Source organism: Cheilinus undulatus, linkage group 21 (genome assembly GCF_018320785.1).
Source record: "Cheilinus undulatus linkage group 21, ASM1832078v1, whole genome shotgun sequence".
Lineage (NCBI taxonomy): Eukaryota > Metazoa > Chordata > Actinopteri > Labriformes > Labridae > Cheilinus > Cheilinus undulatus.
The window spans coordinates 29,067,942-29,644,657 of NC_054885.1; the positions used below are offsets into that span (position 1 = coordinate 29,067,942).

General features: G+C 39.6%; 16 protein-coding genes, 1 long non-coding RNA gene, 2 pseudogenes and 5 gene segments (V, D, J or C); 7 read left to right on the plus strand and 17 right to left on the minus strand.

Moving 5' to 3' along the window:
• Positions 1–455: 455 nt before the first annotated feature.
• arhgap44a (Rho GTPase activating protein 44a) lies at positions 456–65,089 on the plus strand. 6 transcript variants are annotated; one of them, XR_005991365.1, is made up of 22 exons: positions 456–758; positions 31,637–31,676; positions 34,392–34,511; positions 34,631–34,707; positions 34,833–34,944; positions 35,112–35,188; positions 35,288–35,402; positions 37,132–37,200; positions 37,382–37,463; positions 37,912–38,039; positions 39,665–39,776; positions 40,233–40,314; positions 40,483–40,563; positions 45,121–45,234; positions 45,330–45,421; positions 48,249–48,432; positions 50,339–50,356; positions 50,456–50,644; positions 51,744–52,256; positions 56,628–56,773; positions 58,543–59,624; positions 60,643–60,750. XR_005991365.1 is itself a non-coding variant. In XM_041777638.1 (22 exons), the coding sequence occupies exons 1-22, from the start codon at positions 706–708 to the stop codon at positions 60,795–60,797; spliced, it is 2,961 nt and encodes a 986-aa protein (XP_041633572.1). In that variant the 5' UTR covers positions 456–705; the 3' UTR covers positions 60,798–65,089. The 6 variants fall into 6 exon arrangements, 5 of the variants coding, with proteins under 5 accessions (XP_041633572.1, XP_041633574.1, XP_041633576.1 ...); XM_041777638.1 differs by having other exon boundaries at positions 58,543–58,944; positions 60,643–65,089; XM_041777640.1 differs by having other exon boundaries at positions 58,543–58,617; positions 60,643–65,089.
• Positions 65,090–72,483: 7,394 nt separating this feature from the next.
• Positions 72,484–73,233, minus strand: LOC121529036 (RING finger protein 222). The gene has a single exon (XM_041816695.1). It carries the CDS (start codon positions 73,111–73,113, stop codon positions 72,484–72,486), a length of 630 nt encoding a protein of 209 aa, XP_041672629.1. The 5' UTR covers positions 73,114–73,233.
• A 2,873-nt stretch (positions 73,234–76,106) lies between these two features.
• ndel1b (nudE neurodevelopment protein 1-like 1b) lies at positions 76,107–90,494 on the plus strand. The gene is made up of 9 exons (XM_041777647.1): positions 76,107–76,248; positions 80,121–80,217; positions 82,135–82,288; positions 84,762–84,910; positions 85,060–85,196; positions 85,292–85,459; positions 85,554–85,645; positions 85,855–86,000; positions 87,638–90,494. Exons 2-9 carry the CDS (start codon positions 80,132–80,134, stop codon positions 87,726–87,728), a joined length of 1,023 nt encoding a protein of 340 aa, XP_041633581.1. The 5' UTR covers positions 76,107–76,248; positions 80,121–80,131; the 3' UTR covers positions 87,729–90,494.
• Positions 90,495–91,731: 1,237 nt separating this feature from the next.
• LOC121529229 (medium-chain acyl-CoA ligase ACSF2, mitochondrial-like) lies at positions 91,732–105,288 on the minus strand. Of its 3 annotated transcripts, XM_041816999.1 has the most exons (17): positions 105,164–105,288; positions 100,842–100,934; positions 98,938–99,133; positions 98,656–98,784; positions 97,278–97,331; positions 97,005–97,123; positions 95,323–95,485; positions 95,129–95,224; positions 94,900–95,051; positions 94,715–94,806; positions 94,546–94,622; positions 94,362–94,469; positions 94,130–94,281; positions 92,390–92,531; positions 92,112–92,222; positions 91,932–92,000; positions 91,732–91,834 (listed from the first exon to the last, which is right to left on the minus strand). In XM_041816999.1, the coding sequence occupies exons 3-17, from the start codon at positions 99,055–99,057 to the stop codon at positions 91,784–91,786; spliced, it is 1,635 nt and encodes a 544-aa protein (XP_041672933.1). In that variant the 5' UTR covers positions 99,058–99,133; positions 100,842–100,934; positions 105,164–105,288; the 3' UTR covers positions 91,732–91,783. The 3 variants fall into 3 exon arrangements, with proteins under 3 accessions (XP_041672933.1, XP_041672931.1, XP_041672930.1); XM_041816997.1 differs by lacking the exon at positions 105,164–105,288 and having other exon boundaries at positions 100,842–101,730; XM_041816996.1 differs by lacking the exons at positions 100,842–100,934; positions 105,164–105,288 and adding an exon at positions 100,032–100,523.
• LOC121529610 (immunoglobulin lambda-1 light chain-like) lies at positions 104,880–111,790 on the plus strand. Its single transcript, XM_041817552.1, has 4 exons — positions 104,880–105,120; positions 105,195–105,520; positions 109,754–109,793; positions 111,316–111,790. The coding sequence occupies exons 1-4, from the start codon at positions 104,964–104,966 to the stop codon at positions 111,639–111,641; spliced, it is 849 nt and encodes a 282-aa protein (XP_041673486.1). The 5' UTR covers positions 104,880–104,963; the 3' UTR covers positions 111,642–111,790.
• Positions 111,791–114,514: 2,724 nt separating this feature from the next.
• Positions 114,515–120,477, minus strand: LOC121529317 (annotated as a pseudogene).
• LOC121529319 lies at positions 116,396–130,000 on the minus strand. The segment is given in 2 exon segments: positions 116,396–118,426; positions 128,476–130,000. Coding segments are annotated over 2 exon segments (381 nt in total).
• LOC121529323 lies at positions 121,285–130,523 on the minus strand (annotated as a pseudogene).
• Positions 130,524–131,918: 1,395 nt separating this feature from the next.
• On the minus strand, positions 131,919–132,890 carry LOC121529320. The segment is given in 2 exon segments: positions 131,919–132,643; positions 132,736–132,890. Coding segments are annotated over 2 exon segments (378 nt in total).
• Positions 132,891–133,363: 473 nt separating this feature from the next.
• LOC121529314 (immunoglobulin lambda-1 light chain-like) lies at positions 133,364–136,862 on the minus strand. Its single transcript, XM_041817126.1, has 4 exons — positions 136,774–136,862; positions 136,356–136,681; positions 134,499–134,532; positions 133,364–133,883 (listed from the first exon to the last, which is right to left on the minus strand). The coding sequence occupies exons 1-4, from the start codon at positions 136,811–136,813 to the stop codon at positions 133,558–133,560; spliced, it is 726 nt and encodes a 241-aa protein (XP_041673060.1). The 5' UTR covers positions 136,814–136,862; the 3' UTR covers positions 133,364–133,557.
• Positions 134,542–135,337, minus strand: LOC121529318. The segment is given in 2 exon segments: positions 134,542–135,166; positions 135,251–135,337. Coding segments are annotated over 2 exon segments (381 nt in total).
• Positions 136,863–137,399: 537 nt separating the features above from the next.
• Positions 137,400–143,860, minus strand: LOC121529315 (immunoglobulin lambda-1 light chain-like). Its single transcript, XM_041817128.1, has 4 exons — positions 143,729–143,860; positions 143,316–143,638; positions 138,535–138,568; positions 137,400–137,919 (listed from the first exon to the last, which is right to left on the minus strand). The coding sequence occupies exons 1-4, from the start codon at positions 143,766–143,768 to the stop codon at positions 137,594–137,596; spliced, it is 723 nt and encodes a 240-aa protein (XP_041673062.1). The 5' UTR covers positions 143,769–143,860; the 3' UTR covers positions 137,400–137,593.
• A 7,600-nt stretch (positions 143,861–151,460) lies between these two features.
• On the minus strand, positions 151,461–159,340 carry LOC121529313 (immunoglobulin lambda-1 light chain-like). Of its 2 annotated transcripts, none has more exons than XM_041817125.1 (4): positions 159,231–159,340; positions 158,818–159,146; positions 152,596–152,629; positions 151,461–151,980 (listed from the first exon to the last, which is right to left on the minus strand). In XM_041817125.1, the coding sequence occupies exons 1-4, from the start codon at positions 159,268–159,270 to the stop codon at positions 151,655–151,657; spliced, it is 729 nt and encodes a 242-aa protein (XP_041673059.1). In that variant the 5' UTR covers positions 159,271–159,340; the 3' UTR covers positions 151,461–151,654. The 2 variants fall into 2 exon arrangements, with proteins under 2 accessions (XP_041673059.1, XP_041673058.1); XM_041817124.1 differs by lacking the exons at positions 158,818–159,146; positions 159,231–159,340 and adding exons at positions 154,905–155,233; positions 155,318–155,404.
• A 15-nt stretch (positions 159,341–159,355) lies between these two features.
• Positions 159,356–160,781, minus strand: LOC121529611. The segment is given in 4 exon segments: positions 159,356–159,366; positions 160,090–160,142; positions 160,306–160,600; positions 160,693–160,781. Coding segments are annotated over 4 exon segments (399 nt in total).
• Positions 160,782–161,316: 535 nt separating this feature from the next.
• On the minus strand, positions 161,317–178,844 carry LOC121529316 (immunoglobulin lambda-1 light chain-like). Its single transcript, XM_041817129.1, has 4 exons — positions 178,763–178,844; positions 178,348–178,670; positions 162,458–162,491; positions 161,317–161,836 (listed from the first exon to the last, which is right to left on the minus strand). Exons 1-4 carry the CDS (start codon positions 178,800–178,802, stop codon positions 161,511–161,513), a joined length of 723 nt encoding a protein of 240 aa, XP_041673063.1. The 5' UTR covers positions 178,803–178,844; the 3' UTR covers positions 161,317–161,510.
• On the minus strand, positions 170,073–171,624 carry LOC121529322. The segment is given in 2 exon segments: positions 170,073–171,453; positions 171,538–171,624. Coding segments are annotated over 2 exon segments (255 nt in total).
• Positions 178,845–182,224: 3,380 nt separating the features above from the next.
• LOC121529311 (cytochrome P450 2K1-like) lies at positions 182,225–195,171 on the minus strand (the record flags this gene model as incomplete). Its single annotated transcript, XM_041817123.1, has 10 exons — positions 182,225–182,412; positions 182,492–182,633; positions 183,822–184,003; positions 185,813–185,954; positions 186,788–186,967; positions 188,404–188,564; positions 188,713–188,862; positions 190,510–190,669; positions 190,785–190,947; positions 195,143–195,171. Coding segments are annotated over 10 exons (1,497 nt in total), but the record flags the coding sequence as incomplete, so codon positions are not given.
• Positions 195,172–198,109: 2,938 nt separating this feature from the next.
• LOC121529310 (cytochrome P450 2K1-like) lies at positions 198,110–205,808 on the plus strand. 2 transcript variants are annotated; one of them, XM_041817121.1, is made up of 9 exons: positions 198,110–198,307; positions 198,483–198,642; positions 200,288–200,437; positions 200,528–200,688; positions 200,854–201,033; positions 201,159–201,300; positions 203,286–203,467; positions 204,358–204,499; positions 205,320–205,808. In XM_041817121.1, exons 1-9 carry the CDS (start codon positions 198,110–198,112, stop codon positions 205,505–205,507), a joined length of 1,503 nt encoding a protein of 500 aa, XP_041673055.1. In that variant the 3' UTR covers positions 205,508–205,808. The 2 variants fall into 2 exon arrangements, with proteins under 2 accessions (XP_041673055.1, XP_041673056.1); XM_041817122.1 differs by lacking the exon at positions 204,358–204,499.
• A 205-nt stretch (positions 205,809–206,013) lies between these two features.
• LOC121503747 lies at positions 206,014–213,185 on the minus strand. Of its 2 annotated transcripts, none has more exons than XM_041778291.1 (4): positions 213,019–213,185; positions 209,593–210,268; positions 207,657–207,749; positions 206,014–207,322 (listed from the first exon to the last, which is right to left on the minus strand). In XM_041778291.1, the coding sequence occupies exons 2-4, from the start codon at positions 210,232–210,234 to the stop codon at positions 206,381–206,383; spliced, it is 1,677 nt and encodes a 558-aa protein (XP_041634225.1). In that variant the 5' UTR covers positions 210,235–210,268; positions 213,019–213,185; the 3' UTR covers positions 206,014–206,380. The 2 variants fall into 2 exon arrangements, with proteins under 2 accessions (XP_041634225.1, XP_041634224.1); XM_041778290.1 differs by having other exon boundaries at positions 207,657–207,761.
• Positions 213,186–213,193: 8 nt separating this feature from the next.
• LOC121503748 (RNA-binding protein with serine-rich domain 1-like) lies at positions 213,194–217,491 on the plus strand. The gene is made up of 7 exons (XM_041778292.1): positions 213,194–213,273; positions 215,582–215,728; positions 215,844–216,029; positions 216,126–216,231; positions 216,464–216,617; positions 216,714–216,855; positions 217,026–217,491. Coding segments are annotated over exons 1-7 (843 nt in total). The 5' UTR covers positions 213,194–213,271; the 3' UTR covers positions 217,132–217,491.
• Positions 217,492–220,979: 3,488 nt separating this feature from the next.
• LOC121529284 (arf-GAP with dual PH domain-containing protein 1) lies at positions 220,980–259,999 on the plus strand. The gene is made up of 12 exons (XM_041817080.1): positions 220,980–221,186; positions 221,339–221,532; positions 238,598–238,728; positions 240,595–240,686; positions 242,638–242,720; positions 251,010–251,122; positions 253,083–253,229; positions 253,705–253,788; positions 256,126–256,188; positions 256,305–256,376; positions 256,534–256,762; positions 256,843–259,999. Exons 2-12 carry the CDS (start codon positions 221,442–221,444, stop codon positions 256,869–256,871), a joined length of 1,134 nt encoding a protein of 377 aa, XP_041673014.1. The 5' UTR covers positions 220,980–221,186; positions 221,339–221,441; the 3' UTR covers positions 256,872–259,999.
• A 140-nt stretch (positions 260,000–260,139) lies between these two features.
• LOC121529285 (ras-related protein Rab-26) lies at positions 260,140–397,951 on the minus strand. The gene is made up of 9 exons (XM_041817081.1): positions 397,472–397,951; positions 392,243–392,353; positions 338,987–339,028; positions 329,952–330,018; positions 311,377–311,429; positions 273,541–273,606; positions 267,384–267,440; positions 264,658–264,734; positions 260,140–261,657 (listed from the first exon to the last, which is right to left on the minus strand). The coding sequence occupies exons 1-9, from the start codon at positions 397,655–397,657 to the stop codon at positions 261,558–261,560; spliced, it is 759 nt and encodes a 252-aa protein (XP_041673015.1). The 5' UTR covers positions 397,658–397,951; the 3' UTR covers positions 260,140–261,557.
• A 20,851-nt stretch (positions 397,952–418,802) lies between these two features.
• LOC121529633 lies at positions 418,803–530,625 on the minus strand. 8 transcript variants are annotated; one of them, XR_005993590.1, is made up of 9 exons: positions 530,534–530,625; positions 529,877–529,987; positions 524,707–524,938; positions 524,566–524,625; positions 520,912–521,011; positions 520,150–520,216; positions 515,386–515,551; positions 420,362–420,486; positions 418,803–419,830 (listed from the first exon to the last, which is right to left on the minus strand). It is a non-coding gene; the product is annotated as an uncharacterized LOC121529633 (long non-coding RNA). The 8 variants fall into 8 exon arrangements; XR_005993584.1 differs by lacking the exon at positions 529,877–529,987; XR_005993588.1 differs by lacking the exons at positions 418,803–419,830; positions 420,362–420,486; positions 529,877–529,987 and adding exons at positions 474,358–474,849; positions 477,150–477,248.
• On the plus strand, positions 499,778–503,368 carry sox8a (SRY-box transcription factor 8a). The gene is made up of 3 exons (XM_041817583.1): positions 499,778–500,438; positions 500,792–501,027; positions 501,140–503,368. Exons 1-3 carry the CDS (start codon positions 500,023–500,025, stop codon positions 501,877–501,879), a joined length of 1,392 nt encoding a protein of 463 aa, XP_041673517.1. The 5' UTR covers positions 499,778–500,022; the 3' UTR covers positions 501,880–503,368.
• Positions 530,626–576,716: the final 46,091 nt, after the last annotated feature.

Consider the following 576,716-nt stretch of genomic DNA (forward strand, 5'->3'; position numbering starts at 1 on the left):
CACTATTGTAGGGGGGCGTTGCCTTTATGGTGGAAAAATCAATTTGTGGCATATTGTTGGAGATTAAAATACGACAAAGCCAAATGCAACAAAGGTTGGATGTGAAATAGAATGAGTTTGTATGTCTTGCTAGTTTGTGTATTATCTTTTTGGAAAGATACTGTCATGTTAGTCATGAGGTATGGCTTTGCCATTCTGACGTTTATTGTTCCCTCATTCTTGGTTGAATTTGGTCTTCTTGACTTGGAGTCCATCGTCACCCATAATTGTGTTAAACAGCTTAAATATAACTGAATAAATGGAATTAAGTCTGACAGAAATGATTATGTTTGAACACGTCTACCGGTCCTGTGAGAACCGGCAAGATAGGATTCTGTGTTGAGCATGAGCCATGATTTACTACATTTCCCAGACTGCATCGGTGCGCAGCCGCTACTTGTCACTGCTGTCGCTCTCTGCCTGTGAGTGCCCGCGGTGAAGTGGTCCAGCATCCCTGCGCAGGCAGTGGGGCTAATGTAGATGCAAAAATATCATTAGAAAATATGTAATCGTGGAGTAAGTTTTCGGCGTCGGCAGCTTGAGATGAGGGAAGGACAACATGGAAGATCGGATTTTGTGTTGCGCCCCAGTGGAGCACGGACCGTTATATTGCGAGAAATAATGCGGAATATTCCCCCCTGTAGGTGTTAACGCAGAAAATACAAGATGAAGAAGCAATTCAATCGGATGCGACAGCTCGCCAACCAAACGGTGGGAAGGTAAGCAAAGCCTTTTCTGTGCGTTCAACTCGCCGGGCTAAGTGAAAGGAAGAGAAACCCCTGATTAGCCCCATTAGGGTGCGATTATGCCCATGCAAATATAATTAAAGCTTTATGTTATTAGCCTAAATGCAATGGAAAGATAACAGAGAATGCAATTGCTCTATTTCAGATGCACAAAAGAATACTCCATGTTCACAACGCCTTTGGTTCTCCTACGCGTAATGTCCATTGGAACAGGCTACCGCATAGGCAGCGTGTAGGCGCATTGCCCCAGTACAACCTGCCCACGGAAATCCATTAAATATAGACAATCGCAGTGTCACAGACACAGCACTGACACTCCCCTTCTGTTTTTTAGATGAGGCACCACCCGTGGAGTATAAAAATCAAGCATAAGTGGGGATACTGTGGGATTAAATGTACCTCCTGTCACAGAACCTGTCAATAGGTGAACGTGATGCAGACGGATGCGGTGTGGGGCTGCGACGTGAGGGAAAAAGGAAAAAGGCGCAATGTTTTCATTACGCAGTAATATCAGCTGTGAGCTGGGAAGCACCTCCAAGGCGTGGGTTACCAAGTGCACGCATCCTGAAGGTCGTGTAGAGCACCTGGAATTCATCTTGCATACTTTTTAAATCTTATTTAACTGCATCTTTAACTAAACACCTCTACACAGTTTAAACCTGATAAAATATCTAAAATTAGTGTTTAATGAGTGGTTTCACGCCCCTTTTCCCTGCATCTATCTGAAACCCCCTCCCACTTATACAAAAAAACATGTTTTATGACCTTTTGCACAGGTCCTATAGCGGTTATCACTGCCCCCCCACCATGTTCAGTTTCCTTTCAGGGTGGTGAGCAGCTTGTCAAGCAGCTAGGCAAGGAGGGGTTCTCTGCTCTTTAAGGGAGGTGGAGGTGTGAGGGCCATTATTATTACAAGGCTGCATGAGTGTCATACACTAAAGGGAGGGGGCTAGGGCTGGGCGATGCACAACAAAAACCTCATCACCCCTGCAAACAGTCTAAATTGTACAACATTGGCAACATTGGCAACATGTCTGCACATTAAGATTGTGAAAAAACTTTCAGTGATCAAATCTCCATTATTTTAATGATTAATGGAATCAAAAGCACAGAAATTAAACCATCTTTACTCATATTTTAACCAAAAGAGAAGAATGCCAGCTCTGGCTTGTGCCATCACAGCTTTCATACCAGGCCTGTGTACTGTATGTTACACTTTACTGAACAAGTGAGGTGAGTTTCTGTATTAATGCCAATCCAGTCTCACTGTGAAATCTTCAAACTGTGTGATTGTCAAGGGTTTATCTTCTGTGTGACATATATATTGCTCTCTTACTACCATGTATATGTCTATTTTGATGAAGAGATTCATGCAGCTCATGGAAACTAGTCATAGTCTGCTACTGCTAAGATTATCGGGACATGAGAAGCACTATGATGCTTGTTAAACGCAGTGCTCAGGCATGTCTGATCCTTGATTGTTCAACATGCACACTGAAATGAAGATCAAATCATAATGCAGCAGTAACACAGTCACCTGTGAAATGACTGTAAACTGCACAAACTCATTGGTTAGTATTGGACAAGTGGGTGCAGGGTGCAGGGGTTTCCCCTCACTTCTTCAAATGTTCCCAAACCTTTTTTTTTTTTTTTTTTTTTTGCAAATTAGACACTGTACAGGAGTTTGCATGCACTTGTTGATAATTATAGACAAGAACTCCATAATAAATGTTTTTTTTAATTCATATTTTCAGTGATGTGGCATCAAACAGGTGTTGATATCATTTGATTTTTACTTTGAAATAAATAACAGAAACAGTTAAAATAACTGCACACTACTGGGCATTAGCAAAGCATTTACAAAGTGTTGATAAGCATTTGTCTAATCTAACATGCCACTGTTTCAGATATCCATTGCATGGGATATGTTTCACATTCATCTAAGAAACCTCCCATACAAAGCATTTGGGAAGGGCAGGACTTCTTCAGAACTTCTTAGAAGATGATTGGACAAACGTTCTGTCACTTTCATTAAAGGCAAATCAGAGCGACAAATCAAAATGAGGCAGTTGGCATGCACAGCTCCAGTAGTAACCCTGTACTCAGCAGGAAGGCGTTGCCATACTTTATGAATGGTGGAGCTTGTGGGTGGTTAAAACTCATGCCTAGCCAGTCGGGTGAAGTGCACAAACATCTCCACCAAGAAAAATGTTCAGTGTGCATCTTCAGTCTGTTTAATGAAGAAATTTGGCCCAGTTCTGATGAAACTGTCACTAACCTATAGCGACATCAAAGCTGATTGATACCCCAGCAGCAGCTACTGTATTTTCTTGCTTATAGCACAACTAAACCCCACCTGTAACTATCGCTAACTCATGCCGAAGCAGGTTGGGAGCATAGCAACATCTTTGCTCTTTATTCTATGAAAACTATGGTCCAGTTCTGATAAAACAGCTGTTATATTATAGCTAAATCCCTGCTGATCGTTCTTAGACCTGACCAATCAGTGTCATTTGATGATAGACATGGAATTTGGCCAATCCAACAGCTTTGCAAGGTTAGCATTAGTAAAAACTTAACTGATCATTAATGACGCATTACTGACTAACTGATATGTTATTTAGAAACACAGCTACAAATGCTCTATTTATTGATTAATAAAGCATAAATAAAGGGGGATTGGTTAGGGTTAGGTAAGGATTACAACCGCTTTACTTATGTGTCAATAAAGTGTGCAATTATCAATTAATAAATTACATTAAAAATAATATTTTATAGATGATTAGCTAAGTATTTAGTAATGTTGACTTATTATTTTCAAATGCTTTAATAATGCTCAAAATGTTTAGTTAATATAATTGATATAAATGAAATGATAGTTCCCCTTTCAACTAAACATTTCAAACTTATTATCTTGTGGTCAATAAGCATAGTGTTAGTGGCTCTTACTATAAACTCTTTTTTCTGGCATGGGCCTGGCATCTACTGTATTCTTTTCCTCAAATTAACATCATATCATTCTTTATCATACTATATTGATAAAACTGAAGTTGTCCTACCCTCTATTACCTTTTAAAATGAATCAAACTCATTTTATTGCCCAGCCCTAGAAAGAACACACCTTACAGGCCAAGTTTGTGCTATCAGGCTCCTTTTTGTATCTCCAATCATTTTTCTGTGAGTCATTAGCGCTAGTGTGGGTGTGATTCTGGATGTATGTGTGGGCAGGCGGGCTGCCGGCACAGCCTTATTTGAATGCACCTCCCACATGTAATGCATGCCGGTGCAGTTGTGAGTATAATATTCGCCTCACACTTGGCTGTTTTCTCCAGCTGTCTGTCTTAAGATCAGGAACAGCAACCTACTGAGGTGGTCTGTTCGTATACCACAGAGCCATAATGAGCAACAGTATTCCCTTGAACAGTATCCGGATCACTCCCCTGCTAACGGTGCCTACTGTCAACAGCAAAGACTGCCACTCCTGCACCTTTGAATTACAGCATAAAAGGAAATTAACATCAATCTAATGCCTATATTTTTTAATGCTGAATGTAAAGTGGTTTGGTTTTTGGTTCAAGGCAAGAGGTAGATGGTTTGACCCTCTGGTGACCTTGAGTGGTGTCAATCGTTCATGTCATACTATAAATGAAGGAAAAGAAGAACTTAACCATTTCTCGCAGCATGAGACATCTGGGCAAGTTGGATTTCAAAGAATAAGATGACCACGTAAGGCTTTTTTGAAATGAAAAGGAGCAAAACATTCTACACAAAACTAAAACATCTTGGCCCTGCAGTTTGTCCATTTTTGAGAAAATTGCACATAATCATGTAACCGTAAGGTGTTCTGGATAAAATGGCCCATCAAAGGTGTTTTTATGTTGCTGAGAAAATAAAAGTCTGGAGGAGTATGAGCTCCCTTAAGGTCAGCATGCTGTTTGTGGTTATTACATCCATTTTTTTTCTTCATCGCCCTCTCTTCTACTGATAAATTGAAGGTGGTGTTGTGCCAATGCAAACAGCTCTTTCTCATGTTTGTATCTTTAACATAAGGGGTGACTATGTTCCTTTACAGCACCAGCCATAAAGGACAAATAGTCACGTATTTATTAAGTATATCACTCCTTTACATGCATGTCTGTTTTGATCCACGTGTCCTTGCATCAGTGCCTTGATGTGTTGTTGTACAGGTCAGTGGGCGGGGTCAGAGTGATGCATGCACATGTGCAGATTAATGAGGCATACTCATGTAAACACATTCAACCATGGATGTCAGAACAGAGATCCCTTTCAGTGCTGCATGATTAAGATAACTAAGCATTAATCAGAAACTTGCCACATATCTTACTCTGATCAGAATTGGCTATCTGTGGTTTGTGGCATACGTGAGCTTGGACATTCAAATATTTCCCGCAGGACTTTGCTTTCATTTTGCAGACCCTCCATATTGAATTAATGAGTCAAGCTTTCTTTTACCTGGGAAGTTTTTGAATCTGAAGTGCACTTTAACTCTGATCCTCAATGATGACAGGATGAGTTGTCTTACTGCTCAAAGTATGGTACAGGCAGTACATTTTTATGTCTGTAAAAAGATTTTTTTACTGATGCTGAAAGCTAGCAACACGTCTGACGAGCCAAGATCAGAACACATCTCTGCTGCACGAGTTTACCAAGCAAGTAGGCAGAGAGGAAGATGCCAGCAGTGGGTTTGCCTTGCTCCAAGGGGTTAATAGTGAAAATGTACTTATTCTCATTTTTTAAATTGTGATATCAAATACTTTATCTCTATAATCTCTATTTATAGGCTGGCTTTGTTTCCTGGTTGTCTCATACTTTCTTTGCTCATGCAGCTTGAACTGCATTCGCCACTTCAGGCTTTAGACTCAAATTTGTGGTTTGAAACTGATGCCCAATCTTTTTTTTTTAATTATTATTATTTTTTGATATCTAGTGCATTATCAATATGAGCTGGATATATCTTCTGCACACGTAAACAGTAAAACTCTACAGGTGACTTGGTGGAGAGAGCTAAAGCTGCTGGATGGAGAGTTTAAGCTGCAGCTGCTACAGACTGGGCTGACTCATGCACAATACAGGTGATCGTATTGGGTGCTATGTTTAAGAGGAGGGCTGCCTGAAACCCGTGATTTGTAAAACTCATGTATGCGTACTCCATATAGTGTGCTTTACGCCTAAATATACAGACAATGACCCCAAAGGTCAAATGCAAGGAACTGCACTATTTTATGGATAAAAAGCTGATAAGCTTCCTGTAGCCACTGGGCAGAGGATAATATTGTAAGTTTTTTCACTATTAAGCAGCTTGGAATACGTGTTTACTGGACTCACAGATATAACAGGACTGATCTTGCATATCAAGAAATAGTTGAAGAAGTTGGCCAACCAGAAAAGCAGTGTTTATATGAACATTTGAACAGCTAAGCTAAGAGGTTAAGCTAAGCTAACATGTTTAGCTATTCAAATGTTCATTTATATGTCAGTCCAGCAGTTTTTTATCTAATCATCCTTTCCAATCGATAAGTCCTGATCTATTTTTTATCAAAGTTAATCTGACTGCATTTCATATCAAGCTGATAAATTTGACTCGTCCTCACCTGTTCTCTATAGATCTCTCCAAAATTGACCGCAAAAGTTCAGTTTTTTTCAATGTACTCACGGCACATTCTGGATGAAAACATTATGAACGGGAGGAGTTTCACAAGCAGGCCAGATAACACAGAGATTCACACAGGAATGAATGGACTTCTGGCTAACTTACCTCTTTAAAAATACATATGTGGAAACAAGGGGTTATTGTGTTTCTGGTTTTCCTCTGTTTAACAGCCCCGTGTACGTGCTAATTACACATAGACTGTCGCTGTTTACAGTGGGGGAAATAAATGCTCAGAAAGAGCACAATATATCTACATGGTAGGCAAGAATTTGCCCGCAATTCTTAAACAAAAAAGGTCAAGTCAAGAGTAACCTTCATTTTAAACATGCTAAACCACGTCAATCCATGCAGAATAGATAGATCCATACAGCCGTAAATGTGCAAAGTTTAGCTGGTACTACAACGCAATGCATGGATTCTTGATTGTAAATCATAAATATCATATCAACATCACCTCTCATCCTGTGATACAGGCACCAGGTCATCTGAAGGTCACTGCGTCACAGGATGAATATAGCACCATTGATGAGGAAAAGTTAACTTTGGAGATGAAAATGCATCCTTTGTAGTAAACGTAAACATTTTAACTTCATGACTTACTTACCCATGGCAGAAGCTATAAAATGATGGTATCATGTGGAAATGAATGGCAAATCAACCTCAGGGTGGCAAAATAATCTTGTTCACATACTTTTCCTGCACAAACTCGTAGTTTTCCTATAAATGCTTCGTAAACGCTTCCAGTGTAAGAAGTCACTCATCAACATTAGGAGCAAAACCTCCGAAACGCCATCAATCTGAAACGCTTGTTCCAGGCAGAGAATTACCAGATCAATCAGCATCATTTGAGGAGAATTAGGTAGTAGCTACAGGCGTGGTCTAGTTGAACTGCAATCCTTTAAACAACAGCAACCATTACAGAGATTAGCATGGATGCAGCTATAGAAACAGTTTTATCCCATTATGCCTTACAAAATGTTCTCGTTAAAAGAAGACCAAATAAACAGCACTGAGAGCTTGTCTTGGTGGAAGAGATGTCATTTTGCTTTACCTGCTTCAGAAAGAGTTTGATTTATGTACTTCATTGATAGTGAGATAGAAAAATGAAAAAGAGGTGCCTGTTTAGCCCTGTATGCAGTTTACTCCCCAGGGTGGCACGTCTATTTTGTCATTTTGTTGGTGCCTGAATTGCTCGCAATTGATGTGACAGACAGAATGGTTGGCCAGTCGACCTCTAAGTTTTTTTTTTAATGTTCTGCCCTTCCCAAACAGTGACTAGGGGGTGCTTCCCACATGGGTGTGAAATATAGCCCATGCTGTGGATACATAAAAAAGTCTATCTGGCATGTCAGGTTAAATAGTCAATGAATTAAATTGTTTTCTTTTTGTTTTTGTAGCCATGGGACCAAAACAGGGGCCTAAGTTGTTGGAATTTTTCGAGCATTATCTCTGAGTTGAATTTCTGGCACTGTGACAACCCTACTCCTAACATTCCCATCATGCCTCACTCCTAATACTCCCTGTCTTTACTCCACACATCACTTGAGCTCCATTTTTTGTGAGGAGGAGAATGGCATTACAATTTAATGGTTGCTGAACACACCCCATAACCAGTAACCACACTGTGCTGACTGAAATGGAGATGGTTCGGTTAAACAGGCAGTTTTATTTTTATTTTTTTGTCGTATAAGATAAATTACAAAGCAGCAGTGTAAGCGCTACTCTTTGCAAATTCAGGAAAATTCCACAGATCACAGTTACGCTTCATGTCGTTGCCACTGAGGCATCAGATATACGTTTCTGCTGACTCAAGCTTCACCCATCTTCAGAGAGGAGTGAGGGTTACTCTGCTGGTTTGAGCATTTGACCTTTTGTAACCTTTTCACCCCTAGAGGAGCTCTTAACCCACTCCTCAGCTCCTTTAAACCAGCTCAACAAATCCACAGAAGCACTCTGCTGTATTGGAAATTATAAGACTTTGATATTAAGAGTCAGTGTGTGGGAGGATGAGCTGGGAACGAATCTTTTTCTGCATTGACAGCATTAACATGTGTCTTATATGTGATGGAGACTGAAGGTCTTTTTCAGTGGGGGGTTGGAGATCAGGTGTGCTGTGTCAGCATCCCTCTGCCTCTCCAAGGCTGCTGCCTGTGCCTCTGCTGCTGCTCCTCGCTGGGTGGGATTCCTGTCATGTGATCGAAGCTTGACCAATCACCTTTTAGTAGCAAGACTTCATACTGGAGGATGTGCAGCCATGCATACTGTATGGCTAAAAGAAGTGTGTTATGATGGAGCAGGAGAGACAGGAGGGTGTGAAAGCCCTCTGAAGAGCGAGAATTATTATGTCTGAGATTGTGCACTCTTTTGGGTTAAATGTGGAGTGTTGTTGGTGATGCTTATTCTATTCTTGTTTTTGTAGGTCCACCTTTACTGAGGTCTCAGGGATTTGCAAACCCCCTCCGTTGTGTTTGTTACAAAGCATGTCTTAAAATGGCTTTGTACTTTTTGTGCCCTCACACACTGAACCAGCCAGAGAAAGATTTTTCTTGCTTCAACAAGCTCCCACCCTCCCTTTCTTATGACCCATTTCTCTATTCCCAACTCTCTGCCCTATCTAGGTCTAGGACAGCCTGCTCAAAAAGTCCAGAACACAAGTCTGTAAGACCATGCAATTTAATTAGAAAACGTGCAGATTTTTAACCAGCTGTGTATCAGAATAATATCGATACTACATGCAAATGAACAATGTTTTACTCTTCCTGGGGTTGATAGGGGTGTTGAAGATTCCACTTGCTATCCCTTGCATTGGCAAAGGCAAAGATAGGTGATTTCCCAGGGCCTCCTGCACCAAGAGGCATCAACGCATACACAGAGGAATCTGCTTCAGACATACCCCATACACACAGAGGTTATTTCAATTATCAAGATGAATATTAAAAATTTAAATAAGGTGCACATAAAATATAAAATGACATAAAAATAGAGTTTGATAGTCCAAAAAATACACTGGGAGGAACCCCCTACTGAGGTACTATCATACCTTTAGGATTGTTTATTCCTATAAATTACACCTGGTCTTGAAACATGTTAAACTACTGAGACAAGGAGACATTGTTTAAGAAGAAGTGAGCAAGGGCTGTTTGCACACATTCAGATATTCCCTGTTACTTTTATTCTTTAAATCTTTTTCTTCACTAGATTGAGCAAAAAGGAAGAAGGGCTTCACAGCACTTTGCCTGGGGCCTCCAAATTTCTTAACACCCCACTTATCACTTGTAATCATTTATTTTGCCTTTACTTTATTATTTGCTATTTTATGTAACATTATTTCCGTCTCTGCTGAAGCTGTTGCAGGCTTAATTGTTGAACCGCATATCCTATAGTCAGTCTGCACTGAGCTGTCCCTGTGGTGAGGTGTTAAGAAGAAAGCCCCATTCATTTTTTCTCAACTAAAGGGTTTTCTGTATGTCTGGTGATGGGTCGTGCGTGAACGAGCCGGTTCAAAGAGCCTGCTCTTTTATGTGAACGATAAGAGCCATCTTGTGCCATTTCATATCATTATAACTATTACCAGTTTTATTTTTTATATAGATTGTGTGTCTTTGAGTTATTTGATTGGTTGGTAGGTATTGTCTTTTATCCTCTACCACAGGCACACCATGCATTAAGGGCTTGTGTTTGATGGTGTAATGTTTTATTTCAGGTGAGTCATAGCCCAGCCAATGAGCAACATGATTTTAGCTGGCCCACAAGGTGTTTTGGGGAAACAGTACATTTGGGTAGGGAAAAAAAATTGTAAAGTTAGGTCAATTTAAGCCAAACTGGTACCCAATGCAGAGCCGTTTGGGAGCTGAAAGAGCCGACTCTCTATGCCGAGGCGAGCCAAATGATCTGAATCACTGAAAAAGAGTTGTAATCCCCATCACTATACATTTCTTATTTCTGTAGAAATCTCTGGAGAAAGTGTCAAGCATTTCTGTGTCAATTTTGATTTGCTTTTTAGTAGTTTAGTGAAGGTTTTTGTCTTTTTAAATAAGTTATTCCTTTTCATTTTCTTCTCCATAGCCTTTGCACACCAGATGTAGGACTTTGTGCAAATTATTATCATTTTATTTCCTCTAGCATGCAGCGGGAAAATACAACTTTTGATACCAGCAACGTAACTTCCCTGTGCAAAATTGGATGGATATTTCATGAATGTAACTGCTGGAGTTTGTTAATGAATACAGTTGAATAAAAAAAAAATTAAAATGGCTTTTCTGTGATATAAAGTGTCTCAGATGAACAGTATGCAACAGAGGCTGTAGAGATGCTCGGCCTGCAGCCAGACCCTTCTCAAGATTAGTGTGACTAACACTGCAGAATTTCACAAATTTGTTTAGAATGTGCAGAATCTATCTGGTATATCCTGTCACTCCTGATAGGCATAGAAAGGCACGTCAAAATTAAGCGATTATTCAAATTTTCATGCTGTTCATTCTCATCGTCCTTGGTGAACAAAGGCTTTTACTTTGCTAAATGTGGCTTAGTGCTAAATGCTTAATGTTCGATTTTTATACAGAGAAAAAAAAAGTCTGTCTTTAGTGTCTGGAGATAGCATTGACTATAAACTGACTATAAGATTGATTGATTACAAGATTGCCTGTAAGAGACTTGACTTTCTGATGCAGTCAGTACATTTATTATGGTATTTTGGAACTTATTCCTACAAAAAATGGCTGTAATAGACTAAATTTGCTTATTTTGCTAACAGAAAAAAGATGTGCTAGAGCCAAAAGTGCAAGTCTACGCCTCATTCATCAAACACATGAGAGAGTACATAAGCACTACATTAACTGCAAGGAAAGCTCCCTCCTTTACCAGCAGCACTCCACTGGCAGAGTTTTCAGATGACTATTTTATTTTTTTTTTTAAGACTTATTTTGGGCATTTTTGTGCCTTTATTAGATAGAGGAGGACAGTGGATAGAGTCAGAAGCAGGGTCAAGAGTGGGGGTGAGACGTGCGGTAAAGGGCCTCAGGCTGGATTCGAACTCAGGCCCAGGCTCCCCTTCAGATGACTTTTTGACTACACCCTTAACTTCCATTTTTTTCTGTGCCTGCAGACAGAAATGCCTCTTGAGGGGCGGCCTCAGAATCAAAACATCAAGCCAATTCGGCTTTGGAGAGCACATCTTAGAAGAGCATGGCCAAATGTGGATGCCCATGACCTGTACATTTTTTTTGGCTTGATATAAAACCAGTTTTGATGTCGTTTGAGTTACGCTACAGTCGTAGTGAAGTTTAGAATTCTGGTATCATGACAGCCCTACATGAGATAAATGAGCACAAGACATGAAAAACAGCCAGCCTGAAAAGGCACCACTTTCTCCAGCCCTACACTTTTGAAAGATCACCTCCTCCACCGCCATACGTCTTCACACTTGCATCATTCACCTGTCTGATGATCACCAGTGTGGTAATAGAATTCTCCCCATTCATGCCTTTAGGGCAGGTTTTAGATCACCACGTCACGATGCAATTACCAGAAAATGGCAGCAATTTGTGGGCTGGGAGATGAGTGGTAGATGCTTTCTGTCTCCCTCAGTTTCTTCCTCTTTTCTTCCATACAACATTGTAAAGCAAGAAGTGAAGGCATTGAGTTCATATGCTGGCCTTGGAGTGACAAAAGACCCATAGAAAGAGTTTATACGAGGGGGACTTATAGGAAGTTATAACGGGACTGAAGGCCATCTCTTAGAAATAGAGCAGTGGTGCTGCTGTCTGGAGCCATTCACAAATAGGGGTGGAGATCTAGCCCAGTTCCAGCTAGGACTAGCTAACAGCTAGTCTATACACTTGTTTACCACAGAGTTGTGTTTGACTGCATGAGATTTGGAGTTGTGATACTCCGTGTCTATAGCGTTGCATGTCTGCAGAGGATTTCTCCAACCAGCGGCGCACGCCCTCGCCCACTGAATGAGGCATGAGCAGCTGGACACAAGGGATCATGGGAGAACTTTGAGTTTGCCCAGTTAGTATGTAAACAAGAACCGACATTGCTTTTCTGAAGTTGATTTGCTGTTGACTTTGATATTTCTGATGATTTTTGTTTGTTTCTTTGCTTCTACCATATGTGAGTAGGAAGTTAAAATATTTGTTTTTTTTAGAGAGGATGAACATCAGACATTCAAAATCTGTGGTATTTCTCCACTGTGCATATAATGTATGTAAGTATACTATCAGTATATTTGAATGATAAATCAAAGTATTGGAAGTGCTTTAATGAGTGTTTTACACATTTATATTAATTTTACAATTATTCTTATTAATTTAAAGAATGTAATTGTTTTGGCTAAAAATGTCAGAACTTTTTATTGACTGAAACTGGACTGAAATGTTTTTAATTATTTGTCAACTACTATAAAGGGTTAAAGATGAACAAAATACGACTTAGACTAACAAACACTTCAATGTGAGATTAGACTAAATTAAAGACCGCTGCCAAAATTTACACTGGTGCGTGTAGGATGTCGGCCATTTCACTGCTCATTACACTAAAAGAACAAAACTAACAAGTATGTCTCACTTTTTAAAAATTGGATAAGATTATAAAAAAACTTTCAGTCTGTGCCAGACTTAAGGTTTTTGTAAAAAAAAAAAAAAAAAGAAAGACTCTTGTTTGGAGGCAATTTTATTTCACAATCTAAAATAGAATTACCACTTCTGTTAAAATAGAGCTTATTTATCTACAGCCAGCTGTACAACTTTTCTATGATAATAGACAAACACTGATAGCAAAATCAATAAGGACTAGAAATATTGAGATGTTAGATAAGGTATGAATATCACTAATAATTTACAATCTCCATCTGTACAGATTGTTATGCCGTAACAGAGCATAATAAAATTCTATGGTTGCAACTTTGAACTTGCACATTAAATCCATAATGGTGTTACTGGTGTCCCAGTCTGTGGAATCACAATGCTTTCTGGTGTTGTGGAAGTTCAACAGCAGGATCTCCACAAGGGATGTAACAGTATCAAAATCTAGCGTTACAATAGCTGCTTTTCCATTACCCTTAAAAATGTGCAAAATCTAAGTAGCCAATAAAAACTGTTAATGGAAGCACCTGAATTTTCAAAAAAAAATAAAAAATCCTCTCAAATATCTCTAAAAAGATTTTACTCTCTCATTGAGAGGTTTTTCAGACATTTCGATAGAGAAATATATCACAAAAGTGGAATGGAAACACTTTTTCAGCATTTACACGCCACAGGACGTAACATAAAGTGTCACATGACCAGTTCACTCTGAGAAAACATGGCGCGGTATGTGTGGACAGAAGAGGAGACTGAGACTTTTCTTATCATACTTACACCCTTACACATGGCTTTTGCCATACAAACGGACTTTGCCTTTGAACTATCATCCGTTACCTTCGTCTTTTGTTCAAAATTGTCAAGGCAACCGCTGTAGATGTAATCATAACCGTACCAACAGGTTTTGAGCGTCCAGCTTTCTTGCAGCGGGGTCTCATTAGATGAGATTTTACAAGCATTAATGAGGCTCATGCCCAAAACACCCTTCAATGGAAACACATTCAAAGCGCAATTGTACTTAGTCGAAATGGAAAAAAATTCTTTTATTTTGCAAAAAACTGTAATGGAAACACAGCTAATGATACCTAGGTAACAAGGCCATGGTATGGCATTTATTGCAGTATTAAAAAAAAAAAGAACAACAACAATGAATGAAGACTGTAGGTGTGCATTAGGCTATATACTGAAACTTTGACTCCAGTGTGTTTACCTGCCTAAACCTTTGTTTCCCACCACTGAAAATATCTGTCGGTCTTTGGTGATATACTCACTGATACACTTTGTGATCTGTCTTGGGGCCTGGGCAGATTTTGCTCCTCCCGTCTTCGTGAATCTTATCAGGGCGATGATTTGCCAAGTGGATCCTTATTTCTTGACACCCAGAAACCAAAAGCTTCCACATGTCAGATTTAATAGCTGCTGGAGCCTCCACAATCTCAAAAACTTCAATCACTTGGGTCTACCCATAAACTGATTCTCCCTCGCAACTTGTAGCATCCATAATTTTTGCACTGTTGGATCAAATAGAGTGTAAAGGACTCCTGTGGTTTGAAACCGTCACATGTCCACCACTGTATAGAGACGCTTCTGTTTGCATAATGCTGCAAAATTAACAATATACATGTTGCCTACTTGTTACCCTCATTTTGCCTCTGTCACTACCTCTGACCAACCCTTGGTGAATCATGGAAGGAAAACCTCACCCGCCCTTCTGCCTCTTTGTGCATTTAAGGTGTACCAAAATGGAGTTTACTAGCATTTTTTAGTAAACAGGTAAATTTATCATTCTGGTATCATAACAACCCCTGCCTGTGCCTTTTTTTCCCACAGAAGTGACAAGTTTGCATGCTAAATGCACTTTATGCCAGCGCTGTCACAAGGACAGAAAACAAAAGATTACTCATGAATCATTAATGTTCCTCTGAACATATGTATCTGCTTTGCCTGCTTTTACATTCAAAGTGGTGTTAGCACATGTGCACCTCTTGGCAGGAACGTGTGCAGGACAATAAAAGAGCATATGGTTGCTGACAGGTAACATGAGATCTAGCAGGCGACGCTGTTGAATGCCAATGCAGCTATCCTCTCTCTCCTCCTCCACCTCTTTACTGCCGTTATTTGCTGGCTTGACAAAGCTGTGGAGATGTCGGAGTGAGTGGCCTTCACAGGGCAGGTGAATCACTGCTTCTCTAGGTCTTCTTTTGTGCACTTTCTTGGCATGAAAGCACACTTTTCAGCATGTTTTTTGACAATCCAAGGACCTTTCATAGTAAGAGTTGAAGCAGTTTTTAAGCAATAGTCATCAGCATTTAGAAATGAGTCATAAGTTCTGTTTGACGTCTTTATTTGTAAAAGTTGTGATTTAGTACTAGAATCAGATGACCCTCTCATAACCCCATCGGTGCCTTTCAGAGACGTCATTCTGCGGGGTAGAGTTGGTGATAAAGAGCCTTTGTGGAGGGGCCATTTTGGCCATCAAAAGAGAGATGATGTAATATCTGACAGAAGCGCAGCCTCTCTCTTTCTATGTCGCTGATTCCCTCAAAAGACTAACCTCTTAAAGAGCCCCTATCCTGATGGATCTCTGCAGATCAGCATGCTCACATGTAGGAAATGATATGACAAACAGCTTTAAGGATGATCACAATGCACAGCTGCATTTAGATTTACTAATTGTTGCACGTGATTATTAAAGTGGGACCATGATCTGCCACTGGTGTCCGTCTTGACCTAGTCTGTTGCTCACGAGCTCATTCACAACAGGAAGTGACCTCAGGGCCTGACTGAAATACACCACATGAATCAGATGCAATCCAAGCAGTGAGACTCCAGGAATGAGAGTCAAAAGAGGATTTTATTAACTAAAGCAGTATCATATGCCTAGATATCTGATACTTTTGAAGCTGACAAAGATACAATAACCTTCGTTTTTGACAAGAACTTTCAAAGTGTGTTTTTAGTAAAATCATGCCACAACTAGAAATATGAGATATTTGAACTTTAATGCCATTCTTGAAAAAATAAACAATATTTAGACCTGTTTTGAAACGTTTTTTTTACATCCAGTATTTCATTGTTCGTGTTTTGTTATTTGATACAAAAAGCACAGTCGAACTCCTGCATAAAGTATAAATTGAACTAATATGCTGGCAGAGTTTTGATACCACGATATTTCCAATGTATATGTGCACTTTAGACAGAGCTCTGTGCAGCTTTTGGCAGAGTGGAAGTGGGACTTATGTTCAGCTGTGGAGTTTCACAGTTCAGAAAATTTCACAAACATTTAATGCAGATAGTTTATTTTAACGTTTCTAGTATAAAAGTCAAAATTAGCATGCTATTCTCTACAACCTTGTCATTAATCATGTATTTTACCAAACATCACATTTCCAATTAAATGTTAATGTCTTTACAGCTACCATTTATGTAACGATAATGAGAACAATTATAACAGTTATTCTGCAGTATCATCATTCGAGCATAAATGGCCTCAGCCAGCACAGTGTTGGGTCCTGGCATTGCTTCTGGCACAAAAATCAGGTTTTAAAATTGTTAGAATTATTTTCAATGACATTTCAAGTCTTTGAAATCCCATTTCCACAAAAAAATCAATGAACACTTGAAATTAGTTTTAAGAATGCCATGATGGGTCATACTTATGATGTCAAAAGTAAAGATTTGGACATTGCTAAGGTCTTTACGCACTGAGTCTGTTATTTTAGGATGGGATTTTTAGGTTTATAATAAAACAATGCCAAGCGCTCCAATCTTTCATACCAGTCTGATGAGTTTTATTTTTACTCGTGCAGAAAAAAAGTACATCATAGCAAAATGTTTCATTACTGTCTTTGGTGAAACACTGCTTGGAAAAGTGTTACTCTAGAGTGAGTGCAGTCTGTATGATCTATTTACTTTGACTGTACTCTGGTCCTTACCACTAAAACCAGCCTTTGCTGGTGACTGTATGTAGATGTAAAGAGAGTAGCGTGCAGCCTGGGCAAGATTACCTTTAAGTGTAACAGGATGATAAAGGGTTATACTTTTCAGCCATGCAAAAGGACCTAGAGTGGCATTATGCTCTTTTAGGTGCAGTAGCATTTGTTCTCATAATAAAAAAAGAACATTTTTACAGTATAAATGCAGTCGTTGAAATTTTGTGCTTCAGTTGTTAAAGCTTCACAGCCTGTTTCTAAGACCTTGGCTGAGCATTCAGCTTTCAACAGCATCATTCTGAGTAATAATGACTGCAAATGAGAGTAGCTGAAGGAGAGTGGCATTGTTGTTAGAAATAACTACGGCAGCAGGCGACTCCCTTTCAACATGCCTACTTCCTTCCATTCAGGAATGCCAATCGGACAAAACAGGAAGGATCAATCTACTAATACAACTCTGACATTTCCTCTGGTCTTATTTTGCCTGCTAAATAATACTCTTAAATAATAACAAAAAATAAATCCCACGCTCTTTTAGTGTAACATTTGCATCTGTCCCCTAAAAAGGCTCACTTGGTACTAGCTGTTTCCTCATAATCTCTTGTCTTTTTTGCTAACACATCCATTGATTCATTTGCAGAAAACCGAGGAGAAAAATGTTCTGGAAGTTATTAAAGCAGGTCTTGGAGCTTCCCTCTTCCCTTTGAGGCCTCGGCCATAAACACCACTCATCTTTGTTGTTAAATTTGACTTCAGCTTGTATTTGATGTCCTTTACTTGACATGTGACACCATTCAGAACAGGATTTAGTGTTCTGTGGTGTAAAAACACAGTTAAGTCACAGAGCAGACTGCTCCTTGTGGAGATTATTCACCATGAATAAAGTTATTAGAGATAACTCACTGCTTGTGTTTCAAGTGAAACATTTCTGAACGCTGCAGGCTCTCCCTCTCTCTCTCTCTCTCTCTCTCTCTTTCGCTCACTCGCTCTTTCGCTCCCTCCCTGGACATGTGTGTTATTTGTGTGAGCGTGCCCGCCTGTGTGCATGTGTGCATACACTCCCCTCACAGTTATTCTTGCATACTTAACAGAACTGTGACCTAGTTTGCTGGACAACTACAGTAAGTGGGTTTCTCTGTTTTAGTAACCTTGCATCCCATCAGCCCTCCGCCTTGTCATTTGGGAGGAAACTGAGTGGGCCCCTAGATGCGTCTGCACGGCGAAGGTCTGGGGGAAAAAAAAATCATTAATCGCAGAAATATTCAGAGAGCATCTCTAGCATGAACGCTGCTGTGTATTTGTGTGTGTTTGTGTGACTATGACAGAGTGTATGTGTGGCTGACTAGATCTCATGCCAGCGCTCCGGGCTGTGTGGTGCCCTGCTGAGGCCCAGGGCCACCATTCTGCTCCACTACCCTCCCCTGGCAGCACAGAACCTAGCATGTACAAGCACTTTTGGTAGCCATGCTAGCATAAACCAAAGTGAATCATTATTCCTTTCATTCTGTTCAGCAGGTGGACCTGTAAACTCAGCCAACAGCTGACTAGCCAATATGTTCAGTGTATGGATGTTCTATTAAACCTATTTTGATCCCATCTACATGTATTATGCATGCTTTCATTAACCATGTACAGAGCTGGGGGGCTGAGCATGCTGGTTTAACATATCTTAAGATAGAAATATTTATTACATAAGACCTATTTGTTCAGAATGTGTGCCTGAAACAGTCAGCCAGTTATTTGGTACACATATTTTACTCCCAGTTTTATGAATCTACACTGACTTGGAATGTATAAGTTCCCTGGGAAAATATGCACATTAAAATTTCATTTCTCTCTGGCCAGCTGTGAATACACAAGCCCAGATGTGCTTAACAGACTCAGACCTTCCCTTTTATTAGCAGTTACAGTGCTAATAGCAAAAGTATTTGCCCCCTTCCTGATGATTCTGATCACATCATCAAACAACTTTTAACAGCAGACAGAAATAACCAGAGTAAAGACAAAATGATGATTTCATTTATAAAGGGAAAAAGCATCCAAACCTGGCCCTATGTGAAAAAGTAATTGCCCCCTAATCTGTAGAACTGGTTGTGCCAATACCCACTCTTCTTTGCAGAATTGTTCTAATCCAGCCACATTGGAGGGTTTTAGAGCATGCGCAGCCTTTTTAAGGTCATGCCACAGCATCTCAGTTGGATTTAAGTCCAGATTATGACAAGGCCACTCCAAAATGTGTGGCAGGAGGTCCATGTCCGGGGTGAGAGGGTTCAACTGTAATTTGAACCTGCACACCTCAGAGTCCTGGAGACATACAGGTCTTGGAGAGATGGTAGATTGCAGCCAATCACCCTCTCTGCAGAGCAGGTGATACGCTGCAGCCTATTCCTGTTCTTCACTGTGGCTACAGCAATCCATACAGTGATGGATGATGTGAGGATGAACTCAGTGATGGTGGTGTAGAAGTGCACCATCATCTTTGGCAGGTTGAATTTCTTCAGTTGCCTCAGGAAGTACATCCTTTTTTTTGTAACAGGATGTATACCCTCCAAAAATGTAAACTTTTGTCTCATCAAATCTTGAAATATTTTCCAGAAAGTCATGGAGATCATTAAGATGTTTGGCAAATGTGAGAGGAGCCTTTGTGTTCGTTTTGGTCAGCAGTGGTTTTGGCCAGGAACTCTCACATGGATGCCATTTTTGTTGAGTCTTTATCTTATTGTTGAAACATGAACACTGACTCTAACAGAGTCAAGTAAGGCCTGCAGGTCTTCAGAATGAGTTCTGGGTTCTTTTGTGACCTCCTGGATGAGTTGTCTGAGTAAATTTGGTTGGCCAGCCACTCCTGGGAAGAGTCACCACTGTTCCAAGTTTTCTCCATTTGTGGATAATGGCTCTCAATGTGGTTGCTAGAGTCCCAAGCCTTGGCTTTGTAACCCTTTCAAGACTAACAGACAGCAGTGACTTTGTTTCTCATCTGTTCTTGAATTTCTTGAGATTGTGACACAACGCGCTGCTTTTTTAGATCTTTTAGCATGCTTTACTTGATCAGACAGGTTCTGTTTCAGGGATTTCTCAATTCAACAGGTTTGGCAGAAATTAGGCCTGGGTGTGGCTAGTGAAATTGAACTCAGCTTTCCAAAAATGCAGTGAATCACAGTTAAATTATCAGTTAAGAAGGGGGGAATTATTTTTTCACATAGGGCAGGTAGGTCTGGATGGCTTTTTTCCCTTAATAAATGAGAACTTCATTTAAAAACTGCATTTTTTTTATGTAAAGAAATCAGAAAGGGGGCAAATACTTTTTCACAGCACTGTAGCATGTTGCTACCAGATGCAGAGAGGGAACTTCTGGCGTCTTTGTGCAAATATTGTTTAAACTAATTGATCCCCCTCTAGGTTCTGCAGCCACTCATGTTTGTGTTGCACTGATTTTTAATTCCTTTTTCACTGCAGAATTAAAGAAACAAGCTTTTGAAATGGTGTCCTATGTGTTGGCTGAAAGCTAACAAGTTTCAAAATAATCTTTAATATTTATGTGTATATATTTAGATGTGTGAATATGCATGTGTCTGTGTGAGCATGTTTCTATTAAGTCATCATCAGGTAAAGGGATGCCTGCGAAGTGGCAGATGGTTGGCACAAAGCAGGCAAAGCACTCCCCCTCCCCTCTATGAACACACCGCCTACATGGCTGCTGACTCTCCCACATGTTTACTTTCCTCCAAGGACTCATTCTGCACACTATTTGCTGAGACGAATTTCTCCGCTCACCTCCAGAATCTCACGGCTTTTCATTAGGTTCTCTACAGCCAAGCAACCTTGCATCCCCCCCTGTATTTCAGCAAGTGCAGAGCTGTTTTGTCCCCGTGTCTTCACAGGCCTATTATGTACGATGCTGCTCTCCTAAGAGGAAATACCACCGTCTGAAAACAAACAAGCTCAAAGAACAAGGCGGTCTGCTGTCTTTGAAGATAGTTTCAAATCTGTTTGAAGTCTGGGTCATAATAGCCACATCAGCTGTGGTCAGTGAGAAAGCCAGATGTCTGGGCTTTCATTTTCATACCCTTGTTGTAAACAGCTAATGCACTGAACAAACTGTGTCTTTTATGCTCCATTTTTGGTCCCTACATTCCCTCAGACATTACAAGCCAAGACTAGGTGATAAAGCATAAATGATTGGTTTGTAAGTCCATTGAAAAGAGCTTGGCCTTTATATAGTTGCCATTAGGGATGGGTACCTTTCACAGTCTAATCCTCAGATTAGAAATATTGCCGTGGTAAACGTTGCACTTCACGCCACAAATATTGCAGCGGAATCTGCATGGTGTTTCCCATTTCCTATCAGCCATTCAGTAAGCTGCTGCTGAAGTCATAACTCTAATGCATGCATTGCTGTGTTTGTGTACGGCATGGAAAATTCTACTCTTCCACTCTCTCCCAGTCCCAAGGATGCGCTATGGTAAAAAAACATGGTACTGTTTGATTTTACGTGACTCTGTACTTGGGAGTATTCGGTCAGTACCTATAAAAGTACCAAATTTGGTACCCATCCCTAGTTGCCCTCAGGCCTGATGACTGAATTAGTGAGTTAGAGACAAGAGGAGGATATCTGGTGGGATTGTACTGTCTATACCCAGGGCTAAATCAATCATACTTGACTCATCATAGGGATGATAAGCCAACTGTGGTCCCCCTTGTCAGCACCAGAATTGCCAATACTACTAAAACTCATACAATACCAATACAACTAATTATTAATATTTGATCAATTCAGACCCACCTGCTGGTCAAATGTGTCTAAGATGGCGTCCGCCACTAACCAAGTCTTAGCTCCAGCTACTGCCAGGCTGGAGTAATGCTACAACCTCATTACCAATTAGCAGCTGATTTTATTGCCCCAGTTTTTCTCCCCCTGTTCAAAGGAAGGGGTGTCTACTTTTTTTGATAATACACGCCTATATTTCGCTGATAGAACTCAGTCTATGTAGGTAGAAGGTAGTACTATACTCACTCTAACTAAAGGTGTGCCTCAGGGATTAGCCCTGGGGCCACTGCTGTTCATTTTTATAAAAAATAACATTGATCAAAACTTGTGTAATGCTGGCTTTCATTATTATGCTTCTGACACTGTAATGGAAAAATATATTTTCCATTTTCCACTTGCTTGAATAAAATTGTTATGGCTTAAAACTTGTTTAAACACAGACAAAACTAAAGTCATGCTGTTGTCAAATGCTAAATCTAAGCCCCCAAAACTGCTTTCTATTTCTACCGCTCAGGGTAGTGACAGTTATATTAGTATTTTAATCAGTTAAAGTCTGTCTTTTGCTCTTAGTAGTCAGCAGCTGGTCAAAAGGCTTTACCTAAAACTTTGTTTTTATTTCAGCAAATTCCTAATTGTCTTTAAGGCTGAAGAGAGACTAGAGGCTGAAATCTTAAAGTCTGTTCTGGATTACAATGATGTTTTGTACATGAATGCCCCTTCTCAAAGCTTACAAGAAGCTTGCATGTAGGTGTTAACTTAAAGACCGAAGAGGGGCACAGATGGCTTATTTTTTTGAGGAGCTCTCCCATGTACACAGACATCCCTGGTCCAACCTGTGGCCTCTTTCCTGCATGTCTTTCCCCCATTCTCTCATCCCTGTTAACACTCTATCCACTGTCCTCCTCTATGAACGAAAGCATCGAATGCCCAAATATATATATCTTAAAAAAGAAAAAATAAAGAAGGAAGGAAGACCAAACACTACCAGTGCACACTTAAACAAATTTGGCATAGTTTATGCTGTGAGCTCAGTTTAGTAATGCTGAATAAACTGCACTTATTTTTGTCCTCATTCTGATTGCTTTCATAACTTTAGATCAGTTAACTGATCTGAATTTAAATTTGCATGATACTAAATTAAAATAGTAAGTGATTGGGGCGCAGGTGGCCGAGTGGTAAAGGCGCGCCACATGTACGCTGACGGCACGGGTTAGAATCTGGCCTGAGGCCCTTAACCGCATGTCTCTCCCCTGCTCTCTTCCCTGTTTCTGACTCTATCCACTATCCTCCTCTATCAAATGAGGGCCCAAAAATGCCTGAAAATAAACCTTTTGAAAATAAAGTAAGTGATCAAGGGACATTCATAGTTGGTTACTAGCTAAGCTAAGAAGCCAGCCCTTGAATACTCTTTTCTAGTCATCTGACTGTTCAAACACTTTTTTACACTGCAGATCCCAGGTGCCCATTCACACATATTCATTGATGCAGAGGCTGCAATGTGAATCGTCCATCATTGTAACTAATAGCATTCGTTTTCATTCATATGCAGCAAAGAAAGCAAATTGGGGCTAATTGTCTTGCCTAAGGGCACATCATCATGTGACTGCAGCAGCTGAGGATTGAATCCTCCACTGACTCTATGACTGAGCCACAGTTGCACAGACTTCTCTTTTTGACTTGTTGCAAGGGATGTTCTCTTTTATCAGTCTATCACATTGAAATTTCAATCCAGGAATATCAGCTAGCTTAAAGGTAGGAAAACTCTGAGTAAATAGTAAAAACTGAGCATAGTAGAATTGACAAGGTACATTGTGGCTATTTAATTGCTGATAATTGGGTTTATCACATTTTTTAATGACCACATTGTCAACTATTTTACAAAGTGCTCTGTGACATGATTACCTCTGTGGCTTAACTAGGTCAAATCACTATAAGTGCAGCTAACTCTCACAGTGCTAGCAATACCAGCCCTATGTTAAGTGGTTATGCTAGCTAGCCTGCAGTGCCACTGCAGTGCTCATCCATTCTCTGTGCTGGGTTACGTCTGGTACAATACAGCTGGGAGAGCAGGTGCTACAATCCCAGCTGATGTTGTGCACCTGTGTCACAGCTTTGGCACAATATTTGACCAGTTTTATAATCCAAAATTGATCACTTAAATAATTTCACTACGTTGTGACTCAGCATTCTTTTTGATTAAGCTCAGCGTTAGTTCATGCAGGACATGGTAGTCATTCACCCAGCTGTGATCAGCTGATGGCCAGCTGATTCCAGTTATTGTTTCTGAGCTCCCACAGCCAATCACAGCTCTTTCACTCAACACAGCAGTGTATTTAATAAGATGTACTTCTCACTAATCACCACACTGCTGCTGCTGGCAAAGCTTAACCTCCTCCACCCCAGCCTCCTCCTTTATAGCATAAAGCTTGTTGCATGTATTCAGATTCGTGCTATGGATTATTTTCTTGAAAACATTTTTTGTATTCAATACACATTGTCATAAATGTCTCTATCCATGTGGGGGTTTCTAGCCATATCCTCCCTGGAAAGTCAAAGCCTGCTGCTTTACTAACCCGGGGAGCATCTTTTGAGCAGAGCCTTCTCATCAAGTAAAACTGTAAACCTATTTTGCAGAGTCTTCCTGACTGAATTATTATTTCTACGTGTCCTTAAATTTATTAGTTGTCAAATAGTTGCAAGATAAATTTTCAAAATAGCACCAACACCCGGAAAACTTGCTAAAATGTCGACTTCAATTGTTTAAAACTGTAGGTAATAGCTAGCTGACAGCAGCCAACACTTGTAGTCACATTAAGCAGCATTATATGAATTTATGCATGAGTTTAAGCCTTAAAACCCGTTAAATGCATAAGACATATAAACCCCTTTGTATGGTTGTCATAAATGGGGAAATTAGCTAGAAATCCCTGTGAAGTAGTTCAGGGAGATTCAATTGGTTCCAGCCTCAAATGGGCATTTGAGGTTTTGGCTTACTTCTTATCCCTGAAGGTTGCTTTGTAGACACACTTTTGTTGTGTTTTCCTATACTGCAACATATGCATTTGGCATATTGTTGAACAATTATGATGGCTCAGCTTGTCAGAAAACTCCTGACACAGACTACTGTGCAGCAGAGACGATGTAATTCATGAATTTCTAAAAAACCTCACCAACAGGCTAGCATCTTCACATTTCTGTCACTGTAGGAGCTCCTGCCCCATCTGTGCTATTGTCCGCCCACTGTATAAGGGCCCATCAACAGCCATCGTCTCCCAAAGGGTGCCTGGGCCAGTCAGTGTGAGGCTAGATAGATTGTGGCAAGTTCACAGATGAATTGCACACCTCCAGGGTTAAATCAGTGTGAAGTACATATGTCAGTCTCGCCCCCCAGGTCTTCTACAAAACATGGAGAGAATTTTAGAGGCAGTTGGGGGGTAAAACTGAGCCAAACTTCTGTGCCCTGCTTGGGTTATTTTTATCCCCCTTTGTCATGTAATCAGCAATCTGCGATCGCACTTATCCTCTCAAATCATGCCAGAAATCTCCCACCCCGCTGTCATTCTGTCTCTCCAAGGCGAGCATGCACTCACACACTTCCTGTATTTTTCCTCCTACTTCAGTGAGCAAAGCAGTTTTCCAAGAGACTGGCTGTGATTAGATCCATTGGTACATGCTTTGACCCAGTTCCCATGGCTTCATGCACACATCTTGGCACTGAGTCCAGTGATGCTAATAAGTGGCATCGTCAGATCTCCATTGCTACCAACAATGTATGAACCATATAGCTACATGTCAACAACAGATGTAGTAAGGTCTGCTCATTTTTGGCCATTTTTAAAAAAAAATTTTAATGATAATGGGCGTCAGCAGAGAGTCACATCTTGCTCTGTATTTGACCGACTTGGTGGCGTGACATCATACATAAAAAAAGCTTTTGAGCTATGTGCTGCTGGAGTATTTCTGTCTGGCTGATAAATAATAGAGCACAAAGCAAGGTCTTTTCCATTCTCTCGGTCAACAGTGAGACAAATTTAGATGTAATCTTTAAAAAATGATACAAAGAGAGCTATTATTCCTAATTGGGGTTGGCATGATTTGGGCACAATAGCAGGAAGAGATTGTACAGACAGGAAGGGGAAGTGCTGAGGGAGTATGTGCAGCAGTGGGTGGTTGCTGGGGGTCTGCAGGTCTGGTTTTGACTTTGGAGTTTAGAGGGCCAGACTGTCTGCCTGGACAGTACCTCCCTTGTCAGTTGAGCGCTCTTTTAAGGAGAAAGCTGGGAGATATGTGGAATCCCACTTCCAAAAAAGTTAGTGCTGTGTGTAAAATGTAAATGTAGAATTAAATGTAATGATTTTCAGAACATCAAAACAACATATTTTATTAAAAACTGGCATGAATAAGACATATTAAATCTCAGAGCTGAGAAATGTGTTGGAAAATTGCATGCCCATTTCAAATTACGTGCCAGCAGCACATTCCAAAAAGGCTGGAACAGGGCCGTGTTTACCACTCTGAAACACCTCTTCAATTATCAGTGCTCTATAAGCACTAAGGGACTGAAGAGGCCAGTTTCTTTCCATGCATCCTACTAAATGTGGTATTTCAGTTGTATAACATGACAGGGTCTCCTTTGCATCTCAAAATGCAACATATATTTTCATTTGGTGATGATCTCTACTGCAGCCAGGCCAATTTAGCACCTAATCTATTTTGCTATAACCTGTAAAGCTGATGGATTAGCCAGATTCCATAGCTGTCAGCAGATGGATCCATCTTGTAAACCTTCAAGCTGAAACACTTGTTCTTAGTCAGGGAAAGCCCGGCAGTCAGAATCATTTGAAGAGAATGAGGCAGCAGCTATGGATATTGTCAAGCTGAAGTGACTGGAAGCCAGTAAACACCACTGAAGACACTGGTGTGCACGCATCTAAACGGGTACTCTTAGCAGAAAAGGGCATTTCTTTAGTTTGAGATAAGCAAAGAACCACAGTGACAGATTTTCTTGGTGGAAAAGATTTTTTTCACTCCTTCCAAATGGCTTTAGTTTGATTTACCAACTGTCTCCACTGGTAGTGAACAACAACAGTTGCCTGTCAAGCTCATTCTATTTAGTTTGCTCCTCTCGTTAGTAGCAGCATACGCCTATTACGTCATATAATAATAATAATAATAATATCTTGAATTTATATAGCGCCTTTCAAGAAACCCAAGGACGCTTTACAGGAACACATATACATGGACAAACTATGTGAGGGGTAGGATGAGTGTAAGAGGTGGTTTAGTGAAGACTGTAGGCTGTGGTGAACAGGTGGTGCTTGAGATGTCATATGTTTTGTTGATTGATCTGTAATGAATGTGACTGACTGATTGTGCACCCAATCATAGGTATTTTTTTTATCTTCTTTTTTAACCTTTTAAAGTTTCTGCCCCTCTCAAATACCATAGGTTGTTGCTCAGATGGTCATGAAATGTATCCCATGCCATAAATGTGTAAAACAGACTATCATGTTGCAGAGCCATGCAGATGTAAGACCTGCAGAATGTGGTTGGGCCATGTCTTGCTTAAATAAGCAATGTCTTCCCTGAAAAATGCATTGTCTATTTGGTAGCATATGTTGTTCTGGAACCTGTAGCGATAGGTTTGGAATAACATGATCCAGAATGTCCATCGGGGGTCGGGAAGTAAGGGACAGCCATTAGGAATGAATGGAAAATGAGGAAATTTAGTACTTTACAGTTCTAAATGGAACTCTACACTGCAATTATAATCAGAACATTTCTGGATGCATTGCATATGTTCCTTACACTTTACAAAACATTTTTTTTAACCACAGTTTGAATGATTTACCTGGCATGAAGACTATCAAAATCACATATCATACTCAGTCCTGCAGAACCCCAAGCTTCTGGTGTCATCTATCCAGGTGAAAGGAGACAAGAATCTGGGGAGTCTTATACCAAGCTAAGAGGCTAGCTGAGCCCATTTAACATATTTTTAAAAGCTCATTTTGTCACAAACTTGCTTTTAATTGAACTTTGGGGCGTCGACTGAGAGGATGAGCCGTTCACAAACAAGCCTGTGCTATGAAATTTAGCACTTAACGTAGCAGTGCTTTTATGTTTGCAATGGTCACTAGTCCTGTTGGGGTGCTAGTTTCCTTTCTTCCATCCTTTGTTGTTTTTTAATCTAAATTTAAAAAGCCAAACTGTCACCAAATAAGAAACTGTTGGGGAGCCAGACAATCAGCTCTGCTACACCGAGGCAAATAATCTGGATCTCTGAACGAGAGAATTCTCATCACAACAAGCGAGGCTGGAGGTTGCTGAGACAACTCAGCTAAGGAAACGGAAAAAATCAAATAGAGGCTTTTTAAATTCCTGCTTGCTGCCATTTCTGTGTTAGTTTTTTAAAACCTTTTTTTTGCCTCAATATTTCATTGCTTCTAGGACACAAAAGTAGCTTAAAAATTAAGAATGTCTTTATTTTTGCAGCTTGAACACTTGGCATAGTCATTAACAGATCAAAACATGGCCTTTTTGGTAGAATTTCTCTATGCCATCCATACCATCACAGATGCTGGATGTTATCTGAGCACTAATAGCAAACCTTGTGATTGTTCTTTCTCTTTGCTCTGTAGTCACAGGTGGGATTTCCAGCCCCAGTTTATATGCAGATTTTTAATATGTGCTTAAAAACTGTCTCGAAATATTGCAAATTCAAAAACTTCCACAGAAAAGTTACAAGGAGTCAACACCCAGATTGAAGTAAAGTGTATCTTTTTGCAGAGGAAACACATTTAGTGAAGATATGATGACATTTCACACTCTTAATAACTCTTTCAAGGTCTCATAGGTTTATAAAAACCCTCCCAAACTCTTCATTTCTGCAGATAAAATCCTCCTTCATTTTGTTTATCTCCTCACAAGCATCCAACATATCCTCCAAAAATGCAATGCAGTGTTAACTCCTCTTCTTACTAATATTGCACTTGGCATCTTGACAATCCTAGAGTGTTATATCCAAGTTTGTTTAAAGGACGCATGGAAAAAGCTCAAATTAATATGTAAAAAGTCTGTTCCTATGAGCCAACCTACCTATTTTCTCATTTAAAGGGCATATTAAGCTCCACAGGGACATCTCTTCACTGAAAAAGAACCCTGATTTTAAAATATAAGCTGTCTGAAGTGAGCTGACACCATACATTCATGATATCCTGCAGTTTGCTTTTTTCCCGAGCTTATGTCTCATTCAGTACTTCGGATGAGTAGTTTTATCTGCTTCAGCAGTACTGTAGCTCTGCCCTTTTCCTTCAGTCTTTGGCTAAGTCCCCAGTCTGCTGGATTCACAGAGGGGTGTGATGCTCCTCAGTGTGAACTGGCACATTTGAATTTGTTAGCCTTTGCTCGCTGCTGTCGTGCTTCTTTGGTTCACACTGATGTTGTAACGCTCTGGTGAGTTTTCAGCATGAATAGTTTGTCTGATTATGAACTTCTTATGTTGCTCTTATGCATTGTCTAAGATCATGACTCAGCCAGGCCTGCATGCACTCTCACATATGCTCCAAAGAGACAGGTGTACAGATGTAGATGTGAAGCACTGCCACATTGATGAGGCGCAAACAAATCTGTGAATGAGTCCATATCCAAGGCAAGGCAGCTGGAGCTTTATTGTGAAACATTTTGGCAAAGACACATACATAAGGATGTATATGAGAGAGCCTCAAACCACATTAACAGCATACAGCTGGCTCGCCCTAAGATGTTTTCATGTGAGATTTCCTTGTTCTCATGCTCTCTGATTGTAAAATGTGTTTTTAGTCCCATGGGTGAGCTAAAAGGGGGACACAGCAGCAACTCAATAGCTGTCTTATACTCTGATACTCTGAGTCTCCACCATCACTTGCCATGTCCTGAAAGAAGATGTATGATTGAAAGAAAGGGCGTTGTTTTTCGTTAAACTGCACAAAGCTACTCTAAGTAACAGTGGTGTTATATCAAGAAAAACAAACATTTCTAGTATTAAAGCTCCTGTGAAGAACATTTGGTTTGTCTTGAGTCTGGCTTTCCCTGTGCTTTTCCAGAGCTGTGAGGCGTTAAAGTGGGAGTGCTGTAAGAGGAGCATTGTTTTCCTTACAGCATGGTACATGCAGTTGACTGGCTTTAGTGCATACATCACTCATTTTTGTCTATACCAGACAGACCGTCAGAGATGCAGGCTTTTGAACTGTGTGCTGACAACAAGCTGGAGGGTCCCTCTTCTCTTTGTCTGCAGGACACGCCATGGTCTACAAAAAGAATTTAAAATTTTGATCCATTTGACCACAGAACAGTTTTCCATTCTGCCTCAGTCCATTTTAAATGAGCCTTAACTAAGACAAGACATCAGCATTTCTGGATCATGTTCATATTTGTCTTCTTTGAGCGATACACCTTCAGCTTGCATTTGTGGATGGCAAGGCCAACTGTGTCAGCAGACGATGATTTCTGGAAGTGTTCCTGAGCCCATGCTGTGATTTCCAGTGAAGAATCATGCCTGTTTTGATGCAATGAAGCCTTAGAGCCTGAAGATCACGAACAATCAATATTGACCTTCAGCCTTGTCCCCTCTGCACAGATTTTTTGCAGACTAGTGAACCTCCCATCACATTACTGACTGTTGCCAATTAACCTAATTACTTACAAAATGCTCCTTTAGTTGTTTTTCCATTAGTACCTCTTACTTTTACTGCCTTTTGGTGCCCTTTCCCTACTTTTTGAGACGTGTTGCTTCCATTAAATTCAAAAAGAGCTTTTTTTTATGAAATACTAAGATGTTTCATTTTCAATGTCAGTGTATGTTCTACTGTGTTTATGAGATTTGCAAATCATTATGTTCTGTTTTATTTACATTTTACACAGTGACCCAACTTTTTTGGAATCATGGTTATAATATAGGCTTTTCTGATGGACATACACATGGTTAAGCAGGTCCACAAGCCTGTAGCACACAATGAAGTAAGGCTTTTTATATATTGCTCAACTTTTTAGGCACTCATATACGTAGTGTATGTTACAGTGAATCAAACCAATGGACTGGTAATAGATCACAGGCATTGGATACATCCATGTATCAAATACTTAGCAAAATAATGACAGCCAGGGAAATAAGTCTGCCATTTTTGCAACGACTTGGCCTGTTACTCACTGCAGACAACCCTTTCAAACCATTTTCTACACTCTGGCCTGTTTGTGGGGGCTGGAGCTGATTCCAACTGTCATTGGGCCTGAGGCAGACTACACCCTGCACTGGTGGCCAGTCAATCACAGAGCTGACACACAGAGACAAACAAACAATCACACTCAAACCCTGTTTAAAATTGGCATTAACAATGTGTTTATGCTTTTTGGATTCAAACTGACCGAGTTTCAGTACATGCATCTTTAGACTGTGGGAGGAAGACAGGTCCATAGAGAACCCATGCATGCATAGGGAAAACATGCAAACTCTGCACAGTGAGGCCCAAACAAGAAACCTTCTTGCTGTGAGGTCTGTGCTCATTGCGCAAACGGCAAAACATATTGGAGAATGCACAATATTTTAAACATTAAAAATGAGTTGGCACTGTTCAAACTTTTCAGGTCGCACAGCTTTGCTTTTTCATGATCTCTTCCTATTCCTGTGGGCTTGGTGTTTACCCAGAAGATTTCATCTTGCTCCCTCTAAGCAGTCAGATGACTTTTTCTTAAGATATTTACTCATTTGAGTCACATTTAATCATATTATTCATTCGATTGTCATTGTCTTTTATAAACAGTCTTTAATCATCTCTGCATAAGATGCTGTTTGTTCAGAAATAGCTAATGATCCTGTCATCTCTCCTGGATTTCCTAACAGTTTCACACTTCTCTCTTCACAGGGCAGAAAAAACAGAGGTGCTAAGCGAGGACCTTCTACAGGTGAGCTGTGATGTTCAAGCGTTTCTGTGTGTGTCTGTTTAAGCAGCAGAGATGATGAGAACACCTGTGAATCAGGTGCTTGATTTAATGAGGGTCTCTCAGATGTCAGCACTGTCATTATTCATGCCGTGTTAGATTAACAGGTGTAAAGAATGTGATTGTGATGGCTGCTTTTAAGTGTGATCAATTGTAACAACCAGCTAGTTTCCATGGTTTTTTGTCTTTAAAATAACAAGCGTCAAGGTTTTGTGGCAGATTTTGTTTTTGTTTGTTATTGATAATTGATGACATTTGTGTTAACAATCAGACTTAAACTGTTATGCATATTTAAATATTATCAGTTGTAAAATGACAATACACAATGCCTTTGAAATCATGTTAAATACCAATGACAGATGTGTTTAGTCAACGCATCTAAAATTGAGAAATTCATTAACACCAGCTCACAGGTTTAATGGGTTAATGTTGGGAAAAAAGGTGTGCCAAGTGTTGCTAATGTAAGCAGTGCTAGCACCTCCGGCAGTGCTCCTATGCAGGTTATTGTCCAATTTCTATGTTGAACGTTGTGTAGTACAACCTGAATCAGTCTGAAAACCTCTTTATCTTCAATTCTGGATCAAAATAATGCCAAATTCTTCTACAACGTGGCATCAATGTTACTCATTCAGAGTTTGTTTACATTCAGATAGCAGATTATTATGGCAGCTTAGCTGATAATAACCAGAGCTAATAGTGTTGGTTGACTATGTTGCACTGTAGACTGAGCATTTGAATTTGTCCTTATTTAGCTGGCTTCATGTGCAAGAATACAATACAATCTGATATGATGCACTGTGATATGAGAAAATACAATACATTATGATACAGTGTGTTGTGATGTGATGCGACACAATGCAGTACATTATGATATGCTAAGATGGGATACAGTATGATAGAATATGATACAGTGAGATAAGATACAATTCGATATGTCACAATACCATGTGATGACATAACGTATGAAACAAAACAATACAATATGATACGATTGATGCAGCGTCATGCAATATAATAAACAATTGAAAGGGTGTGATACAGTATAACCCATAACAAGCCAATATTTTTTGTTATGATATGATTTGACACAATAATGTGATAATTTTTTATTTGCCGTATTTAGAAGTGTTTGTAATAATGAAATTTACCCAAATTAAATGTGCAATGCAATATAATACGAATTAATTTAACAAGATTGGATTCAATAAAATCGTATACAACCTGATACATGTGATGTGATGAGATGCAGCATGGTACACTGGGACAGGGGTTCTCAACCTTTTTAGCCCGTGACCCCCCAAAAAATGGCGTCAGAGAACGGGGACCCCAATCTTCCCCTGGGGGGGATAAAGTGCATAATATTGCACAAAGCATCATGTACAAAGCGTTATGTACTGGCCCCGACCCCGACTTTGGGAACCACTGAACTAGGATACAGTATGATGCATTGCAATGTGCAACAATACAGCGCAATGCTATACAACATGATATACACTATATTGCCAAATGTATTCGCTTACAGGGTTTAATATGACATCAGTCCATCCTTTGCAGCTGTAACAGCTTCAACTCTTCTGGGAAGGCTTTCCACAAGGTTTAGGAGTGTGTCTGTGGGAATTTTTGACCATTCTTCCAGAAGCGCATTTGTGAGATCACACACTGATGTTGGATGAGAAGGCCTGTCTCTCAGTCCCTGCTCTAATTCATCCAAAAGGTGTTCTATTGGGTTGAGGTCTGGACTCTGTGCAGGCCAGTCAAGTTCATCCACACCAAACTCTCTCATCCATGTCCTTATGAATCTTGCTTTGTGCACTGATGCACAGTCATGTTGGAACAGGAAGGGGCCATCCCCAAACTGTTTCCACAAAGTTGGGAGCATGGAATTGTCCAAAATCTCTTGTTATGCTGCAGCACTCAGAGTTTCTTTCACTGGAACTAAGGGGCCAAGCCCATTCCATGAAGCTCTCTACACACTGTTCTTGAGCTAATCTAAAGGCCACATGAAGTTTGGAGGTCTGTAGCGATTGACTCTGCAGAAAGCTGGCGACCTCTGCGCACTATGCACCTCAGCATCTGCTGACCCCGGTCCGTCATTTTTAGGCCTACTACTTTGTGGCTGAGTTGCTGTCGTTCCCAGTCGCTTCCACTTTGTTATAATACCACTGACAGTTGACTGTGTAATATTTAGGAGCGAGGCAATTTCACAACTGGACTTGTTGCACATGTGCTAGGGAGAGCTGATTACTTTATCCCATTCATACCCATTTACACACCACTGGCAAAGCAGTAGCAGCACATTGGGGTTAAGTGGATCGAAACCACTACCTTCCAATTGCAAAATGACCAGATCTACCTACTGAGCCACAGTAGCTGGTACGATGTGCCTACCATACCATACCATACCGTATAATGCTATGCAATAAGAATCATGCAAAATGGTACAATACAATACAATCTTTTGTCACTGTTGTAGGTAAATTGTCTTGGACTTAACCTTGGTGTGCATAAATGACAAAACTTTAAATTAAAGCAAGTAGTAAGAGCTAATCCATCTTAGCATTAGAGGTGACAATTGTTAGTGCAGAATGTTGTGACTGTTTCATTATGTAGGTGTCTGTTTACGTCTACTAAGAGATTTCTGATGTGTGTGATTGCGTCTGCATTTGTCTGCCCATCCAGGTGGAGAAGCGTCTAGATCTGGTCAAGCAGGTGACACACAGCACCCACAAGAAGCTGACTGCCTGCCTGCAGGGTCAGCAGGGCACTGATATAGAGAAGAGATCGGTCAAGTCACCTTCTGTGAGTTCCTCCGTCCATCATTTCCTACAACTCTGGCACAATATGATGAGTGATGATGCGACTTTACATCATGCATGCTCTCTAGTGAGTCTAATAAGAGTATTTATGTCTGCTATCAGAAAAAACTTCCACTCACGATGCTGGCACAGTGTATGGTGGAGGGGGCTGCAGTGCTGGGGGATGACTCTCTCCTGGGGTGAGTCGCACTCACAGTTATCTTTAATTATTGATCTAGTCATTGATCTCATCTCTGCCTTCATTACCCTTATCTGAGTTTTAATGGCCTACGAATGCCTCCATGTGACTTTGTTCGCTTTACAGGAAGATGCTGAAGATGTGCGGGGAGACGGAGGAGAAATTGGCCCAGGAGCTCATCCAGTTTGAGTTCCAGATAGAGAGAGATGTGGTGGAGCCTCTCTACGTGCTCGCTGAGGTGAGCCGGCACTGCTGCACCAATTAAGCCCTAACACCTTTCTGAAATGAATAACAACACATGTTAAATTTTTAACATAAGCTTGAACATGGTCTTCATTTGCATAAAACTGCTGCTCTTTTATTCTCTTGGCTGATTTTACTCCTTTATTATCTTTTCTTCCTCAGGTGGATATTCCTAACATCCAGAAACAACGAAAGCACTTAGCAAAGCTCGTCTTAGACATGGACTCTGCTCGGACAAGGTGCACATTTAAAAGCTTCCCCTCAAAATTAAAACTCTGGTTATTTATGCATGTCATGAAAGCATGACATTTCCTTTTTCCTTTTCCTCATGCCCAAAGATTTCAGCAGTCGTCCAAGTCCTCGAGTCACCCGAGCACACTGCAGCCAGGTGCCAAAGCCGAGTCCCTCAGAGAGGAGATGGAGGAGGCAGCCAATCGGATGGAGATTTGTCGGGTGAGTTGCCAGTCAGTGCCCTTCAAATGTAACTTTTTCTTCCAACTCCTTTGCTTTCAGTTTGATTTATTCTCCTTCCTGCATGTACCAGACAAAAATGGACCACAGTCTGAGGATCATATCAGTCCCTACGGATTCTACTGGATTTTTCTGTGATATAAGTGCCCTAAAATGCCCAATTTCTCTGCATTTTTTAATGATAACAGTGCAGCAGGTTACAATGTTTGCTCTCTTTTGTGGTTATAGCACATGTATTAAATATAACTAACTGACTGTGGCAAGTGGTCTTACAAAATTCATATGAGCAAACTTTTATCTTCTAATCTTCTTTGTCTTGTTTTAGGGTGCTGCACTGTTGTGAATACGTTGATCTGAGACAGGGAGTTTACTGTCACTCAGTAAAACCGCTTTGAAATCAGTGCTGAATCAAGTTTGTTATAGTCTCTGACCGGTGTGGAGTTTGAAACATGGTCACATGCAGTGACAAGCCCAGGATGTTTGAGGGGTAGGGGCGATAATAATATAAAGGGTACCTGCTGTCACTGGCCATATGGCAGGTGCATCTCATCATGTAAACGTTCATTTGTTAAACCTAATTTACTTCAAAAAGTTAAACTTTTATGAATTCTAGACTCATCTCATACAAAGTGAAGCATTTTTTTTTTGTTTTAATCTTGATAACAGTTTACAGCTCTTAAAAATATAAAATCCGCTATCTTAAAATATAAGAATACTGCAAAGGTTTCCTTAGCTTTTTCTTATCCTGTTCTTATCCTGGTTCTGTACTCATAACCATGATCAAGGGGAAGACTGCTGATGTGTCCAAAAGACGATCACTGACACCGCCTATCAGGTTGGTAGGCCGCAGAGGGTCATTGATGAAACTAGGGCTGTTTTCAGAGTGCTGTGTCAAAGCTTATTCATGGAAAGTTGACTGGAAGGAAAAAGTGTGGTAAGAAAAGCAACAGGGATGAGCTATGCCTTCAGAGGATTGTCAAATAAAATGGATTCAAGAACTTAAAGGTGTTTCACAAGGAGTGGACTGAGGCTGGAATCAGTAGATCAAGAGTCACCACACTTAGACCAGGAAATGGGCAAGTGTCATGTTTCTAGTGCTGAGCCACTCCTGAACCACGACGACATTAAAATCCCGTCTCATCAGGGAATAAAAAGAACACTGTATTTTTCATTTAATCTAACACTGAGTAGTCATGGTCAGCATCTTTTTACACTTTTTTTTTGCTTTAGAATTGTTTAAAACCCACTGGCAGGGTGGTCAATAACACTGATTTATGGAGATACAAGCTTTTGGCCCAGCGCCAGCAACAATTGAAAAGATCACTAGAGTCTCATTATAATAGGAGAGCAGTCTGCTACACAGCAAAAAAGGAAGTCCAGAGTGCATCTTTTCATAAATATTTAAGACACAGTAAACTCACTTTTGTTTATTTAACATTTGCAGTCTGGAGGGGGCAAAAAAAGGTGAATTATGCAATACATAAGTTGACACCTGTAGAAGAAATTGTGTTGCATAATTAGTCAAATCTGCACAGAAGTTGTATAGATTGCCCAAAATTGCAATGCAATATCAGAAAGGATGTGGGGTTTGGTTTAATTTTACATGGTTTTGATGAATCCCAACAAACCTTCTGCAGGGACTGCATATCATAGCTTTCTGCAGATGAAATAAGCTCTGGTGGTGATTTCTTTCATACTTCTCTTGTTTCAGGATCAGCTATCAGCAGATATGTACAGTTTTGTGGCCAAAGAAATAGACTATGCAAATTACTTCCAGACAGTAAGTATGCCTAATCATCAAATTTAAGGTGCAAAATGCTGAGAATGTTGCAGCTTAAATTGTTTTCCTGCAGTTAAAAAGGTTACAGTGAAAATATAAATGACCTAATGACCTGGTTATATAATATACCTACATGCAGGAATGTTTGTTATACTGTCTTTCTTGATGTCTCTTCCTATAGCTGATAGAGACACAGGCAGAGTATCACAGGAAGTCATTAGAGATTCTTCACAGTATCCTGCCCCAGATTAAAGCTCACCAAGGTGAGTCACCCTCTATATATGTGTGTGTTTGTGTGTGTGTGTGAGAGAGAGAGAGAGAGAGAGGGGGAGGTCTACTTCCATTCTGCACCTGAAACAATATCAAGAGAACAAGTAATGGAGTTAATAGGCCTGACGTGTCACATAACAATCTTGTTAGACTGTAATTATCCACCTTCATATTTAAACAGAGGCTACTTAACAAGTGTGAAAGCAAACAAAGTCCTCAAGCACAATGTTTTATATGGAATCAAGATGAGGTAAAATTAAACAATGGTGTGTACTCTAACCATAAAAACCACAGGAGAAATCAGAATTGGATCAGTTATGTTGCAAATAAAGGCTCTTACAAGTAGAGCTTTGTAATCACTGATTTAAAGAGCTCCAGGAGGAGATTTGTGTAGGTTTGTTTGTGTCCGTGTGTGATTCAAGCTGATGTTTTGTGCTGCAGAGGCGTGGGTGGAGAAACCATCATTCGGCAAATCTCTGGAGGAACACCTGAATATTAGCGGGAGAGAGATTGCCTTCCCCATCGAAGCTTGTGTCACCATGTTGCTGGAGTGTGGCATGCAAGAGGAGGTATGAGGCATGCATGCACACAAAGATACAGTAGATATACTGTATATTAACCAAGAAATACATGGCAGTGAAAAATGCCAGTGCAGAAATATTCTAGTGTCTGAGGCTTGCTGCAGTAACACTGGAAGTCACATATTTACCCATGGTAAAAAATCTGTTTAAAAAGCAGAAATAAGTATTTTACGGCCATCTTAAAAAGAGACCTTAGGTCCAAATAGCTCAAAGGGGATAATTTTAACAACTCATCAGTTTTAATGATGTGAAGGCAAGATGTTTTTATAAGTAGGTACAAAGCCTTTCAACTAACGTGTTTTGCAGGGTTTTTGTTACATAGCCAGTGTTTTCCCTCTTGTTCAGCCATTGAGAGAGACATTGCCATTTGCAGCCATTTTTCTCAGACTAGCGTACACTGTGATTATAGATATTGGCAGTCATCACTGAACTGTAAAACCCAGTTAGTAAACCTTACTTAAAAAATCATGCAAACCAATTGCCTTAAAAACATAAAGAAAAAATAAGTTTTTACCTCAGTAAATTAAACTAGATATTGTGTGCTGCATTTACAAAAGCATTTTAATTGTTGTGCATTTACACTTGAGTTTAAGTAACGTAACATTATCTGTAATTAACACTTGATAAGATACAAATGACTAAGAGTTAAAGTTATAACTATAACATACTAATAGGCCCATTAATACCTCTCAACGTAGGCCAACTTAAGTGACAACGAGTGACAATAACTGAAAGATGCACACCAGGAATAGTCCTTTTTCATAATGTTCAATTTACCATCCATTTTATGGTTGCTCCCACAGGAGATACTTCTCTAACTGAGTCTGTAACTTCACTCATGGTGCAAAAGTGTCTAATACCCAAAAGCATACTGGGAAAACTCTGCAAATCATTGATAAAATTGATATTGACAGCCCTACTGTTAATATGTTATTGTACTGAAACACAACAGTCTAAAGTATTTTTTGTACACAGATTGTTTCTTTATCACAAAAACAATCATCATTTCTTCTCTAAATGTGATCTAATGATTGCAAACCTGAATCACAAATGTTATCTATAGTCTTATATTGAGTTAAAGTCTCTATAATGGCTTTTATGGATTTGTAATTCTGTTGTGCTTATAAAATCACCAAATCTTCCATAACAATACCAAAAGGGTCCAGAACATGAGCATAATAGAAGGGTTAAGGAGCAGAGCTGCTGTTGCTCCCTAACTCAATCACTGTAGTAAGCCTGACTTTATCTTGTCTTTTCAGACTGCTTATATTGGCTCTTATCTTTTCGACCTTTAAATGAAGATTTCATGGAACTGTGGAGGGAGGAAAAGAAAAAATCTTTTAAATGGGGCAATTGCTTGTGGGATTTGATTTTGAGTTATATAAATAGAACCATGGCTGTAGGATTAAGTTATTTGATTAGACTTTATTTAGCCAGAACAGTCAAAATCATATGGTAAATGACATAGAGACACCCTGTATGTTGTGTTTTAGTTGATTAAATCATGCTGTGTGTTCCAGTGTTATTCATTATCAATCACTGTCTGGTGGTCTAGAACTTGTACTGAAGTGATAATTACACATGATGATGTGTTTCCTGTATGTGGGCTGCAGGGCCTCTTCAGAGTGGCTCCATCGGCCTCCAAGCTAAAGAAGCTGAAAGCGTCCCTGGACTGTGGAGTTCTGGATGTGCAGGAGTATTCCTCCGACCCACATGCCATCGCAGGTGAACTACACCCACACGGACGCTTTTTTCCTCAGCTCATTTCCATAACAACAAGCACCACTCTATTACTATAAGACTGGAAGCTAAACAGTGGAATATGTCTTTGGTGAAAGCTGAGATTTTCACTTTTGTATGTGTGTATGTTTTGATGTCTTCTGTCCAAAGTTTTTGGTTTGAATTTGGACCTAGTTGCCAGAAAATGTGGTCATTTGGCTGAACATAAGAGCCTCTATCAGTGCTACCCTCAGTGCTCTTGTCCTGAAGGCTTTATCCTGTTATTGCTGTCCATTTCACACATAAGCATGAAATCTGTGTTGAGCAATCTGAATCTGGCAGCTGCGCTTGCTGCAAGGGCCTGCTGGAGGGGAATGAAGATATGGGGCAAGGCCTCGTCTATGCTCTGAAGAGAGACAACAGCCCTCCCCTCTGCTAAAAACCTGTTTTTCTCATCTAAAGGGGCTCTGAAATCGTACCTACGTGAGCTCCCCGAGCCTCTGATGACCACTGAACTTTATGATGAATGGATTCAGGCTTCCAAGTGAGTAGCTGCCTCCTTGTTAAAGGAATTTTCTCGAATTATGCCACTGTAGAGAACAGAAAAGAGTCTAAACTCTCCATAAAGGAGGTTTAAACTGCCAAGATGAAAAATGGTGATATTTACACAGAAGTAGAGCTGCAGTCAAGGATGCTTTTTTTCTTTCTGCAGCATTCAAGATATGGATAAAAGGCTACAAGCATTAATGGCAGCATGTGAAAAACTCCCCACAGACAACTTGAACAATTTCAGGTCAGTCCCTGTTTCATTTCCAGTTATTTCTGCATTTTCCCATGAGGCCCTTCTACTTTACAATGAAAGAAAAATGACTGGTGCCATGGCAAAAGAACAACAATTTTGTTTGCATACCAGAAATTCTTAAAAATGAAAAGCAGTCTCATGTGAACCATCCAACACCAGGCACAGACAGTTTCCCTCAGTTGCAAGCTCCATTCAGCTCCTCGGTTTCAATGCAACCTGCACCACCTGCAGCCAAGACAAGTAACAGCAGCAGCTGCTTGGAAATGTAGGGATTCAGATATCAACACCTGCAGGCTATTGACACTTTGGTGAATGACTTATACAGCTGCAGAAATCATTATCTGCAGTACCAGTTTTGAAATTTCCCTTTGAAAACTTAAATTGCACAAATATATGTAAGTGCCTGCAGTTTTGTCTTTCTTTTCTTAATAGTGAAGGCGTATGCTGAATTTGAACAGCAGAAATAATTCAGTGTGGCAGCAATCTGCAGCCTTCTAAAAGGACATGACTAAGTTTGGGAAACAGAAATAGTCAGTATATTTGCATGCACAGTTAAGTCAGGATATGTAACTGGACTACTGTCCTTGTCCAACATGAACAAGAGAACCAGTTTATTGACTGCAGTGGGTTGCAATGTGCCACCTTTCAGCTACTTAAGCCTTCTTCCTGTTGACCTTGCGAACAAATTAGCAGCAAGTTACCAGCAATAAAAAGTAAGAAACTGTTACTGTGTGGATTGATGAAAAATGGACAAATTTCACAGCTCTGTACATTGTGTACGGTGCAGCAGTGATTCCCAAAGTGGGGGTCAGGACCCCTAGGGGGTTGCAGGACACTGAGAGGGAGCTCACAACATGCCCTCCAGATGTTTAAATGATTTTATACTATATATTTTACAAATTATTGTAGAAATATATGCCTGAAGTTAGTTCAGTTTTGTATGAAAGCAGTCATTAGATGAGATTTATGCTAAAAATCATTAACAATTTCAAGCAATGTTTAAAAAAATCCTTAAAACTTTTGTTTGCTCATGACTATTTTTTTGAACATGCATGGCTGCAAGGAGTCTTCCCAAGCTCGGTACTGTTATTTTGGGGGATCATGGACTGAAAAGTTTGTGAACCCTCGCTCTATGACAGCGCTTCACTAAGGGTGCACTCACACAAGGCCATGCCTGGGCCCATTTGAGCCCAAAGTCTGGTATGTTTGAAGCTGCATGATAGAGACAGCAGGATTTTTCTTGAGAGACAGAGAGATTAAAAACTTTGTCTCATTGTATTTCAACAAGTTACAAAGATTTTATCAGAGCTAAAGAATTTAACTTCGCACAGCTCCACTAAGACCTTATTCTAATGGATCCCAGTCCAGTCCACATTTCTGACCAGTTTCTTCTTCCCCTGTTTTAGCCACAAACAGCAGCTCACAGGATAACAAACACCTTTTATCCTCCATGCGTAAAGGAGAGTGCCAAATACATGGACAAGTGTGTGCCAGGGTTAATCTCATGGCTAATTTAACCTCTCTTGTTACAGAATTATGCCAAACTATCATCCACTGAATTTATTTACCTTTAATTCTATTTCATGTCATCAAGAAGTGAAATTATGATCTTGATTGCTGAAGTTTGAACAGAAGATCGTTTATTAATCCTGTGGCGTACTCACCTCCTGCTCTCATCAGATGGTTTAAATTGCTTTCATCATGGTAAAGAATCTTTTAACTAAACATTTAATCCTGCTCTGGACACAGGTTGTCCTATGGCATGAGAGCTTGTTTGGTGCAGCACTGAAAGGAATCCAAACTTACACAGAGAGATGGCACAGTTCATGGCGCATAAAGGAATGCCAGGGGGATTCAGATAGTACACAGACACACAGAGGAATGACTGTATGGGCTCATACAAGTTACAAAGTCTGGGTTTCATTCAGCAGGAGATTTGCAGGGAACTCTGATCAAGCTCCAGATTATATGCTGTGAGCGATAACTCTCCGCTATGAACCGCTTTCTCTCTCTCTCCTCACTGGGCTCTGTATCGCTAATGTCGCCTACTGATCCCAGGTCAGGTGAAATAATCCCGATGCCATATCAGATATTGTATAAATCTGTTGATATTTTACAGCCTACAAAGCAATCCTTATGTATACTGAGTCATCAACATGTATAAATTCAGCAACAGTGGATGCTTCGTGTGATGATGTCAGCACGTGACGTAACTTCAGCACAAACGTATGCTATCACTTGTGATAACCAAAGGCTGTTGACGAAACAACTTCTGCTATAGTTAGCACTCATACTGTTCGATTTCAGAGCCGAAACCTGACAGAACACCTGTTCCAGTCAAGTCTGATTGAGTTGTACAGACCTTTTGTATGCAACATCACACAGTCTAATCTGCTCACACCTGTATGGCAAAAAAAAACCTCCTAAAATAACTTGTGTAGTGCATATTTTGTAAAAGGAAAGTTTAGAAAGTTTCAAATATAAGTATTTGATGCTTGCCAATTATTTTATGTGATATCAGGCAGTATATTGCATAGCATTGGCTTGTTTATAATATAAACACTGAAAGGGGCAATGCTAGCACCAGAAAACATCATAATAAGGTTGAAAATGTGACCCTTTTTTTTCTTTCAACTGCATTAGACGTTGAAAGCAGAGTACTCACGGAGGCTTAAAGATCACTGCCTAAAAAGCTAGAAACCCCTCTCTCCATTCAGTCCTTACAAGTTTCTCTTTTTTTCACTTACAATGTTACAATGTTACAATGTCATTTAGCAGACGCTTTTCTCCAAAGCGACGTACATTTGAGAGCAAGAACAACACAAGCAATGATCTAGACAAGAAGAAACAACATCAGTAAGTGCCATCAAGTGCTTCAGGTTCAATTGGACGCAAGTGCTGCCGTGTAGAGTTTAAGGCAGAGTACCTAAAATATACGTTGTTTATGTAGTTTTTTTTGTTTTGTTTTGTTTTTTTTGTTTGTTTGGTTTTTTTTTTTTTGTTTTTTTTGTTTTTTTTTTGTTTTTTTTGTTTTTAGACAGCAACAATGAATCAAGGAAAATGTGGGATCACTAATTGCCATTCATTAGGCTTCACAACAACTATTTACCAAGTACCAAGTGCTGGATCATTCCCAAAGAGCTGGGCAAAGAAATCCCAGAAGTAGAGCAGGACAGTGCGAGCTAACTATAGTTGGGAAACTCATTCAACCACTGGGGACAGCAGTGGAGAATAGTCTGGCTGAGACTCAATCTACTACTGGGGACAACAGTAGAGAATTGCCTAGCTAAGTGCAAAGTGTTCTCTGAAGAGCTGGGTCTTTAGCCTTCTCTTGAAAGTAGACAGGGAGTCTGTAGATCGAATGTAGTTGGGTAATTCATTCCACCATTTAGGGACAACAGAGGAGAAGAGTCGAGCTAGTGACTTAGGAGCATGATGTGCTGGAAGTACCAGGCGCCTTTCGCTGGCTGAGCGTAGTGGGCGAGAAGGGGTGTAGACCTGGATGAGGGACTCCAGGTAAACAGGAGCAGTTTTAGTTACTGCTTTGTAAGCAATGATTAGAGTTTTGAATTTAATGCGAGCTGCAACTGGAAGCCAGTGTAGAGAGATTAAAAGAGGCGTGACATGAGCTCTCTTGGGTTGGTTGAAGACCAGACGTGCTGCTGCGTTCTGGATCAACTGCAGAGGTATAACTGTGCATGCAGGTAGGCCTGCCAGTAATGAGTTACAGTAGTCAATACGTGATATTATAAGAGCCTGTACTAGGAGTTGTGTAGCATGCTCTGTCAAGTAGGGTCTGATCCTCTTGATGTTGTAGAGGGCGAAACGGCAGGACCGAGCAATCGAGGCCACATGGAGCTTGAAGGTTAGCTGGTCATCAATCATGACACCCAGATTCCGGGCTGACTTAGTGGGCAAGAGATTATTTGATCCAAGCTGGATACTGATCTGCGGTTCAATAGTGGGACTGGCTGGGATGATAATGAGCTCAGTTTTGGGCAGGTTGAGCTGAAGGTGACGTTCCCTCATCCATTTAGAAATATCAGCAAGGCAGGTTGAGATCCGAGCTGAGACAGTTGTGTCATCTGGTGGAAAGGACAGGAATAGCTGTGTGTCGTCTGCATAGCAGTGATAAGAAAAGCCATGGGAGCGGATGATTGCACCAAGTGAGGTGGTGTATATTGAGAAAAGTAGGGGACCAAGCACAGACCCTTGAGGCACCCCTGTTGATGACTTTGTAACACTTAAAGTGAATGTCTCAATTTGACGGAGTCATTGACATCTGTGTTAAGGAGGTTGATTCTGTTGTGTTACTTTCATGGCTGTCAGAATACATCAGGAATGTAACTATCGATGTCAGTGAGTGACGGGATTGTAGTGATGTGTCTGCAAAAGGTCTGTACATATAAAAGTGAACTGATCTCCTATCTCATTAACAATAATTCAACTTCTGTGTGCGAAAGGCAAAAAAATGAGGTAAATTGAACTGTGTGTAAATATATTTAACTTAACTGGATGATTAACTGTCCCTTAATTTAAATCCCACAGATATCTGATCAAATTCTTAGCAAAGTTAACAGAGTACCAAGATGCAAACAAGATGACCCCTGGTAACATGGCGATTGTTCTTGGGCCTAACTTACTTTGGACGCACACAGAACCGTATGTATATTTACCTTTCTTTTATTATTTTGTTTAAGGGGTATCGTTGCTTTTAATATCAGGATCACAAAGCAGTTTCTTTCTCGTCTTTGCAGGAACATGACGGAGATGATGACCACCCTGTCGCTGCAGATTGTTAGCATCATTGAGCCCATTATCCAGCATGCTGACTGGTTCTTTCCTGGAGGTGGGGATCACATACTATATAAGTCTAATGTAGAGCAGGCTGGGCGGCAAGTACATTTTTACTAATAGCCAACATTTCATGAAGTATTAGTACTTAGATAATAGGATTCTTGTAGGGTTGTTTTATTCCATTTCCCCCAAAATATAAGGTAATGAACACATAACTGAAGTCAGTCTTGTTTCCTGAAGAACTGATAATATTATTGCCCTTCTACTTAACACTACAATTTATCATGACTGTAAGTCGGATAACAAAAAGTCTTGTGGCTATTGTAAGTTTTTTCACTATTATGCAGCCCTATATTAATATGAAAATACCATGGAATCCCATTAGTGTCCTTTATCAGCAGTGATTTTAGGATCAGACCTTCAGGGGTGCTCAGCTCCTTTAGACGTTGCTATTAAATGACTGTTTGCACTTATTTTTCAATCCATTCAACACCATGGGATTTTCAACCTATATTTGAACCATATTTTAAGGTTATTATACTAGCCAGTTAGCTTAAATCAGCCTTTTATGTGTATGAGTTGTTATTTAGTGGCCCACAACTGATTTCCATCTGACTAATAATAGCCTACCATTAACCCCTGTGTTTTTCTGCTATTGAAAAAAGGAGCTAGGCATTTTCCTCAGCATACTGACCAAAACTCATCATTTCAAAACAGTGTTTGGCGACGAGACCCCTCACTAACATAAGATTCATGCAGCTCGACCTCCTCTTATAAATATTTAATATAATGCTATGTTATAACAAATCATAAAATGGGTTAGCTTGCAAGCCAGAGGCCTAAATAAGGGAATGCAAATGTCTTTGGCCAGTACAAAGTATAACTTGGCCTATGATAGTCCATGTTTGCACATTTCAGTGAGCTACTAAATAGCTGAGCTTCCACCTATAGCTCACATGTCTGAGCCTACTTGCTGCTGGATGAAAGTGGGAAAAAGGGGGGATCCCTGTTTGAGGTATGAAGTGGCAAGAGTATGAGTGTGCAGTTCAAAACAGATTTGCATAGTTTCTGTAAAATTTAAAACATCTTGGGGGACAGGCATACATGCCCCTTCAACCAATCTTTTAGAGGTCCTGGGATACATGTAGGGAGGTTTTAGTGCTGTTGCAGCTCTCCAGTTTGTGAGTTTGCAGATCTTGCACCCCTTCACTGCAAATCTGCTCACAGTTTTATTGCTTTTAAACTCTCTCAGATTGTAAGCACTCGGTCCAGTCACAAGGTAGTTAATAATGCTGAGACTGGTAGTTCATCAGGGTTGTAATCTTGTCCTGAGTTGTTGATCTAACATTTATCCCGCTTATGTATCTGCATTTATCGTTGTCTAATGCTTAATTTAAGTTTTCAGATAGAAGGCTTCTTTATTTGCCTTTCTTCATTTTTTCCTTTTTTGATCATCTATAAGCGATTCACGCATTTCTTTCCTACAGTGCAAATGGAAGGTATCAGAAAACTTAACTAAACGAACCAAGATAATTTTTTCAATATGGCGCCCAGAACCCAGCGCAACGCCCAAAGACATCATCTTCACATCCTCTATTCCTTATCTTAGCCAGTTATTCTATAGTTAAAAGAAAAGGATGGATTTTTTTTTCACTTAAGGGGATATTTCTGTACTTTTGAAGTAGGTTGTGTAGGGGACTTGGCAGTAGTTTTAGCCTCAAGTGATTTCAATGTATGTTGTCCCTTCAAACTGGATGTAGAAATGGGTGCGTGTTTACAGGGGCGTAGCTAACGATTTTGGGCCCCCAGAAAGAATATTACACAAGGGCCCCCTTTAACCAGCTCACCAAGCAACAAATGTTGAATTATTTTTTCAATTGTCTCTGCATTTTTAATGTATTTTTGAGCCATGATTTCCCCATTTATGAGTAAAATTTTACATTTATCTGCATTATTTTGCAGCGATGGACTACACTATTTTTACATTTTTAAGGGAGAAGCAGAGGCCCCCATTATTTAATGTTACTCTATTTGATACAAATTTTAGTCTGTTGACCTTTTCATTTAGTCGCTACTTGATTCAATAATGAAACTACTTACTAAGAAAAACAAATAAAAAAACACTTTTCATCGCAGGCTTCTCAGGGGCTGCTCCCTATTGTGGGCCGGGTAATCACTACATTTTTCCCCCAGTGCTACACCTATGCCTGTTTAGCTCGGTGGGTTGCCCATGTGTGGAGGCCGTGGCCCTCACCACACTGGTTCTGGTGGACCAATTCCCAGTCAGGGGGCTGTATGGTGCATGCCTACCCCCTACTCTCTATCTGAATACAGCAAATAAATTACAGCTGCTTGGCGTGTGAGTTGTTGGCTCAGTTGTATGCTATATTGGAAATTTTTGCAATCTTATTTTTTACCTGGATGTTTGGCACTATTTTGCAATGTGAGCTTCGGCTATCAGCCTCAGTGAATCTGATCAGCTGTTTGTTCTCCAGGCTTTGCAGAGATAACAATAACAACATAACTAAAACTAGTTGTTTCAGCTCAGTTTTCCACTTCAACAGCTGACATGTTGACAAGTACCTCTTTCACCAAACTTCAAAAATATCCCTTTAAGTGTTTGGGCAAAGGTGCAGAAAAGGGATGCAAGTTCAGAGAAATGCAGTAAGACTTTTCAAAAAAAGATTTTCATAGAACATTGTAATTCTGTTTTCAGATTATTGCAGTCCTAAAAGCTTTTAATATCTTTTTTAGACAGAGACTGAAGCTCCCTTTCTTTTTAAGTTTTGTGTGGGCCCTAAACAAACATGCACAAACACCACCTCCCTTTTATAAATCCAGCATTCTGTCCACTGATGGTGTTTCTTCTCCTCCCTCAGAGATCGAATTCAACTTGACGGGCAGCTACGGCAGCCCCATCCACACCAACCACAACTCCAACTACAGCTCCATGCCCTCGCCGGACATGGACCAATCCGAGCGCAAGCAGCAGCACGACCAGAGCCGACGCCCACTGAGCGTCGCCACAGACAACATGATGCTGGAGTTTTACAAGAAGGATGGGTATGATGATGCCAAGTGTGCTCTGCTGCCCACATATCACTCTCCCACTCACTCTCTTTCTCCCTTTTCCCACCCACGCCTCCTCTCACTTATTCTCATACAAGAATCTGGTGGTTTTAAGAATCGAGTCAGCTCAGAGTTCGCTCCTAAAAGAGGTGAGGGATGTACCTTTTATCTCACCTGTCAATTATTCCACGAGTACCTCCTCTATGATCAGCATTCATCGGGAGCAGAGAAGGCTGACTCATCTCAACACATGGGGCCTGAATTACCTTGAGTGGCATTGTCTCTATGGCAACAGGTCTCTGATGGAGGGCTGCCGGTTACCTCTTTTTTTTTTTATCAGGAAACATTTCTTCAGTGCTGTCTTCCCATCCTCCCACACCCTGCTCCTCCTTCTCAGTCTGGCTAGCACGTCACCTAACCTGAGTCATTCACCCAGCCAGTGGAAAATTACTGGTAGATTTAGAACTGGTGCCTGTACCAAAATACTCCGAATTAATAAATAAATAACAGTGTTTATAATACATTTGTGCATCCTGCAATCAGACACTATGAGTGATAGCAAATAACTTTTCTTTTTTTAAGGAATAAATAGCATTGTAGGAAAAGTGTCTGATCTATCTGTAGGTGTCTCTGAGTTTTTAAGCAGGTTAAAGAAACAAAAAGCCTTTAAAAGGAAGACAAGTGTAGTTCAGTTATGTGGTCTGACATCCTCTCACCTCGAGTACATCACTTCTGCTCCCTCCTGCCACTGTGGATCTCATCCTCCCCATCATATAAAGTACACTTGCCCAATTCCACTGTCCTCTCCCACAGGCTTTCTGGCGCTTCCTGGTAGCTGTGTCAGTGCTTAGTGGTGTCCCACGATCAAATCACTGAGAGTTCGAGGGCTCTGATGTGGACTCTTAAAGCCAAATTACACAATTTATGTGTGTCTGCATTTCTGCAGGCTTCAGTTGGGTGCAGGGGTGGAAAGTAACTAATAACAGACCAGGCAATGTTTTTCCAATCTTCCATTGTCCAGTTTTGGTGAGCCCATGTGAATTCATGTTCAAAGTCCCTTAAATCCCCTTTTTCCCTGTTCTGATGCACAGTTTAAACTTCAGCAAGTCATCTTGACCATGTCTACATGTCTAAATGCATTGAGTTGCTGCCATCTGATTGGATGATTAGCTATTATGTTAACAAGCAATTGAACAGGTGTACCTAATAAAGTGGTCGTTGAGTGTATATTCTGTTATTGTTATTACCCATGAGGGAAGGATAATATTTAAATGTACAACCCCTTCAAGTATCAAAACTCACTACTCAGTACTTTGAGTAAACTTTAAATGAGTTACTTTTACTTGATTTATAGACCAGAAATTATACCTCTACTTGAGAACATTTTTCCAGTGTAACCATGCTTTTATTTGAATGCAATATTCTTAAACTTTTTCTGTCTTTGGGTGAGTGCTTTCTGATTGCCTTGCACTAGAGAGGAGCAATATGGCCACAAAAAAACCAACAACAACAAAAAAAAAAACTAAAACCACCATTTTTTTTAATGGCCAGATCCCAATCTAGATTTTGTCAGGATTTATTTTTCACTCTGATTTGTATGGCTAATTTCTTTGTTATCGCCCAAAAATCACCTTATTTCCCATAAAAAAATTCTTAAAAATGCACAAATACAGACTTTAAAAGTAAATTTTGTGTTTACCACAGGTCACCCTTAAGTAAAACAGTGCATCAGCCGTGGCCCTCAAAAAAAGCTTCCACCTCTTGTCTTAAAGTCTTCAGATTCAGTTCGTAGGCTTAATTTGGAGATTGGGATTGGGCATCTAAGTGTAGAGTTGTGTATCCTTTCTGCATCATTTCTGACCTCATATCCCTTTTGCCTCTCTTCCCCTTACTAACGCAGCATTAGGAAGATACAAAGGTACTGTATCATGCCTTTTTCCCACTTTTCCCTCAGCCCCCCCCCACACCCCTTCCTTTCTCATCATCGTACATAAATTTAAATTGTGTTTGTTTCCAGTATGGGCGTCAGGGTTATGGATACCTCCTGGGTGTCTCGTAAGGGTTCATCCACGTTAGTGCGCAAGACCTCCTCCACCCCTCCGGGCATGCAAGGCCCTGGCTCTTCCGCTGACACTCTCATCCCAGAGCAGCCTGGAGAACTCGCAACCTCCCCGTCAGCAACACCGCCACCTGGAGAGAGGGTTTGGTAAGTCACAGTGAAGACGCCGTCCTCCCTTTCCTCACACATCCATGCATCGCCACCATCATCACCATCGTGAAATTTCTAAGCTCTGAGTGATCAAAATCCTTGGCTGAGTTATTTCTTCTTTAATTTTTTGCAATTTCCTTTAAGTCTCTTTAAATCAACACCTTTTTCGTCTCAGTTTGTTATGTCACTCTTCTCATTTTTCACTTCATGCTGTTTGTCAAGTTGGTGTCACTGTGTTGCAAAATTTCAACTAAGTTTTCAACAACTTGAAAAGGATTTAGACCAAACACTCTTAACAGTCTATCCATGGCACTCAGCTTATCTCTGCAAGTCCTTTGCAAGCATGCCAATATTTCCAATATCTCATTGTTGTGGCTTGGCTTTCTCAGCTTTGGTTGTGATTTTCTTTCCCTTTCTGTTGACACTCAGACTGATTTCACCATTTTTGAAATGATTATCATAGTTAAACACATGAATAATCACCTCAGCTGCTGGCTCTGCCTGTGTGGCAGACAAGAGATAATACAGCTTCTGGCTTGGCTGGCTTCTCCCTCCTCTCCTGTGACTCTTTCAGCCGATGAAAGGGTTTTGTGTCTGTTTCACACTGCCCTGGGCTTACTGCAGGACCTGCAATGCAAACAATTCATATGCTATACAGTAGGATAAGGGCAGATAGGGTTTCCATATGCAGCATCGAGGAGATATTTATTAGCTCAGCTTGATAATACTCTAAGCTGCAGACCAGCACTGCACTTTGAGTCCAGATCCTCACAGCTCCATGCAGTGTGCAGACACAAGGTGATCACAGCAGGAGTCCTACACACTGAATTCTTTTCTTTTGCAGATAAAACTTTCTTTTCTTTTGCTGTTTCTTTGTGCTTGTCTTGTATTTGCACTAAGCTGACTGTGTGCTTAGCTTGGTGCCCACCACCCACCCTAAAATGCAATTATTTTTCTTCTGTTTTTGGCTACGGATGAAGTGAAACACTAACACCCTGATCATGAAAACAGCTTCTCCTTTATGGCTCCAGTGCGTCTCCCTGTTCAATCACTAGAGCTGTTTTTTTTGTGCTGTCTATTCTCTTAATATCTACAGCTCAGACAACGTGTCGCCCAATCGGCCGGACACCTCTCATGCCCACCCACACCCAGGGGAGGACCGGCCACCCCCCCCTTACCCAACCTCCTCCTGCCACGCTGCCCCACACCACTTCTACCCCAAACCCCCACCCTGCGCTCGCCCCGTGGCACCGGGTCCAGAGTCCCAGCCCCCTGCCTCACCCCCGCCCCCGCAGCGCTGGTCAGGCTTCACTCCCCCGGCCCCGCCTCCGTCCTCCTCTTCTTCCTCTTCTTCCTCGTCACTTGACATCAATTCCAACCCCAAGCCCAGCTGTCTGCACTTCCCCAAGCACAGCCCCCCAGGTGACATGTTGCATGGCCCCCCTCCAGATACTAATGCTTCACCTCTCTACATCAAAACCCCTCTGGTACTAACTCGCCATGACCAGTCCCTTGGCAACCCCCCTAGCCTCCCTTCGTCCGCGCCCCCGCCCCCGCCGTGGGCTGCCTGTCCATGTGCCCGAGAGAGAGGACCCCCCAGGCTGACTAGGTAAATACAAACACACCATCGGCCGCTGTGGATGTCTCACAGCTGTATCTCTCCTCTCCTCTAGCTCGCTGGCTCATATTTTCTTTTCGCTTTTTTCTCCCTCCCCCTTCAGATTTCATATTTCAGATTCTGTAACATTCAGGTTGTCGGGGGATGCCTCTCATGGGGGTTGCCTAGCAACTAAGGATGTTACTGGCTTATACAGCGCTCTGTTTCATGCTGGTATTGAGTAGACGATAAATACATGGTCAGTGCTGCATATGGCTATCAAATAGCATATGAATGTATTTATTCTACAGTTTGCAGCAGATTTTACTAACCAGGGGAGGAGAAACATCATGTCTGATTTGAGATTTTCAGGGGTAAAAATGCAGTATGCAATAATGTCGGGTATAGAATATCTTCCTATGATATGAGTATCTTACGGCTAGAGCTAAAGTGCTGACTTTGTATGGAGTGGCAGTCTCAGTCCCCTGACTCATAGGTCTTTGACTGCTCAGGACAGCCCGGATCATTACAGCAAATCTTTGTCAGGAGTCAGTCACATGCTCGTTTGATAACGCTCCTTCTTTTGATTTGATATCTCCATTACTTCCAATTCAAATGGCTCAGAGGGATTTCAGGAGATCGCTGTTAATTGGATGTCACATAATCCAAAATCAGACTGCTGCAGTATGGATACTGTTGTAGGCGTTGTGTGAGTTCATATGAGTTAAATCGTGATTTGTATCTTCCCCAGCATGTATGTATGATGTATCTCTATTGCATAATGTTAACTACAGCTTTTCTTCATGATAATGTGTCTGAATACCATGATTATAAATGTGTTTGGAATCAAAATAAGGGGAAAACATTATTTTAAATGTTACTGGTGTCTAAGATGATCCTGAAATCACTGAACACTACACTCCTCAGGTTTAGTGAATGCATGTGGTGGTGAAGGAAACATTGGGGAAATCAAAGTGAAAAGTGCACATCTGAAAGAGGGTAGTAGATCGAAAAAGAACAAGCATAAGAGGCAAAAAGTTCCCCACACAAGGATGCTCCAGTTCCAGTATTTATTCTTCATCAACAAGTGATGTTTCAAGCCAGCATGCTCTTCCTCAGCTATGTATCTATGAGTCTTTATTATCAATGCAAATAGTTATGCACATCACCCAACACACTAACCTTGCAAAGCAGATGGATATGCCTGTTTCTCACTGGTGAATCCATCTTGCAAAGCTCCCGTCTGAACGTTTGGGCCCGGTTAGAAAGTGACAGTACCAATCGGCGAAGTGGGGCAGTACTTTCTGGGGCAGCGGAGTCGTGACATAAGCAAGCAGCAACAAGAGGCCGGTGCAATTATGGCACAAGACATTAGTGTGGAGGCTGCTAAAGTATCAGTTTTATCAGAACTTGACAAAATTTCTTCGTTAAAAGAAGAACAAAGGACAGCAGTGAGTTGTTTTCTTTTCAAAAACGACAAAAGTTGTGTACTGACATATCTTAACCATGGTTCCAGTATGCAGTTCCCTATGGACTTAAGTCCTTGGTGGGGTCGCAGCTCGATAGCGGCTAGGTCACGTGTTTTGTTGCTCTGATTGGCCCATAAAGATGTGACAGACAGAACGTTCTTCCAGTCACCCTCCAAGTTTTTTTTTTTTTTTTCAAAGGCTCTGCCTTTTCCCAAACACTGTGTATGAGTGGCATGCCAGGTTACCAACACACAGTACTGTGCAGAACTTTTAGGCATATTTGGGCCCAAAATGGAGCATTTTAGGCATGTAATGGTGAGCAAGCCTCCCTTAGGGTACTATAGGGTGGGAAGGAGGATTGTCCTTGCATATTATCAGGGGCATTGGAAAATAATCTGTTAAAATACCAAAGTCCACAGCTTTAGCAAGGGGTAGATGTGGCGAGTAAGCACTGCCTTAGAGTACCATCCAGGTGGGTAGTAGGGTTGCCATGACTCCCTGGTAATGCTGTTGATGTCCCAAGGGCCCATAAACCTCCTTCCAGGTGTCTTACCAGGAGTAAAAAGGCCTGGACAAAAAAAAAATGTAATTGAGCTTGTATTTTAATAATGTGAATAAAGAGGGAGATTAATTTGCAACTTACTATAGAAAATCAATCAGGATAAAAAAATTAAAATGTTTGACAGAACTAAAAATGCACAATACATAGGAATGTCCTCTGAGAAGCACAGACATGTGCACCATGCAACAAAGGTATGTGTTTCATGTCCATACACACAGAGAGCATTAACCTACCTAACACAGAAATGCATGGGTGCCTCACAGCAAGAAAGTTCCTGGTCTAAATCCCTATGGGAGGGCTTTTCTGTGTGGAGTTTGCATGCTCTTTGCGTGGGTTTCTCCAGGAACTCAAACTCTCTCTCACAGCACAAAAATATTCATGTTTGATTATTGGTGGCTCTAAATTGACCGTAGGTGTATGAGCATTTCTGGTAGATTGTCTCTTAGGCCTGTGATTGGCTGCTGACTGGTTCTGGGTATACCCAGTGACAGCTGGGACAGCCCACCCCCAGTATCCCTAAACGAGATGAGTGATAACTGCCATACACATCCTCTTTTTGAGTAATAACTAGTATGGAATGTATATTTTCAGTGTAAGGTTTCCAAACATGTTGTATTGTGGGTGTGCCTTGTATTTGTTCAGTCATAGAGCTACACAAAGATCTTCATGTTAATAGCTGCATATATTTGAGTGTTTATTTCCTTTATTTCCTGGTACTCACAGTGATATTTAGCACAGTTGTGTCAAGTTGGTTTTATTTAGAAAAATGTATAAAGATTTTATATTTTTCTCTGTGTTTAGACATGACATCCTTTACTGTGCATGTTGCATACGTCTGACTCCTCAGAGATTAATTCTCTGTGATATGTATTTTTGTATGGTGTTATTTAAATTTTCTCATTTCTATTTCTTGGTGCCAAATTTAAAAAAATAAGAGTTCAGCTGTGTTGGGTCATGTGAACATCCATACATAGTGAAAGTAAATAATATAGCAGGGCCCATGAAGGTAAATGGATCCTCTTTAGTAGTCACTTAATCATGATGATGCACACTGCATCAGTAGCAGTCGTAAACCCTGTCCTTGTCTGAACAGCTTGTGCTGCTGACTGAACAAAAGTTGTTACAGGCCCAACAATACTGGCCTTACTGGTCCATGTTCATACACTGTTATGCTGAGTGTTTTGCATAAAAATAACATTTGGCCATTATAATTTAAACATAAAATATACTATATCTTTGCTAACTTACATGGGCCCCTGTATGGCAGCTGGGCCTCAGACAGCATCCCTCTTTTTCCCTCCTTGTGGTCAGTCTGTGTATGTGTATTTAAGATGCAGATTCATTGATACATTTGCATGTCTGAGGAAGAGCATGTTGGCTTGAAATGCCACTTAATAAACAAGTATTTGATCAGTGGCCTCCTGGTATGCAGACTTTTTTGCTTCTTTGTGATTTTGACACCATTACATAAGATCAGCACATGACTTTATATAGAACAATAGAAATATATTTGCTTGTCTGCTTTATAACATTTGAGTTAGCAATATGATAAAAGTCAAAATGCACAGAGCAAAGATGAATAATGTGGCTGCCTGGTTGATGCATTCATTAGCTGCTATGTGCAAACAGTACATGTTGTAGATTACGTAGGAGGTCTATTTTGGTGCATCACTACAGTCTATACAAGGTAAACAACACACTGAACAAAGTAAATGTATGAGCTTCTGCCCAAAGAAGCATTCTTGTTCTTCTCTTTGTTTGTTTCTGGATATAAATGTGCACACCATCTGCTCACCAATCCTGGGAAGAAAACTTCAGGCTTAGTGTCTTTTTTAGTTGGAGTACCATCATGAGACTAAGTACTTTAGGCTCAGTTCAGATCCCAGCTGGGCTGTAGTTGAGTCAACATCATTCACTATAAGCCAGAGGGTTGATTTTGTCTTTTTATAGTTCATAATACAATGCAACTGACTGACGTGCCAATGCCATCAAACACATTTTTCTATGGAGAAATGAATCAATGTCCATCATTTTGATGTTGTTATGTGCAGACAGATTCCCAGTTTTTATGTCTTCACTGTAAAATAAGAGATGCATGAAAAAATCCTGTGACCCTGTTTGGACTGAAAACTATTTGCTTGCTTTGATGAAGCTTTGCCTGGCATCATGTTGTGGGGTTCAGAGATGCTGTAATGTTAAAAACTTTGAAGTGAATGCAGTGAAACACTATTATATGCTGGTGGTGATGATGGTGGTGGTGGTAATGACACTCAGGTAATATGCCTTACAGAGTGAACAGACACAATGTGTCTGATGCTTTCACACACACTAATGTCTGCTTGTCTTTTTCAGTTCTTTGAAGAGCAAAGAGCTCTCTCCAGTAATTGGACACAAAGCCATCCAGGTGGCAGGTCCAACAGTCCCCCCCAGCAGTAGTCCTCAGAGCAGCAACCAGTCCCCCCACTCCACAGAGCACAGTCCACACACCCTGCGCAAAGGTGAGCACATCTTTCTGTAAAGCTGAGGTCAGACTTCATGTCTTTAGTAGCCTAGCCCAAAAGTTGAGGGGTTTTGGGACCAGTAGGGCAGTGGTTCCCAAACTGGGGACTCTGTCTACTTTCTCTGTCTACTTCAAAATAAGATGTCCATATATATTTTTTGAATAGCATGGTTAAATATGATGTTTTAAGGACAACCTAAAAGATGAAATGTCAGTACAATCAGTTTGTGCAAAAAATGTAAAATAAATGACTAAAAAAGAATTAAGATTATAAAGTTGGATATTTACAAGGAATCAAACTTAGAATGTAAGAGTTTAAAAAATCAGAAACCATCAAGAAAAGCATTGAAATTTCCCCATGTAAAAAGTGTTAAATTCAAACATTTAAAACTTTAAAATGTCAAGTTTTTGTGGTAGGATTTTTTCACTTTTTAGTCTCAAAATTAAATTTTTGGTTCACATATACATCCACAACTTTTAAAATGAACAAAAAACAACCTTATTATTTCCCCCCATTATTTTAAACTCGAGAATTTTGAGGCTTTTTTTAAATTAACAGATCCTCTTTATCATTTTTTAAATTATTATTAGAGTGGCCCTTATACACCGTCATAATACTAAATAGTTTATACATAGATGTTTTGTAAAGAACAAGTCTATTAAAATTGATGTTTAATTTTTCCAAGTAGATCATATGGGGGCTTACCTTTTCTTATTAGTTATGAGTAGAGGGGCTCAGAGGAAAAAGGGTGGGAACTACTGCTTAAGGGTGTCATAGTGAACAACAATCATGTCTGAGACACCTCCCAACAGAAAGTCTGGCATGTTTGATGTCTGTCTGGCCTTCTAGGACTTGTTCCATGACATTGATGAATAGCCACATTATTTCAAATTCAGGTTTTATTCTTGGTAAAGTAATGTTTATCCCTGTCAAAAATTTGTGAGAATCTCTAAACTGAACAACATTTCTCTCATGATATTGATTCTTTGTTAAGTAATTTCAGCTCATCATATTGTTATGCTCTGGCTAAAATTTTGGCTACAATCTTGTTAACCAGCAGGTGGCAGAATAAATTGTTTCTGTGTTTTAGCAATAAAGTCCACTTCAGACTTAAGACAAGACGAGTTAAAACTGACAGCTGCTTTTGCAACAATTATCCATGGACAAAGTTAGCTCCTACATTCTTATATTTCTCATGTACTGGCTCATATAGCGCCACGTATCCTGTCTATGTGCATCGCTAATGGAGGAGAGTGATTATCAGACTGAAGTTTACAAGTGAAAACTTAAAAACAAAAAAGATAAATTATCATTTACAAAATTCACAACCTGATTTCATCTAATGAAAAATAGTAAAAACGTTGCAGATGCAATTCAGCAAGCTGGTCATTAAATGCCATTAGATAGTGTGTCAGTCATAAACGTGTTTTGATAGACAAAGAGACACAGCATAGTAGGCTTTACAGTATATTTGTTTACAGTTTTTATTCCAAATATGGTCTAGCCCTGTCCTCTTTTCTTCCAGTGTCACATGGTTGCAATGATTGTTCGCATACCTCTATGCTTAATGTCAGTATAATAGCTATCTGTAACATCACAGATTTATGACTCTTCAATCACCCAGTCTGACACAGTGACCTTTCTAACCATTGAAAACAATCATGCAGTCTGGCCTCAGCTTAATTCTGTGATTATTTACTATCTTCAGTCCTGAGATGATCCATGTTGAAAGCAGACAGTAATATAAATGTGTTATATGTTTCCAGGTTCCAAGAAGTTGGCCCCTGTGCCCCCCAAGGTCCCATACGGCCAGTCTGGCGGGATGTCCGACCAGTCCACAGGTCAGCCGTCACCGGTCAGCCTGTCCCCCACACCACCTAGCACCCCCTCCCCTTATGGACTGGCCTGCCCTCCAGGGCAAGTGCCCCCATCCTCCCCTGGGCAGACCCCTCTAGGGGCGCCCCACTCGCTCTCGTCCCCACCCTCCTTGACAGGAACACTCACCAAGTCGCGGCCCGCCCCTAAGCCCAGGCAGCGACCCAGCTTGCCCCCTCCGCAGCCACCCACAGCCCCTGTAGGGCTCACTGGCCCGGCCATGGCCCCAGTTCCCCAGCCCCTGGAGCAGGGTCTCCTGGATGGACTGTCTCCCGGGGAGAGCATGTCAACAGGTAAACATCAGCCAATGGCAACAACACCACCCCCGCCGCCACCACAGGTGGGGCTGCAGCGGCCCTCTCTCAGACTTGCTGTGGCTCTGTCCAATGGAGACGGCGGACGAGTGTAGGACTCTGTAGGACTAATAGATGTACAGACACCCCCCCCCCCATAGTGACTGCTCCCAAATGAATGTCTGAATGAAAAAGTTGCCTTTTAGACACAGATGCCTGAGAAAAAGACATGTAAATATTAGCATTTTTGTGCTACGTAGTGGCAAACCTCCTGAACTATGTACTCATTGCTTGTGTTATGTGATGATGTTTCTGGGTAATGTGTGGAAACATCAAACAAGCATAGCTCGTCCTGCTTGTATGGAAGTTGCCATTAGATTCATCATGTGCTCTCTGTATATCTGTGTTACCCAGACCCTCACTTTGCAGAGGTAGATCAGAGGCTTGCACAAGTCCAGTATCTCATAGAGCTTGGCAGGCGTGGACACGTAGCCAGACAAAGCCCAGATTCTGTCTCCAGTATGATGTTCTGATGATGAGGTGTTCTGTCATTTTATACCAAGCATTCTGTCACTTTGTTATATTTATCATTCTCTTGTTCCCCCTGCTACTATTGTGTACCTTGCAGCTGTGTGAGGCCAGGGATTCAGTGTGGGCTAAGTGTGAGGGGGACTTTTAGGGTAAGCCAGAACCGTCCCCGCCCCCATGCGCTCCATCTCACTGCCTGGCCTCGTGCTGTGGCTGCCTCTGGGGTCTCCTGCAGCCTGCATCAAACATGCCAGCCAACCAGTAGCTTTTCAATCAGAGCAGTTTCTCTATTTCCTCTTAGCAGGTTGTTAGCTCTCTAGACGGTGGAGCTTAAACAATAGTGCATGGCTTAAGGACTTCCCAGAGTGCACCACACTGCGCTCACATTGCAGACGCCGTCGCTTACAAAGGTCCATCCTACAGCCCCTTCCCCTCTTTCGTTGCCCATTCCCAGCCCTATACCAGCAGACATCCCCCCTCTAACGCCCCTGCCACCGGTATCAGGGGGCCACAGGTAACCCCTAATCCTCCTTTGGCAGGTTCATCGCTTTTTATAACCTCTGCTCCCTCTTACTACACTGCCACGCTCCATCTCATTCCTACACAGGAGTAGTCATCAGGACCTGCTGCTTTTAGTAAACGCAGCAGAATACCTTTATTTAGAGCAAATATCCGGTCCTCATGAGATTTCCATTGTTACTTCAAGCCCACTTGGTGTCTTGGTGCCATCTTTTCCACAGAGTTCCACACACATCTTGTTGCCTCTGTGTTGGTTTATCTGACCATTGTTGTAAACGTGTACAGTAATGTGTCATTGTGCAGTCATTTTGACTTGTTCTGTATTTTACCTGACTAAGTATCTGTTGTTGTCGTCTCTAAAGACACAAAAAAGCTGTGACGTATTGCACTAGTCGCTGTAAAGTTGACTACACTGAAAACATCCCTGTGTAGAATGTGAAGCACATGTAATCTACTGATTACTTCAATCAGGGCAGACATCACTTACCATGAGTCCAGACTCAAAACGATTAATATTATTTCTGCTTTCTTCCGTTTTTACACCTCATTATCATCATCATACGCCCTTCTTCTCCTCCTCCTCTTGCTCATCATCACCATTCCCTCCATTCTGCTCATCATACTCACCTCTCCTGCCATGCTCACCATTAGATATCTTCAATTATGAAATCCCCTCCATCAATGTCAATCTGGACAGCCTCATCGATGAGTTCAGCGGTGCCCCCTGCAGGAGGTCCGTGGCAGTGACAGACTCTCCAGAGGGGGATGCTGTGCCTGAGGAGGAGCCCCAGAGCACCACACTATGACCTATGACGCTAAGGCATCACAGCTTACCAGCACCCCTATGGCTGTTACATACTCTTAACTGTCGCCACCTGATGGCCTGATGGAAACTCACACTGGCCTCACCAATGCCCACCTGAAACCAGAACTCGAGCACATCTGCTGCAGGCTGCAAAGAAACTCGTCTCTTACAAACGCTCGCTAGAACATAAATGTGATACAAAAAGAAAAAAAAAAAAAACACCCAAATGCCATAGTGGAGGAACAGTTGCCTTTAGGAGGAAAGACTGGATATAGATGAGTATTACATTTAATATTTTTTGTTTGCTTTGCTTTGTTCATATTTGTTGTTTGATGCAGTGGTCTGTGTTTCTGTGGGTTTTTATTTGACTTTCTTTTTGCCTTATTAGAACATGCAATCAAATTGCAATATGATACTCGCAAGTTGTACAACTTTCGGTTAGGGAAACTCAGAGTCTGACATGGTTAGCCCATCCTCAGGGTGAAACAGTGAGGCAGAGTGGAAGAGTATTTTACTCACAGGGTATTCAAGCTTTGTGCACATTAGAAAAAAAAATGCTGAGCCCTATAGAGACAGGTTTGACCTGCAGGATGAAACACTTAATGCAGTTTAAGTCTTACTACACCCAGTCTTTATTTCTCCTATTCTTTCACGTATTAAATCCGTAGTTCTTTACCTACAGGTAAACACTTTAACTCACTTTATACCAGCACAGTATAAGAAGAATGTTATTGTAAATTACCTTGTTTGGAACATGCATCTCTACCAGTTTTTGAAGATAGCACCATGTCGTGTTTGCATGACGAGCCAATAGGAACTTTTGGATTAAGGGCCTCAGAATGGCAGTGTTTGATTTTTGGTGTGAGTGTTTCTGCTGTTGTTGTCCTTGGAGAGTCAGATCTAAACCACCCATGTGCTGTTACAGTCTGATGACGATGGATGGATGACTTCACTGCCTTTAGGTTCGTATGAGTCTCTCTCTTAACCTTGTTTCAAGTGCTTCAGGTTCAGCAACCTTTCGATCCCGAGTGTAAATACAAAGACTGTACATAAATTGATGTATATAAATCTGAGAGGAACTATATGTAAAATGCATATCTGGAGAATATATAATAATAATGATAATATATGTGCTGATATTTATCATGTGTAGAAAATGTAATGATGAAGAATTTGATGTTATTTTTGTCCCTGCACACAGTGAACAGGTTTACTGTAGATTCATAATGTTTCACTTTAACAACAGGTAACAATGATGCTGCAGCACAAACGCAGAATGTTTTTCTGCTAGAAATCAATTGTAGTCTTTATACTTCTGTCTCCTGAACTTCAGACATGCTACAGCGCTGATGAGTTGCAAAACAACATCCTTTCTGTTCTTTGCTTCTTTGTTTTAAAGATCCTGTTTTAATTATTAGATCACTTTTGGACCTTTTCAGTCAGGGGTGTCCAAACTATAGCCAACTCTGTCCCGTGGTCCGTTTTTTTAATGGTTAAATCTTACAAATTAAATAGAATATGGGCTGCATTAAAACATGAATCTTGTCCTTGACTGTTCTTCAACTCTAGGCAGTGTTAGTTCTGTAAAAAACAGTCTCACAGAAGGAAATTGTTGATCAGTTGTATTTTCATGACTGAATTAAGACAACGGTGGAAATGCACAACATTTCAACAACCAAAATCATAGTAGTGATTCATAACTCCCTGATGAATAGATAAAGGATCATGCTCTAATATCTGCTCATTTTCCAAAGCATGTTTAACTAATCATCTTTAAAGCACCAATATTCTTATAAAGTTTGACTATTTTTTTCAGAACTGCATCATTTTTGCTCAAATGATTTATATACATTCCTTGCCATTTTAAATCTAAAATTGTATTTAAAAATGCTTGAAAACAAAGCATGTAACAGCCTGATAAACATTAAATTTCTAGTTTAGTATGCCCCTGGACCCCCACCCTCCCCAAAGTGTGGCTAAGCCCCAGATATTCAACACATCTGGCTCTGCCCTGATGTCATTATTTCAAGAACAAAGCAAAATACTTGTGACTGTAAAACATCTGATTTGGTGCAAAACTGCATTTGAAAATGCCATACATGTAACCTTTTGCTACATTTAATTTTATTGTAGTTTTTACATCCCAACAGAAAATATTGTAACACATTGTAGTTTGCATTCAGATTGCATTTTTACTCATCAACATCCAGCAGTTTGCAGGTATGGTAAACATTTTCACAGTTACATCAGGCCCCACAAATCAGAGACGTCACTGTGGCACTATAGGATTATGGGTGCTGTTATAAATTTGCCTAAGACTGATAATAAATCATGTTATTCATAATGAAATGTTGATAACTTGTGAACTTTTGTCTTCTAGGTTGTGTTAGTCTAACCTGGATATTTCTGACAGTATGGCTAATAAATGAATACAAAAGGGAGAAAATGATTGGGATTTTTACCTCTGGAACCTGAAAGGGCTGAGCAAGCCTCACTGTAATCTTATTGGCTGACCTCAAAATCCTTAACAATGATTGGCTTTTTGTCTCGTCACCCATTAATAGACAGCTGAGTTATAGGTTCTTTGAGCATATTCAGTTACCAAGCATACCTTAACTGAAATTGAATCAGTTTTGCTGACAAACAAACTAAAGATGAGGTTTATCAAAGTGGCCCTGTTATCCTTATATTTTTTTGCATGTGGCCCTTGGTGAAAAAAGTTTGGACACCCCTGCTACAAAGTATTCATATTGAGCACAAATGCAATCCAGGACCTTTTTTATTAAACTGACCATTGTAAAGTAAAAAATCTGCTCACAGTAAGAAAGGCTGATGCAAATTCAAATTTGAGACCTCTGAAATAGGCAATATTGGTCTTCTTTTCCGGGGTTGTTATAACCACCAACCATTAAATTAGAGGTTAATGAATTCATCCAATAACAGATGCTGCAGTGTTACTTTTTTGAAGTGTCAAAGGAGAACAATTTTGTCAATTAAAGTGCAATTACAGTGTTTACTGATCCACCTCAGTCCAAAAAGTGGTCAAAGTCACCTCTACCCAACCTACAGAAATAAAGCCATTCATTTTATCGCAAATTATTTCTCCTTAAGTTTTTTTTTTTTTTTTTTATAAATTCTGGATTAAACTTACTCCAAAATTGATCTACAGTACAGTATGCATCAGTGTGTGTTCTCAATGGACTCTGTTTATGAAGATTTTTGGTGATGTTGATACTTATATTGATAGTTGTGGTGATTATACTGTATGACAACAATTGCAAGTGCCCTCACACTGGCTGTTACTTTGGAACTATAGGCATATTAATGTGTACTAGAGGTTTTATTTTCTGTGCTGGATCCATACGTTTATACGAGGAGGTTTGGGGTATCTCTTCTTTCTTTTTGTGTGCAGACTGAATGTGACTCAACTCCGATTTCAACTGTAGGCTACCTGATTTTATGTCACCATGCAGGAAAATGAGCGCTTGTATTGGGATGAAGGTTAATTAGGGCCTGTCAGCGTGTATTATTATCAATACAGGGCAGTATTACTGCAATGATTTTGTGCATAATAACTGGAATTTACAGCCACCTGAAAGCATGCATTCATACTCATTATAAATGTGATAACTGCTGCTGGATGAAAAAACAACATCTGTAACCTCCCCCGAAACACAAGTCATGATTTCATCTCATATGATTTCAGCCAGTTAGTTTACTCACAGTCATCTTAAGGAGTATATTCATAGGAGCCACCTTTTGCACCAAATGGTACATTGTTACATAGTTTTATGAAGCTTTTTATGTACTGTGGATCAACATTTTTATCACTTCATCACCTGTATTAGGGTCAAACGTAAAGCTCAATTTGTTTACATTTTGAAGGGGGGATTTTAAACAAGAAAAAAACGGTAAATCTGAAAAAGTGTCATGCATGCGCTTAGATAGTCTTTTGATAATCCACGTTTTGTGTCAATCACTGTCTTTTTAGGGATTGTATGAGGGGTAAAGACGGACTTAAGAGAATGTGGATCAAAACAAATGGTCCCCGGTGGGGTTTTGAGCAATACGGTAGAGGAGTAGATGTTGCCTGTGGATGTACTGCCTCCTTCTGCTTTCACTACTAGTGTACAAACAAAACCTGCCGCTTGTCGAGCCCACCATGCCCACGCCCCCCTGCCCCTCCCTCCTCTGCTTAGCATATCAAGTGGAACACAGTGTGTACTGTGAAGCCTACCTGCAATCCTTATCAGAATGTCAGAAATAAATATATATATTAAACTCTACATTTGTAATAACCTCCACTGGTTCATGTGTTGTTTGTTTGCATGGTTTTGCTGTGTTGTATTAGAGCAGTGGTTTTCAAAGTGTGAGGTGGGCCGCAGGACTTCAGGGGAGAAGCAGGACCATAAACCACTAAAAAAGTGGTGTGCTTTGCTAACTTCTGCTGTGCATGGGGCAAACTGGCATTGATCCTGACGATGCACAGTAACCACAGTGTTTAATTAGCAAAGATGCTTAAGATAATGACAGCGTAAGGCTGTGTAAACCCTGGAGTCATATTGAGACAAAGCACTAAGGCTAGTGACCAAACCAGGGGAATTTTTCAACAAGAGGTAATAAGACTTCTAGTCAGATATTTAGCGGTCTAAATACTAAGACAGCCTGTGAAAGAGCAGGTTTTCGCACAGACAATGATCAAAATCAAATACCAGGCAAGGCTGGAGGATGATCTGCTGTTAATCCTGCATCAACTGCAAAGATGCAAACTCACAGTTCCCACTAAATTTGAGCGTAAAGGGTCCATGGAATGGGGGAGGATCACTTTCCCACACTTTCAAAATCTCTGTATTAGAGGATATTTGATTTTTTTCTCTATACATGTTGTGGAGGAAAGAGGAAAAAGCAAGGCAGTGGTGGAAAGTTACATTAATCCAGGTTAAATACACTTTCAAGTACTTTTATTCAGCTACATACAGGTGCATCTAAAAAACTGGAATATCCAGTGAAAGCACTTTTTTCCTGATTCACTTCAGAATGTGAAACTTCTAAATATTCTAGATTCATCTCATACGAAGTGAAATATTTAAAGACATTTTGTGTTTGAATCTTGATGCTTATGACTCACAGCTTAAATCTACTATCTCAAAATACTAGCATATTGTGAAAAAGTCCAATTTGCAAAGGTTTCCTGAGCATTCACTCCCTCTGGTTCAGTACACACAGCCACAATCATGAGAAAGACTGCTGACTTGACTATTGTCCAGAGGACAATCATTAGCTTCCATTGGCCTTAGAAATGCGCAAAATCTAAATAGCGTAATAAAAAACTGGAAATGGAAACAGCTGAATTTTGAAAAAAAAAAAAAAAACCTCAAATCACTGTAAAAAGGTTTTTATGCCCTCATGAAGTGGTTTTCAGATGTTTCTATATAGAAATATATTGCAAAAGTGCAATGGAAACACTTTTTCCTCATTTACACGTCACAGGATTTAACGTACAGTGTCACATGACCAGTTCACTCCAAGACAATATGAAGCGTTACGTGTAGACAGAAGAGGAGTCCATGGTTGTTAAGGCAACCACTGTAAATGTAATCGTATCCGTACCAACACGCAACAGGTTTTGAGCGTCCATCTCCCTTGTAGTGGAGTCTCACACGATGAGATTTTACAAGAATTATGAGGCTCATGCCCAAAACAATGGAAACACATTCAAAGCACAATTGCACTTAGTTGAAATTTCAGAAATATCACTTTTATTTTGCAAAAAACTGTAATGGAAATGCAGCTAGTGACACCCTTCACAGGGAGAGTAAGCCACAGAAGGTCACTTGTGAAAGGGTAGGCTGTTCTCAGAGGCTGGATCAAAGCCTGTTAATGGAAAGTTGACTGGAAGGGACAAGTGTTGTGAGAAAAGGAGCATAAGCAACAGGGATAGGCTCAGCCCTCAGAGGACTGCCGAACAAAGCAGATTCAAAAACTTAGGGAAGCTTCACAAAGCTCTATGGAGATAGTGATTCCCTTTTCCAGCAGCACTTAGCGCCTTCCCACAGTGAAGCCAGACCTATCAGAAACTAGTTTGTTGACCATGGCATTGCTGTGCTTTATTGGCCAGACAATTTTCTTAACCTGAACCCCGCAGAGAATCCTTGTGGAAATGTCAAGACGAAGATGTGAGACACCAGACTCAACAATACAGATGAGCTGAAGGCTGTCAGAGCAACCTCACTTCATATAACCTCAGCAGTGCCACAGGCTGATGGGCCCCATGTCATGTCACAGATGCAGTAATTCGTGCAAGAGAAGCTCCAACCAAGTACTTACTGCATGAGCATAATTGCCTTTTTTGCCCCCTATCTCTTTAGGATAGCTTGCTAAAGGGATCAGAGATAGCTTGAATGCAGCAGGTGAATCCACCCAAATGCAGATTGAGATCCAGTCACTTGGACCACAAATGGAGGGGGTCCGAGCTGGCTTTTGTGCATCCTGGTTCAGTGGTGTGAATGCTCATGTGTCCTAGGTCTGATTTAGGACTACACCCTCCTGTGAATATGTAGTACCACAGTTGAGAACTAGGAGAACAATGCTGCCTCCTACTGGGTGAAAATGATGACAGATTCAGTCTTTTCAGATGTAAATAATGTAGACTGCTAGTGTTTATGTGCATACACAGCAGCAAGTGAGATATAATCTAAAGTGTTCACTGAAGACACATAGTTCATGAAAAATGTGAGTGCTGCCTGCTTGTGATCAGATCACTGAAACCACACACTGATACCAGGTGTGAAACCACATCTAATTACAATGGCAAAATGCCAATCTGCAAAGCTTATAACACTGACATTTAAAACTTTCTTAACTTTCTGTCTATGTGCACTACACACATTTCGAGGGGAATTTGTGGGCAAGGGCATTTATTTAGCCCTAGCATGCAGTTGGTAACATCATGCATGCTTTTCTTATGAGTGCATATATAGTTGTATAGTGAGAGAAGAATCAGGGCATCTTTTCTTCTCCTGCATTCCTGCTATTTTAACACAATAGCATAAGCATACAGCTGAAATTGCGTAACAGCTGGTAACATGAGCAGTTTTCTCTCTCATGGTTATATTATATTGTTGACCTGAATATCTGGCCAGCACAATTCAATTTCAGTTTTTAATATTTTGACTTGAAATGAGCAACTTTTTCTCATTTACAGCTCCACTTTGATCCACTGATTGAAACCCACCACTTTTAATGGGATTTCAAGTCTGACTCATCAAATGGAAAAAAAAAAAATCACTGCTATCCTCCCAAACTGGGGAAACTAAGAATGACAAAAAATGCAGGGGCCTCTTTAGAGTGTAACTTGTAGGACAGGCCCAGCAGGATGGCTGAAAGCTTGACACAAGAGGAAACAAGGAGTGTTCATGTTTGTCCAGATCTTAGTGATACTGACTACACTCATTCTACTAAAACTTCTAGTCCAGGTTGCATAATCTAGTCTCTCTTTCCTGGTCTCAACCTGGATTCTTTAAGAGCTGGTGGTAATCTAAAGCCACAGTCCAGGCGTGGATCTCCTTACAGCGTACAGACAGACAAAGCTCATCCCTACCTGCAAGACTATCTCCTTCATATCGGCTGCATCAATTATTTCTAACAGAGGGTTTCAAAGGTGGCTCTGTTTACAGCGTCTTTGCAGGGGGAGCTAGTGACATTATGTCCATTTATGCTCTTTTCAGACTGGTAAAGAGTGATATAAAAGTTATTTATTTATTTATGTTACACCCATAACCTTCCAAGACCCTGCATGCACATATGAGTGTACATTACATTCTGGATTTCCTACAATATAGTGAAAGATTCTACTATTAGATTTTTTTGAGATACCATCTGGACTACCACTGAAGTTTAAGTAATTCTTTTGAAATGCTGGGAGTATTTGCAATGAAATTTTCAGGATTTTCATTAATAATTTTTGTATATTTTTAGCATTTCTTTGGTAATTTTTGCACATTTACATATGTGGTGGAAAGAATTTGCTTTGTTTTTTTTTTGTATTATCAAGGAAACTTGAGAACATTTTTTAATTAATTAATTAATTAATTTTAATTTTTGACTCCTTTCAAATTTCTATAATTTTATAAAAATTTCAGGAAATTTCATAGGATAATTGGCAGAATTTTTCAGCATTTTCATGGAATCTTGGTGTATATATAGTGCTTAACACATTTATTAGACCACCACCCAAAGTAAGGTTTATGCCACAGCTGCCCTAAATGAACAGCATTGGTAATTACCAAAATCATTTTTTTATGTTTCTGCAATGGTTAATACACCAAAATGTAGAAGCTCTTTAACCCAAATAATATTTTTAATGCTAAAATATAATTATTATTGTTATCCATGAATTTTCAATTTTACTGATTTACAAAAAAACTGAAAAAATAGTAAAGCACTTTAGTATTTCTCGATTAATATGTCAAATGATAGTTATTTACTTGCATTCCTGACGAGAAAATTTCGTTTTAGTGGTTGAATGTTGTGCTTGATTAATTTCTGACTTCTCAGAGAAGACCAGTGAGCCAGCTCAAATTTGGGTATAAAAAGGTGAATTCGTTTTGAAATTCCTCATTCCTGTTCAAAATGGTAAAACGTGGAGAGCTCACTGAAAATGAAAGAGTCTGCATTAAAGCACTTCATGATGCTGGATGGTCTCTGAGACAAATAGGGAAAGACATCAAGTGTTGTCACAGTGTGGTCAAGGATGCTTTGGAGTCAATTGCTCAGACTGGTGTTTACAAAATGCACCAAGGAAGGGGTAGGAAATTAAAGTTACGTGTGTAATCTTGATGTCAGACACCTCAAGATTTGAAGTACTAGAGACAGAAGGAAGACCACTGCTGATCTTCAGGCAGAGATGAATGCTTCTAGATCAGAGTCTGAGAAAGTCTCCAGAATGACCATAAGCAGACGACTGACGGAACAAGGCTTAAAGAGAAGAATAGCTGCTAAGAAGCCGTTATTGAGGCCTGCAAACATCCAGAAACGCCTCCGATTTGCCAGGGAGCACAAACACTGGACTGTTGATGACTGGAAGAAGGTGCTCTGGACGGACGAGTCCAAGTTTGAACTCTTGGGTCGGCATCGTCGAGTTTATGTCAGCAGAAAAGCTGGAGAACGTTTTGATGCCAGATGCATTGCACCCACAGTGAAACACGGTGGAGATTCCATTATGGTATGGGGTTCCATTTGTGGATACGGTGTGGGTAAATGAGTGAAAATGGACAGTATCATGAATAAGAACGTCTACCACGATATCTTAGTGTATGATGGAATCCCTTCTGGACTGAATCTGATTGGTGTTGGGTTCATATACCAACAAGACAATGACCCCAAGCATACTTCAAAGCTGTGCAGAGACTATTTGACCAAGAAAAAAGGAATCTGGAGTACTGGAACTGATGGACTGGCCAAGTCAAAGTCTGGATTTGAATCCTATTGAACAAATTTGGGATTTAGTAGATTCAAAGATTGATGGCACAAAAGTTTAATCTAAAGCAAGTCTGTGGGAACAGCTAGAAACTATTTGGAATTCAATAACAAAAGAGACCATGGAAAAGTTCATAAAAACAATGCAGCAAGAATGCAACTAACCCAAAGGAGGCCATACAAAATATAAAGTTTTTGGGTTATTATGTGTGAAAAAGGACAATTTAGTTTTTTCAGTTTGTTATTTGCCAAATAAATAACAATGACATTTTTAGTTTTAAACAAGTTTTTGAAAGATTTCTAAAATATTTATGTGTTCCCATTTCTATGACAGGTGGTCTAATAAATTTGTTAAGCACTATATATATATATATATATATTTGAAAATGTTGAGGGATTTTCTGGAATTCACATGGAATTTTGTGGGTGATTTTTTTTTTCAGAAATTTAGGTGTCACGACAAAGCTTTGCTGACAAAATTCAGGATTTTTTAAAGAAATTTTAGGTTACTTTTTATGGGAAATTTTGTAAATATGCCTTAGAATGTTTTCCCAGAAATGTAGGGTAGTTTCTTTGAAATTTTAGGGACAGTGGATATCTTTTTTGGTCAAAATTATTTCCTGTTCAGGGACAAGACTGAGTTTTTAAACTTATCAGGTCCTAATTAACCCAAATATGTGGGTAAACTAAAAATGTACTCCAATCAAAAGCTCAGGTCTCAGGAGGTTAAGAACAAATGTTTACAAAGTGCTTCAAAAGACATAGAAGAGGCATGAACCCAGGGATTAATAATTAACAATCAAACCAAACAGAGAAGCTCTTGGTCTGGACAAACTGAAGAAAAAAAAAAATCAACATAATTTAATGGAATTAAAGTGAGACAAATAATCTTGAATGGCATTTAAAATAGTAAATGATGAAAATATCTGGTTTTGGATATGGATCTGATATGAATGAAGCAGGACTGGATGACATTTTTATATGGTTTTCAAAGGTGAGATTTGTATTAATAAATATTTCTGGCTGTGGGGATATTAGAGGACAGAGAAACTTTAAATGTGCTTGATTTAATGATTTGGTTTGTAGAATAAAATCCCTAGGCTCATAGAATTACCAGGTCTCAGCGGGAGGTATATCGGTGTGTCATCAACATAAAAATGGGTAGTGAGATGATGTGTTAAAAATCATGAAACCACACTTAATAAACCCAGTTTATGATTTGACACACAGATATCCTTTGTTTTAAAGTTGGAGTTTAAGGGTGTGACTTTTTGTATGGACTGAGACTTGAATTGACTGAAAAAGGTTAAACGATAGCAAAATCAGAACTAAAAGTCTGAGACGGACAGCTGACATGGATGGTAAAATCACCTAAAATAAGAACATTATCATAATTGGACATAAAATGTGAAAAAAAAATCCTGGAAATACTGTTTTGTTAAGGTTGGCTATATTATCAAAAATAAAACTGGGACTAAGGATCACCTAATAAATCTAAGGTGTTCCAGTGATGAGAAAGCATTGTGATCAAATGTTTAAATGTGGTGCATTTCCTTGTGGTGTCTGAAGGAGAGATCTGTCGACATGACACCCAAACTGCTTAAACTGGATCTGTTTCATCACACTTCCCTCTCACTGAAACCAACTCATGCTTGCAGCCAAGAGGTAACGTTAGGAGAACACAGACATAAAGACAGTTCTGTTTCTCTCACCCCAAAGTTGCTTGGAAACAGGTTTCAGACAGCAGGGTAACAGAAATGACCTGAGATGCCTTAGCAGCAGTGGAACTGAGCTGGGATAAAAGGATTTTATTGCATTTTCTGCAAAACCTTTTTTCAAAAAGCTGGACTCATAATTTAAAGATACCAGTTTATATCTTTTTTTGCAGCAGTTTCAATAATGCTGGGTCTGTTTGCATCTAATAAAACAGGTAGAACAGACAGGAATGCAAAACAAAAGAGTGTGAGGCTTTTCCTTGAGTCCACAGTTGTCTGTCTGACTGTTGCCTAGTGATGCTCATAAATATCAATGGCATGCCTGTAGAGTAAACAGCTACCATCTTACAGCCACACTACGAGTCCAACCAGGACATTTCTGAACGCATGTTTCAAACACTTGTTGCAAACCTCTAACTGCCTTGGATGAGTCGATGGTTTCCATAAATGTCACTTCGTCATTCCATTTTGGCACTTCATAATCTAAACACTGAGCTATGCCAGCAAAATCCAGGGTAGAGTTGCAGCTATAAGTGCTATTAAAGTAAATGCAGATAATAAAACAACCAAGCATCGTGCAGTTGTGCAAATCCTGCGCCTTCTCCTGCGCTGCGGCTGGACCACAGTCATCACAACGCTGAGCGCATCTTCCTCAGCCATAGGTCGCCCCTGAGCGCTTATGATAAAGATCTGAGACGCGTTATGGCTGGGTCTGATCAACCTCTGTCGACGGATTCGATCAGACATCCACCCCAAGCAGTGAACAATCCAGTTTAGTCCTCTGGGTAAAGTGTCCTCGGAGGCGCGCCGTGCGCTCTGGAGCTGTCCAAGAGGCAGAGGGAGAGGGACCTCCAGCGTCTGCCCTTCATCATCTGGATCCTTCTCCGTCGCGAAGGACACCAGGGCTTCCTTCTGTTTCTTGATGAATGTGAGATGTCGGCAGATAGGGCAGGCAATAGTGTCTCTGATTTTTCCATCGCTGTTGATGCTGACCAGCGTTTTGACCAAACAGTCGTGGCAGAAAACATGCCCGCAGCTCAGAGTCCTCTCTGCGCCTGACAGACCCTCATAGCACACCGGGCACTCTCGCGCGTCTTCTTGGCTATCTTCCCGGTAAAATGCCATAGGAGGAAAATAACCACAGGGGCACGAGAGTGGAGCAGATTCCTTGTTACATGTAGTGCGAATTCCTTTCAAGTTCCTTTCCTCTCAGCTCATGACTCCCTTTACTTTGCTGTGGGTGGAGGCGAGAGCTGTGTCTTGTAAAACAGGGCCTGCCACCTGTAGCTGCAGTGACTTGACTGACTGGGCCCCCCTGAGGAATTAATGTCTGTTCAAGTTGCCAAGCTGGTTCACATTTCCTTTTCTGGATGTTCTCAGACGTTAGAATAGTTCACATCAGTTCGATGGGGGATATTTTTCACAACCCTTGTTTATCTGAAGTACTCTTGCTATTAAACTGGTTTGTTCTCTGATTTTGGCTCAAAGGGAGTCTGCAACACTCAGTCAAATAAAAAAATAGGGGGGGGGGGGGGGGCTTTGAGGGATTTGTTAACTGTTACGGGATTTTTGAAACTGAAATCCAACATAAAGGAGAAACTGCAGTTTTTGAAAACATGTAAGCATTGTTAAGATGTATTCTGCTGTATCACAATAAGGTATAATTTATTTGTGCCACTTTTAAAAGCACATTTAACCCCTTTCCACCACTGTTTTCCCTCTTTTTTGCTACTTTTTTCCAATTTTCTCTCATCATTTCCCACTTAGAAAATGTGTTTCCCTTTTTTACCCCTTTTTACTTTATCTGATCATTCCTGCAACTTCTTTTGCCACGCTTAACCCATGTAAAATTTTGCCCTCTAATCTATTTTTGCCAAATTTTGCCCATTTTGCCACTTTTGACCCATTTTGTCCAATTTAAACCCCATTTTACTACTTTATCTGGTAATTTTCCAACTTTCTTTGTGTATGTAATGCATGAAAAGGACAATGCCTGACAGTGAAACTCATCTTCTAGCAGACGGGCGGGTCTATTACATGCTTTGCTGTGATACCGGGTTGTTCTTTTGTCACTTTGTTGCCTCTTTAGCTCATGCCATGCACATTTCACCCTTTTTTTGTTTGACCTATTTTAACCCATTTTCCACTTTTTAACTGCATTTCACTGTTTTTTTCCACCCACTTTTATTACATTTCTGCCTTTTCCAACCTATTTTCCCCACTTTTTTTCACCAAGATTGCCACTTTAAACTCTTTTTTTTTTCCTCTTTTTAACTGCTTTTCACCATTTTTCACCATTGTTGCACCATTATGGCATTCTTGTGACCTTTTTCTCCTTTTATTCCAGTTTTGTCACTTTTTAACCCCTTTTCCCATCAATAACATTACCAGCAATTCTGTTTTAAGAAAAAGGATGTTTACATCTTGTAAAAGGCTGTATTATAACGCAACATAAATAAATAAAGAAAATTGATTTTTTTTTGTTTCTTTGGTAAGTGTGGTTATTATTCCAGTTAAATATAATATATGGTTATCAGATTAACTTTACAATGGATCATGATTTGGCAGACCTCCATGGGGCCCCCATGTCACTGGGCCCCAGAAAGCTCTCCTCTTTTTACACCCCATATGGGCAGCCATAGCGGTAGCATTATGGAAGGCTAAATGTTCATGTTAAGTCATTCTCTTAGACTTTTTTATTTTGTTATTATGTTAATGCTAACTAATCATATTATGTACCATATACATAAGTAATATTGTCAATAGGCAAAGGTGGAAGATTGCTTGGGTTCTTGTGCATGAGGCTTTGAGGTTAACATTGGAAAGTATTTCAATAAATAAGATGAGTATTTTGAATGTAAATCAGGTGCCCAAAGTTCATGAAAAGCATCATTATAGCATTAAACTGGAGGAAAAAAAAAAATATATATATATATATATATATATATCCATTGGAAGAATGCCCTGCTGAGTTCAAAAACCCACTTTATCCTAAAATTAAGCAAATTACAACAAACTCAATCCATATAGGACACATCAAATTTGTTTCATACAGTGACCATAATTAAGCTGTTTAATCTCCTAAATCCTCATCCAATTTGCATGCTTTTCTTCAAAAGGACCCATGTATATTAAGACATACTGACCTTGTTAGATCATAGTTACCAGGAAACACATTAGACTGCAGCAGCTTGAGGAAATTTAAAACAAAGATGCACTTGTCTGCCAATTTTTTGATCAATGCACTCTGAAGTCAAATGGATTCCTCTTCTTCTCACATCTTTCTGATTGCACTCATCTCGACTTAAATTACAATAACTTATTCCTTATATTTTCCTCTTCTCTAAAACTGCACTTCAGTTAAAATGAAGAAATTTTTAAGGATGACACTCCAAAGAGAAAAATGTAGGGAGAAGAATAATTAAACCAGTTGACCTCACTTCCCATAGTGCATAACAGAGCAAAGTCAACTTACATGTTCTTTTATTTTTATAATTTTTTTACATTTTATAAAAATGTACAAATCTTGCGCGTACAATATTTCACTATTGCTAATCTAATAAAGTCCACATTTCTCATAAACCAGACTTCCTTTAAAGCCATGCACTTAGGATACAGCATATTTTTATACAAAAGTGTTCAAAAATGCTTCTTTTCAGTTACCCTTTGAGGATATTTCAATCAATGTTATTTCAAAATGTTCAAGTGCAAACTGTAGGACGTGATGCAGAGTAAATTTGTTGGATTGTGGTGTATTCAAAATAACCTGCCTTTTTTCTATTTTGTAATATATGTGCTGCTAAAACTGATATACTGTAATATTAGCCATAATATTAAAAACACAGATAAGCCTATCACGGTTATTCCATTGAACTTCCATGCCCAGCTATTGGGGTTTATTGTCTTGCAATAATACGCCACCTTGTGGTCACTGCAGGGGAAACTGTAGCACTGTAACTATAGACAGAAAGAACAAAAAATAGAAAAGGAGGTGCGGCCGCTTCTACTACATGTGTTTCTGTAGCAGCCCTGCCCTTGTTTCTGACGCAAGCGTACATTACGTCAGCACGTACGTACAAGCCAGCACTTACGTCTGTTCCGGGAGACGCGTTGGCAATTTCCTAAACACAGCACTGTCACTTGAGTATCACCCAAGGCCGGGGCAGGGGAGAGGTGTGAGCCTGTTTGTTGGATGTAACAACGACTGGGAGAGGACGTGCCGGAACAGAAAACACTCGAAAACCGATTTGACATGAGCAGGTACTGAATTTTACATTTAAATATTCATTTTTAGTGTGTTTTATGGATGACCTGTTTGTGTAGAGAGGTGTCGTGTTGCGGTTTTACAGTTCTGACAGCTCGAGCTGGGTTTTAAATTCCGAGAGGTTTTTCGCTTAAACGTCTGCTTTTAAAACCATTTACTCTCTTCTACATGTTATAAATGGTATTTTATGTCTTTATTTAATAGTATTAACCTTACTGTTAAGTATTAAGCCAGCATTCTCCTCTGTCAAACCACGCAGTATTATATATCCACACATTTACAGGAGCCTGGCGAGCCTTATTTTAGATAACAACTTACCGCTGTTCACAGAGATATGGCCTCATAAATGTCACTATGTCCAGTTTTAGGCCTCCTTATTTATTATTCGCCTCAATGTCTTTCATATTGAATGTGAATGACAGGTCACAGGGCTGGGTCACAGTTGCAGTATTTACAGTGATGCCTTGTGTTGTTGCTTTTTAATGTTTATTCTGATAAACAATAAGATTGCTGCAGGTTTTTGTTTTCCTCCTGTATTCAAATCACAGCCCAAATTTGACTGTGTCAGAGGACGTACACCTACCACCACACCCTGTAAAGATGTAGGTCTGTTATTTACATATGTACAAACCAATGAGGCAACAAAAGGGTATAGAAAACAAGCATTTGTGTGACAACCCTCACCCCTTTCAAGGGCCCCAGTCTGAAAAAATGTGACTAGTCCATGGTCTGTGCTTTTTAGTTAGTAAGGACTTAGTCATAAGGATAATGAGGAGGAATGTGGGAAAGGGAACTCTCTTCTCTTTGCTCCCTGGTGTGTGAATATGATAAAGATGGCTCTACCACATGTGCTGGACATTTGCTCTGTCAGTTTGGGTATTGCTACAACAGACAAATAGATCCAGGGGTCAAACTGACACCGACTAAAAGGATGCTGAAATAAGAGATAACAGGAGCTGTCATGACCTGTTACGTGAGATAGGGTTGTCATTTTTTTCCCCATTTTGATTTAATGATCCTGCAGTTGAACAGCATGCTTATAAATAGCTGTGGCTTTTTTAAGGTTGTGATTGTACTTTAGGTCTTTGATCTGAATTACCATGGAAACTGTTTCCTGTCACCCATGCCTCTTGTAGACCCACAGAGATCAATAGAAAGTCCCGGATCCTATTCAAGCCATTCAGCATCATTACAAAAAGAGATCTTTTTTGCTTGTGAAATCATCTGATAATTTTAGTGCTCAACAATATCTAGATAGTTCCCAAGAGGAAGAGGAAGAAACTCCTTTGTCATTCTATACAATAAACATGTTATGTCACTGGCAGCTCAGGAACATTTTCCTTTCTCCACCCTTGCTGTATTTGGGTCTCCAGTTTCCTTCGTGATTTCCAGTGTAGCACACTGACACGTGAGGGGGCCTGTGGTGAGTAAATTGTTGGTGACGCTACCTCAAAAGAATGCTTGAAGGGAAGAGCAGGCTGTCCAGCTCCTGAGTCCAGACTGTCCTCTTCTTGTAAACATCATCCATTTTTTTTTTTTTTTACTTAACCAAAGCTCAAGCTGGCTTGTCTGTTTGAAAACATAATAATGGTTGAAACAACATGTGCAAAAGCCCACTGTGACATATAAATATAACCAACTGGAAGTCCTTGACCTTCACTTTATCTGAGGGGTTTCCTTCTGCACTAGATCTACTCTTTGTCTGACCTGTCTGCAGGAAATCCTTGTAATCTCTGTTCGGATTATAAATATTCCTGGAGCCACAGCAAAGGGAGCGTTGAGAGTAGGAGTTCTAACCCCCCACCTACACAGAACACACACAGTGGCTCTTTCCAGATGTCTTCAGTCATTTCTTAAAACCTGCCATACATCACAGAGTGACGCAGAGTTTATTAGCTCACCAGAAAAGAGGAACAGGGGGATAGTAAAGTGTTAATGCAGCAAACAGGAAGGAAGATGAAAAACCTGCTGAAACACATGTTAAAAATCTTAAGAACTTCGACAGCTTTGATCTGTTAGGATGCAAGCCATGTTAAAAAACACAGAGCAAGGTTAAAATATTAGTTATATTGACATTGAATGCACTGGAAACATTATTTTGATATCAAGTTGACCACTCAGTCACCCAGCTTGCGTGCTTTGGTCTGTGATTTATGAAAGATGGCATGAGCTCAGACCAGCAGAATGACATGACCAGCCTCATCTGGCTTTGTTTGGACTTTCAAAAATGTGAGATTTGTTCTATTATCTCCTCATGTGAGGAATTAGAAGAATGCGAAATCTTGATTAGCATGGTTGTTTTGCTCTGAGATAAGACGAGAATGCCATGAGCCTGACTTTACATGCCAGAGGATGCAAATAGTTTTCACAAGTCACATGCAGGTTTGATTGGTTGTTCTACTTTCGGGTCATGGACACTAAACTAAATGAGTTAAGGGATATACGAATTACTGCATTGAAGTGCCTTTAAAGATGGTGAACTATTACATGTATTTTGTTTGACTGTTGTACTGAAGAAACAAGAATGTACTTAATATTTTGCTCTGATAGTGGCATCGGTCCCTATACTTCAGCCAGCCACAAGGGGGCGATTGAGGTATTTTAGCAGAATATATCCGTGGCTGTCATGTTGTCCTGGGTTTGTCGCTAATATGCTTTGTATTGATAAGTGAAAAACCCAAGCAGAAAGACTGCACTGTTAAAATGCCTGAAGCTGAAAGTTGACATTGAAAACAGCAGCTTTTATAAGGAATGGACAGATAAGCATGTGTTTACATTTGCTAGTAACAGCTGACAGGTGGATTTCTAAAAAAAAAAAAGATGAAATATAAAGTCATCCCCTATGAAACTGTTCAATCTCAATTGTTTTTGGAGTTGTTTTAATAGCTGTATGCAGTTTATAAAAACACTACCCAAAACACCATAACAATTTTTTTTTTCTTGGCACATTTCCTGAATTTAATGATGTTCTGAGGGCCAGATGGGAAGTTGTACGGGGGGCTGATGTGGCCCCCAGGCTGCAGTTGATGATCACTGACATAGAGGGCAGTGAGGGATCAAGGGTGTGATTCCATGCAAAAGAAACTCTGAATGCTTATGAAGCATAGCATCCAGCATTCCCACTGCGACAATAAACATTTAGTTCATTCAGGAACACTCTTGTCACACATTTTACCATTTTATTGCAAAGTGGATGTACGGTTTAACTCAGCGGAGAAGGCTCTGCTCATAAGACGCCCCCTGGGTTAGTCAAGCAGCATACTTTGACTTTCTAGGGAGTGCATGGCTAGAAATCCCCATATGGATATGACAATGTGTATTCAGTACAATAAAAGTAGTTCAAAATCAATAAATCCACAGTAACGTGGATGTGAATATGAGGGTGCAACAAGCTTTATGCTATAAAGGAGGAGGCTGGGGTGGAGGAGATTAAGCTTTGCCAGCAGCAGCATGGTGCATCAACATTAATGCAAGCAGGTTTTAGTGAGAAGTATGGCATATTTAAATGACTGCTGTGTTGAGAGAAAGAACTGTACAGTGCAAGTATTCAAGTAAAAATAGATGACATAGTTTTTGCTATTTTTGAAACAAATTAAGACATTTAAGTGAGAAATTCTGCATATCGTAGCTTTTAAAAGCTTTACCGTGAACTGTATTTCTGTCTGGGTCTAGTCACATGGATTTTTCCAGTAGAAAAAGAAACTCTTTCAATGAACACATTATATCTCATGATGCCACGCTCCACATCAGCATAATTCTCACACTATGTCTTAATACTGAATGCACCCTTGTAGAGAAAATTGCATTCCATGCTATTCAGCTAATTGGTTGGCTGTGAGGCTAATAAATACATCTCTTTACTCCTCAGGTTGCTCTGACATGGACAAAGAGATGATTCCCAAATTTTCAACAAAAGACGAGGAGGTTGATTACTGGAAGTCCCAAGCTCTCAAATATAAGAAAAGGTAAGCAGTGTGGTTATTTGTCTTTTGATTTTGTCAGGATTGATCATGACAGACTGTGTTAATTTGGAGAATATTACTGTTTTATGAAGCTCAGACAATTAGGTTATGTAACCATGTGTCTTATTTAATCCTGTGAACTGTCTTCCAAAAATCTTTCCAGCAAATATGAGATGGCAGCAAGCCTCATATTACACAAAACTTTGAAAAATTCCTCTAAAAAAGTATGCAGTTTTTTTGGAAAGGCTGTACATGTATACTCTTACAGAAGAGACTGATACAAATGTAATTAATATGAGGTTGTGTCTGTAGTCAGGGCAATGTAAAAACACACAATTTCCATCCAAACCTTTCTGGATGGATCTCTGTGGGCACAGGAAGCCTGTGTTTAGCCATATAAGGACAATGACCAGTTTTAAAATCCTTGCCCACAAAGGTTGTGGTTTGCTCTGGAGGAAATGATTCAATCTTTGGCTTCTTCTGCAGAAACCACAGCTTACTGTATGTTGTAATAGGCAGCATTTATGCATGTGTTTTTGGGGAGCTGAATGAACATTACAATCTCAAATCTTTTGTACAATTCAGCAAAGATAGGGTTAAAGTCCTGGTGGTTTTCTGAGAAATTCCTGCTGTGGGTATCAAGGGGAAAACTTCCACCCATGGAAAAAAATAACACCAGTGTTGGGTTTACAATAGCTTGTCTCACATATGTTTTTCAAAGTAAGCTTTCCCATGATCACTTCTGCAGAGGCAGCACGACCTTTGTTGATAAGTCACCTATTAAAACGTTATCTTCATGATGTAACATGTTTAAACCACTCAGTTTACAATTAACAATAAAAGGATAGAGAAAGGCATCATTTAGCCCTGGATTCACATACTCGCCTTGAATCTTTCACTCATTTTATCTCACTCATTCTAGTTCTTCATTATGTGTACAGTTTTGCTGGTTGTTCATAGCACAACAAGTGTGAAAGAGGTCAAGCTACACTGTCAAATAGGGAAGTTATAGGGCCCAGTGGCGTGCTGATGAAGCAGCCGCTGTGAGTTGGTATGTGTGGAACGACCCCGGGACAACAACTGATTCATGGATTCCACGGTCACTGTGAGGCCGTTATCCTGGCACAAGTCAGCTGATGTCACAACAGTGTTAACCACAGTGTCATCACATGTGAGAGAAAACCCTTGACAGGCAAAAAAAAAAATCACTACCATTAAGAGTTGTCCATATTTTTTATACTTTGACACTTTTAGATATCACATTTTTATGATGATAGAATCTCAGAAGCTCGAAAAAATCTGCTGTCTTCAGAATAAATGGGTCACTTCCAAATGTATTTTTCCTTCCTTTTCCACATTGAAATGTTTACTTGAACTACATTTTGAGTTACTGTGTGTTTTTACACTCTCTGCATGGTGTCAGCACTGACCATCACACATACATCCTGTTTTTTGCCTGACCTCATCCTGTTTCTTCACCCTCTCATTTTCCTTACACTCTGGACCTTTGACCCCTCTCACAGCTGAGGAAGCCTGGCAGCAGGCCTGTTTTTCTGAGCTACTTCTGAACCACCCACTATCACTGAACAGCTGTCTCTTTAGAGCTGTATATATAGAAAGCTGAACCTGATAATGCTGAGCTGTGCACTGTTTCCTGAGCTGCAGAGGCAGGAATGAAGGTTAAAAATGTACAAACATCTGACTGAGTTTTTATGCAGGTTTATTTCTGGCCGTTGGAGATAAAGCTGCTGGAACATACCTGAGCCCGGCTTATCTTACAGGACAAAAGGCAGTTTTCTAGAGCTCATGCCTGTGTGGGGTCATTCGGTCGGGCAGCTTTACAGAGTTGAATGTGGACAGTGAGCAGGCTGGCTGCTCAGTGACAGTAATTGTTCATGTGTGTGTTTGTGTACCATGCAGTTGCCAGGATGCACAAGAGGAGCTGCAGGAGTTCCAGGAGGGGAGCCGGGAGCTGGAGGCAGAGTTGGAGGCACAGCTCGGCCAGGCTGAACATCGCCTTCGAGACCTCCAAAGTGAAAATGAAAGACTAAAGAATGAGGTGGCAAACCTGAAGGTAACCGGGATTCCCTGTGAAGCTGTTTTCTGGAGGCTTCCTTTTATTGTCACTTTCTTTTTGACAACTGGGGCTGGGCAATGTCATGTTTTTACAATATTTAACTTTATTTTCAAATGACATGTAGAGTAAGACAATATTGTTTTCATCCATATAGATTTTGATGATATTGATTAAAAGTAGATGCTAGGCCTAAGGCTTATTAAAAATATTTTTTACCGCAGGAAGCACCAACAGTTGAATGCCTAAGCACATAGTCACCTAGATAATATTTTTATAATCTGACATTTTATTTATTTTCTTAGTAATTTTTATTATTCGGTTTCATTTGGAGCATTTTATATTGTTTGAAACTCAAAGAATAGCTACCTGTTTGATACAACAGTAACTGAAATGAAAGTCCGAAACACCCAGTCTTGGGTAATTAACTTTTTTCCATGATCAGAAATGTCAGCCAAACTCCTGCACATGCTCTGAATTGCAAAATTAGGTTGACAATATTTGGAAAAGTAGGTAAGAAGTGAGAGATATTTTTGCTCCTTGCTAGGGTAACAATCCATAATGAGTTTGCTATGAGTCAAAATAATTGCAATTAGACATTTTCAAAATGATTCAGCCTTCATTTAATCTACCAAATATCGCGCTTGAGCATAGAAGGATATTTTGCTTGTTTGTTGTTTGAAATGCATAAGATGAAAGACTTTAAAATTGCAATTGCAATATTAGGGGGACAAAAATAGCAATTTGGTTATTTTCCCAAATCATTCAGCCCTACTCCTCTTCACTTCCACCTACTTTTTCAAAAATTGTCAATGTAATTGTGCAATTCAGACATCATTCTCTTTCTTTTACTAAAATTAGGGCATCCCAAACTAGATTTATTTTAAAGTGTAAATAATCTCTGAACCTCTGTGGTTTTTTGAATTTGTTGAAATTCCACTATTTGTTCATTTAAAACTTTTTGTTTTATTTTGGATGTCTGTGCTGATTTCAACCAGGGGTAATTGACCTCATGTTTGGATACTGACCTGCTTTTATTTTTAAAGGAAAACATAACTTTGGATAGATCGGAGATGATGACAGTAACTTTAATATGTAAAAAAGAACTTGTTATGAATTGTAAAGGAGATAAGGGAACAGCAAAAACCTTATCCACTAAACCGTCTGTGAGTTTTTTAAAAGTGAAATAAGACACTAAGAAGCAACAGTGGATTTATTTTACACCACTTTTTCCAGGAGATGTTGCGTGACTTCACACAAGTTTGAGAAAAGTATGATAAAGCATGTGATTATTGCAATGAAAAAAATCCAGACACTTAAGATGAATCTTGATTAATCCTGATCAGCCTTTTAATATTATGATTGAAGGTGATTAAGTTCATGTACTTTTTGATACCACCAATGATTATAATGGAGATTTGTCATTTAGAAATGACTCTTAACAATATCAGTATACAGCAATGTTGCCAATGTTTTTGTACAATTTAGACAGTGTGTAAGAGCTTGTCTGCAATTTTTGACGATTAAAAATTAGACAAAAACGCCCAACACTGGGTGTCTCGGACTTCCACTTTTGTTTCTTTGCCATCAAACAGGTTCCAATTCAATTTAATTTTTACTAAAATCATACCAAACATTACAATTCTGGCATTGTGAGAACCATTTGTACTGAAAAATATTGAGAGATAAATTGTGTTTCTCCATTCAGATAAAAAGTAATGCGATATGAGTTTTGGTCCAAGTTGTCAAGCCTTAACAACAAACTAATTTGTGGTTACTTGGGAGTTTATCTGATCTTTGTTGGATCCTGAGTACAAGGTTCAGAGTCTTCTTTTTATGCTAAGTCTAAATAAGGTATGCTCTTAGGTAACCCTACAGCAGTCCTTAATTGGATGTCAGGATTAAGAGGAGGAAAATAGAAACAACTCAGACAGGTCTATTTTTTTTTTGTCTGTACAAGCATAAAAATGCTCCATTGATTGAGTTATGCCTTTTTTGCATGTTGGCCACAATACATTTAACAGAGAATTACAGTGAATTCATTAATGGTGTAACATGTTAGAGTGGAAGAGATGAGCTGTGGTAATAAACTAGAGGGTTCATGAATCATGCTTTCCTCTCATTGTGCCAGTGGGGCCACAACACAGGCACGCACCCTGCCATGTATTACACTGTGAAGTACCACAGAGTGTAGAGCCGCAGGGCCTCCCCGTGGAACAAAGAGGCTATTTGAGAGTGAAATAATGCAGGGGAACATCTTTATTTCCTTGTTTTATGATTCATTAGATTATAAAAACAGCAGGACTTTTTTGTTGTCAAAGCCTAAAGTGTATAAATGATACTAAAACTGCATGCCTCAGCAAAGAGATGCTTAAGTTTGATTTATCTCCTAAAAATGGTTTAGTTTGATGTCATTGTAAATCTACACTCAGTCACTTCTTCTCACTTCTACACTCTCTATTCTCCCTATTAGGAGAAGCTGGAGCAGCAATATTCACAGAGTTATAAGCAGATTTCTATGCTAGAAGATGACCTAGGCCAGACACGCAGCATCAAGGAGCAGCTCCACAAATATGTCCGAGAGCTTGAGCAGGCCAATGATGACCTGGAGAGAGCCAAAAGGTCAGACCGTCACAAACGTTTTGGTCTATGTCTCATTACTGTGTTATCATTTTCCTGTTGAGAGGATTGGGGAAGTTAAAATGCTACTTTTTGTTATTTGCATTTTTTACTGTTATGCTCATGAGATGTCCTTAAACTTCTATATGCAGGGCAACAATAGTGTCTCTTGAGGACTTTGAGGGACGTTTAAACCAGGCCATAGAGAGAAACGCCTTCCTGGAGAGTGAGCTGGATGAGAAGGAGTCTCTCCTAGTGTCTGTACAGCGGCTGAAAGATGAAGCCAGAGGTAAGGACAAAGCCCAGAAGAATCCATTCTGCCCTTTTTTCAGCCACTAGGATTAATGTAGTTTGATTTCACGAGTTTGAATCTGTTTCTTGCAGACCTGAGACAGGAGCTGGCAGTAAGGGAGCGGACTACAGACAGGATGTCAGCACCCAGCTCGCCTACTTTAGACATTGACAAGATGGATTCTGCTGTACAGGCGTCTTTATCTCTCCCAGCTACACCTGTAGGAAAGAATATAGAGCACCCTTTTATCACCTCAAAAGGTCAGGACCGGCTCATCTTTTGCTTTTATTTTCATGTGTAACATTTGTTATTATTATACATATAAATTTTGTATTGTCTTGTATCATTGTGCAGCATTGACCAATGGTTGTGGAAACTCATCCCTCACTCCTTCTGCTAGAATCTCAGCTCTTAATATTGTTGGTGACCTCCTGAGGAAAGTTGGGGTAGGTATCATTCCCTTTACATGAAAGATAATATCAATCCTTTTTGTATGGTCTTTGTTTGAATTACAAGACCGAAATATAACACAGTGCACTAAAAGTTATAAATAGGTGTTAGAGAAACTAAGAACAGTGTGTCCTCAGCCACCGGGCAAACAGAGATGCTTCTGACAAGGCTAAATACAGATTCTGTTTCTTTGTTTTGAATCTAGGCTTTGGAATCAAAACTCGCCGCCTGTAGAAACTTTGCCAAAGACCAGGCAGCAAGAAAAAATTACACCAAAGACAACGGCACACTCATCAACAGCAATGCCACCAAGTTCTCGCACTCTCTACATACGACTTACTTTGACAAAACGTGAGTATTTATGGCAAGTGTTGAATTCCTTCCCTTGATACAGAGTGGCTATGAAAGCTCTACAAACTCTTGTTAAAATTCCACATTTTTGGATATATCATAAAAGGTTTTAGGATCGTTTTAACCTTAACTTTAAAGCACAAGTGGAAAGTGCATTCTTAAGGCTCTGCTCTGTCTCCAGCTAGCAAGTTAACCATGTGATCTAGTGACGTTTACATGATAGTTTTATGAAAAGTGCTGTTGAAGTTGGAGCTGAAGGCTGTGGATGATACTTGATGACATTTTATAAGGTTTAACAAATAAAAAGCAGGCTTGCAGTGAAGCTTTTTTCTTTTGTAATACTAGCGCCAAGTCTGTTAATGTTAGCACTGTGAGCGTCTCAAAGAAAGCTTCATTTGCTTAGCAGAACAACAAATACTATGTGCATTTCCTTGACAATATTACACATTTTTTATCTTACTGTCTGCACTAAACATACACATAACTGTCAACTATATAGCTTGTAAGAAATTGAAGATGGAACAGTATCTTGAAATATATTGAGTGTCTTGAAAAAGGTCTTGAAAAGTATTAAACCTGGTGTCAGATGTTCTGTATATGCCCTGAAACCTGGAGCCTTCCTGTTTTGAGGTAACAGTGCTAACCCTTGTGCCGGACTGCCGCTGCGTGGTAGACAGTAAAAGTTTTGGACTGGCATAGCCAGAGCCCAGAATCCCAGGGGTGACCTGAATAGGGCTGTGCAGAGGAAATGCCCTAATCACCTGACAGGATTTTAACACTTTTGAAAAGAAGAGTTGGCAAAATTTGCCACATCAAGATGGATTTCTACCCAAAAAGACTGAACGTTTCAATGAAATCTAAAGGTGCTTTAATCAGATATTAGTCTAGGGATGTGCATATTTACGCTATCAGGTTTTATGTTTTTTTTTTTTTTTAATTAATTTTGCTTGTAAGATTTTGGTTGCTTTTTCAACTAAATTCTGTTGTTATTGGTTGCATTGAAGGTGGAAAGAGTTCGAAAACAGTATATTTTGGCATTATTTTTTTTAACATCACAAAAATGTGGAATATAAACAGGGTTGTGTAAACATTTAGAGCCACTGTATATACATACTGTATACTTAATGACCACTTCATTAGGCTTACCTGCTCAACTGCTCATTTACACAAATATCAAATAAGCCAATTACATGGCAGCAAGACCATCTGCTGAAGGTCAAATGAAGCATTAGTATGTGAAGTAGTTGATTTCAGTGGCTCTGAACCTGCCATGTTTGTTTGTGCCAGACAGGTTGGTCTTGTTTAAGAAACTGCTGATCCACTGAGATTTTCATGCATAGCCGTCTCAGATAATGTACCTTAAAGAGAAAATAGCCAGTGAGCTGCAGGTCTTCGGGCAAAAGGCCTTTTTGATGGCAGAGGTCAGAGGAGAATTACCAGACTGATTTGAGCTGAAAGAAAAGCAACATTGAAGCAGATGGGCCTCGTTAGCAGAAGACATGCCTAAATGCATCAATGCGCAGTTAACGAGGTACACCTAATCAGTGGCCGGCTAATGGATATAGCTGGTTTCATGTCTTGTTTATTGTGAGTGTCTGTGTTTGCTAATATTGTACCTCTCTGTCTGGTACCCACAGAACTGTTAATGGATTGGACCCCAGCTCGTTGACCTCCATTGCAGCATCCAGAGCTGTGCCCCCGCCAGGCATGCTGCCTTTGAGTGTATGAGGCGTCCCCAAAACCACACTAACCTCCACCAAATATAACATGGGAACAGAGAGGGCACTTGAAAGACCATTACATTGTGTGCTAAGCTTGTATGTGTGCATATGAGAGAGAACAAGAGTTTGAAAGAGAGACTGGTGTGTGTGTGTGTGTGTGTGTGTGTGTGTGTTTGCCTGTTTGAGATTGTGCACTTTTGACTGTGATGTGTGAAAGAGAGGTTTGACTTTAACACGGCCTTGCCTCCAGGTTGCAGCTCTAAACGCATCTGTGAGTAGGTGCACAGAGGTGTGGGCATATGTTCCTACCACATACTTGCATGTGCCTAAAAGCTGTGCTTTACCGTGCTTGTATGAATGTCACTGCAAATGCAATGCTCTCTAGATGTCAACTCTTAATTAACTTGTTTATATTCTAAAGCTCTATTCACATGGGATTAGTATTACCAGGGGACCTTTGATTATTTGGGTATAACCTCAACGCCAGTATCCGTTTTGGATAAGTGAAAGTTGTAGTTTACTCAAATTTACTTACATTTCTGACTGAGACAATATGTGGTCATGCTTTGGTTATCTGCCAAACATTTTTTTTAATCTGTAGCCAATTGTCCACACCTAATAATCTCCTCTCTTGTGTCTGTTGCCTGTAGATTTACATCTGTAGGTGATTGGTGGGGAAGAGAAAGAGAGAAAAACAGCATAGTTACGTCCCTCCTCTTATGTTAAATACCAGCCTTTTCTGCCATTGTTTTAATAATTTCTGGAGTTCATGTCATCAGTGATAAGCATTAGAAACAGTCCTCGTTGGCACGTGGATCAGATGCTATGGTCACAGAATATTAAATGGCATATTTGAATAAGCTGTGATATTTGTAGGGATGCATGATATTTAAATTTTGGCAGATATCCGACATTTAGAGATCTCTTTTAAAACAGATATAAATATTTAAATGTGTATTTTAGACCTAAGACTTAAGTCCTAAAAACATTAAAGCTCAAGTGTGGGGAAAAAACAAATAAACTTCAGATTCTAAAGACACTACAGTTAAGGAATGAGGATGCACAAATAAAAAAGACCAGCTGACATCGGTCTGTTGTCCTCAAACTCTATAAACTTTGTAGATAGTAGTAGTTGTACAGCAGAGATAGGCTGACATTCACAGCCAGTAAACTGGATGTAAATATCAGTGTTATGTTGTTAACAAATCTGCCGATACTGATTAAAAACTTTATAGGCTAATATCTGCTGATACAATTGATTATGCCAATAATATTGAGCAGTTCTAGTTATAATGTTAAGCTAAAGAAACTGACAAAAGATAAGGCTCAGGTAAAGAGACGTTATTACAGCGGAGGAAAGCATTGTAAAGCATCAGTACTTTCCATGTGCAGCACATCCTCTGTTATTTATTGAACAATAAAAAGATAGAGAAAAAGTCGCACAAAGTGTCAAAAACAAATCTACCAAGCCAAATGCTGATTTACACTGGATTAGTATCACTTCATGACCTCTGCATGTGCTGAAACATTGTCTGTAATTTGCCCTGTGATTTTTAATGACTTCCTACACATATTATCTTAAGCCCCCAGGTAATAATAATCCCACGTGAACAGGACTTTAGGCCCACTGTCCTTTTAAAAACTACTATTCTGACAAAAGGTCTTTCTAGACCACAGCTTCCTCCTCAACCTTCTTTTCCTCCTTTTTCTTTTTTAATTGCACAGCTAAAGCTATTCTAATTCAGAATGTATTATATTTAAAAAGGGATGTGTTAATATTAACTAATTTATCTTTCACAGTATGCTTTTAAATGCAATATTTCTTAATTGCTTTTTTCTTGCATGTGTGCATATGTCATGTGGGGTTGGAAAGGTAAAGTCGGAGCCCATATTTTTGACTGAAGTGAATGTTGATCGTTCAAAGCCATGTAGCCATAGAGCAGTTGTTCCTCTTGTTACCGGCTACTTGCTTTTTTTATTCATTTGAAAGTAGCCTTTTTTGTTGAAGCAGATATCAGCTGGTTCTGTCCTCTGGGTTAAACCTGCACTTAAACAAACTGATCCCACAGGTTTTGCTGCAGGCGTGTATTTTTCGTCTGTGATCATCTGTTAATATTTTGGGAACAGTTTTGCCTTTTTTAGTTGTTTAATATATTATTTTTTAATCTTGTGACTGGATCAGTTACCTCATTCTGTTGTATTGCAAATATTCATGGTGAATTTTCAATATTAGCAGGTAAACCTAGCTTTATCACAAGGATACTCATTCAAACAGAACTCCAAGATGCTTTACCCTTAATCTAGTGAACATGAATTATTGGTCCACTGTGGCCTTAATGTCAAACAGTGCATTGGCTAAACATCTGTTTGTGTGTGAAACTAGTGATAATTTAATATTTTTAACAGGTTGTATCTAAGGAATGCACCCACATTACACCACAAAACATATATCTTTGCCCTCAAAAGCTCCCCTTTCACAGATATGTGTGTCATTTTCTTAAAGCATAATTTGACTTCTTTAGTATTCAGTGTTATTTGACAGTGTAAGATGTCATTTTTGGCACTAAGAGCCTGTTACAAAAGCTTGTTCTACAGCAAGTGTACATAGCCTGTAAGGATGGTCATTTGTACATACTGAAATTTGGCATTAAGGTCCTATTTATTTCAGATTCTGTATGGCATGTTCAGATAATAAATGGTTCAAGCCATTGTATTATGATATCAAAATGTTTGTCAAAATTGTTTAAGTAAATAAAGTTTGAGATGACTAATATGCTGTGTCATTTGATTAATATACCTTCATCATCATAATAATAAGTCACTAAATTTTCCTGAGCTTTCGATGAAATTTTGAGGCTCTCATGGGGAAATGGGGTTGCTCCACCTCATTCCCAGGCCACATAATGCTTTGTGTGACTTCTGGTGCCTTCTGTCCAAACGGTGATTATTGAAGTGATTCAGAGATTAAAATGTAAGAACATCATCCTGTTACACCTCAAACAGAATAATGGTTATATTTCTCTGCCTTCTAGTGAGGAATGAAGCAGTTACCTCAGAGAACATACACAAGTGTATTTGCTTTAGGTCTGCATCAGTACTGTACATGTGGAGTAATAAGTATGATTGCATTTTGTTAAAGGAGGTGGGACACGACCTTATATACTTAAAAGCAGACATAGAGGCCAGCCAGAGCCTTTAATGTCTCCCTTTAGTTTAAAATTTAAGTAGTCCCTCTTTTGATATCTGTTTATAATTATAAATAGCTATATTTCTTCTTTTTTTTTTTTTTTTGCTTTGATCAGCATGATTATCATTCATGTTAAAAATTAAAATGTACTTATCACAGCTTCACTTTACAATGGACCATGATTTTGCTGACCTCCATGGACCCCCAAGTTGGCGAGGTCCCAGAAAGCTCCCTTATGGGAGGCCTTAGCAACAAGTACCAGAACTGGAACATTTCAGAACGTAGAACTGATAACTTGCAGTTTATAATAACATCTAAAAGGGTATGTTTGATTTAAAACAAAGGGTAAAACAAGGGTGTGTTCCTTTCACTGTTAGAAACATGTTTTTTTTTTTTCTGCCACTGGAAGTTCCACCCATAATCATATTCACAGTAGAGCCCCTGGGATTAAGGTGGATATTGTTCCGTTCTATTCTTATTGTCAGTAATGATTTTACAAGCCCAATGATGTAAACCTATTGTATTTTTTGTCAGATATTAAAAGGAGTAAATAATGGCGTGCTGGTCGCCGAGACATGCCTCATGTGCAGAGTCTGTTGTCCTCAAAGAGCCCATGGCTCCTTTTATGCATGTAATTCACCATTTTCCCTCTCCCCTAGTTTCCTTCATATCCTCTGTCCTATCACTCAAATTAAGGCATAAATGCCCAGAAATGAAAAAAATATATATTTAAGGGCCAAATATTGATGTTTGAAATACTAGTTACAAAAAAAAAGTCCATTAGTTGATCATTTTAATGTTTAATCTCTCTGGGAAAAAGAAACAAAATCCACTTGTTAGGTTTCTGGTTTCCCAATCCACCAGATTCCACAAAATTAAAGGCCTAATTTGTTCTCCATTTGCTCCTTTAAAACATTCTTCTTGATCTGAAAAACAAAAAGTAACCGTCATTTCATTTTCATCAATTAATCAACCTGACCATGGCATGTGGTAGACATATGTAATAATGTGGCATTAATGAACCTTTCCAGATGCTGTCAGAGGGTAGCTGTCCACAAAGAAAACATAGTGAGGGATCTTGAAGTGAGCAATCTAGGAGGGAAAACACACACACACACACACACAAAAAAAAAAAGATTTAAAAAAAACTGTGCAGACCTGATTCTGAGTGTTGAACCTTCAGTAGTGTCTATGAGCTCTCACCTGGCCTTTACAGAATGCTCTGATCTCCTCTGTTGTAGAAGTCTGGCCCTCCTTCAGCCTGATGCAGGCACACACCTGCTCACCCAGCCTTTCATCTTTCACTCCAACCACCTGCACAACACACACACAAATTAAACAGCAACAGTGTACATTTAGCTTTGTTGCTCTAAAAAATTAACAACTGTCCTATATTTTAAGAGACTAAAATCTGGCTTTGTTGTGAAAGTTTTTCGTGTAACGTTTATACTTTGCTGCCCTCTAGTGGTTTTCAGTCTCACCTGCACCTCCTGTACTTTTGGATGTGTAAACAGAAATTGTTCTATCTCAGCAGGATAGATGTTCTCCCCTCCTCGGATGATCATATCCTTCATACGACCCTCGATGCGACAGTATCCAAGATTATTCAGACTGGCTGTGTCTCTGTGGTGAAAAATCACACATGATATGATGTTATAGACAACCCTATCTTTTGCATATTTCATCTAAAAGAAAAGAGTGGCTTCCTCTGCATCCTGGCATTGAATACCTTCAGTGTCTTACCTGTTATAAAGTGGTGGTACATTTTTAAGCCCACTTTCAAAAAGTTCATACAGCTCTGGGCTTTCATTATCCAATTTCGAACTAGATGCAATGTTATGAAAAGCTGAATGAGGGAAGGCTAATATCTTCAGCTGGTACTTGCTGTCAAACTTATTTATCTGAATTTTTATGACATGGTTGCAATGGAGACTCAAAGCACCCTCATAATAATATGGACAGGACAGAGTGCATGCCAGTGTTTCCTTAAATATTTTAAAGGAACATTTCCCTTTATTAAATAGCCTTTATCCTGAATACTATAATTCTTGATTTTTATACTATATCTCAAACCATTATGCTGCTTAATAAAGTGGCTGGTAAAAATTTTTAATCAAACAGCCAAGTGGCAGGTGAAAAAGTTAGTTTCTAACCATGCATAAGATTTATTTCACATTTATTATGGAACAAAGTGTTTGGGAAGGGCACCTTTTTTTTTTTTAATTATCAGTCAGTGGTTGGATGAAACTTGGATCTGTCACAATCATTACAAGCCAATCAGAGTGACAAGAGTAGTTGGCATGGCCAGCTCGATTCGTAACATGAGTTTGACAGACAGATGGTGCTGTAGCTCACAAATGGTGGATAAATCCCATGCTGTGGTCAATTGGGACAAGTGCAAAAACATCTTCTCTGCCAAGAGAAGCTTTCACTGTGGCTCTTCGCGCTTGTGTTCATACATAAATATGTCCCAGTTCTGATGAAACTGCCACTATAATAAAGCTACATCTGAGCTAATCGCTACACTGGTGATAGCCATTGCAGTAGGCTTCCAGTACAACTAAACCCCACCTGTAGCTACTACTTCGTTCTCCTTAAAATGATACTGATTGGTCCATTTTCACACCTGGCACAATTGTTTTCGATTGGAGCTTTGCAAGATGGATTTGCCTAATGGCAGACATGGAATCTGGCCAATCCATCGGCTTTGCAAGGCTAGTGTACTGATGGACATGGTAAATAAAAATTATAATTTCATACAGACTATAAACTGGATATCCAATGACAACCAGAACCAGTGAGTAAAGGACATAAATTAAAAAATGTAAAACCTGCCCAACTTCTGGCATAGAACACCAGACTGTGATCATGATGTTTGGTGATGGCCATGTGTTAAGTTACCCTTTACTGATAACAGATGTTTTGTAACATTGGCAACATAACTGCATGCAATCTGTGTGGAGTCTGGCCAATCCATATGCTTTGCAGGGTTAGATTATTACTATGCTTTATTCAAACTAACAAAAAAAGTGATATTTTGAAAATACTTGTCGATTTTTCAAAAATCTGGGTAGGCATTGCCCCTGAAATTTTAGGGTATTTCAGCACTTCTTAAAACAGTCTCAGATCACATATGATGGTATTTATATAACACAGAGACATTGTATTAATCAACAATGATATCACACATTGTTTTTCAATGATACAGGCCTGTTTCTTACCCAGTCCTGTACCAGCGAGCCTGGCAGATGGCTTCATTGGTTTTGTCATTGTCATCCCAGTACCCTAGCATCACACAGCTTCCTCTGACCAGCAGCTCTCCTGAGGCCCCCAGAGGCACCGTCTGCCCAGTATTGGGGTCTACCACTTTAGCCTACAGTAAAGACACATAGGAGCAAACCTCAGTTTGGTTGAAGTGAAGTGTTGGCTAAAGGCTGTACTGATAAGGCATACCTCAGTGTGGGGCATGATGCATCCAACCGTATCTGTCTTCAGCTCCTCGTTGTCTTGTGGGAAACCCAGAAATGTGAGGGGACTATTTTCTGTGGTTCCATACCCTATCTATTAAAAATAATGAATAAAGGTCCTTAGATGCTGGACATTATTTTAAGAACCGTTTATTTTTAACAGCACTCACCACTATTTCTTTCATGTTCATGTCTGATCTCAGTTTTCGTACAATCTCAGCAGGACATGGAGAACCTGCCATGATACCTAAAACACAGGAACATGAGATAATAATGACTTAGAGTCACATCCAGATCAATTCATCATATCATTCATGTTTTCACTGTGAACTCTCTTACCAGATTCAACTGAAGACATATCATACTTGTGTAAAACTTGCTGGCTGAGCATGTCTGTGTACATTGTGGGAGTGCCGTAGATGAAATTGCACCTCAAGTGGAAATAAAGCATCAGTAGATATTAATCAGAGTGTCTGAAGTTTCATCGTTTTAAGATTATTTGCCTAACAAGAGAAGTGTTGTACTTTTCGCTCTGGATAGCTTCGAGGTTGGCTTTACTGTTGTACGCTGTTGAGGGGAAGACAAGGGTGATACCATGCACCGCCATGCACATCCCTCCTAGGACAGAGCCAAAGCAGTGGTACATGGGTACAGGTACGCATACTCGTACCTGAGGCTGATGGAAAGACAGAAAATAAGTTTATCTCTTACTGTTGGTATGGACATGAATTTGGAAGACATGTATGAACTTACTTTCCATCCATAACCCACTCGGTGGCCAATAAAGTAGGCATTATTGACGATGTTGTGGTGAGACAGAGCTGCTCCCTTTGGACTTCCTGTAGTGCCCTAGAAGTAGACATTACTTTGAATTATTTCTGTATTACACTATCAGTCCTGGTGAAAAAATAAGTGTGTCAGTGCCAAAAGTGCACACTTAGGCTTACCGATGTGAACTGTATGTTAATGGGTTCATCGAAAGACAGCTTGCTGTGCAGATCCATGAGCTCTTTGTGATGTTGGCTCTCCCCTGCCTGCATCACATCCTCTACATGGAACGTCCCTGGTTGTCTGCTGTCTGTCACAATCACCATACGCAAATCTGGAAGCCTGAGACCAGAGACAAGATGTATATGACATACATCCTTCAAGGAGATTTTGTCCTTGGGTGCCTTTTGTGTGTCAAAAGGGCCTGCTGCCTATTGAACCAGTTGTCTGTAAGTGTCTCAAGTTCATGTCTGAGGTCCTGGTGTAAAGCCCACACTAGAGGAGTGAAAAAGCTCAAACTTTTACTCTACTTGTAAATGTCAAAAAGGTTCTAATGCCTTAATGCCTCCAGTAGAAAACACACAACAACCAATGAGAGCAAGCAGACTAGGCATTACCAGCTGGATGTTACATATTTTACAGCTAACAAACCTAAATACAACTATACTTTATATCAGCCAGGAATAAAAGTAAAAAATGAAAACCTTGTTTAATGCACATTTAGCAGTTGATGGTCCCACTCCAAGCAGAGGACTACATAAAATCACAGAGTTGCTAAGGTGCATGGTGCATAAAAGTCGCCAATGCTCTGCTGATTATATGATGGCTAAGTTTTTTAACTTCCACTGGCATTAATGTAAGCACAAGTCTGGGTTTGGCAGATGCCTGGGTAACATTACCAGCCTGCAATGCAGTGCTAACCGTGAAGTTTGGTGGAGGGGGGTTGTTTTTCAGGCTTTGGGCTAGGCCCCTTATCTCCAGGGAAGGGTAGTCTAAATGCTTCAGCATATCAAGACATTTCGGACAATGCTATGCTTCCAACTTTGTGGGGAAGGCCCTTTTCTATTCCAACATGACTGTGGCCCAGTGCACAAAGCAAGGACTGTAAAGACATGGTTTAAAGAGTTCAGTGTGATAGAACTTGAGTGGCCCACACAGAGCCCTGACCTCAACCCCATCAAGCACCTTTTGGATGAACTGGAAAGGAGATTGGAAGCCAGGCCTTCTCGCCCAACATCAGTGCTTGACCTTATCAATGCTCTACAGAATGAATAGGCACAAATTCACCCAAAAACACTCCAAAATCTTGTGGAAAGCTTTCCAAGATGAGGAGGGCTAACTCAATATTTAATTATATGTATTCGAATACAATGATATTTCAGTCCGTGTTGGTGTAATGGGCATCCGGCCAAATACTTTTGTCCATACAGTGTATAACCATCTACCAGCCAGTGAGCAAATTAAATTCAATTCTGCCTATAGTGCTGTCTCCTCATCCCTGTTTCTTTAGGTCTCCAGTGGAACTGTGGACGTTTTTGTCCCCATTCACTTCTGTAATCAAAGCTAGAATTTGAATGCAATGATAACTGTGGGGGGATTTCTATTACATTTATTATTAAGAACCATTTCTTCCCTAATTGATTTTTTTTTCTTTAAACCACGTTGCAAACAAGCTTTTTAACTCAGCGGTAAAAGAAGGCATCTTAACATGTGCTTATTGGAGTCTCCTGAGCTTTTGAAACAGCCCCAAGTGGACAATCAAGGAACTGCAGGTTTTTTTAGCACTGCATTGGTACTTTGTTTATAATCTTCTACTACCACTTTGTCAAACTTACAATACTCAACTTCAAATCTGTAATACCTGGAGCTTTTGATCATGCCTGTTGACGTCTTATCCATCTCTGGACAGATCTCCCTCAGCATCTCACAGAAGTTTTGTGTTTTAAAGTGAGACGGGCAGACCACAGCTTTACACTGGACCTGTGAAAGATCTTCAGTTCTGTCAATGCTTATGCTCCTACAGGACTGCATGTAAGGACTATTTCACAGTGAAAACAGTTATTTTCTGGTTTCTGTTGTATGAACAATGTATTGTATGGTTGTGTAAGAAGATGATGCTCTACAAGAGTCGTACCTTTCTTAGTGTAAACTCCACCTCTTTCACCTGATAGGCCGGGTTCAAGGACACCTGCAAGTATCACAACAGTTTAAAGAAGAATGTCTTAATTCAGTGACCCCAGGGGTATTTTATCAAAGAGCCTTACTCCATAAAACATGTCACATTCAGTAAAACATGGCAGAACGTCATATCACATCTTACTCTATACCTTGTAAGAGATAAGGATAACAGAGTCAACATGCAACAACAGTCAAAAAAAGAAGCTCACCAGGGGCCTCTGAATGGGTTCAATGTGCAGCTAACTGACCCTTGACAGCGGAGTATTTGGTAACACAGTAGAAAAGCTTATGTCATCCAGTCAACCAGCTGAAGGACTGTCAGGCAAATCCCAAGGCTACACAGTGAATTTAAAGGGATAAACTGGTGGTTCAACTGGTGGGTCATGGAGCTGTTTTCAGTGGGTCATGAATGTGTGCTTGAAAAAAGGGGATGAGGGCAGCAACAAGAGGCTGGTGCAGTTATGGTGGAAGACATTAGCTATGCTGCTAAAGCACCAGTTTTATCAGAACTTGAAGACATTTCTTCATTAAAAGAAGAACAAAGAACAGCAGTGAGTTGTTTTCTTTTCAAAAATGACAAAAGTCGTGTAATGGCATGTCTGCCGTCGCCGTGGTTCAGGTTATGCAGTTCTCTATGAAGTTTACTCCTCAGTAGCGGCTATGTAACATGTTTTGTTGCTCTGATTGGCCCATAAAGATGTGACAGAATGTTCAGTCAATCGACCTCTGAGTTTTTTTTCAAAGCCTCTGCCTTTTCCCAAATGCTGTCTATGAGCGGTTTTCCAGATGGTTGTGTGAAACAAATCCATCTGATGTGTCAGGTTGTAGGGAGAGGACAATTGGTCCTTTTTAAGCCAGAAAATTTTGGAACATATTTTGAGAATAGTTTTATTTTAAAAAATTTAAAAAAGCTTGTGAACAGCCAAAACAGCTAAGCTATCATCAGAGATTAACATTGCAAATGTATGGACTTCCCAATTAACTCACCTCTGTAACCATATCTAAGTGGAAACAAACCACTGACTTTTAAAACAGAATGGATATGTCACAGCTATCACAGATATGTTTGCAAAGAGACAATAACACATACTTTAGATGTAAATGATTTCAACTTGGTTAATCAGTTTGTCTATAAACTTTCACCTGTTCAGTCTCTACACTGCCCCTGCTTAATACATTTATACTGCATCTTGCATTGCTTTGTGTTGACTTTAGGAGGCGTGCAGAGCCAATAAATCAAAATGACACATAGGCTCTCCAGCCAAAGGAAGCAATGATGGGTCTGAAGGATAGACCAGTTGAGAACCACTGGTTTACACAACTCCCACACTTACCAGTATAATTCCAGCTTTTGCTGAAGCAAACTGGAAAAGTATCCACTCATATGAATTGGGTCCCCAGACTCCCAGTCTGTCGCCTCGTTGCATGCCCAGAGCAAGAAGACCTGCAGCCATCTTGTCAACCTGCAACAATAAATCTCAAAATTGGTCCCACAAATCATATGAAAGGGTTGATCACTCAAATAGGAATGCATCATTGATTTGTCATTTTTAATGTTTTGGGCTCAATTTGTGCAGATGACTTAAAATGCAGAAGCAGAGGGCAGAAAGACTTACATCTTGCTGAAACTGAGAAAAGGTTTTCCGAATGCCATCCTGCAGGAAGACCACAGCCTCACGGTCAGGCCAGCGTTGGACAGCACTGTCCAGGCTCTGGCCTACAGTCAAAGAGAGCATTGAGGCAGACGAGGTGCCATGGACGTAGCTGGTAGTCAAAGATGGTATGTGAGGAGGACTGTCTACATGTAGAGACCTGAAAAACAAGATACAGGATAAACAAGTCTCTCGACTTTCACTGACAATCCTCATCAGTTCTTAGATGGCACAAGGAGGTAAACGTCCAGACTGAAACTAACACACAGGAGAAATAGAGAACATTCCTTCTTACAAGGAACAAACGGGAATTTCATACAGACTAAAATCTAAGAGTGCAACATATTGCAACATTGTCTGCAAAGTTCGATTAATGAGGAGTGAGCCATCTCATCTCCTTACAATCTTTGACATTTACAATCTGACATTACCAGACTACACATAAGAACAAATTATCCAACCTACATTTTCACTGGTTTTATAGCTTGAATTTAGATTCCTCATGGCATGTAACTTCAATAACAGCTATCAAGTGAATGCAAGGGGAAAATTTCATCGGACTAGTCGAAAATGGCAATCACAAGTTTTGGTTAACTGATTCAATCACCTCTTTGCATGCTAATTAGTTTGAATCTCAGTCAGCCACAATATTGTATCAAACCAACAAAGGCAACGTGAGGTCTGATCTGAGGTCGAGTCAGGTCTCAGGCCATGTGACTGCTTAGACAGGACAGTATGAAATTTGAAAAGTTTTTCCCATTCTTTGAACTAATATGTGTATTATTAAAGTGAAATGCTAAAATGTTAAAATAAGGAGGAATAACTGCAAGGTTGACACTGATTTGTCTTTCCAGGTTAGGCTACAGATCACAACAGGATAATTTATTTTCTCAATCATTGACCACTCTCACTCTTAAATGTTCCACTGCGATCTTTGCCACCAGCTTTAACAGCAATGCTATTTTTATCTTTACCCCACATTTAAAGCACCCCCTGCACTAAAATGACAGTTTGTTTAACTTTGATCCTAACCCTGAAATAGAAAAACATTTACTTACCTGCACCACTGCAGCAAACTTGTGTTGCATAATTTCAGACTCTTGTTGTGTTTAAATGCATGCACAGGTCTGAAACTGTGAGCACAGGACCGCAGCAGTAAGGGAGACTTCAACACTGTCATTCTTCTCTAGTTAACCACAGTCAGTCTGTGATATAAGTATGTACTTGTTTGACTGGGTGAAGGTGGATCTTCAACCGACTGGTTCCCACCTGCATGTACCTGCTTTACTTCAGTTGCTTTTTATCACCGCAGGGTTAACGTTTAACCACAACTCTTCCTTATTGGTTAAGAGGTCAGGGTATCTTTTGCCATTTGGCCTTCTCAAACACATGTCAAGAAAATATTAACCATCAATAAGCATTAATAATGAACCAAGTCTGACAATGGCTTAAGTAATCAGGAGTTGAAATGTTTCACACACTTTGTTACCACATCATTAGTTGAAAAAAAACATATGAACAGCACATATCAGAGGAAGGCAACAAGAGAATTTGTGATTCACTGAAGGTTCTTGAGAAAACAGGGCCTTCATAATGCTTAAATGGAAGACATAAGGCACAACCAGGACTTTTCCAAGTGCTTGTCATCAAACTGAGCAATCAAATGTGGCAGCCCTCCACCAATCTGGCTTTATGACAGAGTGGCTAGATGTAAATCTCTCCTCAGTGCAAAATGTAAAACTCAACAATGGCATGTTAGGGCAACTTTAATAATAATAATAATAATAATTATTATTATTATTATAATAACAATAATAATAATTTTTTTTTGGGGGGGGGGGGGGGGTCACTGCACAGGACTGTTGTACCTTCGATCTTCATTTCTTTGGGTGGATGGAAAAGTCTTTCTCAGTGATTAAAATCCCCATGATCCTCTGCTCCAGTTCTTCAGAGTTGCTGTCCTGCATATATGCCAAAAAATAAGAATTTAAGCTTTTATGGACAAAATCTTTAAATTGTTGTCAGCTAAAACTACACTAAAACTATAAAGTAAAAATGTGGCTAAAACTGAAAGGCATTTTTGTCAAAAGATCAAAAATAGTTAGCTACATATAACTTCTTTGCTCCAAGGTTGAAATGGAGTTTCCAGAGTGGAGACTCACTCACCACACACTACAAGAACCAAACAGTTTCAGAATTCCTTTAGATTTTAAAAAACTTCACTGTGTGCCAGGCAGAAGGCAATCATACAACACAGAGTGTTATACGATGAATGAACACTAGAGAGCAGCACTGGATTAAAGTAAGAGAAACAAGTGGGAACTCAATTGCTATGAAGTAATTCACACCAGCACTAAGCCTGGGGTTCTGTTACAATCATGCTTTTCACTTTGGAAGGTTCCAAACAGAGGTAAGTGACCCGGAAGCATCTGAGTGTCGGCCATGATAACACCAGTTCAAATTCTCCAGAAGGTCAGGTAAGGGGTCTCATTGCCTCCTTTTTGATCTCCATTGGTACAGGATACACCGGACCTTCCTTTACCTACGAGAAAATAGATGATCCACAATACTACTTCATTTAAAGTGACGCCCCTTTTGATTGTTCAGTCTTTGACTGTAATCACTGCCATTTTTTAGGGGGATTTCTGCTGTTTGAATGACTTTTTATCATGGCTAATGCATGAATTAAGCTATCTTGTCCTGGAAAGTTCAAAATGATGAGATATATAAATTGAAGTTTAAGTCCGTTAAAGGTGCTTCAGATAACAACAAGCTGAGAGATGACAGAACCAGTGTAGACTTTAAAAATATTATATCTTAGAAACAAGAGGGGGAAAACCCCACTTTAACTAGTATTACATTTATGCAGTATAGTTTTGCTACACAAAAACAGTACAAAAAAAAATCTGAAAAAAAAAAAAATCATCAAATTGTAGGTTTCCTTATAGAGACGGTTCAAATTAAGATATATGACCTGCCAGGTGTTGTCAGATGTTGCTCGTCATGAAGAGACATTCATAAAAACTTTAAGCTCACATTATTTTAATGTTTTAGTTGCATTATTAAACAAAGCAGAGAATGCACTGGGCAGTAGATGCACACTTTGTAGTCCCTCAGTGGTAAACTATACTTATATACAGCAGATCCATGCCTCATCCGTAACATTCGATTAGTTTAAGAGCAGTCAAATTCCTTTATCTTTGTGATTCTCTTTTCCGGTCTTTACCTTCACCTTTCTTGGACACTATGAGATGGGTTACTGAGGTCAAGGAAAAGTGCAGAGGGAAGGACTTGAAAGGTAATTTTCTGGACTTTCCAAACAGACCCCTGTTGAAACAGGAGTGTGTTCTCATGTTTCAATTTCTCCCTCTCATCTGCAGGATGCACCTGCATGCATCCTAATTTCATGCAAATTAGGTGGTTTACAGCAGCTCTCTGAAGAAACCACACTTGAATGGATGATTGCAGATTTTTTATTTGATATCCAGACACTGATATCAAGATTCTGAGATTTATTTTAAGTAAAACTCATTAATAAAACAGAGCACTGGATACAAGTCATAATTCCAACTTAGGACATCTAAAGAAGAAACCTGACCTACATTTAGCCTAATTTGATTCTCTTCTGTGTGACAGCTGTAGTAACAAACCAAAGGTGTGTGAAAAAGACACCAAAATAAGACCAAATACAGTGTCAGGGACAAACACGAGGTCTAGACAACACTTGGGTCAGGAAAGATCCCTACGCCAGTGTGTTGACAAAAAATTATAGGATCAAGGAAAGCAGATGTCCATCCACCCATTTTCTTCCACTTACCCAAGGCCAGGCTGTGGTGGCAGCAGGCTAAGAAAGTTTGCCCAGAACGTGACATTTTCCAGCCGTTCCTGTGGAATTCCAAGGCGTCTCCAGGCCAGATGACATATATATTCCTTTCAGCGAGTCAAGTCTACCCTAAGGTCTCCTCCTAGTTGGAGGACTTCCACAGGGAGGCGACAAGGAGGCATCCCAGTCAGATGCCTGAACCACCTCAACTGGCTCTAATTTGAGCTCCCGCTGGATGTCCCAGCTCCTCACCCTATCTCTGACCTCAAATTTCCACAAACAGCAGTTGTGCCATGATCCGCTGGCAAGAGTACTCTGAAGCAAACTGCTCCCTCTTCAGTCTGGCCATCCTTGAAAAGTGAATTTACTCCAATGGAAATGCGTGTTAACTTGGCACGAATTCGCCTCTTTCGTGCTAATTACATTTGTGCACTGCCTGAGGCAAATGTCTTTTGATAAAAATACTTTTAAATTTTAGTCAAATTTTAGTCTCTTTTATTCTTCCTAGCTTTAGTGTAGTTATAGTTAGACAAAAACTCAAAGATTGTCTCCATAGAAAATTTTATTTTAGCCAATATATTGATGCATTTTAATTAAGAAATTCACAAATTTTACTCTTATAAAACACACTTTAGTTTCAGGGATGATGAGGAATGAGGAAAAGAACTTAAGTTGACATATTCCTGTTTGTCCAGCCCACACTTTAACCAGCTCATTTATATGTAAAGCCAATATTTACAGCTGATATAGGCAGATTTTAAAGCCAAAATATCAGCAGAAATATTCATATATTATGTATTCCTCAGTCTGGACACAGTCATACTCTCTGTTGTCCATAATAAATATTTTCTTGAAATCCACTCATTTTATCTGTTGTTTCCATGATAATCCACAGGAAATGCAATTTGACCTACTTGAGTGAAGTTTTGTGCAACATACAAAAACTACAAATACCAATTTAATGTGATGATAATAAAACATGTTTTTTGTAACTGCCTAAAATATGAAATAACTTGTAATTACAATTAAAGTGCAAAAAAACAACCTGACAAGGCCATTTTTGATCCACGTACATATCTAAAGGACAGACTGGTTCTGTAGCTCATGAAACAGATTTAAAGGGATATTTCAGTATTCTTTTAAGTTGAGCTATATGAGGTAATGTGCAGTAGTAGTGGTGCTGGCCTCCAGTAATTTCAGTGAGCATTGCTCCTTTCAGGACTCACTGGTTGTTCCAGCAAGAAAACTAGACTATACAGTGTAACAGATGGGTCCAGTTTCTTCCTGGAATTCAGAGAGTTTTTGGTTTAAAAAAAAAAAAGGGTCACAAAACAATGTTGGCTCAAACGCAGGCACTATTAAACATTTTTGAAGTATTTTATTTAATCCACAGAAAGCCTCTGTATTTTTGTCACTATTTTGCAATGCATGAGCACCTAATCAGTAGACAAAGCCTGCATTGCAAAATAGTGACAATAACACAGAGGCTTCCAGGTTAATAAATAAAATGCTCCAGAAGTTTTTAATAGTATGTATAATTGAACCAACCTTGTTTTGTATCCCATTTTGTCCAAAAAATCTCTAAATTACCCGTATGTTACGCTGCAGAGCTTAGCTTCATGGCTGCATCATTACCTCATTTTAAACCTTCAGTCAACCTTGGGTTGGTGGAGTGGGTTAGGGACATATTTCCTTTTATCTCCTTTAATTTATCTGTTTGTAAAGCACACCGTGCTACATGGTCTTGAATGAAAAGTGCTTTATAAATAAGGTTTTTTGTTTCATTGCTTGATTGATGGCTGGTACAACCAGTAAGTCCTTCTTAAAGAAGCAAAGCTCACTGAACTCGTTGGAGGCTAATGTCACCTCTACAAGGAATTTCATACGGCCCAACTTAATACTGAAATATCCCTTTAACTTGATTTAGTGCGTAAAATAATAATTAAGTTAGTCTTCTTATTTCTTAATCTAATGTTCAGACTTTGCTTAAGGAAAGAAAATTAGTTCCCACACAAACATGAATTTATATCAAACACCATTTTCAGACTAAAGATTACAAAAAAGATTTTACAAACATCAACAGACCTATATAGACAACAGGAACACTGACATGATAAACTGGCCTAAACAGACCTCAATTCTGTTAGTTATTTACATATAAAAAAAAATGTGCGTGTGTACACTCCTCAGTGTCTTCATAAGCTTCTGTGTCTCTCCTGCTCTCACCCCAACCCTGCTCATCTCAGCTGGACAGTCAGGGACGTTTACAGCACACACTGACAACATGCTGTGGACTCTGCTCACTCTCATCGCTGCTCTGACATGTAAGAGATTCTTCTTTCAACAAAAGAAATTAATTTCACAGACCTTTCACTTGTCTTTTTTCTGTTTCCTACAGATGTTGATGCAGCCATAACGCTGACCCAGACGCCGGCAGTCCTCACAGTCGCTCCAGGAGAGGAGGCCGTTCTCAAATGCAACATTGAGAGAGATTACGGAAATTTTGTCAGCTGGTTTAAGCAGACTGACGGTGAGGATCGTCAGTATGTTCTGAGATATTACTACGGCCATAATCACCCTGACTTTGGAACAGGGTTCTCCTCAGACCGATTCCACTCCAAATGCACATCAAAGCTAGATTATCAGTTCATCATAAAGAGAGCGGAGATAGGAGACTCTGCGGTGTATCTCTGTAAGGCATGGGATACCTCTAGTGAAGCGTGGGTATCACAGTGATTCACACTGTAACAAAAACCTCCTCACTAGCTACTTCTGCTTTCTGAGTCTCTCACACATCTACTGTTGCTCTCTGCTCAAGACTATGACGAACCAGCCAGCGTGCTCTTGTCTGACTGCAACAGTCATGTCATCCTAATTTCTCTCAAACTTAGTACTACACTACTTCTTAACTCATTCAGTACATCTGCCTAAGAGATTTGTTAACTAAATAATCAAAAGCAAATGGACCGTTTTACAAATAAGCAATAGCACTCTTTCATTTTTATGGGTGCTGTTTTTCTGCAGTTAAAGTTCATGTCAGTTCTTCAGACAGTACTATAAACCAAAAAGAAACAAACTGTTTTAAATTAAAAAAAAAAAAGACTTTTAATGTACTTTTGCAGTAACTGTCCCAAATTTCTGCATGGTAACTTCAATAAGGTGAAACCAGTGAGCAGTAGGTGTGTCGTGAATTTCGGATGTAGAACATATTTTGCTCTGTTTATTTCATATGAGTTTTTCAATAACGGCAACCCTAAGAATGTTTTTTTTTTCTTTACTATGAGTCCCATGCTAATCTTACTAAATTCTGAAGCTCCTGTGTAAGTCATTGTTTTGTCAAAGTTTAAATGAAAGTATTCTGTATGTGTACTTTATGACTGCTATCACAGCTTTGCTGCCATCTTGAGTCTGTGCCATCAGTATTGAGGTTCGAGTGTGTAAAAAGTCATGTTTTTTTCTTCTTCCTTTTTCTAAAAGCAGCACTAGTTGGAAGCTGGTGTTAGTGGTGTAGGGGTTTTAGACCGGAACTTGACTGCTGATCATATGGAAGCAGAGGCTGAGAGAAATGAAGCTATAATGTCTTCCCCAAACCGTTAGGAGGGAGCTGGCCAGCTGCAGCTTGTTGCACATATGTGCATGTTGGTGGGTGGCCTCCAGACAGAAAGGGGAAGAGGCCCCCTGCTACAAGCCACACAGATTCGTTGTCAGGACATGGTTTCAGAAGCTGATATTAATAGTTTTTTGTTAATGTTGACTGAGAGAGAGATACAGTGAGGCCAAGGTCTGTGGCTAATCCAGCTGTTAGTGTTTGAATAGGCCTTAAAGACAAGGAAAGTTAATGTGTCCAGTGTGTTTCTTTATATTCAAACAATTGTAACTGGCAGGTTCTGTTGTAAAGGAGACATTGAAATGGGAAAGGCTTAACCTGACACATCAGATGGATGTGTTTCACACATCCATCTGGAAAACTGCTCATAGACCACGTTTGGGAAAGGGCAGAGGCTTTGAAAAAAATTTAGAAGGTGATTGGATGACCTTCTGTCTGTCACATCTTTATAAACCAATCAGAGCAACAAAACATATGACGTAGCCGCTACCGAGGAGTAAACCTCCATAGAGAATTGCATAACGTGAACCATGGCGACTGTAGACATGTCAATACACGACTTTTGTCGTTTTTGAAAGGAAAACAACTCACTGCTGTTTTTTGTTCTTCTTTTAACAAAGAAATGTTGTCAAGTTCTGATAAAAGTGGCGCTTCAGCAGCATCCACCTAATGTCTTCCGCCATAACTGCACTGACCTCTTCTCGCTGCTTGCTTGCTTGTGTCGCGACTCTGCCGCCCTGGAAAGCACTGCCCCTTTGACGCCGATTGGTCCTGTCACTTTCAAACCGGGCCCAAACGCTTCAGATGGGGGCTTTGCAAGATGGATTCACCAGTGAGAAACAAGGAAACGGGCACATCCATCTGCTTTGCAAGGTTAGGAAAGGCTTTTAAACGTCTCACAAGGATGATCTGCAGGTATCTAATACTGTCCTTCCAAGCTTGATAAACTTTCTGTGAATAAAATGTGCACTACACAGATTACTGAGAGGATATTGGAGGAATATTTACTTACAAATAAAATCCAGTGAGTAGCAAACATGACTGGTTGATCCTGTTCCTGTTCTTGGTTGCTTCCACAGTTGCCAGGTCTGTTTGACAAAACCAGCCAAATGGTCAATCAAAACTAGTCCAAAACTGAAATTTAAAATAAGCCAGCAAACCCTCGGCCACACCACATACAGTATATTGCTTTCTGCGCACACAGTCATGCTTCTCTGTGTGTGGCGTGTATGTCAGAGGGCCACGTTTCATGTTTTCCTGCTTCTTTGCTGGTGGATTTAGTTGTATTTTAGTGTAAATAAATTCATTGGACCTGCTATGGATGTTAGATACTCATACATAAAAAAAATGGGTCCGCTCAACCAGCGGACAAAAAAATTGACCTGCAGTAGTACGTAAAAAGTAGGCCAAGTCCGTGTGAAAAATGCAGACTTGGCAATCCTGGTTGCTTCATCTTCAAATCTCAGAGCAGAAATACGTTTCTCGAAAAAGCTTCGTACGCGGGCACAGATTAATCACAGATAGTAACCTGCAACCTAAACAATGTCTTATACAGTGCCTATAAAAAGTTTTCCCCCTGTCTGGATGTTTTACCCCTTTATTGATTTTGTAAGTCAATTGTGTTTATGATAAGTCAGTGTAATACAGCTTTTTAGAAAAATAAAAAATCTTTTAGTATTTTTTTTTTTTTACAAGAAACCTCTTTAATGTCAAAGTGAAATCAGATTTCTAAAGAGTAATGTCAATTAAATAAAATCATGCTGTCAAATAAGTGACTGCACAAATATTCACCCCCCCCCTCCTTTAAAATGACTCACATAGAGTCCTCAATTGGTTGTCTCACAATTAATGAAAAGAATTCCAAGGCACTTGAATATTCCTTGGAGTTCAGTTAGATCCATCACCAAGAAATGAAAGCTATATGGCACATGAATGATTCTACCTAAATCAGGTGTGTCCAAACTATGGTCTGGGGGCCAAATGTGACCTGCCGCCCATTTTTGATTGCCCCCCCCAACTTTCTTTGAATGAAATAAAACATGGCCCTCAATAGAGCATGCAGCTTGTGCTAGACTGTATTACTCATCTTAGTTTCAGCACAAGGTGGTGCTACCATACTAATACTGTAAACAAACATTTTGACAACAAGTTTGAATGCTGTTTTTTAAGGACTAAATTGAGACGCTATGAATATTAAGCATACTGGCAACCAAAATAATAAAGATATATTGATTTATAATGCCCTTATGGATTACAGCACTAAATAGCAGCACCAATGATGTTCCAGGCAGAGCCCGTGGTAGCCAGAGCATACCCAATCACTTTAATATCAAGGTGAGGCATATGAAAGTGGCTCACCTTCCTTATATATTTCTATATGTTGCCCCGAATGGAAAAAAGTTTGGACACCCCTGACCTAAATCATGCTGTTCTCACAAACTGAGTGACCATGCAATACACCAAAACACTGTCAATCACCACAAATACACCATCCCCACTGTGAAGCACAGCGGTGGCAGCATCATGCTGTGGGATGCTTCTCATCTGCCAGCCCTAGAAGGCTTGTAAAGGTGGGTAAAATGATTGAATATAGGAAAACCTTTAGGACAATGCTATTCAGTCTGCAAGAGAACTATGATTAGGAGAGGATTTATTTTTGAAAAGACAATGACCCAAAGCATACAGCAAGAACTACACAGAAATGGTTTAAACACAACAAGGTGGCCGAGTCAAAGCTCAGACCTCTATCCAAAAGATAACTTGTGGCTGGATTTGAAAAGGGCTGTTCATGCCTGAGCATCCCTGTGCAACCTGACAGAGCTTAACCAGTTTTGGAAGAAGAATTGAATATAATTTCAGTCTTTAGATGCGCAAGCCTGATTGAGACCTATCCATACAATACTTAGTGTTGCGATTGCAGCCAAAGGTGTATCTGCTAAATACTGAATATTTTTGCACTCACTTATTTTGCATTAAATAGTTTCTATTTAATTGACATAGCTTTGAGATATGTCTTCACTTTGACTCTAAAAAGAGTAACAACATCAACAAGAGTAAGAAAAAGAGTAAAGCATTCAAGGGGTATTATACATTTTATAGGCACTGCATGTAAACAGTTCAATGTAATATAACTGTAAACTGTATTAACTGTAGACTGTGCAAAAAATAAACCTTAAAATTCTGGCTTCAATTTAATGCAGTTGCAAAGAGAAACTCACTGCACTGTGAGCAGACTAGTGAAAGAATTAGATGTTGACAGTGAAAGTTTGTCCAACAGGATGTTTCAGTTCCACTCCCCTCGCTTGTGAGAGTCAGGAGGTTTTTGTACAGCCATGAGCACAAACTGAATCACTGTGGTATTCGGAGCAGGCTCCAAGCTGATTGTGACGAGTAAGTAATTTAAAACTCATCATTCAAAAAACTGTTAATCCATGCATGTGAAATGTTTGATTCTAAGTATTAACTTATGTGGTGAATGTAAAAGCGTTTTAAGTGCAGAATAGTTTCTTGTTGTTTTAAGAAAAAATATCAGATTACAGTTAAAGGCAAAAATTGTGTGGGTACTCAATATTACAGATTTAAGTGAATTATTGATTAATTATACATAAAAAAACAAAACAGCTTCTACAAGTGCTTTATAATGCTCATGTATGTATGAAATCTTTTGAAACCCTGTTTAATTTCATTCACCTTCATCTTCTAAATCATAATCTTGGATCTGCAGACAACTTGAGATAAAATCAATGTTGACATGGATAAACATCACACACATTTAATTATATTTCTCCATCTAACTAAAATCTTAGGGATGCACCATGTTAGAGAACTACCAATATTTCCATGTGCCGATATTTACTTTTTTTCGCTGATACAAATATTAATACTGATAAATAAATGTTTGAATTTTAAGAGGTTAAGGATTAACAAAGACGCTTCAGTCTATAAAATACATGTTTACGATTAAGGGATAAGTTTGAGAAATAAAAGACTTCAACTGACGTGCATCTGTTGGTCTTGCTTAACCCCTTTTTTGTTTTTTATGCATACTGTCGATATTTAAAGCTAATATTTTGGCTTTGGACCAAAACCTAGTGTCTGCATTTGCCATGATTTAAAATAGATAAATAAATCAACCCTATTGATCATCCGATACATTTATTGTTGGGTTTTAAGAAATTTTAAAGCAATAAAAAGTGTGGAAAAGATACAACCAGTCAGTGTTAGATTATTTAAAATATTTAATAATTTAATAATTACATTTAATAATGACAAAAATCAGTTATCTGAAAAATTTGCTCCTGTGATCCTTTGAAATTTTTCACAAGCCTCTGAAACACTGAGATAGATATATGTTGAAAAGAAAAGATGGCACAGGTGGAAGCAGACAGGCACAGGAGGAGGAAAGACCAGGAGCCCACTGCTATCTGACATTAGGGCTGTCAAGAATAATCGCATTGATAGTGATTAACTACAATCTACATTTAGTGTGCTAATATGTTCTCATCGTGATCAAGTGCTTGCAGCCTCAGTGATGTAAAACAAGAACATGACTCCTTAATGTCTCATTTTACTTTAAAATACTCAGAAAGCTCAATCGACAAGTCAAGAGTCACCTGAACCATGTGTTATAAAGCATACTGTTCACTTATTCCCCTTTGGATGCATAAGAAGTTCCTTTTTGCATGGTTAAGTCTTTAATCTACTTATAAAAGCAGGTCTGTGTCTCATCTGTAAGTCAGTTAGCATGAGTTTAAGACAGTAGAAAGATCCAGAAATGACACAGTTACAGTTCCACTAAATGAAAAATTGTGGAATTTTGCGGTCCAGCCTGTAATGTTGGCCGTGTTGTAAATACTGTGTTACTTCGTCTAAATGATCTGATCTTTGTTGTTGTGTGTTGCTGTCCTTTCAGACTCCACCCTCCCTCCTCATGTCCTCACAGTCCTCCCTCCATCCAGCGCTAACCTCTGTTCCGACAAAGCCTTCCTGGCCTGTTTGTCCACTCAGTCTGTGCCGTTTGGGGACGTTAGCTGGTTTGCTGCTGGGAGTCCAGTGGATAGTGGGATCTTTACCAGCATGGCTGTTCAGCAACCAGACCAGACTTTCCAAATCAGCAGCTACCTGGCCATCAGCATGTCGGACTGGAACATGGACAAGGTTTACACGTGTCGAGTGTCTGTGGGCACCCAGACCTCGGAGAAAACCATCAACAAGTCCCAGTGTCCCACTCAAGAGTAGTAGAGGAGCAGAGGGAGCGTTTCTAATCTGCTTCTTTCTGCTGTTTGCTCGTTACAAGGTTCACATGCTGCTAAAGATGAGTCTGCATGCTTGGAATAAATGTTGTGACGGTTAGGTGGAGGTGTTGGATCAGCTTTGCAAATGCTGCTCTTCTCATGCAAAAATATAAAAAAAATAAAATATAAACCTTGAAAACTATTTGTATTTATTTATAGTATAAATACTATCATATTGTAATTTTTAATTGTATATTTTTCTATATCATATGTTGTTTATTACAGTCATCACTGATCTAGAGTATGTTGTCACTCATACTAAATGTATTTATTTACATCTTACTGTAATATATTAAGTCAAAGTAATTTGCAATTTACAAAAAGGCTCAAAAGAGCCAGTCAATTTTTTTTTCTTTGAAATGAAACTGAGTTTTTTATCTTCATCAATGAAACATCAACTCTCTACTCCTTCCCAGGATGCACCTGCACACCTCGTCTCCTTACATATGACTGCATGTAAAAGAAGAGGTCAAAGGTCAGCTTAATGGAAAACTCATAGTTTTTAGTTATTTAACCCATTTATCTTGTCTCACAACGTTTATGTGCAATTAAATGAATCAGTAGTAGTTTGGGTCAATTTTCTGACTGACACGGGAAATGACAGAAAAAGTGAATAAGGAAGGACAAATAAAGAAGAAAGAGAAAAATAATAAAATAAAAAAGAAAACCCATCACCCACCCAACACAGTCTGTCCATGCACCCTTACATATTTAACACACTGAGCACTTAATAACAAGGACACATTTGTCCCTAACTTAACTTTTTATCAGTTAGTTAACCCATCAGTTACTACTTCGGTATTTTCATTTTTCCATTTTTTCAGAAGTGTTGCTGCAGTAACAAGGCCACCAGGCAGTAAACCAAAACCAAAATGTGTTTTAGCTAGATCTACTTTAGTGACACCTAGTGGTTTAAATATATATAACATGTTGTTACTTTAGTCTCGTTAGAAAGTGGACACATTTAAAAATATAACGAATAATTTCATGGTAAAATAAAATGTAGCTGTTTAACCTTGCTTTATCACCTGACAGAAAAGTGTAAAAATGTGATATGTGATATCTCTGTAAACTTAATGAAGTAAATATTTGAAATTCCGCAACCTGAAACACTGGTTGCACCACCAGACATTTACAACTAATTTCAAATTGACCTGGCAAATCCTCTTTTACACATGTTGTTACTTTAGTTCTTGTTATGAAGTGTGCACATATATTTTACAATAAAATCAAGCGTCAAGGGTAAAATACATTTTTACAAGTTCTATCTAAGTTACCTTTCCTGCAACACCAACACTGCACTGTTTTCTCTGTAAACTGAAGAGAGCCAAAGCCCCATCATTCCCTCTGTTCTACTGCTGCAACCACAGAGAGCATCCTGACCAGATGCAGAACTGTGTGGTACGGAAGCTGCACAGCATCCTGCCGAAACGCCCTGCAGTGCATAGTTAGAGCAGCTGCCCCCTCCCCTCAGGATATATACAACACACGGATGGCCCGCAGAGCTCTCAGCACCCGTCCCTCACACTGCCTCTTCAGTTTCCTGCCGTGTGGGGGTAGGCTGAGGAGTCTCTGTGTGAGGACCGGCAGACTCCCATTTCTTCTTTTTGGATGTTGAAGCTCTACTTAGAACCTTCTTAAGATCCAACTGTGCAAAATGCTAATTTTTGCAATTTTTCAACTGGTCTTAAAATTTTGATCATGAGTATACATACATGCATACACACATACACTGATACATATATGAATGAGTTTGCAGACAAGGCTGTCCTTCTGCAAACTACTATTTACTAGTCATGTTGCCATTTAACCACTAGATGGAGACAACAGCCATTTTTTTCTATTCAAAGGCATTTTTGTGTTTTTTTTTTTTATATAATTTCTTGGATGAAAGATAAAAAGTGAAGCAGATATTCCCAGAATAATGCAGCCTCTATTTAAGCAATCCATGCCAACAAACATGTTTGGAAAAGAAGACAAATCTACTACTCCTCTTTGCTACAGTCAGAGATGGTTATGTTTTCTCTGAGGTGTGGGTGCCAGAGACACCTTTCCCGTTTGCTGCTGAGAGGGGTTAATAGACAGATAGCTGCTGATTTTAAAGCAGAGTTTACAGTGATGGATCAACTTTATAGTCATATTCACAGTTTAACAAACAGGCTACACTTCTGCTCCAACACCATCTGTTATAGATCCTCTACTGCGGCCTAAGCTGGGGTACTGAGATACTGACAGGAATGGCTTGTACCCTGGTGGTGTTTCTCTGAGTCAGTGCTTCTGTCTTCTAACACCTTTTTACCTGACAGTTGTTTCTCAGATACAAGAATTTGTCTTTTCATCGAGGTATAATCTTCACCGCACTCCTGAGCCAAAGCTACAGGTTAGTCACTACAGTAGTAGTGACTACAGTAGTTCACTTCATATATTTTAAATTTGTTTTGCGAGTTTATTTTCTTGATACACTTCTCTTCATTTAAAGTGAATTAGTCATCTACTCTTACACAATATTTGGCAGCCTTTTCTCATCATTAAAATTGTTCTTGTGTACCCTACCTCTTTCCCAGTAACAGCAAGGCTTCACTGATAGAGGATGAAAAGTCATTTTCATGTGTGTCTTAATTTATCAGAACGACTGACTGAAGTTCAACTTTTGTTGCAAATCAACACCTAATAGTTTCATGTTTTTAATACTCATAAATAACAGTATTAAAAAAACAAAATGATTTTAATGTCTGTGTGTGAACTCACTGAAACAAACAGTATAAAGTTCAAATCATGATAGTAACAGTATAAATAAAAACAGTAGATTTGTGGTTAAGAGTTTTATATTTTTTATTGAATATTTCTTGAGAAAAGCAGCATTTGCAAAGCCGATCCAACACCTCCACCTAACTGTCACAACATTTATTCCAAGCATGCAGACTCATCTTTAGCAGCATGTGAACCTTGTAATGAGCAAACAGCACAAAGGGTAAAGAAGCAGATTAGAAACGCTCCCTCTGCTCCTCTACTATTCTTCAGTGGTACACTGGGACTTGTTGATGGTTTTCTCTGAGCTCTGGGAGCCCACAGACACGCGACACGTGTAAACCTTGTCCATGCTCCAGTCTGACGTCTGGATGGACAGAGAGCTGCTGATGTGGAAAGTCTGGTCTGGTTGCTGAACAGCCGTGCTGGTAGAGATCCCAGCACTCACTGGACTCCCAGCAGACAACCAGACCACATCTGCAAATGGGACGGACTGAGAGGACAGACAGACTGGAGCTCAGCGCTGGACGGAGGGAAGACTGTGAGGACAGGAGGAGGGAGGCTGGAGCCTGAGAGACACACAGAGGACATTCAACACTCAAGCACAAGTCAAGTCAGTCACACAGAGGACGACAGAGACAATCGACTCATTTATTCATTCATTTACTTTGAATTCTCTCAGTCAAACAAAAACATTTAGGATTTATTATATGAAACATTATGGAGAAATAATTCCTTACAATCTGGCTCATACAACAATCAGGATACTTTGGATGTCTGAAACATCACTCCATGAAAAATGCTGTTTAAATAAGTCAACAACAATCTCACAATACTTAAAGAAAAAGGAGCATAGGTCATCAAAAAGTGTTTAGTTAGATAACTTTAAGAGACAATTCAGCAGTCAAAAATTATGAAACATGCAAAAATTCTGACAAAAATTCACACATCAAATAAATGTATCTGCTGTAGAATATATATATAAAAATGTTGAAGTATTTTACATCTATATGAAAATATTAAAAAAAAAAATCTTAATGACATAAACAAAATATTGACAAATATCTTTAATTTGATTAAAAAAAATAAATCCTGAGTCTTGTTGAATGATGAGTTTTAAAGCACTTACTTGTCACAATCAGCTTGGTTCCTTGTCCGAATACCACAGTGATTCAGTTTGGAGTCATGGCCGTACAAAAACCTCTTGACTGTCACGTATGAGAGGAGAGGAACTCAAACATCCTGTTCACACCAACTTTCACTCTCAACATCTCATTCTGTCATCAGTCTGCTCACATTACTAAACACTGCTGGACTCTGATCCAACTATTCTCACTCTGTAGAGGACTTTCACCTCTGTCCTTTCTTGTTTTGGTCAACTTTTTCTGGTTAACTCTGCTTAATTTCACTTTGAGTTCAGAGTTTCTGGATTGAAGCTCTCACTGAAGTTTTTGTCATGGTGTGAATCACTGTGATACAGCTTCAGAAGCAGAGTCATCCCATGTTTGACAGAAATACTGAGCGTTGTCTCCTGTCTCTGCTCTCTTTATGACGAACTGATAATCTATGCTTGATGAGGATTTAGAGTTGAATCGGGTTGAGGAGAATCCTGATCCATAGCCACGTGAACTGGTTTCATGAAGAAATGCCAGAACATACTGAGGAACCCCACCAGCAACCTGCTTGTACCACCTTACATAATTTCCATTATATCTCTGGATGTTACATTTGAGGACGACCTCTTGTCCTGTAGAAACTGTGAGGACAGCAGGCGTCTGGGTCAGCACGATCACTGCATCAACATCTGTGAGACAGAGAGAAAAAGACATGAGTGAAAGGTGTGAGTGTGAAATGGTGGTGTGTGAGAGGACTGAGAAGAATCTCTTACATGTTAGAGCAGTGATGAGAGTGAGCAGAGTCCACAGCATGTTGTCAGTGTGTGCTGTAAACGTCCCTGACTGTCCAGCTGAGAGGTGAGCAGGGTTGGAGTGAGAGGAGAAGAGAGACTGAAGCTTATAAAGACACTGAGGAGAGGAGGAGGAGTTTACACACTCTCCACTAGATCATTCATAGTGCCTGTCTGCAGCCTGCATAAAGAAATCACTCCTCATGATCAACACCTTCAAGTTTCCTTCTTTAACACCTCTCTGAAACTGGCTGTTGTTCCCTCATGTTTGAATGCCACCACAATCAGACTGGTATCCAGTGCTGGTCTGTTGAAAAAAAGATTTTTTCTTGTAACATCAGACTTCATCACCATGCCATAACCTGCACAAATGCCAGGATGCATGAAAAGAGAGAAGAAACAGAGATAACTTTACAGGAAATATTTGATCCCAACAATTACTTTAAAACTAAATTTCCAGCTCCAAAAGGAGATAAATGTTAGCAAGGACACTGCTGATCTAACATGTTGGTCCAAAAGCTGTGTGTGTACCTCAGTATTAACAGGCCTTCACAGATGTGCAAGTGACCCGTGTCATGGGCTCTAATACACTTCCACTCTATCACAGATGCTAGCTTTTGAAGTTTATGTTGATAACAATTTTAATTAGCTGTTTCCTCCTTAGCCCAGAGGACTAGAAAGTCATTTTTTAAATGATATTTGGACTCATCAGACCACAGCACACTTTTCTCATGTAGGTTAGTCCATCTCAGACGATCTAGGGCTGTGATTGTTGCTTTATGTGGTAAATTGTTCACTTATATTTATAGATGTAGCATTGACTGTGTTAACTGACGATAGTTTTCCAAAGTGTTCCTGAGTCAACGTTGTCGTAATCCATCTCAAATGATGCTGGTTTTTAATGCAGTGCTCCCTGGGGGGTCAAAGGTCAGGCAATCAATGTTAGTTTTCAGCTTTGCTCTGTATGTGCAGAGATTCCTCCAGATTCATTAGATGATATTATGGATGGTGAGACCTCTAAATTCTCTCTTTGCACATTGAGAAACATTGATCATAAACTGTTGGACTATTTGCCACACAGTCTTTCATAAAGTGGAGAGCCATGCAACATCACTGACTGCAGACAACTGAGCCTTTCAAGAGTGCTCCTTTTCTACCCAGTCATGGTTCCACCTCAGGTATCACCTGATTCCAGTCAACCATCTTGCCTGTGGAATGTTACAACTGTTTATAAGACTTTCCACAGATTTCCCAATCTTTTCTTGCCCCTGTCCAAGTTATCTAGGAAGGTTGTGAATTCCTCAAATTCAGTGTGTGTGTGTTTAATTTCCAACAAACAAACCAAATCAACAAACACTACAGTCAGTTTCAATTTAAAAATATTTTTACTTTCCACTGAATTTAATTGTTTTAAAGGATTTGGAAATCACTGTTTTCTGTTAAAGGGTAAAAATATCTTCATTCTAAGTTCCAGCTCTGTTATTTTTCCAGAACATTTCCAGATGAAAACAATGAATCTTTTTGCTGAGTTGTTGTGTATCACAACCTATCAAGTACTGAATAACGCTAATTTTGAGTTCAGTAAAGATACACAATGTTACGTTTTTTTTTTTATAAATGCAGAAGTACATCGAAGTCACTGCAAGTCAGATCACACCCTGAAAAAACAGTTTTCAGAGTAAAAAGGTCAAAAATCAGAAGTAAATAGTGAGGAGGTTTTTGTCATGGTGTGAATCACTGTGATACTCTCTCCTTAGCAGAGTCATCCCATGTGTCACAGAAATACTGAGCGTTGTCTCCTGTCTCTGCTCTCTTTATGATGAACTGATAATCTATGCTTGATGAGGATTTAGAGTTGAATCGGTCTGAGGAGAATCCTGATCCATACTCATTAGGTGAGCTGTGAGAGTGATAAAATCTCAGAACATACTGAGGAACTCCACCAGGAACCTGTTTGTACCAGAAGACATATTGATTGTCATCTCTCTGGATGTTACATTTGAGAACGACCTCTTGTCCTGTAGAAACTGTGAGGACAGCAGGCGTCTGGGTCAGCACGATCACTGCATCAACATCTGTGAGACAGAGAGAAAAAGACATGAGTGAAAGGTGTGAGTGTGAAATGATGGTGTGTGAGAGGACTGAGAAGAATCTCTTACATGTTAGAGCAGTGATGAGAGAGAGCAGAGTCCACAGCATGTTGTCAGTGTGTGCTGTAAACGTCCCTGACTGTCCAGCTGAGAGGCGAGCAGGGTTGGAGTGAGAGGAGAAGAGACACTGAAGCTTATAAAGACACTGAGGAGAGGAGGAGGAGTTTACACACTCATTTTTTAAAATACTGTCAACTCAGATTGTCTTTGATAAAATTGCTAAAAGGTTACCTTAGTAATGATGCTAATATGTTTATATGCAATGTGTTTTTTTCTAGCACTTTTAAGTTTTTTTCTTAACAAAGATATGAATATTAGAAATACAGAGATGCCAGCACTCAAAATGTCCTTTTAGGTAGTTCTGAGTTTTTGAGTGCTGACACCTCTCTATTTCTAGTAAGTGTCTTTTTTGTCTGGCACCTTGAGAAGTTTTTTGCTTGGAGGGTGCTCATTTTTTGCTTTCCCTGTGAAAGATATTAATATCTCTGCTCTGAACATTTTGATAAAAAGGATGATGCAGGTACAACATTTTGTTTAAGTCCTCTTAATTTCCCTGTTTGTTTCAAGTTATTTTTCTTAAACCACATTAAGTTGGCCCTGAAGGCCATTTGTGCAAATATTAAAAGATTGCAAAAATTTTCACCAGCAGTTAAAACCTGTTTAGTCCAACACCATTTCATGATCCTCAAACATCATTTTAATTTCACCTTCTACAAAGTCAATCTTTATAAAATTTTCCATCTGTGAAATATTTAGTGGGTTTTTGCACTTCAAAGTATCTGAAAATATTTCATCTGCAGGAGAAGACTCCACCTGTTGCAAATCATTTTATCTTTTGCAAAATATGTTTCGGTTTGCATAGTATAGCATATTCTAGTAAATATTTCATCTTATTCAACCTTCAGCAAAATATTCTCAGATATTTTTTCTTCTTCTTTGGTCACTAGCTGTAAAATTATATGTTGAAGGCTGAAATAATTAACGGATGGTCAAATATTTTTAAAGTAAGGGATTTTCTTTCTCCATGTTGTTGAATATGTTTGCATTTTTTATGCTTTTTGTTGTAATTCAACATCTTCAGTCAACTCTGGGAGCCTCATACATCTCTGGACAATTCATTAAAATGTTAAAAAGTGTATGTAGGGTTTTTTCTCTTTTATAAAAGCAAATCTTTCACAGACTTCTGCTGTTTTCTCATTGTTATTAAATTATTTGGAGGTTATTAAAAATGGTTATATTTCCTTAAGATGAACTGAAAAAAAGCCTGAAAATGTTTGGTTCTGTACTCTGTGGGTGTTACGTAAAACGACAGATTATTTTGTCCACTGCTTTTAAAGAAAACATTCAGCAAACTGGTTGGCAGTAACAAAAACTCTTGTGCAGAGAAGTGACTGATTGTATAAGAAGTGTGAGAGACTGAAAAAGCAGAAGTGTTCAGTGAGGAGGTTTTTGTCATGGTGTAAATCACTGTGATACGTGCTGCTTAGCAGAGTCGTCCCATGTTTGACAGTAATAAACTGCTGAGTCTCCCTCCTCCACAGTGCTGATGATCAATCGATAATCTGATCGTGACTGATGAGTGGATGTGAACTTCGGAGAGGAGAAACCAGAGCCATATCTTGGAGAGCTCCAGCTGTGAAAGTTATGCAGTATAAACTGAGGAACTCCTCCAGGAATCTGTTTGTACCAGCGAACACCATTGTTAGTCACCCTTCCCAGGTTACAGTCCATGGTGGCGGTCTCTCCTCTCCTCACAGTCACAACGGGAGGCTTCTGTGTCACCAGCGTCACAGCACTCACACCTGAAAACAACAAGAGGACATGGAGTCAAGAGAAGCACACAGACTGATGAATCCAACATGAGCTCAAAGCTGCAGGAAGTCAGCCTCCTTACATGTTAGAGCAGTGATGAGAGAGAGCAGAGTCCACAGCATGTTGTCAGTGTGTGCTGAGAATGGCCTTGTGACTTGGAGAGTGGAGAGGAGGAGCTGGAGGAGCAATTTAAGAGCACACTGAGACTGACAGAGACTGACAGGAGGAGGAGCTCTGATTCAGTCTGAGCCGTTTGTCAACGTCTCTCACTTTAGTTGAACTTTGACTAAATGAATAATGTTTCTCAGATTAGTTGACATTTCTAAGAGTCATCTACTGCTGGATGTGAGCTCTGAATTTGTGAATAGTAACACATTCATGCATTGATGGAAAAAACTTTCTGACTGATGAAATGTTGATGACTTGATGGAGAGCTGACCTTTGACCTCTTCATTTACGTGCAGCTATAAATAAGGAGAGGAGGCGTGCAGGTGCATCCTGGGTAGGAGGAGAGGGAGGAGTAGAGAGGTGATGCTTCACTGATGGAGGATAAAAAATCAGTTTCAGTTTTATGCAAAAATACTTCTGATATATTTGTATTAACTGACTTTAAATCACCCTGAAGTGAACATGTTTAAATTCATCTCATAATAAATGATGATGTTAACAGTTTAAATAAATACAAAAGCTTCCACATTCAGAGGGTTTTATATTTTTTATTGAGTATTTCTTGAGAAAAGCAGGATTTGCAAAGTCGATCCAACACCTCCACCTAACTGTCACAACATTTATTCCAAGCATGCAGACTCATCTTTAGCAGAACCTGAAGCACTTGATGGCACTTACTGATGTTGTTTCTTCTTGTCTAGATCATTGCTTGTGTTGTTCTTACTCTCAAATGTACGTCGCTTTGGAGAAAAGCGTCTGCTAAATGACATTGTAACATTGTAACATTGTAACATGTGAACCTTGTAATGAGCAAACAGCACAAAGAGTAAAGAAGCAGATTAGAAACGCTCCCTCTGCTCCTCTACTATTCTTCAGTGAGACACTGAGACTTGTTGATGGTTTTCTCTGAGCTCTGGGAGCCCACAGACACTCGACACGTGTAAAACTTGTCCATGCTCCAGTCTGACGTCTGGATGGACAGAGAGCTGCTGATGTGGAAAGTCTGGTCTGGTTGCTGAACAGCCGTGCTGGTAGAGATCCCAGCGCTCACTGGACTCCCAGCAGACAACCAGACCACATCTGCAAACTGGACGGACTGAGAGGACAGACACACCAGAGAGGCTTTGTTGGACTGGAGCTCAGCGCTGGACGGAGGGAAGACTGTGAGGACAGGAGGAGGGAGGCTGGAGCCTGAGAGACACACAGAGGACATTCAACACTCAAGCACAAGTCAAGTCAGTCACACAGAGGACGACAGAGACAATCAACTCATTTATTCATTCATTTACTTTGAATTCTCTCAGTCAAACAACAGAAATATTTAGGATTTAATATGATATGAAACATTATACAGAAATAATTCCTTACAATCTGGCTCCTTCACAATCAGGAAACTTTAAATGTCTGAAACATCACTCCATGAAAAATGCTGTTTAAATAATTCAACAACAATTTCAAAATAATTAAAAAAAGAGGACTATAAGTCATCAAACAATTTTTGAGTAAGATAACTTTGGGAGACAATTCAGCAGAGCAAGAAAATATGACACATGCAAAAATTCTGACAAAAATTCACACATCAGATAAATTTATCTGATATAGAATACATTTAAAATTGTTGACATGTTTTGGAAAGCTTTTCTTTATATTAGAAAACAAAGACAGGGATCAAAATAGGCTAAAATATACATCTATATGACAATATTAAGAAATTCTTAATGACATAGACAAAATATCTTTAATTTCAATGAGAAATAAATCCTGACTCTTGTTGAATGATGAGTTTTAAAGCACTTACTTGTCACAATCAGCTTGGTTCCTTGTCCGAATACCACAGTGATTCAGTTTGGAGTCATGGCCGTACAAAAACCTCCTGACTGTCACGTATGAGAGGAGAGGAACTCAAACATCCTGTTCACACCAACTTTCACTCTCAACATCTCATTCTGTCATCAGTCTGCTCACATTACTAAACACTGCTGGACTCTGATCCAACTATTCTCACTCTGTAGAGGACTTTGACCTCTGTCCTTTCTTGTTTTGGTCAAGTTATTCCTGGCACAATGTCAGTAAATTTAAAGTTGCTGGAGTGAAGCTTTCATTGAGGTTTTTGTCATGGTGTGAATAAGTGTGATACATACTGCTTGGCACAGTTATCCCATGTCAGACAGAAATACTGAGCAGTGTCTCCTGTCTCAGCTCTCTTAATGATGAACTGATAAGCTATGCTTGATGAGGATTTAGAGTTGAATCAGTTTGAGGAGAATCCTGATGCAAAATTATCAGGTGAACTGTGAGACTGGAAAAGTCTCAAAGAGAATGGAGGAACTTCACCATGAGCCCGTTTATACCAACTGACATAAAATCCATCTTTTCTCTGAATGTTACACATGCTAAAGTGCCCTCCAGAGCCAAAACCTGTGCTAAAGTGGCCTCTTGGGAGGCAAAACGTGTGTTAAAGTGCCCTCTTGCGAGCCAAAACATGTGCTAAAGTGCCCTCGACAGCCAAAGTGCATGCTAAAGTGCCCTCTTGTGAGCCAAAATGAACTCTAAAGTGGCCTCTTGGGAACCATAACACACGTTAAAGTGCCCTCTTGGGAGCCCATACACGTGGTAAAGTGCCCTCTTGGGGGCCAAAACACATGCTAAAGCGACAATGAGAGCAAAAACCTGTGCTAAAGTGCCCTTTTGGGAGGCAAAATGTGTGTTTACCCTTTGATGCGCAACATAAGTACCCCTCCTCTAATGTGCAACATGGGTCAAAAAAGACCCGCATTCATTTCCTTGGCTATTTAATGCTGGCTGAGTTTATCTTTGTTCCATCTTTTGAAATAAATTAATTTTATAGATAAATTGCTACAGATATTCTTTCAATATGCTTTTTTTGATTACCACATATCATTATTATTATTATTTTTTCCTCTTTATGCGATGAAAAGAACCAGTTTTTATATTACAATGTCAAGTTTACACACATGGGTCAAAAATGACCCATCCTTCCATGTGTGATTTATAATTGAATGATTTGGTCTTGTATTATTTCTTTAGCAGTAAGTGGGGCCAAACACTTAAATTATCAATATTTGCAACATGTTTATTTGTAATTTTGTCACACATACACAGATAACAGGTAAAGCAGCGACTGAACTGAACTGTACTTTTGTTTTATAACAGAAAACTGCTGAATTGTGTTCTGTCTGTGTTCAACTAAACACAGCATTTAAGTAAAGCACAAACTACCATCCTAATTTTTGCATGCCTCACAAAGGATCTCAGTCTTTCTGTGCAGTGGTGGCTGTGTTGTCTTTTTTTTAACCCACATCTTCCTATTGCCTCGATGACATGCTTATGGAGTTTCAGCGTGCCCTCCATGCGCCTCTTCATATGTGGCATTACAAGCTCTTTGCCCAGCTCCTAATGTGAAGCTAACTGTTGTTGTTTATGAGTTTAACATGGGCGTATATTGTGTAACTGACTGCATGTGTAAGGAAAAGTGCGCAGTCTTGATTTTGATACTTTAAACCACCTACACAAAGAAAAATAAGAGACTTTATGCAGTCGGTTCTAGGGTCTAATCACGTGTCTGTAATAACAGGGTAATAATTACCGTACTCAGATTTACTGTTGGCTTGGTTTCTACTGTCTCGGTTTTGAGTCAGGTCTGGAAATAAAAATGTGTCCTCAGTCCCATTTAGCGCAGACTTGTATGTATCAATGTATCACAGAATATCAGATTTATGTGTTTTGCTGTTGTTAATACAGCAAAATAATGTTAAAGCAAATGTCCAGTGGTTGTTCTAAATGGCCGGCATTCTTGAGGACTGCCAGTCATTCTGACCGGGGGAGTCTAGCGGACACTCTGCTATATAGTTTTATTTGATGACTTGTCTAAGATAGCTTAGCTAAATGCTTGAGTATGATAGATTAACTGTTTGACTGAAATAGTTTAGCTAACCACTTGACTAAGATAGATTAGCGCACTGATCAGCTAAAATAGCTTAGCTAACTACAGAACTTTTCTAAACTGTCTAGCAATAAACTTAGCTAAGTAGATAGCTAACTGCAAATGTTAGGAACTAATTTAGAATGAGCTAACTATGGATTAGCTCACTGTTTGGCTAAAATATCTTAGCTAGCTACTTTTCTAAGCAGCCTAGCAATGCTAACTACAAAGGTTATCAACTAAATAAGAAAATAAAATAAAGCATAAATAAAATGGATTATCTATGTCAACAGCTAGCTAGCTAGCTAGCTAATAGTTATAACTGTCACTCTCTGACAAGGAATGTATTCTCTCTCCTCAGGTAACCTGAAATTATCACATTATTTACAGTAATCTTTCAGAACTGTCATTTTATTTTCTTTCAGAGGTAAGGTTGTAATAATTGTAAACAACAACAAAAAACAAATTCTTACATCTACCAGATGTGCAAGGGCAGCTGTGTTGAGCTGTGAAGTGTCTGAAACACATTACAGTATCCCACAATGTACTTTGATGTGTGCAGGTCATTTCTGACCCGTGTGTGTAAACTTGATGTAGAAATACAAAAGGTCTGATTGTTCATTAAGTAAGGAAGGGAAAATAAAAATGATGATTTGTACATTTCAAAAACAAGATATTTACAGCATAATTGGAATAGTTACTGATAAAAAAAAAAAAACATTTTTAAAGAAATATCATAGAAACTCTCTGCCATTTACATGAAATAACACAGGAAATAAGATATGGGTCATTTTTGACCCATGTTGCGCGTTAGAGGGGTAGTGATGAAAAAAGTGGTTTAACTCAAAAAGTAAGAAAGTGGAAATTCAAATAAGGATGTTTTATGGTTAAAAACAAGTTAATTGAGGAATACCTGAAGGACTGAATGATGAAATTTATGTTTTCCAAAGATATAGATAAAAGAAACTCATCCGGGTCACTTTTGACCCATGTTGCGCATCAAAGGGTTAAAGTGCCCTCTTGGGAGCCAAAACACGTGCTAAAGTGTCCTCTAAAGCCAAAGTGCATGCTAAAGTGCCCTCTTGGGAGGCAAATGCACTCTAAACTGCCCTCTTGGGAGCCAAAACACATGCTAAAGTGTCCTCGAGAGCCAAAACATGCTACAGTGTCCCCGCGAGCCAAAACGCATTATAAAGTACCTTCTTTGGAGCCAAAAAACATGCTAAAGTGCCCTCCTGGTTGGCAAAACACACTGTACTGCCCTCTTGGGTGGAAAAAACGCCACTAAACTCCAAAAGACCATTAGGACCAACAAATACTATGAAATACTTCATAGCCCAACGTTAAATCTACACAGTTCTTGTGGATAATGATCCTTACTACAAACTAACTTGAGTAGCCTGTCCAGTTAGTCTGTTTTAAGGCTATATAATGTGCCATATTTATAACATATAAACATGTCTAAAGTGCCCTCGAAAACGTGTGAAACTTAGTGCCCTCTTCAGTGGCGAGAACGTGCTGTATGTGCCCTTTTTTTTCCTTTCGCCCCTGCCCTTGAAAAAGTCTGTGCACGCCACTGGACTCAGCGAGACATTTTGGGATTTTATAGAAAATCTGTACATATTAATCATTGTTTTTCATGGCACCAGTTTCCAAGCAGTACCCCAAGAAGTCTTCTGAGAGATATCAAGGACTGTTGGAGCAACGATGTGGCGTGTAAATCGATACAGACAGACAGAAACACCACCAGTTATAGTGGTAAGATATTCCCCTCCCCAGATATTCCCATTTTGGTGTGAACACACGGTAACAGGAACATGTGATATATCTCCTGTATTATCTTGTTTATTATGAGCACGGAGAAGTGCTTTAAAGAGAGATAACTTTGATCGGAATCCTTGGAGCATCTTATCCAAATACGTTCCCTATGGGTGTGTTTCAACAATGACCAGTTGTTTTCCAGTGTTCTGTTCCTTTGTCTGCAGTTGCTAATGCAGCATGAAACAATGGCAGAGTCTATCCCTGAACCTAACCTTTCACCCAATGTGCACAAAAGCAAAGTAGCACAACTTGATAGATGGCACAAAACACCGGCTGTCACTTACTCTTTTGAGCTCGTAGCAACTGAAACACATTCAACTTGGGTGTGACGTCATTCCCAACTCCGACATCCGACTTCTAAGGCAAATGGAACACAACAGAAGTCCCCGAGTGATGACTTGGCACAATATTTTGGGATTTTATAAAAAATATGTACATATTTATCATTTTTTATGGAACCAATACACCCAAGAAGTCTTCTGAGAGATATCAAGGACTGCTGGAACAACAATGTGGCGGGCGAATCGATACAGACAGACAGAAACACCGCCAGTTATAGTGGTAAGATATTCTCCTCTGATTTAGAATATTAAATAAGTCAACAAAATGAACTCGCTTTTGTGTTTAAGGGTTTATGGGATTTATGGAGTGTGACTTTTAACATAGTGGTACAACCCTTGGGTAAATAACCTTTCATTATTTGTTATAGTTCCTCTGGATACATTTCACACCAGTTTGTTGCACTTTTTTGCTAAACAGAACATTTTACTTTGACTTTGGTGTCCCCTCCAGGATTTGCTCTTGAGAAAAATACTGTTTTTTGTTCCCCCCACATGTGAAGTGGATATCCGCCCTTGTGTTCATATGCCAGCTATCTTTCTTTTGTCAGTATTTTAGGTTTATCTTTTTTTTGTTTCTAAATCAGTAAATAGGTTTGTGCTGTCAACAGTTTTAAATGATGATGAAGGTTAAACATTTCTTTTTATCACAAGTCTGTGTTCTTTCCCTGATTTTTACCATCTTTTAAACCATGTTATTGTGGCCCCAAAGACCACATGTTGGAAATAAAGACTGTTTAGTACAATGTTTTGTCACGAATCTCAACAAAATCACAGATTGTCGTCTTCTAAAAATATTCCATCTCCATATTTTATCTTTTTTTTTTTGCCTTTTGCAAAGTATTCAAAATATTCCAACTTTTGCAAATAATTCCACCTTCTGCAAAATGTTTGCACAGTAGAGCATATTCTGCAAAATACGTCATCTCATTTTACCCTCAGCCAGCTATTCAAAGATGTTTTCCTCTGACAAATATTAGCCTGTCATTAGTCACCAGCTGTACAATTATTTGTTGAAGGTAAAAATAAAGTCAAATATTTTTAAGTGACTGAATGTTTTTTTTCATGATGTTGAATATTTTTTCATTGTTAAAAGTTTGTGTAAAGTCAAATAAAGACTTTTACAGACTTTTGCTGTTTTTGTGTCTTTTGTCCAGAGAAACTTTGAGCCAGTGAGGGTAAGGAATAATATGACTGAATGATTTGTTACACTAGAGAAACAATTTCAAATCTGTTTTATGAGCCGTCAAGAAAATTTGAAGTCTCATTTTTATAAAATGATCAGCAGGTGAAAATTTGATCAGTCATGTTTTTAACCTAAAAAAAAAATACCTGAAGATGCTATGATCAGTCCACTGTGGTTGTTATGTAGTGTTGCATGAATTTGTTTATAGATTTCAAAGAGAGTGTTGTGGAAACTGGTAGGGAGGCAGAAAGAGACTTGTGTAGAGAAGTGACTGAAGGCATTAGAAGTGTCTCAGAGACTGAAAAAGCAGAAGTGATCAGTGAGGAGGTTTTTGTCATGATGTGAATCACTGTGATACAGCTTCAGAAGCAGAGTCATCCCATTTGCCGCAGAAATACTGAGCAGTGTCTCCTGTCTCTGCTCTCTTTATGATGAACTGATAATCTATGCTTGATGAGGCTTTGGAGTTGAATCGGTCTGAGGAGAATCCTGATCCATACTCATCAGGTGAACTGAGAGAGTGATAAAATCTCAGAACAACAACATTTGAAGACGACCTCTTGTCCTGTAGAAACTGTGAGGACAGCAGGCGTCTGGGTCAGCACGATCACTGCATCAACATCTGTGAGACAGAGAGAAAAAGACATGAGTGAAAGGTGTGAGTGTGAAATGATGGTGTATGAGAGGACTGAGAAGAATCTCTTACATGTTAGAGCAGTGATGAGAGTGAGCAGAGTCCACAGCATGTTGTCAGTGTGTGCTGTAAACGTCCCTGACTGTCCAGCTGAGAGGTGAGCAGGGTTGGAGTGAGAGGAGAAGAGACACTGAAGCTTATCAAGACACTGAGGAGAGGAGGAGGAGTTTACACTTGTTTGTTCAGGTTACTGCACTCATTTTTTTCTTTTAACACTTTAAAGTCTGGATGTCTTTGAAATCATTTTCAACACAAATCTGCCACATGTTTTTATTTTAACTTTCACATTTCTCTTTAAACCAATATTTGCAGCCTGTGCAGTGAACAGTTTTGATATAAAGGATCAGACCTGCCCACAGTTTTGGCTGAGCCCCTGACAAACCCAGAGAATGAGCTCTCCCCAGTCATGATTTATTGATCATATCAAAGCATGTGTGTTGGATCAGTAGCATTGGAGCCTGGCTAACAGTTACTTCATTTTGGAGCTAGATAGTGTAAAAGTATTATTGGATTTTGATGTAAAATTATTCATTTGTGCCACTTTTTAACTTCTTTCATCCAATGTTTCCCATCCATTTTTGCCACTTTTATTTATTTATTTACTTATTTTTTGCCATGTTTTAATCAGTTTTGATCAATTTTCACCCACCCAATCTTCATTTTGCCTATTTTTACCACTTAAACCCACATTGGTCACATTTCCACTATAAATGCCACTATAAACCCAGTTTTGCATCAAGTAATCCATTTTTTCCAATTCTTAATTTCATTTTACTACCTTATCTGCATATTTCTGTAACATTGACACCCGTTCCATCACTTTTTCTGCATATTTTTTCCACTTTTTGCTGATTTTTTTTCTGTGTTTTGGCAAGTTTTATCCACACTATTCTTCATGCCCATTTTGCCACTTCAATTCCTGTTTTTACCATTTTATGCTTGTTTTGACACATTAAACCCAATTTTGCCACTTTCTTTCAAGTTTTCCATCAATCAAAACATTTGTTTTTCTTTTGAACCAATTTGAATTCTTTTTAAGAAAAGGGGTTTGCATTTCAAAGAAGGCTATCTTGTCCCGCATGAATTATAAGAAAATAGTAGTTGCTTTGGTAGGAGTAGTTATTTTCAGGTAAAAAAAAAAATATAATATCACAGATTAACTTAACAATGAGCCATGGATTTCTGACTTCCTGGGTCTCAAATTTGTCTGCGCCCCACAGAGCTCTCCCCTTTATCTGCCTGTTAAAAGATGATGAAGTTTGAACATTTATATTTAGCAAAAGTAATCTCATATTTACTGATTTTTTCCTACTATGAAACCACATTATGGTAGCCCTGAAAAAAAAAAAATAAAGGCCTGAAAATATTTGGTTATATTCACTGTGAATGTCATGTAAAGAGAGAATGTGATTTGTGAACAGCTGTAAGAGAAAACATTTAGAAAACCGATTGGCCGTAACAAAAACTGAGAAGTGACTGAAGGTATAAGAAGTTATTCAGAGACTGAAAAGCAGAAGTGTTCAGTGAGGAGGTTTTTGTCACGGTGTAAATCACTGTGATACAGCTTCATCAACAGAGCAGTCCCATGTATGACAGTAATAAACTGCTGAGTCTCCCTCCTCCACAGTGCTGATGATCAATCGATAATCTGACCGTGACTGATGAGTGGATGAGAACTTTGGAGAGGAGAAACCAGAGCCATATCTTGGAGAGCTCCAGCTGTGATAGTTGCTCAGTATAAACTGAGGAACTCCTCCAGGAATCTGTTTGTACCAGCGAGCACCACTGGTAGTCACGGTCCCCAGGTTACAGTCCATGGTGGCGGTCTCTCCTCTCCTCACAGTCACAACAGGAGGCTTCTGTGTCACCAGCGTCACAGCACTCACACCTGGAAACAACAAGAGGACATGGAGTCAAGAGAAACACACAGACTGATGAATCCAACATGAGCTCAGCGCTGCAGGAAGTCAGCCTCCTTACATGTTAGAGCAGTGATGAGAGAGAGCAGAGTCCACAGCATGTTGTCAGTGTGTGCTGTAAACGTCCCTGACTGTCCAGCTGAGAGGTGAGCAGGGTTGGAGTGAGAGGAGAAGAGACACTGAAGCTTATAAAGACACTGAGGAGAGGAGGAGGAGTTTACACACTCATTTTTTAAATACTTTTAACTCAGATCATCTTTGGTATAATTGTTGACAGGTTATTTTGATAATGAAGCTAATATGTTTATATGCAATGTGGGGATTTTTTTGAGCACTTTAAGATTTTTTTTTTTGAAATATATGAATGTCTGTGCTGTGAACAGTTTTGATAAAAAGGATGATGCAGGTTGAACATTTTTTAAAGTCTTCTCAATTTCATTTGTTGTTGTTTTAAGTTATTTATCATAACCCTGAGAGCTCACAGCTATTTTTTTCACCATCATGTCTCGTCTGGACTTTTTCCTTAAAAAGCTTGTAAAACATCAACCCTGCGGTGCACAATCAAGTTCTATACATCTTTTTTTTGCAGGACAACCTGGGCTTTAAGAATATATCTACCACAGTAATGTCACTTGAATTTCGACACTTCAAAATCTGTGACACTTCTTGTTTTATACAACAACCCTGTCTTCAGAGACCCCAGGAAGACAGCCAAGTTCTGGGCTCACTAGAAAATGTTCTGTAAAAGCTACGAATACATAAAGCACATATATAGAAAGGCACCACACAGGGCTTTCACAGGAAAAAACAAGCTAGTGCCTATGACTTACGGTTCAAAAGTTACCAAGCAATTTACAAAGGGGTGTGCCTACTGCATGAATCCGTGCGCCTTGAGCTCTAAGGGTTAAACCACATTATGGTGGCCCTGAAGGCCATTTGTACAAATATTTAATGATGCAAGAAATTTCACCAGCAGTTAAAACCTGTTTAGTCCAACACGTTTTTATGATCCTAAAACATCATTTTAATTTCACCTCCTACAACATCTATCTTTATTAAGCTTTCCATCTGTGAAATATTTCATGTGTTTTTTCATTTCAAAGTATCTGAAAATGTTTCATCTTCAGGAGAATACTCCACCTGTTGCAAATAACTTCATCTCCTGCAAAATATGTTTCAGTTAAGTATAGTATAGCACATTCCAGTAAATGTTTATCTCATTCAAGCTTCAGCAAAATATTGTCAGATATTTTTTTCTTCTGCAAATATATCTCCATCTTTTGTCACCAGCTGTAAAATTATATGTTGAAGGTTTAAATAATTAATAGAAGTTCAGATATTTTTAGAGTGAGTGATTTTATTTTTCCAGTTTGTTGAATATGTTTGCATTGTTTTTATGTTTTTTTGCAGTAATTCAACATCTGCAGTCAACTCTTGGAGCCTCATACATCATTAAAACATTAAAAAGTGTATGCAGGATTTTTTTCTCTTTTATTAAAGCAAATCTTTCACAGATTTTTGCTGTTTTTTGTGCTCTTTTGCTCAGAAAAACTCTGAGTTAGAAGGGTAAGGCTAGTTAAACTGAATGTTTTGTGGTTAAAAAGAAACAAAGTTAAATCTAGTTTATGAGTTTTGTAGCAGCCTTGCAATCTCATTTGTATTTAATTATTTGGAGGTTATGAAATATGATTATATTTCTTTAAGATGAACTGAAAAAAAGCCTGAAAATGTTTGGTTCTGTACTCTGCAGGTGTTGCGTGAAAAGACAGATAATTTTGTCCACTGCTTTTAAAGAAAACATTCAGGAAACTGGTTGGCAGTCACAAAAACTCTTGTGCAGAGAAGTGACTGATGGTATAAGAAGTGTCTCAGAGACTGAAAAAGCAGAAATGTTCAGTGAGGAGGTTTTTGTCATGGTGTAAATCACTGTGATACGTACTGCTTAGCAGAGCTGTCCCATGTTTTACAGTAATAAACTGCTGAGTCTCCCTCCTCCACAGTGCTGATGATCAATCGATAATCTGATTGTGACTGATGAGTGGATGTGAACTTTGGAGAGGAGAAACCAGAGTCATATCTTGGAGAGCTCCAGCCATGATAGTTATACAGTATAAACTGAGGAACTCCTCCAGGAATCTGTTTGTACCAGCGAGCATCACTGCCAGTCACCGTCTCCAGGTTACAGTCCATGGTGGCGGTCTCTCCTCTCCTCACAGACACAACAGGAGGCTTCTGTGTCACCAGCGTCACAGCACTCACACCTGGAAACAACAAGAGGACATGGAGTCAAGAGAAGCACACAGACTGATGAATCCAACATGAGCTCAAAGCTGCAGGAAGTCAGCCTCCTTACATGTTAGAGCAGTGATGAGAGAGAGCAGAGTCCACAGCATGTTGTCAGTGTGTGCTGAGAATGGCCTTGTGACTTGGAGAGTGGAGAGAGGCTTTGGAGGATGAGGAGAGGAGGAGCTGGAGGAGCAATTTAAGAGCACACTGAGACTGACAGAGACTGACAGGAGGAGGAGCTCTGATTCAGTCTGAGCCGTTTGTCATCTTCTCTCACTTTAGTTGAACTTTGACTAAATGAATAATGTTTCTCAGATTAGTTGACATTTCTAAGAGTCATCTACTGCTGGATGTGAGCTCTGACTTTGTGAATATGAACATATTCATGCATAGAAGAAGATGAAATGTTGATGACTTGACAGAGAGCTGACCTTTGACCTCGTCATTTACATGAAGCTATAAATAACGAGAGAGAAGGTGTGCAGGTGCATCCTGGGTAGGAGAAGAGGGAGGAGTAGAGAGGTGATGCTTCACTGATGGAGGATGAAAAATCAGTTTCAGTTTTATTCCAAAAATACTTCTGATATATTTGTATTAACTGACTTTAAATCACCCTGAAATGAACATGTTTAAATTCATCTCATAATAAATGATGATGTTAACAGTTTAAATAAATACAAAAGTTTCCACATTCAGAGGGTTTTATATTTTTTATTGAGTATTTCTTGAGAAAAGCAGGATTTGCAAAGCCGATCCAACACCTCCACCTAACTGTCACAACATTTATTCCAAGCATGCAGACTCATCTTTAGCAGCATGTGAACCTTGTAATGAGCAAACAGCAAAAAGAGTAAAGAAGCAGATTAGAAACGCTCCCTCTGCTCCTCTACTATTCTTCAGTGGTACACTGGGACTTGTTGATGGTTTTCTCTGAGCTCTGGGAGCCCACAGACACTCGACACGTGTAAACCTTGTCCATGCTCCAGTCTGACGTCTGGATGGACAGAGAGCTGCTGATGTGGAAAGTCTGGTCTGGTTGCTGAACAGCCGTGCTGGTAGAGATCCCAGCGCTCACTGGACTCCCAGCAGACAACCAGACCACATCTGCAAATGGGACGGACTGAGAGGACAGACACACCAGAGAGGCTTTGTTGGACTGGAGCTCAGCGCTGGACGGAGGGAAGACTGTGAGGACAGGAGGAGGGAGGCTGGAGCCTGAGAGACACACAGAGGACATTCAACACTCAAGCACAAATCAAGTCAGTCACACAGAGGACGACAGAGACAATCAACTCATTTATTCATTCATTTACTTTGAATTCTCTCAGTCAAACAACAGAAACATTTAGGATTTATTATAGGAAACATTATAGAGAAATAATTCCCTAAAATCTGGCTCATTCAACAATCAGGAAACTTTAAATGTCTGAAACATCACTCCATGAAAAATTCTGTTTAAATAATTCATTAACAATCTCAAAATTATTTAAAAAAGAGGACTATAAGTCATCAAAAATTTTTTGAGTAAGATAACATTGGGAGACAATTCAGCAGAGCAAGAAAAAATGACACATGCAAAAATTCTGACAAAAATTCACACATCAGATAAATTTATCTGATATAGAATATATTTAATATTGTTGATGTGTTTTGGAAAGCTTTTCTTTATATTAGAAAACAAAGACAGGGATCAAAATAGGCTAAAATATACATCTATATGACAATATTAAGAAATTCTTAATGACATAGACAAAATATTGTCAAATATCTTTAATTTCAATGAGAAATAAATCCTGACTCTTGTTGAATGATGAGTTTTAAAGCACTTACTTGTCACAATCAGCTTGGTTCCTTGTCCGAATACCACAGTGATTCAGTTTGTACTCATGGCCGTACAAAAACCTCCTGACTGTCACGTATGAGAGGAGAGGAACTCAAACATCCTGTTCACACCAACTTTCACTCTCAACATCTCATTCTGTCATCAGTCTGCTCACATTACTAAACACTGCTGGACTCTGATCCAACTATTCTCACTCTGTAGAGGACTTTCACCTCTGTCCTTTCTTGTTTTGGTCATGTGATTCCTGGCACAATGTCAGTAAATTTAAAGTTGCTGGAGTGAAGCTTTCATTGAGGTTTTTGTCATGGTGTGAATCAGTGTGATACATACTCCTTGGCACAGTTATCCCATGTCAGACAGAAATACTGAGCAGTGTCTCCTGTCTCTGCTCTCTTTATGATGAACTGATAATCTATGCTTGATGAGGATTTAGAGTTGAATCGGTCTGAGGAGAATCCTGATGCAAAATTATCAGGTGAACTGTGAGACTGGAAAAGTCTCAAAGAGTATTGAGGAACTTCACCATGAGCCCGTTTATACCAACTAACATAAAATCCATCTTTTCTCTGGATGTTACATTTGAGGACGACCTCTTGTCCTGTAGAAACTGTGAGGACAGCAGGCGTCTGGGTCAGCACGATCACTGCATCAACATCTGTGAGACAGAGAGACAAAGACATGAGTGAAAGGTGTGAGTGTGAAATGATGGTGTGTGAGAGGACTGAGAAGAATCTCTTACATGTTAGAGCAGTGATGAGAGTGAGCAGAGTCCACAGCATGTTGTCAGTGTGTGCTGTAAACGTCCCTGACTGTCCAGCTGAGAGGCGAGCAGGGTTGGAGTGAGAGGAGAGGAGACACTGAAGCTTAAAAAGACACTGAGGAGAGGAGGAGGAGTTTACACACTCACCACTGTTCATTCAGGGATAACTGACAGGATTTATGTTTGTTCAAGTTACTGCACTTATTTTTTTCTAACACTTTAAAGTCTAGATGTCTTTGAAATCATTTATTAACACCAATCTGCCAGATGTGTTTGCTTTTTAAGTTTCACATTTCTCTTTAAACCAAGATTTGAAGCTTGTGCAGTGAACAGTTTTGATATAAAGGATCAGACCTGCCCACAGTTTTGGCTGAGCCCCTGACAAACCCAGAGAATGAGCTCTCCCCAGTCATGATTTATTGATCATATCAAGGCCTTTGTGTGTTGGATCAGTACCATTGGAGCCTGGATAACAGTAATTACTTCATTTTGGAGCTAGGTAGTGGAAAAGTATTATTGGGTTCTGATGTAAAATTTGTCAATACTGGCACTTTTTAACTCCATTCAACCACATTTTCCCATCCATTTTTGCCACTTTTTTAATGAGTTTTGATCAATATTTGTCCAAATCCTTCATTTTGCCCATTTTTACCACTTAAACCCACTCTTGACACATTTCAGCCTTTTCCTCAGTTTATTTTTTTCTGCCCTTTTTGCCACTGTAAACCCATTTTTGCATCTACTTAGTTTCATTTTACTACCTTTTCTGCACATTTCTGCAACACTGACACCCATTTCCACAACTTTTTCTGCATGTTTTTTCCACTTTTTGTAGATTGTTTCCTGTGTTTTGGCAAGTTTTATCCACGTTGCATTATTCTTCATGCCCATTTTGCCACTTTCAATGTGTATGTAAAGACAGAATGTTGATTTGTTAACACTTTTTAAGGAAAAATTGAGGAAACTGGTTTGCGAAAAACTCAAGTGAAGAGAAGTGACAGAAGATATTTGTGTTATTCAGAGACTGAAAAAGCAGAAGTGTTCAGTGAGGAGGTTTTTGTCATGGTGTGAATCACTGTGATACATGCTGCTTAGCAGAGTCGTCCCATGTATGACAGTAATAAACTGCTGAGTCTCCCTCCTCCACAGTGCTGATGATCAATCGATAATCTGATTGTGACTGATGAGTGGATGTGAACTTTGGTGAGGAGAAACCAGAGCCATAGCTTGGAGAGCTCCAGCCATGATAGTTCCTCAGAACATACTGAGGAACTCCTCCAGGAATCTGTTTGTACCAGCGAGCATCATTGTTAGTCACCCTCCCCAGGTTACAGTCCATGGTGGCGGTCTCTCCTCTCCTCACAGTCACAACAGGAGGCTTCTGTGTCACCAGCGTCACAGCACTCACACCTGGAAACAACAAGAGGACATGGAGTCAAGAGAAACACACAGACTGATGAATCCAACATGAGCTCAGCGCTGCAGGAAGTCAGCCTCCTTACATGTTAGAGCAGTGATGAGAGAGAGCAGAGTCCACAGCATGTTGTCAGTGTGTGCTGAGAATGGCCTTGTGACTTGGAGAGTGGAGAGAGGCTTTGGAGGATGAGGAGAGGAGGAGCTGGAGGAGCAATTTAAGAGCACACCGAGACTGACAGAGACTGACAGGAGGAGGAGCTCTGATTCAGTCTGAGCCGTTTGTCAACTTCTCTCACTTTAGTTGAACTTTGACTAAATGAATAATGTTTCTCAGATTAGTTGACATTTCTAAGAGTCATCTACTGCTGGATGTGAGCTCTGACTTTGTGAATAGTAACACATTCATGCCTAGAAGAAGATGAAATGTTGATGACTTGACAGAGAGCTGACCTTTGACCTCTTCATTGATATGCAGCTATAAATAAGGAGAGGAGGCGTGCAGGTGCATCCTGGGTAGGAGGAGAGGGAGGAGGAGAGAGGTGATGCTTCACTGATGGAGGATAAAAAATCAGTTTCAGTTTTATTCAAAAAATACTTCTGATATATTTGTATTAACTGACTTTAAATCACCCTGAAATGAACATGTTTAAATTCATCTCATAATAAATGATGATGTTAACAGTTTAAATAAATACAAAATCTTCCACATTCAGAGGGTTTTATATTTTTTATTGAGTATTTCTTGAGAAAAGCAGCATTTGCAAAGCCGATCCAACACCTCCACCTAACTGTCACAACATTTATTCCAAGCATGCAGACTCATCTTTAGCAGCATGTGAACCTTGTAATGAGCAAACAGCACAAAGAGTAAAGAAGCAGATTAGAAACGCTCCCTCTGCTCCTCTACTATTCTTCAGTGAGACACTGAGACTTGTTGATGGTTTTCTCTGAGCTCTGGGAGCCCACAGACACTCGACACGTGTAAACCCTGTCCATGCTCCAGTCTGACGTCTGGATGGACAGAGAGCTGCTGATGTGGAAAGTCTGGTCTGGTTGCTGAACAGCCGTGCTGGTAGAGATCCCAGCGCTCACTGGACTCCCAGCAGACAACCAGACCACATCTGCAAATGGGACGGACTGAGAGGACAGACACACCAGAGAGGCTTTGTTGGACTGGAGCTCAGCGCTGGACGGAGGGAAGACTGTGAGGACAGGAGGAGGGAGGCTGGAGCCTGAGAGACACACAGAGGACATTCAACACTCAAGCACAAGTCAAGTCAGTCACACAGAGGACGACAGAGACAATCAACTCATTTATTCATTCATTTACTTTGAATTCTCTCAGTCAAATGAAGAGAAATATTTAGGATTTATTATATGAAACATTATAGAGAAATAATTCCTTACAATCTGGTTCATTCAACAATCAGGAAACTTTAAATGTCTGAAACATCACTCCATGAAAAATTCTGTTTAAATAATTCAACAACAATTTCAAAATAATTAAAAAAGAGGACTATAAGTCATCAAAAAATTTTTGAGTAAGATAACTTTGGGAGACAATTCAGCAGAGCAAGAAAAAATGACACATGCAAAAATTCTGACAAAAATTCACACATCAGATAAATTTATCTGATATAGAATATATTTAAAATTGTTGACGTGTTTTGGAAAGCTTTTCTTTATATTAGAAAACAAAGACAGGGATCAAAATAGGCTAAAATATACATCTATATGACAATATTAAGAAATTCTTAATGACATAGACAAAATATTGTCAAATATCTTTAATTTCAATGAGAAATAAATCCTGAGTCTTGTTGAATGATGAGTTTTAAAGCACTTACTTGTCACAATCAGCTTGGTTCCTTGTCCGAATACCACAGTGATTCAGTTTGTACTCATGGCCGTACAAAAACCTCCTGACTGTCACGTATGAGAGGAGAGGAACTCAAACATCCTGTTCACCCCAACTTTCACTCTCAACATCTCATTCTGTCATCAGTCTGCTCACATTACTAAACACTGCTGGACTCTGATCCAACTATTCTCACTCTGTAGAGGACTTTCACCTCTGTCCTTTCTTGTTTTGGTCAAGGAAACCATGGATCCTAAACACATTTCTCATAAGGACCTCGGCCGTTTCCTTGGCTGAGGAGCTTGGGAAGAGAGATGAAATGCACCATCTTGGAAAACCTATCTACCACTGTGAGCACCACCGTATTACCCTTAGAGGGTGGTAATCCAGTGACAAAGTCTAAGGAAATGTGTGACCAGGACGTTTAGGAACCGACAGGCATGAGTTCCCCCTGTGGTCGTTGATTAGACACCTTATTCCTAGCACAGACATGACAGGCGTTCACATATTCAGCAATGTCATCTTTCATCTTGGGCCACCAAAAGTGCTGTTGCACCACATGCAGGGTCTTTTGAATCCCTGGGTGACAGACAACTTTATTGGTATGAGCCCAGTTTATCACCTCCTCTAAGCTCAGGCACAACAAAATGAACCTTATCAGGACACTCATCAGGAATATCAAAATCAACAAGGGCGGCTTTAACCTTGTCCTCAATCTCCCAAGAAATGGCAGAGACAAAACATGATTCAGGTAGGATGGTTTTGGGTGTCAAATTAGAATTTTCCGGGTCAAACATGCGTGAAAGAGAATCGGGTTTCTGATTTTTAGAACCAGGACGATAAGAGAGGACAAAATTAAATCTGCTGAAAAACAATGACCAGCGAGCTTGTCTGGGGTTCAATCTTTTAGCAGTCTTCAAATATTCTAAGTTTTTATGGTCTGTCCATACGTGTATGGGCAGTTGAGCTCCCTCGAGCCAGTGTCTCCACTCCTCCATGGCCACTTTCACCGCCAGCAGTTCCCGGTCTCCAATGTCATAACTACGCTCAGCACTGGTGAGCTTCTTAGATAGGAAAGCACATGGATGTAGCTTACCATCCTTGGGGTTAATTTGAGAGAGGACCGCCCCAATCCCTATGTCTGAGGCGTCAACTTCCATGATGAACTGCTGGTGGGGGTCAGGGAGGGTGAGCACAGGGGCTGAGGTGAAGCTCTTCTTGAGCGGTTCAAAAGCTCTCTGACAGTCTGTGGACCACAAGAAAGGTTTATGAGGAGAGGTGAGATCATGCAATGGGGCAGCAATGGTACTGTAGTTGCGGATAAACTTTCTGTAGAAGTTAGCAAACCCCAAAAACCGTTGGATTTCTTTACGTGAAAGTGGTGTGGCCCAATCAGCTACGGCCGACACTTTAGCAGAATCCATCTGGACCTCTCAGCCAGCACTAACCCCAGGAAGGACACTGAAGGTTTGTGAAACTCGCATTTCTCAGCTTTGACGTACAGCTGGTTATCTAATAACCGTTGCAGTACCTCTCTGACATGATGAGTATGAGTTTCTTCATCAGGGGAGAACACCAGGATGTCATCTAAATAAACAAAGACAAACACATTTAACATATCTCTCAAAACATCATTGACCAGATTTTGAAAATGGCAGGGGCATTGGTTAATCCAAGAGGCATTACCAAATACTCATAGTGTCCAGTGGGTGTGTTGAAAGCAGTTTTCCACTCATTCCCTCTCTTATTCGTACCAGGTGATAGGCATTTCTCAGGTCCAGCTTGGTAAATACTTTAGCTCATTCCAGGAGCTCGAAGGCTGTGGAGATGAGGAGAGGGTATCTGTTCTTGACTGTGATGTTGTTCAGGCCTCGTGTCGATGCAGACGAAGAGATTTGTCCTTCTTTTCGACAAAGAAGAAGCCCGCTCCAGCGGGTGATGATGATGGTCGGATTATCCCTGCACTGAGAGAATCCGTGATGTATTCCTCCATGGCTTGACGTTCCGGAGAGGAGAGAGAGAACAGTCTTCCCCGGGGAGGGGTGGCACCAGGTACTAGGTCTATGCTGCAGTCATAGGGTCTATGAGGAGGCAGAGACTTAGCTTTGGCCTTGTGAAAGACAGTAGCTAAATCATGATAACAGGGAGGCACCCCGGACAGATCAGGATTATCATTGTTAGAGGTATTTTGTGAGACAAAACAGGACTCAGTACAGTCTTTACCCCAGGAAGTAACATGTCCCTTAATCCAGTCAAAGTCTGGGTTGTGCTTGGTGAGCCAGGGGTGCCCTAAAATAACCTGGTGAGACATGGCTGGGAACACATGAAAGCTGATGAACTCAGTATGACTATCGGGGAAGGAGTTCAACAGACTGAGTACGGTGAGTTATCTTGCCGAGCGGACTGCCGTCAACGGCGTTCACCTCTAGGGGGCGCGGCATTCTGTGTTGGCTCAACCCTAGACTCCTGACGAGAGAGAAGTTCATAAGATTAACATCAGAGCCTGAGTCAATGAAAATGGTTACAGGTACGGAGGCTATGTCAGATTTTAGGCTGGCTTTAACTTCGTAATGGGCGGGATTATTAAGAACAATGTTCTGTCTCACCCTTAGTTGAGTGTCGATGCCGTATTTAGTCTCCTTAACATGGCACGTCGCGACTTGATGTCCAAGTTGTCCACAATAGAAGCACCGGCCGTCTCGCAGACGGCGCAGGCGCTCCTCGTGAGGGAGGCGAGTGTGACCCAGTTGCATAGGTTCCTCAGACATGGTGGGAGGAGAGACAGCTGTAGTGACTGGAAGTCGAAACCTGTTGGGTCGGTCTGACGGTTCGGTCCTCCATCCCCGTGGAGGCGACGTCCGGCGGAGTTGACGGCCCCGGTCTTGATCCCGCTCAGTCAGCCTCATGTCAATCCTGGTAGCAATAGTGATTAGCTCATCAAGATCCTCCGGAAGGTCCATAGCTACTAACTGATCCTTAATTTTGTCTGACAGTCCTTGAAAGAATGCATCAGCAAGCGCAGCAATATTCCAGTCACTCTCTATGGCTGAAAGTCAATAGCATTTGCCTTAGCTTGATGATGGACGGCCTGGCGTGGTATGTTGAAAACCCGCTCCAGAGCCTTGGTGAACTCAGACAGCGATGAGAGGATGTGAGAACGGCGAGTCCACTCTGCGGTGGCCCAAGCCTCAGCACGTCCCGACAGGTGTGAAATAATAAAGGCAATCTTGGAACGCTCAGTGATAAAGGCAGCAGCCTGTAGTTCAAAATGCAGTTCACACTGAGTTAAAAAAGGCTTGATATCACCTGATTCTCCTTTGAAACGCTGCGGACGTGAGAGCTGGGGACATGATATTTGGAGACTGCTCCTTCTAGCTTTTGGAGAAGCATGCTAACCTGTGAGCCCAACTCTAACATCATTGAGTCTTGTCTCTTGGCAAGATCACTCAGACCTGAGCACAAGGACGCTAGCTGCTCTTCTTGCTGAGCCAGCCTTTGTCCCTGAGCTCGGAGCGAACCGGATCCGTGTCTGCTGCGTCCATTCTGGCTAGTTCGTTCTATCAAGGAACGAGACACAGAATGCTGGATACAACTGCAGGACACGGCAAGGTTCAGGCAAAATCAGAGTTTTAATGGGAAAACAGGGTCGGTACACGGGTAGGCAGTTAAACTCCAGCAGAGGTACAAAAATTGGCAGGCTAAGGCAAAGGTCCAAAGAACAAAAACAAGGTTGAGACAAGAAAGCTAAGACTATGAAAACAAAGCACTGGGACGAGGACTATGAAGTGCAACGAACTAGCGGAGAACAAGTGAAAACCAGGTGCTAACATACTGTGGCTAATGAGTGCTAATGGTAAACAGCTGTGGTGATACGTGACAGAGGAAGCAAAAATGACGTGCAGACAAAGGGGTGCGTGATCACCAAAATAAAACCGGAAGTACTGAAACCGAGATGTAAGTGTGCAGAAAGTGACAGAAATTAAAGAAAGCAGAGGAAGACGGAGAGAGTGACCAGACAGAAAGAGAGCACCAAGTGACAGACAGCAGACATGACAAGTTTTGGCTAAGCCCCTGACAAACCCAGAGAATGAGCTCTCCCCAGTCATGATTTATTGATCAGATCAAGGCCTTTGTGTTTTGGATCAGTAGCATTGGAGCCTGGCTGACAGTAATTACTTCATTTTGGAGCTAGATAGTGGAAAAGTATTATTGGGTTCTGATGTAAAATTTTTCAATACTGGCACTTTTTAACTCCATTCAACCACATTTTCCCATCCATTTTTGCCACTTTTTTAATGAGTTTTGATCAATATTTGTCCAAATCCTTCATTTTGCCCATTTTTACCACTTAAACCCACTCTTGACACATTTCAGCCTTTTCCTCAGTTTATTTTTTTTCTGCCCTTTTTGCCACTGTAAACCCATTTTTGCATCTACTTAGTTTGGATACCTTTTCAGCACATTTCTGCAACACTGACACCCATTTCACAACTTTTTCTGCATGTTTTTCCACTTTTTGTAGATTGTTTCCTGTGTTTTGGCAAGTTTTATCCACGTTGCATTATTCTTCATGCCCATTTCCACATTCAATGTGTATGTAAAGAGAGAATGTTGATTTGTTAACACTTTTTTAAGGAAAAATTGAGGAAACTGGGTTGCGAAAAACTCAAGTGAAGAGAAGTGACAGAAGATATTTGTGTTATTCAGGGACTGAAAAAGCAGAAGTGTTCAGTGAGGAGGTTTTTGTCATGGTGTAAATCACTGTGATACGTACTGCTTAGCAGAGTCATCCCATGTTTTACAGTAATAAACTGCTGAGTCTCCCTCCTCCACAGTGCTGATGATCAATCGATAATCTGATTGTGACTGATGAGTGGATGTGAACTTTGGAGAGGAGAAACCAGAGCCATACACTGGAGAGCTCCGGCTGTGATAGTTATACAGTATAAACTGAGGAACTCCTCCAAGAATCTGTTTGTACCAGCGAGCAGGATTAGTCACGGTCCCCAGGTTACAGTCCATGGTGGCGGTCTCTCCTCTCCTCACAGTCACAACAGGAGTCTTCTGTGTCACCAGCGTCACAGCACTCACACCTGGAAACAACAAGAGGACATGGAGTCAAGAGAAACACAGACTGATGAATCCAACATGAGCTCAGCGCTGCAGGAAGTCAGCCTCCTTACATGTTAGAGCAGTGATGAGAGAGAGCAGAGTCCACAGCATGTTGTCAGTGTGTGCTGAGAATGGCCTTGTGACTTGGAGAGTGGAGAGAGGCTTTGGAGGATGAGGAGAGGAGGAGCTGGAGGAGCAATTTAAGAGCACACTGAGACTGACAGAGACTGACAGGAGGAGGAGCTCTGATTCAGTCTGAGCCGTTTGTCAACGTCTCTCACTTTAGTTGAACTTTGACTAAATGAATAATGTTTCTCAGATTAGTTGACATTTCTAAGAGTCATCTACTGCTGGATGTGAGCTCTGACTTTGTGAATATGAACACATTCATGCATAGAAGAGGATGAAATGTTGCTGACTTGACAGAGAGCTGACCTTTGACCTCGTCATTTACATGCAGTAATAAATTAGGAGGAGGCATGCAGGTGCATCCTGGGAAGGAGGAGAGGGAGGAGGAGAGAGGTGATGCTTCACTGATGGAGGATGAAAAATCAGTTTCAGTTTTATTCCAAAAATACTTCTGATATATTTGTATTAACTGACTTTAAATCACCCTGAAATGAACATGTTTAAATTCATCTCATAATAAATGATGGTGTTAACAGTTTAAATAAATACAAAATCTTCCACATTCAGAGGGTTTTATATTTTTTATTGAGTATTTCTTGAGAAAAGCAGCATTTGCAAAGCCGATCCAACACCTCCACCTAACTGTCACAACATTTATTCCAAGCATGCAGACTCATCTTTAGCAGCATGTGAACCTTGTAATGAGCAAACAGCACAAAGAGTAAAGAAGCAGATTAGAAATGCTCCCTCTGCTCCTCTACTATTCTTCAGTGGTAAACTGGGACTTGTTGATGGTTTTCTCTGAGCTCTGGGAGCCCACAGACACTCGACATGTGTAAACCCTGTCCATGCTCCAGTCTGACGTCTGGATGGACAGAGAGCTGCTGATGTGGAAAGTCTGGTCTGGTTGCTGAACAGCCGTGCTGGTAGAGATCCCAGCGCTCACTGGACTCCCAGCAGACAACCAGACCACATCTGCAAATGGGACGGACTGAGAGGACAGACACACCAGAGAGGCTTTGTTGGACTGGAGCTCAGCGCTGGACGGAGGGAAGACTGTGAGGACAGGAGGAGGGAGGCTGGAGCCTGAGAGACACACAGAGGACATTCAACACTCAAGCACAAGTCAAGTCAGTCACACAGAGGACGACAGAGACAATCAACTCATTTATTCATTCATTTACTTTGAATTCTCTCAGTCAAACGAAGAGAAATATTTAGGATTTATTATATGAAACATTATAGAGAAATAATTCCTTACAATCTGGTTCATTCAACAATCAGGAAACTTTAAATGTCTGAAACATCACTCCATGAAAAATTCTGTTTAAATAATTCAACAACAATTTCAAAATAATTAAAAAAGAGGACTATAAGTCATCAAAAAATTTTTGAGTAAGATAACTTTGGGAGACAATTCAGCAGAGCAAGAAAAAATGACACATGCAAAAATTCTGACAAAAATTCACACATCAGATAAATTTATCTGATATAGAATATATTTAAAATTGTTGACGTGTTTTGGAAAGCTTTTCTTTATATTAGAAAACAAAGACAGGGATCAAAATAGGCTAAAATATACATCTATATGACAATATTAAGAAATTCTTAATGACATAGACAAAATATTGTCAAATATCTTTAATTTCAATGAGAAATAAATCCTGAGTCTTGTTGAATGATGAGTTTTAAAGCACTTACTTGTCACAATCAGCTTGGTTCCTTGTCCGAATACCACAGTGATTCAGTTTGTACTCATGGCCGTACAAAAACCTCCTGACTGTCACGTATGAGAGGAGAGGAACTCAAACATCCTGTTCACCCCAACTTTCACTCTCAACATCTCATTCTGTCATCAGTCTGCTCACATTACTAAACACTGCTGGACTCTGATCCAACTATTCTCACTCTGTAGAGGACTTTCACCTCTGTCCTTTCTTGTTTTGGTCAAGGAAACCATGGATCCTAAACACATTTCTCATAAGGACCTCGGCCGTTTCCTTGGCTGAGGGGAGCTTGGGAAGAGAGATGAAATGCACCATCTTGGAAAACCTATCTACCACTGTGAGCACCACCGTATTACCCTTAGAGGGTGGTAATCCAGTGACAAAGTCTAAGGAAATGTGTGACCAGGGACGTTTAGGAACCGACAGGGGCATGAGTTCCCCCTGTGGTCGTTGATTAGACACCTTATTCCTAGCACAGACATGACAGGCGTTCACATATTCAGCAATGTCATCTTTCATCTTGGGCCACCAAAAGTGCTGTTGCACCACATGCAGGGTCTTTTGAATCCCTGGGTGACAGACAACTTTATTGGTATGAGCCCAGTTTATCACCTCCCCTCTAAGCTCAGGCACAACAAAATGAACCTTATCAGGACACTCATCAGGAATATCAAAATCAACAAGGGCGGCTTTAACCTTGTCCTCAATCTCCCAAGAAATGGCAGAGACAAAACATGATTCAGGTAGGATGGTTTTGGGTGTCAAATTAGAATTTTCCGGGTCAAACATGCGTGAAAGAGAATCGGGTTTCTGATTTTTAGAACCAGGACGATAAGAGAGGACAAAATTAAATCTGCTGAAAAACAATGACCAGCGAGCTTGTCTGGGGTTCAATCTTTTAGCAGTCTTCAAATATTCTAAGTTTTTATGGTCTGTCCATACGTGTATGGGCAGTTGAGCTCCCTCGAGCCAGTGTCTCCACTCCTCCATGGCCACTTTCACCGCCAGCAGTTCCCGGTCTCCAATGTCATAACTACGCTCAGCACTGGTGAGCTTCTTAGATAGGAAAGCACATGGATGTAGCTTACCATCCTTGGGGTTAATTTGAGAGAGGACCGCCCCAATCCCTATGTCTGAGGCGTCAACTTCCATGATGAACTGCTGGTGGGGGTCAGGGAGGGTGAGCACAGGGGCTGAGGTGAAGCTCTTCTTGAGCGGTTCAAAAGCTCTCTGACAGTCTGTGGACCACAAGAAAGGTTTATGAGGAGAGGTGAGATCATGCAATGGGGCAGCAATGGTACTGTAGTTGCGGATAAACTTTCTGTAGAAGTTAGCAAACCCCAAAAACCGTTGGATTTCTTTACGTGAAAGTGGTGTGGCCCAATCAGCTACGGCCGACACTTTAGCAGAATCCATCTGGACCTCCCCCTCAGCCAGCACTAACCCCAGGAAGGACACTGAAGGTTTGTGAAACTCGCATTTCTCAGCTTTGACGTACAGCTGGTTATCTAATAACCGTTGCAGTACCTCTCTGACATGATGAGTATGAGTTTCTTCATCAGGGGAGAACACCAGGATGTCATCTAAATAAACAAAGACAAACACATTTAACATATCTCTCAAAACATCATTGACCAGATTTTGAAAAATGGCAGGGGCATTGGTTAATCCAAGAGGCATTACCAAATACTCATAGTGTCCAGTGGGTGTGTTGAAAGCAGTTTTCCACTCATTCCCCTCTCTTATTCGTACCAGGTGATAGGCATTTCTCAGGTCCAGCTTGGTAAATACTTTAGCTCATTCCAGGAGCTCGAAGGCTGTGGAGATGAGGGGGAGAGGGTATCTGTTCTTGACTGTGATGTTGTTCAGGCCTCGGTAATCGATGCAGGGACGAAGAGATTTGTCCTTCTTTTCGACAAAGAAGAAGCCCGCTCCAGCGGGTGATGATGATGGTCGGATTATCCCTGCACTGAGAGAATCCGTGATGTATTCCTCCATGGCTTGACGTTCCGGAGAGGAGAGAGAGAACAGTCTTCCCCGGGGAGGGGTGGCACCAGGTACTAGGTCTATGCTGCAGTCATAGGGTCTATGAGGAGGCAGAGACTTAGCTTTGGCCTTGTGAAAGACAGTAGCTAAATCATGATAACAGGGAGGCACCCCGGACAGATCAGGATTATCATTGTTAGAGGTATTTTGTGAGACAAAACAGGACTCAGTACAGTCTTTACCCCAGGAAGTAACATGTCCCTTAATCCAGTCAAAGTCTGGGTTGTGCTTGGTGAGCCAGGGGTGCCCTAAAATAACCTGGTGAGACATGGCTGGGAACACATGAAAGCTGATGAACTCAGTATGACTATCGGGGAAGGAGTTCAACAGACTGAGTACGGTGAGTTATCTTGCCGAGCGGACTGCCGTCAACGGCGTTCACCTCTAGGGGGCGCGGCATTCTGTGTTGGCTCAACCCTAGACTCCTGACGAGAGAGAAGTTCATAAGATTAACATCAGAGCCTGAGTCAATGAAAATGGTTACAGGTACGGAGGCTATGTCAGATTTTAGGCTGGCTTTAACTTCGTAATGGGCGGGATTATTAAGAACAATGTTCTGTCTCACCCTTAGTTGAGTGTCGATGCCGTATTTAGTCTCCTTAACATGGCACGTCGCGACTTGATGTCCAAGTTGTCCACAATAGAAGCACCGGCCGTCTACTTGAGCAGACGCGCAGCTCCTCGTGAGGGAGGCGAGTGTGACCCAGTTGCATAGGTTCCTCAGACATGGTGGGAGGAGAGACAGCTGTAGTGACTGGAAGTCGAAACCTGTTGGGTCGGTCTGACGGTTCGGTCCTCCATCCCCGTGGAGGCGACGTCCGGCGGAGTTGACGGCCCCGGTCTTGATCCCGCTCAGTCAGCCTCATGTCAATCCTGGTAGCAATAGTGATTAGCTCATCAAGATCCTCCGGAAGGTCCATAGCTACTAACTGATCCTTAATTTTGTCTGACAGTCCTTGAAAGAATGCATCAGCAAGCGCAGCAATATTCCAGTCACTCTCTATGGCTAGAGTACGAAAGTCAATAGCATAGTCGACCACCTTGCGTTTACCCTGCCTTAGCTTGATGATGGACCGGGCGGCTTCTCGGCCTGGCGTGGTATGTTGAAAACCCGCTCCAGAGCCTTGGTGAACTCAGACAGCGATGAGAGGATGTGAGAACGGCGAGTCCACTCTGCGGTGGCCCAAGCCTCAGCACGTCCCGACAGGTGTGAAATAATAAAGGCAATCTTGGAACGCTCAGTGATAAAGGCAGCAGCCTGTAGTTCAAAATGCAGTTCACACTGAGTTAAAAAAGGCTTGATATCACCTGATTCTCCTTTGAAACGCTGCGGACGTGAGAGCTGGGGACATGATATTGCAGGTATTCCTGACGGCGGCGACTCGGCGGCCATTACGGGTGGCAGCGCGTCAGCTGTGACGTTCGGCGCAGCTGCGGTGGAGACTGCTCCTTCTAGCTTTTGGAGAAGCATGCTAACCTGTGAGCCCAACTCTAACATCATTGAGTCTTGTCTCTTGGCAAGATCACTCAGACCTGAGCACAAGGACGCTAGCTGCTCTTCTTGCTGAGCCAGCCTTTGTCCCTGAGCTCGGAGGGCTTGGCGAACCGGATCCGTGTCTGCTGCGTCCATTCTGGCTAGTTCGTTCTATCAAGGAACGAGACACAGAATGCTGGATACAACTGCAGGACACGGCAAGGTTCAGGCAAAATCAGAGTTTTAATGGGAAAACAGGGTCGGTACACGGGTAGGCAGTTAAACTCCAGCAGAGGTACAAAAATTGGCAGGCTAAGGCAAAGGTCCAAAGAACAAAAACAAGGTTGAGACAAGAAAGCTAAGACTATGAAAACAAAGCACTGGGACGAGGACTATGAAGTGCAACGAACTAGCGGAGAACAAGTGAAAACCAGGTGCTAACATACTGTGGCTAATGAGTGCTAATGGTAAACAGCTGTGGTGATACGTGACAGAGGAAGCAAAAATGACGTGCAGACAAAGGGGTGCGTGATCACCAAAATAAAACCGGAAGTACTGAAACCGAGATGTAAGTGTGCAGAAAGTGACAGAAATTAAAGAAAGCAGAGGAAGACGGAGAGAGTGACCAGACAGAAAGAGAGCACCAAGTGACAGACAGCAGACATGACAAGTTTTGGCTAAGCCCCTGACAAACCCAGAGAATGAGCTCTCCCCAGTCATGATTTATTGATCAGATCAAGGCCTTTGTGTTTTGGATCAGTAGCATTGGAGCCTGGCTGACAGTAATTACTTCATTTTGGAGCTAGATAGTGGAAAAGTATTATTGGGTTCTGATGTAAAATTTTTCAATACTGGCACTTTTTAACTCCATTCAACCACATTTTCCCATCCATTTTTGCCACTTTTTTAATGAGTTTTGATCAATATTTGTCCAAATCCTTCATTTTGCCCATTTTTACCACTTAAACCCACTCTTGACACATTTCAGCCTTTTCCTCAGTTTATTTTTTTTCTGCCCTTTTTGCCACTGTAAACCCATTTTTGCATCTACTTAGTTTGGATACCTTTTCAGCACATTTCTGCAACACTGACACCCATTTCCACAACTTTTTCTGCATGTTTTTTCCACTTTTTGTAGATTGTTTCCTGTGTTTTGGCAAGTTTTATCCACGTTGCATTATTCTTCATGCCCATTTCCCCACATTCAATGTGTATGTAAAGAGAGAATGTTGATTTGTTAACACTTTTTTAAGGAAAAATTGAGGAAACTGGGTTGCGAAAAACTCAAGTGAAGAGAAGTGACAGAAGATATTTGTGTTATTCAGGGACTGAAAAAGCAGAAGTGTTCAGTGAGGAGGTTTTTGTCATGGTGTAAATCACTGTGATACGTACTGCTTAGCAGAGTCATCCCATGTTTTACAGTAATAAACTGCTGAGTCTCCCTCCTCCACAGTGCTGATGATCAATCGATAATCTGATTGTGACTGATGAGTGGATGTGAACTTTGGAGAGGAGAAACCAGAGCCATACACTGGAGAGCTCCGGCTGTGATAGTTATACAGTATAAACTGAGGAACTCCTCCAAGAATCTGTTTGTACCAGCGAGCAGGATTAGTCACGGTCCCCAGGTTACAGTCCATGGTGGCGGTCTCTCCTCTCCTCACAGTCACAACAGGAGTCTTCTGTGTCACCAGCGTCACAGCACTCACACCTGGAAACAACAAGAGGACATGGAGTCAAGAGAAACACAGACTGATGAATCCAACATGAGCTCAGCGCTGCAGGAAGTCAGCCTCCTTACATGTTAGAGCAGTGATGAGAGAGAGCAGAGTCCACAGCATGTTGTCAGTGTGTGCTGAGAATGGCCTTGTGACTTGGAGAGTGGAGAGAGGCTTTGGAGGATGAGGAGAGGAGGAGCTGGAGGAGCAATTTAAGAGCACACTGAGACTGACAGAGACTGACAGGAGGAGGAGCTCTGATTCAGTCTGAGCCGTTTGTCAACGTCTCTCACTTTAGTTGAACTTTGACTAAATGAATAATGTTTCTCAGATTAGTTGACATTTCTAAGAGTCATCTACTGCTGGATGTGAGCTCTGACTTTGTGAATATGAACACATTCATGCATAGAAGAGGATGAAATGTTGCTGACTTGACAGAGAGCTGACCTTTGACCTCGTCATTTACATGCAGTAATAAATTAGGAGAGGAGGCATGCAGGTGCATCCTGGGAAGGAGGAGAGGGAGGAGGAGAGAGGTGATGCTTCACTGATGGAGGATGAAAAATCAGTTTCAGTTTTATTCCAAAAATACTTCTGATATATTTGTATTAACTGACTTTAAATCACCCTGAAATGAACATGTTTAAATTCATCTCATAATAAATGATGGTGTTAACAGTTTAAATAAATACAAAATCTTCCACATTCAGAGGGTTTTATATTTTTTATTGAGTATTTCTTGAGAAAAGCAGCATTTGCAAAGCCGATCCAACACCTCCACCTAACTGTCACAACATTTATTCCAAGCATGCAGACTCATCTTTAGCAGCATGTGAACCTTGTAATGAGCAAACAGCACAAAGAGTAAAGAAGCAGATTAGAAATGCTCCCTCTGCTCCTCTACTATTCTTCAGTGGTAAACTGGGACTTGTTGATGGTTTTCTCTGAGCTCTGGGAGCCCACAGACACTCGACATGTGTAAACCTTGTCCATGCTCCAGTCTGACATCTGGATGGACAGAGAGCTGCTGATGTGGAAAGTCTGGTCTGGTTGCTGAACAGCTGTGCTGGTAGAGATCCCAGCGCTCACTGGACTCCCAGCAGACAACCAGACCACATCTGCAAATGGGACGGACTGAGAGGACAGACACACCAGAGAGGCTTTGTTGGACTGGAGCTCAGCGCTGGACGGAGGGAAGACTGTGAGGACAGGAGGAGGGAGGCTGGAGCCTGAGAGACACACAGAGGACATTCAACACTCAAGCACAAGTCAAGTCAGTCACACAGAGGACGACAGAGACAATCAACTCATTTATTCATTCATTTACTTTGAATTCTCTCAGTCAAACAACAGAAACATTTAGGATTTAATATATGAAACATTATAGAGAAATAATTACTTAAAATCTGGCTCATTCAACAATCAGGAAACTTTAAATGTCTGAAACATCACTCCATGAAAAATGCTGTTTAAATAATTCATTAACAATCTCAAAATTATTTAAAAAAGAGGACTATAAGTCATCCAAAAATTTTTGAGTAAGATAACTTTGGGAGACGATTCAGCAGAGCAAGAAAAAATGACACATGCAAAAATTCTGACAAAAATTCACACATCAGATAAATTTATCTGATATAGAATATATTTAATATTGTTGATGTGTTTTGGAAAGCTTTTCTTTATATTAGAAAACAAAGACAGGGATCAAAATAGGCTAAAATATACATCTATATGACAATATTAAGAAATTCTTAATGACATAGAGAAAATTTTGTCAAATATCTTTAATTTCAATGAAAAATAAATCCTGAGTCTTGTTAAATGATGAGTTTTAAAGCACTTACTTGTCACAATCAGCTTGGTTCCTTGTCCGAATACCACAGTGATTCAGTTTGGACTCATGGCTGTACAAAAACCTCCTGACTGTCACGTATGAGAGGAGAGGAACTCAAACATCCTGTTCACACCAACTTTCACTCTCAACATCTCATTCTGTCATCAGTCTGCTCACATTACTAAACACTGCTGGACTCTGATCCAACTATTCTCACTCTGTAGAGGACTTTCACCTCTGTCCTTTCTTGTTTTGATCAACTTATCCCTGGCACAATGTCAGTAAATTTAAAGTTCCTGGAGTGAAGCTTTCACTGAGATTTTTGTCATGTTTTAAATCAGTGTGATACATACTCCTTGGCACAGTTATCCCATGTCAGACAGAAATACTGAGCAATGTCTCCTGTCTCTGCTCTCTTTATGATGAACTGATAATCTATGCTTGATGAGGATTTAGAGTTGAATTGGTCTGAGGAGAATCCTGATGCAAAATTATCAGGTGAACTGTGAGACTGGAAAAGTCTCAAAGAGTATTGAGGAACTTCACCATGAAATGATGGTGTGTGAGAGGACTGAGAAGAATCTCTTACATGTTAGAGCAGTGATGAGAGTGAGCAGAGTCCACAGCATGTTGTCAGTGTGTGCTGTAAACGTCCCTGACTGTCCAGCTGAGAGGTTAGCAGGGTTGGAGTGAGAGGAGAAGAGACACTGAAGCTTATAAAGACACTGAGGAGAGGAGGAGGAGTTTACACACTCTTCACTAGATCATTCATAGTGCCTGTCTGCAGCCTGCATAAAGAAATCACTCCTCATGATCAACACCTTCAAGTTTCCTTCTTTAACACCTCTTTGAAACTGGCTGTTGTTCCCTCATGTTTGAATGCCACCACAATCAGACTGGTATCCAGTGCTGGTCTGTTGAAAAAAAGATTTGTTCTTGTAACATCAGACTTCATCACCATGCCATAACCTGCACAAACAACAGGATGCATGAAAAGAGAAACTAAATTTCCAGCTCCAAAAGGAGATAAATGTTAGCAAGGACACTGCTGATCTAACATGTTGGTCCAAAAGCTGTGTGTGTACCTCAGTATTAACAGGCCTTCACAGATGTGCAAGTGACCCGTGTCATGGGCTCTAATACACTTCCACTCTATCACAGATGCTGGCTTTTGAAGTTTATGTTGATAACAATTTGAATTGGCTGCTTACTTTCCTAGCCCAGAGGACTAGAAAGTCATTTTTAAAATGTTATTTGGACTCATCAGACCACAGCGCACTTTTCTCATGTAGGTTAGTCCATCTCAGACGATCTAGGGCCGTGGTTGTCGCTTTATGTGGTAAATTCTTCACTTATATTTGTAGATGTAGCATTGACTGTGTTAACTGACGATAGTTTTCCAAAGTGTTCCTGTGTCAGCGTTGTAATACTCTATCTCAAATGATGCTGGTTTTTAATGCAGTGCTCCCTGGGAGGTCAAAGGTCAGGCAATCAATGTTAGTTTTCAGCTTTGCTCCGTATGTGCAGAGATTCCCCAGATTCATTAGATGATATTATGGATGGTGAGACCTCTAAATTCTTTCTTTGTACATTGAGAAACGTTGCTCATAAACTGTTGGACTATTTGCCGCACAGTCTTTCACAAAGTGGAGAGCCATGCAACATCACTGACTGCAGACAACTGAGCCTTTCAAGAGTGCTCCTTTTCTACCCAGTCATGGTTCCACCTCAGGTATCACCTGATTCCAGTCAACCATCTTACCTGTGGAATGTTACAACTGTTTATAAGACTTTCCACAGATTTCCCAATCTTTTCTTGCCCCTGCCCCAGTTATTTAGGAAGGTTGTGAATTCCTCATATTCAGTTGTTTATAATTTTCCAAAAAACAAAACCAAATGAACATAGATTTTTTATTTTTGTTTAAATGTAAATTTTTTTTTTTCCACTAAATTCAATTGTTTTGAAATGATTTGGAAATCACTGTTTTCTGTTTGATTCACATTTTACGTCCAAACTTCTTGGAATCAGGGGACAAATATCTTTGTTCTAAAATCAAGCTATTTTTCCAAAACATTTCCACATTAAAACAATGAATCTTTTTGCTGAGCTGTTGTGTATCACAACCTATCAAGTATTAAATTATGCTATTTTTAAGTTCAATAAAAATATAAAATGTACCAGTTTTTATAAATGCAGAAGTACATTGAGGTCACAGCAGGTCAGACCACACCCTGACAAAGAGTTTTCAGAGTGAAAAGGTCAAAAAGCAGAAGTGAAAAGTGAGAAGGTTTTTGTCATGGTGTGAATCACTGTGATACTCTCTCCTTAGCAGAGGTATCCCATGTGTCACAGAAATACTGAGCGTTGTCTCCTGTCTCTGCTCTCTTTATGATGAACTGATAATCTATGCTTGATGAGGATTTAGAGTTGAATCGGTCTGAGGAGAATCCTGATCCATACTCATTAGGTGAGCTGTGAGAGTGATAAAATCTCAGAACATACTGAGGAACTCCACCGGGGACCTGTTTGTACCAGTAGACATATTGATTGTCATCTCTCTGGACGTTACAATGGAGAACGACCTCTTGTCCTGTAGAAACTGTGAGGACAGCAGGCGTCTGGGTCAGCACGATCACTGCATCAACATCTGTGAGACAGAGAGAAAAAGACATGAGTGAAAGCTGTGAGTGTGAAATGATGGTGTGTGAGAGGACTGAGAAGAATCTCTTACATGTTAGAGCAGTGATGAGAGTGAGCAGAGTCCACAGCATGTTGTCAGTGTGTGCTGTAAACGTCCCTGACTGTCCAGCTGAGAGGTGAGCAGGGTTGGAGTGAGAGAGGAAGAGACACTGAAGCTTATAAAGACACTGAGGAGAGGAGGAGGAGGAGGAGTTAACACATTCACCACTGTTCATTCAGTGATAACTGAAAGGATTTATATCTGTTCAGGTTACTGCACTCATTTTTTGTGTTAATGCTTTAAACTCTGGATGTCTCTGATATAATTGCTGAAACTTTATTCAACTAATGAAGTCAGTATGTTAGGTCATATGTGTTATGACAGTAAAATCACCAGGAAAGGATGACCAGACATCTGATGCTTTTCTCAGTGCTCTAAAACACCAAGTAAGTAGAAACCAGCAATATCAAGGACAACTTAATAATTTTTATATTAGATTTGAATGAAGGTCATTGGAAAATGTTTGATGATGTTCCCATCAGACAAAGGCAACAAGAAAAAGTAAAGCTGAGGACAGAGACAGGGACAGATGGACAGCTCCACGGAGTCTCAGGTAAGTCTGATGATGTGGTGTGTATCAGACTCTTATTTTGTATTTTATTTCGTGGACTTCCGGCCTCCGTTCTTGTGTCGGGTAACTTTACACTGCTTCCTGGTCACCATCCCCCACAGCATGGCAGAGAGCATTCGCACCTGTGGCTTATCTGTTAATCAAGACGAACTACAAGAGGCTGCTCGAGACTCTCTGCAGTGCCAGAGTTTTGCTATCACTCACCAGTGGTAATCCTCAGCGCTCGGCCTTCGTGATCTTTGCACCATTTGAATATTCTCCAGTGTTTAATGGTTGACTTTGTACTTACGTGTCTCTCTGCTTCTCTTCCAGTGCCTCACTCCACGTTCACTGACAGCCTGTAAAGCACTCTCCCCACGAAGATTCCTCAACCCCATTCCTGTGGATTCCCCCGCCCCGTCATCAATAAAACCTTTAAAACTGCTTTGTTTCCTGCACTCTGGGTTCAAATACTACACCAACACATCACAGATGAGATTTGTCACCTATTCAGTAAACTAGAGCCCTGACTCCCACCTGCAAATGCAACAGGTGTGCCAAATCCCACCCACATCCCGCATGGATTTCACAGCATAAGATATTCAGAGTAGCAAACAGTGCATTAATAAAAGGCAATATTAATATGTTCACTTAAGCACCACCCTGATTGTTTTTCTCTTTCAGACAGCAACTACTCTTTACTCTATTAACACCATGTTGTTACCGTCCTCATCATTAGATGCTTAATGCAATGAGGCCAATTTGCATGGAAAGGGGTGATATTTCCCAAAATAACTCCATATGAGCTTAGCATCTCTGCACACCTGTGCTTATGTGCAGTCATTGGCCAACAACACAATAAGGCGAGCATTAAAGCTGTGCCTTTTGACTCATTACAATTTCAGTGGAATGCAAACTTTATGTGCAAAATGAGTGAGTGATTGGCTTGAATTAGGTAAATTTTGCTGATTTCAGTCACTTATTCGTGACAGTTGAAAATCTGAACTCAAGCGAACCACTCATGGCATGATGGCCAATCAGCATGGAGATCCCCTGGTGATGTATTTCACCTTTTGTCTGTCACCTTGTCACAGCAGATAAAAGCAGCAATCCTCTCTTAAATTAGTTTTGCACATCCATGTTTGCTGACAACTGACTGAAATGCTGACTGTAGGAAAAGGCAGCCCCATCTTGAGGGCACACGCATACACAGGGTTTGACGTTTGAGTTTTCCTGCAAGTCTAAAAAAATTCAGCAAGTTAACTCCCTTTATTGGTGCATTCAGATTTGCAGGAATAGGCAATCATTCACATTTTGGTGTGAACACACGGTAACAGGAGCATGTGATATATCTCCTGTATTATCTTGTTTATTATGAGCACGGAGAAGTGCTTTAAAGAGAGATAACTTTGATCGGAATCCTTGGAGCATCTTATCCAAATACGTTCCCTATGGGTGTGTTTCAACAATGACCAGTTGTTTTCCAGTGTTCTGTTCCTTTGTCTGCAGTTGCTAATGCAGCATGAAACAATGGCAGAGTCTATCCCTGAACCTAACCTTTCACTCAATGTGCACAAAAGCAAAGTAGCACAACTTGATAGATGGCACAAAACACCGGCTGTCACTTACTCTTTTGAGCTCGTAGCAACTGAAACACATTCAACTTGGGTGTGACGTCATTCCCAACTCCGACATCCGACTTCTAAGGCAAATGGAACACAACAGAAGTCCCCGAGTGATGACTTGGCACAATATTTTGGGATTTTATAAAAAATATGTACATATTTATCATTTTTTATGGAACCAATACACCCAAGAAGTCTTCTGAGAGATATCAAGGACTGCTGGAACAACAATGTGGCGTGCAAATCGATACAGACAGACAGAAACACCGCCAGTTATAGTGGTAAGATATTCTCCTCTGATTTAGAATATTAAATAAGTGAAGAAAAAAACTTGCTTTTGTGTTTAAGGGTTTATAGGATTTATGGAGTGTGACTTTTAACATAGTGGTACAACCCTTAGGTAAATAACCTTCCATTACTCGTTATAGTTCCTCTGGATACATTTCACACCAGTTTGTTGCACTTTTTTGGCCAAACAGAACATTTGACAGCAACTTTGTTGTCCCCTCCAGGATTTGCTCTTGAGAAAAAATACTGTTTTTTGTTCCCCCCAGAAGTGAAGTTGATATCCGCCCTTGTATTCATATGCCAGCTATGCTTTTTTTCTTTCAGCTTTTTAGGTTCATCTTCTCTGCTTGTTATTAAACCAATAAATGATGTTTGTGCTGTAAACGGTTTCCATACGAATGATGATGCAGGTTAAACATTTCTTTTTTTTACAAGTCTTTGCTGTCCTGAAGGCCACAAGTTTGAAATTTTGATGTTTGCTAAAAATTTAACAAGACATCAAAGACTGTTTAGTACAATGCTTTTCATGAATCTCAACAAAATCACAGAATGACGTCTTCTAAAAGAATTCCAACTTCATATTTTCATATTTCAAAGTCAAATGAAGACTTTTACAGACTTTTGCTATTTTTGTGTCTTTTGTCCAGAGAAACTTTGAGCCAGTGAGAGTAAGGAATAATACAACTGAATGATTTGTTACACTAGAGAAACAATTGTTAATCTGATTTTTGAGCATCAAAAACTTTGTTGTCACACTTTGATGAAATCATAAGTAGGTGACTATTTGATCATTCATGTTTTTAACCTAAAAAATAACTGTAGATGCTATGATCAGTCCACTGTGGTTGTTATGTAGTGTTGCATGAATTTGTTTATAGATTTTAAAGAGAGTGTTGTGGAAACTGGTAGGAAGGCAGAAAGAGACTTGTGTAGAGAAGTGACTGAAGGCATTAGAAGTTTCTTAGAGACTGAAAAAACAGAAGTGATCAGTGAGGAGGTTTTTGTCATGATGTGAATCACTGTGATACAGCTTCAGAAGCAGAGCTATCCCATGTGCTGCAGAAATACTGAGCAGTGTCTCCTGTCTCTGCTCTCTTTATGATGAACTGATAATCTATGCTTGATGAGGCTTTGGAGTTGAATCGGTCTGAGGAGAATCCTGATCCATACTCATCAGGTGAACTGTGAGAGTGATAAAATCTCAGAACATACTGAGGAACTCCACCAGGAACCTGTTTGTACCAGGAGACATATCTGTTGTCATCTCTCTGGATGTTACATTTGAGAACGACCTCTTGTCCTGTAGAAACTGTGAGGACAGCAGGCGTCTGGGTCAGCACGATCACTGCATCAACATCTGTGAGACAGAGAGAAAAAGACATGAGTGAAAGGTGTGAGTGTAAAATGATGGTGTGTGAGAGGACTGAGAAGAATCTCTTACATGTTAGAGCAGTGATGAGAGTGAGCAGAGTCCACAGCATGTTGTCAGTGTGTGCTGTAAATGTCCCTGACTGTCCAGCTGAGAGGCGAGCAGGGTTGGAGTGAGAGGAGAAGAGACACTGAAGCTTATAAAGACACTGAGGAGAGGAGGAGGAGTTTACACACTCACCACTGTTCATTCAGGGATAACTGACAGGATTTATGTTTGTTCAAGTTACTGCACTCATTTTTTTCTAACACTTTAAAGTCTAGATGTCTTTGAAATCATTTATTAACACCAATCTGCCAGATGTGTTTGCTTTTTAAGTTTCACATTTCTTTTTAAACCAAGATTTGAAGCTTGTGCAGTGAACAGTTTTGATATAAAGGATCAGACCTGCCCACAGTTTTGGCTGAGCCCCTGACAAACCCAGAGAATGAGCTCTCCCCAGTCATGATTTATTGATCAGATCAAGATGTTTGTGTTTTGGATCAGTAGCATTGGAGCCTGGATAACAGTAATTGCTTCATTTTGGAGCTAGGTAGTGGAAAAGTATCATTGGGTTCTGATGTAAAATTTGTCAATACTGGCACTTTTTAACTCCATTCAACCACATTTTCCCATCCATTTTTACCACTTAAACCCACTTTTGACACATTTCAGCCTTTTCCTCAGTTTATTTTTTCTGCCCTTTGTGCCACTGTAAACCCATTTTTGCATCTACTTAGTTTCATTTTATTACCTTTTCTGCACATTTCTGCAACACTGACACCCGTTTCCACAACTTTCTCTGCATGTTTTTTCCACTTTTTGCAGATTGTTTCCTGTGTTTTGGCAAGTTTTATCCACGTTGCATTATTCTTCATGCCCATTTCGCTACTTTCAATGTGTATATAAAGAGAGAATGTTGATTTGTTAACACTTTTTAAGGAAAAATTGAGGAAACTGGTTTGCGAAAAACTCAAGTGAAGAGAAGTGACAGAAGATATTTGTGTTATTCAGAGACTGAAAAAAGAGAAGTGTTCAGTGAGGAGGTTTTTGTCATGGTGTAAATCACTGTGATACATGCTGCTGAGCAGAGCTGTCCCATGTTTTACAGTAATAAACTGCTGAGTCTCCCTCCTCCACAGTGCTGATGATCAATCGATAATCTGATTGTGACTGATGAGTGGATGTGAACTTTAGAGAGGAGAAACCAGAGCCATACACTAGAGAGCTCCGGCTGTGATAGTTATACAGTATAAACTGAGGAACTCCTCCATGAATCTGTTTGTACCAGCGAGCAGCACTGTCAGTCACGTTCCCCAGGTTACAGTCCATGGTGGCGGTCTCTCCTCTCCTCACAGACACAACAGGAGGCTTCTGTGTCACCAGCGTCACAGCACTCACACCTGGAAACAACAAGAGGACATGGAGTCAAGAGAAACACACAGACTGATGAATCCAACATGAGCTCAAAGCTGCAGGAAGTCAGCCTCCTTACATGTTAGAGCAGTGATGAGAGAGAGCAGAGTCCACAGCATGTTGTCAGTGTGTGCTGAGAATGGCCTTGTGACTTGGAGAGTGGAGAGAGGCTTTGGAGGATGAGGAGAGGAGGAGCTGGAGGAGCAATTTAAGAGCACACCGAGACTGACAGAGACTGACAGGAGGAGGAGCTCTGATTCAGTCTGAGCCGTTTGTCAACTTCTCTCACTTTAGTTGAACTTTGACTAAATGAATAATGTTTCTCAGATTAGTTGACATTTCTAAGAGTCATCTACTGCTGGATGTGAGCTCTGACTTTGTGAATAGTAACACATTCATGCCTAGAAGAAGATGAAATGTTGATGACTTGACAGAGAGCTGACCTTTGACCTCGTCATTTACATGCAGCAATAAATTAGGAGAGGAGGCATGCAGGTGCATCCTGGGAAGGAGGCGAGGGAGGAGGAGAGAGGTGATGCTTCACTGATGGAGGATGAAAAATCAGTTTCAGTTTTATTCCAAAAATACTTCTGATACATTTGTATTAACCGACTTTAAATCACCCTGAAATGAACATGTAAGTTCATCTCATAATAAATGATGGTGTTAACAGTTTAAATAAATACAAAATCTTCCACATTCAGAGGGTTTTATATTTTTTATTGAATATTTCTTGAGAAAAGCAGCATTTGCAAAGCCGATCCAACACCTCCACCTAACTGTCACAACATTTATTCCAAGCATGCAGACTCATCTTTAGCAGCATGTGAACCTTGTAATGAGCAAACAGCACAAAGAGTAAAGAAGCAGATTAGAAACGCTCCCTCTGCTCCTCTACTATTCTTCAGTGGTACACTGGGACTTGTTGATGGTTTTCTCTGAGCTCTGGGAGCCCACAGACACTCGACACGTGTAAACCCTGTCCATGCTCCAGTCTGACGTCTGGATGGACAGAGAGCTGCTGATGTGGAAAGTCTGGTCTGGTTGCTGAACAGCCGTGCTGGTAGAGATCCCAGCGCTCACTGGACTCCCAGCAGACAACCAGACCACATCTGCAAACTGGACGGACTGAGAGGACAGACACACCAGAGAGGCTTTGTTGGACTGGAGCTCAGCGCTGGACGGAGGGAAGACTGTGAGGACAGGAGGAGGGAGGCTGGAGCCTGAGAGACACACAGAGGACATTCAACACTCAAGCACAAGTCAAGTCAGTCACACAGAGAGGACGACAGAGACAATCAACTCATTTATTCATTCATTTACTTTGAATTCTCTCAGTCAAACAAACAGAAATATTTAGGATTTAATATGATATGAAACATTATACAGAAACAATTCCTTACAATCTGGCTCCTTCACAATCAGGATACTTTAAATGTCTGAAACATCACTCCATGAAAAATGCTGTTTAAATAATTCAACAACAATTTCAAAATAATTAAAAGAAGAGGACTATAAGTCATCAAACAATTTTTGAGTAAGATAACTTTGGGAGACAATTCAGCAGAGCAAGAAAAAAATGACACATGCAAAAATTCTGACAAAAATTCACACATCAGATAAATATATCTGATATAGAATATATTTAATATTGTTGACGTGTTTTGGAAAGCTTTTCTTTATATTAGAAAACAAAGACAGGAATCAAAATAGGCTAAAATATACATCTATATGACAATATTAAGAAATTTTTAATGACATAGACAAAATATTGTCAAATATCTTTAATTTCAATGAGAAATAAATCCTGACTCTTGTTGAATGATGAGTTTTAAAGCACTTACTTGTCACAATCAGCTTGGTTCCTTGTCCGAATACCACAGTGATTCAGTTTGGACTCATGGCCGTACAAAAACCTCCTGACTGTCACGTATGAGAGGAGAGGAACTCAAACATCCTGTTCACACCAACTTTCACTCTCAACATCTCATTCTGTCATCAGTCTGCTCACATTACTAAACACTGCTGGACTCTGATCCAACTATTCTCACTCTGTAGAGGACTTTCACCTCTGTCCTTTCTTGTTTTGGTCAAGTTATTCCTGGCACAATGTCAGTAAATTTAAAGTTGCTGGAGTGAAGCTTTCATTGAGGTTTTTGTCATGGTGTGAATAAGTGTGATACATACTGCTTGGCACAGTTATCCCATGTCAGACAGAAATACTGAGCAGTGTCTCCTGTCTCTGCTCTCTTTATGATGAACTGATAATCTATGCTTGATGAGGATTTAGAGTTGAATTGGTCTGAGGAGAATCCTGATGCAAAATTATCAGGTGAACTGTGAGACTGGAACAGTCTCAAAGAGTATTGAGGAACTTCACCATGAGCCCGTTTATACCAACTAACATAAAATCCATCTTTTCTCTGAATGTTACATTTGAGGACGACCTCTTGTCCTGTAGAAACTGTGAGGACAGCACGATCACTGCATCAACATCTGTGAGACAGAGAGAAAAAGACATGAGTGAAAGCTGTGAGTGTGAAATGATGGTGTGTGAGAGGACTGAGAAGAATCTCTTACATGTTAGAGCAGTGATGAGAGTGAGCAGAGTCCACAGCATGTTGTCAGTGTGTGCTTTAAACGTCCCTGACTGTCCAGCTGAGAGGTGAGCAGGGTTGGAGTGAGAGGAGAAGAGACACTGAAGCTTATAAAGACACTGAGGAGAGGAGGAGGAGTTTACACACTCATTTTTTTTTAAATACTTTCAACTCAGATTGTCTTTGATATAACTGCTATGTTTATATGCAATCTGTTTATTTATAGCACTTTCAAAATTTTTTAAGCAAGATATGAATATCTGTGCTGTGAACAGGTTTGACAAAAAGGATGATGCAGGTAGAATCTTTCTTTTTTTAAGTCCTCTTAATTTCCTTGTTTGTTTTTTAAAGGTATTTTTCTTAAACCACATTATGGTGGCCCTGAAGGCCATTTGTGCAAATATTAAATGATTGCAAGAGTTTTCACCAGCAGTTAAAACCTGTTTAGTCCAATACCATTTTACGATCCTCAATTGTCATTTTAATTTCACCTTCTACAAAGTCAATCTTTATAAAATATTCCATCTGTGAAATATTTAGTGTGTTTTTGCATTTCAAAGTATCTGAAAATGTTTCATCTTCAGGAGTAGACTCCACCTGTTGCAAATAATTTCATTTCCTGCAAAATATGTTTCAGTTTGTATAATCCTAGCTGAGCATTGTTCCGGTGTTAGGAAGACTTCCTGTTGGAGCAGAATAATCCTCTAAAGTTGTTCAAAGTTGGCTTATCTTTTTGTTCTTTGACTCCTGGATGTTTGTAAAATGTCCCGGTTTCAGGATCTTCCAGGTTAGTTTTCTTTCTTCTTCTATGATCAGATTTGAATTCTGCCAGGCGCGCCAACCACCAGATGTTTCTTGGGAGACTGCAATTTTAACAAGGTTTTAGCCAATTTTACTCAAATATCTTAGACATTCCAGGTTTTTATCTCTTTGACTCATGAGGAGAATGATTTTAACGGACTTTTTGATCTGACTGAAGGAGGTTTGTTTGACGACAACTGCCAACAAACGCTGACAGCTCCTGAAGCCCAGCAGTTGCAGATCAACAGGAGTAAGGAGTAAGCTTAACTGTTCTTAAAGCTTCTACTGGAACATGGCTGTGAGTATGGACTGCAATCTCACCAACTCTCAGTTAAAAGACAATCTCCAACGCCTCAAATAAGAAATCCGACAAAAGGACGAGCTCATAGATGGCTTCATCTCCATAGCCACAGCTCAGGCCAAGCATATCTCCTTCATGCAGGCTAGTGGACAACAAGCTTCACCATCAGCCCGAGATCAGCTGGTGTCTGCGCTGGTCTCTGCCTCAGCAGTCACTCTCCAACTCAGCCTCCCAGGGAAAGGACACGTCCTCCAGGCTGTCCATCTGAGGCAGACACCGCTCTGTCCTCTGCACCTGTGACGTCCACCCACCCAAATCCACCATCAGCGCTGACCTAGAGTCCGCCTCCTGGGAACAACAACAGTTTCCGCACATCTCCTCGTCCTCTAATCCCCCCCTCCACTTTAATCATCAGTGACTCCATAACCAGGAATATTCGTTTCCTTAATTCCATCACTCACTTTTTCCCCGGAGCTACCGTCCCTGTCATCCTAGACAAACTCCTGCACCTCCTCCCCTCACTCCCCCCCTCTATCACAATCATCATCATTCACATTGGCACAAACGACACCACCCGCCGGGAATCGGAACGCACCAAAAAGGATTTTTTACTTGCTTTTTAACGTTTTAAAGGACACAGGAAAGACTGTTTTTATCTCTGGCCCCATTCCCACACTCGGCCGCGGAGCGGAGCACTTTAGCTGCCTCTTGGCTCTCAACACCTGGCTCCACTCCACCTGCTCCACCCATAATTTTACCCTATTTCGACATGATGGGATTCATTCTAACTGGCGGGGTAGCTGAATGCTATCTGCAAACATTTTATATGCCATCCACTCTTCACAACGTGTCTGACAGTCTGCAGCCATCAGTTCATGCACCCTAGGTAAGACCACGCCTTCTCTCCCTCACTATAATCCCTCGTCTCCCAATCTCACTGCTCCCTCAAACCACACCCACATCCCCATCTACACCACCACCACACAATCTCGTCCACCACCCATCAGACCTCTGACTCTCTCCAATTTAATCCACATCCCCCTGCTACCACGGCTACCCCGCCCAGCTTTTAACAGTAACCCATCAAACTTCGGACTTTTAAACATCAGATCACTCAACAACAAAATGTTTTTATGTCATGATTTTATCACCCAGAATAGCCTAGACTTTCTTGTTTTAACTGAAACCTGGTTGACCCCAGAAGACCACAGTCCCCTTATAGAAGCAACCCCACCTGATTTTACCTTCCTTCAGCAGCCCCGGCTATCAGGCTGGGGAGGGGGGGGTTGCTGTCATTTATAAGAACATTTTTAAATGCTCCCCCATTTTAAATAACGGTTTTAATTCATTTGAACATCTTGCTTTTATTATCAAATCAAAAGATCCTGTTTTAATCATAATAATATACAGACCACCAAGGCCCAACAGTGTTTTTATTCAAGAGTTTTCAGAGTTTTTTTTTTCCATTTTATTTCCAAACATGACAGAATTCTTGTTTTAGGTGATTTTAATATACATGTATACTGTCCCTCACAATCTCTGTCTGTTGATTTTATGGAAACTCTTGATTTTTTTAATCTCACCCAGGCAATACAGGAACCTGCTCACTCTAAAGGCCACACGCTGGAACTGGTTTAACGTAGTGGTCCTAATCCTGATGGTTTTATTACTAAGGATATCTGTGTGTCAGACCACAAACTGGTTTTATTCAACATGGTTCTATCCCAACCAGCTTTTACTGAGAATGCACCTGTTCTTAGAAGAGTTTTTAATTCAGAGTCTGCTGGTAAGTTTAAGGAGATCTTTGATTCTGCGTCTTTAACTGCCTTTAACCCAAATTTTAACACAGAAGAGCTTGTCTCTCTTTTTAACCACACTTGTAAATCTGCCCTGGACTCTGTTGCACCTTTTAAAGAAAAAAAGGCCTAACAATGCACCCCAACCGTGGCTGACAGAGTCCTTACATGAACTGAAGAGGGACTGTAGGAGAAAAGAGAGGAAATGGAAAAAGTCAGGTTTGCAAGTTTTTAAAGACATATGGAAGAATGCAGTGAAAAACTACCAAAAAGCGGTTAAAGGCGCAAGGGCAGCATTTTATTCTAATTTAATTTTAGTCAATTATTCTAACCCCCGAGTTTTATTGAAGGTTTTAGAGTCAATCACCACCCCCTCCCCTTCCCATTTTACTAATGCTTCGAATGATTTATGTGAGAAGTTTTTAGTTTATTTTAATAACAAAGTAAAGAACATCAGGGATAACATTAGACCCCCAGCTCAGATTTTAAACACAAATAGGGACATTTTTAATTATTTTAGTAGTTTTGAGCCAGTGTCTTTGTCCTTTTTAGCTGAAATTTTAGCCCAGATGAAAACAGCTACATGCAGCCTTGATTTTATTCCCACCAAATTTCTCAAGGAGGGTTTTAGCACAGTTGGACCCAGTATTTGATCATTAATCAATAGTTCTTTGGCAGAGGGTGTAGTTCCCTCTGTTTTTAAACACGGTGGTCCAAGGTAACCACTCCTCCTCTACCACTACGCTTACCTGTGGTGTACCGCAAGTTTTGGTTTTAGGTCCCATTTAATTCTCTATTTATTTGCTGCCTCTTGGTCAAATCTTTCAGAATCATAAAGTCTCCTTTCACTGCTATGCAGACGACACACAGATATACCTGCCCCTGAGACCTGAGGACCCTAGAAGCCTAGCTGCTGTTACAGACTGTCTAAATAATATCACCTGCTGGATGGCTCAGAATTTTCTACAATTCAATAACTCAAAATCATAAAATAATACTTTTCAACATTCAAAACTCCACCCAGCTCATACAGTCCAATCTCAATTCCCTCTCAGATAACATCAGACCCACAGCCAGAAATCTAGGAGTAATATTTGATTCAGTCCTCACCTTCACCACCCATATCAGTAAGTTGTCCAATCATATTTTTCCACATCAGATCTATAGCCAAAATAAAATCAATACTCAGCCAGTCAGACCTTGAAAAGGTCATCCATGCGCTCATCTTCTCCAGACTCGATTACTGTAACTCTCTCCTCTCTGGAACCACTCAGAAATCCCTCCCCCGCCTTCAGTTAGTTCAGAATTCAGCAGCTAGGCTTCTAACTGGTTTTAACAGACAACATCACATCACCCCTATTTTAGCATCCTTACACTGGCTCCCTGTAAGTTTTAGAATTGATTTTAAAATTTTACTTATCACTTTTAAAACACTGAAGGGTCTGGCTCCAAGCTATTTAACAGAACTTTTAACCCCCTACTGAGCCAGGCCGCAGCCTTAGATCCTCAGGTGGGGGCCTCCTAGTCGTACCAAGGTTGAGGCTCAAAACTAAAGGTGACAGACTCTCCTCTGTCAGGGTGCCATGACCTGCCCGAGGAGATAAGGCATGCAGAATCAGTGACATCTTTTAAATCACTTCTTATGACTCATTTTTATAGACTTGCTTTTATGTGGTGCCGTCTAATGTCTTTTGCTGTCTTCCGTCTTTTTATCATTTTTCTCTCTAGTTCTTCTACTTCACTGTCAAATTTAACCTTAAAACCTCTATATCTGCTCTTCGCGACTTTGTATTGTATGCTTATGGATTCTTATGCAATATCTCCACCTCTCTTACTTGCTTTTTAGGGCCCCCCTGCTTTTACTGTGTCCCCTTCTTTTTGCTGCTATGTCGGTTTTACCAGACTATTATCATTATCATGATTATTATTAATATCTTTTACCGTCTAGAATTTTAATTTTCTTATGCTGACTTATTAATCTCTACACATTTTAATTGTTTTTATTCTCATTCTTACTGATTTTATTTATATTGCTTTCCGTCTCTTCCTAATATTTTTAATGCTTTTATATTTCTGGTCCTTAGGTCTCTTTTATGTAGTCAGTTCCTGTGTTGCCTGGATTGGTCTAGGTCATTCTGGGTTTTTATTTTTATTTTTATTTTTATTTTTATTTTTATTCGTGGTCTTCATTTTTATTACAGAATCTTTTCATTCTGGGTTTTTATGATGTCTCTATAAGCTGACACCACTTTATCTTTAAAATGTTCAGCTAGTCTTACATGGCACATTCTAGTAAATATTTCATCTTATTCAACCTTCAGCAAAATTTTCTCAGATATTTTTCTTCTGCAAATATTTCTCCATCTTTGGTCACTGGTGGTAAAATTATGTGTTGAAGTTTGAAATAATTAACAAAAGGTCAGATATTTTTCAAGCGAGTGATTTTCTTTTTCCAGTTTGTTGATGTCTTTGCATTTTTTTTAAATGCTTTTTGCTTTAATTCAAAATCTGCAGTCAATTCTGAGAGCCTCATGTATGTGGATGATTTGTTAAAATGTTAAAAGTGTGTGTAGAGTTTTTTCTCTTTTATAAAAGCAAATAAAAGCAGACTTTTGCTGTTTTTTGTGTCTTTTTCTCAGAAAAACTCTGAGCTAGTAAGGGTGAGGACTAGTTAAACCGAATGTTTTGTGCTATAATGAAACAAAGTTAAATCTAGTTTATGAGTTTTGTAGCAGCCTTGCAATCTCCTTTTCATTTAAATATTTGAAGGTTATTAAATATGATAACATTTCCTCAAGCTGAACTGAAAAAAGCCTGAAAATGTTTGGTACTCTATTCTGTGGGTGTTACGTAGAGACAACTTTATTTTGTTAAAGCTTTTAAAGAAAACATTCAAGAAACTGGTTGGCAGCAACAAAAACTCTTGTGCAGAGAAGTGACTGATGGTATAAGAAGTGTCTCAGAGACTGAAAAAGCAGAAGTGTTCAGTGAGGAGGTTTTTGTCATGGTGTAAATCACTGTGATAAGTGCATAGCAGAGCTGTCCCATGTTTGACAGTGATAAACTGCTGAGTCTCCCTCCTCCACAGTGCTGATGATCAATCGATAATCTGATTGTGACTGATGAGTGGATGTGAACTTTGGAGAGGAGAAACCAGAGCCATACTCTGGAGAGCTCCAGCTGTGATAATTCTTAAGAACATACTGAGGAACTCCTCCATGAATCTGTTTGTACCAGAGAACAGGATTAGTCACGGTCCCCAGGTTACAGTCCATGGTGGCGGTCTCTCCTCTCCTCACAGACACAACAAGAGGCTTCTGTGTCACCAGCGTCACAGCACTCACACCTGGAAACAACAAGAGGACATGGAGTCAAGAGAAACACACAGACTGATGAATCCAACATGAGCTCAAAGCTGCAGGAAGCCAGCCTCCTTACATGTTAGAGCAGTGATGAGAGAGAGCAGAGTCCACAGCATGTTGTCAGTGTGTGCTGAGAATGGCCTTGTGACTTGGAGAGTGGAGAGAGGCTTTGGAGGATGAGGAGAGGAGGAGCTGGAGGAGCAATTTAAGAGCACACTGAGACTGACAGAGACTGACAGGAGGAGGAGCTCTGATTCAGTCTGAGCCGTTTGTCAACTTCTCTCACTTTAGTTGAACTTTGACTAAATGAATAATGTTTCTCAGATTAGATAAGGAGAGGTGGCATGCAGGTGCATCCTGGGAAGGAGGAGAGGGAGGAGTAGAGAGGTGATGCTTCACTGATGGAGGATGAAAACTCTGTTTCAGTTTTATCCAAAAATACTTCTGATATATTTGTATTAACCAACTTTAAATCACCCTGAAATGAACATGTTTAAGTTCATCTCATAATAAATGATGATGTTAAGAGTATAAATAAATACAAAATCTTCCACATTCAGAGTTTTATATTTTTTATTGAGTATTTCTTGAGAAAAGCGGCATTTGCAAAGCCGATCCAACACCTCCACCTAACTGTCACAACATTTATTCCAAGCATGCAGACTCATCTTTAGCAGCATGTGAACCTGGAGCCTGGCTGGAGCCTGAGAGACACACAGAGGATATTCAACACTCAAGCACAAGTCAAGTCAGTCACACAGAGGACGACAGAGGCAATCAACTCATTTATTCATTCATTGACTTTGAATTCTCTCAGTCAAACAAACAAAAATATTTAGGATTTATTATGATATGAAACATTATAGAGAAATAATTCCTTAAAATCTGGCTCATTCAACAATCAGGAAACTTTAAATGTCTGAAACATCACTCCATGAAAAATGCTGTTTAAATAATTCAACAACAATCTCACAATAAAAAATGGGCATAAGTCATCAAAAAAATTTAGTTGATAACTTTTAGAGATAATTCAGCAGAGTCAAAAAACGTATAAAACAAGACATATTTCTAACAAAAATTCACACATCAGATAAATTTATCTGAAATAGAATATATTCAAAAATGTTGACATATTTTGGATTTTTTTTCACATTATAAATCAAAGGCAGGGATCAAAATAGGCTAAAATATACAATGATTTAAAAACATTAAAATGTTTCTTAATGACATAAACAAAATATTTGACAAATATCTTTAATTTGATTAAAAAAATAAATCCTGAGTCTTGTTGAATGATGAGTTTTAAAGCACTTACTTGTCACAATCAGCTTGGTTCCTTGTCCGAATACCACAGTGATTCAGTTTGGACTCATGGCCGTACAAAAACCTCCTGACTGTCACATATGAGAGGAGAGGAACTCAAACATCCTGTTCACCCCAACTTTCACTCTCAACATCTCATTCTTTCATCAGTCTGCTCACATTACTAAACACTGCTGGACTCTGATCCAACTATTCTCACTCTGTAGAGGACTTTCACCTCTGTCCTTTCTTGTTTTGGTCAAGTTATTCCTGGCACAATGTCAGTAAATTTAAAGTTGCTGGAGTGAAGCTTTCATTGAGGTTTTTGTCATGGTGTGAATCAGTGTGATACATACTCCTTGGCACAGTTATCCCATGTCAGACAGAAATACTGAGCAGTGTCTCCTGTCTCTGCTCTCTTTATGATGAACTGATAATCTATGCTTGATGAGGATTTAGAGTTGAATCAGTCTGAGGAGAATCCTGATGCAAAATTATCAGGTGAACTGTGAGACTGGAAAAGTCTCAAAGAGTATTGAGGAACTTCACCATGAGCCCGTTTATACCAACTAACATAAAATCCATCTTTTCTCTGGATGTTACATTTGAGAACGACCTCTTGTCCTGTAGAAACTGTGAGGACAGCAGGCGTCTGGGTCAGCATGATCACTGCATCAACATCTGTGAGACAGAGAGAAAAAGACATGAGTGAAAGGTGTGAGTGTGAAATGATGGTGTGTGAGAGGACTGAGAAGAATCTCTTACATGTTAGAGCAGTGATGAGAGTGAGCAGAGTCCACAGCATGTTGTCAGTGTGTGCTGTAAACGTCCCTGACTGTCCAGCTGAGAGGTGAGCAGGGTTGGAGTGAGAGGAGAAGAGACACTGAAGCTTATAAAGACACTGAGGAGAGGAGGAGGAGTTTACACACTCACCACTTTTCATTCAGTGATAACTGACAGGATTTATGTTTGTTTGTTCAGGTTACTGCATTAATTTTTTGTGTTAATGCTTTAAACTGTGGATTCTCTGATATAATTGCTGAAACTTTATTCAACTAATGAAGTCAGTATGTTAGGTCATATGTGTTATGACAGTAAAATCACCAGGAAAGGATGACCAGACATCTGATCCTGTTCTCAGTGCTCCAAAACACCAAGTAAGTAGAAACCAGCAATATTAAGGACAACTTAATTATTTTTGTACTAGAACTGAATGAAGCTCATAGGGAAATGTTTTATGATGTTCTCATCAGACAAAGGCAACAAGAAAAATCAAAGCTGAGGACAGAGACAGGGACAGATGTGCAGCCCCATGGAGTCTCAGGTAAGTCTGATGAGACTTGTCACCTATTCAGTAAACTAGAGCCCTGACTCCCACCAGCAAATGCAACAGGTGTGCCAAATTCCACTCACATCCCACATGGTCTGACAACATAAAATATTCAGAGTAACAAATAGTGCATTAATACAAGGCAATATTAATATGTTCACTTAAGCACCACCCTGATTGTTTTCTCTCTGAATGAAGGAAACCCAAAGAAAACATCCACATCCCTGTCATGTGTAACAGTGCCACAAATAGATTAAAAAGCAGACTGATTTAACCCCTGGTTATGGCTAAGTAATGTCAAGGTCATATTTTCAGATCTTATTTATATGTTATTTTTTAAAAGCTATTCAGAGGTGAAACTTTTTCCCTGATCTCTGGAAGTTCAAGGGTCATAAGAACTGCAGTGAACTTCCATCAGCTCTTTCAGACAGCGACTACTCCTTACTCTATCAATGCCATGCTGTTACTGTCCTCATCATTAGACGCTTAATGCAATGTGGCCAACTTGCATGGAAAGGGGTATTATTTCCCAGAATAACTACATTTGAGCTCAGCGTCTCTGCGTGCCGGTGTTTTTGTGCAGTGATTGGCCAACAGTACAATAAGGGGAGCATTAAAGCTGTGCCTTTTGACTCATTATAATTTTAGTGGAATGTAATCTTTATGTGCAAAATGAGTGAGTGATTGGCGTGAATTAGGCAAATTTTGCTACATTCATTCATTTCTTTGCGACAGTTGAAAAATCTAAACTCAAGCGAACCACTCATGGCATGATGTCCAATCAGCATGAAGTTCCCCTGGTGATGTATTTCACATACGTCAATGGATGATTCTCTGAGGGACCAGTCTGGGGGAGAGGCGGTTCATTCAACTGGAAAATGGAGGAGAAACTTGTGGTGTCTGTCTGTGGCTACTCTAAGCTTTACAGCACAATGTGCCTGTTCTACTGGCACAGGAATGAGAGACGCTCGCTTGGAGGAAAGGGAGTGAGGAGGTCAAATTGCCTGGCAAGTTCTGAAAACCTTTTGTCTGTCACTTTGTCACAGCAAATACAAAGCAGCAGCTCTCTCAAATTACTTTTGCACAACCATGTTTGCTGACAACTGACTGAAATGCTTTTTGTGGAAGAAGGCAGCCCCATCTTCAGCGCACATGCATACACATGATTTGACGTGTGAGTTTTTCGTGCAAATCTAAAAAAATTAAGCGAGTTCACTCCCTTTATTGGTGCATTCAGATTTGCAGGAATAGGCAATTGTTCACGTTTTGGTGTGAACACACGGTAACAGCAACATGTGATATATCTCCTGTATTATCTTGTTTAATATGAGCACGGAGAAGTGCTTTAAAGAGAGAACATTTTGATCAGGGATCATGGAGCATCTTATCCAAATACGTTCCCTATGGGGTTGTTTCAACAATGACCAGTTGTTTTCCAGTGTTCTGTTCCTTTGTCTGCAGTTGCTGCTGCAGCACAAAACAATGGCAGAGTCTATCCCTGAACCTTACCTTTCATCCAATGTGCACAAAAGCAAAGTAGCACAACTTGATAGATGGCACAAAACACCTGCTCTGTCAATTACTCCTTTGAGCTCCTAGCAGATGAAACACATTGAACTTGGGTGTGACATCATCTCCAGCTCTGACTTCTGAGGCAAACAGGAACACAATAACTGAATGATGACTTGGCACAACATTTTGGGATTTTATAGAAAATATGTACATATTTATCTTTTTTTTAATGGAACCAGTACACCCAAGAAGTCTTCTGAGAGATATCAAGGACTGTTGGAGCAACGATGTGGCGTGCAAATCGATGCAGATAGACAGAAACACCGCCAGTTATAGTGGTAAGATATTCTCCTCTGATTTAGAATATTAAATAAGTCAACAAATTAAACTTGCTTTTGTGTTTAAGGGTTTATGGGATTTATGGAGTGTGACTTTTTAACATAGTGGTACAACCCTTGGGTAAATAACCTTTCATTATTTGTTATAGTTCCTCTGGGTACATTTCACACCAGTTTGTTGCACTGTTTTTGCTAAACAGAAAATTTGACAGCAACTTTGGTGTCCCCTCTAGGATTCGCTCTTGAGAAAAATACTGTTTTTTGTTCCCCCCACAAGTGAAGTGAGATATCCGCCCTTGTGTTCATATCAAGGGCCTCTATCTTTCTTTTGTCAGTATTTTAGGTTTATCTTTTTTTGTTTCTAAATCAGTAAATAGGTTTGTGCTGTCAACAGGTTTGATATAAATGATGATGCAGGTTAAACATTTCTTTTAATCACAAGTCTGTGTTTTTTCCCTGATTTTTCCCATCTTTTAAACCATGTTATCGTGGCCCCAAAGACCACATGTTGGAATTAAAGACTGTTTAGTGCAGTGTTTTGTCATGAATCTCAACAAAATCACAGGTTTTCGTCTTCTAAAAATATTCCATCCCCATATTTTATCTTGGTTTTTTTTTTCTTTTTTGCCTTTTGCAAAATATTCAAAATATTCCAACTTTTGCAAATAATTCCACCTTCTGCAAAATGTTTGCACAGTAGAGAATATTCTACAAAATACGTCATCTCATTTTACCCTCAGCCAGCAATTCAAAGATATTTTCCTCTGACAAATATTAGCCTGTCATTAGTCACCAGCTGTACAATTATTTGTTGAAGGTAAAAATAAAGTCAAATATTTTTAAGGGACTGAATGTTTTTTTTCATGATGTTGAATATTTTTTCATTGTTAAAAGTTTGTGTAAAGTCAAATGAAGACTTTTACAGACTTTTGCTGTTTTTGTGTCTTTTGTCCAGAGAAACTTTGAGCCAGTGAGGGTAAGGAATAATATGACTGAATGATTTGTCAGATTTCAAATCCGAGCCGTCAAGAAACTTTGTTGTATCATTTTTATAAAATTATCAGTAGGTGAAAATTTCATCATTCATGTTTTTAACCTAAAAAAATACCTGTAGATGCTATGATCAGTCCACTGTGTTTGTTATGTAGTGTTGCATGAATTTGTTTATAGATTTTAAAGAGAGTGTTGTGGAAACTGGTAGGGAGGCAGAAAGAGACTTGTGTAGAGAAGTGACTGAAGGCGTTTGAAGTTTTTCAAAGCCCAGAAAAGCAGAAGTGTCAGTGAGAAGATTTTTGTCACAGTGTAAATCACTGTGATACAGCTTTATTGCTCTCCCATGTTTGACAGTGATAAACTGCTGAGTCTCCCTCCTCCACAGTGCTGATGATCAATCGATAATCTGATTGTGACTGATGAGTGGATGTGAACTTTGGAGAGGAGAAACCAGAGCCATACTCTGGAGAGCTCCAGCTGTGATAATTCTTAAGAATATATTGAGGAACTCCTCCAGGAATCTGTTTGTACCAGAGAGCAGCATAAGTCACCGTCCCCAGGTTACAGTCCATGGTGGCGGTCTCTCCTCTCCTTACAGTCACAACAGGAGGCTTCTGTGTCACTAGCGTCACAGCACTCACACCTGGAAACAACAAGAGGACATGGAGTCAAGAGAAACACACAGACTGATGAATCCCACATGAGCTTAAAGCTGCAGGAAGCGTCATAATAATCCATCTCAAATGATGTTGGGTTTTAATGCAGTGCTCCTTGAGGGGTCAAAGGTCAGGCCATTAATGTTAGTTTTCAGCTTTGCTCTGTGTGTGCAGAGATTTCTCCCGATTCATTAGATGATATTATGGATGGTGAGACCTCTAAACTCTTTCTTTGCACATTGAGAAACGTTGATCATAAACTGTTGGACTATTTGCCACACAGTCTTTCACAAAGTGGAGAGCCATGCAACATCACTGACTGCAGACAACTGAGCCTTTCAAGAGTGCTCCTTTTCTACGCAGTCATGGTTCCACCTCAGTTATCACCTGATTCCACTCAACCATCTTACCTGTGGAGTTTTACAGCCGTTTTGAGAGCATTCCACAGATTTCCCAATCTTTTCTTGCCCCTGTCCCAACTATTTTGGAAGGCTGTGAATTCCTCAAATTCAGAGTGTGTGTTGTATTCCAAAAAACAAACCAAATGAACAAAGACTATAGTCATTTTAAATTTAAAATATTTTTTTCTTTCCACTGAATTCAATTGTTTTTAAAGGATTTGGAAATCACTGTTTTCTGTTTTATTTCACATTTCACATCCAAAATTCTTGGAATCAGAGGCCAAATATCTTCATTCTAAATTCATGCTCTGTTATTTTTCCAGAATATTTCCAGATGAAAACAATGAATCTTTTTGCTGAGCTGTTGTGTATCACAACCTATCAAGTATTAAATAACACTTTTTTTAAGTTCAATAAAGAAACACAATGTAACGTTTTTATAAATGCAGATCGTACATTTAGGTCACTACAAGTCAGATCACACCTTGAGAAAGAGTTTTCAGAGTGAAAAAGTCAAAAAGCAGAAGTGAATAGTGAGGAGGTTTTTTTCATACTCTCTCCTTAGCAGAGTTATCCCATGTGCTGCAGAAATACTGAGCAGTGTCTCCTGTCTCTGCTCTCTTTATGATGAACTGATAATCTATGCTTGATGAGGATTTAGAGTTGAATCGGTCTGAGGAGAATCCTGATCCAAAGTAGGGTGAACTGTGATCATAATAAAATCTCAGAACATACTGAGGAACTCCACCAGGAACCTGTTTGTACCAGGAGACATATCTGTTGTCATCTCTCTGGATGTTACATTGGAGGACGACCTCTTGTCCTGTAGAAACTGTGAGGACAGCAGGCGTCTGGGTCAGCACGATCACTGCATCAACATCTGTGAGACAGAGAGAAAAAGACATGAGTGAAAGGTGTGAGTGTGAAATGATGGTGTGTGAGAGGACTGAGAAGAATCTCTTACAAGTTAGAGCAGTGATGAGAGTGAGCAGAGTCCACAGCATGTTGTCAGTGTGTGCTGTAAACGTCCCTGACTGTCCAGCTGAGAGGTGAGCAGGGTTGGAGTGAGAGGAGAAGAGACACTGAAGCTTATAAAGACACTGAGGAGAGGAGGAGGAGTTTACACACTCATTTTTTAAAATGCTTTAAACTCAGATCATCTTTGATACAATTGCTGACGGGTTACTTTAGTAATGAAGCTAATATGTTTATATACAATATGTTTTTTTTCCAGCATTCTAAGATTTTTTAAGCAAGAAATGAATATCTCTGCTGTGAACTGTTTTGATAAAAAAGGATAGGTTGACCTATTTTTCTTAAACCACGTTAAGTTGGCCCCAAAGACCATTTTTACAAATATTCAATGTTTGCAAAAAATTTCCCCAGCTGTTAAGACCTGTTTAGTCCAACACGTTTCCATGATTCTCAAACATCATTTTAATTTCACCTTCTACACAGTCAATCTTTATAAAATTTTCCATCTGTGAAATATTTAATCTGTTTTTGCATTTCAAAGTATCTGAAAATATTTCATCTGGAGGAGAATACTCCACATGTTGCAAATAATTTCATCTTTTGTAAAATATGTTTCAGTTTGCATGGTGTAGAACATTCTAGTAAATGTTTCATCTCATTTGACCTTCAGTAAAATTTTTCTTCTGCAAATATTTCTCCTTCTTTGGTCATCAGCTGTAAAATTATACGTTGAAGGTTGAAATAATTAACAGAAGGTCAGATATTTTTCAAGTGATTTTCTTTCTCCATGTTGTTGAATGTCTTTGCATTTTTTATGGTTTTTGCAGTAATTCAATATCTTCAGTCAACTCTGGGAGCCTCATACATCTGTGGATGATTAATTAAAATGTTTTTTAAAAAAGTATATGCAATGTTTTTTTCTCTTTTATAAAAGCAAATCTTTTACTGACTTTTGCTGTTTTTTGTGTCTTTTTGCCCAGAGAAACTCTGAGCTAGTAAGGGAGAGGACTAAATAAATTGAATGTTTTGTGATATAATGAAAAAAGTTAAATCTAGTCCATGAGCTTTATAGCAGCCTTGCAATCCCATTTTTATTGAATTATTTGGAGGTTATGAAATATGATTATATTTCCTTAAGCTGAACTGAAAAAAAAGCCTGAAAATGTTTGGTTCTGTACTCTGTGGGTGTTACATAAAAATAAAACTTTATTATATTCACTGCTTTTAAAGAAAACATTCAGGAAACTGGTTGGCAGTGACAAAAACTCTTGTGCAGAGAAGTGACTGATGGTATAAGAAGTGTCTCAGAGACTGAAAAAGCAGAAGTTTTCAGTGAGGAGGTTTTTTGTCACAGTGTAAATCACTGATACATTCTGCTTAGCAGAGTCGTCCCATGTTTGACAGTAATAAACTGCTGAGTCTCCCTCCTCCACAGTGCTGATGATCAATCGATAATCTGATTGTGACTGATGAGTGGATGTGAACTTTGGAGAGGAGAAACCAGAGCCATAGCTTGGAGAGCTCCCGTGATAGTTCCTCAGAACATACTGAGGAACTCCTCCAGGAATCTGTTTGTACCAGCGAGCACCACTGCCAGTCACTGTCCCCAGGTTACAGTCCATGGTGGCGGTCTCTCCTCTCCTCACAGACACAACAGGAGGCTTCTGTGTCACCAGCGTCACAGCACTCACACCTGGAAACAACAAAAGGACATGGAGTCAAGAGAAAAACACGGACTGATGAATCCAACATGAGCTCAAAGCTGCAGGAAGTCAGCCTCCTTACATGTTAGAGCAGTGATGAGAGAGAGCAGAGTCCACAGCATGTTGTCAGTGTGTGCTGAGAATGGCCTTGTGACTTGGAGAGTGGAGAGGAGGAGCTGGAGGAGCAATTTAAGAGCACACTGAGACTGACAGAGACTGACAGGAGGAAGAGTTTCGTGTTGATCTGGAGGGTTTAGCACTTTTGTTTCTTCTCTTCAAAATGTCACACATCTTCCTTGTCTAACCATCAATGCACTGGAATGGCATCATGCTGAAAGTATGTCTATTGTTTTCGCTTATTCAACTATTACAAGTTTTAAGTTGCCTCAGAAACTTTAAGAGTAATGCAACCAAAAAACTTGAAACTTCAGCATGATTCCAGTCAGGCATGAAAAAGACTCATTTGCATGAGTCTAACTAAAGACAAGAGACACGCAGGTGCATCCTGTAAATGAGAGGAAGATGTTAAATAAGAGGGAATTTTTTCAAGTAAATTCAAATATGTGGTATGCATACAAATTGTGAATGAATGAAATACAACTGTGTGGCTGTTTTGTTAGACATTAGGATAAATTTAGCTATAGTGCCCCCTCCTGGCATACACCTGCCTCTGTAGGATGAACACTGTTATAAGACTAGATCTTGAGTAAAACCACATGATCAAAACATGCAGCGTCTGTGCCACATATACAGTGCTTAACAAATTTATTAGACCACCACCCAAAGTAAGGTTTATGCCACAGCTGCCCTAAATTAACAGCATTGGTAATTACCAGAATCATTTTTTATGATTCTGCAATGGTTAATACACCAATATGTAGAAGCTCTTTAACCCAAATGATATTTTTAATGCTAAAACATAATTATTACTGTTATCCATGAATTTTCAAATTTACTGATGTACAAAAAACCTTAAAAAATAGTAAAGCACATTAATATGTCTTGATTAATATGTCAAATTATAGTTATTTACTTGCATTTCTGAACAGAAAAATGAATTTAGTGGTTGAATGGTATGCTTGATTAATTTCTGACTTCTCAGAGAAGCCCAGTGAGCCGGTTCAAATTTGGGTATAAAAAGGTGAAATCAGTTTGAAATTCCTCATTCCTGTTCAAAATGGTAAAACGTGAAGAGCTCACTGAAAATGAAAGAGTCCGCATTAAAGCACTTCATGATGCTGGATGGTCTTTGAGACAAATATGACAGGTGGTCTAATAAATTTGTTAAGCACTGTACATTTGTTTTTTCTACATTTTTTCCTGGAATATTTCTGTACACAGGTGGATAAGGTGTTGTTTTGGTAGGTTTATATCATTTTAAGTATTTCCTCAAGGCATTTTCTTCCATCGGTTGTTGTGATTAGCCAATAATTGTTAACTGTGTTGGCTGTGGTGAGTATTGCTACCAGTATGCCATTATTACTGCCATGATACGTGTATGAATTACTGTTACTAAGGGGACAGAGAAATGACTTGTCTCTCAGAAGTAAAAAGCTAAAATCTGATTAGGTCTGTGATCAAACATGAGATAAAGATAAACAAGTTTTTTTTTTTCCATAACCAGCTTTTGCTCTTATCTGAACCTATCTACCACATTTATTAGCAGAAATGGCGACATATTTGACATCTTTGTTAGAGGAAATGGTTCAAATTGTGGAAGTCAGTTAACAAATTTACCAGAAGGGGGCACTAAAGTAGAGAACAGACCACCTCTACCGATCTATTTTATTTTTTTATTTATCTGTTAATCTAACAGGGAGGACCCACTGAGAGTGAAGTCTCTTTTCTAGGGATGCCCTGCATTTACACAGAAACAGAACAAATGAAAGTAATAACACAGCAATAACAATATCGATTACATACAAACTCATTAAAAGACACAATTATATTTACAAGAAACATGTCAGTTCTGCTGTTAAAACATTTTTTAAAAATCACAGACATTTTCCTTGAGTAGTTCTGACACTAGCGCTTTAATAACACCATAAGAAACAAGAGACGGCAGCTCAGCTGTCAGCTGGAAATTGTTCCACATAATGGGTGCAGCAAGACAAAAAGCAGTCTTACCCCATTCAGTCCTAAACTTTGGTGTTTTTAAAATGATCCAGTTTTGGGCTCTGGTTGCATGGGTTGAAATGTTTATAGACAGAACTGAAGTCAGGTGAGGAGGGAGTTTAGCAATGAGTGCTCTGTAAATAAACAGAATACTCTGCTGCTTTCTATGCTGACTCAGTGACGGCCAGCCAACAGAACGATACAAGTCACAATGATGAGTTCAAATCTATCACCAGTGATAAATCAAAGAGCACTGCATCTAAAGGCTTCAAGACAGAAGCAGTAGCATGTGCATAGAGAGTGTCACTATAATCTAAAACTGGCAGAACTGTAGCCTGGACAATCTTTTTTCTGTTACACATTGTCAGACAGGATTTATTCCTATAGAAAAAACCAAGTTGAGGCCTAATTTTCCTAATCAAGCAAGAAATGTGTGATCTAAAAGACAAATCCTGATCCAACCAGATACCCATGTATTCAGTGTCTATATTTTCTAATGTTGACAGTGCAACAAAGAGTTCAGTGTTTTGTCTGGTGAAAAACATGTATTTTGTTTTTTTGGGGTTCAGCATAAGTTTAAGGTGGATAAGAGCTTGTTTGAAAGAATTAAAATCAGTTTGTAGCTGTGACAGAGCTTGGCCGTTAGAGGGCGCAATAGAGTATAATATTATGTCATCAGCAAACAGATGAAGCTTAGAATTTTTATTTTATTTGGAATATATATATATTTGGCAGCTTAGCATATATATATATATATATATATATATATATATATATATATATATATATATACCGTTTTTTTTGCCCGTCCTCTATGTGTTTCTTCCTTTTTTGTCTCTCCTCCCATGCTCGGTTTCTCCTTAATGTGAAAAGCATTTCATCCCCAGATCAATAAGTGTGTTTTAATATCTCTCAGACAATGCTCTTAATTACTTTTTTTACTTACTGGCCACTTTATTAGGTGCTCTTTAACTAAGCTAATCAGCTACAAACATGGCAGACACTCAACGCATTTAGACATGTGGACATGGTCAAGACGACTCTCTGAAGTTCAAACCTCACAATGTGTAACAGTTTAACATTAAGACAGAAGTAATTTGCAGGTGTTTTTCTTTTATCTGTTAGATACTGAAACGTTGTTTTCTGTGACTGAATTTTGCAGTTGCATAAAGAAGTCAAACTTTTTTCAAATGCAAGCAAATGAACTTTTTTGAAAGATTTATCCATGTCAAAAACTTAACAACATCCCACTCATTTGATTACTCTTTCATAGTTTAATACATAGTTTTTAAAGGTTATTGATTTTTTTTTTAATTTCCTTAAAATATAGATATTTTCTGGTAGAAACCAACATTTAGGAACATACTAGTCATCCAAAGTAAATAAAGAAGCAACAAAGCACTACTGATTAATGATTTAAATGTGTTTTTCAGACCCTGCTGATGGCACAAAGCTCTTGAGGTGCAGGGGTGAGACTAAAGCCCACAACCTGTGACAAATCCAGCTCCTCCTCTTTAACTCCAGGTGGAGGAGTGAACCGGAAGTGTTGAAAGAGGGAGGTGAAGAAGAGAAACAGCTCCATCCTAGCCAAACTCTCTCCTGCACAAGCCCTTACACCTAAGATGAAAGAAGAAATGTCTTATCTTTAAGTCACTTTCTGGTTTATATTTCTTAAACTCAATGGTGTCACAGTTACCTGCAGAGAATGGGAGGAAAGCTTCCCTCTTCTTAAAATTCCCATCCTCATCTAGGAAATGGGCTGGGTTGAAAGTGTGAGGAGTTTCCCATTCCTCTTCATCCAGGAGAGCAGAGGAAAGAAGAACAAGTGCTGGAGTTCCCTAAAATATGTTGGAGATAGGTTAAACATGTACAATGCTTATTCCAAAAAAGCTGGGGCGCTATGTAAAGTGTACATAAAAACAAAATGCAATGATTTGAAAATCACATGAACCCATATTTATTCACAAAAGAACATGAACAACATATCAGATGTTGAAAGTGAGACATTTTATCATTTCATGAAAAATACTAGCTTATTTCGATGGCAGGAACACATCAAAAATTGGGAGGGGGAACAAAAGGCTAGAAAAGCAAGTGGTACAAATAAAAACAGTTTGAGGAGCATTTTGCAATTAAGTAGGCGAATTGGCAAAAGGTCAGTAAAATGACTGGGTACAAAAGGTGCATTTTAGACACGCAGAGACTAAAAGAAGTAAAGCTGGGCAGAGGTTCATCTATTTGCAAAAACACTGCCTCTGTAGATTGTGGAGCAATTTCAGAAAGATGTTCCTCAATGTGAAAGACCTTGAATATCCCACTATTTATAGTCCATCATATCATCAAAAGATTCAGACAACCTGGAGAAATCTCTGTGCACGGGACACAGTAAATATTGGATATTCATGATCTATGAGTATCTGCAGTATCTGCATTGTAAACAGGCACAATTCTGTACTGAAATCACTGCATGGACTCAGGAACACTTCCAGAAATCATTGTCTGTCAACACAATTACCGTCTTCTCTGGGTCATTTAAAGTGGACTGGGGCAAAATGGAAAACTGTTCTGTGGTCATATCCAAATTTGAAATTCTTCTTTGAAACCATAAATGCTGTGTCCTGCAGACTAAAGAGGAGAGGGACCATCAAACTTGTCAGCCCACATTTGGAAGGCCTGCAACTCTGATAGTATTTTACATCCCTAAACAGGCATATATGGTTCCTCCATTTTTCATGTTAAAATTTCAGTAATGGCAAAAAATCCTATGGAAGTGTACTAAATTGACCATGTATGGTTCCTCGCCCAATAAAGGATTAAGTTGAATAATCCGTGTTAAATTGAAACCATGGTTTCACCCAGCATTTATTCATTATTTGGAGTGCATCGACTGCAGAGGGCTTCAAACACAAATTAAACACACATTCCTTGTGCACACAGTGTCTGTTAGTTAAACTAGTAAAAGTAAATGAAATGACCAACCATACTGAATGATAACTAAAAGATATTGCAAACAGCAGTTGTATTACCTTCTTAATAAAGTATCCCTGAAAGACGACATCTCTAGCTGTGCGATGTAGCGCTGTTGGGATAACGTTTGTCATTCTCTGTACTTCATGGATGACAGCATCAGTGTATGGAAGGTTCTTCCTGTCCTCCACATGGACCTGGCGGCTTCCTACCACCCTGTTCATCTCTTCCTGAACTTGTTCTGGAAGAGGCCAGTTCAGACAACAAATTAGTGCAGAAGTAGTAAAGGACAGTGGCTATGAATACACTTTGGGCCCAGGTCCATGAAGTGCTGTGCCGAAGTGCCTGGCATACACTAAAATATCAAAATCTAAACAGACCCCGTAAGATACCCATGCATGATAACATATAATGACAGATTTAAAAGTTTTGTTTTACAGTGTGTGGTGTGGAAAAGGATGACCCAGCACACCACACACTAACAAATTCTGACCACCAGAGTCTCCACTCTCAAAACTCAATGACTTGTGAAGTTAAATAATTTTAAAGTAAACAAGCTAATTGTGTGCGACTGTTTGCTTCTCTATTGTAAAAGCAATTTCAGTCCTGTTCCCTCCCTTGTTAATTTGATCGAGGTTCATTTTACACTACACCACTTGTGTTGTAGCCACCAATGAACAAGTTAGTGACAAGTTAGTCTTTGTTAGAAACAAAGTGATTGAAATCTATCAGTCTGGAAAAAGGTTACAAAGCCATTTCTAAGGCTTTGAGACTCCAGCAAACCATGGTCAGAGCCATTATCCACAAGTAGAGAAAACTGTGTACAGTGGTGAAGCTTCCCAGGAGTGGTCAGCCAACCAAAATAACCCCAAGAGTGCAATGACGACTCATCCAGGAGGTAACAAAAGAACGTAGAACAACATCCAAAGAATTGCAGGCCTCACTGGCTTCAGTTAAGGTCAGTGTTCATGACTCAACCATAAGAAAGACACTGGGCAAAAATGGCACCCATGGGAGCGTTTGAAGGCCAAAACCACTGCTGACAAAAAAGAACACGAAAGGAAATATTCTGTGGACTGACGAGACAAAAGTTGAACTTTTTGAAAGGTGTGTCCCATTACATCTGGCGTAAAAACAACACATTATTTGATAAAAAGAACATCATACCAACAGTCAAACGTGGTGGAGGCAGTGTCATGGTCTGGGGCTGCTTTGCTTCTTCAGGATCTGGACCACCTGCTGTGACTGATGGAACAATGAATTCTGCTTCCTACCAGAAAATCCTAAAGGCCAGCGTCCAGCCATCAGTTCGTGCCCTAAAGCTCGAGTGCTCTTGGGTTATGCAGCAGGACAACGCACCGAAACAAACTAGCAAGTCCACCTCTGAATGGCACAAAAAAAAAAAAAATTAAGGTTTTAGAGTGGCCCAGTCAGGGTCTGGACTTAAATCCAATTGAGGTGCTGTGGTGTGACCTTAAATGGGCAGTTCATGCTGGAAAAGCATCTCTAAGAGAAATACAACCCTTTTTCCTGCAAAGCCCACACATAGCTGATTACTGCAAAGACATCTTGTCCCCTATTTAACAACAACTTGCATGAATTATTCTGACCACTTTAGGCTGGTATTCATGGATGCAGGCTGGATTATGAGCATATGTATTTCAACTGTTGGCAGCATAGTAACAGAGCAGACATATACTAGTGTGCAGTTTTTACATGCAATTTAGTGACAACGATTTATAGTGATGTGAGTCATGGAAGCACAGGACACTGGGCTTCACCTCAAATCAGTGCAACAAAAAGTCAAACCACTTATATCTTATGGCCGTTTAAAAAAAAATGTCTATTTTCCTTCTAGAATGACTTCCCTATCATCATTTGGTTCAGTTGCATTACTCAACACAGTGGGGAGGTAAAACCAATCAAGGCAGAGTAAGAAAACAAAAAGGTTAAAGGAAAGCCATGAAAGAGCCCAAAGAACATACAACTGCATGACACTCTTATAAATACATGTTCCATAAAAAGAAATGTAGTTTCTGTGGTGACTTACCTTGTATTTTAGGGTACCGGGCCATTAGCACTAAGCCGTATCTGATAGTGGCTGAAGTTGTGTCTGTGCCAGCAGCAAACAGGTTGACAATAGTTGACATTAGGTTATCTTCATTGTAGTAGGAATTTCTATTACCAGAGGCCTTACAAGAATTGAAACAATAGAAATAGAAAATTTAGTGGAGGTGAAGTCAACATGCATTGTGTTTACTTTGTCAAACATGACAGCCAGATAAGGGTTAAAGTCAGCTTCATACGGTGCCTATAAAAAATCTTCACCCCCTCTGATGTTTTACTCTTTCTGGCCCGCAAAAAATCCAGCATGTCAAATTATATTGGCCATGATGGATTCATGATTGATTCATAAAATCAATAAAAGGGTTAAAACATCTAAGGTAAACACTTTTTATGGGCGCTGTATGTAATAAGTGTCACTTCTAAGGATGGATACTGAGCCTGTAAATTTTGTTACTGGTGCATGATTGTTGCCACTTGCAAAATTGAAGGACTCCAATGAGAACAATTAAAAAAGTTCTCACTTTTTAATATTATCGTAGTCTCATAAACCTTTCATGAAATGCTATTAAAGAGACAAAAGTTAAGCTGTCTCATACCATACCCAAGCATGACTGCTCCCTTGTCTTGCCTCATTAGGCTACACCTACCACTGAGTAACTGAGTTCAGGACATTGGTATTTGTAAAACCCTGTATAAGGCCCTGTTTCATATTACTAACATGGCTATGAGCCAGAGTACACTGTGTACACAGTCCTGTTGTTCTGCAAATCCACCAAGACAAAGAAAGAATAAACAACTGCAGCAAAAAATCATGTTATCCAATTTGTTGGTGTTAGTTTATGAGTATGTGGGTATTGATGGTTGTATCATTAAAAGCATAGATTTATTTTCATATGCACAGGGAGCATAGATAAGCCTGAATACCAACTTAATCTTCACACTAGTACCTATGTCATACCTCATGCTGGATCTTGCGGGCCAGAAAGGAGTCCACCACTCCTCTGCACATCTGTGGATTCAGGGTTTCTTGTAAGCCCTTGACCAGCTCTCTAATCTGTCTCCTGTTGACAAATGTACTTTCCAGCAGTTGCTTTCTAGACCCAACCCATTTGAACAGACTTGGGAATGAGTTGTATAACTGTTGAAAAGACAAGCACATACAAAGTCTGAATTTCATACATTACACATGATTTATTCAAGCAGGTGGAGATGGAATTACAGTGGTCATGCTATGAACATATTAAAGCATGAATAAGCATTTCTAACTTATCCTGGGTCCCTTGTGATTCTGGTTGGTATTGTTGTTTAAATGAAAGAAAGAAGAATGGGTCAATAACATGCTGACAAAAAGGCATCATGTCAGATTTACTTTCTGCCTTAAAAAGACAGAGACCCAAAACATTTATCATCGTGAAATGAAATGTTTTCAGATGGAATGATGAGGATCTCTGTTTTATCAGTGTTAAACTGAAGGAAGCTGTTACTCATCCTCCCCTAATGACAGTCAAACAGTTGTGCGAAGTTATGGGTTTATCAGTGTCATTGGACTTAAAATATTTGTAGAGTTGAATGTCATCACCATAAAATTGGTATGACACTCTTGAGGCCTTTAAATATAAAGGGTGACGTGAATAAACAGCACAAAAAAGGGAATAATTCAGAGGTGATTTCACAAATAAATTATTCACATTCTAAAAAACATTTACCCTGCGAAGTTGTGCAGTGTTTTTCTTGTCCTCTGATAAACAGTGGTACATATTGGAACAGACCTCCTCAGTCCATGCATAAAACCACCTTTATGCACATTCTGGGAGTTAGTGTCATTTTGAATCACTTTTTCATTCACTGTTCAAGCCACAGTCAAAGAGGAGGGACTGACTTTTCATTCATTCTGTGTTAAATATTATAAATAATAATAATTAAAGCTGCAAGCAGCGATGACGGGGCCTCGCAACCCGTTGCATGTCGGGATGTGCTGCGACCACAGGTGTATGGCAACTGTCGAGTGCCAGCAACAGAGCGTGCTGCCCTATGGGGTTTGTGGATTTGCAACACTCACAGTTTCACAGAAACAGAAGGTGATCCCTCTAATTAATTTCCAGAGCTTGCCATAACTTTGGAAGTAAAACCAAATGAGCGTGAGGCATGAGCCCTGAAAGTTTGGAAAGCAGCTCCAAAAAGTGAACAAATCACTGGATTGTCAGCTCACAGCTCCTCTTTCTGATCTGCTTGGCTCAGTTACTCTCTCTCTCTTTCTCTTTTGCATGCTTGCAGCCTCACTCCCTCTTCTCTTGTTCACGCCGCTCAAGTACTGCCCCTCATTGCTGATTGGTCCTGTCACTTTCTAACTGGGCCCAAATAGTTCAGGCGGGAGCTTTGCAAGATGGATTTGCCATTGAGAAAGCTTTGCAAGGTTACACTACACCCCGCCCTTGGCAAACACTGACAGAGAGTCAAACTCTGTTACAGCAAAGCAGGTCGACCTGTTTAGTTTATGTCCCTACTGGAGGCTCCATTCTGACCAAACTATATTCTAGCACCTTAATGAGCCCTCTCCCCATGTAAACTCTGTACCTGTGTTGGTAGAGAGCCCATGAGTTCAGTGTTCCTTATCGCTCTTTTTACCATGGATACGAACATTGGGTCATCATATTCAAATCTGTTTCCATAGACGATAGAAGAGATGATATTAGAGACAGCACAGTTTACCAGCTGGGCTGAGTCAAAGGCTTTACCTGCAAGAGAAAAAAAAAATACTCAGAGTATTCAACATTTAATGGGTAGTACAGCCAAATGAAGCACACAACTAGGTTAGGATTTAAGACCACCCTGATGAAAACAGAGAATTGTCACAAAAAATGCATAAAATGTAATATTGGTTACCATTTTTTGCCATAAAGGATTCAACCAGATATCGACTCTCTTCTATAATTTTCTCTTCACATGCTTTTTTTCCCATTCCAAAGTCTCTCATGTTAGTCATAGCAAAACTCCTCATTTCTTTCCAGGAGTCTCCGTTAGCAAATCCAATTCCTGTGGATCACAAAGATTAAGATGGCTTAAATGTGAAACATTAATGAAGTGTGTATATTATATGAAATATATGGATTTTGATGTATACTGTGCATATGTAAACGTACGGACAAAATTCAAAGATAAAACAAAAGCCACTATTTGTAATATTAAATTCACTAGATATGGCCCTTTTATTAGATAACACAAAATAATTAGGTAATGGTAATAGACAGTTTGACATGTTTAGATTCCCTACAATAATCCTTTTGTTTTAAAAACTTTGTTTACATGATTCTGTCAATTGTCAGATTTCTTTATATGAACATGACATAAAACTCTGATGGTGGCTGTAAGATACCAAAATGTTGTTGGACAGCCATCATAAAACCCCACAAAGAAGAAGAGGAGGGTTTTTTTTTCAATAAAAGAAATTTTAAAATCTTCTTTTTTCCATTATGCTGTTTGCAATGTTCATGGCTGCGCACTCAGCTGTGTAGGCATCCTTCCATTATCTATTCTGCTCCTCCCTTTTAGGATTGGGGGGGTTGTTGCCAATCCCAGCTGTCACTTGGCACAAGGTGGGGTACACCCTGCACTCGTCACCAGCCTTTCACAGAGCTGTCATATAGAGACAAACTACCAGGCATGCTGACAGTCACACAAATGAGCAACTAAGAGTCATCAATGAACCTATCGGGCATCTCTGTGGGAGGATCCGGATTACCAAGAGGAAAAGCCTTGCATACACGGGTTGTTATCTTGTTCATCTCCTTGTTGTTTATGTTTACTCTCCAGTTAACTCTTCAGTGTTTACTGTTTTATAATGTAGTTGGCCTTTCTCGTGTGTGATTCTTGAGGAGTTTTCCACCAAAGTGGATGAAGGGTTAAGTCTAGCTTACTTCAGTTAGTCTGGCTTTTTTTTGTAGGAACTCTATTCTATCAACGTGACTAGTTGGAGTCTCAGCTGACTAACCATGGTTACTTAGACTTCAGAGCTAGCCTGCTCGAGAGCAGGTTAAATGTCCAGCTAAGTCTAGCTGTGCTTCGAAAGATGTCCGACAGGCTGAACCTGCCAGCCACATAAGGTTCCACTGAACGTATTGTTGCCCTTGTTTACATATTTAATTAATTCAGGCTATAAATTCTGGCAATACATATTTAAAACACTACAATATTTCTACACAGATCTCAAAAAACATACTATGTCCATGTTTTCACACTAAATCATATACACAGGTTTGATTTAGTTTCAAAGACTAATTGAGAAAAATAGCTTTGGCTATAGGTCGGTATCGCCATAAAGTATAAAATGGTGTGATTTGAAAGAAAAAGCCAGGACTCTACATTAAACTTTATCCTAAGGCTGTTTAAAATGTATGGTTTTAGAGTTGAAGCACTTTGTACAGATGAAATAAAAATAATGTATGAGCAACTTGCAACTGTTAATGACATCAGCAACAACCTCTAGAGGACAGGAGTGAGGGTATCACCAGGGGCAAAAAGCAAATTTTTTTTTTCAGATTTTTCATAATCCAATGATGCTCTTTTTCTGACTAAGAACATTGAATCACGCTTTTTACAGGACCACTTAAGCTATCAGGAAACTCAGTTTATTAGTGTGCATGTAAACATACTCATTAGCACCAAAGAGCTGTAGCTCCTCACCATCTGTTAATTCCATGTCATGGATAATTGGTGACACCTCTCTCTCTGAAAATGCGTCACTGTTAACCAGAGCCTGCTTGATCATCTTGTGTCCTGCAAGTACAACCATCTTTTGGGGTCCGAAGTGGAATGTAAAGACTGGTCCATACGTCTTATACAACTAAAAAAGTCCACAAAATAACTTACATTTATGAAAAATGCAGTTATAATATTGTTAAAATACATGAACTTCAAATAATACTGATACCCAATGAAAGTAACTGAATGACGCTTACCTGATATAGTGTTGTGTGTGGAGATTTAGGATCCAGCAGCATCAAATTACCCAGCAGAGGCAGTGGCCAGGGTCCTGGAGGCTCTTTTCTTTGACGGTCAAAGCTGGAGATCCATAGAAACAAAAGAAATATGATCCCCAATGTGCCCAGTAATGTTGTTGTACTAGGCCACTGAAGAAGAGGGTTGTCCATGTCAGCAAGACTTTTACAATTCAAAATGAAAAGAAGAATAAAATACAAAGAGAGACTAATTTTTGAATGACTGTGAAATAAACCCTCCAGACTGTGACAGTTTAATGTCATCCAAACAAAGCTCTACCTTCACATCTAACACTTGGATTGAGCTCTGTAGGGTGTCTTGCGTAATGGTTCTTTGGTTAATTTTTACATCGAATTGATAACTGCTCATTCTCTAAATCCACTTTAACAATTGCAAAATGTAGTGTGGACAATATATATAATATTTTACACACACACGTGGTTTTTAAACTTGGGATTTTGTTTAAATATGCAAAGAAAGAGGTAAATATGTTGATTCTACAAAAAAAATCGAATGTGGCACTTTATACCCAGTTTCCTACAAGGCCAAGCCAAAAAAATTATCGCTGCTATGACCTGTACTTTTACTTTTATCCACAAGTCAAAGTCTCTCCTTTTGGCCCAAAGCATGGTTCAACCTGTCTGATTTTCTGGCTATGCAACTACTGCCCTCGATGCTGTACAGATCTTTGGCCCAGTTACCCTGTTGTCCTGATGGTTTACCTGGCCTGTTAAAGTTCAGCAGAGGTCTGGACTCAAGTCACAAATCTGATAACTTTGGACTCAACTTGACATTGTCATTAAAGAATTTAGTTCTAGGACTGTGACATCAATGACTTCACTTGGACTTGGGCTCTAGGCTTTTTATCTTGAGATTTAACACTAGACAGGCCTGAAATCTAAACCTTCTGAAAAGACCTGGTCAGTGTGATGTTTTCTTAATCCCTCTCCCACCAGATATCTGACCATTACCACCCACACCTGTTCAAATTCTTATCATTAACATAAAGTGTTCAGAATTACAAAATCTGTGTTTGTCAAGCACTACTCAGGAGAGTTTTTACCATTTATATCAAAGGTTCCTCCATGAATGGTGAAAGAAAGAAAAGAAAAAGCAACATTCTCATCATGCCTAATAGTTCCAGAAAAGGATAAAGTGTTGGGGTGCTGGCAGGCCTGGGCCAATTAAACTGCTTGTTATATTAATAATAATAATGTCAAAGTCATACTCACACACTGCACATCATTTAGTTTGAAGTCATGTAGAGTTGAAATCATGGGAAAGTTTGTGCATCATGTCTAAAAAAAGCACAATGACGTCACCAGCAACTCTTAGCGGAGTGTGATATTTTCACTTGAATTGCACGCGGCTGTCGCTGTTGTCGTCTGTTAATGAGAAGCATGTGCAAAAAGGCCACTTTGCAAGGAAAAGGAATAATCTCCCCCAAATGCCCACATAATGGCTGTGCATTTTTGCACAAACAGATGTATGCAGAGATGCTGTTTATGTTATTATTATTATCATTATTATCATAATTATTATTATTATTATTATTAGTGGTAGTAGTAGTAGTGTTGTTGTTGTTATTATTATTATTATTATTATTATTATTATTATTATTATTATTATTGTTGTTGTTGTTGTTATTGTTATCGTTATGTTATTGTTATTATTACTATTGTAAGTAGTAGTAAAACTAGCAGGAGTACAAGTTATAGTGCTTGTAGAATTCTGGCTAAAGCAGTAACCTCATTAATACATCATATAAACTTGTATTTCATAACTCTCCAAGTGCACTGAACATTTTTTGTTTATTAACTTCTTAACCCATCACTTTATTTCATAATGTGTTTCTTAATTAATTCCACTCACATCCACCCCTCTACACAGCTATGGAAAAGCCTGCTGCATATTAACTAAATCCATCATACTAAAATTTGTGTAACTCTAACCAAAGGCCAATTGTTGTTTTTGACTTTCTCACCTGAAGAGAAGGGGGTGTTTTCCTGAGTTCACCCAAGTCTTGTTTTCTGTCCTCAAGCTACACAAGCTGAGTACACTTCAAGCTGCGTCTCAGACAGTGAGTCTGGGGTAAAGTGCAGCAGCAAAGGAATCCAAGAGAGTTCAGTCTGAGTTATCCTGGTGCAGGGAATGAAGAAAGTGAAAATTATCCTTATCTTGCATGATCCTATAAACAAACAGACTTATTTATGCTCTACTTTTGATATGCATTTGGATATGGACAGAGCTTTCTGTGTGGACTGCTGTTTTTTTTTGTTTGTTTGTTTGTTTTTGTTTTTTGTATATTTGCACAAAAATCTCTCTAAGCTTACAGATGTAGACCCAATGTTCCGGTAAATTAATCTAATTAATGACGGGTTTCATTGTTTATTAATCACAATTAATTGCATAATGGGTAAAATGAGTAGGACTGCATTATAGCTTTATTGTATAATCCTGTTTGTAATATATATATATATTTATAAATTTGTGTTTATAGTATACCTTGTTGACATACCTTGTTGACAAGACAAATTCTGCCATCTGCAGGGCCCTGAGTGGACTGCATTATGTCAGCTGCAAAGAATCTTGGCATCTGGTTTGACAACAATTTTAATTTCAAGCAGCAAAACACAAAACTTGTACTGTCATGTTTTCATCACCTCAGAAATGTTTCAAAGATTAAATCATTTTTAACATCTCTGGACAGGTTGCAGATGGTGCAGCTCTGCTGCCAGCACTCAACAGTGCTGGAACAGCCTACCTGAGGAAATCAGGTTGGCTGACTCCATGCTTTCCCTTTGAATCACTTTTTGGAAACATACTTTTATGGGAGGGCTTTTCCTGACTTTATGTAGGAGTTGAATACAACATGTCTTTAAAGTATCTGCTTTTACTTTTTGTTAGTAATCGGAGTTTAAGCTCATAGCTTGCTAATAAACTAAATTGTTCCCGTTTGTAGTTGAAGTTGTTTAATCCCTTTGCAGGCGAAGTTCTCCAAATAATGAATAAAGGCTGGGTGAAAACATTGTTTCAGTTTAACACAATCATAATTTCAAAAGTTAACTTTGTTTAAGGGTGTTTTGGTTTTAAATGATAGAAATCATTGATTAAGGTTTTCTTTGTCTTGGATTTGTCTAACATTAGTGACTCTGATTTTGTTTTTATTCAGAGAATAACATTTATTTTAGTGCTGGTGGAAATGATAGCATATAAATAGCAGCAGCTGAGCTTCTGCATTACTGTAAATACTAACACTGGCAATTATAATACAGACTAAAAATGTTTAATGCACTCTAATGCCATCTCAGTAGCATACTGTAAATTACAACCCAAATTCAAAAAAAGTTGGGGTGCTTGGTAAAGTGTAAATGGAAAAGATGCAATGATTTGAAATTTCATAAACTGATATTTTAGTCACAATAGAGCATGAATAGCATCAGATGATGAAACTGAGGGATTTTACCATTTCATGAAAAATTTGAGCTAGTTTTGAATTTGATGGCTGCAACACATCTCAAAATTGTAGGGGCACTGAGATATATACCATTATGCAGCATCCTTCTTCTTTTAATGACAGTTTGTGAACATCTGGGAAGTGAGGCGACCAGTCGCAGGAGTTTTGGGAGAGGAATGTTGTCCCATTTTTGTCTGATGTAGGATTCGAGCTGCTCAACATTGTCATGAAATACATTTTTCATCTTGTAATGCACCAAATGTTTTCTGTTGGTGGACTCTTCTACTGTGAAGCCATGCTGTTTGTGATGTATGTGGTGTGTGTATTTTTCATATTTCATAATGATAAAATATCTCAGTTTTTCAACATCTGATATGTTGTTTATGTTCTATTGTGAATGAATATTGGTTTTTATATATTGTGAATGAATATTGGTTTATGATATTTGCGAATCATTGCATTCTGTTTTTATTTACATTATACATATCACCCCAATTTTTTTGGAATAAGCATTGTACATGTTTAACCTATCTCCAACATATTTTAAGGAACTCCAGCACTTGTTCTTCTTTCCTCTGCTCTCCTGGATGAAGAGGAATGGGAAACTCCTCACACTTTCAACCCAGCCCATTTCCTAGATGAGGATGGGAATTTTAAGAAGAGGGAAGCTTTCCTCCCATTCTCTGCAGGTAACTGTGACACCATTGAGTTTAAGAAATATAAACCAGAAAGTGACTTAAAGATAAGACATTTCTTCTTTCATCTTAGGTGTAAGGGCTTGTGCAGGAGAGAGTTTGGCTAGGATGGAGGTGTTTCTCTTCTTCACCTCCCTCTTTCAACACTTCCGTTTCACTCCTCCACCTGGAGTTAAAGAGGAAGATCTGGATTTGTCACAGGTTGTGGGCTTTAGTCTCACCCTTCAACTCAAGAGCTTTGTGCCATCAGCAGGGTTTGAAAAACACATTTAAAACATTAATCAGTAGTGCTTTGTTGCTTCTTTATTTATTTTGAATGGTTTTGATGTTTCAAAATGTTGCATTCTACCAACCTGAAAATTTCTAGATTTTTTGAAAATAAAATAATCAACAACATTTAACAATTATCTGTCAAATTATTTAAGAGTAATCAAATAAATAGGATACTGTTTTACATTACATTTACTGGAAGCAGATCATTATCGGCAAGTTTTTGTTTGGTAAATGGTTAATGCCATTAAGTTTCAAATGCACTTGTCTAGTCTGCTGTCTGCTATCCATTCATCCCGACTGAAAGCAGAAACACACATCCACAATACACACGAATCGGCAGCAGGCACAGACTCCATTCTGTCCTGGAACAGAGAAGGGAATTTTGGCTGAGCATAAATCCATCCAGTAGGTCAGGCTGACCTGACTAAACAGAAGTAACAGTGCCTGAAACTGTATTCACCCCCTTGGATTGTTTTTTCCCCTATAATGAAACAGCCATGGTCAATATGATATGGCTTTTTTTTACCAAAAAATATGTAAGGTAAAATAAGTGACTGCATAAATATTAACTCCCTTTAAAGTGACTGACCTCATTCAACAGAGGTCCAGCCAGTTGGTGCTAGCAGTCTCTCAGTTAGTGAAATGGGGATCACCTGAGTACAGTGAATGTAGTACCAAGACGCCTGTGTCTAGAAGGTCCAGTCACTGGTAAATCAGTATTCCTGGCCAACATTCCACCATGAAGGCAAAAGAACTCCAAGCACCCCGGAGAAAAATCTATTGAACAGTAGGAGTCAGGGGATGAATACAAATGATTTCCAAGGCTGTACATCCCCCGGAGTTCAGTTAAATCCATCATCAAATACTACAGTTCTCAATCAGTTCAATTTTATAACATTACAACAACTTAATCAAATAATCTCCTCTATGAAGTCCTCAACCTGTTCACTTGACATCATCCCTACAAAACTTTTGAAAGAAGTCAAAGACTGTCTTGCCCCCAGCATTCTCTCTATTATCAAAAGCTCATTAGAAACCGGCCTCGTTCCCCTGTCCTTCAAACATGCAGTTGTTCACCCACTTTAAAAAAACAGAACCTTGACCCTTCAGTACTCAGTAATTACAGACCCGTATCCAAACTCTCCTTTCTCTCCAAAACCCTTGAAAAAGCAGTCCAAAATCAATTGCTGTCCCATCTCACCCAAAACTGTATCTTTGAAAAATTCCAGTCCGGTTTCAGAGCTCTCCATAGTACAGAATCCGCTTTGTTGAAAATAACAAATGACCTCCTTCTAGCCCTAGACTCAGACAACTGCTCCATCCTTCTGCTCCTTGATCTAACCGCAGCTTTTGACACAGTTAATCATCCCACTCTCTTAAACAGGTGACACCAATGGGTAGGGGTCTCTGGTTCAGCTTTAAACTGGTTTTCATCATAGCTATCCAACAGATCCTTTAGCGTTTCAATAAATAGCTCCTCCTCCTCATCTGCTCCCTTACCCTGTGGTGTCCCCCAAGGTTCCATACTTGGCCCAATTCTCTTTTCCATCTACATGCTCCCGTTAGGTCAGATTATTCAAAAACACAATCTTTCTTTTCACCTTTATGCAGATGATACCCAGATCTACTTTCCTCTTGCACCCAATGACCACAACAAATTACACGACCTTAATAACTGTCTTCACGATGTAAACTTATTTCTACTCATTGGCTTTTAGTTGTCCCTAACTTGTTGGGACTTGTTTTATATTCTGATCATAATTGTTATTTGTCATAATAATTACTACTATGAGCAGTTGTTACTTTTAATTGTGTTTTAAATTTCGCTCATTTTCTTCTGTTTCTTTTATTTCTTTTAAATGCTGTTTTCTGTAAAGCACTTTGGATCAACCTTGTTGTGTGTAAAGTGCTATATAAATAAAGATGATTTGATTTGATTTGATCAAGAAATGGAAAGAATATGGCACATGTTAATCTGCCTAGATCAGGCTGTCCTCACAAACTGAGTGACCGTGCAAGAAGGAGACTAGTGAGAGAAGCCAGCAAGACACCTATGATTACTCTAAAGGAGTTACGAGCTTCAGCAGCTCAGATGGGAGAGGCATAACACAATTGTTGCCTGGGTTCTTCACCAGCCAAAGGTTTAAGGGAGAGTGGCAACGATAAAGCCACTTTTGAAGAGAACTAATTATATATAGACTAGAGCTGCTGCATTTTATACAATAAAACACCTGTAAACAATGAAAAGTAGGTCAAAGGGAGGGAAAGGCTTTCAATAATTATGGTTATTAACCTTCATGAATTTTAGAGCAGGATTCTGTTGCAGCAGAACCAAACATGATAAAACAAGCCTTTTTTTGCAGTGTTAATCGTTTCAAAAAGACAGTTGGTGACACATGTGACTTCTGACTCTCAGGAGTTGCTGGAATTATCTTTCATTAAATAATAGAATAAATAATTCTGATGGCTGCAGTATCATTTAAGTCTTTGTAAGCAACATTGTTGTTCAGCAACAATACTGTAACATTATTTGCATTTATACTCTTGTTTATTTTCTTATGTGAAATAAAGCTGAATTGCATCGCTAATAGCAGACATCCTTGTGTATTTTCAGATAACTGTTACATTTACAAAACCAAAATGTCTATCAGATCACATTTTATTGAAGAGGTTGCAGTATCACAGAGGAGTGAAATGTTGATTCTTCCTCCGCCTCTCTCAGGGCTGCAGTTTCTCTATAGAAAGAGAGGACGAACTCCACTGAACTCCACTCCAGGGGGAAAAAAAACCTGAAGAACCGGCCCCCTTAAGTCTGACTTTCTGTGTTGTTTTCCTTTTTTTCACTGTGAGACTTGAAAGTATGGCAGTAATGGAGGACCTTCTCCTGCAGCCTCCTGGTACAACCACATTACTGGGCACTGTCAGTGTCCTGCTGGTCTTTTTTGTGTTCTTTTCAAACTTTGACTGTGAAAAAAAGGAACCACCAGGACCCAGACCACTACCTTTAATTGGAAATTTGTTGCAGCTGGGTAAGTCGCCCCACATCACGCTGAATAAGGTAAGTTGTCTTTAAATATAGTTTAACATGTGTTTAACTGAGCTGTCCATATTTGCACAGAACAAGAAAAGCAGCACATTTAAGAAGAGCTTGATATTTGACCACTTATTTTGCAAAATGATACTGTTTCATTCCTCAGTTATGTGAGAAATTGTGTTGTTTTTTTTTATTTTAGCTCTCTAAAAAATATGGACCAGTGTTCACATTTAATTTCGGGCCCCAGAAAATGGTGGTGCTCGCAGGACACAGAACAATCAGAGAGGCTCTAGTGAGCAGTGATGCATTTGCAGAGAGAGAAGCTGTCCCCATAATCCATGACCTCAAATTAACAGATGGTAAGGAGCAAAAAAAGAGTTTTATTTATGTTTAGTTTATATATGAAATGAAATTAATTTTCATGCTTTAAGGTTGTCCACAAGTGGGCAGGGTGTCCTCTCAGTGGAGGAAAACTAATGTTCAATAGTGAGGAAAGTGTTGTGATATAAGCCACTGGTGTAAAGTTTCTTTTCACTGACATCCTCTCTTGCACGTCTTTGTTAAACCAACTGTTCATGTGCAAGAGACTGAGGGACCTTTTTACCATTTCCATTGCTGTATAGATGGGTAGATGTGGGAGGATTTAATAAAGGTGACCTTGTGGCCAGGTCACCCTTGTAAAAGAGGTCTCAATCTCAATGGGTCTTTATCTGGTTAAATAAAGGTTAAATAAATATAAAATATAGGTTAAGCAAGTTTATTAATGAGAAAATATCCATCACAGAATACAAGTTAACATGACATACTAATAGCAAGAATTCTACAACTACTACAACTTGTACTACCACTGCTAACACTACTACAATAATACTATTAATAATAACAATAAAATAAAATAATACACTCCAGCATCTGAGAAATAGTCACGTTTTTATCTGACAAATGCCTGTTTAAGTCACCCCCCCCTGCTCTAATTTCAACATAAATCCTTCAAGCCCTAAGCTATTTTTTAACCATTTGTGTTACCTTGACTTATGGCCTTTAAAAGCTTGTAAAACATCAACCCTGCAGCATGCAGTCAAGCTTTAAACATCTTTTTTTTAGGCAAACCTGGGCTTTAAGACAAAAGTTATTAGACTACAATGACAAAAGAAAAAACTAAACAGAAATAAAGACTTTCAGATTTTTATGTGTAATGCACAGTAAAGAAAAAACGACAAAGAGCTAACTTTGCACAGTTAGTTTGGCCATCTCTTGAGGACCAAAAGTACAAGTATGTTAATCATTCTGTGACAAAAAAAAGTCATCAGAATATTGAAACATTTACAAAAAGTCCTTGCACTTTTTTAAAATTAAGAATTTATTAAAAAAGGCATTTCATATCAAAGACTCCTAGAATTCACCTGGGTTCTAGGCTGAGAAAAGCTTCTATGAGGAATTCAGAGGCATGAAAGCGTCATTGGAATGGCACAACAGCTTAAAAGTAAGAGCTATAACTTGTGATTTAAAAGTTATTTAACTTTTAATGACCTGTGTCTCCCCTTACGACAACATTGGTCTGAGGGGGTTAAATGGTTCCTCATCTTTTTAAACAGATTGGTAGCACTGTATGTGATATCATAACAAGAATATTAAATGTTGACTAGGATTTCTTATTATTTCAATATGTTTTTTTGAATGATGGTGCCCCAATGCACACAGCAGGTGCCTTTTTTTTTCGTCATTTAGGCCCCGGACCCTCAAACATCCTGAGTCCGCCACTGTTTTGCATTTATTTTACATTATTTTACATAATGTGACCATTTTACTAATGGTTTGTGAATTGCCGTAGTGAAACTGTTCTTGAAAAAATAAAGTAAAAAAAAAGATAATACATTGGTACTTATTAATAAAATTTTTTTCCTGTTTAATTGTTTTTTCAAGTGCTGCAAAAAAAAAAACCTCTCATTTACAAATATTTGTGTGATTATTTGTCAAATGACTGTTTTATTTTGTCATCTGCAGGCATTGTTTTTGCTAATGGAGACTCGTGGAAAGAAATGAGGCATTTTGCGCTGACTAACATGAGAGACTTTGGAATGGGCAGAAAAGCATGTGAAGAGAAAATCATAGAGGAGAGTCAATACCTGATTGACTTATTCAAAGACAAAAATGGTGGCAAATACTCTCTTTTTTATTGTACTGTATTAATAAACCAAACAGCATAGTCTAAAAACAGGTCAACCAACCTATCCTCTCTTTCAGGTAAAGCCTTTGACCCAGCCCAGTCAGTAAACCGAGCTGTTTCCAATATCATCTCTTCTATTGTCTATGGAAACAGATTTGAATATGATGACCCAGTGTTCATATCAATGGTGGATAGAGCTGTAAAGAACACTCAGCTCATGGGCTCTGCTTCATTACAGGTACAGCATGAATGGTGCTTTACAGCATGAGAGAAATATGCCATTAATGTGTTGATTAGAAAGTACAGGGCACAAAATTAGCAGCACAATATACTACAGTAAGGTTACATGAAGCGGATAACAGATTGTTTTTGGTTTTACAGTTTTTGCTTGTTCTCTCAACAGTTATATAACTTCTTTCCAAGGCTGTTCAAATGGGTTGGGGTCCGAAAGCAACTGATGAAGGGTTCGATGATTAATAGAGAACACATGAAAGAGCTGATAAAGGGTTTACAGGACACCCTGAATCCACAGATGTGCAGAGGAGTGGTGGATTCCTTCCTGGTCCGCAAGAATCAGCTTGAGGTACTCAAGACATGGCTCCCTTATTTTTGCCACTGTGTAGAATAAGTTATAATAATTTAAAAGTTGACTGCAAATTTCTGAAGAATTTGTGCTTCTGAAACTCATTTTTCATTCATGTTGTCAAGGCATCTGGGAATATGAATTCCCATTACCATGAAGACAACTTACTGGTGACTGTTGTCAACCTGTTTACAGCTGGAACAGACACTACCGCTTCCACTATTAGATATGGCCTTTTGTTAATGGCCAAGTACCCTGAAATACAAGGTAAATACTCCATGTTATATATTTTATTTTGTAGAGCTTGAACTCTATCTGCTGTCATTGAAAACTCTCCCTGTCCTTTGTATGTTTCATCCTTTTTTGGATAAAACATTCAATGCATTGTCAGCACATTTATACCAGGTTTCTGCAGAACCTCTTTCATGTGTAGCATGATTCATTTGTATTTGTTCGGATAACTAAAAGCATCTAAATTTGCAGGTTATGTCTCCTAGTAAAAATCTGAAAATGATGCAGCTGTATTACATTTTAAACCCTGATTTCCCTTGCTTTAAAAAGGCTGCAACACTAATGCCATTACATTACTTAAAGGGGCTATAATAATAATATAATAGCATAATAATAATGGCCGGCGATGTCACTACACTGAATTTTTTCTAGAAGTTACATACAACCTTTTTAATGTGCTTCGAAGTAATAAGATCAGAAGTGATGCTATGTCCGGCTTTTTTTTTTTTTATTTCAAGTGAGATCACGGGGAACACCATGCTTTAATTCTTGATGTCTCTTCATAAAACCAGAGTAGACCAGTTGATGACTGGTGGCTTATTTTAGGCCATCAGTAATCCCCTTAGAGTGTTTTTGGATTTGTTGTGTGTTCCATACCAGTGGCCTTAGTGACCCCGTTTTTGTAAATTTTATTGATAGGCTAAGCATATTGGTGCACAAGAAACGAAAAGTCAAGACAGTTGACCGCTAACCTTGCAAAGCAGACTGATTGACTAGATTTCCATGTCAGTCATTAGGCAGATCACTCTTGCAAAACGCCAATTTGTCGGAAAACAGTGGGTTGCTCCCTCCAGGTGGGAAGGGTGTCTTTGCCCGAAGTGAAGGAGTTTAAGTACCTTTATGCAGACTATTACTGTGAGATGTCGCCTCCGTCAGGAAATACACACTAAAACTTTACACTCCTCTCAGTTAGGGATAGTTACAGGCAAGTTTCAGTTGTACTGTAAGCCAGCATGACCTATGTAATAGATAATGTATCTAAGAACTATCTGAGTGAAAATGCTGCAAAATTAGTAGGCAAACACTGTTTTCTCGTGGACATTCAGTCTTCTGTTTTTCCTTTTGAAATAAGATAGACTGAAGAAGACGCCTGCTGGTTTGGAGTATCATTTCCTGCCAAGTGTAATCAATAGATGACCACTACTAGTCATTTTCTCTGTGTTCAGTTAAACCTCTTTGTATAGACGAGGAGACCTTGATGTTGTGGAACAGAAGGTAATTATTGCTCAGAGTTATTGGTGTCAGTATGTCAGTGGATCATGTGAACCTAATCATTAACACACAAAACTGACCCCTGACTCTCAGCTGGGCCTGGGGTCCTTGGATATGGTTAGACTCATTACCTCCTTTAGTCTCCTAGATGTTAGATGTTTGCTTGTTTGCCATGGTCCTTGTCAGTTTTAGGATCTGGTTCTTTCCTTTGTCTGGACAAAAGGACCACAACAGAAGGTATTTTGCACTACAGTGTTGTTGGTGTCAGTTTAGTGTGTCAGGGGATTATGTAAAAACAGTCATTAACACACAAAAGGTGCATCACCCTAGAGGTGAACCCTAGAGATGTTGATTTTCTTTCCCCCATGATTCTTATCAGTTTCAGGGAGTGCTTTTTGCCTTTTTTTCCCACATAACTGATAAGAACATTACAATTTATCCTAGTCCAAAGGCTGAGAAGCTTTTCGGTGTGTGAGGGTGGGGGCCATTGAGCCTTTATTTTACAGGACAGTACAGGAAACTGTGGAGAGAGAGACTAGCAAAGGAGCCACAGGTTTGATTTATAACCGTGATTTAGTGTGGTTCCTGGTTCCATCTTTCAATTCTGCACATATGGTAGAAATGAAGGTGGAGTTTCTGAAGTTTTTTACACTAGTAGTAATTAATTAACTGTATCTAAACAAGCCATTGCACTGTCTTTGACTGAAAATGAAGTCTAATCAACTTCCTTCTCATCCATTAACTACAAGACCAGATTCAGGAGGAGATCAGCAGAGTCATTGGAAGCCGCCTGCTTCAGTCACAGGACAGGAAGAACCTCCCATACACTGATGCTGTCATCCATGAAATACAGAGGATATCCAACACTGTCCCACAAACCATTCACCGAACCTCTAAGGACGTCACCTTCCAAGGATACTTCATCAAAAAGGTTAGATGACTTCTTTCGTTATTCGTTATTCATAGTGGAGGACAGTAGATAAAGCCAGAAACAGGGATGAGAGAACAGGGAATAACATGTGGGAAAGATGCCACAGGCCAGACCTGCACCTGGGCTGCCGTGTGCAAGGGGTGGGATTTAACTGCTTGGCTATCTGTGCCCCAAGTATTTCATTTCATGTCAGGTCAGGTATGGGAGTATATGCCTGTTCAGCACTTCGCTGAGTTAACCATGGACCTGTACTGTTCTGGCCCATGTCCAGTCTCTCCAGCTACCCCTTCTACAATGCACCCAGTCTCACCCGGTGTCTGGACAAGTCCAGTCCTGGGCACCCAGTTTGCAGTGAGCTGGATCAGGTGCCTGTAAAAGTGCAGCTACCTTTCCTGTATCAAGCAGCTGACCCTTCCCATCCCCGCTCTCCTGAGCATGTCAGCATTAGACACGGTCTTGCTAACAATACCCAAAGATGCGCTGAAGAGAAGTTGTCACAAAGGAGTCCAGTCAGGGCCTCTGGCCATCAGCCAATGTCCAGGCCACCCAAGAATATGGTAAGACTGGGAGTTGTGATAGCATTGGCACACCTTTAGTCTTTTGCCAGGTGGTTTTCTCCAATGCATCTGTAGCATTCTTGCAGGCCTGGCTGGGGCTTTGGATGTGTGTTGATGACCTTATTTATCAACGCTGTTGCTCTGTTTTATTTACCAGGTTCTTTCATGTCATGTCTTTTTACTGCCTCCATTGCTGATGCAAACTTGAGTGCAAACTTGAGTATCACAAGCTCTGGCATCTTTAGCTCCCCATAAGATTACTAATGAGATAATATTTTTGTGTTAAACTGTATCAAAACCTGCTGTTCAACAATTCTCTTTTATTCCTTTTAGGGAACTCCGGTGCTTGTTCTGCTGTCATCTGCTCTTCAGGATGAAGATGAATGGGAAGCACCTTACACTTTCAACCCATCTCATTTCCTTGATAAGGATGGGAATTTCAGAAAAAGAGAAGCTTTTCTTCCATTTTCTGCAGGTGCTTTTTTAAAAATCAATTTTGGGCTTTTATGCCTTTATTTGGATAGAAGGATAATATAGGACAATAGCCTATGGGCGCATTCCCACAAGAGCTGTTTGGTCAGCTTTAAACGAACTCTAGTCCGTTTTCCTGGATAGTCCGGTTTATTTGGAGTGGTGTGAAAGCTCACACGAACTCTGGTGCCGACCGAACAAGCAGTCTGTGGTCTACTTGAAAAACAGGGGTCTCGGTCTGCTTCCAAATGAACCCTGGTGCACTTCGTTTGAGGTGAAAAAGCAAAGCGGACCAACTTGTGAACCAAAGGCAGGAAGTGGCATAAAGAGTAATGATCAACGGATTTATATATGTGATTTAATACACTGAAGTACATGTCGGTACCTCACTTGGCGTCAGTGTACCCATAGCAACACGTCGTAGTCTGTGCTGATTTATTTGTCTCCTGTTCAGAACGACATGCTGAACAGCTCACGGTCTCGCTGGCTGCTTGTCATACCCCAATGCAAAAGCAGAAACCCCAAAACAGTGTAAATATGGTGTTTTTCATTGTGTCGAAAAAAGACCGGTGGAGAGAGATGGATTTCCGGTTTTGTCTTCTTTTACGCCTTCTTTTCTTCTTTGTCGCCATTTGTTTGTAATGACAGCGCCCCTAATGGACAGAGGTTGTAGGTGTTTAGACAGTTTGGTCTGTTTGAGCCAAGAGCAGTGTGAATGCGATTTTGTGTTATGTGCTGTCCTGAATGGATGATGTCTTTTCCTGTTTGTTTTATTTCCTCTGGGCAGGGAAGGTTTTGTTCATTCATTTATTTATTCATTTCAGGTCCAAGGGTTTGTACAGGGGAAAGTCTGGCCAGAATGGAGGTGTTTCTCTTCTTCACTTCCCTCCTCCAACACTTCCGTTTCACCCCTCCACCTGGAGTTAAAGAGGAGGAGCTGGATCTGACACAGGTTGAGGGTTTCACCCTCACTCCTTTACCTCATCAACTTTGTGCCATCAGCAGGATCTGAAGAATACTATGTACAAACATTTCAAGCATCATAAGAGAACTCTCTCAATAGTTATTCATTAACAACTAATGATTATTAAACAAAATTCTTAATTTCACTTGATGAATTTAATCCCAGTAGTTCTTTTTGTAGCTTTAACATAGCTCTCTTTTTTAAAATTGACAGTGCAAGCCATGAGAATTAACTGTTAATCTATGTGTAGATGTCATGGTTCTAATTGTGCAAACAAATCGCAACAGCTTTAAAATGTGATTCATTAAACTAGAGCATGAATCTGCAAGAATAAATTTGTGTTTATGAATATATTTGTAATTATTTTGTCCTATTTTATCCATATTCTATATGTTTTCTTGCACCTGCAAAAGAAACCTTGTTCTCTGTGGGTTCTAAAATAATGGATGGATGGATGATGAATAAATAAAAAAAACAAAAATATACAAGTATCTCTGTATGTATGGTTATTTGAGGATTTTCAAGGATAAAAATCTTAAAGAAAATTGCTTTGGGTTACATTTTTTAATCAGCACAGAGGCATGAAAAACAGTTCTAGTCAGGTTCTAATAATACAAAAATAACAGATACAAAAAATACAGGTAGTGTTTAAAACAATGACAACCTGTTGGCACAAAACTTTCTTCATATTTTGTGATTTTTGCCTTTAGTAAAGACAAATGTCAAACACATAAATCTGTTGACGTTATTGCTTGTTTTGTTCTCTTAAAATGTGTTTTTGGATTTGAAATAATTTAAGAAATGCTACACTATAGGTTAATTGTAAAAACAAGATTACTTAAATAAGTATTCTAAAGTGACTCTAGAAAAGTCCCTCCAAGCCCTTATGGTACTAACATTTTCTGTGACATCTGAAGCTATCTAAGGTCCTTCCACTTTGACTATATTAATCTGCTGATCCTGTGAAGACTCAACAGGCTGAGTGGAAACACTGCAGTCCCGGAGCGTCCTGGCAGAACAGCTGCTTGAGAAGTCACATGTTTTACTCTCCGATCCACTGAAAGTCTGTGACTGGCTGTATGCCGGGACGTAGGACTGTGAGTATGTTGGCATAAGTGTTTGACTGTTTGGCTGCTGTGGATATGCAACTGAATAGGTTTGTGTTTCCGGGGGAGTGTGGGTGAGTGGTAGGCTCTCAGCATTGCTACATGTTGGAAACCCATTCATACTTGAAGGGCTCAAACTTGGTAGTTTGAAGGCCTCTGCATGTTCCATACTCTCTAAAGAGTTAAAGCTTGGCTGGGGTTGGCTGCACTGACTGTATGTCCCTTGACTAAAGTTAAAGGTGTCTTGGCTGAAGGAGGCAGATGCAGAGACTTGCAAATCAGAGGGGGATGGAGTTTTGTTTTGTGGCTGCTGACTGCTACAACAGTGTCCTATTTTGGAAGAAAAGCTCTGGAGAGTGCTGAGGATCTGCTTCTGAATGTGTGTCTGCTGCGCCTGCTCCCTCTCCAGGCGGCACTGTTGCTCCACCAGCATCTTCACTGCAAGACCCAAGCTGTGCACTTCGGTGCCCAGAGTCTTGATATGATCCAGCAGACAGCCTCTCCCTCCTGTATCTGGAACAGCCTGTTGAGGGCTCGGGTTACCCTCAGTACGAGTGGCGCCCTGACCTCCAGGGGTCTGCAGGCGAATGACTGCAACCCCAGGAGCAGAAGATGTTAAAGGTGAGGGTGATCGATTAGGAAGACGAATGCCCACCCGAGGAAGAGACTGAAGGGAGCGGACAGATAGACCTGGTCTCTGTGTAAGAAAGCGCCTCGGGCCAGTAGCTCCTCCCCCTTGCTGACCTTCCATAACAGTCTGTTAAGCACAGAATATGACAAAAAGATTAACAAATGAAGGATAGAATGCCATTTTATGAACATCAAGTTGAATTATCAGGGTCTGAAAACTTGTGAAACTAGGGTGGAATGATGCCCACTGCTAGCTACCGTGTCAAAGACTAATGACATGAAAAAAAAAAACCTTTGACCCGGCGCGTATGGTTTCTGGGTGGTAAGAAGCAGCAGTTAGTAACAATGATAAAGTTCTGGCTATAGAATCCAGTTATTTTGCAAGGTCACAAGAAATGGCAGTCTAATTTTTAAAGTGCTGGCAAAGACTTTAGTCTAGGCATTGACAGCTCTTTTCTCACCTTCTCATTGGTCAGATCATATGTTTCAGATGGTTGTGGTGCTGTATTTGGGCCTTGAACACTCATGTGATCTCTCCTCAGCAATGATGCCACCTGGTGGAATGACTGTTTTAGAGCAATGCAAGCAAGACAAGAGTACATCACTGGTAACCGAATCAAGGAGTTATTTCAAAGATTTTAGAAAACATAAGTAATACAAAAGTAACAAGAAGGGATGCACGATACCATTAGCATTTTACCCGTATATGATATGAAAATTTCTGATGATATTTACAACTTGTATATTGGCTGTGCATATTGTCAGCATAATTCACGTATCAGATTTTATATAGGTAAAATATACCCCTACACCATCAGGGGTATAGGGAGTTTCTGAGGGTGCCACACACTCAAGCAGGCCCACTGTGAGCCCTGTTTATATTGTTTAATTCTCACTACTCCCCCTCCATCAACAGCCACCTTGGTCCTCCAGAAGCAACAAACATCAAACCCACTGGCAGAAATTTAGGTGTGCTATTTGAAAATAATCTCTCATTTGATCATCACATAAAATCGGTTGTTAAATCTTGCTTTTACTAATTACGTACCATCTCCAAAATAAAAACAATACTGATTTAACAGGACCTGGAAAAACTCATTCACGCTTTCATCTTTTCCAGATCAGATTATTGCAATTCACTCCTCTCCGGTATCTCCCAGAAATCACTCTCTCGCCTCCAACTGGTATAGAATGCAGCAGCTTGGCTTCTCACTGGTTTTAACAGACGACATCACATCACATCACCCCCTTTTAGCATCTTTACACTGGCTTCCCTTTAGTTTTAGAATTGATTTTAAGATCTTAATTACTTTTAAAGCACTGAAAAGCCTGGCTCCAATCTATATATGAGAACTTTTAACCCCCTATGAGCCAACCCGCAGTCTTAGATCCTCGGGCAGGGGTTTCCTGGTCGTTCCAAAGTCAAGACTCAAATCTAAAGGTGACAGGGCCTTTTCCATCAGGGCCCCTCGACTTTGGAATGATCTGCCCGAAGAGATAAGGCATGCAGAATCATTGACATCTTTTAAATCACTTCTTAAAATTCATTTTTCCCTGTCAACCTCATTTTATTTCCTTGCCCCTTGGCTGTTTTTAATAGTTACTGTCTTCCTCACTTTATTGCTTTAATGTCTTTATTGCTTCCCTTTTGTTTACCTTTGCGATAATATTTATCAATTTTACTGCTTTTAGTTTTAGAGCTTGTTTTAGCTTGCTTTACTATCTGTTTTTGCCCCCTTTATTTACATTTTGCTGCCTTTTCTCATTTTGCTCCTGTTTTGCTTTTACTCCTCTTTGTTTCTCTTTTAATTTCTCACGTCTTTAATTTTGGTCCTCTTGATCTCAGCCGCTGTAGCTGGGTTCCTGCATTGCCTGGGTTTCTACTGTTTTTATGGTACTTGATGTCTGTGTCCTGCCTGCATCCTGATGATGTCCATGATGTGTGTAGAATGGTTTGATGTCTGCACTCTGATTGATGTCTGTGATGTCTTAGTTTGCATGGCATCACATGACGTCTAGGTCTTGATCTATTTTGATGTTGATGAATTATTATCTCTACCATATTTTTGGTTAGATTCTTTAAGTTTCTGGATCCTGCTGATGTTGTTTGCATGTCACCTTCTGTCTTCTTGTCTTTTGTTTGGGCTTGTTGCTTTGTTCTTCTGTTTGCTTATGCACATGTCAAAGCACTTTGTAAACCCATGTTTTTAAAAGTGCTATACAAATAGTTATTATTATTATTACTTGGTGATTTTTTTTTTACAATAAAAGGGTGAGTATATATCTGTTAACTAAAATTAATTTGGAAATATCAGCATATCATATAATGGCAAATGCTTAATATTGTGCAACAAAAGAAATTGGATGATGAAAGAGATGCTATGCACAAATATATACCTTCATTTTTTGCGACAGTGCCTTGTCCAAAAGCCTTTTCCGAGCTGCCAGCATTGAATTAGTGGCTGGAGAAGGCGTAACCCTCCTCCTCATGACTGCACCAGAAGCTGTTGGTGTGGAAGACACAGTGCCTGTATTTGATCTTGCCACAGTGGACTGGGAACTTCTCTGTTGACTATTCTGTGCAAGTGATGTGACACTAATTATCTGGATGTCATTTTCCTCCTTATCTCCCTTGGGTGGCTGCTCTGACCTGCTGCCTCCACCGGTCTCCCCAGACCCTGATGGCTTTACACCAGTGTCTGGGTTCGTTGGCGTTTGTTTTGCAAAGTTTGCAGCTGTTGTAAAGCCAGCATGCTGAGATGCCTCCCGCAGAAGACTCTGGAGATGAATATTGTTCCAGCTTTCTTGTATTGCCCCAGCTCGAGGATGCACTTGTGCTTGAGATGTGCTGCTTCCAGCCTCAAGAGGTCTGACCCTCCCTGGCGGCCTCCCTTGAAACTCCCTCAGGTACAGATAAATGGCCTGGGCGGATACCTTGATGTTCTCCAGCTCCAACACAGCTTTGATTTTACGGAAACTAAGACCAGCTTTCCGTAGCTCCACCACTTTTTGTTTGGCTGCTTCATCCAGTCGGCCCATGGTCAGTCACACCAGTGAACTTGGCAGTTAATCTCTGGAGGATTCATAACACAAACAAACAAAGATTTTGTTCATGTTCATACTTGGTCTTATATCAGGTGCAATATGTGACTACAATGTTCAATACTCCACATAAGTAAGGAAATTTTGTTTGGTAGATTATTCCTTTCTTGTTGCAATGCTTCTTAGAAGTAAATCTTATACTGTTGGAAAGTCTGTTTACTTCCCTTTTAAATGGTGCCACATTTGTAAAGAACATGCATTTGCGGGATGAGCAGCAGAGCTGAGTATGTAGGTTGCACTCATGAAAAATTAGCCAAATCTTCTCTGCCAATGCCAAACAGCTTATTTTGCTTTTATTGACTCTTGCCTCTTCGGGCAGCATCTCCCTTGCTGGAAAATCAGGCTTGTTGTCGTTGGAGGCAATCTAAATGCAGAGGGACATTGAGGTTAAGATTCTGCAATCGCTGGCAATCCCATGCAACCACAGTCTGGGACCAAACCCTCTCCACCAAAATGAAAATGGTTGCGCCCACAAAGAGGGGGTAATCAAAGACTACCTCCAGAATTTGGGAGTGGAGAGGATGGAATGGCCAGAGCAGTCCTGACCTCAACCCAATTGAACACTTGTGGCATCAGCTTGGGTGTGCTGTCGTGCCAGAATGACCAACACAACCACAGTGGCTGACATAAGACAAATGCTGGTTGAAGAATGGGATGCCATTCCACAGCAGTGTCTGACCAGGCTGGTGACCAGCATGGGGATGAGGTGCCAGGCTGTTATGGCTGTGCATGGTTCTTCCACACATTACTGAGGCGACTGGTTGTTAAATACTTACATTGTTAAATTGCCAATATACCTTGTTTCTTCAGACTTCACCAAACAACACCACACAACAGAGAAGAACTGGCAATTTTTTCATGGGCATAACCCACAGACCTACACTCTGCTGCTCATCCTAAAAAAGGCATTTAAAAAGGCACCATTTAAAAGGGCAATAAACAGACTTTCCAGCAATATACGATTTATTGCCAAGCAGCATGGTAATAACAATGAAATAATCTTCTAAACAAAAATTTCCATACTTTTTGTGCCGGGTCTATCCACCTTATTCCTGGTCCTCTCTGTCTAAATGGGTCTTTGCATAGTAATAAGATGCTAATTCTGATTATTTGAGCAATTTGGAGACTAAAATATGTGAATGTCATCTGTTACACCTCCAACGGGAAAATAAAATTATTCTTCCACCTTCTCCTGGGGAGGACAAAATAAGAAATTACCTTAGATGGTATACATAAGCATATTTAGCTAACGTAATTAACTGTATCAGTATCTGCATGGTCACAGGGATGATCATGTTTAGTTAAAGGAGTTGAAATGTGACCTTATGTACTTAAAAGAAGATGTAGAGCCCAGTCAGATTTTGACATTTCTCTCTTTAGTTTGCTGAAATTGTAATTTCACCAACAAGTCTCTCTTTAAATGTGTAAATTGTACTAATATCCTTGATACACTCGTTCAACTCTTCAGTTCGGTACAGCTCAAATTCAGTATTAAGAATAAATATCAAATATAAAAAAATCATATCTCTGATGCAATCAGACAGTGAACAGCAGGTCAATAGCTGTTAAAGAAAATATAATTTATAACTTTCAGCTTATAATAACATTCAGGTGAATGCCTGCCTTTAAAAATTAAAGCAGTACTTGAACTGAAGATTTAAGAAACTTAAGATTTATTCCTTTATAAACACATTAAGTCAGTGTTGTAAGTCATTGGAAGAATCGTTTTTGCTATTATCGTTACTATACCGAAAGTTCCACCCTCATTCGTGGCTACAGTCGATCCTACAGGTGGGAAATTAATCGAAAAATAATCTAAACTGACTTTTAAAGCCTCAAACCGACATAAAGCTGCCTTGGCAATTATTTCAATTTTTCCCCCTTTTCTTGGAAAAATTTGACTTTTTACAAAAAACATTTTCATTTCAGCTGATGTGTGTTTTGATTTCAAATGTTTCAATAATAACCATAAATTGTTAATCTGTGTATGTTCCTTTCAGTTGTTTGTTTTAAGATTCTACAAATATTTACAGAAGAATCTAAATCAGAGGTTGGGGGTGGAATAATCATTCATCAATTGTAATCGTAATCGAGGTGAAAAGTTCAGTTAATCTGATTTTGATTTTTGCCGTAATCGCCCAGCCCTAGTTGATCCCCTGAAATAAGGTGGATATAGATGGGCAGATTTTCAGATAAATACTTAAATGATCCCAGAGGAAATTCAAGACGATTGAATGTTTTAAAAAGTGACAAAATGCAAATTGATGCTTTTATTACAGTCTGATCATATTTTGTCAAGAAAACTTTAACCTTGGTCATGATTGTTTTTTCCGGTAATATGACATATTTGTCTGACAAATTCAGTATTTTATCATATGAAATCAAGAGACACACGTTTGAATGCATAACCACAAATTTCAATCAAACAAGCCAAGTATATTTACTTAGTCACACACAAATAAAAGAATTGATTTGAACGAATTTTTCCCTTTCTCAACTGCATATATTTATTTCAGTATTAAAAGATCGTGACCACTGTTGATTAGAAATAAACTTTAATTATGATTAAATGCGCTGAAAATGTCTTGATGATAGCGTCCTATCGTCTTAAAACAGACAAACGTCGACGTCCATCTGTAACTAACAGATGTAGGCTAAGATAGCTAACGACAACAGCTAGCTAACATTTCACCGTTAAAAAAGTGAAGCGCTCACACTTACTCGAGGAAAGAAGGTCGATTTATATTTCCAACCTGGTCAAATCATTTCACAGTGCATGGATATTATTTCGTCGTCTCACATCTACGATTTAGCCATTCATTTTCTCACATTTTCAACCGCACCAACATAAATAAACAAGAGTGAGTAATACATGGCTCTCAGTTGGATACGTAACTTCCGCTTTGTCGTCATCACAAGGCGACGTTTTCTCAGGCCGCAGGTGGTGGAAGCGAAATCACCGCGTTTGGAAGCTATGTATGTTTTTGCTATATTACATTTAAGCTACATCAATTAAGACTTTACATTTATACATATACATTCAAGTGGTATATTATGTAGCTATTTGTGTTCGTAAATAGCTGAATAGTGCTTGAAAAAAACCCCAGATACCGCCTACTTGTTTTGAGTGGATTGAATGAATATCAATGGCGGCGGTGTTTCTGCCCGGGAGAATTGTAACGATTATAGGCTGTAAGGTTGCTTATTGCATTTGGTAAACACAATAACGAAATAACTGGAGTGAGGGTAAATAGACAACTAAGACCGAAATAAAATGAAGCGTTTTCCGTTAGCCGATCTGTTTCTTACATAATAGCGACGGTATAGCTCAATATCTAGTCTGTAACACTGTGGTCGCTCTGAGTTTTCCTTGTTTATTGTACTTTAACTCACCTTTTTGCTCTAAGTCTTTTACATTATTATTTAAAACACATTGTAATACACCAGCTTTCCCAGGTGTGTGTTCTTTCCAAACAAATCGTGTTAAAATGTGTTGTGCAAATATTGCCCTGACTTTTTATTTCACAGATAATTAATATTAAAAATGCTATTAGACTTACAATGAAGCTATTTGTTCAATCTATCATTCACAAATCAAAGAAGACATAGTAACCCTTGCAAAATGAAAAAGAGTATCAAATATTATTAAGCTACATTAAATCAAATGTGTGACAGAGTTAAGTTCAAAATGTGTTGACTTCTTTTTCCATGAGAGAGACTAGACAAAGAATAGTCAATAGATGATCTTTGTTGACTAATATTCAGAAAGACAAAAAATAAGTTTAATTTCCATCAAAGACATGAAAACAAGACTAACATGCAATGTGGTTTTTTTCAGTCTTACTAAGACTAAAAATGAAAAAAGCTACCAAAATGAACAATGCATGACATCCAATTAAAAAAAAGCAATGTGATATTACAAAGCCTAATGGTTAGAGCTGCACAATTGATCTAAACGCTTTTGTGATGTCAGCCTGCACTGTTACATTACTGCATAAAAGACTGAAATTATTTTTGTATTAAGTAGTACTTCAAATGTTTTACAATGTCTGCAGAAAGGCCTTCAGGTTTACATCAGTGCCACTATTGCATTCTGAAGAAGTAACTTTATTTTGGCAACTTGGTGTCTTCTGATTGCTCCAAAACAGCAGTAAAGAACTTGAGGAACGTTTATTGGTCACAATATGTTTGTGTTTTTGTCACGATTTCATTCATTGGTGCTTATAGGCCTGGTAATAGGCCTATAAGCCTGGATCAAAATAGAAAACACACATTTACATGTATATTCAGATGCTAGCCCCCCAATCAAACCTGTCATGGCATACTGAACTCATGCTAATGTTCTCCATGAAAGCAACCAAGAAATAATAACAGCTACAGTCTTTTATTGTGAAGGAAGTGACATGTTTATCAGTAATTAGACATAGCTTCTGCAACAGTACCAACGACCTTAAGCAGATGCAGTGTTTACAGCTGCATCTCTAAATTTATTTAACGCCACAGCCCACTTCTTGGACTCGGCATGGACTCACATTAAACAAGTCTAGAGTTTGAACACATGTTTAAAGAATTGTTTAAGCTGAATCTCTGCAGCACTGGTCTAAAAAAACTGAGATGACCCATCTTGTGTTAAAGCCGTAGATAGACAGATGAACACATTTGCTCTGCAAAGCGAACACAGTCACTATGATTATGGTTATTACAGACATCAAACTTGGAGAGGAGAAAAACACAGGTTTAACCTTTTACTGTGTTAAAATTAAGTACAGCAGCATGAGATGGTGACGTTCACTTGGTTATCCAACTGCTCGTAATGCTAGAGAATTGCTGACTGGACTCAGACTGAGCTGAACTCACTTTTCTATGCCTGTGGTAGCATCAGTTATTCCCATCATGGGCACTACAACTGAACGTACCTGTTTTAACCAGTATTGACAGTGTTGCAGAAATCAATTCCATGGCAGAAATTTTACTGGTGACGATATTTCTACTGGTTTACTGCACACCACTACCCAGATTACAAAAAAGTTATTGAAATGGAGGGATTTAACAAAAAATCCTGGGAGAGAACAGCCCCAGACCCCCTGCATGGGTTTTTATTGGCCCAGTGACATCCTTGTGTCTTTGCACGTTGTAATAATCTCAAATCATAATGTAACGTTTCAGCTGAAATCCTGTTTTACATTTCACAGTGCATTACATGAAAAGTATTTCTTAATGAAGAATAAATAAAAATTAACTTATTAAAGACTCTCAAAGTAACAGAATTTTCCCCTGACTGTAGGGCACCATCACCAACAAAGCGTAAGGAAGAGGAAAAACCAAAAGAGAGAGGCAAAGAAAAGACTGGAACCAAGGAAGGAGACAAAGAGAGAGGGCGCGAGAAAGTAAGGAAACGTCGCAGTGCTTCTACTGGCAGCAGCAGCAGCAGGTTTGCTTTCTCGTTCACCTCTTTATGTGTCATCACTTGTGTTTTAATGTGTTACAAGTGAGAAAACACACCCTAACATTTTTCTTACCTTATATGTGATTTTCAATATTACCAGGTCCAGGTCTAGCTCTACTTCAAGCAGCAGCTCTGGTTCCAGCTCTGGATCCTCAAGTGGATCGAGCTCATCTGGGTCCAGCCGCTCTGGTTCTTCAAGCTCTCGCTCATCTTCCTCCTCCAGCTCTTCTGGTTCTCCAAGTCCCAGCCGTAGACGTCATGACAACCGTCACCGCTCCCGCTCAACGTAAGCGATTTCATCAAATGGAGCTTGGATGTCATGTTTCTTCTATAGTTTGAGCCATGAAAAGGATAACCAGAGTATTTGTTTGTGATTCTGCAGGTCCAAAACACAGAAGAGGGGAGATGATAAGGAGCGAAGAAAAAGAACCCCAAGTCCAAAGCCAACAAAAATTTATTTAGGGCGGCTCACCAGGAATGTCACCAAGGTTTGGGGAGAAATTGTGAAACTTTTTACAGCAGAAAACCGAAGTGTTTTACATCTTCCATGAGTTTGACAAGAACAATCATGTTCAAAATATTTTTATTTCTTTGTTTTTGTTGTAATAATCTATTTTTAAAATGATGTTTTTGGATTATATTATATACAAATATTTCTCAAAGGGTAAAGTTTTCTGTTAACAGGAATTAAAAAGAATGTGGTTTGTCTTTTTTGCACAGGAACACATCCATGAGATCTTTTCCACTTATGGAAAAATCAAAATGGTTGACATGCCAATGGACAGGGCCCATCCTCACCTGTCCAGGGGCTACGCTTACGTGGAATTTGAGACTTCTGAGGAGGCAGAGAAGGCTCTTAAACACATGGATGGAGGTACATCAGAGTGCTTTTCTTCCTTGCCTCTGTCTCACAGGATTACTTTGTGCCTCCTTGTTGATTGGCTTTCTTTGGTAACTTCATAATTGACAGGTCAGATTGACGGACAGGAAATCACTGCATCAGCTGTGCTGACTCAACGAGTGCGTCCTCCACCCCGCAGACCAACTCCTCCTCGCAGAATGCCCCCGCCCCCACCTATGTGGCGTCGCACACCACCTCGTATGAGGAGAAGGTACAGAAAATGGTTTGCAGTCAGAAAACCTCATTGTATTTTCACGCTATAGATGTTTATCAGAAAAAACGTAGCAAATGTAAATGGTTTATGGTTATGATCATCACTTCTGCCTCCTCTTTTTGTTTTTTTAATGTAAGAAGTAATATTGAATGTTTTTGTCCCTGCAGATCCCGCTCACCCAGGAGACGCTCCCCAGTGCGCCGCCGTTCTCGCTCCAGGTCTCCTGGGCGCAGACGTCACCGCTCTCGTTCCAGCTCTAACTCCTCCAGATAAACAAGTTTCCTCATACCAAGTGATCTCTTAGATTTTCTGACTCAAGACCAGATGGAATTTCTGCTTTTTCAGACCGTATGGACTCAGTGGGAATAAAAACCTCTGCTTTGTAGTCTGTCAACACCTGCCATGCATGTTGAAAGCAGAACTTTTTTTTTTTTTTAATTTGTGTCGATTCTTTCTGCAAAGTGAGTTTCTTTCAGTGTTTGTGTTGAGTTTATCCTGAAGAGCTAACTCAGAGTTAACGTTGAAAGCTACATTTTGGCTTCTCAAATCTATGGATATTTCTTTTTAAAGTGTGACTTCTTTTTACCATGTACTGAATTTTTAGACATTTGAAAATAAAAACGCTGAATCAGGCAGCATGGGAGTTTGCTTTGTGACTAATAAGTCTGGACTGTGGTAGCTGTCACAGGCTGAACACACACTAGATGATTTTAGGCTTGGCTTTCAAAACAGTCTAACATGTTTGATATTTATCATTCTAGATTGAGCTGCCTCTGCTGTACTACTTAATCAGTAAGACTAGCATTTATGCTCATAAATGTTAACATAATCATACCACTGTCTCACCCAGGATTTTACCTAGATCTTTCTCTTGTCTTTTATTTTTTGCTGCAAAGCAATGCAGGCTAGGGCAGCCCACTGAAACATCAACTGTCCTCATCTGGTTTTCTTCTAAAGTCATGTATAGTCACCAGTTTTGTGAATTGCCTTTGCGCTGTGTGTGGTCTTGTCTGGCTGAATTGTGTAGTGTGTGCAGTCAGAGGATCATAAAACTGTCTATATTTGTGGTCCAACATGTTTTTAAAATGTGTTAACTTTGAAAATTGTCTAGTGTGTTGCAAGCCTCAAGCAAGCTCCTGCCAGCTCTATTTACTCAAGAGATACTAAAATATCTTCACAATATGTATTTGTTTCATATCATGTGCAATACTCGCAGATAAAGACACGATACATGGTAGAGGGGCAATAGCAACAACGATTATGTGTGTTCCGGTATGCACAGCCCAGAGAATGTAAAGACAGAGCAATGCAGAGCAGCTATAAATATTTGTTCCTCTGAAAGGGTCATTTTCTGCATAGAGAAGTCTTGGAGAATGGTCAGATTTAATAGAATTTTTTAAAGATTATTTTGGGGGATTTTTTTTCCTTTTCTTATGAAAGGATAGCTTAAGAGAGACAAGAAACATGAGTAGAGAGTGATGGGAAGACATGCACTGAACAGTGCTGAGACCAGGAAATGATTTAATTTGTTTTTAAAGTATCATTATAAACAGACATATTTAAAATATTATTAAAAAAGTAAATGCAGGTTTATAAAATGCTTTATTATGCAGACACATCTATGTCAGTAGTTGAATTTTCTTATTGCTAGGAAACACAGGCAAATTAATATGATCGATTTAAATTCACTCTGCAAATCAGTTTCTTCCATGTCATCACTCCTGTGATTAAGGCTAGAATTAAAATTTCCACCACCTAGATATATTTAATGAAAAGTTTCTCTTTTGGCTTTAGGTGGAACAAAACGTGATTGAAGCACTGAGACATGCATGCATAGAATTCATTTTACTCTGTTTCAGATTCAGACAACTTTATTTATTCCAAAGGGGAATTCCATTTTTGCAGTCTACCCAGATCATACATACTTTTACAAACAGCAAACATGAAATGTAGAGATAATGATAAATAAATAAATACTAAGTACATCGACCAAGATGCTCATTGACACATTGACCCCCTCATGTGGCCCTTTTAGTAATGACACCCCAGGATCAGGCAGATTATAATGCACATTTAAAAACAGCAGCAGTTCAAAGAGAAAATACATAAGATACATGAAGGTGCATTACAGATGGCATATTATATTGTAATTTTATATTCATAGAATACATAAAAGAGCCACCAGCAAAAGAACACAGTTTAAACCACCATGTGGTTAAATGTCAAACAAGGGAACACAATGCAAAATATTCAATCAATGAGACTACTATCAAGGTAGAGGGAATAAAAGACGTAGAATAACAGTTCGTTCCCACAGGGTACGATAAAGCGGCAGTCTGAGGGGATTAAAGTAAATTCAGAGGACAGGATGTGGTCATATTTGTTTGACGCCAGGACATCAGACATGACCCCATTAGCTAAGACAGGCTGTTTCCTATCAGTTAAAAAGTTTGAAATCAACAATAAAATCTGATCAGGCAAATTTTAAAAAAGCAGAAAGGCAGTCAAGTAAAATGTGCGATTGCATTTTGTTAAGAGCTGAAGAAAAGTCACCAACGTGGGATTTTGGCTCCTCTGAATGCTTTAAAAACTTATCTAGGATGAAGAGTTTTGCATCCTCTTACCCTTTACCTGCTTGATCAGCAAAATGCAAAGGGTCAAGTTTGTCAAACTCTAAGACACAAGCTTATCCTTTAAAATTCCCTCATACATTTTTTAATCATTAATGATGTTAAAGCAACAGGTTGGAACTCGTTCAGTTCTTTAGGAGTTTTGGTTTTTGCAAAGAAATTATAGTTGAAGTTGTCCATACTAAAGTAAGCTGATTGGTTTCCTATGATAATGTGTACATTTTGAATGTTTTCTAGGCATTTAGGGAATTTTACACCTTACAATGGAGAAACCAGTTTTGCTTGCCTGACAAAAGGAAAAAAAAAACATGTAAAGATATAATAACAAACAAACAAAATCTATGTCTTATCAGGGAAAAAAGTTAAATGTATGACTGCTTAGGGCCTCTGCACTTGGGTAGACTTTATGCCACAGTTTTTCCAGGCACACATTTTGCAACCCTCCTTTTGAATTGCTACACTAGAATGCTAAATGCATAGGCAGTTTTACCACCAGACAAAGGCAGACAACTTCCAGGGCCTTGTGCACCACAACCTTCAGTTCTGATCATCACTTTACATGTGCATCAAATATGCCTAAGAAGATGATGTGAATCAAGTTTAATGATAAAGACATGCATTTTGAAGACCAACAAAGGGCTGAGAGTGAATAAAACAGCATCAAAATAGTTAGATTTAGCAAAAAAGGTCCTAGAGGAGGAGCTGGCACCAGTAGCAAGGCTCAAAGCTTTTAAAAAGGCCCAAAATGTCTTCATATCAAGCAAAACACAGTTAGGTAGATCTCTATGCACAACTAATGACCATATGTTATTTTAATTTGAAGTTACACCTGGGCTAGAGGTGTACTAAAATATGATAGTCTGATGAGTTTAAGATATGATCTTCTGTGTTAGGAGCAGATGAAATACTGTTAGGTTTTTAAGTATTTATATTTCACTTTGTATTTGTCCTTTAGATCTCTGGCTTTACTAAGAGATGATTCAGAATATTTTATCCTGTTGCTATGATTGTTGTAGCTAAATGTTGAGGAGCCTCATTAGTCTCTGTCTGGGGCCTCAAAATTAGCAAAGCCACCCCTGGGTAAATGAAATACAGTACAGTGTCATGGTCTGGTCCTTCACATGTATACCCACAGAGCTTTGTTTCAGCTGACATTTTTTAAATATTGATGGCAGGAAATGAGAAGGCGTAATATCTTCTGGCTTTCAATGTTTCAGTGAACCAGATTGCGACACAGCACTATTTAAGGCGAACTCTAACAAATCTTTTTTTTTAAAAGCCCATTTTCTACTGGTTGTCCATTTGCGTGCTAAAATGGATTATGTTGTAAAATGCCAGTTATTTATTTATTTATTTTTGCAATTTAGGATTAACCTACACTATCCCAATTAGCTGTCTCTGATATCCAAAGATAGCCCCGCCCACTTGCAACCTCAGCTCTTGTCTAATCAGCCTTAAGTGAAAACACCTGTGCGAGTTTCTAGCCGAAACTTTATTCTTACTGTTTATTTATTTAAATTTAAATGACACGAGCGCTATTAATCACAGTGCAGACAAACCTGTGACAGTTTGGTCTCAGTTTTATGAAGTATAAGGAGTTAACACAGGAGGAAGAACGCCTCTTTAGTTTAGCATTAAGATAATGACAAGATAACGAAGGATGGATTATTTCCTGGTACCGACCAAAGTACACCACAGGTAATTCCGTGCATTGCATTTGTATTTCCTCGCTGACCACTGGGGGTCTCACTTCGGAGACATACACAGACGAGATTCTCAAGCCTCTATTGCTGTGTGTTTTTTGGTTATACTCCACTTTCAACCTCTTGAAACTACATCCGCCTCATTAGTTGTTCAGGCGCTTTGACTCGTCCACTCCGGCACGTCCCGGGCGGAGACAGCCTCACTTTAGATGCGTGAGAGTTTGAGTCACCGTGCAGACTCGTTTGAATTATGGACTCGGATCAAGAAATGAACAAACAGCGAGTGAAAAAGCTGCTGGAGAAACCTGGGAATGGAAAGTGTGCTGACTGTGGAGCTGCAGGTAGGAACACGAGACTCTGGCAGGTGCTAGAGAGCTTCACTCATATTTTCCTCTTTCAGTCCATGTTTTTATGTCCCCTATATGAATCATTCAGTTGTCTTTTTTTTCTCCTCGGTTTACAAGCAACAAAAATAACTAAATGCCAACATTTCACTGCCTATGATATTTTTCTAAAGAGTCATTTGGTGTCGCTTGCGGACCTACAGTGTGGCTAGACTAGGGCTTGGCCGCATGGACCAAAAATATTTTTTGAATATTTTTAGTTGAATTGCGATGTATAATATCTTTTTTTTCTACTTAAAACAAAAAGTAAGGCAATTTCTGTTTGGTACATCATTTCTTTGTTGTAACAATGCTTCTTGGTAATAAGTCTTATACTGCTGGAAAGCCTGTTTACTACCCTTTTAAATGACGCCACATTTGTAAGGATCATGCATTTGTGGGATGAGCAACAGAGCTGAGTATGTGGGTTGCGCCCATGAAAAATGTGCCAAATCTTCTCTGCCAATGCCAAACAGCTTATTCTGCCATTGACTCTTGTTTGGTGGATTGGATGACTGAAGTTTGAAGAAACAAGACATATTGACAATTTAAAGAGGGGGTGTTATGCCTTTTTAAAGGCTTTACACCATCTCCCTGATACCCACGTAGTAGCTTCGCATGGTTTACAGCTCAGAAAACTCCTCATGTTTCTCACACTGGCATCCTGAAAAACCCTTATTTTAACCTCTGTCTGAAACGCTTCGTTTTCACTGCTGTCTCTTTAACAATCCCCCGCTCCACGGACCTGCTTTCCTCCGATTGGCCGATTTTCTGGAGGCTGGCCAGCGGCAGGACTAATGTTTTGTGCCTGCCCCCTCAAATGTGGCTATGTTGTTTTGCTAGTAGTTGAAAACTTTGAATGAACCAGTCCGACTGAGTAAAATATGGTGAATTTTGATATACATCCGTATGTGTTAGACCCAGAGTTTGACCCTGATAGTTTGGAGAGAGAGGGAAGAAAACCAGCAGCAGCGAAGGATAGAGCAGGACGTAACTGTTTGGTAAGTGATTAATTACTGTGTTGCTAAATGCTAAATGGCTAAGAGGCCATGTGGGGGGCGGTCCGTTCCGGTTTGCCGGCAGCACAGACGAACCACTCAAGAGATCCTATTGCGATGACCTCATCAGTTTGCTCCATCAAAATCTCGTCTCGGGAGAATCTCAGAGAAATTTTCAACGAACCGGTTTCATCAGTTTACACGCTAATTCCAAGATTACTGCCGCATACATTTATCTTGCAGTTTGCAAATTTGCATACATGGAGTATGGACACCCAACACTGTGACTTTATATTTATGTTTTAAAAAATCTGAGAAGTATAATACCCCCTCTTTAACAATTTATTCATTTAACAAACAGGAGCTTCAGTAGCGTGTCGAAGAACCATACACAGCCACAACAGCCTGGCTCCTCCTCCTCATGCTGGTCACCAGCCTGGTCACACACTGCTTTGGGATGGCATCCCATTCTTCAACCAGCATTTGCCGCAAGTCAGCCACTGTGGTTGTGTTGGTCACTGTAGCACCAACAGCACACCCAAGGTGATCCCACAGGTGTTCAATGGAGTTAAGATCAGGACTGCTGACAGGCCATTCCATCCTCTCCACTCCCAAATTCTGGAGGTAGTCTCTGACAAACCCTGTCTGTGGGGGCGAGTGTTGTCATCTTGGAGGATAGAGTTCTTGCTGACAGGGTGAGAAAACGGTATTCTTGAGATGTTGTCTTCTTGGGACGCCTACTTCCCAGCCTGTCTCTGACATTCCGCATTATATGGAACTTGGCCTTTCAGTTTGGAGACGGTAGGGTTTACTCTAAACAATGCCGCAACTTGGTTTTGTGGAACACCAGCTTGAAGCTGCCCAACCGACGGGCCCTATCCAGATCAGTCAAACGCGGTGTGCCGATTCTTGAAGCAGACATCTACTGACCACTGGGGGTACCAGAAGCTCAAAATAAGAGTCAATAGCAACAGCAAAATAAGCTGTTTAACATTGGCAGAGAAGATTTGGCACATTTTTCATGGGCGCAACCCACATACTCAGCTCTGCTGCTCATCCCACAAATGCATGTTCCTCACAAATGTGGCGCCATTTAAAAGGGTAATAAACAGACTTTCCAATGGTATAAGATTAATTACCAAGATTGTTAGAACAAGGAAATAATGTACCAAACACAAATTGCCTTACTTTTGTTTTAAGTTTAGATAAATAACAACAAGCTGTTACAACTACCAGAATGATTAACTCTGATATGACTAATGAAAACAGAAGTTCTACACACCCCAATGCCTTGTTTTTGATTATCAACCTCATACAAACTGTTGGAATCATGCAAAACACACTTGCAATATTACTTTTTATCAAGTTAAATACCATGTTTTAAAATCACTAGATTTCCTTTATATAAACAATTGACAGTATCATAAAGTAAAAACGTAATAATCTTTGGTCATTTTATCAACCACAACAGAGAGAGCACTGTCTAAACTGCACATTTTAATATGTTGCCAACATTTGGAAAATGGATGTAACGGATGTTGTTGTTGTTGTGGTATCAAACATAATATCAAATAATTTGATTTATGCAAATAGTATGAATGCTTTTAAATTAAATAGAATGACAATTTCCCCATCTGGACTAAGCATTTTAAACAAATTGTCCTTTGACCACAGGGAAGAAACTAGTCACCAACTATTAAGACAACTAGAGCCCTTTGTGGGACTCTTACTTTTTTTTTGCCATTCAGTTATTTACAAGATGACTGTAAGTATACCACATGTTATACACTACCAGAAAGCTCTGATTCTCTGGTTTCTGACCAGGTAAACCATTTCAGGATAAAGCCCCCACAGCAGCCACAATGATTGCATTTGCCAGACTACAAATAAACAATAATAAAAGTGACACAGCTCATCATTAGAAGCTCTCCTATACTCTCCTGATCATTATACTTCATCAAAAATGGTCCTGCTGCATTAAAAAGCATCTCTACAATCTAAAGCAGGATTACATCCATGGACCAGTTTTGTATAATTTTAAACTTGCTGTTGTTCTCAATAGTCCACTGTATTTGCTGGAATAATGCCTTTTTTTCCAGGGAGTTATTAGCAATGCTATACAGAAAAATGTCTGCTCACCTCAATACTTTTAAGGATCTCCAGTTTGGAAATGCCTGGTCTTTTCTGCATTTACAGGTGTTATATACTCAATTTATGTTCTAACGTTATCAGCTTTGAACCTGAGGCTTCATGCTTTGGTCTAGTTGATTTTTCTAGCTGATGCCTCCCTGCTACAGTCATCTGCGGGCTTCTGTTACACAATACAAATTCAGACAGGAAAAACTAGTTTTTTTTGGTGTATTCTTCAATACCAGTAGCAGCTACAGTGAATATGAGAGTTTGGGAAGAAACTTCAGAGTATTATATTCTAAAGACACATTGTGCTTGTACTCCAAATGGTTCAATTATAGCTTTGAAATTTTATTCTGGTATCCTTGGATAGGTGTATTTGAATTTTTTTAGTCCTTTTAGTTTGTTAAGTCCTCAACACACTTAAAAGTTTAAGGATAAACAAATGAACACATTTCAGTCCTTTAAAACACTTTGAGATTTAAGGAATGCCAATGTTGATCTGGATAAGCCCAAAACTCCACAAACTTTGTTGTATGACCTACATTGACAGCTGATATAGGCCAGTGTTTATTGCCCATATATCGGTGGAAAATTTCATATCTGCTGATAGCAATGATTTTATTTTTAAGCTAATATCTGCTGATACTGATGTTATGCCAGTTGTGTGCATCCCTACTGACAGCTAATCTTAATGTTACAGAAGAAGCAGAATTCTATTTCTATTCTGCAGCGTAGGTAGAAAGTGAGTGAGGAGAGAGAAGGGTGGTGTGAGCTACACTGTGGTCATTACCAGAGAGGGGAGAAAATCATGATTAGCATGGTGTTATGTTAAAACTTCCCAAACCCTACGAGACTCAAGCCCCCTGTATCTGCTTGTTTCTGCTGATGATGAGTTAAAGTGAGATGTGTTAGCCATACAGTTAGAGACAACAGCTAAAATAAGTCTCACCTGTGCTTTCTGACTACAGTCAGTACTCTGCATACAATGGTGTTGCACTGGGGACTGCCATTGAGCTATGTTTTGTTTCTGTGTTGTAATGCAGTTGCCAATCGGCAAATGCAACCCTCAGCAAAGATGGTAAAAATGAGATGTCCTACTCTTCATCAATCTGCACTAAAGAATACAAGGACTTGTGCATGTACAACATGAAAATATGCACAGTGACGAAAGAAACAAGCCATGCATTAGTCTGTGACAGATGTTATCGACTTTTGTTGAAAACACTGAATTATTTCAGACTAAGTGACTAATAAGCATATATAAATAACATTCTCATACCCTGTTGCACATGTGAACAAATATTGAAAAGTCATAGTTAATCAAATATAGGGCCACAGTACTCAATTCTCTTTGTAATCGAGTACTCTATCGATTCTTCTGGCAATTAATCGAGTACTCTAATAAGAAATATTGCATTTTTTTTTTAATCACTCACTTTTGCTTTTTCAGGAGAAGTAGTGCTAGACAAATGAGAAAAGCTTGGTCCCTCAAATAAACTACTTCTACATTAAAAATTGGTATTAACAGGTTCTCTAAAGAAAATATATTTAACAAAGTGCAGTGAAGTTCTGATGGCAATTTACATTTCTTAAAGTTACAAGGAAAGGAAATTAAATAATTACATTAGATCCTTGGTTCCCAACCTGGGGTCCGGGGCCCCCCAGGGGGGGGCGCCAAAGATCTAAAGGGGGGGCGCGAGGCTTTGTCTGCTTTGAGGCTGCCAAAAAAAGATTTGCAAATATTGACTAAAACCATGATAAAACAGTTATTAGGTAGTTTATGCAAAGGTCTTTAGATAATAAAAGCATTCCTAGGCCTCTTTTTAGGGTTCTATCAATGAAACAGTTCAAATCTTTGTTCATTTTTGGTGTCAGTGTGTCACTTTTTCTTCTCTCCTGGGTCCTGGGGGGGGCTCCGCTTTTCTTAGGTGCATGTAGGGGGAGCTCCAAGGAAAAATGGTTGGGAAACACTGCATTAGATTATGCCATATTTGGGGTTTTAGGGATCCTCTCCCAGGAATTTTTTTGTGCTTAAACCTTATTTCTTCTAGCGTTTATTTTTATTTTCTAATTTGTCATTAAAGGAAAGGGACAATTAATCACTTAAAATCCTCTATTTTATGTATAAATCTAATATTTCACATTTTAATCACAATAAAGCTCCATCATTCACACAGTGGTCTGATGTCTGAAAGGTGAACCTTTAGATTACAGGAATATGATCTATTTTTCAAAGGATGTTCACTATTAATTTTTGTAAATTTTTGTTTGTGAGTTAATCCCCCATGAAAATCTGACCTTTTAAGACCAGCCACTGACCTGGAGAACACATTTTAAGGGATAAAGCTGCTTCTATGACCTGCTGAATCTTGATCTTACAATGATGGACTTTAACCTATTTAGTCTCAGTTACTGTCTGTGGCAACAGTGTGTTTCTATTTAATTGGTGTCAACTTATCATCAATTTAAGTCTTATCAAATCATCATGCATGCTGAATCTTTTTGAAAAATATGCTGTAATCAAGATGTCAGTGCGCTGAATTTTGAATAATTTATAATTAAATGTATAACGTGCACACACGGAAGAGAGAGAGAGAGAGAGAGAGGGAAAGCACCAAAACAAGACTTGAATCGTGACACCTGACTGTGATCTGTGAAACTGTCGGGTCAATCAGAGAAGTTTATGAAATTCCCTGAAGTCTGCTACACAAACTGAGCGCTGTCTCTCAGCAGCGAGTCATGCAGGCAGCGCGTAAACTCGGCGATCTGCATGGGTTCACCGGTGCAGGCGTAGTGCCATATCTGCCATGAAGCCACTGGATGTGTAAAAAAACACAGGATGAGTGCCTGTAAACATCACTGCATCATCTTCTCTTCCCTCGTGATTTTCATGCCTCACATGATGCATGTTATGTTATAGTAACAGTGAATACAAGTGCATTGTGCCACACAAATAGCCCTCCATGCAAAACACAGTACAATGTCCATGCCTATAGCATGGGCGTATATGGATGCTAGGGGTGGAAATCACCAGTTTCATCATGATACGATATGATATTGATGTTTTGGACAACGCTATATTTTCCAGTATCACAAAATCTGCCACAGTACGATTTGGATTTCGATTCGATATGGGGTCCAGGATTGATATGAGGCGATTTTATTAAAAAATTTCACATAGTTACAGAAAAGAAGCATTTAAAAAAAAAAAAATAGGAGAAATAGTGAAAAAATCCATTGAAACTTCCTAAAGCTTAACATGACATCTTAACTAACTGTTAAAGTCTTCCACCTGATCATGAAGAGAACCAAACCCTCTTATTTTAGAAGTCAGACTCTGTTCACAGACTGTTTCTTTTCCTTGCTCTTTCACATTGGTTTGCACTTGTCTGTGACACTTGGTGTGCATGGTATCGTCTCAGAGTTACTTCTCTGTTAGACCACAACGAGCTACATGCACTTAATTCAGAGATGATGGGAGTGGCCAACAACCCAGCCTGCTGTCTCCTGTGTGCAGATGCACACGCTTAGAAGTGTGCAGCTGTGGGATTAAATACAAGGAAAGAAAATGCTAGTATTGTTACACTCATGTTATTTTTTGTAGAAGAGTTATTGGTCTTTATTAGAAAAGGTTTGATGGCAGAAGAAAGCTCACAACACCCTTATTTCTAAGGGCCCTTATTCATTGGCTCAGTTACCAGCAATGGTTGTTGTCTCACCTTGCATAGGTCAGAATAATGACGTGACAATGAAATTCTGAAGAGTAGGAAGAGCTGTGAGTGTGTATTTGTGGATATTTGCTCATTTTCTGCAGCTCTTGATTGGTCTGTGTTCCCAAACCTGAATAGAAAAATGATTAGCATACTGAATGTCTTGTAAAACAAAGAATCTCTCTTGGCGTGAGCATGTGAAAAAAAAGAAGCTGTGAATTCATTTTCAGTCAACGTTTGCCACCCTGAAAACACCTTCCACTTTAGTCATCAAAGAAAAGTTTGATCTAGAGACCTTTCAGCAAAATGTCACAAACATGATCGTGTGACATGCCTCAAAACTTTGGGCTCATTTTTTCAAGCTTACACTTGTTTTAGTTGAAAGATGAGGTGTTGAAGGAAGTGGTGACTCATTTATCAAGTGAAAAAAAGTGTGAACACAATGTGTGAATGACCTGTACCTACATGTTACTGTATTGCAGACAGTAGACATACCACTGAATTTTAAGTATTCATCAGAATTTCTATTCAGTCTTGTAGCTATAATAGTATTACATTTCACATTATAAAAGGAGATCAACATAGATGAGCTCTACCTGCACCAGAAAACAATGCCTTAATGTTAATTCCTTTATGATAGAGATATTTTACTTGTTCAAAATACACCCATGCTTTTTTTTCAGCCATTGTGAGCCAATGTTCAAAACAAAAAGATTTACAGGCAAGTTGCTGGTGGCTCCAAAGCAAAATTGTTTTAGCCCACCTTATATGTATGCATGCACATACAAGGAGACTGATTAAAAGTATTGTTAATTTCACAATTGCATTTATAAGTACTAATAGATTGGTAATTATACTGACATAGGTTATGATCCATTATTTATTTGAAGGAAACAGATCTACGGTATGTCAAATTAGATGGTAAACACCCCCTTTCAGCTGGAATAGAATAATCCTTGTTTCATAAACCAATGTTGAGGCTCTTTTTTCAAATGAATCGTTAAATATTTGACTGCCTAGGGCAGGGGTGTACAAACTTTTTTCACCAAGGGCCACATAAAGAGAATTATCAGACTGTCTGGGTCACTTTAGTTTACCTAACTTTTAGTAAGATGAGTCCAGTGTAGGACAACATATAATCATTAAATAAAACAGCCTACATTGCAGCTTTCCATTGATAACTGATAAGACAAATAACCAGTTGTTGTTCAGGATTTTTTGGGGCCCATGTTGGCCTGGCCTACCACTGGATCCACCCCTGGTCAGGATGAGAGAGGAGGCATTGATGGCTCCATCCCCACATTCAGACAGAAACAAGAGCAAACTACACAAAGCTCCTGAGCTTTAGAGGAGTGTTAGAGCGTGATGATTAGTGGGATACGCTTTGAATATCAAACCTTGAGACGTAGCAGAGAGAGGAGCAAATGAGCCTGTTTGTTCTGGTATCAGCTGCCATCACAATTTAGTCTCTTTAATAACAATATGTCTTCTAGTCAAAATGTTTTTTTACAGATTCAACTTAGCAGTACTGCCTAGTATCAAAGCCAAGGAGTTCAACACAAAACACAAGCTTCTTTTTCTGATCAAGGCCATATTTAATTTACTTTAGGACTTTACTTGGGAGCCCCTTAAAAAGGGCCTGTGGGCCACAGTTGGCCCCTGAGCTGTAGTTAGGACAGCCCAAGTTTAGGGTAACCCTTGTATTGCTGGTCAATCAATCAAGTTTCACTTTTGATCAGTTTTGGCTTCCCACAATCATAAAAACAAGATAACTGTGATTGCATAAATGGTGTGCCACATGTTGCGCTCATTTTGTCAATACAGTAAATGTTTCAGTGTTTTTGTGATATTTTGGCCATAAAAGTATCTCATTCTGTATATTCATTTTTATTGTACATCATTATTTTATTTTTGATTTAGGCAGGTTTTTTCCTGGCTCATACTGAGGCAACAGTGGTGCCATTCTGATCATCTGTACCCCGACCTTTCTAGGGGGGTCCAGGGGCATGCTCCCCTGGGAGAAAATTTTGTACATTTTAGAGGTAATCACATTAATTTAGTAAACTTTGAGAGTGGAATTAAGAGGCTAAATCTACTGAAAATGTTTTTCTTTTTAGAAGTTTGTGCTTTAATTATGAACAGTTTCCTGGTCTGACCTGATAAAGGTTTTAATGATACAAGTGTTGTGCCTAAAAAGCTGTTATTAAAATCAAAAAGCTTTTTTTAGTCTTTCTTCAATAAATGTTTATTTTATGTCACACTGTCCACTTAAAGAGGTCATGTGACCGGCATAACCATCTCTGATTTTAACTGAAACTCATTTCCACCAGAAAATTGTCTGTCACACCCTTTATTTCAAAATTTACCCCTATTACCTTAATAATGCTGGTATTGCGTTTAAGTTTGTTATTATATTATTTATTAACTATCTATCATAATAAATTATCTGTAATAATTTGTGAATAATATAAGTCATATTTCATATATAAGTCATAGTTCGGACGCATGCGCATTCGGAGTGCGCATGCGTCAGTTTTTGAATCCTAACCGCCAGTGGCTCCTCCGAAATTGCTATTTTAATCCAGTTTTTATCCTTAGTTCTTAAATTTTGCTTTTAACAGTCTTCTTTTAACCTCGTTGCTGTATTCGGAAAAAGTTTTATTCCGAAGGGATTCTCTATCTGGACATAAGTTGTTTGACAGACGCCGACTCTTCCTGACGCCAGAACAGTGGGCATTTTACTAAGTTATTAACAACTTTCTGTTATGGCTATGTGTGGGGACTGTAAACTTACGAACTCGCAGTTAAAGGAGAGTCTTCATCACCTATTGCTGGAAATCCGCCAAAAGGATGAGCTGATCGATGGATTTATTAACATCGCTAACGCCCGGGCAAAGCATATAAGCTTTATGCAGGCTACAGGGCAGCCAGCCTCTCCCTCAGGTCTGGTATCTCGGCTGGTATCAGCCTCTGCAGCCACTCTTTCCTGGGTGGTTTCTATGTATCCCGGCGCGGAGCTGGGCCCGCGCCAGGAAGAGGGCCCTGCAGTGGAAGCGAGCTGCCATCCTCCCCTGCTGCACCTGGCTGAGGACCTTCTTTCCACCGCCGCACCTGTGGATCGGGTTGCTGACCCACCGCTGGACCATCCTGAGGCTAGCGTTGAAGCTGGGGTCCTGGCTCCCCTGGCTCACAGCTCCACACCGAAGCTAGCGCAACCGACCTGGGCGACTGTGACACGGCGCGAGCGGAGGACAGATCCAGCGCCTAGAGAGTTTCATTAACCCGGCTCTCACCCTCCAACCGTTTCTCGGCCCTGACGGACGAGGCCCTGGTCCATCCCTCTGCCTCTGCAGCCTTCAGACCACCATCTGAGCCTAGCGGCCTGGCTCCTACTGCGGCCGCTCACGTAAAGTCCCCTCCACGGGCTTTACGCAGCGCTGACCGGACTGTTTGGCCTGCCTCGTCTGGAATGACGCGCCGTCGGCTGCTACAGGAGGCCGTCTCCAGGCGCTCTGGCGATCTACCTCGGGCAGGCACCCCTCACTGCTCTCCACCGGCGCCGATCACACAGCCTGCATCAGCGCAGCCAAAGTCTGCGCTACCGGACCGTCCACCATCCAGTAGCCGCGACGCCCCCCACACTCCTCCTCGCCCTCTCTTCCCTCCCAGCACCCTGATCATCGGAGACTCTATCATCAGGAACGTCTGCTTCATCAACGCCATCACTCACTGCTTTCCAGGGGCCACTTGTCCCATTATCCTGGACAAACTCCTGCACCTTCTCCCCTCACTCCCCCCCTCAGTCAAAAAATAGTTCTGCATGTTGGAACCAACGACACTTCCTGTCGGGAATCTGAGGTAACAAAAAGAGATTTTAAATTGCTTTTTAACGTTTTAAAGGACACAGGAAAGACTGTTTTTATCTCTGGCCCAATCCTCACTCTAGGCCGCGGAGCAGAGCGCTTCAGCCTCATTCTTAGTCTGAATACCTGGCTCCAGTCCTCCTGCCCCTCCCATGGTTTTAAGTTTTTGGAGCATTTTAATTTATTCTGGGGTAATGACTCACTTTTTAAACATGACGGCATTCATCCGAACAGGCGGGGTAGCCAAATGCTGTCAGGAAACATTCAATATGCAGTTCATCATTCCCATTCACAATCTGCATGACAGTCTATCAACAACAGCACATGTTCCCACACTCTGACCACCCCCCTTTTCCCATTCAGTAATCCTCTACTCTCCTTGTCACCTGATCTCACTGCCTCCCTAAACCCCGCCCACAAACCGGCCAGTCCTCCTTCGTCTCCCGCACCCTATATCAGCTCTGCACCGATCCCCGTTCATATCACCCATAGACGTCACCAGCCACCTGCCAAATCCTGCACCCCCTCCAATTTAATTCAAATCCATCTGTTACCTCGGCTACCCCGCCTCTGCCCCTCTTTTACCTGTGCTCCTATGAACTTTGGACTCTTAAATATCAGATCACTTAGTAGTAAAACGTTTTTATGTCATGATTTTATCTCTCAGAACAACTTAGACTTCTTTATTTTAACTGAAACTTGGCACACTCCTGGAGACTGCAGCTCTATCATAGAAGCAACACCCCAAGATTTTAATCACCTTCATCAGCCCCGGCTATCTGGTCGGGGTGGGGGGGTTGCTGTCATTTACAAAAACATTTTTAAATGCACTCCCATCACACACAGTAGTTTTATATCATTTGAACACCTTGCTTTTATCATCAGAACAAAAGAGCCTATTTTAATTTTAATCATCTATAGACCTCCCAGACATAACAATGCTTTTATCCAGGAGTTTTCTGAGTTTTTATCGTACTTTTTAACAAAACATGACAAGGTTATTATTCTAGGGGATTTTAACATTCATGTCTGTTGTCCTTCACAATCTCTGACTGCTGACTTTCTAGAAATTTTAGAATCTTTTAACCTGACCCAGGCCATCCAGGAACCCACACATGCAAAAGGTCACACACTTGACCTGGTTTTATACTGTGGCCTCAGCCCTATTGATTTTATGACAAAGGATATCTGTGTGTCAGACCACAAACTTATTTTATTTAACATGGTTTTATCCCAGACAGATTTTATTGAAACTGCTACTGTCTGTAGAAGGGTTTTTAATTCAGAGTCTGCTAGCAAGTTTAAGGAGCTTTTTGATTCTGCATCTTTAACTGCCTTTAACCCAGATTTTAGCCCAGGTTTTAACACAGAAGAGCTCGTCTCTCTTTTTAATCAGACTTGTAAATCCATCCTGGACTCTGTTGCCCCTTTTAAAGACAAAAAGTCAAATAAGGCACCCCAGCCCTGGTTGACAGTCCCTAAATGAATTAAAGAGAGACTGTAGGAGAAAGGAGAGGAAATGGAGAAAAACAGGTTTACAAGTTTTTAAAGATATCTGGAAAGAAGCGATGAAGAACTTTCAAAGGGCAGTTAAAGATGCAAGGGCAGCTTTTTATTCCAACTTAATTTTAGCTCATCACTCTAACCCCCGAGTTTTATTCAAGGTTTTAGACTCGATCACCACTCCCTCCCCTTCCAATTTTAGTGATGCTTCAAACAATTTATGTGAGAATTTTTTAGTTTATTTTATCAACAAAATCAAGGACATCAGGGATAATATCACCCCCCCACTCTGTATTTTTAACACAAGTAGGGATGTTTTTAATTATTTTAGCAGTTTTGAACCGGTGTCCTTGTCCTTTTTATCTGAGATTTTATCCAAGATGAAAACAGCTACGTGCAGCCTTGATTTTATTCCCACCAAATTTCTCTCAGAGGTTTTTAGCACGGTTGGACCCAGTATTTTATCAATAATTAATAGTTCTCTGACAGAAGGTGTAGTCCCCTCTGTTTTTAAACACGCTGTGGTCCAACCTCTTTTAAAGAAACCCAACCTTGACCCCTCTGATTTTAATAATTTTAGACCAATTTCGAAGCTTCCTTTTTTATCTAAAGTTTTAGAGAAGGTGGTTTCTACTCAGCTTTTATCTTTTATGTCTCACAATAACCTCTTTGAGAAATTCCAGTCTGGTTTTAGAGCGGGTCACAGCACTGAGACGGCCCTCCTCAAGGTGACCAATGATTTGTTTTTGGCAGCAGATAGAGGGGAGGGAGCCATTTAATTCTTTTAGATCTCAGTGCAGCTTTTGATACCGTTGATCACAATATTTTAATTGAACGTCTTAGAAACTGGGTGGGCATCAGTGACACTGCACTTGGCTGGTTTTATTCTTATCTTTCAGAGCGAACCTTTGCGGTCACCATAGGTAACCACTCCTCCTCTACCTCTACCCTTACCTGTGGTGTACCGCAAGGTTCGGTTTTAGGCCCCATTTTATTTTCTATTTATATGCTGCCCCTTGGTCAAATAATCCAGAATCATAAAGTCTCCTTTCACTGCTACGCAGACGACACACAGATATACCTGCCCCTGAGACCTGAGGATCCTAGAAGCCTAGCTGCTGTAAAAGACTGCCTGTTTGATATTAACTGTTGGATGGCCCAGAACTTTCTTCAGCTAAACACCTGCAAGTCTGAAATAATCATGTTCAATTTACAAAATTCATCAAACTTAATCAATAACAGCCTTGGTTCATTTTCATCAAATATCAAATCAACAGCTAGAAATCTCGGAGTTCAGTTTGATTCTAACCTCACCTTTGCAGCTCATATTAATAAAATCACACAGTCATGCTTCTTTCACTTACACAGCATCTCCAAATTAAAACCCATCCTCTCCCAGTCAGACATGGAAAAAGTCATCCACGCCCTCATTTTCTCCCGTCTAGATTACTGCAACTCACCCCTCTCTGGTATTAACCAAAAATCTCTCTCCCGCCTTCAACTTGTCCAGAATGCAGCAGCTAGGCCTCTAACCGGTTTTAACAGATGACATCACATCACCCCCATTTTAGCATCTCTACATTGGCTTCCAGTTAGTTTTAGAATTGATTTTAAGATTTTACTCATTACTTTTAAAGCTCTAAAGGGTCTGGCACCAGTTTATGTTACAGAACTTCTAACCCCTTATGAGCCAGCCCGCACCCTAAGATCCTCTGGTGGGGGCCTCCTGGTCATTCCAAAGTCGAGACTTGTAAGTAAAGGTGACAGGGCCTTCTCCATCAGAGCCCCTCGACTTTGGAACGACCTCCCCGAGGAAATAAGGCATACAGAAACTGTCACTGCTTTTAAATCACTTCTTAAAACTCATTTTTATAGACTTGCATTTATGTGATGTCGTCTTCTTACTCATTCCTATTCCTTCAATCATCGTTTTACCCTTTATCTTCACTTTTGTTACATTACACCTATTTTTGCTGTTTTACTGTTATTATTGTTACTATTAATTCTTTACTACTTCTGATTTTTAGCTTATTTAGTACCTTTTACTCTTCTTATTCATGTTTTAATATCTCTTACTCCTTACTGTTTTGATTTTCTATATCAATGATCTTGAGTCTTTAATTTAAGCAGTTCTTACTGGTTTTAGCTTTTACCTTTGATGCTTGTATCATTTTAGTGTTTTCACACCTCGGACATATTCTTTTACACTTATTCTTCCTTTACAATTTTACTTATCTTAATGTTTTAGTTCTTACTGCTTCTCTTTTACTTGCCTTTTAAAACTTCAGTCCCCTTGGTCTCAGGTTCTGTAGTTGGGTTCCTGTGTTGTGACGCTCAGTCTTAGTAATGACATGCCGTGGCCTAATCATTTAAATTAAAGGACATTACCAATGTATAAACGCACGCTAACCAGCCTGCGCACACATGACTAAACAGTGGGACAAATGCATATATAAGGACAGCGTGCTGTCATACACCTATTCTACAGCATTAAGTGCAGAGAGAAAGAGAGATGATAAAGCCCTGTATTTATCCTTAAAGCTAAAAATCTCCTCTATTTTGTGTGTCTTTAGCTCACGCACACTGAGCGCAGGGTTCATCTGCGCTGTGTTAATCCAAAGACAATCTAGGAAGTTTAGGAAACTCGCAGTTCTTTTCTTCTTCTTTGGCAGTTTTGGCAGCAACTCCTGGGCCCAGCGTCGCCAAATTGGCTTAATACAATACAATACAATACAAGAACTTTATTTATCCCCGAAGGGAGATTCAATCGTCTGGGAGTCTCATCTGTATACTTTAGAATTATACAGTCTAATTGCTGATGGTATGAAAGATTTTCTAAATCTTTCTGTCCTGCAGTGCAGGGATAAGAGCCATCATCCAGATGTCTATTGATCAGAGTCTTCTGAGCCAAAAGAGGTGGCTCTGCCCCTTTTTTGTATATGAAATAATAATAATACCATAATTTCAGTTAAAAATATCATCCTCCTGCTGTAATGCTTGTCAGAAAATACAGTTTTTCATGACGTCAGAGCCTTGAGAGCTGGTGGTGGCACGAAATTTGCTGGAGGCGGCTGCCTCTTAATTTAATATGCAGGGAAAACCCTAGATTTAGGGATCTTGTTCTCTTATTTTCCTTTGTTTCCCAAGGTGAGCTTAAGTTCAATAAATGCATGTAATGCTAATGCTTTAAAATCAATCAGTGTGTTCATAATTGTGATCTTTATATCTATTGAAATAAATGATTAGGATTTTTGTCATAACTGAGCAGCCCCAACCCCTACTGTTGTGTTTTTCTTTTTACATATCAGTAGTGTCATACAGCTTTATGACAGAAAGCAGACTGTATTTCAGCGTACGTAAAATGCCAAAGTTAGGACAAAGTTGGGACAAATGTGGAAAATCAGCAAAAGCTATGAGCCATGCATTCAGTAAACTCACTCTTTTACTGATTTTTTTAAGCAACAGAATAAATTAGAATCATTCATTTAGTGTTAAATTTTTCCTTGACATGAAGGGTGAAAAAGTACATGTCTAAATATATATTACAAAAGACCACTTCCTTGTGGAGAAAGGACTGTCAGTCAAGTTTTTTTTGTTTGTTTTGTATATTGTTGAATAGGATTTGGTGACATTTCTATTTTTAATACTGTCAAACCTTCACAAAAACTTACCCTGGTATACCGCCCGGCGTTTAAAAACATTCTTATACGGTTTGAAAAGAGTTGCCGGAGTGCATGTGCAAGCACAGCAATCAGAGCATGTGCCTCTACTCGAGCTTCATTATCCCTTTTCAAACATGCTTTTTGTATAAAAATCATGAGGATGTTTATTACTGGAGTAGTGGAAGTCATTTATAGTTAAAGCATTATTTTCAGACTTTCAAAAAACTTCAGATACATCAGCCAGATCCGCTCACCTTTTTCCCCTCTCTTTCTCTTAGTGCATGATGCCATGTGCACTCTTTTCCCCCATTATTTACGTGCTGCACACAAATCATTAAGTTATTACAGTAAACTTTGGATCATTGCTGTATTACCCCAGAAAGAGGAGAAAACGTGCTTTTAAATGTACATTTCTGTGAGCCCGGCAGTACTGTATTGCGTGCCATGCCGTCCTTTTCATTCCTAGACCCTTGTTTGACAAATTAACTGACATTAACAGACACAGACACAAATTCTAAAATCATTTATTAAAAATGTTTTCTTGTTACACAGCATCATCTTCATCTTCTTCTGCCAGCACTGTCCCTGTGCTGAAAACTAAAAAAGGAAACACCAACTCTGAACTCATACAGACTTCTTGCCTAGTATAATTTTTACTGAAATATCGATGTTCTTTTACACAGCGGATGGCGCATGATCCCTCTGAGGATGTAGACAGAGTTGTTAAATCTAAGTGCTGGAGACAAGGTCACTGCATTTTGGATGACTCACTTTCCTTGGTGAGCTCAAAGACAAATGACTTATGGTCAGGGAGTTTTAAAGAATATGTGTGAAACTGAAGGAGGGAGGAAGAACGACAAAAAATAATAATTTGCTCAGTGTGCCTCATTCTCCAACACTTAACTACCACAAATATACTAATAGTGATTATTAAGAAACTGGGTGGTCATGTAAAAAACATTCTAAAAATGCTTTCCCAGTGTAATCACTCTGTCTTCTCCCCAGTGTGTAAAACTCTGGCTGGTTTGTGGTTGGCCTGTTTCAAATACAGCAGAGCCATCAGTGCCTTTAAGAGGAAGTTCAGAAATGTGTCACAATGTGTTATTGTAAACTTCTGTGTGCATCTACCCATGTGTTTTTGTGATGTGTTGCAGATCCAGAGTGGGCCTCCTACACCCTGGGCGTGTTGGTGTGTCACAGCTGCTCAGGCCTCCATAGAAACATCGCTCAGATCAGTAAAGTGAAATCTATCCTGCTGGATCCTTGGAGCTCTTCTGAGGTGGAGGTGAGAATTACTCTCTGCTCTGTAAGGAATTGATGAAGGATTTTTGACTTTTTACAGCCATACAGATAAATCAAAGTGTTCGACACCACAGGAAAGACACACTGACCACATGACCTTAATTTTTGACCTACATCCCAGATACATGACATTCAGCATATTTTATAGGCTGACAATAGTAAGCCATCTATCCACCAGTCTATGTGTGCGTTTTCAATTTGAACATAAATCTGACTAAAAATGCAGCAGATTTGAAAAATGATTAGCTAAAGGAATAAAAACCTTAAAATATCACAACACAAGGGTTTTCCACTTGCAGGAGGTGGGAAGTTGGTGTGATGTGAGTTAAAAAAAAAGTGAGTTAAAAAAATGATGTGTCTGGATTTACAAGCTTATGTAAGTACCCAGGGCTGTAACCAGTACTCTTACAGGAGCACAAAGGTTAAAAAAGTTCTGTAGAAATCCTGCACTTTGTTTATCTTTTGACCAGCTTCCTAGTTTTTGGGATGCACCTGCAGTCTTTGGACCACAGTGCAATGCAGTGTTAGGCTCTCTTCTTATTCTGTGTGCATAGATTTGTATTTCAGGGATGCACAGTATTATTAGCATGATATTAATGATGGCATTTATTAGCTTAAAAAGTTAGTCATGGCAGACATTTCTGCTGATGTTAACATCTGATTTATCAGCTGTAAATATTAGCCTTGTGTATAAATAATAGGGATGTAACAGTAACAACACCTCACAGTCAAAGTCTTATGATAGAGAATACCTCAGTTACAAGTCAAAGGTAGGATATTTGTTGCAGTATCCAAAAAACAAACAAACAAACAAACAAACAATGACTTGGCAGAAAAAAAGTGACGTAAGCATTTAGTGGACAAGACTTGCACTTTGAATGTTACAACATGTGCAAAAACGTGTTGTAGGTGGGACTTTGGCTTAAAAACATATATTTTGGCTCCTGCATGTTAACTAACCTTTAATACCTTTATTGTCCACCACTGGAAATAGCTGTGGGTCTTTGGTGATAAATTCACTGATACACCTTGTGATTGGATTGTGAACACTTAAAAGGGAACTTAAAAGATAACTTAAAAAGTAACAATCGCAGTTTTGGGAGAGGAAAAAAAAAAAGTTCAGCCCTATTAACCAACCTTCTCTGATGGAGCCCTTCACCTGAAGACTGGATAAAGTGAGGGGTGTCATCAATACATCCTGAACAAGAATGAAAAGAAAGAAATTAGCCATGGATTATAGTCTGAATCTTGGCTTGAAGTGATGTCTGCAGCCAGTGGCCTCGCCCTACTCCCCTGTGAGCATCACTGTCTGCCTGCAGCTCTGGCTCTGAATCTCTGCCTGGAAGAATAAGACGAGTCATCCTCCATTCAGCATTAGCTAAAGAGCATGAGCCAGCAGCTGGCAGATACAAACACAGTCTTTGTTTGTGTGGATGTTTGTGGCTATTTGTCAGTGTGAGTGTGCTGTATCCTGCAACTCTGGGGCCAGAAAACACACTATAAACAGCCCCCTTTTTCCCCAGTATAGATATCAAGAATTAATTAAAACAATGTATTATTTATATCTGTCCTGTCTGCTGTGCTGTCAGTGCCTGCAACATAGGAAAGTTTTTGCATGTTTTGTCTTTACCTTTAACTTTTTAAAAGATTATTCGTGGACTGCAGAGCATTCTGGGCTGAAATACACTGACACATAAGTAAAGTAGCCATGGCAGAGACAGCCTCCAAGGCTCCTCTTGAATCAACTGCACAAACACTGAACAGCTTGCAGCTTATTATACTTTTAATGAAACAGAAAACTACACACAGATATCATACTTAAATTCTATATCATTTCTCTCCTCTGCAGTTTGTGGACTCTGTGGGTAACGATGCTGCCAAAGCCAAATACGAGCAGATAGTTCCTGCCTTCTACTACAGACCCACACACAAAGACTGCACGTAAGTCATGTTTTATACCAGTTTTATCCACTATTTATAGTCTGGTGATCACCTCTAAATTTAGGAGTTACAAGAGAAGTTGTTATCAGTATTTTTTGTAAAAACAGTCAAGTAATACTGATAGCATCTTTAAGACTGCCAGAATTATTATTATGCAGATAGATGCTTATATTAATATGGGCAAGCTTGTGGTTTTTGGTAGCCTGGATAATGTGCAGACGCTCTTCAGAGATAAAAAATACCAAGTTCCTGTAGTGTGAACAGGAAGCAGAACTTCAGCTGAAGTTTTTTCTTCTTGACTGCTCAGGGATATTTATAACAAAACGCTGATACTGGGTGGGTTGTTTAGATAACCTAGCTCATTCACATATAGGCTCGTTTGCAAACACTGCATCCCTTCTCAATTGTCGCCTTAAATTGAGTCGCCAATGGGTGCAGATTGCCTAGCGCAGTGGTTCCCAAACTTTTTCTGCCGGGCCTCCCTTTGACAAAAGATCAACATGTAAAAATATGTAAACATATGGCAAATATACTTTTGGTCACAATTTTTGCCAACAAATTATTATTATTATTATTACTATTTTTAATTCATTGCAACTTAGAATCTCAATATCTGTAGAAATTACAACAACTTTTCCCTTAAACAGAGTTTAAAAACCTGTTTAAGGCAATATGAACACTTCCCTGAAAAAGAAACTTGGAGAACATCTTTTTTTTTTTTTTTTTTTTTAAGATTTACACTCACACTGGTAGGATGTTGCAAAAATGAGGAGTATGGTCACTCTGCTGCCAAGCACTGGGTACTCCTTTTCTACTCCAATCCAAAATGCAGGCACAATGTCTTGGACTTTGTCTTGACACATTGCGGCATCTGAGGTGACATCAATAAACTTCTCCTCTTCTGCAGTGCTAAAGTCATCAGCTGGTGTTGCTAAGCCTAGCCTTGCACTGCTGTGCCACGTCCCCCACAATGACATTGGGCCCTCCTGGGGGGGCCCCAAGGCCCATTTTGGGAACCACTGGCCTAATGATTTAAGGCAGGGGGCCTGGGCTCGGGTCCAGCCTGTGGTACCATTTCCTGCATGTCTCTTACCCACTCTCTCATCCCTATGTACGATTCTATCCACTGTCCTCCTCCATAAAGAAAGCCATAAAAATCTCCAAAACATATCTTAAAAAAAAAACTGAGTTGTCATTTCAGTTTAAGTAGTTATCTACTAGGTTTATTTCCCATGTTTGTTTCCTTTAACAGCATATTTATGGCAAATATGGAAGAGCTGTTTAAAACAGCTGTCTAAGAGGTGCTACTGGCATCTTAACTTGTGGCTAAACCCCCCCAATTGGTTTGTATTGCAAGGGGCTTCACTGCCTATAGCATGCAGGGATACAAGTGTGCCTGAGAGCAGCTGTTATTTGCGCAAGAGCTGAGAATTCTGATTGCAGATCCTTGGGCAGTGGTGTTTTCTTTCTCAAAAATGAATGACAGAAAGTCAGGTCAGCAGACTCAAGGACCACTTTAAAATCTCTTCTCATGCAAACTTTTGTGCAAGTCATTCCTGATTTCGCTACTGTTAGTATAATTGTTTAGGGTTTATTGAGTTACCTTTTTAATTTATTTTTAATTTATACTTAAACTTTGATCTAGCATTATATATTATATAATACTGCTACTCACCAATGTCTTGGTGAGCATGAAAAAAATCCTGTTCATGCTAGACAATGCTTCTCAAAGAAATGGTGTTCATACCTCAAAAACAAAAGAGGGACAAAAGACCAGTCAACTCATTAATCTCAATGAACAAACTTTTCTAAAATTGCTGTAGTTCTTAGTCAGCATGAAGTGGAGCCCAATGGTTCCACACCCATGTAAGTTAATGAGGTGTTTAAACCGAATTAAACCAAGCATGAAGTAAACACCAGAGCCGTGTGTCTAACACCAACTGTTGTTTAGGCTCCTAAGGGAACAATGGATCCGAGCCAAGTACGAGAGGGAGGAGTTTATGTGTGTGGAGAAGCAGGAGCCCTACTCTGCAGGTAAGTTTGAATTCATCTCTGCACAGTTACTCCCACAAACACCTCCTGCTTGCTCAGGAAAACAAGTAATTGCTTGCATCTCACATAATATCCCCAATTAAGTAATGAATGAAGAGTCAGCAGGGTGAAACAGCTGATGAAATTAGAAATAAAGTGTAAAAAAAGAACGGAGGGGTGGCATGATCTCTTACACCACTTCAGTGCCTCTGCTCCATGACATAGTTTTGGAAATCTAAGAAACTGTAGGAATTATTTAACTACTGTAAAAATGTTTGATAGACTGCTGAATGTGCTTATGCTTATGGCTTTTGGTGCAACTTAACTGCATTCCTTTCAATATTTTATTTCTTTCACATGAAGCACAAATGCCATTTTCCATTTTCTTTGCATGCTTGTTACAGAACACAAACTCTTCTCTCGTACATTTCTTTACTACAAACTCTAAAAATGTATTTATTGGATGGGATTTAGTGTGTCTTGTAGGAGGTGTTGATTGGACTGCTTATAGTATTACACTGTCAAAAAGTGTAATAATGAGGATGGCGGAGGGAAACTAGTTCTTTAGAACTAGTGTGGGAACTGAAGGGTTACCAAAGTAAAAAAATAAGTAAAATAATAAAGGTAGACTAAAGAAATTCGGGAAATCACAGCATGAATATAAATATTCTACTTAGAGCAAGTATTTGTTGGCATTTACAGCCTTTCTTAGAACAAGACCATCATTTCCCTTTTCACATTAATCTGCTTTCAATGTCTGGGACTTGACAACCTGAATTGCAGAGTCACCAGCTGTGATGACTCTGCTCAGACTGCTGCGTTGCCAGCAATGTTTTAAAACAGTCTCATTGCATTGCAAATTGTTGGTCTGAACCAGGCCCAGGTCTTATTTGGAAAGCTGATTTGTTCATACAGTGCATTCAGAAAGCATTCAGACCCCTTTCATTTTTTCAATATTATGTTGCATCCTGATGCTACAGCTGAAAAACAAAACAAAATTTAAAAAAGTTTCTTTTCATTAATATACACAAACAGAATTTTAAAAATGTTGCAAGCTCTGCAAAACTCTGAGGATGACTACAAACAAATTTCTACCACACTGAAGGTTCCCAAAATCACAGTGGCCTCCATTGATGGAAGCAGTCTGGCACAACCAGGATTCTTCCAAAAGCTGGTTGCCTGGCCAAACTGAGCAAATGGGGGGAGAGGGCCTTGGTTAGAGAGATTGACCAAGAACCTGATGGTCTGACTAAGCTCCAGGGATCCTGTGGGGGAATGGGAAAAAGTTCCAGAAGGACAACAATCACTGTAGCCCTCCAACAACCTGGGCTTTATGGCAGAGCGGTGAGAGGAGAGGCTTCTCCTTCTCCTCTCAAAACAAATGAAAGCTTGCTTGAAGTTTGCAAAGATCTCCAGGGGAAAGCCAAGTGTTTTCACTTTGCCATGATGGGATACTGAGTGTTGATTAATGCGAGGGGAAAAAATAACAATATTCAAAAGTGAAGGGGCTCTGAATACTTTCTGAATGCACTGTATATACACTGACATAGACAAACATTTGATTCTTCCCAAAATGATAAATGAATTATTTTTGAAATACAGACATTACAGACATTTAGTTGGGGCAGCACGGCGGTGCAGGGGTTAGCGCTGTTGCCTCACAGCCCTGGCCCTCCCGGTCAGGGCCAGGGCCTTTCTGTGGGGAGTCTGCATGTTCTCCCCGTGCACGCGTGGGTTCTCTCCGGGTACTCCGGCTTCCTCCCATCACCAAAAACATGCTCATTAGGTCAATTGGTGACTCTAAAATTGCCTGTAGGTGTGAATTGAGCGTGCCTGGTTGTCTGTCTCTATATGTCAGCCCTGCGATTGACTGGCTACCAGTCCAGGGTGTACCCCGTCTCTCACCCGATGACAGCTGGGATAGGCTCCAGCCCCCCCGTGACCTGGAATAGAGTAAGTGGTATAGAAAATGGATGGATGGGACATTTAGTTATGAAAAATCTTTTATTTTTATATAAATGCTATCCCTTATAATCTTCAGGAAGGGGCTGGACAGTCAGTGTGACACCACATGCAGAAGGTCTATTTCTAACAGTATTGTGCAAAGCACAATCTCTATACATTAAAATGCATGCTCAGAAAATTGGTATATTGCTGCAGCTTAGAGGAGAATGGGAAGTTGTGGTATATCTAATGCTTGATATATGCTGATGATAAAAAAATGTCTGCCTCTAATTATTCTGTCTACCAGGTTTTATTAATCATTTCCCTTTGCTACTTCTCTACTGGAAACACATAACTACCTGAAATCAAGTGTGTTTAAGCTGATAAGACATCCTTTAGGCAGCTTCTGGAGATTTAAAGGCATTACTACATATCTTCTTCCAGTTGACTGTACCATGAAGTTCTAGCAACATGATGTAACTACTACAGCCACAATGACAAGTTCACACACAAGTCTACCATGATGAGGAAACAGATTTTGTCAGGTCTTAAATCAACACAGTTCCTTTCAACCAGAGCAACACCAAGGTCTCACAGAATTATGATTGAGAAACCTCTCACTGCTACAGTGCAGATCAGTGCTGTTTGAAAAAGGGAAAAATCTCAATTTCAGAGATAAAGAGCTATTATGTAAATCTCATGACTGTAGATCTCTTGCTGTGAGAATCTGCCTCTCTCTCTCAATGGCCTCTTGTGTTGTGTTGTGCTGAGCAGAGGTTTAGGAGCATGTGGTTGTTTGTTGTTGTCACAGAGAAAGAATGGCCTCTTTTGTGTAGAAATATCCAATACAACATTGGTCCTGGATTTATGTGAGGAGAAAGTTGCTTCGATTTGTTGAGAACCTCAAGAGGGACACATACTGTGGTCAAAATCGCCTTTGCTCTTCAAGGTTTTGCATATTTTGGACACCCCGTTGTAACTGTGAATGAGTCGCCTTCTTCTCCACTGCTGTGTTATGTTCTTGTGTAAATCCACCCTCTGCTCTCAGCTGTGGAACAAAACTTTTTTATTCATGAATAATTGATGAAGCCACGCTGAGCCAGAAGTTTACTGCTGCCTGTGGCTCACACCATGACGACTTTATCACTTCACAAAGACGCAAGGAACTGAAACAAGGAGGGGTCAAAGTAAATTATGGACAGAGGGAGAGAGGTAAATTATTGGATATGAATCTACAGGAATAAGGGCATTCTCTTTATTCCAGAACCGACAAGAAAGGCCACATACATGCTGTTTTCCTGACACTGTTCTTGAAATAATCACTTATTTCAAGATTTCTTCTGGTTCAAAACTGGAACCATGACAATATCATAAAGTTGTATAGATTTTCTATAAAATCCACAATTACAGTGCTGTTTTTTTTTTTTTTGCTTCAGTTTGCTACCCCTCCCCATCCACCAATACGGCTGATGTGTTGGCGTACAGTGAGCGTATTGGGTCACTTCCTCTGTTGTTTTGCGTCACTGGTGTTGGTATTCTCTAAGTGTCATTTTTTCTCTCTCTTTCTACCACTAATCACTACCATTTTATATCTGTGTAGGTTCTCAGTCATCCAGGTCATGGTTATCCAACGCTGATCAAGTGGCGACTGGACAGATTTTACCGTGAAGCTGCTCAGTACTTGCAGTAAACTTTAAATAAGCGTAACTGCTTTTAGTTGTGAACTTTATCCCCCTATTTTGTAGCATAACCCCTGCTGATATGTGTCACGAGACACCAGGGGGGACACAGCCCCCCCGGCCCCGTTCCACTGGGCTTTGCTTGATCCAGGTACCAGCTGCATTGAGTTCCAAACCCTAGCCTCTCCCATGTTGGGTACTTGTGAGTGTACAGAACTAGTGCACTGCACCACCAGTACCTTTCACACTAGGGGATTTTCTCCTGGTGCATTTAACATCTTCTTTTGGTATGTTGGACTTTAAAAATCACTGAGTGAACTCACAACCTCCACCCTACACTGCAGAGACAGATAACTGTTGAAGTCTTCCAGATTTTTTTCCCTTCTTACTTTTAACTCGTTTTCACCAAGCCATAGGAAGACTGGCTTCACATCTTTGCAAATCTATTGGGGGTGATGATTTGCATCCTCATGTTACTCATATTCCCCATTAAGTGTGTAACTGCAGACACCTCGGGAGACCCAAATGCTTCCACATGCCAGATTTAAAAATCCCTTGAACCTCCACAATCTCTGAAACTTTGTCACTTTGTTCTCCCTCACTACTCGTAGCCTTCACTATTTTCATGTTGTCAGATCAAGCCAGCGAATGGAGCACAAAGGATGATGGGTATGCAAGGGGCAAAGGTAGCATAAGTTCCAACTTCCCTTTGCTCAGCTTCACTAAAAAAAATAAAATTTTTCCTTGAAGACCCATCATTTGAACCATCACATGTCTATGATGGTACTGAGATGAAATTTTCAATACTGTAATATCTCTAATAAATGATTCATGCATGATATAATCAGCATAAAATTGATAACAACAATCAATAGCTTGAATAAGTCCTATTGGTATTGATGGAAACACATTTTTAGCAATATTTAAAGCTGACTTATCAACTCAGAGTTTTATTTTAGATTATTTCTAGTCTGTTGGCCACTTAAAAATTAATGCAGTGAAATAAATTTAAAATTGACGATAAACCTCATTACTACAATAAAGGCTTGATATATATCAAAGGCCCTGGACACCCACACAGGTGATAATGATTGAGACCATTGCATGACTGTTTCTGAAATCCCATCCTATTCACTATATAGTGCATTCTAAGTAGTTGATAATCAAGAGTCACAAAAAAGAGAGTCTGAAATGCTTTTTATAACTGAGCTAGTAAGTCCACTATTCATTCCACTGTAGTCGGCTCACTTTATTGGAGTAGGAAATGAGTCATGATTACACTTCTTCTCAGGATGATGTGGGTGTGGACAAGGTTGTTTGACTGATTGCTCCTGACTGTAAATTTTGTAGAACCTGTTAGGACTGAGGACTTGACTGGTTTTATGTCCGTTGGTGCCAAAAGTTTATTACATCATAAATTCTTATAATAGTTTTAGCTTTTATCAACCTCTTCTGATCTATTCAGCTAGAGTAGTTAAAGCACTTGTGTGAATGTCTCAAGGTTTTATAAAGTAAATACTTAATATTAACCCCTTAACGCCTGTTGTATCATATTTGATACATACTTTTATGATACCTCTATCTACTCAATATGCGCAATAAATTACTCAAAAAACCTTATGAATACAATCTGATACATGATAAAAATGCCCTCAAGTGGACAATCAGTTACCAAAAACACCTAATGAATGAAATGACATACTAAAAATATTTTTTTTTAATTTTATGGAAATTTGGATTTTTTTGAATTTCAGTAGAAAGTTAAACATTTCAGTTCCAAAAAAATGAGAATTTTCTGGCTATTATTTGTGTTTTCAGGCTTTAAGTGGCTAAAGGAGTAGTTTAATTGCCAATAAAAATATCAGAGAGCTGCTAGTTTGATAACGAAACATGCTTATAAGGACTTGTTGATGTTAATAGTAGTTTTTGTGCTTCTCTTACTTGTATGTCCTGACACTAAATCCTTCAAATCCAAGAAAGATCAATTTATGTTGGCATTGCTTAAATTGCTTCTTTGCAAATATTTGCCCATAAGTGTTGCCATTTAATACATCGGGCAATGACGGTGCACTTGTTCTGCAGTGTTGTCTCTATTGGCTAATGCTGAGTATGTGCAGATAAGAAGCAGGCCCAACAAGATCTGTCTGTAAGTGACAAAAAGACAGAGCGTTTAAGTCTGCAGTGTTCAGGCTTGTAGGGGAAACCAGGCTGAATTATTTATGTGTAGTAAAAGCAGGGGTGCTTCCGCTCTCAGCTGCTGAGCATCTTAGAAAAGTGACCACAAAAGCTGAGAGCATGCACGTAGCTATATGTCAGGTCTTTGTATGGGATTTTAGATGCATTATTTCTTTTGTTCCTTTTCCAGGATAATAGCACATGTTTTAAAATCAGTACAACTCTTGATTGTCATACAACCGATGCATCTGTAATTGCTTTTGTGTCACTGACTGTTAAGCCTCTTACTATGCATGAGCCCTGTCTGCTTGATGTGCAAATGAGCAACTTAGACACTAGTCTGCTGCCCTCAACTGGCCAAAATATAAACCAAAAAATGCAGTGTTGATAAAAACATCTTAAAGTTCAGCTAAAAATAATGCAGTTTGTAAAATGCACATTGATTCCTCAGTTTTAATTTTGGTCTATTCTATTGTATTGACGTGTGTTACAGTTATTATTGGATATTGCGCAGCAAAAACTCAACCCATTCTCTACCTGTGATTGTGTTTATTTCTTGGTCATTTTTACCAAACTCCTACTCTGTTAACTGTGACAGACATCCACTGTTCTGAGAAACACTGTGCTTTCTTTTGGGTCTCTAGTTTTTAATGTAAACTTATGCTGTTTCATAAGTTCAGCTGTTAGTTTATGGCACAGTTCAATAAATCTAAAATGACTATGTGGATCATTTAGATACATGACGCAATTAACATCAAGCTTTCTCCTAATATGACTGTGAAAACAGTTTTCAGGAGGAAACTGATTAAAAATCAAGTTATGCTCCTACAATCAAATGACACTATAATTAAATGGCAAAGCTAGTTATGCTCAGTTATGCTTGTAGAATTGATTTAACGAGACAATTTGCTGATGAACTGAGTGATCTGCAGATGCTCAGAGAGGAGGGAAGAGCTTATGTGTATGAGGCATTTTGAGGTTTTTGTCTTTTGTAAAACAAAACATGTAGATAATAAACTGGTAGTGGTTTTATAATTTGCCCATCTAAACCCAGTGTTGCCTAAAAAACCTCTTAAACCTGTTGTTGATTGTTTGAAAACAATCTCAAAAAACCTTTAAGGAAAAACTGCACAGAAGTTTAACATTTACCTAAATCTTTATTTCTCAGCCTTTGTAGCAGATCGAGACACAAAACAAAGCAAAAATAGAAAGCTGAAAACCATAGCTTTAGATATAGAATTACTTGGCCCTAAAGCTTAAATGTTTTTTTTAAATCATCATTTAAAGCCATCCAGCATCCACCCCCTCCTCTTCAGAAATACCCCTTATCTATAGAGTTTTGGCTAGCAGTGTTTTGGTCTTATCCTCGTTCATTGTCTAAATTTTCTTTTTCATTTTTGATTCATTATTGATATTGCTGTCTAAAATCCTGTTGTAGTTGGCCTTGCTCACACTCTGCTTCAGTTGTCAAATATAATTTATAGCACTGACCAACTTTGAGAACTTTATATCGATTAACTTTCCTGTGTAAAGGCTAAAAACAAAAGATTTTTATTCCTTCTGTTTTCCATATCTAAATTTCAGCAAATCATGTTGCAGTTCATGATTCACATGTCACAACGTGTGCAGATGTTTCATCTGGTATTAAAGGTATATACTAAAGCCTGGTGGTTATATGTCTCTGTTAGCTATAAAAGCACTGGACAGTGAAAGTACAGAGGTTGGTCATAGCAAGGGATAAGCATGAGGCCCAGCAACTTTGAGAATGTAATCAGTTGATCCTTGAGTCAAGTTGGATATTTGACAAAAGTTTGAATGTATCCTTTAGAGCACTCTAGAAATATCACCTTCATAGGAATGGCCAGATTTACAGACCGAGGAATGGACAGACAACCCACAAACATAATATCTGGCACATGTGGCAATGCTCTGCAGTCACATCAAGCAACAAACCTTAATCTTTGATCATGATCATTTTTCTTTCTTTTTTTTTTTTTTTTTTTTTTTTAAGATTTATTTTTGGGCATTTTTGTACCTTTATTTGATAGATGAGGACAGTGGATAGAGTTGGAAACAGGGACAAGAGCCAGGGAGAGACACACGGTAAAGGGCTGGATCCGAACCCAGGCCGTCCGCATACATGGGGCACGCTTTTAGGCCACCTGTGCCCCAATCTTGATCATTTAATGCTATTTGTGATTTGACTTAAAATGAGATGTAAGGACTATTTTTAAGTAATGCCACTATTAATATATATATTACTATTTTAATATATATTTTACTGTTTTATATCTTGTTTTATCATTTTTGTTTAGACTTTTTAGTCTTAAAATAAATATAACAAAAGCTTTCTTAGAAGGAGGTAAATGATTTTAAGATTGATTTTGAGTTTTTTCAGTGTGTGTGGATTTTTGTTGTTGAAACTGTTAGTTCTCTCTCTGTATCTCTACTACCCCTGAATGATTCTGGTCCCTTGTTGCTCCTCTCCCTGAAGGCTACAGAGAAGGGTTTCTGTGGAAGAGAGGCAGAGACAATGGACAGTTCCTCAGCCGAAAATTCATTCTCTCTGAACGGGAAGGTGTTTTGAAGTACTTCAACAAACAAGATGTGAGTGTGTATTCCTATACCTTTTTTATCTGAATTCTTTTTTTTAGATTATTTTTGGGGGCTTTTTGCCTTTATTGAGATAGGACAGCTAAAGAGAGACTGTTGGGAGGGCTTGCACCAAACAGCACCAAGAACTGGAATTAATCCTACAACCAGTGCGTTGAGGACTACAGCCTCTTTATATAAGTGCCTGTTCTACCCACTGAGATAAACTGGCACCTCTGTTATATGTATTTAATCTGCTGACTTCACAATTTCAACAGTCACTATTTCTAAAAACTTAAATTTAAGCAATATTGGAGATATCTGCCAACCTGCAGATCATCATCTACCAGTAGATCGTTGAGACATTTCAAGCTGATCATTAGCACTTCATGTCTGTTGCTCTTAAATGATTTCTCTTCACCTCTTTACTTTTCAGTATGAGCAAGATGGACTGTTGCAATTGTCTTGTACTTCCATACATTATTTCAGTATCATACATTTACTAGTTGTTAAATGCAAATTTTGCTTTTATCATTCTCTAAAAGGGTAAAATGCATTCATTTCTTGCAAAGGCTCTGAAGTTTATATCAACTTACAATTTTAAACAATCAGAGGTGTTTCAGTGGGTAAACCAGGTAAACCCAATGAAGAAACTGGAGCACACGAATCACTTGAGGACGTTTAATAAGGTGCAGAGGACTAACGTTTCGACCCGCACTGCGTCTTCATCAGAGTCAAACAGTACTGGTGCAGTTTGAAAACCTTAAATCCCCTCCTGAATAAAGAGTTACAACACTGATTGGTTGTTTGAGGTGGGGCGTCAGCCCGCAGTGGACCAATACTGTGACAGCACTCATGTCAAACTGTCTATTCCAAACAGGAATATGTGAACATACTTCACAACAAATATATACAAAGTATACAATATTTACAAAATACATAGACTGACAATGTAGACTGTAAAATGTTACATTCTAAGCGTAACAAATCCACATATTACAAAAAACATGAGAGGCTAAGTTCTTCATTCAGTCCCAATGGTTTAACTGTGTTAAGGTTGTATATCCAAAATGCCTCCCTCCTGAGGAGCTTGTTGACAATGTCACCACCCCTCAGGGAGGGAGAGATTTTCTCAATGCCCCAGAAGCGGAGGGTTGCAGCGGAGCCGTGATTTACCTGTTTGTAATGTCGTGCTATTGCGTAGTCCATATTGTTGTTGCGGATGGCTGCTTTGTGTTCTGCTATGAGTGCTTTGAGGGAACATTTAGGGGATGTCCACCACAGGCTGACGCCCCACCTCAAACAACCAATCAGTGTTGTAACTCTTTATTCAGGAGGGGATTTAAGGTTTTCAAACTGCACCAGTACTGTTTGACTCTGATGAAGACGCAGTGCGCGTCGAAACGTTAGTCCTCTGCACCTTATTAAACGTCCTCAAGTGATTCGTGTGCTCCAGTTTCTTCATTGGGTTTACCTGGTTTACCCACTGAAACACCTCTGATTGTTGCTGGTCCTTTTGTGAGCACCTACCTCCATGAGTGGAGGGGCTGAAGTGCAAGAGACTCTCTCACCATTACAATTTTAAACCTTTAATAGCTGTACGATTCAAAATGAAATCCTGTGATTTCTTCCTTTTCATCTCTTTTAAATGGATCAAAGACTAGCTACTAGCTCAAATGTGTGTAAAATGAAAGTGAATAGTTTATTTTTCTTTGTGAATTTTGGTAAGCAGATCTAGCTTTCTCTTTAATCATCGTGCAAGTCTTTAGTTGGGTTGGTGACTACTGCATAAACCGTCCAATTCTTCTTGCAAGCTGTAAAAGTCCAAGGACATTGTGATCTAGTAGGCAGATAAACCTTCATGAAACAAAAACACTATGTTTAAACCTGATGTGGTACACCTCTGTTCGTCCTGTTTTCTTTTCTAAGGTTTAACCATTTACACGATTTCATAAAATTGTCTGTCCTCCTGCAGGCTAGAGAACCCAAAGCTATAATGAAGATCAACACTGTTAATGCCACTTTTCAGCCAACAAAAATTGGCACCGCACATGGCCTACAGATAACCTATCTGAAAGACAACAGCACTAGGAACATCTTTGTTTACCACGATGATGGAAAGGTAAGAATGGTTTAAGTTCGAGAAGAAAACAAAAAGAAAAGGCATACACGTCCACCTGGTGGAAGTGATATGCAATTACAAATCCATGTGTGACTGTTTACCAGTGTAATCCAAAACTTCTTAAAATCTGCCTGACTACTTCCAAATGCAGAATGCTTTTTATATCTTTGGTCCATTTCTAGTGAAGTAGCTGTCAAGTCAAGCATTGCAGGGTGTAGAATTACTGGTAACAGGGAACTATCAGGGATGTTAAATAATTGATCATTTGAAATGCTCTGTTTTAAAATAGCAGGACACTATCTACATTCTTGTTTTTTCACTAGCATATTTCTGAGGTCTTTTCATTTCATTGTGCCCTTTTGTGAGGCTAGTTAATTAATGCCGTGTGGTAGATGTGACGACTATATTTACACATAAATATCCCATACATTTACCCCACCTGAAAGAAATACAATCCCACTGTCCTGTCTTTAAGGAAATGGTCGACTGGTTCAACGCTATCAGAGCAGCCAGGTTTCACTACCTGCAGGTGGCCTTTCCGGGAGCTTCCAACTCTGACGTGAGTACTTGCTTTTACACTCATAGGGGGCCACATGTGGGAGATAGAGGCATAGTAGATGGAGTCGGTTGTCCCTCTACTGGAAGGTTAGGGGTTCAAATCCCAGCTCCTGCAGTCACATGCTAATGCACCCTTGAGCAAGACACTGAACCTCGAACTGCTCCCGATGCTGCGTCAGTAATGCGTGATTGTGTAAGTATCAATGGGATTAATTAAGAAAAGAGATGCACCATTTTTTATTATACAAATTTGGGCTGATACTGGTGTTAAAACTTTGAGTGGATGCTGTTTCTTTCATCCTTTCTTTAGTGTAAGACTCCCAATGTGCCAACATTTTCTTTGCTGATTGACCCATAAAAACCAGTGATGGTCATGCCTTACAAAGTTATTCATTACAGTACTCACAATACTTTTTGTTCTGACAAGTAATGTAACATGGTAGTTTCACTGTTCCAAGTAATCAGTTATAAGTCACCTTTTTCATAAGTCACCCATTATTGAAAGAAAAATCTCCCAATTCATTTCCCTTCATTGACCACAACAAAAGCAAGGGAGACAGAATATCTGTAAAGCATCAGCACTTTTTTCTATTTCTGTCCTTCCTGTTGGTACGTAGCTGCTTGTCAGTAGAAGGTAGACACATCTGTGTCTATGTGAGCATCCATAGCTGACTAAGCTAGTGAGAAAGCTTGACATTGTGGAATTATCTCCTTTACATTGAATTTTTGGACAAAAGGGACAACAAATGGTAGATGTAATAAACTTTTACAGCTCTTTCATATGCTCACGATCTGAACTTTTGTTTCACGGCCAGTCGTGTTATCAGGATACAGAGTTACATATTACAGCCCATAGATTAGGCTTTACAATGACAGTAGAATGACGCATTCAAAGTAAACATGTTGTTGTTTCCTGCCATTTAAATAACGGGTAAGTGGAATGATTGGTTAAAGGGTTTAATTTTTGGTAATGCAACAGTACTCTAATGAGTTAGTTTTCTCAGTGACGCAGTAACTCAGTAATTCAGTAATCTATCCAGTAAGTCCTAAAAGTAACACTACCCAACACTGATGAATACATAGAGCTTGTCCAAAAGGTAACTTTTCAGCTAATAAAAACCTCATCTTTGTATCAGTTAGGTGAACTAGATACCAACATCAAATTGATTTGGCACAACAGAATAACATTAATGTTTATGGCACATGATTTGCAGATGACTGATGTTTGTCATGAGAGATGATATAAATGTCAAACCAGTGCATTTGTGACTCCCTAATTAATAGTGATCGCCACTCTATATAGCAACCTTTTCCATCTTTGGTTGAAGGTGAAGTGAATACGTCTGAATGTGTAAAGAAGGCTTTGATTTGCCAGACAACTTGAAAAGTGCTATACAAACAAAGTCAGTTTACCAAGCTAATATCTGCAGTCAAGGCCACCCATAAAGGGGGATAAATGGGAGAGCTTTCTAGCACTCCGCCAAACTGGGGGCCCATGGAGGTCAGCTAAATCATTGTCCATTGCAGAATTAATCTGTGATAACCAGATATTATTTTTAATATGAATAAAGCAACAAAAAATAATTTTATGCTGTTGTACAGTATGGCTTTTTTGAAATGTAAACCCCCTTTTTCAAAAAGAATTACCTTTTTTGGTAATGTCAGGAATGTGGATGGGAACATTGAACTCAACCATCTGGAAAGTAATGCCAGACTTCATAGCTAAACCATGATTTGTACAAACATTAGGGCAGCAGAGAAAAAAAGTAGAAACAATTGAAACAATTTTGAGTTGAATATTGTGAAAAAAAATGCAAATAAAGGCAAAAATTGGCAGAAACAGATTTAAAGAGGCAAAAATGGGTTGAAAAGGTATAAAAGGGGGCAAGAAATGGGTGGAAAATAGTGAAAAGAGGTTAAAAAATGACAAATGGGTTAACAGTGGCAAATATGGGTTAACAAAGTTTAACAGTAAAGGTGAAGTGGGTTAAAAGGAGCAATAATGTGTAAAGAGGGGACAAAAAATTGGGTGGACAATTGTAAAAAATGGTTAAACATGGCAAAAATAGGTTAATAGTGGCAAAAATTGGCAGTTAATAACTTTCAAATAAAAACATATCTTAAAGACTTAGTATTATTTTTATATTAAGACTTGAAGGGAAAAAACAGGAAAATTAAGAAAAAATGAAACAGTGGAATAGAGTTTGGAAGAAACACATTCTGAAATAAGTCCAGAGCATTTCTTCTTGGTCTGTATCTGGTCAGCACAATTTAAAGCCATGCATGTAACCAGAGACCTGATTATATCAGTGACTGAGTGTGCATTGTGTTTCTCTAGCTGTTGCCAAAGCTAACCAGGAACTACATTAAGGAGGGGTACATGGAGAAGACTGGTCCAAAGGTAACACTCTTTCAGGTTGTGAATTTCAGCAACATCTTAAGATGTGATGGTGATTCTTTTGCTGCAAAATTAACTCTATTTTACCTTTCGCTTTACCCCTTTTTATTGTTGTGCAGCAAAAAGAGGGCTTCAAGAAGAGGTGGTTCACGATGGATGACAGGAGGCTCATGTACTTCAAAGAACCACTGGTAAAACAGATGTAGATACGTAATGTGACCAGCAGATAGTGCTGTGCCTTTTTACTCTGAGCATCTCTGTCATATTTAGGGTAAAGTGGAGTCAAGTTATGGTCTTATGTGTATATGCAGAACTAAATGCCAGTATTGTTTCACCCTTTGTTTCCAGGATGCTTATGCAAGAGGTGAGGTCTTCATTGGAAGTAAGGACAACAAGTACACTGTGCTACCTGGTCTCCCTGCAAACATTCAGGGCTACCACTGGCAGTTTGGGATAACCATAGTGACTCCAGACAGAAAATTTCTGTTTACATGCGAGACTGAGGAGGATCAGAGAGACTGGATTGCTGCGTTTCAGACAGTTATCAACAAACCAATGCTGCCACAGGAGTATGCAGGTATGTTTAACACCAAGGTAAGCCTTTTATTGTAAGTCTTTCTTTCAATATCACTGTCTGATGTGATGTTTTTTCTGCAGTGGAGGCCTATTTTAAGCACAAACCATGACGTCTGGGGTTTGAAGGATTGTCTGTGAGGATAAGAAGCAGGGAGATGGAGATGGAGCTAGAGGAAGAGAAGTACCTGAGAATTGTAAAAGGACAAACTAAAGGGCCATGAAGCAAAGGATTTAAAGGTGAAATCACTCTTTGACCACAGTAATCATTCCCACAAAGACTGCACTGCTCAACCTCACCCACATTATGTGCCAGTCCCTCTTTAAGATAATCCAAGTCACTTTTAAGCTTGAATGTTTGACTAACTCAACTGTTTTATAACTTGTATACTTAAAAGAGGTCAGTCATCCTTGCCTGAATGTGGAGGTATACACAGAAGTATGCCAAGTTTGTTGGGATCAGGACTGTTGCTGCGTGGATGTCAAAAGACATGCTTTTTTCAGTACTATAGTGTTAAAAAAAACAGGCATACTTACATGTACAAGATGTTGTAGACATCTAAGATAACCTTGGATTTAAATTAGGAGCAAAAATTGTTCAGTGCAGGGTAAAACAAAGCTTACTCAGTAAAAAGAAGTACTTTCGAACAAATGTAAATGTTTGCCTATGATGATATTTAATTCTTGATGTATTTATTTTTAAACTGCCTGTTTGCTATACACAGCTTGTAGTGTGTCAGTGCAAATCACAGCTGCTAAAATAAGCAATTTTCTTATATTCTTAAGCAGCTACATGTAAACTTAAGGGACGCACAATATCAGAATAATCAGTACCAACAGATAATGGCTGAAAGGTCATTATCAGTATTGGCAGATATGAAAATAATGTCTCATAATTACAACCAATCTCGGCTGTAAATACCAGCCTATAATGGATGTAAATATCAGCTGTACGTATGAATAATTAAGTGGAGTTTTAAGCAGGACCAACAGGCAAACATCAGTTGGAGACACATTATTTATCCTAATGTCTTAAATTATTAAGCGTGTGAAGGACTGAAGTTTTAGGTCTGGACTACATTTATATATCCATCAGTATCATTTACAATGAATATTTAAGTATTGGCAAAAAAATCCAATATTGTGCATCCCTTGTAAACTTTGTTCTTTAACATCAAGTGTAAGAAGTGGCTTGCATTCCTCCTCTTTGTAAAACTTCAAAACAAAAGTTGTGATTAAGCATTTACTCTCATGTGGTGTAATTACTGGGCCAACAGAGGGAGACAAAGAAAAACGTTTAAACTTGCATCGAACCAGAGACTCCAGCTGTGCATGCTGAAATGTAAAAGCTGAAAAGAAAAGCATAACAACAAGGCTGAAAAGCATTATATTCAGGCAGTAGTCTGGCTAAACGGTACTTTCCCACTATGTAGTACCTTCTCAACTCTGCTTGCCCCCAACCCATAAGGGATCATAGCTGGTACTTTTCACACAAGTGGGATCCATCAAACCCCTCTGGTTTTCTGCTTTGTAATGCTTTATGAATTCTCAAAATCTCCTCTTCTTTTCAGTCGTATTTGTCTCACTGCTCTGGACCAAAACTTGTCTCCCTGCTGTGTCAAAAACCACAGACCCAAGAACTAGCTGTACGACTGCATTGATGTTCACCATTGTTCTTTTGGGCATCAGTGTTATCGTGTAGCTAGGCTATAATGGCCCAACCTACATTTATTAAGTATTTACTGGAATGGAAAACAAACTGCTTGGTACTAAAACCAAGCAGAGTCGGATTGAGTCTAGCCAGCACTGCATATGGAAATGCACCATTAGAGAGCTGTAATCAAGTACCATGTAAACATGCATCTGCCCTCCAAGAGTGAGTGTTTTTAAGCTGGCACACATGGTTTTAAGTCCAACATTAGGTCAGATCTGATGTCCCGGGTCGAGGTTCTTTGAAAATGATTATTTGTCCAAAAACTCCTCAAGTGTGTGGTGTCCACAGGATTATTTCACTGCTCCCCACTGCATCAGAGCCTCCCTGACCTTAAATTGTAAATATTAAACATGTTTGATATTTATGGTACAAAGTCAGACTGCCTCTGTGAACAGTAAAAGTACATAGTATCCAGTTAATGGCACTAGCTGGTCCGCTCGCTCTCATTGGTTGTGGGTTTCCATCAAAAAACATTATACTTTCAGCCCATCCAAGATTTCAGCCATATTCCTTTTTGATTTTTGCTGCAACTGTAACACATACAAGACAGCCAGCCAAGGATTTTGATAATTTACCATGTTTTTTGTTCTTCTGAAGCCACATTTGATCACCCAAGTTTTTGTGAGATCTCATGTGTGCAACCTTTACGGTGAAATTGTTAAAACAGAGTGTGAGCCCCGGTCTGGTCCAGCTGTCTAGTGATCATCATCACTTGCTGATGATAATTAGTTGAAGATGTCCTTATGTCTATGATGTCTGTCGATACCGTCTTGCTGTCCCTCAACAACAGGGTGTCCTGGCATACGTTACAAGTGCAGCAAAAATCATAAAACAAAGGAAAGACTCAGGATGACACCCAGGCTGGAATGAAGGTACAGTTGTGTTTATGGTTGTTTATGGTGACGCTACCCCGTCTACTTGCTCTCAGTTGTTCCGGGTACTCCTTTAGAGGCACTATGACCTAGAATTGTAAAAATCTAAGATGTTTGATAGTTACGATACAGAGTCTGGGAGGCTACGACGCGATTGTGTTGATGCCACATACTTTCAGAGTATTCAGATAAATAATTGTAGTGACGAGGTTCCACTCTGAATACACCCCTACAATCATCGAGGAGGAAAATCTTGCCTCAAATCAGGCTTAAAATCCTGTAGTGTGTGGCCAGCTTCAGAAAAAGAATTCAAAAGCATCTTTTGTATAGTCAGCCTATGGCCTTGTCCACATGTAGGAGGGTATTTTTGAAAACAGAGGTTTTATGTGCATTATGACCTTCCATATACAGACTAAAAGCATTTTACGTCCCTGAAAAAGCAGATTCATAAACCACTCCAAGGACAAAACAGCACTTCTGGATTAGTCGGGTTGTCCTAGTTGTACAGCAGGTGAATGGACACTGGTGCTGTCTCAAAGATAGCGCAGCTTGTACATAGACAAATAAATCCTCAGAGAATACCACTGCTGTGAATGTGGCACATGCCTAACAGCATGTAATAGTGCATTTTTGCATTTGTATGTGTACAAGTTTCAAAAATACTTGCTTATGTGTGGACAAGTACCAACACCCCCACTACACAGTATTGTACCTCATGCTCTAAAGTCACTGTGGAGTCATAGGAAAAGACAGTTTACCTGAAAATGGAAATGGTCAGTATTAAAAGGGTTGAAGTCACATTTACTTCTGTTTTTATTGTAGTTAACTTGAGTTACAAGAAAGGAGTTGCACATTGAAAAATAGTAAAACAAAAATTGGTACATTACTTTGAACATCTACTTTGGAAAATACTGTGAATACTGTACAAAGAATCGATTTTGGTGATTAAGATGAATTCTATCAAAGCAACAGTTGTATAAAAAGAGGCATATGCTTCTATCATGGAGAACATATGATTTTAAGAAACATACTAGTCAACGCTGTAAGAAAACATGGCACTATGTACTCCATTTATATATTAATGAACTGTTCTAAAAGCAAGCGGCCTACTAATGTTTGCACTTTTACCTTCATATAGACATTGAAACTAAGTGTAATATAATACTTATCAATATATAAACATATCTATACCGCTCAGCCTGCTTTAAATTACCATTTCTGTTATCCTTCCCTCACCAAAATCATCTTTTACAAGCAGGAAAAAAGTATTTACATCATGTCTGTCAGTAGATATAGATTACATACAGTAAGTGAATTTCTTCTTAGAATCTAAAACAAAAGAAAATATCAAACAGGTTGCATTAGAGCACTCCAAGATTCAACATCAATCTTTTTACATCGGAAAAATGCCCAAAAATATTTTCCATTTCGTGACCATGCAACGCCGTGTATCTGAAAATTTCCTTTAAACTATCTTATACTTCTTTTCTTGCTAAAAATCCATTAAAAGAATCATTGTTTTGGCAAATTATGTTTTTTTCTGAACATGTGCTCATAAAAACCAAAGAAATAACACCCATTTACTTTTATATGTTTAAGAAGTAATACATATTCTCAAATACCCACGGCTGAATCATGGTAATGCTTGGATTGAGTTAATGCTGGTGAGCTAATTTGGCTCCTAATAGCCTGTTGAATCACTGACATGAACACTGAACCATAGACAGGAGACATCACTATACAGCTATTAGAGGAACATTCATTCTGATGGTATTGTTAAAAAAAAAAAGAGGAGCATAAATTCTGATGTGATTAAATCCCTTCACAATAAAACTACACCAAGTTGTGCAAAGCTATTTGGTTGGTGTCTGATTCAATGAAGGAGTAGATTTATTATCATGCAGCTACAGTTATGGAAGATAATGTCTGTTTATGTAAATGACTGAGGTGAGCAGCGCTTAACTTCGTCTGTTGCAAACCATAACCCGAGGCTACATTCACAGCTGCAGAAGGAGGACGAACAAGAGAGGCTGGCAGAGAGATGAGCACAGGACTACAGATAGGGGCTCAGAGGACAGAGACTGGAGAGATGGAAAATATTTACCTCGCTGGAGCTGACTCCTCATCTCTGATCAGGCCAGATATGAACATGAGTGATCCACACACACATAAATACACACATACAAATAGATCCAGAGTGACCGGGGCAGGCTTTAAGACCTGCAGCAGCCCACGCCCTTCATCTCCTTGTTCACATACTCCTGCAGCTTGAACTTCTCGCTGGGATCCTTTGTAGATCTGTGCTTCAGCTCCCTTGGGACAAAGGAAGAGGGCGAGATCAGAATGAAAAAAGGGGAACCAAACTTCTATTAACACTAGAAACGACAAGTTATATTAAAGTTACTCGAAAAACCACAATCAGGAAGTGGGCAAAGTTATAATCAACATTCGACATTGGATGTTTGACCTTCCCCCAGCAGAATGATATAGAAGTTTCCTTTTGCATGTTAAATCTCTGTTTAATATCAATACAAGGAAGCTGGATTTACTTGAAAATGGAGTTTGAAGTTAATCAGGTGACATTTACCAAGTCCTTAATAGATAATAATGACTAATATGTCGTGGCTTTAAAAAGTCTACATACCCCTGATAATGCCCTGTTTGTGATGTAAAAAAAAATGAAAGCAAGATGTGTCATTTCAGAACTTCTTACACCTTAAATGTAGTTTATAACATATACCAGTGGTTTTCACACAATATTCAAGCTACACTATGCAGGATGGCTTCTTTAACATAATGTTAAAGTATATTATATTTTTTTCGTTGTATAGTTGTAGTGATAACATACAGATGTACAAAATCCCATGGCACACCAGTTTACATTGACACAGGATTTGAAAACCACTGACATATACAAACAAACTGAAAAACAACCTAAGTCTTTGCAGGATTAATAAAAACTTGGTTGAATAAATATTCACAACCACAGACTAAAAAAATTTTATTGAATAGGGATGGGAATTGAGAACTGGCTCCAACTGGTTCAATCCATTGACATTTATGTTTTATCGTAACAGTTTTCTCATTAGTGCCTCACTTCCACATGCCTTGAAAAACCCTATGCGGTGGAATTTATCTTCATTTTTCGAGCAGACGTCTGAAGGTTTTGTGCCAAAATTCACACATAATTGGAATTATTCATAACTCCTTTCACCTTAACTAAAACTCCAGCTCCAGCTGAGGAAACGGCCCCAAACCATGATGCTCAACCCACCATGCTTCAGCCTGGGTATGGTGCTCTTATGGTGATATGCAGTTTTTTTATTGTGTCAAACACACCTTTTACAACCGTCATCAGAAAATTTGAATTTTGGTCTTATCAGACCCTAACAAATTTTCCTGTGCTTTTTGGAGACTTGATGTTCTTTTTGTGAAAAAAGTAGATAGGCTTAGATGTTTTTCTTCACAAGAAAGGGCTCCCATCTTCCCAGCTAACCACATATCCAGAATATGAGAGTACAAGAAAACAAAGAACACCATACCCAGGGTGAAGCATGGTGGGGGCAGCATCATACCTTGTTTTTTTTTGTTGTTTTTTTTTTCCATTAGTTTTCATTTAACTATTCAAACACACATCTTTAAAATGTTGCCATTACAACATCTATGTCCTTGTATGCAGATACAGTTGCAAGAAAAAGTATGTGAACCCTTTGGGATTTCTTGGATTTCTGCATAAATTGGTCATACATTGTGTTCTGATCTTCATCTAAGTCACAACAATAGACAAACACATGTCTGCTTAAACTAATACCACACAAAAAATGATGTTTTCATGTTTTTATTGAACAAAACATGTAAACATTCACAGTGCAGGGTGGAAAAAGTATGTGAACCCCTAGGCTAATAACTGGTCGACCCTCCATTGGCAGCAATAACCTCAACCTAACGTTTCCTGTAATTGCAGATCAGACCTGCACAACAGTCAGGAGGAATTTTGGACCATTCCTCTTTACAAAACTGTTTCAGTTCATCAATATTCTTGGGATGTCTGGTGTGTATCGCTCTCTTGAGATCATGCCACAGCATCTCGGGTTAAGGTCAAGACTCTGACTGGGCCACTTCAGAAGGTGTATTTTCTTCTGTTGAAGCCATTCTGTTGCTGATTTACTTCTATGCTCTAGGTCGTTGTCCTGTTGCATCACCCATCCTCTGTTGAGCTTCAGTTGGTGGAGAGATGGTCTTAAGTTTTCCTGCAAAATGTCTTGATAAACTTGGGAATTCATTTTTCCATCAGTGACAGCAATCCGTCCAGGCCCTGAGGCAGCAAAGCAGCCCCAAACCATGATGGCCCCTCCACCATATTTCACTGTTGGGATGAGGTTTTGATGTTGGTGTGCTGTGTCTTTTTTTCTCCACACACAGCGTTGTGTGTTCCTTCCAAACAACTCAATTTTGGTTTCATCTGTCCACAGAATGTTTTGCCAGTAGTGCTGTGGAACATCCAGGTGCTCTTTTGCGAACTTCAAACATGCAGCAATGTTTTTTATGGACAGCAGTGGCTTCCTCCGTGGTGTCCTCCCATGAACTCCATTCTTGTTTAATGTTTTACTTATTGTAGATTTGTCAACACAAATGTTAGCATGTGCCAGAGATTTCTGTAAGTCTTTAGCTGACACTCTAGGATTCTTTTTCACCTCATTGAGCATTCTGCAACGTGCTCATGCAGTCATCTTTACAGGACGACCACGCCTAGGGAGAGTAGCAACAGTGCTGAACTTTCTCCATTTGTCAACAGTCTTACTGTGGACACATGAACATCAAGGCTTTTAGAAATAAGTCAACAATTCTTGATCGTAGGTCTTCTGAAAGCTCTTATGTGCCAGGCATGGTTCACATCAGGCAACAAAGAGAACAGCAAATTCAAAACTGGTGTGTGTTTTTATAGGGCAGGGCAGCTTTAACCAACACATCCAATCTCATCACATTGATTGGACTCCAGGTTGGCTGACTCCTGGCTCCAATTAGCTCTTGGAGAAGTCATTACCCTAGGGGTTCACATACTTTTTCCACCCTGCACTGTGAATGTTTACATGTTTTGTTCAATATAAACATGAAAACATATCATTTTTTGTGCGGTATTAGTTTAAGCAGACTGTGTTTGTCTATTGTTGTGACTTAGATGCAGATCAGAACACATTTTATGACCAATTTATGCAGAAATTCAAGAAATCCCAAAGGGTTCACATACTTTTTCTTGCAACTGTATGTAGCTGAATAAAAACAACAAAGCAACCCTTAGAGAATGATACTCACTTTGCCACAGCGGTGAAAGCCAGCTCTACGTTAAGACCGGACCTGGCGCTCGTCTCCATGAAGGGAACTCCAAACTCCTGCAGATTTAAAGCAACAATGGTTAACAGAATGATCTTATAATTACATGTATATTATGGTGTGAGGGCTGTGTTAAATTTTCTAAAGGAGGTTTTAACGCATATGAAGACTGATTGTTGTTCTTTATGTGGTTCGTTAGTTGTGTGATCAGGTAACACACGGACAAAGTGCTGTTATTTGTATTTAAAAACAAACGGCTGTTAAAGCTGGTGGCTGATTGATGATCAGCTGATGCCATCATCACAAACGGAAATCAATTCACATGACGCTACAGAGGAAAGGACATTTCATGACATATTTCCAGGTTCTACCCTCATCTGCTTCATTTCCTTATGTCTCTCCATGTGTCTCTGACAGGAAGGACTAAGACTTCAGAAAAGATTTAAGTGAGAGACCCATGGATGCAGCTAGAGTCGTTTTAACACCTAAACACTAACAAAGCTGACATTTTAAAAGGTAGGGCTTAAAGCTCATTATCTGTGGTTTAAACAACACATGCACAGTTGTTGTAGTTTAAGTCTTGTGCATGTTTAATCTTTTTTTACTGTCATGACTGCATTTTTTCCCAAGTAAAGTTTTTCTTGCCTTTCCCTTGAAAATGTTACAGGAACTGTTGATTATCCAAAAGGCAAACATTAATAGGGATTAAGGATGAAAGTTTAAAGCTGTTTCAAGGTCAGCCACGCTTGAAAAATTGATTAAAAAAATCCAATCCACCCAGAATTCATTGCCTGTCTGTATTAATGAAAAGACAACTGAGAACCATCTTTGTGCAGAGCATAATTTCAGACATCTGAAGTCTGACTGTTAGATCTCAGACAATGTCAAAGTTCATCTTTGTGAAACTGGTCGCAGAGGAGTAAAGCACATAACTGATGATGAAACACTTCTCAACATGATGCTGCTTCTGATTGGCTATAAATGTTAAAATCTTAGTTTTAAAACCCCACTGAACTTTACGGCAGTGGTGAACTTGTTTCCTTTTGATAAATCCAGCACAGCGGTGATAAATTTGTCTCCCAGCTTTGCCTCTGCAGGGGAATTTGTGTCAGCCCACAGCGAAGATAACTGATGTGCTTTTTACCCCGTGCTGAACCTTAAGTTACTTAGCAGCACTTTATTGCTTCCACTTGTGGAGAGAATTGCTCGGCTGTTTTCTATTTGTTCTGTGAGCAATGCTGCTTTGCAGCAGTCATAGAGATTTGATAAAAACAAATGTTTGCTCCTGGTTTCAGTGCTTAGTGGTCTCATTTGTAGCTGTGCCAAGGTTTATCTCAGAAACATAAATTTTACTGATGATACAGGAGGAAGGAATAAATATTCATCTTTTAAGTCTTATCACCTACAGAGTGGCCAATACATCAGAGGGTGGATGCTGTCCTATTTATCTTTTTGGGTTGCAGGTGGTATTTTTTTTCTCACAGTGGAGAAAGTCTAAATCTGGGCAATATGCAGTAAGAATGAAATGAAGAACTGATCCCGGGATAATTTCCCCTTTCTGTTTTATCGATAATCTTCTCATCTTTCTCAGGCATTCAATAAGTCGGACAAATACCTTGGAAAATTACATGAAAGGAGAAATCAGTTCTTCAACCGCTCACAAATGAGACCTTTGATTTAAAAGTACAACAGGGAGAGTTCTCACTCTGAAATTTAAAAAATCACTACTCCTATGTAGTTTACTTCTCTACTTGAGCACTTGCATTACCGAGAATATTTCCAACTTCTTTTCAAAACCAGAAAAATCTTAATTTTTACTGAAGTAATGAGATGTGTCATCATGATTATGACCACACGTTTATCACTGCTGTATACACACTAACCTAGCAAAGCAGATAGACTGACCGGATTCTAACTCAATATTTGGCAAATCCATCTTTCAAAGCTTTAAGCTGAAATACGTGTTTCTAGTCAGAGAATGATCGGACCAATCAGCGTCATTTGAGGAAAAAAAGGTGGTAGCTACAGGCCTGAAAGTTTTTCTTGGTGGAAGAGATGTTGTTGCCCCTCTCTTGAAAAACTTCAGTAAGATTTTAATTTACCAACTGGCTCCAGTGATAGTAAACAGTGATAACAGCTGCCTTTTGGAGGGGGCAGAACCTTTGAAAAAATGTCAGAGGATGGCTAGATAAACGTTCAGTGAGTCTGTTACATTCATTACAGCCCAATCAGAGCAATAAAACATGATGTAGTAGGAGTGTACTGCTCCAAGGTGTAAATGCAACAGGCAACTTATTTCATTCTCTATTAGTGAACAGTTGGTGAATACAACTCAAAAACACTGTCTCTGCAAAGAAAAGTTAGCAGGAAAGTCCTTTGATCTTTTAATGGCACTGATTGGTCCAGTCATTCTCAGACTGGGCACAAATGTTTTAATATGAAGCTTTGCAAGAGGGATCTGCCAGATGACAGACATAAAATCTGACCAGTTTATCTACTTTTTAAAGTTACTGATGAAGTGAAGATTTTATGGAAAAGAGTTCTCAGTTTAAAACAAGTAGCAGCGCTGGGAGGAGTTTCTCTTCTTGACTTGGAAATGATTAGTTTGGCTACACCGTCACGGGGTCATTTAAATAAAAACAAAAGCTGAATTTAAAACTCTCCTCTATTCTAGCAGCTGTGTATCTAGGGAGAAAACAAATATTTACCTTTGCAAGCCTCTCTCCATCTTCCCTCTTCACCACCCTCTCATGTGTGGCATCAGCCTGGTGCAACAGGAAAAAACAAGGTCACCACATGTGAGCATCATCACCACCACCATCAGTGCTAAAAACCACAGTATCCACCTACCACTGGGCAGATCTTCACTATTTATCCACAGTTTACATTGAAGCTTTGGTGGTGTTCAGGTCTGATAGCAGCTAATGAGTCAAGATTGGCTCTCAGAGTGATAATTAAGGACTGATATGGAGCGTTGGGGACTGAAACTAGACAGAGCTCCAAGGCAGAGACATCTGTTCTCTGTTCAGAGGGGAGATGTTCATGGCAGTTATACAAAAAATAGTGTAACACTGATATTTGCACGTTAACAGGTTGACATATCATCAGATGTGTGTGATTGAGAAGAGCCAGACTAATTTTAGAAATATTTTTAAAAATATCAGGAATATAGACTCCAAAATTTGACAGACTTGGCTTCAAGTTTGTTTAATTCTGAATGCATAGCAGTTCTGTGGTGCCACTTTGAAGTGGGTGGCCCAGATTCAACTCCAACCCTCTGCAATATATCACATCATTCTCCAATCTCATCCCTTTTTCTTACTCCAGTGAGTGTCCTATTCTACAATAAAGGCATCAAAATTAAAAAAAAAAAAACATCTTTCAAAATGTTTTTCTGTACATGAAAGTTTCCTCTATTTGTGTTTGTACATATATTTTATGTAGCACTACTGATGCCAAAAAAGAGATTTCTCATTGGCAAGACAGTTTTTAGTCCCAATACTGAAATTTACAAGTGAGATTTTTAAAAATTTAGTCCTTGCAGCTTTGTCATTTTAGGTTAATGCTTTCTGACTTCCAAATCCTGCTGTTGTACTTCAAACTTTAAAAAGGTTACTTTCTGGATTTAAAGTCAAATGGTTGCTAAGATGCAGTGTTGAAACCAAAACAGCAAATAGAAATTCAAATCAAGCAACATTGTTTATCTGAAATTTATGTCAAAGCACTTCAACTTAGTTACACCAAGAAGTCAGAGAGTTTCGGTAGTTCATTTAGGAGCAGGAACTCTTCCCTATCACTCTTGAGGATTTAAAAACATCCCAGAGGAGCACAGACTGTCATTTAGTTTAGTCTTCAAAAAAATCCATTTTAGTTCAGTTTTAGTCCATAAAAACATGATGACCTTTTAGTTAACAGTTCTAGTCAAAACATTTACTCTCTTTCCCTGAATCTGATGTAAAACCATACCTGTGTGTTCTTTGCACCTTGAACGCCTGTTTTCTGCAGCTGAGAGGTAGAAGAGCTACAGATATGTTTTGTTTGATAGATTCACCCAAAGTCGAGAATATAGATTTTGAATGTCCAATGGAAACTAAATGAAATTTGAGTCTTGATTTAGTGCCCTTGACAAAAATATGTCTACAGTCAGAAATCTGACAGGCAAAGAGCCATGAGCAGGACTGTTAAAGGGAACAGAGCAATAGCCAAGCAGGAAGGAGGAAGCACAAGTACAGCCATTACAACCAAAGTGAATATGAAGCTTAAAGTTAGATGGATGTCAGAAGTAGAGGAACAACTTGTTGATCTGTGTGGTAAAAACACAGGTGTTCATAAAAACATAAAACATACCACAATCCAACTGACAAGGAGAAGAGTCAGACCAAAACTGCTGTTGCAATGGATGTAGCACGTAGCTAACAGCTTATTTAGCATTTAGCAATTTTACCCTAGAGTCCAATTCGACCAAGCTAAATTTAGACTTTTGACAGTGGAGACTGTGGTTGTTGGTAGAAATGGGCCAGATTTAATCTGATATCATGACCAACATTTTTGTTATTTTTATATCTGAAATTGGACTCACAGTGCAGATCCATATTTCTCTTCAACACCAAAGAGCAGCCAGATAACAACCAAAACATCACGCGTTTGTGTCCGTGTCATTAATGTGAAGCACAGTAACGAGGTAAAAGGTGTGCTTTCTCCTCTCAAAGTTAGATGTCTGTATTAACCACAGCATGAAGGAGTCTAATCAGTCTACCTGTCTGTGGCATTAATATGAGCTGCAGCAACAAATATTACAATGGCTTTAACAACTATTTAGAGGTGTTTTAACTCATGAATTATTCATTTTGAGTCTATGATGATTTAAAGAAGCAGGCTGTGGCTTGAATGGATAACACTGAGGTTCATTGCTTTGTTGATGAAGCAGTTGTAGCATCTTCTAATGTTGTTCCAAACTATTGAGATCCATTCTTTTGTTGTACTTAGTGTGAGTATGTTGTTTTGGACAAAAGAATCTGCTACATGCAATTGTAAGATTGTTACACTGCAGTGTTCACTGATGAAAAATCTCATCCTTCTTTCTCTAACAGACAAATGTCTCACTCATCTCTAATCTTTGTCTGGAAAAAGGAAAAAAGGGCTTCTTTACAACGTGCTGTTAATCACTTTTGACACCCAGCCTCCAGCAGAGGTTTTCCATCTTAGCAGTAACGATACAGAGGTAATCAGTCTTGCTGCTGATAGTCCTGTGTGTTTTAGCATGTCATATAAAGGCATTCATATTAATTCCAGTCTGTTTCATAACAAGAAAGTCATTCCTCATGCAAGCTTTAAACACAAGGCCATTTGTTCCTGCTGAAGATCTGAATCTTAAAAAATATAAACCTCTTTTTCTAGAAAAGTAGCTAAAACAGTTCCTTATAAAATGATGCACTGCAGTTTTTAGAAAGCTTACTGAGACATTAGTCACTATTGAAGTTTTGGTACTAAGGATCTGAATCTTAAAAATATCTCAGAAGTTAACTTTTATTTTAAGAAAATAAAGCTGAATAAGTTCCTTGAAAGATGATGCACTGTAGTTTTTTGGAAACAACTAAAACAGCAGTCACTGGTGAAGTTTCTGGAACTATTTTAAGCCGGATATTCATACACGTTTGATTCTCTAGTGAGTCACAGTCTCAAAATAAACTTCAGTGCCCACATTCAATGTAATCAAAGCGCCTGTCAGGCGGTGAACGGCGTGACTCACTGATTGGTTCTGAATAGTTTTTGGACCAAAATGGACAGGAGCAGAAAAAGATACAGCAGTGTGTTACTACCCAGACAGGAGTCTATTTAGAAGAATGAATTCAATCAATGTTTGCTGCATCATCCAATAACTCATTTCTATAATGATTTATGTGCCCATAAAAAGCTATAACTTAATAAAACAGAATACATTTAGCTACCTATTTAAGTAAAATGCTTTATCAAAGGTTGACTAAAGAAATAATTGGACACAAAACCAACAGCTCAGCCTTTTTATGTGCTGTATTTCAGAAAGAGACTGCAGAAAATAACAGATGAACTCAGTGATGACAGCCACTGAGTTACTGAAGCAGCTGGTTTAAGTTGAATTGAAGTGGCCAAAATATTAAAAATATAACTAACTTTCAGTCAGCCTAGAAACAAAGAGGCAGAGAATCTTAGGCCCTCTGACAAGCAGCTACAATGTGCTGGCTTTTTGTTACATCAGCTGTGGCCCTTATAATGCATAAATCCTTATTTTAATCAAAATGGCCAAGTTTGCATTCTATCTCTAACCCCCAAATTCACACACTCAGTGTCTGCATTCTTTCTTTGTACATCACCTGATGCCCTAATGGATGAGTTTCTGAAGCGCAGCACTGAGCAGCTGGAGGAGAGGTCATAAGATCATGGGGGAACTGCAGGAATTGTGAAGAATGAATTCAGTGTGAATTTGGCATGAGCAGATCACTTCACATTCAAGGGAAATGCGTGATTAGCCAGCGTAACAGTTAAAGTTTGATCCCTGAGTGGTCACCACCAGAATCAAAAGTCGGTTAAACAAGTTTTTACATCTGTCACATAATCAAATAACAACTGGTGCTTTTTTCCCAAAACTTCATAAAGCAGCTTCATTTAAAGCTGTTTTTGTTGTATTCTGTTTTTTTCTACTGTCTTAAACTAAGGGTAATCAACTTCCTGTTTGGATTTCTGTAGTGGCTTAACCAAAGGGTGTTGAAAGAGACTATAAAGCATGCTATTAATTGCAATTAGAAAAATTGGATGCACTAATTGTGGATCTTAACTAATTCTGATTAATACCATTAATCTTGAGGGCCCTAGTCGTTGTTATTATTATTATTGATCAGTGAAGGCACCACAGTCCTCTGTCTAAGGTGTACCGCAGCTGCCTGACACTAGTAACAGCTGTAGCTGTTCTTACTGACTGCTGCCTTGCTGTAGGAGCAGTGCTGTTTAGCACTACTTTGGTGTAGGAAATGAGAATGAAGTTGTCTTGAGGCTTTTTCAGGTTATACTTGCATATAACAAAAGCAAACATCACTGACATCTGGCACAGGGATGTGGACATTAACACTAGAAAGGCCGTGAGAGGTCATTGTGACTGTTAGAATACAAACTTTGATATCTCTGATGATAGATACTCAATACAAACATAAATACATTTAATGTGATAAGATATCTTTTGAAAATGAAATAACTAAAACATGTACATTTTAATTCATTCATGCTGACATTTGTCAACATTTCTATCATAATGGCTAACCTCAGTCATTCCATATATAACACAAAAGATAGTTCATTCAACACTCATACAAGAAAATAACTGGTTGAATCTGATTTGATGATGAAACATTCAATTTTGACCCCCTTTCCAAGGTCAAATAATAAAATCTAAATCATATAAACAAACTTTTTTTCTAAAAAGAATACTTTGGGGAAGGAACTGTCCTAATCACCAAAGAGTATGGGCATGAAATCTCCAATAAATACTGCAGGGTTGTTATCACCTACTGTCATCAACTTTAGAAATATTTTCACGCTAACAGCGCAGAGCCATTTTTGTTGTTGTGTTTTTTTTTAATCAGAAGAATCAAGTTTACATGAATCAAGCCTTCAGCAGGATAAATTTTACAAGCTGAGTTAAAGCAACACAGTCAAAGAAACTTGCAACATCCTTTTTTTTCATTCATTATTGTTAACATTATTTTGCTAATTTTGCATGATTAGTTTCCTCTTTGGCTCAAAGCAAACCTTTTTCACTTTGGCCTTTGACACAAATAAGATCGTCTTTAACATCCCTGTCTGTTAACATAACATAACCCAGTGTTATTCCCTCTTCACAGTCCCTGTTTATTGTGTTGTTGTATGAATATATGTTTATTTGTATCTTGCCTTTTTTTGTAAAGCACTTTGATCCTCATGCTGTTTTTAGATGTGCTGTATAAATGAATAAAATGATGAGCTTTCATTTGTAAATTCTGAGGTATATTGGGTGTATGAAACCAAGATGAAATGTTTTAATGACAGCCAATACACTGTTGTCGGATATGTCTCTCTCTATAATAGCTGGATAAAGATGTCTGTGTATCATGATCATTCCTGAAACTGTCATTAAAAATAGTCCTTGATCAGCACATTTACCCTCACTAATAACAGCCTAAAACCTCCTCAGCCTGGTTTATTTAAACTACTAAACATCTGAAAGTGGTCCAAAATTAAAATACAGACACTTCTAGGAAAACTTATGGAGCAGCAGCATTGTAATATTTAAATCAGAGAAGTTATATGAATATGAAAATCGTCTAAATGACTTCCATGGTCTTTCTAGTGTTAACCTGCAAAGAGGACTAAATGCTGGTGGTGCTGGTACTACCAGCTTTAGCGACATTCTGTAAACAAACTTTGCACTGTCACAGTGTGAAGTAGGTTTATGTAATTGACTACAGATTGGAAGTCTATTGCACATCTAAATATCATGTAATTTGCATTTAATTTGATAGGAAATTATTGACAATGTAATATCACTAGCAAAGATTGGAGTATGTGGGATTTAAGGGGAATTGTTTTTTTTAAATCAGGCAGTAAGCATTTTTATTTCTACCATGGAAAACACTATCTTAACATGCAGTGTGCATGTGAGCTCTGGTGCTTCTGCAGCTTTAAGAAGATGCTAGAATTACTACAGTTATTTTGCACTTCACCTTTGGCTTCAGCTCGTGCTTGACCTGGATTTAAGTTGGCATCAAAAACCCTGTTAAAGCGTTGAAGTCAAAGCCCTTGTGTATCTGCCTCTCTTGTCTTTACCTACAGTCATAAATATTTCCCACAATGCCTTGCCTTGTTTCCAAGCAGCATGAGGACCACATCCTGTTGGGCGTACTCATGGATCTCAGTCAGCCATGCCTGGCAACAACAAAGGACAAAGAGCAGAGAGAGAGAGGACAGAATCACTGTTAGAGGAACAATAAGACATTATGGGTGTGAAAACCTATAAAAAGGAACAACCTGACATTAGAGAGAAAAGAGTGGAAATGTGTCATTCACATAAAAAAGGGGCTTTAGGAAAGAAAACCGTGTCTGGGTTTCAACAAGGACGAGGCTGAGTGTTAAATCTAATAACACGAATAAAGAGGAGGAAAAAAATGGCGACATTTAGAAGATGGTTTGGATAAAATGGAAGCAAAAAGCACAAAGATTAGATGAGACTGAGGCAAGGATAAAGACAGAAAAAGGATAAAAGAAAGAGTTTGTGAGAAATCCTGAAAGAAAACGTAAGAGTTACAGACACATTCATCATTAGTTTAATCAACACTGTGTACTGTCTTAATTACAGTCTTTACACAGGGGGAGATACAGCTTTACGGGGAGCAAAAAGCATCACTGACTGTACCTGAACCATCCATTATTGTTAGTGAGCATTTTATCAGTTCAGACAAACACCTGCAAACACCACCTGCTGAAATAATATCCCTCATCTCAGCACAAAGCTTAATTGTACCCAGAGTGAATTACTCCACATTGGATTTCTGACCGGCTGCAGATCAATCAGCCTTTTCTCCAGCAGTCCCTCCTCGGAGCTGCTCCCCCTCTGACAGTTCCTCTAATTAATTCTGGTGATGACTCCAAGCTTGTAGAGGGAATTCAGCGGGGTCACCTCCAGCCAAAGGTCATGTTAAACAACAGGAGATGAGATGGGCAATGTGTTGACACGACTAGCTGCGAGAATGTGCATGTGCCAAAGAATCATAAAACAATACTTGGATCTCTACAGGAAGTTGCGACAAATTAAGTAACCCTAAGGTAAGCTAGAATATTGCAGTTTTTCAGGGACACATAGCCTATAGTATTATGCACAGCCTTTGAGTGATACTTTCTGCCCTGTTCAGCTTGTTGTCAGATTGTGAGCATATTAAAGAGCTGTGAAGATTTTTATGTCCATTAGTAACATTGCAGGGTTACAGATTATGGGCAATAGACTAGGCTGGAGAATGATAGTTGAGTCAGCACATTCAAAGGTAGATGCACTGTAGACTAGGTGCTGTTTTACTTACCAACAACCGTAACCAGTAGTTTTGGGGTTTTAATTTTCTGGCAACTCAGAAGCACTCTGAAGTATTTTTTTTTTATTCCATAGGTGATGCAGTGTTCTAACAAGTAGTATAAAAATGACTTTGGAGAAAACAAATTAAGCGTTTCTTTTGCGTGCTCATGCATCACTCACTGATCCAGGTGATTGATGCCTCAGCTCAAGTCCAGAGGAGGGAAACGGTGAAGTGCTTTAAATAAGGACATCTTTAGATGTGTGGAGATATGAATGCTACTTTGGATTTGTTGCACAAAAGGACAAAAATGTGATGTTTAACAAATCTGTCTGCTTAACTTCACATCAAATCTTTCCAAACACCTGCAAAGGCAGCGACACAAAGCTCGTACCTTAAGATCCCCAGACCCCAAGTGATGCACAAGATAACTGCATGAGGCCGACACCTATCAATCAGCCAAAGCTTGACTTTCAACAACAATAACAGGTAACCACAAAAGCTGAGATAAATATGTTTCTGGCAGGTTGGAAAGGTATACTGATGGAGGAAATGCTACCTTTTTTGGCCTTGTTCTGGACATATTTGGCTGGGAGGTGCCGTTTTGGTGTGGTTTTTGCAACTTTACTGTCACCTTTTTTGTATTTAAGAGCAGAAAGGAGAGATATTGTGTCTGTCTGTTATAAGGACTAGGGTTTGTTCTAATTAGAATTTCATGCAGAATTATCAGGAGGAAGTTACTGTCTTTAGTTGACTTTATTAGAACAACTTTACTGAGTCGTACCCGACTACAGACAGACTTCTCATGGCACACATATACACCAAGTCCTGTCTCAGAACCACTCCTCTTGTGTTGACATTACTCTCTTATCCTTGCAAGTTTACTGCAAGAAACAGTGCCAATACATTAGATCTCAATCTCAGTTGACAAGGAGTAATGCAAACGTAATGTGACTTGTAGTGTAACTAGGTACTTTTAGCTGTGAGTAACTAAAAAATGTTACTCATTACTAAATTATTTTAAAAAGTAACTACTTATGAGAAATGGATTGCTTTTTAAATAACTACCCCAACACTTTAGTTAGCACTATAAAAAGTAGTGCCACATTCCTACTATCATGCCAAAGGAAAAAACTTCAGAGCAAGTTTGTACAAACTCTTCTCTACTCTGAAAAACCTCAACATTTAAGTATATTAAGTTGTAAATTTACAAGAAACCAAACTCAAAATTTGTTGAAGTTTAAAAAAATGGTACATTTACAGAAAAAAATCAAAGATTTTTAAAGTTTAAATAAATGCCATTCATCCAGACTATAAAAACTCAAAAATTTCAAGTCCAAGCAGTGATGATTTATGATAATAAACTTAAAACACTGGGTGGATCAAAGTTGTCTCAAAGTTTTCAATGTGTTGTATGAAGGAAAATTGCCTTGCATGCACTGTTCAGGAGTAAAGTGCAAAAGCTAACGATAATGTGAGGACTTAAAATCACTTATATTTTCTTAATGCCCAGTCCCTGGAAAAAAGTATTATGATAAGGCTTGCAAATGCAGTACTCGTTCAAGGGAAATGGCTTTATATGGTATGTTTTTTCACACTAAAGGCTGTTCTCTACTTTATAATCAAAAAAGGTTGTAAATCTCAAATTTATGACCTTTTAAAGTTAAAAATTTGAGTTTAACTCATAAATTTATGACTTAAGCCTTATTTACATGGGATAAGTATTACATTGGGACTTCTGATCATTTTAAAAACTCCCACTGGCGTCAGTGTTTGGTGCCTTGCATTCGTGTGGGATAAGCAAAGTCTGCAATACACTTGAATTTACTGGCATTTCTGAAGGAAAACTTGAAGGTGTGGCATGGCTGTTGATATTTTTCTGTTCTCTATAAATTTGGGATTATTACACATCCAAAACAGCCCTCCTTGTGCAGATCAGCTACTGTACCCTAACTACTGAATGCTGAGTGACAAATTCCAATTTGTAAATTGTGTTATGCATGAAATACACAGCTGACTAATACTGATAAAAGATCAGGAACTTCAAGAGGAAGAGCAGAGGCTCTGTGCATATTAGGAAAGCAGCGGTGCACAAAGGCACATTTGGACAGCAGAGTTCAAATGCATAAGTGAAATAAAGCCATTTTACACAAAAGCTTAAAGTCACTGAAAAAGAAGCACTATTTATAACCTATAAGTGTCAAAACTTTGTTAACAAAGTCCTGAGCAGCCTCTTTTATTATTCCATCAGAAAACACTGCATGGACTAAGAAAAAAAAAAAAAACAAAACATTTACCACCCTAAATTACAGAGATGCTGGTTCGTACGGGATTAGTATTACCTGTGGACCTCTTTATGTGCCGAAATATGGCTGTCATTTGCTCTGGAATAGTTACTCTGCAAACAGACATGTTGCTTCTCAGGATTAAAACCACAGATCATTCCAAGTTACAAGAGGTCCCTAGGTCATACTAATCTTGTGCGAATAGGACATTAAACTTGAAAAAATCAAGAGTTAATTTTCTCCTTAATTACGACTTTATGATCTCAAAAGTTTTGAGTTTTTCTCAAAAATGAACAGATCCTCCTTATTCTTAAAAATTTTCAGAGTAGGCCTAATATACAGTCATAATTATGCACATGTCACAGATGTTTCTCAATGCAGAATCATTGTTGCAATTTTGGATTTTATGCTTTTTTGTTGTATCATGCAGGCCTACCAGTTACTGGTAGTTCTAGCTTTACTGTGGGCAGGGGCTGCAGGCAAAGGAAATCCTCCTCTCCATAAAGTTTGCCAACAGAGGAAAGAATTAAGCGCTCTAAAATCTCCCATGTACATGGTTTCACTGACTGGACTCCATTTTTCTGAGATGCAACCGTGAATCACCGCAGTCTTCATGATCTGAAAGCCAGCACTAAACAGATTATAAGGTATGGAGATGACAATGTGATCCCTCAGTCAATGCATCTGATGCCTTCAGAGAACTAATGAGCAAAATATCTACCTATAAAAAATGGCTTCAGTCTTTATCAATTAAGAGTTGACTCCTCTTTATTCATGTCAATTCTATTTCTAAGCCATTTTAGATGAATACAAATGTATTAACAGTTAACATAGCTGCTGTACCTCTTTGCTGGTTCCTGTTTTCTCTTTGTTTTGATGTCAGAAATTATTTAAGGCTTTTCTAGTTTACATCCCACTCCCCTGAATTTGTGTTTACTGTCCTCTGACACTTCATATTCTGTTTTTGTTTTGTGTTGTATAGCACTTACATTACTTATTTAGTTTTCACACTTTTCCTAATAAAAAAATGCTTTAGACTTTAATTTCACTGTTAATTTGTCTTGGCTGCAAAAATTTTTATGAAGCAGCTAAAGCAAATTACACTATGTTTATAATTTCTTTACAGCTATCTTACCCTCAGGCTTTTAAACCATCCCACCTCCAAACTCTGGAGCTCTGAGGCTGCACCCAGTCGGCCCATCATCCAACAGAATGATGCATGGGCCTTTGCAGGCCCACATGATTAGTATTACATGACCATCCTCAAACATGCAGGTGCTTATAAATAAAAGATCTGACTTCCCCCGACGAGCAATTCATCATCAGAAGCAAGTCATAGACTCTCAAAGGATCAGAGGAAAACCTCAAAAAAGGAACAAGAAAATATTCTTTAAAAAATACAAAAGCTTTTTTTCCTGGATTTTTTTCTTTCAGCTATAATCAGCAATCTGATCTTATAAATCAACCTCTCCCTAATAATAATACGCAAAAGTATTTATAAAATAATAAAAGACATCATTAAAAAGGCTCAAAAGTCCTCACCTATAGCTTATTAGTTTGGGACTTTAGGGCTCATGTCCTTTTCTATCCATTCTTTTTTGCACCATAAGCTACTTGCAAATCCTGGGATTATTCAGAGTGTAAACTAAGAGGGCAACTTTTAACAGCTTTTCTCCCTCATTACATGAAACTGATTAGAAAAATGAAAACTGTGGTTGACCTTATACACCTTGTGGAGTGCTAACATTCCTAATGGATGAAAAAAAAAGGACTAGGCAGTGAATGTGAGTGAAGTGGAGCTCTTCAAAGCAACAACCTCTGAAAAATGAAGCCAACGTAGAAGTACAAAAAACTGCCAGTCATCGAGTGACCACTTGAGGCTGGCTGCAGAAGCGTCAGAGGTCATATGCACAGGTTCATTTTTTCAGCAGAAGTAAACTTGTTTACAACCTGGGTCACAAATCAGTTTTGGACAGAATACTTCATGACGTTTGCACAGGAGTGATTTTTTTTCTAATTTAATAAGAATATTGATTTATGCATAGTTAGGACCATGGTTGACTGCAAGCCAGCACAATGTAGCTGTTTGTCAGGAAGCTTAAGACCTGCCTCAGCTCCACCTCATTGTCTGTTGGTATTGATTTTAAGTTCATTTAAGACAGCATTTTTAACACGCCAGCAACTGCAGATTGAACTCTAAGGCCCTCCTCAGAAATGAAATGGCTGACATTAATCAGGTTTTGTCCAATATGTTGTACAGTAGGGGTGTAAATCATAAGTTCCATCATGATATGATACAATATTGACTCTTAGGATGACTACATGTTTTCTAAAAATCCAAAATGGAGCATGATACGATTTTGATCAACTCAACTTAGGAGCCTCTCAATATCTGATGGGCTTATCCTTTAAACACAGTTGAAAAAAACAGGTTTGGCTATTTTACTTCTGAGGGGTTTCTGCTTTTTAATGAAAAATAAACTAAGTAACAAAGAGACCTGGAGTTTGGCTGTAGAGTTGTTTTTAATGTGCAGATTTTTTTAATCATTAAAAATTGAGAGCCTCTGATTAAATTTAAGTTACAGTTTTTAATGTATATTTGTAAGGCTTTTTATGCCTTTATTCACAGAGGAGAACAGAAGATAGAATCAGAAACAGGGATGAGAGAGTGGGGAAGAGACATGCAGGAAAGGTACCACAGGCTGTACTTAGATCAAGGTCACCTGAATACATCAGGCGCAACTTAACAACTAGGCTATTTGAGTACCCCGTAAATATAGTTTTTCCATCAATTAATGTATCCAAGGTGGCATGCAACAGCTGACTTTTGCCCCTCTGTGTAGCTGCAGAGCTGCTACTAGACTCACATTACTGCAGCTATGGATACGTGGTACGGGAATCTTTTTCCATCTGTAAATGATCTTACATTGCAGTCTCATAGGAATTAAAAAATGCAAATACAGTTAGCAAAGAAGGTGAGAGACCAGTCCTGATGTAGTGTATGTCTGAAACATGTTCACACAGCTGAAAGAAGAGGGGATAATTTAATCTGCCTTTTAATCTCTGGCTGCTAGCTGGTAGCTTGTTTGAAAGTTCAGGATGAGGCAGAGAGACTGTCAAAAAGGCATGTGGAAAGAATTTTAAAATAAAGCGTAGCTTAAAGACGAGGGGATAGATCAGTGGTTCCCAACCAGGGATCTCAGCACCTCTTAACCCAACAGTGGCCCTAAGACACCATTGTAATAATGGGAAGTTTATGCATGTCTTTAGTGAAGAACAAGTCATGTAGGCCTATTATGCTGGGATGTTAATGAAAACAGATAAACATGACAAATTCTCTTAGATACTAGTGGTTGGGTGAGTGGGGGGTGGGGTGGGTTAGCTTTGATGGTGTTAAAATAGATACTGCCTGGTCCTTATCTAGTGTCCCCGATGCAAAGATTATGTTTTTTTTTTAGTTGCTTATAGACGTTCAAAACTGAAAAAGTATTCACAGTAATGCAAATGCTCAACTAAAAATATGTCTGTAAGACAGAATTAATAGGTTTTTTAATTAATGTATGGATTTCAGTGTGAAAACTCAATATAGTACCTTTAAGAGCCCTTTATTACATCAGTGCTCCACCTGTGCCGGGTTCAGGACAGGCTTTTTTCTGTCGAGAAGGGAACATCTATTCTAGGAAAACTTAAAAATGCTGGGTTTGATTTTTTGAATTTGCATCACCAGTCTTTTTCAACAAAGAGCTGAAGGGTTGAGATCTTTCTGAGGAATATTTTGCATAATCACTTGCTTCATCCATAATTCAGCTCTCAAGGTTCTCATCATTCACACAAACAAAGCAAGGTCATCTGCTTGTCATTGTTGCTTCTTTGTGAAAGCATCTTAGGGTTCTATCATTTAAAGTTCTCTGTCTGTATGAGGTTTCTTCTGTCGGTCAAATTAGCTAACATATTGGCGAGTACGTCCGACCTTTGAGATAAAGGTTACTTCTCATCTGTCTCCCACTTAAACTTTCCTCCATCCACAGCACGTCCACACAAACCTCTGCAGGGTAAGATGCGACAGCTTTCCTCTGAGTGATTCCTTCCATATGCTGCAATTACTGTTGATGGACCGTAACTTGTAATTAGATCATTCAGCTGTTTATAGCACTTCCCCCCCCACACGGGTCATTTTGTGGATACAATCATCGATTCCAGATGATGCCACTTGTCACTTCCAGCCATGGGATCTGAACTATCCTATTATGTGTTAACTGCAGGAGAGGAGGAATGGCATGTGCAATGACTCGATAGAAAGAAAAATAGATCAATCCATAAAATGTGATCAAACATCATCATGTAAAAAGACGAAATCTAAAACAAAAGCAATCCTGTTTATAGCAAAAAGACCTGGCTGAGAAACACAAAAGTAGAAAAACAGGTGTCCTGAGTAAGAATACATCTATCAGAGTGAGAGAAACCTGTTTGTAGGAAGTGATATCCACTGAGTAAACCGGTTTACAGAAATAAAGATACTACTCTCTACAGCCAAGTATTGAGAGGCTTTATATCTCTGTGAAAAGCTGAACAAACAGTGACAGCTGGTTTGCAATATCTCATCCACATGCTGTAAACACGGCCTGAAACATGAGGCTCCGCTGAGTCCTATTTAACTGTGATAAAAACACCAATGAATCAGACTAACTTCACATTTACTCTTCTGGCATCAATTTCAAGCACATATTTTTTAACTCTACAAACAAAGGCCATAAATACACAAAACTAGCCCTGGAGTCAACAAAAGAAGAACTTGCTTTACCGAAATTACATCCCCATCATGTTTTCACTCCACCCTTATGGTAGTCAGAATTAACTTGAAAATTGATATAAAATCTATCTGCAGACAAAAATCTTGCTGATGATATTGTGCATCCTTTACAAGAATCTACTTAAATTTTGCAAATTTATTAAAGATAAAAAAGTCAAATATCACTCTGACATAAGTATTCAGACCCTTTGCAACAACACTTAAAATACAGCTCAGGTTCCTCGCATTTCTCCTGCTTGTTGCTGAGATGTTTCTACACCTCGATTGGAGTCCACCTGTGGTAAATTAAATTAATTGGACATGATTTGGAAAAGCACACACCTCTCTATAGAAGGCCTCACTGCTGACAATGCATATTATTTAAGTGTGATAAATATGCAAAAAACTCAGGGATCAGAAAGGGAGCAAATACTTTTTCACGGCATGTAAATATTGGCCACATGAACAAAAAAGTGAATTAAGTTTAAGGGGGAATCCTTACAATTTAAAACGTGTTTAATGACTGGAATTTGTTCATCCTCAGATTTTATATTGTGTGTTTTAAGGACAAAATTTTTAGGTCTAATTACATTTAAACAGATTTAAACAAATATTGGCATATCAAATCCAATATTGGGTATCCTTACACATTTGAGCCACTATCCTCTGATTAGAAATGTCCTGAAGAAGTGCTGGGGTGTCCCATTTCAAACTAAAATCTCTAAAGGCTAATGCCACGACTATTGCCAAGTTCCTTATACAATCCAACTGCAAAATTCCATGGCACCCAGTAGTAGCAACCTGATTGTTCTTCATTATTAAACATTGCAAGCAAACTCCTACACACCATCTTAATTGCACAAACATGGGGGCCCACATGTTTGATCTGTTCAGTGGATTAAACCGCTCAGAAATGTAAAAAGACTGAGGTTTCAAACAAAGATTTTCTATCTCCATTTGTGAATTGTTGTAGTGAAACCTGGCTACAATAACAAGGCTTTAAAATAACAGGATTCAACTGTCTGATACCCTCAGTGGCCACGGCTGAAGAAACTGCGTTTGGTTCATGTTTTATTCAACAACTTGTCCAGGATCTGGTCAAATGCTCATTGAGCCAAATGTCAATGACAATGTGATACGGTAGCTGGCACGGGTATTTGTTCCACTGCTCGCTGCCCTGGTGAGAAAAGTCAAAAAACAGTGTCAAGAAAATCGATTGCAGGTGGGAGTTTTGTTTTTAAAGGGCCAACAAAAAAAAAAGCTTTCAAGACCCTGTGGACTTCAGCTGCTCAATTTCTGTTTTTCTAGATAAACACGACTTCTGTTCTCACTTCTATAAAGCTCAGAGGAATTAAAAAGTTAGTTTGAGAGTTTGTTCAAAATGTCAAAGTGAACTCTTGAGTCTGTATTAAGAAAAGACGAAGTAATTAGGTGGTCTTTGTTCTCGTAAATTAAACTTTATGACGCTAAAATGACAGAAGTACTGCTGTAACTCTGGCTGCCTTCTCAACAGTTGAAATAAGAAGTGATAACAGTGTCAGAGACTGATGAGACGGAGGGGGAGATATGAGTAAGAGACAGAGAAGGTGCCAAAAAAGCGGCAAGATGGAGAGACAGACGGTGACAGTAAAAGACATGACAAAGACACAGAGGACGTGTATCAGAGAGGAGGGGAGATAAAAGGGAGCCGCACAGCAGCTGGCGGCTGCAGCGTGACTTTGGCGAGACAAGTTGTCACTAGAACAGGCATGTGAGGGTATTTCTGATGTAGCCTTGTATCTTTTTCTTTTGTTGTCAATGAGATTAAAAGGTAAGGCTCAGTTCTACTCAAGGATACAAGACAAACTAGGCCACCTGATGGTGTGGGAATACTTTCTTTGTTCCAAAGACAAAGGCACTGATGAAGGCAACACATGGCATTTAGTATCACTGATGGAAGAAGCTGTTAACTATCAGTAACATAGCTGCAGCTGTCTGGTATTTTGAATGGGATGAATTCAGATTTTAATGGGAATTTTGCATCACACAGTCAACATTTAAAGATTTGGCTTATTTTCCTTAAATAATCTGTACTTGAGTTTTTGGGGGAAAAAAAAGCGAAAAAACAGGCACAAGTTGTACTTTTTTCTTTTATATTCAAAGTTAGAGCAGTCAGGGTTTGCTGGCAACCTGGTTAAAATAAATGTGTTGTTTAAGCTGTTGTACAAATGGCTGCAGCCCACGGCCCAAGAGTGGATCCAGTGCAGCTCACAGCTGGCGTTAAAGCCCAAGGTAGGCTGACAGAGATACTCTGCAAAGCAAGCATGCTAGCTGCATGTTACTGTTATTACAAACATCAAACTTTGAGGAGAGAACACATGCTTTAAACTCACTGCTGTGCTTCACGTTAACTAAACTGTCACAAATGGGTGATGTTCGGTTAGAGTCCTAGCTGCTCTGGAGTGACACGTGCTGATGTCTGGACTCAGACTGAGCTGTTGTCTGTCCTTTATCACTCAGCTTTGCAAACTGTGGCACCAGTTAGGCCTGGTTTGTGTTCTACGACACAATGTTTGAGTTTAAACCAGTGATCATAGTGTTGAAAAAAATCCATTCCATGGCAAAAAATCTTACCAGTGATAGTAATTGTAGTTTCATGGACCAGGAGTCATGATGAATGTTTAATATTTAACTTTTAATAACAGTGAGTCAGGAGTCTACATGAGGATGTGGACGATCGCAATCAGAACAATACACTCAACTCTTGTATCTGAGCTCTCGTGAGACTGACTCAGACTACGGCAACACAGTGGTCAAAACAGTTAACATAACTGTCTACAGTAATGATACCAGTTGAGTACCCACCACTACTTGCAGTGCTAATTATGAAGGCCACTTTTATCAGCTTTTCTCCCTCGTAAGGTTAAATTCAAACACAATCAAAAAAGAGTGGTTTACTACTCAGTAAGTAACATACGCTAGATGAAAGATTTTGGCCACACCTGTTAATTACTAAATTCAGGTGTTTCAATCAGACCTCATTTCTTCCCTGCTGAATATTCTGCAGTCAACTGTAAATGATATAAGAAAGTGGAAGAACAACAGCAACTCAGCCTCGAAGTGGAAGAGCACATTAAACCACAGAGTGGGGTCAACAAATGCTAAAAGATGCAAATGCTCAGATGATTCTCCTGAAGAATTTCTAACTTCCACTGGTCACATCACAAAGTCCAATGCCACGCGCCGGACTGAGTAGTGCAAAGCACACTGACACTTGACTGTGAAGCAGTGAAAATCTGTGGAGTGACTAATCATGCTTCTCTGTCTGGCAGTCAGTTAGATGAGTCTGGCTTTGGCAAATACCAGAAGAATATAACCAGCCTGATGGCACTGTAGCAACTGTGAAGTTTGGTGGTGGAGGGATAATGGTATGGTGCTGTTTTTCAGGGTTATCTCCATTGAATGCCAATCTTAATGTTTCAGCATACCAAGATACAGTATTTTGGACAATGCTATGCTTCCAACTTTGTGGCAACAGTTTGGGGAAGGCCCTTTTCTATTCCAACATGACTGTGTCCAAGTGCATAAAGCAAGGACTATAAAGACATGGTTTGATAAGTTTGTGGTGGAAAAACTTGGCTGACCTGCACAGAACCCTGACCTCAACCCAATCGAGCACCTTTGGGATGGATTGGTACTAAAATTGTGAGCTGTGGCTTCTCATCCAATATCTTTACCTGATGTCATAAAAGTTATACAGAATGAATAGGCAAAAATCCCACGGAAACATTGCAACATCTTGTGGAAAGTCTTTGTTGCTGTGGTATAGAAACCAGTATAAAATGAAGGCTAGCATTTGTTATTGCAGGACACAGTAGTCAGACTGTGCTGCTGCTGGTAAAGCTTAACCTCCTCCACCCCAGCCTCCACCTTTATTGCATAAAGCTTGTTGTACCCTTATATTGAGATTCCTGTTACAATGGATTAATTGCCTTTGCACAAAATTTATTGTATTCAGTATTCATTGTCATAAATGTTTGTATTCATATGGGGTCTTCTAGACCCGTGGTCCCTGGAAAGTCAAAGCATGTTGCTTGACTTACCCAGGGAGCATTTTCTGAGCAGAGCCTTCTCTGCCAAGTAAAACTGTACATCAAGTTTGCAATGAAATGTAAAATGTAAAGTGTTCCTGACTGGACATTCTTTAATTTTCAGTACAATAAAATGAATGTGTACAAAGCTGGTATGACAACCCTACTGTGCACTGCATTAGTATGCATTATGTCTTGTTTTATAGATGAAATCTAGCAATGCCTTTGTTGTAATATTCATCAAAACAGAACCTATAAAATATAAAACATAAAAACTTGAAAAGTTGGCTTTGAGGCCGGCCATGCTACATAATATTACAAAATATTCTGAATTATTTATCCTTGAGTCCCTGACCAGGTTTCCAAAAAAAAAAAAAAAAAAAAAAAAAAAAAGAAGGATGCATTGCCTTTACAGAAGTATTAACATCCTTGCATCCGATAAACACCATGGTCATGCTTTGCTCGGTACAAATTGTCTAAAATTCCTCCAGGAGCCTCTGAGTCCCTTTCCAAATGACCCAAATTTCCCTCTGTTGCACTTTTGTCTAAGCAGATTTGCAGTGGGTGACAATGCTATTTTCTGCCAAGCTTTGATCAGGGTATTACACCAGCAGACAGAGCAGAGCAGTCTGCCTTCAACAACAGAGCAGAGTCAGGCTGAGAAAACCCTGAGCAGCACGGGGAGAAAGTAGGGCTTCTCCCCGGAGAGGGGGTTTAATCTGCACAAGGCGGCTCAGCTAAACGGAGCGACGCCATGTCACTGTCTGACACACGGGGAAGACACCGAGAAATCCTGTCACACCCGGGGCTGTGTGTAATCACACATCCATACAGGTGCACATCCAGGTATGCAGAAAGAAGTCAATATTTGATATATTCAAGACCAAGATTTAATATGTTGACAGAAGCTTTTCATTAAAAAAAAAAAAAAAAATTGACATTTTCTGGAAACACTTGCATGCAAATTGTCAGCAGACACAAACAATGCGTCTCATAAAAACATCATTAACCAAGTCCCTTCTGTGCTACAAACTTCGAAACATAAAACAACAAAACAACAACAGCCTTGTAAGCCGATTTCTGTGATCTGACAGGGAAGAGAAGGCTTTTATGTTGACAAAGGAGCAGCTGATGCATCTTTCTGCCAACAAACACGAGTGTGAGACAAGACTGATGACTGATGGGCTTTGAAAAGCTGCAGTCAGACGCAGTTTGAACGAGAGAGGGACGTGTTTACAGGGACTTTCTTCACTTTTTTTGATGATCTTCACCAGTTTGTTATTGAACTATGATGGAGGAAAATCACTGACCCAGAACCTGAGTCTCTTTCAGTCAGTGGGGAGTTTGTGGAGCAGCATTGGTTGAGCAATATAAAAGTTTACATGTGGATTTGTTCATACATGAAAAGAAGCAGTGGCCCTGTTGTAATACTTTTGTGTCATATTAAACCAAACTAGAGGCTGAAAGACTTGAAACTAAATGTTTGTTTTTTTTCATTTTATGATTGCTTTTAAAATGTTTGTAATTTGAGAAAAAACTGAATCACATTATTCCTTTGCTTGGAGGATATTTCAGAGTGTTCCTTCGCTATTAAAGTTGCTTTCTTTACAGATTTTTATGTGTTCCAGTTTGGCCCTCTTACAAAAAAACAACATTTCCAGAGGAAGAAAAATGAGTGCTTAGAGGAGGATGAAACAGGGTCAGCTCACAGTGTTTTTAAATGAAGGTCTTTTTCTTTCAAGAAAAATCAAACCAAAAGAAAATTCTTGCAATTACCATGTCTGGCTTTTTGTATTTCTCTCAAACTACAATCATGTGAATATGAGGCTGTGTTAGAGGTGGGCGGTAAACCTGTACTCATCCCATCACCCGTGAATGGGATGGAATTTTGCAACACCATCAGCGGTTTGAAGGGTTGTTTTGTAGTGCACACATAAGGCACTACTGCTGCCAGTCTGTGTCAGTGTAATTAATGTGAAGCACAGCAATGAGTTAAAGCATTTGCTCTCTCCTCTCCAAGTCTAATGTCTGTGATAACAGCAAAATAAAGGGAGTTAGCTTGCTTTGCAGAGCATCTCTGTTGGCCTTTCCAAGGCTTAAACACAAGCCGTAGGCTGCAATGGATCAGCTCAGTTTGTCTTGAGCCCTCTGCTGCAGTGATTTGCATAATAACAGCTTAAACAACAGTTCACAGGTGTTTTAACTCATGACTTAATTGTTTCAAGTCCATGATGATTCAAAAAAGTGGGATTTGGCACTAAATGAAGTCAGAGAAGCAGCTGTAAACCTGGCTGCCACAGGCACCGCCACTAAAGCTAAGCTAAACCCGGCTATTTCTTAGAAGTTCATCACACTAAAAATCTTCTCGAGTGCTTTAATTGTGAATGCCCACAATAGGAAATACAATACAATACAATACAAGAACTTAATTTATCCCCGAAGGGAAATTCAGTGTGGTGTTGTCAGTAGCAAGTTTACACACCTTAGCAGGAGAGAAATGAAACTTAAAAATACAGGTGCAATAGTAAAAAAGTGAACCCAGAGAGAATTAAAATTTTTGCAACAGTTTTACTTCAGCAACTATGACAGGTACACTTGGCTGACAGAACTGAAGAAAAGTTGCACATTTCACTGCTGGAAAATACTTTTTATTTATGATCCAAGACTTGGTTTTTAGAGCCATGCTGGGGCTGCAAGATTGATGCATTACAAAAGCAGCATCAGAGCATGGCACAAGACTTAAAAACACAACTTTGGAAAATGATTGGGAAAACCAAGATCTATAACTTAATGGAGAATGTACTTTATAATTATTAGGGCTGATAGGATTACAATCTTAATCGCCATTAATTCCAGAAATCTTTTGGTTGATCATGATTAATAACATCCTTTTTGGCAAATTTTGAAATTACACTATTTAGCAATAGAAATTGTTGTCATTTTTAATTTTTTTTACGATCTAAGAGGTAAAAAAGTAACTGACTTCCTCTTTGGATGCAGACCTGCTTTATAGGTAGGTTGAAGATTTTAACATTAACTTAACCACAGAAAAGGAAAAGATATGGATGGAAAAGGAAAAAAGGGAAAGTAAGAAAAGAAAATGTTTCATAAAACAAAGTGAGTTTGTGAGCTTTCCTACAGTGTTTGAGATACAGAAAAGTAGTAACAGACACTGCAAGATATTTTACACTAAGCAGGGCTAAGGTTTTTGTGCTGTGAAAGTCCTATTTTCTCACATAAACTGTAAAATGGTCATCAGAGTTACTCTATGACTGTTGAGTGGTCATCAGAGCAACTCTGTGAATGTTGAGTGGTCATCAGAGTTACTCTATGACTGTTGAGTGGTCATCAGAGTTACTTTATGACTGTTGAGTAGTCATCAGAGCAACTCTGTGAATGTTGAGTGGTCATCAGAGTTACTCTATGACTGTTGAGTGGTCATCAGAGTTACTCTATGACTGTTGAGTGGTCATCAGAGTTACTCTATGACTGTTGAGTGGTCATCAGATTTACTCTATGACTGTTGAGTGGTCATCAGAGTTACTCTTTGACTGTTGAGTGGTCATCAGAGTTACTCTTTGACTGTTGAGTGGTCATCAGAGTTACTCTATGACTGTTGAGTGGTCATCAGAGTTACTCTATGACTGTTGAGTGGTCATCAGAGTTACTCTATGACTGTTGAGTGGTCATCAGATTTACTCTATGACTGTTGAGTGGTCATCAGTTACTCTTTGACTGTTTAGTGGTCATCAGAGTTACTCTATGACTGTTGAGTGGTCATCAGAGTTACTCTATGACTGTTGAGTGGTCATCAGAGTTACTCTATGACTGTTGAGTGGTCATCAGAGTTACTCTATGACTGTTGAGTGGTCATCAGAGCAACTCTGTGAATGTTGAGTGGTCATCAGAGTTACTCTATGACTGTTGAGTGGTCATCAGAGTTACTCTTTGACTGTTGAGTGGTCATCAGAGTTACTCTATGACTGTTGAGTGGTCATCAGAGCAACTCTGTGAATGTTGAGTGGTCATCAGAGTTACTCTATGACTGTTGAGTGGTCATCAGAGTTACTCTATGACTGTTGAGTGGTCATCAGAGTTACTTTATGACTGTTGAGTAGTCATCAGAGCAACTCTGTGAATGTTGAGTGGTCATCAGAGTTACTCTATGACTGTTGAGTGGTCATCAGAGTTACTTTATGACTGTTGAGTAGTCATCAGAGCAACTCTGAATGTTGAGTGGTCATCAGAGTTACTCTTTGACTGTTTAGTGGTCATCAGAGTTACTCTGACTGTAAATACTCAATAAACATATGGAACAGACTATCAGGCATTTCAGATTACAGTGTGAATTTTTAAAGTGAAATGAGACATTAAGGAGCAGTGGTGGACTTATTTTCCATCACTGTGGCTGCAGGAAGACATTGCAGTGGCTTAACTAAAGTGTGTTAAAGGGGACGATAAGTCAAGCGATTAATGAAATAAGTTGGTGCTCTAATTGTGGACCTTAAGCTCGATGAACATGATTATTTTTGACAGCCCCAAAAATAATAGAAACATAAATAAATACTATATATTCCTTTCAAAGATGTAACCATAAAAAAACCTTGATTATCGGTGTTCCTAAAACACATGCATGCATCGATGCATTGCTTTTTACTTTGTATTTCCACTGAATTCATGAGTTCCCTCTCTTCAGTGTGTCTTTGTAAATGCTGGAATGAATCCTCCACTGACTGCCATGACTTAGTTCATGGATAAAAAGATCCTTCATGACAGAATAGCAGAGTAGAGAGAATAATTATGCGTTTCATTGGTGGCAAGTGGTCAAGTCACGAGTTAAATGCAGTCAGTTCATTTTCAGCAAATGTAAGGCAGACTTTCTGTCTTGAGAATAGACTTCTACTTTAATGGATTATGAATATAAAAGAGCGAATCAATAATTTAAGGTTTCAGTATGTTATGGAGGGAAAAGGAATGGAGTGGGCAAAATGTCAAGTGCCAGCAAAATTGAGATTCAGAATGAGCGGAGTAAAAGGTCTCAAAGCTGCGCGCACAAAGAACTCGAGTCATTAACCTGCAAATGTGTCACATCGCTACTTTTTCATTATAATAAATCGATCCACAGAGCATCAAAACCACACGACAGGAATAAAGATGCAGTTTACCCTGTCATTGAGCAATGATTTGTGTGATTGTGTGCACACTTGCAGTCCTCATTATCATGATTTCCTCTTTGACATCTGTGCCCCTCTTTTCATGAGACATGTACCGTGTCAGAGGGGGGTACGGAGCTCAGTGTTGTCCTGTCAATCACTCTGAGTCCTCTTCTGTTCTCATGCCAGTCCTTGCAAAACAAAATTCCTCTCTAAAATGGGCTTTTTTGGTCTAAGGGAGAATCTATTCCTGCATATTTTTATTGTCTCTATCAAAAGCTTTAGCTGAATTCAGATTTGAGCTGACATGAAGAAATGAAGAAAATAAATGTTGAAAAGAAGAGAAAAAAAACACCTAAAGCCATATACAGAGTTTACTGACTTTGATACAGGCACCCTGCGTGGGAGGAGGGTGACCTCTGCTGAGATCCTTTGATCCACTGTTTCTTCTTCTGCTGTTACAAACCCAGCAACATCCCAGACCCAGAGCTAATGTCTTGACATGCTGCAGGCTTATTAACACTTCAGGAGCCAGATCATTTCTAGTACAACAAGTTATATAAAGACTTGTTTTTGGCAGTGTGCTCTCATTTTTTACAGCAGTTTTGCAGTGATGGATTTAAATACTGTGGTTCTGCCAAAACAGCCCTCAAGTCATGTGCTCATGATGCAGCCATTTATTTCAATACACTGCTAGTGTGCCAAAGAAAAGATAACGGTAAACAAAAATAGTCAAATTTCAAGCTCAACAACAAAAGTGATCATAAAAGAGACTATAAAAGCTCTGTCAAGTTGAGAGGGCATGCATATAGAAGTGACAACGTCCTGTAGATTCAGTACTAAAACCTGGAGTCATAATTACAAGTTAACCGAGCACAAAAAGTAAGGAACTTTGTGTTTGATTGATTATTTCTTTTTTGTAACAATGCTTCTTGGCAATGAATCTTATACCATTGGAAATCCTGTTTATTTCCCTTTTAAATGGTGCCACATTTGTAATGAACATGCATTTGTGGGATGAGCAGCTAAGCTGAGTATGTGGGCCGCCCCATGATAAATTTGCCAAATCTTCTCTGCCAGTGCCAAACAGCTTACTTTGTTGTGTTACTGACTCTTGTTTTGAGCAGTAGGCAGAATCTGGACTCATTGTTAAACATGACATTCCTCCACATGTTCAGGATCCAGGGCACGTGTTGTAGACACAAGTGCCAACGGGCCTCATGGTAAAGGGCAGTCATGGCAGGCCTCCTGACAGCCTTGCCTGTGTGCAGTCTGCTCTGGATTGTCTGGGCAGAGAGCCGTAGGCCATACTTTCCCACAAAGCTTGAATGCAAATCTTTAGCTTGGGGTGTCGTCTTCTTGGGATGACCACTTAGTGGAAGATCACTGCTGAGGTAAACAGTACTGTTGGACAACCAAACTCCAGCTGATATTAGGATATTTGATTTGTAATTTGGATATAATATTATCATAAACCTTTATGTTCACATCATAATATAATTAATATTCTTTACATTTGGGTTTTAAAATATTGGGTTAGCTATTCATGCAAAAAGATGGAGTCCAGCCTAAAACTACACAGGAGAGTGACTGCAACACCTTAGTTTCAGGTATTATTAATATAAGCTAATTAAACATGTTGGTAATATGCCAGTTTGCGGCAAAGATAAACTGCTCTGTTCTGACTGTCCATTAGATTTAAGAAGAGATCAAAGTAAGCCTGGCAGACTAGCAATCAAACAAATAATTGATATAATTTTTATTTCTAATCTGAACAGATTCCTTGCCAAACATATCAGTCCTAATTTTTAGACTTTAGAGCACCAGGTGAGATCCTGTCTCTGTCACAGCCTCCAGCCATGTGCCTGTGCGTAATTACACATTTGATTTTTTAAGTCACCAGACATGATTGATTATGATCAAATGTAAAGTTATTTTTTGCTGTCTTAAATGGGACATATGATGCAAAAATCACTTAAGGCTTTTCTAACAAAAATATGTGCCCCTGGCCTTTTTCTCCACCTTTCAGAAATGTGTGCTGAACAAAGCTGTTCTCAGATTTTCCCCTCATGATGTTATGTGGGGAGTTGGCACCGCCCCCAGATTCGGTTGGCCCTCCTCGCTTGGAAGAAAGTTCCTCCCTCTCTCAGAGCCACATCCATTTCATGAGACAAGCGGAGTCAGACAGCTCAGTAACATTTAAAGCCACAGACACAGAAACGGCTCATTCTTAGCAGGGCTAAAACAGAGGGGTGTTTTTTAGACATGCAAAAATCCAATACTGGGGTGTTTTTTTCAGCAACAGACTTCACAGGCATGTTTTGGGGACCTCTGAGACCAATATAAACTTGTCTTTAAAGGGTAAATATGTCCCCTTTAAACAGAGATCTCCATGCACAGCCCAGGTTGTCAGGTGTCGGCTGGTTTCAGGTAATCTGACACGACAGATAGACTGTTTCATAGATCTACTGCATGGATATATGTCACATTCATCTGGCTGTCATGTCTACTCTCATCTTTCATTTTATAGGCTATGGCTCTAACATCAATAATTACCCCGGTTAACAGGGGACTTTAATTGTGAGGGATGAAAATAGAAGTGCTTGTAAATGTACTGTTGAGTCATCATCATGTTGGTTGCTTGGGAAAAGAAAGACGCTCATCAACTCTCTTGGTCCTGGAAAGTCTGAATATATTTCTTGGAAGTCTAATTAGTATGTGGGTTGGCTTTTTTTGTCACAGACTTTGATATCAAAGACTCCTGTATCAGCAAAATGCATTCGTTTCCTTCATGCTGCCAAAAAACTAAAAGCTAACTGTATTAATTCATCTGCATAATCCAGAAAGCATGCTGTGAGTACAGTTATAAGGGGGATTTACAAAGACTTTGTTTTGGTCATTAGAGAAGTTAGCATCAATTTTTATGTTCGCTGGTGCCATCAGGTGAAAGCCACCTACTCTTATTTTCAAGCCACTTACTATTCAGCTCATACATATAATGGAAATCCATTTTCAGGCTTTTCTCTTTCAAACAAAGAGCTATAAGGCCCTTCTGTCTGGATGATAAAAGGATTGCAGGACTGTGATAAAAGCCAGAGTCACAGAAAAAAAAATAATGACGCCTCTGCATTTATTCATGCCAGTTAGAGATTAAAAAAAAAACCCTCCAAAGAGACAAGAGAGAGTGACACAAAAAATGAGATTTCTTAAAATGTATCTGCTGATTTTTCTGAGTGTTTTGACAATAGATTAGAAAATTCTGTCTCTGAGCATTAAAACTTGTATTAAACTTGTTATTAAACTTGTAGAAGAGACCAAGATCTTATTTCAGAGTGCAAAAGTGCAGCCAACAAAATGAGTGCAGAGAAATATAAGGGGATTTAAGAGGCTTCACATATTGTCTCACACTGTAGTGTCAATACTTTCTGTGACTAACAGACAAACAGTGTAGGCGATGATTGGATGAATCACTTCATGCAGACCTTGAACACATGCAGTCCAAGACCCCTGGTTTGAGGATTATCTGACAAATCAGTAACATGTTTGAAAGGATTTTAAAAAATGGAGACAAAAAAGTGACTCAGTGGAAGAAATTCTAAATCCCTGAGGTTACAAGAAACTTTTCAAAGCAACTTTCCCAAACTTGTGCTTGTTTGACTGTGTCTGAATGGCGTTGTTATGCTGCATTTTCTTTTTTTATGGTCAGTAGATTTAAAACTTGGTACCCATGGCGAGCTCAAAGCAACATTTTCCTTCAAACTGGCTTAATAAATAGACATCAAACTGTCTAGCCTTGAATATCTCCTGCCAGGACCATTAATGCAACAAAATATTTTAAGGTAATGAGAGCACAACAAAAAAAGAAAAAAATCCCTGTCCTTGGATACTCTTTATTATCAGTTTTTCAGTCGAAAAGTTGCGTGGGTGGTTTAGCACTTTACTTCAAGGCAGAGTCTGATTTTACGAAACACCTCATGGTGCTTTTTGAAGCTGGAGGAAAGGATGGAAAGAGGTGGTCTGCAAATCATTTTTTCATTCGTCTGAATTGCTTTGACCTTTTTCAGCCTTGCTTGCAGGTAAAGAGCTTCTTTCTGCAGAGTTGCAACAAACTCCGAGGAACATAAAAGGCTCTTTTCTGGTGAGCCTGCAGAAGTGAGGTGTTATGTAACGTGTAGCGGCGAGATGACTGTTTTCCCAAACTCCACACAACAAAGAGCAGCTTTTTTCAGCCATGAAACAAAAAAAGCGTGCAGCGAGGACAAGATTTGACGTATTTTTCCATCTATTCTTAAAAGGTAGTGCAACATTTCCTACATGAAGCCATCCAGTAAGATGAATTTCTGTTATTTGTTACACCTTCTGGGAAATTGAGGTGCTCAGAAAACATCATAAAGCACACAGCTGATAGGACATCTTCATTTATCTTGCTGTGTTTTTAGTGTTTGTGTGCGCATGTGAGCGTGACATCTGCTTTGTCACTTTGCTACTGCCATAAGAGTAGATGGAAATGTGCACAGAAAGCAGCAGAACACCAATGGATCATTTAGCGTCTGCAGAGCTGTGCTCCACTGGCTGCATCATGTGTGAACACAGAGAAGAACAGGCAGTAATCTGCTGAAGCAATGGGGCTGAAATACTAATAATGTTCCAAGCAGGGGACCAAATGACAGGTGATGTGTGAGTGACGGGGTAATGAATGAAGATTACTGCACACCATGTCCTTGCTGACTTTATGCTGCAGAATGATGCATGATGTGTTTCTGCATACAACACTTGCCTGAAATGATTCACTCTGAAAATGCCAATCTCCTGTGATTCTAAATGAGCGGTGTTTAAATTCATATCACTGCATTATTTACCCACAGTTTCTCTCATCACCAGCTGGTGCGGTGGTGCCATGACATTTAACTAACTGCTATGTGGTAGGCAGGCGGCCAGTTCATCTGAAGTCAGATCAGACCCCAGGGACAAACAGAGAGATGAATGAAGGCTCACACATGAAGGTTTCATCTTTCTTGTTGCTTTTAGCGGAGCGTGATCATGCAAACTTGCACACATGTAAGAGCGAGAGCAGCCACACAGAGAGAAATGTTTCCATCAGTATGAAAGCCAGACAGTTCACCAAGAAACCTTTTAATACAGTTACAGAGACTGTGCTCTAATCTAGGATAAAGGTATTGATCTGCAGAGTCAATATGAAATAGATTATGTCATATGAGATCATCTTGATAAGATTCCTGCCTGAGTGCTGATCTATTCTAATGGTATAAGAACGCTGCTGGGACTTTTCACTTTATATTCACGTGAAAGTGCAGATCAAGCAAACTAGAACTACCACTAGGTAATATGCCTTGTGAGGTACACAACTGCCACACAGATAACACCTCAAGCCCTAAGCTTTGTTTAACCCTTTTGTCTTGCCTGGACTTCCATCGATCCATTTTCTATACCGCTTATCCCGTTAGGGGGTCGCAGGGGGGCTGGAGCCTATCCCAGCTGTCATTGGGTGAGAGGCAGGGTACACCTTGGACTGGTCGCCAGTCAATCACAGAGCTGACATATAGAGACAGACAACCTCACATTCATGTCTACGGTCAATTTAGATTTACCAGTTAACCTAATGAGCATGTCTTTGGTGGTGGGAGGAAGCCGAGGAACCTGGAGAGAACCCACGTGTCCATGGGGAGGACATGCAAACTCTGCACAGAAAGGCCATGACCGGGAATCAAACCAGGGACCTTCTTGCTGTGAGGCAACAGCAACCCCTGCGTCGCCATGCAGCCCTCGCCTTGACTTATTGGCTTTAAAAGCTTGTAAAACATTGACCCTATGGTGCCCATTCAAACTCTAAACATCCTTTTATTTTCAGAAAAATCAGAGATTTAGGAATATGTGCGCTGCAGTAATGTCACTTGAATTTAAACAAAGAAAAGAGAAAAACTATGGATAGTAAAACTATGTGCTGCACAGTAAACGATAATGACTGAAACTTTTTTTGCACAAACTTGTTCTCCCATCTTTTGGGGACTAAAAACTGAAAAAATAATCAATATGTGACAAAAAAAATCTTCCAAATATTCACATATTTACAAAAAAGAATTCCTTGCACTTTTTTTCATATAGGATCTATTTTTGCCATTACTCAAAGCAGTTCCTGTCTGCAGTGACACAGAGGGCCACATCAAAGGCTCTCTCTCGCCCTTTCTCTCCATTATGAGCTATTCAGGTTGTCTCTTGTATTAGCTGCATAGTTAGACAAGGGCAGTTTAACAGCATGACATGACAGCGGTACAACTGCCACTGGTATCTAACTCTCTCTCTCTCTCTCTCTCTCTCTCTCTCTCTCTCTCTCTGCAGAAATCATTGAAAATGGATTGCAAACAGTGCTGGGTGATGACTTGAAAAATAATCTATACCCACATTTCAAGCTTCTGACCAACGTAAACCTGTCGTGTCAGTTATTTCATCCCCTTCAAAAAATCTCAAATACAGAGCCGACTGTGCAATGCGAGCTGCAGATTGTTACCCAGACTATGGCGCAGTGCTATGGTCTTGTCTATTCCACCATAGTCTAATGTTCCCCTACTAAAGTCTCATTTTTATAATGCCGGTTGCCTGTGCAGCAGTAACCATAGACACATGAATATGAGCCATTTCATGTGGCGCATACATGATCTGTTTTACTCACCACTCGTGTACACGCTCCTACACTAACATTGGTTTATAATTAGATTAACTGTAAAGATGTACAGACATCAGAGGTAACTCCTAACCTTGATCACAGTTGTACTTATTTAGCTCTACCAATTGAAATTTAGAAGTTCTCTGAAAGATTTTCATTTTCTGCTGTAAATCCATATCATGAGCAACAATTTATCCGTAACAGTCAGAAAAAAAACAATATCAATGAACCCCTACATTTTTAATAAAATTAATGGAGTGCTGAAAATTTAGGTAATGATTTCTCATTAAGGAGGTGGTGGTGAGACTTAAAGATAGAACAGGTGAGGACCACAAGACAGATGCAAAGAAAAGGAATGAATCCTTACAAAAATTGCACATTAATGGATACAGTCTGCACAAAACATCGGCAACACTGTACCGAAACATTGCAAATATATATTTGCAGTAAAGACAGTGTAGAAGTGTTGATTACTTGATATTTGGTGCCAAGGAATTCAGCCGTGGTTGTTGTGGAATCATACAGGTATGGCTATTGTTTTTTTATCATTATCTTGTTAAGCTTAAAACTCTGGTAGTGTGAAAACTTTGTATCAAGGATAGATTTTATCACCTTCATTACAAACATTACAAAATAGGTGCATCATGTCTTAACTGAGCAGTGCACAGACTATTTCCAGAAGCTGTTCATGTGGCCTTTTTAGTAAGCAGATCTATTCTTAAAGCTACACTATCAATATTCTCACATTAACATACCCGACTGTACTTTCCCTTTGATTAAGCATCCTTCAGCTCAATTAAGGGCTGCAACTGAATATTATTAGCATCTTTAAACAATCTGATAATCTTTAAGTCTGGTGAAAATTAAAAAAAAAAAAAGAAACTGAACAAGAATCTTAAATCTTACTAGCTCATGGTCTACTCTGAAACATCTTTGTCTCCTTTAATTTATGACAAAGAATGAGGCGAATTCTCACATTTTAGAGGCAAGAGCCAGATAATGTCTGACATTTCTTCTTGAATAAAAATGCCTAAGATAATTATTCCATTATCATTACAGTGATAAATGGTGGTTAATTTTCTCAATCACAATAAATTCATCTTTCCAGCTGTAGCTAAGAGTTTAATTTAAGACATTTTTCAGCAAGCAGTTTTTTCAATTAAAAAATAAAAACCTCTATTGAATTCAAATCCACTACTTCCCTTCTGCTCTGAACCAAATCACTAACAGACAGAGTAAACAACAAGCCAGTAAACACAGAAAATTATTCAGCAGCTTAAAGGCACAATATTTGAAAGAGGAACTGAAGGGTCTTTGGCATGGTACCACTTGCTTGTGCACTTGCACAAGCTCAGGAGTGCAGCATTGATGTAAACTTGTAATTGATACAACTGTTCCTCTTGGCAATCATTTCAACCAATGGCAGTGTTATCTGACTTAAACAACTCAAAACAAGCCACAAAGTCACTAAAGTTGCTGTGCATTTCTCCACTGTGCTGACTCTGTGAGAGCACACGTATCTTGTCATAGTATGATGTGCTGGCGTATCTACACTCAGGCCTGGTTGGGCTTAGAGCAATGTGTGCAGGCCAGCAGGGAACTGGGAAGGGGGTTAAGCACAGGTGGGGCAACTGGTCCAAGTGAGTGCACCCTGATTTTTGATTATATGTTGATTTGATCCTTCCAAAAACTTGGCCCCCAGCTATAGACTATAGACAAATCCACAATAGAGTTTTTGAACTGTTTAATTAAATTGTTTAAAATACTGCTATTGTCTGATGCTACTGATGACAGCTGACTTTATCTGTCCTCTCACAACTCATCAGCCAAGCCATGATTATGCACAAAAAAAAAATCTTTTCTGTGTTTACTTTGGTTGTAAGTGAGTGGAGGGTTAGTGTAAAATGTGACTGGCTACATGTATTAGACTGAAATGCACCTGTAGTTTCAGTTAGAGTCCATTTTCATGTCAAAATCACATGCTTTGCAAATTTTTGCCAAGAAAACTTTTGTCGTAAGCTTTGCTATAATTAAAAACATGAAACTTTAAGTTTCAAGAAGCCATTATCTTTAGCTTTAGTCAGATAAACTTCAACTTGCATCTTCACGGTCTCTGGTGAGGATGTCTCTTACCGACTTTGCAGCTTATGGGCGAACCAGAGCCGTCTGCTTTCCTCTCTAAATGGTGCGTTTCAAGAACTGCAGCTTAATTGACAGAGAGAGCAGTGAATGGTTTTGCTTTGACAATCTTTCCGATATCCATCTGAGGCAAACGTTGCTAGCTTTAAATGATAGCACTGCAGGAGCCAGGCAGATTTTTAACAGAGTAACTCAGACAAATGGTTTGCAGCAGAGACCTAAATGGACTCTTATAGTCTCCCTGAAGAACTACATCTGACAAGAAGACATTCATCACACCACTAAATGGTTTGTGTATTTCTGCTGCATTGGCTTAACTCGCAAATACTTGTGGCTGTGTATTACACAAAAAAGACGGATTCATGGCTCTGAACACAACAAACAAAGATAAAACCAAGCTGTGTCTGATGCTGGAGATGGAAATGCACAAACCAGGGACAAAACTGTGCTTATTTTTAGGTTTTAGGAGAGAAACTTCTATCTAACCCACTTCAAACATGTTTATACTCTCTAAATAAAGCAGCTGATATTTTTAGATTATGTCACAGCACAAGAGGAAATGTTTTGACTCGGTGCCTCTTGCCTTAAAGTGCCGAGCCTTCTTCTTTTGATGGACAGCTCATGTGATGTTAATGCTTTGCTTGTCTAAATGTCTCCCAACCAGGGAGACAATCATAAACGGCAGAGAGGAGCGGGCCTACGGGTGGGAGAGCAGGGAATGATTTGCTCCTCTCATTTCTCCCTCTCTTTCTGTGGCATTCATCACCATTAGCGTTCATTAACATGAGTTAGTGCTCGTTAGGCAGCGGTGTGCCAGCGGGCATCTGTAGCTCCCCGGCAGCGAATCTGTTCACTGTAATAGACAGTGACTGATTGTGAGAGCGGTGGAGGGATGTGGAGGCGAGAAGGGAACGCATAACAGGGCAATTGGGGGATTTGTCAGACTGTGTCTTTTAAGGTTACTCCAAATTCATCTTTTGACAACCAAATTCTGTAAAATACACCAAACAATGAAGACTTAAAAGAGCAACAAAGTCATATCCCCCTCTAAATCTATGGTAAAATGAAGACAAAAGAAGGCAGAAATGCAGAGATAAGTGATTAAGGATCTGTGCACACAGGCAAAAAACAATGTAGTCTAGCATTATCAGAACTCAGCACTCCTGGGGGCATAAATGTCTTTGACATCATCTGTTCACCACTGACAGCACCCTCAAATATCACCACTTACTTTCTAGCCAATCAAAATCAAGAAGAGGTGGGACTCATGATACCAGCTTTGTCAACAGCAATGTTGGAGGAGTCAAAGATCTGACTTGTGGTTTTAAGGTTAAGTTTCCACATTTATAAAAGACAATATTAAGCACATGGAGCTATTTAAAAACGCCATGATGGATACCACAGGATGTTACAAAACATTAGTAAAAAGTCTTTTGAAAGGAAGGCTGAGTTTCACTCCTACCACATAATTTACCACGCCATTAAACCATCATCACATTGTCACTGGTTTTATTGTATTTTCTTTAAGGATCATACATTTTTGTTGCTTGTTTTAAGGTCAGATCTCTGTCTACTCCAAGTCTTTATTGGCTGTCCCTTGGAATGTTTCTAGCGACAAATTTCACAGTTGATTAAATACAAATTCAGACTTTTCAAGTAGTACAAAGTTTTAAAAAGTTGTCAAAAAATAATCAAAATGGAATTCACTATATCTAACAAAGTAAAACTCAAGATCATCTGTGAGTAAACAATAGGCTCACACACTGTTAACACTGCCAGCCATCAGTCTCTTTTACAGTTTAACATCTGGTGGTGGACAGAAAACCTGAACGATACAAAAATAATAAAACAGTAAAAATGTATGGTACAGAATACTTTTTGCAACACCATCATGACTGGTAGTAATTGAACAGATAGTGTTAGTTCAGCCAGGCCATGGAGTCAAGTGCAGCCATATAATGGAGATCAGCTGACCTCATGCACGCTCTTATCAACTGACAACCAGCTCATTCACTCTCAGCACGCTATTGGCTACTCACGCTCATGTTTCCGTATTTAAACTGGTCTAGCCTGGCTACTCTTTGCTGCATCCTGTTCAAGCTGCTTTTTTGCAACCCTTCTCCACCCCAGCTCCTCCTTTATTTTGCTTTTGACTTAATCAATGTCATTTTGTTGTCATTGCCTTTCATTTTAGGCACAGGACAGGCAGGGGCATGTGTTGTTCCTGCTTGATGCTTTCCATGTAGGCTTGTGGAAGGGCAGGGGGATCCCAGAGGAGCCACACCACAAAATACAGATGATGGCAATAAGTGCTCATTAATGTCTGATAATACAGAAGTTATTTCTAACAAATCGTGTTTATCGATAGAGTGGTCCTGACGGAAATGTATGCATTGTAGTGTAGTGCAGTCCCTGGGGCTGCTTCTAGCATGATCAGGTGTGCCCTCAAAATGCTTTTAATTCAACAAAGATTAAACATGAGTGTGTAGTTTATGAGATATTTATTATAATCAAAGTTTTCTCAAAAGGCTGTTTTTTCTGAAATCATGTTGGTGTTAGAATCATGCAGTCAGTTTTGCAGGATTCTGGGGGCAAAAAAAGCTGTCAAAATGTGTCTTTTCAAGTCTTTTTAGCAATTGTATGAAATTAAAAGCTTTTTTAAATTGTATTTTTGGACTTTTTACACATTTACTTGGAGAGGAGAACAGTAAATCAGCTGGGTTGAGAGGGTGGGGGAGAGATATGCAGAAGAGAAGCCAAAAGGCTGAACTTGAACCTATGGTTGCATGAGTGCATGGGGTGCACCATCTGCAACACAATAAAGCTATCTCAATTGTTTTATGATAGTGCTTTATAAATGTATCTTTTTAATTATAATGCTTCATGAACCCCTTGGCAGGGCAACTTGAAATTTGTCCGATTTTAAAAGGCTACCTTGAAGCAAAAAGGCTGAGAAACTCTGGTGAAGTGTTCTGTCCTCTTCAAGGTTGATGTGTGTATATAATCAACATACAGAGAGTGTACTCACTTTGCAAAGTATCACTGCTGGCTTGTCTGGTGCTCTATCATAGCCTTGCTCTGCTTAAACAATTGTTTAAAGGTGCGTATAACTCATGACTCGCTTGTTTTAGATCTAAAATGAGCCAAATACAATGGCTGTGGCATTAAATAAGGTCAGAGAAGCAGAATGATGTTTAATCATTTATTCCGACAACTGCACACATTCCCAGTTGTCTCTCAGCCCATGTTTACCCCTTATTTGCAAGGTTTCCTGTAAACCAGCATGGCTTTTTTTTTTTTTACTTAATCTCACTAACAAATAAACAACCAGCACCAAAATATTGCTTTGGTGGCTTGCTGCTTCATAAATTGTTTGTTTGTTTTGGGGGTTGGATTGTCAGTGGGAAAAGCAACAGGCTAGTCTTTTATTATGGACCCTGGCAAACGGATAAAGGTGACACATTGGTGACAATCTGGACATTTACTGCTACATATTTTTGAATAGATGTGAATGCACTCTGCATCAGCATCCTCCCATCTGGCTGAGGTAGAGGCTTTCAGACAGAAACAGGTTGAAAAGATGTGTTTTAGAGCATGAAGACTTTAAACACAGGCTGACGCAGCACACACTAAAACAAACACACCCACCTACATTGTGCTGCTGTTCACATCTGGAGTGAGAGAAGCATTTTTTTCCCAGCGTGTAATGATCTCCTGGGGAAAATGGGCACATCACATTTCCATGGCAGTGACGCATACTCTCTCCCTCCCTGAACAGCCCCTTCGGTGCTCTGAAAGACATTTTTTCTGACGGCCAGTGTCAATTAAAGCCGTAGAAAATAGCCACCTTCCTGTTGCAGGGTATATTTACCTCACGTAGGGACACAGCAGGTCGGGTGACACAGTGACACCAGCTGGCACCTCTTCAGTCCACCTGACAGCACAGGCAATATGCAGGAGGGTAATAAGGAAGAAAAATGGACCTGAGAAGGTTCTTAAGGGGTTGGTTATTTCACACTGATGTAATCATTTAAATTATAGTATTTATTTATTTTGTGCCTTTTTTACTGTCTTTCATTTTTCTTGTTTTGATATTATTTTGATTCAATACATTTTATGACTTACTTTTTTCTCAATAAGAATGACATCTATTAAAATGTAAATCAGCAAGGCCCTTAGGGGGTCAAACCTTGGTGGTGGTATTAGCACAACAGAGCATTTTCTCCTATAAAATAGCCTTTGTGGCTGCAGTATGTTTTCCTTTTTGCATAAATGCCTATAAATACTCCAAGCCAAATGTAAAACCTATGAGGTTCCTTGTGTCAGTCTGCTCTCTTGTATTGAATTTTCATCATCTCAGCTAAATCAATAAAGGGAATAAGTCTGCCTGCCCTAGACTCTTGTGATCTGGTTTGTAAGCTGCAGTATTCTACAGGGTTGACTGCACAAAAGCATTGTTTTAAATGAACCTTTATGCTCCCAAGGCACAGCTACTTTACAAGCACTTTTAATGTTAACTTTCAAATGAAGACGAGCATGTTTCTGGTCATGGTCAGAATTAAATCCTCTGCCCTAATGAGTAGTTTGCTTTGCATAATGGTTCAGTTCAGTTCAGTTTCATCCTTCATCTAATAAAGAGGGAAATTGACAGTATGGGAGGATTTTGAGTTGTCATTACATTGCCACTTAATACAAAGGGAACTGCATACAGCTGAGCGGCATAAACAAAGATGCAGCACCCAAGACAAGGACGGGCCTTGGCTGAGCAGAAATTTGTAGTGAATTTTGATGGGTGGGTAAATCTACCTATGACCAATTCTCAGTTGAAAGGGAACTGTATTCTACAAGGAATCATGTCACGCAGAACAGCATGGATCTTTAGGGCCCATAGAAAAGCACTGTCTCACTTCCCTGAAGCTTGGTGTTCATGCTTGGGGCATTGTGGCTAACCAGCAGCAGCAGTGTAGGAAAAGCCATGGAAGAGAGGACAGCAATAACTATCCACAGTGGACACTTTTGTTGTTCTTTGGGACTACTCCAAATAAACCACAGTGGTTGGATTTTACTGTTTTGGCAGAGATTACAGTTAAAATATTTGTTTGTGAGGACTAATATTGGACAATTGCCAGCAAGACTCAGTTTTCAGCGGCAATGTGGAGCTTTAAGGTGGTGTCTAGTTCATGGAGCACTGGTTAGTTATTTGTTTCGATGATTCTTCGGTGTCGTCAGTGGAGAATGGTATTTGGCTGCTAAGTCATGGTAGGATCTAATGTGCTAACAGGCTAACTTAGAGTTTATTGTGCTAATGTGAAGTTTAGCACTGCTAATGTGTTAAATGCATGCATGAACTGACTGCATGCGTGTAATGAACAGCACACTATTTTCATGTTCTTTTAAACATATTACACAAAGACAAATAAATGCATGTCTTTCATTCTCGATTTTTTTAAAGATAGGCCTTTATTTTTGGGCTTTCAATGCCTCTATTGATGAAGGACCGTGGATAGAATTGGAAACAAGGATGAGAGAGTGGGAGAGGCATTACATGGGGCTAGCCTTAAACCACTAAGCCATCTGCGCCCCATGAATGTCTTTCTGCAGTCATTTCCAAGGGCTGGTCTTGAGTGATATAAACAAGCAAGTTTGGTGTCTACTGTCTCGATCTTGGGCCAGGTTAGGGAAGACAAACGTGTCCCCTGTCCCGTTTTAGCGCAGACATGAAGCTGTATCACAGTGTTTCTATTTTTAGACGTTTCATTACTGTTAAATGCAGGTTAATGGTCAGGTACCAAAAGCAAATATCCAGTGATTGTTCTATGTAGCTAAAATTCTTGAGGATTGCCATAAGTCTAGCAGAAACTCTGGGTAAAGCTATGAAAATGAGCATCGACCCAAGACTCTGCACCAAGTCACCACTGAGTAAATCCTATTCCTGTTCAAACACTGAGGATAGCTGTGTAAGAATAACACCATTTTCTGTAACAAAGAAACAAACAAAAAAAAGGCTTGACATGTGAGTAGGACTGCTTTATTATGGCAAAAACCAGAATCAAAATCACTTTCATGGATACTGAGATCTTGAATATACTATTATTATGTGAATTTCAAATAATTAAATATGTTTTTAGTGTTTCCTTGATGGACAGTGATAAACTCATTAGCTCACTCACTTTTCAGACTAATCGGAATATATGCTTTAATTTCCTCTGCTCCTCACTTAAATTACAGAGAGAGCTGTTTTGATGGGAGGGGATGAGCACATGCGGTGGATGAAAGGGTGCACTCCATTTACTCAACATGACAAAACATATTGGCAAAACAAGCACAACATGGCACAGTAATTAAGTGATTATTTTGTGTACAGGAAACCAAAACTCCAACTAAAAGTTGAACTTGGTTAAATGCCTAGCACAGCTTGTGGCAGTATTGTTTCTATCTGCATTAAATAAAGCCATTTATATGCATTTGCTAGCTGCTGGTTATGCCCTTTGGGAGAAATTTGAAGTTCAGTGTCTTTTCCAAGGACAGTTGGAAATGCTGCAGGAGCTGAGATCGAACCCTTTGAATTTGACTGAGAGACAGCTGACTCTGCTACTGAGCTACAGCTGCCAAACACCGAGCCAAAGCCAACATGTTCAGTACATTCAGCCACAACAGTTCCCACAGCTGACAGAGATCGTCTTAGTTTGTATGTTCACTGAGATTTGCTTTTTTTCACACTCAAAAGACAGGCATCTTCAAGCCTGTGAAAATCCTGATTGGAATAATTTTACATGTTGAGTCTCCTTATGCTCAGATGAGTAACTACAACTACTGCCTAGTGATTATACACCCCCACAAGGTGTACAATTGCGAGACAGAGAGAGTACAGTGGTGGGTAAAGGAAGAGGCAGTATGATTCATTGAAATCTTGCAAGCAAGGGATGACATGACCTTACCTTTGACCTGTGACTAGGGATGGGTATTGTTTGGCTTTCTGTGAGATCAGTGCTACATCCTTACTTTTTATTCGGTATCTGCACCTAAGCGGTGCCTGAAGCAATGCTTTTGAGAGGAAAAGTATGTTGGAAGTCAGCTGGAGACAAAAGCTGTCTGGGTAAAATAAATGATTCACAGAAATATCTTTGTAAGATTCCAGTCGAATATGGGAAAATAAAAGGAAACCAGTGGAACTTAACAGATATCACACAGATTCTACAATGATTTTCTTGCCTTTCATTTGGGGTGGCAGGGCATGGCAATGAAGTGTAAATATCTTTGCTGTAGTTTGATCTGGTAGGTACTGGATGTGTTGGTACCAGTACTATGTCAGTGCTGGATTTCACTACTCATCCCTACCTATGACCTCCAAAATCTTATCAGTTCATCCTCGAGTCAGAGTGGATTTCTTTTGCAAAGTCTGAGTAAATGGCTCAAAGCGTCCCTGATGTATCATGTTCATAAGCAAGGGGTGGGCATTAGGCATAAAGACCTTGATTTTTGACGTCAAGAATCTACTGATAAGAGGTCAAATGTCACTTCCTGCTTTCCAGAATGACACCGCCCCAAAACTGAACGGCAGTGGGTTAGGAAAACAGGACGGCAGGAGTGGTAGTCTAGCTGCCTGTTTCACTGATTTTCACACATTCATTAATGTATTAACACCGTTTTAAAGGTTAATAACACACTAACTTAAGCTGGTTCAAATACACACATGAAGTATGTGACATCTCTAGTCACTAGGTGGGGGTGTTTGTCCAGTTCAAGAAAAGAGTCTAAATCAAGCGGCAACCTCCGGTCCTGACAAATAAAGCCAATGCTGAAGTGCAAAAAAAAATGCAATACAACGACTGTCCACTTGAGGCTGGTTGCAGGAACACCAAAAGTCCCATCTGGACACCTGTCACGCTCAGTGGGCACGCCATTGGGTTGATCCAAAGTTTGGATGAGACAGCAATTTCAATATGGAAGCTGCCACGGATTGGCTTCAAGAGCTGTTTGAGTATGCCTATTGTAAGCAGATGGCTGACGTCACACAGGGTTTGTCCAATTCTTTCCACAGTCTGTGGACAGAGGGCTGTCAACATGAGTCTGGTCTGCTTGAGATTACTGCCCCTTAAGGGAAGGTTTTTAACGGGGCTAAATACTTACAGTGCTGTGCTCATGGTGATTTGAGCTGGTATTTATCATAATAGGCCACAACAGAGAGTACGATCTAGACCTGCCCTCTTTGTAATGTGTCTTTTGATAACTTCTGTTATGAAATGGCACTAAAGAAAAAAGATTGATTTATTCAGTGACCCAATCTTTCTATTTATTGCCATTTAGTTTAGATGGAATACCTTCACCCAGGAAGGTGGCACCATTTGGGCAAAGTATCCCCATGATTGCTTTCAGCAGTTCAAATTATCCTATCAATTCACAAGAATATCCCAAATGGACAGACAATCTGAAAATATAATGCCTCTGGCTTCAGCAAACACCAGCGTAGAAGCAAAACAATAAACAATTATTACTGAGTGATTTCCATTAATCTGGCTCTGTCCAAAACCACGGTGCATTTGACAATCCTAATGAAGCGCTACAACTTGTGTAATTGCTGCATCAGAATAAAAGGGTAATGCAGAATGCCTGTCACCACAGAAAAATATTAGAATTGACCACTTAAAGTTAAGTTACTAAATACTTTGCTATGCATTTCATAGAAGGAGTTAGCATACTTATGCAACAGAATCTGAGAAGCTCTAAATGCAAATGCTAATTGATCCCTCTGTGGCCTCTGCAAGGGCTAAATTAGGAGAAACTACATCCTCTTAACAGATAGCTGAAAATAGATCCCAAACTTCCAGACAATTATAGACAATCCATAACACCTGTACTATCATTAGTGACCTGCAGACCAAGCTGAAGCTGAATGTTGGTAGCTGAACATGCGCGCTGTGACTATAATAGGATGGTGGAATTAATTGCCTAATTTTTGTATTCAAGCCTGGCCATGCCTTATTCAATGTGGATATCTGACAGGCTCTCAGAGACTTCAATAACAACATTTTAACTCCGGGTTTATTTCTAATACTTTAAAAAAGCAAACTGTGCTCAACACTTCTTAATTACATAATTACCAGGCGGATGTGGATCTTGGTTTCCAGTTAAGTGTGTCTGACCACTTCTCTGTAATAAATGGAAGTGTGAAATGGGTGAGACAAATTCCCCTGAAGGGAATAATAGAATAAAAACTTGACTAAATTGCTTAATAAAAACTCCCCTTCTCACTTTAATAACCTTTGAGCCGTTCTGGGAATAAAAGGAGCAGATGAGGTAAAAACTTCAGTCAATTGGTAATGTCACATTTCTCTGGTTACCGTCTTTCAGGCTTTAACTGAATACTGACAAATTCATTACGGTTCATGCTGCTGGCTCCGACTGATAATACTTGGTTCCAAGAGGAGGAGCTGCCAGTACAAGTCAAATTCAACATCATGTATTTTCCTCTGATTTCAAGCCTCAGAGCTCGGTGAAGAGAGGAAGAGAGAAAGGGTCTGTTGGATAAATGGACAGTTAGAGCATCCCTCTAGTCTGTAGAAAGAACATAGTGGACTTTAAGCTGACCCTGCTATGCTTCGTTAAATCACAGCCAATCCTACATAATACTCCTGTGTGCTGTGCCGTCTTCCTCTCTTTTATTTTGATCGTTACTTGTCAGTGAGAGAACATCAGAGCTCTCTCTGCTTGTTCAACCATCTGTCACGCTGACTGGCTTTAGACGTGGGTTAATGATGTTGCCAAAAATGAAAGTGACAAAGAACATGAATACTTTGTCAAGAGCCGATTCATCCACTCACTCCTTCATTCAGCCACACAGCCTTCAGATTTATGAAACCTTGTGAGCGTTTAGACTAATTTGATGGGTTTAGAGTCAACTTGAAATGATGTGATTCACATTTTCATGTCAGGCACAACATGATGTACTTATAGTGACAAAAATAAAGATTTGAAGTGTAAACAAGAAATAAAGGAATAAAATTAACCTAAACCAAATCACTCAAAGTACAACCCCAATTCCAAAAAAGTTGGGATGCTGTGTTTAATGTAAATAACAACAGAATACAATGATGCAAATCTTTAAAACCCATATTTTATTAACAGTAGAACAGAAACAACATATCAGATGTTGAAACTGAGACATTTTACCATTTTATGAAAATATTAGCTCATTTTGAGTTTGATGTCAGCAGTACATCTCAAAAAGTAAGGACAGGGTCATGTATACCCCTTTGGTTTTAACAACAGTCTGTAAACATCTGGAGACCAGTTGCTGGAGTTTTGGAGGAGGAATGTTGCCCCATTCTTGTCTCATGTAGGATTCTAGTCATTTAAAAGTCCTTTGTTTTCTTTTCCTAATTATCTCTTTCATGACGTATCAATTCTACAGGCAAGTTTAGAACCCGCACTTTTCTCCTGCCACGATATTCTGTCGTGATCGATGTGGTCGTCTTGCTGAAAAATGCAAAGCCTTCTCTGAAAGAGGGTTGTCTGGATGGGAGCATATGTTGCTCTAAAAACTCTAAATAATTGTCAGTACTGGTCTTCCCAGATTCTAGATAGGAACTAATGCATCCCCATGCCATCAGAGATGCAGGCTTTCGAACTGTGTGTTGATAACAAGCAGGGTGGTCCCTCCGCTTTTGTTCTGCGGGAAACAGCATCCATAGTTTCAACAAAGAATTTCAAATTTTGATTTCTCTGACCGCAGAACAGTTTTCCATCAGTCAGACAGCAGCGTTTCTGAATGTTTACATGTTAAGGTTTCTTCTTTGCATGATACAGCTTTAACTTGCATTTGTGGATGGCACAGAAACTGTGTTGGCAATGATTTCTGGAAGGGTTCCTGAGCCCATACAGTGATTTCCAGTACAGAATAATGCTGTTTTTTAATGCAGTGCTACCTGAGGGCATCCAGTATTGATCTTCAGCCTTGTCCCTTGATCACATAGATTTATCCAGAGTCTCTGAATCTTTTGGTGATATTATGTCCTGCATATGATGGATATTCAAATGGTTTGCATTGAGGAATATTTTTATGAAATTGTTCCGCCATTTTAGGTGCCGTTTTTCATATTGGTGAACCTCTGTCCTTCCTTACTTCTGAGAGACTCTGCCTATCAAAAATGTTCATTTTATACCCAATCATGTCACTGACCTGTTGCCAATTAACCTTATTAGTGTGCAAAATGCTCCTCCAGCTGTTTTTCTTTGTCACACTTACTTTTCAAGACTTTGGTTGCCCCATTCCTACTTTTTTAAGATGTGTTGATCAATCAAATTCACAATGATCTGGAATTTTTCATGAAATGGTAAATTGACTCAGTTTTAACATCTGACATGTTGTTTAGGTTCTATTGTTAATAAAATATGGGTTTGAGATTTGCAAATCAATGCAGTCAGTTTTAATTTCAACATGACAAAGTGCCCCAACTATTTTGGAATTAGGGGTTGATAAAACAGTATGTAATGAAGAGCTGGATGAAGTTACCTACCCGTATGTTGTCGAAGGACGTTTTGTTGGTGACGTCATACAGCAATAGCAGAGCTAAAAGAAAAAAGAAAGAGTAAAGTTAAAATGTCTCTTCAAAATTCATGACAACAGTTCACTTAATATTGTTAAATGGTTTTGGGAAAAGTATTCTTGGCAAATGTTTAATTTGGTCTCAATTCCCTTCAGATTAAGGAATGAAACAGTTCATTTCCACTCTGCTGGGCAACAGGATGATTAATTTCAGGTCTCTCTCTCTGCCTGAAACAGTTATGAATCACAATCAGTGAGTCTCACACCACAGATAAGGCCTCAGCTGGTGAATGTACCAGATAGTGCATGAACACCGGGTCATTTGGCAGTTTAAAGATGAGCAACCAGTACTACAATATCTCACATGGAATACTGGGAACCAGCTCACTTTTAATATTCTAAGACACATCTACATCATCACTAGCTTATGAAACCTGATTTAAGTTGAGCCAAATTAATGTTACTGCACTTTTCAACCAAGAGTACCTAGAGCTTGTAGATTCAGGAAACTAAAGGGTTCCTATGTTCCTCGAGGAGATTATGTAAACCAGGGCATCCTGACAGTAAATCAACATGATTGTCTGATATCAGAAAATTTACCGATAAAGATTTTTTTTATTTTTAATTGTAGTTAGATTTGTTGTGATTTATCATTTCAATTCTACACGTTTTCTTTATTTGTAATGAAGGGTCTGGGTGGGGGGGGCAGACATATGGCAGTTTCTAAAATCAATAATACTTTATTATGATCTTATCAAAAGTCTGTAGGGGATCAGTCACCAAGGTCAAGGTTATCAGAATCTTGATCTAAACCAGAAAACTGGACTTAGTTAAGTTTCTTAAAGATGCTTCCTCTCTCCTCTGAAAGGCATCAGCTCTAAAACATACAATTTCCAAAGAGAAATGTGAAGGTGCTTTTTGATAGAAGGAACTCCAGGAACTAGGAAACTTTTGAGGAACTCTGTGCTTTTCAACCAGAAGAGCCACATCTAAATTTAGTTCAGCTGTCATCAGTTGGCCTAGCTAATGTGATGTGACTTTTGATTAGAATATTATGTCAGTTCAGACCTCATTATTCACATACTAGGCCTCTTGAGTGTCACCATGTCTGTAGTTTGCATCACAGTGAGAAATAAACACCCGCCACCAGCCAAATGTGGGTGTTTTTGAGCAGTGTCTAGTAAATTTGCTCAACCTACCAGCCACTCGGGCAGGAAAATAAAAGTAACAGACTGATTTTGTAACAGTAAACAGCATTAATTGAGTCCCGATTTTCTGGTTGTTGTTTTTTTGCTCAAAACCCTGCCATCAAATGTATACCATCGGCTGTATGCTGGGATGATTTGACTCAGTTTCATATGAGCAGTGCTACAGCCGGTCTATCCGCTAAAGATCTGTAAACTGTTGATTGTTAACTATCTTTGACATTAGACGAGCCAAAGTCTTAATTCTGGTGTGAGATTGTAGCAATCATGCACAAAATGTTTAACAAGTCTGACACTCATTTCAGTCAAGAACACTCGCCATACAGTTGACCATTTATTGCAAAATGGATACAGTTTTACTTGGCAGAGAAGGCTCTGCTCAAACGATACTCCCTGAGTTAGTCAAGCAGCATGCTTTGACTTTCCATTGATAGCATAGCTGGAAACCCTCAGATACATTTATGACAATGCACATTGAATACAATTAAATTAGTTTAAAAACAATTACTCCAGAGTAGCGTGAATCCAAATATGGGGGTGCACCGAGTTTTATGCAATGAAGGAGGAGGCTGGGGTAGAGGAGGTTAAGCTTTGCCAGCAGAAGCAGCATGGTGCATCGGCATTAATGCAAGCAGGGATTAGTGAGAATTACGTCATATTTAGATACACCACTGTGGTAAGAGAAAGAGCTGTGATTGGCTATGGGAGCTGTGAGGCAATAACTTTGATCAGCTTGCCATCAGCTGATCACGGCTGGCTGTATGGCTAACTTGTCCTGCATGAACTAACAGGCTTCATAATGCAGGAAAAAGGCCGCATGAATTTCCATTGCCCCTCTATGTCATGCAGCAAACAAATGCTTGGTTGAGTACAGGACAAACTGGTCGAAAACATGATTTGAAAAGAGCAACAACACTCAACACACAAACAATTTCCAGCATAACCATTATTACTGCGATAACTCTCCTAAAATTAGCTCATAAAAGCAAGCTGATTATCTTGCCTCTCAGTTGAAGCTTGATTGCAGTTAAATCTGAATTTTTATGACCTGGCTCCAATGGGGACTCAAACCAGTCTCAAAATAATATGAACAAGATGAAGCGCATGCCAGTGTTTTCTTAAATGGTTAGAACATTTCCCTTTATTAAATAGCCCATAACTTGAATAATATCATTCTTGATTTATTACTATACCTCATCTCATTATGTTGCTTGAGAAAATGGAGTGGCTGGTATAAAATGTCAGAGGCTGGTCGATTTTTAGTGGCAGCAGGTGAAAAAGTTCCAACCCTGGTTTGCATTTGGAACATCTGCTAGTTGCATATAGCCTGAGCTCTCTGGTGTGTAATCCAATGGTGTCCCCAATAACACAAAAGTGCAGAGTCAAGTGTTTTACCTTCTACACACACTGGCCACTTTATTAGGTACACCTCACTAGCACTGGGTTGGACACCCTTCAGCACTGCCTTAATTCTCCATGGCATAGTTTCAACCAAGGTGCTGGAAATATTCCTCCAGGATGGATCACCTGACCTCTAACACCAACATGGCATTTCATCCACACAACTGCTGCTCACTAGATATTTTCCCTTTGTTGAGCCATCTTGAAATTGTTGATAAATCCCAGTAGATCAGCAGTTTCTACATAACCATGCCTTGTTCAAAGTCACCCTAAATCTCCTTTCTTCTCCATTCTGATGCTCGGTTTGTACCTCAGCAAGTTGTGTTGATCACATCTACATGCCTAAATGCATTGATATTCTGCCTTGTGATTGGCTCATTAGTAACAAGCAGTTAAACAGGTGTACCTAATAAAGTGGCTGGTGAGTGTAGATCCCTGATCTAACCGTTTATGTCCAGGAACACAAGCTTTAAGAAGGATGTCTGCATCCTCTGATAAAGCACCTTAAATCAAATATTATCAGTGATGTTTTGGACTTGTTAAGCAGCAAAACTTGATAAAAGTTGATTAGAAAGAGAAATATCTCAAATTTGGCTCCAGTTTTTTTTTTTCTTTTTCTTTTCCAGTTCAAATGCATGCTGCCAACAACACTTGAACAGGACTTACATTTCAACACAACACCAGCTACATCCTGGAACCTGAATCTTTATTACACATCAGCATATTGACATTTCAAGGGTTCATCCTTTATTTACACAGCTTGTTTAAGCAGTGTTAAAGTGGCACTGAGCATGAACAGCTGTTGTTGCAGACTCTCCATACCAGCTACTTTCAAACAACTTTCTCCTGGGTGGAAGAAGAAATTGTACTTCCAGTAGTATCATTCACTACTCCCTTTTCTTAGCTTCTAATTTTATTTTATTTTTTTGCATATTTAGTGTCAAATCAAATTTTAATATTGCAATCTTGAATCAACAGTGATTAGCCACATTTGTTGGAAAGCTGAATTGAATTTCAGCAGCTACACCAAGGCCTAATTGTTGCCCGACCTGATGAATCAGGGAATCCTTTAAATAGAACCCATGAAAGTGAAGTAGGCTAAAAGAAAGACAAAGTAAAACATCATGCCACCATCGAAAGGAAATCAAGAACAGGTGAGAAACAAAGCCATTGCCATATATCAGTCTGGAAAGGGTTACAAAACCATGGTGAGAGCCATTATCCACAACTCGAGAAAACTTGAAATATTGATGAACCTTCCCAGGATTATTGTATTGAAAGGATCAATGAATAGATGTGCCAAAACATCCTAAACTTAAAGAAAGATGGGCAAAAAATCTTGTCACTGGCCCTAAGGAAGAGAGGCTGAAAGTGAGTGCTTACTTTAAGTCCATGATACTAAAATCTACAACTTAAGCCATAAATCTTGGTGTAATGGACTCAGACCTGAATTTAAAAAGCCACAGAAAGACAATTTCAAAATCCATCTATTACATCTTAAAAAAATAAAACCGCAAGTACTGAAGACTTTCTGTCCAAAGAATACACAGAGGAACTTGTTCATGCTTTTATTTTTAGCTGGCTGGATTATTGTAACAGTGTTTTCACAGGTCTGGCTAAAAAACCCACCAGACAGCTGCGGCGCTTCCAGAAAGCTGCAGCCAGAGTCCTCACAGTAGACAGTAGAACACATTACACCAGTCCTCAGAGCTCTATACTAACTTTCTTTGAGTCAAAGGATAGGTTTTAAAATTCAACTCCGGGTTTATAGAGCACTAAGTAGTCGGCAATATATGGGCCTACCTATCTAATATTTTATTCCCCATGAGGCATTCAGACCTCTCAGGTCCTTTTTGACAGGCTTTTTCATTTTAATGTCTTAATGGTGTCTTGCAATGCTCTTAATATCTTTAAATTCTGTTCAACACTGTAAAGCACTTTGAATTGTTGTGTGTATGAATGATGCTCTACAAAAAAAAAAAAAAAATTATGTGTCATCTATTTCCTAGATTCAGCCTTGTCTCAGACAGTGCAGAGACAGGCTGACTGGCTTCTTTGCAAGAGAACCACAACCTGCTGCCAGAGTTGCATGTTACTTAAAACAGGCGACTGGGGTGCTCTGTAGTAGTGAGATACATACCATTCTTTCTATTATACATGATGGTAAACTTGTAAACTATTATTTAGGATGTAAAAGTAACATGCTGTTGCTTCAAGTCTTTTCCTTCACAACATGAATGATAAAGCGAGAAACTGCCTTTTAAGCCACAGGGATGCTTCACTTCATGTGGAGCTAACTGTCCTTGGAACAGGCCGCCCATGCAAACAGCGCAGGTGTTTGAGAGTCAGGAGAGGACTGTGCAGCTTACGGATGAGCGTGATGCAGAATGACAGCTGTGTAATAAAGCTCTGTTGTACTAAACTTGTCCTGGAGTCATTCCTCACTCTTGTGTTTTCCATCATAGGTTGAATTCAGGACACAGAAAATAACAAATCACAAAGTGTGTGTATGTGTGCAGAATCATGCATGCATGTCTCAGTTCTTGTATTAATCACCCTTTTTATTGGGTTTGTGTTCCAGTAAAGGTCAGCCTCGGCTGTTAATCATGAAAAAAATAGGTCACCAAATGTTTTATTAACAGTTTGTGTGAAATACACAAAGCCTTTGTATTTTTGGAGACAGTAAGACAATGGACACAATTGAGAGTTCCCATTTTTTGCAAGATTTAGTGGGAAATACAGTGCTTTAAGCGGGCCAGTACACAGTACCGACACTTCTAAATCTTGCCCCTTGGCGTACCAGGACTCAGGACTTCTTCCAGTGTACCAGCACTCCTAACTGGTAGCTGGTACACTTTCTTGTCCACAGTTTATAGCTTTAATGGTTGATTCCATATAGCATTGTGTTGCCGTGCCGTACTTCCTGCTGTGTACTGTGACGTTCATCTGAATCCAGGTGAACTTACTGGTCACTGTTGGAGAACAACCAGAGTATGAAATGTTCACCTCTCCTGGACAGTCCAGTACTAGACCAAAGGCAGAAGAGCGGCAGCACCTCTGCTGAGGGGCCTGATGCTCCACTAACACGTGTTCCTGCTGATAGTACCACAGAACCAGTGCTTGAAGTGGGCTGGTATGCACCAGTATGCAGTACCAGCACTTTAAGTTTTGCCCCTTGGCGTACTGGGACTTCTTCCAGCATGCCACCAGTAGCTGGTATACTCCCCTGTCCTCTCCACAGCTTACAGCTTTAATGGATGATTCATGATATTAGCGAAATAGATGTGTTGTTTGCAGCAGAGCCAGGCCAGGTAGGTTTAGATGGCTTTTCCCTTTAATAATTAAAACCATCATTTAAAAAAATAAAACATACTACATTGTGTATTAGCTTAGGTTATCTTTGTCTAATATAACAATTCATTAGGCAAAAAGTCCTCCAAAAAGTTCTTGTAGGCAACTGTGCCACACACTCACTCAAAGATACACGACATAAAACAGCTACAAAGCCCGATCGACCAATCCTGAGTCAGATAGCAGGAAGTGTGGTGTGCTGTCATTGTAGGTTCTGGCTTGTTTTGACTTTGGTTTGTGTTTGAATGTTTTTCTCTTAATTACACGGTACATTGAGGAAGCAGAACTAATTCCAGGGTTAGTGCAGCATTGATCATTTTAGAAGCATTAAGCCTTTATTTAGTGTTTAGGAAAAGCTCCAAGACAAGTAATTACTGAGGCGACATCAGCCTCATTAACAAAGCCATTTGTTTAGAGACGATACCATTTAGTCCAATATAAATATTTACTGTAGATCGGTACCATTTCATTTGTTATATAAGATGAGGGGTTTTGTATTAGAGCATGACAGATTGGTCTGAATGGATAACATACCACTCTTAAACTTAAAAATCAAGGATTTTATTCACTTCAGCCTGTCTTGAGTATAAAATTAGGATACCATAAGCTAATTACATTATAAATAACTGATTTGTGCTGCTTTTGTCAGACAGCTCACCTCTGCCAACCTGCTGCTCTATGTAAGAAGAGAAGAACAGATCCTGTGAATACATGTACATCTCAAAAAGTTCTTTGGTTCCTGTTATTCAATCCAAGAGGTGACTTTCAACTTCCATATTTTCTAGATTCATCTCACACAAAGTGAAATATTTCAAGATTTCTTTGTTGAAATGTTGATGATTAAAGCTTACAGTTCACCAAAATTCAAAAATCCACCTTCTCAAAATGTTAGAATATCACAAAACACCTACTAAAAAAAGGAATTATAAAACTATGCTCATTTATGCACTCAGTATTAGTGGGAGCTCCTTTTAAACAAATGACTGAATCTATGCAATGTTGCATGGAGCCAATCAGACTGTGGCTGCTGGGGTGTTATGAAACCCAGCACATGACATGGTAGCCCAAACCATCACCGACTGTAGAAACTGCAAACGCTAGACTCTGGGGCCTAGATTTCCAAATGAAATCAAAATTTACTTTCAACAGATTGGAAATACCCACTTTTCAGCATCAGGGTCTCTATGGTGAATTAAAAGTAACCGAGGTTCGGTTGCAGTGGCAGCAAGTGAAGTGATTCAACCCAGACATCTCTCTCCTCAGCAACTTATCCAGTCCCTCCTGGAGGATTCCAAGGCATTCTCAGGCAAATTGGGTCATGATCCCTCCAGTGAGTTTTGGATCAGCCCCGGGGTCTCCTCCCAGTTAGACGTGCCCGTTACATCGAAAGGTTTGCCTCCACACAACAGTCTGGTACAGCGCCTGTAACACTGCTGATGTTGTACCAATCTGCCTGTCAGTCCCACAGTTAATTCTAACCTTACTCTTGAACAAGACCCTGAGATTCTTGGAGTCCTTCACTTGGGGCAAAGACTAGGAAGGAGCAATCCACCATTTTCCCACAAAGAACCAAAGCCTCTGACTTGAAGGTGCCAATTCTCAAACCAGCCGCTTTGCACAGTTGCAAACCGCCCCATTGCTTGTTGAAGGTCCCCAGCTGAGGAAGCCAACACAACCACATCATCTTCAAACAGCAAAGATGGAATTCCCTCCCTGACTGAGCCTTGAGATCCTCTTCATGAAATCACAAACAGAATCAGAGATAAGAAGCAGCCCTGGCAGAGGCTGACATGCCTTCCGAATATGTCTGACGTGCCCAATGTGACCATGCAAGGGACATGATCGTAAGCCCTCTTTAAGTCCACAAAACACATGTAGACTGTATGAGCAGTAAGACCTACAAGAGTAAAGAGCTGGTCCACATGCCCACAGCCGCTACAGATTTCCAAACTTGTAAAATAAATTGTTAAGACTTCTCTGATTAAATGTTTGTCTGAAATATGCCTTAAAGCAGTGGTTCTCAACTGGTCTAACCTCAGGGCCCACCAATATCTTTGATGACAAATCGCAACCCAAATTTCCAACAATTTTCAAAAATGCACATTTAGTAAATAAAGATGTCACACATAAGATCTTGGATTCAACATAATTTATGACAGGAACAAGAGCCAAGGCAAAACTGACATGTGTTACTTCCCTCTTTTTCCATGACAACATAAATTTTAGCCGATTATCCAGACATCTTGAGAAATTACTACATTAACATGGTAAAAATCGCCCTTTTATTGCAAGAAAAGGAGATAAATGACTTGAAATAAAGATAAAACATTTAACTTTACCCATTATCACAATAAAACTGAGTAAAATCAATGGCATGGTTGCATGTTCATAGACTTTTGACTCAGTTCTTTCCAGACACACATTCGCAACTTACTAAAAAGTGCTCTACGACCCACTTTTGGATCCCAACCCACCAGTTGAGAACCACTGCCTTAAAGCCTAAAAAACATTTTTTTTTCCAAGCACAACCTCAACTAACCAGAAATAACACTTCATGTTAACATCAGTACACAAGTTAAAACAAAAAAACACTAGATAAATTTTATAACATCACAACTGAAAGTGTTTACTTGGTTTTTATTCCTTGAGGTTAGAGATGATTTTTTCCTCAAAACAGTTTATTTTCTAAAATCTGGTGCTGAAGCTTTGAGGTGTTATTGCACTCTGCAGCATCTTTCTAATGACTCCTCTCTACTGATGAAAGGACAACGAAATCAAAGCATGAAGAAATAAAGGAGTGCATGGTGTGAATATAAATGAAATCTAATACGGCCTTCAGGATGAGACAACAGAAGTAAATCATTGTGTATGTAGATCACATAGTGTGGCTGTAAGTGACTGAAAGGAGGAGGCATATGGAAATACAACCATGCTGTGGTTTCTCAGGAAACTGGAAGCCTTTGTTAAAGTTGCAGACTTATTTTTATCCAGCAACCTTTCAGAGCAGACCTGTCATTTCCATTTCTGTTTTTCCTTCTTCCTTTTCATTTTTCTCACCGGTTTGTTTTATCACAGTAGACACAAATTGGCTGAACCTGGACAGGGATAAGAAAGATAAAGTCACCGAATTTTCACACAAAATATCTGATGGCTGTCTGCACCTTTTCTCCCACACAGCGGATATTCTGCATTTCACGGACATCTAAAATAATCTCGCCTTTATCTCCTCTGTCTCTCTCTGTCCTCTTTCAGAGCCTCTCCTTACTCACTAAGTCCCTCCACCCTCCCACACTCATTCTCTCTGAATTTTCTCCGCCTGCAGGTCGACTCGGAAAGTTTCTGCTGAACCAATTAGCTCCATTCATCATATTTCGCCTTGGCTTCATGGAGGAGTGTGTTTGCATGTCAAACAGTGTTTGTGTTAATTACTTTAGAGGTCAGAAAAGTGCTGCTGGCAGGCTTTTCCTAACTGTAAAAAATCACTTTGTGTAATTGGTGGAAATATTAAATGTGATGCAAATCCCCAGAAGAAAACACAAAGCACACAAATTACCAAAATCTTTTTAGGACCTGAGGACAATTAAGTCAGTAAGGTCAAAGATAGTCCTGCCTCAGGTTATCAGAGTTGTGGGAGAGTGTGGTAAAAAGTAAGAGCAATCTGAACTTTTAATTTGTGAAGGTGTTTGACCTTGCAGTGGATAAAAAAAAAACTTGCATTAATTTCATTTATTTATTTATTTTTTTGTTCTATGCGTTGGAAATCTATTAAAAAGAGTAGGCAATGCCTAATAGGTAACCTATTGACAGACAGTTGTGGGTCAAGAAGAGGATCTGTGGTGCCTTTTGTGGAAATCTTATTAGTAGGAATTTTATAGCAAAGGCCTAACAATGAGGTCCTGGCTTTGCACCTTCAAAATCTACACAGATTATGCTTGAGCCAGAGCGAACATGTATGCAAAGAGCATTTATGAGGCATCACATTCACAAGCAATAGATGCATACAAGTCCTTTGACTTTTTATCTCCAAAGCCTTAGTTTATCTTTAAGTTGAAGTGGACATCTGTGCAACGTAAAAAAAAAAAAAAAAAAAAAAAAAAAAATCCATCAAATCTATCTTGAGATACTGTATTTACAAGAATGGTCTAGATGTAGTGATGACAACCTGCCTGGCATGAAAATTTAGTCTGAAGGTTCATAGTCTGGTTTACTTTACAAGGTTTCATCATCAGAATGTAAGTTAGTTTCACAATGAGTTAAAAAAATACCTCAGCGTATTCCTAAATTGGCACAGGACTGAACAAATAATTACAAGCCTGGGTTTAAACGGATCTCCTAAAAGTATGACTGAAGCCATGGGTCTGACAGACAACAGTGGATCACTGCTTCCAGGTGGGGAGCAAATCTCTTCCCTGAGTGCTGAAGCTCTAGTATTTCAGGGTCTTGCTCACAAGTGAGGGTAAAATGGCTTGTGAGATAGGTAGGCAGATTGTTGCAGCATCAGCAGTACTGAAAAGTGCTGTGCCAGGCTGTTGTGATGAAGAAAGAGCTGAGCCGAAAGGCAAAGTATTTGATTTACCAGTCGATCTGGGTTCCAATCCTCTCCTTCGGTCATGAGCTTTGGGGAGCGACCGAAAGAATCAGAGTGAAGATACAAGCCGCCAAAATGAGTTTGAAGCTCAGTCTTGGGGGTAGGATGAGGACATGAGACATCAGAGGGAGCTTTAGTCGAGCTGCTTCTTTGTATTGAAAGAGCAAGGTGAGATAGTTCAGACATCTGATTAGGAAACCTCCTGGTTGCCTCCCTTTGAAGAAGAGGGGACTCTGGGGTAGAGCCAGAACTCCCTGGAAGTACTTTTTTATCCCATTTGGATGGGAATGCCTTGGAATCTGCTGGGGAGAGGAAGATCTGGATTGACCTTTAAAGCCCATTTCCTTTGTGACCCAAAACCAGATAAGCAGAAAACAACGCATGGATGGATGGATGACAACCTGTCCTATTTGAGATTTTTATGTAGTATTGTATGATGGGTTTGCTTTTGTTTGCATCATGTGTCTGCACAAGGAGACACATGCATGCAGCTCTATCTTAACACTATGTCCCCTTGACCCCAAGTTAATTTGATAAGATGAAGTTGTTGTTAATGCATGAAGTATGTCAGGATCCCTACTATTCCTACTTCTCAATCAAATGTGATACACTGTGAAAAATCGCTCTTATGGTGTTTATGAACACTAAAAGTAAAAACATCTCTGGTGTGTTTACAAGAATGCTTTAGGGCGTTTTTAAATAATTTGTCTGATGAATGATGTCATCATTCCTCTTCTACTAAATTATAGCTATGATGAATTGAGTGATGCAGGGCATGAAGTATTATTTATTACACAATATAATATTCCCGCTCACTGTTTAAATGTGTCTGTTTCTCATTCCACATGGTAATTGGTTCATTTATTTTACATTAAATGTCAACAGACATCTGTTAAGATTCATACAGAATTCAAGAGGAAGCTTTGCCCAAGGTCAGCTGGAATTTCAAACAGATACTTTGATGTAGAGACAGAAAGTGAAGCTTTAATCAGTCATCAGGCTTTAGAGCATACCCTGTTTTTCACTCTGAAATGTCTACATTGATTCAAAAATGACTAATCCTGTGTTATATTTTTTAGTTGAGGAATGTAATTACCTTAAATATTTCCAACACTTTTCAAAGCCAATTCTCCATTTATATAGTCGTAACACGATGTCTTGTCACAGCCGGACAGAAGCCGGAAATGTTTATTACTGCTGTTAGAATGCTGGAGGTTACGTCAGGGACTTCTACATTGAACAAAGGACCTTGAATTATGAATGAAAGCTGTCCTTGTGTTGCTTCAGCTCATACATGTTTTTGTTCTGCTTTCTTGTAAAGGACCGCACTTATTCTCTGCCAAAGGCTATGTGTTCTGTTGCCCACACTTCCTCCATAACATGTACCCCCTCCAACCCTCCCCCCACCCTTTGACCCCTGTAACAACTGTCCCGCTCTGGACATGTTCAAGTTGAGAAGAGATCTGTAGAGATGCACTGCCTAGCCACACCCATCTCTGTTGCTTCATTCTTACTTTGATTTCTGGACTTTTTCATTAAAATTCACTACACAAGGTTTAAGATTTATTTTTGGGCTTTCTGCCTTTATTTTGATAGAACCAGGACAGTTGATCGGATGGGAAACAAGGGAGTATGGAATGAACGTGCAGGAAAGGGTGCACAAGTTGGATTTGAACCTGGGCTGCCCACTAGAAAGACAAACTTCTGTAAACATGGTGCCACCGTAAAAGGCCATTTAAAATGGATTCTTTCTCTTAATATGCTGAATCCATGCATGAAACCAAAACCTCATTGTTTATACAGTGTTCCAAATTATTGTGTAAATACCACTCCAATTAAACACATTTTAAAAAGTAGCTCAAAAAAGGTATTAAGTTCATGAAAAATTAAAAGAGCTCATCGAACTGTGAAAAGATTTGTGTGTGATTCAGATCGCAGATGGGTTCATTAAGATAAAGGCATATTCAGGAAAGTTTCTGTAAGGCAAATTCATCGTATTAAGAGAGCAGCTGTGAAAACTCCACTGATGAGGTAGCAGGTATTTAAAGCTGCTGGTCCCTTAAGAGTCCCAAGAAACTCTTCAATGTGGAATCCTCCAGAGGCTTGCTGATGTTCTTAAAGCTGTATTTCAGCCAAGCTTAACCAATGCTCAAAAGAAGAAACGATTGCAGTAGGCTCAGAAGTATATGAAGACACAGTTTCACACAGTTTTATCCACTGATGAATGCTACACTGGATGGTCCAGATGGATGGAGTTCTGGATGGTTTGTGGATGGCCACCATGTCCCATCAAGGCTGCAACGTCAGCAAGGAGGTGGTGGATGTTTTGGGCTGGAATCATAGGAAGTGAGTTGGTAGCCTCTTTAAGGGGCCTAAAGGTGTCAAAATGACATCAGCAAAATATGTGGAGTTTCTAACTGCTCATTTCCTGCCATGGTATAAAGAGAAGAACTGTGCTTTTTGGAGTAAAATCATTTTCATGCAAGACAACACACAATCCAATGCTGCAGAAAATACCACTGAGGCTTTTGGAGAGCATAAAGGGAGAAAAAATCATGGTGTGGTCACCATCATCACCTGACCTCAACCCTGTGGAGCGCCCTTAAAAGGAAGCTCTAAGAGGGTTGATGATAGTTTACCTCAAAACAGCAGCTACGGGAGGCAAATCTGACATCCTCTGAAAAAAATACAGGCAGAAAATATACATGGACTTACAAATCAATGGATGAGAGAATTGTTGAGGTGATGTCAAAGAAGGACTCCTGTGTTAATATGGAACTTAATCTGTAAAGATGTTTTTAATCCAAATAGCTTTCATTTGAGAGAAATTACCTCCTTCAGAAATTATAGAGTGTTTTTTAAAACTGCTTTGCATAATAATTTGGAACACTGCGTTTTAAGATACTTTGCAAAAATTGCCATAGTCCTCATTGGTAATTTTGTCAAATAAAATCCAGATTACAACATAAATGTTGAGGAAAGAAAAATTATTTTGACTGCCAACTACATAGGCTATTTAGGAGAAAATGAACAAAAACCGTAATCAATAGATTTTGAATCAGGAATCAAATCAAATCATGACCTCGAAGAATGGGAATTGATTCAGGCAATCAAAAAAAAAAAAAAAAAAAAAACAGCCCTACTTATGGAGAGCAGTTTTTGTTGAACAGAGCCCTCAATTAACCCATTTAAGCCGGAAAACACAAATTATAGCCAGAAAATGCTCACTTTTTGGAACTGAAATGTTTATCTTTCTACTGAATATATATATAAAAATCCAAATATCCATAAAATTTGACATATATATATATATATCTCATTTGATACATTGGGTGTTTCTGGTAACTGATAATCCACTTGAGGGCGTTTTTATCATTTATCAGATTGTATTTTGAAGTTTTTTTTAGTAATTTATTGATCATATTGATTATATAGAGGTATCATAAAAGTATGTGTATCAAAAATGATTCAACAGGCTTTAAGGGGTTAAAAAAATGAGCACAGCCACAGAGGTGACTGGAGCGCTGTAACACACCTCTATACCAACCATCTTTTGTTATTGTTTTCATTGAGAGCCCCCTTGAGGTCAAATTCACATACTGTGTTTAAACCCACCACAGCAGTTTGTGTTATGTGATCAGTTCACTGTGGGGATATGAGAAAGGACACTTTGTGCACTACTCTTAAAGTCTGAAAACAAACTCCAGCTCCTCTCTACAGAGACTGACAGTCAAGAGTTTACACACAGTACGGCGGTAAGATCAATATGTAGGTGCATGTGTTTGAACAAGACACCGACAGCCAGGGAAACATCAGTCGCACAAACTTTTGTACAACACTTCAGAGACTTCAAAAGCCTCTCTGACAGTCTGTCACTGGAACAGGAGTTTGTTCAGGTTGGAGAAAAGTCACAGTGAATCACAGCAGGAACCATTTATAGGAACCCAATCTATGGCTGTTTAGGTGATTTAAAAATAACTTCTTACTGTGGTATCACCATGGGCACAGAAGATGTTCATTTAACCTGTCAGCCTGTCAGAAATACAACAAGGGCCAACAAGAAATTTGTGATCTTTAGATCATACCTTCAATACCCCAGGCTATTTCTAATTATTTTCTTTCTTTGTCTTTAAACAGACAGGCGAGGGGGTGATCTCAATAAAAAGGTCACATCGCTGATGATGCACAGAGATCCTCTGTGTAACAGATCCTGTTAGATGCTGCATAATAATGATGGAAAAGTAATTTAGAATCCTGACATTAAGATGTCCAAGGCTTTACCCTGGAGTGTGGTTTTCAGAGGAAGATATGAACATAGACATCATGCCTGAAAACTGGGCCTGCTAACAGTCATCTGGGGTCAGCATCCTCCAGGAGACTGAGATGAATTAATCCTGCTGTGAATATGCAGGTTAGTTGCCAGAGCACTGCAAGGTGATCTGTACTAGGAGCAGGCATTTTAAGAAAAGTTACTACACCGGTTAAACAATGCCCCTTACCCACAAACTCTCATGTCATGCAAATAAAGAAATGTAAATGAATGTACAGAGGACTACACAGAGTAGTAGATCAGACCAGGCTAAATGATGCATAGGGTAAACTCAAAGATGCATGTTACCCTACATTAGTATCATAGACTGTAGGACAAAGTCCAAGTGATGTCAGCTGTTTGGTTACTGAAGATGTCTATTGAAGCCAAGCCATGACAGTTGCAAAACTGAAAATTCGGTCGGAAACAAACTTTCTGAGAACATAAACCTAGCACAAAAAGTCAGGAAATGTATGCTTGGTAGATTAACTCTCTGCTGTAACAGTGCTTCTTAACAATAAATCTTATACCATTGGAAGTCCCATTTGTTTCCCTTTTCAATGGTGCCACATATTTCAAGAACATACATTTGTGGGACGAGCAGCAGAGCTGAGTATGTGGGTTGCTCCCATGAAAAAAATTCCCAAATCCTCTCTACCAGTGCCAAACAGCTTTCTTTGTTGTGATATTGATGATTAAAGTCTAATGAAACAAGACATACTGGCGATTTAAGAATTTATTCATTTGGCAAACCGGAGCTTCAATAGTGGAAGAACCATACACAGGTCGGGGTTGAGGTCAGGACTTCTGGCAGGCCATTCCATCCTCTCCACTCCAATCCTGGAGGTAGTCTCTGATGAACCCTGTGACCAGCATGAGGAGGAGGTGCCAGGCAGCTGTGGCTGTGTATGGTTCTTCCACACCCTACTAAAGTTCCTGTTGACTAAATTAATAAATTGTTGAATTGCCAGTATGTTTTTATTTTCTTTAGACTTCAATCACAATCCACCTAAAAACACCAAACAGGAGTCAATGGCGGAATAAGCTGTTTGGCATTGGCAGAGAAGATTTGGCAAATTTTTCATTGGCGCAACCAACATACTCAGCTCTGCTGCTCATCCTACAAATACATCTTCTTTACAAATCTGGCACTTAAATGGGATATAAACAAGCTTTCCAACAGGATAATATTTAATGCTGAGAAGCATTGTTACAACAAAGAGATAATCTACCAGACACAAATGTCCAAACTTTGTGAACTGAGGTGGGCCTTAAGCCATCTGGCAAACAGATGCAATAATATTGTGCAACCTTACAATACACAGTTTAATTCATTATCTACTTAATTTAAATCAGTGGTACCTAAAGTGGGCCATGGGCCCCCCCAGGGGGAAACAGCACAGGAAGGCAAAGCAACACCAGCTGCTGACTTTAGCACTGCAGAAGAGGAGTAGTTTAAGTCCAAGGCATTGTCTCCCTTTTAGATTGGAGTGGAAAATGACCCATTGCTAAGGAGAACCCTGGCCACACCCCTTCATTTTGCAGCATCCTACCAGTGTGAGATGGTTTTTCTGCTCAGTCAAGACAAAAATACAGAACAAAGCTGGACAATGAAAATGAACTAAGAGTCAGTCTTGCAGCTGCACCCAAGACTTGAGAAGATCTGTTGCACAAAACAAGATGACACTAGTCACTGAAATCATGGAAGGACTGGAAGTATAAATCTAAAATGTGCATCTTTAGAGAGTCAGATTTAGAATTTCTGCCTTAACCGATTGTGGTTGTTATTTCTACAAAATTTGGAAGTTCTATTTTGTGGTAAAAAATGAATTTAGTAAAAGTTATTTCTGCCAGTGTGTTTAAAGGATGCCTTGTTAGCATCTCTTCAGTCTATGTAGCCTGACACTCCTGCTTCCTTTTTCTGCAAAAAAATGGCAGTTAAAAACAACTTTTAGATGAGATACAGCCACCATCTTACAGTAGGGGATGAAAAGATAACATAACAAAAGGTTTTTCATAATCTAAAAGTAGTATGAAATCTCGATTTTTATAAATAAATGAATTACGCCACCCCATCTCTAATTTGTGACCGAAGCCAGATAAAGTTCCTGCAAGTCAGCATTCTGGTGGTTGAGAAAAATGGATATAAAGTCGTTTTCTTCAAAATGATCATTTTTCGTTTTTTTTTTTTTTTTAATTTATGCAAGTCCGAAATTTAAATTACTCATTAGATGAAAAAAGTAACACAAATGTGATATTTAAAAGCTTTAATTTTGTGTTTTAAAATGCCCTGTTTTCTGAGTTGCTGCGGTGAGATTGAGGGGAGGGGAAAGTGACACTGCGGGGTGATAATTGGCCACTCAGCCTGCCATTGTTCCCAGTTTTGCCCATTGAGATTGACAATAACAAACACTGCATGGCTCAAATGCCACCCCTCCCCGGCACGTAACTACAGCTGTTTCTAGTTATTTTATTAACAAGCCTCAAGATGCACCCTGCAGTGAAGAAAAGTAGAAGAGACGATGAAAAGCGCCAAAAACTATTAACAGACTTGGGACAACTTCAGGATCACTCGACAGTGAAAGTTTGATGAAGGCAGATCTTCTATGGGAATATTTTGATGAGCCTCACCAGTTCGATTCAGCAGCTTGGTTTGGTTGGACTTTATGTAAATGTGGCCCTATTGTTCACGCCCATCACCTGGCCTGCCTGAAGGTAGGAAAAGTCCTGAAACTTTGAGCCTGGTTTTCTCAGAACAAACAGGAACTAGAAGTTAACATTCAAATGAGCATATCTTTGTAAAATATGATCAGATTAAGGTGTATGAAACACCATTTGAAAGCTTGGAATCTACGCTTTCATAATGCGTAAAAAACTCAAAAATTACCTCGGATGACTTGCAGGAGTTTTTACCAGCTTTGGACACATTTGAGTCATTAAAGCATAAAAGTTCTCACAAACTCAGCACAATGCTGCTTAAGTTGTGAAAAGTTAACCCAGAGGTCAAACTTTCTTTTAATCACACATGGACACAGAAAGGACCAGAGATTTATAGACCGAATGAGGTGATGACTACTTCATAAATACAAGGACGGAATGACGAACTGAATCTCTGTGTGATATCAACTGGCATAAAAAGAGCAAATCATTACCATTTAAAGTTATTCAGAGTTTAGTTTGATTCATGCTGTTTCCTGAAAGCATCTCTTTTCTTTAATAAATGCATGCACAGCCAGTAATAGCTTAATAAACTCCTGTGGCCAACAATGATATCATGATGAACAAACCACCCACACCTGCAGACTCTTACAAACAGAGTTGATGACTGATTGCAGATCATCAAAAAGGCCCATAAATCCTGGATGTGATGTCCTTCAGTCCCAGCAGGAGAGTTATAAAAGCTCAGTATTTGATTATGCTGCACAGTGGAAAGCAATCTCATCAACAGTACCATACAACATGGCCCTGAATTACAATGGGGATGAAAGAAGAGAAAACTTTATCTCAATTCTACAAATATCCGTCTGAATTTCACTACAGGTATAAGTAGAAATGTACAGATTGAGACAGCAACCTCTCATAAGTGCTTGCCTGTGTGTCATGTTAAATATACACAAGATAAAGAAAAAAACAGAGGACAAATGTGTTGAAAACTATCTAAAGCTGTGCACAGCTGTACGTGTGCTACTCACCATGTGCGTCTCGGTAGTAAGCATGAGTGACACTGCGGAAACGCTCCTGTCCAGCTGTGTCCCAGATCTGCAGAGAACGGGAGAGGAAGTTCATCACAGAGTCGACAAAGAAGCTTCAATCTTTTTAATAACTCTCCTGTTTGCTCAGTCATCCTGCAGCAGCTCATTGTGCAACCCTCAATTCAATTTACGATTGTGATACTGGATTATTTTGGAATGAGGAAATTAAATGTAGGGGGCTATTGAACAATCCATTGTCTTATGAATTCATCAAGGAGAAAGATCTCTAATTCAAAGCTGTGATTATTTATTTGTTTGGAGCAACTTGAGGGCAGCGCAGCAAGCGGTAAACACAACAGTGAGATATAAGCGCTCCTTTTATGGCTACTGTCTTGGCCAAAGGTTTCCCCATGAAAAATGTCACTAGAAAGGGAGAGTAAAATTATCAGCAGGGGCAGGACAACAACAGCGGTATGGCAATATATCCTCGACCAAAACTGTGCAATAAAATTTTCGAATCCCTGTGGTTGCATATTCACATTTTTACAAAAACATAACCAACTTAAATAGATTGCAGTTTCGAATCAAAGTGCCATTGCTCCATGACTGCTTACAAAGAAGAACCAGTTTATTTAGAGGGAAACTGACAGCGGGATAAAAAAATGAAAAAGTCACTGGGTAAAAACAGATAGTAGTGAAATTTACTTTGAAAATGAAGAGTGTTAAGAGGTGAAACTATCCTAAATTGCAGCGATGCATCTTGTCCCATCACCATAAATGCCATTTTTGTGCTATTTCTAATACAGAACCAATGCTTCTGAGTGTGTTGTGAGAAAAGTTCCTTGTTTTTAGCTGAATTTTGCTCTGACTTACAGTAACTGGATATGTTCTGGATTTTAAAATATTATTTAACTTTTCCATGTCACTTCTCCTTCACCAACCAATCAAAATCAAATAGACTAGACTTCTAATATCAGCTCCACAACAACGGCTAATGGCAGGTAATGAAGTAATCCGACTCATCTTTTACGAGAATCTTCTGCTTTATAAAAAAGTATTTGACATTATTTTCATGATTTCATATTGACATTTCTTCAAACAAATGAAATATCAAACCCAAAGTTATTTTAAACAGATCTGATGGTTACTACTGAGGAAAGCAGAAGTCAACGTCTTTAACCTACCAAAAATAAACACCAACGAGAATCGCTTAATCCCGATCGCTGTAGAGAATGCAAGTAACAGAAAGCCATTAATATGCAAGGACCCTAAATCTGTATTATTTTATTATGTTATAAACATGATTATGTTAAATATTATATGATACTATGACATGATAGCATATTAGATGGCGCTGGGGAGAAGTTGTACATGGCTTTTGTGAGTTTGTCTCCAGTCTGATTCCTGCCACTGACGGGTATATAGATGTGATCATATAATCACTCACATTAGCTAGCCTGTTCTAAATGTGTGTTTTATAGTTGCTAAGGAGGACTCTTGCCTCGCCTCCGAAGGACCCTGGACTTTGAGAAACAGCAATTGTCTGCATTTTGGATTAGAGTGGAAAAGTGGAGTGTGTTTGTTGTATGAAAAGGGAGCCCAAAGGGAGGCCCAGCACACTGCCAGAATTTATGAACTATTGTCAAAAAGCCTGGCAGTTACATTCATGGAATAACAACAGAGCAAGCATTATAGACTAAGCAACATTTCATAAATAAAATAGAGGAAAAAGGTCTGAGGTCCAGTTAAGAAGTAGATATATGATTGATGGCTCACTTTAGCTTCATTAATTTTAGCTATGCTAGCTACAAAATTGTCGCTACATGCAGTGACCTGGCTTTAGCTTTCTGGGCATTTTTTAATCTCTTCATTCCTATTATGTCATCTGTTTGCTGTTGGTTACCTCCGCCAGAGAGGTTATGTGACGGGAGGGTTTGTTAGTTTGTTAGCAACATAACTCAAAAACCCATGGACAGATTCAGATTAAATTTTCAGGAAATGTCAGAAATGGCATAAGGAAGAACTGATTAGATTTTGAGAGTGATCTGGATCACCATCTGGATCCAGGATTTTTTTTAACCCTTTGATGTGCAACATAAGTAGTGCTGAGTGGTGGCTGTGTTGTTTTCTTTTAACCCACATCTTCCCGTTGCCTCAATGACAAGCTTTTGGAGTTTCAGCGTGCCGTCCATGCGCTTCTTCATATGTGGCATTACAAGCTCTTTGCCTAGCTCCTTTATGAACAAGCGGCGTGCATTGTTCACACCTTTTTGACATAATCATCTTGAGCTAAGTGTGATGGCATCGTGCGCTATTTTCATTTTGTGGTAGCAAGTAAACAAAGCAACATGTTGCACTGTAGTCACTTTGTGTGGAAAGGGTGATTTTTAAGCTCTTTTTTAGTTTTTTGTTTGATGTCAATAGATCAATCAGAACAGGAAATGTGATCATTTGACTTTGATATTGAAATACATTTTACAAATAGGGGATGTGTACAGGATGGATACTCCTAGTTTTTTTTTCAAAATGTCAACATTTAATGTCTTTTTTTAATAGGAAAAAACCCTCCTATTTTTACAATCTGCTAATCATTCACTCTGCAAAAATGAAGTCCATGTAATTAAATTCTCCTTGTAATTGTGCTCATAAGATAAGCAGCCTAGCAATGCTAACTACAAAGGTTAGCTACTAAATAATAAAATAAATGGATTATGTCAACAGAAAGCTAGCTAACTAGATAAATAATAGTTATGTATTACTGCCACTTTTGACAAGTAATGTATTCTCTCTCTCAAGGCAACCTAAAATTAACCACATTTACAGTAATCTTTCAGAACTGTCATTTTATTCTTTCAGAGGTAAGGTTGTAACAATTGTAAACACAACAATACTTTCATCTACCAGATGTGCAAGGGCAGCTGTGTTGAGCTGTGAAGTGTCTGAAACACATTACAGTATCCCACAAAGTACTTTCATGTGTGCGGGTCATTTGTGACCCATGTGTGTAAACTTGATGTAGAAATACAAAAGGTCTGATTGTTCATAAGTTGGGAAGGGAAAATAAAAATGATGATTTGTACATTACAAAAACAAGATATTTACTGCATAATTGGAATAGTTACTGATAAAAAAAAATCTTGAAAGAAATATCATAGAAACTCTCAGCCATATACATGAAATAACACAGGAAATAGATACGGGTCATTTTTGACCCATGTTGTGCGTTAGAGGAGTAGTGATGAAAGAAGTGGTTTAACTCAAAAAATAAGAAAATTAAAATTAAATAAGGATGTTTGACGATTAAAAACAAGCTAATTGAGGAATACCTGGAGGACTGAATGATGAAATTAATTTATTCCAAAGATATGGATAATAGAAACTCATCCGGGTCACTTTTGACCCATATTGCGCATCAAAGGGTTAAAGGATTCTTTACTATTGGGAGATAGGGCTAATGACAGAGGTCTGCGCTCTCTGAGTGCTTTTCTAGTTTTCAGTATATTTTAATCATGCAGATTTTAGCATGCATTTTTATTTTATGATGTACTTTGAGCTTTTTAACTTTGTTAAGTAACTTAAAACATAATTCAAGGTTACCATTATTCTATATGCAGCAGCTTGATGCTAGCTCCTTTATCAGTGGGGAAATGCAGTTATCACACATGGATTATTGGATCTCTTCAGTTTACAGCCAGGTTATTTAGGGTGGTAAGAAGAGCCAACAAAACAGTTCAGTTGCACACTGGAAAGATGTAATAATGCTGCTTTAAAGATGCCAAAATTATCAGGTGAAAATCATCCTTTGGCTCACCTGTGAGAGAAGAAAACCTCTCAGCATTACATTTTCAATATGAAGAGTTATTGATTAATGCACATGAGGGATCACCACATGTATTTTATGTATTAAAGCTTCATTTTTATTTCAAATGTCATGAGAGTGAAAAGTAATCAGCCATGGTCAACTAGTGCTTTATTGTTTAGACCGAGCAATATTGCTAATAAAGCTCTTCTTTGCCATCATGCAGCACTGTCAATATCATATTTTGGCCACAATGGAATCCTCCCTGCTGGGAAATGAATCTGTGAAGGTTGACTGAACCCTCACTTTTTCTGACAGACTCATTCCCTAAAATTTCAGTATTTTGGGGGATGTTTTTTTGAGACGTGTCAGCTGGCTTTGCCTCCTGATGGCCCCATGAGGAAACCTCCCCCCCACAGTCCAAGTGGCAGTAATGAAGAATGGCAATTTCAAGAGGAAAAATAACTCTCTTATCTCCCTCATCTCTCTCTCTTTGTGGGCTACAGGCTTCTCTGCAAATGGACTCTGAGCCAATTAACCCCAAATGAATACATCAGAGAGCAAAGGCCTGTTCCACCAGCCTCCGTCAAACCCCTAATTAAGATCATTAGGCACACAATTACTCGCTCTGTTTGACAGAAATATTAAACATACAGTGCTGAGCTGTTCTGAGTGTGGGCGGTGGCTCTCAAACAGTAAAATATACAAAAAGTATTCAACTCAAAGGCTAATAAAAAAGTATAAAAGGAGGCAAAAAAAATCATTGTTACACTTTAAAAGGCTTTTTTGGCTTCAAGATCATTGATTTTTCTGACTAAGACCAAGTGTAGTTCATCTTGTGTGATTGGGGGCGTGCATAAACCAGCTCGAGGAAATAGCCAACAATCATTAAGTGCACTCATGCAATGGGCATTCTGGGTCAGGTACACTTTACATGACCTTTCTGCCCCCAGAGCCAATTATATAAGGCTCAAATAAGGCGCAAATAAAATAAACCAGGCCTTTAACTTGCTAAAATACAGCTATGACAACTTAGCAGTCAGAGAAACTGTTCCAGACATCAACCACTTAGGAAATGAGGTGATCTAGAGGAAAGCTGATGAAGTGTTCATGCAGGGGAAGTGATGATTTCTAAATAGATGTAGTCATAGGTAATTATTTGTCAGAAAGTAGGCCAACATTTTTATATTTGCAAAGCTTGGAACATGGATAGAGTGAATAACCAGCAGAGAACAATTTGGCAACAAATCCAAAATTCTGCAGGAAAAAGCAGAAACTGTGAAGCAAATGCTGCTGATGGCTCCATTTCTGCTAAAGAAACTTTATAATGAGAAATAAACTTTTTCATTTTCTGTTTTGAAGCCATTAGTGCTTCAAATCCCAACAGTTCAAGCCTCTTTCTCCATGGATTTGGACCAGACATGTTTTCTTTGTTGTAAGCTGGTTTGTGCAGATGTTAACCTGTGCTTACACAATGTCCAAATACAAGCATACTGCTCACTTGCTGTGTCCCAAATAGGTAGCATCCCTCAGAGGACCCTGACCTTGCAGCCTGTGTAGACTGCTCAGACTGAACTGAAAAGATGGTCTGGCCTCTTAAAACCAAATGCTCATTGGTCGCTTCAGCTTCAGCCTGCTGTGAAACTGGCTTGCGATGAATAATGGGGTATGTAAGAGGCTATGGATCCTTCCTGGCCCAGAAAGCTTGCATGCATTTGTCAGACGCATCTGAAGGAGCCTTTGAAGTAGGATAGCCTTATTTCCAGACCTTAAAAAAATTCATGTGGGCCATGTTCTGGCCGCGCCACACTACGAAGCTAACAGCGCCCCCTCTAGTCAATGCTTATGTTAGCACAGCGCAGCATGACCCATCCTCTCTGCTCGACACCATTCACAACAATCTATTTTCAGTGAAGCACCGTTTAGGATGTGTTAAAGTTAAACAGAGCAGATCAACTGAAACAGGAAATCACATGCAGGAATGCATTGACCATTGGGTCAACTTTTTTTTTAAAGATATATTTTTGGGTGTTTTATGCCATTATTTAGAGAGGAGGAAAGTGGATAGAGTTGGGAATAGGGATGACAGAATTGGGGTGAGACATGCAGGTAAGAGGCTGGACTTGAACCAGGGCAACCCACGTTCACGGGGCACAACCTAACCGCTAGGCCATCAATGCCCAAAAATTTGGTGTCAATTTAAAAATAAAACACAGTGGACACACTCCCAATTGTTTATTCCCTCGTTGAACCAGCATTACATCACTGACTGTGTTTTCATGGACTTCAGTATCTTGGTTATGAGTCATATGCTGGTTTTGAGTCATATTATACTACTGTGTTTACATGCACACAAAAAACTCTATACGCAAGAAATATCAGCATCCCTTTTTTTGATCACTATCATATCTGCACAGGTGTGTGTCATGTTTACTTTAACCACATAAACTGTGGCGTTTTTTATAGTTAAGAGAAAAAAGACCCCTTTGAATCATCTTGGGCTTAACGCTATAAAAGGCCATCATCACATTGACGATGTGGTATTCACCTCATTCCATTAATGTTTCATTTCTTACAAATATGAGGGGATTATAACTATCATCAGTCATGATCAAAGGTTAGCTGAGACTTCAAGAAAGACCAAGTAAACTTGCAAGTAAATTAATTCACTCAACAGACCAGGAAAACACTTAATAATAAAAACATTTCGTGAAAATGCTCAGGCTTTTATTTTAAAGGAACACCAGAGGAGCTATCGTATCTTCATTTCAGGCCTGGGACGTCTCAATTGACTCAGCATGATGCTGTCTTAGGCCTTTCAGACCAGCAGGGTTCTGTGCAGTTTCTGGTTCCTGAACCTAATTTTGAACTGGCTGTGAGTAAAAACCAGGTTTGAACCTGTGGAGTTGGTTCTCAGCTGGAACCAAAAATAGTTGGTTCTTTCTTGGGAGCTGTGACATCATCAGTGGGCCTGTCATATTCTAGGTTGTGAAGATGAGCAGAAAATGGAGAAAAAGTTGTCTGCTGGGGAGACAAAATGTTTGGTTGTGATTGGGGCATCAACAGAATTCCAGGTGAATCTGGAACAAGGAAGAGCAAGTTATCTGTTGAACTTCCAGAAGAGACAGCGAAGGCTTGGTTCACCTGAACACCAGACCAAATATTTAACAAACTCAGGAAACTGAAGAAGAAATACCAGGACAGCAGGAAAGACTTGGGCAAAAGTGAAGCTGGACATGGTGGCACATGTCCATCGTGTCCTCCCACTTTGGTTCTGCTTGAACGTGTGTGAAAGCAGGCTGGTTCGCCAGAAAGCACCAAGGTTCTGAGACTCCAGAATGGAACCAGAGCCAGAACCAGAACCTGTGTCTGTCTTAAACACCTACTGAGTGCCATTTATGGCTCATTAAGCTCCGAGTTCTCTGTAATTCATAGTGTGAGTGGTCATTCTCTATCTCCACAGTATACACTTTCACTTAAAAAAATCAGTTCAGTTCATCATTCACAGCACTGCTGTCAGGTCACACAGATCCAATGACTGATCTGCTGCAGGCCCAGCAGCCTGGTTATCACTCAGTCTATCTAGGCAGAAGTGGACCAGCTGTCCCTTCATCACACATCAACAATATTTCAAAGTATCTGAAATTAAATGAACAGTTAAAGTCACGCCTGGGTAGATAGTCTACAGCTGTTAGAAAACGGGATGCTGCATATACATGGCACAAAATCCCATTTTGTTCTGGAGTCCTCCAAGTATCAAAATCTGGTTTCTCTTCTTCTGATGAACAGTTTTTCTGACAACACACACATGCACAAACAGAAACCAGGATACTCAAGTCAATTAAACACAGTCAATGCTGGCATCCTATGAATGACAAAACAACCTCAAAAAAGCAAAGTAAATTGTTGTTTGTACGTCGTGGTCTTTATATCTACATGTTAATGTGAACTTGTGTCTATCCTGGAGACCTGGTACTACTGGGATCTGGCCACAGACTATAGAAAATATCGAGCATTACCTGGTGACCTCAGTGATTTGGTTACTAAAGGGGGCTGTTGTGCCAAATCTGCCATGGCTGCCATATTAAAAACACAGTCCCAAACTAACTTAAGATCAACCAAGTAATCAGAGAAAGAGATGGAACATAGGTGGGTCTCAAGCCTCCTGACAAATATTGATATAGAAATCATAGAGAGCAGAACAAAAAGCAGACATGGGAAACTTTCTGTCAGGATGTGTTGATGTGCCTCAGATGATGTTCACCATGACAAACAAGAGAATTTCTGGACCAATGGGGTCCCTAAACCCTATAACTGTCGAAATGTCTTAAAACATGTAGTCTGACCTCAGCTTTATTCAGACCAAAACAGATGGGCTGTTAACAAAAAAAACAATGCTCGTAAAGTGTGTCTACATGTTTAAATCATGTTTCTTATTGTCCAGAATAGCTATACTTTAAAAAAAAAAGTGCAATCTTATGTTGTGCAAATCATACAAACCAAGGCTAAAACCTTTGTCTGGCATTTTTTCACATCTGTTGAAGCCATTTAAATGACATGGGTTACAGTATTGGAAAAAAAAGCAATTAGATTACTTTCCCAAATCATTCAGCCCTAATCCAGATGACGATTGCTTTTTAGCCAGGCTATAAAAATGTTTATTTCTGCTGTAAAATTCAGCATTTAATACTGGGTATGAGCATGCACTGCTGGATATAGCAACCATTGCTGAGAGGAATGAGGTCCATGTAAGATACACTGCTGTGAAATCAAGTCTTCACATGTACCCTTTAAAAGGATGCAGCCCATAGATCGTGATTGTGTTGATCTTGTGTATTTATTTTAGAGCTTACAGTGCAAACTTTACTCATGGATGTGCACATTGCATGCTTTGTTTCAAGCTAGTTATCCTCATCATAACGAAGGTAGCCCATATTCCATGTAAACTGCAAAAACCTCACTTTGGTGTGTATCTTATTTGATAGTGTTATTTAAGTGGTAAGCCTGGATTAGGTTGCTGGTACAGCTGATGTACCATTTTATTTTGCCTGTCAAAACCCCTCTCCTATCTCTATGTCACCAGGTCTGTGCTACTGCTAAAATTGGATTTCTCTTGCAGACAAGAAGGGTTGGAAAGAGGATCTGACAGTTGGTTATGATGCTCTCGATAAGAGCTCATAGAGAGTGTGCTAAAAACAGCTGTTAGATGAATGCCAGGATAAATTTAAGATCTTACCTGAAGCTTCACCTTGACGCCATCAATGTTCATGACTTTATTCTGAAATGAAAGCAAGAAACCATGAGTGACAGCTCTTAAATTAAAACATGTTTTCCATCTAGCAAAAACTTTTTTCACAGTGGTCAGACACCTGTCTGTGCAAACAGGCTCTTCCTCTCATCTACCCACCACACGCTCATCTCCTCTGCTCCATCAATATTGCATGCCTCCGCCTCACTTTGGCCCCTTTTGATGAAGCCTCGCCTCTTTCCTCCAGAGGATTAACCCCCTCTGCTCTTCTCACCTCTCCCCGTCTCTCCATCTTAGCGAGACATTCCTCTGAACCACATTTCGATCGGCTCTATCACACAGCAGAGTGGAGCTCAGCTAAATGGACTTGCAGCTCCTCAGGTCGGGGTTCATTCTGCCTTAATGGCTGGATGCACAAAGGTTAAACATCCTGCTTCAGATTAAAAGCAGGCGGAGAATAAAGTAGGCATTGGCTCATGTTAAAATTAACTGGATTAAATGTAAAGTGGAGCTGCTCTTCAGGGCACTTATTCAGCTGAAAAGAACACAAATTTGCACAGCTGATGTGCGGCAAGACGCGAGTCAGACAGATAAATCAGCTTGGAGGTTTGGACCTGCTTTGTGCCCTCTGCTCCTCAGCTCATTGATCATCACTGCTGTTCCAACATCTGCTGGAACATAACATCTTATTGATCCACACTGTGAGACCAATGCTGCATATCCACAGTATCCTCTGTTTGTGGAGGAAGTCAGGGCTGCAGCTAAGGACTGTTTTCATTTTTGGTCAGTCATTAAGTTTAACAACTCTTTCTTTACTGAAACATTCTTTTCTTTTTTAAATATCTAACTGAAGTATGTCCTTTCTTACAGCTCCAATAAGAGCTTTGTAATAAATTAAACTAGATGAAATACAGTCTCTTTATGACTTATAAAAGTAAACAAAACCATCAATGACAACACCGACTGTTTCTATGGGGTCATTTTCACTTTTAACCACTGTCAGTGTGTAGGTATTAGGCACAATCATTTTTAAAAGCTAAGAATCTCTGTGACGATACCTTTACCCAGAATACACTGCATTCAGATGCAACAGATAAAATCAGTTAACAGATAAAAGGTCCAGCTTTGACCTTAGGGGCACCAAAGTCAATGCAAATTTAAAGTTCCTCAGAAACTTTTATGTCACATTTTATTCAAACACGAGTCTTAGACCTCAGAGAATTTAAGAATGAAAAAAATGTGGAATATTGGTGTACTGGTTCACAGGTTATGACTCATTGAAACAGAATGACTTGGTAAAAAACAAGAAATGGGACTGATTCTTGAAGTCTGAAGCCATGCTAAATGAGGTCAGTGATTGTGTTTACCAAAGATGGAGCCCATCTATACGAATCTATCTACAGTACCAAGTGTGCACCCCGATTCCTGACACTTTGTTGTTTTTACATACTTGCAAAAAGCCATCCAAACCTACCAGGTCCTGTGTGAAAAAGTAATTGCCCCTTAAATCTAATAACTAGTTTTGCCACCCTTGGTGGCAACAACTGCAAGCAAGGGTTTATGATTACTGGTATTAGGTCTTTTACATCAGTGTGGAGGAATTATGGCCCATGTTCTTTTGTAGAGCTGTTGTAGTTCAATCACAGTGGAGGGTTTTCCAGCATTAGCAACCTGTTTTAGGTCATGCCACAGAATCTCAATCAGATTTAAGTCCAAACTTTGACTAGGCTACTCTAAACCCTTAATTATTTATGCCCTTCAGAGGAGGCCTTGCTGATGTGTTTGGGATCATTGTCCTGAGGTCATGAACTGATGGCTGGACATTCCTTCAGGATTTCTGAAACAGAGTAGAATTCATGGCTCCATCAATTATGGAAAGTTGTCCAGGTCCTGAAGCAGCAAAGCAGCCCCAGACCATCACACTACCACCAGCACCACATTTGACTGTTGGCATGATGTTCTTTTAATGAAATGCTGTTTGTTATATCAGACGTAAAAAGTTCAGCTTTTATCTCATCGATGCTCAGAGTATTTTCCCTCAAGATTTCATCAACATGGTTTCATAATTATCATTATTATTATTATTATTTTTTTTTTCAAAACTAAGACACACCTTGTGTTCTTTATGGTCAGCGGTGGTTTTGGCCTTGGGACGCTCCCATAGATGCCATTTTTGCCCAGTCTCTTTCTTATTGTTGACTCATGACCTTAATTGAGTCAAGTAAGGCCTGCAGGTCTTTAGATGTTGATCTGGGTTCTTTTGTGACCTTCTAGATGAGTTGTCAATTTGCTCTTGGAGTAATTTTGGTTGGCCGGCCACTTCTATGAAGGTTCACCACTGTTCTGAGTATTCTTCATTTGGCAGCTACTTTTACTCTTGGTTTTACTCTTTAAATTAAATGCATTTTAGTTTTAGTCACATTTTAGTCATTTCTATCCTTTTTAGTTTTAGTCTAGTTTTGGTTGATGAAAACTCAAAACATTTAAGTCTAGTATTTGTCCATAAAAAGTCCTCACATTTTAGTCATTACTTTTAGTCCAAGCATTTATTCTCTTTACTAAATCTGGTACTAAATCGTGGTACAGTGTTCTATGCATGGTGCCAAACCTTGAGCCCCTGCTTTCTACAGCTGAGAGGCAGAATAGATACAGATGCATTGCTTTTTGACAGATTTACCCACAGTGGAGAAATATCACAGATTTTGAATGTCCGACAAAAACTACACTATATTTTAGTCTAATTTTAGTCATCTTGACGAAAACTAAAATTAATTTTGTCCATTGTAGTCTTCACAGATCTCTTTTTGTTAATCTTAGTCTAGTTTTTGTCATGGAAAAATGCTGTCAACAAACATTTTTAGTCATAGTTTTAGTTGATGAAATTAACAATGGTATAATGGCTTCCACTGTGGGTGGCTGGAGTCCCAAAGCCTTACAGATGGCTTTTTGTAACCCTTTCCAGACTGATACACCTTAGTGAATTTGTTTTTTTCTCATTTGTTCTTGAATATCTTAAGATCGTAATCATGATGTGTTGCTTTTTGAAATCTTTTAGCCCATTTCACTTCGTCAGACAGGTTCTCTAAGTAATTTATTGATACAACAGATTTCTGGTAGAAATAAGGTATAGTTGAGGCTAGTAAAATTGAACTCAGCTTTCCAAAGAAATGTGGTTAATCACAGATAATTCATGACTTTATACGGGTGGTAAGGGTGCAGTTACTTTCTCACATAGGGCCAGGTAGGGGTGGACGAATTTTTTTCCCATATCAAACCAAATAATCATTTATACACTGCTATTTGTGTTAATTCAGGTTATTTTTGTCTAATAGCAAAACTTGTTTGATGCTCTGAAGCATTTTAGTGTGTCAAATATGCAAAGAAAAGAATTCAGGAAGGGGTGACAATTTTTCACAGCACTGTAGGTTGTAAAAAAAGGAGGGAGGAAATCTTTGAATGATTAATTTCGGTTTAAAAGCATTTTTGGATGAGCTGATGCAGGCAAAGTTAATCTGTTGGTGTTTGCAGCCATTATCTGTTTGCTTTGTGGATAAATCACATCCTCTGGTCACTGTGGAAATGGGTTAAGATATTTCCATGAGGGAAATTTGCCTTCCATTAGCACATCTAAACTGTTTGCCGACTGGCATCACTTAGGAGAGGCTGACTGACAAACATTCAAGACTAAGGATATGAGTTCTAAAGGAGATAGTTCTGCAATGAACCAATAAAAATGAGTTTTTTTTCCTCCTGGACCTTCACTTTACATTGAATTCCCCACTTGAGGTGCCATTATGCAAAAGCCAGTAGCTTCTGTAGAAAAGAAGAGGTCAAGATGTTCCCAGCTGACCCACATGTCAGCCTCCTGCTACGCCAATGTGGATTACATCACCTGGTGCCACGGCAACGCTCAAAAGCCCTCCGCCCCCTCCATCCTCTCTCCTCATTTGTTCCTGGGAGCTGCTGCTAACCTTTCTAATTCCCCGATCCCCGAGGAGAAAGAGGAGATATCAACCTACAACGAGATGCTGCTAATCTGCCAGCGGAGCACTTAGAAACATATACGCTCTTTGTTGATGTGTTTGGTTGATTTACCTCCCCGAGAGTCACAAAGAAGGAGTCTCATGCATATTCACAGGCAGACGAGCTGTGAGCTAGTTTGTAAATGTGCTCTGATAGAAATCAAGGGTCTCAGAAGGCTTTCTCCCCGTTGTTGTTGTTGTTGTCACTGGAATAAAATGCCACAATGTGCTCGGAGGCTTCATAAATATTTAGTGACCTAGAAAATAAAACTTATGATAGCATCGTGCTGTTTGAGGGATTTTGGGTGGTTAGTCAGGCTTCATTACACTTTTAATTATATTGGATTTGTTAAGTCTTTAAATCAAACCCAGCAGAAAGTAAAAAACACTGATTTAATGAAACCTAAGAGCAGGATGAAAAGTATCAGAGCAGCTTATATAACTAAGTCTACTGTGGAGGATTTAAGTATTGCAGATTACAGGCTGTCAATCACACCTCAAGCAACACTGTCTCCTCGTTTTTCTTTCAAAAGTTTCCAGCTTCAACAAGCTTCTGAGTCGTTAGACTTCACACAAAATGCTCAAAGGGACTGCTGAGAAACTTGAACCACTTTTAGGTCAATTTCAATCCCTAAGCTCCTGCACAAAGCCTCAAAACAGAACAAAGCTTCAAGTACAAGGTGCTCTCTTTATCAACCATACATGCCAGGTTTGTCATTTACTGCCTATCCCAGAGGACCATATGTGAGAAGGTAAAGCAAGTCTAAGTGTACTTCATGCGGATCACGAATTACAAATGCACGAGGAGCTTTCAGAGGGGCTCGTGAAGTGTGAGCCAATAAAACATTGATGGTAGAGACGTGAGGTAAGAGCACGAGCTTAGAGGACAGGAAAGAGCATGTGTACGAGACAAATTCATATGACTGATGAGATTAATGACAGAGGCTGTACGCTTCTCCTCCACGTCTTTGCTCAGAGTTTTCTGATGCACTTGGCTGCCTGGCCTCAACACACACGTCAGAAATCAAAGCAATGTGGGAAACCAGCAGCAGAAGTGAGGGCAGGGAGAGAGTGAGGGGCAGCGCTCTGCTCTGCAGTCAGCACAACTCCCAGCTGTCAGGCTATCTAAGTCATGCTGACACAGACGTATGCACACACAAGCACATATGTACTCGGCCTCTTCACTCATCCTGCATGCAGAGAGGTGCTTATTTAATCCAGAGGTTTTGACTGACTGGTGATGACTAATGCATATTTTCCTTGTTGTGGCTGCTACATAACAAACTTTCCATTATACTATTATTATTATTTATTTCATTAACCCTGATACTCAACCCATTGCACATTAATTCTATACAATCCAATGAATTAAATGAAAGAAAATCATCTCTCTTAAATTGTTGCAAAAGACATGAAAATCCAATCAGTTTAACATCAAAATAACCATTAATAATGCTACCTCGATATATATTTGCGGTTAATACGCTTTTTTTTTGTTTTTACCCAAATTTACTTCACAACACTTCCCATGTTTGTTAAGTTCCCTTTTCCCTTCACATCTCATGATTAAAACTCTGTTCAAATGCATCTGTCTAAATCAAAGGGTCCAGGGAGTATTTTTTGGCATAAATGAAGCCACAGTCTCGACGTCTGTAATCTTCAGTAAGATCAAAAGCACATTTGAAATAGCCTACTACTTAACATATGCCTCAGAATTGCAGTGGCATTTACTTAGATGTGAGAAAATTCAAGTATCGACTAAAGGGATCAGTCAAGTATCTAATTTATAGTAACTAAAACAATAAAAACATATCATAATTAGGGGCTTAACTTCTTCCCTGATTGCATTCATACATCACTTCAATGAGCAGCCAGTCTTTTCATTATTAATCAGGCCACAAAAGATCCACTATTTTAAAGAAATTCCTCAAAAATGAATATAATTGATAATCAGTGTAATTCTGCCTCAAATTCATTAAAGCACTGGTTCTCTTTAGGTGGTTCCCAACATTAGGTCACAGCATTGTTAATTTCATAGACTAAAACTATGTCTGAAAATGTTCGGCGAAAGCCTTTTGTTCAATGACAAAAACTAGATTAAAGGTGCAGTGTGTAAAACTGAATATCAACATCTAGAAGTGGGTTCTAGATTGCATTTCTCTGCTGGAAACTGTGGCAACCAGTTGAATTTAATGTGTATCTGTAATGTCAATACAATACAATACAATACAATAACTTTATGTAGCCTTTTTTCCTTTTTTCCTCTATGTTACCATGGAAACATGTAAAAATCCAAGATGGCAGCCTCCATGGAGGGGACCCTCCCTATGTATTAATTAAAGGTTTATTCTGAGTTGTTTTTTTTTTTTTTCTTTTTCAAAATAGCTATTTTTGAATTTAGATGATTAAACACTTATTTAGATGGACCGTCTTAGAAATGTTTTGCTTTATTTTACCAAGTTTATTCAGCTAAATGCTACTAGGCTAAATATTACATACTGCACCTTTAAGACTAACAAAAACAGAGATATGTGATGACTAAAACTGGCAAAAACTGAATTTAGTTTTCATCAAGATGACTAAAATAATAACGTAGTTTTTGTCAGAAATACAAAATCCTTGATATTTCTCCACTGTGGGTAAATCTGTCAAAAAACAATGCATCTGTATCCATTCTGCCTCTCAGCTGTAGAAAGCAGGGACCCCAGGTTTGACACTGTGCATAGAAAACTGTACCATGATTTAGGCAAGAGAATAAATGCTTGGACTAAAAGTAAGGACTACAATGTGAAGAATTTTTATGGAGTAATACTAGACCTAAATGTTTTGAGTTTTTGTCAACTAAAACTAAAAGGATAGAAATGACTTAAATGTGACTAAAACTAAAATCCATTTTATCTAAAGAGTAAAACTAAGACATAAATAAAAAATAGCTGCCAAAATTAACACTGGGTCACAGAGCTGTTGTCATTTGACCTTTTATGTCTAAAAGCCCAAAGCAGACAATCAAGGTGTGTTTAGCTCTTGTGCAGTGAGAGGACTACCACAAGATTTTCTGCAGAGGTATAAAAAAAAGTTCACCTTGCAAAGCAGATGGGTTTGCCTGACTCAATCTCTGTCATCAGGCAAATCCATCTTGAAAAGCTACAATCTACAACATCTGTGCCACACCGAACACAGTTCGGACCAATCAGTGTCATTTAAGGAGAAGGAGGCGGTAGCTATGGGTGGGTTTAGTTACACTAGCTGATCGCATTGGCTGCTTCCAGTGCAAAGATTAGCTCAGGTGTGGCTGCAACATAGTGGCAGTTTTATCAGAATTGGACCATATTTCTGTATGAAATAAAAAGTCCCGACAACAATAAAGGCTGTCCATGATGTTAAGATGTTTTCACACTCCTGCTGACCTTCTTTGGCATGAGTTTTGATAGTGGGTGGTGATTAGTTGTATTGTAAGTGGTTGTACACAATGTCTGCTAGTCAAGTGATTAGCTCAGATGTAGCCACAGCAGCAGTTTTGTCAGAACTGGACATTTCTTAATCAAAATAAGGGCAGAGAGCATCACTTTAATGGATGAAAATTGTTTTCACTCTTCTCTTGGTCTGCTTTGGCATGGGTTTGTGATCGTTGCAAGTTAGGTCTGCCAGCGTATCCAATGGCTACTACTGCAGTAGCTGTTAGCTTGAATGCAGCTGTAGAAAAAAGGCAGTTTAATTAGAACTGGACCACATTTTTTTAAAAACAAGTACTAAGAGTTACACCGAAAGCTTGTCCTGACAGAGATGTTTTGCACGTCGCCCCAGTGGCCTTGGCATGACTTTTATTCACCAAGGAGTGCCGCCATTCACAACTAAGGCAGTGGTAGCCTGTCAGGTTTGTCTTGTTGCTCTGATTGACCCGTCATGGATGTGACAGACAGATTGTTCCTCCAATCACCTTCCAAGAATTTTCTGAAAAGTTTGACCATCTCAAGTGCTTTCTATGGAAGCTTTTTAAGATGAATGTAAGATATATCCATGTAGTATATATAGACAGTCCATCTAGCATTTCAGGTTAGAAAAAATGTCTCAAGACTAAAAGGCTGCTTAGGCACAATGCAGCATCTCCCATTAGTAGTCCAACTGAACTGAGGATTGCCCATGTAATTGTTCCTGACAAACTCATGTTTGGCCCTAGCAAAGAAACAGAACAGCTGATCCTCTGTGCCCTGTTTAAATCACCTCTTAGCCATGTAGAGTGTAAAATGTCATCTCATTCTTGTGAGCCTAAATCTCATCTCAGCTCGTCTTGTGAGCCAAGTGTCTCATCACACCCCTGGCAGACATACGTGATAAGTTTACTCACTTTTACTGTAATAATTATTACGTTTTCAATGTCATCTGTTACCATCTGATAGATGGTATTTGTTTGCTGTCATTTTCTCTGTAATTCTGGTGAAGCCAGCAGTTAGGGTTGAACCACCACCAGGCAAGACTTCCTTTCCAATGCAGCAGTATTATTTGCAGGATAAACACTATTATTTCTTGTGCTATTACATCCTGCCTGCACACCTGTTCATCTGTTGACTCAGTTCAGTTCAACAGTAGAATACAAAAGTACACATCAGCTTCACCCGGACTCACCACAGTAGCATGAGTCCAGAAAAGAAAACAGTTTCCTGCTGATCAACGTTAAAATCAATGGGGACTAGATTTGCTGAAAAAATGACATAACGATGCATATTTTGGAAAAGTACATTCAAGCTTTGCCAGGTCTATCTTTGAGGAAAAAAAACAACAACAAAATGCTTCTTTTTTAAAAATGTAGGTTGGATCAATCACGTGATGCATTGCAGGTAGTCTGTAAATTCAAATGCAGATTTGTGTGACAAGTCTGAAAATGTAATAATAATTGACTGTTAGCTGCACTGTTACCTACATATCTGTTTATAGAGACAAATCAGCAGGGATGCAGTGGTGCACTAGTATTGGCCTTGTATTTATTTTAGCATGAAAAATGTCGATCCGTTGTGTCAAATGAATTTAATGCTGGCATCAAGTAAAACTACCCGCTGCCAGCCCTGATTTCAACAATCAGTGCAATTCTACAAGTAATTTATCGTTAGAAATCTGCTGATTGGAGCTGATTTGTCACTGATGCTGGTAAGTGGATTATCACATCTGCAAATAGAGAGAGATTAGAGTTAAACTTTGTCTCATTAATGACAGAAACTCTCCTTTGACGAGGCTCAGCACAGGTCACACTTAAACACACAGACACATAAAAAAGGACTTATAAAAAGTGCAATCGATGGGTGTCATGTTTAAGATAATGAAGGATTGTTCTGCTAAGAGAATGAAGGATCTTAAAACACGCCACAAAACGCAAAGAGCTCACATCATGAGCAGTTTTAAGAGCCGCTCTGGCAGAGCAGCACCCCAGTGTCCTGGTTAAACCTGTGATTTAGAGCCTCGTTTTTGTTATAATGGGGAGACACGACATATGAAGAGGAATCTTTACAATGTAGGACAAAAACCATTCACCATCACACGTTATCTGAGAAGGAGATTATTCATTTCTTTTGCAAAGGAGATTTTATTTTAACGGTTTATAATAAATAACTGTATCTCCTCTCCTCTGTCAGCATTTTCAAACAACTGAATGGTCTTTCACTTACAATTAAGAAGCTCTGGATATTCTCTTGGTGACATTTATAGCACCATAAATCAAATTCCACCATGAAACACCCACATGCTGCACACTATAGACACTCTGGGACTCATTCATTGATGAGTTCAACCTGCTGACTGAGCACAAGTGCTAACAGTGATTCCTGCAGGAGATAGTTGTCTAGCTGGAAGAACCCAAATAACCAAGATTAAAAACACAAAAATGCATTCAATAAATTAACTTTGGTGTTGTTTTTTACCTGTATTTGGTTGTTTTTCAACACTGAATGACTACATCATTGCTTTTCATTCCATTAAAATTCAATTGTAATCATTTCTGGGAGAAGGAAGGCTTCTTACTCATCAGTTCAGCTCTGGTGGACAAAGCAGTGTGCTTTTTTAAAAACACTTCTGACTGCTGTTGGTGTAATAGTCGGGAAACCTTCCTGTTATTGACTTTTTCACTTGGGTGACCCGCTGAAGTTGAAGACAGAGACTAATTGAAAGCGCAGTGGGCCTTAGGGCCGTTTAACAATGAAAGCTGCACTGCTGCAGAAATGCAGGCTTTTTCATTCATGTCTTTCAGACCAAGACACTCGTGGTGAAACGCGCTGCAGCAGAATTCTCCAGGGACAAATATACACACTTCACACTGAAAAGAGGACCAGTGGTGGGTAAAAGTGAACCAGAGCTCTATTCTTTTTTTAGACTGTTGTGTTTTCAATTTTTTATTTGTATCAGTTTATAGAATTTGTGTGTTGTTAAATTGTGAAATTTAAAACTCAAACATGGAGCTGACTGTGCAATGTGAGCAGCAAAGTTTCTATTTATTACACAACTGTGTAAAAATAATGTATTTTGTTGGCAAGAAATACAACTTGTTTATTTTCTACCTTTCCTTCGAAAATTTGACATTTTACAAAAAGATTTTCACTTCAGCAGATGTGTGTTTTGATTTATTTTTTGGGCCTTTTCGTGCCTTTATTAGATAGAGGAGGACAGTGGATAGACTCGGGAACAGGGAAGAGAGCAGGGAGAGACATGGGGGAAATGGTGCCATAGGCCGGATTCGAACCTGGGACGCCCGTGTACATGGTGCACGCCTTAACCACTCGACTACCAGCGCACCTTTGTGTTTTGATTTAAATTGTTCCAATAAATCACCATAAATTGTTAATCTGTGCTTGCTCCCTTCACTGCGTTTTAAAGCGTTTTTTATACTAATATTTTCAGAACAATCAGAGTAGGCTGGGAATGTAATAATCAATCATTAACCATGATCGAAAAAGTTCAATTAATTGTGATTTTGATTTTTACCATAATCTCCTAAAACAGGTTATTGGTGACTCACATTAAATCTGATCAACCAATCATTTCAAATGAAAATGAAATTAAAATATTGCAGATCAATCAGCGAATCTCTAAATGTAATGACACAAGAATTTTCAACTTTGATGAGATACAGAAAAATCTGAATGATACTGATGTTTGTTTTGATAACATGGCAACAAAAATATAAATCAGGGCAGCCAATATTTTTTTTTCTTAATTTCCAGAAAACTGTGGCAAACACCTACACAAATTTCAGGGAAATGTTGGCAACTGACGTTGTTTTTTGCAGTTATGACACCATGTAGTTTGCATGGAGTTTATTATCAATCCATTCCTTTCCTTTGCAAATGATGCAATTCTTTGCAGCTTTGGCACATTTTAATCCTGAAATTAAAATTAAAATATCAGGAAGTATCAAAAAGCATCAAAGTATTGAAGGTTTCTGTATTTGGTTTTGTCTCAGATTAGAGCTGCATCTCAGTAAAAGCAGGCTGTGTGTTTCTATTTGGTCGTTTATCTGAAGCAACACGCTCGTACAGACACTCGCCGTGATCCAAACCTGCCCTTGGGCGGTAAACACACACAAAAGCACTCACACAGCATTTTGTGACGCTGTATCAAAGATCCATTATTCAGCTGAATGCTGCGAGGGGAGCCTTGACCTCTCTGAAGCTTATTTCACACACTGGCATGACACTAATCCAATGGCGGCACTACAGAATACGGTTTACTGTGGTCGCTGTGAGCATGTGTGAGGGCTGACTCACAGGACAGAACAGACTGCGGGCCAAGCTGTTAGCTAGAAATCCAAACATTTCACGTCTGTCCGTCTAATTCACTTCTTCCATGGCGACGTGCATATATGAACACATGTGCAGTATACAGCACATTTCACCCTGTTAAGTAAACACTCACAGTGCATACAAACAGTTACTACAAGCATGCTTGAAGGGAAAATGTCTCTTCACTGCTCTGATTTTCATTTTCTCAGAGAAGCACTTTTATTTTTAGTTTTTGCAGCGTGATCAGACTTCTCCAAAGAATATCTGCCAACGCATATGTTGCTGAGATTTATAACAGTTTTTTAAAATGCTCAGACACATTGCCTGAAATCCAGGCACTGTTTCCACAAAACTAAATAAATAAAAATCACACCATGCCAATAAATAAAAAGAAAACTCACTTCTGATACGCTATCACTCCAGCCAAAAGCATGTTTCCTTCCATCTAAATCAAACGTTGTCCTCAGATGTCTCTTCAAATAGCTACAAATGCTCAGACCTTTGACTGGTGACATTGATTCCTCAAGCTAAGAAAGTGCAATTAAGCAGGATAATTGTGCAGAAAAAACAATCTGATCTATCTTCATCAAGGCCTTGTCTGACGTGAGAGGTTTGTCTACTTCACAGCTGATGTTAGCGCTGGCAAGACAGCGAGGAATCATTCTCCTGGTAGACTAATGTTTTGGCATTAACAGCCGAGGATTGATTGAGTTCAGGTTGTGATGACCCATACAGACTGTCGATGTTTACTTAGAGGTATACTGTGGAGTTTGAGTGCTGGTAGAGCTGCTAGTAAATGTTTTGTTGTCTCAAGTAAGTGCACAAGAGTAACACTGAGCAAGAAAACACCATATGGCTACTTTTTAAAAACACATTGTGCACATTTCGTGTTATAAACAAAGAGTTTGGGGTGAAAATAATGTAAATAATTGAAGTATCCTGACAGAAAAAAGGTCTGCAGTTGGTGCAGCAGAGCAGTGCTGACTTAGGGTGCTTGTAGAGCCCAAAGCACTCTGATAAATGTAGGCACTAAAGCCCCAACTGCAGGAGAAGGAGAACGCAGCATTACCAGTAAAAACAGCCAAAGCTTAGAGAAATCTATATTAAAGATGCACCAGGTGAGAAAATTCTAACCAATACCACTATTTAAAATGACTATTTAGTTGATGCTGATAGTAGTGTTGTTGCTTTTCAAGACTTCTTTTGGTGTAAGACGATCTCTATGCCAATAATTTCACATGAAAACAGATCAAGTATGTCCAACAGATCACTTCTTCTGCCCCATTAAATAAAAAAAAACAAAGAAAACTCCAAATCATCAATAACATGTACTGAATGCCAGCATAAAATTAACTGAACAAAACACAAAGCTACTCATATCAGTCTAGGCTTTGTTATCATATAGTGGTTCACAATAGAGCCCGACTGATTAATCGGCCAGCTGATTTAATTAGCCGATTATAGCCTGTTAAAATAATATTCAGCCAAAATCTGGCCGATAGATGCCAATGTTAACACTTGCATTTTCACTAATAAAGTGCATGGAATATGACTTGCTTTTACTTAGACGTGATTCATGTGTTCTACTATCCTTTCATGTCACACGCTCTATATCTACCTCCTTACCGACAGACTGGACCCCTGAGAAACTTGGCTGAGCATAAAATTTGTTAAAGAGAACCATTTGCCTCAGTGTTGAGTTTATAACTAGTTTGTGTAAAAAACAGTGACCCCATGAGTCTCCTGTTTCACTCTAAATCCCTTGTTCATGAGTCGTGACGTTCCTCGTTGTGTCGGTCACGATTACCTGTTTATGATAGCGAGCTAAAGTTAGGATAACCTAGCTAGACATTAGCTAGCTAAAAACTTTAGCCGAGTCAGTAACACCATAATGACTGTAATGGTGCAATATCTCACAGTAATATAACGATCATTCAGGCAGCTGCACGCTGTCAGATAAGACCAGAGCAAATTACAGTAACGTGGTTTATGACCAGCAGGGGTGGGGGTGTATTCACATAAATCATCATTTGTAAATACCAAGCGGCACCCTCTGGTCCTGAAAAATGAAGCCACTGCAGAAATGCAAAAAAATTGCAATATGGCGAGTGTCCACTTGAGGCTGTCTGCATCAGAACATCAGAAGTCCCGTACACAGCACATGTTAAAAAGTCGTTTTTACACTAGAAATAAACTGGTTTACAGCCTGGTCCAAAAAACGAAATGTGTCTCATAAGCTTGTGTTTTCATGTGATATCACTGTAGGTGGGGGGGTTTAATCTTTTGGGATGTTAGTGAGAGTTGTTTCCTTTGTTTGAGGAAAGAAAATCTGTATGATCTTAGATCTCTATCAGAGGTCAGACCAGTAAAACTCATTACTACTCTGGTTTAATCACTAGGGCACACAATTGTTTAAAGAGAACAGTGTTGTTTTTTAGCCTCATAATTTCTATCTCAGTGCACAAGATTGATGCATTAAACTTTAAAATTCAAAACATCTCAGCCAATTGATTTTTGCCATAATCGCCCAGCCCTAGGGGAGTCTGTGCAAAATCTGAGCCAGCCAGGTGAAATAGTGGCATTAAAGTCTGAGGGTGTGGAGCTCCTGTGACTATGCTGAGCATCTTTGGCTTTCAAATATGAATCCACCCACTGGGACAGCTATATCATGCAGCTGCAGCTGCAATGTGCAAGCACAAAAGCATAATGATGGCAAAACATTGTCACAATGCTGCTGCAGAGTCGCAATCTGCAAATGGCTTCATTTTGTGAGTTTTTGGCTGTGCATTGTTTATTTACTGTCTGTTTACTCTTGATTCATTTTTTATGCATTTGGGAAAGTGTTTAAATCAGCACGAGCAGTTTCAATTGTTTTTTGTTGTAGAATTGCATGCTGACAGTTTCTCACCTGTGGAAATTTTGCAGAGTATTTTTGGCCTTGTTAGGGACAATAATGTTCTGAAGAAATCATTTTGGGGTTTATGCAAAGTGTTAGATATTGACCTTTTTGCTTTCTTGTCAAAATTTAGTGTTACTATTTCTTATTAGTCAGATCACAACCTTTTGCCAGTAGTACAATCAAACATTATCCCAGGGAATATTAAAAGAGAAATATAGCAGACATATTTTTTAAGTTAAAGTTGTTATACAGTAGATTCATAAAGTATTCAGATTCCCTTCACCTTTTTTCCAGTTTTGTCACGTTGAAGCCTGATGCTAGCCTGGCACGGGTGATTGGATGAACGTTCTGTCCGTCACATCTTTACAGGCCAATCAGAGCAACAAAACACGTGACATAGCTGCCACCAAGCTGCGCCCCTACCGAAGGAGTAAACTCCATATAGACCTGCATAACGCAAACCATGGGGACTGTAGACATGTCAGTACACAACTTTTGTCGTTTTTTAAAAGTAAACAACTCACTGCTTTTCTTTGTTCTTTTTTAAACAAAGAAATGTCATCAAGTTCTGATAAAACTGGTGCTTTAGCAGCATCCAGCTAATGTTTTCCACCATAATTGCACAGGCCTCTTGTCGCTGCTTGCTTACGTCACGACTCCGCCGCACCTGAAAGTACTGCCCCTCGTTGCTGATTGGTCCTGTCACTTTCTAATGGTTCAGACGGGAGCTTTGCAAGATGGATTCACCAGTGAGAAACACAGAAAAGGGGGGAACCATCTGCTTTGCAAGGTTAGCCTGATGCTTCAGTTGAAAAAAAAATTCTCAATCTACACTCAGAATCCCATAATGTGAAAGCCCTCTTGGCTTCACATGGTGCTTTTTGCAAATTCTTCACAGGCTTTCACTTGCATGGGAGCTCAGCTCTTGAAAGACTACTGGTGGTGCTAAATGTCTTCCATTTGAGAATTATGGAGGCCACTGTGCTCTTGAAATCTTCAGTGCAACAGGACTTTTTGTAGCCTTCCCCTGATCTGTCCCTGTCAACCCTGTCTCTGCAGGCAGTTCCTTTGACCTCATGGCTTTGTTTTTGTTCTGATATGCATCGTCAGCTGTGAGGCCTTCTGGTGTGTGCCTTTCCCAGTCATGTCCATTCAGTTCAATTTACCACAGGTGGACATCAGTCAAGATGTAGAAACATCTCAGCAAAGATCCAGAGAAATGGGAGGAACCTGAGCTAAAATTACAGTGTTTTTGCAAAGGGTCTGAATACTTATGTCAATGTGCATTTGCATTTTTTGTCACTTTTTAATTAATTTGCAAAAATGTCAAATTCTGTTTTCACTTTGTCATTATGGGGTACTGAGTGCAGCCTAGTGAGACTAAAAATATATTAATTCCACAGTAGCTTCAGGTTGCAACACAGCAGAATGGAGAAAAGTGATGGGTGTCTGAGTATTTTCTAAGTGTATCGCTGAAATAAATTGTACTTAAAAAGATGCTTTTATCATAAAAATTTTTTCCCCAACTTCCCTAGTTCCAAATAACATTTATCTGTTACTTTATTTTCATAAATGACAACTGGTTAAGTAAACAAAACATGCAATTTTGTCAGGCTGCAAAAATAAATAAATAAATAAATAAATACAAACAAGTTTCAACTCATTTTAAGGACCATAATAAAAATGTTTTACCTGAGGAAGAGTTCAGAAATAAGAGCTCTATGATCAAAAATTGCACACGCCGTCTGCTTCACTAGATCAGCTGATCAGATCAGCTTTTTTTGCTTTAAAGTAAGGATTATAGCCTCTGTATATGGGCGTCTGCACGACCAGTCAAGATAAACCAGCACAGATCAGATAGATCAGTTTCCTATTACTAGTCTATTAACACAGATTTTGCAGCATCCATCTAATTTCTTCTCATCTGTTTGCCTGTACAGGTGTCTGTATGCCCATGTCCATCTCTCTGCTCTATATTTCTTCATCATTTCTATCATGTCCTGCTCCTGGTCCAGTGATGTTGTCATATTCCAGAGATTTACCTTCCACCTCTTTCATGCCCTGGTTAATTATTCACGCTGCTCCTCTGAGCTCGCCTCTCCAGATCCCTGTGACATTAGGGCAGCAGGTGGCAAAGCGGCTTGTCATTAATTACAAACACCTCCCTGGGCAGAAGTGAACCCCCCCCCCCACATCCATTACACACAGTCACACATGTGCACACCCTCTCTGTGACAGCCATTCCAGTGAAATTAAATGCTTGACAAATTTTAATTTAATGCAGGCTGTGGCTTGTATGACAACACAACAGGACAGCTTATCCCTGATTTAACAACCAGAGACACACAACAACAACAACAACTTAATACAAAATGGATTTAAATTATTGCTTCCTCATGGTAGGGATGAGAAGTTACCATCATTTCAGTGTTTGAATATTGCATCACTTCATGTATTCACTAGTCATAATGAAAATTTACACATGGACATTCTAGTGGCCTCTTGGTTTTCTGTGGCTAATCAGTATCCTGGATTTGACAAAGATGGTAATATCACCAAGGGTAATTAGCTGTATACATTTAAAGAAAATTCAACAAAGAGCTCCACAGAATGAATGAGATGGTCCACATTTTATTTGGCCATCGCCGTTAACTTGTCAACTGCACAAAAGCACAGGACAGGTCGAGACACCTTCCACCTTCTCCTTCCACAAAGTTAAATGGGGAACATCTCTAGTCTGCATTTTTGTTTCTAGCAGCTCATCTTCTCTGCTCTTGTATCAACATAATGACATCTGCAGATATTGTAGGTACCAGGTGTCAGATATGCAAGTGGCATTGCATGGTATGACTTGCTTTACCTTGCTATGATGAAATGGCACACTGTGACTGGCTGTATGTTCGAAATTTTATGGAAATTGTTTGCAAAACCCCAACTGGAATGTTTGATAAAAATACCTAAAAATGCATGTATATCATTTTTAGCCAACATTATCCTTGCATTGAGTATTTGTGTGGTTCATGCTGTCATCTCACTATTTTTGGTAATCAGAGAAGGATGGCTAGCAGGCTAACACCGCTGTCCTAAGAAAAAAGTATTGTTAATTTCAGTTTTCTTTTTCTAATCAGTATTAGCTCTGTTTGCCAACTACAGTGCTTAACAAATTTATGAGACCACCAATTAAAAGGTAAGGTTTATGCCACAGCTGGCCTAAATTAACAGCACTGGTAAAAATTGGTAAAACCACAATCATTTTTATGTTTCTGCAATGGTTAATACACCAATATGTAGAAGCTCGTTAATGGAAATGATATTCTTAATGCTAAAATATATTATTATTATTATTATTATTATTATTATTACTATGTTATCCATGAATTTTCAAATTTACTGATTTACAAAAAAAAAACGAAAAATAGTAAAGCACATTATCATTTCTTGATTAATATGTCAAATTATAGTTATTTACTTGCATTCCTGAACAGAAAAATTAGTTTTAGTGGTTGAATGTGATGCTTGGTTCGTTTCTGACTTCTCAGAGAAGCCCAGTGAGCCGGCTCAAATTTGGGTATAAAAAGTTGAATTCAGTTTGAAATTCCTCATTCCTGTTCAAAATAGTGAAACATGGAGAGCTCACTGAAAATGAAAGAATCCGCATTAAAACACTTCATGATGCTGGATGGTCTCTGAGACAGGTGGTGTAATAAATTTGTTAAGCACTGTATGTTTAAATAAACAATGAATTTGACTTTAATAAACTGTGTTCTCTGTACTAACAGTTAACATTAAAATTCACCAACATACAGCCAATCATATCATGCAACTTGCAGATGGAGGACCCGAGCAGATCTGACGCCCCAGCACATCTGGGGCTTAAATGTAATGTGAGGCTGCCTGCTGTCTGTCTGTCTCAGCTGGTTTCTCCTTGTGCTTTCAGCTTATGAACATTGAACTCTTACGTCAAGGATATGCATTTCAAGCACCAGATACTTGTACTCTACAGAAAGGATAAGCGCTCAGCAAAGAAGTCCCTAAACCCAGTTAAATCCTTACCATTTGTCTCCTCAAGTCAAGCATGCCACAAGAAGCCAATTCTTCACCAGGGTTGTTAAGCGTTTCTTCCAATTTGTCCCACGACACCTCCAGAGGACTGAACAGTGATCTGCAACGTCCCAGAGGCAACCCCTCCATGCTAGCTCTCACATTCTCTTTCTTACCTACCCTACCACATGGCAAAACAGCATTGCCATCTTCAGCAAGAGTGTGGGAGAAGCAGAGCTAGGGCAAAGTGCACTGACACTCTACCTCCCCCTTCTACCTACCATAGCATGCCTCATAACACCTTCAACAGACCCAGGCTTACCAATAGGGTGGTGGAGGCAGAGCTAGGATGACCCCTGAAGGACAAGGCTGATACACTACCCTCCCAATTCTACCTACACTACCACAACTTGAACAATAACAAGACTACTATTCCTATCACCAACATGAAGCTGCAGATGCTACAAGCAATACTGCAGAGAGAGAAAGAGCCTAGCAAGATGGTGGGGGAGGCAGAGCTAGGGTGAGGTGCCCTGACTGGGGCTAGCACTCACCCCCACTGGACTAGGCTGACACTCTACCTCCCCCTTTTATCTATCCTGCCAAGACTACAACAGGACTACTATTCCTATTACCAACAAGAAGCTACAAAAGCTACACAAGTAATAGTGCATAGCGAGAGAAATCTTAGCAAGATGATGGGGGAGGCAGAGCTAGGGTGAAGTGCTCTGACTGGGGCTTGCAGTTAGGCCCACCAGACAAGGCTGACGCTCTATCTCCCCCTAGCATGACTCAAAATAACACCTTCAACAGACCCAGGCTTAGCAAGACAGTGGGGGAGGCAGAGCTAGCATGAGGTGCCCTGACTAGGATCAAAACTCACCCCTGCTGGTCTAGGCTGACACTCTACCTTCCCATTCCTCCCGATACCTACCCTATCACGACTCCAACTACAACAAGACTACCATTCCTATCACATAGGCTACATGAAACTGCAAAAGCTACACAAGCAATATTGCAGAGAGAGAGAGAGACAGAGAGAGCCTAGCAAGAGAGTGGGGGAGGCAGAGCCAGTGTCAAGTACCCTGACTGGGGTCAACACTCACCAACCCTGGACTAGGCTGATGCCATTATAGTCATCTTCCTGTCAAAGTATTTCCAGCCATCTCTTTTTCTGCTCAGTTGATGTTGACCAGACTGGTTTGTATGTCTTTGGATAAATGTGTCCCTGGACAGTTACCATAACTGCCATAAAGTAGCTGTTGCTACTATAATCCAGTTTAATGTGTGGATAAAACCAAAGCTGAGGCTAAGAAAAAACAATGTACCTTTAATTATTTTTTAGGAATGAACAATATTGCATTTTTTCCAATATTCAGTATGTTTCCAAAATATTATTTTTATATACACAAAACAGCACAGGTATGGTTCTGCTTAAAGCTTCCCAATCTTAACTCTTCACCTAATAAGATAAATCAGCTCCTCACCTAACAACATGAAGCATTAGAGCGCCCTACATTAGGCATTAGAGCTTATGTCCAATGACATCTCAAAGCAGTGCAAACAACCTCAGTTTTAGGGCATTTCTTACCAGTGTTTATAGCTGCTAGCTTACAAAGCTCAACTTCAGCTTTCCTTGATAGCATTTGCCTGGTATTTTTAAGAAGCTCCATGAGCTTATTATTGTCATTTATTTAAATTGCACCAAGAAAATATGAACACAATGAATAAAAATTCTGTCTTGGCATCAGCAGCTGCTCTAAACTTGGAAATGGTCTCCTCAAATAGACAAGTCCAATCGATATCTCCACCATTGTTGTTGGCAAAGCTGGTGTCATGAGTTCTTCCCTGTCTTGATTTTGATTGGTCAGTGAGGGAGAAGTGGCATGACAGGCATGGTGCTGTTCCAAAAAATATGAACCATTCTCAACCGATAGTGCAAAATGCTTTCAGCATCATTTGTTTTTTGTCACCATGCTAACAGCACTAAGGATGTAGAGTGCCAACACTGGCCTGCATTGGTTTTGTATAAAAAATAAGATAAAGTGCTGTCTAACTTTAGCCAGGACTAGTAAGGATGTAAGATTGATCACCTCACATCAATCTCCACTCCAGAGAAAAAATGCTTTGTGCTCAAACTGCATGAAAAACACACATGATGACATAACCAGCAAGTCATCTATAGTTTTGTTGTTTGGTTGACAAGTGCTCGAGAACCCAGACACTCATACCCATCCCTAACACGTGTGAAGAGTGACTGTTTTACGGTCTGGCTCTGGTTTAACTCCATCCAAATGCAATTTATTTTCATGCAGGAGAAACATTTCTGACCATTGATGGCATGATCAAGCTTGGCACTTTAATTGCACCCACTCAGTGAAAGCAGGAAGACAGACAGGCTGGCAGACAGGAGGGTGGATACGGGAGAATCAGTCAGCCATCCCTCTGCTTGCTATTTAAAAATAACATAATAAAAATGTATGCAAGAAGGGCACAAAGATTGGAGTCTTTTAGTGACAATCACAATAAGAGAGGAGCTGGCTCAAAGAGGGGCGGAAGCTTCCAGAGAAGATGTAATCACGGAGACGCAGCTTGATATTTATGAAGAGTCCGCCATCGTCCGCTCACATGCCAGAGCTGCCTCTCTCCCTGCTGTCTGATTTTCCTCCACTTTTAATTACTTGTCCTCTTAAATGTGCAAAACAGATATTTACATACACTTACGTCATGATTTTCAGAGGTTTAAACTTATTCAATCCTCTAAAGAGGTTAGGTTAAAGACTTGAAAAAGTGGAGACGATATTATTGGCCTTTAGGGAGACATGTGCTGTAAAAACAAGGTGTAAACAGTAAAACATCAGCAGGGTGAGGAAGGGATGAGAAATTCTGTTGTATTCCACACAGCGAATGCATTTAAAGGTTGACTTGCACTGTTGCAGTGTTCAGTCACACCTCATTTGTGTCCTCATCTTCAGGAGCACTCGTCACTGAATAGTTGAAGAGACTCGGCGCCCTTGTGAAAGCAACAACAACAGCACTGCAATCAGTCTGATTTTGCTTCCAGCTGATAGGCAATGTCAACAGAAAAAGCTGCACATTCATCTTCATTTTCATCAAAAACAAAAAACAACTGCCGGGTGTTCCAAACAACAAAAATGCATTAAAACACAAGTATGCAAAGTGCATTTGGCCTCCAAACAAACAGCAGTAATTACATGATGACTAACATCCACTTGTTGCATGAGTCACTCTGAAAAACATGCAGTCTGAAGATGATGACCTCAGGACAAAGATTTTCAGCCTCTAAACAAATACTTCAAAAAGCAGTGTGTGTAATTATTGACTCGGCTCCAAAGATCAAACATCAGTGATTCTGCTGCAGGGTAATGTAAAAGCAGCCTACAGTGTGCATAAAGAAACACAAAGATATTCAGGCAGACACAGAATAAGTCTTCAGTCAGGCATGAAAGTGATCCAAATCATGATTATCATCATTTTATGTATTTTAGGGTGCTATTGCTAAGTATGGACTGACTCATGGATCTTTAGTTTCAAGGATAATGGCTCAGTTTTTTTTTTCTCATAATGAATTAATTTGATTATTATTTGAAACAAGCCAGCAGAAAAAAATGTTTACATAACAACAAAATGTTTGCAATTTTGTTTTAGTCCAAAGCCTTAAACATTTTTGTACACTACTATGCAGAAGATCCTTTTAAGATAATTAATACATGTGGAAATACAACATAAATGCAATCACAGTCTTACTATCTGTAGGTAGGAAAGTATGGTAATAAATGCAGAAACTCTCCAAAAAGATGGGACATTGTGTCAAATGTTGCTTGGCCCCGCTTTACTGAAATAAGCACAGATGTCCCTGAAAAAAATTGTTCCATGGATGTTGCTGGGCTGTTTATCAGGGTTTGGGCTAGAGACCTGATTTCTACTAAAGGGCAGTCTTAATGTCTCTGCATACCAAGACATTTTGGATAATGTCATGCTTCCAACTTTGTGGCAACAGTTTGGTGAAGGCCCATTTCTATTCCAACATGACTGTGCCCCAGTACACAACGCATGCAGTATAAAGACATGGCTTGATGAATTCTGTGTGGAAGAACTTGACTGTCCCATACAGTGCCCTGACCTCAAACCTATCAAGCATATTTGGGATGAACTGGAATGAGATTGCGAGCCAGGCCTTCTTGTCTAACATCAGTGCCTGACCTAGGAAACGCTCTACAGAATGAATGGGCACAAATTCACATGGACACACTCCAAATCTTCCTTCAAAGAAGAGTGGTGGCTGTTATTGCTACAAAAGAGGGCCCAACACCATATTACAGTACATGTGTTTGAATACAATGCCAGTACAGACCCTGATGGTGCAATGGTCAGTCGGTCGAATACTTTTGTCCATATAGTGTGAAATATACCTACCTAAACTGTAGTTGTAATGCTGAACTTCAACTCTGAACAGCATGCTGTGTCTCACTGATCATGATTATTTTCAGCACAACAGGCAGTCCAATCATGGGTTATCAGCCTGAAAGTATCTCAAATCATTTTGTTTGTATCATACACTGATGTGAGGCAGATTATTCATGCATTTTCTCTTCCTTTTTAGAGTAAAGCAGCTCTCTGTACATGGTCTCTCAATGAGGTCTTCCCATTTCATCCAATTTGTGCTAAATGCTGCAGCTTGGTTTTAAAATGTGATCATATTTCACCTGTTTCAGCTTTAGAATGATGTTGTACCCATGTTTTTGAGAACTAAATTTAACACATTTTGTGTTTAACGTTATATTTTAGTTTAGTACATCTAAGTTTATGCAAAATTGCTGTTTTATCATCTGAACAATTAGCCGCAGGCTCTTGCAGCTCCTTGTATAAATCACACTCTGTAACAGAATGCACTCAGTTATCAGCATGTGTCTCCTTGCAGCTTATTTCTAATCCTTTTTTGCACTGGGGCAAATAATTTCCGAGTCTTACAGCGGGACTTCCTGGATTGGAACACATGGCCTGCATCCAAACACACAGCGACGGTGCCAGGTTTCATGGCCGTTATGTTCCTACGGTGATGTAAGAGACAGCTAACAATGAGAGCTGCCTGCCTGGATCTCCCCTGATTCATTAACAGTTTCCACATCTGTTGAGCATTGTTATGGGTGTGAGCTTGTGTATTGTGTGTGAACATGTGTGGTTGTGTCATTGACAGCCCCGTAATGTGCTGCTGAATGTGTGACTGAATGGAATTGAATGGAAACCGCACCAGTGTCTCACTTCATAATTTAGCACAAGAGACGGAGACATCCATCAATAATCTATTGATGGATGCATTCCTTTTTCATGAGAGGCGGTAACTTTTAATGTAATGTCTAGTTTAACATCAAAAAGTCTCTGCAGCCTCTATGGCCAAGTCTAAAAATTAAATGTCATCTTCCATGGGCACGAGTGAGATCAGGGAATTGACTTTCTAGCACATCTTCACCCCATTTAGCCACTAAGCTGTTATCAATGCTATTGACCACACGGCCAGGGCTCAGTCTTCCAATACAACCGCAACACACTGTTTACCAGAGCTTAATAAACTTACAGAGAACACCACCTGTGAAAAATGGCATGTCTAGGTGGGATGATTGGCTAAGCATTATGGGAGTCAGAGGTCAGGTAATAGATCAATGTTTACAGCTTTAATTTCAGTGGCATGACAAAGAACATCAAACACCTAGAGGCAGTAAGCTTCAGACTGACATTTGTAGCTTCCTTTAATACTAATAGCCTACTCATATTTAAAAAAACAAAAACTATACCTTAAATTTGGAAGTTATGGAATCAGTTATGGAATATTATAAACTTGGCACAAAAAGTAAGGAAATGTGTGTCTTGTGGATTATTCCTTAGTTGTAACAATGAATCTTAGCAATAAATCTAATACCACTGCAAAGCTGGTTTCATGGCACCACATACTTAAGGAACATACATTTGTGGGATGAGCAGCAGAGCTGCATAAGTCTAAAGAAACAAGACATATTCGCAATTTACATATTTATGCCTTCAACAAACAGGAGCCTCAGTAGCGTGTGGAAAAACAATGTACTGCCACAACAGCCTGGCACCTCCTCCTCATGATGGTCACCAGCCTGGTCACACACTGCTGTGGGATGGCATTCTATTCTTCAACCAGCATTTGTCACCAGTCAGTCAATGTGGTTGTGATGGTAACTCTGGCATGAACAGCACGCCCAAGCTGATCCCACAAGTGTTCGATGGGGTTGAGGTCAAGTTAGTCCTAATATAAAACATCCATCCATCCATCTTCTTCCGCTTATCCGCCGGATCGTGGGGGTAGCAGGTTAAGCAAGTCCGCCCAGATGTTCTTTTCCCCAGCGACACTTTCCAACTCCTTCTGGGGGATCCCGAGGAGCTTCCAAACCATAAAGGATATGCAATCCCCCCAGCACATTCTGGGTATTCCCTGAAGTCTCCTTCAGGGATAGGTGACCAGGAGGCATCCTGATCAGATGTTCGAACCATTTCAACCAATACACTACTACGGAACACATTTGTCAAAATCTCCTACAAACATTTTCTGAACACATGAGGTAAAATATCCACTATAATCACATATATCTGCCTCTAAGTCATTTAAATTCCTCTGAAAACCTTCCAATGAGACCAGCTCACTAAGTTTAGATTATGCATGCCTTACCAATGTTCCTATAATGTCATACTTTGCGAAAAGACTGCTTTCAACTACAGAACATTTCTATGGAGAAAAAAGGGGATTCACAGTCACTCCAATATGTCATTAGATGATGACGGAGTCTCTGTACCTTCTCCTACAGAATCTCCTCTGAGCTGAGAAACTTAATCTTCTCTGAAGTAAATGAGATGCATGGAAAAAGTCTGCTGCTCTGTAAGTTATAAACCCTTTAAGGTGACTGGGTTCAGCATAAAAGCACAGTGGTGTGTACAGGAGTCTGAACACCTTCATGTCCTCATTATGTTAAAGAAGTCACACAGAACATACGGTGAGTGTATGAGGGGGAGACGTGCTCCTGTACCATCGACAGGGTCTCAGAATCTGGGTATTAGACTTAAAGATTTACAGCAGATTTGGCCTCTCTGTGACCTAATTAACTCATCTTTCTCATGTTCTCTGTCTTTTTACCAACACTAGAACACAGATTATTGCTGCCACATATCTAGTCAATTTGGATCACTGTGGGAAAAGTAGGGGATGACATCAAGCCCTCTCACTCTTTAGCACCTAATCTGCTTAATTGTTTTCTTTACAGCTTAGCTTCTCTCGTTAAGTCTTATTTTTCAACCCTGCCTGTTGAGCCACATATTTAGTTACTTCTTGCCCTCTTTTACCAACAAATGCATGTAAGAAATAGTTTATTTATAGCTTTGAAGCCAAGGGTCTCACAATTTCAGATGCCCACATCAGCAATTCAAGGCCTTCTTTTGCAGATGTAGTTATCTGGTTAATGCATGACCTGTTCACATCCCTTTACATTACACTAATATCTATTAACTGAAAGTAATGGCTCATTTTTACTTTAAATGCATAATGGTTTCAAATATCATGATTTATCTGTAGTGTAGTCTTGTTACCAAAATGTAACTGAGTTTAGTATAATGATAGTCTGTACTGAAAGAAGCTTGGAACTGGAACAACACTAGTCCAATACCTAATGAATCAACAGGACGTTCACAGGGGTTGGTCACATTTTGGAAATGAAAATTTATCAATAAAATCAAGTGTAAAAACAAAAATACAATTTAGGTTTAGATATTGAATATATCATGTAGTCATACATACAATAGAAGAGCTCTTACATATTGTGTTTCATGTTTATCAGGCCGAATTGCTAAACCATGGTTGGAATTTTATCATGGATCTCATGTTATTAAATGAGTTTTGACTGATAACATTTAACACATAAAAAATATAGAGCTGCCCTGATATGCTTGTATTATTCTATGCTGCCCTCATTGCCATAGACACACGCTGTCAGTGGTGCTGAAAGTGTTTGGACTGTCATGGTTTTGACCTTTCCTGAGGGACAGATGTTTCTGTATTTGAAGGCATTACACAAAGGTACGCTGAATGCTTTATGTATTGATATATCAGAGTAATAATGGGATCTAATATCAAATGATGTAATTTGGTAATAACGTATACGTAATAACTATCAAAGAGCATTTTAAGCTAGACTTTAGTCACATCTTACTCATGGAAAAGAGTAAGTCCATCAATATTTTTAGATGTACTTTAGTCAACAAAATGAATACTGGCTTGCTCGTGTAGTACTGTGAAGATTCAAGATACATTTTTTAAAACTCTCCCAGCCTGGTTAATGTCTTATCAGCCACTTAAACCTGAGCCACATTTAACCAATAAATAATACAGACCATCAAGAAATTTTACTTAGGACTTTTTTCTTAACAAATGTAGTCAAAAGGACAGAAATTCTGGTATACTGTGCAATATTATCTGTCTAATTAACAAGTAATAAGCTGTAGCAGGATAACAGAAAATCTGACATTATACTTCATAATGTTAATACCTTTTTGAAGACCTTTTGATATATTTTAAGGCCCAAATGCATTTTCAATTTCTGACACTTACACTGGTGACAAAGTTATGTGCATGTTTTGTGCAGCTTGTAAGATTAAAATGTGAGAACATAGTCAAGAAATTACAGATTGTATTTGTTTTTGCAGTATGCTAATAAAGCTTTCTTTGAGATGCTGCCCATGCCAACATTGACAGACTCTGTGATAGTATTACACTAGGCAAAAGCTTCACTGCAAAGCTCATTTTATTTGCAAAATCCTGTAAAATATGAACAAGTATCAACCCAAGCTTCAGATTCAACACCTTCTATTCCTTCCATTTTTCAGAGAACATGCACTGACCTATCATTTACATGCACACTTTACTCCATCACATAGTTAGCTTGCTAGCTAGGGAGCAGATGATGATTGCTGATGCAACAAACTGCACCCATGTCCCACAGAACACTTTAGCTTCTGTATTAGCTTCACTGCACAAATAAACTAAAATTCATGTTACATTACTTTTAAAATAGCCTGATGAGCAAACTTAGGGCAAATTTTCTCTTCATGTAAGAGAAAATCATTCTAAATTTGGTTAAATAAGAGTTGATAAGGATTGGAAGGAGCATGCTGTCCACACTGTCTAACTCAGGGTGGCAGAGGGTTGAGGTCAAAGATTGTACCAGCTATTTTTAAAACTTCCCCTGGCTTACAGCAGTAACTCTCTTTAATGCACGAATGCCAGAATGAATCTCCACTTCAAGTTATCTCATCTGATCATTTTGCAGTTGCCTGATTTATATCCCCCCTCCCCCGCATACATATTAAGTGCACCCAAAAATAACATCAGAGGGACGTGAAATCTGAATCAAAGGGGCCGTCTGTTAGGAGTAAAACTCCCATGCTGTGCTTAAAAGTGGAAACTTGTATTTGCATGCTTCATCTTCAGCGGAGGGTGTGAAGGTTCTGGTTTAACTTGTGACACAAAGGGGTCAGGAGGATGTAGTCGAGTGTATACAGGAGTAAGTGGGCTGATCCTTGGGGGAAAAAGTGAGAGTAGAGGAGAAGGTTAGGGAGGGTTACAGGGCAGTTGTTAAAAGGGATATGATCCCGGTACCAAATATCAGACTACCTCATGTCATTATGCCGCTTGCAAAAACAAAATGGCCAGTAGAGTTCTGAATCCAACAACCACTGTGGCAGGTAGGTACACTCATTTCCAAAAGTATTTGAACAGTGAGGCCAAATCCTTTATTTTTGCTGTAGACTGAAAACATTTGGGTTTGACATCAAACAATGAATATGAGACAAGTGATCAACATTTCAGCTTTTATTTCCAAATATTTACATCTAGATCTGATACACAACTTTAGTTTGAACACACTTATTTTTCATGTGAGATTAAGTATTGGAACATGTGACTGACAGGTGTGTTTTGTGCCCAGGTGTGTCCTATCAAATTGATTATTCAAATAATAAAAGCATTTAATTTCTACACGTAGTTTCTAGGGCTGCAGTAATAGATTCTTTTGCAGTCGAGTACTCTATCGATTCTTCTGACGATTAATCGAGTACTCTAACAAGAAATATTGATTTTTTTTAATCAGTCACTTTTGCTTTTTCAAGAGAAGTAGTACTAGACAAATGAGAAAAGAAGGCTGGTCCCTTAAATGAACTACTTCTAAATTAAAAATTGGTATTAACAGGTTCTCTAAAGAAAATACATTTTACAAAGTGCAATGAGGTTCTGATGGAAAATTACATTTCTTAAAGTTACAAGGAAAAGAAGTTAAATAACTACATTAGATTATGCCATATTTGGGGTTTTAGGGATCCTCTCCCAGGAAACTTTTGGGGCCAACACTTTATTTCTTTCATTGTAGTTTATATTTATTTTCCAATTTGCCATTAAAGTAAAGGGACCCTTAATCATTTTAATATCCTCTACTTTATGCATGAATGTAATATTTCACATTACAGCAACAATAAAGCTCCATCATTCCCACAGTGGTCTGATGATGTCTGAAAGATGAACCTTAAGATTACAGGAATATGACCTATTTTTCAAAGGGTGTTCACTTTTAATTTTTGCTCAATTTTGTTTGTGAGTTCATCCACCATAAAAATTTGACCTTTTAAGACCAGCCACTGACATAAAGAACACATTTTAAAGGATAAAGCTGCTTCGATGACCTGTTAAATCCTATGATGATGAACTTTAACCTATTTAGTCTCAGTCATTGTCTGTGGCAATAGCATGTTTCTATTTAATTGGTGTCAATTCATTATCAGTCTGATCAAACATTTTAAAAAATACGTTGGAATCAAGACGTCAGTGTGCTGAATTTTGGATAATTCATAATTAAATGTATAACGTTCACACGTGGAAGAGAGAGAGAAAGGGAAAGCACCAAAGCAGGACCTGAATCATGAAGCCTGACGGTGTTCTGTGAAAGTGTCGGGTCAATCAGAGAAGTTTATGAAATTTCCTGAAGTCTGCTAACACAAACTGAGCGCCTTCTCACACCAGCGAGTCATGCAGGCAGCACGTAAACTCAGAAATCTGCGAGGTTCACCATAGCCACGGCCAGTGGATGCATAAAAAATGCAGGACATGTGCCTGTCAACATCAATGCATCATCTTCTCTTCCCTCCTGATTTTCATGCCTCACATCATGCATGTTATGTTATAGTAACAGCGAAAACAAGTGCATTGTGCCACACAAATAGCCATCCGTGCAAAACACACACGCTGTGCAACTCACGGCACGATGGCCAAGCTTACAGCATGGACATAAATGGATACGTGACTGATTTAAGGGAAGCCTCGAGACAGAAAATTGGCCTCAAGGAATGTTTTAATCGAATTATTTGGACAATTCGAGGAATCGTTTCAGACAAATTAGTTTCAGATATGAGTTTTGCCTGTGTTGACCGCATTCGTAGTTAGAGGTGTTACCAACATGAAAACCAGAGAGCTGTCTGTGGGTGAAAAACAAGCAACTGTGAAGCTGAGAGAAGATGGTACAATCAATCAGAGCCATTGCACGAACATTGGCCATAGCTAGTACAACCATTAGCTATGTCCTGAAGAAGAAAGAAACGACTGGTGTACGAAGTAACAGACGTTGAACAGGTTGACCAAGGAAAGTGGCAGTTGACAAAAGCTACATTGCAAAGAAAGATCATAAAACAACTGTAAGTGACATCAGCAACAACCTCCAGAGGACAGGAGTGAAGGTATCGCCATCTACTGTTCACAGAAGACTTCATGAACAAAAGTACAGAGGCTACACCAGAAGATGCAAACCACTCATTAACAGGAAGAACAGGAAGGCCAGGCTGGAATTTGCCAAAAAAGTACAGAGATGACCCTCAAACATTCTGGGACAAAGTTTTATGGACTGATGAGACAAAGATGAACCTAAAACAAAGTGACAGAAAGACTCAAGTCTGGAGAAAGAAAGAATCTGCTCATGATCCCAAGCATACAAGCTCATCTGTGAAACACAGTGGAGGAAATGTCATGGCTTGGGCTTGCATGGCTTCTTCTGGGACAGGCTCATTAATCCTCATTGATGATGAAACATGATGGCAGCAGAAATGAACTCAGAAGTCTACAGAAACATTTTGTCTGCCAATTTAAAGAAAGATGCAACCAAACTGATGGAGAGATCCTTCATCATGCAGCAAGATAATGACCAAAAACACACCGGCAAAACAACAAAGGAGTTCAGAGGCAAGAAGTGGAAGGTTTTAGGCTGGCCAAGACAGTCTCTAGACTTAAGCCCTGTAGAGGAGACTAAAGGGAGTAACCCCCCAAAACAAATAACATCACAAGCATTACAAAAGAAGAATGCAAAAAAAAGTATGGTGATGTCAGTGGGTCACAGGCTTGATGCAGTTATTGTGGGCAAAGGATTTGCAACTAAATATCAGGTCTTACTGATATCTGTTCCAATACTTTTGCTTACCTAAGAATTTGGTGTTCTGTTACAAATAACGCTATCTTGTAAGTTATGTATCAGATCTAGATGTAAATACCTGGAAATAAAAGCTGAAATGTTGATCACTTGTCTCATAGTCATCCTTTTAACCCAGATGTTTTCAGTCTACAGCAAAAATAAAGAATTAGCCTCACTATTCAATAGAGCTGTGAAAAAAATCGATACGGCAATATATCGCGATACTTTGACATCCGACACAATATAGATACTTCAACTCTTAATATCAATTTTTTTGTAAAAAATAAAAAAATTCATATTTTAGCCGAGTTGTTAGTAAAATACGACTTTCGCACCTCCACTGCCGTAGATGGTGCCGAAGAGCTACTCTGCTGTATGTTGCTGCGGCATTTCCTGTAGAAGCAGTCAGAGTGCATAGGTGAAAGGAGCAAACATGGCTGACAAAATAACACTTGCACAATTCAAAAGAGACGTTTGGAAGCATTTTGGCTGCAAAGTTAAAACGGGGAGCACAAACAGTGAGTTAGAGAAAGGAAATGCCATTTGCAAGCTCCGTCTTGCTGCCGTGAAATATAGCTGGAACACCACCAACGTATTGTGTGATTTACTTAACTGTGTAGAATATTGCAATAGATCACAATATCATGATATCCTGATATATCATGATACTATCGTATCGTGACCCAAGTATCGTGATGCGTATCGTATCGTGAGGTTCTTGCCAATACTCACCCCTACTGTTCAAATACTTTTGAAGGAGAGTGTAGATATGCTGGCATGGTAATGTTAAAGGGTGAATTTATCCTTGCTGAACTTGTGAAATACTGATTTGCTAGAAATGTCACCATATATTTTATTTAAAAATGGCAGAATATCCTGATGGCATTAGATGTAAAATCAGCAGACAAACCCATTATTAATAGATCATCTTGGCCTGAATGTCTCTACAAAGTACTTTTGAAATCCATCTGATAGTTCTTGAGACATTTCACCACAAATGTCAACCTCATAAAAACACTGGCAGCAAAATCAGTGGATCACAAGGTCAGCCTGAAGACTTATGGGGATAACTTATGTCTGCTCCAAATTTAAATTCTAACCCATCTTAGAGGTGCCGAGATTTTTCACAGGATAAGAGCCAGCATTGACCTCTATGTGCCACTAGAAGAAATATCAACGCGGAGGAAAGTCAGTTGAAATCATCTAAAAACCATAGGCTAAATGTCCGCACAAATCTGATGGTAATCCATCAAATTTTAAAATGTCTCAAAGAGCTGAACTGACCAAGCAGCTGGCGTTGCCATCTGTAGATCCACACGGATCGCATATCTAAAAAAGCAACAAACGTCACCCAGCCTCACAGTGATATTTGCAATATTTCTGCTCTTGGATTATTTTTTCTCATTTTTTCAGTGATGAACACCAGCCCATGTGTCTGAGCTCACAAAGACATGTACCTGAAGCAGGCTGCAAGGGGAAATCAGTGAGTTAAAGGTCATGTGTATGAAACAGACTACAAACAAGGTAAGATAAATTAGCATGCCAGGTGAGATCGATGTATCTTTAACCTGTCAGGGCCGTTTTATCGATCCCTCCTGGAAACACTACTTTAAGTAAATCATTGCAGAGGGGAGGAGTAGCTATGTCGATGTGTTGTTGGCTGCAGAGTATGCTCTGTTGTAACTGGCTTTATAGCCAACTATACGTAAGCAACTCTTCATCCTTAGGTGACAAATCATCTGTTAGTGGTAAAACTTCAATATAGCAGTGGACATCGTATGCCAATAAGAGGTGAGCAATTGCAGGGAGTTCATCTCCGTCAGAGAGGATGATGCATGAATAATAACAATGGTCAAGCACTGAGTTTTCAGAATGGCACACAAGGAGGGAAGAAAAGCTGTTTTTCCACATGAACTGACCATAATAAGCAGGGTGAGACACATCCACAATAAGAGCCTCTTGAAAACCTTGGACAGTTGCCAAGGAAACTGAAAACTGACGCCAACATGGATGTATTTAGTTATATAGTTATTCATTCTCAAACCAAGGTACTGGAGGTATGGAAACAAATGATTGTGCAAAAGGCATCCCGAGAGGAACATTTCAGTCCGTCCTAAACTTTTATGACAATCGATCTAGCAGATGTATTGTAGATGAAGTAGATCAACAGCTAAGAGAGCTGCTGGGGGTGCTAGAGGACTGGGGGCTATCCTCTGGGAACCATGAGTGTCTGTGCAAAAAATTTATTGTAATCCAACCAGTGGTTACTAAAAAAGGAAGAAACCAGGCACAACAATCATAAAAATGTGACTGGAAACACTTAAAGCCTGATTATGAAGGCTACATCACAAATCAAGACCTAGATGGTTGAAAAATATTAGCTTTTAAATATTTGTCCATTTTAGTTTTCATTCCTCATTTTTACATTTCCTGTTTCACTGCAAAACCCACCCCCTGTTTTCCTAGAGTACCTGACACTGTTTAACACTTCTTATGATTTGCTATGACAAGATGGTGCAGGATTTGTGGAAAAACCCAATTCTGAAAAATGAAAAAAAAAAAAAAAAAAAAAAAAAAATTCTTGAACCCACTTTTCTGCTTACCTTGGACTTTGCTAGTTTGAGTAAAAGAGACTGGTCAGAACGATGTGTGTCAGAATACTTTTAGATAATTTGCACACCAGCTCCCAGATTAGAGTCATTTGTGAACAAACATCAAACTACATTTCTGAACTAGAAAAGCAATCAGAGAGCGCAGACCTCACCCATTAGCCCCATCTCCCAATAGTGAAGAATCTTTTAAAAACACTCCTAGATCCAGTCGGTGATCCGATCACTCCCATACTCTAATTCGCTGATCACTCCCTCTCTGGTGGGGTGGAGACACGGTGAGGCAAAGCATTGGCTTCGCTACTTGTGAAAGTCATGGCAGAGAGTGAATATTCCTCTATCCTTCCCAGCATTGTAAGTATTCTTACTACAATTTGCTGTCTTTCCCTCTGTTACGCTCTAACTTGTCTCCTCGACCAGGCATGCATCTTTCAAACTCTATGAACTTAAAAACTTTGGATAAGTTGCTCATGTCCGCCATCTCCTGGTGTAAAGTGGTAACAGCGCAGCCCTATCTCCCAATAATACAGAATCCTTTAAAAAATTTCTGGATCCAGATGGTGATCCGGATCAGTCCCAAAATCTAATCAATTCTTCCTTATGCCATTTCTGACATTTCCTGAAAATTTCATGAAAATCCGTCCATGACCTTTTGAGTTATGTTGCTAACAAACAAACAAACAAACAAACCCACCCGATTACATAACCTCCTTGGCAGAGGTAATGAATCCAAGTTAACAACATAAATAGTCCCACCTATTATAAATCAGGTAATGTCACCTTTTTTCTAACATGGTTTATCCCATTTCTGCCTGATGTGTTGAATGGCTCTATCCTCTTCATGGTGAAAGGGTTTATATACAGTAAAACCAAAAGTTTAACTAATTAATGCTAATGTATAAAACAATTAATTTATTCTATTTTATTATTATTATAGGGGGCAGTGCACATTGATTAACATGGGTATGTAGATGTGGCAGATTGTAGCCATCGGCTAATTTCCATCCGTAGTCCCTGACATGTTGTTGGTACACATATAAAAGTGTACAAAAAGCATGTGCGTGATGAAATTTTAAAAATACACATAAAATCAGACAACACGCAGAGACAAAACAACATGCACTAATATACCACATACAGTGTAACAATACAGAAAGGTGATTATGTCTGTGCTGAAGACTGACCAGGAATAAAATCACCATTACAGTTAAAGAGTATAAGGTGTGAAGAGCATCAGTCAGATGGTAAAGTGCTATACTCTGGAGTGCTGATGTATTGCTCATAATTATAAATATGCTTATGTAAATGGTATATTCATTTTGCCTGTTTCTTTAAAGTTCTGGTGTTATTGCACAAAGCCCCGTTGAACTGTATTTGCATATGGAGACACGTATATGCATACATTATTTCACCGTGATAGCATGCATAGGTGTATTTATGTATGCAACACCACAGAAGAGATCCTGAAATAGATGTTTATATGTCTGTGCTCATAATGATAATTTAATGGTTAAGCACGGTCACGTTTTGGTCTGTCCTGAGCTATAAGTCATCTCTAACTGCTGCTCTTGTTAATCTTATTGAAGAGTCACTGATTGCTTTCTGTTTGATGTAGACACCAATGTTATGCCTAGTGCTTTTCCTAAATACTCCAATGAAACTATATTTCTTCTACAAATGTGCATGGCAATGTACTGATATATTTATGTTTATTGTGCAGAAAATCATCCATCCATTAGTCCATTAGTGAAATTTAACGAATGGTTAAATGGCTCCTGGATCTCTGTGCTTGAATGTGTACACTGGCTAGAGGTCAATGGGTTGAAATGAAATTAAAGTAAAAGTTTAACGATAAAATAAAGTAACATAAAATTTCCTGATGGTGCTAGATTACAAATCACTTGATCACCACATTAACTACACTGCACTCTGACATGAATGTCTCCATGGCAATCAATCCAAAAGTTTATGGACACATACTATTTACAACTTTATGATCTACATAAATTGGTCCATGAGGAAAGACTTAAAATTTTGCACAGACATTCATCATCCCTAAATAGGCATCTTTATATCAAGATACTTTACATAATAAATACAAGCAGTTGCCTCCTCAGGGAAAGGCCAACAAAACAGCGTTATTAGGATGCATCATCCAGGAACAATCAGTGTCTGTGCATGGCCTGTCAGTGCAACCACTGAATGGACTGCAATAAAATCAGCTAAATCAATTTCCAACATTATGAGGGCAATTAAGGATAAAGTCATTAGAGTGCCTTTTCTGGGGGCCATAAATGTCTAAATTATGAATGAATAAATGTCTAGATTATGAATTTTCCATGTTAAAGGTGTTGAAATATTTCACAGAGCAAATGAAAACAGTCTCTGCTATTGCTGGAGGAAAATTCAGGGGATAAGAAACATGAGGAGTCATTCTCTGGAGACCATGGATGTCTGCAAGGAACTTCATAGAAATCCATACAACAGTTGATGAAATCCTTTCTATGTGGTCCAACAAATGGACTGACATTGGCATCGCTAGTGGCTAAAAGAGCCCGTGTTGGATGCACAGCCTGAGATTCCTCGCAGGCATTATTTAGATCCTTCTCTTTGAGTAAAACAAGCAGAGTTACTCAGGGCTCAGAGGTGAAATCTTCGGTTGCGTAAGAGGTGTGTCATTGGGGGTACAGTCGACATAACTGACAGCTGAGGGCAGCTCCCTTGTGCTGCTGCTCTCTTCTAACACTGGATTTACGTCAGCTGAGAGATTCAAGGATTACTTGCCCTCACTGTCAGGAGGAGTAGCAGATCTTTGTGAGAGAGACCGAGCTGTTGGTTTGTCTCGATGGAAAGAAGAGAAAAGCTTGTTGGAGAACAATGAGAGGTGCATTTATTGAAAATTGGCAGCCCCATGAGCTTTTGTTTTCCCCTTATATGATTTCTTTCTCTATTCCCTTCTTAATAGCTGCCTTTTTGACTTTCAGAGATGTTTTGCCCAAGGCTTTTTTCAAATAGAGACATTCTGATCCCTGTAATTTCTACCAAAGCTGGGAATATTGTTTTATGCTTTTTGGAAATAACTTGTGGGACTCATTATGTTTACAGCTAAAATCAATGCTGCAAAATCCTCGTTGCTCTTTGTAACTGTGGGATTTAGTTGCAAGTGAGAACCTTGAGGCTACAACATTTACAAGAATAAACAGCACTTAATAAATTATTTCTAACTAGAATATGTTCAAAATGCCAAACGGCAAGCTTGGGCAAAAAGTGACAGAAAAAGCTCTGCAATCTGAAAGTATGATGGATTTCAACAATCCCAGCAGGGGAAATTGATATCAGTCCCACTGTGTGTGAAAATCTGATTGTAGCAGATTAAGCTTGCTGACATGTCATATATTTCTACATTCATACATTGTGGAGCCTCAGAGAGAAGGAAGAGTTCAGCACTATGGACAGCTCCCACCATAAACTGTAGGTCTTTGACCACATGGGTCTTTCTCCTTCTGTGTGAAAACAAAACATGTAAGGAACTTTCACATCTGCCACTCATGCACAAGCTTAAATGTCATCTGGAGATACCTGCAAATCATTGTATAAAGACTAAAGCAGCATTCTCCATGGCAATGTCTCATTTGCAACAAAAGCACTCAACGGGCCAACACTTACGCTGGCCATTGCGGGTGTTAATGTTTAAAATGTGACCCCGTTGACTGGTAACTCAACCGAATTAGATTTTTAATAGAGAGAGTAGTCTCACATGCCTCTTTGTGTAGACTGATGAGTATTTTCTGACATTTTAATAAAAAACCAAACAAAGAGGTATCTCCAAGGACAGCTTTCTCAGCATCCGAGCTTTTGTACGCTTTGAAATCACTGCCTGCGTATGGAGAAATGTCTCATTCAGTTCAGTCTTCATGTTTATCTCTTAGAGAGCACCCTCAAAGTGACACACGCCATTTGACAGAGTCACTGACATTTGTTTTGAGTACTGTAGGTTAATTCTATTATCATTATTATCTTTCTGTGACTTAAATGGCTTTCAAATGCACCTTAAAGGTGCAGTGTGTAACATTTAGCCTAGTAGCATTTAGCAGAAAAAAACCTGGTAAAATAAAGCAAAACATTTCTAAGACGGTCTATCTAAATAAGTGTTTAGTCATCTAAATTCAAAAATAGCTATTTTGAAAAAAAACAACTCAGAATAAACCTTTAATTCATATATAGGGAGGGTGCCCTCTATGGAAGCCGCCATCTTGGATTTTTACATGTTTCCATGGTAACAGAGGAAAAAAGGATAAATAAAGTTATTGTATTGTATTGTATTCACATTACAGATACACATTAAATTCAACTGGATGCCACAGTTTCCAGCAGAGAAATGCAATCTAGAACCCACTTCTAGATGTTGATATTCAGTTTTACACACTGCACCTTTAAATGTAACGTGGATTAAAATGTACAGTACCCTAATGTCAACACTGGTACTTAATGGTAATTAGACTTGGACTAGTACATCGCCTTTGTTGTTATCTGCACTATTAGTGCTTCTAATAGTGCAGGTCAGACTTAATTATTACCCATTTACTCCACACTGACACACTGATGATGAAGGCTCATATGTCGCAAGGCCATCAGTATTAACGAATGCCATTACATCTATACGCAGTCACCCCCAACTGAATCATCAATGAGAGTAATTTGGGGTTAAGGGCAAATCCCATTTCCACCCCTTAACCCTTCACCTTCGTCAACCCCTTCCCCCTAGAAATACTGTTAAGGAGCAGGGGTGAAAACCTCTCCTTAAGCAATAAGACACCACTTGATTGCTGTTAATCGTCACACACTGCAGATAAACAGCGCGTCATCAGAGGTGACAATAAAGCTTCAACCATCCATACTTTACCATTTATTTATACAGTTAATAGTTCCTGTTTACATGTGTACATACAGTCAACACAATAAACTCCTATCTCTTCTAGCTAAAGATTGAATTTATGAAAAAACACAACTGTTGTATTTTCTATAATCAATGCTGAAAATATTTCAACATTTATGCGCCTCCTTCATATTCAATGTGCCAATTTGCAAGTGAACACAGTGCATGGTGGGAAATTCATCCCTTGGTTTCAAGTGTGGTCCTGAAAAACCTTTGTTTCAAGGGCTATGTAGCCCTTGGCCCCAGCCCTCGATTTAAAAGAGAATTGGGATACCCCTTCACGTGAACTGAACGCACAAAACCAAAAGGAAGGGCAAAGACAAGGGCTAAGGGGTGGAAATGGGATTGACCCCAAGTCTCTTGCTCAAGGACTTGTCTACATGTGATTGCAGGAGTTGGGATAAAACCCACAACCTTCCAGTTGAGCAACAACTGACTTACTGAGTCATATGTCTGCAAGCTGTAAATTAGCAACTTGATCAAATAATGATAACCTCTTGCCCACAAAGAACACATTTTACCTTTCTTGAGTTCAGTTGCAGTAAATTTCCAAAATTCAAATGAACTAAGGACAGTACTATGAGCCAGTTACATTCCCTTTTTTCAGCTAAGTACTTGTTCTGCTGTTACAACAATTATACTGATATTATATTGTGCATCCCTAATTCATTACCGTTTGATTTTTTGCAAATAGTATATCAAAGAGTATGGTCTGAACCTGCTTTTTCTGTAAAGCATGCAGTGTTGACTATGATCTGACCAAGCATAAAGACCCATCCCCTAAGATCACTTGAACAAACAACCACTCTCCAGTTTAAAGTCCCTGTAAAGTCAAATCCAAAATCTGTCTTAATACACTAGATATGTTGGAATAAGGTTGCTGAACACACGTGAAAACACTGGGATAAACGTGGGACTGAATTTTGGATTTAGACCATTAGAAAGTTGTTCACCTCTTTCCTGGCTTGGTTTTATTTGAGCAGGGCAACTATAGCTACCCACGTCACCTGTCCCTATGGGGAATTACCCCACCCCCCTAACGCAACAACAAAATAAAATCCCAGGGCAGTTCATCTCAATACAGTCTGTCGTTAGCAGATGTCAATGACTTCATTGAAAGTTAAAAGCCAGTTACATTCTGTGTTTTTGTTCATTGTGAGTTACATTTCCCAAATCTATCAGCCACGGTGGCGTACAGCTCATCAAAAGTATCAACATGGAGAGATTTGTGCCAGAAAACAGTAAAATCAATCCCTAACTTGTCTCTCTGCTCTGGCACAGATCCAGGCAGCTGTGCTCTGATCAGAGTTCATAGTGTGATCAGGGTCAGGCTAATTCTGGAGTGCTTCTCTATGTTTTACTTGAACCAGATGCAGCAGGAACAAATATCTTACTTGCTGAAGGTGTATTTAATCCATATTTCACTTGTCTTTAGTCCTGGATGATTAAAAGCAGCAGACTCTGGCTTTGTCTCTCTCAAAACAGCAATAATTCAATTCCTCCTGTCTGTTAGTGTTGTGGTGCTAAAGCTTAGTAAAGTATCTGATTATAGACATGATCTATTCCTGCCAAAATCTGAAATCATATTTCTTGTGAGTGGGTGTGGCTTCAGCTCATTCAACCGACACGCCCACAACACCCTACAACAGATATGTCTGCCTCCTTTTTCATGATTTTAAAGATAATTTTGAAAACTTAAGAGATGTTTTTCATGACTTAAATTTGATTTTTTTTTATTGCTTTACAGGGACTTTAAAGGTTGAGAGGGTTTAGCCTTTGGCTTGGGTGTCTGAACCTACAAAGATTAAGTTGAAAAGACGATATGATGAGCTATTGTACAAGGCTGATCTTGGTCATGCAAACAAAGCTAACCTGAGGCACCGCTGCATAGCAAATTAAAACATACTGCAAAGGAGTGTTTTACATTATGTTGTGTAAGGTTTAAGGGACTTCTAGCTTGTCAGAATACTGACCATCCTGACTGTTTTCTGAGTTAAAAAAGAAAAAATTTTAATGAAACAAAAGGAATGTCAAAACTTCCAATGCCTTTTGGAGTTGTGTGAGCTGGCTGTTTAAATGCATTGTATAGCTACATAAAATATGATAGGCTCATGGTTGTTGGAGGGCATAAAATAAGAGAACCGGCCCTCTTCAAAGTACAAAAATTGATTGACTATTTTGACTTGACCTCTTCAGTTCAAATTAGTGGGCAGTTCTTGAGTCCCACAGACAGAGAGAGGGAGTAAAGAAATAAAGATGATGACAAATGCATTGTGCATTTCTTCGTCTTGAAATTGTTTAGAGAAGGGTATGTAGAGCATCATTTTAGCTCAGCTGTTAGAGCATGTGCCTCACATGCAGTGGCTCTGTTCTTCGTGGTTGTCACAGGTTTAAGTCTGACCCCCCGCACTCACCATATGTCACATCTCCTTCTCTTCACCCAGCATTTCCTGTCTCTCTTCACTGTCCTAAGGGCAAAAACAACCTGAAAAATCTATTTTAAAAATGTGTTATATTAAAGATAATCTGAGACCAGCTGGACCATGTCCATCTACAGCCTAAAATTACAGCTGTAGAGCTATATTTTAGATTTTCAGTGTTGACCACATTTCTATGAAAGGGTTTTATCCTTGTTTTATTGCACCTGTTATCGTTTCTGGTCACTTGGTTTAGGTCATCCAGCATTAGGAATAACAGACTGCAGGGTATTGTTAAACTGTGTAGGAAAATTGTAGGTTTGACCCTTAGTGACCTGACACACCTGAACAAGCTAAACAAATCAGGTCTTTAAAGAACGCCCAGTCACTCCTGTCTGATCACAGTCATCCTTTATCTTCCGAGGTTCAGTTGCTTCTATGAAGCTGCAGATTCAGCCTGCCAGCATAAAGGACAAAGTGACTAAAGACCTCATTTGTTCCTGCCAACTTTGGCTTTTTACATGACTGATTGTGTTTGCTTTGTCCTGCTGTTCTCAACTTATGTAATCATTGTCCACTGGACTTTTACTTTTTAGGTTTTTTTTTTTTTTTCTTTTTCAAGTTTCCTTTTATGCCTCAATTAGAGAGACAAGACAACAGATAGAGTTTGAAACTGAGGAGACAGAGAATGGGAACTCATTGCAGGAAAGGAGCCACAGGCCATATTAGAAGTTGGGCTGCCTACTTCCAGGACAGCAGCTGTACATGAGGCACATGGATATAACCATTAGGCCAGTGGTTCCCAACCTAAATTTAATTTATAATATCCCAACAGAAACAGCCTACCTATTCCACTTTTTACTTCCATAAGACCTTTGTATAAACTGTCCAGCAAGAGAACTCCTAGTTCTTCAGAATGCTAGTATCTGTCTGTGATGATATAACTTTAACAACCTCAGAGCAGACAATGTCTCTGCCTTAAGATCTTTGGCGCCAGAGATTGGAATCCAATGCACTAGCATCCTATTATTTTGTGCTCTTTTTTTAGTACTAAAAAAATGGCCTTCTGACAGGGATAATAAAGACACCTTGAACCTTGAGTTCAAGCTGATCTGAGGGCATTGGCTGCATAAAATCTTGGATGGGGGTTCAATGCAAAACAATGTGAAGATATGTTTAGTAATTTTCTGACCTCCAGTGCAAGATACAATAGCTACATATCTGTGATGTTTCTAGGGATGTGCAGCATTAGCTAGCTAAACATTCCTCTCTAGTCAACAGCACCAGAATTAATTAAAAGTTGACTGATCCTCGAGATACACAGATTGATCAAATTACGGATAGGATGGAGCAGCACTGTGTATGTCCACCTGTGTGTTTTTGCGGCTCCATTGTGCATTTAAATGTCATGCTTTCTCCTGCCTCTTCAACACCCCAAAGAGCTGGAAATTTACAGACAGTGGCATCAATATTATGCAACTACAGCATCAATTCAAATGTGTAAAGGTGTCCAGATATCTTTACTATGATGCTGCTGTAGAATCACACTTGTTTATTGCTGTTAAAATGCATTTTCTGTCCCTTCTACTTCATCAGAATAATGTACTTTTGATTGGTCCATAACATTTCTCCATAATAAATTCATCTGTCTTTGCTGACAAATGAAAACAGTTTAAAGAGGAATATTTACGCTGTGCACTCCATGTAGAAGTCTGCTTATGACTTATTCTTTGTATGATTGCAAGTATAATGTCTAGAATAGAATAAAGTACTAAATTAAATCTAAGAATAGAGAGTAAGAAAACCTGTAAATGTCCAGACTCTGGCCATGATGTCAGCGTTTTTATTCCTGTTACAGAGCTGAATCTGTTCATCCGTGCCCTGAGGAGCCAGACCTTGATAAAAAAAAAGACATGCTTGGAGGAGTCTCCTAATTGATAATTGTTGGTCATCCTTCAGTGAGTCCAGCAGAGCTGATCTCACTTCATTTTAATACAGAGACTGTAGAAGTCTCCTGCACAGGTCATGAACCTGTCTGTCTGAGGAGAAAGAAGTGACAGAAGGTGATGTGACGTGTTGTCATGCAGAGGGAAAAGGAGATAATAGACACACAAACATCCCCAGGAAACTCAAACATCACGTCTGTCTGCTTGTGCGTGTCCATGCATGCTGCAGATCTATACCTTACCTAAACATTAGACTGCAGGCTGGAGCATGAAGAACACACCAGAGGTCCTTTTTCCACTCAGAAAGCAGGCTTCTGTCTGAGCTACAGGGGTTATTAACACCCACCTGATGCCTTTCACGTACAGCTTATATCCCCCCGACTTGAAGCAAAGAATGAGGAAAATAAAGAGCACTATGACTCCCACAAGCCTGGAACTTCATGGGCTTCAAAGTGAAGCTCAAAGACAAGCTGTGCCCTCTGGTCAATCTCAGTCACCTGCCTGCTGCTGGGTACCTGCACTGCCATGGCAACTAATGGCCTGGATGTGCAGCATGGGTGGATTCTCTGGTTCACTCTGGTGCAACCTAGATGGAACTGAACACTAAGAGGGATTCATGCAAATCTGAAAGTTCTGGTGAACTGAGCCATTAATAAGATAAAACACTGGAAACATACCTGAACAGTTAAGTGTGGGTTTTAAAACCTTTCCAAATCTGTTTTGAAGTCTGATAAATGTTACATTGTGAACAGATTTGTAAATGGCTTTTTTATTTATTCTGTCCAATATGAGGAGAAAAAATATGTAAGGGGTAGGGAAACTACATCAAAAAAGCCTAAAAAAAATATAAAACTACAAGAACAAGAATGAAGTCAGATGCAAAATCACCATTTTTAATCCCTGTGTTTGCAGGCATTACAGTGGTGTGAAAAAGTATTTGCCCCCTTTCTGATTCCTGAGTTTTCTGCATATTTATCACACTTAAATCTTTTGGATCATCAAACCAATTTTTATATTTCACAAAGGCAACCCAAGTAAATGGAAAATGCAGTATTGGAAGATTATTTCATTTTTTAAGGGGGGAAAAAATCCAAACCTCTCTGGCCCTGTGTGAAAAAGTAATTGCCCCCCTTGTTAAATCATGAGTTAACTATGATTAACCACAGTTTTTGGAAAGCTGAGTTTAATTTCACTGGCCACACCCAGGCCTGATTACCGCCAGATTTGTTGAATCAAAAAAATCACTTAAATAGAAACTGTCAGATAAAATGATGTAGGTTACAAGATCTCAAATCATGCCACGAGCCAAAGAAATTCAAGAACAAATGAAAAAACAAAGTGATTGGAATCTATCAGTCTGGAAAAAGGTTACAACGCCATTTTCAAGGCTTTGGGACTCCAGCAAACCACAGTTAGAGCCATTATCCACAAATGGAGAAAACAAGGAACAGTGATGAACCTTCCCAGGAGTGGTCAGCCAACCAAAACCACTCTGAGAGTGCAACCACGACTCATCCAGTAGATCACAAAAGAACCCACAACGACATCCGAAGACCTGTAGGCCTCACTGGCCTCAGTTAAGGTCAGTGTTCATGACTCAACCATAAGAAAGACACTGAGCAAAAATGGCACCCATGGGAGAGTTCCAAGGCCAAGACCACTGCTGACCAAAAAGAGCACAAAGGCTCGTCTCACATTTTCCATGAAACATCTTGATGATCCCCAAGACTTTTGGAAAAATATTCTGTGGACTGACAAGACAAAAGTTGAAGTTTTTGGAAGGTTTGAGTCCCGTTACATCGGGCGTAAAAATAACAGCATTTGATAAAAAGAACATCATGCCAACAGTCAAACATGGTGGTGTCAGTGTGATGCTCTGGGGGTGCTTTGCTGCTTCAGGACCTGGACTACTTGCTGTGATTGATGGAACAATGAATTCTGCTGTCTAACAGAAAATCCTGAAGGCCAACGTCTGGTCATCAGTATGTGCCCTCAAGCTCAAGCGCTCTTGGGTTATGCAGCAGGACAACGACCCGAAATACACCTGCAGGTCCACCTCTCAATGGCTCAAGAAAAAACTAAATTAAGGTTTTGGAGTGGCCCAGTCAGGGTCCAGACTTAAATCCAACTGAGATGCTGTGGTGTGACCTTAAATGGCAGTTCGCACTGGAAAACCCTCTAATATGGCTGAATTAAAACAATTCTGTGAAGAAGAGTGGGTCAAAATTCCTCCACAGTGATGAGAAACACTCATCACCAGTTATCGCAAACGCTTGATTTCAGTTATTGCTGCCAAGGGTGGCACAACAAGTTATTAGGTTCAGGGGTTAAGTGTAGAGATTTATCATATTTCCTCTAAAACAGTGGTTTCCAAAGTGGGCCGTGGGCCCCCCAGGCAGGCATGAGGTCATGTTGGGGGGGGCGGCAAGGCAGAGCTAAGCAACACAAGCTGATGACTGCCACTCTGCAAAATAGGAGCAGTTCATTGATGTCACCTCATATTCAACAATGTCACTGAGAGCCTTGGCCATACTCTTTCCTTTTGCAACATCCTTTGTTCCTTTGGGCCAGACAAAAAAGTTTGGGGACCATTGCTCTAGAAGAAGCCACATTGTTCAGCGAGGGTTACTCAGTATCTGTTGATAACATGTTGTCTTTCTCTCTCTCTCTGAATCCAAATAAGAGCTCTAGTGTCCATTTTCACCACACAGTCTTTATTCCACATTTCTTTGTTGTCTCTCCTGTCTATCTGTTGTAGCTAATGTCTTAGTCTCTGTCAAATCATTTCTTCCTCACTCACCAGACTAATCTGGTCCCACACCATAGTCCCCTCAAATCCAGTGGAAAACACTGGAATATGATGGAGCCCATGCTGTAATTTCTGTAAATTGAAACGTCTGACTGAAGCTCCATCTTCTCAATCACACGCATGCTCGCATAAGGTAAGAATACAACTGAAATATTTATTGATTAAGACATTAAGGTAGCATGCTCCACAGCCCTCATGTGTGAGACACATGGCAGGAGTGTGCAAATCCATAAGGATATATACAGTGCTGTAAAAAAGTATTTGTCCCCTTTCTGATTCCTGATATTTTTGCATTGAAAAATAAATAATCATTTAGACACAGCATTTTGCATTTACTTGGGTTGTCTTTGTGAAATATCAAATTAGTTTGATGATCCGAAACATTTAAGTGCAATAAATATGCAAAAGTAACAGAATCAGAAAGAGGGTAAATATGTTTTTCACAACACTGTGGCTCATACATACATGTTAGGTGAAAAGGAACAAGCATTTCACTTGAAATGTTTCTGTGTTTTGTCTCCTGTAGCCTCAGTGTCTAAAGCTCAGTGCACACTCTCCATGCATGTACAGGTTCATTGCTGAGCCGGCTGACAGGATGAAATGTAACATTAATGGGACATATTGGAAAGGCATCTGGATGCAGACGTCTTTGGTGTGGCTTTTTGGGCTCATCTGTTGCAGACCTCAACTGTGGGGCAGGAAGTGACAGGCTAACCATTGTCGAATTTTTTCCTTAGTTTGTGGTGTTATATATAATTTTAGCCCCCTCCCCCTTACCCTAACCTTTAGGGTTTGGGTGCTTCACCCAAACTCTCTTTGGGTTTCCCTTAGTGTCTGAAAAATAGCCACTCACTGTAACCTCTGACTAAGTGGAAAATGTATATTCGTGCTGCAAGGCAACAGCACAACGCTGCCATGCAGCCCCGGACTTAACTTTTGGAGGTAGATATGCCGAAAACGATATGATGATGATAACTGTGCATCTCTACTGCAGCCAACAGTCAAAAGTGCTGCAATTATGTTTAACTTGATTCACAGTGCTGATGTGCTTGATACTAATTGCCTGAAAGAAAAGACACCTGGGTATTAGCCACAGGTGGTCAGATCATTGACTTCATGTGTTAAATCTCATCACGCATTGTAAATGAAAATCAGATGATAATTGCTGGTTCCACAGTCAATCTGGGCATCTCTTGTTATTCTATTGGGTTGGGAAAAAGATGATATAACAAGGTTAAGATACAGATGGAATTATTATAATTTGGTGTGTCTGTTTTTAATCTTTATCTTAAACCCTTTATATTGAGATTTTAGAATGAGATGCATTGATGTAATAATTCTCCTTTCTGACTCACTGTATATTAAGCCCAACAAGACGCCACAGCAGCTCTGTAATCCTGAGAACATGCTGGGGCTTAAATGAGATGAGTCCACAATAAACAAGGGGGGGGTAGAAACCATAGCATCTCGCCGCAGCTTTGAAGTGGGAAGCGGATCAAATCCCTGTACGAAGCAAATTGCCTTTCTTTCCCACCGACTAGAAGGAATGAAAACTGTTTCTCCTAAAAATAACGATCACTCTCCGTCTCTGTGTGTCCTCGATGGGAAAACAAACAAAGTTAACCTTCAATTTTGTTTAAGTAACAAAGTCCTGCTCGCAAAACTTCTCAGACACTCTTGATAAGATTTTTATGAAGTCAGACAGAGGGTAACTTAAAATGTATGGGTGTTCGATCTGCTTCCAAGAGCGAGATCATGGCAGTACGCCTTTCTGCATGCTTGTTAATATACTCAAGAAAAATCAGAAAGAACTCCTTTGAGTCACGGTGGTCCCTTTCTCCTACCCAAACCAGAGCCATTAAACAAGAAGCCATGCAGAAAGAGCCATGAAGATGATAACAGAATGATTCATGTGACACAGCACTGAGCAAAACTGTAATTAAATAATAAGTCAATATGACAAAAGCACAGAGTAAGCATTGAACTTTATGAGTTTTGTACTTCTGCCTCAGTCATTTATCCAGCATTGAGCTAATGAAGGTTCTGCTTTGCTTAGATAGGCCTAATGTACATCAGGACTACAGACGGTGTTATAAGAGACGTTACATAAGTAAATAAATCAACTGCTCATCCACCCACAAACTCATCCAACCCACACACACAGTGGCGGCCCATGTGAGACTACCTCCCGAGAGTATAAAGGATCTAACGTTGCACTTACTTTTTATGTAATGGTTTTACCTTCACAACTTTAAACTGCTTTTTGAAATAGGTTAATTTACAGTGTCAGGTGGAGGAGACGGGTTGAGGAAAGAGTCAAGATAACCTTACATAAAGCTTTTCCAATGAGCTTAGGAGGGTTTGTCGAGCCACCGACAGGCACTCACTAAAAGCAATGAAGAAGGGGGGCAGGAACATGTGTCCTTTTAACAAGAGACCGGATCAGTGAGCAGATCATCAGTGTCAAAATTTAAAAGTGTCAAAAAGAGTCAGCAATTTAGAGTGAAAAAGCCACAGAAATGAATACAGGACTGCAGAGGTTATTTAAAGGGAAAATGCATCAAATTTGCACATTAAGCAATGTTTACAGGTAATGCAGGGTCCCACTGCATACGTAAAAAAAGTTATATAAAGCCTTTTGTTATTGGAGATGGAGCTAAATGTGGAGTCCTGATGTCAATCTGCAAAGGGCAAACATGCTCAAAGGGCCAATCCCATTCCTACACCTCAGCTCTTGTCTTAGCCCTTCCCCTTATTTTTCACGTTCACATCAAGGGAAGGGGTATCCCAATTAGTCCTAGCCCAACCAAGGGCTTCACTTGCAAAATGGAACAACAGACCACAAAGGAGGTGCATAAATATAAGTATTTTTGGCATTTATAACTGATTACAGAAAATAACGACAGTTGTGTTTTCTCATATATTCAATCTTTAGCTACTAGGGATGGGAGTTCACTGTATTTTCGGTCTGTTCACGTGTAAAGGGCTATTAACTGTATAAAAACATGGAAAAGATCAACATGGAGATCCATAGTAAACAAGATGATCCAAACTTTACTGGCAATACCATATTTGTCACCTCTGCTGGTGCAGCTATTTATTGGCAATGTGTGATGATGTAATGGCAAGCTGCATCTCATTTCTTGGGGAAATATTTTCAACCCAACTCCTTACCGCTCTGTTTTCAAGGGGAAAGCGAAAGGAGTAAATGAAAGGGAAGGGCTAAGTGATAGAAATGGGATTGGCCCAAAATACAGTTGTGTCTGAAAAGGTAGACCTCACCCAGGGTAACATTTCCATCCTCGTCTTTAAATAAACGTATCAAGTCATAAAATGAGCCGAATTCTAAAGAGAAATGGGAAAGCAGATGTTTGGCTTATGATGGAGGATGCACTATATTGGATTTTTGCAGTTATGACAATATTTAAAGTAAATTTAAATAGAAAAGTTTGGTAATTCTTAATTGCACCAAACTCACACAGCAAGCAGACTCTCCTCTGGAGTGGCCCAGGCCAGTTTGGGCCTGGTTTACTTTTATTCATTTAAAAGCAATCAATCCTCAACTACATTGTCTAGGACAGTGGTTCTCAACTGGTGGGTCAGGACCGAAAAGCGGGTTGCAGGGCTGTTTTCATTGGATCGCAAACCAGTTTCAGGAAAAAATGGAAAAATATAGTGTTCCCTCCAAAAGTACTGGAATGGTTGGCCCAATTCCTTTATTTTCACTGTAGACAAAAAACATGACATAACAGACATAAACAGACGAATAAGAGACAATAGATCAACATTTCAGCTTTTATTTCTGGGTATTTATGTCTTGATCTGATACACTTCTTAGGAGATAGCTTTATTTGTAACAGAACACCAAATCTTAAGGTGAGCGAAAGTCTTGGAACAGATAGACTTTAAACAGATTAACATATAATAAGACTTAATATTTAGTTATTAATAAGATTAATAAGAATAAGACTTAATATTTAGTTACAAATCCTTCCCACCAACATGACCAACATCACCATTCTTCTTTTTTGATGCTTTTCCTGGCTTTCACCACAGTCTCTTTCAGTTGTCGTTTGTTTTGGGGGCTTACTCCCTTCAGTCTCCTTTATAGCAGGTAAAATGCTCTTTAGGGTTCAAGTCTGGAGATTGACTTGGCCACTCTAAAACGTTCCACTTCTTGGACAAAATGTTTCTGTAGACTTCTGAGTTCATTTCTGCTGCCATCATGTTTCATCATCAATGAGGATTAATGAGCCCGTCCCAGAAGAAGCCATGCAAGCCCAAGCCATGCCATTACCTCCACTGTGTTTCACAGATGAGCTTGTATGCTTGGGATCATGAGCAGATTCTTTCTTTCTCCAAACTTGATTCTTTCTGTCTCTTTGTTTTAGGTTCATCTTTGTGTCATTAGTCCATAAAAGTTCTGTCCCAAAATGTTTGAGGGTCATCTCTGCACTTTTTGGCAAGTTTCAGCCTGGCCTTCCTGTTCTTCCTGCTAATGAGTGGTTTGCATCTTCTGGTGTAGCCTCTGTACTTTTGTTCATGAAGTCTTCTGTGAACAGTAGATGGCGATACCTTCACTCCTGTCCTCTGGAGGTTTATGCTGATGTCACTTACAGTTGTTTTAGGGTCTTTCTTGTTTCTATCAACTGCTGATGGTGTCCATGGTCTACCCATTTGACAACTGTTACTGAGTAAATCAGTGTTTTCTTTCCTCTTCACGACATTCCTTATGATTGTACTGGCTATAGCCAATGTTCAGGCAATGGCTCTGATTGATTTTACCATCTTCTTTCAGCTTCACAATCGCCTGTTTTTCACCTATAGCTCTCTGGTTTTCATGTTGGTTACACCTCTAACTATAAATGCAGTGTGCACAGGCAAAACCTAAATCTGAAAGTGAGCGTAGACATTCAGTACTATTTATCGTTTGAATAATCAATTTTATACGACACACCTGAGCAACATAAGACACCTGTCAGTCACATGTTCTAATACTTTTGTTCACGTGAAAAATGGGTGGGTTCAAACAAATAATGATATCTTCAAAGTGGTGTATTAGATCCAGACATAAACACCTTGAAATAAAAGCTGAAATGTTGATCTATTGTCTCATATTCATATTTTGATGTCAAACCCAAATGTTTTTAGTCTACAGCGAAAATAAAGGAATTGGGCCAACTGTTACAAAACTTTTGGAGGGGAACTGTATCTGATACTGAAGCCCTAGGCAGACATCTATACATATACTTTATTTTGCAGGAAATAAGTAAATTCTGATTGTTTTCTTGAGATTTGCACTTTATGCTTTTATCTTGGATGAAAATATATTCAAGAAAGTTAGTTTTCATATGATAATTCGTAAATGTCTTGTCACCTTTCAAAATAACAACTAAAATGTGTCTCTTTGTTCAGCCTTTTCTTGTCCAAGGTCCAAATTTCCGCATTTTTTGTTGAATTAATTTAATAAAAACTAGAATGGCCGTCTGAGGCGGCAGACCCATGCCTAAGCAGCGCCACCGAGGAACTTACGCTCCCATTGATTACTATGATGTTCAAAATTTCAAAGTCCAAGAAAAACCGAACGGGTGCGCGGATCATCACCAAAATCTAATCGAGTCTTCCCTGTCATTATCCCAATATTCCCTGAAAGTTTGGTGAAGATCGGACTTTCTGTTCTCGAGTTATCTTGTACACATACAAACAAAGATACAGAGCCCTTTACATAACCCCCTGCCGATTTCATTGGCGTGGGTAATCAGAAATTTGGGTCCCTATTTCACATCATAGTAGGTGGTGGGTCCTATGGCTGGACCAGTTGAGAACCACTGGTCTAGGAGTCTTGGGTAAAAGGAACAAGTCTGTTTAATGAGTGGGTTCAGTTTGTTTGCACTAGTGTGAAAGCTGACCCTCCAAACTTTGCTGTGGACCCAATAGCACTTTTATTCATTTTTTTTTTTTTGTAGTGAGAACATGAACCACCTCTAACCTCTAACTGCATGACGCATACCTCTTTTTGAATAAAACAGACTCCCACGACCAGAGGAAAATGTGTTAAAACCACAGGCAGACCTGAATTAGCTTCAGAATTAGAACTCTGAAAAGAATTTTTGGAGAAATAATGGGATCCAAGGTCGATTAATAAACACATACTCCCTACTAGCTGTGCCCCTCACTGTGACAGATACACACAATGTGCTGAGGAGAACATCCCTCTTAAAAACAAAGGGGTTGTTTTTGGACCTCTGCTGTTAAATGTCATCTCCTGTTGTTTAATAAGTGTGAATGATTTCATTTGGTGCTGTTACCACAATGATTTAGATTGTTTTGATACAACACAATGAACATAAAATTTCTTCCTGATACAATTTTGTAATTTATTTATTTATTTAAGGATCTATGTGTGACTCAGGATTGTTTATTATGCATTTATCTCTTTGTACATGTTTAATTAAACCAACGTTTAGCTCCAAATCGGACCAATTAGAGAGCATTTTCAATGAACATCTCACATTTTGGTTCACTTCTAAATGCCCCCTGTGAATTTGTGAACACAAATCAAAGCTCATGTAGTCCTGCAACAATCTAACCAACTTAAACTGTAAGAAAACGGCCCAAGTTTGACTTCTACCTCGTTTAGCAGGCTTTCAGGTAAACTAAAATGTTTACATGTATTTTTTAAGCCCAGTTTGACTTGGACTGCACAAAAAATAAAATGTTTTACATCATAAAAACGTACTAAAAATGTAAACACCCTAAAAGCCTGAAAAGCTGGGATTATGTTAGAGTTAGAGTTGTTTTAATAGCAGTTTGTCATGGCTGCAGCTATGGCTGCTCCCTCTGGTTAAGGTCACTTCAGTATTGGCCAGTGATAACAGGGTCTCTCTTTGCTCGCTGTGGCTGTGACTGATCACCTGTCTCTGGCTCCCAGGCACACATACACCTGAGTGTGATCATTAGAAAAGAAGATGGACAGGCTCTGTCTCTGCTGTCCATGAGGGAGCACAAAACTGGCACATGAGAGACACTATTATCACCACAGGGGGCTCGAAAACTAAAGCATGTCAAACTAATTTAAGAAATCAATATCCTATGGTGAGACTTCTTACATGGGATCTACATAGCCTCTAGGCATATAGAGACAGCTGGATAGCTCCCATTAATATAGATGACCTGTTTTGAGGGAAGGTGCTTTGCTTTTCCTTTAAATAAGGAGGATTCTGGTATTGTTTTTGTGTGTGTTTGTTTATTCAGTTTCAAACTCACCCTGAAGTCGATGCCCACAGTGGAGATGAAGCTGCCAGCCAGGAAGGCTCCGTCTTTAAAACGGACCAGTAAGCATGTTTTCCCCACCCCAGAGTCTCCGACCAGCATCACCTGCGCAGGAAACCAAGAGAGGAAGACTAAGAAGCAGAAAATGAGGTGCAAGAGACAGACTTCGACTGTCTGGATGATTGATAGAGAGAGGTAAATGTCAGACGAAAACGATAGAACCGCCAAGGAAAATAGACACAGAGATCTTTTGCTCATATGTGTAAATTTAGACCAGTCTGTCATTATTTGTCCTCAGAAATGAAACAGAACATTTGAATCATTCAGCTAAATCCATCCTGGTTTTCTGGTGCTTTTCCAGGGGAGTTGGCACATGAGTGAGAATGTCATCATGGCCACCAGTGAAAGATGTCCATTCTGTAAGCGTGCGACAGAATTCGACCATGTAAATGCACAGATTTCATTCCTACTGCTAAGCACAGTCTTACATTATTCCTCTGAAGATGAATGTAAAGGTTTGATGTGATTAAAGCCACCAGGTTGGCTGAGGGACTTTGAGTCCTCAAGTATAGCAATCACAAGGGTCTCTTGGGTGCTCAGATAAGGGAGATGAAAGACAGAGGTAGAGGTATGAAGAGGTGGAACAGGGTTACGTTTAATACGTCTGAAGATCTCATCACCTGCTCTCCGTCTGTGTTTCTGCTACCTGTTCTGCATGCAGCTGATAAATATTTGCAGGACTGTGCAGGAGGAGGCACCTGGTCTCTTCCTGCCCTTGGGTTTTTATAAATAATATGCAATCAATTTTCTCACCAGCTCAGTGTAGGAGGATGATAAGAGGGTAGAGAAATAAAAAAAAAAAAAACATGGCACATGCACTGCTGCAATTTCTTCAAAAAAAAGGGGGAATACAGTAAAGGTTAATCTCCGCAAAGCTCCGCTGGTAATGAGGTGCCCTGCACATGCAACAGACTTGAAACATCAAAGAAGGTATTACAGCTATATTTAGAGGTAGTTAATGAGGAATGTGAAGGGAATACTGTATGTGCTTGAACATACAGATGCAAGGTTCACAACTAAATGAAGGTACAGAGTGCATGTAAAGCAAGTGTACAAAAGACAGCGATTAGAATTCTAGCATATGCAGAAAGGGCTGCAATGTAAAGATGCTCCGATTGATCAGCAAGAGATCATTAGCTGATTTTGACTAAATACTGTTTATCTGATTATAAACTTAGCAGCCAAGCAGCCTAGCATTAAGCACATCAACACTGTGAATCTCACTAACATGAAATTGCAGCACCTTCAGCTGGTGGCTGGAGAAAAAGCTCTGTCAACTCATCTGCTGCAGGTAGGACATTCTCCTAACCTGACACGCCAGATGGATTTGTTTCACTCATCCATCTGGAAAAACACTCATAGACAGCGTTTGGGAAATGGCGGAGCCTTTGAAAGAAAACTCGGAAGGGGACTGGATGAACATTCCATCTGTCACATCTTTACAGACCAACCAGAGCAACAAAACACATGATGTAGCTGCTACCAAGCTGCACCCCTACCAGAGGCACCCAGTGCATGCAGTTTGATTCTGCATTGTTTTACTACTGACTGTAACAGTTCTCTCCTCATCTCCCTCTATACATTGCTGTCTGTCTGCCTCATATCAGACCACTACGTTAATGCAGACATGTATTTGCTCGTTAAGCGACCAAAGGGAACTGCAGTATCTATGGGAGGAACTATTCAGCTAATAGATACTTGAATTTAACATAATTTAGACTACGGGACTTCATAAAATCTCGAGTTTGAAGCCTCCAAGGGATGAGTAGGTCTTCAAGTTGTAACTTCAGCTGTGTGCCTCACGCAGACACACCTCTCTCTCTCTCCAGGACTCTCTGGTGTTGTGAGGTAAAATAACTCAAAGCACGGATGAGTTTTCTTGAAGGTGCAACATTATGTCGCATGGTACTGCTCTGTGTTAAACTAAGTGATGTTTGCCGGTGTTTTCGTGCAGCTGCTTTGACATTTTTTAGGAGTGGGCGGGATGAGTGTTTGTGAAGTGAGGCCATAGACTGTAGAAAGAACTGGACAAACCCCGTGTGACGTCAGTCGTCTGCTTACAATAGGCGGGCTAAAATGGTTCTTGAAGCCCATTTGTGTAAGCTTCTATATTGAAATCGCGGTCTCAACCGAACTTTGGATCAACCTAACGGCCTGCCCACTAAGCGCGACTTCCTGTCAGCCTGTCAGCTAGCATTCCGGTTGACAGAAACAGAGCCTCTGCCTTGACAGCTATCTGTCAATCAAATGAGACGTGCGAATCAGCTTTCATCCTATATATAATCCAAACAATTGTGGTACAAAAAAATTCACCCCCCATACAGCAGGAGCACAATAAGACACTAGCTAATGCAACACGTTTGATGTTTTGAACCAGGCTGTAAACCAGTTTATTTTGTGTCTCAAAACCGGCTGTTTAACATGTGTGCAGATGGAACTTCCGGTGTTCCTGCAGCCAGCCTCAAGTGGACACTTGCGGTATAGCAATTTTTGGTACTTCCGCATTGGCCTCATTTTTTAGGACCAGAGGTTGCCGCTTGAGTGAGGCACACGTTGTGCCACCTTTTAAGTATTCCCCCGGAACATATTCCACTGATACATGTTTCTCTTTCTAAAAAAACACAGGATTTTAGTCAAATTCACTCAATTTCTGCAATTTCCACGTTAAATTGTAGATTCTATTTTTACTGGCCAATTCTGCAATTCTATCCATGATTTCGTTAACACATGAATCATAGGGCCCTACTATTTGCACAGTTTAGCCTGTTCAATAAGCCCAATAGATTTTCAATAACCATATTAATTTATTCACACAAACCAACGTGATATATGAATCATCACATTGTGTAATTCAGTTGTCTTTACTGTACTTACTAATACTTGTTGAAAGTAGGTAGGAAGAAGTTTTTTTGTACTGCTCTTTTGGAAAACGTAAGGAGCCTGGCTGCAGACAGTACATCTCTGACTGCCACTCTGGCAGACCATTCACGTGAGATACCATCTCCTACCAAGGGTGAGGATATCAAAAGTTAAACATTGAAAACCTTACCTGCAAAACATGATTACAAAACAGTTACTGAAGCCGAGTACAGGGGAAAAAGCTTGTCCTCAATGAAAACATTCTTATGCAGCAAGAATACCTTACAAGCTGCATTTGCTACATATGAAGCTACATAGTTAATGAGGCTACGTTGCTGGCATAGCTAAAGCTAAGCTCACATAGCAGCATTATCTACATAGCTAAGTCGGCTTTGGCTATGTTTGCTGAAGCTCATGTTACTTAAGTTAAATTAGCTACACTGATTTATGTAGTAAACTTAATAGCGTAGCTATGTTAGCTTTGGCTAAAGCCAACAAAGCTTAAGCAAGCCATGGTTCGTGTACACATCTAATTTAATCCCACGTTAGATCTCTGACTTTTCTTGTTTTATTTATGAAATGTTCTTAAGTCTGATGTTTGCATTGTGGTTATTTCACAAATGTAATTGCCAGACTTTGTTTATGAGTAAAGTCCATGAAAAGAAAATCTAACACCAGACCAACAAATCAGAGCGCTTCCACTCTGACAGAGATGACATCTCGCATGAACAGCCTGCTAGAGCGTCCGCCAGTACGGTCTGAAGGCAGATTGCTTTACTTTTTTTGATCTCTTTTTCAGGTTACACTGCCATCTGTAGCTCCCAGTACACTACACAGGTAAGAAGACTGACCATGAGCTAAACCAGCTGCTATAGCAAAACACAAACTATGACTGATATCTGTGCCAGGATGAGGTCAAATGGTTAGCACTGCTGCCTCACAGGAAGAAGGTTCCTGGTTTTAATCCTGCTGTTGGATCCCTTCAGGTCCTCCGGCTTTCACCAAAAGCCCAAAGATATGATGGTTGGGCTGACCGGTGACTCTGGATTGCCCATAGGTGTGAGTGTTGACTGTTTGATCGTCTCTGTATGTCAGCCCTGTGATTGACTGTTGACCAGTGAGCGTTCCCCGCCTCTGGCAGCCCCCTGTGGCTGTTGATTGAATAGATGGTTTCAGTATCAATATCATCATCAGTCAAGTTCACACAGAGAGGACGCTAGGAAAGAAAATGTGATTCAAGCACCCCTACTGCAATAGCTTATCAAAATGGGTGAAACCAAATATAGCTGTATCTTTTATCTTTTTATGTTGTTCTTATCTGCTTTTATTTCCTTCCTCCTAGTGTTTTCATTTCTGCTGTGTTTGTGCTCTATGATCAGTGTTTTCACTTTGCAGCACTTAAAAATGTTTTTCTTTTAATGTTTTAAAGTGTGCTATATAAATAAAGTGGATTAGATTTTTCAAGCTAAATGTTAAGCATCTGCAAGCTTCTTGAAGCTTTTTGCCTTTTAGATAAAAGTACTGGTTGTTTCACAAAAGAAGCAGTTAAAGACTGTACTTTGGGCATCCTTCAGAACTTTCTGACTTCATAATTATTGCATAAATAATCATTAGATTCATTGACTAGGGAAATAATTTCTTGCAGCCATCACTACAGCTCAAACAGTGAAGAGGTTTGCAATCAACTATTCAACAAAAAGAGCAACACAAAGCCATCATGCACTCACATCAAACAGCTGCTTCAAAACCATGGAGGAGGTGGCACAAGTCCCTTGAAGCTCTGACGGTAGTGCACACTGAGAATCTGTGGGTGTGAAAACTGTTTGTGTTGCGGTGAAGCGACACTTCTCCACACGCACAAGTGCTCACATTATGGTTGGGTGAAGCACGCCAAAAGATCACCATAAACTCAGTAACCTGCTGCTGACACAAACACGCACTACGCAGCGCTTTCAATGATTTGTTTGTTGGCTGGAGCAGGGCTGTGCACCGTGCACCTTTCCTTGTTATCGATTGAATATTGACACAGCTGGTGCCAGGAGCTCGCTGCTGTTTAATGAATAAAGGTGGTTGTACAACAAAACAATGACATTTCTTTTATACTCGATTTACTACGGACATATCAACCTGTTAAATCCCCATCCTAAAGGGGCATAATAAAGTATACATTACCTTTATGGTGCTGACATTTTATACTATACTTAGTGTTGATATTTTACGCGTAAAATGATTAGAATTACGCGCACTTTAATGCGAGTTACACCTTGTTTTAGTGCGTAAACTGAACAACATGAGGCGTCTTACCTTGAAAGCGATGTCGTAAAACTCGCTGCTGTTGCTGATGGAGGGTCTGCTCGGGTGGACCACCCCGTTCATCTGAACGATGCCCGGGCTGCTCCTCGCTCCTTTCCCGCTCCCTTTTCCGGTGGGGCTGCCTGCGGACGGGCTACTGCTCGCGGCTTTGCCTTTGGCTGCCTTCTTACGAGACATTTCTTAAGATTTTTCAACTATTTTAGCGAACGAAACCTGATGATAACAACAACAAAGCTCGCGCGAATCTTCCCAAGGTGTAGGGGCTGAAAAGTTGCAGCAGCGATAATGAGCAGATTGTTTTCACCTGCGCGCTGAAGGCATGTTCTTCCACACCTTTCAACACAAAGTCAGAAAGAAATAGTGCTGAAATAGAAAAAAACTACGCTCGCTTCCGTTGTAGTGGAGCCGCTTCCTGCTCCTGACAGCTTGCTCTCCTCAGGACAACAGGCTGAGCTCTGCGCGCTGGAGCTGCATGACATGTGATGTGGCACAAAACGCCACCATGAGCGCAAAGCAATCACGGCACAGAAGCGCTGTACTTTACACTGCGCAGTGCCTGAAGGCAGAAAGATTCAACTTTCTTATCATCATGTTCCAAATGGTAAAGCTTGCAGACTAAGCAGTGGCGGACTCAGGTTGTTTGAGGGGCAGGGGCGAAAATAATACAGAGGGCACCTGCTGTTTACAGCTGGGTACCAGCATACAGTTTGTCAACAGTTCATAGGGATATAGTTTAAAAACAAAGTTAAGATTAAATGTGCAGTACCATGTGAATTACTACATCTGTGTTGTAAAATTTACAGTGGTTTTTTTGTTTGTTTGTTTGTTTTTTTTACAACGATACACCAGTGAGGATGTCAGTGAAAATTACCTTTGTACTGAGGAGCTTCCAGCACTTTAATTTTCTCCAGTATTGGTCAGGTGCCCTCTAGGGGGCACTCTGTCAGGTTTTCTCCACAGAGAGGGCCCTTCGTCACATTTTTCCTGATACTAATGAGGGCACCTTATCACATATTGTCAACTCGAGAAGCATCCGTGAGGGTACTGTGATGTTTCCCCTGCCCCTAAGGGCATCCCAGAAGGCACTTTAGCACTGGAAGGACACCTAAGGAGGTGCTTTGTCCTGTTTTGTCCTTAATACAGGTCCCTAAAGGACACATTGTCACTAGAGAGGCTCCTATGAAGGCACTTTGTCACTGGAAGGGCACCGATGAGGGCGCATTGACACTGGAAGGGCTCCTGTGAGGGCCCTTTCTCATATTAAGGCCTCTGGAATTGCAACCATCCATGACTGAAATTTGATGACTTATGTCCTCAGGAAGGCCACTTTTTCTTTGGGACAGGCAATGGCAGAGATCATTATGTCACTGAAAGAGCATCCATGTACACTCTCATGTTTTGTTTCTAAAAGAGCACCCATGAAGGCACCAATACACCTATGAGGGCACTTTGTCATGCTTTGTCCTCTTGAAGGGCAAGCATGAGGGCACTTTGTCACCTTATGTCCTCGGGAAGGGCACCCATGAGTGTGCTTTGTCTTTGGAACAAGCACCCATGAGGGCACTTTGTCACTGGGAAGGCATCCATGGAGACACTGTCATGTTTTGTCCCTTAAAGGGCCCTTATCAATGCACTTTGTTAACGGAAGGACATCTATGAAGGCACTTTGTCATGTTTTGTCCCTAGTAGTGGCTCCCTCGAGGGCACTTTGTTGCTGGAAGGGCAACCATGAGGGCACCTTGTTGACTTATGCCCTCAGGACGGGCACTTTTTCTTTAGGACAGGCACCCAAGAGGGCATTATGTCACTGGAAGGGCACCCATGTACACACTCTCATGTTTTGTCCCTAAAAGGTCACCCTAGAAGCTCTGGAAGGACACTTATGAGCACTTTGTCACTGAAGGGCTCTCATGAAGACACTGTCAGGTTTTCCTTCACATAAGGACATCTTATAAGGCACTTTGGCACTGGAGGGCTCCTATGAGGGTGCTTTGTCATATTTTATCCCTTGGGAAGGCCCCCAAAATGTGCACTTTGTCATGTTTTCTTCTGAATAAGGGCACCTCTATGGTAATATGTCACTGGAAGGGCTCCTATGAGGGGTATCAAAAGGGCACTATCAATATTTTTTTCAAACAGGGCACCAAGTTGCCCCCACTGCCCTCCACCCCCTTTACATTTATGGCAAATTCAGGCATATTAGGGATGTTTAGGGATTTCTTTTATCTGCTAGCTTTCTTGCCATGAAAGTCCAACATGTGGTACATTTTTGTATCACAGAAGATATTCATTTCAGGAAAAACAATGGTTTTTCATGTTCCAAGGAAGGCTGGCAGACATTGTGGGAACTGGCCCAACATCATTTTTTTCTCAAACATTTAGGTTAATGGAACAGGACATCAAATCACTCATAAAGGCTTCTCTGAGCTTTTACTTTTTATGTCTTTTTTCATTGGAGTTCAGTGCTTGTAATTAAAAGTTTGACTGAACGCATTTTATAAAGGTAGGTTGCTGGATAGGTTTTTGAAAGCTAGCAGCAAGCAAAAGGTAAAATCCAGGTCATCCATGAGTGTATTTGTGTTTGATAAGAGGACTGCAAACATTACAGAGCTGGGGATCACATATTTGGAGCATACATAAAGATGTACTTTCACAAGTTTGAAAATCTATTTCAAATTAAAAGCCTTTTTTAGCTTTGTCCCAGCCAGTCAAGTTATCCTGTACCATCCATCCAACCCTTCTTTAAGTGGATGGGAAAGCATAAAAACATCATTATGGATGCAAAATTTAAAAAAAACCTTAATCATGCTGAAACTGTCTATCAGAAAACATCACATGCTATCTTAAGTCTTTTGAGGGTGCAAACATAATTCTCTCTGTGGATTTGTTTAAAGAGCTCCAAAGATGAAGCGATCATAAATCACTGCTCTATGTTTGAATTGGCTTCAAAATTCTGAAGGTGATTTCGCTGGCTCCAGTTGCCAATCATATCTAGAACAGTTTCTGGTTACACTCATGCATTATTTATTTTTCAGAATTTACAAAGGAACTGGCAGCCACTTGTTTAGATTAAAAAAAAAAGAAAAAACATCCGATATCTCTCTTTATTCTGAAGTCTATCACCTCGCTCCTCTGCTTCAGGTCAGGGGATGTGTTAATAATATGGAGGCTCCATGCAAAGAGCATGAGGCCCTTCCTCATTTTGCTTCAAGCAATCATAGTGAGTAATGAAATATATTTGTAGGCATGTATTTTTAATTAACAGTGTCACAGAATTTCATAAACATGATTAACCAAATGTGATTATGGAGAACTTTCACATTGTACTTGAAAGTCTCCACATCTAAAAGATAAAACATGGCAAGATTGATCATATATACAAATTATATAAATATATACAATATATAAATATATTCTCATGCCATAGATCATGATTTATTATTTAATTTTATGCAATTTTACCAGAATGAGATCCACTATTTTATCTACTTAATTTTGAAAAGTATTCGGGCACACTTGTCACACTTAAATATTTCAGATCACCAAACAAATTTTAGTATTAGACAATGATAATCCACGTAAATACAAAATGCATTTTTTAAAACAATAGCCCCCCACCCCACCCCCCACCCCAAAAGTAAAGTCTGCTAAAAGAGCCCCAAGCTAGATGAGAAACAGTCATTGACATCTATCCATCTGGAAAAGGTTTACAAAGCCATTTCTAAGGCTTTGGGACGCAGTGAACAACACTGAGAGCCATTACCTACAAATGGAGAAAACTTGGAAAAGTGGTGAACGTTCAGTGCACCAATGACTCATCCTGGATGAGTGTGCTTGTGCACTGGAAGCAACGTTAGAGCACACATGCATCCCGGGACCACAGCGTGAAGAACTGTTTTAAATACATTTCTCCCACATTATGAGAACTTTATTAATAAAAACAAAATGTCTGTTTTCTGTTTAATAAATTCACACTATGAGGTGCTGTTTTTATTGAACAAAGTCATCATTTTACAACAGTATTGAGAATGAGGTCATAGAAGTGGGTGGCGCTGAGTAGTGTTGGTCTTAATTTGCTGGAAATGCAGAGTGTGGGGGGTTTCCATGTTACAACTGCAACTGAACTCAAGCTTTGGTAGCTACCATGACAAGGTCTGTTAAAATTAAAATTTCTCTGTCTTTGAAAACTATTGAAAACATTTGAGATATTGTAAGGGTTAGGGTAAAAAAAAAAATAACAATATAGTTAAATGCAAAATTCTACTCATTGTAATTTTCAAGTGTGACAAATATGCTAAAAAAGTAAATAAGAAAGGGAACAAACACTTCTTCATAACACTGCACCTTAGTGTAGCCACAGTGGAGCTTTTCCAGTGGCTTGAACCTCAGTGTAAGAGGCCAGGAGTTCCTCCAAAATAATTTTTTTGACAATTAAACTCTATTTTGATTATATTTTATGCTTTACAGGGCCCTTATATACATTCTAAATAGAGCAACAGAGGCTCAGCAGGTAGAGTCAAGGGCCCTGCAGATAGAAGAAGGAGGACATCAAAAAGGTGGTCCATCCCAAATAAAAGCAACAATTTTGAACCCTAATATACCTGCCATTACTTGGAAGCAAACATACAGATGTATTAAGACGTCGTCTGTTCACTTTAAATGCTGGCCCACTGAATATTACCATTAGGTCAGTAATGTCTGTGTGTAGGGCCAATTTAAGACCAGCAACATGGCAACAGACGATTTTCCATCTGCTCCAGAGCTTATCGTGCCCAGGAGGCAAATATTACCCAGGATCCTGCTGATCTCAAAAGCATGTGTTGATAGTACTAAATAACATCTGGGTAGGGGTTATTTTCTGGATCTTTCAGGGGCCCAGCCATTTCTGTGGGATCTGGGAACAAAGGGAAATGTCTGTATTTGTGTAACTAAGACTGCTAAATATTGCGGTTTTGTATTTTTGTGCCTTTCTTTGTAGCCATGTTGCCCCCTCCCCTTGAAAGTAAACAAGATTAGACATCTAAAGGAGACTTTCCTTTAATTTTACCATTGTAAAGGTAGCATTATCTAATAAATTCTAACAAGGATTTCACCAGCATGTCCATGCTGGCCCCATATATGCAGGCTATGGGTACCATGTTGGCCCCACCTGTGATTGTCCATGTGAACTGCAAATGTCAATCCACCCGTATCAGACCCATATAGACCCCATCTAGACGTCCCTGCCATCATCCCATGTTTACTACAATTAGGGTCTATCTTGGACCTCTAGAGATGGGGCCTATGTGGGACTCATATGGGGCTGATCCACACTTGCAGTTCGCATGGCCAGTCACAGGTGGGGCCACCATGGAACCCATGGACAAACAAACATGGGACCCATATTGCAGCCCACATATAACTCATATGGGGCCCACATAGACATGCTGACTGGAGCAAAATGATCTCTTTTAAAGGAACACAAACCTTTTCTTTTTGGTAGAAATCTATTTGCAAACATTGCAGATCATGCAACATTTGAAAAAAAAAATACTAACATGATTACAATGAAATTGTGAATCACTTATTTCTTAGATGAAACTATGAGTCAGAGCTTGTGGGGAGGGTTAAAGAAAATAAATATGGAATATAATGAAGTTCTCATAATTCCAATGAAAAGCCAATTAATTGCAAAATTAATTGCATACAAATGAGCTACATAATCTATTTGAATTGACATGAGCTTTATTTAGATTTTTTAAAGAAAATGTGCTTAATGCAGGATGACAAGACACATGTGGAACAACCTGGAGATGTGAGTACAGTAATACACCACAAGAGGGCAATATATGTATGCAAAATGGGAGGTGGCAGATAAACCAGGGTGCAACAAGAAAAGAAAGCAAATGATAATTTGGGCTGAATAAGCCTAAATCCCTCAAAAATTAACCCAAAATAAAATCTTTTCAAAGCTGCTTCCTTTTAAAACCTGCAGACTAAAGGAAATGAGCAACAACAACAAAGGCAAGCACACATACCAAGTCATCTCTGATTCATATCATAATATTGATTTGATTTGCATTTATAAAAAAGGTCTTTATTGTCTCTGGTAGGCTACAGTTGTCTGTTTTCTTCTAAGTTTGTTGTAATCAGAGCAGAACAGTCTGAAACATGGCTGCTGTCCTCTCTCTGACTCTCATACACAAGCAGCATAATTCTCAACATCACTGAAAAGCCTCTGTATAACATGGAGGATGTCACCATGTTGCAGGGTCCACATATTGTCTCCATTTACAAAGAGGAAAAAGAATAGCAGTGTATTCTGATTAGATCCTGATCCTCTGTGGCCTGTAATGAGATGCCGTTGTCGGTTATGCAATATAAAATTAATGTATAATACACACTGGCTGTGTGATCAAGAGCCAGCCTGTCCAGGCTCATCAGAATATGCTCAGAGATCAGAGTCCAGAGACCCTGTTTGCTCTCGACAACAGGAGACACAAGTGAGATTAAATTACCTCTGACCTCTACAAAGTGAAGCATGGATCAAAACAGAGAAACAGCAGAGCAATACACAGGTTGAGTCATGTTAAAGGAAGGTTCTGTGCACTGGAGGACATGGACAGCAGGATTTTCTTTCTTTCGCCTCACTTTATATTTAGCAAGGGCCAAGTCACAGCTTACCAGTTGATCAAAATTCAGTAAATATACAGTATGTTAATCTTCTGATAAAAAAACAGAATAAACAAAGGTAGAGTAGTGGGGGAAATGTGGGTACGAAAGGGTCCAAATGGAGGAAATAAATGTTTTGTTTCGACTGTTTCTACCTAAGGATGGCCACACACTCGCCGATTTTTAAATCCCAGAGGCCACAGTTATAAAGACAGTCTCAAATAATTTTTCCTTGTATAATCCTCTGGGCCAGACTGTGACACCTGCCGTCTGCAGTAACAATCTCACAGTGAAGATTTCCCATGAGATCTCAGAAACTTGCATGATCAAACGCGACTTCAATAGAAAAACAAACATGGAGGATGAGAGAAATCCTGGCTGTTCTGGTGTGCTTTCTAGTTGCAGCAGAAATCAAAAAACAAGGAAAAGAGTGAGGGTGAAATCCTGGATGGGATGAAGGTAAAATTGTGATTATGGTTGTGAGCTGTAAAACTATGTATCATCCTGTTATTGACATTCCTCAGTCTTGCTCTCATTGGCTGTTGTGGGTATTTTTTTGGAGGCCACCAACCTATAATCATAATTGTCAAACATGTTTGATACTAATGCTTTTAAAGTACTACTTGCATGGGTCTAGTATTACCTGTGGAACTCTCATCATTTGTAAATTACCCCCGATGTCAGTATTTGGTGCAGAGCATTCACAACAGATAAGCAAAGTCTGTAATGAACTATATTTTACTCTAACCTTGCAGAGCAGATGGATACGCCCATTTCCATGTTTCTCACTGGTAAATCCATCTTGCAAAGCTCCCGTCTGAACCATTTGGGCCCTGGTTGGAAAGTGACAGGGCCAATCAGCGACGAGCGGCAGTACTTTCGGGCGCGGTGGAGTCGTGACGTATGCACGCAGCAACAAGAGGCTGGTGCAATTACGGCAGAAGAGATCAGCGTGGCTGCTGGTACAGCACCAGTTTTATCAGAACTTGACGACACTTCTTCCTTGAAAGAGGAACGAAGAGCAGTGAGTTGTTTGCTTTTCAAAGACGACAAAAGTCGCGTACTGACATGTCTACAGTCGCCATGGTTCGCATAGTTCTCTATGGAGTTTACTCCTTCTGTTCTCCTTCTGAGTTTTTTTTTCAAAGGCTCTGCCCTTTACCAAACAATGTCAATAAATGGTTTTCCAGATGGATGTGTGAAACAAATCCATCTGGCATGCCAGGTTAATTTTGCTCTGCAAATAACAGATATTGTCGATTTGCACAGGATTAAAAAACACAAAAGTCCTGCGCGATTATTTTCAAGTTACCAGAGATCTCTAGGTAATACTTGTCCCATGTGGACAAGGACAGGAAAAGTTACAAGTTAAAAACCTGACCTGTAAAAACTGATTACAAAAAGCTCATCATCCATGAAAACACTACAATGCAGCTAAGATAGCGAAAGCCAAACGTATTCATTTGTTTTATTCAATCAGAAGCTTACTTTTCTAAGGGTGTAACACAGATTTCCAGTTATTAGAATTTGTTACCACAACACATTTTTCAAACTTTAATCAGAATCTAGTAGAAATCAAACAAATAACAACATGAGAATATGGATTTCAACCAGATCATTCAGGTAAAGTCACACCTTTATTTAAAAATTAAAAGAAAAAAAAGTGAAATGCAACAGCTGTTGTTGGATGTGATGTGGACTCATTCTGGCCCTATGTGCTACTGTAATGACCCTCATGTGTAGTCAAAGCCAAACTACTGTCCAGATTCATCTCAGACAGAAAGCTAGAACCTCTTCGTTTTGACTTTTCATTTGTTTTGTTCACTCAGAAACTGATGCTTTTTAAGATGTAGCAAAGTACAATAATTCATCCAAAACATACTTAAGTAAAACTGCTGAACATACTTGAGTAGATGTTGTTACTCTCCATCACTGGTACCATGGAAACAAAAACAGAGACCCAGGGCACCTGGTATGGGATAAGTTCTTGGTTTAATTACTTAAAAACTGCAGGAAAACTGCACACTGTCTACATCGTTTGTTACCATCTGGGACTTGAGGGGAATCTCCCCACATCAGGAGTGGTTGTGTGGCTTTGTCTGCTCTGAGGTTTCTGATATAACCCTTATTAAATCATTCATATAAAGATCTTTTGGTAAGAACAGTATTAGGATTTTATCAATGAATATACTTAAAATGATGTTGATTTTATAAAGATTTTTTTTTGTCTTTATATGCTTTTATTGATAGAAGACAGTGGATAAAATTGGAAATAGGAATGAAACTGACCGGACTTAAACGCAGGCCTCCTGTATACATGGGACACAACCTTACCACTAGGCCATCCCTGCCCCAAATGATGACCATTTTTGATAGCAAGGGGTGGAGGTGATAGTGGGGTTTTATCCTTAGCTTTTCTCTCAATGTGAGCAGTGGCTCAGAGGAGAACAGGGTTTGGAAATAGCCTACTAGTCAAGATTGCATAAATATGTTGGCAATGTTTTAGTACCAAAATTTAACAGTGTGCATGAGTTGTCTTGCAAATTCTCTTAGTCTTTTCCGTAGTAGCATTACAGGGTTCTCTGCTTATTGCAGGTGGTGCTATAGCAATGACATAGGGCTGAGTGATTATGGCAAAAATCTAAATAATGATTGTTTTTTTCTGATACTGATTTTATTGATTACAGTTATTAAATGTACCTTGCTGTGAGTAAATTAAAAATCAGGTCAGGTCAGGTATGGGAGCATATGCCAGTTCAGGTCAACCAGAGCCCTGTACCCTGATGGCCATCGTCCAGGCCTGTGGCAGGCCCATACCCCATCTCTCCAGGTATTCTTCTAGTTGAACACTCTAGAAAAGGCAGCTGTTTAACAAATCCTTGAACTGATTTTGCCTTGTTTCAGGTCCAGTTCCTAAAAAGAGCAGAACGGTTTCACATCACTAAGGTTGTTTACATGTTTGTTAACCAGCAGCTGTTTTTCTGTCATCTTCTTTAGCACTCTCACTTTTCAATCCAGCCAGAGTCACATGTCTTGGCTCCTTCTGCTCCTCACTTATGCAGCATGATTTGTTTCTTTATTTTGGGGGGCTTTTATGCCTTTATTGACAGAGGAGGACAGTGGACAGAAACAGGGATGAGAGATGAGAGCTGCAGGCTGGACTTGAACGCGGGTTGCCTGCATACATGAGGTGTGACCTAACCACTAGGCCATCTGCACCCTAATGCAGCATGACTTACTAATGATTATCATGTTTTCATAATTGTGGCCAGTCAAAACGATAGCTGAACAAAAACTTGCTCATCTCTCCAGCCCTACAATATTGCAGAGTTAGCTAAAGCTGTGGTAAGGCTGCCACTATATGTCGTTTCATAGCAGTTTTAATTTTGGCGACTAAAACTATGACTGAAATTGTTCATCAACAGCCTTTTTTTCCATGAGTAAGACTAGATTAAGACTTTTCAACAAAAGATCTTTGATGGCTAAAACAGACTAAAAGTAAGTAAAGTTTTCATCAAGATGACTAAAACGAGACAAAAATGATATTCCTCCACTGTGTGTAAATCTGTCAAAATACAATGTATCTGTAGCTATTCTGCCTCTCAGCTGTAGAAAGCAGGACCCCAGGATTGGCAGAGTACATAACACACTATAATGATCTGGAACCAGATTTAGGCAAGAGAGAAATGCTTGGACTAAAAGTAAATACTAAAATGATTTTGAGTTTTCAGTGACTAAAACTATAAAGGGTTAGAAATGACTCGAATGTGACTAAAACTAAAAGGCATTTAATCTAAAGACTAAGACAGAGACTAAAATTAAAAATCAACACTGATTCATGGGCCTTGAAGTCTTGAAAATGTCTCTGATTAAAGCTATAATAATATAGCTTGGTCTTAACTTTTGAACTGATCTGTATGTTGTCAATAAAATTAGATTAAAAACATTTTTGCAACAAAAAACAGAATATAACTCAGTCTTTTAAGACTCAACTTTCCAGCTGATCAGTGGTGAATGTAAGAAAGGGTAAATCTGATGTATAAACATAACATTTAGAGCAACAAACACTGTACTTTGCAATCTAAGCCTCTGTACGTTATTGTGGACTTTTTGGCGGATGTCACTGATTTGACCCCAGAATTCCCCTTCTCAGAAGTACCGAGCACTTTGGTTGTAAACACACAGACAGCTGTAGCCTCTGGTTTATGTCCTTAAATCTACGCCCTGTCAGCATTTTTCCACACTCCACCCAACTCTGTGCCTAGCAGGGAGTGGAGTTGTCATTGGTTTGGAGGGGGGGGCAAGCCCCCAAAATCCACCAACCCCCGCGCACAGCTCCCCTCGACAGCTGAGATTCGTTCTACCCCTGAAGCAGCTGTCTGCTGCGGAGACAGCTGGGCATTTTGGAGGGAAGAGGGGGACGTGGGGAGAGAGAGAGAGAGGGTCGTTGGGATCCATGCCTGGTTTCAGAGAAATTAACAGCCTTGTCAAGATGAGTTAAATATGCCCAATGAGTGTACAGTACACCATGAAGCCATAAAATGTGTGTACCATATGTGAGTGCCAACATATACATGGCACCTAAGATCTATCAATGCTAAGTGTGGAGCCAGTGGAGGGAAATCTAATCAAGTAAATGCAGTTTTTCTCTGCTAAAACTAGCAAGGCAGTGATCAAATTACTGTAAAGCAACTGTGTGATTCAGCTGTCAAGGGCTAATCAAATCACATCATTTCAACATGTTAATTAGGAGCAAATTGCAGCATTCTTTTCTGGGCGTAAGAAGCCTCAGAGCTGTGCCATTTCCATGACGATAAATCAAACAGCCTGAAAAGCGTGGGCGAATGTAAGCATAATGGACTTGATCAGGTGCTTGTGATTGCGAGCATAATGCATGCAGGATAAGTGCTTCTATGTATGTTTTTGTCCGGTGTTGTAAGGCCATAAAGGTCTGAGGGTCACATCACTCTACAGGCACACCCAAAGGCCAGGCATTTGTCAGTTTACCCAGAGTCAGGTGCCACAAATGTGGTGCTGGGTGGCGTGCAGCAGCCCGGGCAGTCGCTCACCCAACGTCACGGCAACTGTTGATCCGATGGCCGCTCTCTCTTTTTCTCAGCTGCCCACAACCCCCCGGTGCTGTGATGAGGGAGGGTGGGGGGGGGCACCCTGCCAGCCGGCATCCCTGTGTGTCAGGCTTTGGCGGGAGCGAGCAGCAGTGGACTGGTACAGCATGGCACTTATCCGCTCCCAGAGGCGTCTAAAATGAGAGAAACAGTGTGTGCATCTGAGGAAGAGAGAGGGGGAGAAAGAAAATGGGTGGTTTGGTGCTGCTTGTGCTGTTTGAGCTTTCTTGTCCGTTTGATGCAAAAAGTTTAAAAAGAGCTCAGCTTTATAATAAATCTTTATGCTAGAAGACATCCAGCATCCTAAAATAGAACATTTGAGTCTCATGAAAGGTAGTCGTTTCCTGGTATCCTTTAGTTTGACTTCAATCCAATTTTTCCCCATAGGAAGGAAAATGTTTGTATATCGAGTTTGTTATGAGTTAATGAGGGAGTATTTGCCAAATATATCAGACTAAACTTCATACCATCATTAATACATCAACCACTGAGACGTGTTTACTGCAGAAAAAAGGTTCCAGACCTTTATGACTTCTCCTGCCTGCTGCCTTTGTTATTTTTTAGTCAAAAGCTTTAAAATCTGCCCGTACACATTATTAGCAGGATTATTAGCAGCTACAGAGGCAGATATTTCTCTTTGGATTTAAATAGACCAAAACCAGTTAAAACCAGAGCTTTAATAGAGTGACTGGATGATGTGAACATTGCCAGGTTGGTCGAGCACCAGTTGGAAGAATACACTGTCTTTAAAAAGTATTTTCCCCCTTGAATATTCTACCCTTTTTATTGTTTTTTAACTCAACCATGGACAACGTAATTTGGCTTTTCTGGCACTCCCAGAAACGTTTTAACGTCAAAGTGAAAACAGATTTACACAGAGTAATGTCATCAAATAAAGATATGTAAGGTAGAAAAGGGATCAGTATTCCTGGCTACCATTACACCATGAAGACAAAAGAACACTAAGCAACTGGGACCATATTTGGTCACTTCAGAAGACTTCCTCCATGGTCTCCTCCAAACCACCCAACCCTCCAACCAACCCACCTAATCATCTGAGACCAGTCAACATCATGGAAAGTGACATCACAACATCTGGCCAATCAGCAGTTGCCCAAAACTTCTCAAAAATCCTGTTTCCTCCAGGAGTTGAAAAAATGCAGTTTCATGCCTCTTTTGGTTCTACACAAATGGTCCTACCATCATAACTAACTATGATAAGGTGATGGCACACATTTTAAAGCTGAATAGTAGTGCTAAATGTCATAATAGGTTTTCTTTGCATAGGATTTCAAGCAATTATTGCAATTTTAGTGTGAAAAATGGAGGACCCATATTTGGACAGTGGCCTGGTTAGTGGTGTAAAATATTGTCATTAGTAAAATATATGGCCCCTCATCGAGCAACCATTTTTGACAAACAATGTATTATAATGTAGGACCCCAGGTTAGGAACCAATGAGCTATAGCAAAGGTTCTCAAACATCAACTCAATTTAACACAGTCTAACACAGTTGTGGTTGTAGTCATTTTTTCTTTTAACAAATAGTTGCTGCTTTACTCGTTATTTCATATTTGGAGTTCATGAGTTGTTGTTTTTTTTTCTCGATGGTGGTTTACCTGGCTAAATAGAATAAAATCCAGTTACACCATGCAAACCCTTGTCAGCACACAGCTTTTCCATGGGGTCTGAAGAGAGAAAACAAACAGAAGAATCTCTTGTGATTATGCAAATAACAGCACCATGCCTGCCAGTGCCCATACATAAATACATTATATGCATATGGCGGGCTGTAAATAACACGTCTAGCATTACTGCAGCTTATGCACGGTGGATTCAAGGGTTGTGTTTGTACTGAACAGCATACACCAGATATTCCTAAATCAACAACCAGAAGGGCAACCAGGAGAGAGTTTGTGGCAGTTTTCTGTAATCTTCTTCTCTCTTTTAGTGTATTCCATGGCAGTGTTACAGCGCCACTTGCAGGCTTGGCATATACACTACAGCGTTTTCAGTGGTTCTGTACTTAGGCGGACATTTCCTGAAATGATCCTGTGTTTACAGAGAACTCTTTCAAAATAAATCAGAAATATATTGTTTTTATCTCCATGTGGACCAGGCCTGCATCTCCCTCTTCTTTTTATGCATCTCCTCTGTTTTTCTGTAGCACTCTCTTCTAATTTTCTGTCTTCCTCGTCTCTTTGTCTGCAGTTCTCCCTTTTGTTTGCATCGCCCTCCTCTCTCTTGCTGCATTTTCTTCTTCACCCCTTTTATTTGCGTGTACATAGTCTCTCTCTCAATCCCCCACCCCACTTCCCTTTACAACATCAACACAGCTTCAGCAGATGGATGTTAAACAGGAGTCTTTTTCTGCTCAAGCTTTCTGCCTGGTAAATGGACGTTGTTCCTTACCACTGTACCTTTGCTAAATGCTGCTTGGAGCTGAGCTCATGGAGGGTTAATGTTGGGTCTTTATGAATAACAAAAATTACAGTCTAGACTTGCCCTCTTTGTTAAGTATCTTGAGATACCATTGGTTATGATTTGGCACTATGCAAATAAAGATTACTTAAATGACTGATTGACAGAGTCTTCCCCATCACTCACTAAGGTTTAAGGGTCTTTTGTCTAGATCCAGATCATCATGCAAGAGACTGAGAAACCATACTCATGTTCTGCAGATCTCTTGCTGATCTTTATTAACCCCTTTTTCTTTTTTTTTTTTCAGATTTATTTTTGGGCATTTTTTTGCCTTTATTAGATAGAGGAGGGCAGTGAATAGAGTTGGAAACAGGGTCAAGAGTGGGGGAGAGACGTGTGGTAAAGGGCCTCAGGCCGGATTTGAACCCAGGCCGCCATGCACATGGGGAGCACCTTAAAACCACTAGGCCACCTGCTCCCCTTAACACCTTTTTCTGAAACTATCACACAGAATGGAATCTCTTGGATGTTGACAATCCTTCTTATTTTTGTGTCTTGTTGCTTTTTCTCCATATTTGTGATCTGCGAACTGATTTAACACTAAATCCAGAGAACCCCCTGATTGAGATCTGCTTTTTTTTAGCAAAACATACAGCAACACCAGGCAAGTAAAAGGGACTGGGTCTTTAAATTGAGATGGGATGTTTAGTTTGAGATTAAATTCTTTGGACTTTTTGCCTCCATTTGGCTGCGTGCTCTACCAGCTGAGCTAAACCATGGCCTGAGTTTCTGAATATGTAAGCCTACATATCTAAAAGAACACTTTAAGTAGAACAATTTTAGGTCCTGAAAAGATGAATTTAGTCTTTGAGAGACAAGTGACAAAGCATTATTGATCAAGAGTGTGTTTTAATGTCTTCACTGTACTAGAGCAGCACACTTTACTATGGTAAAGTGTTTCTGAGTACAAGAAAATGGAGAGAAATGGTCTTTTGCAAAAACAACGTGTTCCTGTAGCTTGTAATTACCCTGGCAGGATCATTTTGCTCAATACTGCCATATTTTAATGTGCTAAACCAATAACAGCCCAGCCCTGACTTCAAATCTGTCATCATACAAAATATCTAATTCTCTTTCCTTTACGTCGTAAAAAAAGGTGACACTCTGCAGTTATTACCTTAAAAGACGTCATCACAGCATCTCAGTGTCACGCTTGCAATTTCCACCTCTGTTTTAACACTATTTTCACAGTCACGGCTGTTATTTTTTTTTTTTCAGTTTTAATTTCGCTGTAACCCAGCAGGGGGTCTGTATTAGTAAGGCCTCAGAGAGCTGTAGCAGGGTTTAATCTGAAGTGTTGAAAATAATACATGCTCAACCCTCCCTGGTCCCTTTAAAAGATCCAGACATGGGAGTCTGAGCCAGGGTACCAGGATGGAAAAACTCCACCAGGGTAATAATCACTACCAGGGGCCCAATTTTCCCCAATATCTGCTCCTTATTTCAGTCCCTACATTTATTTGGATGTAGGCCTTTAAGATTTAATTTAATCTGAATGTGCTGCATTTCTGTGGATTGTTTTAAGGTGCAAAACACTGTTGTTTCCACTTTCAAATAGGAAAATCTGCTGTGTTAAGTAAGGGGGTTTCATCCAGGAGTGATGGGTGTGTTATCTAAAGCCCAGCTATAAATCTTCACTAACCCAGGGTGCTTCCTGCAAGCGTCCCTGTCACTGGATTCTGTTTCTGTGGCTATCAGATTTATTACCTGACACATGGCGTTGCTGTCAAACAGGAAGCATTTGGTGTGCTCGCTCACACAACACGAGGAGGGATTTCACACGCTGATTATGAGCTTCGATGGCCTATAAAGTGGGATAGTTGGAGCAAAAACTAAAGGGGCGTAAAGCAGAGAAAAGGCAGAGATTCACTCCAAGGCGTGCCTAAATTGCTCACTGCCACTTCAATCCTCTCTCTGCTCTCAGACGCAGAGCAGATTGACTTTTAGGTGGCGGTAATTTTTCACAGCTTAGAGGAGGCCACAATAAAACATGACTCACTGTCCACTTTCTCTCTCTTATATGCTGTGGGACCAGAGGTGGGCACTATGCATGTCTGAGCTCAGCTGGAACCGCAGCAATAAAAGACGATGACACACACTTTCATAAACACTCACACACTTTACATACAAGCTGCGGAAGAGAGTGGGCACACGAGCACCAACTGGAGAGAGCCATGGTGAGCGGGGAAAGGTGTGAGCAGGAAAAGTGGTGTGTGTGGGTGAGTGTGAATATGTGAGAGTGTGCGTGTGTATTTGTAGAGTTTTTGCAGTTGTGACAGCTGGGATGAAGGAGTGGAGGCGGCGTGTGTGATTGGAGGAGGTGCCAACGGAGCAAGTGTCTCTTTATTTTCATCACACAAGTGTGTCTGTGTGCCGATATATGTTCATGAACACTATGTACATCTGTGTTTGTGTCTCTTTATAGCCATAGCCATGGTTATTTAGTCTGTATGGGCAGAACTGTCTCATCTTGTTTGATGTGAGTGCAATATGGAGCTCTCATACAATGTATACAAAATGGAAATGAGCCTCATGTTTACATGAAACCTCCTTGTTTTGCTGTAATTAGTTGAAGGGTCATTACTCTCAAATCAGGGAGAAAACAACAGCTCCTGCTAATTGCTATAAGCAATGAATTTTGGTTGCAAAAGTTATGTTTGCAGAAGTTTGAGGCGACTGTGTTGGCAGACACAAATGTCAATCTTTCAAAATCAGCTCATCCGACTCTTCTACCTTTTAGCTTGAAACATTTAAGGTCAGGGGTAAAAAGTAACTAATTAAATTTACTGTCAATGACTAGCTTTCTCTGTACTTTTTGAGTTTTTTTTAAAAATGTGTAATGTTACTTTTACTTAAAGGAATATTTCACATTTTTTTAACTTGGGTCCTGCAAGGTTTATGGCAATAGTAGTGGCACTAGTCACTATTTCATGATTTCAGTGAGTGTTTCCCCTTAACCTACTACCAAGGAAGCTGGGCTATACAGTGTAGTACACATAATTTAGCATGTTTTAAGTAAAAATGGTCCAAAAAAACAACCTACACAATATCAAAAAAATGTCAATGTTTTAATTTTCATACAGAAAGCCTTGGTGTTTGTGCTATTTTGCAATGCAAGCTGCGGCTACGTTGCTGAAAAAAGTATTCCACCCCTTGGATGTTCTACCCTTTTAATGATTTCATAAGTAAATCATGGTCAATACAATTTGCCTTTTGACAAAAAGAGAAAAAAAAACTCTTTGATTTTAAAGTAAAAACAGATTTCTCCAAGGTATTGTCAATAAAATATGTAAATTCAAACAAGTGATTACCTTATTCACCCCTTTTTCAGTTCAGTGCTAGTAGTCTCACAATTAGTGAAATGAGGATCACCTGAGGGCAGTGAATGTGTCTCGAGTGATTGTAGTATAAAGGCGCCTGTGTCTGGAAGGTCAAGTCACCGGTCAATCTTCCTGGTTACCATTACACTATGGAGACAAAGAACACTCCAAGCAACTCAGAGAAAAGGTATTCAAAAGTGTAAGTCAGAGTATGGATAGAAAAAAAGGTCAGTCCATTCTCACAAACTGAGTGCCCGTGCAAAAAGACTAGTGAGAGGGGCCATCAAAACACCTATGACTACTCTAAAAGAGTTACAAGCTTAACCGCAGCAGCTGAGATGAGAGAGACTGCATACAACAACTGTTGCCTGGGTTCTTCATCAGTCAAAGCTTTATGGGAGAGTGTGACAGTGAAAGTCGCTGTTGAAGAAAACTTGTATTGAATCTCGACTAAAGTTTGCCAAAAGGAATGTGGGAGACTCAACGGTCAAGTGGATGAAATTTCTTTGGGTCGATGGGACCAAAATGGTGCTTTTTGGTGGCAGCATCATGCTGTTGGGATGCTTCTCAGCAGCCAACCCTGGAGGGCTTGTAAAGGTAGAGTGAAAGATGCATATGGCCAAATATAGGAAAATCTTGGAGGACAATCTTATTCAGTCTGCAAGACAGCTAAGGCTTGGGAGAAAATCTATTTTTTTAGCAAATCAGTGAACCGAAGCAAACAGTGAAAGCTGTATGCCCAAACCTCAATCTAATAAAGAATATGTGGGCTGGACTTGAAAAGGTCTGATTATGCCCAATCCCTGTGTAATCTGACAGAGCTTGAGCAGTTATGCAAAGAATAATGGAATAAAATAGTGACTAATAGTGCAAGCCAGATTGAGAAATATCCACACAGACTCAGTGCTGTGATTGCAGCCAAAGGTGCATCTACAAAATACTGACTTAAAGAGCCTTTTAGACTTGAGTTGCAATGATGTGTTGTTTACTGTGGATAAAAGGATACTTTATGAGCTGGAGTACACACAGAAACTACTTCTGCAGATGTAGACTTAGCAGGAAGAAAGAGAGAGGAGATAAACTTTAGTGAAACCCTGAGAGCAAGTTACCTGGTGGTGTGGGTGTGGAAACTATGAGCCCTTTCCTCTTAAATGGGCAAAGCTCACTGAAATCACTGGAGGCCATTGCCTCTCCTGTAGCTAAATACCTCATATGACCCAGCTTCAAACATAATGAAATATCCCTTCAGGAAGTTTTTGTGGGAAGTATTGTACTTCATCACATTTTCAAACGCATCAAGTACTGAGTTAAAAGCACTAAATGTCCAAGCTTTCTACCGTCAACATGAAATTGGCCGTTAGTTTGACTTTGACAACGCATGACAGACAATTGTACACTGCAAGAGAATGATTCCACATTTCATCCCAAAACAACTGTTGCCCTTTACTTTAGCTTGAGACAAACTGCTACCTCTATTGGTGCTGTTTGTTGGCTTTATGTCTTATTATTGGCTTTATGTCAGGAGCAGAATGGTCTTTTACGGACACAGTTCAAAGGAATATTGGATTGTGCTGGTATTTCCAACTTAAAAACTACCCTTATGTCCCAAATGCAATAGAAATCACTGCAATTTTGTTTCTAAAAGCATGGAAAAATAGCATTTTTGGCTCCTAAAAACAATGCCCGATTACCCCTGACAATCCACAGATCTGGCTGTGGATAGTCTCCACTAGGTGGGACAATTTCTTTTATTGGAGGTTGTTCCAAACATAAATGCCTGTGTGGAAGTCTGTGAATCTTCCTGGGTGAGGCTGATTTGCTTTCTGGAACATCACATTGCGGTTTAAAATTCAAAAGAAAGTCTTAGTGTTTAGTAGTAGAGCTGAAAAATAAAATAAAAATTACCTCCATTTAAAAGAGGATGGGAAAAAAATCAGCAGACTGAACAGCCGCTGGATCTTGTATGTTGATTATGTGCACAAATATAAGATCTGGTTATAGATAAATTATGACAAATGCTTAATTTAGCCAGGGTTAAAAGTGCTTTACTGTGCAAATCCTGAATTTAGATTAACTGCAAAGTAAATCACTTTTAAACTTGGGTGATGAGAAGGGTTACAGATGGTAAATGGACTTCAACATGCTTTTCTAGTTGTCTGACTATTCAAAGCACTTAACATCGAAGTCTGCAATACAGACCGGTCATCAGTATTAACCAGTCTGCAACCATTCACCCACTGATGCAGTCGTGGGAGCAATTTAGGGTTACGTGTGTCTCCCAAAGACATATCAACATTCGGCTACAACAGGCGACTCTAACGAGCCACAGCCCCAACAATATAAGAAGTTTTAGGTCATATTAAGACATCTTAAAAATAATAATTAAAAAAGACAGACCGAGACCTCAGTCTGCTTTCTCCTGCAGAATGGTTTGCCTCAAAGATTTAACAGCAATAAAGAATTTAACTTGAAAATCTAAACCAGTGGACCACCCAGACTGATGCTCACCAGCCCAAAGGGAAAAAGTGGTACATGCTTTCAAACTTACCATGAATTTTTGGATGATTTCTTTGTAAATTCAATTACAAGTGTGGCTATTGACTAACTGTTGATATTTTAAAATGCTCTTCAACTGCAGGTGCTTTGCACAGGAACTAGGAGCATTTTGAGGAACTCTGTCCTTTTCAACTGCAGGAATTGGGGTCTAAATTTAGTTCTTGTGTGGAGGGTCTTCCTTTTGAAATGCCCCTGATTAGCTGGTGGTACTTTCCAAAAGACCAGGAACTATCTGATGTGGGGCTGCAGTACCGAAAGTTTCTGGTTGGTGACTCTGTCAACAACTCTATCAACAAATCTCAGGTGACCACCCAGATGCTAAACATTCAAACCATCCCAGTGTCTCCCTGCAGCCACAGTGGTGTAAAATCAGTCCAATGCTCCTCTCATTTCATAAAAAAAAAAAGAATCTCAGACAGCTCAAGTCAAAAACTAGTGAAAAATCACCTGCACAATGTGTTTTCAAACATTTCAACACGAGTACAAGTTCATTTTCCTTCAGAATATCCAGTCTTCCAATTAAAAGGTCTGTATTCAAACAGGAAGTCAATTATTCTTAGTTTAAGACAGCAGAAAAATCCAAAATGACACAAAACAGTTTTGAATGCAAACTAGTTGAATATTAAAATGCAACATAAACAAATGTATTTAATCCCAATTAACTTAAAAAAATGTTTTTTGTGTGTGTTGTGTGCCTTTATTTTGATAGGACAGACAAAGAGAGAAAATATGGGAATGAGAGCAGGGAAAGACAGGCGCCAAACTTGCAGCAGGACTGGAAATTCATAACATGACCAGTGAGTACAGGACTACAGCCTCGGTTTAAGAGTGCCTGCTCTGCCAACTGAGCTAAACCAGCAACCAACTTTTGAGATAAATCAAAATTACAAATTGTAATCTTTTGACTGCCCTAATCGAATTATAAATAAATTAGTGACTTCCTGAAACCTGGCTGTGTCAGGATGCCTGATTGACATAATCTTCCCAAGACTTTAGGTCCTGTTGGAAATACAGACAACAGAATTCAGCAGAAACCCTTTAGTTCCTTAAAGAGGATACTTTTGGTTGAAAAACACTGACAGTTAATATGTGCTTATCTAATTTGACAAACTGATTTTGATACGTTTCCTGAGGGAGTCCAGACCCCACCTGAGGATCAAGGATTTAAGCAAAGTATGAGTAAATAAAGATATACAAAGAGTGCAATAGCAGCATCCTACTATTGTAGGAGCATTCAAAATGTAAAAAAAACAAAAACATTTTAGCCTCAAGGACAGGAAATATTTAAAAGAAGAAATCCTACAGCATGACGTGAAGTACAGGTAAAGATTAAAGTTACAACAGAGTGGCTGCTTAAGAATTCACATCAACAGTCACTTCAGTTTTCAAGGATTAATCACAGACAGGGTCATGAGTGAGTGTTATTTTGTGACAGCCTTGGTATACCAGTGTTTGGCTGGTAGCAGCCAGTGAATGAATCAACAAACTGAAAAGTTTGAATAGGCCTAAATTATCTTCATGAAATTAGTTCTAGCCATCATAACAGTGGGTAAGTCCTGCAACCTTGACTATGTGTACTTTAAAGTTTTGCATGTTTTGAGTAAAACACAAGCCTATCTGCTTGCTTTGCATGTTATCATGTGTGCAGCGTGAGGTCACTCCATGTCTTGTTGCAGTACCGAGCCATGGCAGGCAGCAGCTGCAGGGAGGCAGGCAGGCAAAGATGAGGTCATTCAGCAGGCAGGATTAAGGCCGTGACAACTGGCGCTCTGGCCAGTGCCAGTGCTGACCGGGGCAGTTGTGCAGTGGGCACGCTGCAGCGGCTCCAGCTCCACACCAGCATTACCCCACTGTTGTTTCTTCATTAGCCCGGTTCTGGCCCCGGGCACTGTGCAGCTTGCCAGGCCCACAGCATGAACCCACAGTTGTTGCAGGGCTTTAGGGACGTCTCCCTCTCTCTCATCGTGTCTCTCTGTGGTCACACACTGCGACCGCGCTCCTTGTGGGGAATAAAGGATCAGGTTACTTACCAACACACTCGTTAACTCAATTATGCAAGCCTTTAACGCTTTGATGTGTAGCGATAAGGCCAGGATTATTGAAGGGACAGATGCCATCTGACCACAGCAGAGCTTTGTTGCCACATGCCTAAGCTACGGCCGATGAGAGACGGACAAAATGGAGTGCTGAGGGTCAGGAGGAGGGCCACTTGTAACCTGAAAGAGATGAAAGACAGGGACAGCCATGGAGGTATCAAAGAGGATGGGAGCTTGTTACTGAATCTTAAAGGCTAGCTTGACATTTAGCAGTGTGAAAACCTGAAGTAGCTCGTAATGGATGAAACAGCTCCAAATTCACTTCACCTAACATCTGTTAAATGCATGCAGGATGTGCTACGTGTGCCTTTAAATGAGGTGATTTCAGTCTCCATTTGCAAATTTTTTGCACCTCCTCTCCTACAAAATGATGAAAAAGCATAAAACAAAGTGGCTAGCTGTTCACTGGTTCCCACTTCTTTTAAAGCTTGGATATAAACCTAAAACCATTAGCTGCACCACTGAGACCAATTAGCAAAACATGGCCAAACAAACCTTCTCCTGCTTTTACAGCATGTTCGCTCTTTTCACCCTCCCTCCTTCTTTCCCTCTTCATAGAGATAGTTTTCAGGTCTTTTCTGGTCTGATGATAGGTCATTTATTTATTTGGAGCTTTCATAATTCTTTTCAACTGTGGTGATGCTCTCTTACAGCTTGAAGGCCTGACTTCTTGATGTCTATCTCCCACATAAGCTCCAGATGTGAACCCGCTGGCTTGATGTTTGGTTGGAGGAGCTCAGCTGGAAAACTTTACAGACGCAGACAAACAGTCTGACCTGAAAAAGAAAACGCACAAACAGATGACGGTGACAAATAGTCTACATTTGTTCTGCTTCAGTTCTTATTTATCGAAACTCCACCTCAGATACGCTTCCCAAGTTTTAAAGAACATACTTCATCTGTTTACCAAGAAGACACTGGTTCAAATGAGGACTGTTCACTTTCTCACCCACTAGGTGGCACTGCAGCTGCAGATCCACATCACAAAGGGGGGATAAACACCTGTGGGATCACAACATCTCACTTCACTCTCTCTCCCTGCTGTCCTCTCATGTGTCCCAAGTCTTTTAAAATGTGTTACATTTCCAATAGGAAACAAAGAACAGGATTCACTTTAATTTCAAGAAAAAACATTCAATTTTTCTGTTAAGACAAGTGAAATGAAAAGGGAGAGGATCCTTCAATGAAACTCTGTTACTTACTGGACATGTAATATGAATAGGAAATGGCTCAGTGTATAAATCTCTATTTAAATGCTATTTTTAATTTCATTACAGACATTAGAGCTGCTGTGTTTGAACTTTTGACAACATTAATATTAGAACACTCAGAAAAAGCAGAAGCGGCTATGCCTGCACACATGCAAATATCTTAATCAAACCTCAACATTTCAACCAGAGGTCTTCTTCAGGTGATGTTGTTTGAAAATTCAGGCCATATAGATTTGCACACCAATGGTCCGATAGGCGTTATGACATCAAGAGTGTTCAAAATGCCTCAAGGTGAAACGCATCTACAGAAATCATATGTCAGATGCAAACACAGAAATGCAAATTAACCAACCATGCATAAGATAATTCTTACCTTTTCAATTATTCTACCAAATCTTTATGTGAAATGTTGTTAAATAAAACATTTTTTTTTTTTTTTTTTGCCATTTAGTAAGTGTGCGTACTGTCTCCTTGTTGCTGTTTTGGCATTGCCCTGCACCTACCATATGCAGGTTTAAATAGCCTTCTTTTTTTTTTTTTTTTGCTGGGGAAAAAAAGCACTACAGAAAATTCAAGTCACATGTTCTTCATTAAAAAATAAGTAATGATGCTTAAAGCTGAAATAAAAAAAAAATATATATATATAAATATATATATATATATATATATTTTTTTTTTTTTTTACTGTATATTTTGAAGTCTGAGGTACAGTTTGTTAAAAAAAAACATGCTCAAGTCTGGCTACTTTATGACTGATTTTGTCTAAACTGTAATCTTTAGTAATAGAAGCTGAGATGTATGTTGTGTATGTGGTAAATGGACCTCATCCTTCATAATATAAGAAAGACTTTAGCTTAAGATGACATTAAAAAAACTCTATTAATACAAACAAATAAATATAGGTGACCGCAATATTCAACAGTGCCGGATATCTGATCATAAGACTTAGAGATGCTACACAAAAATGTAGAATCACTCCACAGCTGTCTGCATTCTTATTTCATTATAGTGATGAACAAGCTGGTTCAGAGCTGGCTTTTTAATGTGAAAAGCAGGATCCAGATCCTGTCTGAGAACCACTTCCCTTTTTTTCTTTGTTTTTGTTATTTGATGGAAAGAATAAAGAGGATGATCTTTTTCTCATGTTTTAAATCAGGGGTGTCATAAAGCCCAGCTAGTGAGCTGCATTCATCCAACCTGCAAGATTCTTCAGAGGCAGGACAGTTCAGAAAACAATCATGTATTTTCATCATGAAAATTATGATCAAATATGGCCCTGATATGGGCCAGTGCATTTCAAAGGTTTGAAACCTCACCAAATAAATGCTGATATGGACATTTTTGGGAGGTTTTGGGTAGGTGAAGATAAATAGAGAAAATCTGGCATGGATTTAGTACTTTTAAGGACTTTTTAAAAGATGCTCCTCATACTTTGTAAGACCTATCACATCCTCAGTTTCTAACCACACTAATGACACAGTTGCATTGTTTTTTTTCCTGATAGTAAGACAAGAATGTGAAAAAAGAAAATAAAATGTGAGGGGTATTTTTTTATTGTAGTCTGAAAATGAAGCTGTCTTTGAGCATTTTGAGATTAGACTACGAGGAAAAAAAGAACCAGATGCCAGAAAGTATCTGAATGTAGCTGAATGGAAGTTCTTATTTTCTAAGAACTTGGCCTAAGAGTAGCTTTCCTAAAATCAGAAAGTGTCTATTTAAAAGCACCATCTTTAAACAAATCTGGATCAGCAATAGCTCACCACAATTAAGTTGTATTAACTTCAGTAATTTATCTCCATACGTCTGAGAAGAATTCAAATCAGATGTGGCAGTTTCAAAAAATCATGTGAGTAAATCTAAATATATGACAAGTACAACAAGTGAAACAAGCACAACATCTTTAGATGGATACGCTATAAAATTAAAAATAAAAAAGCTTTAAAATGTAAGATCTGGAAATCTTTCATTTAAGACTTTTTAATAATCTTAAATAAATAACAATAAAATGGAACAAAGTTTCTTTCCTGCGAGTATTTTTTTCATTTGTTGATAAATTAAAATAGATAAAGTCTACTAAAGCTCTGAAGACTTCTTATGTCATTTGATCACTGGAAGTCCATTTGGACTCTCCAAATGACCACCTTGAGTTCTGAATGGACATTTCCTTACAAAAAATTGTGGGGAAAATCAAGGCCAACAAAGTGACCATATATGGTTCTTTGCCTGCTTACGATAAAAAAATCCAAAAGTGTATGCAGATTAAACTGTTAATAATGGGAAAATAAACACATAAAGACAAAGTAGTACTTCCTAACATCTTAAAAATTTACTCTGGGGTGCTTGTTTGGCTCAGTGGGTAGAGCAGGAGCCCAGGCACCAAGGTTATGGTCCTCAGCACTGGTTGCAGGATCAATTCCTGGTCTTGGTACTGTTTGGTGCATGTCATCCCCCCGCACTCTCTCTCCCTACGTTTCCTCTCTCTTTTCAGCTGTCCTATCTAAATAAAGGGAAAAAAGCCAAACAAATTATGTTAATATCTAATTTATATGATTATTTTTGAGGTACATCTGCTTCTGGATATAACTTTGGACATGGGGCATGGAACAGGGACACGTCAAACCTCACACAGTTATCTGGGGTGCCGCTAAGGTGTCCCCTGACAGGGCCAGGGTCTTCAGAATTTGTAATGAGAAACATAAAAATGGATAAATGCCATTTTAGTACAATAAAACTGTTATATTGTAGTAAAACTGGCAAAAACCGCGTACATGTTGCTATTTAAAAAATAAGTCTAATTTACCATTGGATCCCTACAAACCTGTATCAACACCAAACTACACTATAGAGTTCTATTATCCTACTTAAGGAGAAGTAATTTGTTAAGAAAATAGCCTTGCTTTAGGGCTGAATGAATTTGGTGTATGTCCTAAAAAAGATGTCATTTTACACCCATAAACAGATCAAATATGGCGACTCCATTTCTCATGCTAAAATTGCAGTCGTTTTTAGAAATCCTGTGCAAAAAATTAGCACTATTCACCTTTACAATGTGTGAGTTTCATGAACTTATCATGGTTAGTTATGGTGTTACGACCACTGATGAGCCTTAAAGAGAAGGAAAACTGAATTTTGTGAGTTTTGGAGGAAACAGGAAGTTTAAGACATTCTGAGCCACTGCTGATTGGTGCTGTGAATGTCACTGATTTTAACCGGTTCTACTGTATCAGACAAAGAAAGTCCACTGAAGTACGTATACGTGTCCTTGCCCCATAAAAGGTTGAGAGTTTTGTATTTCAGGGATGGTCAGCAGGGGTTTAAATTGTAGTTACAGTTGTAGCACAAACAATACCCATTTATTCCAAGTAAATCACAAGGAAATGCATCAGTTCATACTACTAAAGGGAGTTGAAGTGAAGCCTTTGTATTATATCCTACTGTTGAAGTGTGACTCAACACATGAAAAGTCGCCACTCAGGGATGTAATTGACCAAGAAATGACACATTTGTGTTGCTTGCCTGGAATTCATTTAACACTAACCACTGGCTAAACTGGACTCACTGAGAAATTTGCTTCATTCCCAAAGATATGTTGAGATAGCTGGGAATCAGATCCAATCAAATGAGAGTACGGCTATTCTAACGATAAACGATCATCTGAAATGAAAATACACCATACATAGATGAATACCAGGAGGTTACGTTTCTCTCTGCAGTCACAGCTGTACTCAACAACCAATGACCAAAGGTTCATCATGACCTTCTCACCTTTTTTTGTGGTTTGAGACCGCGCTCTTAAACTGTAGCCAGAACAACAACAAAAAACAGCGTTTGATGTTGTCAGTGAGGTCTCGTTCTCTGTCTGTCGGGAAGTCCCCTTCTCCTCCTAACTACCACCAAATGCTGTCCTCTAATTCACAAAGTGCATGTGCATCATTTGAGAGCAGACTAAACCCAGAAGCCTGGCATTGGGATTTCTCTGCCACATGAAATGACTGCCATGGTTAATGCAAACAAATGGCCAATAAAATAACAATAACACAAATAAACAAGTCAGTGTAAGAAATAAATTAAATGAAGACTACAAATCACAGCTCTTGTCGGCCCTTGGAGTGTAATTGATTGGGATTAGGGGAGTGTTGTGGTTTGCCAGCGTCCGCAGCGTTTACTTACATCTCACAGGGGCACGCTAAAGACAACGAAAGACGAAAGGAATAATGTCAGGAGGGGATAAACTGGGTGCTGAGGCGAGGGAGAAGAAGACGGGAAATTAAAGAGACCAAAAGAGGAATAAAAAATGAGTATAAAGAGAAGCAAGCCTGGAATCAATAATCTGTTTTCTTTTTTTTTTTTTTTGAGGAGGGGAGAGCGGGTGAGCGGCGCCTGAGGACAACAGACCGCATCCTTCCTTCCTGCAAGGCAACATGGGGACAGAAAGGGCCACCAGGGGAGGTCACTTGGACGGGGATTCACTTCCTGTCAGGGTCGACAGGGATCGGGGGGATAAGTGCATCCAGGTCACAGGGAGAGCCACCTGCATGTGATTGTTAACCCCCCTTTTAACCTCAGTGGCAGCCAGGTGGGAAAGATATGCAAGCAGAAGGGGATGGGTGCTCAGACAGGAGGAAGGAAAGGACTCAGGGATGAGACAGCATCGTTCTCTGTGTTAGTCATCTCCATGAGTAGGGCTGGGAAATACACACCAAAATTATACTGATATTTTTTTAGCTGAACGGCGATACATGATGTTTATCTCAAAATTTTTTCTTACAAAGAAACAACAAAAACAAACTCAGTGAAATTTTTTATCTGTCCCTCATATTTTCACATCTATCTGCCATGCGGTATTGACAGCTTGCCTTCCTCCCTCCCCAATCCAAAATAATAATGTATTTTACATATTCACATTTTTGGTAAGCTGAGTTGAATCCCACGAGTTACCCTCGGGTCTGATCACTACCAGACCCGCTGAATCAAGAAATCCTTTAAATAGAACCTGTCCGACAAAGTGGAGTAGGCTAAAAGATCTTAAGAAGCAACACATCATGCCCCAATCTTAGGAAATTCAGGAACAGATAAGAAACAAAGTCATTGATATCTATCATTCTGGAAAGGTTACAAAGCCATTTCTAAGGCTTTTGCGCTCTAGTGAACAACGGTGAGAGCTATTACCCACAAATGTAGAAAAACTGGAACAGTGGTGAACCTACCTAGGAGTGGCCGGTCAACCAAAATCATTTCAAGACCGTATCAACGACTCATCCAGGAGGTGAGAAACAACCTAGAGCAACACCTAAAGACCTGCAGGCCTTACTTGACTCAGTTAAGGTCAGAACTTATTATTCAACAATAAGAAAGCTGGGCAAAAATGGCATGCACTGAAGAGTCCCAAGGTGAAACCACTACTGACCAAAAAAACACAATGTCTTGTCTTGAATTAGTGAAAAAAACATCTTTATGATCCCCAAGACATTTGGGAAATATTCTGTGGACTGATGAGATAAAAGCTGAACTTCCTAGAAGGTGTGAATCCTGTTACATCTGGCCTAAAAGAAGAACATACCAACAGTCAAACATGGTGGTGGTAGTGTGATGGTCCGGGGCTGCTTTGCTGCTTCAGGACCTAGACCACTTGCCGTAATTGATGGAAGCGTGAATTCTGCTCTCTACCAGAAAATCCTGAAGGAGAATGTCCGGCCATCCCTTTATGACCTCAAGCTCAAGCACACTTGAGTTATGCAGCAGGACATTGTTGCAAAATACACCAGCAATTCCATCTCTGAATGGCTTGAAAAGAAGGAGAAGAAGGTTTTGGAGTGGTTTAGTCAAAGTCCGGACTCCTAATCAAACAAGAAAGCAACTAAATACTTTCATTCAGTCATGATGCTGAATGATTACTCAATTCTGGGTCATTACTTCATGGTTACCTATTAATGTTACTCATTTTGCTTCACATTTTCGTAAAGTGGAGTATCATTATGAGTAGTTACAACATAACCTTTACCAATTTATTAATCACCTTATTACATCTCGACAATGAAGCATCACTAGGTAGTTTCTTAACACTTTATAAGCAGTTACTCATTTGTTCCCTTGTTTTAAATCCAATAGTTACGGCAATTTTTATGCACCTCATCATCAAGTGTTACCCACATTACCATACTTCTCTCTAAAAAATAATTTTAAAGTTTCCAGAGCACTTTTGGCTTGACTTCATGAAGGTGCTTCTCAACAAGTTCAGGCCTGCTTGGTTGGAAAACTGGGACTCAGATATGCCTGAGGAGGCATAAAGGGGGTTTCCAAACTGGGAATACATTGCTGACATTAAAACAAAAGGCTTACACATTTCAATAATATGCACTGGATAGAATCATGCAGCAAATGATTGTGGCAATTTAGAAGTTAAGAAAAGAGGATGTTTTGCCACTGTGACTCTGAGAAATATGGGGACTTAAGCAACCTGAGGAGTGAATGTGTGAGTGCTTCTAAGTGTGTGACAGTGCGTTTGAGACTGTGCCAAACCGGCCAAGAAAGCGCTGGCAATTTCCTTGAGATGCAGAGCTTCACCGCACTCCCCAGGGGGAGGCCAAATAAACCTCAGATGTGCAGAAGGCTCTGTCCTTGTCCCTCCCCCTCTTTGCACCCCCCTCTGACTGCAAAGACTACACAAACACATCAGAAAGTAGGAGAGGAAGAAGAGAGGGAGAAAAGGACGGGGAAGAGGAGAGGAAGGCAGAGAGGAAAGGGGAGATTTCTAACGTTTCATTTTTTAAACTTCTTTGCTGTAAGCTGTCATCGTAGTCAGCCCGTAGGAGGTTCGCAGATGTTTATCATGTACAAGAAGAGAGAAAAAAGGAATCATAAATTGTTCCATGATGCATCCAAGGTCATGAGTTCAGAGCCATAAAGTACAAGAATAACCCTGCAGAGTGTGATTATGGGAGTAAACCTCAGTGTTGTAGGCCGTGAAATTTAACCTCAAGAAACCTGTCGGAACTGTTTTGAGACAGAGGCAGGAGATGTCTGTGTGATGTTTTTGCATTTATATCATATTACTGCATGTCACTAGCCTTAAATCTTCATGCACCGTTTAAGTTACTAACCGTATATCTTCCTGGGAGTTCCTGAGCCCTATTGTCTTGAGGGTTCCTGCTGCAGACGACCTGCTGCTGTGGATCTGCCTGACAACTGCTCACACTTTCAATATCAGTTCTACATCTGTTATGATTAGAAATATTAATGTGAATATCAGAGCTGCTCATTTTCCTATTTTATCATCATTATAGCTGCCAATGTCAATATAAGAATGATCAGTTTCATTATACTCTGCTGTTCCAACCATTTTTCCACCTTACTCATGAGCATTCTTGCCATAAATCTGTTTCATTTGTTGTTACTTGTGTTGTTTGTCTCTTTCCATCTTTCCTTCTGCAAGTCCAGCACAATCTCAGCAGATGGCTGTTCAACATGAGGCTGGTTCTGCTCGAGGTCTCTTGAAAGGAAGTTTTTCCTTTCCCATGCAACTTTGTTAGAAGTTGCTAAGTGCTGTTCTTACATAGAATATTGTTCAAGACTGTATGGACAGGGAAGGCAGTGCAACATGTGTATCTGAAGGAGGCAAAACACTTACATATTTCAGTCTAAATAAGCAGCAACAAATACATTTTGTGCAATTCTAACCACATAAAGCAATAAAGCAAAGGACCATATGATCACCACCAGCACGTGTAAGTTTGTTGCAGATGACATCCCACAACAGCGGTGAACTCTTCTTGGGGGGCAAGTAGTGTTTTCTGCGTATAGTAACCCTATCAGAAAGACCATGTTTTGAGCTTTTCACAAGTATGCCAAGTTTTCAAAGTCTAAAAATATACACATTTCATTCTTAGATACTTTTGTGTCCTGAAAGTAGTGAAATATTCAGGCAAAAAAGCTCTTAAAAACCCAGTGAAATGGCAGCAGGAAGGACTTAAAAACTTGATAAAGCCTGGATGAGTGCCGTCAGACTGGTCATGTATGGTCTGTTTTGTTGTTGTGATGGGAAATCTGTCTATTTTACCAGATACAGATCATTTGACTTAGCTCAGCAGAGCTGGTTGCTTGGCTCCCAAACAACTCTTCATTTGGTACCAGTTTGTCTTTAAAATGTGGATTTAATAACGACAAAGAAGGAAAGGAAACTTGCACCCAAATGGTAGCTTGCAACTGTGCTCCCATTAAAGAGCCATTTCACAGAACTGGTTTCCTTCGTAAATGGCACATAATTACTCAGTCACTTACTCCACAAGGTTTATCAGTTGATAGTTCATCACAGTTACAACAAAAAGCATGTTTGTGATTAAATTAGATTTTTTTTTTTTTTTTTTTTTTTTTGAAGGGGCTCGGCTAGCCTTTTAGCTCTGTACAAGACTCAAGACCCTTGTCTCCCTTCATCTGGATAGATGATGCTAGATGCCAGGAGGTCTGCAGAACTGAATGAATTGTGTTACTGAGCACCTCCATGACAGTTAAATCAGATAAACTGTGGGAAACAATCTCTGTTTTGTAAAGTAAAGAGATCGTGCTCAATACATGTAGCACTTTTCTGATAATTGCAGTGCACAGATCCATGTAGAGTTTTAAAATGCTAACTCTTCTGTTTCTGATTCATTTGTTCCTTATGGCTGTCTGCCATGTGACTGCAAAGAACCTATAGGAACACTAGTAGAGCAGCACTATTTCAGGTGTGGTAAAATATGCAAGAGAAAATACAGAGTAACTAATTTAGTAATGCTGCCCATGTGGTGCAGAGTGCATCCTGTAGGAGCGATGGATAACTGAGAAACATGTCAATCAATCCACATGTAGTCCCATTCCACTGCCTCCTGCACAAACTCTCAAAAGCCAATGACAACCCCGCCTACAAGTAAGCTTGTTCACAATGTGACAATACACTAGCACAGCAGCCAAACAGCAGAAATGATGCAGGTACAAAAAAGAAAAAATACAAAAGAAGAACAATAAAAAACAAAGGGATATCATGTTTTTTTTTAATTTAACTTAAGATTTACAACTATAGAGAAAGCTCAGCAAATAAGGGAGAAGACCAAAAAAACACAATGAATGCCTGCAACTTTCAATCTCTCAAGTGGCACTGCATATTACAACATGGGCTCAGGGCTTGAGACTCTACCATAAAAAGATAAAGCCACATTGACAAGATCCAGAAAAGCCAACAACTTCTCTGGGCCTCTCTGTGATGAACTGACCTAAACTTGAAAAGTAAGTGCTGAGGTCTGGCGAGTCCACATTTCAAACTGTTCTTAGAAAAGGGCTGAAAAGGACCATCCTTACTGCAATCAAGACAAGGTCAAAATCAAGCATCCGTGACGGTGTTTGGGTGTATTATTACCTCCGCCTAGGAGGTTATGTGATTGAGTGGGTTGGTTCGTTTGTTAGTTTGTTTGTTCGTTTGTTAGCAACATAACTCAAAAAGTCATGGACAGATTTGCACGAAATATTCAGGAAATGTCAGAAATGGCATAAGGAAGAACTGATTAGATTTTGGGCCTGGATCACCATCTGGATTCAGGATTCAAGTGCTGATGGAACTGGCGCTTTAACAGCATCCACACTAATGTCTTCCGCCATAATTGCACCGGCCTCTTGTTGCTGTTTGCTTAAGTCATGACTCCGACTCGCTCGAAAGTACTGCCCCTCGTCGCTGATTGGTCCTATCACTGTCTAACCAGACCCAAACGGTTCAGACAGGACCTTTGCAAAATGGATTCGCCAATGAGAAACACGGAAACAGGCGTATCCATCTGCTTTGCAAGGTTAGTCCAGACCTTTCCCCCATTGAAAATGTATGGTGTGTTTTTAAATGACGAGCTGTTTTCATCACCCAGAGGCTAAAACAATTGACAAAGTAACATGAAAATTTTTTTACCTATCCATCAAACATATGCTCTCTTATTTTACTATGGTTTGACCCCTTTAAATGTTTACTAATCTGTAGGCATCATTAAAATCCTAGCACTTTGTAGCGTGCATTAATAAAGTGCCTCTGTCACACCCAGATGCTGACTACAATGTGTGCTTTATAGGGAGTAAGGAAACACCACACACAGTGACACACACCCCTCTCACACTCCACCCTCTCCTCAGTCCCCTGGCAATACCCATGCATCAACTCACACTGTGGGTAAACAAACACACACACCACCAGAGTGTTTACCTGTTTACCCCCACTGTGCCAATTACCCCCCGTGCCATGACAGCTAAATGCACCACTGTTTTTATGTTATTTCTTCTACCTTTATGAATGTAAATATTTACAAGTCGACAAAAGATAAATAAAAAATAATGTTCAACATTGATTTTAAGCATGTAAACAATTAAAACTAAGCCAGAATACCTACACAAAGAGGCTTTGGTTGCTCCATAGATGGAGAAAATTATTCCAAGACTGACACCAAACAGACTGTACAGAAACATGGCAGAGTGTGTATCCCATATGGATAATGAGCTGTTCACAATGTCTCTATATCATTGGAACATGTAGGAACGCTGTCATATGTGCTGTCACATGTCCAAAGAACGCATAAACAGAACTGTTTCATCCACAAACAAGGACTGATCATGGTGAATAGTCAGGCTGAATGTCATGTGGATGAAGCTAAAGTGTTGCAAGTTTTGATCAGGAGGTTAAGATTCAAGATGACGTTTGGACAATGAGCCAACAATTCTGACTGCTGCTGTGAGGCAGAAAGCTCTGGAAAAAGCTGAAGTGGACTGGCACTTTTTTGCTCTTGGTCTGCATCAGGGTCATCAGGAATGTAATGCAAACATATTCTACTGATGTGGACATACGTATCTGCTAAAATAGAAGGTTACCAACCTTTTCCTAGGAGCCCCCCCTATCTAAAGCCTGAAAAACGTTAAAGACATTCTAAAAAGAATTTTAGGACATTTTTTTTAATGTGACAGACCCACACATGGCGACATGAAATGACAGATTTAACCATTCTGTTCTAGTAGTGTGTTGTGTGCACCAAGATGACAAACACAGCACACCACACACTAACCAATCCTTTTCACTGACGACCACAGTCTCCACTCTCAGAACTCTATTCTCATACTGTCAAATTCAACTTAACAAGCTCAATGAAGCTATCTGTATGCTACCTTCTACATCCAATGGGATTAGCAATTGCAGTCCAACTACTCTTCTTGTCAGATTTTGGTATGTTTTGCAGGACTCATTGTTGTCACAAATCAACAAGTTGGTCCTGCATTTTTGACATTCATCCCACTTTATACTTCATGTTTAATGTTGCATGGCTGTGTTTGTTGTGCTTCCTCCTTGCTTCTTCATTCGCCATTGGCCCATTCCACATGGCAATTCTCCTAGTACCTTCTCAGCTGTCCTTGGTGTTCCCAACAGGGTTTATGATCAGAAATATTGGACGTATTTTATATTAATTATCTTAAGTCCAAGCAGCTCTGATAGTCTTTCAAGTAGATTGGAGAAGGAAAGATCACGCTTAACACACCTGAGGAAAATCTGGCAAGATAATCTTTAGAGCCTTTGAATAATCGGGCCCTGCTAACTTTGGTCTGAAGGGGAAAATAAAGTCAACAATCAGCAAGATTAACTTACTTGTGTGCCAGGCTTAAGAAAACTGAGCCCTGCAAGGACCCAATAGATAAAGTGATACACTGTTGTCAAAAATTAAAATAAACTTGAGCTGGACAGAATGGGCCAATACACTCTAGTTCCGACAAAAAGTTTTTTTTATAAACTTTACAGTTGTCAAGTTATCATGATTTTAGTTCATATCTAATTTTGACAACATAAGAGCATACTAAACCTTATGCCCCCCTTAAGATCTTTTGCAACCCCCTCAGGAGGCCCGGATCCCAGGTTGGGAACCAGTGTGCAAAGACAGGTAGATACGGCTCTCAATTTTTCATTTTGCCATCTTTTCTGACAGAGACATGGACCAAGCTGAGAGACCTAACGCATCAACAAGGTTAAGTATTGAAATCTGGTACCAATGTCTACAACACAACTTAGACATGCTTTAATTTGTTACCCCTCCAACTGAATGTGACCCCCTGCCACTCCAAATAAAATTCAAGAAATACATTATAAAATTTGTGTGATTTAATTGCATGAACTTTTATTTCAGCAGAGCATCAATGCCTTTAAATTGTTTTGCTGTCTGGAGAAATGTCCATGCTCTACTTGCATTTCCCTACGAAGGATCAGTCACATTGACTGACATATTTACTTTGTTTGTCTCTGATGGAATGCCACTATATGCCTTCTGTATGAGCCTTTTACATCAATAAATTACACCTTTTTCTTTTCTTATTCCGTGTTCTACTGGCCTTTTAAAAACATATTTCTATTAATCATTTACAATACTGAGACAGCTTTAATTCTCCCACCAACTTTCACCACACTGTTTTTTTCTTTTAAAAGCATAGATTCAGGCACTGTTTGGGTTTTGGCACAGTTTATTGAGTATAAATTTATCAGAAAATACCCCAAGCAATACAAAACCTACTTGCTGAAATGAAAATCAAGCCATGTCACAGCTGAAATGTGACCACCACTCACCCAGTCTGGAACGGCTGTTAGCCCTCAGACACTGCAAACTCTGCTGTTTCATGATCTTCCCGTCATGAAATGCTTTCAACTGACACAGGATAACTTACAGCAAAAACATTGACCTCCATCACCACACTGCCATGCATCCATTAAGTTCAGATTGTTATTTAGGTGATTATTAATCATCACTGCTGTAAACACTTCTGCTTAAACATCATGCACATGCAGGAGTTACAAGAGACTAAACAGACTTCCTACAGATCCCAAAACCAACTTACAAAACCACAGCAGCACCTCAGCCTCCCTGGCACTACCTTTATTTTCCTTTTTGACTTTTCTGTTTTCACAATCATCATTTAACAAGTCTGTAAGCTGCAGCTACAGCCGAGCTTGTGGCTGGATATGAGCTTGTGATGGACGCGGGGTTTGCGTTTGCCATACGTAGACTCCTGCGCTCACAGTAGGGAAGTATCCGTTTATCCCGGGGTCTCCTGTGCTCGTTCTCACTCTGGAGGGATGCCTGTAAAGCCAAACAAGGGGAGGGAGGGGGCAGGGATGTGTTTCCATTACGACTATTGAGCCCCTGAAACACTAGAAGTCTCATTTTAAGGATCCAGTTTTATTAAATCAACTGTGTGACAACGTTGGGTTGTTTCCACAACACGGGCAGGTACGGTGGGTGTGAGGTGTGCAGACAAAGTGCTCTTTGAGTGCTGCGGTCAGGCGCTGTGCCAGACACCTTTCCACACCTAGCACTTGGAAGCCTAATTGAGAATATGGGCCGAGCCTGTCATTGCCTTTACCATTATTGCACTCAACACATGGCCAAGAGGCTGCGATAGCTGCAGCACTGTTGCTACCAAGGGCTCATTTTGAGTGTGTGTGTGTGTGTTTATGGGTCGACTGGCTGAATGTTTTTGCTTCTGTCGGTGCTGGTGCGCAGGAATGGTGGACCCTGCTGCTGCATAAATGCCCAGACAATGATTTTTCACTGTTAAAGCCCTGCTGCAAATACTTAATGATGAAATATCCAGACTGAAATGTATAAATGGAAAAACAGGTGACAGGTGTGTGTCTGAAAACCACTGAAGCACGTGTCTAAGTGAAGGCAAAGCATGACAAGACCTCAGACGAGTCCTTGTTCCCCTATAGAATAACTGAGAGGCTGCAAATCATAATAACAGCCTAAGTAAACAAATAAGTGGGATTTTATTTATTTGATTTCGGGGAAGCCGGAGCTATAACTCATGTCTCGTTGGAGTTGGCGCCGTTAATGCTGTGGCTTCCAACATGCTGGGAGCCTCCTCCCTACTAAGCTCTGCTCTGCTCAGACTCAAGAGTCAGCTTACATCAAAACATACAACCAATGCAGCATGTAAGGGGCAAAGAAAGAACAGGCATACAGAGAGACAGGTATGGGTAACAGTGTTGAAGTAGACACAATATGAAAAAAAACAAACATATTTTTCAGGATTTTTGCACATATATTTGGGTGTCCAGAAAATCCACTGTTCTGAAAATGTGAAATAGAGGTACCACAAAACAAAATCTTCTCTGCATGTGACGTCACAATGCAAGTCATTTTGCTATTATATGCCCTTTAACTGTTGTCTTTTTATACAACAATATTCTGGTTTCACTTTACCAACTAACTAAGCCTACTTGTAAATGTAAGAACACCATTCTGTTTTACATCTGCATCAAACTTAGGCAATGGTTTCAGTGATGAATAAATGATTGGAGAATAAACAGCACTACTCACACTCATTAAGCACCTGAATGAAGTCCTTAATATCATGTACAACTGTACAGGTGCAATTCTTTACAAATATAGCATGAAATACTGCTGTAATCATCTTATCCTGTATAAAAATTGAAGGAAATTTTGACTGCTATAACTTTCGGTGCGAGTAAGGATGACACACTGGTCTAGAGTGGTGAGCCTGGCTGTTGTTGCCAACTGCTGATCAGCCTGGGGTCTTGTTGTGTAGTTGGAGGTTAGCTGTGTTGCTGCAATATTTTACCTTGTTTTGCTTGTATATTGCGTGATTCATCCAACTCTTTACTTCCTAGTGTTTGAAGAACCTTAAATAATCAGTTTCTTCCAGTCTTCTTGGTAGACTTTCACATCTATATTTGTTTGTTTTGGGCTAAAGCATGTGTTGCATCATGTAGTTTAGTGCCTGCTGCACTGTAGGAATGTATATGTCAAAACTGCAATCACAGCATTTACAGCCATGTCAGTTCTGTAACATCTCTGCCAATACAGGTATCGCCAAGAAGTATGTGATGATATACTGCTATATTGATTTTTTGGGTACAGGCAGAGTGAACAAGGAAGTAAAAGTACTTTAAAATACCAGTGTGTTTATATTCTGTGGTTAAGTATAAACTGAAAAATGCTTTGCACTGTGAGCTGCAGGCACTCAGAGCCTAGTGGAGACTAAGCTTTGAAACGTTTCAGATAACACAAACTTTTGGTCTGCATACAAAGTTACATTTGTGTTGATTTATCCACATTGTACAGTACCAGTGGACCAGTGTGTTACCTCTTGCACCTACGTTTGTGAATTGCAAAGGAGGGCAGTACTATAGTCATATTGAAAGAGAAGACCAGGATGAGGCACCCATCTGCCTTTAAAGAGACACGCTAGAGCCGACCTTTCAGAGAGAGGCTGTTTAGAGCTGGCTTATACAGGGCCAAAAATCTTCTCTGTACGTTTTTGTGTTTTGCCCAAAGCATAGCACAGATGTTTCATTTAGACCACAGAGGCCTGTGTTAAAGTTGGAAAAGGGGAGTGATATGTCACTTTTAATAAAGCCAATCACAGTAAAGTGTTGATAGTATTTAGTGATCAAAACAGGACAACTCTTCTTGTAACTCCATGAAACTGTGAATACATTTTAAGCTGTACAAATTGATTTTTTTCAAGCAGAAATGCAAAGAATTTTCCTCTCTTTCAGTGGAAGTACAATGCATGTAAGTATAATGATGAGAAAGAATTATGATGGTTAACTAAGCCTGTTCACACTCCTCTCCTCACGTTCTTACATGCTGTCTCTGCAACAGGAGGTCTGGGAGAAAAATCACTCTTACTTTCTGCTTGGATTCCAATCCCGTCCCTCCTTCTCTGGCTGCTGGTCTGCCAGCTGAACAGCATACAGGGCGGCTGCCATTTTGGCAGGGTGAGCCTTTTCCCTCGCAAACTTATTAAAGGCTGATTTTTTCCCCCTTGGCCTGGGTCTCCTTAAACAAGGTGTGCTCGCCTTTAACAATCTGGGCCCTGATTCAAAGAGAGGAGTCAGAGAGGAGTGGGTTTGCTAGGATGAATGAAAGAGCTGGCTTAGAACCAACATCATGTCACTGCCAGATATGATTATAGTAATCTCTATTAATTTTACCACAAGTACATAAATACAAATTGGGACATATGCAGCCACCCAACGACCCCACAGTGAAAAGCCAACATAAGGAAATACCTTTAGCGACAGAGAAGTGATGATAAGTGTGATAGAAGACAACAAGTTTAAGAATTGGCTACACAAGCTTCACATGCTCATGTGTTGGTGTCAGGCTGCATCATATCACATGCTTGGTGGAAATGAACAACCAAAAAGAGCAGTTGCCGTGGTGATACGTCCGTACAGACACACACTAACACATACATGCCTTTGCAGAAAAAACACACACATGGAAAAATAGTCATACACATACAAAGACACCCAAGAAAGCACATTTGGCTGCAAGCACAGTCCAAATGGTGACACTTCCATGGGTGAGACAGCACCCTCTGGCCTGTAGGGCTAACAATAGGATCCATTCTGTACTGTTGACAATCCTCCCCAACCCTCCCTCCATGCTTATGACTAATGACCTCGGGGCAGGGGTTAGATAGGGGTGAAGATGGGGGGAGGAATGATGCCGTCATTGAAGACAACAAGACAACAACAGCATCACAGGAATCTAACTCGCCTTCTTTTCCAGCAAACACCAAGAGGATTTTAACCAAAAAACTACATTTTAGAGGAATTGGGAGTTCAAGCAAAGGCAAACGTCTCAAACTCTGTTAGCAACGCTTTCAACGGCAAGTTTCAATGATGTCCCTGAGCTGATGTCAGCCTATGAAGTTACAGAGAAAAGTCACGTTTCAGACGGATGAGCGATAGTTTACGGGGTTGCATTTGCTGCTCCACAGAGCATGCCAGAAAGGCTTTGAACATGTGTTACCGTGAAAAGACATTCCACATTAGCCCCATTAGAAGTGCCATTATGGTAAGTGTGCCACATCTCCCTCTCAATCAAAAAAGACATTTCAAATAAAACCCACCGGATCATATTCCCTTGCGGGATATTTTAAAATGGCTACAGGACTGTATAGCTGTCTGAGGTTAGCGCATGTATCACTCAGCTGGAGGACGAGGGGGGGTTGGCACAGGGCCAAGACCGGTTGAGGGGAACGTGTGCGGGGTGTGGGGGGCCGGAGCAAAAGGCTTGGGCTGGAGCACACAGATGTGGAGGCACTGATGGATGTTTCTGGGACAGATGCTAGCTCTGCTCAAGCATGTGCAGCTGTGTGGATGTGCACACTTGCTGCTTTTGTGCACTGTACGTGTGTGTAATCATTTTTACAGTGTCTGTTGGTGTGTTCAGAGGTTTTCTTCTATGTGTGAGCCAATGTATGTGTCAGCGTGCAAACCATTCTCAGCTTTAGTCATTAAGGTTTTTGGCTCCTCTGTTACATTAACAAGCAGATTGACTCAAGATAATGTCACTATTTAATGTTGCTTGATTATTTATTTCATTTCATGATCAAGATGAAGAGTAACAGATGACAAACAGGCCCTAAAAGGGAAGAGGCAGGGATTACAAAAGGGAAGAAAGCCAATAGAATTAAAGGTGTCACTGCTTGAAAGCTCACTGCCTTGTCTAGCAGCCAGGTATGAGCGTCACATGGCAAAGGAGGAGGACGACAAAGAGAGTGAATCAGAGTGTGAGCTGCATCTGAGCACATGTATGCATCTGTTGAACACTAGACATTCCAAACCTTCTAGAAAGACTACAAGCTAGATGCTAAATTACAAACTCTGTCATCTCGATTGATCAATACCCAATACAAACAGAAATACATTTATTGTGCAAGACTATCTATTTTAATGAAATAAGACAAAAATGCATATTTTAACTCGTTCATGTAGACATTTTTCAATATCATTTTTCATCACATACAGAAAACCATAATCATTCCATACAAAAACACATTCATTTGCAATAAATTATTCATCTTACACTCTCAGAAGAAGAAAATAACAGCTGGCTGTATCTGATTTGATGATGAAACATTCAATTTTGATACCCTTTCATGTGCAAATAATGTTCAAGTATCATAAATGAACTATTTATAGAAAATATATCTGGGGTTGGAATTGTCACCCTGATAACTGGAAAGTTTGGGTGTAACTTTTCTGATAAATACTGAGGTACTGTTACCACCTACTGACAGCAATTACACTAATATTTTCTCTCTAACCTCACACAGCCATTTGCTCATTTTTAGTGAATAAGATGTTTATGCTTTTAGTTTATCTAGAGAATGTTAGTTTTACTACATCAAAGTTTCACACAGGAGAAATGATGAAAGCTAAGCAAAAGAAACTTGCTACGTCAAAGCATATTTTCATTTATCACTGTTAATATGTTTGATAAAAATTAAAATTTTATTTTATAAATGTTTTTGTTAATAATGAGCTTTCATTTATAAATTATGCTGATGATGAAATGTCAATTACAGCTAAAACAGTGTTTTCTGATGTTTCACTCTCCGTAACAGTTGGATAGAGGTGATGACTTAGTATCTTCTCCCTGAAACTGTCATTCAAACCAGCCCTTGATCAGCACCACAGAGTGGCAAATATACCTGGACTTTTTTTGCAATTATTTTTGCTAATACTAGCATTACAATGATCAGTTAACATGGCTGTTGTTCTAGTGTTATCATGGACACCGAAGGTTGGCTGCTGTGTCTACAAAACTTCATCTATTACCATCATCCTTACTTCTACCATCATTACTAGAACAGTTAAATTCAATATAAGAGCAATTCTACTTTACTGCTATATCTATTAATAATAGTTTTCTCTATTTCATTAGCATCCTAGTTGCTAATGCTAATACTGCATTGTGCTGTTTTCTATCAATCATGGCTGCTAATTTACTGCTTACATCATTAATGAAGTTATAGCTATTTTATACAAAATGGGAGATAAGTTTACATCCATAACTGCCATAAATTTGTCTGTCATTTGTTGTTTTGTTGTTTCTCTTGACGCTCTCCTCTTCCTGCTCTTCTCTCACCTCCTCCCACTCCCTCTAACCCTTTTCAACCCCAGTGCTGCTTCAGCAGAGGGCCAACATGAGTCTGGTCTGCTTGACAGTCCTGCCCCTCAAGGGGAGGTTTATGTTGTCACTGTAACGGGCTAAACACTGCTGAAGCTGTGCTAATGGTGATAACACTGGTCTTTATCATAACAGCCAAAACAGAGTACCTGCCATCTTTGTAAATTGTCTCGAGATAACTCCAGTTATGAATTGGTGCTATACAAACATTGATTGAGTAATAACAGCATAAAACCTCCTCAGCCTGGTTTGATTAAACTAAAAAACATCTAAATTTGGTCAAATAGGCAGCTTACTCTAAAAAATAATCATTAAGGCCAAACAACCTCAATGCAGCTGCCACTGCAGAAAAATGCAGCAAAAAATGCAGCAGAATCAGTGCAGTCAAAATGAACATCTGCACTCTATCTAGGTAGAAGTGACCATATTTTCTTTGCCATTAGTTAATTTTTTGAAAATAACATTTTGAATTAAAATGTAGACACTTTTAGGAAAAGTCAGGGGACCAAGAGGACTGTAACTTTTAATTTAGCAAAGTTATCATATCACAGATGTGAAAACAGTCAGAATGACTGCCATGGTCTTTAATCCTTGTAACTTTAATCCCAGTTAGAGTGGGTTGTTCGGCCTGTATGTGAGCACATGCATTTATATCCATGTGTCGTTTTAGATGACGCAAGCCGAGCTGGTGCAGCACTTAGCCAGGCCCTAATTGAAACTCCTGATTGCAAACAGACCCAGGTGAGTGTGTGACAGCACCTTCCTTCTCCCTCTCTTCCTCTCTCAATAACTCCCGACTGCAGCTAACTCACTCTAATGAGTTTGGAGACCCATGTCATGCTCGCTACATTGCTAATGATTACAATTTGTCCAGCTTTCTGATTAAGGAAGTGGCTATAAGAGCGCTGTGCAACACTTAAAGTCCTCCCCCACTGGCTTTGGCTCTGAGAGTTTTATGGGCGCAGGCGATGGAGTGTCACTGAGGAATAGCTCTGCACCAAAAAAGCTCTAATGATCCTTAATAGCATATGCATGTATTTTACAACTGCGCCTCTTGCAGAAAAAATCCACAATTATATGTAATATCATTCACAAGGTGCAGTAAAGTATACATTTTTGGAAGGAGGAGCTTTTCTGTGGTGTTAGGCACCCAGACAGGAAGCAAAACTGATTTTTACAGGGCAAGGGCAACCCAAAAGTAATTACATATACCATAGGTTGAGGCCTGTAATAAACAATTACTTGGATTACACCAGCATAGTGCCTCGTTAACACTGCGGTTCAACACTACACCTGAGTTTTCAGCCCGTCTGTTGGCTGCGCCAACGCACTACCTCATCAAAGAGCAACGTCTGACAGCTTGGCAGTCCCCCAACCAAGGCAGTACAAGTTTTCTCTGCAGCATGTTATACTCAATTAAGATTTTCAAATTGGACAAAAAGCTAAGAATGAGCTAAGAATTGGTAACAGAAAACATTAGCGTAGACTGATCATGTGCGTAACGAGGAGCGACAGGTTAGGGCTAAAATAAATGCGCCAGCTAACTGGTGTGACAGTTTGCGACAAAGATCTGTGACTCATGATGTTCACTCAAAGAGCGGAGTATCATCCACAAATAAAACACAGACTATGTGGTTCCATATATCCAGAACAAATGTTCTGTAGCTCTTCCCCCTTAAGGCCAATAAGATAAACAGCATGGCCTCCTCAGCACACTAACCTCCTCTGAGTAGAACTTGCTGAGCGGCTTTCCATCACTATTTTCTCCTCTAATCCTGCATATTCCTCAGCTCCTCTCTGCTGAGTGCTAAATCCTCCCTTTTGTTTCTTGATCCAGCTGCATCTGTAGATAAACGACAGCAGAACAGTTAAAAAAAGGAAGAGAAATTATTGTAAAAGAGTTTCTCTTTGATAAGAAATCAACACCGTTCTGGTCACAAATGCATTTCTTTTCCCTCTCTCCTTCTCTGGCCTGCTTCCCGGCCTCTGCCTGTAGGCGTAATGTTGGAACGCTCTGCTCCCTTCTGCGTCGTCTCTGCTTGCCTGTTAGCCCTGAGCCCTGCCCGGCAGCAAAAAACAGGCCAGCGACCCAATGACGGAGCCAGGCAGGGTGAGATTAACCTGAGCCCGGCGTCATTATACTGTTCATGAGCCGTGTCCAAAGCTACAACTTTTATAGCACCTGTAACACACCAGCTAATCTGTCTGACACCCCTGACCAAATAAACACAGCCGATGCCACTGCAAACTCACACACGCTCACACCAGACTAGTGCTGGCTTTGCACATAAGGAGCTCTGATTAAGGCGTAAAAGCAAGAAGCTTTCAGTGTTTGTTTAAAGAGAGTTGTTAAAGAGGAAGGCAGGCTTTATGATTGATAACATCTTTATTGACCTTTAACTTTTAGGGCAAATAGCAGCAACAGGATTGCACGCACACACATAACGCCAGACCCCTCTCTGTCTCCACCAGCACACCACCACCTCTGTCTTACCCATCAGTCAATGCCAGGGCTAATCAGGCAAAATAAATCCAATAAACAAAAATGCAGACCCCTACATTTAATTACCAGAATTGAGATCATGGAGTAGAGCGTCCTGGCAACACACATACTGGCCCCTTTATCAGCCTCTGTGATTATATAATTTAACTGTATTTAACCCCATTAGTTGGATAGTGTTCACTGCCGGGAGTGGACATAATCTTCGGGAAGAGGAGATGTATATAATTGAATAATTTTTCGATACACTGGCCGATAAGGAGAGCAGTTAAGGAAGCTAACCTCTCCATGTTGGTTGCCACAGACTTCTCATTAGGCTTCGTCAAAGAAAGCCTTGTGGTAGGTTCGCCCTGGGCTGGAGACTACGGCTCTGTGAGTGAGAGGACAGGAATGATGGTGTTCCCAGGGAAGCTAAGGGGTTGAAAGGTCACCAGTGATCAAGGCACTCACAGTGGATCGTAAATGGAGAGGCTGGAAACTTGGCAAACAAAATGTAAAATCCAAAATTGAATCAAGTCAGTTAAAAATATTATACCTGTATGATTATTTTGGTTTGTGTTCATATTGTAAGAGATTATGCTTACTGTTATGCTGTGAAAAAGCTCCTTTATTGCTGCTTTTCTAAACTAGATGCTGCTTGAAGCTCTTACTCATCCATTTAATGTTGAACTTTGTAACAAAATCTGAAAAATGGAATTTATTGAAGTTCCTCCAATGAATGAATCATAGACAAATTATAAAGGTAATCCTCAAGAGTTGATATTAAGGTTCAGCTAGCCAATAGCAAGAATTTCTGTAAAATTGAACAATATGATTAAACACAAACCCTCACCATTGTTTTAATGCTTATACTAGCTGCTCTTAGCAAGGACCAAAAGGTTGATAAATGTGTTATAATTTAACCAAAAATACGGGAAAATAAGGGAGAAATAAAAGCAGAAAAAAGCGGGGAATAAGGGGTGATAAATAGTAAACAAGCTGGGAATAAATGGGGAAAAAAATCGAAAACTGGTAAAATCAAAAAGGAGACTAAGTGGAGGAAAACAGAAACATAAGGGGGAATAAGTGGTAATCAAGAAAGGTATGGGGGGGTTGAGGACTAAGTTGGGTAACACATTTGGAATAAGGAGGGGAAAATTTGGGGAATAAGCTGGTTAGTAAGAAAGGGAAAAAACAGCCGGGATTTGGAATAAGCATGAAAAGGGGGGTAAATTGAGGAATAAATGTGGACTACGCGAGTTGGGAATAAGGTGGGAAAAGGTAGGGAATTAGTGTAGAATAAGTTAGAACAAATGTGTTATGAAGTGGGAAAAAGAGGAAGAGTATGGGGGAATAAGCTACAGAACACATGCGGAATAAGTGGAGAATATGTTGGGAATAAGGAGGAATGAGAGTAGAATAATTTGGTGAATAAGTTTTGAATAGGTGGGGAATAAGGAGAGAATAAGTAAAGAAAATGTGGGGGAATATGGGAAAAAATGTATGGAATACAAGTGGAATAAGTGGAAAATATGTTGGGAATTAGGAGGAATAAGTATGGAATTAGTGTGGAATAATTTGGCTCTGAGTAGGTGGGGAATACAGAGGGACTAAATTGGGGGAATGAGGAAGGAACACATGAGGGAGTAAGTGTGGAATACGTGGCAGTTGATGTGAATTAAAGGGGGGAAAAGTGGGGAAAAAGTGGAAAAAACTCACCATCAAGTGGGATATAAGGGAGTTACAAGGGAATAAGTGTTCATCAAGTAGTTTATAAGATGGAAATAAGAGGGAATAAGTGTTAAAAAAGTTGGGAACAAGAAGGGGAATAATGCTTCCTTTAATAGAAATCTTGATGTAACATCCAACATTTTCAGGAAGGATGCGTTGTGTCTGAGACAGCAGCATCGTCATGGTGGCCGCCCTGACATGTCCTTTTACAACTGAAAAAATGTAGAATTTCTCTTGCTCTGAAAACCGTTGATTTAAAATCTAAGCTCAAAAATAGTAACATAGGAATAGCTGTATTTCAATAAATTTAGACATTTCAGTCTGAAAAAATGGTATATTTTAATTATTAGGACAAAGTCACTATTTTAAATCTATAAACTCTGATAGGAAAGGAAGGACAAAACTCATTCAGTCATCACAACATTTGCACCAACTTAGTTTAAAGGGAGTTAAAGGAACAATTAATCACAAGTTCTTATGAACTGTTTTGACAATGACGGGTGAGAAAATGGCAAATTCAGTTTAAGTTTGAGAGAAATTTGTCAATTGAGTGAAACTATATCATTGCTTGCCTTTCTAAGTGATAGTACTAATGTCTCACCCACAGTAGGTTGGTGCATATGGAACCAAGGTGTCGTTCACACTCACAAATAGAATCTTTTTCTGAGAAAAATGTCTTTTTTAGCTCAGAAACAATCTGCACAAACATTTTGGCGAGCGACTCATCTAGTGTGTTCCTGAACTTGGAAAAAGAACTTTAAACAAAGCCAGATAAAACTGTGAGACAATGCAAACAACAAACATATTAGTGACGATGATACAGATGAGGCTAATGCTGAAACATGACAGTGCTGATGAGCTGGGAGAATTCTCAGACCCCAAGAGAGGAGCAGAGAGGAACAGAGAGGCCCTGCAGGCGGAAGTGTGGGTGATCAGCACACAGACCAGGACATGTGGTCAGGGTCGGGGGTCATCTCACCCCCATCTTTGCTCTGTTCCCCCGCACTGCTGCACACAGGAAGTCCCAATTTACGCACACACATAGCAGCGAGCGTGCATGTACAGATGCTCATTTAGGAAAAATTCCTGGTTGCTGCTCAAGGGCTGACCCAGCAACAGTCCCTCTGCAGCAGCCATGTTCTCGGAGCAGTGATGACCTGCTCCTGGAGCTCGTAAACACAGGCCACCCAGAGAGAGAGAAGTAGAGGTGGGCGAGGGAGGAGGGGACCTACACTAGCCTAGAGGCTGCTCTCCGCTGGCCAACTGTCATGTCCTGTGACCTGACCTGCTGGACCTAGATTTGTAATAACAAACTTTGCACAGTCTGGGAGAAAAGCCAGCTCAGTCAGGAGGCTTGATTCTGTAACTGATGCTTATCTGCAAAAGTTTAGCTAAGGTGTTTTTCTAGGGTAAACCACAGAAACATGATCCGCAGAGTTTCTTGAGGAATGGTTCTGATAAAAACACCAGAGGGGATCCAATTCACAGGTGAATGAGGAAGATATTTAAACCTAAACATGCTGCTGGCTGACTCCTCTGACAGGTGACAAACGATGGTTCCTCCTTACGTGCTCATGCAAATATCCAGCCAGGTGAAGGAGGAAGTGCACCTGCAAACTGGCTAACCCCTGGCTTGCCTTTGCATGAAGTGTCATTGGTTAACAGAAGTGCAAACCAAAGCCGGGTGACCTAACTGTTGGTTTGTTACCAAGTAACTGACTGACCCACCTACATGATTTATTTGCATAGCTTAGTGTAAAGCTGAAGCTTGCTTTTTCTCCTTCTGCTCAGGGAATGTCTTATGCTGCAATTTGCATCTTATCTGGGTTAAATCAGGCAAGTCAAACTGTATCAATACCACATTCTATTATCTTATCCACAAAACTATAACATCAAAAACTTGATAAAGCACAATGTTTAACATAACATTGAAATCAGTAGATAAGAGCCTAGAAATTGTATCATAAGTATGTGAAACATACAATATTTATTATTTTTGCACTGAAATGTTTACATTTATTTCAAAAATAACAAAAACTATATTTGACCCAACCGTACTGTGAGTAGAATGAAGCTTGACATTTATAGGCAGACTGATGCAGCATCAGCAGTGTTAGTAGTTTTTGGTCACAGGACCCACATGGAGGGCTGGAGGGCTTAAAAAGCTGCAGCTACCACTGACCCCTGCATTGAGCAGCAGCACCAAGCATTTTGAAATGACACTTTTGGGGCACCGATGGCCTAGTGGTTAGGTTATGCCCTATGCAGGTCACACCCCTTCTCTCATCCCTGTTTGTGGCGCTATTCTTTGTCCTATCTCTGCAATAAAGGCAAAAAGCCCCTTAAATAAATTAATAAAATTGTACTGAGTTTTCATTACCTGAAAAAACAAAGATGTTCATTTCATCATTGCTCTCTATATGAAAAGGTGGGCTGGGCACCCCTGTCTGTAAGACGTGACAGGCATTGGTACTTATTCATTTACAAAGCCCTACTTGGTAACATGCCATCATATATCACATCTCTGTTAAATCAGTCTCACAATCAGTACTCAACCAGATCCAGTAACTTCCTGATGCTTGATGTTCCTCCAGCAAACTCTGTATTTGGAAGAACCGCTTTCAGCTTCTCTGCTACGTTCACCTGGAATGCTTTACAACATTTAAACTGCAAGCGCTTGTCCCTATTGGTCAGTTTAAAACTATGATTGTGAACTACTCAGCTTTTGAATGTAACTGTTTTTAATTGTTTTGTTGATATTCTTTGTATCACTTTTTGATGCATTTTACTGGTTGTACTCTCGACATCATTGAAAATGAGGGAACACCCTCAATGATTTCTTCGAGATTAAATAAAGGTTGAATGAATTTAAACTTTTTTTACACTGTACCCTTACACAGCACATGGACACTACTAAAACTGCTGAGATTTTGTCACTGAAGATGAGAATATTACCAGAATATTTATCAAATTAATGTACAGCACTACCCTACCCAAACTCCCTAACAAAGTACCGCACGTTTGTCCACTCCAAACACTCTGGAGCTGTTCTCTGTGTGCACAGCATGGCTCATGTGCGTGGAACAGATCACAGCATAGCAGACCAAGGCAAATTAGACTATGGCAAAGCACCATGGTCTAGGTAATTGATGGTAAACACTTTATGTATATGAAAGAGAAAGGCTTCATGTGTTTTATGCTTCAAACAAGCTACAAACAATGTCAAAAACACTTGACATGAGACTTTTCACAGTATGTCCTGACTACTCGTACAGTGGGTGCACTAGGTTGTGCACAACTATTGCACCATTTAGTGGGAGCATAGTAATCGTTCACGATAGTCATGCATCATAAATGATTCAGTTGCACGGTGTAAGCTGATATTTTGCTATGATTGTTTTAAAGTCAGCTGGAAATTGCAGAGTGTGCACCTGGCTTTAGAGACACAGTGAGTAGCTTTGGAGGGACCTTGGAGTTTAGCTGGTGCTCCTTTGCAATCACATGAGGTTGTTTGGACTTTTAATCAGAATGCTAGTTGCCAACTTTTGGAAGTTTTTGGGCATGTCCAACTTGGAAAGGAGCCTGGAAACGCTCCAGAATTCCCCTGGAAAACATTGCTGGGGAGGGATGGATGGAGTGGGACGGGTGGGATAGGATGTCTGGGATGGGATAGATGGATGGGATGGGAGGTCCATCCATGGATGGATGGATGGATTGGATTGAATTGGATTTTGGTAGTTGAACACCAACGTTTCCTCAAATCTTGCAGCCAGAGAGAGCAATTTTTGTGGAAACTTTTAAAGAGAGTAATGTCTGGCATAGATGGATGGGATGGATGTCTGGAATAGGATGTCTGAGATGGGATAGATGAGATAGGATGTCTGGGATGGGATGGATAAGCTAGGATGTCTGGGATGGATGGATGTTTTGGCTGGGTAGGCCATCCATGGATAGATGGATTGGATTTTAGTAGTTCAGCACCAACATTTCCTCAAATCTTACACACAGAGAAAGCCTTTATTTTTGAAACATTTACAGTGACATGTCTACTCTGCAAATTATTATCGTTTCCATGGAAATACAGGATGTTAAGTCAAAGACTGCTGTTGCTATATCTAATTCATGCTTTGTGCTGCTAACTTTGAATGAATCATGCTAACTCTCTGCAACTGGCAGCATGTTCTGTTGCCTAAGCCTCCCTTATTCATCTCAACTATGTTGCATTTGGAATTTCTTTTCGGACGGCTGTAGAAGTCAGGAATCCCTCCCATAATTCCCCTCTACTCTTGACATCATATTTTGTTACCATTTTCATTAACGGACCCCTGGTGACAAAATTTACAGAGTGCATTTAAACAGAAAGCCACAGACTGATGCACAACTGCAACTGCATAGTTGCAGTGTTTCAGAAGTTCCCAAATGAATAACAAATGTTCTTTTAGTCTACAAAAACGCCAGTAAATGGCTTCTTTCAAACAAACTTTTCACTTGTCCAGAGTTAGCAAACAGAGGTTGCAGTGGGACAGAGCATTGATTATGTGCAGGATGTGTTTGGTACTGAAAGATGTAGAGGGGGTAAGAGATGAAAAAACAGTGTGATGACTGTTCAGAATCCCTCCCCAAACACAGACTTTCATTAATGACTGGAGGTCTGGTCATGAACTTGTGGCCTGGTCAAATAATGAAGGCATTTGTAGCCCTGCAGAAAGAGAGAAAAAAAAAAACTTCTCTCACTTCTTAAAGTAGCAACTGAAGGCAGTTTGTTATGTTCCTGCTGATTCTGTTAGCGTGTTCCTTTGAGGCCTTAATCTTAATTCAACTTATCAGCAGATATTAGATGTATGTTAGTGTGTGTTTGGTTGTGTTAAGGGCCAGATGTGTTGGGCACCTGTAGCGTGCTGTCAACACTGAAGAGAGGAGCGAGCAGCCAGCAGGACAGAGGAGCTTGTCCAGGCAGACACAGATGCACAGGGTCACACAGGGCACCCTTTGTACAGACACCGTTTAAGCACAGACACACACACAGACACACACACCTGGGATGAGAAGCAGCAGCGAAGTGCTACTGTGCTGAACTGAATTGGAGAGCCAGCTGCTGTCTTGCTTGCTGGGATCCAGCAGTAGACCAGTCTGCACTGGTTGAAGTAAGCAGAGGTCAGACAGAGGCTGACCAAAGACTGATAGACCAGTTACCCCCCACATGTCACCAAAGCAGGGTTTAAATGTTTTTGTCCCTTTTTGGGAAGCATGCACAAGGATGGAATATTTTGCCATTGTTACACCTTGCCTTGTGTGCAAAGGTGGAGGTGTGGCGGTGCGATGGTGATGATGGTAGTGATCCACCCTTAAAGAAGCAACTGCACAACAGAGGCAAGATGTCTGTGCAAAATGAGAAGCAGACAAAACACAGCAGCACTGTTTGTGTACTTGGAGCTTGCATTGTTTAAGTACACATTCCCTGTTTTACAATCCCAGAGTCCCACAACACTGTAAAGTTTTACACTAACTGACAGCAGATTAGTGTCCAATGTAAGCAGAGCTTTGCTATGGCAATGTTCTAAAACATATTTAGATAACTGGCTTGTTAGAGACAAAGGCAGATGCTAATACATTCCAATCAAACTACTAAATTGTTCTAGCTTAACTCTATAATGGACAAAAAATATAAATAAAGTGATACAAAATATATGAAGCCCTCAATGAGTAAAAAAGAATTTTGGAAAACTCATTTGATAAAGCAGAGAAGTTGCAACTTGCATCGCCTACATCAGTAAACTGTAAATGCAACCTTAAAGCAACAGTATGCAGGTATTTGGTTCACACTTTGCCGAAGGTCTCTGAGTGCAACTCCACTGTTGTCAATCAGCAAAGTGCTGTTATGTATTTCCCCCATATGCCCATTTCAGACTTGTAGCATGTTGTGGTGTGTGCAACTGCCATGCACTTCCACTCCTGCATGCACCATCAAGACTCACACCAGGCACCTATGTACTGCATGTTTTCTGTGTTTCTCTGCTACCAAAGCCTTGTAATTCTTCATAACTTTCACCACAATAAACCTCTCGACAAGTGACTTGATTCAGTGTATAGTGGAACTGTGCTGGTAAATTTTCAATATAAAAGTGTGTACATACGAAGGAGGTTTCTCCAAAGAAATGCTTAATTGGGCTTTTACTTTGAAAAGCACAAACCGGGAGAGCACTCACTCTGTGTTCATCTTTCCTGTGACATATTGTACCAGTGTAGAAAGCTTCACTAATAGCAGAAGTTTAGAGAATAACTTTATAAACAGACGCATTATAGCTTGTGGCCTTCATTTGGGTCATCGTTTGGCTCTCTTCCATCTCTTACCCCGAATTTCCATACACAGTGTGCGCGCCGCAGAACGCCAGCGAATCGAACTGCGGAGTACTTCGCTCCCTCTCTAGTCTATCAGAGCATTTCCATAGCCGGCGTTCTAGACCGGCAGCGGCACGTGCCTGGACCGACACTCCGCTTCGTTTCAGATACGCTGCAGGTCTATTTCAGCGCTGGCCGCTGCCAAACCTCGTAAATTCACTGTCGTTCAGAAAGCACCAACCATGGAAGTCACAAGTGTAGAACATCCAGTTCTTTCAAAATAAAACACAATGCACAGACTCTCGATCGTAAATCATCACTTTATCAACATTATGTCTCATCCTGCAGCGAGAGCAAAGGGTCATCGAGAGGTCAGTGGGTCACAGAGCTACAACAGCACCATTGACGAGGAAAAGTTAACTTTTGGGGATATTTAGCCAAAGAATTTTGCATAAAACCACAGATCCTTTAAGCAAACATTCACCTTTTAACTTCCTAATGTACTCACTCTATGGAGGAAGCAATAATATAATGGACTTATACCGGAAAGGATGATAAATTAACCCCAAAAGGTAAAATAGTCCGCTGTTGACATGCTATTCCTGCGTGAACTCGCAGTTCTCCCGTGATCTCTTCCTCTAGACTCACTTTCAGTGGGCGAGGTCACTCGCCTTTCGGTCGGAGCAAACCCGCGGCGCTTCGGTGCTCAGCGCGCAGGCTGTATATGGAAATTCAGGGTTAAACTCAGCCACTTTATCAGAGAGTACCGGCTAACTGGCTTCTTTGTAGCTGAAGGGTAGTGTGTGAACTACTGCCATAAAGACATACACACTTCTTGTAAAAGAAACATAGCCCAGCCATAGATCCATAGGGCTGAAAGCAGGCAATCAAGAACCTCCGTGGAAACAAGGTAAACACCGTTCTCCATGTTTGATTTTATTGTCCTGCCAAAGATGCTGTAGAATGACTTTCAAACTTCTGTTAGGGTGGAAAAGTCACATTTTAAGGACTATATTTTAGATTTACATTGAGGTGTGCTGACTCAGAAGTTTTGGTCAACTTTTTCAAATTTAGTATCATAAAGAACTATTCTAGTTATAGTATCTGTTCAGGCACTTCCATTCTTTCCTTTTTTAAAGATATTCTTTGACAAGAGGCAGGATATATGAGGAGATAGAGAAGATATATGTACCAAGCAGTGCTGGGAACAGGAACTGATCCTACCACCAGTGCATCAAAGACTGTAGCCTCAAATGGCCACCTACTCTACCAACTGAGCTAAACCAGGACCCCCAGCACTGTTCCCTGATAATGTGTTCATATATCTCTGCATTGTTTCTGCACATAAAGTCTAAGTGGGTTACTGAAAGGGAAAATGACTGTTCTAATATCATTTCTGGAGTTATCTAACCTTTCAAAGTACTCACTTTCATGCACTAATACTTCACACTCTTACACTGCTATCTATGCAAATTAGAAAAGTTTATGTTCAATGCAGTGTCTTGCCCTAGGGCAGTTCAATAGGTGGACTGCGGGAGCTGGCTGATCAAACCACCAACCTTCTAGCTGACAATGTCTGATTAAGAGACAACCAAGTCTACTATTTAGTCAAAGCTGCCCCTAAACAATGCCTGACATAGGCTTAAAATAAGTGCCAGCACTTGCACTGAGCTGACCAGGGTGGGCATCCACACCAAAGGCAAAGTGTTTGCATCCTGAGTCTTACAACATTTCCATTCAACATGCAAGTTAAGACAATAAAAGTTTCACGGAAACCATAAACATGTGCATTTGATATAATTCATGTAGTTTCTAAGTTTTTATTTCAGGGGAAAAGTGGAATACTATGTACTATGAATACAATCTTCTTGGACTCAGTGTCATGGACACCTGGGTTCCTAAAACCAAACTGATTGCTGCCATGCTAATCCTTTGACTATTTGATAGGAAAGTCCCAGTGATTGATGTTCACTTATGGCGGTCATTTGTGGATGATTATATTTGCAGGATTTTCAGAGAATGAATGCATGTCTTGTCTTCTCTATTTGTGGTTGGAGCACTAATACGTAAACAAGATTGACTGTATGCCCAAGCCTAACCACATTAGGAAACATCAGTGACGAGGGCTGTTTGAGGGAAGAAATCAAAAGTAAATCTCTGAACCAAATCAACACAAATAGAGACAAGTCCACCCAAAATACCTGACTTAATCCAGGTGGACACACATGTTTGAACATGAAGTTAACAGATTCAGCTCAATTGTTTTAGGTTTTGCAGAACAGAAGGAACTTGATTTCAGTCTATAGTATATTGGCAGGGGCATGCAGGAGGTGTAGATTTGATCAGAGGTCAAACCTCATTATAATTCAATTCAAAATTCTTCACCATTACAACATTTGGGGGTGGATGATAACAACATTCCTCCAGAGCTCAATGCCCAGTAACAAATGCAGATGTCAGATAGTCTCCCGCTCCCTCCATCCACTCCTCTCCTCCACTCTTGATCTCTCCTCTTTGATTTATTCATTTTGTATGTTGGCGAGCCAGACCAGACAATGGCGCCTTTCATAACTGAGGCCATGTTCCCACTAACAGCACCCTGCGGTCCCCCAGAGTCCCTCATCCACCGGGTTGGTCTGGTGTGACCTGGTCATGGAGTACCAGGAGGGAAACAGAGAGAGAGCAGTTCTGTTAGATTGTATTAGCAGGTTGTATTTATGGATTAATAAAGGGGATGACTGCACTGTAAATGATCAGGCATCCAAAGAAGAGTCTATAATACTGATAACAGGGAGGAAATTCTTGAAATTATGTAAATGCATCAGAAAATTATCTAAGTATTTACTCTGAGTGGGCAGGTCATGATATTCGTTGAGTCGAAAATCCCTGCTAAAAGTCTGTGCAAGCCAAATCTGATAATTTACATAGAGACAAAAACCTTTGTAAGATGTATAAAAAACTGAAAACTAGAAGTGACTGAATTGCTTTTTTAGGCTGACGACAACCTAGACAATTCAAAGCCTGACTTTAAACCAGGTATGCCCACTCTGATGACTGGGGAGCCACACCGAGTAAAGGTTTTGTTGCAAATGATTATTTGTCCAAATAACCCTCAGGTGCAAAGTGAACCAAGACCCAACCTGAAAGTGGACCAGAGTTTGTATGATTCACACCACTTCTAACAAACTGGACTATCCGGGAAAATGGACCAGTGTTTGTTTAGAGTGGACTATGGTGTGGAAGTATTGTCCTGTCATATGTGCGGTGAAATTTCCCTGCTACACTTCGAAGGTAATGACAAAGGAAATAGTGCTAAGCAGGAATCATACTGCCTGATGTTACACAGTATCAACATAATAAAGAGGCAGGGAACAAACTGTTACGTGCAATAATGTCCCTCTTGTATAGATCAGTTTTCTTGCAGCGCTAGAGAAATAAATCACTTTAAAATGAGTGACTATTACACTGAGGTCTGGGCTTTGACTCGGCCACTCCAGAACATTCACCTTGTTGTCTCTGAACCATTTCTGTGTGGGTTTTGCTGTATCCTTGGGGTCATTGTCTTGCTGGAAAATAACCCCCTTTAATTCAGTCTGCCTCTGTTGCAGACTGAATAAGATTATCATCCAGGATTTTCCTATATTTTGCTTCATTCATTAGACCCTCTACCTTTACAAGCCCTCCAGGGCCAGCTGCCGAGACACATCCCCACAGCATGATGCTGCCACTACTGTGCTTTACAGTGGGGATGGTGTGTTTGTGGTGATGTGCAGTGTTTGGTGTCCTCTAAACATAGATGTCTGTCTGATGCCCAAAATACACCTTTTTTCTCTCATCAGATCAAAGAACTTTCTTCCACTTGACCACTGAGTCTTCCACATGCCTTTTGGTGAACTCTAGTCCAGATTTAATCTGAGTTTTCTTCAACAGTGGCTTTCTCTTACCACTCTTCCATAAAGCTTTGACTGGACAACAGTTGTATGCAGACCCTCTCCCATCTCAGCTGCTGAAGCTTTTAACTCCTTCAGAGTAGTCATAGGTGATGTGGTTGCCTCTTGCACAAGTCTCCTTCTTGCACGTTCACTCAGTTTATAAGGATGGCCGGATCTAGGCAGATTTGCCCATGTGCCATATTCCTTAAGCACCAATTTACTACTAGCACCAATTGGCTGGACCTCTGTTGGATTAGGTTGATAACTTTAAAGGGGGTAAATATTTCAGCACTTATTTTACCTTACATTTCTTCATCAAAATCTGGTTACTATCTGACATTGAAGAGGTTTTTGTAGTATTTTTTTTTTTTCCCAAAAAGCTAAATCATATTGACTATGATTGTTTCTTATAAATTAATAAAAAGGTAAAACATCCAAGGGGGTGAATACTTTTTTATAGACACTGTATATCCAATAAACTGGGCCAAAGAGGGAAGCACCTCCTTATTTTGGAACAACCTCACCAGATAATTCAGGTGTGCCAACATCCTTAAAATATATTATCTTTTCATTGCTTTACAGACTTTAATACTCTTTCGTGTATTCTACTATTGCATTTCTGTTGTATTTTAAAAACCCTCAAAAATGGCGAGATGATATTAATCCAGAAATAGTGGTCATTACTGGAAACTTCTCCTTATACCAAGCATCATTCTGACCACAATCAAACTAGAGTATTTTAAGTTGTGTGACACAGACAACCTCCTGATATGTGACATGTTAAAGCAAAAGTAATGCAAGTGAGCACACAAAGAAGCTTAAAAATGTCAACTCTGTGGGATTATTCTGTTGAAGAAGGGATGCTTTATTCTAAATGGATTTTAAAGATGAGTGATAAAATATGGGACTGTTAGAGCACAAGTTTAAAGGGTTGATAGAGATCCCATAGAAACAGAAACTAGAACATGCATAGTTATGTTTCTCCAGCAAATAAGATTAAACACAAAAATGTTGAAAAAAAAAAAAAATCTAATTCTACTGAAGGACTTCTTTTTTGTTTCAGTTTGCATCAGATGGAAACGTGGTGTGGGAGGCAAATATGGAGTGAGAAAAGAGGGACAAGAGCTGGAGGGAATGAAGGAGGAGAGAGCAGTGCAGTCGAATGAGGAGGGGTGGGTGAGGGGGTGAGCAGGGGTCATGTTGCCTCCCCCTGTACTTGCTCTCTGAGGTGCAGGGAGGCTTACTGCATAGTCGAGGCTCCTGCTCAGAAAGACAGCCTTTCTTTTCTCTCCAGGCCCTCACTAATGCAATTGAGAGAAATTAGTATAATTATGCTCCATATTGCAGATTGAGGAGGCAATGTGGCCCGTGGGACGGGGGACGGGGATGGGGAGGGTGAACTAGTGTGGGTATTTGCTGACGGGGATAACTAATTCATCAGCTACTTTTGCCATTTATCCGAGTACATTCTTGCATTTATGACATTACTGCTAATCAAATAAAGAGGTCCTGGAATGCTGCTTCTCTCTCCAAATGTGATTCTGTTAATGCGAAAATGACTCCTCCTCCTCCGTCTGGGCTCCAAGGTCCTCCTATCAACCATGCTTCAGCCGCTTTGCCCACTTTGGACGAGGCCACATGAAGCAGAGAAATCTGTCCAGTACAGTTTCCATATTCACAGGTGGACATTTTCCTCTGATTTCATCTTCAGGATGGAAAGCTCAAGCATTTTCAGACAATTTGGGGTGCAAGTAGCCTAGAGTTTATGTCCATGTGCCCCCATATGTAGAGGATCATGTCATCAAAGCTGGCAGTGTGGGTTCAAATCAGCCTGTTGCTTCTTTCCTGCATGTCATTTCCCACACTCTCTGTTCCTAGTTTCTCACTCTGTCTACTGTCCTGTGCTTCTGAGAAAGGCACAGACACCCAAATATATACTTAAAAAAAGTTTTACATAGTCTGACTGTTGCATCCTGTAAGACTGTTTAATGTGCCTATCCACATCATTAATATTACCAAACACAACAGGAAACAATGTTTGAAGAAAAAAAGGTTTACATTTTGAAAATGGTTGTATTGAACTTCTTTTTTTTATAACCCACCTCTCTCGTTCAGTTTTTATTTTGAAAGAAGAGTCACCCCAACAAAAAATGAACTCCACAAGATAAATTTACGAAGCCAACATTTTTGTTTCATGGATGCATTTCGAATTATATGGGAGAAAAAGTGTTTGGAAATGGCACCTTCTGGCCTTACACACTCCCAGAATACATTTCCTGTAGCTTATGTCTCCTCAAGTCCTGAAGCGGGAGAGCATCAGCGCTTTTATGTCAGCTTTTGTGCCTTTTTCATAAGGCAAAAATGGGTCATCAGAGGAAAAAAAAATAGTTGGAAAGTGGAAAAAAGGTTTTACAATGGCAGAAATGGGCTTAAAAAACAGTGAAATGCAGTTAAACCAGGCAAAAAGGGACATAAAAGTGGTAAAAAGGGGTTGATAGTGGGAAAATGGGTCAGCAGAGACCAAATGTGACAGAAAGCAGCAAAAACTGGTAGAAAATGGCAAAACAGAAGGAAAAAGTGATAAAAGGGGTTAAAAAGTGGCAAAAATGGCATGAAAGTGTGGGATGACCAGAATGAGTGGTGGAATTGGATAAAAAAAGGTCAGCAAAAACAAGTTTAAAGAGGCAGAAAGGAGTCAAAATGTGGCAAAAATTGGTATGATGTGTGGATAAAGTGTTAAAAATTGTGTAAAACTAAAGAATAGTGGCATTTTCAAAAATGGGTGGAAAAATTGGTTAAACCTTATAGAAAGTGGCAAAAATATATAATTTCAACATCAGGACTCAATGATAGTTGAAACACTTTTCACCCACAAAATGAAGAAACTGTTAGACAGGACGCTAGCACAAGTGCTACTGTGATGCTACTTGTAATGTCAAATTTTATTACTTTACATCTGTATCTCCACACAGAAAGACCCTGACTAATGAGGATTCAAGCCGGGGACTGTCTTGCTGTGAGGCATCAGTGCTAACCAGCAAGCCAATGTGAAGCCTTCAAGCATTTCTATACATTTAGCTGATTAAAGGAGGAAGCACACCAAACACAGCCATGGCAATGAAAGCAAACCTGAAGTTAGATGGATGTAAAAAATGAAGAACAAACTTGTTGAACTTGTATCAACAACACAAGGGTTTATACAACGTGTCCTGTAACACAGCCAAATCGACAAGTGAGGGAACTCAACAGAAACTGGTAAGGATGTAGCAGGTTGCTAATAGCCAGCCGCATTAGCTTGTTACTCTGCCTCAAAAGTAACATTTTGAGTTTTAAGAGTGGAGTCTCTGGTTGTTGGTGAATGAATCTGTTCAGATGTGGTGTGTTTGTTGCACACATACTAGATTTACTATACTAGATTTTTGTGTGTGCCTCGCTTAAGAATGAATTATAAAGACGTGTGGAAACAGCCATGAATGTAAGAGGAAAATGTATGACATGTTGTCCCTTGCACCAGCATATTCTGATTTCAGTGTTGTTCTAGTGTCATTGTATTTAATAACAGCTGCAGATATGCTGAAACACATGCAAGTGTACAGTGAAGAACGGATCTATCAGATTAATCCCCTCAGAGACAGATGTCCCAGAATCTGACACACTTTTATGGCTGAAACTTGGTTAAAAGAGACTGTTCAAAACAAATCCATGTCAATATTTGACGTTGGCTCTGGACTTCTGAGAGAAAACACAAGAGTTGCTCTTTCAAGCCCAAACCAGAAGTATGCATTTTATACCGCAGTTAGCCCGAGCATGGTTTCAGGGCCTCCATTCACTATTATATATGCAACTGTGACAATAATTAAAGACTTCTGCATGCATGGGTCAAAATAAGGTGCAGCAGGACTAAAGGGACTCAAATTCTATGTCATTATCAGAGATAAGTCAGAGAAGTAGAGATATTAATGACATCCAGATGACTCACAGGAAGTGATGAGGATGCAGCGCGTGTGAAAATATGACCTTGAAGCACACTTGAGGAAGACCTCCTCTTCCTCAGACCGTCCGTCCGGACCCCACCCTGCAGAAGAAAAGGGAGCAGCAGGGGGTGGAAGAACACCATTTGATCCCGGCTCCAGAGAGCACCGGGCCTACACATCATCTATATCCTGTTTGGGAAGTTGGCCTTTTGAAACCCATCTGCTCATAGCTCCCAACGGCATCATCAAAGACACAAACGAGACAAGAGCATGCAATGAAGAAGAGTCCGGAAACCAGAGACTGCTTTTTATGCAAAAGATTCAGCATTTGTAATAAAGACCCCCAAGAACAAAGTTAGAGGAAGGATGAAAAGCTGTATTTTAAAATAAATATCAGCATCAAAAAAAGAAAGTAAATAAATGTGGGGAAATTCTCAGAGCTGATGTCCACCCACTGATCATATATTAAGTATTCTCCTTCTGGGACTTAACAGGTCAAAAACCAGATGATGTTTGGTTTCACTCCATTAATATATGCTTACATCATGTGCATACGAGCATGAGTATGACAAGATTCATCCCACACATGAATAAACACAAAGAAATGGAACACAACATAACATCTGCTCAAACTAATAGGTTTGAACAAGTGGTTTTAAAGTTGGAAAATAATCATATTCAGAAATGCCAGATAAAAGGATGAATAGAGAAATAAGTGACAAATCTAATCACGACTAGAAAACTATCTGATTGTCCCAGATCTGTTTGTTAAACTGGAAACACACACCGCGCACTAATATTCATTGGCAACATGACAGTCCCACAACAAAGCAATCAAAACAAAGAGTATAAATCTTATTTAATTCAACATTATTTACAAAGAGGGTTGAAGACATTGGCATTTTCATCACACACATTTTCTGATTTGGTGCAGCAACACTTTGTCATCACTAGAAAACTGATTTACGTGCGAAAATGATGGACTAAGAGTGACAAAAAGGGCCAAAAACAAGTTGACAAAAGCTGTAATATTTGTTACACTATTGCAGAGACAAACCACCGCAGTGAGTGGGTATGAAAACATGCCATTAAGAAAAATGATTAAATCATTTTAAAAAAAAATCACCGAAAAAAACTGTTTCAGAATTTACTGCTTCACAATGAAAAAGCGGTTTGGGGGAAATTTACACTGGAGGGTTGTGGCAGTGCAGTGTAATAAAAAGTTTTGTGACCAAAAAGGAAAAAAAAAGATTGTCAAAGTTGTCGAGACACATAATGTGGGCTGTTAATCAGTCACGGACTGAAGGGAGGCGGCTCCCTCAGGAAGCAATTAGCTTTGTTGGACCAGTTGCTAATAAAACACTTGGGTTACAAGCTACCCACAGCCCAGCCAGGCCAGGGGAGCCATGTTACTCCTTCTGTGTGTGTGTGTTTAAATGTGTGACGGTGTGTGTGTTTAAATGTGTGACGGTGTGTGAGTGTGTGTTGAGGCCTAATAGGTAGACAGAAAAGCCACAGTAGCACAAAGTGGTACAGCAGGACTGTTAGAGTCACCATTACAAGTGATATGTCATCACAAAATCAATATCTGAGAATTAGCAGTCAGACTTTGAATATTTCTTTAAAAGTTTGTCTGGTTTGTCTGGTCTGGTTATTTGTTATTAAGTCATTTCTTACAGTAGAAAAGGATAAAAAAAAACATCATATTGTTGGTAAAACTGTTACTAATGGGTTTGACAAAAATGTTTGCAAGGTTCAAAGGCTTTTAATCAGATAGACAACAAGCCTTCCACAATAATTGATAGCCGGTCTGTCTGTTCGTTTTGATTTGCACGCCACACAGTTTCTCCAATTGTCCTTGATATCTCTCAAAAGATTTCTTGAGTGCACTGGTTTGAAACTGGTGATATACACAAAACATAAATATGCACACATTTTCAATAAAATCCAAAATTATTGCTCCTTCTGCTTCATTTTGCCTCCCTCCCTGTCCCCTACTTCCAATATGCTCACTTCGCCACATGCTAAAGAGGGGATGACCTTCGCTCTCAAACAGACACGCTTAAAGACAAACTACAGTGGGCTCATAAGTTTGCTGTACGCACAGGTAGACTTCTTCATTGTAATTCCTGTCACAACCCAGTTCATGCCTAACCTGACACGCCAGATAGATTTATTTCACACATCCATCTGGGAAAGCTTCAATAGGAAATGTTTGAGAAAAGGCAGAGGCTTTGAAAAATACTCTGTGTGATTGGATGAACGTTCTGTCCATCACATCTCTACGGGCCAGTCGGAGCAACGAAACACCTGACGTAGCCGCTATCGAGCTGCGCATGCGCAGCTACTGAGGAATAACGTGAAACATGGCGACTATAGACGTGTAAGTACTCAACTTTTGTCGTTTTTGAAGAGAAAACAACTCACTGCTGTTCTTTGTTCTTCTTTTAACGAAGAAACGTGGTCAAGTTCTGATAAACTGGCGCTTTAGCAGCATCCACGCTGATCTCTTCCTCCATAACTGCACCAGCTCTTGTTGCTGCTTGTTTACGTCACGACTCTGCTGCGCCTGAAAGTACTGCCCCTCGTCACTGATTGGTCCTGTCACTTTCTAACTGGGCCCAAACAGTTCAGATGGGAGCTTTGAAAGATGGATTCGCCAGTGAGAAACAAGGAAACGGTTGTATCCATCTGCTTAGCAAGGTTAGTTCATGCCAGCAACAACTATAGCTTGTGTAAAGTGTGATGAGACCTCACATGTCGAAACAAAGGTTAAGTTAGCTGCGATGTAGCATTACTAGTACTTCTTGCTTTTGCAAGGCCTAAGTGGCACAGCTGTGTTTGCATGTTATTTAATGATAGACATCATGGCAGAGGCTAGACTGCGACTTACTACAAGGGCTGCCAGCTGTCCCTAAATATACGGAATCGTCCCATATTTGACAACCAAATCCTGTTCTGAATCGATACAAGATGCGATTTGTTCCATCATTCATCCCTCATACTCCCCAATGAGTGGTAAATACTTTTTATCTTTGTTGGTTGGATTGGTCAGCTCCTGCCTGTTAAATTGGGAACCCACTTTTCTACATTCTTAACTGTAACTAAAAGGTGTTCCACAAGGTTCCATCTTAGGCCCACTCTTATTAACTATTTATGTTAACAATGATGCCACTTCTCTTAAAAACTACAGTAATGTATTGTTTTGCTAACTCTGTGCATCTTGCACTTAACATTCTACAACAGTTTTTGGAAAATGTACGAGCTATCGTTTTTAATTTGCAAGATATCTTTTATAATCTTGAACTTAATCCTGACAAAAACTGATGCCCTGCAGAGCAAAAGCAACCGACCATTGTAACAAATGGAGTCAAGACTAAGAGAGTGGAGAATATAAATATTTACTTATATGGGTTGATGGGAAATTCACATTAAGTTTACACATTAATGATCTCTTAGGTCCATTCCAGCAAAAAATGTGTATTTCTATGGAAATAAATTACACCAAAACCATTTCCTTTATTAACTGTATTTGATTGTAAATTAATTACTTAAACCTCTAGTTCTTGTTTAGTATATACATCTCCAGGCTGGTTATTTTAATTCCCTCTTATCAATCTCTCTTCTGTTTTGACATGCTTTGTATTCTTTGAATTCCTTTTGTAACTGAATCTACATCATTGTAGGAGGGCTGCCCCCTCAATGATTTCTCACGTACAAAGTAATGGCATGATGTCAATATCCACAGATGTTAGCTAAAATACATATTTGAATTTCCACATTTAAGAGATTTTCTTCCACTATTACAACTGATATACCAACTGTAGACTGTGGCTTGTATAGGCTGTAAATATTTACTATATGTACAAATACATTTATAGAGTTTTAGGTGGGATCAACACAACTTCTATCCTTAGACTATGGATTGAACAGATTCCATGTCAGTCATCAGGCGGTTAGAAGTTAGAAAAGTTAGAAGAAGACTGATATAGACTACTGTACTAATCTTCTGGAAAGGCTTCTGAAATTATTCAGACAAGGCAAAACAATTATATTCATACAGGCTTGTGTACTATGACTTCCTGTTTTTCCAAAGTCAAAGTTTGACACAACTGCTGGAGGATTTCACAGGTACCCACCATATTACAGTCATGAATGAAGTTACACAGAAGTGCATCCTGAGTCACTGGAGTGAATCCTGTTGAACCTCATCTGACCAAAGCTCTCAACGGCATCCTCAAAGTCATGAGACTGAGCATGATGCAACAATTCATCGCTGTAATGGTGGTTAAATATTTCTGTTTCAATTTGGGCACTGCTTGGGGGTAACCACATCAGTTGGATCTACAATTTAGTGAGTCAAGGTTCACCAAAGTTGAAATAGATTCAAACCAGAAATGCAATTTGCTTTGCCAATGAAATAGAGGTGAAGCAATGTGAGTTATTGCTGGTGTTGATTTGATTTGGGACTTTCCCCTTATTGGTTTGCAAAAAGCACATTTTTTTGTATGAAGTAATATTTTTTTTTCCCCTGGGTACATGATCTGGACTTTTATGTTCGGGTGCTCCCTGTTAGTCAAGATTGTATGCCTTGTGTTTCCATCACTTTAATTTACTGTGTAAAGCTGTGGCATATTTTGACTTTTTAAACTTCAGGTAGATGGATAGATATAAACAAGACTGACATCAAAACAAGTTTACTTACTCTGGAACCCTGTGAAAAAAACTGCATGTGGTAAAAATTAAGAAAAAATCAGTTATGAAAAGAGCCCACAACAAATGCAAAAGTTAGCATGCTATCTAACTAAACACACAGTACAAAATGAGAGTAAACCAAATTTGAAGAAAAATGGTACCAAAGTGGGTAGTAGAAGGCAACAAACCATGGCCCTTGATGGAAAGATACTACCCTCACAGGGAGCCCATGGAGTCCAGAATAAAGCAGTAAGAAGCCACTAAGAGGATCCCAAAAACCGCCTCTTGTGGTGTGGTGAGCTCAGAGTTATATTAGGTTTCAGCTCAGCATTCAGGCCCTGCTTTAGCACAGACACTAGACACAACAAAACTACCCATTTAGGAAACAAAGCCCCAAAAAAGCGCCACTTCAAACTCTTCCCAAGGGGGAACGAGAGGGTGAGAAGAGATAGTGGGAGAGGAGCGACAAATGAGAAAAAGAGGTAGTGGAGGATATAAGTGGAAGCACATTGGCCAGCAGTAGACAGCACGCATTTCTCTGCATGTTTAAGGACCATGTGCAACTCCAGTGTTTAGGAGGAACGTATTGACAAAACTGATAATATTTGGAATGAAAACCCACTTGTTTGTAATCTTAAAAAGAAGAAGTCTCTTTTAAAAGGATCAATCCTTTAGATTATAAAGGAAGTTATTTACAAGTAGGAAACAAAAAAATATGTCCACTATCAAGACCACATTTTAACGTCAAATCTTCTAGCTTTGAGAGGGTGTGGCAAGTTATTTTATGAAACAGAAATGAAATGTATATGCGAAACTCTTACACTAGAAAGGCCTACAAGAAAGACAATAAGAGGTCAATCTGAATGCTAGATTACAAACTCTGTTATCTCTGATGATAGAGACAATGAGAAATGTATCGATTACGCGGGGATATCTTCATAAAAATTAAATAACGACAAAAGTACATTTTAACTTACTCATGTAGACATTTCTCAATATTTTTTTTTCATCTTATACAGCAAGCCCTAGTCATTCCATATGAAAACACCTGTACCTGCAGCGCTGTTACCTCCTATTCTCAGTTTAACCAATGATTTTACTCTGACAGCAAAACTTTCCTATTCAAAGTGTATTTTCATTTCTTGTTGTTGATTAATTTTGATATTATTATAAGGTCACACTTTAGTTTAGGGCGCAATTCTCACCCTTAATTAGCTGCTTATGAGCATGCCAATTAGGAGCATGCTAACTAATAATCAGTCATTATTGAGAGTTTACCATAACCTGATGATGATAACCTACGGCTAATAGGCTGTTAACTAAGAGTTTTCCCCTAATAACCCCGTTGTTACTGCATATTATCAACAAATTAGGACGCTTTTTCACATTATTTATCTTAACATGCTTTGCTAAGTATGGCCCTTAAAGACAGTTGTATCTGAATATTTCTTCTCTATTAATTACACTGAATAATAAATAATTATTGTGAGAAAAAAATCCCAAATTTGATATTACTCTGCAGTAATTAGGAGATTACTAGGGCAAACTCTTAATGGCCAATTATCCATAGATCATGGTCTTGTAGAATAAAGTACTAATAAGCTCTCGTGATTATTGATAGGATGTTAGTATGCGACCAGTTGGCATGCTAATAAGCAGCTAATGAAAGGTGGAAATTGTGCCCTGACTTAAAGTGTTACCTATTATGATAATTATTCATGATCATGTTTTTTTTATTGTTTATATATGAAACCAATTTGTTGTTTTTGTCAGTGCTAATTTTGCATGTTTAGTTGGATTTCTCTGCACTAAAATAATGAGCTTTAATTTGTAAATAATAAGGTAAATTCTGTTCACACAACTATGATTCAATTATTTGAAGACAGCCAAAACAATGTTTTCTGATGTCTCTCTCTAGTACAGCTGGATAGAGGTGATGTCTTAGTATGATCTCCCTGAAATAGTCATGCAAACAAGCCTTTGATCAGCACCACAGAACACTGCGTTTGTTCTGACTTGTAACAGCCTAAAACCTCCTCAGTTTGGTTTTATTAAACTACTGAATTTACAAAATTGATCCAGCAGGCAGTGTACTCTGTGAGAAATGATGAATGCTGCAAAGTAACCACGATGCAGCTGCCACTGCAAAAAAAAAGCATCAATTTAAGCGCAGCCAACACGACTGCATGTGGTCGTCTTTCGGTAGAGTGATGCTATGTTCTTTGCATTGTGTGCAATTTGTTAGAAAAACATTTTCAATTAAATTTCAGACACGTTTAGGAAAAGTAGGGGACAAGCAGCATTGTAAAACTTAATCCAGCTAAGTGACATTTGAAAACAGTGAAAATGACCATCATGGCCTTCAGTGGTAATAAAGGAAAATCATTTTTTCTACAGATGACTACATGCCACCTGCAAAATGCAATGTGTACTACACTGCTTTTTTGGATGAAATTTAAAAACAAGATTGCACAGCACTTCAGCACTTCTGTTTGCCACCAGATTGTCAGTAAATTTATATGTGCAGCTCCTTACACTGAAGTCAGAGGGTAATTCAAAAACTACTAGAAGTCCCATTGGGATACTTTGCCTGTGCAAATAGAGCTGTAGCCTGATCTGGTCTGAACAAACTTGATTAAGCCTATTATTAGTTCGCAGTCCTTTGGAAATAGACATTAAATTAAAAAAAAGATGATAAGCTGAATGAATTTGTTTCATGAGGTTAAAAAACAAAGGTAGACTTTCCACATCTGAAATTAATTGAGGGCTTTATATTGATTTGGCAGACTAAGCTAACATGCTAATGCGGCTGAACTCTGGACAAACCTTCTGTTTGTCTGCCGTTGTTTAGACTGCTTGACCACATTTAACTGCTGTTACTAATTACTGCCCTGCAGAGTGATGCACAAACAGCAAAGTAGGAGTTACTTCATCAGACAAAGGATGCATCTCCAGTGTGAAGTCATTAGTGATGGGAAAACATGTATACTGTATAGCACATGGACATCGAGGTGTGTCCGCAGGCCGGTTTTCACACGCTGTGTGGTCCTGCCTCCAGAGGTGAGGAGAAGAACAACCTCACCCTTCGTCAACAGAACCAGAGAGTGCAATTCTGTGGAATCTCACCGGAGCATTGAAATGTTTTTTTCCAGGAAAATGAGTCAACATAGAGAGAAAGTTGGGGATAAATAGATAGAAAGAGACAGAGAGAAAGAGCAGGGAAATACTCCCTGAATATTATCAGACATGAAGGAGCCAATGGAAGGCCAGATATTCCCATGAAGGCGGGTTTCACAGAAGAGATGAGTCAGCAAATGTGAGCAAAGGATGGAATCACTATGTCAACAGCAGGATGATTTCACTGCAATAACAGAGAAAAAGATCTGATGTCCGAAAAAAGGGGCGTGTGAGGGAAAGACCGAAGGAGCAGTGAGAAGGTGGGGGAACGATCCGGGGAATTCTTCAACCACGTCCTGCTTTTTCCTGAAGTAATTTAGGTCAGGTCTGCCCTCCCCCTTCCCCTCCCCTGCTGGCCCGAGGGTCTCCCCAGCACACATGTTAACTCAGCGGCCAGCTTACAGTGATTAGCCAGGCCTTCCTCTCTGACAGGTGCACCGTCACGCTCCTGCAGGCCTGGTGCAGCCCCCCTTCACTACAGCAGATATGAGATACACTTGGTGCATCCCTCTGCCAAAATCCTCTCTGTGTGGAGACAGAGTGGCAGCTAGACATTCATTCAGACAGGCTTATAGAGAAACACTCAATCAAATGCTGCCAGTAATGTAAGTGGAAGGATTATTAGCCACATGCAGATGTTTGAGACTAGATATTAAAGTCAATTTCATTCCAGATCATTCTTTTTTATATTAGTGTTGATATAAAAGCCCAATATATCTTCTATGATTTATAGTCTTTTGGGTTAACCACAGCCTGTGGCATTTCCTGCAGAGGAATCACACACAGCCAATATAAATGACCGATCTGAACATTAAAACACTCAAATAAAACAGATATTAGACAGACCAAATTATGTGTCTTGACTTCTGCGAAATACTAAAGAGCTTAGACTTTTTCTCAAATTTAAACAGCCTGTAATTACTTTCAGTCTCAGGGAATCAACTTTGGTTTTAACAGTTGTAAGCACTTAAAGGAAAATTATATTCTTGGCACCTGAACTCCACCGTGGCACAGCTCTGCTTCCCAGGTCCACACCAGTCTGATCGAAATAACACAGCCCTGTGGCAGCCTCACTGTTTGGCAGGCAACACAATACAGTGAATGCAGAGAGGCCATAAGAATTGTTAGCAGAAAAAACCCCAGACATGCCGTCTGTCTGCTTCCCTATTTGCATTTTAGATGTACTGTATAGTGTGACACAGCTCATTGTGGAGGTGGGTGCAAAATAAAAAAAAAGAAAGAAAGTACAGTAAAGACGTTAAAGTGAGGAAAATGGGTAGCAGAGATTGTAACCAGAAGGGATGATTTATCCTGAGCACCAGATGACGACAACAGAGAGTTGAAATACCATCCAACTTTAGCGAGTGTGCAACACACTTTCAGCATTATGTGTGGAAAGCTGAGTTAGTTGGACATGAGAGGACGGGCTCATACATTCTGTAGCATCCTCACAATTTCAGTAGGAACGTTCAAAATATAAAAAGGTAATGGGCTTCGTTTACCAACCATGCTTAAGATTTTTATCAACACTCTTACATGGCTATAAGATTCTGACATGAACATTTTATGAGATTTGTTCTTTACTAAAAAAAATCAAAGAACCTTTCAGAGAGAGCCAATATCACAGGATAAAATGTTTAATTTTGCTCTCATCAGCTAGACTATGAATAACTCAAGATTACATTTTTATTCTATTTTGTAGCATTTTTTCATCAGTTCTAAAGTTTTATATGTTTAAATGAAGGCTGTCAAAAGTTAGTTATTTTAAATGAAATTTATCTCAGAATTTCTGTAGTTAATCATGATTAATTGCACTCTTTCTATTGCATTTTAAAATTCTTTTTTGCATTTCAAACTATTTTTGTGTAATTTTGGACTTTTCTGTCTTAAACCTAGGGTAAGTGACTTCCTGTCTGTTGCTTTAGGAGGTAAATCAAAGATTTTAACATGAACTAAACTTTAGAAAAAGGAACTTGCTATTGATTAAACATAAAATAAGAGATAATTAAAAAGGTTCAGATGACTTTTGACTTGTCCACCGAGTTGTCTGAGTTTTTAAAGTGAAATGCGACATTAAGGAGCAGTGGTGGACTGATCTTACACAAGTGTGGCTGCATGCAGACGCTGACATACATTAACCAAAGTGTGTTGTAAGGGACAACAAAGCATGCGATTATTCGTTACTAAAAAAGTTAGTGCACTCATTTCATATCTTGATTAATTGTCATCAACCCAATTAGTCCGACAGTCCTAATTTAAATAAATGCAAACATTAATGACTAAAATAATGTCAAGTATTAATATAACTATGCAGTGTTTGATCGTAGCTGCAAAATGTAAAAGTATGTAAATAAACTTAGCACATGTAGGGGTTTTACTGTTAGACACAAACAATATAAAAATCTACCTTCACACGGGTATGTGTGTATTGGGAAATTAAAATGTGTTTAAATAATGCTCTAACATTTTAAGTGTGCTGTTTAGTAAATACACTAGATGAAGTTGAAGAGAGCCCTCAATTCAACACAAAGAGTAAGCAGCAGGGTGGGGGAGGTGGCAGGGCTGGACAGGTCTCTGGTCCCTCCCTCGTCATATTGCATTGTTTTGAAAGCTGCAAAATAAAGCAGACATTTCTTTTACAAAGACATTAGTGATATTTTCTTAAATAAATGATAGATATGCTTTGCAATAATTCTGCTTCTGGTTACACTTGTTATAATCTAAGCACATCACACCTCATCTGCAATATAAATACACAGTTAAAAAAAGAGGTCATTTCTCTGAGTCGCTCCTAACAGTTAGTTAGACACAATGCACTATAAATGCCCATGCCTCTGTTTAAAAGTGTCCACATTAGCTTCAGTTCCCCTGCAGCCTCAGTTGAAACTGTCCTGTGGATGCAAATTTTCACTTTTGCATCTTATTTTGCATTCAAAGCTGCTGTGGCAGCCTGAAAACATGATGTATGCTGTATGATGCAGGCCCAGAATTTAGAGAGAGTGGTGACTTTGAATAACCAAATCAGCCTGATTCAGCTCTGTGCATTTTTCATATTGCCTAGTCCTTTTTTCAATGCAAAGTGGCCCATTTGGACAGATGCCTATCACTACACATGTTACTGTGGCTGCTGAGAAATAGGGAAATGAATTGTGCAGATATGACAGTTAGCTGGCTCTGTCACTTCCCTGTTCTGCTGGAGTTCAGTTTGGTTGTTTGCATTTTTTTCCCCTCACATGAGACTGAAATGTAAAATAACACAACAAAAGACGAACAGGAATCAGGTAACTATTTCCTGGAAATATGATAGCGAAAAATATCATGTGCAAAGTTTCTGTTTGTCTGTCTCTCGTAATAATGTCAACAGACACCAAAATAATATTCTGTTGTCATCCAAACATGAAATCCTTGTGGACCCCCCCACTAGTTCTTACCCCAAACCCCCCAGCTGTGTCCCAGTGAGCTGAAACCCAAACCAGAACGCAGAGAGCTCTCTCAGCTCCTCAACCTCTCAACACATTCTCAGCGCTACCCTTTGAAAATAAACCACGCCGGCAAGCCCCTGTCTCAAACTCTCGCCTCATATGTGAGCACACATGCCCCGTGCTCCGCTGGGAGTTCTTTGGAGACTTCCCCGCCGCTGTTCCAGGAAGCAGATGTGAGAATGGCAGCAATCAGGCATGATGCTTCACTCGGCAATGTGGAGCCCATTACTCTGACAGTGAAGACACAGATGAGAGGTGAGATGTGGAGCATCTTTCTGCTGCTGCCCAGGCTGGGTTAAGATGACACAGTGCTGGACTGAATACATATGAACAGTGCCACATCATCGACATATGGCTTCATTTTGTCTAACTCCATAAGCGTGGGTTGATGCAGATTGCATGGCTTAGACAAATTTAACATGACAAATGAACTGATGTAAATGAATGTAAATGACAGTGATGGGAGAGTAATTGGCCACGATGAAAAAAGGAAACCCACTCAAACACTAACTGAAAAAACGCCTACGACTGAGTGCAGAGTTGATGAAATATTTAGTGATTTGATATAGACCAGTGACACGTTCTCGCAGCTTCCCACACTCTAAAAACATGTGGAGGGATGGAGCTCCAGATGGCTGGAAGTCTGCATTTTCTAAGATCCACCTTCTAATGATGATCTCTGTAACACTTTCACATAAACTGTAATCTGAGCATGTGAGGAGCCTAGAATGTGGCGTTTCTGCTGTATTAGGTGAACCAGATGGGTGACTTACGAGAAAATGAAGAATCACCTGGAGCAGAAAGTCGGTAAGAGAAACCTGCAGGGTGCAGGTGACTGAGACTGAAATAATATCAAATCAGTGAACTCACAAAAGTTACAGGCCCGTGAGTAAAAGAAGACTACTGACCCTCAAAAAGAAGTGAAGTCACTCAGAAATGATGAAAGAAACGACAACTGGTGGACTCTAGTGTTGTATTGCCCATGTTTTCTGGCATTTAGAGACAAGAATCAGCAAAAGGGAAAACTTGTAGAGAACAAAGATATGTTGATGAACTAGTGAACTGTTTGCCTTCAGAAAGACAAAGAATACTGCAGACACAAATGCAGTAACATGTATAATCAAGAGTGCATGTTCCTGGTAAAACACTGGCAAAGATTGCTGGGTTTGTTCAAGAAAAAAGAACAAAAAACAACTCACTGATTGTTGGTCGATGTGCCTGCTGATGTTTAAAGCTCTGTAATGCTGGCTTTCACTGTCTGAAGTCACAGCGAAGCTTCATTATAAGCTAAAAAGAAGCAAACATCTGTGACCAAAGTGATCATTTCTATAATGTAATTCTTAATGTCTTTAACTGCTGCCATGGGGTATGTGTCAAACTAGACAATTTACAGTGAAAAAAAACTTTTCTTACAATTTCTACAAGGAAGCATTCACAGTGAGGAATGGGTTTTACTGTTACAAGGACACATGATGACATTTGTCAGAAAATATGACCAAAGCACGCACTGAAGATGATCAGTAGAGAGTCAAAAACAAAAAAGACAAAAAAGCAGTTTTAACAGGGGCTCTAAAACCATTTTCAGGCCACGTCCTTTACTTCCTCCATTGTATTAATCATTCTGAATGGGGATACCAAATGTTTAATTTACATGGATGCTACATAAAGTGATCTGATCAGGGGCAGAGCCACTGTTTGATATCTGGGGATTTAGATTTTAAACAGCAACAAAACTATACAAAAATGATGGAGTTCCATCTTTTAAAAACATCCTTACATCATTTAATTTAAATGCAGCTGTTGCCCATCAACCCAAAACCACAATACACTGTTTTGAAAGTACATTATTTTCACTTCTTCTACCCAAAAAGGGCTGGATTTGCCTGATACAGCTTTTGTTTTAAATTTACATTACATGGATAGGGTATGGGGCTGCATGGTGGTGCAGGGGTTAGCGCCACAATGCAAGAAGGTTCCTGGTTCCCTTTCTGGTCAGGGCTTTTTTTCTGTGTGGAGTTTGCATGTTCTCATGTTCTGTTCGTGCATGCATGGTTCTCTCCGCGTACTCCGGGTTCCTCCCACCACCAAAGATATATACGTTAGGTTAGTTGGTGACCCTAAATTGGTCATAGGTATTAGTGTGAGTGTGCCTAGTTGTTTGTCTCTGTATGCCAGCCCTGCCATTGACTCGTGACCAGTCCAGCTGGAATAGGCTCCAGGCCCCCCAAGACCCTGAACTGGGATAAGGGGTCGTGAAAATGGATGGAAAGGTATGAATTTATGTGGGGTTCTGTATTTAGATATATTTCAAATATATAGAAAATGTTAATAAATAATACCATGTTAAAACTGTTTTTCATATCTTAGTCTATGCTCTTACAAGTAAAATTAAGAAAGGTTGGTTTTAATGAGTTTGCCTACAAGTGTCAAATTTCCATGTCCATTTATATACAATAAAAGATTTTTTTTTTTTGATTGATCATAACACTAAGCATGAAAAATGCATGCCACCTAAAAGATCCTGGCATTTTTTGGAAACACTTGGGGCTGAAGTCCTGTAAGCCCCCCCCTCGCTCCGCCTATGAATTTGGTTGTGACATACATATACATGCATTAAGCATTTAATCAGAATAAAAGCATTTAGACATGCGCAGATGTTTCCTGCAGGTCTAATCTGTCAAAAACAGCAGAAGAAGAAGCTGTTCCTTCTAAATAAATGGAAAATATGCTCTAACTTCTAACAACCAGATGTCTGTTTGGCATCAACTCATCAAAAAACGTGGACAGTGGCAGTTACGACTGGACAATTTATTGAAATTTAGATAAAGTAGCAATATATCCAGCTACAGTTTTCAAATCACAGAAGGTGCGATATTTCTTTAACCTGAAACATGAGTCGAAATATCAGGTTAATACTTTTTATGCAGCAGAGATGTTATGTCTCACACATCTGGAAAACATAGTTTTTCTTAGAATAGTTCCCAAAAAAACCTATGTTCCTCATTTTTGTATGCGTTTTTCTTAATCAAAATAACAACATAAAAAATCACTCTCTTAAGTGCAGTTACTATCAAATTTGAAATATGAGTCAAAAACAATTATATATTTTATCTAAATTGTTTTGCCCTACTATAATCTATCTAATACTGCGTTGGTTATAATAACAGAATGATTTACTGCTTTTTTTTGGCAAAAAAAATACAAAAGATAAGGAACTTAAAAATAATCACCTATTAAACTGCAATCACAAAAGTTACTAAATTGTTTTCCCAAATCTTTCAGCCCCAGTAACAGCCAAAGATGTACTCCGGTATGAATAAAGCATGGCGAGTCAATTATTTTGTTAATGGGAACTTTGTAATAATTTCTTTTAAACATGGGCTCTTTCTGCCTTTAGAGGTGGACAGTGTCTAGAATCAGAAACAGGGATGAAAGAGACATGTAAGAAAGGAGCCACATGACTGTCTTGAACCTGGGCCACCTGTGCCATTTTTTTTTTTTTACTGGACTAAGAACCAGTTTATTCTGAAATCATGCCCTGCTGCGTGTTTAATCCTCTGTTGCGTTCAGTCTAGTCTTTAGTAAGCATAGGGTCAGTGGCTCTGTCTAAGTTGTAAACAAACGTCACTATAGCTTCATGCCTCCTCCACTCGTCCTCTCAGAGATTTGTTTTTCTCTTTTCTCCCATCTGTGACTTTGGATGTCTGTACTTTTTCTTTATCGCAGATGAACATACAGTGCTTAACAAAATTATTATTAGACCACCAACCAAAGTAAGGTTTATGCCACAGCTGCCCTTGATTAACATCATTTTTTTATGTTTCTGCAATGGTTAACACATCAATATGTAGAAGCTCTTTAACCCAAATTATATTTTTAACGCTAAAATAGAATTATTATTGTTATCCATGAATTTTCAAATTGACTGATTTACCAAAAAACCCTGAAAAAATAGTAAAGCACATTAATAATTCTTGATTAACATGTCAAATTATAGTTATTTACTTGCATTCCTGGATGGTCTCTGAGACAAATATGACAGGTGGTCTAATAAATTTCTTAAGCACTGTACATCACACAAAATAAGCAGCACAAACTTCTTCAGCAGTCTAAAAATATGAGAAGACTGCAGGTCTGGAGGAGAAACTTCAGACATGTTCAATTGAAGCAGTAATACTCTGACCAAAAAGTCACATTTGGAACAAATATTGACACGGATCAGGATAAAAATCAGCATGAAAAACCTCTTAATTTTGGGTGATCATGGCTTAAAGCAAACATCCAAATCCACAAAAGAATAACCTCTCTTGAAGAAGATACATGTTTTTGAGTGGCTCATCCAGAGCTCAGGTAGTTTATCCTGCTGAAAATCTACTGAAGAGGGATGTGTGATCAGGGAAAGCATGCGTAATCTGACAGGTTTTAAGCACTTCTGCGAGAAACAGTGTGTAAATTTTGCCCATTTGAGATAGGACACACTGATGGACTCAAAACTAGACTTAATGTTGTAATGAAATCAAAAGAATCTTCAACAAAGTTTTAGTCAAGAGGCGTACACATTATGCCACCAAGTTTTTATACCTTTTATTTTTATAATTTTTTCCAAAAGATTTTTAAATGTTTTTTTCAATTGCATTGCATATGCTATAGGTTACATTGAAGGTGGAAAAGATTTCTATGGTGTTCCACTATGAATTAAGATAGCTATTTTTAGCAGGCCAAAGAAAATATTTTTACTTGGCCATTTATTGTAAACTAATATGTCAGAGAGACAGTTTCACATACACTACATGGACAAAAGTCTTTGGCTGCCTGACTGTAACACCAACGGGGACTGTAATGCATTTAAAAACATGTACTTTAATACAGAGTTGGCACCATTTTGCCGCTATAACAGCCTCCACTCTTCCTGGAAGGCTTTCCACAAGATTTTGGAGTTTCTCTTAGGGAATTTGTTCCCATTCAGCATTTACGAGGTTAGGCCCTGATGTTGGACCTGAAGGGCTGGCTTGCAACCTCCGTTCCAGTTCTGAAGGTGCTTGATGGGGTGGAGGTCAGGACTCTGGCATAATGCAGTCAAGCAGGTAACGTTCTCCCAGCATCCGCCAAACCCAGACTCTCTAAGCCCATCTGACTGCCAAACAAAGAATCCTGATGTGTTACTCCACAGAACACATCTCAACTGCTTCACAATCCAGTGTCAGTGTGCTTTACACCACTCCATCCAATGCTAGGATTAGGGTTAGGCATTAGACTTAGTGATGTGAGGTTTGCATGCAGCAGCTCGGCCATAGAAGCCTATTCCATGACATTCACATGCAGTTTTTGTGCTTACATTAATGTCAGTGGAAGTTAAGAACCTCTCAGTCATGGAATCAGCAGAGCATTAGCGACTTCAACACACCATGTGCCTAAGCAGACATTCACACCGCTCTGTGATTTTAAATGGTCTTCTGCTTTTTGGCTGAGTTGCTGGGCAACTAAACACTTCCACTTCCTAGTATTACTTACAGTTGACTTTGAAATATCCAGCAGGGATGAAAATTCACAACCTGTCTGATTGCAAAAGTGGCATCCATTACAGTACCTTGCTTGAAATCACTGAGCTCTTCAGAATGACCCATTTTGTATCACAAATGTTTGCAAATGCAGACTGCATGGCTAGGTGCTTGATGTTACACACCTATAGCACTGGGTCTTATTGGAACACCTGCATTCAATAATAAACAGTTGTAGCTGATTAGTTTTGGTGTATAGTGTGCATCCAATCTGGGAAATCCATCAGCTTTGCAGGGTAAAGTGACCAGTCAGATGCAGGAGCACTTTTCTATACATAAATTCAGCAGTTACTGCTCATGTCAAAGGTATGCCAAAGTTTTCACTGCAAAACTAAATAGAGACTCCTTTCCTTGTAATAAGGTAAATATCTGCAAAGGAGTCACCAAATCAAACACAATGTCAGAGAAGTTTGAAAGAACTTTGAGGGCAAAATTTTCGAAATGGAATTGAAGTTACATCAAACTTTTTAGAAGACTATGCAAAGAAGGCGCCATGTTAAACAGCGAGGCAATTATCATGAATTTGAGTTTCCTGTGGCTCTGACTAGCGATACGGATGTCTATAAGTATCTCAAGGCAGGAATACTAAGTGTTTAAGACAGTTGATTCATTCAGTGTACAACCCTGTGGGGCATGGTGTGTACGAAATGACATTCAAGCATTTTCTCCAAAAGACAGAAGGAGTTATTATCAGTGAGGCTGAATTATTGCTCTCATGGAGGGAGCTGGGTACACAGTGAGGTGTTGGGGAGGGGAGATGTGCGTCAAAAACTCTCATTAGTGATACAGCGAGACTTCAGGAATCAGAAATCAGGACAATGGTTCACAAAGCTCTCTCTACTGTCAAACTCTTTCACATCAGATTAGCATACTGCTTTTATGATTATCAAAAAGCTTGTTTGTGGAACATGACGGCAAAGAGGAAACATATGCAAAGATAATACAAAAATTCAGTCATGTTTTGGTTGGCGTTTCCACATTGAATGCATGTGCAAAATATGAAAGCAGCTTGTCTGAACTGGAGCAGATTAAGGGTAAAGATGGAGACAATAAAGGAAATTAGGAACATCGTTTTCCTTTAGTTTTTTCACTTTAGTATTACTCTAGTGTGTCTGAAGATCTAAGAGCTTTTATGTGTTAAAAATCTAATAACAAAGCAAATCTGTATCCGCACATTTGAAGTCACACTGGCCCTGCATCATGTCCCCTACAGAGAGGATGGAGTGACATGCTATCCGCCTAGAGAAGATCAAGAACTCTCGCCTGCAGGACTTCCTCTCCTTTCTTTCATTCCTCCACCAAAGCTGGATCAGGGTCATCTTACCAAAGTCCCCTTTGCAATGCAGAAATCCAAAATTTTGGCAGGAGCCTGACCTGTTAACAGCCTGACCTCCCAAGGCTGACAGGATCTTCCTCTGCTTTCTGCAGCACTTTGTCACATTGCTCTTGTTATAACCGGTAATTAAATCATAAAATAAGACCACAAAGCCGCAACTTCATATCAGCAGGCCTTGGTGAAACAGCACTTGGAGATTTGTTTGTGTGTTGTTGTAATTATTTGTGTTGCTTTTCTAACTTTCTGCCAACATTCTCCCACTGCATGAATGAATCCAGTGATGCACACTTGTTTGAGTGGGCAGTATTTCCACTGAGGCAGTCCTTTGACATGTGCATATTGCTGTTTCGCTGTTTTGTGGGTGTTACTGTGTTTGTATTTTGACATGGTATAATGTTTGTTTGTGTGTGCTGGGATGGGGTAGGGGTGCACTGAGGATGTGTGTGTGTGTGTTTGTGTGGTGTGTGGGTGGGGGAGGGAGTCACAGCTCTGCAGCCTGATATTCTGGGAACGGCAGGGTGGCGTTGTTGACCCACCTGCTCCCTTCTCTCTTCAGCTGGATCTAGTCGAATTTCAGCAGCTGCATCCCCTCACAAAGCGCCTCTTTGTAATCTTCCCAAGGCGCACAAATACAACTGCAACCAGGAGAGGAGAGAGGAAGGAGGAGGGAAGATGGACAGTGGAGACAGATAGAGGAAAAGGGCGGTAACCGTTCAGCTTAGTGCGCAGAAGTGTCACTGCATGATCATATTCTATATTTAAGAAAAGTTACACACAGAAGCATGACTCTTTGATTGGAAAAATGCTTCACTAATTTAAAAAAATGTGGTAGGGTGAATATAAATAACATGACCTGTATGCATGTATGCAGAAATGAATATCATTCAAATAATAGGCGTATGAATTTTGGCGACTATTTTAGATTTAGCCTGACACTCAGACTGGCTGCATGTTTGTGTGCAGCTGCACAGCATGTCTGCTCTTGCACGGTCACGGCTTTCATACCAGAGGCGTGTGTGCTGCATGTCTCCCTGCTGTTACAGCCCTGACTTTCTGGGTAAGTTTAACCATAATAAATAATAAATGAAATAAAAGTGACACATTTTATTGAGTAGCAGAATGGAGCCAGGAAACTTCAGCATTCTGTACAAACAAAGGGAGGTTCTCCAAGGAAATGCTAAAACGTCTTGCCTGTTCAACCGTCCTGGAAACAGAAAGCTTCACCAAAAGATAAACTTTAGAGAGCAACTTTACCACCCAGATGCATTCCGGCTTGTGGAATTCATCTGGGTCATCAAGAAAAGACTGCAAACATATTTTAACAGTATGAACATACATATCAGCTACGAGGTAAATACGGCTCTCTATTTACCATTTTCTGGTCTAGTTTGGCAAAGAGCCACACGCAGGTTGCAGGAAAATAGTGAGCCCTCTAGTCTCTAGATTCCCTGGGCATGAGATGTGCAAATCAGCTCTATGAGACACTGCTCATGCAGGTTGTATAAAAGCCGTGACTTGTTAACATGCCGACTGATAAAGAAATCACGCTGTCTGAAGGCCAAGATATGTCTCTCAGTCTGAAACAAGCTTTAGACAGGTTGAGAAATATGATCCTCTCAGATTTTAAAAAATGCCACAACCTGACTGGAGGAATCATCTCTATCGGACCTGTCAACTCGCTGCGTCAGCAAGCAGAGAAACATTTGCACATTTTCATTGACCAAATCAACACTGGTTTGTTAAAAACGTTAATGTCTTAAAAAGAGCGAGCAAAGGCTTCCTCACACATGCAAAGTGGCTTTAGCTGAGAAGTGTGGCCCATTTGTTTCCCATTAGTAAAATTTCACCCAGGCCTTCCCACTCATTCGTCTCACACCTCTGGAATATGCCATGTCATGTACTTGTCATGCTGGACTTCTCACAACAAAAAAAAGTGAAGTCAGTCTAACTCAAACCCATTTTAGATAAAGCAAGGCTGTCCAGAATTGTAAACCCGACTGCCAGAACAAGGGCCTCAACTTTGTCTCCAGCAATCGGTCCCTGTGGCCCGAACCCAGACTCACTGGTGGCAGAGGAAAGGAGACGCCATTAGGCGATTAACTCTAGCAGCCAACTTTACTGCCATCATAAATACATGTACCTGAGTTTGAGGCTGTAAATGCACCATGAAGCAAAAGTCAGGCTGTTAGGTGGGGGGCCCAGGTCATTGGTTCTGATTAACTTTTGTACCAATTCACCTAAAGCATGTGGAGTCATATGTGGACGGCTCATGGTCTGGTCAAAGATTCATATACAGACCAAACAAGCAAATGACCATATACATATAGAAAAACAGCACATAAACATTGTGCTTTTACTTCTCCAATTAAGAGAATTTTGCTATTATTGGTACATGTACAGCCTAGTGTAAGAGACCCATATCTCTATCAAATTATAAAGGATGATTTATTATCTTCAAGACCAAACAAAGGAGCTAAGAGCTCAAAAATGTAAACGTAGTTATGAAAAACCTAAATGACATATTCCTCATATAATCCATAAAAATGCACCATAAAGCAGCTTCTTGTTTAATGAGAACCCATATAGCCAAGCAGATTTATATTCTAAGTAAAATGTGGCCAAAGTTGTCCCATTGGGGCTGCTATTAGAGACAAAAGGTACATGGAAGGAGCCGGGGCACTTAATATGACTCCAAATTGGCTAAAATGAGTAGAACAAGAAACTTTGAATGTTTGTTAAAGAGGGAAAGAAAAAGTAAATAAAACAGAGAAAAAAACAAAGAAGTGAACAGAGAGGTAATCCAAGGTGAATGTGTTGAGTTGAATCAAATGTTGCTGATCTGGTCCACTTCAGCAGATATGTAATTTCATCTGCTCGCTGATAATCCTCTGAGCTGAACAGAGACACCAGTCAGCAGAGGTTAAACTTCAACAAAGGTGATCCGGTCAGGTTTAAGGCAGTTTCACAAACTCTGCATTCTCTGGTAATTGATTATTATTTTACAGAAAAAGCACAAACACCATGGGGGAGAGCTGGTTATGACTAATCCTCAACAGAAAGTGGAGGAGTGTGCTAAATTTCCAAAGCAAGCTAGTTCTCTGGAAAGTTGAATTCCTCTGTGAATGAAAAGGTCAGACTTTGTGGTGCACTGAAAAGAATCTTTATATCCTTCATGCTTCAGAAGTACTTCCTTGGTCTCTTTTGTCCCCCCGCTCGAGCTCTGCACCTCTTTAAAGGGAACAGGAAGTGACCTGGTGACCTTGGACTCCCACATCATATGACCTGTAGCTGTGCTCCATCATGCAGTCATGGTCAAAACAACCCAACACAAACAACCTGTTTTAGCTTCACAGTGAAAGTTATATAGGCGTCTAACTGGATTTTTCACAATGCACCTGAAAGCTCCTCTGCTCACTTTGTTGCGTGTCTACAAGAGTGATTATAACTGAAATAGTGAAGTGGCTCACCAGGAAATACCCAGTACCTACAACCAGTGGAAAACAGTTACTAAGTGCTTCCTTATTTTCCTGCCTTAGGCTAGAGATGTCAGAACGTGACAGTTACTGAAGAAGCTATGCATGCTATGGATTAAGAATGTAAAAAGCACAATGAAGCTGCCAGTCACGACAGGTTGGGCAAAATAACATCACAAATCTTTTAGGAAGTGACGACAGTAATTCACAAATACAACAGTGCTTTACAGGAACACTTTTGAGAAAGCCTTATATAGTTAGTGTTAATCGAGTTGTTATACTTAACTGGGAAAATAAAATCACTTCCAACCCTCACCATAGGGCTGTGAATCTTTAATGTTGACATGATTTTTTCCTGGAGGGTGACTATTTGACTCAGAAAATTTGTTTAATCAAACAAACCCCCATATTCATTCCCAATTTGTTACAAAGAGGTGCCTATTTCAGAATCCACTCTAGCCTGCTGTACACAAAGAAGCTGTAAATTATTATCTGACATGAAAGTGCATCTCAACTGTTTAAGATCTAAGCCTATATGTGGAGTATTTTACCCAAGGTAAATACACAAAGGAAATTCTAACGTAAAGGTAACATGCTCTAATTACAGAAAAAAATTCATATGAATAGATAAAATTTTAAATCTAAATTATAGCCAGATAATTATTTGTCAGACTGATGGCCAGAGGAGGCAACTGGACTTCTTGTAGGTGCATCTTTGGACTGTAACGTTGGCAAGACTGTGTGTCTGACGCTGATGTGCTCAAAGGGCAAAGATGGGAAGGGTCGGCTGCTTTTATGGGCACCTGGTGCTTTCCCGGGCCTGGCTTTCCGTATGGGCCTGGTGCAGACCTGGAGAATGGCCATCAGGAGGCCAGAGCAGTGCAAGACCAAGGTTGATGTGGTGAAGTGGCACATGGCATATGACCTGCATATGCCCCCCACTGCTGACCTGCCAGTGGGGAAAAAATTACTTGATCATAAATCTTAATCCGATACTGTTAATGATGCTGGAAGCCACAGGTCTTTTAGGATAAAAATAATAATGGGTCTTGTTATTGTATCATCCATTCAGTGTTGGCTAATGGATCCTTAAAGTGACGGTCATCAGTTGTTGGCTGTTCTGCACACTTTAACTCCTTGTGGTGGTGTATGATGTAAGTATTCGCTTATGGTTTGTTCTGGAGATTCCTCACTTTCATTTAGCAAACTTAAGGTTTTTGCAAACTGAATACAGTGCTTAACAAATTTATTAGACCACTTGTCATAAAAACAAGAAAACATAAATATTTTAGAAATCTTTCAAAAACGTGTTTAAAAGTAAAAATGTTATTGTTATTTATTTGGCAAATAACAAACTGAAACAACTAAATAGTCCTTTTTCACACATAATAACCAAAAACTTTATATTTTGTTTGGCCTCCTTTGGGTTAGTTGCATTCTTGCTGCATTGTTTTTATGAACTTTTCCATGGTCTCTTTTGTTATTGAATTCCAAATAGTTTCTAGCTGTTCCCACAGACTTGCTTTAGATTAAACTTTTGAGCCATCAATCTTTGAATTTACTAAATTCCAAATTTGTTCAATAGGATTCAAATCCGGACTTTGACTTGGCCAGTCCATCAGTTCCAGTACTCCAGATTCCTTTTTTCTTGATCAAATAGTCTCTGCACAGCTTTGAAGTATGCTTGGGGTCATTGTCTTGTTGGTATATGAACCCACGACCAATCAGATTCAGTCCAGAAGGGAATCCATCATGCACTAAGATATCGTGGTAGACGTTCTTGTTCATGGTACCATCCATTTTCACTAATTTGCCCACTCTGTATCCACAAATGGAACCCCATACCATAATGGAATCTCCACCGTGTTTCACTGTGGGTGCAATGCATCTGGCATCAAAACGTTCTCGAGCTTTTCTGCTGACATAAACTCGACGATGCCGACCCAAGAGTTCAAACTTGGGCTCGTCTGTCCAGAGTACCTTCTTCCAGTCATCAACAGTCCAGTGTTTGTGATCCCTGGCAAATCTGAGGCGTTTTTGGATGTTTGCAGGCCTCAATAACGGCTTCTTAGCAGCTATTCTTCTCTTTAAGCCTTGTTCCGTCAGTTGTCTGCTTATGGTCATTCTGGAGACTTTCTCAGACTCTGATCTAGAAGCATTCATCTCTGCCTGAAGATCAGCAGTGGTCTTCCTTCTGTCTGTAGTACTTCAAATCTTGAGGTGTCTGTCATCTGCTTCAGTTAACTTTGGTTTTCTGCCTCTTCCTTGGTGCATTTTGTAAGCACCAGTCTCAGCAATTGACTCCAAAGCATCCTTGACCACACTGTGACAACACTTGATGTCTTTCCCTATTTGTCTCAGAGACCATCCAGCATCATGAAGTGCTTTAATGCGGACTCTTTCATTTTCAGTGAGCTCTCCACGTTTTACCATTTTGAACAGGAATGAGGAATTTCAAACTGAATTCACCTTTTTATAACCAAATTTGAGCTGGCTCACTGGTTTTCTCTGAGAAGTCAGAAATTAATCAAGCACAACATTCAACCACTAAAACTCATTTTTCTGTTCAGGAGTGCAAGTAAATAATAATTTGACAAATTAATCAAGAAATAATTATGTGCTTTACTATTTTTGCAGTTTTTTGTAAATCAGTAAATTTGAAAATTCATGGATAACAATAATATTTTTATTTTAGCATTAAAAATATCATTTGGGTTAAAGAGCTTCTACATATTGGTGTATTAACCATTGCAGAAACATAAAAAAAATGATGTTGGTAATTATAAATGCTGTTAATTTAGGGCAGCTGTGGCATAAACCTTACTTTGGGTGGTGGTCTAATAAATTTGTTAAGCACTGCATGTTATTGCCGGACATGTTTTGTAGATTTGTGATCCCACTAACTTCATACACCAAGACTCTGATGCATCTGTTTTTCTATTTACCATGAAAGATTTCAGTATGAGGAACAGTAGCCTCTTGCTACAAAGAAATAAAAATCAGTCAAAGTGATTTTGACTCAAAACAGTTAAAACAAAGGTAAATGCTGGGTCCATCAATATGAGATATTATATGGGTACTTGCATTAATTTGTGTGTCACAGCACCCTGCCAAGTTGGAGAGAGAAGTTCACCCCCTTTGTTATGTGGCTATGAGTACATATTTGTGCTTTTATACATTATATTCAATTATTTAAATTTATGATATACATGGGAAAGAGCTGCAACCATTACTGAATAGTCAGTCACCCATTTAAATGAGTTGGTTGGATGCAAAAAATGCAAAGAATTTCAGAGCTAGTTTGCAAACATAGTTGACAAAACATAAGACCATATAGTGCAGCAATTTTGGATGAAAACTAAAACTGGACCCAGTCTGCAAAGGCCTTTAGCAGGCTGAATAAGTGAGGTCATGCTTCTTTTACCCAGGGAGTATAGAATCAACAGTGCCTTAACACTTTTCCTTTGTGAAACTCAGAAGAGCTGAGTGTCTCACAGCTCCATAGATACTGGCAGTACATCAGGATTTCAGACACAACCATGAAAACATTGCCAATGCTGAGAGCAAGTGCTGCTAATGCTAACAGTTGAGCTGACAAGCCAGGTTGACACACCTCCTGCAGCAACTGTGTGTATCAGGGAAGTTGGAGATGGTGCAGAGAGGAACATGGGTTTGCTGGAGTAAAACTGACTTATGTTGAAGACATAATATGATTGAATAAAGTTTTTCTTTTTTTTAATATAAAGATTTTCAGATATTTCAAAGAAATTAATATTTCTGACTCCAACATGCATCATCATTTTTTCTTGCTCCTCTACTCCCAAGCTGAACTTGTATTTCATCCAAGTGATGTAAAAAAAATAACAATAGTGCATGATGTTACAGCAGTGTCAGATTGGCAGATGTAAATAGATTGTTTGGTAAGGAGATGATAACTTTCTGCATCTCCACTGTCTATACAACTACAGAGATGTCATAGGTCAAAAGTCAGAAGCCTGCGGGCTGGAATAACCCAAATGATAAAAAAAGGAAAAAATTACAAATGAAACTGTGTAAAGTGGCCTGAAGAACTTCTCTTAATTGCATAAAACAAGGAGGACATGGCCTTGCATGTCCATTGAAACCTTAGCTTAGCCAGCACACTCCAACGTTTCTGTCTTTGCAGTGAAGCTCAAATAAACTCCAAAAAAACTTGCAGATTCTTGAACCAATCAGAGTCAAAGCGAACCAGGTTGTGGTAACAACATTCCTTGACAGGAGCCTTTCCACAGATCCAGACTTTATGACATCTCTACTAACTGTAAACACAACAAAGTGAAATCTATAGGTGTAACAATGGGAAAGACAAAATGAAAAAAAAGAATGAAAAAGATATTGTGAAAATGTATTTAACAAATAGTCAGCACTAGGTCTACATGTGTTTTCATTAAACGTGACATATTTTACCCCTTTAAGACAAGCTTATAGTTTTGGTCTCAGACGTCCCCAAAACATATTGTTGCTGAAAAACCACTTCACTTTTGGATTTTTGCATGTCTAAAAACCCTTCAGTGTCAGCCCTACTCAGAACGAGCCGCTTCTGTGTCTGAGGCTTTAAATGTTAATGAGCTGTTTGACTCCGCCCATCTCAGGAAATGGGGGTGGCTTAATGGATGTGGCTCTCCTGATCCTCCTCTCAGTTTGCAGAGAGCTGGTACTTGAGGGGATTGTGGACAAGCCAGGGGCAGAGGTTTACAAGGTAGACAAGTACAAATACTTTGTTACCTTACTTAAGTAGAAATTTTGGGTATCTATACTTTACTGGAGTAATTATTTTTCAGCCTACTTTTTACTTCTACTCCTTACATTTTCAAGCAATTATCTGTACTTTCTACTCCTTACATTATAAACATAATACCATTCCCACACCCTATTGGTTTGTACGCGATCCATCGCACCTGTGCACGACACAAATCACGTCACACTCCAGCAAGGAAATAGCAGATGTATGTAGCCTAGTACGAAGATGTCCATGGCAGAGACTCAAGAGAACTGAAGCGAAATGTCCCAACATTGTTGTCCTGTTCATTGCAATGGGCATAAATGTGACTGAAACAGGTGCATCCCAAATTTTTTAACATTAACATTTTAATATAACATTATGGCCTTTGGAAAAATGTTTTTTGGGGAGGTGGGGTAGTGCACTATAGGCCCCTGTGGTGTGGTGTAAACTTTTGACCTTAATGGCATTTTTTTTCCCCCTTACATTACTTTTACTTTTATATTTAAAGTAGTTTTGAAACCAGTACTTTTATACTTTTACTTGAGTAAAAAGCTTGAGTTGATACTTCAACTTTTACAAAAGTCTTTTTAAACCCTAGTATCTATACTTCTACCTGAGTAATGAATGTGAATACTTTTGACACCTCTGGCCAGGGGCACATATTTTCGTTAGTAAAGCCTGAAAAAGTGGATTTTGCATAATATGTGACCTTTAATATGGTTCAGAAAGCCTGGTATCAGGGCCACTTTCTTAAAGTTGCAGTGCAAGTTGCAATGTTCTGAAGCCTTATCACCATGTGAAAAATCACTCATTCATAGCAAAGAAGAACAGGAAAAAAACAATGCCACTGGCTGAGTGAACTCTGACTTGCAAACAAAACTGAGAGAGGTTAATCGGGCATGCATGCATGTGATTGCAACATGGCATCTTCCTGTTGGGGCTGAATAACCTGTTTTATCGATGCTACTACTGCCCTACATTGGTCAAAATAGCATTTTTGATTGGATAATTCCTCCCACAAGGAGCAATGCATCTTTTTAAGTCACCATAGAAATTTACAACAAATCCCATCAACGCCTGACATATCAATTAAAGTACACCAAAGTAAAAAAAACAAAACAAAACAAACAAACTAATGAATATTTTTATAGTTGTCTAAAGTATAAACATGTCATCAGAAAGATTGACAGCTGCTGCCCTTACCAGGTGATAAGTGCTGAGCTACATTCCCATGGCGATGAAATGCCAGTCACTGTAATTCAGTTAAAGCCTTTTCGACTGCAGTTCTGTAGTGTAGCTGTTAGTACATGGTGCTAATCTCCAGATAATGTTGCACTGCTGGATTCTGTGCTCAGTAATGCAGAGCCTGATGGGTGTTTATAGGGGTGCAAGGATACGCTTTGACTAAAGACAGCATGTTTGGGTGTGGTGGAGGATGGAGAGAATGTATTTCTGCAGCTTTGCTACTCTTTTCCCAACAATATCTACAGAGAATCTGCAACTCTAAATATGCAATATTTACAAAATTGAAGAAATTGTGATGAAGCTTTCTGGCAGGGAAATCCCCTTAGACCATAAACTCAATCAGTTCAATGTAATTTAGCTAGCTGTTATGCTGAAAAGGAAGTCAGCATTTTCCAAAGAACTACAGGAGAGTTTAGATTGCTTTGAAAAGTACAGGGTATTGCACAAACAACAAGAGTCCATAGTGGAAATGCTAGCATACATGTTAAAATGAGCAAACATGAATGGTACACATTGGAAGTAGCAGTGATACCTACCTCAGTGAGGCAAATATCATTGACAGCCAACTTAATACAACAAATGTGTTCTGATACAACAATGCAGTCCTTGTGTTTTGTGTTTTCTGATGTTATATAAGCACCTTTGAATGTGGTAATATTCTTTTTTAGCCATTATTCATAATGCAATAATTATAAACAGTATATTAAAGTCAGCAGTTATGCATTAAATACCCAGATGACTAAAAGACAAGGATAGACGTAAACTTGTAACAGAATTATCAAAATAATTCAATTTTTCTTTTGTATTTTCAAAATAGAAATAGCAGCAACACATCTAAAAAAAGGAGGGACAGAGAGAAAAGCAAAAAAAAATAAAAAATAAAATTGCATTTGTTTATTATCTATTCCCTTTTGTATATACACTCATTAAACCTATTGCTCCCCTCATTGTGTTTTTTCACTTGTTTTCTGTATTATATGTCATTTGTTTTATGTTATTATAAATGTTAAAAACTTAAATAAAAAGTAACAAAAAAAGAAGTAAATATGGGCTTAGGTTCACCAATCTCTGAAATACTATGACCAAAAATTGGGGAACAATTCCAGAAAAATGTTCCACAAGGGCAAATTGTGAAGACTTTCAAACTTTTACTGATAGTATTTACACTAGATAGTGGGCTGTTCAGAGGAGCTGAAGAATTCTCTGTGCACAAGGGACTAGGCCAAATGCCGTGACATGTTTCTGTACTGGAAATCACCGTATGGGCCTAGGAACACTTCCAGAAATCACTGTCAACACAGTTCACTCTCCATTCAGAAATGCTGCTGTCTTCTTCAGGCCAAAGCTCATTAAATGGACTTAGGCCAAATGGAAAACTGTTCTGTGGTAAAATCAATAATTTTTTTTTGGGGGGGGGGGTTGGGGTGCTGTGTCCTGCTCTCCTGCTCAGTAAAGAACAGAGGGACCATCCAGCTTGTTATCAGCCGACATTTTAGCCTGTATCTCTGATGGTATGTGGTTGCATTAGTTTCTATGGCGTGGGAAGCTTACGAATCTGGAAAGGCACTTTCAATTAGGGGTGAGTATTGGCAAGAACCTCACGATACGATACGCATCACGATACTTGGATTACGATACGATAGTATCATGATATATCAGGATATCATGATATATGAGGATATCATGATATTGTGATACACAGTGTGTACACAGTACACAGTTAACTAAGAAAAATATAGAGATGATTTATATGTAAATCACACAATACGTTGGTGGTATTCCTGCTGTATTTCACGGCAGCAAGACAGAGCTTGCAAACGGCATTTCCTTTCTCTAACTCGCTGTTTGTGCTCCCAGTTTTAACTTTGAAGCCTAAATAGTTCCAAATGTCTGTTCTGAATTGTGCAGGTGTTGTTATTTTGTAAGCCATGTGGAGGTGCGGAAGTCGTATTTTACTAACAACTCGGCTAAAATATGAGTTTTTACTTTTTACAAAAAAATCGATATTAAGAGTTGAAGTATCGATATTGTATCAGATGTCAAAGTATCGCGATACATTGCCGTATCGATATTTTGTCACAGCTCTACGTTCAATGTTGAAAAGTATCTAGATGTTTTAGAGCAGGGGTGTCCAAAACTATGGCCTGGGGGCCAAATGCAGTCCATGGTTCGCCCACAACAAATTCTTAAAATGAAATATAGCCCACAATAGAACATGAAGATTCTGGTTGACTGTACTGTACTCTATTGTCTTAGCACAAGGCAGTGCTAACATGCTAATTCTGTAAACAAACATTTCGACGAGACAAATTTATCTAAGTTTTTTATGTGACTAAATTGAGACGACACTCTAAAAAGCAAAAAAATATTGGCAAACAAAATTATAACAGTATCTTTATTTATAATGATCTGGATTACGGGAGCAAATAGCAGTCCCAACAGCATTCCAGAGGTGGAGCCAGCAGTAGTCAGGGCCCCCTAAAACCTAATTGGCCTCTCCAAAATCCTTACAAATATTGGCTATCAACAAGCCATTTAAGCATACTCAAACACTAAGCTTCTCTTGTCTGAGTGGTTTTACTAACTTTATTATCCTTAAGATGAGGCATAGGAAAGTGGGCCCACCATCCTTACGTATTTCTGTTATGTGGCCCTCAGTTGAAAAAGTTTGGATGCCCCTATTTTAGAGCAACAAATACTCCCATCCAGACAATGTCTCTTTCAGGTTAGACCTTGCATATTTCAGCAAGACAATACTAAACCACATACCACATCCATCACAACAGCATGGCTTCACAGTAGAAGAGATCACCTGGCCTACCTGCATTCCAGATCTTTCACCGAAAGGAAACATCATAAAACCAAAAATCCAGCAAAAAAGACCCAGGATTGTTGAGCAACTACAGTCCTACACTGGACAAGAATGGGACAACATTTCTCTCCCTAAACTCCAGCGACCGATCTCCATACTTCCCAGACTGTTGTTAAAGAGGAGGGGATGCTACACAAAACAATTGTCAGTATGGCCCAGTCAATATTTTCTTGAGATGTGTTACTTTCATCAAATTCAAAATGAGCTAATATTTTTCATGAAATGGTAAAATGTCTCAGTTTCAATATGTGATATGTGCTACTCTGAATAAAATCTGAGTTTATGAGATTTGCAAATCATTGCATTCTGTTATTTACATTTTACACAGTGCCCCAACTTTTTGGAATTGTGTTTGTTACTACAAATAACAAGCTTTTACGACTCAAGTTTAAAAATACCAAAATAGCCCTTAAAAGCCAAAAAAGATTATGAGGTAGACTTCCAGGTAAGGAGAACCACAGTTCCCAAATGATAACTACTTACTTTAATAATTCAGTAGCTCTATTAGAAACTCAATTACTTTTTAAAAGCAGTAAACAGAAACTCTTTTGCATGCAAACTGACAACAAATGGTCCTAAAGCAGTGATACTGTGTAAAAGATGACTACAGAAACTAACAAGATGACAACACAGCCCGTTAATGCGGTTAGCAGCAGGTGTGATGATCTGTTTCAGCATGCAGTGATTCTAATAGAAGTTACAGACAGCCTGGAGACACACAGACTCCAAACAATAAAAGTCTTGGCGGGTGCGCTAAGCGCCTAATTGGAGAATTTGATCCACTTCAGCAATAATTGTTTAAATAGCTTATAAATTACTCTCTAATGCATGAATTGTACACATGGGATTTTGATTCCATGCTGTGCTGGTCTGAATGTGTAAACATGCATAAGGACATTAGCTCAGTCTTGTGCTCATAAAAGGGACATAAAAATGAGCAGTGCAAATGGCATTTTTATTCTTGTTTTAATTATCTCCAAATAAAAACAAATCCACCACAGTTATCTTAGCGCTGAGAGGCAAAGTCCCACAGCCTGACGAGTCCTCTAAATAGTCCAGCTTTTGTGGAGCAGCCTTCCATTTCCCGTAAAGTCAAGGGGTGGGCTCTCTGTTCCCTTGCCGCCCCTGAGATCGGCACTAAATGTCTACATGTCCCGCACCATCTAATTCACAGGCAAATTAGGAAGATGATTTATGTGAATCAAGGATCAAAAAAGTAGACAATGTGGAAGACTGAGCACACCGCAAGTTTTATGCAGAACATATGTCGTGAAGATGAGAGGGAAGAAAGACAGAAAGAGGGGGGTGTAGATCTAAAAGCGTAAAAAACAACTAAAAAAGAAGCCACATACACCCACGCTTCTCTTGGGACAGCTATGGGACAAGACATACCATGGGAAGTGTCATCCCTGCTGAGCGTCTTAGCATTTAGACTGTCATGTCAGATGAGAAATAACAGAGGTGGACATTTTCACTGCACGCAGATGAGTGACTGGAACTTCCCTGATTTGTAATCTGATAATAAACTCTGATCTTTACCTTTAGGCAACATTCAAACTGAAATTCAACAGCCAAAGCCATCATGTACTTTATGTACATGTTCTTAAAATGTTCCTGCATGTGGACACACTGGAGTCTTCACACAACCAAGACATCTCCAAACTGTTAGCAGATCAAAGATCTGCAGGAAAACCTCTTGGAAAATAAAGAATGACTTTACATAATCCTTCCTGACCTGCTCCCACAGCAGCCTCCAGAACCTGTCTATCCATAACCTGTAGTTCATTTGAACATACGCAACCGTCACAAGAGAAACCGCTGCCATCACAAAACACTTATGCGTCAGGGAGAAAACACAGCAAATAATCTGGAAACACTTGAGCTCTTTTTATACTCCTGACATTAAAACAAGTGTGGCTTAAGGCCAAACACACCCTGAGACGTTTTTGACTAATTGTTTCCTTCAGTCTCAAACACTCCCCACTTCAATCTCTCTCAAACTCCTTTCCTCTTCCCTCCTTACAGCGCAGCCCCTCCTCTTCATCTCTCTGCGTCTGCTAATAGGTTTAAATAAAACCTGCGATTGGTCCAGTAAACCCCTCATTATGGCGTTTTAATAGAATGAATTTGGGATGGTGCGGGGTCAGCGGTCAATGGGAGGTCCTAACACGCAGCAGCTGTCGGGGGAGTGTGATTAGAAGCAGTGGAGTCAAACATCCTCGGGTCCTTGACCTTGCTAAGAAGAAAACCTGGAAAGTACATTTGGCAAAAGACCAAACAGAAAAAAATATATACCAACTAGCTTTAAGAGGATGTGGGATAAGAGTAGAGATTAAAAATAAGAATTTCCACCATGCATCATGAGCAGACATGGATGATTCTGCATTGATGCAGAGTCAGAGCATAGTCAGTGCATACTGGTGTTGCTTGTGTATTTTCCTTCTGCAGTTGGACCTACTGTAAAATCTCAAATAATGACATTTCCCTTTCAAATGGGACAGCTTTAAATGGATTTCAATTATGGTCCATTTAAATCATGCAGGTTTCTCGTCTTCACTATAGTAGTTGGCACACATGACACTACTCAACCAATCACCTTTCTGTCAGAACTATGCTGGCACATCAACCTGGAAACATTCAGGAGTCTGCAGAATGCGGCCTGCAGACAAGAACACAGAGGCACAGAACGAGTCAGGAGAAGAAGACACCAAAATATAGTGTCTATAATAAGTATTTAACCTCTTGTATGTTTTACCCCTTTAATGATTGTAAAAATCAAACATGGTTGATATTGGCTTTCTTTGACAAAGACAAAAAACTCTTAAATGTCAAAGAGTAAACCAATTTCTACAAAGTAATGCCAATCAAGCAATAATGTGTTACATAGGTATGGGAGCATATGCTGGTTTGGCACTGATCGGCCTGATCCAGCCAGATGTATACATGTGCCTTATTCCTTCAATTTCTTGATGATGAAATGTTTTCATATCCACCCCCCAACTTACATTTTTCATAACCTTTTCTCTGAGTTGCTTAGAGTGTATTTTTGTCTTCATGGTGAAATGGTAGCCAGGTACTGATTACTAGTGACTGGTCTAAGGACGGGAATCTAGAACCGGTTCCCGTTGAGAACCGGTTCCAACTGGTTCAGTCCATGAACATCATTCACTTTAAATCTTACTAATTCTCTTATAAATGCCTAACTTCAGGCAGTCAGCGGAGCAACCAAGATCAGAGAGGTGTAGCCAGTAAACATGGCGGACAGTCATAAAAACAGGCTTGAGAGGTCAAAAGTGTGGCTTTGTTTCTGACAAGGTTACCCAAACAGCGTGACGTCAATGTCTGTCGAACAGTGATTTCATGCAAGGCATGCATCTTCTTGCACAGATAGTTAATTTTAAACAAGATTTAGATTTATTCTTATGTGTCCAGAGATCTGGATCCAGAGACCAGTTTTATATTTACTTTAAGGTTTTATCTTTAAAGAAAATGTGCAGTAGCCTAGTATTGTATTTCAATTCAAGTTCAGAGATTGAAGATGCAGCAAGCAGTTTGTTTTAACTGAGACATTTATAACAAAATGGAGTTTTTGTAAATGTTAGCATGTTCTCCTCCCAAACACTTTAAGTTAAACAAGGATATTTTTGAGAAAACACAGCATATGTGACGTGGATTATTTTTTAGAACAGAGCAGAAAACCCTGTGTCCAGAAGGCTTTAAGTAAAAGAAAACGAGCAAGAAACGAGAGACAACTGCATTTAAGTTATTTTGTTAGCATATAGTTCATGTGTAATTTTTTAATACATTTTGAGATTATAATTAGATGAAATCTTGGAGATATGATATTGCTTTAAGATATTACATTATTTTGGGCTGTAATCTTGATTTCGATAAATGGAGGGGTTAGGACATTATTTTGTTTGATCTCTCGTCATGTGAAGCCTCTTAAAGAGGGGTGTTAGAAAGAAAGAAGCTGTCCTGATGAATCACATAGATGCATAGGGATTTATATCTTTATTATAAATTTAACGTGAGATTTCAGGCTTCAATCAGTGTATCAAAGGAGGTATAAAACAGTGGACTTTGTCCTCTCTGTTAAGCTGCAGAGCCTGGATCAGACACCACTCATGCTACTGCAGCCATAACGAGGGGAGAGTGGTTTCTATGCCTCTACAATCTCATACAGCAGTTTATACAGATAAAAAAATGCAAATGTAGACTCCTGGTGTAGTCTTTGCCTGAAATATGTCCACATGGCTGAGAGAGGAGTGGATATCCTCTTCATTCTCTACATCTTGGCTGTTAGTGGTTAGCAACTGCTCGTTTGTTTCAAAGGTCAGCCAAGTTGATGTGCAGCTGGGCAGAAACTATCAATAAGTGTGTGGAAGGAATTTTATAATAAGAGTAGCTTAACTGTGAAGGTGCAGATTGATATTTGAATTTCTATTGATATAATTGTATAATTGATTGACCAATGAAAGTATTGATATATATCATTGGATCATTACAGCCCCCACTGCATATTTGAAAACAGCAGTTTTCAAAGGACTATCATTTATGGCATTCCTTACTTTTGATAGTTTGCTAAAATAATAAAAGCTAATGTAGGACACACAAATGTGCACTGGATGCATTTTTGGATTATTATTTAATGGAAAATCTTTCAGGTAAAGGTGTCCATTGTGTACCATTCCTCTCTTTTTATACCATCTCAGCCCCCTTACACACTCAACATGATGCCACTGAATGCCACAATGCTGCGGTTTTAGGGGGGACATTTGGATTTGGCCATGGACCAGGAGGGAGGAGAAAGTGCACCCATCTCTAAAATGCTATGTAACCATGGGTGGGAAAGCCTTTCTGCAACAATACAAGGTGCTTTAACACCACCATGGCTGCAGAATATTGTTTCCAGATATTGCATCTTCTCCTTCCAGTTGCATTCTCTGCCACTGTAAATTCGGCACTAATTACTCCTTTCTGAGTGTGTGAAACCAAAGATAGAAGTGGTCTGGTTGATGTGGTGCCGGGGTGAAATACAGCTTGTTAGCAGCCCGGGAGCTGGTTCCACGTGTGGTTGGGCTCGTCTGGGTGAGAAGGAGGGCATGCCAGTCTCTACAGTTCAACAAGTTTACACTGAGTCAGTGTGCAATCAGAGAGATTATTTAACAGAGTGAAGGCCTGCTGTTTGGGTTAGGGATTTGGGTGCTGTGGTGCTGTGGTGGCATGGCTGTTTCATATATGAGGCATTTAAGAAAAATTCTTATAAAACCAGGGTTCTTGTGGTGCAAAATGATGCATTATGCATAAAAATGAAATATTAAGTTGGTTGCATAGCATATATGTAACCAACTTTACTGTTTTATGGACTTGACCTTTATGAACCTCTCATCAGGTTTACATCATCTGAGCACAACTTCAACTCCTCACTATGCCTTACAATGCGTTAGCAATTCATGCCAATTTATCTGCTCTACATACTCTTTACAATAACTTGGCTGGAGTGAAGAAATGTGCCTAAATGTATTAAAACACAGAAGCAGAGACCAAAGAGGGCGAGATTCCTGTGGGTGACTGTGTAATGTAATTTTGTATGCACATTAGAAGCCAGAGAGTATAATTTACATGTGGGGTAGAAGTGACTAAGGCCCTGGAGAAATGGACTTACATGCTCTGCAAAAGGCTGGCAAAAAAATGAAAATCCAAAAAATCTTTACCCTGGTCTTTCCTTTGAGATGCATCTCCAGAAAATAGGAAAATTAAAACCTTCCTTCATTGTTAGGGACACTCAGGGTTCATGCGCGGTTACCTCTCCTCTGTTGCTCCTTCCTTTTCTAATCAAGAGCCCGGAGAACCACAAACTGTGGCCAGAGTTTCTCCCCACAATACAGGCAGGCATGAAGGAGGACGGCTGGAGTCTGTTTAAGTCTGTCTCCTTTTCTCTACGCAGAAACCAAGACTGTCTCACAGCTTAGGAAAGCCTCAACGGCAGCTGTCATTCATGTCTGGCTCATCCTGATTCTGGGGAGGAAGAAATGAAATCAGTCCTAAAAATGTTGTGTCTTTCCAAGTATCGCATTAAAAAAGCTGGAGTTGCACTTTTGCACTCTTATGCACTGGTTTAAATGCTGTTCATTTGTTTGTCTGCCTGTCTGTCTTTAGACAGGACAGCTCAAATGCTGACAAAAAACATTTCCGGGGAATTATGTGGAGAGACAGGATGTGAGCCAGGAACAGTTGATGTGGTTTCAATGGTGATTGGGAAGAGGGATTTCCAGAAATGCATGCCACACAATCATCAGAAAAACACCCAATTTATGCCTAATGATAGAATTATGTCTTGCATGTTTCGGCAAAATGATTAATTAACAGGGGGTTGATTTTAGAGGAGTAATATCTGGCACACATTAACTTTATGTTAGGGGAGGGCAGTATATGGAGTTTTTAGGTTATATTTATAAATTTCAGAGATATAGAGACTGTATAAATTCTATCAAGTTTATGCTGATGTTGCTTAAAGAAATAAGCACAAAAAGTGAGGAAATCCGTGTTTGGTGGGCTATTTCTTTGATGTAACAATGCTTCTTGGCAAAAGATCTTATACATATATATAATGGGATGCCATCCCAGGCTTTTGACCAGCACGCACTACTGAGGCTCCTGTTTGTTAAATGAATGAACCGTTAAATTGCCATTAGCCTATGTCTTGTTTCTTCGGACTGCAATCATCCAGTAACCTGACACGCCAGATGGATTTGTTTCACACATCCATCTGGGAAAGCTTTAATAGGAAATGTTTGAGAAAAGGCAGAAGCTTTGAAAAAAACTCCGAGTGTGATTGGATGAACGTTCTGTCTGTCACATCTCTGCAGGCCAATCAAAGCAACAAGACACGTGACATAGCTACCATCGAGCTGCGCAGCTACTGAGGATTAACGCGAAACATGGCGACTATAGACGTGTAAGTACTCGACTTTTGTCATTTTTGAAAAGAAAACAACTCACTGTTGTTCTTTGTTCTTCTTTGAACGAAGAAATGTCGTCAAGTTCTGATAAACTGGCGTTTAGCAGCATCCACGCTAATCGCTTCCTCCATAACTGCACCAGCTCTTGCTGCTGCTTGTTTACATCACGACACTGCTGCGCCTGAAAGTATTGCCCCTCGTTGCTGATTGGTCCTGTCACTTTATAACCGGGCCCAGATGGGAGCTTTGCAAGATGGATTCGCCAGTAAGAAAGGAGGAAATGGGCGTATCCATCTGCTTTGCAAGGTTAATCATCCAGTCCACCAAACAACAAAAAACAAAAGTCAGTGGCAGAATAAGATTTTTGGCATTGGCAGAGAAGATCAAGCAGATTTTTCAAGGGCGCAATCCACATATTCAACTCTGCTGCTCATCCCACAAATGCACACTCTTTACAAAAGTGACACCACTGAAAATGGAAATAAACAGGCTTTTCAAAGGCATGAGATTTATCCCTTAGAAACTTTGTTACAACAGAAATAATCTACCAAACAAAAATGTCCTTACTTTTGTGCCAAGTTTAACTGCAAGGCCTAGTGCTAAAAAACTATTTACAGGAAAAACTGGCAGTAATATGATTACTGACCACAAGATAATTTGTCAGAACTGTTTAGTCTAAATGAGGAGTTATGCTTTATTTAAGGAGCGATTTTGAGTTGAAATCAAATAATATCGCTGTTTGATCCACAGCAAAAAAATAAAAAATAAAAAAACAAAAAATCTCCAACACCCAATACTGGGTTTTTATTGTTTTTAATCATCAAAATTTGAGGACTAACTCCTGCATGTCATCTCAAACAAATACACTGGTAACATTTGGAAAACTGCGCAGAACTGGAGAGGAATGGGGGCTCCTCTCGACTTTCCCCCACTTTTCCAAATGTTTCAAAAATATTTGTGCAATTTAGACAGAGCTCCATCTCTGTGGATTCAAAACATGACCACAGATCAAGTCTCCATACTTTTTGATACCGGTGATCTTTAAATAATTGAGACATTGTCATTTCAAAACAAACGGTCTTTAAGAAGAAAAAAAATTAAGACAACCTTCACTGAGAGTATCAAAGCTCTGAAGACACAGCACTTTGCACCTGGATTAAAAATGTCCTGGAAGGGATACAAACACCATAGAGATCTGTCTTGTTGTTCATAAGATACTGTAATCAACACATGTGCTACCACTTGAGATTGTCTGCAAGCAAGCAGGGTCTGAAGGATCCGTCCACTACTTGTGAACTACAGTCCATGTAGGCCAGTATGAGTCCAAGAAGACAGGTGAGAGTCTCCAAACAGGGTTTACAAGCAGTAATTATAGTGTGACCGCTCTCAGACCAAAATAAAAACACATACAAAATTATACAGCTGCCTTTGTGCAAGTCTGTGAGAAAATGAAGACACAGAAAACATTAAGAGTCTAAATCTTTGTTTTCACCAGGCTCCAATATCCTGAGATATTTACAAGATTCATGTAAAAGCAAACAATTCTGGTACTAGGACAACAATTTGTTTGTTCTTTCCAATATGTATAAAAATAAAAATATACAAAAATAAAGTATATCATTTTTAGTCCACATCACCCAGTCCTGCTATACTTCCATAGAGCTTAAGAAATTAAAACACCAACTTCATTATTAGGGCTGTAAGAATTTATACATAGATGGTGATGCAATGAAGGCCCAGAATTAGAGCATTCATCATTTTAAATCACATTAATCTCTTGCTGTATTGTCCTTTTCAGCACGCTTTAGCTTAGCCGTTGCAGCGTCTCCCTGCAGCCACAGTGTGTAAAATAAGTCCACCACTACACCTCAATGTCTTATTTTACTTACAAAAAATCCACAGACAGGTCAGTGGACAAGCTGGTCCCCTTCACCTTGTCTTATCAAACATTTATCTTTTACTGTTCTATTATTTTCCTTTTCTATCCATAACAAGTTCCTTATTCAGTGGTCAAGTTCATGTCAAAATGTTAATCTAACCAATGCTCCAGGTTTTCAAACAGGAAGTCTATCACCCTTAGTTATAGGCAGTATAAAAATCCAACATGAAGAAAAACAGTTCCAAAAGAAAAACTGTGGACTTTTGAAATGCAGCACAAAGCTATAAAATCTGAGATTTAATTTGAATTGTTTGAAGCCCCAGTAGTCATCATTAAAGGTATTTTTCAGTTCAAATGTATGGCCAAGTGTAGGTCAAAGGTCGAGAATTTCCTGTACATACTTTAGGTGGACACATGCATGCTTCTGCACTGTTAGCATGCATGGCTAACACTCATGTGTGCACTGAGTAAATACTTTTCCATGTGTGGAGCGGGACAAAAACTGAAGTCAGAGTCATTTGTGTTTGACAACTAGCCGTTGCCCTGTCTGTCTCTTCACACACACACACACTCACACACTCCCACATGCACTGAACTTGACCTATGAGAGTGCCTGCAGCAGCTGTTAGAAAGACAAGCAGCTCAGGACACTTTCTTTTCACACCAACCAGACCAAAGTGAGCTTACTCTGCATTTCATGTTCTCACCCTGACACACAAAATCCTTGTTAGAGTGAAATTTCATTTCGTTACACACTGAATTCTTAAGCTTTTTTCTATTTTAACAAACAACAAGAACATCTTACCTTACAATGTAAGCCATTCCCTTCCTCTCAGTCACCCATGTAACAAACTGCCCTCTTCCCTCAGACACCTGCAGCGCGCATCGAGCAGAGCAAACTGCCTTCCAGCAAAAACGCATCACATCTTTTCACAGGAAGCCACCGTGATAAAAATCACCCCACAATACGTGAACACAAAGACACCTTTAACAAAAGCCCTGATTCAATCTCTTATCTGCTCTGCTCTTTAGATCTTCAGAGTCATAAAAAGGCTGATGACCTGGAGGTTGGAGGATCACAAACAGTGCCGGGGACCATTTCACATCATGGTCTTTAAATGGAGGATTGGCTTCATATGGACCGGAGGCCTGTTTGGTTGTGTAGGTGAGACATGTGGACATGAGTGGCTTAAATAAAACACAGTAGTTGTTATCAGTGTGACTTGATATAATTCTTTTGTTCCCTGGATGATCCAAGTCCTTTATCAGTTAGAAACCTAAATGTGAAAAGCATCAGAAAAAATGAAATCATTTTTTGTAGATCTATTAAATTCTCTTTCAGCAGAAGTGTTGCTGTTTTTAAAGCTAATTCCTCATATCTGGAAACCTGCATGGCAGTAAACTTGAACCTGAGTTGACCAGGAGTCAGTTATCTATTTTTAAAGTCATCATTAAGCTCAGTAAGGAATATAATTTTGTTTTTAAGCCATCAGCAGCACAAGCACATGTTCAACCATTCTCAGGCAGTGAATCTGTTCATTTTTCTTTGTTTCCAAAACAAAACTACTTTTGAATAATTAAATTGTATAAATTACATTTAAATGCAAATTTATCACTTTAATTATTATTTTACTGCTTTACTACCTAGAGTTTAACTTCACTCTGTATACTTAGAACGGTTTTCATCCTTTTGTGGTTGGCAGAGGATAAAATGAAGCAAATGGTTAATTTCATTAAACATGATTATTATGTGGCAGAATCTTTTCCTGCTTTTAAAACTTAACTGTGTCACCAATGAAAAGTAGGAAATCATTATAATAATGAAGCACACATTATTGCTTGAACCAATAGTGGGGAAGTGGTGATTTGTTCCAGCCAATCCCGCGCAGAGGGTGGAGGGAGGATTTTAAAACTCCAGCTCAAGTTGCTGTAATGCAGCTCCTCAGCTCACATTGTGGACCACAACTTTCACGACTGCACCTCCCATGACAGCCTAGGAAAACAAGCCTGACGAAGACAAACAAACAGGGAAGCAGAAGGAAAACAACGGAGCCGCGCTGATCGAACGTGTTTGGGGGGATTTTATCGTGGCGCACCGTGCGTAAAAGGCGCACTGGCCACTTCGCTGCGCTTGAATTCGAGCGGCAACATTGTTATTTTTAATTTGAAGATTATTTTTTTTCGGATTCTCATCACAAGGAGCTGAACAAATAATGCTGAAGATGACAGAGGAGCATGACAAGTGCGTCAGCGAGCAGCCGTGCAGCCCGTCAGGCACCAACAGCTCCATGTCCCAGGACGAGTCCGACTCAGATGCTCCGTCTTCACCGACGGGCTCTGACGGACAAGGATCTCTGCTCACTGGTTTGGGCAAGAAGCTGGACTCCGAGGATGATGACCGGTTCCCGGCTTGCATACGGGACGCAGTCTCTCAGGTCCTGAAAGGATACGACTGGTCTTTGGTGCCGATGCCCGTGAGAGGGAACGGATCCCTGAAGAACAAACCTCACGTCAAGAGACCCATGAATGCGTTCATGGTTTGGGCGCAAGCGGCCCGCAGAAAGCTGGCGGATCAGTATCCACACCTGCACAACGCCGAGCTGAGCAAGACTCTGGGAAAACTGTGGCGGTAAGGAAATATTTTATGCTTTAATTAAGAGGAAAAATGAAATATAAAGTAGGTAAAAGTCGATATAATTAAAAGAAAAGAAACTCTAAAACAGTGGGGAACGATTTTGAAGTGGAGGTAATTAATTACTGAGTAATTTAACAGTTTCATATTTTAAACTAAACCTTTTATCCCCCTAAAATCCTGTAAAAATGTTTGTTTTTCAAATGTAGAGCTTCTGGAGGGAATTAAGAAATTTAATTTAGATATTATCTCCTGACAACTTTAAAATAACTCATCAAAAAGTTTCACAATTCTGTCTCTTAAGTTAGACTGCTTATGTTTGATTTTATTCGATATTTCTGTCCCCATAGTTTGCTGTCAGAAAGTGAGAAGAGGCCATTTGTAGAGGAAGCAGAGAGGCTTCGGGTTCAGCACAAAAAAGACCATCCAGACTACAAGTACCAGCCCCGGCGACGGAAGAATGTGAAACCAGGCCAGAGCGACTCAGACTCAGGAGCAGAACTGGCACATCACATGTACAAAGCAGAACCGGGGATGGGGGGACTGGCAGGGATGACTGACGGACACCACCACCCCGAACATGCAGGTATGATACAAAGAATTAACACATTTGAAAGTTCTTTTTTAAGGCTGTTGTGACTTTTTTTAGAGTGGAGTGATCAACTCTTATTTTGTGTTTATGGTGTTCTTGTTTTCAGGGCAGCCTCATGGTCCTCCTACTCCACCCACTACCCCCAAAACAGACCTGCACCACGGCGTGAAGCAGGACCTGAAGCATGAAGGCCGCCGTCTGGTCGACAGCAGCAGGCAAAACATCGACTTCAGCAATGTGGACATCTCGGAGCTCAGCACTGATGTCATAAGCAACATGGAGACCTTTGACGTGCATGAGTTCGACCAGTACCTCCCGCTTAACGGCCACGCCTCGGTTTCCTCCGCCCTGCCTTCAGATCACAGCCATGGGCCTCCAGCGCCTGGTGGCTCTTATGCTTCCACTTACAGCCACACGGGCGCCAACGGGTCAGCGTGGAGCCGCAAGAGCACCATCTCTTCCTCTCCGTCCGCTGGAGATGTGGGGCAGCATCGGCTCCACATTAAAACAGAGCAGCTGAGCCCGAGTCACTACAGCGAGCACTCACACAGGTCCCCCCCTCACTCTGACTACGGCTCCTACAGCAGTCAGGCCTGCGTTACCTCGGCCACATCAGCTTCTTCCTCTTTCCCCAGCTCACAGTGTGACTATACTGACATCCAGAGCTCCAACTACTACAACCCATACTCAGGCTACCCCTCTAGCCTCTACCAGTACCCCTACTTCCACTCATCCAGGCGGCCCTACAGCAGCCCAATCCTCAACAGTCTGTCCATGGCTCCTGCCCACAGCCCCACTGCCTCCAGCTGGGACCAGCCCGTCTACACCACGCTGTCTCGACCATAAGGGGACAAAAAAACATCAACCAGCACCAGAGACTCATTCAGATCGATGCACTACTAATGAAGGAAGTACGGAGCAGGTGGAGAAGTGTGTGAGACCATTTGAACATGAAAAGAAAGAAAAAAGTGCCTGCTGATTTTATACAAAGTTATATCGTTGCGTTAAAAACACACACTTGTCAGACATTTTACACAAAGACAAATTGTGTTGTTGGTGAGCCAAACTCCTCCATGAGGAAATGTCACCTACGCCTACATCCTGTACATCCCCCATCTTTCCACTTAAGTGTGCACGTGCGTGCGCACACTTGAGGTAGAAGCAAAAGGCCTGCCACTGCATCATTGTGTAGGAGAGAAATGTTTTGCTCGATCCTGTCGCCAAGCAGATGGAGAAGCAGATACATCGGAGAATGTACACGGGACCAATTGTGTGAATTTGCAGTAAAATTTACATTCATGGCCGGAGCTGTACCACAGCACATTTGGCCGTTTTGCATCAGTGGATCAGTCTTAACTCAATGGCTCATATGAATCTTAAAGTGTCATTTTGACATAAAAGTCTTATATATATTTATGTTCATGCATTATTGGTTTCTTTTTTGGTTCTTGAGTAGATAAACACATGTAATGTGGGTTTGCTTATTTACAGTACTGTTTGGCTTTTAATGAATCCAAGGTAAATGAAGTGAAGGACAGTACAATAATCCTGATATCATTCCGTTAAAGACCAAGTTACAGAAACATCTCCATTCCTATCACACCGAGCCAGACCAACAGACTCGCACAGGACAGAACAGGTGTCTGAAGGCTACGCTTGGCTAATCGCAATTAGTCATGATCTGGGGTTAAAGGAAATGGGGTAAAATAACACCACGCTCTCTGAGTGACATGTCAGCTGGACCTCCTGTACATGCGGATGGACAACACATGGATGTGCACGCATCTGTGTGGGAGATAAATTGCTTCTGTATGTGTGAGCCATTTCCTTTAAATTCCCCCTATGATAATGATAATACACTCCACATGGTACTTAACCAACTTTTACTGGATTCTTCCGTTACATTGAAAAGAGAGTGTAAGGTTCGAGGAGGAAATGTGTGTGAGCATCTGCCCATTTTTATCTCATCAACCATGAAGTGCCAACTCACTGCCGCAGTCTCGCGCAAAACGTTTTTGTGCCTTCTAATGCTTTCTGTCAGTATTTCAATGTGAAACTGAATTATTAACAAACTCCAGGCAGCACACAATCCACACCAGAGAGTTCGGTTAACCTGATCCTATATCCTTAATCTGATATCATTCCTGACAGCTTGGTTTGTAAATGTTCTGTGAGATGCCATGTGAGGAACGTGTGGAGCGCCACACGCCAAGTTTTTCTCCACAGAACTGTGTTTTTGTATATTATTCTGGTGTATAATTTTGAGAAAGGCTGTGAAAATTATTGTTGTTCTATTAACTAGAGTTTCATTCACACATGCACAGCTAACCCATTCGCTGGCCATTTTTTTTAAATAAATAAATGAGATACTTTTTCTTGATATTTGTCTTTGTCATTCTTATTTACTGCCGTGTTTAGATGCTTTTCTTAAAATCAGTTTTCACCTATTAGAATTTGAAAAGAGCTTATAAAGCTTGAATTTTCCTTACGGCTTTTTGAAGTCTGCAACATCACTCTCAGTTACTTGCCTTTCCTTTTAATAATGTTAATTAAACCCTTTACCTTTATGTTTTTCTTACAACTGGCCTTTATCTCAAACACTTTTCACTACAGCCGCAAGAATCATGAATTTGTCTGTTAAAGACAACTGTTTCCCAACTGTTATGATCACTGTTGAATCATTTTTGGCAACTTTTAAGCAAAAATATCAAATGTTTGCTGATTCCAGCAGCCTAAAAATTTTTTGTGGGTGTTTTATCAGAGTAAATAAAGAGTTTTTGGGTTTTACATATTTGATGCGACAAAAGAAGCATTTTGGAGACATCTTAAGAACAACTTGTCATTTTAAACACCACTTAAAGTGGATTATTGGAAAAACACATGAAATTTATTTGATAATATGAAGATTATGAGTGAAAGCCTAACTCATAAACAGTATCTCGCCCTATAAAAGAACATGACCAGTAACTATATGTGCGTAAATAGATCTGAATGCTTCTCCAGTCATTTTTTTTCAGCAAAATGTGACAAAGCTGTTAAATGAAGAGCTAATAAAGTCTTAGAAAAGCAGTACTGGAATCCAAAATAGACACATGTTGCAATAAGCAGCATTTCTGGTGTCACTCTCAGAGCCTTCTGACCTCACAAAGCCTTGGGTCAACACTTTCTACGCGACCACATCGACCACAGCAGTAAAGTTGGGATTTTTGTGTTAAACCGCAGACTAGAGGAATGAGGAGAGATCCCATCTCCTCTGGTCCAGTGGGTAGAATGCTCGAGTTGGCCCTGGCATGCATGCCAAGCAGCCGTCCCTAACCAGCCGCGGGAGAAGCCAAGTGCCAGGGCCGCGCTGCTGAATTTTAATGATTCATTATGCTGTGGAGGGGCCCCATTGTGTCCCTTTATCCGGAGAGCTAGAAAGGAATTAATTGGACAGAAAATGGAAGGGCAAGGGGAACTGACAAGCCATTAAGAGGGTCCTGAATGGACGATTAGATGCACATGGGGGAGGACCCCGCCACCCCCACCTTGCTGTCTCATATCACAGCGCCCCACAAACAAAAAAACAACAAGAACAACCAGAATGACCAGCAGACCAAACTGCAGAAATCATATCAGCGCACATAATCTGTAGATAATAAAAGAAGATAATACCACAGCAGATGGGGTGTGGGTGGCTCAAGAACGACTTGTTGTTTTTCTTCCCTCAAAGTCTTTTTTTTTCACCAGTGTTTGCCAAATACTTTCAGGAGGAACTCTTGAGAAAGAACAGGAGTGAATAAAAGTGAGGCAAAAAGGCTCTTCAGGGTGCTTGGGTCCTGTTTCCCTGGAACTTGTCCACAGTTTCCGATTGGGCCTCTTGAAAGCTCTACTGTAAATAGCTTTAAAAAAAAATGAACTGGAATGGGCTTGGACTTCAATCAGAACACTATACTGAATGAATTAATGAATGAATGAACATTTTTTCACTGCTGTTCCAATTTAATCTGATCAGAATAGAATATTTATGGACATATTCTGAAATCTGGTACAATCACAGCAAACCAAAACACCGTACATGTATTTGTTAAGTCACCTCCTTTCCTCTTTCATATACACAGAAATAAAATATAAATTACAGTAATTTCAACACCACCGCATGAAACTGTGCTGCATTCCAGCTGTCACAGTCATTGTTGATGGAGGAAAGGGCGTTTTTGGCCTGAGTGGGAGTCGCGGTCTTGCACCCAGAGGACACGAGGGGGGAAAGAAAAATGAACCCAGTGAAACTGGTGCTTCCACCACCTGACCACATCCCATTGTTAGCGGGAGGATAACTCGCCTGGTAATAGTCTCATCCTGTTTAATGAGCCTGGCTGACTCAGGGCATGTTTCGGGGAAAAAAGGAGGGAGCTGGGAACTGTGAAAACTCTGAGAATGTGATGCTGATTTGCAAGGGAAATGAAGTGGACATAAAGCGTGGTTATTGCCCGCCTCCTAATCTGCACTCTTGATGTACCAAGTCTCTTTTAAGGTATCTGAATTTTTACTTTGCAAACATAAGCCTTTCAATTCATTTAGAAAAAGGTGAGAATATGTTCCCTACAACATATTTATATCAGAAACAGTCACAAAATAGATAAGGATTATTTGGCAGCTCCCACAATAATTAAAACCTGTCAACTGTGTACATTTGGTTGAAATGTGAACCACCCTGTAGTAGTTATTCCTTCATGATAATTGTTTTATTTCATTTGAAAGTACATCTTAAATCTATAAACCTAAATAAAATGCTACATCAAGTCAAGGTGGCATACAGTAGCTTCTTTTAAAAAGTTTTCCGACTCACTTGTTTCCTTCAGTATCTCCATCTTCGCCAAAGCAAATATGTCAAACTACATTTTCAGCCGCTCCACCCAACTAAATGACTTCCTGTGGCTTATTTCGCCTCCTCTGCCTGTTCTTCTCACTAAATAAAGAAGTCCAGTTTAATATTGGTGACTACCGTGTTTGCAGCCGTGACCAGGCCAAGTAAAACAGGGTGGCAGACAGAACTAACATTGACTTGCACGATTCCTCGCGGACGGGCCGGCACAGAAAACAAGGGAGGGAAGCCGAGCGCCAACACCTCCGGCTCCTGAAATGCCACTAAATTGATGCTGGCTCCACTGAGGTCGCCTACGATTGGCCGGCAATATTTAGTTCATATGAGGACTTGATGTAAGCATCAAGCTCAGCCTCTCAAACTGAAAGTTGAATGTCAAAATCACAACAGTTTTGGTTTAAAATCTAATAAAGATGCAGTTTTTTTGTGTTTCTTGGAAAATCACAAAGGATCAATGACTAAAGCCCCTGAAATACTCAGTAATCATAAATTCATTATTTGTTGCCTCAATCAGGCAATGAAAAAATGTAAAGTAAATCCATCCTGATGGGGTGTCTGATTCTAGTTGTTTACTGAAAAGATAATCAGACCTGGGTTTAAAACTATTTGTGCATAATTCTTCCTGTCTGTTTCAACCTGCAAGGAGTGCCAGATGGGGAGGGATTACTGCACCACAGAGAGTCACAGTGTCAGGATACTTTTTTTTTCCTGAATAATAAAACTTCCTAGTGCTCGTAAATTTCACATTCAGTGAGTGCAATCTTAAAAGTTCAGTTCTCTGGTTATTCATTTTGAATAAATAAAATGCATGTGACAAAAAAGTGGGGTTTAACAGCACTGTGAGACGTGATAGTGATGGTGTTGAAGACAAACAGTCACCAGGTGGACCGTTCCAATTCTTATTTTTTTAAAAAGGGAGAAAAGAAACACAGAAAACTGAAAAAATACAGCAACAATTTGACATCTGGTCATGTTCTGTTCTCTGAACAGTTGTCCACAGTCTTTCACTTTCTTTTTTCATTTGTTCTCTCCTTTTCACTTTTTCTTGGCACATCTCGATTGTGAATGGGGTGGCAGCATAGCTGCTCATCTTCTTTCCACAGCTTTAAGACTTGTTGATTAGTAACTATGGCTGTGTTTTCATTGTCACAGATTTCTGCTTTTGTTGAACTGTGGCACGCTTCCATCGTCATGTACTTTCACCATCTTTACTTCAAGTTATCTCATCTCAACCTTTTTTGCTTCACACTTCCTGTCCCTCTCTCTCTCATCACCGAGTGAGTTTACGCTCCAGTGTTTTGCTAACACTGGGGAGACTTACCATGATTGACAGTTGTCAGCGTAATTTCTTGTACCATTTGCAATTCAGCATGTAAGGTGGCTGCAGCTTTCAGAAAGGAGAAATTATTGACTTCTATGAAAGTATTTTTGGTCACTGAGCGAGGAGTTAATGTGCACATTATTTACATCTTACACTAATTTAAAGTGACAACTGGAGGGTGCAAAATCCTTAATTCTAAATGCTTATGTCAATGAGGGAGTCTCTCTTCAAGCCAATGTAATTAAGAATGATGAATTAGCATAACCCCCCTCCTCCTCATACACACCCTCAAATGTTACCCTGCCCCCCGGCACCCACACAAGTTGCACTCCTCCGTCACTGAGAGAGAGAGAGAGAGACTGAGCCACCAGCATGTGGGATCCTGTAAGACCCTGGAATGTGAAGTGTGGGAGGAACATTTGCCACAAATTTCTCATGCTACTGATGCACAGAGGTAGAAGAGGTAGAGACAAAGCAAAGGGGAGAGAACAGAAGAGGGGAAACGAGGTAAGAAAAGTGCGACGAAGAGAGAGCGAGAGAAGAGGACTGGGGAGAAAAGAGAGGGCTGGAGAGTCTCAGGTAGAAACAAAAGACAGAAAATTATCCCCCTCTTATTTGTCTTGTTGGCGGAGTTGCTTGGCAGAGAGTGCAGCAGGGACAGCAGGACCAGAGTTTTAAATGTAGCTCGGTGTTGGCAGAGCTCTGTGTGAGTGCACTCGGTGGGAGCACCAAATTTCGTCGCCCATCGCAACATGGCGATGTAGACAAAAAAACACAGCAGAGCCTATCAAAACGCATTTACCCTGCTTTAGCATATATACCCCACAAGCCTCCGGCTGGACTGTCTCCATCCTCTTATAGCTCAAAGTGCCATGAGGAATGCATTTTAAACCATGTCTGGGATGCCGCACTTTCTCTGGTTTCCAGGCCGTGCTAAAATGCATAGAACACCGCAACATATTAGATGACCATTGCAATATTTATTTAATACACATATGATCAGCAACACATGTCCATCCGCTCACACTTGATATCTTTTGTGGGAAGACAAAAAACAGCAAAGAGTGGGAGGGGGGGGAAATAGGGAAGAGTTTGTTCTCCCATGTGGTTTTGGCCCCGTTCTGAGGGGGCTGGAGCTCCGCCAGTCTATCCAGGGTCCAGCCTTTGATATGGATGGGGTTCATTATGTAACTGAAGCTATTGTCAAAGACTAAAACAATATGGGGCCAGCAGGAGAGGTGTGCTGTGTGTGGCTGAAGGGGCATTTCCACTCTCACCTCATCGTAGCCCAGACACTGTGAAACACTGTAAAATGAGCTGTACTAACAACAATGATCTCCAAACAGGTTTCTCACTTTGCAGTTGTAGATAAATGTGTTAGCATCAATTCTTTCAAGAATTCATTTCATTCATCATTGTTTGCACTCATGTTTTTGTTTTCACACAACTGCAAAGAATTAGTACAAAGCCAGAGATGAATTATAGCAGCCGTTAGCACCTCTCCAGAACTACCAATGGGTAGCATCAAACAGATCTGAACCTGCTTACACCCTCCCTGCTGTTTCCTATAATGCAAAACAATGCCATCAACACTTTAGGCTCAAAACAAAGACAAAGATCTGCACCGGCTACACTGTCAATACACAGTCTGACCAGGACAGCAACAAATATAAACAGAGGAAGAGCAGGCATGCCACCAGCCAGGGTTTGACCCATTCCAGGCCAAACTGACCTGTTATTAAAGAGGTCCTATTTTTCAGTTTCGGATTTCAGTAGTTGCATGATTTAAGGATTGGTATGGGCATTCAAATACGTAAGTACTCAATGCAGCCATTATTATAGAAGTAATATTTCATCCCTCATGCACTGTGTCTCTCTACATTCTGGTGCAGAGAGTGCATGAAGTGCGACGGCTTCATCCCTGACCTCCTCCCAGTCAACTCTGATATGAGCAAAGGTCCTTACTTTTTCAGTACTAGTATGGACTGGACAATGGGGCAGTTAACAGTAGCAGTGAACTGTGGAGTATTATTTGGCTGATGATCAGATCACTGATCTGGACATTGCTGATAATGCTGTGATCCTTGCAGAGACTGTAGATGTCCCTGCGGCTCTTAACTTGCTGAGTGAGGAGGCTGAATCATTGGGACAGTGCATCTCCTGGGCTATAACAAAGATCCAGGCATTCATGGACTGCCACAACACCTGTGTATAGATGCAGCGAAGGGCCAAACTGGCATATGCTCCAATACCTGACCCAGCCTGACTTGCACACTGCACACATGCCATTATAAGCCACAATATTTTCTAACTTTCTGGATTTGTCTAACTGAGTATACTTTGTAATAAATAAGAAGATGATGAAAGAACAAACGATGTAGAGAGATAACTTCTTTAGCCATAGCTCTGGCTTCATTAGGATACCGTGGTCCTTGCAGAGGCTGTAGATGTCCTTGTGGGGGCTAATAACTTGCTGAGTGACGCGGGGCTGCACACGTCCCCTGGGTCAAAAAAAAGATCCGACCATCAGGGATGCCTTGGATGCTGCCATGAGACTGTTGAAGTTGTGGAGTAGTTCACCTACCTTGGCGTAATCCATTTTAATTGCGAGCTTCATGGCTGAGAACAACCACAGACTTGGCCTTGGTCACAAACCAATGGGTTTGCTGGTCAAGGTGGTGAGGCACATCTGAGCATACAGACTTAAGTCAGGGTCTTTCTGTCCTTGGTCTTCACAGTCTTATTATACTCTTGAGAGGCCTGGATACTGGCTGATGGCCAGAGATGCCGGCTGGTGCCCTTTGTGAGGACTTTCATAGGGCTTAGGGGTGGCTGCACGTTGTGAATGGATCAGTCTGGAAGATACCTGGAGAGATGGGGCATGGGGCTGACGCAGGCCTCAGTGATGGCCATCAGGAGGCCAGAGCAGAAATGCACCAAGGCTGATGTGGCAAAGTGCCAAACTGGCATTATGCTCCCTGACTTGTGTATATAACACATGTCATTTTAAGCTACAATATGCTGACTGATTTGATGTGCAAAACCTTCTGGATTTGTATGAGCAAACTCGGCTTGAAATAAAAATTACTAAGAAAATAATAAATGGTACACAGAGGAGTAACTTCTTCAGCCACAGCTCTGGCATTGTTAAATAGCAAGCCAAATTAAGGCAACAATGTCTTTATGACAGTTACAGTAACTATAAAGGGACATATGACCCAAAAGAGTCCTGTTAGCACAGGTTGTTTATGATGATACTAGAAAGGAAAATAATTAAAAGTGCTGTAATAAGGATTGTGTGAAATGTCAGTGGAGGATTTGAATGAAAAATATACTTCCAAAACCTGAGCCGGGAAAAAGTGGGTGAGAATTGTTGAGTTCTAGCCCTATTCATCTATAATAATTAGTAATACAGAGGTCTATGTTTTTAATGGCTATATCACCTATTTTTGCTATTTGTTTAACACTAAAATTACTGACACTTATGGATAATTTTAACTGTAAATACATACCATTTTCAAGTATTGGTTATCAGTCTAATGAACTACTAAAATTAGCTATCAGTATCAGTCCTGAATTAAACATATTGGTTCACCCCTAAACCAAATGTTTGAACTGACTTACATTTCCCATGGTGGGCAGCCATGACAGACCACTTTCTATGCTGCTGGGCTGAGCAGCAGGGGGACAGACAGACACATGAGGCATTTTGAGAATTCATTTCTTTGTCTGCGCTGTAATGAAGCTCCACCATCATAATGTTTTTAGTCTTTCATATAAATTAGACGACAAAGAAATTTGGTGTCCTTAAAGAGAAATGCATGCTCACATTTGCATGCATCCCTTGGAATGCCTGTCTTATTTGGTGCAAAATGTGTTACCAAGTCCAAAATATAAACTGGTAAGTTTTTGACCTTGAAGTGCCTAACAGAAATTTTTTAGGGGGAAGCATCTTTGGCAGGATATTAGGCCTTGTCAAAACGTAGCCGAGTATTTTTGAAAACTGAAGTTTATGTGTGCATTAGGCACCATTTTTACACATGCTAAAGGCATTTTGGGTCTCTGAAAATTCTCCTTTTGGAAAACTTCTTCCAGGGTTAAGAATTTTAGAAAGTCAGTTCAGAACATTTCTATGTAGATGAGGAAAACAGAGTTTTGGGCTTGCAATGTCCCACTGTGGGCCAGTGTGTTTGACGTCACTGTTGTGTGGTGTGATCAGTAATGTTCACCTGGTAATGACACATGAAGACATACTTGTGCAGGTTGCTAAGTGGACTTCTGACATGCTTACACACACACATAGTTGTTCTCCCACTATGTTGATGAATAGAGTAAGTGTAACTGAACTACGGAGGTCACTGCTGCTTCATAGAACGCTCCAAAGATATTCTAGGGGTGTTAGAAATATCGATACACTGATATATCGCGATATTTCGCTGCGCAATACTGTATCGATGTTTTAAAATGCAGTATCAATATTTTTAAATTAATAATTCATTTTGTTGGTGCGGTAGTTTGTAGTGCAATTTCATCCCCTGACTGCTAGTTGGCAGCAGGCAGTTGACTCTTCCCTCTTCTCTTCTGCTTAGACAACGAGATCACGCAACACTTCCGGTCTGAGCAAGCCGGTTGCTCATGCCTATCAAGCAGTGCAGCTTCTGCTGTATTCGTAGCGGATATGTGGACTTGTTGTGGCTCCCAAAACGTTAAAGGCAATACAGACTTGTACAGGAGTCAAGTCATTTGTTAGATATGCCACGCCAGAGTGAAGTACTTGAAGACATGACATGAGCATGAGACATCATAGCGACAGCTTAGTGGCTGACAGCTAACATGAAAGAAGCCTGCTGAAGCTACCACTGATTTTTACTTATGTAACCATAATTACCAAGTCAATACTTTTTTTTTGTAAGGACCTGTGCCACCGTAATGCTGTTAAGAATGACGGCTTCTGTAGTACGATAAAAAAAAAAAACACTGGCCCATCACGTCATGCCCTCCTCACAACACAGTCCTTATAGCTGGACATGAGGATCAGTCTTCCTCCTCAAGCACCTGGTCTTTACATTAAAACATACAAGCTGATGTACCATGAAATATAAAAGATTTTAGTACACTTTACTCTATATTGATTTATTTTTCCACTTTTCTTTTAGAAATCCTGAAAGCATTTTAAAGGGGACATACTATGCAAAAATGCACTTTTTCACACTTTTCTAACACAAATATGTGTCCCTGGCCAGTCCACAAGCCCCTCATGTACCAGAAAAATCCATTCCCTCTTGCCATCACTTTCTCCACCTTTTAGAAAATGTGTGCTGAAACAAGTCGTTCTCAGATTTTACACCTAATGACCTCTTATGGGGCTTAAGCACCCACCCCCAGGTTTGGTTGGCCCTCCCCCACTTGGAGGAAAGCTCCACCCTCCTCTACTGATCCTCTCAGCTACCAGCTGAGATGCTGGATAGCTCAGTGGGTTACCCTGCTGACTACGGTCTTGGAGATTGATGGTTCAAATGCCAGTTAGGACCTAAACTTTGGATAAAAGTGTCTGTAAGATCAGGAGCTACATCCATTTCCAGAGAGGGGTGTGGTCAGGGGCGGAGTCAGACAGCTATTTACCATTTAAAGCCACAGACACAGAAACAGCTTGTTGTGAGAAGGGCTGAAACAGAGGGGTATTTAGACATGCAAAAGTCCAATACTGGAGTGGTTTTTTTTAAGCAACAAACTTCACATGTATGTTTTGAGAACCTCTGAGACCAAAGTAAACTTGTCTTAAAAGAGCAAAATATGTCCCCTTTAATTCATGACGACAAATGGGAAAAATCCTCATCTTCAAATTGCACAGAAAGAGTTAAAACTCTAGATGATGCAGGACCATGTATTTTACAATACACCGTATAATTTTTAATTTACATACTATAATTTTAATAGATTTTTATTAATAGCTTAATTCTGTTCTGTTATATTCCATATTAACTTAACATTACATAGTTATTTATTTCTATAACTAAACATATATCTACACACCCACATAAACATTCAAATATAAATATATATATGTGTGTGTGTGTGTGTGTGTGTGTATGAATTACAAAAGTATTGTAATATATCGCAGTCTGAGTAGTGCTGAAACTGCATGAGTTCAAATTTGGTAGATTTAATGAAACAACATAATCCACAGGAGTAACAAAGTATTTGGTGTTGTAAAGTATACAGCCTAATATAAGCACCTCTCCATTAAAAGGCAATCGACCGAATTCAGTCCCCTACAACTCTGACACCAGTTTTCACCCTGTGTCTTGTGCTGCTGAAGCTAGACCCCTTTGTCATGGTTCTGTGGCCTCACTGAGGCTTAGGAGCTGGGAGAGCGAGCTATAGCCTTTTAGTGGTCTGCGGAGTTTATTACGGCTGAGCTATGGCGAGAGCAACAAACCTCAGCGTGGTTGCAGAGGTCGCCCACTGTGAAATGCTCTGGCGCCTTCAGCACGATACTGGGTCCCTGACCGTGGCTTGCTCTCACAGACATCGAAACAGAGAGGACGGACATGCAGGCCTTGAACTGTGGCTTCAGGGACGTTGTAGTAGCTCTTGATAAGTGTCACCGCTGTCCTGAAGAACAGCAGTTTGATTTGACTGCAGCAGCTACATACAGCTTGATGCAAATGAGTGTGGTGAGTTATATTTGGAGCAGCAGAGGTAAAAGATGATTTGAATGGATGAAAATGAGAGCAGCATGTTTGCTATTTGAGGGAAAGATATATGGGGTGAGAGATAAAACATACACAAACTTTAGGGTTGTGCTAACTTTTTGCCAAACTTGGTTTGCTGTGATGAGACTTAGCTCCATGGAGGAGATGACTCAGCTTAGGTAAATGGTTAAACATGGAGTTAGTGTCTGGGAAGGTCAACCTTGACCACAAATAGTCAGTAATGCAAGTTTGGAGACTGTGGTTTCCAATGCTAGCGTTTCTTCTTCTTCTTATTCCTTAAGGTAATGTTTGGCTTGGTTGGTCTCCATTATTTTCCTCCATGTCAAGAATCAACATGACAACAGTTATTCCTCACTGACAATTAAATTCATAATATTTCATAGAGAAACAACAACCATGTTTGACAGCAGAGTGTTGACTTTTCAGGAAGGCCAGGAATAAGCATTATGCTAGCACTCAGTGAGGACACCCACAGCCAGCGGGCTCAAAAATAAACGGGCTGGTTGGGTTTCAAAATCAACACAAACCCAAGATCAAATGTCTGCCTGTTTAAACGGTCATTAAGCGACTTACTGGTTGTGAACGCTTAAAAAACTCTGTTAAAAGAATCAATCATCAATGTAAATCTAACGTCTGATGCATTACATGCTGGATGTTAAAAATCCCTCATGACTGCAGATAAAAATCTCTCTTACATGTCTCGTCTCAGTTCTTCAGCCAAGAAGGAAAAAAAGGACCCTCAAAGCCACTTCCAGTAAGTCAGCCTGCTGCGTCGCTCTTTGGTAAAAGAACAAAACTTAAAATCTCCATTTGTCTTAGTGACAGAGCCACGTTGTCACATAGTTATGAAGTAATGGCGGTATCAGATTTTAAAAGTCTGAGACAAATACATGAAGCAGAGCAATGAAGAGAAGACAGAGCTGCTAAGGCTGTGTTCAGGGTGACGTAGTGAACGTTTGCCTCTGCCAGCAAGGCAAACTGTTCACTGTAGCAGCTAATGAGCTTGACCTCGGCCCCTTGGCTAGGCAGGGGACCCAGTGCTATAGACTCCACCAGGTACTGCTCGACTCGTCACGGTTTCATAGAGGGGGAGTGGGCTGAAGGGGAAATTTCAGAGCTTTCCACTGAACAAGAAATCTGCTATAGAAGTCATGAGACAACAATAATGAAGCTATTTCTTCTACGCAATCTGATTACATGGAAACTCACCTTAAAGTTCTTATTAAGTCATTAACTCTTTTACCTAATGGGTTTTGATTTGAGTGTCTTTAAATATGTTATCTTTAGATGACCTCTTCTCCAGAGGTATGCAAAAACGACACATAATTACACAGCCAGGTAGAAGCGTTTGACTTCCTGGTTGTGCTGATGAGGGGTTCTTGAGCTGGGATTATATAATCATATGTGAAAGCTGATCTGTAGTGTGTGAGGATGTTTTAAGTAAAACAGACCTTTCCTTGCTCAGTGGTGTGATATCCCTGAGAAGAGGTGCTCTTGTTGCTGCAGGGGAGGGAGACGGAGGACTGCATGGGGCAAGCACATGGGCTGGATAGCTTGTGAAGGTTACTGGAGGTCAGAGATCCCAGAGTCACTTGAGGAAGACTACAGTTCCTGGATCTGTGGAGAAAGCAAATTTAACATTTATTATAAGGGTTTAATAACAGCAAAATAGCCCTCTTTTTAAAGGGATTTTTGTTTGTTTCTCCCTTATCTGGATAAAACAGTAGAGAGACGTAGAAGATGTTGGAAGAAGTGAGTCAGGGATGCTAAAGCGTAAATATCAAGGCCCAGACCCAAAACCATGGATCGCCACAAGGACTGAGGCCCCTGCACATCGGAAACACATTCAAATGACTACACTGGGTTTCTAAGAAAAACACCTTTAGCCATTCACTCTTTTGACTACCATACTTACTGTAAATCCTGGCTTATGCTAGACAGTGTTGCACCGTATACCAAAATTGTGTAAAGTGTAGTTCGTTGACTTTCATTGCAGCGTTGGCCCACTAAAACAACAAGCAAAATGGCTACCAAGTGTGGTCAATACACAGTGCTTCAATTTTTAGCAAAAACAAAAAACAAAATGAACATATAAACTGCATGTGCATATTTATATATAAAAACTCCTCTATTGTTATGGTGGTCTCCTAATCCCAATTACGTGACTGATTAGGGGAATGACTCCCATCCCTAGGGAATCTCATGAAAACATCAGCCTCTAGAGCATATATGAACAAATAATTCCTGTGCATCCTGCTCTTTTTCAGGACATTCTGAATCCATGAGTAAAATGTCTGTGCTGAAGTAGAAGTGAACTTTGGCACATTAAATTAGACTCAAATGTTTACATTTGCTAGCCTTCAAACTCTGAAAGCCACAAAGGTCTAATTCTGGTTATTGTCTCTTTTTGTAAAAGGGCTTTGGCAATTGGGATTTTTTCTCAACTTAATCTTTTAGTCTCTATGAAAGGCTGATTTTCTGTTTTTTTTCAGTAAGAAATCCAACTAGCCCTGCTTGTAATTAGCCATCTATCTGCATCAGGGATATACAGTCATGATTTTATTTGTAATATAAGCATTTGCAAAAAACACTGCAAAAGTATGACTTCAAAACAAAAAATATGAATTTTTCTTTTGTTTTTTCAGTCACCATGTGTACATCAAACTAGGGCTGTCAGCATTAATGCATAAATTGTGATGCATTTAAGGTCCAAAATTAGTGCATTCATTTTTTTTAAGTCTAATTTATTGCATGTTTTATTGTCCCAGTAACAGTTGTAAAATAAGACATAAAGAAAACCATATTTTTTTTAATTCTGCCTTTTTCCCCCTGGAAACATTTCCCATTTTTTTCCTTCTCAATCTGTAACAAGTTTGTTTTTCTGTGGTTCAGTTCAGGCCAAAATCTCTCTCAAAATAAAAGTAGGGCTGTATCCAAACAGGAAGCCATTTACCTTCAGTATAAGACTGTACAAAAACCCAAAATGAAACAAAATCATTTTGAATGCAAAAAGGGACAAAAAAAGGAAGAAAACTGAGAATAATTTCGAGAAAAAAACTTTAATAGATCAACAGCTCTAATTTTAACAGCTGAGTGCAGTCTGGTTATAATGAGCATGTTTACACCATTTGATGCAGTCAGATGATATCAAAGTAGCCATCAGCTTTCCTCAGATTAATTAAAGTCTGTTTGCTTTATTTATTTTGTATTTAAGAGAAACATGCTGCAAATAGCTCTAATATAGATTAAAGTTTATTCATCACACTTCTTATGATCATTTAAATACTCAAAAATAGTATTACAGATAACATTTTATCTCATATCATGCAGGTCAAAGATTATACACTTGAACTCAATAATGATTCAAATTATGCTTGTATGAGTCAAATGTGTTGTTGGACAACTTTCTGTGCTTTTTCATATCATAATGAAGATTGCAGACAAAATACATTGAAATGCTGGTCTTTTTTCCCAGTGTCATTCAGCCATAATTTGCATTACTTCTTCTGGGTGGCTCTGAATGTATGCTGCAGTTCTCAGCTGCTTTTTGTATTTCTTATTCTTTTTGATGCTTACCTTTGACTCAGCTTTCTTCCCCTTTCTTCTGTCTAATTATAGGGGGAACATGCATGTAAAGCGTGTGTGCAAGCGTGTGTTTTTGTGCGTGTATGTGCATGCCTTCACGCATGTAAATGTAGCCGCTCTCCCAGGATGGGACTAATCCCGGGGTGGCAGGAGTGGAGGGGGGTCAGGCAGCACATGTGCAAATCTTTCAGCTGCGGTTTGCGTTGTTTAGTCTTGCTTCGTCAGCACTTCTTGAACCCGGTCCAGAAAAGCTTTCAATGGCCCATAATTCTAGACTCCCTCTGCACCCTGAGCCCGATCACCCTCTCCGCCCTGAGGACTTCCCCATCACAAGATGAAAAATAACAAGATGAATTTAACAAAATCATAATCTAAATGTGATGCCTATTTCCTCAGATGTAAAGCGAGAGGGCCTTTGGTCCTGAAGGTTTTCACCCTGTTGGGACTTTCCAAACATCACTCATGATCTTTCATCACAAGGCAGGTTGGCTGACTAAGGTATCACTTGCTTTTTATCCCAATTTCCTTGTCCCTGGTTTTTCTCTGAAATATCTCCAGGGCAGCTGATTTGACTGGCAAAACAAGCTGCATTCTGGCACAGCAGTTTAAGGGGTTTCCCCCAAAATTTAAGGGCTGCAATTCATCTTTGACGTCCCTGTCAGAACTCAACCCACAGTCTTGTAATAACATCAAATTGCATCAAAATTGAGATTGGCTGGGAAGGTTCATGCATGTCACATGTCTGTTAAGAAAATAGAGCAGAGTTACACATTTGGCTCAACACTACAAATCCATTGTGAAAGAGTCTACATAATTATTCTTCTTGCACGGTCACTGGGTTATTAATCAAGTTTCAACTACTATTTTCGCATCCCATAATAATTTAGGTCGCATTCACTCTTGGCCCACTTGCCCAGAACCATGCTGAAGTACACCTGTCCCCTGATGGCCTGAATTCACGTCGCTCAAAGCCCAACCTGAGTATAAGTTCATCACCGCGCAGTAACATAACACATGCAGCTAACAAAATGTGCATTCCCACAGAAATGGCACAACAGAAATACACAGACAACATGACAGCATCAACATTTGTAGCTTATTTTGAATCATTTTGGTCAGAAATGTTCTCCAACACCATTGTTTAAAATTATTCTTAAGAGGAATGGGCACATCAGTTATATACCACTTGGATGTTATGCACCTGTGCACATGCATGTGCATGAGCAATCGTAGTATGCCAAAGCCAACCTCCTCCAAAGAAGGTTACAGAGGAAGTGTACCGTGCTTCAGCATGGTATGGAGCACCTAGTTAAAGAAACTGGATTTTTGGGGCTGTAGCAAATAATCAAGATTTAATGATTACTGTGCAGCATGTGTTCATTTTATTCTTAGATGTGTTCATGTTTGATATAAATAAAATAATAATAAATTACAATAAAAAAAAATCACAAAACCTCTCTTTACAGCACTTCCATCAAAAACAGCTCTCACTGAAATTTAAGTGAGGAGCAGAGCCAAAAACTTGTTAGTTTGAAAAGGAGGAGAGCTAAAAAACAATGCAAAAAGGCAGTGTTGGTCAACAAAAAGGTAAAATGCCCTCTGTTATTTGACACCACTCTGCTTTTGAGGAGTCTGGCATGGAATAATGCAAATATTTGCAGAATTTGTCATGGTTGTGGGCAGAGCTGGAGCATGAAGTGTTAACTATCTGGGGCTTAGCCCAAACTTAGGAGGGTCAGGGGTTTATTTTTTTCTATTCAGGCAGATGTGACTTCTTACATTTTCTAGCAATTTTGAATGCAAATGTATATTTAAAATGTAAAAAAAAATCTATACATAATCTAGGCAAAAGTAATGTTCCACCTTAGAAACACCCTTTAGAGTAAACATTTGTTTTCAGTGAAATTGTAGTCAGTCTCCACATCGTTCTATAATAACACTTTAAAGATCAATAATTTTCTCATGTGTTCTAGATAATTATCTTTCTTTAATGTAAAAGTAGAAAATGTTGATTTTAAACTCAATGTTAAAGGCATTTTATATACTACAGTGCTCTGAGAAGTAAAATAAAAAGTCTGCTTTAGGTTGCACCAGCTATTGTGTTAGTTCAAACATAGCCAATTTTGAATGTCTTGAGATACACAGCCTTGGACAAAGACAATAACTGATGAGGCGGAAACCACAGGATCTGTGTTGCTTCACACACCCTTTCAATTAAACGAAAACTTTTAATTTTCAAATGTACCCATCCATGGTGGAAGAAAAAACGTATCACAGGGAATAACACTGAAGTGAACCGAAAATCAACCTCAAAGAGGCAAATTAATCCGCTGTTTACATTTTATTTCCTTGTTAGAATTATTCCTTAGCAAGTACATTTCCAAGCCTATACTTTCTTACTTTTACTGGAGTAAAGGAGTTGAATCAGTACTTCCTTTTTAACCAGTCTTTTTATTTTTAACAAGTATCAAGAGCCCTTTTGCCACCTGTGATCCTACAGATAGCAGGTGCAACAGGTTACTGAATTTTTACACGTTTGTTACAAGAGTATAATTTCCAAGTTGTGATCAGCAGGGTCAATTTGTTTATTATAATCTTTTCTTTTAGTTATCTATCATACTTTTACCAACCTGAAAGATTCCGAGCTTTTGAGATACATTTGGGGCTGGAGCCCCGGTAGCCACCCTCTAGGTCCACCTATGGAACAGGCAACATGATCATTTTTTATTTACACACAAAGTGATTTATTTAATAATAATAATTATGATATTTGCCACAAGTCCTACGTTTTTTAGAGTTACATATACATTCAATTTTATTTTTCTGAGATCCTCGCTAAATTTCAGCGTTTGCTTTGACTTTTGGCAGATGTGTGTGCGTATGTAGATGTTTACGGTCATAAAAACAATCATCTCTGTTCTGTTTGCTCTGTACCTATAGCTATAATAACACTCAGAGGCCAAACACACGAGAACAACTGCTCAGCACAGTAATAACTTTGCATCTGTCGACCAACAGATGCAAAGCTGTCCGGTCACCCAGGTCCTCGGTTCATAACAACAGCTGAGGCACAATCCTCTAACTTTCAGAGTGGCAACACAACTTTAAATACAGTTCATCCAAAGCTCTTTTCAAACTGTTAACACAATATTTGATACTAATCTACTTTTTATCTACCCTTCCTAGCAAATTAATTTAAACATGATATTTTGACATGCATTAAATAATAAAAATGTCAAAATTAGACATAAGTTTCCACATGCTTCTATCCAATACCAACTTGATCCAATTTTTCTTCATACAACCCATGAATCCCAGTCTACAAGAAGAATCAGGGCCTTTTCTAACAGCCAAACTCACACCCCTAGAGTATCTTACACCTAATGACCCACCTCTTGTACTTCCTCTCTCTCTGGGCAGGGAGAAGTGGACTCAAATGGGAGAAACTGGCTACAGCTCAGTCAGGAATGTCTGTGTCATCATCACTTTCTCCTGTAAAATATAAGAGGCACAGGTGGTTAAAGCCACTCTGGAGAGGTAATATTTCCCCGAAGAAGAGGCAGACTTCCACCTGTTCTTCTGGTTACCACAGAAACCAGCCACAGTTGAGACTTATGACCCTCTCATACCTTTAAAACAAAGCTGTAAATCATTAAAGGTTGTAAATTTGTGGCTTTACACTGACAAATCATAAATGTCCGAGTGTAAGTTCTGTGATATGTAGAAGATGAATGCATTTCCATAAAATAGAGCCGTGTCATTAACAGGCCTGTGGGACTGACAGAAGACACGTAGAAGGCTTCACCACAAGATGGCACTGCAGTACTTCAGTTCATTTTGATCCTGACATCTGCTGCTCCACCGAGTGTTGAGAGAAGCACATTACACACAACTTTCCCTATATCCATAAACTCAGCCCACTCAGGAGGACTGGTTGTGACTCTCACTTTATTAAAGTGGGTATATGGCTTGATTTAATTGTTTGTGTTGATGTGCTTAACTTTGCTTGTGTGTTTAGTTTCAGCCCAGCATTACTGACTACTAAATCCAAAGTAAACACTCAGAGACAAGTCCAAAAAGCATTTTATCCTCATGACTTAAATCCTCTTGATTTCCTCAGAAACAGTATCCCAGAGCGTTTTTCAAAGGGGTCCCAAGGGAAACTTTGAAGAAAGAGGAAAGGACAACAACATTAGACTTTTTGCAAACAAAAAAAGATGCTTGCTGAGTGGAATGAATAAAAAAAGATTAGAAGGTTTTGATGGGAAATAAAGAAATACAGTAAAACAATTTGATATTTGCATTTTAAGGCATTTTACAGGAACAATATCTTATACTTTGGCAATGCAAAGTTTGGGAACCCCCTGAGATAAATCACATTTTTAAACTTTTGAATTAAAAACTAACATGATCAAAAACACCGTGCATATGGAAGCAAGAAATGAAACTTCGAGAATGTCTACAGCAATTTTCTACATGCTGGAATTAGGCTTTTCAACAATTTGCTAAACATGCCACAGCCAGCTGACTATGCAGATACAAACTAAAAGGGATCAGGTACAGTCAGTTCAGAAAGTATTTAGGCTAGTCGGTGATGCACTTTTCATCCTTTTGCTTCAGTTTATCACCACTTTGTATATGAATTTAAAAACCAAGATGTGACTAGTACCTTCAGTTTTAATTCAAGGGGTTTCACAAAAAAATGGCATCAGTCATTGAGGAGTTAAAGCCACTTTTTGTTCAGAGCACTTCCATTATCAGGAGCTCAAAGGTCTTTGGACTTACTGATGTATTAAAATCTAGAACTGTCAGCATTAATGACATATTCACAATTTATTAATATTCATCATTGGTGCATTCATTTATTTTAAACATGATTAATCACATTTCCTTGTGATTAATAACAGCACTGCACTTTAATATCTTATGTCAGTTTAGCCCGGTGTTAAAATATTCCATTTCTAATCTGTGACAAGCTCCTATTTCCATGGTTAAGTTAATGTCAAGAATGAAAATAGCGGAATTTTAAAGTCCAACAACAACGGAGGATCAATCAAAACTGCCAACAGAAATTCTGATCATTTTTGGGTCTTTCTGCTGTCAGCTGCTGCTTGTTTGAGAGGTTTTTATGCTTCAGTTTTGTAAAGCATGAAAAGTGTGCCCTATAGGGCTCTGATCAGGTAACTGACTTGGCCATTAAAGAATATTTTATCTCTTTGCCTTCAGGAAGTCCTGGGTTGCTTTCACAGTTTGTTTTGGGTCATTATCTATTTGCACTGTAAAGCACATACTGATCAGTTTTGCAGCATTTGGCTAAATGTGAGCAAAGAGAATATTGCCTCAAACACTTCAGGATTCATCTTGCTACTTCAGTCGGCAGTCACATCATTAAAAACCAGTGAGCCTGTTCCATTGGCAGCCATATATATATATGCCCATGCCTTAACACTGCCTCCTCCATGTTGGATAGATGATCGGTATGTTTTGGATCAGGAGCTCTTCCTTTTCTTCTCCAGACTTTTCTCTTTCCATTATTCTGGTACAATTAAATCTTTAGTTTCATCTGTCTAAGGAATACAATTTCAGACATGTGAAGGCTGTTTTAGATCTTTTCAGGTGGTGTTTTATTTGGCTTTCCAGTTCTTGAATGTTACCAGGGAGTTTTCAGTGTTTGCCTTCTCTCTGAGAGATTATTCTTTTTTATTCTGCCAAATTATTGCCAAATAATTTACAATAATATGCAATGTCTGTCATTTGTAAAGCAACTGCCCTGCTCATGGCTTGAAGCAGTCATACACAGCTTTCTGCATCAGTATGTGATTAAGTCTTAATGTAACTGTATGGGATATGGCACAATAAGATTCATGACTTTCACTTTTTAAAGCAAAAGGGGTTAGCAGGAAAAAGGGTGAGCCCCACCACTGTGTGGGTTGCAGTTTACACAATTGCTAAAACACTATTTCACTAGAAGAAATAGTCAGTGGATCAACTCATTTAACAGAATCGGCCCCCTGTTGGCAAAACCATTTACACTTTTCTCGCTTAGACACAATTTGTCAAACTCATTTACTCTTTTTTTTTCCAAAACTCTGAACGCAATCTCACTCACTAAAACACATTTTGCATTGTTATGCACTTGTGATGGATTATTGTAGCCACTGGGAGCAGAAGTTAGACACAATTTAAGCACAGTTGTCAAAAATCACATCTATTTACAGTTTTTTTTTGACTGCATAAACACTAAAATCAAAAGTATTACACAGTTATCAAAACCTTACACTCAAGGAGCTAAACATTGGCTCAGATTTGCACCACTATAAGCACAATGTCAGCCTCACACTTTTTGCAAAGCAATACACACAGTGATTTGCAAAACACTAAACACACTTGTATACATTAGATACAGAAGTATATCACAATGTAACTTCCTTGCAATTCCAAAGCAATGACTGTCAAATTACCACACCTGTGAGCCAGTTGTTAAACACAGCCATCAGGTGCGCAAACACACGACTGCTTAACTGTAGACACACCAATCAGGTTTAGTTTTTCACGATTGCTAAAACACTAAACTCCATTCTCTGAACCAAATTCTCAGTGGCCTAAACTCATTTTTCGAATCAAACACTCTTTTGGCCCAAACTTAAACACTGTTCAGGTACTTAGACTCAATTTGCAAAACTCATTTGCTCTTTTTGCAAAACCTTAAACACATTCTCAGTCACTAAACACATTTCAAACTGTGATACACTTGTGTTGCAAAATTGTAAACACTGGCAGAAAAATGTGAACACAACTCCAACACAGCTGTCATCTTTTACACACAACTCAAAATTGAGCACACACGTTTCTAATGATGTGATCAGACCAATTAGGCACACAGCAAATTCCCAGAGTGAAAAAATTGGGAGTTAAACTAAAAAAAGTGAAAGAGTTAGATTTTCAGAGTATTTCACACACTTAGACTCCATCTAGTGTTTAGTGATGCTCCTGTGCAGTGTTAAAAATTGGAGTTCATTCACATGGTGTTGAGAGCAGTGAATCACCTCTGTTCCTGAGTTCATTCCCAACAGCTTTGTTGCCACACCGACACTGCCACTTCAAATCTGGGGAGCAGAGTTTTTGCATTGTGTGTTTAGATGCATTTTAGATGTTTTTAGATGTATTTATATATGTTTAGATGTTACCTGTTGTATAGTTATCACTGCTGTGCTTCATTTGCTCATGCTTCTGGTGGATTATTGTTGATTTGATGTTAGATACATCTGCACCATGAGTGACACTGTCCCTTGAGTTATACACTTCCCACACGTGGCATGCACCACTTTGTTTAGAGGGGCATTGAGCTGGCTATCACTTTGCTCCATCCTGAAGAGAGTACAGCAGCTAAGCCACAATGGCCTGGTGGCTGGTGGTTTTCTGTGCAAAAAAATAATGAACATTGTGAAATGTTAACTACAAACACTGAAAAAGAGTTCACGTAACTCCAGATGGAGTTAATTTTACTCTTAGTGAGAGTAGTATTTAAACTCCCGTAAGAGTTTATTTTAACTCCTGATAAGAGTTAAAAAATCAACTCCCAGAAAAGAGTTACTTTAACTCAGCTCTAGAGTTTATTCGATGGTCTCGCATGTACACTCAGATTGAGTTGATTTTAACTCACACAGAGTTTATTCCAGTGACCCGAATTTGCTGTGCAGGATAAAAGTCAGTTCAGAGTGCACAGGTGGCACATGTGCTTCCATCTACAATGGACAGAAACATACAGAGAGGCAGAGGAGTTCGTATGAGAGGTGGTGGACGAGGAGGAAGAGGACGAGGAAGAGGTCGAGGAAGACCAAGAACCATCATCACTGATGAAATTCGTGCAACTATTGTACACCATGTCCTTGTTCATGGGATGACAATGAGAGAAGTAGGACAAAGAGTCCAACCCAATGTGAGCAGTTTCTTTGGCCAGCATCATCAGGAAATTCAGAGAAGAGAACAGGTGATTGTTTCTTGTTGTACAACATTTGACATACAGAATACTATACTGTAAGTACTGTAATGCTCATTACAATACTATTTTTACTGGCTGTATATGTTTGTAAGTGCATTTTCCTCTTTGTAGAATTGAAAGATGACCAAATGAGGGTGGAAGGACTGCTCTTTTCTCCCAACAACAAGAAGCACTCATTGTTGACATGGTCCTTCAAAATAATGCCACCCGACTGTGAAATCCAGCAGAAATTGATTGAAGACAATGCCAACTTTGATGGAATCAACAGTGTGTCTCTGTCAACTACTGACCGTGTCCTCCAACGCAACCGACTTAGCATGAAAAAGTGTACAGAGTACCCTTTGAGCACAACGCCGTAAGATATCACTATGTGCAAGTAAGTGTAACCTACACACACTTTCAGCACTGATGCTTTCAGTACAATTCTGTTCTCATAGGCCCACTGTTACTGTAGGCCAGTAGTTGCAGTTGCTACTTTTACTGTACTGTAAACTATATTGTAATGTATGTAAATCTGGAGTACATACTGTAAATACACTATTGCAGAAGTCTGTCTTTTTGTATTAATTACTGTACTACACTACTTTTTATCTATTTTTATAGAGAGTGTTTGAACTGGATTCCATGGAAAGACCCCATGAATACATCTTCATAGATGAAGCAGGGTTCAATCTGGCTAAAAGGAGGCAGAGAGGCAGGAACATAGTTGGTCAACGTGCCATTGTGGAAGTCCCTGGCCAGCGCGTTGGCAATGTCACCCTTTGTGCAGCCGTAAGTAACTGGGGAGTAACTCCCCGACATTTCTGGGTGGTTTTATGACTGCACGTGAGCAGCTGGATCAGCAAGCAGTGCATCCTGTACGTGTCATAGTTTGGGACAATGTGAGCTTTCACCATGCTGTCCTGACAGGTGAGTGGTTCACCAACAACCAGCACTTCATCGAGGTTTTCCTTCCATCCTACAGCCCCTTCCTGAATCCAGTAGAGGAGTTTTTCTCTGCATGGCGGTGAAAGGTCTATGACCGAAAGCCCTGGGTTCTTCCCCCGTTGTCTGGCAAGGGAAAATATTGCCTGTGATGTGGATGAAGTTCTCTGGCCGGACCCTGCACAAGGACATGATGTTGGAGACTGAATCTCAGTGACTTTGACTATGCAGTAATGTGCTTTTCATGTTTTGCTGAACGTAGACTTTAACCAGGATAATTTTTGCTTAGTGCATTTACAATAAACATTTTCTGTTAACTACATGCCCTGGATGCTGTGTCCTACATTATTTTATGTAGTGTCTAACGAACGCTCTGTGGTGAATATATTTTTACTTGCCGTGTGTATGAGCTGAACACACTGTTTGGTTTTGAACACAGGATAACTGGTTTTAAGGTTATAGTTTGATTGTGATAGATAAGTCTGGGGTTTTGTGAATGTAGTTTGAATTTTTGGATTTGGGTTTAAGGTTTTGAGAAAATGGGTGGAGGTTTCAAGAAATGTGTTTTAGCAATTCTGAAAAACTGTAACACCCCTAAACAGACATATATATCCAGATATAGTTTCTCCATTTTCCACATTAAAATTTCAGAAATTGCTACAAATCCTTTGCAAACAAAACCTATTTAGCACTACTTTTCACTACATAATGTGGAAGTTTCATCAGTTATGTTTACGTATAATTTTAGAGCCATTTGTTTGGAACCAAAAGAGATGTAAAACTATATTTTTTGAGTTCCCGAGGAAACAGGAAGTTTGAGATACTAAGGTCCACTGCTGATTGGTTTGAAGGAGTGAGATGTTGACTGATCTCTACTGATTGGCTGAGAAGCCATGAAGGAAGTCAACCAGATATATGGTTCCTTGCCCCATAAAGAGTTAATAACCTGATGAAGATCTGAGTAACACAAAGTTCAGAAGCAACACTGCAAATTTTGGAATTGTGCCAAAGAAGCTTGATTGTTGACTTTTCTGGTTTTCACCTCTCCAGGTGAGTTAAAGGGTTTGTCCTTTAGATGTTTACTTTAGAAAATGTCACTATTCTTTTGTAACCGTGTCATCTATTGTAATTAACTTATTTGCTGTCTTACTACTCTCAAAAATCAACTTTTTCCTGCAGCGATCAACAACCACAGTGTTTTCTATTTTGCTCTGCAGCGGTTGACCTTTGACTGCTGTGTTTGCGATGTGAGAACAGAGGTTAATTCTGATAAAACTGTTTTGATGAGATTTATTTTGATGCCACATTTAGATTTTTTGTGAAAATAGCTTAAAAAGTGGGATTTCTGTTCAATGATAAAAGAAAAAAGGAGGAAGAGATTAAGAAATGTGTCTTAGCAACTGTGAACAACTGTAAGAAAGAGAAAGTGTGTGTGGATATAAAGATTATCTGTCATTTAAAGTGTAGCTTACAAACCCACACAGTCATGGGAAATGGTCTAATCTACCAAAATAAGCTGTTTTACTTTTATTTTATCATAGTTATGAATGTTTATATTCACTCAGATTTTTGGGGACGCTAAAATGATGTCAGATTTTGGCACCACATTGAAATAAATCACTTTCATAAGTGTAGAAACAGCATTAGGTCTGCAAAATTACAAATGTTAATATGATTCTTCTGCTTCAAAACCAGACATTAAAATGTGCCAGAGTACACATTCTATCTGAATGCCAGGAATTTAAGGAGAGCATGAGTGAACCGTATGAATGAGATATCAATCGATGGTACACGAGAGCACGCGTCACATGCAAAATGATTCATTTTCACATTCATTCAAATCAAGGCTGCCTCTAGACTGACTGGAGGATTATTCTGTCGGTACATTGCTACGGAGAAATACCAGACAGTCTAATGCACAATTTAGCTCTTTTATTATACACTTCCATTTGTTGAAGAAAATTGTTATCCATTAATTTCTTGGCCTCTATAAATGATGTCAGAAACATTAGACGACGCCTCATTAAACTTTTATCCTAGCAAATTGCCTCCATGATGAGCCTCTGTGGTACCTGGCAACCCATCTTGTTTGCACATTGCAGTTTACCTCAGCAACATGTGGAAAGTTCCAATCAAAAAGTCAATCAATTTAAGTTTATTAATTTGATGGCGTGGTTAGGAGAATGTGGGGTAGTGGGGCAATGAAACAAGCCTCAACAAGGTACAATATGACAACAAACCCCATTACAAATAGCCTACTGTGATGACGGAAGGGGAATTAGGTAACTATCTGTGTCCTACACTTTTCAGAAAACAATGATCTCTATAGCAGTGGGTCTCAACTTGCCTCATTGCCTTGCCAAATGAGTCTGACATCTTAAAGATTTAACAAATAAATAATCAAATAATTATTTAAGAAACAGTTTATTTAACATAACATACAGTATTCATAATCGGTACGATTATGTATTTTGGTAATGTGCTTTGTGATGAAATCTGTTTGTCCTCCACTGACTTTATCTACTAACTTTCTCTATTATTATCCACAAACACGCATGTCTCTGTCTCCTCCTGTTGTCTCTATGCCTGTGTGATCTTTTGTCAATACCCCTAAAGTTTGACGAGTTTCTCTCATAATCTGCACATGAAAGAGGTTTATTCAAGAGCGTAAATAACGATCATAAATAACGTCAGGTGCTATGAGAAACATGCACGCGAGGAATAAAAAGACAAAAAGCATCATCCACCAGTTGCATAGTCTGTATAGGAGTAGAGATGATCCCCACACACACACACACACATCTGTGAAGGACCGTGCGTATTTGTGCCTGCTGTGTGAGAAGATCAAGAAGGAGTTTGTGCGGACATGAGCCCAACAGTCGCTAATTTTAACCACCTTTCCCACCGGTGTGTCAGTTTGCAGCGTAATATGTAGTGGATTGCAGTATTTTCATGCATTACAAGTATCAGATTTGTTGCAAGAATTCAATAAATTCCCCACAATTGCTGCAATCTCGCACCGGAATTCAGCACTCCTTTAACTATCTCGGATGTAAAACAAGCAGAACATTGGTTCATACACAACTATAGAGGATAAACTAGTTGCATTAGAGCAGTGGTTCCCAACCCTTTTTCCTTGGAGCCCCCCCTACTCGTTTCAAAGTTAAGTTGAGCTCCCCCCCAAGATCTTATAGCGTCATATGTTCCCAAAAATCAACATGTCTTTAGTCATTTCATTGATAAAACCCTGAGGAAGTGGCCCTTTGCAGGTTTTCCTTACCAAAAGACCATCGTATGGTCGTATTTCCCCTACCATCAAATATAATGGTAGGGGAAACACTGGGAAGTAAAGGATACAATGCATAAGACAGTAAAAAAGACATTTAATATCTGAACAACAAATAAAAGTTTAGCACACATTTTCGGCCCACCTGAAACAGTTCCACGACCTGCTTTAGGCCCCCGACCCACCAGTTGAGAACCATATAGGACTGTGGCTTAGAAAGAGTTGTCCCTCAAAAGGCAAACAACAACTCCAGAATCTACCAAGGAATGAATTCAACAACCATGCCTTAGAAAAATATGCTACAAGGCCTCAGTTTAGCCTGAGGTTGTATAGCTTGCTCAGTAGCCCTCCTCAGCTCTAAGTTTGGTCCCTTTTAGTTCTATAGCAGTCACAAATTCCAATAGATTCCATCTGGTAATACAGTTTTTACAGTCCTTTCAGCCTAAAAGCTCCAAATGCAGCAGGACATTAGCTTGTCCCCTCCAAACAGCAAACAAAGATAGCATGAAGCTATGTAGCTAAAATGAACAAAATGCAGCATGTATATATTCCCCTCAGGAGTTCATAGACACTTAAACCATCAATAAAGACATTAACTGTTTAACTTTTATTCCACTATGTGGAAAAAAATATGTTTCAGTTCTTGTGTTATTCCATGTCTGCTAAGTAGGCAGTAGAGTAACTGTTAGCACACATTTTTACTATATCAACTTCAGCTTCAAGTGTTGCCCAAACAAAAGGCCAAATACATCAATTTTCACTTCACTTAAGTTTTCACTTTTTTATACAGATAGGTACTCACCTGACAAAGGCTGAGGGACGTGATGAAACTGGCAGTTTAAAGTATAAATGAAGAGGGGAAAAAAATCCTGAAAAGTAAACAAGAAAGCTAATGATCACTTGATGTACCCTAATGAGGAACACCTGTGCTGTCTGTGCTGTCACCCCGCTAATGAGAGAGTGCATCTCAACCAGCAGCTGCATGCCGCCACCTACTGTGCTGGAGTATTTGAAAGGTCTCCTGTTTTACAATTCTGATTAAATAAACGTACGACCCCACTTCCAAAATGTTGGGATCTCACAAACACATTTTATTTTATTTATTTATTTTATTATAATAGAACATAACACATCAGATGTTGAAACTGAGACATTTTTCCATTTTCTTGGAAAATATGAGCTCATTTTGGATTTGATGGCAGCAACACATCTCAGAAAAATAGGGACAGGGCCACGTTTACCATTGTGTAGCATACCGCTCTTTTAACAACAGTCTGTAAACTCCTGGGAAGTGAGGAGACCAGTTTTTGGAGTTTTGGGAGAGGAATAGCCTTTCGTCCCATTGTTGTCTTCCATTCTAGCTGCTCAACAGTCCTGGGTCTTCTTTGCCGTGTTTTCTATTGGTGAGGGTCTGGACTGCAGGCAGGCCAGTTCAGTAACCAAACTCTTACTGTGAAGCCATGCTGTTGTGATGGATGCAGTATGTGGTTTAGCATTGTCTTGGTAATATATGCAAGGCCTTCCCTGAAAGAGATGTTGTCTGGATGTGAGCATAAGTGGCTCTAAAACCTCTCTATGCTTTTCAGCATCAATAGTGCCTTTCCAAATGCATGAGATACACAATCTTATGATCCATCTAACCACAGAACAGTTTTCTACTTTGCCTTAGTTAATTTTAAATGAACTTTGGCCTAGATAATGATGGTGGTGTTTCTGGAACATGTTCACTTATGGCTTCTTCTTTACTTGATCCAGCATTTGCTTTTGTGGATGGCATTGTAAAAGATGTTAACAAACAATGATTTCTGGAAATGTTCCTGAGCCCATGCAGTGATTTCCATGCCTGTTTTTAATGCAGTGTTGCCTGAGAGCCTGAATTGCAGGCATCCAATACTGACTTTTAGTCTTGTCCCTTGTGCAAGGATTTCTTCAGATTCTTTTAATCTTTTGGTGAGATTATGTGCTGTAGATAGTGGGATATTCAAATTCTTAGCAATTTTATATTGGGGAGCATTGTTATGGAATTGCCCACAATGTTTGTATGCAGTTTTTTCACAGATTTGTGAACCTCTCCTAATTTTTATGTCTGAAAGACTCAGGCTCTCTTAAATGCTCCTGTCATACCCAGTCATGCCACTGACCTGTTGCCAGTTAACATGATTAAAATGCAAAATGCTCCTCTGGCTGTTTTTCACTAGTGCCACCTACTTTTCCAGCCTTTTTTCGGCCCCATCCCTAACTTTTTAGATGTGTTGCTGCCATGAAATTAAAAATGAGGGAGTATTTTTCATGAAATGGTATACTATCACAGTTTCAATATTTGATGTGTAGTTTAAGTTCTATTGTAAATGAAATATGATTTCTTGAGATTTGCAAATCAATTCATTCTGTTCATATCAACATTTTATACAGCCTAAGCTTTTGTCCTTAACGGCATTTTTTCTCCTTCACATTACTTTTACTTTTAACTTTAAGTAGTTTTGAAACCAGTACTTTTATACTTTTACTTGAGTAAAAAGCTTGAGTTTATACTTTAACTTCTACAGAAGTCTTTTTAAACCCTAGTATCTATACTTCTACCTGAGTAATGAATGTGAATACTTTTGACACCTCTGATCTTTGATACTCAATGACTTGCTGTTCAAATAATGTACTGTAATGTAATTAAAGGGGCACTTGACCTAAATCTTACACCTAACTTACAGCTGGGTCACACTTCGCAATGTTAATTTGTTTTTTAATGGTACAATTGTCAGACTATGCATCAAAAATCTTGCCCTGTCATGGCTGACATCACATTAATTGATATCCTGACCTATCCTGATGCTGCCGTCACAACTGTCCCCGCAAGTGTGCATGAGTTCATAGGTCATCTGGGAGGTTATCAAAGAGCATCAGTCATGGCTACAACACGAGTACTCTGTGTGATGCTGCTCTGAAAAGTAACAAAGACACAATTGTAGATCCTCCCCAAGAGGAAGCCAATATATAGTGACTATCCTTCAAATAGAACTAAAGGTATGAACCATCATGTTAAGAAAATTAGCCTAGCTATGCTAGCTTTCCTGTATTTAAACAGAAAGTCCTACAAATGGAAATAAGATTGGGTTGGGGGTATTGTATTGCAAAAATATGCTTATTGTTGTTAAGTAAGCCAGTGCTCTTCTGTTGGTTGGAGTCTCTACATTAGGATTACTCTACTTAATTTCAAGTCAGGGTGTCAGATTAGATGTCTTGTTGAATCGCGGTCATAGACTCAACATTGATCACATCACAGGAGAAGAGTATTCTCAACATTTATAATCTGGCAAGATGTTTGACGATGAGTTGCAATGACAATGTCAGGTAAAATCTGGCTAAATTCATGTAATCTGATCCAGCCTTTAGGATCAGTCACTGTCTGAAGTATGGATCGTGTGAAAGACCTTTTGCATCTGACATCATACACTCTGCAAAAGGTGCATGGTACTCACTGGATGCTAGTGCTAAATGTTGATAAATCCCTGTGTTAATAACCTGTGTAGTGCAAGTTTTTTTTCCATAGAAAGTTTGAAGCATGAAATGACAGTATTAGATACCTACAAATCCTTTTCTAAAGTGTAAACAGAATTTCAGCAGCATAGTAAGGGCTCATTCGTGAAAAGGACTGATGCTAATGCTAACGAGCATCAGTATGATCCTATTTACTGGCAACTTTCACCTACTGACATTTATAAACTCCCAACTACACCTCAAACTGTGGTGTGTCAACTACAATGCACAGTAGCCTAATGCAAACACTCCTGCTGCCCACTGTGGTGAGAGACCTCATAGTAGTCACATGTCTGCAAAAGGTCTCTACAGGCCAGAGTCAAAAGTGTGTCCTGTACTGACAATCTAAAGCTCACTTGTCACGATCCAGATGCTTGAAGTTATGTCCTTGATTTATTGATTCAGTCCACCAATAGGCTATGTGCAGGACAAACATCATTCACATTTTTGATCTTTCATGATTAATCGCCAATTTTAGGAGGATGCTAACTACCTATGTGTAATACTATTGAGCCACTTTTTTGTCAGCCTGGCAACAAAGTAAGTCAAAAGTAAGACAATCTGTTTTTACCATATTGACCACACTGCTGTTTTTATATCACTTTTATAATTCTTCCACTTTCACTTCACCCACTGTGGCTAAATTAGGACAAATGAAAATGGCACGTTGGCAAGCTAAATGAGCCACTCTCTTATCTATTCAACAGCCCTGTTTCTCAGCGCTGGCGTTAGGCTGTTAGGCAGACATTTACACGTGCACAGGCTCTGTTCCCACTAAGTAATGCAGGATAATGGTGCAAATCACCTTCATAAACACACAGTGCTGTTGGCTGATAGCTCATTTGTTTGTCCTCCTCTGCCACTGGGATTGTGTGATTGTATACTGCCACTGGATTTGGAAAGTAGGTTAATTATATACAAGTGTGATTACATAAAGTAAGAGCTGGCATTTTGAGAGGGTAATATAATCACAGACCTGTTTGAGTCTTAGTGGCCATCAGAAGTCAATGGATGTGCACTAGATACAACATTTCAATATTTAAAGCTCTTGTGTGGAGTTTTTACAGTTATGAAACAGACTGGAATTAACACTGACGTCTCTCTGTGACCTACTAAGAGAACAAGAGCATCAGGGACAAGACTGACCTGCATAAAAGCATTTTTAATGCCTGTTCTGCTGCCAGTGAAGGCCATTAAGAGCACACTGCCAAAAGAGCCTTTTTGTTTTTACTTATTTTTTTGCCAAGACCACATCTGGAAGTATTTGACTAAAAGCAGAATGAGATTTCTCATCAAAAAACAACAACTTAGATAACAAAAAAATGGACAAAGAGTGAGGAGCTAGAGTTGGCATTCAAAAGAACACTCAACATTAGGACGTGTTAACCTTATTAGCATCTTTTATGTATGTTGTACAAGAAATTTTTCTAGATTTCTACAACTTGAGAAAAATTTAAAACTACAGTCACATATAGGCTGGTATTGTTTTGCAATGCAATCTGGGTAGAGGTATAGAGATATCACATGGCTGCTTCTTCCTGTGGAGTTTATCCTAAAAGCCTTCATAAATTTTAACCCAAGTATTGTTAGTGAAAAGGACAATAAGGAAGAAATTGCTGTAATCTAGAGCCTGATAAGCATTATCAGAAAGATGTAGAAATGCTTTTTACAACAATGGCTGCCTACATCTTAATATTTATTTTTTCTTAGAGGTAGAAATCTGTTGCCTCTTTGTAAACCAAATAAACCGATATGATACTAATTTTGATCAAAGAGGGTTAATATGTATTAATAGTCAAAGTTTCCTTTGAAAATCAAGCCTGTGCAAAGGTGCAAGAAAACCAGTTCATTTCTGGATGGGTGGATGGCAGCTATGACTGCATGAAAACCTGCAGGAGCACCATGTCTCATGCAGAGAATATAGAGCACTGGTTCTCAACTGGTGGGCCAGAACCCAAAAGTTTGCCTAATTCAGTGACTTGTGACTCTTTTTAAGAAAAACTTATGAGGAAAAACAGAGCTGTAATGCAGGGAGAGCTAGCAACACCAAAAGTGGTGATGGAGAAAACTGGAGTGGCAACACACAGCAGCTGCATGCAGCAAACACAACCAGTCTGAAATGGGCAGTGTTCATTTGATGCTGGCTGCAAAGTCAGCTAATCCTCAGCTGCAACCTTCAGTGTTGAAAATGAAGCCATGTGGTGAAGCAAAAACTTCAGTTCTTCAGAGTCTGCTGGCTGCAGGGGAAACAGAGAAATAAGCATATCAAGCTGAAACGCTTGTTACCAGGCAGGAAATGACTGGACCAATGGACTAATCAGTGACGTAATCTCCTGATCAGCTGTTCTGGTTTCGACAGAAACAACAACAACAAACTAAAGTAAAATGAAACTTAAAAGGCAAAATCCTAAACACAAAGGCTTTCTATGTGAAAAAAATAAAATGCACATTTCAGCCAACATTGATTTTAGACCTTTGTTTTTTTTTGTTTTTTTTTGTGTTTTGTTTTGTTTTGTTTTGTTTTGTTTTGTTTTGTTTTTTGGCCAAGGTGTACCAAACTTCAAAACTACCAAAATACCCCTTTTATACTGCTGTTTCCATATGGGTTACCAAGATCAACGCAAAATGAAATTCAGGAAATAGTTCATATTTTTGCAACTTCTTTAAATGCACAACACGTACATACATGTAAGTGGTTCACTCCATCTATCAATACACCTGAGAACCTATTGATACAACATAATACTTGACGAATAAATAAGAATAATGCAGGATTGCTTCTATGTCACTTTTTAGCAGACAGAAAACTTGATCATAATATACAGCAATAGCATCAAGCTGCAATAAGGCCTGTTCTCTTTAACTGTTAAATTTACTTCCTGCTGTCATCCTGAGGCAAACATAATATAAATGTGTGCTTAATATAGACATGAATCCAAATAAGATAATTTGCCTCTGCCCATTACGCTCGTAAGTAAACAGTGCTTTCATTTCCGAGTTCATGGATATATTTTATTAATGCCATTTCAGACGAGGAAATGAATGAGGCTAGATCAGTTTGAGGCCTCGTGAGCTGAGTCGCAAGTGCAGCCGTTGTTGTGGTTACTGTATTATTATGGGCCGGGCCGTGCAGAGCAGATGGATGTTATCAGGAAGCAGGGCGAGGAGAAGTGTGAAATGTACTGATTACAGAAGGAGACAGGAAAATTTGACAAAAATCACATTTTGATAAGCACATGCCTCACCTTTTTCACGTGCAAAGATTGAGTTTCTCATATAGCTTTACTAGTTGTTATAAAGTGATTTATTTCGACTGTTTCATTTATATCTATGATGTTGAAGTAGCAGAGATTTACTCAATGTGACGAAAAAAGAAATAAGAAATTACAGAAATTACTGTTATCCCAGTAAACTAGAAAATCCTTAATAAAGAAACTTATTTGGAAGGGTTTTTGTCTTTATCTGTACTAAAAATAACTCTATAGGGTATGAAAGAGCATTACATTCATCCCAAAGCTGCAATCTTCTATCCATTCACTGCCTTCCAGTGTAAACAGTATTGTAAACATCCTGCTGACCGGCTGTGAGCTTCACTGTGTTTTTGGCCTGAATGAGATTTATTCTGACTTTCATCGTTGGAAAATAGAAAAGCTCAGGAGACAAGATTAAAGAAGAAGGCACTCAGAGAAGGAGAGAAAAGTGAGGTTTCATTCAGCATTTGGGCCACCGTATACATCTCCTTGGCAACAACTTCCATCTGAGTCCCTGTTGTTATGGAGACAAGTGAAGATGCAGAAATTTGAGTCTGACGGAAATATGATGATAAAGGGTTGCACAGAACAAAAAGTCACAAACATAACTTTAATTCAGAGAATACAAATTATATTATCTTGTCTTTTCTTGTCTTATCTTATCTTACTGAAAGCAATCTTGTCTGATCTTTTTCATCTGTCTAACATCCCCTCATGCTTTCCCTTAAATCCTCTCAAACAGACTCTTTCTGTCGTGTCACCTTGTCCTTTTCATCTCATCTTGTCTCATCAATCTCGACACATCTCATTTTACCTCACGAAATCTAAATCATGTCATCATTATCCCATTATGTCTCCTCTAATCTCACCTCGTCTCATTTCATTCTTTCCCATCTTGTCTATTTTGCCTTATCTATTTTGTTTAGTCTCATTTTGTCTTTTCTCGTCTTGTCTCATCTACATTACCTTGTCTCGACTCATCTAATAGTATCGTATCATATCATATCTCATCTCACTCAGACCATCCCATCAAAACACATTTAATCTCGACTCATAATCCAATCTTATCCCATCCAAACCAATCCGAATACATCTCATCCCATCCCATCCCTTCTCATCAAATCCAATCTCAGCTCACTCAGACCGTCCCATCCAAACTCAAATCACCTCACCTCATCTCTTCTCTTCTCTTCTCTTCTCTTCTCTTCTCTTCTCTTCTCATCTCTTCTCTTCTCTTCTTTTCTCTTCTCTTCTCTGCTCTTCTCTTCTATGCTCTACTCCTCCCATCCCATATCATTTCATCCAATCTCATCTTATCTCATCTCATCCCATGCAAACCAATGTAATACCATCTCAACCCATCTAATCCCATCCCATTATATTCCATTTCACTTCATCTCATCTCACCTCATCTTATTTTAACTCCTCTCAGCTTTCTCTTTCATCTAATAATTCATCCCGTCTTGTCTCATCCACCTGCCTGGTCTCATTTCATCTTATCTCAACCTGGCTATCTCAGCTATCTCATCTAACCTCATCTCCTCTTGTCCCTTCTCTTCTCTTCAAATCTCATCTCATCACATCTTATCTCAGCTCGTCTCTCTTGCCTCAACTTTTTTCACCTCATCCCATCTATCTTGCCTAATCTGTCCAACCTTGTCACTTCTTTCTTGCCTTATCTTATCTCCTCTCATCAGAGCTTTTCTTGTCTGATTTATTTTCTTATCTTATGTATATTTTATTGTCTTGCCTCACCTCATCTATTTCCCCTCTAAAGGGTTGCCTTTATTGGAGAGAAAAGACAGTGGATAGAGCTGGAAACAGGGTTGAGAGAGTGGGGAGAGACGTGAAAGACATGAAGTGAAAGAGCCACAGGCCAGACTGAAACCTGAGCCACCCACGTACATGGGGTGCAATGTAACTATTTGGCCATCTGTGCCCCTTAGAGGTCATTGTGACTGCTAGATTACTGTAATAGATGCCCAATTTAAAGAAAATATTTGTTGTGTTCGATAACTTTATAAAATTTTAATTACCAAAAAATTCATATACTTTTTCAATATTATTTTTCATCACATACAGCAGACTGTAATCATTTCTTATAAAAAAAGACCTGTTCTTGCTATAGATTATTAACTAACACTCTCAAAATCAGAAAATAATAACTTGTATCTGATTTGATGAGGAAACATTGAATTATGGTTGAATAAAGATATTCAAGTATCACAAACAATTTATGTGAAATATTTTGGGGGTGGAATTATTGTCCCTGATCACTGGAGAGACTTTTTTGATAAATGCTCCAGTGCTGTTACCGCCAATGGGTCTTCATTTTTACCAATATTTTCACCCTGAAAACACAAAGCCACTTGCTCTCTTTTTTCCTCCAAAACAGCTGGATAGTCTTGGTATAGTCCCCCTGAAACTGTCATTCAAAGCAGCCTTTGATCAGCACCACAGAGCAGCACATTTATCCAGACTAAGAACAGCCTAAAACCTGGTTTAATTAAACTACCAAAGATCTAAAATTGATCCAAAATGTAGCTAACTCTGTCAGAAACAATAAATGCTGCTTGATGCTGCTGCAACTGCAGAAAAATGTATCAGCCTTAAGTGCAGCAAAATCTGCACAGCTGAAATGACTGCATGCAGCCTTTCTGTGCAGATGGGACCTTTTTTGCCTGTTGTGCAATTTAGATTTTAAAAAGTCATTGTAACTTTAAATTCAGCAAAGTTCTACATATTACAAATGTGGAAACCGTCAAAATGAATACCATAGTCTCTCTGGTGTTAAATGTGATTTCTGGGGCAGTATCTTGGTTACTTTGTTTTTTCTTGCTGTACAATTTAAGTTGAACCTCAGATATGTATCATGCAGTCACACGGTAATGAAATAAAGTAAGAAGTAACTAGTCTGGATTTGTTTTTTTGCACAGAATTTACACACCAACTTAGGAAATAACTTAGATATAGCTGGTGAAACAGGCTACAGAACTCTAACACAAGCTTGCAGTGTTGATTGGTGACCTCACAGCAATTGTCCGGTGTGAATAAGCCATGATCTCTGTCGATATATCTGATTTTCTCAGTGAGCCACATGTGATTTCAGTGCAGGGGAACCAGATGACACGTATTACATAAGTGTGGTTATGTCAGAGTCTACAGAGCCACATGCTGCAACTTCTCAAGGTGGAGGAAAGCAACACATCACCAGGTCACTTAACCTACTTCAGCAGAACGAAAACAGCATTTCCCTTCTGACGCATCTCTCTGACAGCAGGGTGTGTTAAAGATGCTCTCCTCATACTAAATGTATGTGTTGTGAGCTGCATGGAAATGAACAAAACAGCAGAGCAATTATAACACGCTGCTCATTGAATTCACAGGGCGTGAATGCACCCTTATTGTTCAATGTTGAGTGAAGATTATGCATATTGTTTAGTAAGAGCAGAAAGAACTATATATCATCTAGTCTATCTCCTGTGTCCATGTCTGAGACCCTCATACACATTCATTGTAGCTGCTTGGAACAGCCACCAATTGACTGTTCTGCTTTCTTGGATGCAAAACATTGCAAGTGGCCCTCACATGAAGGAGAGAATCCAAGAGGCTCAGAAACTGTTAATCACCTCGTGACTGCAGCCCCCTGCAGAAACAGTTGTTGTGGCATACTCTGCTACATTTTAACGTTAAAATGTAGCAAAGGGCACAGAGACAAAAGCAGTAAAGTATCAAAAAATATAAATTTATGTAGAAATGAAAAGGTGGCTTGTTTAAAGGGATGCAGAACAGCCATTTGATAATAAGGAAGTCCCTGTGACTAAAAAGGGGGGGGAGACTTTTTAATTATGATCTGACCTACACCTTCGTAGTACAGTTTTTCTCGATTGTTTACACACATTTTCTGAAAGCATGCCTCATACTCTCAGAACTCTACACACAAATCAAAAAACACACACACAATGGGCAAAACCCCTCACTTCTCCTGCAAAATCAAACTTTATATTGAAAACTGTTATTTCTTCTCAAAATAGTATTTTGTTTTCAAATGATGCACACAAACCATCATATGATTAGACATTTTTAAGAACCAGTTGAACACTGATATGCTCGATGTAAAACATTATGATGAATGGGAAAAAAACACTTCTTCTCCATTCATCATAATGACTTAGGCCTTTTTTTTGTTCAGTGTTACACTTACTACAGACAGTTCATACATAAGTGTGTTGGAAAATATTTTAGACTATCGTTTTTATACTCAGATAACACAAATACACAGTGACAAACGTATTTTATTTTTTCCCACAGAAACAATGTACATCCTAACCAACACAAAGTTGCACATAGAGTGGTCTACATACAAAACAAAAGAATTTACTGTATATAGTGACAGTGAAAAAAACAAACAAACTATGCAGCATCCTCTTTTCATGGCGAATCCAGCCGTGAAAAGCATCAACTGCAACATCTGCACATGCATCTTCCATAGCCTGGAGAAGGGGTACACGCGTTTGTGGGTTTCGGTCATAGACTTTCCATCTCCAGGCAGAAAAAAATTCCTCAATAGGATTAAGGAATGGAGAATATGGAGGGAGATAAACAACTCAAAAGCGTGGGTGGGCAGTGAACCAGTTACAAACCAGAGCAGCCCGGTGGAAACTTATGTTGTCCCAAACCACAACGTACCTGAGCTGCTCTGGGTCATCCGTCTGATCTGGTGGAATGAGTGTGTTGTGTAGGGTGTCCAGGAATGTGATCAGATGGGCAGTGTTGTAGGGGCCAAGGGTAGCATGGTGATGGATGACGCCGTGGTGGGTAATCGCTGCACACATTGTGATGTTCCCTCCGCGCTGGCCAGGGACTTCAACAATGGCACGCTGGCCGATGATATTCTTTCCCCTCCTTCGTCTTTTTGTGGGGTTGAATCCACCCTCATCAATGAAGATAAAGTGGGGCTCCACTGCAGCCACCTCTAGCTCAAGGACTCTCTGAAACACACATGACAATATCAGAAATAGACATGGAGTGGTCACTATTGTGAAACAAAATCATTGTAATTAAATACTGAAATATGTATACGGTACTTTATACAGTGTTGAGAATATGCATCAATTGTGGGATTGTATAGGACTTACCTGCACCTAGTTATATCTCAATTCTTTGGCTCTCTCTGAATTGCGTTCCAATGGCACTCTGTAGACCTGCTTCATCCTCAGAATATTTCTGCGCAAGACACGGCCCAGTGTAGATAAGCTTACCCTACCAATATTTTGAAATATGTCATTGTTTTCTATTATTTTGCTTTGTGTTTGCCGTAATGTTATGGCGTTATTTTCTAGGACCATGTTCATAATTTCTGTTTCCTGTTCAGCAGACAGAAGATGTTCCCAACCACCTTGTGTTGGTAATCTTTCTATTCTGCAATACAAATAGTAAAATATTGTAAATACTGTGTAGGAATACAAAGTAGAAATACATTTCCCAAATGCTTGAAACACACTTTATTTTCACAGTCCTACAGAACAGTCCACAGGCAATACTGTACTCATTGAGTACTGTATTGATATGCAGTACTGAAATTTTCTAGTGAGAGTAGAATTTTTAATGACAGTGTGTTCCTTGTGAAAGCAAGAGATTTTCTTCATGAAAATTGTGCCTAATGCAGACATTTGTGTGTAGTGTTTTGAAAAAAAGTGTGTTTTAGAACTGAAATTTGAGTATAAAGCAGGAATTGTGCTTGTAGTTTAGCAGAATTGGTTCAGGGGGTTGGTGCATGAGGTACATGTTGTGGTCACTGTGTCTCAAGTACCAGTATTTGTGTGTAAACAATTGAGAAAAACTGTAAAACAGATGAAGAATGATTGACAGTTCAACCAGTTATTTCACTAAGATACACAGAGACGGATGTCAGTGAAAATGAACCTGAACCAAAGAGTTCATAGCACTTTCTCAACAATGGACATGTGCCCTCATTGGACTTTTTGTCCACTATAAAGGTACACTGAAGGGCACCTTACAACGTTTGGCCCAATAAGAAGGCACCCTGATGGGGAACTTAATCACTTTTTTCCCACTTAGAGGGCATTGTGGAGGGCACTTTATCACATTTGCCAACTATGATGACACCCTGGAGGGCACTTTAACACTTTTTTGTCCACTTAGAGGGCATCCTGGAGGGCACTTTATCAAATTTTGCCAACTATGTTGACACCCTGTAGGGCACTTTATTACTTTTTTTCCCATGAGCCCACTGTGGAGGGCACTTTACCAATTTTTGCCAAAAATGAGGACACCCTGGAGGGCACTTTGTCATTTTTTTTCCATTTAGAGAACAATCATGAGGGAACCATGTCAAGTTTTGTTCACTTGACGGGCACCAAAGAGGGAACCTTCACTGAGTTTTGTCCTCTTAGGCACCCTAAAGGGCACATTGTCGTGTATAGTCCACCTACAGGGGGCCCTGGAAGGCACTTTATTTACAGTAGTTAAGTCAACTAGGAAGGGACCCTGGAGGGCACTGTATAGAGATTTGTCAACTTGAGGCCGGTTTGGACTACACAGGTATTTTGGTCTTTCACATTGGCACCATGCAAAAAAATCTTGTCCCATCTTGGCTGACGGGCAGGCCACACTACAAGTGTTATCCCAACTGCACATAGCATATTGATGTCAACCCTGTCTCCACAACTGTCTGAGTTCACATGCAGGTCATCTGGGAGACAGCCAAAGACTGTTAATCATAGCTGCTCTTTGTGTAGCAAGCTGCCTTTTGCTTGGAAAAGAAAACAACAAACAAAAAATTATTATGGATTGAATTATGATCAAAATTTTTGACTGGTGTCAATATAACAAGAGGAGGATAATATGGACTGGCTAGTCTTCAAAAAGAACTTTTGGTATGAGTGTGAGAACCTGACGAAAATAAGCCCAACTATACAAACAGTTCCACTGTATGTCTGGAGGGAAAAGGTGGAGACTAAGTCTGGTAAATGATGATAGTGAGATGGGGAGAAAATGCTTGCTTATGGGTAGGTATCAGGGTACAGATCTTTGATGTCAAACTAGATGCTTTCTTGTTGAATCATGGTTGTAGGGCTTCTTGGGTGCGTCACTAATTTGGTCACACTACAAAAGCGTTCGTTGTACCAAATGCTCAGATTCAGAGGTACCAGAAGCTCAAAATAAGAGGCAATAGAACAGCAAAATAAGATGTTTGGGATAGGCAGTGAAGATGGTAAATTTTTCATGGGCTCAACCCACATACTCAGCTCTGCTGCTCATCCCACAAATGCATGTCCTTTACAAATGTGGCTCCATTTAAAAAAGAAATAAACAGGCTTTACAAGGGTATGAGATGTATTGCCTGGAAGCATTGTATTATTTCATATTGTAACGATGCAAGTATTTATCATAAATGGCCTAAATTATATGTTTATCTCACTGGCCATTAGATTTTGGCTCTACACTGTTTAACTGTATGATTTTCATATTTAAAGCTTTTAAATCCCTAATGACCCAATCTTTCCCACTGACTGCCGTTCATGTTTATGGAATGTTTTACCCCACAAAGGGGAGGGACTGGCATTCTTTGGGCAAAGTATCTAGATGGGTTGCTCTTATCCATCAAAAGGGAAATAAAAGGATCAGGTGTGGTTAATTACATACTTAATGGAAATTAGATTTTCATGATATGCTTTTTAATTCCAAAAACCCTTTGATTTTAAATTAATCAATAATTGTACAGACTTTATCAGGGGGATCATATGTTATTGAGAGACCTGCTGCACACATCTAGACTCTAAATAGACTCATAGACAAGCGGATCATGAACTAAAGGAGAGGGTGAGGATGCTGCACACAGATGACACCCTGATCAGTTGGGGGCTCAGTGGTTTGCTCAAAAGGCACCACTCCAGTGATTTTACCCATTTCTATACTGGGACCAGCAGCCCTCAGGTTCCTAACCAGTCCTGCTACTATCCTAAGCTACTAGCACTAAAGTCAGGGTGAATCTAACTTTGATTCTAGCCGTCAAGTAACTTTAATAATCTCTGCCTTGGTCCTTAGAGCTTTATGAATTAGAGCTTGACATTTTCTGATGACCTATTTTCAACAAATTTTCAGGTATCAGCAGGTTTTAGTTTTACCCTTCAGCCCATAACTAACCCTAAAAAGGCCACTAGATGGCACATCAATACAGTGCTTCTGAGTGATTACATTTACAGTCTCAGATGAGGAAGGGGCTTCAAAACAACAAATCTGATGAGGTCGATTTTAGGCTTTCATTTTTATTTCTTTATTTGCAGGTCTCTCTAAAGCCTTGCAAAAACCTGCACAAGTGGCAATGGTTGGAGAATTGCCACATTGATGAAGCAGTAAGCAGAGGTGCAGTGAAGGTTATACTCTGGTAAATGTAGTACACTCACTTGTTTTTTGTCTGCATTGAGTATATCTCCATCTGTGTGCATAATTTATCAGTATGCTGCCTATCTCCCATGGATAGACCCGCCTACTCTGCCTCTAACTGGCTAAAATGTATTTACCATTGTTAGTTGGGTGGGTCATAATGTTATCAAGTGATGTGAACTAAGCTGGTCGAACTACTTTTTATCACCTTCACTTTATCATAATTTTACAGTGATCCTGAAGAGGGAAGTTGAGTGTGCAAGTTCTCCATATTGATGCAATTTTATGCACTCCAGGCATTTTATTTACATTCTAAACACTCATTTTATTTTGACATATTCTTTATGCCTTGAGGCCCCTTGGTACTTATGGCTCCAGGCAATTGCCAGCCTTTTCTTGATGATAAAGGGATACACAGAGCAGAAATAGAACAGAACATAAAGGCAGATGTAAAAGAAGCACGTACTGCACATACAGGAACAGCAAAAACCTTTTTTATTGTTGTTTTCTGCACCCAAGCTTAATGTATGCATGTTCCTGACAGAGATTTCCAGAGAACATCCACATGATTACATGTGACGTATCACAGATACTGTCACCTACGCAGTGTTCAGAAACAAGGAGACATTAGAGAGAGAAAATGACGGCGGTACAACATTGTGCCCTTTATACAAGCCTTCTAAAATCTCTGATGCATCCTGTTCGACCTTTTTCTGTTTGATTTTCTCAGACAGGACACTTGTTGGAGAGAAATGAGTCAGCTTATATATTCCTTTTTTGTGTGTTTTCCAAGCACCAGCAAGACATTAAGAGTTCTTCCTGACTAGTTTTATCTCTCTGGGTTGAGGCAGGAATAAAGTGAGTCACAGCGATTGGCTGAGCCTGACGCTCACACGGGAAATAAGTGAAAGAAAAAGCAGCTGATATGACAGCGGTTTCACTTTCTGAATTAATGAGCTCTTCTGAACGGGCATCTGAGGTGTGACAAAGGCGTAATTGAAAACTGCGTAATGTTTCTTTTTAACCTCCAAATTCGGAGAATAAATCACGTCATTTGACATGCCCATTACAAACACGTTATCTTTATTTCATTTTAATTAACTCTAACTCTTAATAAGTAGGTAAAAAGAGCTGCCAATCATTGAGCTCACACACATAAGGAGTAGACAGAATAACGTCCAGGGCAGCTCAAAGTTTTTATCAGGTTCTACAATTACACTGCAGGTAATCTTTCATTTAAATATGGAGATTCTGGTGATTCTTTCTTCACTTTATCATTTCCCAGTTGAATGGTGACAATAAAGAACAACAGATACCAAAAATCCAGAAAGAGATCAAGCTAAATGTTAAACATTTTATTGTATAACTTGCTGTGTAAAACCTAAGATAAAGGTCAGTGGCAGCACTCAGAATAAGTCTGACATTTATCTACTGGGATACTTTCCATTCATACTTATTTTTATCTTTACTTAGACGCTGGTTCCCACAATGTGTTGTCAGGTGTTAAAGTTGTACTTAATGGAAACGGTTCCTGTAGCAACAATGAGGAGAGTACAATAATGCCACTTCCTTTGGCTGTAATGTAATTTTTGAGAAGACCGCATGTGTATAAAAATAACAGTGTTGGATCTATACAGGTGTTATGCATGTAAATGATTCCGTTATGTAAAGATCCTCGTCAAGCCCTTTGCATCACACTATGCAACGTGAAAAAAGTTGAATTTTTTTCTGTTTCCTCCCAGGGCACAATAGCATCAATCAGTGATTTTTTAAAACAGATTTCATTTTTATAAAATTATAACAGGTATTATGATTAAAAAAATAAATAAATTCACAAAATCAAAGATGTCTCACTGTGTGTTGGGAAGAGACTGAATGGTTTTCCCTCAGGCTATGACAGGATCTGATGTATTTAGCAGCCTCTATACAGATGACTCTTTGTTCTCCTAATATGTATGCCATTTATGTCACTAACACTGGTATGTGCATGTGTACACAGTCTCATGGTGTAGGTGGCAGTACGCTCATAGTTGGTTTTAATATCAATAACAAAGAGGCAAAAAGAAGAGACAGCTATGGCCTGCAGTCCATCCTGCTACTGTTGATATTTTTCATTATTTTAAGACACCAACAACAGCCCTTTTCCTTTAATGCTGATGTGCTTAGGAAAGCAGGGATGGGAAGGGTCAGCTGCCTTATACGGGAACTGCAGCTACGCTTTTACAGGCCCGTGAGGTGCTTATCCAGGCCTGATCCAGCTGATAGCTCATACTAGGTGCCCAGGACCCAGTGGGATGGTCCACATGCTGGGGGCAAGCATGCATCAAGGAGGGGGCAGCTGAGAGGATACCTTGAGAGATGGGGCATAGGCCTGGAGGATGAGACTAGAACAGGTGTAAAATGCTGTTTACACCTCATTGCCAGTGATAGCTGCTTCAGTGGAGCAAAGAAAGAAAAGGCTAAATAGTTAATAAATCCTTATCTGTTTCATTGGAGACAGAGGTGTATAGTAGGTTAAATAACATAATATAAATAGTTAATCTTAACCCTTGTGTCTCACTGTTTCAATAAAAATGTATGCCCTACCATATTAACAAGTGCTCTTGTCATCATTTTCATGCCTGCCCCTTAAACATCCTCTTTCCACCTGGACCAAAATCTGGTTGTAAATGTACTGACTAAAAATATGGTCTACCAAAAGGCTGAGCTGGCTTTTAAAGGGTTAAATGCTGCTCAGCAGAATAAATGCACAGCTACAGAGACTAATGCTTTGTTTTGCTTCATGTTCTCCTCATGTTCTGGGTTCTATTTTCTCTCTTGTGACCGTGTCCAAATTTAATTCCACTTTCTACAGAAGAGCTTATAGCATTACCTGTGACCCAATGCCTGTAGCTGCAAACCTAAAACAAGATAGAGCGTTCGGAGAATTAGCCGGTGCTTAGAGAGACGTAAACTCAATCAGAGTGACCTTAAAGCACTCTGGAGCCTCTCACTGAACACGGTCCTTTTATCATAAATGGATCACATGTTCAGTGATGTTTGGCTCCACACTGTTCTAGAAATAAGTAGAAAAAGGCAACAGATTTTCCTGTGGTCTTAGGTGGGTTTAGAGTGTTTAAATCCTCCTGGTCATCTCCAATCATCATCTGCAAGGATGATGATTGTGTGGTGTGCTGTGTTAAGCTGGGTGTACACTCTGCGAATTTCATTCAATTCAGACACGAATTTCAAGTTGCACAGTTCGGAAGTCGGGCAAACTTTTAGTCAGATGGTACTTTGTTTGTCATACAGTTCACAGGGAGCCGACCATGACCGAACTTTAACATGACCAGCTGCTCCCAACTAGTCAGATGGATGTTTGGCATGCTTTATATTTTGGTCGTACAACTGCATACACTCCCATGGTGGGAGCATATCCCCAAGCAGAATCCTCAACTTTGATATCGTCAGTTGCTATATTGAAGGGCATGATCTTCTTTGTCATTCTTGTTTTAAATAAGAAAACATTAAAAAAAAACAAGAGAAGTGAATTTTTTGTAAGCATTTCTCAAAAAAGACACTTAAATGTCTGCATAATTTGTGGAGCATAAAATCTCCTCAACAATTTAATTTTAATTAATCAGGTTAAAGAAAGATTGCATTGTGTGTGATTAAAAATTGCAGCAGGGCATATTGTGGTTTAACTTAATTTTCTATTTTTTTTTCCCAACCCTATTTGACACAATTCAAACTATATATAAAACTTTTTTTCTAAGTAATCTTCACAGATTTCTGTCACAGTCTATCCTGACTTCACTTGTACAGTGTGAGCATTCAGGCTGTGCACGAACATCAGACCACACAGTGTGAGCACATCATGCACAGTGCTTGTACGACTTAAGCCATTCAGTCACATGGTATGGGCAAACTTTACATCGTGACTGTTAAAGAGTCCGGGATTGTACAGTGTATTTTTTGTTCATTTTCCTTGCTTAAACCTGACAGGCCAGTTAAACTGTTTCACCTATCCATTGCATGTGTCTCATATTCATGAGCCCATTGAAAATGTTTGGGAAGGTGAGAACCTTTCCCGGAGCCAGGAGGTAAAACAAATTCATACTGAAGCTGGGCAGAAGAAGACTTAAAACATCTTTCTTCCAAAAATGCTTTACATGTGGTTCTTTGCTGTTCTTGTAATAAATTAAAATTATAGTTCGGATAAAAACAACCACTAAACTATAGATACATTTGAGCTAATTGCTATACCAGTGACAGCCAATTGCTATCAGCTTGCTGTACAACTAAACCCCAGGTTACTCCTTATTTCCACCAGATAGGTGTTCTGGTGGAGTCTTTGCTCCATCATGGCAACGGAGCAGATAGGCATCAGTTTCAGTCAATGAAAGTGCTTCCACTGGTTCCACTGCAGTACATCTCTGCTCCATAACAGCTCTGGCAGTTCAGCACAGGAAAGATCAAGCGAGGCAGTAAGTTTTGCCGAAACCAAACTGAGAAATCTGGTTCATTTTCAGACACCAGATTGCTTTTGCTTTTACATCGACACAGTGTCATATGGGGTGTTGCAGAGTTAACAGGTCAGAGGGACAAGAGGAAGTGCGTGTATTTATAAAAAAGGTACTTACCCATGATAGAAGCACAAAAATCCACATGAAAGGACAGAAGAGAACAGAGATTGACCCAGTGGAAGTCCCAATAAAGTTGGTCATCTTGTTGTACACCACAGACCATGAGAACGAACGGTTGAATCAGTCCTCATGTGAGAGATCTCTCACATTTTTCTAATTGATTGAGATTTTAAAATGTTTTTGTGCTCAAGGCTTAAGTCTTGAAAAACACTCAGACAGGCCTCGCACTATTATAGCACGGACGTATTTGTTTTATAGTGCTGCCCTTTGCGGGTATTATAAGAGGAAACAAAAACAAGGGAAATGGCTCTAAAGAAAGCTACATGTCTGCTTCTGAGAGTAGTTCCTTTCTTCCAGTGCCTCAGCAAAACAACCATGATGAGGTGTTTTGAATCAGTGTTCAGCCAAACATAAATAAGTGCCAGTGGAGGGCAGAGAGAGCAGAGAGTGTGTAGTATATTCTGAGTGCTCTGATGGTGCAAGAAGAAAAATGCTGATGGCTTCAAGTGCGTAATGGAAGGCTGGGCAAACAATGTCGCTTTATGTCTTGGCCAGTGTGGAATTCACCTGTTGACACTTAATGGGAAAGATATTGGAGCTTAACAGTATTCTACAGTTCACTCACCTTACAGCTGGGTGGAAAAAACAACAAAACGGTAGTTTGTCAGAATCTCAGCAGTTTCATATAGGCTTTCATAAGGCTGCTTATTCCGTGAGGCTCTCCAGTCAAATAAAGTCATGCAGCAGGATTGCCAAACAACTTATGCAAGAAAACTGGAATATAAGGTAAAGAAGCAGAAATCTGAGGCCAGCAGTGGATGAAGTATCAGATTGATTTTGTTTCTGAACATTTATTTTAAAATTCAAAGCAGACAAAATCACAATGATGACTATCATAGGGCTGTCATACTATATACAGTGCTTAACAAATTTATTAGACCACCTGTCATATTTGTCTCAGAGACCATCCAGCATCATGAAGTGCTTTAATGTGGACTCTGTCAAAAATGTTTTTGGTATACACATATTTATTCCACTTATGTGCATTGGAACAACACACACACACACACACAAAAAAAAACAAAAAACAAAAAAAAAAAAAAAAGAAGAAAGAAGCCAAAATTGGCATAATTTTACACAAAACTCAAAAATGGGCCAGACAGAATTGTTGGCACCCTCAACTTAATATTTGGTTGCACACCCTTGTAAAAAAAAATAAGGGGGGGGGGGGGAGTCAGTCCTGCTGTTTTCATTGGGAATTACGATTCTGTCTATCCAGGTGCATCTGGTTAGGCTGCAGCCAGATCATGGTTGGCCGTTGTACAAAGTGCCACTTCATAGTGAGTTGTGTGACTCATAAATCGTGGCTGAATTGGATGAAATTTGCAGAATGTGTGCCTGGCTTTAGCAACCAAGAAAAGGTTAACATATAAGCTAAGTTTTATTCTTGAGGAACTTTTGCCTTTACTGTGTAATTTACACTGTCTTAAACTAAGGGTACTCTCCATTTAGCAATTAGAATTATTTTTAACTTAACATAAAGAACAAATATGAAGCTTTTATCATGCAAATGCAAACAATAAAGCTTCAATTAGTCAGCTAAGCACAGAAAAAGAGCCAATTTCAGCTGCTCTTTCAATCAAATGGACATAAAACATTCTGGTTCTTTTAATATATTTTACATATCTTGTTTTTTATATCAATATCAATCCAAAAATGTAATTGTCCATGTTGATAGAATATTTTTTTCAGCAATAACAGCCAATCATATCTCTAATTTCTTGCAAAAGATTTAAAAAAAAATCAAAGACAAATGTTTCCCTTTTCTATATTTTCATATTTATTTTCTTTTTCTTCATGTTTTAATTTTTTTTATATTGACCTTAGGACTGCATTGAGTGAGTTGCCCACCACTGCTCTATACACTAAATTGTTCATACATAGACTTTAGAGGTGTCAGATTATTGTCAACATGGGGTTCAGAGAATTTAAAAGGAAGCTCTAAATTTGGTAGCTAAAAAGTTTTCTACAGTTTTTTTGTGCTAAAGCAGTGGGGTCCCATAACTACCATAGGTAATAAAATAAATGAAAAACTCTATTAGTTCTTCAAACATCATGAAAAGTTACAGAAGAAAATATTTAAGATACAGCTCTAAATGTAAGTGTTGCTGTGTGCCTTTAAGCCAAACAAAACTCTGACTTCCTCCAAACCCTGTCTTCTCTGTTTGGCACGTGACGCCTTCAAAGTGGTATGCACATGTATTAACACCTTCCTGGCACGTGCAAGTCTGATTAGGACTTTCATTATTTACTCCCGCCTCATCATTGATCTCTTTTTCTCCTGCAGTCTCTGCTGCTGTGAGTTTACTGACATTGAGAAAGCTTTTGTCAACAGAGTGAAATGCAACTTCCATTTTTTCCAGTTCCACTGATGAGCAAGTCTGGGCCCTTTGAAACAGCCCCTTTGCTCATTATGTGACTCATTGTGAATGGTAATGAAATCAACATAATGGAGGGCTCATCTGTTAAGCTTGTGGCAACAACAAAGGTGGCTGCTGTAATATCCAAATGCACGGATCATAGAAGCATGAAGGTACATCCCCCGCTACAAAAGCTAACCTTTACTGTACTTTGATGATGCTAGTGTGACAAACCTGCATATATTAGAGGGGGGTGTGAGTAAGACAGGGTTTACACACAAACTGAATATAGTACTGTGGGAACAACTAATATGATTCTCACTTCAGTAATGTCCACTGACTCTGCACGTGTCGGTTCAGTCTCCTCATGTGACACAGCTGTTCCTGTTGTTTAGTGACTGCCTGAGCCAGTGACTTGACCCACCTGGGCCCACCTACTTGTACTCCTGCATTTGTGTTTATGTGTGTGTCAGTGTGTGCAGATGTTTGTGCATGCATGCACGTGTTAATGTGTTCTGCATGTACAGTACTGGCCGTCACTTTGATCCACAGAGATTTTTGGAGTTGCATTAGTATGTCACTGAGACCAGCACGCTCACGTGCCTGCATGAATAGAGCGGCCCATTGCATGCTAACTTAGCACTTTGCTAACGGTGGTTAAAAAGAGCTGTTTAAAGGCAAGGCTTCGATGAGAAAGTTCATCATGCAACAAAAACATTTCATCCTGTTGCACTTAGTGCAATTAAAGGAATTACAAAAAGTTATTCTGATTATCAGAGGCAGCATTTAATGTGGCTCATTACAAAACATTTCCTAATATTTTTAACATTTCATCCAGGACTGGGGGTTTTAGGCATGCATGTTTCCCAGAATCATAATTGTGGAATTTTCTGCAGGGAAATGAAGTTGCATAACTGAATAAAGACTAATGCTAAAATATTAAAGGTCTTTAAAACTGCTAACCACAAAATTTAGAAGCTGATTGAAAACTGCAGCAGACAATTTCTCTCTTTACCTTTCACTCTGCATTATTTAGATATTAAGCTTATTCCTAACCCTTAATAGAGTGCTCATTGAAATACTTTGAAATTCAAAATTTAAGACCTAGAATATTATTGGTGGACATCCCATCACTTTTTACTAATATATATTACAATATTATGGTGAAAATCTTGGTCAACACTGCATCAGATATGGTTCTTTTCCCTGGTAAAATAAATAAATAAACATATAAAAAGTCAAACGAGTATTGATTTTCATAGTCTTAAAAACATTTAAATACAGAATATTAATTTAAATTTTATAATTTAATATTATATAATATTTTTGTCTTACAATTCCATCAGAAAACCTTTTAAAAAAATGCAAATATTGAATGTGTCAATAAAACTGATATAAACCACCCTAGTATAATAAGACAGTTATTATGTTATAGAAATGCCCCTCATCGCTGATTGATCCTGTCACTTTCTAACCAGACCCAAACGTTTCAGACAGGAGCTTTGCAAGATGGATTTGCCAGTGAAAAATAAGGAAACAGGCAAATCCATCTGCTTTGCAAGGTTAGTGTATGTCCAAATATGTTTTCCCCATTTTTCACACTACAATTTTAGCAACGGTAAAAAAAACCCTCCCTTAATGACATTTAGAACTTTTATTTACCTTTAGAATGAGTTTCATCAATGTATCATGATTACTTATGATGTTAGGGGAGTTTGTTTGGGACCAAAAGATATTTAAACTTACATTTTTTAGTTCTGAAGGAAACAGGAAGTTTGAGACGCTCTGGGCCACTGCTGATTGGTCAGATGCTGTGCTAAATTCCATTAAGGGTTAACAGATTTTCCCCTATGTATACACACCAAAGCAGGAACTATGCACACAAATCATGCATATTAATAACATGACTTCATAACGTTGGCTCTATTTAAAGGGCATGGTATACAGCATTATAGGGCATGTTTGTCTACATTTAAAGGCACATAGTCCAGGTGTACTGTTGAAACTCTGGAAGCATGTGTTGCTCCAAAACCTGTATGTAACTCTTAACATTGCCTTCACTGATGGGAAGTATGGACACTAATATACCTGCCAAACTGGTTATAGAACTTTTCATTGATAACAAGAATGGATTTTCCCTCTTTAGCCCAAAGGAATAAACAGCCATAACTCATTGTTGATATATGGCTTCCTCTTTGCATGGTAAAGCCTTAACTTACATTTGTAGATACAAATGCATAATTGCCACTTGTTTTCTGAAGTACCCATTTTTTAAATATTTGTTATAGAATGAGGCCAGTTTTAAATGCAGGGGAGCTGTCTTAGGGGTCAAAGGTCACAGGTATTCAATGTCAGATTATAGCCTTGTCCCCAGACACTGAATAGCTTGATTGTGTTATCTGCTGTATGTTTAAATTTCTGAAGTTCTTGCAATTTCAAAATGAAGAACATTGTTCATAGATTAGTGGACTACTTTCCCAAGAAGCCTTTTACAAAGTGGAAAAGCTTATACCATTGTTGACTGTAAATGACTGAGCCTTTAAAAGTGTTTTTGTTTGTGGTATTATCATCTGCTACCAATTTAACTAAGTGTAAGTAGACTTTTTCAGATTTTTTATGAGCATACCGCAACGTTCCCAGTCTTTTCCTGCCCATGTCCCAACTTTTTTGGAAGGTGTTGCAGGCATCAAATTTAGAAATGTGTTTAAACAATAAAGTTAATGGGTCTAAACGTTGCATATCTTGATTTTGTGCTGTTTCAATTGTCGGTTGAGAAGGATTTGCAGATGTTACTTGCCAATACAAAGCATCCAAACTTTTTTGGAATTGGGTGAATTAGTCATGTGCTACATGGGATATCCACTGTCCAGAATTTAAAGCCTTATCCCCTCCTCTCTGATTTAAGTTGTGGTGTCCCATACAACAGATTAAAGCTCCAGATTATCAAAGGAAAAGAAGCTGAGCTCATACTTAAGAAATTCTAATTGGACCTTTGGCTCATCAGGAGGGATGCACAATGGGACATTAATCTGCACGTGTTCCTGACTTTGTGAAAGATCTGCCCTAACACTAACTCTTTCCTATTTGTACAGAAAGTTACAGCCTCTTCATGCTGGCTTGATTTTGCTTTGATGAAATAGTTCACTCTTAATTTCTGATCTCAGCAGTGACTCAGACCTGCTCAAACTGGATCATCACAGGTGCTAGAGTTTCGAATATGGACACAATCCTGCAGTCTGAACTGGTGTGTCACTGACAAGATAATGAGGCACAAAGATGACCCTGAAAGAATAGAAACTTCCCATCATGGCTGCAGAGTTGGTTACTTGAAAGAGAGGAACATGTTTGTCAAGACTGACTGCTGTATTTGAAGTTTGCTTGTTTTCTGTTGAGGAGATTAAAGTTTGAAATCAGCCGAGGATTTAGAGAATAATAATTACAATAAAGTGCTGCTTAATTAGGTCTTCAGGTTAGCTACAGAAATGCCCACTGGGACTCCCGGCTGTAAGCCTATTATTTTTGTCAGGGATTAAGAGGATATGAGATATAAGGGGATGACGCAGATTTATTGTTAATTAAGAAGAAATATCAGCGACTTCCATTAACCCTCAGAAGTCCACAGGCTTCTATTGCCATTTTATCAATACTTTTCTTTTGACAGTATAAACCACTCCCAAAATTTTTACCGTGCTCAACTTTGGTGTCACTTTAGGACAAACTCAATTTTGGATGTGGATGCTGCTAAAGCACCAGTTTTATCAGAACTTGATGTCATTTCTTCATTAAAAGAACAAAGAACAGCAGTGAGTTGTTTTCTTTTCAAAAATGACAAAAGTCGTGTACTGACATGTCTATATTTGCCATGGTTTGGGTTATTCCTCAGTACCTGCGCACGCGCACCTCGGTCGCGGCTACGTCACGTATTTTGTTGCTCTGATTGGCCCGCAAAGATGTGACAGACAGAACTTTCATCCCATCACACCCTGAGTTTTTTTCAAATCCTCTGCCCTTTTCCAAACGCTTAGTGTTTCACACATCCATCTTGCTTGGATCTTGGATCATCATCTTGGATTTTTGCATTTTGCATGGTTCTACAGTACTACAGAAGGGACCAAATACTCATATTTTTAATGAGCATCACAGTCTGAAATCTGACCATTAGATGCCGCTAATATTCCCCAGAACTTTCAGCACTTTAATGTCTATAAAAACACAAAGTGTACAGTGCTCTGAACTGCTAACTGTATTTGTTCTGTTTTTTTACTATAAAACTTGATGAAATTATTTCATATGACAGTAGTTTTTAACCATTTTGACCAAAGTATAACAATACTAAGATAATACTGATAACTGTGATATCAGTATTATCATTTTTTTTATCACTAAAGATTGATTTTTACCCAGTCTTCCTCATGGAAAAAAAGCCAGTCAACCTCATAGTTTAGTTTTTTTCTGAGGTTAAAACAAGAAAAAAAGAGAAAAACTTAAAAAAAAGGTCATGCTATGTAAGGCAGGACACCTTTGACTGCCCTCGAGTTAGACCCTGCCCTACCTGGTTCCAGACTGCAGGCCGTGTTGGGCACAGCTCAGGCAGAGAATCTAGTCACTACTTCACATCCACCATTCATGAAATAAAGTTAAGATCTAAATTAACTACTTTTCTTTTTTAAAACACCCCTTGGTTTTTCCTCATCTAGATAGCATATCTTCTCCTGTAGTGCTTTAATAGTCTATTTGATGTGAGCCAAGGCTGCATGCCTGTGATGCTGCTGTATAAATAGCTTCAGAGTTATTTAATGAGAAAAGGTGAAGGTGCTCTCCAGGTGCAAGTGTGATCGAGGCAATTTGGTCCCTGACAGTGGGATAGATGTTTGACGTCTCTCTGCTGTTTCACATGATAGCAGTGATGTCTAATTAGCTCGTCTCCGAAGAGGAATCACTCTGCTGTTGAGAATGGCATGGTGAAAGTTCAACTAAAAATATATGCACCTTAATGAAAGAAAATAGCACTATCTCCTCTGGGTTTCAGGGTTTGTTTGAAGAACCAGTAAAGAACATGTAAAAGCTTGCCATGTAACACAAATGAGAGTAGACAGCGGTAAGGAAGGACAAAATATTAAGATGTTTGTTAGACCTGCAGCCTTTAGCTAACCTGACACTATAGACAGTTTCATATACCCATTGCATAAGCTATATTCACATCCAAACATTTTTGTCAAAATTACATTTAATTGTTTGAATATTTTTATTTTCCTTCTTAAAAAGGGGTTTATAATTTATAGTCTTAAACGGAGAGATCAGTCCATGTGGCCTGTGGCAGCCAGCCTCAAGGGGGCGACTGAGATATTTTAGCTTCAAATATCTGGGGGTGTCATGATCTCAGTGACTCACCATGATACTAATATGTTGCATTGAGACTGATGAAAAACGTGCAGGAAAAACTGTTTCAGAACTGTTTCAATTCAGCCACATTGGAAGCTTTTTAAGCATGAACAGCCTGTGTAAGGTCACAGATCATTGTCCTGCTGCATAACCCGAGTGCGCTTGAGCTTGAGGTCATGAACTGATGGCTGTATATTGTCCTTCAGGATTTTTTTTTTCATGAACTAAGGCAAATCCTCATTCTAGAGCAAAGCAGCCCCATACCATCACACTACCACCACCATGTTTGATTGTTGGTATGTTTTATTTATAAAATGAGATGTTAGTTTTACACCAAATGCAATGGGACATGCACCTTCCAAAAACTTCAACTTTTATCTAGTCAGTTCACAGAAAATTCCCAAAACTTTTGGAGATTTTAAGATGTTTATTTGCCAAATTTGAAACTAGTCTTTTTGCTCTTTTTGTGGTTTTGACTATTGAACTCTCCTATAAATGCCCAGTCTCTTTCTCATCATTGAATCATGGACACTGACCTTAACTGACCTAAGTGAGGTTTGCAGGTCTGTTGATGTTGTTCTGGTTTCTTCAGCAGCCTCCCTGATGAGTCACCTTCACAGTAAATTGATAGGCAGACCACTCCTAGGAAGATTTGCCACTGTTCCAATTTTTCTCTATTTGTGGGTAATGGTGTCCCAAAGGCTTAGAAATGGCTTTTCAACCCTTTCTTGACTGACAGATGTCAGTGACATTGTTTCTCATCTTCTCTTGAATTTCTTTCCAGGGTGGCATGGTGTGTTGCTTTTTGAGATCTTTTAGCCTACTTCACTTTGTCAGACAGGTTCTATTTAAGGGATTTCTTATTTCAGCAGGTCTGGTCGTAACCAGGCCTGGGTATGGATGATGAAACTGAACTCAGCTTCCCAAAAATGTGGTTCATCACAGCTGATTCATTATTAAACAAGGGGCAATTACATGGATGTCTTCTGATAATCTTCTGATGGCCAAATGGTAGGCGGGGCTGCCAGTTAATGACTCTTGCCCTTAGAATTGAAACTGAATTCAATTGAGACATTGAAAGACTCACACCCTGCTATCAGCTGTTTTTCTAATCATCTTACATCTCCTTAAAAGGCATCACTGGAAAAAGAAAGCTGCCTCATCTACACAAACTGTAAATGATGTGTTTGTTTGCAATGCCAAGGGCCTTGATGGGCCATAAATGCCTCAGAAATGAGAAAGGATTGTTTGTTCTAAGTGCTGAATATGCCTGTGGTATGGAGCCACACACAATAAAGTAGAATGAGTGTTTTTTTTTCCTTTTGCAGTTAGGTCAAATGTACACTGAAATGTTTGTAATTCATCCTCCTCGTCATTTCATAACTGTACTCTATCAATAGGTACAAAATTCTCTTCAGGCAGCTAAAGAATAACTCTATGAATGTAGTAAATTTAACCTCACAGAAAAAGATTTAGCTGAACTTTGTTTCCCAAAGTTTCAGCCTGATTCTCTCAGGTAACATTAAAGTCATGAACACCTGTAATTGCTGCTCTCCAGACTTACTCCATAGTTTCTTTTAGGAGAAGAATAATGTCTAAAGGTGTAAGAGCATGAGTCACAGGTTGAGAGCACAGCCTTTCACTTTTATTTGTTTGTCTTCCCTGAATCTTCCTCGCAGTTTTACAGCAATAGAAACACGCATCGAGGATAAGCCAGTGACTCAAGGTTACGTGGCAATATGAAATGTAATTTATAAAGCATTACCAAGACGGGGTGTGCTTACATCAAAATTCATCCTGGCGTTGTCTCGATGGCCATATGGCAGGACTGCAGCAAAATTTGATTTTGATTGTGATTGCTACCATGAGAGGATGCCTCGGCATCCGAATGTCACGAGTAGTTGTTGTGTTGCCACGTGGAGAGCATGTGCCCAACTTTCTATTATTTTGCACCTTAGTGTATCAAAGACTGTATAACAGACAGAACAACAGCTGCCTGGAAGTGAGGTAGGGGTGCACGATAGGACCGGTCCTGTGGCAGGCAGGCACTTGGCATCAATTTAAAAATGTCAGCTTTTGTATTTCTGGATTCAATTCAGTCCAAAGAAAAAAGACTGTGGAGACATCAAAGATGTATAGCACTGTAGCAACAGGCTTGCAAGGATTGGTCCTCCTTTTCTTGCACAATAAAGATGAGAAAATTATTCTTAAAAAAAACTTAGAATATATCAGACTCAAAAAAATACTTCTATTGGAAACATCAGAAAAAAATCAAACTGCAATCATCCTCAAAAGCAGGATTTATGTAGAAAAAACTTGCTTTTACTTTACATGGCAAAAAAATATTTAAAAATAGCCTACGCATTGCAGCATACAGAGGGCTTCATCAAACTGCTGACAATAGGCCGTCATCAGGGCCATTGTCAGCTTCCTGATGAATTTTAAGGTTACAGCAGGGGTCATCAACTACATTTCTACTAGCTTTTCTCTTGACAGATGCTGTGGGGTCAGACTTCAATATAGACTAAACTGAAATAAATATTTGGTCTGATTAACGTGCTATTTTTAAAATAATTTTAAATAATGTTAAGCCTTTAACAGTAAGACCAGTCCCTGTCACCTATACTGCAGCCAGCCGCCAGGGGGGCGATTGAGATACACTATATTGCCAAAAGTATTCACTCACCCATCCAAATAATTGAAATCAGGTGTTCCAATCACTTCCATAGCCACAGCTATATAAAATCAAACACCTTGGCATGCAGACTGTTTCTACAAACATTTGTGAAAGAATGAGTCGCTCTCAGGAGCTCAGTGAATTCCAGCGTGGTGCTATGATAAGATGCCACCTGTGCAACAAATCCAGTCGTGAAATTTCCTTGCTCCTAAATATTCCACAGTCAACTATCAGTGTTATTATAACAAAGTGGAAGCAACTGGAAACCACAGCCACAAAGTGGTAGGCCATGTGAAATGACGGAGCAGGGTCAGCGGATGCTGAGGCCCATTGTGCGCAGAGGCCACCAACTTTCTACAGAATCAATCGCTACAGACCTCCAAACTTCATGTGGCCTTCAGATTAGCTCAAGAACAATGTGTAGAGAGTTTTATGGAATGGGTTTCCATGGCCGAGCAGCTGCATCCAAGCCATACATCACCAAGTGCAATGCAAAGCGTTGGATGCAGTGGTGTAAAGCACGCCGCCACTGGACTCTAGAGCAGTGGAGAAGAGTTCGCTGGAGTGACGAATCGTGCTTCTCCATCTGGCAATCTGATGGACTAGTCTTTGTTTGGCAGTTGCTAGGAGAACGGTACTTGTCTGACTGCATTGTGCCAAGTGTAAAGTATGGTGGAGGGGGGATTATGGTGTGGGGTTGTTTCTCAGGAGCTGGGCTTGGCCCCTTAGTTCCAGTTAAAGGAACTCTGAATGCTTCAGCGTACCAAGAGATTTTGGACAATTACATGATCCCAACTTTGTAGGAACAGTTTGGGGATGGTCCCTTCCTGTTCCAACATGACTGTGCATCCGTGCACAAAGCAAGGTCCATAAAGACATGGATGAGAGAGTTTGGTGTGGATGAACTTGACTGGCCTGCACAGAGTCCTGACCTCAACCTGACAGAACACCTTTGGGATGAATTAGAACAGAGACTGAGGGCCAGGCCTTCTCGTCCAACATCAGTGTGTGACCTCACAAATGCGCTTCTGGAAGAATGGTCAAAACTTCCCTCAAACACACTCCTAAACCTTGTGGAAAACCTTCCCAGAAGAGTTGAAGCTGTTAGAGCTACAAAGGGTGAACCGATGTCATATTAAACCCTATGGATTAAGAATGGGATGTCACTCTAGTTCATATGTGAGTCAAGGCAGGTGAGCGAATACTTTTGGCAATATAGTGTATTTTAGCTTCACAGTACAGTCAGATAGTTTTCCGACCCCCTTCACTTGTTTTTATTTATTTTTTTATTTTGCAGCCCAATGCTACAATTATTAAGATTCATTTTCTCTTATTAATCTCATAATGACAAGGTGGAAATGGAATTCTAGAAATTGTTGTACATTTATTAAAAAGAAAAACGGAAATATAACACTGACATGAGCTTTCAGACCCTTTGCAGCAACACTTGACATTTAGCTCAAGTTCCTCCCATTTCTCTTTAACATTGCCGAGATGTTTCCACACCTTGATTGGAGTCCACCTATGATAAATTAAATTGATTGGCCATGATTTGAAAAGGCACACACCTCTCTATAGAAGGCCTCACAGCTGGCATTGCATATCAGAGCAAAACCCAAGCCATGAGGTCAAGGGAATGTCCGCAGAGCTCAGAGATGGGACTATTACAAGGCACAGATCTGAAAAAGGCTACAGAAATAATCCACTGCACTGAAGGTTCCCAAGAGCACTGTGGTCTCCATAACTCTCAAATGAAAGAAGTTTGGCACACCCAGGTCTCCTCCAAGAGCTGGCCGCCCAGCCAAACTGAGCAATCAGGGGAACAACCCCAGAGAGAGAGAGGTGACCAAAAGCCCGATGGTTACTCAGACTGAGCCCCAGAGATCCTGTGTGGAGATGGGACAAATATCAAGAAGGACAATCTTCACTGCAGCCCTCCATTGATTTGGGCTCGATGGAAGCCTCTCCTCAGTGCCAAACACATGAAAGTCTACTTTAATAATAACAAAAAAGGACCTGAAGGACTCAAATAATGTGAAAAACAAAATTTTCTGGTCTGGTGAAACCAAGATCGAACTGTTGGCAGTAATTCAAAATGGTATGTCTGGTGGAAACCAGGCACTGCTTATCATCTTCCAATACCATCTCAACAGTGAAGCATGGTGGTGGCATCATCACGCTGTGGGGATGTTTTTCAGCAGCAAGGACTGGGAGACTGGTCAGAGCTGAGTGAAAGCTGAATGGAGCAGAGCACAGAGATATCTTCAATGAAAACCTGTACTGCAGCACTCATAACCTGAGATTGGGCTGAAGGTTCATTTTCCAACATGACAATTAAGCACAAAGCCAAGGTAGCATAGGGGAAGCTTAGGGACAACTCTGTGAATATGATGATATCCTACATAATAATTAGTTATTTGTCAAGAAAATACACTAATTATGGTTGCTAGATGATTTGGCAATATATTTTACCATAGATGACATTTTTTCACCCCTGAACAGGTGTATGTCCAAATATGGTTTCTCCATTTTTCATAATTTCAGTAATTGGTAGAGATGCTACGCAAACAAAACCTATCATGACACTTTGCACTATTCACCTTCAAAATTTGCTAGTTTTATCAACCTATCACGGATAGATATGATATCAGAGCTATATTTATGGAACCAAAATAGACATGACTGCCTTAGCTTGCTGGTACCACAACCTGGCCCCAGATAAACAGAAGAAAATGGGTGTCCTGACATGTGGACGAGTAAAATAACCCAATCTTGTGAGTCAGACACAAAGACAAGAGTTTTCCAACCCGACCTGTGTTCAGTCCATCAGCATGACCACAAGAACAAAAATAGCAACTTAATGAGAGAGTTTGACGCATCTGCTAAAAAAAGCAGATAATATCTCCAAATTGGTATCTTTGTTTACCTTAAAGTTTGATCACTTTTTGTTTTCTTTGCTCTATAAAAAATGTGTTTGTCCTTTTACAAATGACAGGACAAAAAACTCTGAAAGTGTTTGGATGTAATACCCTGCAATCACTGCAATTCAAGCCATGTTTTTTGAAAAGGACAACTGTGGCTCCAGCATTGGGGATGTGATTGCATATTCTGCCTGATTTTCACTATGTTAAGCCACTCTGACTTGTATAGCTGTAAATGGAAAATCTATGCACAAGTGCGGAAGTCTTGTGATTGAGCACAATTCACTCATTATCAGCTCTGTTTGAAATAACTGCTTAAATGGCAAATTTTCCCTCAATTAGTTACTAATAAAGACACACTGGCAGTGATGGGCTCTCATTAAAAATGCATTAGCAATGAATTGCTAAGTGATGTACTTGTATAAATCACATCTTTATGTCTTTACTGTATGTCCAAGATTGATTTTGTGGAAGCATAACCAATGAGTGTGTGTCTGTGTGTCAGTGTGTCTTAAGTGTACCTCGAAGTGGATGTTTCAGTGTGAACTAGGCACGTGTCCCAAACCGTGTGCGAGCTGGAGAACAGCATAGACGTCAGCAACTCAGAGGGCTGGTTACAACGTTTCTTTCATGTGCCCAGCAGTGTGTTTTACTATGAGTGTAAAGTGTCCAGCCTGCTGCAGGCACTGCCTTCTGTTTTGTGTTTTTAATCCTTGGGATAGTCATGATTCATAAAAAACATCAACATAACCATCTTTTGGACAGGCTACAGGCGTATGAGCATGATTGTGACACTCAAGGTTTTACTATTTATGGGTCAATAAATAGTGTGTTTTCTTTCAAATATAGAAGCACACTTCAAAACCGTCATAACTTCAAAGAATAGCTGCAGATATTCATTTAAATAGGAAGCACCTAAATGCTCTCGAAGGAGGTGTGTAGGGGAGAGAGGGGTCAAATGAGCAAACATTTTACTTATGCCATCCTCAAGGTCAGGGAAAATGACACAGAAGCGCAACCCCAATTCCAAAAAGTTGGGGCGCTGTAGAAGATGTAAATAAAACAAGAATGCAAATCTCATAAACCCTTATTTTATCCAAAGAGAACATTAACAACACATGTTGACACTGAGACATTTCACCATTTCATGGAAAAATTTTAGCTCATTTTGAATTTGATGGCAGCAACACATCTCAAAAAAGTAGGGACAGGACCATGCCTACCATTGTGTAGCATTCCCTCTTCTTTTAATGATAGTCTACAAATGTCTAAAAAGTGAGGAGACCAGCTGCTGAAGTTTTGGGAGAGGAATGTTGTCCCTTTCTTGTCTGATGTAAGATTCTGATGGGAGCATACGTTCTAAAAACTCTGTATACTTTCAGCATTGATTGTACCTTTTCAGATGAGTAAGCTGCCCATGCTATAGGCACTAATGCAACTCCATACCATCAGAGATGCAGGTTTTGAACTGTGGGTTGATGACAAGCTGGACGGTCCCTTTCTTCTTAAGTCCACAGGACACAGCATCTTCCAACATTAATTTCAGATTTTGATTCATCTGACCACAGAACAGTTTTCCATTTTGTCTCAGTCTAATTTAAATGAACTTTAGCTTAGAGGAAACAGTGGTGTTTCTGGATCGTCCTCACATATATCTCCTTCTTTGCATGATACAGCTTTAACTTGCATTTGTGGATGGTAAGGCCAACTGTGTTTGTCAGACAGCGATTTCTGGAAGTGTCCCTGAGCCCATGCAGTCATCTCCTGACCAGAATCATTCCTGTTTTTAATGCAGTGCTGCAGGAGGGCCCAAAGATTGCAAGCATCCAGTATTGAAATTTCTCCAGATTCTCAAAATCTTGTCATGATATTTTCTACTGTAGATAGTGGGATATTGAAAGTCTTCACATTTTAGCGTTGAGGAACAGTAAGATTTAATTTGATCCAGGTCAGTGGAAATTTTAGCCATCATGGGGTAAACAGAACACCTGAGTTTTAAGTTAGAGCTTAGAATAAATGCATTAACAAATAGTTTCACAGTTGTCAAAACAAACCTCCAGTTAGATAGATGTAATGATATTGTTGACACAGAACTGTCTCAATACCATCGTGGGTTTGACTGTTTCAAACGGTTGGTCTTCAGGGCAAAAAGTGCTTTTTTTGAGAGAAGAGTGAAGGGAATTGGGAACCACAGTTATCATTGGCCTTTGCTCTCCACTTGTAAGTGGCTATTCTTCACAACAGCAGAATTTTATGAATACATATTGAAAATTTACTGAGTAGGATGAATTTAAATTTAACGCACCACAAACTAAGGAAAACATAAAGAGGGTTAGGGTTAAGCACCTGAACCCTTTAGTTTAGGGTTAGGGGAAGGGGGGGGGTATCAGAGGTTTGGAAGTGGGACGCAATAGCAGACCCAGGTATCTTAAAGTTATCCAACATAACCACTAATATTGCGAATAATTACTTGGAATGGGGGACCAAAATTAGAAAGCTTCCATTCTTAATAACTGAAGAAAAAGTGCAAACAAAACCACTGCTGCCAAGCAGCTGACAAGAAACTTAAACTCAAGGGAAGACAGGGAAAATGATTCTCAAAAAAAATGCCACAGTCACCAGACTGGTGTGATGAGTGAAACAAAAAGGCTGGGTAATGGCTTCCAGCACAAACTATTATCCTACAGTGACTGGTAACTTAGAACATACGAGATTCTAGAAATGATTAAGCACACTTCACATGCACGACACACAGAGAAAACATAAAGAAATCCCAGAAAACACCAAAGAGATGCTCTCCTTATCTCTGGAGGTGAGATAATGCGTCAACCAAGGATGTAAGCTTGCCACACCTGGCCGCAATCAAGAGCAATCAGCTCACACCTGGCTCTGCACTGATTGATCATACTCAGTGAATGTTCTGTGTGATCTCCCTCTCAGAGGGGGATACAATTAAAAATAACATGCCACAAAAAAGGAAAAACCCAACAAGGGTTAGTATGTCACTTACTGCCCCATGGTCGAGGTCAGATGAGCCCAAAACACCCCACCATAGAGGTCTGCAGCCGGATGCCCCTCGGAAGTTTAGCCGAAACCAAATTAAAAGATCCTGTTGAATTTCAAAATAATATTCCACTGCTACATCAAAAAAACACCATAATGTGATGTTGCTGAATCTGTTATCAATGGTCAGAGGGACAAAAGGAAGCACATTTATTTACACAAAGGCAACTTACCTATGATAGAAGAATAAAAATCCACATGAAAGGACAAAAAAGAGAAATATAAGCACATCCACCCTTCTCCAACTCTAGTCGTTTGGAACAAGAGCTTCACATCTTTGATGTCTTATTTAGTAGTATGTTTCTTGCACAGGCGTGATTCTGTAATAACCGCGTAAACTCCTCAGTCTTGTGGGTCGAACAGTCCAGTGGCACCCACAGTCAGTGGGTGCTGACAGATGGCGGGGCATGCAGTCAAACTGCAGTGCAACCATGATGGACCGGAGACGGTGGAAGTCCCGGGTTAGAAAGCTGTTCAAACATGGTGACTGTGGGGCTTTAAGATGCTTCTTCAGACACAAATGGGGTGATGTCATCAAGACTTCACATATGAAGTCTATGATATCAATGTGCTGTATTTTTTCTTTCCTTATGGTCTGCATGTTTACCTCGCTATTTTAACAAAATTCATCATGAGCCTAATAAAATACTAGCACAGGGGGGCAAGCAGATTGTCGAGTGGTTTAAGGTGCACACCATGTATGCAGGTGGCCCGGATTCGAGTCCGGCCTGTGGCCTTTTGCCGCATGTCTCTGCTCACTCTCATCCCTGTTTCTGAGTCTATTCACCGTCCTCCTCTATCTAATAAAGGCACGAAAAAGGCCCAAAAATAAATGTTTGAGATTAATAGCACAGGATTTGTCTGAAACCATGCAACTGTAGGTTTGCAATGCTCAAGGCTTCCCTTGAGAATTCTCTGCTGAAGAGCTGACTCAGCACTTCTCTAGATTTTCTCTGGAGTTGAAAAATGAAAAGCCTTGAAGCTGTAGTCACACAAGGCTGAGTTTAGCTCACGTAGACATACTTACTTTTCATATAAAATCTCAAATCAAAGCAACCTTTGACATAAAAATGCTCACCTGGTTTGACATAAGAAATGCAGGTGTGTGAGAAAACTGAGCAGAGCAAACACACCCAGCTGCAGGAGATAATTCTTTTCTGTGCATATTTGCAGGACTGATTATGCATAAAAACACACAGTTCTTGTGAACAGACAGCCTAGCTTCACTCGTTAATACGATTATGTTAAATTATGTTAAATTACGCACATAATAGGTCAGCAGCAGCAGCGGCAATAATCTGTGTTACACTGGTACAAAAGGTTTTCAGGATGCCCAATGCAATTTATGAGAGTGAAGAATCGAATGATCATGATGGATACGCTTTGTATCTGAAGTCATCTGACTTTATTCGTCATTCAGAAATGACGGCAGAAGTAAATCAGAGAGCCTTTGTTTCTGGTGTGAGAATGCACTTCATCTCCGTCAGAACGCAGCCTCCGGGGATCATGGGTTTGATCATGCATGTACTTGATAGTGTCAGCTTGTGTTTCAGGCCAATGGACTTTTTTTTGTGCACAACCCTGCCTGTATGCCCAATAACCTTTCATGCTGTTTGATAGTTTTTTTTTTTTAATTCTCTTCAATGTTTTTTCTTTGTATACTCTTGACTCTTAAATCATTTAAAAGCTCTGAAGAGGAGTTTATACTGGTGGTGAAACAGAGTTACGTTAATATTGTTGTGTTTGTATGACCTTAAACAATTAATAAGACCACTGAGATTGATTTCATTGCAGATATTTTAATGCAGTAAAACCCTGCTGCAGAGTAGGTGTCAGATGAAGTAATTTACAGCACATTGCAATTGCGTCTTTTGTGCAATGACTATTTATTTGATCTATTTATCTGTTTAGAGAAAGCATGATCAGATTCAAATTTTTTTCAATTCCTTACTCATTTGGAAACATTCTGCAGAAAGCTGTGCAGTCACAGAGAACGAGAAAGGTCTGCAGTGAGTGATGTTTGCATCTCATGCTGCTGTTCTTCAAAAAAAAAATGTAATTTTTCAGATGTCTTCAATTATCATCAAGCATCTTTTTGCTCAATAACAGTTTACATTCTATACAGAGGGATGTGTTGTTTACATTAATTTACATTGGCACAAAGGGATGTAACCTGACATGCTACATAGACCGATTCACATATCACCTGCATGTGACTGCACCCCAAAAATACATCCCATATGGATATAAAATACCCGATCACATGGAGTATTTCATATCCATCAAGGCAACAGCCCACAAATAGTGTTTGGGGAGTGTAGTACCTTTGAAAAATATACAGTATCATAGGATATCTGGATGATGGTTCACAGAGTGACGAAACATGTAATGCAGTAGGCATGTGCCGCCTCCAGGGATAAACTACATAATACAAAATACTCTAAATCCAAAGAAGTGGCATGATTCACCAAGTTTCCTTTCTCATGGATATTATTTGTTGCTCTTTACAGTAGTGTAATAGTGTTGTACTGAAGACCACGCTTTCCAAGACAACATGTCTGCAATTCTTTCAAAGCACAACATGCAAAAATCTCAAATCTTAACAAATTTGTTCAACTAACTTCTTGTAGAAAAATAAATCCTTATATGTATTTAAAAGATCTAGATTTGTCAGGTGGATGAGGCCTTAGGTGTTCAGAGGTATTTTTGAAGAGGATGGACTGATGTCCCAGTTTTTGCAGGTGTAGCTATTTGTTGTTTTAGCGAGTACCTCTCCTTATTATCATATTAATGAAGTCAAAGAATAGCAGATCAGAGCTGGTCTCGACTGGTCTTGAAGGAAAATCCCAAGTCTGGTCAGTGCTAGACCGAGATAAGACCAAGTAAAAATGTTCTCAAGTCCAAGGCAAGACCAAGACTTTCAAAATGTGACCGTTTTCAAGCACTACAACACTACAGCTACAAGGAGATGATGCTTCTCTCTTGCAGTATTTTTCAATCCTCTGGTGTTGCTGATGTCAAAAAATTGTACCCTGTACTGATTGGCCCGTTATGAATGTGATGGACAGAATGTTTGTCCAATCACCTTCCAAGATTTTTTTTAAAAAGGCTTGCCATTCCCAAACCCCTTTTATAGCAAGCTTTCCCAGACGAATGTGAAATATCCATACAATGGATATATGAAACAGTCTACCTGATGTGTCAGGTTAAAGAAAACCATCACTGATGGATCAACAGGTGTCACTTGACTGGCGCAATGCATGATGGGGGACTATGCTATGTCAGGTTATCTGATCCAGGACCAGTCAAGTGTTGTATAGTGCTTACAGAATTAATGTCAAAATATGTCAAGGGGTATCTCACCGGGGACAAACAAATTTAGCTCAAAAATATGGCACAGTTGACAACCCTATAGATGACACATACTTACATGGTGTACAACATCCCCTATAATCTGTCTCACTGATTGTATTATGCTTTAGTATTAAGTGAAAACTTAACACTAAAGCTTAACACTTAAGGTAACTTCAAAAGTAAACTATTTTTAATGAAATGTAATTACAAGCCCATCAGCCAAAAATATAAGTGTGGATTTGAACATAAACAATAACAACTCTTTCACTTACAGACAATAGTCCCTTCAGTGATCATTGGCGAAGGGTATGTTGATCCCGCAGAGAGAACTTCAGCTTTTGTGCTGCCAGTGAATGAGAGCCAAAACAAAATGGCCACCTATGGCAAGTCATGAGACCCAAAAAATGCAATCCAAAAATTGGCACCACTTAGTGGCTCCAAGGGGAAGTGTGCCTTCTATTTAGGTCAGCAGCACTGGTTACTCAAACTCAAGCCTGTTGTCAGAAGAGCAGAACTATATTTTCTGCCAAGAAAAGGTTTCAGTCTAGTTTTTTCCTCCTCTTTTTTTAATCAAGAAATTTTGTCCAGTTCTGACAAAACTGCCACTGCAGTTGCATACATGCTAATCTCTTTACCGGCCATACCTAGTGCCTCCTCCTCAACAAATGCTGCTTGGTCAGGTTATTCTCTGACAGGGAGAGAGCCAGGTCACAGAATTAGAATCTTCAGCCAATTTCAAGCCACAATATGTCTCTCAGAATGTTTTCCTATGGTTATCTGTTGGTCATTTAAGCCCTCGAAGTAGTCTGTTGGTTCTGCCTCAGCTCCACTCTTGCAGCTTGACTCTATCCTTACACCCAATGTTTGTGAGTGGTCGGGGCAGTCTCCTTTCAGAGAGATGGGTCATTTAAAAAAATACAAAATATTTTCGTGACTCTGAATGACAAACAAGCTAAATAAAGCCCCTACCTGTTAGTGTGAACACAGAGCTGGAAACAACAAACCTAAAAGAAGTTTGGCTGCTTTTTCAAATGGGACATATTGTGCAAAAATCACCTTCTCAGGCTTTTATAACAAAATAAGTGCCCTTGGCCTGTGGCCTGGAGTGTTTTTTTCAGCAACAGACTTCCCAGGCATGTTTTGGAGACCTCTGCATACAATATAAACTTGTCTTCAAAGGGTAAAATATGTCCCCTTTAAAGGCAGTGCTTTGCAATTAATTTACTTAGGTTGTTTCATTTTTGCCAGTACTCAGAATGTCACAGACCATGCCTATTTAACTGTAGGTGAAGATCAGACTGTGAACATGTACGTAAAAAAAAAAATCTGGAAAATTAAATCTGAAAATGATCCCCTCTTCCAAAAAACAGACACAGAGCCTTTCACTTTACTGAGTGCATTTTCTAATTGAATTCTTTATATAAAGCTCTCAGCTCTTTCTTTGGTACTGTGTCAAGGAAAGCTTCATAATAGCGTCAGAGGGTTGTTCAGTCAGAACCCAGCATCAAATCAGCATGTCATTACAGAGTAATACAGTCCACTCTACAGTGAAGAAGATGCCTTGAACAGAGTAAGCGCCAAAGCCGTAATGGACAAACTATTCCAAGAACACTCTTTTTTTAGAAATGGCCTGGGTGCTGCAGAAAATTCAATTAAAGGTGGATCTATTGTATTTAAGTCAGTTGAATTTAGAGTCACATCTCTGAGATTTCTTCTCTTACAAGAATCCGCCCCGAAGTGTTCAGAAGAATCCAACAATCATGCTAATTTAGGAGCCCTGGGTCTGCCTATCCAAATGAGGCCCCAACGAGGAATTTTCCTGCAATTTCCTTGAAGGAGTTCAATATTTCAACATTTTCATCAATCCTTGCAGCTAAAAAGCAAGAGATTTAAATGAATGAAATGAGTAGAGACAGCTAGTGGTTGGCATTTCAGTTTTTTTAGTGGATTACTGAATCTAGATGGCTGCCTCTTTTGGCTCCCAAATGACTCCTCATTTGGTATGATTTTGACTCCATCACATCTACCAAATGAAGCAATGTTCTAACCTATGATTGGGGTAAGGAAGAGACTAGTACATGACTCAAAGAGAAACATTCATTTTATGAATGCGATACTGAACTTTTGTCAGTCTTCAGGGACAAAGGATGTCAGCCCTGAGAGCAGCCAGATCTGTCCCCCCTGTGGAGTTCAGACACTGGTGGCTCAGGTGTCGGCTGATGATGTCATCTGAGGCTGATTAGATGAAAAGCGGATCAAACTGTGAAGACGGGCTGATGATGGCTAAAAGTGTCCTTTGAGGCTGATGCGATAAAGGAAATGATGAATCCGTGAAGAGTTGACCAGCTGAAGGCAGACTTTTGGAACAAGTATAGACATGAGCACGGATCAAAATAACCATTTACAAAAAACACATCTCTTATTTTGCATTGCATTTAATCCAAATGGGCTATTTTGAATCAGTATCTTCTGACGGATGTGTTTATTAGGCTTTTTAATCTTGAGTAAGCAAGGCAACACATCATGCTGCAGTCTAAAGAAAAACAAAAACAGATGAGAAACAGTCATTGACATCTATCAGTCTGGAAAAGGTTACAAAGCTATTTCTAAGGCTTTAGAATGGTGAGAGCCATTATCCACAAATGGAGAAAACTTGGAACAGTGGTGAGCCTTTCCATCGATGGCTCATTCAGAAAGTCACAAAGAACCCAGAACAACATCTGTAGACCTGCAACAATAAGAAAGAGACAGGGCAAAAATAGGATAGTCATCCCCTCCCTGCCCTTAAGAGTATTCAACCACCATGCTATGTCCAATATGACTTCCAAGTCATCTTACAGCCATTTTGGGGTATCAGCTTGACAGAATCTTTGTCATTCCAATTTTTGTGGTTGTTGTAAACGTTCCATATCATCCCCTTAGAGGTACTATTAAACCGCCTGCAAATTTCAGCATTTTTCCATTTTGTTTCTTGTGAATCTGTGCTTTCTACCTACTCTGTCTTGTTATAAGGACTCACTGCATGCTTTTCTCCTGTCACAGTGTCTGACTCTGTTGTGTTTTGGTTGTGTCTGTGCTGCCTTTCAGACTCATTTCCACCTCACCAGGACCTCACATCTTTCTATTGACTTGTACTAAAAGAGAAAAACTCTTCCTGCTACCCACTGGTCATTTTGAGCCCTTCACCATGCTGGTGTTTGGAACAAGTTTTCTATTTTTTTTAGATGAAAGTGGACATGAAAAGCTGAGAGGAATCTATGAATGTTTAGTTTTAAAAGCTAAAAGAATGTATAGAAATGGATGTACACACATTGGCTAAAAAAGCCAGAAAATACATTGGGATTGACTAATTTTTTAAACCAGCATCAAATCACCATTGATGGGGCTGCAGTTTTTACTACTACCATATTGGCTTCACTTTTTTATAGTTCCCACCTCTTTACTGATATATATTTTTATTGTCTACCTGAAAAAAGTCCAGCTTCTAGTTGCTTATTTCTATTTTACCCGTACTCATACCATCACACAAAAATTATTCAACATTGTTAATGTCCAGTTTAGCACCAGAAATGTTTGATATCATAATCATTAAACATTAATAGTTCAATTTCAATAATCATATGCCTAAAATGTATTTGCATCATGACGTTGAGTCGACAGAGCAAACCACTGAAAAAAAATCAAGATCTGAAAGGAAAGGAGGAAATAAACACTAAACACAGGATCTAAATTGATAAATGCGATGTGCTCGCAAGCTGGAAGAATGTGCACATTTCTCCTAATTGGCCGATAGAAATGCCCCTTTTATGAAAGGCATGAGACTGCAGGGCAGTGTGCAAGCACAGAATGTAAGCCATTAGTAACAGCTAAATCTGTTAAAACAATCACAATACTTTGAAATAGTTGGATAGTTATATAATGGATGTACCGCTGCTCTAAATGAGGAAGATTTAGTTGTGATTTTAACATAGTGTACTGTTGGATATTGAATATATGCTAAAACACAATAATTGAATAAAATCAGTGGTTCAGATGGTGCTTTCATCAGAAATGCATGCATCATGCTGCATGCTTTTATGTTAAAGCCTGACACTTAAAAATGATGGACCAGCATTTGAACACATTTATACTTAAGTGTCTAATGATAAAACTTCTGCACATGGGCAAAACATATAGAAAATAATAATATAACATTTTGTAGCTGACCTGCAATTTCCATATAGGAAAACTGCACCATGCACCTAAGTGCTGCAGATTTGTTCTGACCAAAGACAAGTGATTTCATCTTTTGGGGTTAATTTATCATCCTTACCGGTATAAGTCCGTGATATTATTGCTTCCACCATTGGGTGAGTACATAAGAAGTTAACAGGTTAATGTTTGCTTAAAGGATCTGTGTTTTTTTTTTGTGAAATTCTTTGGCTATAGTTCCTCAAAAGTTAGCTTTTCCTTGCCAATGGCGCTGTGGTATCTCTGTAACCCACTGACCTCTCGATGACCCTTTGCTCTTGCTGCAGGATGAGACGTAATGTTGATAAATTGATGATTTATGACAGGGAGTCCGTGCATTGTGTTGTATTTTGAAAGAACTGGATATTCTACGCTTGTGACTTCCTGTTTGGAGCTTTCTGATCGACAGGAATTGACGTGGTTTGGCAGTGGGTAGTGCTGAAAATAGACCTGCAGTGTATCTTGAACAAAGAGGAGCAGAGTGGTGCTCCAGGGGTGCCCCACTGCCAGACTGGAGCGTAGGATCTGCTCTGATGAATTAAAGAGGGAGCGATGTGCTCAGCAGAACATTTTTTTTTTTATTTTTTTTTTTTATTGCTTTTATCCAAAGCAACTTACATTTGGGTAAGGTTTTTTCTGCCGTTAAGGACCTTGCCCAAGGGCCCACAATGGACACTCATGCTCTGCCTGGGATTTGAACTCCCAACCTCCCACACCACAGTCAGCATTGTAAACTTATAGAAATGCAGCAATATAGAATTAAAAAATATATTTTATGGTGTCATTCTTAAAAAGGTGTATTGACGTGCTGATGAGTGCAAAATTAAACATTTTATCCTGTCATGCCAACACTCAAACATTCAAAAGAGTGCTCAAGAGTGCTCTGAGATTTTGTTCGCAGCTCAAACCAAACTACAGATAAGAACATTTTGGTGAATGCTGAATCTTCTTAAAAACTGTCTGAGCAGGTTTAAGAAGAAATTGCTCCAATGTAAAGGGATCCAGTCCTAACATTTGCAGCAGCTGTAAACCCCTCACTGATTTTGATGGTCAGTTAGAGAGAAGCTAAACGGACGGGCAAGTAGCTATTTTTCACATCAGCAGTATTTAAGGAATAAAAGTAGAATTAGCCAAGGGGGATGGATCTAAATTTAACACACCTCAAACTAAGGAAAACCCAAAGAGGGTTATGGTAAGGCACCCAGACACTGAAGGTTAGGGTTAGGGTAAAAAGGAGGGGAATGATATTAAAAATAACACATTACAAACTAAGGAAAACCAAACAAGGGCTAGTGTGTTACTTCCTGCCCCACACTCAAGTTAGCTTTATTTTAGAGGTCTGCAACAGATGAGCCCAAAATGCCCTACCATAGAGGTCTGCAGCCAGATGCCTCTCAAACCTTCACTAAATGTTTTTCTATTGCAAAACTTCACACTTTCTGGTATTGATCTGCCCTCTTTACAGCCTTTTTTAATTTGCAGTGTTTCTAGTCAGGTTTTTTTATGCTCAAATTGAAATATGCCAATGAAAGTGATGGATAGGAACCCCACTACTGTTCAAGTTACATAACCATATTATGAAATGCATGCACAGTGTGTGCAGGATTTTGGCTGGCAGTGCCGTCTCACACAGCGAAGCTTTGCACTGTTAAGTAATACATTTTGTTGGACATAAGACTTACAAGCATTTATATCGACCCTCCTCCATATAACTGAGACAAACTCAGTGTTCCCAGACAAATTGTGTGACTTGGTTTAGTGATTTCAGGGAAAAAGGGCAATTCTCCGTATTTTATGTCTCCAACCTCTAACTCATTTACACTTAGATAGGATTACCTAATGGGTCTGACAGTGAAGGTAGTTCTCACGCAAAGACAGAAGCTTTTATAACCTGTCCAAACTCTCTTCCTTTCACTAAAAGCATCATTAAAGAAGTAACCTATCCTTCATATTAATGGAGCGTATCAAAGGAGATCCGACTGAGAGGTAGGAGGAGGAGTGTGTCCGTTGTGACGAGTGGGAGAGAGATCACAGTTTTTCCTTTTTGTTCAAATGATGGAAAAAAAAAAAAAGATTTGCCCTGTGCTGGATGCAAAAGAGTACAGTATGTCTGTCTGTCTGTGAGGCTCGGTGATTCTGATAGGCATTCACAGTTGGAGGCAGCGAGGTGTAAAGATGTGCATGCACACAAACACACAGGTCAGACTGTGTTTGGCCTGCTGAGTCAGGGGAGGGAACAGCTTGTCCACTGTGTGTGTTACTGAGCCAGATCTGGGAGTCCTCTCCTCTTAACCTTTTCCACTACAGGTTCTACTTTTGGTCCAGGCCGTGCTAAGCGCATGGGATAATGTTCTGCTCTTTTAATTGTGCTTTTAGCGCGATGGCCTTAGTGTGAAGGTCTTTTGATACTGCCAGCAAGCTTATGAAAGTCAGTACTTGTCTCATTTGTGCGCTCTCTCAAAGCTTTATTCTGCTTTCTCTGAAAAGAACAGAGTGTAATAGTTAAGGTGACTGCACTGTAAATTATATGGGAATTTTTTAAGTGAAAAAAATGTATTATGTCTGTCCATCTTGAACTGTTTCCTTGTGTGGGAACTTTATGTCCAGTGAATTTCCTGCTGAATAATGAGACAAAGAGTGAGAACGATCCGTTCTTGATTGATGTAGATAAACAGATTCTGCACAATGGGTGCATAATGCTACGGTCTGTTTTCAATTCAGATTTGCCACACAAAAGCAGAGGAGGGTAAAAATAACTATTCAATTCATGCTTTTCCATCTTCTGTCCTCAGATTACTCTCACCGATGTTTCAAGTCAACCAGATATTTGTAACGGGGGCAGACTTTGGCTGGAAATCTGACAAAACTGGCAAATGTTACACTGTCTTGTATCTTAATGGGCAGAAACAACTGCCAGCAATGTGGGAGGAGAATTGACATGCAAGCCAAGACCAGTTTTTAATTGGATGCTGAATTCCCAGAATCAAAAACAGCATCCTGTACTGAGCTAAAGAAACTTTATTTCAGCAATTACCCAGCTTTTGTACCATTCTGGTGAAGCATGCTGCTTGTTAAGGTTTGCATGAAGCAAAATCTTAGAGTGGCTCACTATTAATGTTAGA

Bases quoted from the DNA above. Each gene is read 5' to 3' on its own strand.
- LOC121529313 (XM_041817125.1), bottom strand. From the start codon at position 159,270: ATGCTGTGGACTCTGCTCACTCTCATCACTGCTCTAACAT. The intron at 159,147-159,230 runs GTAAGAGATTCT...TCTGTCTCACAG, and splicing joins TCTCATCACTGCTCTAACAT to ATGTTGATGCAGTGATCGTG. The intron at 151,981-152,595 runs GTAAGTGCTTTA...TGTGTCTCTCAG, and splicing joins AACCAAGCTGATTGTGACAA to GCTCCAGCCTCCCTCCTCCT.
- sox8a (XM_041817583.1), top strand. From the start codon at position 500,023: ATGCTGAAGATGACAGAGGAGCATGACAAGTGCGTCAGCGAGCAGCCG. The intron at 500,439-500,791 runs GTAAGGAAATAT...CTGTCCCCATAG, and splicing joins ACTCTGGGAAAACTGTGGCG to TTTGCTGTCAGAAAGTGAGA. The intron at 501,028-501,139 runs GTATGATACAAA...TCTTGTTTTCAG, and splicing joins CCACCACCCCGAACATGCAG to GGCAGCCTCATGGTCCTCCT.
- LOC121529314 (XM_041817126.1), bottom strand. From the start codon at position 136,813: ATGCTGTGGACTCTGCTCTCTCTCATCACTGCTCTAACAT. The intron at 134,533-136,355 runs GTATCACAGTGA...TGAATCACTGTG, and splicing joins ACGACTCTGCTAAGCAGCAT to GTATTCGGACAAGGAACCAA. The intron at 133,884-134,498 runs GTAAGTGCTTTA...TGTGTCTCTCAG, and splicing joins AACCAAGCTGATTGTGACAA to GCTCCAGCCTCCCTCCTCCT.
- ndel1b (XM_041777647.1), top strand. From the start codon at position 80,132: ATGGACAAAGAGATGATTCCCAAATTTTCAACAAAAGACGAGGAGGTT. The intron at 84,911-85,059 runs GTCAGACCGTCA...TTCTATATGCAG, and splicing joins GACCTGGAGAGAGCCAAAAG to GGCAACAATAGTGTCTCTTG. The intron at 85,197-85,291 runs GTAAGGACAAAG...TGTTTCTTGCAG, and splicing joins GCTGAAAGATGAAGCCAGAG to ACCTGAGACAGGAGCTGGCA.
- LOC121529316 (XM_041817129.1), bottom strand. From the start codon at position 178,802: ATGCTGTGGACTCTGCTCTCTCTCATCACTGCTCTAACAT. The intron at 178,671-178,762 runs GTAAGGAGGCTG...TGTTGTTTCCAG, and splicing joins TCTCATCACTGCTCTAACAT to GTGTGAGTGCTGTGACGCTG. The intron at 162,492-178,347 runs GTATCAGTGATT...TGAATCACTGTG, and splicing joins ACGACTCTGCTAAGCAGAAT to GTATTCGGACAAGGAACCAA.
- LOC121529310 (XM_041817121.1), top strand. From the start codon at position 198,110: ATGGCAGTAATGGAGGACCTTCTCCTGCAGCCTCCTGGTACAACCACA. The intron at 201,034-201,158 runs GTACTCAAGACA...CATGTTGTCAAG, and splicing joins TCCGCAAGAATCAGCTTGAG to GCATCTGGGAATATGAATTC. The intron at 204,500-205,319 runs GTGCTTTTTTAA...TATTCATTTCAG, and splicing joins TTTTCTTCCATTTTCTGCAG to GTCCAAGGGTTTGTACAGGG.
- LOC121503747 (XM_041778290.1), bottom strand. From the start codon at position 210,234: ATGGGCCGACTGGATGAAGCAGCCAAACAAAAAGTGGTGGAGCTACGG. The intron at 207,762-209,592 runs GTATATATTTGT...GCTCTAAAACAG, and splicing joins CACTGTCGCAAAAAATGAAG to TCATTCCACCAGGTGGCATC. The intron at 207,323-207,656 runs GTGAGAAAAGAG...TGTGCTTAACAG, and splicing joins ATGATCTGACCAATGAGAAG to ACTGTTATGGAAGGTCAGCA.
- LOC121529610 (XM_041817552.1), top strand. From the start codon at position 104,964: ATGTGCGTGTGTACACTCCTCAGTGTCTTCATAAGCTTCTGTGTCTCT. The intron at 105,521-109,753 runs GTATCACAGTGA...ACAAACTGAATC, and splicing joins ATACCTCTAGTGAAGCGTGG to ACTGTGGTATTCGGAGCAGG. The intron at 109,794-111,315 runs GTAAGTAATTTA...CTGTCCTTTCAG, and splicing joins CTCCAAGCTGATTGTGACGA to ACTCCACCCTCCCTCCTCAT.
- arhgap44a (XM_041777638.1), top strand. From the start codon at position 706: ATGAAGAAGCAATTCAATCGGATGCGACAGCTCGCCAACCAAACGGTG. The intron at 40,315-40,482 runs GTGAGTAGCTGC...TTCTTTCTGCAG, and splicing joins GAATGGATTCAGGCTTCCAA to CATTCAAGATATGGATAAAA. The intron at 50,645-51,743 runs GTAAGTCACAGT...TAATATCTACAG, and splicing joins CCACCTGGAGAGAGGGTTTG to CTCAGACAACGTGTCGCCCA.
- LOC121529284 (XM_041817080.1), top strand. From the start codon at position 221,442: ATGGACTCGGATCAAGAAATGAACAAACAGCGAGTGAAAAAGCTGCTG. The intron at 240,687-242,637 runs GTAAGTCATGTT...ACTGTTGTTTAG, and splicing joins CCCACACACAAAGACTGCAC to GCTCCTAAGGGAACAATGGA. The intron at 253,230-253,704 runs GTAAGAATGGTT...CCTGTCTTTAAG, and splicing joins TTTACCACGATGATGGAAAG to GAAATGGTCGACTGGTTCAA.
- LOC121529036 (XM_041816695.1), bottom strand. From the start codon at position 73,113: ATGGCATTTTACCGGGAAGATAGCCAAGAAGACGCGCGAGAGTGCCCG.
- LOC121529315 (XM_041817128.1), bottom strand. From the start codon at position 143,768: ATGCTGTGGACTCTGCTCTCTCTCATCACTGCTCTAACAT. The intron at 143,639-143,728 runs GTAAGGAGGCTG...TGTTGTTTCCAG, and splicing joins TCTCATCACTGCTCTAACAT to GTGTGAGTGCTGTGACGCTG. The intron at 138,569-143,315 runs GTATCACAGTGA...TGAATCACTGTG, and splicing joins ATGACTCTGCTAAGCAGTAC to GTATTCGGACAAGGAACCAA.
- LOC121503748 (XM_041778292.1), top strand. The intron at 216,030-216,125 runs GTAAGCGATTTC...GTGATTCTGCAG, and splicing joins CGTCACCGCTCCCGCTCAAC to GTCCAAAACACAGAAGAGGG. The intron at 216,618-216,713 runs GTACATCAGAGT...CATAATTGACAG, and splicing joins TCTTAAACACATGGATGGAG to GTCAGATTGACGGACAGGAA.
- LOC121529285 (XM_041817081.1), bottom strand. From the start codon at position 397,657: ATGTCTCGTAAGAAGGCAGCCAAAGGCAAAGCCGCGAGCAGTAGCCCG. The intron at 339,029-392,242 runs GTGAGTTTGAAA...CTTTCATTTCAG, and splicing joins CTGTGGGCATCGACTTCAGG to AATAAAGTCATGAACATTGA. The intron at 311,430-329,951 runs GTGAGTAGCACA...TTTTTCTTTTAG, and splicing joins TTACTACCGAGACGCACATG to CTCTGCTATTGCTGTATGAC.
- LOC121529229 (XM_041816996.1), bottom strand. From the start codon at position 100,153: ATGACAGTGTTGAAGTCTCCCTTACTGCTGCGGTCCTGTGCTCACAGT. The intron at 99,134-100,031 runs GTAAGTAAATGT...CTTGTTTTTCAG, and splicing joins AGTTTGCTGCAGTGGTGCAG to GTCTCTACATGTAGACAGTC. The intron at 92,001-92,111 runs GTGAGAGCTCAT...TTTCCCTCCTAG, and splicing joins GAGCATTCTGTAAAGGCCAG to ATTGCTCACTTCAAGATCCC.